Source organism: Balaenoptera physalus (assembly GCF_965194825.1).
Source record: "Balaenoptera physalus genome assembly, chromosome: 15".
Classification (NCBI taxonomy): domain Eukaryota; kingdom Metazoa; phylum Chordata; class Mammalia; order Artiodactyla; family Balaenopteridae; genus Balaenoptera; species Balaenoptera physalus.
This window is the reverse complement of record NC_138894.1, coordinates 38536308-39017513: the sequence shown is the minus strand read 5'-3', so window position 1 is coordinate 39017513 and position 481206 is coordinate 38536308. Positions and strand designations below refer to the sequence as shown.

General features: G+C 40.2%; 3 protein-coding genes, 3 long non-coding RNA genes and 3 pseudogenes across 41 annotated transcripts; 3 read left to right on the top strand and 6 right to left on the bottom strand.

Annotated features, from left to right (window-relative positions):
• Positions 1-67684: 67684 nt before the first annotated feature.
• GFPT1 (glutamine--fructose-6-phosphate transaminase 1) lies at positions 67685-149680 on the bottom strand. Of its 3 annotated transcripts, XM_082426011.1 has the most exons (20): positions 149290-149680; positions 136576-136683; positions 134020-134127; positions 127866-127991; positions 121847-121905; positions 120376-120510; positions 118914-118975; positions 117606-117685; positions 117353-117406; positions 114297-114402; positions 112375-112538; positions 111359-111454; positions 106766-106863; positions 104812-104932; positions 104015-104172; positions 90894-91008; positions 90504-90631; positions 89379-89546; positions 88534-88695; positions 81606-87893 (listed from the first exon to the last, which is right to left on the bottom strand). In XM_082426011.1, exons 1-20 carry the CDS (start codon positions 149663-149665, stop codon positions 87849-87851), a joined length of 2469 nt encoding a protein of 822 aa, XP_082282137.1. In that variant the 5' UTR covers positions 149666-149680; the 3' UTR covers positions 81606-87848. The 3 variants fall into 3 exon arrangements, with proteins under 3 accessions (XP_082282135.1, XP_082282137.1, XP_082282136.1); XM_082426009.1 differs by lacking the exons at positions 81606-87893; positions 117353-117406 and adding an exon at positions 67685-79869; XM_082426010.1 differs by lacking the exon at positions 117353-117406.
• Positions 147259-148882, bottom strand: LOC309643420. Its single transcript, XR_014253733.1, has 2 exons — positions 148158-148882; positions 147259-148112 (listed from the first exon to the last, which is right to left on the bottom strand). It is a non-coding gene; the product is annotated as an uncharacterized lncRNA (long non-coding RNA).
• Positions 149681-158949: 9269 nt separating the features above from the next.
• Positions 158950-187389, bottom strand: NFU1 (NFU1 iron-sulfur cluster scaffold). 11 transcript variants are annotated; one of them, XM_082426095.1, is made up of 9 exons: positions 187016-187102; positions 184896-184996; positions 182980-183163; positions 181530-181665; positions 175682-175748; positions 172161-172275; positions 168014-168074; positions 161481-161655; positions 158950-159112 (listed from the first exon to the last, which is right to left on the bottom strand). In XM_082426095.1, coding segments are annotated over exons 3-9 (600 nt in total). In that variant the 5' UTR covers positions 182981-183163; positions 184896-184996; positions 187016-187102; the 3' UTR covers positions 158950-159067. The 11 variants fall into 11 exon arrangements, with proteins under 11 accessions (XP_082282221.1, XP_082282226.1, XP_082282220.1 ...); XM_082426100.1 differs by lacking the exons at positions 182980-183163; positions 187016-187102 and adding an exon at positions 187274-187389; XM_082426094.1 differs by lacking the exon at positions 182980-183163 and having other exon boundaries at positions 187016-187157.
• On the bottom strand, positions 161662-168006 carry LOC309643341 (intraflagellar transport protein 81 homolog pseudogene; annotated as a pseudogene). The gene has a single exon. The product of its transcript is annotated as an intraflagellar transport protein 81 homolog pseudogene (transcript).
• LOC309643418 lies at positions 181672-182542 on the top strand. Its single transcript, XR_014253731.1, has 2 exons — positions 181672-182219; positions 182270-182542. It is a non-coding gene; the product is annotated as an uncharacterized lncRNA (long non-coding RNA).
• Positions 187390-195041: 7652 nt separating the features above from the next.
• Positions 195042-364106, bottom strand: AAK1 (AP2 associated kinase 1). Of its 19 annotated transcripts, none has more exons than XM_082425975.1 (22): positions 363939-364105; positions 363257-363643; positions 294279-294397; positions 278614-278722; positions 276983-277125; positions 266723-266844; positions 265293-265374; positions 264653-264785; positions 261627-261730; positions 259266-259345; positions 254884-255038; positions 253613-253908; positions 249828-250079; positions 245073-245302; positions 243691-243848; positions 242282-242386; positions 235290-235385; positions 217216-217317; positions 216050-216151; positions 214494-214604; positions 212788-212898; positions 195042-202068 (listed from the first exon to the last, which is right to left on the bottom strand). In XM_082425975.1, exons 2-22 carry the CDS (start codon positions 363417-363419, stop codon positions 200939-200941), a joined length of 3903 nt encoding a protein of 1300 aa, XP_082282101.1. In that variant the 5' UTR covers positions 363420-363643; positions 363939-364105; the 3' UTR covers positions 195042-200938. The 19 variants fall into 19 exon arrangements, with proteins under 19 accessions (XP_082282101.1, XP_082282112.1, XP_082282115.1 ...); XM_082425982.1 differs by lacking the exon at positions 195042-202068 and adding an exon at positions 204532-211522 and having other exon boundaries at positions 245073-245305; XM_082425983.1 differs by lacking the exon at positions 195042-202068 and adding an exon at positions 204532-211522.
• On the top strand, positions 235419-242272 carry LOC309643374 (large ribosomal subunit protein eL36 pseudogene; annotated as a pseudogene). The gene has a single exon. The product of its transcript is annotated as a large ribosomal subunit protein eL36 pseudogene (transcript).
• Positions 364107-364277: 171 nt separating the features above from the next.
• Positions 364278-415724, top strand: LOC309643394. 3 transcript variants are annotated; one of them, XR_014253705.1, is made up of 5 exons: positions 364278-364447; positions 365134-365285; positions 397887-401629; positions 409322-409535; positions 409870-415724. It is a non-coding gene; the product is annotated as an uncharacterized lncRNA (long non-coding RNA). The 3 variants fall into 3 exon arrangements; XR_014253706.1 differs by having other exon boundaries at positions 364278-364450; XR_014253707.1 differs by lacking the exon at positions 364278-364447 and adding an exon at positions 364460-364953.
• A 1135-nt stretch (positions 415725-416859) lies between these two features.
• Positions 416860-423977, bottom strand: LOC309643338 (elongation factor 1-alpha 1 pseudogene; annotated as a pseudogene). Its single transcript has one exon. The product of its transcript is annotated as an elongation factor 1-alpha 1 pseudogene (transcript).
• Between the last annotated feature and the right edge of the window lie 57229 nt (positions 423978-481206).

Here is a 481206-nt window from a genome sequence, read left to right as displayed (position 1 = left end):
CTGGGAAGATCCCACATGCTGTGGAGCAGCTGAGCCCACACGCCACAACTACTGAGCCTGCGCTCTAGAGCCCGCGAGCCACAACTACTGAACCCGTGTGCCACAACTACTGAAGCCCGCATGCCTAGAGCCCATGCTCCACAACAAGAGAAGCCACTGCAGTGAGAAGTCTGTGCACCACAATGAAGAGTAGCCCCCACTCACCGCAACTAGAGAAAGCCCGCACGCAGCAACGAAGACCCAACACAGCCCAAAATAAATAAATTAAATTAATTAATTTAAAAAAATTTTTTTTAACTTTTAATTAAAAAAAAAAGTAACCCATGCTAAATGAAACAATGAAGTAAAAGTAGAGATATAGAAGCACACAGGAAAAAAAATAAATGTAGTGTATCAGTCAGGATTGTGTTTGGCCGCCTGTAACAGAAATGTGGCTATGATTGATTTGACTCACAGAACAAGGGCTCTAGAGGTTTGCTATCTGTTTAAGAAACCAGACAGTGTCATAGACAGTGCTGCAATAAATACCTTTCTATCTATATATACTTCAAAATGTTTTTGTTATTTCTGCACCTTATTCTCCTTAGCGGTTTCCATTCAGCTCTTCCTCCTCATATTTTTTGTAGGTAAAAGAGTACTAGTTCCTGAATCTGTTTCTTTAAAGAGTACTAGTTCCTGAATCTGTTTCTTTACAACTCCTCATTAAGCCCTGAGTTCATCTTAATTGGAATAAAACCATCTGAAAACAGAAAATCACGCCACAATTTCTTTCCAAGATTTCATTAGTATTCTATTTAAATAGCATTTTGGGCACATGCAAGTTTTTAAATTACATTCTTCATTAAATCATTTTGAGAAAACTGGCTTGAAATTTGGAAGGAAAAAGAGAAGTTGGAACCCTACCTCACTCCTTCCACCAAAATAAATTCCAGCTGTATTTAATTTAAGTGTAACAAATAAAACCAAGAAAGTACTAGAAGTAGTACTTTCTGTATGGTATAAAGAATTTTTAAATCTTATATATTGTTTGACTTACCAAACAAATTTCTTATAAAATCATTTCAATGATTGAGCACTGAATGCTGAGTAGTGCTCCAATGCATTATGTTGAATAAACAAAGGAACCAACAGGAATAAGATCATTGATCAAGTGCTGACTGTGAACTGGAGCGGGAGATCCAAAATTATTCATCACTAAATCCAATTTTCTATCTTCAGATAAATATGTGTTTCCCTGAAGTCTCACTTAGGTATAGAACAATCAGTATAACACTTTGTCCATTTAATACATTGTAAACAATGTTACTTACAATTATCAAACATTTTGTATTAAGCCATAGAGTTGGCATATGCAAAACAGATGAAGTTATTCTGTTTACAGAATACAATTGTACAATTGTATTGTACCCCATGAGAAAGCCCATGCACAGCAACGAAGACCCAATGCAGCCAAAAATTAATTAATTAATTAATTAAAATTTTTAAAAAGTACACGAAACATTGTCACTAAGAGTACAGGAAACATTTCATTTTCTTCTGAAAGAGAAGTCATAAGACAGGAGACCTATCAGCCACCCATCACTGACACTTTCAAGCACTTTGGAGTTGCTGCCAAGATAGTGGAGTAGGAAGACCCTGAGTTCACCTTCTCCCATTGGGCACACCAAAATTACAACTATTTACTGAGCAACTATCAATGAGAATAACCTGAACACTAGCAGAAAAGATTTTCTGCAACTAAAGATATAAAGAAGGAACCACAGTGACATTGGTAGTGGGAGCAAAGATGCAGTATGGTCAAGACCCACACCCCTGGGTAAATGACCCACAAACGGGAGGATAATTACAATTGCAGAAGTTCTCCCAAAAGGAATGAGGATTCCAAGCCCCAGGGGTCCTGCACCAGGAAGACAAGCCCCCAGAATGTCTGGCTTTGAAGGCCAGTGGGACTTGCTTAAGGGAGAGCCAGAGACTCTGCTCTTAAAGGGCACATGCAAAATCACACATGCTCTGAGACCCAGTGCAGAGTCAGTAATTTGAAAGGACCCTGGGTCAGACCCACTTACTGATCTTGGAGAGGCTCCCAGAGAGGCAAGAGCCAAAAGGAACACCCCCTGAGGACATAGATGCTGGCAGCTGTCATTTCTGAGAGCTCATTTTACCACATGACCCTGGTGCTGCCAAGCACCATTTTGGAGTCTTCCTCTAGCCCATTGGTACCAAGGGCTTACCCACTCACCAGCTGGTCAGCAACAGTCCCAGGACCCCCCAGGCTGAGAGACCAGTAATATAGGAACTAAGCCCTGCCCAGAAGCAGGCCAGGCACAAGCCCCAGATACCCTTGTCCACGCAACCAGCCACACCAAGATTTAGCCCCACAAACCAGCAGGTTGGCAGCCCCTGCATGAGTCAGGTTCCAGCAACAAACGATGTCAGGGATCAGCTCCATCTACCAGCTGCCTGCAGTAGTGGGTCCCATCATAACAGAAGGGCCCAGCAGCCTACAAAGGGTCACCCCTAAAGCATATAGCTCTGGTGACCAGAGAGGAGTATGCTGCCAGGCCCCATAGGGCATCCGTTAAATAAGATCACTTTTCCAAGATCAGGAAGCATAACCAACATACTTAATACATAGAAATAGAGAATTAGGCAAAATGAAGGAACAGATGAATATATTCCAAATTAAGGAACAAGATAAAAACCCCAAAAGAAGAACATAGTGAACTGTAGATAAACAATCTACCTGAGAAAGAGTTCAATGTAACAATCATAAAGATGTTTAATGAACTTGGGAGAAAAATGGATGAACACAGTGAGAAGTTTAACAAAGAGTTACAAAATATAAAGAAGAACCAAACAGAGCTGAAGAATACAATAACTGAAGTAAAAATACACTAGAAGGAATCAACAGTAGACTAGCTGATACAGAGGAATACACTAGCAAACTGGAAGACAGACTAGTTGAAATCACCAAAGCTGAACAGAAAAAAGAATTTTAAAACATGAGTATAGTATAAAAGACCTCTGGGATAACATAAAGCATAGTAACAGTCACATTACAGGGGTACCAGAATGAAAAGAGAGAGAAAAAAGGGCAGATAACTTATTTGAATAAATGATAGCTGAGAACGTCCTTAATCTGGGAAAGGGAACATTCATATCCAGCAAGCACAGAATATCCCCAAAAAGATGAATTCAAAGAGATCCACACCAAGACACATTGTAATTAAAATGGCAAAAATTAAAGATAAAGAGAAAATCATAAAAGCAGCAAGGGAAAAGCAACAAGTTATGTACAGGGGAACTCCCATAAGGCTATCAGCTGACTTTTCAGCAGAAACCCTGTAGTCCAGAAGGGAGTGGCATGATATATTTAAAGAGATGAAAGGGAAAAGCCTACAACCAAGAATCCTCTACATGACAAGGCTGTCATTCAGATCTGAAGGAGAGATAAATAGTTTTACAGACAAGCAAAAGCTAACCAAATTTAGCACCACTAAACCAACTTTACAAATATGTTAAAGGGTGATTGCTTTGGTAGCACATATACTAAAATTTGAATGATACAGAGAAGATTAGCATGGCCCCTGAGAAAGGATGACATGCAAATTCATCAAGCGTTCCATATTTATATGAGATCAAAAACACAAAATATGGGGGAAAGGAGTAAAAAAATGTAGATCTTTTAGAATGTGTTTGATCTTAAATGACTACCATTTAAAACAAGTAGATATAGTTATAGGTCAACATATATGAACCCCATCATAGCCACAAATCAAAAACCTACAATAGATTCACAAAAACTAGAGAGAAAGGAACAGAAGCATACCACTAAAAGTCATCAACAATGTTGTAAATCAACTATACTCCAATAAAAATTTAAAAAAATAAAAATAAATAAAATAAAAAGGAAAGTCATCAAAACACAAGGGAAGAAACTAAAAGAAGAAGTACAAAACAATCAGAAAACAAGTAAGAAAATGGCAATATGTATGTACCTATCAATAAACACCTTAAATGTCAATAGACTAAATGCTCCAATCAAAAGATTTAGTGTGGCTGACTGGATTAAAAACAAGATCCGTATATATGCTGCTTACAGAGATTCATTTCAGAGCTAAAGACACACAGACTGAAAGCAAGAACGTGGGAAAAAAAGATATTTCATGCAAATGGAAATGACAAGAAAGTGGAGATAGCAGTACTCATATCAGACAAAATAAACTTTAAAACAAAGTCTATAACAAAAGGGAAAGAAGGTCATTACATAATGATAAAGGGATCAGTACAAGAAGAGAGTATTACACTAGTTAACATATATGTACCTAATACAAGAGCACATAAATATATAGAGCAAATATTAACAGACATAAAGGGAGAAATTGCCAACACTACAATAATAGTAGGGAACTTTAACACCCACTTATATCAATGGACAGATCACCCAGACAGAAAGTCAATAAGGAAACAATGGTCTCAAATAACACATTGGACCAGTTGGATTTAATAGATATATACAGGACATTCCATTCAAAAACAGTACAATACACATTCATCTCAAGTGCACATGGAATGATCTCCAGGATAGGTCACATGCTAGGCCACAAAACAAGTCTCAACAAATTAAAGAGGATAGAAATTATATCAAGTATTTTTTCCAACCAGAACAGTATGAAACTAGAAATCAATTACAGAAAGGAAAATGGGAAAAAAACAAACACAAGGAGACTAGACAACGTGCTACTAAAAAACCAAGAGATTGATGAAGAAACCAAAGGGAAATCATAAAACCTCTAAACAAATGAAAATGGAAACACAACACTCCAAAATCTATGGGATGTACCAAAAGCAGTACTAAAGGGGAAGTTTATAGAGATACAGTCTACATCAAGAAACAAGAGACATCTCAAATAAACAACCTACCTACCATCTAAACGAATTTTTTAAAAAAAGGAACAGACAAAGTCCAAAGTCAGCAGAAGGAAGGAAACAATAAAGATCAGACAGAAAATAAATAAAATTCAGATTAAAAAATAGTAAAAATCAATGAAACCAAGAGCTGTTTTTTAAAAAGATTAATAAAATTGATAAACCTTTAGCTAGGCTCACAAAGAAGAAAAGAGAAGCACCCAAATATACAAAATAAGAAATGAAAGAGGAGAAATAACTACAAAAAAATCATAAGAGAATACTACAAACAGTTCTACGCCAACAAATTGGACAACCTAGAAGAAATGGACAAATTTCTAGAAACATGCAACTTCACAAGACTGAATCAAAAAGAAACAAACAGGGACTTCCCTGGTGGCCCAGTGGTAAAGAATCTGCCTGACAATGCAGGGGATGCCGGTTCGATCCCTAGTCAGGGAACTAAGATCCCACATGCCAAAGGGACAACTAAGCCCATGCACCACAACTACTGAGCTCACACACCTCAACTAGAGCTCAAAACCACAGAGACCACAAGCTCTGGAACCCATGCACCACAACTACAGAGCCCACATGCCCTGGAGCCTGCATGCCACAACTAGAGAAGAGAAAACTTGCACACCACAACTAGACAGAAACCCGTGTACCACAACGAAGACCCCACGTGCTGCAATGAAAGATCCCGCAGGCCTTAGCTAAGATCCCACATGCTGCAACTAAGACCCAATGCAGCCAAAAATAAATAATAAATAAAACTTTTAAAAGAAGAAGAAGAAACAAACAATTGGAACAGATCAATCACTAGTAAAATTAAATTTGTGGAAAAAATAAAAATTTAAAAAAAAAAACCTCCCAACAAACAAATGTCCAGAACCGGATGGCTTCACAGGGAAATTTTACCAAACATAAAGAACAAGGAACATTTCCAAATTCATTCTACAAGGCTCCATTACTCAGGTACCAAAACCAGAAAAAGACACCACAAAAAAAGAAAATTACAGGCCAATGAAGAACATAGATGCAAAATTTTTCAACAAAATATTAGCAAATCAAATTCAACAATACATTAAAATGATCATACACCATGATCAAGTGGGCTTTATCCTAGGGATGCAAGGATGGTGCAATATCTACAAATCAACCAACATGATACACCTCATTAACAAACCGGAGAATAAAAATTATATGATTCCTTTTGAGCCCTGAACCAAGATGGCAGAGTAGAAGAACGTGCTCTCACTCCCTCTTGCAAGAACACAAGAATCACAGCTAGCTGCTGGACAATCATTGACAGGAAGACACTGGAACTCAACAAAAAAGATACCCCACATCCAAAGACAAAGGAGAAGCCACAATGAGACAGTAGGAGGGGCAAAATCACAGTAAAATCAAATCCCATAAGTGCTGGGTGGGTGACTCACAGACTGGAGAACGCTTATACCACAGAGGTCCACCCACTGGAGTGAAGGTACTGAGCCCCACATCAGGCTTCCCAACCTGGGGGTCCGGCAAAGGGAGGAGGAATTCCTAGAGAATCAGACTTTGAAGGCTAGTGGGATTTGATTGCAGGACTTCGACAGGACTGGGGGAAACAGAGACTCCACTCTTGGAAGGCACACACAAAGTAGTGTGCGCATCAAGACCCAGGGGAAGGAGCAGTGACCCCAGGGGAGACTGAACCAGACCTAACTGCTAGTGTTGGAGGGTCTCCTACAGAGGCAAGGGGTGGCTGTGGCTCACCATGGGGACAAGGACACTGGCAGCAGAAGTTCTGGGAAGTATTCCTTGGTGTGAGCCCTCCCAGAGTCCACCATTAGCCCCACCAAAGAGCCCAGGTAGGCTCCAGTGTTGGGTCGCCTCAGGCCAAACAACCAACAGGGAGGGAACCCAGCCCCACCCATCAGCAGTCAAGCGGATTAAAGTTTTACTGAGCTCTGCCCACCAGAGCAACATCCAGCTGTACCCACCACCAGTCCCTCCCATCAGGAAACTTACACAAGCCTCTTAGATAGCCTCATCCACCAGAGGGCAGACAGCAGAAGCAAGAAGAACTACAATCCTGCAACCTGTGGAACAAAAGCCACATTCACAGAAAGATAGACAAGATGAAAAGGCAGAGGGCTATGTACCAGATGAAGGAACAAGATAAAACCCCAGAAAAACAACTAAATGAAGTGGAGATAAGCAACCTTCCAAAAAAAGAATTCAGAATAATGATAGTGAAGATGATTGAGGACCTCAGAAAAAGAATGGAGGTAAAGATCGAGAAGATGCAAGAAACGTTTAACAAAGACCTAGAAGAATTAAAGAACAAACAAACAGAGATGAACAATACAATAACTGAAATGAAAACTACACTAGAAGGAATCAATAGCAGAATAACTGAGGCAGAAGAACGGATAAGTGACCTGGAAGACATTATGGTGGAATTCACTGCTGCAGAACAGACTAAAGAAAAAAGAATGAAAAGAAATGAAGACAGCCTAAGAGACCTCTTGGACAACATTAAACGCAACAACATTCGCATTATAGGGGTCCCAGAAGGAGAAGAGAGAGAGAAAGGACCAGAGAAAATATTTGAAGAGATTATAGTCGAAAACTTCCCTAACGAGGGGAAGGAAATAGCCACCAACTCAAGGAAGCACAGAGAGTCCCATACAGGATAAACCCAAGGAGAAACACGCAAAGACACATAGTAATCAAACTGGCAAAAATTAAAGACAAATAAAAATTATTGAAAGCAGCAGGGGAAAAATGACAAATAACGTACAAGGGAATTCCCATAAGGTTAACAGCTGATTTCTCAGCAGAAACTCTACAAGCCAGAAGGGAGTGGCATGATATACTTAAAGTGATGAAAAGGAAGTACCTACAACCAAGATTACTCTACCCGGCAAGGATCTCATTCAGATTCGGAGAAATCAAAAGCTTTACAGACAAGCAAAAGCTAAGAGAGTTCTGCACCACCAAACCAGCTCTACAACAAATGCTAAAGGAACTTCTCTAAGTGGGAAACACAAGAGAAGAAAAGGACCTACAAAAACAAACCCAAAACAATTAAGAAAATGGTCATAGGAACATACATATCAATAATTACCTAAAACGTGAATGGATTAAATGCTCCAACCAAAGACACAGGCTTGCCGAATGGATACAAAAACAAGACCCATATATATGCTGTCTACAGAAAACCCATTTCAGACCTAGGGACACATACAGACTGAAAGTGAGGGGATGGAAAAAGATACTCCACGCAAATGGAAATGAAAATAAAGCTGGAGTAACAATACTCATATCAGATAAAATAGACTTTAAAATAAAGAATGTTACAAGAGACAAGGAAGGACACTACATAATGATCATGAGATCAATCCAAGAAGAAGATATAACAATTATAAATATATATGCACCCAACATAGGAGCACCACAATACATAAGGCAACTACTAACAGCTATAAAAGAGGAAATCCACAGTAACACAGTAATAGTGGGGGACTTTAACACCTCACTTACACCAATGGACAGATCATCCAAAATGAAAATAAATAAGGAAACAGAAGCTTTAAATGACACAATAGACCAGATAGATTTAATTGATATTAATAGGACATTCCACCTCAAAACAGCAGATTACACTTTCTTCTCAAGCGCGCACGGAACATCCTCCAGGATAGATCACATCTTGGGTCACAAATCAAGCCTCAGTAAATTTAAGAAAACTGAAATCATATCAAGCATCTTTTTTGACCACAACGCTATGAGATTAGAAATGAATTACACAGAAAAAAACGTAAAAAACACAAACACATGGAGGCTAAACAATACATTACTAAATAACCAAGAGATCACTGAAGAAATCAAAGAAGAAATCAAAAAATACCTAGAGACAAATGACAATGAAAACACGACGATCCAAAATCTATGGGCTGCAGGGCTTCCCTGGTGGCTCAGTGGTTAAGAATCTGCCTGCCAATGCAGGGGACACGGGTTCAGGCCCTGGTCTGCGAGGATCCCACATGCTGCGGAGCAACTAAGCCCGTGAGCCACAACTACTGACCCTGTGCTTCTGGAGCCTGTGCTCCACAACGGGAGAGGCCGTGACAGTGAGGCCCGCGCACCACGATAAAGAGTGGCCCCTGCTTGCCACAGCTGGAGAAAGCCCTCACACAGAAACGAAGACCCAACACAGCCAAAAATAAATAAATTAATTAATTAAAAAAAAAAAAACTATGGGATGCAGCAAAAGCAGTTCTAAGAGGGAAGTTTATAGCTATACAAGCCTACCTCAAAAAACAAGAAAAATCTCAAATAAACAATCTAACCTTACACCTAAAGGAACTAGAGAAAGAAGAACTTAAAAAAACCCAAAGTTAGCAGAAGGAAAGAAATCATAAAGATCAGAGGAGAAATAAATGAAATAGAAACAAAGAAAACAGTAGCAAAGATCAATAAAACTAAAAGCTGGTTCTTTGAGAAGATAAACAAAATTGATAAACAATTAGCCAGACTCATCAAGAAAAAGAGGCAGAGGACTCAAAACAATAAAATTAGAAATGAAAAAGGAGAAGTTACAACAGATACTGCAGAAATACAAAACATCCTAAGAGACTACTACAAGCAACTCTATGCCAATAAAATGGACAACCTGGAAGAAATGGACAAATTCTTAGAAAAGCATAACCTTCCAAGACTGAACCAGAAAGAAACAGAAAATATGAACAGACCAATCACAAGTAATGAAATTGAAACTGTGATTAAAAATCTTCCAACAAACAAAAGTCCAGGAACAGATGGCTTCACAGGTGAATTCTATCAAACATTTAGAGAAGCGCTAACACCCATCCTTCTCAAACTCTTCCAAAAATTTGCAGAGAAAAGAACACTCCCAAACTCATTCTATGAAGCCACCATCACCCTGCTACCAAAGCCAGACAAAGATACTACAAAAAAAAGAAAATTACAGACCAATATCACTGATCAATATAGATGCAAAAATCCTCAGCAAAATTCTAGCAAACAGAATCCAACAACACATTAAAAGGATCATACACCATGATCAAGCGGGATTTATCCCAGGGATGCAAGGATTCTTCAATATACGCAAATCAATGAATGTGATACACCACATTAACAAATAAAAGAATAAAACCATATGATCATCTCAATAGATGCAGAAAAAGCTTTTGACAAAATTCAACACCCATTTATGATAAAAGCTCTCCAGAAAGTGGGCATAGAGGGAACCTACCTCAACATAATAAAGGCCATATACGACAAACCCACAGCAAACATCATTCTCAATGGTGGAAAACTGAAAGCATTTCCTCTAAGATCAGGAACAAGACAAGGATGTGCACTCTCACCACTATTATTCAACATAGTTTTGGAAGTCATAGCCACGGCAATCAGAGAAGAAAAAGAAGTAAAAGGAATACAAATTGGAAAAGAAGAAGTAAAACTGTCACTGTTTGCAGATGACATGATATTATACATAGAGAATCCTAAAGATGCCACCAGAAAACTATTAGAGCTAATCAATGAATTTCGTAAAGTTGCAGGATACAAAATTAATGCACAGAGATCTCTTGCATTCCTATACACTAATGATGAAAAATCTGAAGGAGAAATTATGGAAACACTCCCATTTACCATTGCAACAAAAAGAATAAAATACCTAGGAATAAACCTACCTAGGGAGACAAAAGACCTGTATGCAGAAAACTATAAGACACTGATGAAAGAAATTAAAGATAGTACCAACAGATGGACAGATATACCATGTTCTTGGATTGGATCAATATTGTGAAAATGACTATACTACACAAAGCAATCTACAGATTCAATGCAATCCCTATCAAATTACCAATGGCATTTTTTACGGAACTAGAACAAAAAATCTTAAAATTCGTATGGAAACACAAAAGACTCCAAATAGCCAAAGCAGTCTTGAGGGAAAGAAACAGAGCTGGAGGAATCAGACTGTCTGACTTCAGACTATACTACAAAGCTACAGTAATCAAGACAATATGGTACTGGCACAAAAACAGAAACATAGATCAATGGAACAAGATAGAGAGCCCAGACATTAACCCACGCACCTATGGTCAACTAATCTATGAGAAAGGAGGCAAGGATATACAATGGAGAAAAGACAATCTCTTCAATAAGTGGTGCTGGGAAAACTGGACAGCTACATGTAAAAGAATGAAATTCGAACACTCCCTAACACCATACACAAAAATAAACTCAAAATGGATTAGAGACCTAAATGTAAGACCAGACATGGTAAAACTCTTAGAGGAAAACATAGGAAGAACACTCTTTCACATAAATCACAGCAAGATCTTTTTTGATCCACCTCCTAGAGTAATGGAAATAAAAACAAAAATAAACAAATGGGACCTAATGAAACTTCAAAGCTTTTGCACAGCAAAGGAAACCATAAAGAAGACGAAAAGACAACCCTTAGAATGGGAGAAAATATTTGCAAACGAATCAATGGACAAAGGATTAATCTCCAAAATATAGAAACAGCTCATGCAGCTCAATATTAAAGAAACAAACAAGCCAATCCAAAAATGGGCAGAAGACCTAAATAGACATTTCTCCAAAGAAGACATATAGATGGCCAAGAAGCACATGAAAAGCTGCTCAACATCACTAATTATTAGAGAAATGCAAATCAAAACTAAAATGAGGTATCAACTCACACCAGTTAGAATGGGCATCATCAGAAAATCTACAAACAACAAATGCTGGAGAGGGTGTGGAGAAAAGGGAACCCTCTTGCACTGTTGGTGGGAATGTACACTGATACAGCCACTATGGAGAACAGTATGGAGGTTCCTTAAAAAACTAAACATAGAATTACCATGTGATCCAGCAATCCCACTACTGGGCATATACCCAGAGAAAACCATAATTCAAAAAGACACATGCACCCCAGTGTTCATTGCAGCACTATTTACAATAGCCAGGTCATGGAAGCAACCTAAGTGCCCATCGACAGATGAATGGATAAAGAAGATGTGGTACGTATATACAATGGAATATTACTCAGCCATAAAAAGGAATGGAATTGGGTCATTTGTTGAGACCTGGATGGATCTAGAGACTGTCATACAGAATGAAGTAAGTCAGAAAGAGAAAAACAGATATCGTATACTAACGCATGTATGTGGAACTTAGAAAAATGGTACAGATGAACCCGTTTGCAGGGCAGAAATTGAGACACAGACGTAGAGAACAAACGTATGGACACCAAAGGGGGAAAGCAGCGGGGGTTGGGGGTGGTGGTGTGATGAATTGGGAGATTGGGTTTGACATGTATACACTGATGTGTATAAAATTGATGACTAATAAGAACCTGTTGTATAAAAAAATAAATTAAATAAAATTCAAAAAGAAAAAAAGAAATTGTCTACAGCTAAGAACATAGGCCTGTTAAGGATGCTTGCATCTACTGAATATATTAATGAGTTATTGGCCTGTAGTTTTCATTTTTTGTAATCTTTTTATCTGTTTATGCCTTCGGTAAAATTCTGTTTTCATGAAAAAAAGAAATCATATGATCCCCTTCAATAGATGCAGAAAAAGGTTTTGACAAAATTCAACATTCATTTATGAGAAAAACTCTCAACAGTGTGAGTATAGAGGGGACATACCTCTACATAATAAATGCCATATATGACAAACCCACAGCCAACATCATATTAAATGTTGAAAAGCTGAAAGCATTTTCCTCTAAGACCAGGAACAAGACAAGGATGTCCACTCTCACCAGTTTTATTTGACCCAGTACTGGAAGTTCTAGCCACAGTGATCAGGAAAGGGAAACAAAACCAAAAATAAACAGATAAAAAGCTTTTGCACAGTGAAGGAAACTATCAACAAAATGAAAAGGCAGCCAACTGAATGGGAGAAGATATTTGCAAATGATATATCTGCTAAGGGATTAACAACAAAAATATGTAAAGAGCTCACAACTCAACATCAAAATAAGAAACAACTAGATTAAAATAAGGCATGGGACCTGAATAGACATTTTTCCAAAACATACAGATGGCCAAGGAATATATGAAAAGATACTCGGCATCACTAGTCATCAGGGAAATGCAAATCAAAACCACAATGAGATATCACCTCACATCTGTCAAAATGGTTATTATCAGAAAGACAGGGACTTCCCTGGTGGCACAGTGGTTAAGAATCCGCCTGCCAATGCAGGGGACACGGGTTCGAGCCTTGGTCCAGGAAGATCCCACATGCCACAACTACTGAAGCCTCCATGCCTAGAGCCCGTGCTCCACAACAAGAGAAGCCACTGCAATGAGAAGCCGGCGCACCACAACAAAGAGTAGCCCCCACTCACTGCAACTAGAGAAAGCCCGTGCACAGCAATGAAGACGCAAGGCAGCCAAAAAAAAAAAAAAAAAAAGACAATGGGGAATTCCCTGGTGGTCCAGTGGTTAGGACCTGGCGCTTTCACTGCTGGGGGCCCAGGTTTGATCCGTGGTTGGGGAACGAAGATCCCACAAGCTGTGTGGCACAGCCAAAAAAACAACAAATAACAAATGTTGGAGAGGGTGTGGAGTAAAGGGAACCCTCTTGCACTGTTGGTGGGAATGTAAATCAGTGCAGCCACTATGGAAAACAGTATGGAGATTCCTCAAAAAATTAAAAATAGAACTACTATACAATCCAGCAATTCCACTAATTAGAAAAGATGTATGCACCCCTATGTTCCTTGCAGCAATATTTACAATAGCTAATATGGAAGCAACCTAAGTGTCCATTGATAGATGAGTGCATAAATGTGATATGTATATACAGTGAAATATAACCCAGCAATAAAAAAGAATGGAATATTACCATTTGTGACAACGTGAATGGACCTAGAGGTATCATGCTTAGTAAAATCAGTCAGACGGAGAAAAACAAATATCACAATTTTACATATATGTGGAATCTGAAAAACAAAACAAATGAACTAACATAACAAAACAGAAACAGACTTATAGATACAGAAAACAAACAGGTGGCTGCCATAGGTGGGAGGTGTGGGGAGATGTGAGGGAGATTAAGAGGTGCAAACTTCCAGTTACAAAAACAATTAAGTCATGAGGATGAAATATACAGCATGGGGAATATAGTCAATAGTATTGTAATAACTTTGTATGGTGACAGATCATCACTCAACCTGTGATCATTTTGTAATGTTAAAAAATATCAAATCACTATTCTGTGCATCTGGAACTAACTGTATTGTAGGTCAATTATACTTTAATTTAAAATAATAATCATAATTATTAGTTGTGGAAAAATAAATAAATAGATAAATAAAATACAAGCACTTTGACATTCTCCTCCCTGTGAGCCCCACCCCAAACGTTACAGGACACAGAGCACATTTCTTTTTGCTTAGTTTTACTCTTAAAATTATTTACAGGACTCCTGTCATAAAAGACCTGCTTGAAATTGATGATAATATGCATTTACACCCAAGCTCTTTTGGAGATAAATATTCCATATGAATGCAAAGAGTAATTCGTAGATAAAGGTGATGCAGAAGCATTCGCATTTATCTGAAATTGAAGGACCAAGCTTCTCCCCAGCTGGGGTGGATTTCAAGTGAATGGGAAGCAGCCTCTGTCTCTGCAGAGGTGGCCTGGGGATTCAAAAGGCAGGCTCCGAAGGGTGAGAAAGAAGACAATGAGAGATCCTCAGACAGGAGCATGAGAGGAGCAATTCCAGACAAGAGGGGCAAAAAGGAAGAGGTGTCAAATCAGGCTACAAATTTTCTCATAATCCAACACCTGGAATTAAGTACGGTGCGAATAAACTAGGGCCTGGTGGGGTTGGCTCAGCTATGTGGTCCTGCTGGCTAAAGACATCAGGCATGATAATATAGTCATTAGGATGTAGCAAATGACCAAGGGACTATTTAACTTCTGGTGGCAATAACTGTACTGTTGGGCGTGCCTTCACTGAGAACAGTACTGACGATTGATGGGGTTGAGCTTAGGGAAAGTCCAGACAGACCCTGTTCAGTTCCTCTCATTCCAAATGGTGGTAAAGATGACGGACCTCAAGCCTTGGGTGAGTAAACCAGCCTTAAGAGGAGTAATGTGGCTCCCAGCCATCTCTCCAGGAAGAGAAGTTTTCTTTCCTGCTTCAAATAGGCATGTAAGTATTTGGTACAAATACTCCTTTCTAACCCCACATCTGGCTGCCTTCTCCACTCTGTGCAGAATTGGATGTAATGAGCACCTCCTGGTGCTAATATGGACACATTGTCAGTGTCTGGGCAACATGTGTTCAGTTTCCATGGTTTTGCATTGTGTGTTTCCATGAGGCTGAACAGACTTTCAGACTCATTCACATTTGTATCTGCTCTGACAATGTAATCCCTGCTATGAGGAATAGACCTGCAGTGAGCTTGAGAAGAATTCCACATCTTACCTTTGTCAGACATTTCCATTTGCCCCATCAAAGCTACCAAAACAAATGCTCACTCCCAACAAACCCTGGCCACTACACATGTTACTGGCTGAGACTACTGGTTCTCTTACCACTTTGATGTTTAGATCAGCATTTTTATAGGTTTTTCAATATTTGCTTTTAGGAGATTCTTAATATATTATTATCTTTATTTAATCTTGAACCATTAGTAAAAACAAAGAGATCCCATTCAGCACCATGTCCTGGACATAGTTTTGTTGCTTCTAATTAATAGTAACTGGTAACTGATTTAAAAAAATTTTTTTTTAATTTCCTTAGCAAGTTAGTAATAGAAAAGAAGAAAAACTTCCTTAATCTGTTAACAGGTATCCACCAAAAAAACTACACAGACATTATACTTAATGTTGAAGTATTAGAGGTATTTCCTTTAAAATAAAAAACAAGAAGGGGTTCTAACCATCACCATTATTGTCCTAGCCAGTGCAATAACACGAACAAAAATTTTAAAGTAATTATAAAAATCAGGAAAAAAATAATTGTCATTATTTGCAGACAATGTATTGGACTGCCTAAAAATTCCATAAGAATCAACTTTAAGATTTCTAGAACTAATAAAGGAGGCCAGTGAGCTAGCCAGGGACATGACCAACACAGTCAATGATCATGACCAGTTAGAAAGCTGTCCATTCACAATAGAAAAAATATAAATTACATATTTATATTTTTAAAGTATGTATAAATTATACATGAATATGTATATATATAATAACTAGAAATAAAGCTAACCAAAAAAATGTGCAGAACCTATAGGAAGACAACTATAAAACTTCATGAACTACATTTCTAAATGGGAAAACTTAATACTAAAATGATGTCAGATCTCCACTACATAGAAAAAGAGATTCCAGATGGATTTTTTTTTAAGAGAATGCAAGAGAATTGTTCTTGTTTCTAATTAATGGTAACTGTCCATTTGGTAGTATTGTCCATGAATGGAAGGTTCTTCTTATCTTGCCAATCAGACAGGTCTCAACCCTCAGAGAAAAGCAAGAAAAGAGAGAAGAATGGAAGGCAGGACAGAGTTATCTTCTCTATAGTCAAGGCAAGAATAAGCAGAGAAAAGTAAAAGTGTCCTCTCACCCCCTACACGCTGATACTAAAGTAGACTATATGATAGTGCAGCCCCTCCAGTAATAACTTATGCATATGGTGCCTGTCTCATAGTAGTCAATCAGTGTTAGCTGAGTGAATAAACGTACAAGTGAAGAATCTCAACATGTCCAATGTTTAAGCAAATCAACAATAGAAACGGAAGCTGTATCGGAGACAACGCTTCTTTTTAATTTATTTTATTTATTTTTTGTTTGGTTGATTTTGGCTGCGTTGAGTCTTCGTTGCTGCGCGTGGGCTTTTCTCTAGTTGAGGCAAGCAGGGGCTACTCTTCATTGTGGTGTGCGGGCTTCTCATTGCAGTGGCTTCTCTTGTTGCAGAGCACAGGCTCTAGGCACACGGGCTTCAGTAGTTGTGGTGCCTGGGCTCAGCAGTTGCGGTTCGCAGGCTCTAGAGCACAGTGTCAGTAGTTATGGCACTCAGGCTTAGTTGCTCCATGGCTTGTGGGATCTTCCCAGACCAGGGCTCGAACCCATGTCCCCTGCATTGGCAGGCAGATTCTTAACCACTGTGCCGCCAGGGAAGTCCCTGGCAGGCAGATTCTTAACCACTGTGCCACCAGGGAAGTCCCTCTGAGACAATGTTTACTTTCAAGAATCAGCAGTGATAGGGACTTCCCTGCTGGTGCAGTGGTTAAGAATCTGCCTGCCAATGCAGGGGACATGGGTTCGAGCCCTGGTCCAGGAAGATCCCACATGCCGCGGAGCAACTAAACCCGTGTGCCACAACTACTGAGCCTGCACTCTAGAGCCTGCGAGCCACAACTACCAAGCCTGCGTGCTGCAACTATTGAAGCCTGAGTGCCTAGAGCCCATGCTCCACAACAAGAGAAGCCACCGCAGTGAGTAGCCTGTGCACCACAACAAAGAGTAGCCCCCACTCGCCTCAACTAGAGAAAAGCCCGTCTGCAGCAACGAAGAACCAACGCAGCCAAAAATAAATAAATAAAATAAATAAATTTATAGAAAAAAAAAATCAGCAGTGATAAAGAAGTTCTTATTTCCCCGTTGCCTTTGAGCAAATATTCAAAGTGCGGACTCTCACTGAGTGGTATTGACTAAATTCCTATGAAAATTCATTAACTTCATCAACAGACTGAATTACTTTTCAATGCATACACAATCTTCCACATTCTATGTCAGCTGAGGTCAAGTCCTTTTTGCAGTTGGCCTGGGAGGAAAAATAAGAGTAGATGCCAGGAATTTAGGGTATGTGCCAAAAGGGAAAAAAGGCGCCAGCACTGGCAGTCACCAGAAGAATCAGCTCCAGTTTGCCTTGTTTGTTTATCAAATGTCCCGTCACAGGACCAGATTCCCTGCCATTCTATGAATGCACATAACAAGACTCAACAGTTGTGTCATGGTTCATTGAGGAAACAGCAAGAATTCCAGAATCAAGAGTCAAGCTGTTGTGATACCCATTAATGCATTAGTAAACAAAGAAGCTGTTTATCTGTAGATTTGTGTTCTGATATTTCACAACTGCCTGAGCAGGCTTTGTTCAGTCCATGATAAGTAGATCTCACCCTGGCTTGCTGAGCTTGCCATCTGTTAAATTCAGTCTCAACTACTGCTAAAGTTGTTGCCTCTAGTAGATTACAAAAACTAACATTCACTTTCTTCTTTTTCTTTCTTTTTCTTTTAATGAGCAAATAGTGCAGAGAGTTCCTATATATCCCCTCTTCCCTGAACAGTTTTCCCTGCATTAGTGTAGTACATTTGTGACAAATTGATAAATCAATAGTAAGGTCCACAGTTCATATTAGAGTTCATTCTTGGTATCATACAGTTCTATAGATTTTGACAAATGCACATGTATCCATCATGTATCATACAGTATCATGCAGAATAGTTCCACCTCCCTAAAAATCCCCTGAGCTTCACTTCTTCATCCCTCCTCCTCTCTCCCCTTGAACACTGGAAACCTCTGATATTTTTACTGTCTCCATAGTCTTGCCTTTTCCAAAATACCATGTAGCTGGAATCATACAGCGCGTAGCCCCTTCGGATTGTCTTCTTTCACCTAGTAATATGCATTTAAGATTCCATGTTTTTGCATTGCTTGATAGCTCATTTCTTTCTCTTTTTTTAATAAATTTATTTATTTTGTTATTCTGTTTTATTTTTTGGCTGCGTTGGGTCTTTGTTGCTGCACGCGGTCTTTTCTCTGGTTGCCACGAGCAGGGGCTAATCTTCGTTGCGGTGCGCTGGCTTCTCATTGCGGTGGCTTCTCTTGTTGCAGAGCATGGGCTCTAGGCGCACAGGCTTCAGTAGTTTTGGCTCGCGGGCTCTAGAGCGCAGGCTCACTAGTTGTGGCGCATGAGCTTAGTTGCTCCGTGGCATGTGGGATCTTCCAGGACCGGGGCTCAAACCCGTGTCCCCTGCATTGGCAGGCAGATTCTTAACCACTGCACCACCAGGCAAGCCCAGCTCATTTCTTTTTATTGCTGAATAATATTCTATTGTTTGGATGTACTACAGCATGTTTATCCATTCAAGTGACACTGATGTTCACTTCTGACTGATTTGAACAGCTCATAGAGAGGAATCGGTGGGATGGTTTTATGTTTTCCCTAAGATACTCTAAGGTTTTTTATGTGTGTTTATAAGATAGGGGCTGGGGAGAGGGGGAATGAAAGTCACCCATTATTCCAAGACAAAACCTCTCAAACAGTTTAGTTTATTTCCTTCCAGTCATTTTTTTATATATTCACATTTTAAAATGTTGAGGTCACATTATAAATACAATTTTTATCTTGTGTTTCTCACTCACCATTATGAAATTTTGTTGTGGATAGTATGGTTCTCTGACAAGATCCCCTTCCCAAGGCCGACAAATGACATATGACCCCCAGCTGCTGGGAATATCAGCTGCTCACAGCTATGTCCTTCAGTAGGACTTGTTCTTGGCCTTGGCCAAGGTTATGCTCCCTCCCTGGGTGAGCCCATGGCCAATGACTGGCTGATGCATAAATACAGAGACCCTCTTGTCTCAAATTGGGAAAACTCAGAAGAACCATGTCAGCTCCAGAGATCCCTGTAGAGTCAGGTGAGGCCTCAGTTACAACTACACTGCAGAGCAGCTTCTCCCTCTATCCACTCCTTCCTTCTTTACTTTTAATCTGAGAACACTCCCCATATAGCTCATCAGCTCTGTTTCAAGGGATCTAAGACAGTTGTCACCAGAAATGGTCTTAGGAAGCAGACTCTAACATTGGATTCTGTAGCTGGATATCTCACAGCAATCCCTTAGGCAATGAGCACCCCTTCACTGGTGGTAGACGGAGCATGGAGAGCCCTTGGTGTGCTGTGGTGATGCAATTATTAAAACTTTCACAAATGGTAAAACTGGGATGGGATACTGGTAGAGGAGGATCTTGATAGGGACAGAGTAAAGGGACAAAGTAGGTGATTAAATAGTTAATCCCACTAAGGGATCATAAGTAAAAAAAAAAAAAAAAAAGTATGGGAGACCCCTGTAAGTTAACGATCACTCAATAATGCAGGTCTGGGCTTCCGTGGTGGCGCAGTGGCTGAGAATCTGTCTGCCAATGCAGGGGACACGGGTTCGAGCCCTGGTCTGGGAAGATCCCACATGCTGCGGAGCAACTGGGCCCGTGAGCCACAGCTACTGAGCCTGCGCGTCTGGAGCCTGTGTTCCACAACAAGAGAGGCCGCGAGAGTGAGAGGTCCCCGCACCGCGATGAAGAGTGGCCCCCACTTGCCGCAACTAGAGAAAGCCCTCGCGCAGAAACGAAGACCCAACACAGCCATAAATAAATAAATAAATAAATTTTTAAAAACAAAAAAAAAGAAAGAAAGCAGGTTTGCTTAACCACAAAACCAAACAGGCTTGCCTAGCAACAAAATCATGCAACAGAAGCATGAGACATGCCCCAAAACAATAAAACAATGGTGGAATGAGACCCACATCCTGCCCAGTGAGCTCAGTAGGTTAATGATGCCTAGGACATGCTACTCTGCTCACACTACAAACAAAAATATAAGGAGACATTATACTGAAACCTGAGGTGATTTACCATATTTTAGTATATGTTACTGCCTTTTTGCTCATTTCCATTGCCCCATGACAGTCCCAGCTTGTCCACGTAGGGAAAAGAAAACTCCCCTGCCCAACGTGGAGGAGGAGCTGATGATGGAAGCTTCACGTCTACTCAAGAATGAGGAAGGAGGTGGTCTTCTCCCCCTCCCTATTCTTCCTTTGATTACAAAACTGTAGCCCACTAAGCTCTCAGGGCAGCACCATCTTGCCTGCCCACTTGTAAGCCTCACAAGCATTCTATTCTAATAAAACACTTCTTATCTATCACTCTGCCTCTCACTGAATTCTTTCTGCACAGAGACATAGAGAACCAGAGCTTCTCAGAGCCCCCAGAAATGCATTTCTGTGGGTTCATTCTCGTCATGTAAGGCCTTTGCTGAGAAATTCACTGATAGCCTTGTAGGGGGTTCCCTTGTAAGTTACAACCTTCTTTTCTCTTGCTGTTTTTAAGATTCCCTCTTTGCTTTGATTTTGACAGCTTTATTATAATGGGTCTTAGAGAATATATCTTAACATTGAGTTTGTTTGGGGACCTATTCACTTCATGAACTTGGATGTCCAAATCTCTCCCCAGATTTGGAAAGTCCTCAGCCATTTTGTCTTTAAATAAGCTTTCCACCCCCTTCTCCCTCTCTTCTCCTTCTGAGACTCCCATAATTTGCAGATCATTTCTTTTGATGGTGGCCCAAAAATCATGCAGGTTTTCTTCACTCTTTTTTAATTTTAAAAGATTTTTCCCCTCTGGATAATTCCATAGTTATTATCTTTTAATTCACAGATTTTTTTCTCTTTAATTCATTCTGCTGTTGATGCTCTCTATTGCATTTTTTATTTCATTCATTGTATTTTTGTTCTTTTTTTTTTTAATTTATTTAATTTATTTATTTATTTTTGGCTGTGTTGGATCTTCGTTGCTGCGCACGGACTTTCTCTAGTTGTGGCGAGTGGGGGCTACTCTTCATTGCGGTGCGCGGGCTTCTCATTGCAGTGGCTTCTCTCATTCTGGAGCATGGGCTCTAGGCGCGCGGGCTTCAGTAGTTGTGGCACGTGGGCTCAGTAGTTGTGGCTCACGGGCTCTAGAGCACAGGCTCAGTATTTGTGGCACACGAGCTTAGTTGCTCCACGGCATGTGGGATCTTCCCAGACCAGGGATTGAACCCGTGTCCCCTGCATTGGCAGGCAGATTCTTAACCACTGCGCCACCAGGGAAGCCATGTATTTTTGTTCTTTTTAATGATTTCTGTGTCTTTGTTAAACTTCTCATTTTGGTGGTGCATTGTTTTCCTGATTTTGTTAAATTGTCTTTCTGTGTTTTCTTGTAGCTCATTGAGCTTCTTTAAAACAGCTCTTTTGACATCTTTATTGGGTAGATCTCCAGGTCTTGGGTTCAGTCACTGGAAGAATTATTGTGATCTTTTGGTGACATCAAATTTCCTTGATATTCATGTTCCTTGAAGGCTTGCATTGCTCTCTTTGCGTTTGAAGTTGCTGTCACCTCCTCTGGTCTTCACTAACTGACTTCAGGAAAGAATTACCTTCCTTCAGCCCTGCTAGGGATGCTGAGGTTTCCTCAGACTGGTTATGGATATTCCTACTCTACCCTTATTGCTCCCTCTTGTGGCAGGATTCTTAAGCTTGTATGCCTACCCTCAATCTTGCAATACACCAGGCTGAGTGCTGACAGCCTCCCTTTTGTTCTCAGGGCAGTACTAAATCTCAATTTTGTGGTCTCTCCCTGGCCGGGCAGTATGGTCCAGCTTTCTGTGTGTTCTCACTAGCCATCTACCAAGGCTTGCTCATGCCACCATCACAAGTATGCACAGGGAGCTGACCACAGGATGGAGAAGTGAGTGGGTGAGGCACCCAGAGCACTGGGGGTGCAACGGGCCAGCTGGGGTATCAGTAGGTGAGGCATCCCCAGGGGCTCATTGGTGGGCTTCCTAATGGAGTCCCACAGTTAATAGGATGCAGTTAGCAGGATCCATGTCCCTTCAAGGCCCTCCAAGTCCTAGCTGCGTCCCTCCCAGCTGCTCCCCCACTACCCCCACCTCCAGTCATTCAACTCATGACTGAGTACTCTGGATGGGTCAAAAGAGAAATGGACCTCTTTGGCAGCATCCCACATAGCTGGGGAGGCTGGGTGGTCACTCACTCTCTCACTTCCCACATGGGAGAAATTACAGTCTGAGGAGGGTTCTCACCAAGGTCTGTACGCCTATTATCTGATTCATGGATGAACAAGACTCCCCTGGACCTCTTGACATATGATGCTGGATCCCACATTTCCCACAAAGGTACTTTTTCCACAGATAGGTGCTAAATTGTTGTTGAGGTGGGTAATACAAGTGAGGGACATCTTGTTTGGCCGTCTTGTTGACATCACTCGATAAATTTAATTTATCTAAACTTAGTCTACACACACTCCCATTTTAAACAATACAAAAACTTAGACTGTTTTAAATCTAATCATCCCTTCCAAACATATTTTATTTTTGTTCAATATTTTAATTCTACTTGTTTTGTGATTTTTATACATCATTAGACATTAACTATTGTTTAACTCAATCATTGTTTGTTTAGATATCCACATATTTAATGATTTATTTCATTCCTTCTTGCAGTGGACTGCCCATCAAATATTTTTGTGTACCCTAAGTGCATCTTTAGAATTTCCTTTAGTGTAAAATCTCTTCACTACAAAGGCTCTGATTTTTTCATTTGACCAAACAATATTTTTATTTTTCCCTCTTTCTCTCTTGATAGTTTCACTATGTATGCAATTCTAGGTTGACAGTTACTGTCTCTCAGAATACTGAAGATATTATTCCATTGTCTTCCAGATACCATTTTGGAGACATCCACTGTGAGTTCTGTAGTTCCTTTGTGTTAGTCTGCCTTTACATTTTGGCTATTTTTAAGACGTCTCCATAGTCTTTGGTATTCTTCAGTTCCACTACTATCTGTCTAAGGAAAATTTTGCTTATATTGCTGTAAATTCATTGAGCTCCTTAAGTCTGAAGTATGCACATATGTTTCATCAATTCTGAAAATTTTTCAGTCATTATCTCTTCAAAATTTGTCTCTCTTTCATTCTCTCTGTCCTTCCTCCTAGAAGTCCAATTAGACATAAGTTAGACCTCCTCACCCTGTCCTTCATGCCTTTTAATCTGTCTTTCATTTTTCTACTGCTTTGTCTCTCTGTTATGCATTCTGGATAATTTCTTCAGACCTATTTTCCTGTTCATGTTTTTATCACCTATATCTAATTTTCTCTTTAAATTTAAACCATCATTTGAGTTTTTTATTTCAATTATTATATTTGTTTTTCATAAAAATTCTATTTGATTGTTTTTCAAGTATGCCTGTTTATCATTCATAATAACTTGTATCTTATATTTTTAATCACCACTTTTCTTTCTCTAAGTATATTAAACATGCTTAAGTTACATTTTGTACTTGATAATTCCCATACCTAAAAACTATGTTGGCCTTATTCTGTGGTTTGTTGTTCCTGCTGGCTTTTCCTCAGAGTGCCTTGTCTCCTTAAATGCTTTTTGACGTTGTCTCTGAGCCCACATTCCTCCGAACTTTATTCATGGAAAACTTTGAGGTTTTTGTTTTGATTGCATTTCTCCAAAGAGGATTTAGTTTTGCTTCTTCCAAATTTCTGGAATCATTACCAATCCAGAACATTTTAAAATAAATTTTGACCTAAAAGTGTTTAGAACCATGCAGGTAGTGTAAATTTGAGTTACAAACTTGAATGAGTGCCGGTTTATGGTTAGGAAGTCTCAAGAGAAAATTTTCTCCCTTAACCCAACATTGACAAGCAAGCTTCCTTGCTATTTCTATCTGTAAGGCAACGTACGTTTCTAGTTCATTCATACACTCTGTTGTCTTTTAGTGTCACAACTCCTTCTTTTGGCTTTTGCCTCCTGTTCACACTACAGCATGTGATCATCAAAATGAAAGCTGGTCTTCATTAAAAAAATGACTGATTCCAAGGTTGGTACACACAAAAAATGAGACTGGAACATTTTGTTATATCAGAAAGTAATAAATTGCTCCAAAAAAGACGGGAAGATATATAAAAAAAATAAATTAAATTAAATAAAACAAAGGAACCAGAATGAAGGGATTCCCACAGCTCACATCTGGGAAAGTTTGGCCTCATAATAAATGGTGATAGTGATAGAATAAAATTCATGTAAAGAAATAAGAATCCATGAGTTTATACTGAGATAGATGGCTATATGATAAAGATAGAGAGATAGAGGATAGGTAGATCGATAGATAGATAGATAGATACAGACAAAAAATAAAAAATGTTGACAAATAAATGCCGACCAGAAACAATGATATAATTAGCTAATCATTTGGCAACCACAATAGTAACAATTATTTCAAATAAGAATGAAAAGTAGATACTGAAACTAATGGGCAGAAGTATGACAAGAAACAGGATATTTAGGTAGTCTCAAAATATTTCACCAGAGACACATTAATTACAAAAGGAAAAAGAGCAACTTTATAATGGAGAAACCTGGCAGATAGCACCTTCAGCAAGGAATCACAAATGAAAAATGGATATCATGTGCTTCTGTATGTGATGCATTGAGAAGGACACCATTTCTGTAACGTTCTTGCCAAATATGTATAAGCTAAATCCAATCATGAGGAAACATCAAACAAATACAAATTGAGGGAAATTTTACAAAATAACTGACCTACGCTCTTCAGAAATATCAAGACCATGGAAAGATAAACACTGTAGAACTGTTCCTGATTAAAGGAGGCTAACAAGACAAAAAAAACAAACACAGCCTGTGATCCTGGGTTGGATGTTGGATCAGAAGATTTTTGTTGTTATTGTTATAAAAGACATTATTGGGACAACTAGAAAAATTTGAATGAGATCTATAGAACAGTTAGTAATATTGTATTCATGTTAATTTTATGACTTTGATAATTGTACTGTTGTTATATAAGAGAATGTTCCTGTTTGTAAGAGAAATAGAGAGAGAGAGATAGAGAGAAAAAGAAGGAGAAGGAGAAGAAGAGGAAGAAGGAGAAAAGGAGGAAGAATAGACAGACTGATATAGATGTTGATGTAGACATAAAGAGGGGGAAGGAAGAATAAAGCAAAGGTAGTAAAATATTAACCACATGAACAAATGGGAATCTGGGTGAAGAATAAACTACAAGACTCTTTATGCCACTGTACTATTTGGAACATTTTTGTAGGTCTAAAATTATTTCAAAATAAAAAGTTTTAAAGAAATGAAAGCTGATTCAGACCAAGCTCAGATCCAGGACTGCAATCAGGGCCTGGGTAGGTGCAGATCCCCACTCTCGCCCATCTCTCAGAGGGCGGCTAAGAACAACCAGCGCTGAAAGGACTCAGAATCAACAGAGCTTGGAAATGATGTGGACTGAGTGAGCCCTGAGGCCAGAGACAATGACAGTGCAAGCAAACTCATCAACTCCAACAAGAATCACAAGAATATGCTGACTACAAACAACAGATTAGCGGAAGCTCTTGGAGAAACAATACTCTGTACAATCGTTTACAAGCTAACCAGTTTCTTATATTAACTTCAGATTTGGGGAAAGAAAGAGCAAATAAATCCATTGCAATTTAATGTGAACTCACTTGATTTATTAAGACTTGTTGAAACTCTCCCAATACATTTTTTTTTTTTTGGCCTCGCAGCATGTGGGATCTTAGTTCCCCAACCAGGGATAGAACCCATGCCCCCTGCAGTGGAAGCGTGGAGTCTTAACCACTGGACTGCCAGGGAAGTCCCTCTCTCACCATATATTGGTCTAAATTCTCTAGAACAGTGCTGTCTAGTGCAGTAGTCACCAGGTCTGTGAGGCTATTCTAATTTAAATTATTAAGAAAATAAATAAAATTTTAAAATTCAGTTCCTTAGTCACATCAGCCACAATTCAAGTACTCAATAGCCACACGTGGTTAGTGGCTCATAGCTACTATACTGCACAGGATAGATATTGAACACTTCCATCACTACAGAGAATTCTGGACATTCTGTAAATCTGCAGAAAACATTGTACATTACTATTCCAGAAGCAGAAGAGCTCATCATTGATGAAGACAGCTGTGATTTTTTATTTCATTGTCTTTGACTCATGGTAAATAGTCAAAACATGGGAAATACTTTCAATAAAGCCCAAACATTCCACTTCCTGTTGAATTCAATACCAGGAGAGTTCTTTTTGCCAAAGAGGAGAGACTCATCAAGAAGAAATAGGAGTAATAAAGAACCTTGAGACTGTTGCAAACATTGTCGAGAAGATTCTGATAGTTCTATGTCCTCTGACTTTTTGGTTGACCCACATTTCTCCCCATCCTCCACCCCACCTCTGCACTATGGAAAATATTGTACATGTTTCATTCACTATAGAGAATGGTTTGGCAAGAAAGCCTTGACCAAGACAAATTTCCAACAATAAAGTATTATCCAAGGAAGTAAGGAAATTGACCTAAACATCCAAATTAGGAGCTAAGGAGTTATAGCTCTGAGTTATTAAGACTGGAAGGGAATTGTGAGATACTAAACTTTCATAGCCTATGATCACTTCATGTCAGAGCTGACAAAGCCTGATTGCTCATTGCAAGCTGAAGTGAACACGTCTACAATCTCCACTGGATATCTTCAATACACTCAAGTGGAATCCAAAAATAAAAAAGAAATGCAGAGTTTAATACCACGTATGCAACACTTGAATGCATGCAAAATAATACCAGAGGTTGTTTTTAATACAATATATGCAATAAAACATAAACATTTGCATGGTAATAATAAATGTCAACTTCAAATAGTGGTTAGCTTTAAAGAGATAGGGAGGGGAAAACATCAGGAAGGGAGACAGAGAGTTTCAACTAGATATATTAGTATTTTCTTTAAAAAATCTGGTGCAAGAATGGCTCAGGGCTTCCCTGGTGGTGCAGTGGTTGGGAGTCCGCCTGCCAATGCAGGGGACACGGGTTCGTGCCCCGGTCCGGGAAGATCCCACGTGCCGCGGAGCGGCTAGGCCCATGGGCCACAACTACTGAGCCTGCGCGTCTGGAGCCTGTGCTCTGCAACGGGGGAGGCCGCGACGGTGAGAGGCCCGCGCACCGCGATGAAGAGTGGCCCCCGCTCGCCGCAACTGGAGAAAGCCCTTGCACAGAAACTAAGACCCAACACATCCAAAAATAAATAAATAAATAAATTTATTAAAAAAAAAAAAAAAAAAAAAAGAATGGCTTAACGTTAGGGTCCTATAGAACCATCAGTGGGTACAGAAGGTATCAGATATGCTATATTTGGAATGTTTCTGTTTGTTTGAAATGTTTCATAACAAAAGAAAAGTTCAATAAAATAAATTCTACTTCTCTCACTTCATATTTGTGTGATCTCCAGCTTCGCTTTTTTCTAATTGCAAACAAGATCGATATAATACCTACTGGATGGGCTGTTGTGAGAAACTCAGGAGACACTCAGAAACCAATCAAGACACCTGCAGGGAGTCTGGAAGGAGGCCCCAGGAGTAGCCGGGGACCAGGATGTGTGGTGGTCCAGACCAGCCCATCAAACATGTGGCATGCAGTCGTCACACTCTACTCAAAGAATAGAAATGGTCCATTTTCCTTTGGACCGGAGCAGATTGGAGGAATGAAGCTGGGTCCTGACGTTCCAGTGAAAACAGAAAGGTTTGGATTTGTAAGGCTCTCTGCTTACTTTGGCTGGCCAAGCTTGCTGTTTCCACATCTGTCCTCAGGTCAGGGGAAGTCAAATATGTGGATGTAAAAATACACAGTGGTTCCTGCACATCAGCACTTCAGGAACCCAGATCCAACCCAGCAGATCTACAGGGCTGACCACCACCTGCAGGCACCTGAGCAGACTAGAGACTGAAAGCAGCTGAGAGAAGAGAAGCGACTTTGTTTTTATTTTTATTTTTTCTTGAAGTATAGTTGATTTAAAAGGCTGTGTTTGGGACTTCCCTGGTGGCGCAGTGGTTAAGAATCCGCCTGCCAATGCAGGGGACACGGGTTCGAGCCCTGGTCCAGGAAAAGCCTGTGAGCCGCGGAGCAACTAAGCCCGTGCGCCATAGCTACTGAGCCCGCGTGCCACAACTACTGAAGCCCGCGTGCCTAGAGCCCGTGCTCCACAACAAGAGAAGACATGGCAATGAGAAGCCCGAGTACTGCAAGGAAGAGTAGCCCCCACTCACCACAACTAGAGAAAGCCTGCGCACAGCAACGAAGACCCAACACAGCCAAAAATAAATTAATTAATTAAAAATAAAATGTTGTGTTAGTTTCTGGTGTACAGAAAAGTGATTCAAATATATATTGATATATATATATTCTTTTACATATTCTTTTCCGTTATGCTTTATTACAGGATATCAAAGATAGTTCCCTGTGCGATACATCAGGACATTCTTGTTTATTTATCTTATATATAGTAATTCTCACGTGCTAATCCCAAACTCCTGATTTATCCCTCCTCCTCCCCTTCCCCCTTTGGTAACCATAAGTTTGTTTTCAATGTTTGTGAGTCTGTTTCTGTTTTGTAAATAAATTCATTTGTAGCATATTTGAGATCCCACATATGAGCAATATCATATGAGAGTTGTCTTTCTCTGTCTGACTTACTTCACTTAATATCATCATCTCTAGGTCCATCCATGTTGCTGCAAACAGCATTAGTTCATTCCTTTTGTCAGCTGAGTTGTATTCCATCGCATATATGCACCACATGACAAGCCACTTTGGAATGGCTTCTGCCCCTCCCTTGCCCACCCTCTATGGTGCCCTCGGCCACTCAACTCATGGTCAAGCATACTCTCTCCTCCCCAGTGCTTCTGAATGCTCTCCTCCCTGCCACCCCTTTCTTCTCTTCCTCCTGGAGTCCTCATTTCTGGGAAAACTCTTTTCTGCATCATGGCTTCACCCCTGGCCTCCTCATCCTGCCTTTCAGAGACCTGCTGTCCCCTGAGGCCACCTCCCTTCAGCCCTCAGCCCCACACACCACAGGGTCCAGTGGCAGTGCTGGAATATTCCTAACTTCTCCCACACCCCTCCACCTCTTCTCAAGGATGTCATCAGCCAACTTTCCAGGCATGGTCCTCATAAATTCTGATGCTTCCCAGGACTTTGACCCTGGTTCTCTTCATACCACATACTCTCTTCATATCCACCCCCATGATTTCATTTTCCTTATGAGCCAGTGACTCCCAGCTCTGTACCCCCCGCACAGATGTCTCCCCCACATTCCAGACTCATCTTTCCAAACACTGCTGGACTTGGCTACCTGGATATCGTACAGTCACCTCAATTGCACCATGTTCAACACAGACTCATTCTCTGCCTCTCTGCTCTCCCAAGCATGCTCGTCATGTACTCCTGGATACAACAAACAAACCACCAGCACGCAGCCACCCAATCTTGACCCCATCTTCTCCTAACTCCCATGTCTTGTCAGTGACCAAGTTCTGTCGATTCTGCCTCTGAAATAACTTTCATAATTGCCTCTTCCGTTGCAGCCCTATTTTCCTTCTAAACTCAGGAGCCCTCATCCATTGCCTGATACATGGTGCAATCAACCCCTAACTTGCTCTCTGAGCTCTCTGACTCTGGCCTAACAGGATTCCAAATGATAGCTCCAGAGTTATGTCTCTAAAACACAACACAGATTACATCACTCCCCTACCTTAAAGTGTGTCTGAAGGAACAAAACCAAACTCCTTAATAAAGTCCTTGATCATCTAACCCCTGAACAAAAAGAATAAGCTCTAGGGCCAGACCGGTAGGGATCAAATGCCAGCTCCCCAACTTATTAACTGGGGGACCTTAAGGTCATGTGAGTCTGTGCCTCAGTTTTCTCATCTGTAAATGTGCATAGTAATTGTACATATAAGATGTGTTAGCTGTCATTGTTAACTCTCTAGTCTCACTTATCATTCCTCCACAAGTACCTATGCTCCTCTCAGTTACATGGAATTATTACTGGAATTATTATTATTCAGGAATGTTTCCAGAAAACACCAAGCTCTGTCATGACTCCATGCTTAAATACGTGCTCATTTCTCTGTCTGGAATACCTTCCTCTCCCTTGCCAATCTGGAGAACTCTTGTAGAAGCTTAAATATCACTTCCTCTGTGAAACCTTCCATAATTTCACCTTCCTCTAGTCTTTTTTTAAAAATAAATTTATCTTATTTATTTATTTGTTTGTTTGTTTGTTTTTGGCTGCATTGGGTCTTCGTTGCTGCGTGTGGGCTTTCTCTAGTTGCAGCCAGCAGGGGCTACTCTTCTTTGCGGTCCGTGGGCTTCTCATTGTGGTGGCTTCTCTGTTGCGGAGCACGGGCTCTAAGCGTGCGGGTTTCAGTAGTTGTGGCTCACAGGCTCTAGAGGACAGGCTTAGTAGTTGTGGCCCATGGGCTTAGTTGCTCCGCGGCACGTGGGATCTTCCCGGACCAGGGCCCGATCCCATATCCCCTGCATTAGCAGGCAGATTCTTAACCACTGCGTCACCAGGGAAGTCCCCACCTTCCTCTATTCTGATACATCACCTGTTACATATCTCTATCATAGCACTCGCCATAAAATCTTATTCTTTTGTCTTTATTCAAGCCCCACCCCAAATACCTGACAGGAAGGGACTATGGCTACTTCATATTTGTTTCTCCAGCACTTAACACAAAACCATGTATCAGGTAGATGCTTATGAATTGCATGAATGACTTAAGAGTGAAGGACCTGGGCCTCAGACAGATGAATTGTTTAGCCGACTCTTCTCAGTGTTTCTCCAGTCTTCCACATAATAACAAACCACAGCCATTGATAGAAGGGATAAAGTGTCATAAAAATGCATTGAACTAGGTACCTGGAATCCAGATCTGTCAACGAACCCAAGATCTTTCTACTATACCTATCAAAACAAACAGTTTCTAATTCAAGATAATACACTGCTGTTACTCCCTTACAAGACCTCATTAAAATGACATTAAAAGTATTTTAAAGTCCATCACAATAAAGAGAGTGGGAGTACCCATCAATGGACCATGAATTTTGATAAATCTCTGAAAGACATAAAATAATACATAAGGAACTGGCAAGGGATGAAACGGTGGAGGACGCGACAGCCTACAGGACTCATAGAAGGGGCCACAGCTAAAGAACGAGACCTCTGCCTTGAACAGCTCCAGGGAGGCTCCCAACTCAGAAATGCCAAGTGTCAGAGAGTGGTAGTAAGATGGGGGGGACAAAAAGAAGGAGATTGATGGAACAAGAAAACAACTGTCCCCCAACTTACCCCCTGCCTCCACCTCGTGCAAAACTCCTAGTCATCTGATATTCTCCAATCACCCCCTCCATACTCCAAACAAATAAGAGGGTTCTTCTCTTTTAAGAATGGACAAACTGTGAAAAACTAGGGTGGCCAGTGTAGGGCATTAGGAGTCTCCTTGGTAAAGTCCAACTTCCTGCCTACTTTCCTCAAAGCAAAGCTACCAGTTAACAAGCTCTGCCCTCATGCACACACCTCCCAGTCACCTTTTTCTATTGCCTCATTCTTAAATACACCCAAACAACTAAAAATTTACTAGGCTTTTGAGGGAAGCTTACAATGTGACAGAGAAAGACCAACAAAAACAATAAGAAATGGGTAATTCAGAGACAGAGCAGATTGCTAATTACTATCCTCAGAGAGATTTGAGACAAAACCACATAAAATAATAGTGAGATACAGTAATATGAATAAAAGGAATAATCCAAAAGAAATTTTAAAATTATCAGAATGATTGGAAAATAAACTTAGGAGAATCTCCTAGCAAAGAGAATAAAAAGAAAGGAAAATATTAAATAAAAGAAAGAAGATGAGAGACATATAGGGAACTTCCCTGGTGGTCCAGTGGTTAAGACTCCATGCTCCCGGTGTAGGGAGCCCAGGTTTGATCCCTGGTCAGGGAACTAGATCCCGCATGCCTCAACTAAAAGATCCCGCATGCCACAACTAAAAAGATCCCACATGCCACAACAAAGATCCCTCATGCTAGCAATTAAGACCCAGTGCAGCCAAATAAATAAATAATTTTTTTTATAAAAAGAGAGACATATAGAATTAATCCACCTGACTTGTAGAAGTCCCAGAAAAAAAGAGAGAGAGAGAGAGAAAATGAGAGAAAGAAACACAGGTTCAAGACTGCCAAGGATAAAGAAAACTATCCTAGAAACTTCTAGAAAGGGAAAATAAAATGTCTACAGGGGAACCAGAACCAAACTGGCCTCAGACATTCCATCAGAAATATTGAATTCTAGAAAACACTGGAACAGACAGAGCCTTCAAATTTCTGAGAAAAGTTTTGTTTCAACAGAGAATTGTCCACCCTGTCAAACTATCAATCAAGTGTAAAATTAAGACAAAGATGATTTTCTTTTCAAGAAAAGTACTTGGGGATGTACTCCAGCAAAATAAGAGAGTAAAACAAGAAAGAGGAAGACACAGGACCCTGGAAACAACAAATTCAACCCAGGAGGTTAAGGTTCCAGGATAAAACCTGTTCAGCACAATGAGAGAGGAATCAGTCCAGACTAAAGCAAGACAACAGAGGCCACCAGAGAATAAAAATCAAGGAAAAGGATGTATTCTATATATATTCTATTCTTAGTTAGAAACTTAAGCTTGTAATTCAGGCAGACAATGGAAAAGAAAAGAAAGGCAGTTAAAAATTCCAGGAAAATATAAAATCTGAACAAAAAATGAAATGTAATCAAAATGCTCTAGTTGAATATACAATGAAAATATTTACATATTCATAATCTTTAAAATTGTTTTTATTAATTTGTAACTTTTGAATCAACATATAGGCAAAACATGACAATTAATTTTAGTTATAGTTATTAATGTATTGATCTTAAAAACACAAAGGAAAAATTACAGATGACAAGCTGAGAAGTATAAATGAGCAAGAGATATAAATGAAAAAGAAGAGAAGTAAATATATATACACATACGTGTATATGTATATATATAGTTTTAAAATGCTATGTATGGTTGGTAGAACAAGAACTAAAGAGGTGACCAAAGTGTTTAAAGTTATACAGATAGTTAATGGAGGAACTAAAAATAATGCTATAACTATAGTGGGAGAGTTATAACTAAGTTCAGTCTTCATCTATTATAGCAAGAAGCCATTAGATAATGTCTAAATTTAATAAATCAAGAAGGGCTAACAAGAAAAAACGCTCAACATTGCTAATTATTAGAGAAATGCAAATCAAAACTACAATGAGGTATCACCTCACACCAGTCAGAATGGCCATCATTAAAAAGTCTACAAATAATAAATGCTGGAGAGGGTGTGGAGAAAAGGGAACCCTCCTACACTGTTAATGGGAATGTAAATTGGTGCAGCCACTGAGGAGAACAGTATGGAGGTTCCTTAAAAAACTAAATATAGAGTTGCCATATGATTCAGCAATTCCGCTCCTGGATAGGCATATCTACAGAAAACTCTAATTCAAAAATATACATGCACCCCAATGTTCATAGCAGCACTATTTACAATAGCCAAGACATGGAAGCAGCCTAAATGTTCATCAACAAATGAATGGATAAAAAAGATGTGACACAGCATGTTATGAGTGGTTAATATGGGTTTTGAAACTCTGACAAAGGATTGGAGGCTAGATGGGTCAGACTTTGGCCTGCCTAGGCCTGCCTGGGACCAGGCAACTTCCTGGGGCCTGTACCACTTGGTCTGTGGGATAGAGTCAGGTTTGTGCCAGGACAGTGGGGGCCTCAGACCAGGTGGCTACTCTGGGGCTGGATACCCTGTAACTGGGGGCCCTGCCAGCACAAGTCCCTGGGAAATATAGCCATTGAGGTGAATTCCAAGCTTTGCAGTCAAACTCATAGTACAAGTTCCCCTGGTACATATCTAAAAAAAAAAAAAAAAAAAGATGTGACAAAGATATACAATGGAATATTATTCAGCCATAAAAAAGAATGAAATAATGCCATTCGCAGCAACATGGATGGTTCATACTAAGTGAAGTAAGCCAGACAGAGAAAGACAAGTACTGTTTCATATGATATCCCTTATATGTAAAATCTAAAAAAAAAAAAAGATACAAATGAACTTATGTACAAAACACAGAGAAAACAAATACACATAGAAAACAAACTTATGGTTACCAAAAGCGAAGGGGTGGGGAGGGATAAATTAGGAGTTTGGGATTAACATATACACACTCCTATATATAAAATAGATAACCAACAAGGACCTACTGTATAGCACAGGGAACTATACTCAATCTTTTATAATAACTTATAAGGGAGAAGAATCTGAAAAAGAACACACACACACACACACACATAAAACTGAATCACTAATGAGGTGGATGGAGTTAGAGTCTGTCATACAGAGTGAAGTAAGTCAGAAAGAGAAAAAACAAATACAGTATGCTAACACATATATACAGAATCTAAGGGAAAAAAAAAAAAAAAAAAAAAGGCCATGAAGAACCTAGTGGCAAGACGGGAATAAAGACACAGACCTACTAGAGAATGGACTTGAGGATATGGGGAGGGGGTGGGGTGAGATGTGACAGGGTAAGAGAGTGTCATGGACATATATACACTACCAAATGTAAAATAGATAACTAGTGGGAAGCAGCCGCATAGCACAGGGAGATCAGCTCGGTGCTTTGTGACCACCTAGAGGGATGGGATGGGGAGGGTGGGAGGGAGGGAGATGCAAGAGGGAAGAGAAATGGGAACATATTGTATATGTATAACTGATTCACTTTGTTATAAAGCAGAAGCTAACACACCAAAAAAAAAAAAAAAAGAATATATGATAATAAAACCTACAAAGTTTAAATACTCAGTGAAGAGTTAAAACATAAAGAAAATAAATGTTAAAATAAGTGTTGGAAGATAGAAAAAAATTATAAGATATTGTTATGTTTTTCTAACACATATTATTTGTTTAATTAGTCTTATTATTAATTAGTACTAATTGTCACTAGTAACTAAGTATAGCGTTGTTTTGTTTCATTAAGAGTATTTATGTAACAAAAATAAACATAATAATATATAATTGTAAAAAAAAAAAAAAAAAAAAACTGAATCACTGTGCTGTACACCTGAAACTAACACAACACTGTAAATCAACTGTCATTTCTCAAGGAGGTTGAGAAATTAAGAATCAGTTGAACCCTCGGATGCTCTCTTTCATGCCACACAACTGGGCAGCTGCCGATGGAAATTTTGTCATCATACTAATGAAAACACAGAACACTGAGCTAACGAGAATATTGACAACAGTATACCAGAAGGAGAGGGGATGGGAAGTGTGCATTTGGTATGGTGGGAGCTGGGGCAAGTGATATGAAAGAAAATTAAAGCTTTGTCTTTTTTTAAATGGGAGTCAATAGTGAATGCCTAAAACTGAATAGTCAAAAATAGTGCAAGCAAACTAGTTAGAGATATGGTGGGAAATCTCACCCTAATTGAAAGCGGTTGCCCCTGGGAAGTGAGGCAGGAGTGGTTTCAGCAAGTTTTTCTTGGAAATGTTTCTTATCCTCCCCCTTCTACAACGACTTTGTTGAGATATAATTTACGTTATATTCTTCCATGTAAATTGTGTGATTCAATGGGTTTAATATATTTACAGAGTTGTGCAACCATCGCCACAATCTAATTTTAGATCACTAAAATCATCATCCCCAACAGAAACTTGTTCTGCTGTTTTAATAACAAGCCTTGTAGAACTATTTCACTCGTTAAACCATGATTAATAAAATAAAATAAAAACTAAATTTAAAAAAGAAAGAAAGCAATGATTAAGCATGGTCGGGAGCAGGACAGGGAGTTGGGGGGCGATGGCCCGAGAGATGGGAATTTTGTCGGCTCTTCTGTAATGTTGTCTGCTTTTTTATCATAACCATATAAATGTATTGTTTTTATTTTATCGCTCTCTTTAAACGTGATAGCAATTCCTTAAGCAAGAACTTAATGGGAAGTGAGGGATTGAATTTGAGGCAGCGTTTGTAAAAGCCCTTCAGAAGCCCTTTACAGTGAATATTGCCCTTCTGGCATCACAGCCGTCTGGAGCAAGAAGGGAGACACCCAGTGAGTGACACCTGTGGGAGCGATGGCCAGGCACTGGGACGTGGGCCTGTCCCTGGGCACGGGGCCTGGGAGAGGCGGCCTTTGGGGAGCAGGAGGTCCTCGGAGGCCACACGCGCATCCACCATCAGAGACCCAGGCCAGGGCTTGCGACGCAGAAGGGTGAGTGCTGATGACCTGGGAGAAAAGAGAAACGTGACGTCTGTCTTTCCAGCCACAATCTTTTCTCCTTTTAAAGTTTCGCATTTTCCTTCGCTTTTCAAAAATAAATGACCCCAAGTTGGACTGACTTTTTTTAAATGCCAAGGAATAGCACTAGCCACATAAGCGTTGTTCTCACCTCTGCATTAAAGCTCTGTTTCTCATCTGGCTGCCAAGAGAAGTGGCCATTACTCTGCCAGCAAACTGTCCCTGGGAAGAAAGGAATGGAAAATGTGAGGAAATTTCCTTCCAACATCCCAGAGAATCCTCACCTCAGCGTAACCGGGGAGAATTAGCTGCACAATGAACCACACTGGGAAAAAAAGGAAAATGAAATCCTAATTCCTCAGTGCCTGCTGGATAAGGACACTGTCGTGGGACCTGGATGGAGAGATGGGACTAGCCACCCTGGAAACTATGGGAAATTTGAAGAATTGGTCTCACGGCCAGAGGTGGTAAACCTTCTCAACCTCCAAAGGTGACCAAGCCTGCCCCATCGTGACCATCTCTCACTTGTCCCTAAGGACAAACCTCACTGCCCCTTGTTCCCAGGCTGTCAGGGGGTAGCCTTTGTGAACCCACTGGGGCAATGACATTTATGCTCCAGCAAAGCTTATCTCATTGATTTTTTTACCCAGGACGCCTGGGTGAGAGACTTGTTATAATATGGGATGTAAGACAGATAAGTATTAATTGGGAGGAAAGGAAAACAGCCAATAGAATACCTTACTAGGAAGGCAGCCTTGGTAAGGAGATGTGGGACCCAGCTTTGGGCAATACTAAGTGGAACAAATAGCATGAAGGAAAATGGAGCAAAAGTGATACAATGCAATAAATAAGCGCTAGGAAAAATAAAACTAAACTGATGCAATGATGTAGAGCTTATTTCTCTTTTATTTCATTTTAATCATGGATGGCCATTTTATCTTAAAGATGTTACTTGAAAGTAAGAAAATGTATATGCAATGCAATATGCAACTGAAGTACTGAACACAATTTTCAGAACATTTTTGTACATAATTATATTCAGGTGAACCTCTTCTTCTAAATGGAGCCTTGAAAAAATAAATGTCTCTCTCTGTCCTCTAGGTGATGAAGACACGCAGTGCAGAAATTTTGGGATCAGCCATGTCTGTATTGAAAACCTGTTTCTGCCATACATTGGCTATGTGACCTTAGGAAAGTCACTCCTCCTCTCTGAGCATCAGTTTCCCCATCTGACTCATGGTAATAGTAACAAGAGCTAATACTTTTTTTTTTTTAACATCTTTATTGGAGTATAATTGCTTTACAATGGTGTGTTAGTTTCTGCTTTATAACAAATTGAATCAGTTATACATTTACATATGTCCCCATATCTCTTCCCTCTTGCATCTCCCTCCCTCCCACTCTCCCTATCCCACCCCTCTAGGTGGTCACAAAGCACCAAGCTGATTTTCCTGTGCTATGCGGCTGCTTCCCACCAGCTATCTATTTTAAGTTTGGTAGTGTATATATGTCCATGCCACTCTCTCACTCTGTCCCACCTTACCCTTCCCTCTCCCTGTATCCTCAAGTCCATTCTCTAGTAGGTCTGCATCTTTATTCCCATCTTGCCCCTAGGTTCTTCATGACCTTTTTTTTTTTTTTTTAGATTCCATATATATGTGTTAGCATACGGTATTTGTTTTTCTCTTTCTGACTTACTTCACTGCATGACAGACTCTAGGTCCATCCACCTCACTACAAATAACCCAGTTTCGTTTCTTCTTCGATCTCCCTGTGCTATGCTGCTGCTTCCCACTAGTTAACTATTTTACATTCAATAGTGTATATATGTCGATGCTACTCTCACTTTGCCCCAGCTTCTCCCTCCCCGCCGTGTCCTCAAGTCCATTCTCTATGTCTATGTCTTTGTTCCTTCCCTTCCAGTAGGTTCATCAGTAATATTCCATTGTATATATGTGCCACATCTTCTTTATCCATTCATCTGTTGATGGACACTTAGGTTGCTTCCATGTCCTGGCTATTGTAAATAGAGCTGCAATGAACATTGTGGTACATGACTCTTTTTGAATTATGGTTTTCTCAGGGTATATGCCCAGTAGTGGGATTGCTGGGTCATATGGTAGTTCTATTTTTAGTTTTTTAAGGAACCTCCATACTGTTCTCCATAGTGGCTGTATCAATTTACATTCCCACCAACAGTGCAGGAGGGTTCCCTTTTCTCCACTAACACTTTATTGATCATTTTCTATGTACCAGTGTTTACATTCTCTACATTTGTCAATGCTTTTTATCTTCATGACAAACTTTCATGTATATTGTTATGAGCTGAATTGTGTCCTCCCAAAATTCATATGTTGGAGTCTTACCTCCCTCCCCCCATACCTCAGAATGTGACCTTATTTGGAGGGGTCATTATAGATGTACTTAGTTAAAATGAGGTCATACTGGAATAGAATGGAGCCCTAATCCAATGTAACTGATGTCCTTATTTAAAAAAAAGGAAATTTGGACACCAACACATGCACACAGAAAGAATACTATACTGCCACAAGCCAAGGAAATAGCAGAAGCTAGGAGAGAGGCCTGGAACAGATCCTTCCCCAGTGCCTTCAGAGGGAGCATGGCCCTGCTAACACCTTAATCTCAGATTTCCAGCCTACAGAACTCTGAGACAAAAATTTCTAGTTAAGCCACTCCACTTGTGGCACTTTGTTACAGCAGCCCTAAAAAATCTAACAAATATACTATTATCATATTTCTACTTTACAGATGAAAAAAACAAAATGCAAGAGCTGAAAGTCACACAGTAAGTAGCTGAGCTGGGATTCGAACCCAATCAAAACCTTTACCTTGGGGCTTCCCTGGTGGCGCAGTGGTTGAGAATCTGCCTGCCAATGCAGGGGACACGGGTTCGAGCCCTGGTCTGGGAGGATCCCACATGCTGCGGAGCAACTGGGCCCGTGAGCCACAACTACTGAGCCTGCATGTCTGGAGCCTGTGCTCCGCAACAAGAGAGGCCGCGACAGTGAGAGGCCCACGCACTGCGGTGAAGAGTGGCCCCCGCTTGCCGCAACTAGAGAAAGGCCTCGCACAGAAACGAAGACCCAACACAGTCAAAAAATTAATTAATTAGTTAATTAATTAATTTTTTTAAAAAAACCTTTACCTTAACTCCTACATTATCACAGTAGTGGTATTTAACTTCAGAGAATTGTCATAAGGACCAAGTGACATAATTCATGTAAAACGTTTAGCTCTGTGACTAGCACATATTAAGTGCTTAATAAATTTAGCTATCATCGTTTATTACAATCGCTCTAAGTCCAGGATTATACATTTAATACTTGTCACATTCTCCACTTTAGACATCATTATCCCCATGTTATAGATAAAAAAACTAAGACTCAGAACGAGTGACTTGACTGGGATTTTAAAACCAGTCTATCTTGCTCCAAAACCCATACTAAACCGTCTGTATTGTCTAATTATCAATCTCTATCTAACTCTATTCCAGAGAAGAATTTCAACAAGGCTTTTTGCTGGAAAAATTCTAACCAAGCTCACTGACTAGATTATGGTAATTCTTTTGGAGAATTAAGATGAGACAGGTCAAGATGACACCACCCCTAAGATGAGATGGGTCTGGCAGACCTGGAAGCTGCTTGAGTCTCTGCAGTTATAAGTCATAGTTTACAGGGATGAGCAGAGAACCAGGGCACAGAGGACGCTACCAGAAGATATAAACTAAAACCTATTATGTCACTAAAAGTAAACTGCTACAATTAAGAGAGAAATCCTTCCATTACAAGGCTTGATGAAAAAATTCTTAACTAAGACCCAAAAGGCACAAACAATAAAGGAAAAGATTCATAAATTTGATTCCTTAGAATTTTAAAAATTATTTTAAGCAGAGTAAACATTAACAAAGAGAAAAACTTGGGCGATTGCATTTACAATGAATATAACCGGCAAATAAGTGGTCTCCAGAAAACATTTTTAAAACTTCTACAAATCAATAAAAACAAGATAAACTGTACATCAGGAAAAACTGGGACCAGACTTTGAGGTCCCTGCCAGAACTGTAAGATACAAGACGGTTTGCATTTCACGTTCTGTTACCCATGAAATATGGGGAGTATGCCTACCCTTCAACCCAGCCACAGAAGCTCCTAAGTGTGCTCCAGGAAACATGAACCAGAATGTTCTCTGCAGTATTATTTGGAATAGTAAAAAATGAAAGCAACCTAGATGGATAAATAAATGGTGGCATATTCATAAAAATGAACTAGAGCTAGTAGTATCTATCTGGATAGATCTCAGAACACATAATATTGAGTGAAAAAATAAGTTGTAGAAGGATACATGTGGCATTATCCCATCTCTATAAAGTTTATGAACATGCAAAGTAATGCAATGTATTATTTAAAGCTAAAAGTGTATGTAATAAATCTATGCAGGGGCATGATAAACACCAACCTCCGAACTAGAAAGAGAGGTGGGTAATGGGATGCAGAAGAAGGCACAGTTTCAAATGCACTTTTCTTATATCTTAAGCTAAATGATGCATACATGGGTATTGGTAAATTATTCTCTAAGCTTTTAGTAAGTCTGATATATTTCACTATTTAAAAATAATGGGAAAACTTTTCTAGTAAGAATCCTAAGGGAGTAATATCAGCAGGATGGCCAAAAAAGAAGTCCCTTGCTTGTATCCCACCCCACAACAACAATTTGGCATCCATCCAGATAAAAGTGTCTTTGTGGGAGATGTGGGATCCATCACCATATGCCAAGGGACCTGAGAGGAGTCTCATCCACCCATGTGTCAGGTAGTAGACATACAGACCTCAGTCCTGACTGTGGATCCTACAGTGGTGTGTAAACCAGCTCTAGCCCCTCTCAGCTGTGGTCCAAGAACCCCTGGAGAACACTGTCTTAGACAATCACCCACAGGGGAGAGAGACCCTGTGGGAGTCCAGGCATCCAGCAGAGAAATTCTAGCACAGTGTTGGAGCAAAATATATATATATATCTGGACACATTGGAGAGATCAGTCAGTAAAGAATGGAGGAGGTGACTGCTATTTCAAATGTGAAGATAGCAACACAAGACTTTTAAAAACACAAAAACTCAAGGAAACATGACACCTCCAGAGGATCACAATAATCTTTCAGTAACTGACACCAAAGGCATGGAGATCTGTGATCTACCCAGTAAAGATTTCAAAATAGCTGTTTTAAGCTATCAGAAGATTTCTCAGCAGAAACATTCCAGGCCAGGAGAATAGGATGATATATTCAAAGTGCTGAATGAAAAAAAAAAAAAACAAAAAACTTTCAACCAAGAAACATTCACCAGGATCAATTATATGATAGGTCACAAAACGAGCAAATTTAAGAAGATTGAAATCATTCCAAATATGGTATGCAGACAAGAAAACCCTGACCACACACTATGAAACTAGAAATCAATAACAGGAGAAAAACTGGAAAATACACACCCACAAAAAAATGTGGAAATTAAACAACACACTCCTGAGCAACCAATGGATCAAAGAAGAAATCAAAAGAAAAATCAAAAAAGATCTTGTATCAAATGGAAACACAACACAGCAAAACCTAGGAGATGTAGCAGAAGTAGCTCTAGGAGGGAGTTTATAGCAATTAACACCTACATCAAGAAAAAAGAAAGATCTCAAATAAACAATCTAACTTTACACTTCAAGGAACTAGGAAAAGAACAAACTAAGCCCAAAGTTAACAGAAAGAAGGAAATAAAGATCAGAGCAGAAATAAATGAAACAGAGACCAGAAAAATAATAGAAAAGATCATCAGAAATAAGAGTTGGTTTTTTGAGACGATAAACAAAATTGACCATCCTTTAGCTAGTCTAACTAAGAAGAAAAGAAAGAAGACTCAAGTAAATAAAATCAGAAATGAAAGAGGACAAATTACAGCTGATACCACAGAAATACAAAGGATCATAAGAAACTACCATAGGGACTTCTCTGGTGGCGCAGTGGTTAAGAATTCACCTGCCAGTGCAGGGGACATGGGTTCGAGCCCTGGTCCAATAAGATCACACATGCCGCAGAGCAACTAAGCCCATGCACCACGGCTACTGAGCCTGCGTGCCACAACTACTGAAGCCCACACGCCTAGAGCCTGTGCTCCACAGCAAGAGAAGCCCCCACAATGAGAAGCCCGCACACTGCAACAAAGAGTAGCCCCTGCTCGCTGCAACTAGAGAAAAGCCAACACCCAGCAACAAAGACCCAATGCAGCCATAAATTAATTAATTAATTAATTTTTTTTAAAAAAGAAACTACCATAAATAATTATATGCCAACAAATTGGATAACCTAGAAGATATGGATAAATTCCTAGAAACATACAATCTACCAAGACCGAATCATGAAGAAATAGGAAATCTGAACAGACCAACAATGACTAAGGAGATTGAATCAGTAATCAAAAAATCTCCCAACAAAGAAAAGCCCAGGACCAGATGGTTTCCTTGTGAATTCCACTAAACATTTAAAGAAAAATTAATGACAATTATTCTCCAACTCTTCCCAAAAACTGAAAAGGAGGGAACAGTTCCAAACTCATTTTGCAAAGTCAGCATTACCCTGAAACCAAAGTCAGACAAGGGCACTATAAGAAAACTACAGGCTATTAGCCCTGATGAATATAGATGCAAAAATTCTTAACAAAATACTAGGAAACTGAATCCAACAGCACATTAAAAGGATTAAACATCATGATTAAGTGGAATTTATCCCTGGGATGCAAGGATGGTTAGACATATGCATATCAATAAATGCGATACATCACATTAAAAGAATGAAGGATAAAAAGCATATGATCATCTCAATACATGCAGAAAAAACATTTGTCAAAATATAACATACTTTCACAATAAAAACTCTCAACAAACTGGGTATAAAAGGAACATATCTCAACATAATAAAGGCCATAAATGACAAGCCCACAGCCTACATCATAATCAACAGTGAAAAGTTGAAAGCTTTCCTCTAAGATCAAGAACAAGACAAGGGTGCCCCCTTTCACCACTTGTATTCAACACAGAACTGGAAATCCTAGGCAGGGAAGTTAATCAAGAAAAAAAGCCATCCAAATAAGAAAGGAAGAAGTAAAATTGTCTGTGCAGATGACATGATATTATATAGAGAAAATCATAAAGTTGCCACCAAAAAACTGTTAGAACTAATCAATGAATTCAGTAAAGTTGTAGGATACAAAATGAACATATAAAGTCAATTGCACTTCTATACACTAACAATGAAATTTCTGAAAAAGAAATAAAGAAAACAATCTTATTCACAATAGCATCAACAACAATAAAACACTGAGGAATAAATTTAACAAAGGAGGTGAAAGATCTGTAGAATGAAAACTATACGACTTTGATGAAAGAAATTTAAAAAGACACAAATACCTGGAAAGATATCCTATGTTCATGGATCAGAAGAATTAATATTGTTAAAATGTCCATACTACCCAAAGCCACTTATAGATTCAGTGCAATCTTTATCAAAATTCCAATGGCATTTTTCACAGAAATAGAAAAAAAAATCCTGAAACTCATAAGAAACCACAAAGGACTCTGAACAGCAAAAGCAATCTTGAGAAAGAAAAACAAAGCTGGAGCCATCACACGTCCTGATTTTAAACCATATTACAAAGCTATAGTAATCAAAACAGTATGGCACTGACATTAAAAATAGACACATAGACCAATAGAACAGAATGGAGACCCCAGAATTAAACCCTTGTCTACAAGGTCAACTAATATTTGGCAAGGGAGTCAACAAAACTCAACGGGGAAAGGATAGTTTCTTCAATGAATGGTGCTGGGAAAACTGAATAATCACATGCAGAAAAATGAAATTGGACCCCTATCTTATACAACTCACAGAAATTAACTCAAAATGAATTAAAGGCTTAAATATAAGACCTGAAACCATAGAAGTTCTAGAAGAAAACATGGGGAAAACTCCTTGACCTTGGTCTTAGAAACAATTTTTTGGATACGACATCAAAAGCACAAGCAACAAAGGCAAAAATAAACAAGTGGAACTATATCAAACTAAAAAGCTTCTGCACAGCAAATGAAACAATCAACAAAATGAAAAAACAACCTACAGAATGGAAGAAAATATTTGCAAATCATCTATCTGATAAGGAGTTCATATCCAAAATATATAAGGAACTCATACAACTCATAGCAAACAAACAACCTGGTTTTAAAATGGGCAAAGGAACTGAATAGACATTTTCCCAAAGAACACATACAGATAGTCAACAGGTACATACATGAAAATATGCTCAACATGGCTAATCACCAGGGAAATGCAAGTCAAAACCACAATAAGATATCACCTCCCTCCTGTTAGGATGGCTATTATCAAAAAGAGACCACATGTGTTGGTGAGGATGTGGAGTAAAGGGAAACTCTGTGCACTGTTGGTGGGAATGTAAACTGATACAGCCATTATGGAAATGAAGGAGTATGAAGGTTCCTCAAAAAATTAAAAATAGAACTACCATATGATCCAGCAATCCCACTTCTGGGCATATATCCAAAGGAAATGAAATCAGCATTCCAAAGAGATATCGGCACTCCCATGTTCATTACAGCATTATTCACAATAACAAGATATGGAAACAACCTGAGGGTCCATCTACAAACAAATAGATAAAGAAGATGTGGTACGTATATATATGGAATATTATTTAAGAAAGAAGGAAATCCTACCACTTGCAACAACATAGATGGACCTCGACAGATTATGCTAGGTAGAATGAGTCAGACAGAGAAAGACATATCCTGTATGATATCACTTTATGTGGAATCTTAAAAAAACTGAACGCATAGGAACAGAGAGTAGAATGGTAGTGCCGGGGTGGGAGGGTGGGGGAAATGGGGAAATGTCAGTGAAAGGGTACAAACCTCCAGTTATAAGATGAGTAAGTTCTGGGGATCTAATGTACAGCATGGTGACTATAGTTAACAATACTGCATTGTATACTTGAAAGTTTCTGAGAGTAGATCGTCATGTTCTGACCACAGAAAAAGAAATGATAATTATGTTAAGTAATGGAGATGTTAATTAACTCTATGGTGGTAATCACGCATCACATTTTACACCTTAAACTTACACAATGTGGTAGGCCAATTATATCTCAATAAACCTGGGGGAAAAAAGAATTCCAAGGCCAGAGACCCAATGGGATCCTGGGGAAAGAATGTTAAGTAAATAGCTAGCAGTAACTTCCTATAGCTGGGCTGCCCTGCCCAGTGCAGGTTGCTGAAGAGGGTGATGAAAATGGCCTGTGATCTAATGGAGAAGAATAAAATCGGTGACAATACCAGCCCAGAGTGAAGGGACAGCAGTGAGGCCACATCAACACATGGCAGTTGGCTGCCCAGACTACTGGCCCTGAGGCCCAGAACCTCCTGAGATTTTGGCCACAGAGACGTGAACACACCTTGTCCCTTTGCTGCAAGCCTCTTGCAGCCATATGAGTCCTTCTTCCCTCCCCACACACATGCCCATACCTTTTATTGTTGGTTAAATTTTAAGGTTTTTTTAAATTGTGAAACATTTCAAACATATGGAAAATTACAGATAATACTGTAATGGACACCCATGCTTATCCTAGACTTAACAGATATTAACACTGTTTGCATTTTTGTTTCAGATGTATTTTGTAAACTATCAACATAGATGGAGTGAAATCTTCACACTCTGACCTCATGTCTTCTTCCCTCCCACTCCAGAGGAAACCACTCTTCTAACACGGTATTTATCACTCCCACACATCCTATGGGATCTGTAAACATATAATATTGTTTTTGCTGTATGTAAAACAGAGGCTTTACACTTTTCTACCACATTCAGTGTAAAAAGTGCATTTTACATTTTGACCCCATAAATACGCACATGCACACATGTGTATGTATACATATATACCTGTGTGTGTGCATGTGAACATAAGCTGAATCAAAACTTTCATGAAAATACTTACTGTTTCATTACTATCAGTACATGCTGATATTTTCTTTCTATTATAATTTTATTTTGTCATGCTGGCAGTGATTCATTAATCTGATTTCACAACTTACAGATGGGTCATAACAAACAGTTTGAAAAACATTAGTGTTACCAGACTTTCTGTTTTTGTCAACCTGGTCGTGTGAAATGATTTCTTATTTTATTTTGCATTTCCCTCATTACTAACAAAGCAAGCTTCTCCTTACTTTATCGTCACCCACTCAATTGTCTATTCTATAAATTACCAATTTTATTGCCTGGATCCTTATCATTAACTTTCAAGACTTTTTGTATATATATTCTGCACACTAGTTCTTTATTAGCTATATATGTTGCAAACATCTTCTCATTTTCATGTAGTTAAATTTATCAAACTTTCCTCTTTAACTTTTTTTCCTATTTTGTCTTATTTTAAAACATTTTCCATACCCTAAAGTTATGAAAATATTGCTCTATATTTTCTTCTTAAAATCTTAAAGTTTTACATTCTACATTTATATTTTAATCCTGCTAGAAGTGTGTCTGTATGTGGTGAGGTAGGAATCCTATTTTATCTTTTTCCATTGTTTATTGTCCAAGACCAATTTATTAAATAGTCTGCTCTATCCCTGCTGCCTTGTAATGCTACGTTTGTCATAAGCCAAATTCCCAATGTACATAAGTCCATTTCTACACTCTCTATTCTGTTTCACTGGTAGATTTCTCTATCCTATGCCTATATCACACTGTTTAAGCTATATGCTATAGTTTTGTATAAATTTTTGAAATCTGGAAGGACAAATCTCTCATCATCATTACAATTATGATGATTATTTAAGATTTTTTGAATACTTTTGGCATTCCCTCTTTTGTTTGAATATTTAGACCTATTTTGTCAAGTTCTGTGAAAAAATTCTTGGGAATTTTTATTGGAATCAAACAGACTTTAATTTGGACAAAAATTGACATCTTTTATGATATCAAGTCTTTCTATCCATGGTATTTTGTCTCCAACTACTTAGGTCTTATTTTATATTTTCAATAAATTGTTTTGATTTTTTTTCCATGATGCTCTTGCACTCTTTTATTACATCTGTTTCTAAGAGTTCATAGTTTTTTATTACTGTTGTTATTGTAAATAGTATTTTTCATTAAATTTTCTAAATTTTTTTACTAATGATTTTGTACATTGATCATTTCCAGTAACCTTTCTAAACTCTCATTATTCGAATATTTTGCCTATAGATTCTCATAGATGGTCCATGTTGGCCATCATACAATCTCAAATCATGGCAGTTTTCTTTTTTCCTGTCCAACCTTTATCTTCTTTTTTCTACAGCCATGTCACTTGCAACCCAAATCCAGGTACTAACAAGAGAGTGGACTCGACTGTCTCTGTAGCAACACTGGGATAGAGCATGTGCAGGAAGAAGCAAAGCTAACACTGATTCATTAGATTGATGGTGGTTGACCACCAGGCATGTCCAGCGCCCAAGTTCTCTACCACGTATGCTTGAATTGTACAATTATACGATTTTTTTAAACTTCCTTTGCCCATCTCATGACTCCACTCAGATTCCCTATTCATTCTCTTCCACTGTGTGATCATATGGGGCTGCTCACAGGAACTTTACTGGCCCAGTATTTCCATTTCTTTCCATTATCATACTGTAATAGCAAGATTATTCTGGTGTCGTAGGCAACCAAGTTTAGTGTCTGCATTCTTCTCCTGATGATAAACCTAATGCTGACTGGTACAGTTTACAAGAGTGTATAAACCATGCTAAGCTTCAGTGGGTTGAAATACACAAGGACAAAATGAGGGCCTCCCATTTTCTCTTTCCAGGATACGGCTTTCGGAGGCTTTTTTTGTACTTTGGGTTTTGTGGGGGAAACGGAGGAGATGTTGTTGGTTTTTGTTATTTTGTTTGTTGGTTGGGTGGTTGGTTGGTTGGCTGGTGGCAATCCATTTTCCTCAGTTTAAGTCTACTTATTTTTAAATCTGAACATGAACACAAATATATTGTATTATCAGTATTACTCCCACTCTTTTTCATAATGGTTATTCTTTCATTGTGGCTTCTATTTTTTCTTTTTATCTCTTTAATCATGTAAACATCCCTATATTTATGGTCTCTTTCAGACTGCTTTTCTATGATCTCAAGGTGGGGATTGCTGACACTTCTGCTTGCTGCATCTGCAAATTCTTGTTCATGGTGGATCTTTCCATAAGGTATTTTGTAAATTTTTGCTGAAAGATCATCTTTAACTAGTTTTCAATGGAAAACTCCTATGACCAGAGTGACTTTTCAACTGCGTCTGCATGTGTCCTAACAGTAACATAACCAGGACCACTCTTTACATGCATTTTTTAATCTAGGTTGTCCCCCATTCATAGACAGTGTACACTGTCTCCAGAACCTCTCAAAGCGGAAGCTTGGGATTTCAATTTTTCACAAAAGCCTTTAATTTTTTTCACCCAGAATCCAGGCAGAAGCAAACTTTCTTGGCATCTTCCTTAATCAACGACTGGATTTTTTTTCCTAGTCCTCCTTTCTTGGAGAGTTCAGCCCTGCAAGCCCCCCACCTTTTTCTTCCTTGTTTAGGCCTCTGGCTGGCACTGGCCCAAGGCCTTCACTCTCATCTCTGCATGGGCCCTACCCCAGTCTAATAAGAGCACAGACAGATACACCCACACCCCTCGCTAGCTAGGGTGCCACTCACCACTTCCGGCTGTGTTTCTCCATTACCTCTTCAGTTCCAGCAACTGGACTAATTTGGTTTTCATTTTATCCCGCATTTATTTGTGCTTGTAATAGGAAAGGTTCCACATTAGTCCACTCCTCCCAGGTCTCCTTTTCCTTTACAGAGGCCCTCGAAAGCAACCAGGACTTAAAAAAAACAGGACTTCTGGCTCTTATAGGAGTCTGTGTGTTCAAGGTCAATCTTACCTGCAGAAAGTATCTCCAGCATTTGGCCAGAATCTTTTTGAGAAGAAGTGACTGGGCTTGTCTGATTACTGACTGGACAATTTCTGCTTAACAACCACCTTTCTGTTCTTGAGCTGGAATGAAATCAGAATGCTTATTCCCTGCCGATTTCAGAAGGTGAGATCATCCTGACAGAGTCTTGGGGAGACATGAAGTCAGGAATCTTTTACTAAAGAAAAACATGGGGCAGTGAGACTTGATGAAGGATCGTCTCCTTGAGAAACAGACCCAGTGGGGTCCCTTTGTTGTTATTGTTGTTGTTGCTTGGGGAAGGAGGCTTCCCGGGTTTTTGTTTTTATTTTTTAAAGAAAAATAGCGGGACTTCCCTGGTGGCGCAGTGGTTAAGAATCCGCCTGCCAGTGCAGGGGACACGGGTTGGAGCCCTGGTCCAGGAAGATCCCACATGCTGCGGAGCAACTAAGCCCCTGCGCCACAACTACTGAGCCCACGTGCCCACGTGCCTAGAGCCCGTGCTCCGCAGCAAGAGAAGCCACCGCAATGACAAGCCCACGCACTGCAACGAAGAGTAGCCCCCACTCGCCGCAACTAGAGAAAGCCCGCGTGCAGCAACGAAGACCCAACGCAGCCAAAAATAAAGTTAATAAATTAATAAATTATTTTTTTTAAAGAAAAAACAATAAGTCAGGGAACCTGGCCATTTATGGAGGGAACACATACCTTCATGGGTCAGCAGGCTGAAGGGTCACAGCTGAGCACTGACAGTGTTCAGAATTGTCTCTTTCAAACAAGATTGGTGTGGGCAGTCGAGGGGAAAGGTCGGCAAGTATCTCATGGAAAACAGAGACCGGATTTTCAAGCCCATGACAGAGACAAACGCTTTACAAACATTCCAAGTGATGGCGTTCTTCTACGTAGACGTACACGTTTAAAGCCCACTGAGCACCACGCCTATGCAGCCAGGCTTGAGAATAATCAACTCAATGCTAAGCAGGTAGAAATCTCCCTAACAGAATATCTGGCCTTTAGACTTACTGACATCTTCTTTCTGTGGTATTTCCTCTACTCCTGTTCTTCAAAGCTTAGTGCCCTTCTTAGAGTCAGAACTGGCTCCAAGGAAGAGTTTGAGTAATACGTCAGACACACCTTAGTGTGAATTTAACCCAATGTCTTATCCGTCCAGGGATGTTGTCTCTTGAAAATTGTAATCTCAGTGAGATACAGATTTGCCTGAAATGATATGGAGCCGTGTGAGGATTCCAACAAGATGCTCCAACTCCAAATCCCAAGCTCTTTCCAAACCTCACCACTGTGCCTTAGGAAGAGGCTGGAGCCTCTTCTCTGGGCTTTGAGGCTTTCTCTGCCTAAGGCACAGTAGCTCTGGGCAGGCATTGGTAATGAACATGCCCAGGTTTTATTTTTACCACCTCAGCCTCTGAATAGATGTCTCCACCAGTCAGATCTGCCTGCTGGGGTCATAAAAATAATCATAATGATGAGAAATCTCACTCTTTTTCTCCACCTCATGGTGAAGTATCTTTGGGGAGCAATTAGTTAATTCCCTGTTATCCCTTAGGGAGCTTTCATCGTCCCAGAAAAGTAACCAAAGGAATTTTCCTGAAACAATTTCATTCACATCAATCCAAAGCCCAATGCACAAAACTCTTTCGAGGGTGTTAATCTCATTAAGAGCTTCTTATATAAATTTGCTTGAACACCAACCACAATTTTTGTGAAGGGTGAGTCTATAGGCCCCTATTTGTACCATGTGGCCCCCTTGTCCTGGCCACAGCTACCTGAAACACCAGTGGAGACCCGACCCAGGAGAAACCAACCCATTAGTTGGGCTGAGCCAATCAGATTCTCCCTTTCTAAAGGGGGTAAGAGAGAGGTAGGCACTGGATCTGTAATTCCAGACCAGGTAGGATTTGTGCCATGGTGAGCTGAGCCAAATGCAAGATGTAGACGGACGCCCACAGAGCTGAGAAAGGGGTGGTGCACCCTCATCCTGAGATCAGCCAGAGCCAGCAAGCAAACCTGACGAGGACTCACGTGCTTCATGCTGCACCCAGACACCGTGCTGGAGCAGAGGAGGGAGGGGGAAGAGATCCTGAAAGACAAGTAATTACCCCACAACGGCAAGAGACCCCACAATTACAGTGCATTTAGTGTTGAATGCTGCAGCAGAAGCCATTGTGAGGGGAGAGAGAATGGACCAGTGCGCAAAGCGTGGCCCACGTGGTGAGAGAGATTAGGGACCACAGAATGTAGAGAAGGCCTCCTGGCTGCCACCCCTCCTTTCATTGTTCTCCAGATGTTTCTGGTTTCCCTCCTTACAGCAGCTTTTTCTAAACTTCTCTCCCCACCCATCCCCCCCCGCCCCTTCATTTTCAGGTAGAGATCAACCTCCTCTGTCAGGAAAAAGATCAAAGCCTCCAAGGGGAGGTGTGTCAATGCCCCCTCACTCCTCCACAAACTCCCCATTTCATCACCCACCCATCCCTTCTTCCTTACCCGTTACAAAGGACACATGTCACCTCCTTTATGAAGCTGAGTCTTCCGTGTCCTGTTGATCCTGAGGCCTCAGACCGCTGCGATCCCTCCACCCATCATTCATTCGCTCTTTTGTGTCTTCAATCTCCCCTTGTCTGACAGCACCTGCCTATCTGCCTATAAATGTGCTTCAGGTTCTCCAACCCTAAAATCACCTTCCTCAACCCCAGCCTTTCCTCCAACTACTGCCCTGCTTCCCTCACTCTCTTCAAAGCCAAGCTTCTCAAAGGAGTCCCCTACATACAAACAAGTTCGGTTCCGAGAGCCCTTTCGTTAAGTCCAATGAAGTTAGCCTAGGTACCCAACGAACACCGTAATAGGTTTATAATACTTTTCACACAAACAATACATAAAAAACAAACACACAAAAAAATAAAGAAAACGTTTTTAATCTTACAGTACAGTACCTTGAAAAGTACAGTAGTACAGTACAACAGCTGGCATACAGGGGCTGGCATCGAGTGAAGAGGCAAGAAGAGTTACTGGCTGGAGGAGGGAGAGTAGGTGGGAGATGGTAGAGCTGAGGGATCGTCAGCAATAGGAGATGGAGGGCAAGCTGCAATTTCACTCACGCCTGACGTTGATGGCACAGGTTCCGGTTCCTTGCTGGATTCAGTTCTATCTACCCCCTTGAATAAACGATCCAGTGATGTCTGGGTAGTAGCTCTTTTCTTCTTGTCATAGATGACACGGTAGCACTGAATTGCATTCTGAACGGCTGCTGCAACCTTCGTTTACCGTTCTACGTTCGGATCCTGTGCCTCAAAACTAACAGTGCCTAACAGTGCAATAATAGTGCTTCCTCAAATAAAGAAAATCCCCTTGCCATTTCCTGCGTCGTAAATCTCATTGGGTCTTCAGTTACTTCTTCTTCCCCCACTTTTGTTTCCATCATTATCGCTTGGCACTTCTTAGCAGTACCAGCTACATCACCGCTGCTTTTACGCTTGCTTCTGAACAGCCTGGGCTTGAAATAAAGACACTGTACTACTGTACTCTATACTGTACTGTACAGTAAAGTACCCAAAAGCACAACCACTTGTAGAGGATGCATTCATATGACAATGTACGCCAGACTTGTGAACTAACTCACGTGACTGGACATGAGAAAGCACGTTGGCATCTTTGAAAGTTCACAACTTGAAGGTTCGTAGGTAAGGGACTTACTGTAGTCTATACTTCATCCAGTTTCATTCCATCCTCAACTCACCCTCCCCAGCATCTTTGGGAAATGGCTCTGGGGAAACAAGGACATCTCTCAACTGTGAAATGTTATGTCCTGGTCCCAGTCTTCCACATAGAACATCTAGCCCTGTCGCCCATCCCCTCTCTATTGGTCGTGGTCCAAACGGAATGCAAATGGCACACACAAGCTTAGAGGCTTTTGCCAAACCACCCTACACCTCTGTAAATTCACAAGGAACGGTGCAGAATGCTGGGGCCAGTAACAGAAGAGCTACCAGAACCAGTGGGAGCTATGGGACCGCGGGCCTGCGGTGGAGGGTAAGGGCGAGGGGCACACACACTGCTGACCCGCCTCCTCCCTCACCCCCCCGCCAGTGCTCCCCATTGGTTGAACCCAACCAGAGTCCAGAAAGCAACAGAGCTGTTGCCGCAGGGTGACCGTCTCCTCCCAGGAGACGAATGGGAGTGGGGGCCTGGGGGGACAAAAGGACCCAGCTCTGCCCCTCCTCCTCGTGACTGCCTTCTCGCCAGGTTTCTGTCACCCAACCCTGCTGGTTGTTCTCCTAACATTTTGACCACACTTGTCAGTGGCATCACTGGTCTCCCTTTTTCTCTTCTTAAATGTCTTGTCCTAGACCCTATGCCCGATTACTTTCTCTCTTCCCAAACTCTGTCTCTCCCTCCTTTAGCAACTTTGTTTCCCCCAAGGTGTCCACGACAACCCCCAAGATGATGATGATCTGAGTCTTCAACTCTGACCTCTCACTGACCTCTTGCTGACTTTCATTGAACTCTGACCCCCACTAGTCATCACCACACAATTTCCCCCAGGAAGAATCTGTGCCTGAAACACAACACATCCAAAGCAAGACTGATTCTCTTCTCCCTCAGGCTCCTGGCCATGCTCCCCTCTTCATTAACCACAGGTACCCCTGACTCTGTTTCCTTTTCAGTCGTGCTCCTCAAAGGATGGTCCAAATCCTGCCGTGTGGCCATATGGACATCCCTGGGAGCACATGACAAACACAGAATGTCAGGCCCCACCCAGACCCACTGAATCAGAATCTGTGTTTTAACAAGATCCCCAGGTGACCCACATACACAGTAAAATTTGGAAGTGCTGGTTTACAGCATAGATCACAACCATTCTTCTTTCCAGTGAACATTGTATTAACATGTATCAGACTTAGAGGCTTGATATTAAAACAGAAGGAAGGAAACTCTGCAGCACACGGCAACCCTGTAGATCTCCCCCTACCTCCCATTCGCTGCTTTGGACTTTTTCTTAGAGGAAGTTGCCTTAAGGAGGGTGGTATGCATATATATTTCTTATTGTTTTAAGAAATCTTTACTGGTCCCCTCAGTCTTTCTTGCCTGTATCCTTGGAGGGCTCTGAAAAGCACTCATGTCATCCTTTATGTGAAAACAAAAGGGATGAGGAGAGAATTGGGGTATTCAAAATGAGAATCCCACCAGTCTGGAAAAGTCCCAGCTGATGTTTGCCACAGACTCCACGTAGAATCCATGACACGCAGGTCAATCTCATCAGGATTTTTCTCTCTCTGAGCCTGTTTCTTCATCTATTAAATGGGGAGATAACAGTAACTCCTTTATAATATTTCTTTAAGGATTACAAGTGGCAAAATATGTGAAATATGCCCTCCCAATGGAGGGTTCAATATTCATTGAATGAAGAAAGGACATCATTTAACGTATGGGAGTCTTAGTTTACTCAAATGGAAAATGAAGACTATAATACCAAGTTCATCAAACGTGGGCTCCCCAGCTCTCTCTATCATACCTCCCTCAGTCCCCACACACCTGCACAAACATGCATCTCTACATGCATGTACACACCCACATCCACATGCATGCACCTATGCAGGCACGTACACGCATGCACATGTGTACTCACACACACTCGCATACACATAACCACCAGCAGGAACTCTGGCCACTTTCCCCGATGTCTCCTCTGTGGTCGCCTGCTCTCCAGATTCCCTCATGGGGACGGGGACCACTACAGAGCCTCCGCCTGCCTACCCACTGCTATCCCGGCCCCTCCAGCCCTCCCTCCTCACCGGGCACAGCGATCATTATAAAATCCAAGGCTGATTGCTTCACTCCTGCTCGAAACCCTCATACTATAGGCAGGCCAAACTCACCACGCATCCCGCAACACACTGTGAAGTTCCGGCCCGCTGGCCCGTCTCACACATTATGCGTCCTCTACTGAAAATCGTCTTCCCCAAGTTAACTGGTTCCTGTTTGTCAAAACTCAGCTTAAGCATGGTCTCCTCTCACTTTCCCCGCTGCCTCCCGCCAGAGACAGCCCCTCCTCCAGGTCCTCAGCACCCAGGTGGATGCAAACCTCTGATGTCCCCTTTGCTTCCCCTTAGGCTGCAAGGGCTCCTCCAGGGCAAGGACCTGCCGTATCTGACCTTGCATTTTCACTGTCCACCACCCCAAAGCGTGGAGCACAGCGGGTGCCCAGTAGACGCTGGTTATAAGTGCTGGTTGAAGAAGAAGGTGAGGAATACCGTCCCCCAGCCCAGCCCAGCCCCCAGACTCATCTGCAGTCACAGGATCCCCCGTGCTCACAGGAGACACGAGGCTCCACCAGAAAGACCACACCGCCTCCTGTCTTGAGGGGCAAATCAAGGCACCAGGACACGTTTGGCCTTGTCCTCTGAGTTAGAGCTGCAGAGCTGCAGAGAGAATCCACAGCATGAGCCTTGCCGGAGGCCCATCCCTCTGTCGGTTCCAACCCCTGCCAGGATCCTGGTCAGCGCCTGAGCTGCGCTGGCGAAGGGAGACTGTTGAACAATGACCAAAGCTCCTCCCTGTGGTTCCCACGCACAGTTTCCTTGGGCTTCCTTCAAAGCAGAAAAACAACTGCTCTTTCCAAAAGACGGGAATGCTGGGGAGGAGAGGGTTTCTTGCCCAGAAGTAAAGATCCAGATACTCTTTCCCTAGCTGGAGAGATTTCTCAAGACTGGGCATCACCACGCAGGCAGCATACCCAGCCGCCCAAGGGGAGCAGGTCTGACCGAGATGCCCTGAGTGCAAAGGACAAGGTCATACGTGTGAAATGAGCAGAGCGGGGATTGCGTGACAGCAGGTTCCGCCCACACCGCCACTGCAGTCCTCTCCATCCCCTTCCAGGCTCCACCCTTGCAAATGCCATAGACACCAACATAAAATTTCCGTTTATTGAGGGAAGTCTTGCCATGCATGGACAGGCACTGTTCAAGAAGCATGGGGAGGCTCAAAATGTGAGATCTGACCAGGCTTCTGACCTCAAGTATCAACGAGCTCTACCCTGGGCTGGGTACCACGGTGGGTGTGAAAGAATTGGACAACAGTTCTTGCCCTGGAGAAGAAGCCAGGAGCCAGGGCATAAAGCCCACATGCAGGAAATAAAGAACCCCATGAGGCAGGATGTTACCAGAAGCTCAACTGGGTGGCACAGACATTAGCTGCTCTAAAACTTAAGTGAAGAAAGAGAAAGAGCTGTGTGGACAGAAATCCTGGGGAAGGTTCATGAAGGGGCACCTGGCAGGATGGATAGGCGAGGTAGGGAGGGCATCTCAGATGGGGAACAGCACATGCAAAGGCACAGAATGTGATTCGTCGTCCTGGTGCCTCTGTAGCAAAGACATGGATTTCTGCTCGTTATGTTGGTTATGGCTTATTTTGACTGCTGGTTCACTTTGAAATCAGCCCTGATTTCAGTCTGGATGGGTTAAGTCATCCTCCTTGCCCAGCCGTGTAAACAAACCACAGAGCAAAGCCAAACCACAGAGAGCTAGTCAGACAAGGAGAGGAGAAGCAGCCTTGAGAACCAGCGCTCTCTCCTTCTTAAAAGACCAGGGAGGAAGCCTGGTCCTTCCACCACCCTGTCTGCAATCTCGTCATCTGTGCTTAAAAACACTGAAATCAACCTGAGTGGAAAAGATAGTTGCAAAGGCGTGGAGAGCTGCTCAGAGATTTGTCAGCTTATTTATCCACCTCCTAGCCTTTGATTGATTCAACTGATGATCGAAGTTCCCTTCAAGATAACATATGCTCGGAGGAAAGAGAACTCTGTAATGGGCAGCTTCCAAAATGTCTCCCAATGACCCCCTGCTCCCCACCGCTCCTGTAGCCCCCTCCCCTTGAATGTGGGCTGGACCTAGTGACAGACTCCTAATTAGGAGAATAGGGTCAAAAGGGATGGGCTGTCACTTCCAAATTAGATCTGAGACTGTGACTTCCGTCTAGCTCACTCTTTCTGTCTCTCTGGCTTGTCTAGCTTGCTCACCCTGATGAATCAGCTACCATGTTGTGATCTGCACCCCCCAGAGAGGCCCATATGGCCAGGAACTGAGGGTGGCCTCTGGGCAACAGCCATCAGCCAGCTGAATCCTGCTAACAACACTGACTTGAGAGAGGATCCTGCCGTGGGGGTTGGAGGGGAAGCCTAGAATGACTGTGGCCCCGGCTGAAACCCTGATGGCTGCTTAGGAGCCGGAGGACCCAGCCAAGCCATTCCTAAGCCACAGAAACTGGGAGATAATAAATATTGTTTTGAGTCCTTAAGTTTGGGGTTACTTGTTACCCAGCAATAGATAACAAATACGCTCTCCAGTCAGGCTTCCAGGAGTAAAAACAAGATCATATCTGTACCTGAGCTGACACCCATGCCTGATACAGCCAGAAATGTCCCCCCATTGTCACCCTTAATTACCATTTCTCCCAAATGGTTTTCGGATCATTCAACTTGAGAATTACTTTAATGTGTGTGTGTAGAAATGCTGGGCGAAGCAGAAGTCCTTAACATTATGCCGGACTCTCTCATATGTCGACAGACACCGCAAGTCCCCTTGGAGAAAATCTTTCTTCTCACAGGAGTCAGTGGGCCTCCCGTTTGCAAAGTAGTCCCCGCAGCTTTAGGCTGGGGTCACAGTCAACATATTTAACAGCAGGTCTGGGCATAAGAGCCGACCAGGACAGAAGCTGGCTTAACCATCATGTCCCAGGTCAGCCCCAGTCCCATGGAAAGGGTGTGCCAGAACTCTGGGAGGTTTGACAAGGCGTTCGCCTCTCTGACAGCCCGTGATAGGCGGCATTCTGGAAAAAGGCAACTCTGTGTGTCAAAGGAGAGCCTAGACACTTGTCCCAAACCTGGCAGCATGGACTGGATGATCTTCTCTGAAGATCCTATCGGGAAAAGACACCAAGAGCTCCAAGGAGGAACTCGCCAGCAGGAAAAGAGGAAGGAGTTGCTTGTTTGTTGGAGGGGAGGTAACCTGGGTTGGCCCCAAGGAGCCAAGCGTGACCGAGGAGGTTGGTTCCCATGGGCCTGTGGCTGAGGCTGGAACCTCTCCAGACAGACCCTCCTGCCCTGGCGCCATGTGAAGCTTTGTGGACCAGTAGCTGAGCTAGCGAATGTGATTTCAAAGGGCTGAGAGCCCCAGGTGGGACTTCATGAGTTCAGGTCTGAGCATAAAATGTTGGAGGTGAGGTATCCAAATGAAAATGTCTAGCGCCTAAATAAACGGGACTTTTCAAAGGAGCTCAAAACTGAAGATAAGGATTTTATTGTGGTAAGATATACATAACATAAAATTTACCATTTTAACCATTTTTAAGTGGACGGTCAGTAGCATTAAGTATACATTCACCACATTATTGTCTAACCAACCCCATCAGCCATCTCCAGGATTCTTTTCATCTTGCAAGACTGAAATGCTGTACCTATTAAGCAATAACTCCCCCCTCTTCCCTCCCCCCCCCCAGGCCCTGGTAACCTCAATTCTCCTTTCTGTCTGTATGAATTTGCCTATTCTGAGATCCTCATGTAAATGGAATCATAACAATATTTGTCCTTTCGTGTCTGGCTTATTTCACTTAGCATAATATCTTCAAGGTTTATTCATGTTGTAGCATGATCAGAACTTCATTCCTTTTTAAGATATACTACCATGCCATTGCACATAGATACCACATTTTTTAATCCATTCATCTGTCATCTGTCAATGGACATTTGGGTTACTTCCACCTTTTTGGCTATTGTGAATAATGGTGCTATGGACGTGGGTGTACAAATATCTATCTGAGTGCCTGTTTTCAATGCCTTTGGGTGTACACCTAGATGGAATTGCTGGATCATATGGTAATACTATATTTAATTTTTTTAGGAACTGCCATACTGTTTTCCACAAGAGAGGCACCATTTTGCATTCCTACCAGCAATGCACAAGGCCTCCAATTTCTTCACATCCTCACCAACACTTGCTTTCCGTTGTTTGTTTGTTTTTCATGGTAACCATTCTAATGTGCGTGAGGTAGTATCTCGTTGTGGTTTAGATTTGCATTTCCCTGATCATTAGTGATGTTTAGCATTGTTCCATGTGCTTATTGGCCATTTGTACAGAAGATATAGTTTTCTGAATTGTCAGCAGATACGTGCTAAAGCCATGGGTGGCACCCGCTGCTCCTTTCCCATCCAGTATCCATCTTCTCTTTCATTCTTAATACTCCCAGCTTTGTTCACACCTGCATTGTGTACAGCTAGATCACTCACTTCCCATGACACTCGCCTAGCTACAAGAGGCCGTGGGATCCGGTTCTGGAATTGGAGTGCTACGGGGACTCCCGAGATAGCTTTCATGAAATGTGACAGACTTAGCATCCTCCTTTTGCCTTTTGCCCTATTCCCTCCTCCTTCCTCCTGCCTGGAATGTAGATGTGCTGCCAGAAGATGTGGCAGCCATCTTGCGCCATAGGGAAAAGAGCCACACACTAAGGCTGGCAAAGCAGATCTACAAAAGGAGCACAGACAGCCCTGGACTGACAGCCTGCCCCCAAACTCCCTGTTACATGAGAAAGATAAGCCTCTTGCTTATATTGGCCACCATTTGTTGGGTTTCTGTTACATGCAGCCAAGCGCAATCTTAACTGACTTATCATAGGAGTAGATCTGCTCAGGTGAGTGTATAGAGAAAAGAATAAAAGAGAGTAGTGTCCTGGGAAATGCTGAGAGGTAACAGAAGGCAGCAGGGGAATCATTCAGAGCAGGGACTAACTAAGAGTGACTAAATGAATGTAGAGAACATGAGGTTATGGTATCAAATGAATGAAGGAAAGAAAGCATTCAAGACAGAAGGTCAACATGTTAGAAGCTGAAGAAACATCCAGTAAGAAAAGCACTGGAAAGCATGGATTCAACAAAAACGAGTCTCAGAGACCTGTTGGGGAGAGTCATATTGCCTGGGTTGAGGAGTGATAGGAATCAGGAGGAGAAAGAGAGTGTGAGGAAGGGAGAGGAGATGGGGTGCTAACAAGGAGAGCACCGCATGTGCAGCCCAAGGAGGTATTTTTAAGATGAGAAGCACTGGAAAGGCTGACAGTTGGAACCAGAAGAGAGGCAAAGACTGACAATTTGGAAGGGAGGGCATAATGCTAACTGTCTCCTTTTGGCCAGTAGTAGAATCCTGCAGCTGTTAACTGGGTGCTGGGTCACCCAGCACTGTCTATATTTCCCTGCCTCCCATCCTCCCATAGGTTTGGTCGTCTGACTAATTTGAGCCAGTGCTATACCAGCAAAAGTTAGGTGTTAAATTTCTGGGTTATTTCCTTAAAGATGCTTGCTGTGGACACACTCTCTCCTTTCCTGATGGCTAGGAAATTGCAGCAGCTGCTTTGGACCCGGAGAAGGATGTCACTTACAGAGGTTGGCCGATCGGCTCACTGGCGTGGGTTCGCAGATGACCTTGGAGAGTGGAGCCCTCTACCTGCCCTAACTGCCCACCTACCTTTGGAACAGGATGTGAGGAGTGAAAACTCTTCCATCTTATTTAAACCACTGTATTCAGGACTCTTTCTTATAGCAGCCTAGCTTATCGAATACCGATGGGAGCCAGAACAGTGGTGTTGAAAAGCCATCAGTCTACAAGTTCATAAGGCCATGTAAAAATAAAGTTTGGTTTATACATTTAAATGCACTCAGTTTAATGGTTGCCTTTTATTTTGAGATTACATCCTTCCTAAGTTTTGTTATATTCAAATGTCCTTCCTCTTAAGCAGATCAAAGGTTGCATGGGGCCCATATTCAGAGGGGATTGACTGCAAAGGAGCATAGGAAACTTTTTAGGATGAGGAAGCCATTCCATATCTGGATTATGGAAGTGAGTTTACAATTGTTTAGAATTATCAAAATTCCTCAAATTTTGAATGGATGGACTTTATTGTATGTAAATAACACTGTAATAAAAATAAAAAATGATCCTTGTTTTTTTTTTTTAAGGGACAATGTAGCTTTTAATGAATTAACAATTTTGGTTGGGGTGACCTTGCAGAATAAAACCACCTTCCAGTAATTAAAATTTAGACCAACTAGTCAAATGCTTTATCACCTATTGTAAAATGATCCTTCTTTTATAAAAAACAATGGGAGTAAAAATTGGTTGTCATTTTTCAAGACTTACTTTGTAAACTAAGAAGGTGGCAACCTTACGTGGATCCCCAAATTTTTTCAAATTTTTCAGAGCTAAGAAATTGACGAGTCTGAGAGCCGCTGTAGTCCTTATCTATAGCTGCGTAATAAATTACCCCCAGATTTATTATTTCACAGTCCCTGCGAGTTGGGGATCTAGCCAGGTTTAGCTGGGTCCTCTGGCTTAGGGTCTCTCACGAGGTTGCAGTCAAGGTGTCGGCCAGGACTACGGTCTCACCCGAAGGCTGGACTGAGGGAGGCTTCACTTCCAGGCTCACTCAGTGGTTCTCGGCAGGATTCAGGTCCTCACAGGCTGCTGGACTGAGGACAGCAGTCCCTTGTTGGCTGTTGTCCCAAGGCCCCCCCTCAGTTCCTTGCTTCATGGGCCTTTTCACGGGCCAGCTCCCGACATGGCAGCCGGCTTCCAGAAGAGCGAGCAAGTGAAGGAGCAGGAGAGGGCAAGCGAGACGGAACCAGAGTTTTTAGAGGCTGCTTTCCACGGCCACCCATCTGAATACAGGTGAGCTGGTTCGGCGGCAGCCAGCCTTCTCCAGGGTGATGGGAGAAAAGGAGAATGGGAGCCACCACGCCTACCTGTGGAATGTTGATGGAAGCCAGGGGGTAGGGGACTGCTGGATCTATTTTCTCCCCAAATTAGGGCAGCTGCTAAGAAGGGGAGCAGGTGGTCGAGTTGGAGGTTTGAGGGGAATTGAGAACTTTGAAATAGCGGGTGTGGGCAACAGGGTCCAGACGGAGTGCAGAAACCCTGTGGTGCTCTAGCTAGGACCTGCTCTGGGAAAGCTGTGCTCCAAGGCTCCAGGAAGTTTCTGTCCATAACGAGGAGTCAGCGCTTAACCCACCCCCCCAGGCAGATTTGCCTCTTTCTGAGAAAACTACCTTGAGTCCAGCAAAGTCCACACACCATCCCCGAGGGGACTTGTGCAGCCACCAGGAAGCTGAGTGTAGATGTTCTGGCCAGACAGGAGCTTCACCTGGTGCTGAGGGGAGCCAGAGGGACTGGACTTCGACATCCTCCACGTGGGACCCTCACCGAGTGCGCTGCTCGGCGAGGCCCATCCTGCAGGGCAGGAAGGCAGGGCTACCCTGACAGGTGGGACCGGATGCACAGCCCTGCTGTCAAATGTCCTAGGAAAGGCAGATCCCAGCACAGGAAATGAAAGGATCTCAGCCTCGGGCTGAGGTGAAAAGGCATTTCCTCTTCTCTCTGGGCCTGGGGACAAAGTAAAGTCTGTCCCAAAGGTGAATTCCAGTCCCCACCCTCTCTCCCACTGGAAGGCCAGGCTGTAGGGAGGGTGTATACGGCCCTCTCTTTGGGGGAGAGATGACGACGATAGAACTCTGCTCCCCGAGGATGGGCTGGTGGCCCTAAGAACCACCGCGTCTGGAAGGTGGATACCAGGACACTCTGTATCTCACTGCCCTCTGCTTGTACAAGCCTCCAGTACAGTCTATTAAATATGTCAGCCTGATCACAGCCGCATTGCAGGGCATTGAGAAAAAAGTTTACCCACATCTTTGCATGGAATAGCGGAAAGAAGAGCAGTGTCCCTTGTCCCAGGCCCGGGCAGCCACGTGCTGACATGATGTGGGAGCAGAGCAGGACCACATACAAGTTCTTGTAAGACAGCACGCTGAGAGAGGCTTGGGAGAGGCGAGGGAGGAGGTTGATTGAAATGTGAGTTTCTACTAGCAGATAACTGCTGAGGGTCACGCATACTGGTCAAACCATGACAAGCCAGTCTGGCATTTGGGGGGTTCAAGGCTGAATCATGGCCCACCCATTTGTATCTGCACTTCAGTGTGGGTGGCACTCCCGGCCCCATGCCCTAGCCCAGGTCCTTTCAGATCTGCTCTCAGCCAGACCTCTGAGGACCCAGTGCCGCCACGCCAACCGTGAAGATTAGCTGGCGAGCTGGCCACCTGAGAGGCTGACGTCTGCCTTCCTCCCCACCAGGGCCATCCCTCATGGAGCAAGAAGCAGGCATTATTATTATTATTTTTTTAATCTGTTTCTGTTTTCTTTTTTTTTTTTAAACACCTTTATTGAAGTATAATTGCCTTACAATGGTGTGTTAGCTTCTGCTTTGTAACAAAGTGAATCAGTTATACATATACATATGTCCCCATATCTCTTCCCTCTTGCATCTCCCTCCCTCCCACCCTCCCCATCCCACCCCTCTAGGTGGTCACAAAGCACCGAGCTGATCTCCCTGTGCTATGCAGCTGCTTCCCACTGGCTATCTATTTTACATTTGGTAGTGTATATCTGTCCGTGACACTCTCTCACCCTGTCACATCTCACCCCACCCCCTCCCCATATCCTCAAGTCCATTCTCTAGTAGGTCTGTGTCTTTATTCCCGTCTGAAGCAGGCATTATTGAGACCCAGAGTCCCAAAGCCACCTCAACACCCAGGAATTCAGAGTTGTTTTGAATAACCAGATCCAACTTCCAAATCAAGGCAAAAATCCCGCTTATCTTGGACCCTCATTTTAGCTACTGCCAGAGACAAAGGTGCCTTGGTCACACCCAGCCTGAGACCCTGAGGCAGACAGCATGCTTACCTTGAGGACACTGACATTCTTTTCTGGTCCCCACTGTGCTGTGGACTGAGAAATATCCCAGCCTTGCCGCCCTCAGCTGTATTATACCCTGTGCCAAAGGGGTAGCAGCCAAAAAAGAAAAAAAGAGAACACATTTTAAGGAGTAGGATATTTAAAGATAGATTTACTTTCTTGATTTCTACACCTGAATTTTAAAATCGCGGAAGGTTGCAATTTGCCATCAAATGTCAGACAGGCAAATGTCTGGCTGGGGAGCTGGCTGTGTCAGCCTCCTGAATTCTCTGCTCAAAACCTGCCCCGTGGGGATTTTAAATGGTGGGCACGGGATGGATGGGCTTTAGCCATCAAACAGCAGGAGTGGTAGAGGCTTTGCATAACTGTAGGAGGGCTTTCTGTATGTAAATCCAGCATCTAATTAACACACCCACCTAGGGTGGTCATCCATCAGCCAGGAATCCCACTTCTCCGCAGCCCCTCCTTCCACAAGAAGCAAGGGCTCCAGGCCCAGCTCTCCCAGGCAACAGCCATTTCCTGGATCCAGTTAAGGAGGCAGAAAGAAACTACAGTACAGAAATCTAAAGGACAGAGGGAAACAGTTTTCAGCCTAGGGGCCCTGCCCTGCAGACACCAGCTCCTTTACTCATGCCTTGACCCTGGGTGGGACGCAGGATGGGCCCGCCTTGCAGGTGAATATTTATCTCTGTATTTAGAGGACTCTGGGGAATTTTTTGAGCAAGTAGGGGACAAGCGATTTGTTCCAAAGCAATGCCGCGCTTGCCCTGTCACTGTGACGTATTGTGGCCCCAAAGAAATACTGTTTGGTCCCTGCGATCACAGCTCCTTTAGGGTCTCCGAGCGCCACCTGGTGATCACTGGGCGCCCCCGCAGCTTCTGTCACCCGATCACCATTCCGTTATCCCAGCCACACCCGGGGTGCGGGAGACAAAAGGCTGAAGGCCCCCTGCCATCGGCCTTCCAAAGGCAGGCCTGGGTCGACTGCAGCATCTGCCGCTGGGCCCGGTGCGTCTGGGGCTCCGGGCACAGGTAGAGGTGGTGGCCAGGTGGGAGGAGCTGCGGGGAGACCTCTGCCCCTCCCCTCCGGAACGTAGATTCCAGAACGGCGGGTGCCTTCAGGGCCTAGAAAAGTGCCTGATGCACAGTGGCTGCTCACCGAGCATTTCTGGAAGGGGGAGGAGGGGAGGCCGTGGTGGGTGAGAGCAGGGAGCGGGGTGGCCCCGGAGTCTGCCGCAGCAGTGGCTGCCCAGGGTGGGCAAATGGCCTCTCCTGGTGACTACATTTCTCTTCTTCCTCCGACTCCCCGCGGGATTTTGCCCATTTAGATCGAGACAGACTGAGGAGGCACTGCCCCTTTGTGGCCTCTGCCGGTCACAGCAGCTCCGAGATTTTCACCTTCTGTAACAATTTCTCCGCTCTGTGCATTTGAGTAACCCTCTGCTTCCTCCCGGTCACGTCGACCTGGGGGTGGGTACAAGAGGGTTACAATAACGGCACAAAATGGCATTTTTCTGGTTCGGCACCGCTTTCGCCCCCCCCCCCAACTCCAAGTTCCAACCAATTAATTCAACAAATCCCTGGGAGCCTGGGCCACGTTGTTACATTCACTATTTTCTCCTGTTAAGGTGACCCTTTCTCCACCCATTGATCTCCCACTCTTCCCAACACTCTCAGCGCCAGTATAGGCCCTGCCAGAGGCCACCTTACTCAAAGTTGTCCTTTCCCTCTGACCATCAACAGCTGTCTTCAGAACAAGTTGGTGCTGTCTTCAGCTGCTCTCTTTCCTTAGGGACCTTGTGCAAATAGTCCCGTCACTATTATTCCACTGCCCTCCCCCAAGGTTCTCAAATTAGACTCTCAAAACTAAAACCCCTGGTGTATTTGCACAGTGCCTTTTTTTTTTTTTTTGTCATTTTAAACCAACAGTTCCCTCAGATTATCATTTTTCACAGAGAAAGTGTTAATTAGTTATAAAAGAAAAAAGCAGAGAATGAGGACATATGGATCCCAGCCCTGGTGGTCACCAACCAGCTCTGTGAACCTGGAGTTCTCTTTGTGCTTCATGGTTCCCCCGTTAAAATAACAAGTATTGAGTACAGAAGCCTGGAAGGGTAGGAGGTGTGGTGTTCATAGAGGAGAGGGGAACAGGGCATCCGGAGGAGAAGAAACTTGAGAAGGAGACAGTGGAGCCAAGGGTGAGAGAGTGAGCGTTATGGTGTCATCCAAGCCCCACCCACTCCAGGAACTGAGCCCTGTGGTGCCTCAAGGGTCTGCACCTTTGGGGTGACCAGGCGTGGCCCAAGGAGAGGGCACCACAGGTGTGGCAGACATCCAACCCAGACCTGGCAGAAGACCCTATGAGTGGACTTTCCCAAACACCTGAACAAAACTTCTGAGGACTTTCAGAAATGCCTGTGTTGCCGCTGTGGAGAACAGTATGGAGATTCCTTAAAAAACTAAAAATAGAGCTACCATATGACCCTGCAATCCCACTCCTGGGCATATCCAGAGAAAAACATGGTCCAAAGGGATACATGCACCCCATTGTTCATTGCAGCACTGTTTACAATAGCCAAGACATGGACGTGACCTAAATGTCCATCAACAGAGGAATGGATAAAGAAGATGTGGTACATGTATACAGTGGAATATTACTCAGCCATTAAAAAGAATGAAATAATGCCATTTGCAGCAACATGGATGGTCCTAGTGATTGTCATACTGAGTGAAGTATGTCAGACAGAGAAAGAGAAATATCGTATGATATCCCTCATATGCGGAATCTGAAAAGAAATGATACAAATGAACTTATTTACAAAATAGAAACAGACTCACAGACTTAGAGAATGAACTTATGGTTACCGGGGGAAAGCATGGGGTGAAAGGACAGTTGGGGAGTTTGGGATCAACATGTACACACCGCTGTATTTAAAATGGATAACCAACAAGGACCTACTGTATAGCACAGGGAACTCTGCTCAATGTTATGTGGCAGCCTGGATGGGCGGGGAGTTTGGGGAAGAATGGATACACGTATATGTATGACTGAGTCCCTTTGCTGTGCACCTGAAACCTGTTAATCAGCTATACTCCAATATAAAATAAAAAGTTAAAAAAAAAAAGAAATGCCTGTGTCATTTGGGGGTAGCAGGGGACACCAGGGTCCTGTAGTTGTGAGGGGCACTGAAGTTGGTGTAATGAAGCTAGTGCATGGACCCAAGGTTGGCTGGTCCTGGGGATACCCAGGGGACATAATCAGGGTTCATCTGGATCACTGGAATCCTGGTGCCATGCATACGTACATCACGCACTTTGGTACCCTTGGAATCGAACCAGTTTATTTACTAGGGTACCACTGGAAGGGGCATCAGCCCAGAAGTCTGGTGCTCACGGCTGGCTTTGGAGACCCCAGAGGGCCATGATGAGGCAACCACTGAAGAGACCCCCATAGGCTACTCTGGACAGGTCTGGAGATGTGTCCAGATGTTCAGGAGGGGGGGAAATGCAAACAGCTTTACCTGAGCTTTTGGACATTCCTGATCACTTCATGATCCTGGGGAAAGGATGCCGGAAAGCACTGTTTAAGTTCCTTATCTCATTCCTTAAGTTTTTAGAAGGACTGGGGAATTCCCTGGCGGTCCAGTGGTTAGGACTCCACGCTCTCACTGCCGAGGGCCCAGGTTCAATCCCTGGTTGGGGAATTAAAATCCCACAAGCCACGAGGCACAGCCAAAAAAAAAAAAAAAGTTTCTAGAAGAACTGAGTCCACCTAGAGCAAACAATGTCAGATGTGCCAGAAACTGGGACCCTCTGAAGATATGGGCATGTAAGCTGGATCCAGTGATTCCTGAGGCCAGACTACCCCTGCCTTTCCAGTTACATGAACCAATAAATCCCCTTTTGTGCTTCAGTTCAAGAGAGTAGGTTTTTTTCCTTACTAATAACCAAATGAGTCCTGTCACAATACAGGAGCTTGTTAAGACTTCACAAATAATTGTATGTGGGCTACCATCTGGGGCAATGGCAATATGAAGCGTGGTCAGTTGGGAGACCTGCAGTGCTCTTAAGAGAGACGGAGAAGTTAGGGAGGCGGAGTAAGTGTTTTGTCAGGCACGTGAACTGAATTAAAATGGAAGCAGAGGCTGGTCCAATAGACTTTAGATCTGTGAAAAGCCTGTATTACATTGTCATATTGCAGGTTAAACTCTCTTCCAATTATTAGACACCTATCACCCTTGCACTTCAAGATATCAGTACTTAACACTTAATTTTGAAGTGGTACAGGATGCCTGAAAACAGCCTCGCGAAATAATAAAATTCTACTCAAGTCCAGATGGCTTGAACTAGCTACACACAAAGAGAAGAGGCCCCTGTGGATTGAGGATTATTAAATACGAAGTATGTTTGTCAGGAAAATCCTTTGTTTATATAAACAGTAGAAGTACCACCATGGTAACCCTGCTTGGTTTGCAGCCCATAAAAGCCTCCCAGCCAAATTCCCGCCTCCTTTTTCACTGCTAGTCTACATTTTTTAAAAACATCTCCAGCCAAAATTCCATGATCTGCCTGCTTGGTTTCCAGGCTCAGAAAATATCATTTAAAAAGTGGAGGGGAACCAGTTGAAACCACGGCCAAAGCTTCTAAATGAAAGCTCATTTCTGTCTCTTTCTCTCTCTCTCTCTCTCTCTCTCTCTCTCTTTCTCTCTCTCTCTCTCACACACACACACAAAGACACATTTTGTTTGCCAACTACAGTATGCTTTTCCTTTTTTAATGTAACCCAAGTTTCCTTGGGCCCCACAAGCCTGCAGGGCCAATGAAATAATATTAACATATGGGCAGCTGTAACCCACCTTCGCTCTGGGTTTTTCTCCCACCTGTTCACAGAGCATCTTAGGGGGTGTAATTAGACGTGCCCTTGAACAAATCCACTGCGAGACAGACGTAGTGCAGCCTATCCCTCGGGGGTGTCCACAGGGTCCCCATCACCTCTGCACTCTCCCTGGAAGTCAGGGCACCCTCTGGTATGTGGTGAAGCTGCAGAGAAGCCCTCATGTCCCTTGGTTTCTGTTCAGTTAATAAGCATCAAACCAGGCTGCTGTACACACTGTCTAATTGTCTTATTGACATTTGTAGCAGAAGATGCCCCTGCCATCCAAAGAACCCAGCCACATATCCAAAGGCCAGTCCAAGTGGTGGCACCTGGCCCGTCTCAGTGTACCTTCCCCTCCAGCGGCTGAGGTCAAAGGGTTAGTCTAATCTGCAGGAGGCTGCTCAGGCCCTCAGCCAAATAGGCATCTGGGGGGCCCCACCCACCCGTTCAGACATGTCCAAATATGTCTGATCCACTTACACCCAAGCAGGGATCTCTGGTCCCTCCAACAAGAGAGACCTTTAGAGAATGCAGCCGTCACAGCCACCCTCTCTGTCTGCTCACCCGAGGCTGATGGTCCGGGCCCAACCACTGGGGGAAAGGATTGCTCTACTCCAGGAGAAAAGTAAATTGACATCAGATTATTTTCCAGTAGCATTTCCCACCTCTTACCATTTGCCACATTGGATTCCACATTCCAGTTTTCAAAAGGACAGGGGCATTGATAATAGAAAAGAAAAGTGAAATTAACTGGAATCAAGGACTTTATTATCTTCAAGTGTATAAAGCATGAGATTTATGATTGAGAATCGTTTGGCTTTTACCTGAAATATTCTCCTTGAGATACCAGGAAACCAGACCTGCAGAGATACAGTGAGGTTAGAATACATAGAGTTAAGGTTATTTATTAAGTTTGGTCAAATTTTGGATTCCCCTTTTTTTAAAAAATCCCGGCTTGCTATAGTTGTGCTTACTTTTTAAAGTTCTTAATTTAATAGAGAATAAGTAACACCGTCTCTCTCTATTACCTACTTCCCATTCACATTTCTGGTAAGTTTCCCCTTCCATATGCTACATATATTACATATGTTACATACATTACAGGATTAAAAGTCCCTTTATAGACATTTTCTCAGGTAATAAGTGTTTAAGGGCTTCATGACCCCAATTCACTATGTTTTTTCAATCTCAACTCAGGCTTCAATTCACACATTTCCAACTCAGCCCAGGGTATGTGGGAGCCCAAAACGACTTTTAGAGAAGGACAAATTGGCTTATCTTAGTGTGTTTCCGTCTAAGCATCACACCAAGAAAATAATGCCTCTGCTTAGCTCTGCACCAACTGGGGAGCAAGAAAAGAGAAGCAAAATAACTTTTTGCATAAATGAGGCCTTTTACATCATTACTTTCTTCAAAGTGTTGCAAATATTTGAACAACTATATTAATAATTTGATATCAATTCCAAGGGGGGGAATGGTTCCCCACACCACCAAGCAATTAATTCAATTCTGACACTATCTACCTGGAGATAGCATCAGATTCCACAGGATAAGGGCTCATTCGCACAAGACTGCCCTCCACTTTAGATGCCAATCACAAACCCAGGTTGTTACCTGTGCTTCTGGCTAGCTATAAATCAGAGCTTCCCATGACCACCCCCACCCCCGCCTTGGGTTCAATTCATTTGGTAGAGCGGCTCACAGAACTCAGGAAACCTGGTTACTCACCAGATTATTGGTTTATTACAAAGGATATTAAATAATATGAATGAACAGCCAGATAGAAGAGATGCATGAGGCAACATATGGGGAAGGGGCATGGAACTTCCATGCTCCCCCAGCACCTCCATGTGTTCACCAACCCGGAAGCTCTAAACACCGTCCTTCTGGAGTTTTCTGGAAGCTTCCTCATATAAGCACGGTTGATTAAATCATTGGCCATTGTTGACTGGTTCAACCTGCAGTCCTTCTCCGCTCCCTGGAAATCAGGGGATGGGACTAAAAGTTCTAACCCTCTAATCGCGTGGTTGGTTCCCCTGGCAACGAGCTCCCATCCTTAGGTGACCTAGGAGCTTTCCAAAAGTCACCTAATTAACACAATAAGAGCATCTTATGATGCTCATCACTCAGGAAATTCCAAGGGTTTTAGGAGCTCTGTGCCAGAAACTAGACAAAGACCAAATATACATTTATTATAAATCACAATACCACAATATACAAGGTACTTTTTCTCTTATTATTTCACTCAGAATCAGATCTGCAGGAGCACACAGTGCTCCCTCCCATACCATGGTCTAAAGAATAGACTTAAGTAGTTTGGCCCATGAATATAAAGAGGTAAATGGTTACTGAACATTTCAACGAATGTTTTCCTCCAGGGAGACAGAGAGCCATGGCTCACACACACACTCTTGCCTGAGGCTGTACAGAGGACGCAATGAAGCTATGAGATCTAAAGGTGATGTTTCTCGAAGTGTGGCTCTTGGCCACCTGTACCCAGATTATCTTTGGTGATTGTTAGAAATGCAGATTCCTGGGCTGCAACTCCACTCACTGAATCACAGTCTCTGCTGTTGACCTGAGAATCTGCACTTTTTAATAGGCTTCTCAGGCACACTAAAATTTGAGAGCTACTTCCCCAAGGCCTAAAAGGAGACATGTCTCTAAGGGAGACATGGTAGTCTCTCTTTGTAAAATTTTATGGGGAAACAATGATGACCAGATACCAATCGGGTCCTTTAGGAGTTAGTGCTGTGCACATTTAAGCCCCAAATTCACATCACTTGATGGCAAAAATCTCAAACCATGAATGTAGAAAGCATTTCTGGACGGGTAGAGTCTTAGGCACCTCACGGAAATAAATGCAAAACCTCTCTGAAGGAAGGCACCTTCAACCTAGGCTTCAAAGAATTCCCAAAAGTAATTCTCTGAGGAACTCACAGTCAAAATGAACAAAACACACAAAGAAATAAGTCACTAGGAGTGAATGTCAGCAGAAACAACAGACCACCCTGATACTGGAAATAGCAGGCATAGAATTAAAAATAACTCTGCATATCATGTTTAAAAAAGTAAAAGACAAGGTTGAAAAAAGCTTCAAGGAAGAGAAAATAGTCACCAAAGCTGAAAAATAACCAAAAAGCACACACACACACACACACACACACAAATATATATATGTATAGTTATGTTAAATATACAAATATATTTATATTAAATATTATATAAATATATTATAGGAAATATGTATTTCTATATTTATATAGATAGATAAAATCATTGAAATTTAAAAAGTCAGTGGATTGACTGTCATCAAGCACAAAGGAACTTTCTGGGGAGATAAAAATATTCTACAACTGGAATGTGATGATGGTTGCACAACTCTATAAATTTTCAAAAACTTTTCGAATTCTACAGTGAAAATGGATAAAGCTTATAGTATATAAAGTATTCCTTAATAAAGTTCTTAAAAAAAAAAAAACTCAAAGAATTGCTTTCAGAACAAATTAGACACAGCTAAGAGTAAACTAGTGAACCAGAAGACAGATTAGAAGAAATCATCTGTAATGATTCACAGAGAGATAAAAAGATGAAAAATACACCTGAGAGGTTAAGAGACATGGAGGATAGGGTGAGATTGTCTAACACATGTCTAATCAGGGTACCAGAGGGAAATGAGACGCTAAATGGAGAAGGGAAGATATTCAAAGAGTTACTAGATGAGACTTTTCCAATTCAAAATCCATGAAGTCAAGCTCAGTGAATCCCAAATAGGGTAAATAAAAAGAAATCCACACTTGGAAACAACAGAGCAAACCTGCAGACCACCAAAACCGAGGAGGAGATCCTAAAAAGCACCATAGAGAAATAACAGATTCCCTTTAAGAACAATAGACTATCTCCTCAGCCACAATGGAAGCAAAGAGATTATATGCTGAAAGAAATAACTACCTACCTGGAATTCTATGCCCAGAAAAATAAGACATATTCAGACAAGTAAAATCAAAGAGAATGTGCCTCTAGCAGTCCATCACCAAAGGAAACCCAAAGGAAGGAATCCCAGACACAGGCATGATAAGCAAGAATGTATAAAGATAAATGTGCATAAATCTAAATGAACAATGACCATATAAAAGAATAATAATTTCTTATGAGGTTAAATAGTATAATTTAAATATATGTTAATAATAACATATGAGTAAGGAGTGGGGAAACAAATTAAAATTTCCTAAGGTCCTTCCACAGTCTGGGAGGAGGATAACATAGATTAACTTCAGATTTTGATATGTTATATATGAATATTGTGATTTCTACTGTAACCCCTAAAAGGACAGAAACAGAGTATAATATCCAAACAAATAGAAGTGAAAAAAATGGGATGATAAAAAAATATTTAATCCAAAGAGGAGCCTAAAAAGGAGAGAAAAAGAAACACAGGACTGGCAGGTCAAAGAGAAGGAACAAAATAAAACTCTAGGTATAAACTTATATGAACATAAATTACATTTTAAATATAAATTGCTCTATTTAAAAGACAAATATTTTCAAATTGGATTTTTAAAAATCTAATTTTTTCCTGTTTACAATAGTTTATATCTAAAACATAAGGATCCAAAAAGGTTGAAAATAAAAAGATGAAAAATATATATCATGCAAATATTAACCAGAAGAAAATTGGTGTGACTGTATTACTGACAAACTGAATCATTTTTTTATATAAATTTATTTATTTTTTTATTTTTGGCTCTGTTGGGTCTTCGTTGTTGCACTCCGGCTTTCTCTAGTTGTGGCAAGCGGGGGCTACTCTTCGTTGCAGTGCACAGTCTTCTCATTACGGTGGCTTCTCTTGTTGCGGAGCATGGGCTCTAGGCACACGGGCTTCAGTAGTTGTGGCACGCGGGCTCAGTAGTTGTGGCTCGCGGGCTCTAGAGCGCAGGCTCAGTATTTGTGGCACACGGGCTTAGTTGCTCCGCGGCATGTGGGATCTTCCTGGACCAGGGCTCGAACCCGTGTCCCCTGCACTGGCAGGTGGATTCTTAACCACTGCACCACCAGGGAAGTCCCCAAACTGAATCTTAAAGTAAAAATTATGACTAGAGGATAAAGAGGGTTCTTTTATAAGAAAAAAAAATTTAATTCATCAATAACAATTTGAAGTACATATACACCTAAATACAGTATCAAACTATCTAAAGCAAATATATGAGAAGAAATATATAAAGCAGTAATATGAGAAGAAATGAGATAATGCCACTGTCATAGTGGATCTCTCTCAGTTATTGACAGAACAAGCAAACAAAACAATCAATGCGGATATATAAGATTTGAACAACACAAATGACATACAACCTAATGGATAGATATAGAACACTATACCCAGCAACAGCATGATAATCATATTAAAGACAAGTACACATAGAACACTTGAAAAAATTGACCATATTCCAGACTGAAAGCAAGCATCCAAAAGATTAAAATAATTCAGAGCATGTTCTCTGACCATGTTAGATATCAGTGACAAAAAGATAACTAGAATCATGTCTGAAAATTAAGAAACGCTTCTAAGTAAGACATGAATCAAAGAAGAACTCAAAATGGAAATTCAAAAATATCAATATTTTGAACGGATATGCCAAATATTACAAACTACAACATAAAGCAATTTGTAGAAGGAAATTTACAGCCTATAAATGACCAAATTGAGTTTATCTTGGGAAGGTAATGTAACCTGCTTCATTAGCAGATTAAAGGAAGAAAATAATATGATCATCTCAATAGAAGCAGAAAAAGCTTTTGTTATACCTAAGCAGCCGTATGGTATTATTTTAAAAATTCTTAGCAAACCAAAATTAGAGGAAAACAACTTCCTTAACCTGATAAAGGATGTCTACAAAAATCTACAGCAAATATAAAACAATGGTAAAATGTTGAAAGTCTTCAAAACATTGAAAATTGAGGTAAGGAACAGAACAAGGAAGTTCCTATTACCATTTGTATTCAAATTGTACTGGATGTCCTAGGCAACACAGTAAGGCAACTTTTTAAGATGTGTAAGGATTAGAAAGGAAGAAACAAACCTGTTATTATTCACAGGCAACATGATTGTGTACAAAGAAAAATCCATGAGAATTAACGTGAGTTTAGCAAAGCTGCAGCGAAAAAAAAAGTCAACATACTAAATCTCATCGTATTCTCTATACCAGCAACAAAGAGCTAGAAAATGAAATTTTTAAAAAGATACCATTTATAAGAAAAACAAAAACTATCAAATACCTAGGGATAAATATAACAAAAGATGTGCAGTTTCTCTGAATTCGTTTCCTTGTGGCTGCTTAACAAATTACTACAAACTTGGTGACTTAAAACAATAGAGATATATTCTCTCACAGTTCTGGAGGCCAAAAGTCTGAAATCAGTATCACTGAGCAGAAATCAAGGTGTTGGTAGGGCCACTCTCCCTCTGGAGAATTTGGGGAAAGTCCTTTTCTTGCCTCTTCCGGCTTGTGGTGGCTGCTGGCATTCCTTGGTTTGTGGCCACATCACTCCAATCTCTGTGTCTGTGGTCAAACTGCCTTCACATCTTCTTCTGTGCTAAATCTCCATCTGCCTCCTAATGATACATACACGTAGGCCCCACTTGAATAATCCAGGATAATCTCCCCATCTCAAACTCCTTAATTTAATCACATCTGCAAAGATCCTCTTACTATATAAGGCAACATATATAGGTTGCCTTATATGGTAAGGCCTATCAGGTCCTTATATGGACCTGATATCTGTGGGGGTCACCATTCAGCCTACTACAGCCTCTATGGATTAAAATTACAGAAATTGAGTCATTAATGAAGACTTAAGTAGAGACATGTGCTCAAACCACGTACATAGACTGGAAGACTCAATGCCATGAAACTGTCAATTTTCCCCATATTCATTTATGAAATTAATGCAATCCCAATAAAAATGTCAACAGTTGTGTTTGCACAACTTGACAAGTTGTTTCTAAAATTTCTATATAAGTACATGAAAAAGGAAAAGAATAACCAAGTCGTTCGAGAAGAAAAACAGTGAGAGGAGAGTTGCCCTATCAGATATCAAGACTTTTTATGAAGCTACATAATGGAAACAATGTTGAATTGGTACAGAGACAAATAGCCCATGGAAACAGATCCACACATGTGAACACTTGATATAAGCGGTGGCATTGCAGGGAAATTGGGAAAGGGTGAGTGTTTTGGTAAATAGTGCAGGGAATTATGGCATCCACATAAAAATAATTTAAAATGAATCCTATCCCACACCAAACTCAGAATTAATTCCAGGTGAACTAAAAACCTAAGGATTTTTTTTTTTTTTAAACAGAAAGCCTTATTTCTTTTTCTTTTTTTTTTATTTTTGGCTGTGTTGGGTCGTCGTTTCTGTGCCAGGGCTTTCTCTAGTTGCGGCAAGTGGGGGCCACTCTTCATGGCGGTGCGCGGGCCTCTCACTATCGCGGCCTCTCCCGTTGCAGAGCACAGGCTCCAGACGCGCAGGCTCAGTAGTTGTGGCTCACGGACCTAGCTGCTCCACGGCATGTGGGATCTTCCCAGACCAGGGCTCGAACCCGTGTCCCCTGCATTGGCAGGCAGATTCTCAACCACTGCACCACCAGGGAAGCCCAAATCTAAGGATTTTTAATCCAAGGATGAAAACAAAGCTTATAAGGGTTTTAGAAGACAATATAGGAGAATTTACTTATGACCTTATGAATCCAACAATTCACATAAAAACACAAACCATAAAGGGAAAAAAAATGATAAATTTGACTATGTTAAAGTCAAGAATTTCTATGATACCAAAAAGAAAATGAAAAGAGAAATCACAAATGAGAGAAGGCAATTGCAATACACATAACAAAGAACTAGAATCCAGGATATATAAAGAGCTCCTATAAATTAAAGAGTAAACAACAGATCATCCAGTTTTCAAAAACTGATTTTGAAAAGACTTGATCAGACACTTTACAAAAAGGAAAAAAAAGAAAGTGGTCAATAAGCATAAAAAAAGACACTCAACTCATTAGTAATCAAGGAAGCACAAGGTAAAACCAAAATGAGATACAAAGGTACATCCACCATTTAGCAAAAACTAAAAAGCCTTACAATACCGGTTGAATTAAAACTTTTATTATTACATGATAAACACTCTTTTTGTCTATGGATGCTTTTTTTCTAACTTTAATTTTATTGTAGGTGGATGGACCTAGAGTCTGTCATAGAGTGAAATAAGAAAGAGAAAAATACCGTTATGCTAACGCATATATATGGAATCTAAAAAAATAGTACTGATGAACTTAGTGGCAGGGCAGGAATAAAGACGCAGACGTAGAGAACAGACTTGAGGACATGGCAGGGAGGGGAAGCTGAGACGAAGTGAGAGAGTAGCACTGACATACATACACTACCAAATGTAAAATAGATAGCTAGTGGGAGGCAGCTGCATCACACGGGGAGATCAGCTCGATTCTTTGTGACGATCTAGAGGGTGGGATAGGGAGGGTGGGAGGGAGGCTCAAGAGGGAGGGGATATGGGGATATATGTATACGTATAGTTGATTCACTTTGTTATACAGCAGAAACTAACACAACATTGTAAAGCAATTATACTCCAATAAAGATGTAAAAAAAAAATTTATTGTGGTAAAATATATATAACAAAGTTCAGCATTTTAACCATTTTTAAGTGTATAATTCAGTGGTATTAATTACATTCAAAATGCTGTGAAATCACCATCACTGTCTATTTTCAAAATTTTTTATCACCCCAAATGGAAACTCTCTACCCATTAAGCAATAACTACCCATTCATCCTTCCCCCAGACCCTGTTAACCTCTAATCTAATACTTTGTCTCTATGAGTTTGCCTAGATATTTCATAAGCAGAATCATATAATATTTGTCCTTCTGTGTCTAACTATTTCACTTACCATGTTTTCAAGGTTCACCCATGTTTTGGAATGTATCAACACTTCAATCCTTTTTTATGGCCGAATAATATTCCACTGTATGTATTTGTCACATTCTGTTTATCCATTCACCTGTTAATGGACACCTAGGTTGTTTCTACCCTTTGGCTATTGTGAAAAATGCTGCTATAAACATTGGTATACAAGTCTTTGTTTGAGTCCCTGTTTTCAGTTCTATTGAGTATATATATAGCCAGGAATGGAATTGCTGAATCATATGGTAGTTCTATGTTTAACTTTTTGAGGAACTGCCATCTTGTTTTCCATAGCAGCTGCACAATTTTCAACTAACGTTTTTTATTTAAAATCTATCTTATATTATTATAGCTCCCTCAATTTTCCATGAATTAGGATTTGCCTAGTGAACATTTTCACATTCAGCTTTCCTGTGTCCGTTTTAAATGTCTCCTACATTGTTTATTACCAATGTATTTGGATATATTTCCCAAATTCTATTTTTTTCCTATCACTTTGGAAACTATATCTTATATCATAAAAATGTTAACATGCATATATTTAACTTAACGAAATCCAAAGTTATTATCTTTACCCTCCTCTCACATAATAAAAAGGGACTTACTATGTTTTAACTATGCTCCCCCACTCCCAAGTTATATTATTGTCTAGCATTTTAATTTATCATGGATTGTTCTATAGCTTCTCAAATTTAAAAAATTATTATTACTGTTTTGGTCAGTGCTTTAGATTTACCCTCATTTCAGTGTTTCTTCGCTCACCATTCATTTATGTTGCATCTCAAATCTTTCTGGGATCATTTTCCCCTCACCTTAGCGTTTATCTTTGAGAGATCCTTTAGTGAGAGCCCCAGTTTTTGTTGATTAGGCAATATATTTTTCCATCTTCCTTTTTTTTTAATTAATTAATTTATTTTTGGCTGTGCTGGGTCTTTGTTGCTGCGCATGGGCTTTTTCTCTAGTTGCAGCAAGCGGGGGCTACTCTTCATTGCAGTGCACAGGCTTCTCATTGCGGTGGCTTCTGCTGTTGCGGAGCACAGGCTCTAGGCACAGGGGCTTCAGTAGTTGTGACACGCAGGCTCAGTAGTTGTGGCTCATGGGCTCTAGAGCGCAGGCTCAGCAGTTGTGGCTCGCGGGCTCTAGGGAGCAGGCTCTGTAGTTGTACCACACGGGCTTAGTTGCTCCACGGCATGTGGGATGTTCCCGGACCAGGGCTCCAACCCGTGTCCCCTGCACAATTATATATATATATATATATATATATATATATATATATATATATATATATACACACACACACATTTATGTAATTAATCAACTTTTCCCTTTTCTCCTTCCAATTATTCTACTTAAGACTACATAAGACTTTCATAACAAGGGGGATTGTTTTTAAGGAAGAGGAATAAACATCACACAGAGATGGATAGAGAAATTCATGAAATGTATCTCCTTTTCTTGGGAAGGCGAGTGCATCTTTGTTTCAACAGGGATAGTTGCTGTGTATCAGGCAGAATCATGGTATTCTTTTTGTTCTTCTTTGGAAATTTAAACACGAATACAAGGGTAAGTATAGATGCTGTGTATTCCAAAGGGCGAACTGTGATGGACAACGTCTGTTCAATATTCTGTACTATCCTCACCCTTCTAAATTCTCCCTTCTACTGGATACTTGTACACAGAGATCCAATTAGATTTCACCAATGAGAGCCATTTGTGCACAATTTGGAAGGGAAAAGAGAAATAGAAATAATATTCTCTAGTGGCAACTGCAAACAGACTAATGGGCATCAGATAGCTAATGTGGGACTCACCAATATCTTCCCAGCATCTTCCTGAGAGTCATCCACCCAGATGTTTTGGACAGCTGAGATCACCGACAGTAGCTCGCTGCAATTCCTACACTGGCAGATTTCACAGTGCCCTCCCTGATCTGCATTTCCCAGAATTAACGGCTGTGTAAACCCAATTCTCCATATTAAATCCTTTCCTACTGGAAATGCCAGTAGTGATTTATGATTTCTTGACCAAACTCTAACTCAGCAAGTAAAGGCACTGAAAAGAAAAAATAAGGGGGAAAAAATGCTACTTAGACTGTAACTTAGGTCAGCAAGTATTTTATTAAGCAACTGCTATGGCAAAGTCATGTGCTCAGGCACACAGAGATATATGTTGTTTACACTGAGTTCATTTGTCCGTGGGTCCTTTTTCATATGATCTGTGTACCTGGTGTAGTACCCAGCACACTGGACAGCACAAGGTAAGACTGACAAGAAAAGCAAGACTTGGCTGTTAAATTTTTGTGAAGAGAATATGTATTTAAATAATGATTCAATTTTGAGGCATCCTATTTGAGCACAAGTGAAGCCATTATAGATTCTTTAATTTTAAAAATAATAACATTAAAAATCAGCCCTATCTTCTGATAGGGTGATTGTCAACATTCTCAGAGCTGCCCTTACTTCATTTCAGCATATTAAGCCCAAAGGAGTCGAGAACCATTAACTTAAGAACATCACACTTTGGGAAGGTCAAATTGAAGAGACCAATGTGTCTGTAAGGCAGCTAACTTTTCTCTATCTTGGGGAATCTCAGTCACTTCCCTTCATTCCTGTGTTCTGTCACAGGAACAACCAGGAATTTGCAAATAAATTGATATAAACCTGTCTCTGCTAAGAAAACAACTCAAAGTACTTAAGTTACTAATGTTGTGTCAGTAAAGTGAATTTTGCGCTCAGAGGCCAGTATATTCTTCCACTTCACTTAAAGCACAGAAAAAGACTACCTATATGAAGAAGTTTTAAAATTAATTTTTTGTTTCTTTCAAAGAAAGAAATGCTTTGAACTTCAGTAACACATGATTCCAAGTTAATAACCAAGAACATAAGACAGAAATCCTACGAAGATCTCCCACAGTTCCTAGGTTTCTCCATAGCAGCAGTAAAAGTGAATTAAGAATAAAATCAATATTGGGTTTATAATTTTATTCAAAGGACAAATACAAAACAGAAAGCAAGAGATAAAATTCAAAGCAAATGTGCTCAATATTTCAAAACAACTCTACGTACAAAGTAAATAGGAAAAAACAACAACCTAAAGCCCCCGTAAATCACTTTGGCTAGATACATTCAAGTCTAACAGAAAGAAACTTGAATTTAATGCAATTTCGATTACCTAGAAACTGAAAGTCTTTATCGTCTCAGACTATTTTCCATCCCAGTTAGGGGCATTATTTGAAGACAAAGCTTTCTAACGAGTCCATCTCACATTGAACTTGCCATAGTAAAACATCCTTGACTGATGCCACACTGGCTTTTCTTAATGCCAACAACAGTGTCATCTGAAAGGGGCTGTTGGCAGAAACAAACTGTAGTGATCCTGACACATCTAGACCTTTGCACCCTGGCTATTGCACGACAATCTAAAACTAACGGATATCAACCTTTGGGTCTCACAAATTAAGAATATATTAGTTAAGAACAAATGATCATTTGCCTTTTAGGTATAGTGCATCTAGAACTCTCAGTGAGTATTTACCTATATTACAGGCTTTGGGAATTCTGGCCATTTTCCTTCTAAGACCTCACCATATTTATCTCCATTTCAAAGCATACAGAGCTAAGTGATGGAGGCAAAAATTAACCTCTAAAGATCCCCTGGGTGTGCAATAGCTGTGAGTTCCACAATGTACCTTATTCGCATTGTTGGAAATAATGCAATCAGTCGCTAAACTGCAGAAATTAAGAGCATATGAAAACATGCCAATTGCTTTCATCCTAACAGGCATAAAGTCTTTTTAATTTTATATAAACATATACAAAGGCAGATTGATAAATAAATGGGAAGGAAATAACTATAATTCTATCCAGAGAGCACTTCTCCAATTGTTTACAAGCTCCATTTTTTATTCCATATTTTCAATTACACATCCATACTCCATATCAAAAATTTTTTGAAATATGAAAAAGGAAATATGGCTACATAACAGCATTCTCTATAAGAAAATACATGTGTGAACCTTGGCGTTTTGAGTCAGTGAATCATGTTAATATGAAGTTCACAAATATGTCTTTTCAACCTTGGAGATAATCTCTTGTGTACATGCTAACCAAAAAGAGAATAATAAATTTATCTTATTACATATATACTTCCTGGGAAGGGGGTCAGCTGGTTAAATGACCTATAACCTGGCAGCTTTTCTGTATATTATTACAAGATTACTTTTTATCTCCAGGATGCTTGTTAAACTAATAAAGCTTCTACATCATTTTTTAAAATTAGATAGAACAATTTAACCTCAGATTAATGGGAGAAACTTAAGGACTTCTTTCCTTCATCCAAAATATTAAAGAACTTATTGTTCCTCAAATCCACTTCGATGATAAGTGGCCTCTTAATTTTTAGGGAGATTATTTCTTGGCCTTTAATACGCACTCGGTAAATACTTACTGAGAGTGAACTGAAGGGAATTTAAAGAAAACCTTTCACTAGGAGTAAAGCTAAATTTTATGTAAAAAAATGTGGCCTGTGGAAAAAATGATCCATGCTGGTGCGGATCTGGGCTTTGCTGCAGAGCAACACAGAGTGAAAGAGAGATGAGAGATTGGGCTCAATTCTACGGGAAGGCAACACAGCACATCTATTCATTCAAACCACCCTGGCATAACTCTGTCTCCTGCAAAACACAGCAAGTGCTGTAAGCACTAGGGATAGAGATCTCAGCTTGCTGTTTATAAAAGGATCCTGTAAAAGGACTCTTTGTTCAATAATTAAGAGATTGCCAGATACTACAGAAACTTTAGATTTGGAGTATATGCTGTACTTGCTATTCACCCATCTTAAATGTCCTTCTTTTGCTACTATCAATTCACTTAAACAAAGTTGTTGAACACTGCATATACCCTGTAAATTTGCTAGAAACAACATAGTGTCACAAAAAGTTCTAAAAGACTTGAGAAAGTATAATATTTACAGAGTATAACATCAGAAAAAGTAGAGCCTTTGTTTTATCTAATAATCCTTTTTAAAATAATTGGGAAGTTGGAGTGAAGACGTGACTTTTAAATATATTTATGTAATATTTCTTCTTTTTAAAAGCAACAGTAATGAATAAACTTTTAGCATCAAAAATGTTTACCAACAACTAAAGTAAACATTGGCTACATTCTTAGTACAATACAATCTTTAACACAATGACAAACATGTATACACTTCAAATATTGGCAAATTGCTTCAAAATGCAATTCTCAGCAAGTTTTTGGTAACTTATTCACAGTTCAGAATTATAGTCACTGGACTCAGAAGACAAGAGGAAGAAATGACCGACTGGCTCAGTAAACTAAACATTCATCTTGAAGAACAGAAAACTGAAACAAAGGCAGGATGATTCTAAAATTTCTAGCTCACAAGAAATATAATTTAAACAAATACTGAAAGTTTTATTTAAGCAAAAAATAAAAATTAACTGCAGAACAGTTTTAAAAAGCTAACAGGATCACTTCTATATTCATTCTGAAAACTAGTATAGTAAGAAAGGTAATTTGAGAATTTCCTAAAAAGTTCTCATTAGCCATTATTTATGCCATATTCCATAACATTGATATCAAGCTATTACAGACTCACAAGTTAATATGGCATAACTTTACAGTCTTGCTAGTTAACTATGATTTTTATTTTAACCCTGGATACTACTGGTTCAAAGCTAATATTACCATTCCTACTGGTTATCATGTCACAGATCTAAAGATACAGTTAAATTCATCAAGCTAGGGAAATACTGATAGATTAACAATCTTTAAATATTGTGGGGAAAAAATGATTTAATTGTTAAAACTTTTAAACCTGAGGCTCTAACACTAAAAACAAAGAAAGTAATCTGAAATATGTTTTCGCAGGTAAAACACTACCTGGTATTCTGATATACAACATCTACTAAATATGTGGATATAAGACTTCTTTATCTTTCTTTACCATTCCCTTCAATTTCTTTGGCCTTCACAAATTCAATGTGAGCTCTAAATTCTTTTTAAACATTTTCAATGACATTGTGCTTTTTAGAAAAATCACTTAAATAGTAGCATACAATAGGTAATTAACATTAGTCGTTCCCTTTTATTGCTATAGTATATATCCTAATTAAAAAAAAGAGAGGAAACTGACCCCAAAGGACTTAAAATATGTTTGTTAAAGCAAACATTTCAGCTGGTTTTCCTTCTTTGAAGAGTTATAGAAATGTGTCAAAGGAATACTACCAAGGAGCTAAAAAGGGGTTCTTTTCCTCTCATCCTCATAATTAACTCAGGTCAAGAGACCTGTATTCAAAAGGATAAGACAATGTCACCTCGGAAACAATATCCTAAGAACCTAAGACAGAAAATCTTTATTAGCGCTCTAACAGCCCCATCTGCACATCACGCTGTGTCAGTTCCCTTTTAGTTGTGATGTTTGATTGTTTTCACCTTTGCATCTAATGACTGCTGTTCCTTAGAGTACCACAGACACATGGATCTATAGCGTGTGATAACAGCTTACTCTACAAAACACACTTCACCTCTTAGGAACATGATATGCACCAAAACTTGGACCATGATTTAAGTGAACAAATCCACTCACAACATTTAACAGCTCAACTTCATTTTTCCACTCTCTCACCCTGTGCCTTCCAATGATCCTAGTCTCCACGAGTGATGAGTCCATCTGGGGACAAGTGGACTTTGCCTTAAACAGGATGTATTTTTCAGTTTCTACCACAGTGACTTTCCCATAATAGGGTGTTGACAGAGTTATAACAAACTAAAAACAGTTAACATTAATTTTCCTCCTACCATCTATTCCTATGGCATAGGTGATTTAAAAAGACAGAAAAGCTGACTGATGCCAAAGTTACAATCAAGTACTTGGCCATGTGTTAGATGCTAACATGACCTCTGGCCTACAAAGGGCTCATGACCTGCGGTAAGGAACTCTAAGTTATACATGAGTGAATTTAAATTTTAAATGTACTACAAGAAAGAATTTTTTACAGAAAGGACTCCTTTTGTAGAATATCTTTCTTGAAAAATCGGATTTTCTTATCCTGTATTATACTGGTTTTAACTGAGCATCCACACTTATTAGCAGTTTGCCTCATTACATTATTTTTTGTGTTCATAATTCATAAAAGCATCTAAAAATCACTACATTAAACAGGGTAGGGAGCAAGAAGAAGGGGTAGGGAATGGAAGCCACGTTTGTTTGGAAAATACCACATTTTTTTCCTCACTATTGGTTTTTGAGATTTGGTTTAGAACTTACCCTAGCCTGAAGTGTATATGTGTGTGTTTGAGAGCTAGAGAAAGATAGACAGACACACCAAACACGCACACACAGAGAGGGAGAGGAAACAGAGACTGAAAATTAATGATTGATTTCACATATCAGTTTCACTTGGAAAGCTAACTCGAACTTTGGAAATGCTACAAATCCATATAAATCATGTGCATAAAATGCTAATATAACGTAAGAATGACACTACACACATACTAAAACTAGCAGGCCTACACAGAATAATATTAGAAACAATTAAAATAGATAAATATAGCTATAGTAGCTATATAAATGTGAACAGTAATCCTATTTCATTTTAAAAACAGGTTTCTAGTCTTAATCTACGAGTCCTTCTGAATTACCTCAAAATATGCCAATTCTTTCTCTAACCCTAACACAAGGCAGAATTCTATGCTTCTCTTCCAATAGCTACTAGAAAATCGTAACCTCATCAAGAAGTTCAAACACAGAAAAAGGAAAAGACTGAGCTTACTTAATTATACTAAATATCTTACCTTCACAATTTAAAAGTGAAAACTTTTGAAAGAGAAGGACTTAACAAAAACATAAACACACTGTCCTGTAACAGCCAAAGTGTGGCCAAAAAAGCTCCGTGAAGAAATTATTACAACTTTTTGGGTGTCAAGCTAATATTCTACTTTAAATTTTTTAATCTAAATTGTAAGTTTCCATTTCTGACACTAGCTAGCTGAAGGCACCTCAGTATCACTTTATTTATATCTTCTTCATTCCTAAATATTTTTCAGGGGTAGAACAGAATATACAGAGAGAAAAATACCTAGAAAGTAATACTAAATTTTATATAATCCTTCACTAATATCAGTGTAAAGCATATAGCTTTTTCTAATTCTAGCCCATCATATATATTTAGAGTCAAATGATCAGTCAAAAGACTTGTAAATCTTCCAAACAACTGCAAGGAGCTTCCAAATTGGCACAAAGGTACTACTAGTTTGATGCAACAAGGCAGTGAGAGAAGTTAAAATTAACTGCAGGTAATTCTTCTCTGGGACAAAGTTGAAGAGAATTCTGAATATATTGGTATTAATTTGAGACATTTGATAGCAACTCTGTGTGGTGATTTCAAAGAATAAGATAAAATGTCATTCAGCACTAATTAAAAAAAAAAAACAAACTACAGATATGAGGAAATTAAAAACCACTTTCAGGAGATGAAAAAACAAGGAGTAGGATATACAACATGTACATATCCCACTTCAAACTTAAAATCATATCGTCAGTTGTACAAAGCAGCTCAAATTTAAAGTTTGTGCTATGAAATTGTGCAAGTATTTTCTATCAAGGGCTGGAGAACACCAACGCACTACTATACTATTTATCTTCCTAAGTTACCTTGACATACAGATAACAGGCAGTAAGTTTGAGAGACTAAGGTTAACAACTTAGACAGAAATCCCACAAAGAAAAGTTTTCAGTTTTTTAAGTTTTACAGTTTGATTTAAAAACAAAATAACAAACAAATTTAAAAATAAATCACACCATCTTCTCTTTATAACTGAATTAAATGTCCAAGTACATTACTGCTGGCTTTAAATATTCCAATTAAATGCACTACTCTTTCATTGGCCGCCTCTCAGATTGAAGTGGAGGGCCCGGAAATCCAACACTCAGCATCCTTTAATGAAAATGAGAGCTAAATCTCTTTCTGACACCAATACCAATATAGATTCCATTATTCAAACTCCCTCACAAATTACTGGGAAAATATGAGGTAATTTCACAAAAATCACAAATTGAATGGAATAATTATAACTGTTATATAAATAAGGATTTACTAGAAAAGGCTTAGGGGGTGATATTTTAAACCAAGGTTTTAAATACAAAAGGTGTCTTGTGTTGCTTAATTGCCCAGTTTCAGATGTTCCTTATTCTACGGTTACAGATTTGGCTAGATTCCGTGGGAAATCAACCTGCAAAAAAAAAAACCCAGCAATTTTTGAGAGATTATACAGATATTGGGGGGGGGGGATGGCTATAAGCAAATTATTTTTGCTTATAAAAAACATAAAACAGAAAACATGTTCATTAACCATCTTTACTATAGACTACAAAGAATTAGATTAGAAAATATAGTAATATATCTTTAAAAGACTTGAAATCAGGAAAAAGAATTCCAAAGGAGCCAGTTCGGCACATGAAAAACTCCTGTGGTCCTTTATGAGGGGGCATCCCTCTCAGGGGACACTAGAAACGTGTAAGAGCAGATGTTTTGATTGTCACTTTGGTTGTCACAATGAATGAGGGACCAGGAATGCTGAGAGTCCTACAGTGTGTGAGAAAGTCCCAAATAAAGAATTTCCAATAGCTACCTCATTAAGAAACACAGAAAGAAAACAGGTAATCTCCAGTCATGGAGGTAACATCCAAGATTCCTTCAAGTTCCATGGGTATGAAAATGTTAGGATGTAACCTACAAATTGGGCCATGGAAATATAACAAGTGACAGAGATATGTATGAGGGAATTCTCAAATTCTATTGCTAAAAATTTAGAAGGAAACTATCAAAATGTACCAGGGTGAAAAGCCAGCCCAAAGCGGTCCATCACTTACATCATAGCCTCTCAGCACAGCCAGGTGGAAGGCCAGCAACTGTAAGGGGATCACGCTGAGAATGCCCTGCAGGCAGTCCACTGAGTGTGGCACTTTGATTGTTCTTTTTGTGTTCTTAATGGTCTCAGTGTCTTCCTTATCACAGATCACCACTGGCCGTCCCTGGGAAAGAAATCACACTCGCAATCACTGGTTAAGCAAAAGCAGGGCTGTAACACGTGAACATGCAAATTTTGCACTGCACGATTCACACGTGGCCTCACTGACATAGGCTTATTTAAACTCACTATCCCATGTAGTAAGTCTCACTCACAGTCAAGGAAACAGAAGCTTTGTAAGATTCAGTGCTTTCTTAAACTCACACAACTAAGAAATACCAGGCTCGGTACTTAAATCTAGGACTACCTGCCTTCAAAGCCCAAGTCTGTAACCACTACATTGTGACTAGAGATTAACATCTTTGGAAATTTACATACAAAGCCAAATGATCTGAAGAAAACTCAATTAAGCACAGCACCAGTAATATTAATATAAAATCTAGTTCCTCCTGAAATACACATTTAAGAATATTAAATTAAAAGAGAACAGCATACACTAATTGAAGAAGACAGGACTTGGAGACCAAGACCTCATTTTTGATCTTGGTTCTGGTATTATGAGAACTATGAGCTAGGTCCTGTCAAAACTCTTGAGTATCTCAGATTACTCACATGCAAACCTAAGCATGTTTTGTAAGCCACCTGATGGGTACTGGTCTATCACTTTAAATGTCATAAAATTCAAATAAGCTTTAGTGACCCAACTCTTAAACCCCCAAGGTGTCCTCACAGCAGCTCCTGACTTACCTGCCTAGCAACCACCTGCTGAAGAGCATTCTGACACTTGGCATAGGTGTGATCTCTCATGATGATCATGATGACAGGCATCAACTTATCCACCAAAGCTAGAGGGCCGTGTTTCAACTCACCAGCAAGGATACCTTCAGAGTGCATGTAAGTGATTTCTTTGATTTTCTAATAGGAAGAAACTAGATTAGTCTTCAGTCTGTTTTTCAAAAACCCATTCTTTAAATATTACACAAGACATCTGATGTCTGAAGTCCCTGTCTATTTATCCAAAAGTATTGAAGGATCACTGATGTGTAAATATAGCTAATAGGCTAACTGATCGTTATTTCTAAATATAATGTCAACAACTATTTGGAAGTTTTAGAACTCCACAAGGACTTTTTGAAGAGTTTAGACTATCATGAATGTACTCATATTTCTTTGTAACTGATCTCCCAATTGCTTCATATTTGACCTCAATTAAATCTCACACCTAGAGAACTTAATATTTATTTTATTCATATTTGGACAAAAAAATAACCCAAGTTACTTGCTAAACCCACAGTATCATGCTAAAATGTACTCTTCTTGATTTTCACTTTTGAATTAAGTATTCTGTTATACTTTCTGTTATACTCAAGGTAAACAAGTCAGAATGCATAAATACAAAGGCACTTCTGTAAAAGGTCCACCTATTTCATTCAGTCTAAAAGTATGACTGGGACTTCCCTGGTGGTGCAGTGGTTAAGAATCCGCCTGCCAATGCAGGGTACACGGGTTCGAGCCCTGGTCCGGGAAGATCCCACATGCCGCGGAGCAACTAAGCCCGTGTGCCACAACTACTGAGCCTGTGCTGTAGAGCCCGCAAGCCACAACTACTGAAGCAGTATGCCACAACTACTGAAGCCCGCGCACCCTAGAGCCCATGCTCCGCAACAAGAGAAGCCACCGCCATGAGAAACCCATGCACCACAAAGAAGAGTAGCCCCCGCTCGCCGCAACTAGAGAAAGCCTGCGTGCAGCAATGAGGACCCAATGCAGCCAAAAATAAATAAATAAATAAATTTTAATAAATAAATAAAAGTATGGCTATGTGCCAGGTCCATAAGTCAACATTCTGAAATTGTAAGTGAGAAGACTTACTAGGGCCCCTTCAAGACAAGTAGCATAATGATAGCCACGTCCCATTATCAAGACTGACTTCTGGTGATAAAGTTCTGTTGCCAGTTTCTGAATTTCATCATCCATGCTCAAAACTTCCTTAATTAAATCTGTTAAGAAGTAATATTAGCAAAATCTATGAAAAGAGGACAATAAACTAAACCAATATAATAATAATAATAATAATAACATATGGGTAGCAACCGATAAAAGACCAACGTTTCTAATTTTCTGTGCTATCACTGTGGGGTTTTTAAACGCACAGGTGTCAAGTAAAAAGATCTTGCTGACTAAATAGGTACAAGCCACAGCTTCACCCATTTATTTCCCACTCCCTTAGACAACAAGTAGAGTGTGTGAGTATCTTCATACCAGGCAGCCGCTTCAATCCAAGCATGATCTCTTTGCGTCTCTCTTGCATGGAGATCCTGTCATCACACATCATAAGAGCAAACATCACAAGGGATACAAACTGGCTTGTGTATGCCTGAAATACCCAAAAAAACAGAAGAATTAGTTACAGTTGCATTTTAAGAAGCTGGAATTTTTAATTTATAAAGATGAAAATAAACAAAAAAATTCCCACTGGTTTAAGTGCATATCTTTTTAAAAACAGCATTAGTAGCAGCAAAGTAAACCAGTATTTAGGAAATCTACCACTGTTCTCCTTTTCCGAATTTGAGCAAATAACTTAACCTTTATTTCCAAATATCAAATATAAGTTCCTTATAATGCAGTAGATGCTTATGAAATCCCTAATACAGTACCCTCAAGAAAGGAAGAGAAATGAACCAAAGGAAGGTAAGTAGAGAGTAAATCTGTATGTGCATAACCAAATTAAGCTGTGAATGTAAGTCAAAATCAAGGGTTTGAAAGCCTCTCCTTAATGTACTTGCACTGGTTTTGCTGGATTTTTTTAAATTTTCCTCTGTGATTTTTCACTTTTGTCTATTGCCTGTTCTTACTACTTTTTTTTTTTAATTTTGGCTAAAAATTTTTTTAAAGTTCAACTGTAGAAAAGTAAATAGAAATAAGAATAAACCTCAATCTTATTAATAGGAATAATTACATTAATAACATATTATTAACATTGTGAGTAATTACTTTCGATTTTTACTATTTTTTTCCTTTATATTGTTAAGAAAATTATTAGTAGGTGTAATTTTATAAGTTGTGCTATTCTTTTTTTATTCTATTTTATTTTTTAATTTTATTTTATTTTTGGCCACGCTGCATGGCTTGCAGGATCTTAGTTCCCCAACCAGGGATCAAACCCACGCCCCCTGCAATGAGAGCAAGGAGTCCTAACCACTGGACCACCAGGGGATTCCCCAAGTTGTGTTCATTCTTTTTTTTTTTCATTCATTAATTAATTAATTAACTTAATTTTGGCTGTGTTGCGTCTTCATTGCTGTGCACGGGCTTTCTTTAGTTGTGGCGAGCAGGGGCTATTCTTTGTTGCAGTGCACGGGCTTCTCACTGAGGTGGCTTCTCTTGTTGCGGAGCATAGGCTCTAGGTGCAGAGCCTTCAGTAGTTGCGGCACACAGGCTTCAGCAGTTGTGGCTTGCAGGCTCTAGAGCGCAGGCTCAGTAGTTGTGGCACATGGGCTTAGTTGCTCCGCAGCATGTGGGATCTTCCCGGACCAGGGATCGAACCCATGTCCCCTGCACTGGCAGGTGGATTCTTAACCACTGAGCCACAAGGGAAGCCCATGTGTTCATTCTTAATTAACATCACAAGCACTTTCCCAAGACAGAATACTTTCTATCTTGTTTACTAGTGTGTAATAACCTTGAGCAGTTTTTTCCCTTTTGGGCCTCAGATGGTCTACCTCTTAAAGATGCATAATACCTACAAGATTATCATGAGAATTAAATGAAACAAATGTAAAGCATTCAGCATAATGCCTGACATACAGATTCAAAACAAACTTTTCATTAATGAAAATTTGAACTAAGAGACATTTATTTTCCGAGGCTACAGAATGCAAATATTTTAAAACTTGCGGTCTCACTGCCAAGCCCATTTTGATTCCTGTTAGCTACATATGAATGTGAGATATGCTTATTTTACCACATTCTTTGCAATATTGAGAACTACCCTTTTAACAAATTTTTACCATTAGACTGCTGGACAATGTACTCTCACTACTACTTCACCATACATATCTTGAATCCAAAAACTTAAGATTATTTTTCATATTTGTTAGCCATTTATGTTTTCTCTTTTGAAAGTTAATTTCATTATTCTTCACTTGTTTTTTGACTTGGTTTTGTTTTCTTTTCAGTTGGTCTTAAAAGGTTTCTATTGTTACATTTCAAATACATTTTCCCAGTTTAGGTTAACCTTTTACAATGGTATTTATTCACACAGAAGTTTTAATTTTTTAACTTTATGTCATGCTTTGAAGCTTAAATAGTCCTTCCATCCTAACATCAGTTAAGCATTATTAAATTTTCTTTTTTTTTTTTAAAGGCCATTTGCATTTCTTTGTGTGTCTTTATTTTTAGAAGCTATATATTGGAATATTAACCATTGTAATACAACTTACATACTGTATTTTCCCAGTTTGTAATTTGTGTTTTTTTTTTTAATTTTATTTATTTATTTATTTATGGCTGTGTTGGGTCTTTGTTTCTGTGCGAGGGCTTTCTCTAGTTGCGGCAAGTGGGGGCCACTCTTCATCGCGGTGTGCGGGCCTCTCACTATCGCGGCCTCTCTTGTTGCGGAGCACAGGCTCCAGACACGCAGGCTCAGCAATTGTGGCTCACGGGCCTAGTCGCTCCGCGGCATATGGGATCTTCCCAGACGAGGGCTCGAACCCGTGTCCCCTGCATTGGCAGGCAGACTCTCAACCACTGTGTCACCAGGGAAGTCCCAAGCATTATTAAATTTTCTTAATTCTGTTGTTTCCATTGTCCCTTTTCTCTTTTTTCTTTATATTTTTATTCATCTGAAATTAATTTTAGTGCACGATGTTAACTTCTGTTTTTATTTTTATAAATACACAATTTTTCCTCCATTTCACCCCACCCTATCTCACAACTGTCAAGTTTGAGACATTTCCTATAGCCTAAGTTCTTTGATACACTAGAGCTATGTTGCAGGACTATAGATTCTGTCCCAGATTTGTCATTTATTTACAAAACAATATTCCCATCCAGAAACATCATATTTCTATAAATTTGTTAGGAATTTAAAAGTCTAAAGAGTCATATAGTTTTCATCTATTTGACAAACATTTATGGATATCTTACACATTTCCTGGTAGACTTATTTTTAAGTATTTTTTATAGCTATTGAAAAACAGAATTCCTCCCCTCCAAACACACCCCTGTACTTTTCTAAGTAGTCACTGTCAGTTTATAGAGAAAACTTTTTGTGTATTTAAAAAAATTTTTTATTTAAGTATAATTGATGTATAATATTATATAATTTACAGGTGTACAATAAAGTGATTCACAGTTTTAAAGGATATACTCAGTTTATAGTTATTATAAACTACTGGCTATATTCCCCGTGTTTTACCTTGTAGCATATTTTACACATAATAGTATGTACCTCTTCATCCTCTCCCCCTATACTACTGCCCCACCCCTCTTCCCTCTCCCCACTGGTAACCACTAGTTTGTTCTCTATATCTGTGACTCTGTTTCTTTTCTGTTAATAGTCACTAGTTTGTTGTATTTTTTAGATTCTACATGTAAGTGACATCATACAGTATTTGTCTCTCTCTGTCTGCCTTATTTCACTCAGCATAGTGCCCTCCAGGTCCATCCCTGTTGCTGCAAATGGCAAAACTTCATTTTTTTTTATGCCTGAGTAGTAGTCCATTGTGTGATATTATATATAAATACCACATCTTCTTTATCCAGTCATCTGTTGGCAGACACTTAGGTTGCTTCCATATCATGGCAATTGTAAATAATGCTGCTATGAACATTGGGGTGCATGTATCTTTTCAAATTAGTGTTTTTATTTTCTTCAGATATACACCGAGAACTGGAATTGCTGGATCATATGATAATTCTATTTTTAGTTTTTTGAAGATTCTCCATAATGTTTTCTACAGTGGCTGTATCAATTTACATTCCCACCAAAAGCGTATGAGAGTTCTTTTCTCCATATCCTCATCAACATTTGTTATTTGTGTTCTTTTTTGTAATAGCCATTCTGATAAGTGTGAGGTGGTATCTCACTATGGTTGTTTTTTTTTTTTTTAAACTTTGGGTTTATTTATTTACTTATTTATGGCTGTGTTAGGTCTTCGTTTCTGTGCGAGGGCTTTCTCTAGTTGCGGCAAGTGGGGGGCCACTCTTCATCGCGGTGCGCAGGCCTCTCATTATCGCAGCCTCTCTTGCTGCAGAGCACAGGCTCCAGACGCGCAGGCTCAGTAACTGTGGCTCACGGGCCTAGTTGCTCCGCGGCATGTGGGATCTTCCCAGACCAGGGCTCGAACCCATGTCCCATGCATTGGCAGGCAGATTCTCAACCACTGTGCCACCAGGGAAGCCCTCACTGTGGTTTTGATGTGCATTTTTCTGATGATTAGCGATGTTGAGCATCTTTTCATGTGCTTGCTGGCCATCTACATGTACTCTTTGGAGAAATGTCTATTCGGGTCTTCGCCCAATTTTGTATTCAGGTCTTCGGTTGTTTTTTTGATGTTGAGTTGTATGAGTTGTTTATATATTTTAAATATTAACCTTTTATTGGTCATATCATTTGCAAATATTTTTCCCATTCAGTAGGTTGTCTTTTTGTTTTGCTGATGGTTTCCTTTGCTGTGCAAAAGCTTTTAAGTTTAATTAGGTCCAATTTGTTTATTTTTGCTTTTGTTTCCATTACTCTAGGAGAAGGATCCAAAAAAATAGTGTGGCAATTTAGGTCAAAGAGTATTCTGCCTACGTTTGTTTCTAGAAGTTTTATGATTTCCAGTCCTACATTTAGGTCTTTAATCCATTTTGAGTATAGTTTTATACGTGGTGTTAGAGAACGTTCTAATTTCATTCTTTTACATGTAGCTGTCCAGTTTTCCCAGTACCACTTATTGAAGAGATTGACTTTTCTCCACTGTATATTCTTGCTTCGTCATAGATTAATTGAACATAAGTGCATGGGTTTATTTCTTGGCTCTCTATTCTGTTCCATTATTCTATGTGTATGTTTTTGTACCACCACCATACTGTTTTGACTACTATAGCTTTGTAGTACAGTCTGAAGTCAGGGAGCATGATTCCTCCAGCTCTGTTCTTCTTTCTCAAGATTGTTTTGGATATTGGGGTCCTTTTGTGTTTCCAAACAGATTTTAAAATTACTTGCTCTAGTTCTGTAAAAATGGCATTGGTATTTTGATAGGGATTACACTGAATCTGTAGATTGCCTTGGATAGTATGTTCATTTAACAATATTAATTCTTCCAATCCAAGAACACAGTATGTTTCTATCTGCATTGTCTTCAATTTCCTTCATCAGTGTCTTATAGTTTTCAAAGTACAGGTCTTGTAACTCCTTAGGTATATTTATCTCTAGGCACCTTATTCTTTTTGAAGCGATGGTAAATGGAATTATTTCCTTAATTTCTCTTTCTGATAGTTCATTGTTAGTGTATAGAAATGCAACAGGTTTCTGTATATTACTTTTGTATCCTGCAACTTTACCGAATTCACTGTAAAGCTCTGGTAGTTTTCTGGTGGCATCTTTAGAATTTTCTATGTATAGTATCATGTCATCTGCAAACAGTGACACTTTACTTCTTTCTTTCCAATTTATAGTCCTTTTACTTCTTTCTCTTGTCTGATTGCTGTGGTTAGGACTTCAATACTATGTTGAATAAAAGTGTTGACAGCAGGCATCCTTGTCTTGTTCTTGATCTTAGAGGAAATGCTCTCAGATTTTCACCACTGAGTATGATGTTAGCTGTGGGTTTGTCATATATGACCTTTATTATGTTGAGGTAGGTTCTCTCTATGCCCACTTTCTAGAGAGCTTTTATCATAAATGGATGTTGAATTTTGTCAAAAGCTTCTTCTGCATCTATTGAGATGATCATGTGGTTTTTATTCAATTTGTTAATGTGGTGTATCACAATGATTGACTTCTGGATACTGAAAAACTCTTGCATCCCTGGGATAAATCCCACTTGATCCTGGTGTATGATCCTTTTAACGTATCATTGAGTTTGGTTTGCTAATATTTTGTTGAAGATTTTTGCATCTATGTTTTTCAGTGATACTGGCCTGTAGTTTTCTTTTTGTGATATCTTTGTGTGGTTTTGGTATCAGGGTGATGTCAGCCTCACAGAATGAGTTTGAGAGTGTTCCTCCCTCTGCAATTTTTTGGAATATTTTGACAAGGATAGGTGTTAACTCTTTTCTAAATGTTTGGTAGAATTCACCTGTGAAGCCACTGGTCCTAGACTTTTGTTTACTTGGAATTTTAAAATTACTGGTTCAATTTCATTACTGATAATTGGTCTATCCAAATTTTCTATTTCTTCCTGGCTCAGTCTTGGGAGATTATACATCTTCAAAGAATCTGTCCATTTCTTCTAGGTTGTCCATTTTATTGGCATATAGTTGTCTGTAGTAGTCTCATGATCTTCTGTATTTCTGTAGTGTCGGTTGTAACTTCTCCTTTTTCATTTCTGATTTTACTGATTTGTGCCCTCTCCCTTTTTTTCTTGACGAGTCTGGCTAAAGTTTTATCAATTTTGTTTGTCTTTTCAAAGAACCAGTTTTTAGTTTCATTGATCTCTTCTATTATTTTTTTAGTCTCTATTTTATTTCTTCTCTGATCTTTATGATTTCTTTCCTTCTACTAACTTTGGGCTTTTTCTTTCTCCAGTTTGTTTAGGTGTAAGGTTAGGTTGTTTATATGAGATTTTTTCTTATTTCCTGAGGTATTCTTGTATCACCATAAACTTCCCACTTAGAACTGCTTTTGCTGCGTCCCAAAGGTTTTGGATCTCATGTTTTTGTTTTCATTTTTCTCTAGGTATTTTTTCATTTCCTCTTTGATTTCTTCAGTGATCCACTGGTTGTTTAGTAGCATGTTGTTTAGCCTCATTTGTGTTTTTTGCAGTTTTTTTCTTGTAGTTGACTTCTAGTCTCATAGCATAGTGGTCAGAAAAGATGCTTGATATGATTTAAATTTTTTTTTTAATTTATTTTTGGTTGCATTGGGTCTTTGCTGCTGCGTGTGGGCTTTCTCTAGTTGCGGGGGCTACTCTTCATTGTGGTAAGTGGGCTTCTCATTGTGGTGGCTTCGCTTGTTGTAGAGCACGGACTCTAGGCACGTGGGCTCAGTAGGTGTGGCTTGCACACTCTAGAGCACAGGTTCAGTAGTTGTGGCACACGGACTTAGTTGCTCTGCAGCATGTGGGATCTTCCCGGACCAGGGATCGAACCTGTGTCCCCTGCATTGGCAGGCAGATCCTTAACCACTGTGCCACCAGGGAGGTCCCTTGATATGATTTTAATTTTCCTAAATTTATCAAGTCTTGTTTTGTGGCCTAGCATGTGATCTATCCTGGAGAATGTACCATGTGCACTTAAAAAGAACGTGTACTCTGCTGCTTTTGGATTGAATGCTCTACACATATCAATTATGTTCCTCTGGTGTAATGTGTCATTTAAGGCCAGTGTTTCCTTATTTTCTGTCTGGATGACTGGTCCACTGATGAAAGTGGGGTGTTGAAGTCCCCTACTACCTACTATTGTGTTACTGTTGATTTCTCCCTTTATGTCCGTTAGTATTTGCTTTATGTATTTAGGTGCTCCAGTGCTGGGTACATATGTATTTACAATCGTTATATCTTCTTCTTGGACTAATCCCTTGATCATTATGTATCCTCCTTTGTCTCTTGTAACAGTCTTTAAAATCTATCTTGTCTGATATAAGTATTGTTACCCCAGCTTTCTTCTGATTTCCATTTGCATGGAATTCCTTTTCTCATTCCCTCATTTTCAGTCTGTGTGTGTCTTTAGATCTGAAGTGAGTCTCTTATAGGCAGCATATATATGGGTCTTGTTTTTGTATCCATTCAGCCACTCTCTCTTTTGATTAGAGCACTGAGTCCATTTACATTTAAGGTAATTAATGATATGTATGTTATTGCCATTTTGTTACTTGTTTGGGGGCTGTTTTGTAGGTCTTTTTTTTTTTTTTTCCTTTTTCCTTATTTTGTTCTCTTGTGATTTGACAACTATCTTCAGTGTTGTTTGGATTCCTTTTTCCTTTTTTGGTTTATATCTATTATAGATTTTTGGTTTGTGGTTACCATGAGGTTTTTATATAGTAATATGTATATATATGTGTGTGTGTGATCGTTTTAAGTTGCTGGTCTCTTAATTTCAAGTGCATGTTAACAACCCTGCACTTGTACTCTCCTCCCCTCACGATTACTGTTTTTGATATATTTCACATTTAATTGTATTGTGCATCCCTTAACTGCTTATTGTGGATATACATGATTTTACTACTTTTGTCTTTAACCTTTCTACTAGCTTTGTGGGTGGATGACTTCCTACCTTTACTGTATGTTTGCCTTTATTGATGAGCTTTTTCATTTCATAATTTTCATGTTTCTAGTTGCAGCCATTTCTTTTTCACTTAGAGGAATTTCCTGAACATTTCTTGTAGAGCTGGTTTGGTGGTGCTGAACTCTTTTAGCCTTTGCTTGTCTGTAAAGCTTTTGATCTCTCCATCAAATCTGAACAAGAGCCTTGTTGGTTAGAGCAGCGGTCCCCAACCTTTTTGGCACCAAGGGCCGGTTTCGTGGAAGACAATTTTTCCACAGTCGGGGGTGGGGGGTGGGGGGGGTGGGAGGGTTCAGGAGGTAATGCAAGTGATGGGGGGAGGGTTGGGGAATAATGTGAGTGATGGGGAGCAATGGGAACGGCAGATGAATCTTCGCTCACTTGCCTGCCACTCACCTCCTGCTGTGCGGCCCGGTTCCTAACAGGCCACAGACCGGCACCGTTCCACAGCCCAGCACCATTCCACAGCCCAGGCGTTGGGGACCCCTGGATTAGCGTATTCTTGGGTGTAGGTTTTTCCCTTTCATCACTTTAAATAAAACATGCCACTCCCTTCTGGCCTGCAGGGTTTCTGCTAAAGGTCAGCTGACAGCCTTATGGGAGTTCTCTTGTATGTTATCTCTTGCTTTTCCCTTGCTGCTTTTAACAGTCTCTCTTTCTCTTTAATTTTTGTCATTTTAATCACAATGTGTCTTGGTGTTTTCCTCTTTGGGTAAGTCCTGTATGGGACTCTCTGGGCCTCCTGGATTTGGATGCCTATTTCTTTTCCAGGTTAGGGAAGTTTTCAGCTATTATGTCTTCAGATATGTTCTCTGCCCCTTTCTCTCTCTCTTCTCCTTCTAAAACCCCTATACTGCGAATATTAGTACACTTGATGTTATCGCAGAGGTCTCTCAAACTGTCCTCAGTTCTGTTCATTCTTCTTTTCTTTTTTCTGTTCAGCATCAGTGATTTTCACTACTCTGTCTTCTATTTTATATATGTTTTCTATAAAGCACCTTACATGAATTTTTATCCATTCTAAGAAGTTTCTGACTTGACTTTCTTAAGTTCTACAGGTAGTCAATCATATCAATTGCATATAAGAATTTGTTTCCTCCTTTCCTGCTGTTTTAATTTTTCTTACTAAACTGGATAGAACTTCTAGAATAGGGATAGCAAATATGTTTCATATAGAGTCAATCCTTACCTACTGGTTGTCACAGTGAAACATTATGTTGAGAAGGATTCTAAGGGCACCTTTTTTGCTTTGCAGTAATACAGATAAAATCCTAGGAAGGTTCCAGAAGAACAGCTAAGGCCCACCAAGATAAAGGTCCTGAAGCTTTCTATTTTGCTGTTCACTCATCCATTTTTCTCTATTATTTGCCTCCTTCTGCTTCATTGGGTTTCCTTCTTCTACCTTTTTGAGTTCAATACTCAGTTCATTTTCTCTTTGAAGCATTTAATGCTATGAACCTACCTCTATCACTCTGGCCACACTATCTTAATTTTTACCCATATTGTTCATTATAGTTATTTTTTCTAATAAGTCTTTTTAAATGGCAATTCTGATATGGTTCTAACTCAAGTTATTTAAAGAAACGTTTTTATGTTCCAGGCATTTGAGGTTTTTATTTACATTTTTATTATTAATCACTAGGATTACTGTGATATTGTCAGCTACAGTGCTATGAATAATTTTAACTTTAATAATTCATCCTGGGTTTTTTTGTAGATTATATGCTGAATTTCTACTACTCTTCTCTGGATAAGGGATCACTTCATGAGTGAATATTTTCCTGTCATAATGTGGATAATGAGCCTCCTGTATAATAAAATCACAGTTTGCTAATGCTCCTTACCTTCCCAATAGTTAAATTAGATTCCCTGTTTCCTCTTGCTGCACCTCCCAGCTACCAGGTGCTCATACATTCCTCCACAGCTACCTGTCCCTGTGCTCCTATGTGTTCCACTGGCAGACTGGGATTTTTTTCCCCTTAGCACTAAAGTGGATTTGCAGTCCCTTGCCTCCAGTCTAACGATCATACCTGTATTCTAAGTTCCAGTCCTTCCCAGTCTACTTCTTTCTACTGAAGTTTACTTTTCAATAAACCAATTAATCACAAAATATACTATCAGGACAGAGGGAGAGACCCAATATCTTGGACTCCTGGGATACCTAAATTGTTTCCAATCCAAAATGATCGGATAATGAGTATTCTAGTTCCTCCAGCCCGTAACTAAAAATGTTATTCTACAGAGTATGCTTCTTTGTTTGGACTTAAAACATCTCAGCACTGGTTTTTAAAAGCAACTATTAAACAGAGTAACTTTAATGCACATATTTTTTCTATTGCATTCAGTTTAATTTCCAATTTCATGTTTTTCATCTCATCAATACATACCAGGCAACCAATTATGAAAAAAATAAGCTACACCTCATATTTAGAATTACTGAGGTTTGAAAGAATTTACCAGGACAATGCTGACTCTGAACTTTTCAACTTGGTTTTACTTTTTATTCAGCCAAAAATAAAAGTTATATTGGTTTATTTTTTTTTAAAAATCAACAAAAGTCAGTACTGTGGTGAAATTCTAAACACCTGCAATAACATACAAGAATTACTGAGTCTGCACAGTTATACCTATCGATTTCTACAGAAATATCCAATTGTCTATGTTCAAACATTCTGAGAAGTTTAATAATATCTCTCTAACCTTGACAGTTTTTCAGGCACAGTTGGGAATTAATCATCAAGATTATATAATTCTTATGCTAGCTCTATCACAGAGCCCAGGGATCAGGATCAATTAGAATTTCTTTCATCACCCATTAACATATAAACTTATATTTGCCATTCAGAAATGATCTATAACTAAACACCCCAAAACTTTTAAATAACTCCAAGCCCAGAATGTCTATGGCAGTTAAGGAAAACAAAATTACTTTAGAATCCAAGAAAAATTAAACTAAGACTAAGCTGCCATAATACTAAAATTTTTCAGGGAGTCATTTTTTTAAAGAATTACAGTATATACTATAAAAAGATGCTTATTGTCCTATACAAGATGTACCATTGGAAGAACCTGGGTAAAGAGTACATGTACTTCTCTACTATCTTTGCAACTTCCTATAAATCTATAGTTATTTCAAAACAAAAAGATTTTAGAAAAGGACTTGCAGAAAAAAAAAAAACTACTGATACAAATAACACATGAAAAAATCTCAAAACGTCATGTTAAACGGAAGAAGCTAGATACAAAAGACATGTATTATACAATTCCATTTATAAGAAATTTCTAGAAAATGAAATAATATAGCAAGAGAAAGCAATACTTGCCTGAGGCTGAGGCAGAGGGGTAGGAGTGGGAATTGACTGGAAAGGGGGACAAAGGAACTTTTTCAGGTGATTAAGTCTTCTAAAATTGGACTGTGGTGATAAACAGCCAAATTTACTAAAACCATATACACTTAAAATTGGTGAATACTATGGTATGAAAATTATACCTCAATAAAACTGTAGAAAAAAGGTTAACGGCAGAATCTAGGTGATGGGTATACAGGTATTCATGTAAAATTCTTTTAATTCTGCTGTATGTTTGAATATTATAATAAAACATTGAGGAAAATTTAAGTTTTCATGAATGATACAATTAGAAATCAAAAAAAACCTGCATTTCCCCTGGCAGCTCACAGATCAAGAAAGATTCAGTAAAAAGATAAGTCGATAGCCTCCATTCAGTGGTATGATCCCACATCCCACACATGCCACACTGAAGCCCTTGCTTCAAATGTGTTTGAATGAAGGGTCTGGGATTCTAATCCCTGATCAAAGCTGTCTGTCTGGACACTGTTCCAGGAATCCACAAGCTGCTGCTGAGGGCAGCTGTTTATTCATTCAGGCACAGAATGGAAACCCAAGCACAAATATCTTACATGTTTTAATCACCACATGGAGAAAATTCAGGCTTCAGTTTTCTGTAAATTATAGTGTTAGCAATATCAAAGTCACCAAGAAACAAAAACCTCACTCAGAATTTTTACTTAAGAATTATAACTTTTCCACAAAAAAATTCCCCATGAAGTTCTTTAAATGGAAAAAGAAACAAATGTGGTTTGTATATGTTAACATCATCTTCCCTTAATTAAACTCAAATCCACCAAAACCTAAGCATCTTATTCAACAATCAGTAAGAAATATTAGACTTAGGCAGAAAAAGACAAGAAACTGAAATTTTGAAACTATAAAGAGTAATATATTTGTGGAGAACATCTTTTGCATTTATACAACTTTCTAAGATTCCTATTTTTATTACTAGTACTAAATTTATGCATATCCCAATTTCAAAGAGGAAAGTAGTCTCACTAGGCCTTAAAAATGAAAATGAAGGTGCTTTTAAATCTCCACAGATGTATATCTAAAGAGAAACAGATATTGTCATATAATACTCAATTTATTTTTTTAAATAGCCAAATTTTATACCAAAAGTGTACTCCTCTTTACAAACTTTCAAAGGGAGTGTGTATATTTTGGCACATTTATTAGGATAGTATAAACCTGTAAATAAAAATGTCAAAAATTATTAGACTTAAGCTGGGTGTTTCTAATTTGTTATTTTTCTAATGCCCTACTATACTTAATTAAGAAGGGGCATTATACTTACCATATACCCCACCTCACACAGCAGGAGGAATATAAGTGTTGAATGTGGAGAGTCAGAAGAGACGTTTGCAAAATGAGCTTTACGTTACAAACGCTTGTCCCTTTTAAACTGTTAAGATGAGTGTGAGGAAGGGGGACAACAAGTGTTTTATCTATTACTGACCCTTAAGGCTTACGATAATTACGATTAGTAAACAATATGCATTCTACAAGTGCTAAGAAATGAAATATAAGATAAAGATTAGTCTGTTTCACCAACACTATGATTATGTAAATAATCACATGAGAACTAAGTCAAGAACTTACCTTTGTGCTGGCCACCCCAATCTCGGGCCCAGCATTGATGTGAACTCCACAGTCTGTCTCTCTTGATATGGAACTGCCAACCGTGTTTGTGATCCCGACAGTTAAAGCTCCTCTCTCCTTGCAGTACCGAAGACCCATCAGGGTATCTGCTGTCTCGCCTGGGTAAAAAGGAAAACAAAAGTAACACACAGAGCAGTCAACATATGCTGTTTTTTAGATGCAAAAACAGAAAACTGACTACTCTTTCAACAATATCATTTGTTTTGTTATTTTTTAACTGAAGTATAGTTGATTTACAGTGTTTCAGTTGTACATCAAAGTGATTCAGTTATACATATATATTTTTTTCAGATTCTTTTCCATTATACGTTATTATAAGATACTGAGTATAGTTCCCTGTGCTATACAGTAGGTCCTTGTTGTTTATTTTATATATAGTAGCGTGTATCTGTTAATCCCAAATTCCCAATTCATAGCTCCCTCCCTTTTCCCCTCATTTGTTTTAAATAAAATTTAAAACATGTACTTAAAACAATAAATTTGTAAAACTTTTAATAATAGGATCCTACTTCTTAGGATCATCTTTCCTTCTTTGTCTTTAAAAATTCAGCTCTTCTGAGTGTAAAATGTGTTGATTTTACTAACTCATTAAGAATTCCATAACATCAAAATAAACCTATATTTGTCAAGTTATCTGCAATAACCAGTTTATCTTTAAATATCAGTTTTGCCAACATATGCTACAGTTGTTAGAAAGAATGACTTTCCTTTTCTTTAAGTCTTTAAAATTAGCATACCTGACTGACTAATGAAAAAGCAAACATCATCTCGAAAAACCGGGGTGTTTCTATCTAGGAAATCACTGGCTAGCTCCACCATAACAGGCAACTCAGTCAGCTCTTCAAGAACTTGACGTGTCTGCAGAGAAAAGATGACTTGGTCATACAACTTTACATCAAATACTCTTTTTCACTGGACTTCTTCAGACTCAATGTATAGTTTTCACTTTTTCTGATTATAAAAATGATACATAACACAATGTTAGAAAATACAAACAACAGAGATTAAAGCATAAAAAAATAAAATAACCAAAGTCCCACCACCCAGGAGATAAGCACTGTTAATATTTTAGCACAAGTCTCTTTAGACAATTATCAATGTATGTATTCTTATAAGCAAATACACCCACACATATAAAATGTTTTGCGAAGTGGAAAAAGCACTGTTCTGAGTTAGCTTGTATATTAACTCTAACTTCCCAGTTCCTAATCTTTAAATGACAATTCATATAATACCAAATCACTGAGAATTTCAAATGATATAATAACAGATGTATCATAAACACTGAATGAAAAATTAAACACCTCAGAAATACTATGTATTCATAAAGAATGTTTTTTCTCAAAAAAAGTCAATACACTTTAAAAATCTTGTTTAAGAAAGCTCACTATTTTCAAACTCTGTAGTATGGAGGGTAGAGTAGGGGGTAGATAACCTAGCTAGAATTAATTCAAGGACACTATTTTGTATGCTAAACCACACAGGATTTCTAATATTTGTTTGTTAACTATAGTAGTCTCAGCATCCACCAGAAAACCCAAAACAAAACAAAACCCTTACATCTTCTCAAATTAGAGAATTCTAACACAGCATATATATAATTTATGCCCCACAATTCAGGCTTAGCATTGGATGAAACATTTAATCAAATTTTGTATTTCTGAATAGAGGGCTCATTCAATAATAGATCTAAGCCACCATTAAATTAGGCAATCCCTTAATTTACACTAATGTCTTTAACTCATTCTTTTTTTTCCAGTGCTCAAAACAATCACTTTTTAACAACTCTTCCCTTCAAAACTGCACAGATTTTCCTTTTTAGGACCATGTAATTTGGGGCAGGGGGTGGGGAGGGGAGGGAGAAGGGGGTGCTTTAGAGAAGAAGAAAGCCTATTGAGATGCAAGGGTTGAGTGACCAGCTAGTTTCACTCACTCGTCAAATGAATGGCTCCCACGAGTATAGATAATTAATATTTATGCCCCAGCAAATAAAAAAATTACTGTCATGAACTTTGGAAATCAATCTTAAAAGTAGAAACTGAGTGTGTAAGGGTTTTCTCTACTTACAGGAGTTGACATCAACAGCACATTACCTGTCTCTTTACAAGGGAAACTACACGTGGATCTGATTTATTGGACTAAAAGATTGTTAAATTCCTACGCTTCTATATTGGCAACCAACACACATCTTTGATACAGAATTTCAGCTTCCAAAATAACAATTTAAAGAACAAAGTCTATCAAAAAGAAGACTTCCCTTCTTAGCAGAAATGTGCCTACCAAGTAAAATCCTGTTGAGGTTCACACAGCCATCTGTCTGGGGCAAGTGAACAATGATACACAAAACCCAGTGATGGCTCTAACAGAAGTAGGCATGCGCTGTGGACTGCAAGGCCAGGATGGCATAAGAACTTTCTGCTCTTTGCCTTTCATGAAGTTAGTTGCAGGCGGTCTACCTGTATATGTAAGGACCTTTCTAAAGCAGATGATCCATTGATAAATAATTCCAAGTAGCTATTAAAATTTCTCCCCCCAACCTTCTTGATTTTTGCCGTCACAACATGAAAAGAAAACACGATGTTTTAACAAAAAATAGTTTTACGTGGTGTGTTACTGGAGATACTGTTTATCTGCAGATATCTTCTAATACCCAAAATGACAATTAAACTAAAATTTTAAGAAGCCACTTACTGCTACACCAGCATGATAACTTGTTCCACAAGCGATAAGAATCAAACGCCGACACCTCTGGATCTCCTTAATGTGATCCTTCAAACCGCCCAAATTCACTGAAATAAAAGTTTGTGGATATAATTATTTAGGAAAGAACCATATGAAACAGGTAATCGCTTTTCATAAGTGGCCAATGCCAATCTGGGAAACAACACTGCTCTTTTAAAGCATTCATATTCCTCTTAGGAAGCACAGTTCTCTCTCGTTTTGAAATGTAAACTAAGTAAGTCAGAACTTAACTGGCCACCCCCAACTTGTGACTAACCTTCCGCACCCCCTGACACGCCTACACAACTACAGTATCTACCACATCCTACCTTGTTCGGTCATGTTTACATTCCTCTCTTCAGATTAAAAGGTATCTTAAAGGCAGAGCTATAGGGACACGGACAATAGATCAGTAGATGCTGGCGGCTGGAGGTGGGGAAAGGGCTGACTACAAAGGGGCTTGGGGAAATTTTTCCAGTGAAGGATCTGTGCTAACTCTTGATTGTTGTACAGGTTGTTTAGGATTATGACCATGTTGTGGAAGTTGGACAAAATTCGCTGAATTATACATTAAGAACAGTCAATTTTATTATACCTAATTATATCTCAGTAAGCCTGCTTGGGAAAAAAATTGTCTTAGTTGTGTTCATTTCCATTACATGCCCAGAACAGTGCCCTCAACACGATACAAACCACTCTCCTCTCAGTCTTTCCCATCTCAGTCAATTGCCACCCCATCCACCTAACGGCAGGGTCATCCATCCTTGGTCGCTCAACAGCGACTGCAGAAGCAAGTCCTGTGAGCCCCACCTTCAAACTTTTGTACCTCTAACATCATCAGCCAAGTCCAACATCCCTCCCCGGGACAAGAGCCGTACTCTCCTAACTTCTATTCTCTACCTCCTAGAGCCTGTTCTCCACACACAGCCAGAATGATCTTTTAGAGGGATTCTTTAAAAACATAAATCTGATCACAAAACCCTCCAATGAGTCTGTCCTCTTTCTGTCTCTATAGCCACGTATGTGTTCTGCTAAGGGTGCGTTGTCTATGGGTCCTTCTACACATGGCTAGTTTTCTACCTGTGAGAAATGTTCATCCAACATTCATTCAATTATTCAACTAATATTCTGAGCACCTACCAAGTGAATACACTGCCCAAGGCTCTGTGTGGCTACCAGACAGTTCGGCGCCCGGCTGAGGAGAGCAGTGAGCACGCCCGTGGGCCACGTCCTTCTCCATCTGACCCACCGTCAGCCTGTCTACTCTGCCCCTGCTCTTTATCTCCTCCACTCTTTTCTTCTGCCTTAACTAGTTACAAAATGGAACCAAGGTATATGTCTTGCTTTTTATATTTTTGAATAATTTACGTTCTTCCTTTTAAATTTCAATACTGAGAGGGCCGATTATATTTCTCTATTTTAAGAAACTAGTTAAGTAGAAAATAAAACAACGAAAAGCTTCACTGGCTTCCCAAGTAATTTTGGAATGAAGTCCAAACTCCTTATATGGCCTTCAAGTGGCCACAAGCCCTGCCTCCTGCTTCACTCTGACCTACTCTCCTAGCACGTCTCCTCTCACCCAGGCCACCCCAGCCAGACTGGCATTCTTGCTGTTCCTTTTCACGTACCTCTGCCTCAGACCTCGGCATGTACTGAAAAGACTTGAGGGAAAAGGAAACAACATTAAGAGGCTGGGTAGGGAGTCATGCAAAGGCAAATCCGTTTGGAGATGACTAAGTATAAAGCAGACAGACTATCAGAGAGACTTGTATTTCAGATGATGACCAAGAAGGACAGGGAGGTTAGACAGTGAGATTAGCTGGTCACAAGCGTTTCCCTAAAATCAGTCCTAGCAAATGCCCTGATGGCCGAGGGGCGTTTGGGATAGTTCTGGAAGGAGTCGCCCATGGTCTGAACTGATGCTTTGGAGAGACTCCTACTTCTGGTAAGGGAGACCACTACTACAGCAGGAGTGTCTGGAGGAAAGGGGTGGGATGGAGCGGGAACACCACTGAACACTGGAGGCTAGTCCGGCTCCATAGCTGACTGGCGGTGTGACCTTTGGCCAGACTGCAAACTGACAGAGCCTCAATTTCCTTATCTTAACAACAAAAAAGATAACAGCTATCCTGTTGATATTATAGAACTTTTATGAGGAACACATACCATAGATAAAAGTGCTTTTTAAAATCATGACTTTTCAAAGTTTATCTCCTTCTTTTCCCTTATAAAACAAAACCTTTTCCTAACCTTATTTCCATTCCATACCATAACAGCACTTACTGCTACTCTCCCCGTTCTTCCAGTTCAACCAGCTTCCACAACCCCCTCTCCCACACAGGCAGATACAGGTCCTTCTTTGGAGTGCTCCTGTTTCTCTCCTGGCCCCCGCTGCCCTCCCATTCCCCACTGCTTTACCCCAGATGGGACAACATCCTTACTGGCGACTGCATCTCAGCCTCTCGCTCCTCCAATGCACACTGGAGACTGGTACCCAGGTCACTTCAGTAAAGCTCTGATCACCCCTGGCTCCTAAGTCTCCTAACAGCTCTGCAATTTCTACAAAGGGAGGTACCCTTCACACTCAACAGAATGCATTCACGGCCCTCCTGGGCAGTTCACACTCAATAGAATGCATTCACGGCCCTCCTGGGCAGTTCCTCTCACCTTCTTCCCTAGACTTACTGCTCTCTATTCCTCTTCAAGTACTAGATGTGGCAGACAAACTGGACTACATATTATTTCACAAACAAATTTCTGATGGTTTTCTACTCTCTCCTCTTAGCAAATGCACTCTACCCAACTGCAATGCTCCCATCTCATCTTTACCTATTCAAACCTTCCAAATCCTTTAAACCACCACCTGCCTACTTCATGGAGCCTTCCCTGGCCCCCTGTCCACAAACAGATTCATTCTCTACTTTCTCTAAATTCAACACTAAACTTTAAACATTTCAACATTAAACTGTGTTTCTAATGTCATTTATCATATTTTACCTTTCTTTAAATAGTTAATTATGTATTCATCCCACTTCTAAGAACCTCAAGGAGGAGACCGCAGCAGAGGTAACTTTCCTACAGTCCCTGATACGTTCAGCATGGTGCTCCACACACCATGTTCACCAGATGTTCAACTTATAATTCAGCCTTCAACAAATCTCTCCTGCTGAGAAAGAGTCTGATGCCTCCAGAAAAGAAAAGTATACAAAAACCACATTTATTCAGAGAATCATTCTCTATCAGTTAGCAGGACGTGACATAAAAGAGAAGGCACTTAATATTATACGTATAACACACAAATTCAGGAAAAGATTGTTGCATACTAGATATAATTTCTCAAAAACTGATTCCTAACACTGAGAAGCTTAGCCCAAAGCTTGTTTGTTAAACTGTTTATTAAACTGGTCATGAAGAATGTTCCATAAATCTGATTTAGCGATAAATAGTTTATGGATACCCTATGACCACAGAAAGTCAATCTCAAACTCATCTCAGCAAGGTGCAGAAACTCCTGTGACACAAGGTCTAGAGAGAACTTCCAGAAGTAAGACCAGAGCTGCACTGTCACCCCACCTTAAACAGGCAGGAAGGTACAGGTTATCCCATAAGGCATTAGGCAAACACCTGGAAAACCTCTGGGAAGTTCACACTTCACTCATTTATAAACTGAGAGAGAAAACCTAGGCTGAACAGATACAAGCAAACTTCCCAACAAGGGGACCAGGTCCCATTCTTCTGAGAATTCAGTGTTCAGAACAGTCCCTGGTACATAGTAGGTGCCCAATAAAGGATTTTTGTACTGAAAAGAAGTTAAATGTTCTTAATGGTACACTGAAGGACGTTTTTTTTTCTCCAGGAAAATCACCCTAATAGTCCCATAACTGACAACAATTTTCAAATGTGACTTTTTAGGCATTTTTTATATTTTTCATAACCATTTTAGAGGTATGCCACTTACCATAAAATTCACCCTTTGAAAGTGTATGATCGTGGTGTTTAGTATTTCAGAGTTGTGCAACCATTACCACTATCTAACTTTAGACTTTCATCACCTCCAAAACACCCGTATCCATTAGCAGTCACTCTCCACTCCCCTGTCCCTTCAGCTCCCGGCAACCATTATTATTATTCCCTTATTTTTTATTGTGGTAAAATATACATAACATAAAATTTACCATTTTAACTATTTGTAAGTGTACAATTCAGTGGTATTAAGCACATTCACATTGTTGCGCAATCATGACCATCACCCATCTCAGAACTTTGGTATCGCCCCAAACTGAAGCTCTATACCCGTTAAACACTAACTCCCCATTCCCGCCTCTCCCCAGCCCCTGGTGACCACTAATCTACCTTCTGTCTCTACAAATCTGACTAACCTAGATACACCTCATATCAGTGGAATCACACACTGAAGGACTTTTAAAAGAGGACCGGGCTCCACTGATGGCTGGCAGCCATAGTTACTCTACAAGGCTATAAAGAACAATGAACCCGATAAGGCTGTCAATGTCAACCCCCATGAGAGACTTTGAAATAATAACATAATTCACATGTAATTACCAGTATAGTCATCAAAGTTGACTCTTCCTCTCATTGTGTTCACAACTGACTCTGGCTGCTCAAAAATTTCCTTCTGCATAAATGAACTGAAGTTGCCTAAAGTAATATAAATTGTATCATTAAAACAAAAATTAACAAGCCAAAGGATAAGAAATTTGTATTCAACTAAAAGTCTATCTCCTTTAATATAATCTTAGTAAATGAAATGAAACGAAAGGTCATGCAGTAGAGAACAATATTCATATATGACATTTTACCCAATGGGAAGAAAAATGAACAAGGAAGAAAAATACTTTTATTAACTTCATACCTAAACTATGCAATTACAGAAAAACAGGGGAGTGGGACAAGCTTAAGTTTTAGAGTCAGATCTAGGTTCAAATCATGATTCTATCTTTTAATACCTAAGCAGCTCTGGGAAATTCCTTAATCTGTAAAATAATCTGTTCTAGCAGCTATTTCATAGCGTGGTAGTGTGGATTAATATAGTAAAGACTTGACATATAGCCATTATGCAATAAATGTTAGCTTGTTTTTCACCACAACCCCATCAGAAAGGAAAATAAAAACCACAATCACCATAATCATAATAGTTAGTAGTAGCAAACATTATGTAGAGCTCACTAAGCATGTCAGACACTGTTGTAAGGGCTTAATCCCCAAAACAACCTTAATGAGGTAAATCCTATTATCCCCATTTCACATATGAGAAAACTGAAGCACAGAGAGAATAAGAGAGGAACAAAGAAAAGAACACAAACTATGTTTATAAAGTATCTTAAAACATCAAGTACCACTTAAATAATTGATTTCTTTTTTCATGTCAGAAACAAGAAACCATGAATTCATCTGAAGAAGTATTGTCAAAACAGCAGATAATTTCTCCAAAGAATCATCCCCCTTTCTGGGGTTATCCCTTCACTAATCTGTATTATCAGATTCCTACACCAGGTCAGGAAGGAGAAAATATCCTTTCCAACGAGGACACCAAGGTGTAACAGGATAGAAAGGTTCACCCTTCATGATCTGCTGGAGTTCCATCTGGAGGGTCTGCACAGCTCGTCCAGGGTGATCTCCCGCAGTCCGTTTAATTCGATGGATAGAAAGACGGCCGTCCACCACTGCAGCGACATCATCATCCTCAAGAAAGATGACACGATTGGTATGTTCTATGACAGCACTAAAAATGTTCAAGGAGACAGTACAATCAATAATCTAGGATGATTACTATAAACACAACTATCATTAGGACAAAAGGACCAAGTTTAAATACAAAGTCTATCACCCTGCAATATCTCTGATAACTTTCTGGTTATCAATGCCATTCCCTACAGGGAAATGAAGGAGGGGGGTGGTCACTGCAGACAATGAAGAAAAGGAACTCTGTGTGGCAACCAATTTGATGAGATCAGATGAGAAAGCATGGTTATTTCCTCCTCATCCTACCTATCACCAGTCCTCCAATCATAACTCCTAAATATTTCCCAAAGCTTCTCTCTGTGTCCACCACCACAAACCAGTTCAAGCTACCATCAGCCCTTGGCTGAACTACTGCAGGAACCTCCCAACTTTCACCCACATTACCTCTAACCTCCCTCCATCCACTCTCCATTTCTGCCAAAATGGACATCAAAAGACAACCCTAATCAAGATTTCTCCCTCACCAACACACCGCTCAACAGCTTCCCTTTAGCTCTTAGGAAAACAGCAAAATGCCTTTACCATGACCCCTACCTCTTTCTCTGGCCTTGTCTCCCACCAAACTTCCTCTCCATTCCAGCCACACTCACACCCAGCCCAAGATCTCACAGGCTGATCCATCTGCAGAGAATGCCTGTTCTTCCCTCCACCTCCTTACCTAATTAACTCCTAGTATCTCCTTAACCCTCAGTTCAAGCACCATTCCCTTAAAGAAATGTACCCATAGGAGGGTTAAGTCACCGTGTTATAAGCATTCTGTAGTTTGTGTCACGGCTGGAATTCTATACTTGGTGACCATTGCCTAAAATTTGTCTCTCCCGTTAAGGAAGAGCTCCTTAAGGACAAGTAATATTTTTATTCTTACCCACCATTATCTCCTGAGCCAAGCACATGGCTTTGCTGGAGTGTTCAATATGAACGCATGAGTGAATGAAAAGAGGCCGAGACACTTCTGCAACTTCCAGATTATTTAAGCCAAAACTGTCAACTCTGTAACAAACCTACTGAATGACAGCAATGACACATCTCAGCACCAACTACATACCCTACATACCTGTAAAATTTAGAAAACAGTGAAGCTTGTTTTCTCACTGAGATAATACATCCCCTGCAGTCGTGAACTGCATGATCATTCATTTTTAGATCCCCTTACTTTCAGGCACAATGAATGATTCAAATACCTGTTGGCGATTTGAGTGATTCCATTTTATCCTCATTACTATTCGAATTTCATTTATAAATGCCTCTAAGCATCCCCACTGCATTTTCTCTCAAAATGTCCTAGTCTAATACTATTTCCTATAAGTGATTTTGCTGCCAATTACTTCTGAATTAAAAAGATATGTCCACGTTGGATTAAAACTACAATATAGGTTAGCAATTATACTATAATTGGTATGCTCCTAAGCCATTCTACTCTCCAATCTAAAATCTCTCCTTCCTATAAAACCTGAGTTAAGGCTCCTAAAAGAAGAGGAAAAAAAAAAACACGAGCTCAGAGTAAATACACTGGAACAAGTCTCAAGGACTTATCTCTTCTTTGTACACTGACCTACATACTTTGAATTGAGAGCAAAAACATTCTAGAACACCATCTCCAAAAAGGTCACCTTCACATCCTTAATTAACAAAGTTCTCCTCTACAGCATGACTAGATATATACAAAATGACTTCTTGGTTTCTTGTAGCATGAGAAGTTTTACTAAGAATTCTCTCTGAATCAACCAAGGAAGCTCACCTTGCATCAGAAGCAAAGTAATACTCCACTGCTTTTTCTTCAACGGGAAAAAGGCAAGTTGTGCTGTCCACACGAGAGAGATTACAGCTTCCTTTCTTATCTTTGCCTATATTATAGAGTTAACAGAATCAGCACACATGTAGAAAACCATGGCTGATACATAAATATACATAATTTTCTACAAAATCAACAAAAAACCATAGCAATGCAAAATAATTCCAGCAACTTCTCAATGCCAGGTAGATCACCCTACTTCCATGCAATAAGCCAACAAGAACAACGGGCATAGAGTGAAAGAGCAACTATTAAAGACAGCGTGACAGATACAGTGGTGTGTTACACATTCTTTAATGTGATATTTCTTTTCCAAGTAAAAGGTAAATAATTAATGTCACTAAGTCTTTTTTTAATGTATGTATAGCCTAATTTTAATTTAACTTCATACAAAACTTAATGAAATTAATACATATAAGTTTGTATACTTAAACTTATCATTAAAATTACATTAAAAATATCAAAATTGTGCAATGAAAAATAAAATGAAGCCTAGTGGCATATTTTTATTATCTCCTAACAAAACTTCTCTAGATTTTAACAGTAAGTCAGCATAACAAGTCAAAGTTCAGGCTACACTAATTCCGATTGAAAAACAAAACAAAGATACCTATAACTCTCTAACCGTGGTATATCATACATGGCAGCTACTGCTAAGGACTGGAACTATAAACCCAGAACCTCTCCTTTCTTAAAATTGGATTTTCTTACATTACTTTTATGTCAGGATAAAGTATAGTCCTTTTGCAATGATAATATCTTTTCATTCTAGCACTTTAGAATTCTGGCATTTCTACTTAATTTGTCAAGCTATTGATGAAGAATTTTTTTCCTCTCTGCTTATTCACAACTAAAGTCAAAACTAGAAGGCATAATGAAGTTTGACAAATTTGCCAAATACAGAAAATACTATTAATTGAAGGCTATATAAATGTCACAGAGACAAAAAAGCACCTTTCTCTAAGATCAGGACATAGTAGACCTTGTAACCAATGGATACAATGGCCAGAGGATACCATAAATATACTTGTAAAAACTCATATTGTGTCCATCCTCTAAAATGCATGTCTATAAAAACTTGATAGTAATTATTCTCAGTAACATACATTCAAAGTTCTCCACAACCCATGATTATTTGGTGTGTTTTAGGCATGGAAGCAAAATAGCTCTTTCCACCCAAATTCAATAGCAGGAAAGATACCACACTTTAAAAAACAAGTATAAGATGACATCCCAGAGAAGATAACACTATAAAAAGATAAAACAGATCAGTGTTTGCCAGGGGCTGGGTACGGGGACAAGAGTTGACTACAGAGGGTCAGCTGAGGGAACTTTTTAGGGGATAAATTATTCTTTATCTTGATTGTGGAGGTGATTATACAACTCTATGCGCTTGACAGAACTCATGAAATTGTACATCAAAAAGAGTGAACTTTACTGTATGTAAAAAGGTGAATTAAAAAATAGGCAAAGGGATAGGCCAGCGCCTACATTTTAAAATTTTTAAATACAACTAGCTTTGGTTATAAAATGTCCTACTGGGGTTGAGTTTCACCATATTCTTTCTACAAATATTGGTTATTTCCTTCTTCAAGTAACAGGGTATATTTAAATACAATATTCAGAAGAATTGAAGGTATCACTGCCTATTTAAATGAAAAGAATATTACCACTTGACATCTATATGACTGTTACAATCTGTAAAATGTCTTCCCATCTATTGTTTATCTCCTCTGATTTGACTTAAGTGAAAATGATTATTATCATCCTGCTTTATTTGGTCAGTAGTTATACCTGGAGAAAATAGCAAATGTTTGAAAGCCAGTCCAGTGTTTTCCCCTTTATACAGCCTCTTCAATAAGAGGCTGTACTTTTTAAACTAAACTCTGCTGAGCCATACGTTATCTACCTACTAGGAGCTAGAGAAATCAGGGTTACTAAAACACAACCCCTCATCTCAAAAAGATGTCTCACGATAAATTTTTCTTCCAACTTCTTAAGACCTTAGCCAATGTTTTTCCATTGCTTCTAAAAGCAGCCTAAGACACTGTACAAGGTAACACATCACATAAGTAATAAATACACAAGCAGAATTATTAACAGAAATCTGGAACTCTGGATCCAAAATTTATACTGGTAGGCTAGTATTTTTCTGAAAAGAGAGGGAGGGGAGGAGGAAAATAAGTTCTAACATCTCAGGACTGAAGGTTATTTAAGGAAATAACTTTCTGCTCTAGGTAAAACAGTAAAAGTAGCCACTATCTAAAGATGAATAGGTTTAGAGTACTTTGCTAAATCTTTTTCAAAAAACCAAGAATTATGCATTAATAATATGGGTTTCAATTTCCTGAATTTACCATTCCCTGTGTCTTTTACAGAGAGAGCTTTTAGTAAAAAAGTAAACAAAAATAACACACCATTTTTTGTCTAATTATATCAATAAAATGATCCAGTTTGTACAGCTAAAAAGATAAACTTCAAATGTAAATTTAAAAAAAACTCCAAATTCAAACAAAGCCAGTCAAGGTATCAAATGTAAAAATATAAACGTAAAATGTCATGCATAAAACAAAATCCATTTGAACATATTTCAGTTAAAAATTAGGCTAAATTATTCAAATAACTACCACAGAGGTCAATCTACAACAGCCTAGCACGCAAACACAATGTTCTTTTCCTAATCTCAGCATCTTATTTATAATAATGTATCCTACATGATTTTAATTTAAAACAAAGGAAAAAACTTTAAAATTTCAACTATTTCCTCAAATCTCAGAGATCTTAAAGAAACAAATTATTAAAAGCAGTTTTCTAAATGCCAAAAGCAGACAGACAAAATACACTCCACAAATTAGAAAAATAATGTCAAAATATGTTTCCCCATAAAATAAGCCTATTTTTAGAGGCCCAGCACATTCACTCACTCCAAGAACAAAGAATTAGTAAAGAATGACCAAAAGAGGATAAAATTCCTCCCTATCCATGCAGAGTGCATTTCCCACCTCTTTCTCCCTGCGATCCCCACCATGTGAATTTTGATCCAATCTGAGTCCTAGCTAAGGATATACAACAGAAAAAAATTCTACTCGTCAGAGAAATCACAAAAACAAATTCTTTTCATATCTAGACAGAACTATATATATAAGTGGATCTGACCAAAGGGGCATTTAATCAATTTAAGGAAAACAATTCTTTATAACTACTGCACTCAATTTATACATTTTTCCCATGGCATGATGTAGGAATAGTTTTTACCTGTTCTGTAGAGGATTGGAATATGATCAGTAGATAGTTTATGTTCACTTCGTACACCAATCAACAGAGGGCTACCTCTTCTGTTAGTACAAAATTAAACAGAATTAAACCATTTTTATAAGTAATGCACTAATGTTTAAACTCTCTCTCCAAGTTCAACTTCAGATATAACAAAAGAACGACATAAACAGAGTTTTTAAAAAATATTCAGAAGTCAGCCAACTATGACCCACAGGCCAGGTTTGTCTATTTTTACTGGAACACAGCCATGCCCTTTCCTCTACACATTTTCCACAACTGCTTTCACACTACGACAGCAAAACTAAGTGGTTGCCACAGAGGCAACATGGCCCAGAAAGCCTAAAATATTTACTATCTGGCCTGTTACAGAAAAAGTTTGCAGACCCCTGTTCTATAATGATGCATTAGAAAGCTTTCTCCTTTTTAATGTAAAATGGAACCTTTCTTTTGATGTGTGAACAATATATGAACATTAGTCCCCTTGACTTCATTTTAAAGACAGCTCTCTCTTACCAACTCTTAGGGTTCCACACTGTTCTAAAAAGGACTTCATGATTAGGCTTGAATATCCCAGCAAAAGTAGTAATGGTACAATTATCTAGGACTCTGTCTAGAATATATAGTTCTGAAAAATATGGATATTTTACAAAATATTCAACATCCAAATTCACAAAGTAACAATGGTGCCCCACTACAAACAAAAGGCCAATTATAAATGCCAAAATGTTTTTGCTTTGTTAAGGGATTCTGTTACACGGAATAGTGGTAAAACAACAGACAAGAAGGGCATATGAAAATAAATACAGTCAACCTCCCATATGCATGAGTTCCACATCTGCAGATTCAACCAACTGCAGACTGAAAATATTCGGGGAAAAAAAATTCCAGAATGTTCCAAAAAGCAAAACTTGAATTTGCCACACACTGGCAACTATTTACACACTAGCATTTGTGTTGTATTTACAACTATGTATGTAACATTTACATTACATTAGGGTATGTAAGTAATCTAGAGATGATTTAAAGTGTACAGGAGTATGTATCTAGGTTATACGCAAACACTACACCATTTTATATAGGGGACTTGCACATCCATGGATTTTGGTATTCACGGGAGTTCCTGGAACCAATCCCCCATGGATACCAAGGGATGACTCACACAGATATCTCTAAAAAAGGACAGAGCCGTTATGGTGAAGGGCCATTCATAGTGTACAGGGAATAAGCTTATAATTCTAAAGTTTCAAAATACATATAATTATTAGTCATTATTAAATTTATATATACCTTGTGCCTACTGCTTGGCCAGGAAAATGAACACTTTTAAATACAAGTGCAAAAGCACCTTCCTATAGAGGGAAAAAAAATGCATTAGCAATATATATTATAATCAATTATCAAATGTGAAATGCCTAAAATATACTGGCTTCAGCACAGATATGTTTTGTTCACACAGCTACTCTTTTGCACTAGTTTATAAATGAGTCTAAATTTTAGGTAGACACTTACTCCTGAGCTTTGATGTATCCACAATCCACTTTTTAACCAAGTCCACTCTTGAAATAGGCTCAGTAGATAATAGCTCCTAAACAGACCATTTTAAAAGACACCTTTGTACACGCTACCAATACTTCTCAATAGGTACATCATATCTCCCATACTATGCATTAGTAAGGGAAGGGCAGAATCAGAAAAGATCCCAAGCTCCATATCCAAAACCCATTCTCTGGCCCAGTAATTTTATACCACCGTTAACTTCCATTCTTTTTGTCCTTGATATTGGAGACATAAATATACACAATCACAATTATTAACATGCACACCATACCGCCCCCTCAACCCAAACTCCTCAGGGACAGGGCCTAAGGAAATCAAGAATGAATAAAGGAGGAACATAAGGTAGGAGAAGGAAGGAACAGAAAAAACTGGGTTATACGAGTAGAAACAAGAAAAGGCTGGGAAGGCACACTACTCTGCCTTGAGTAAAGAGAAGGAACAGTTCTCTATCTTCTCTACCTTCCTGACTCCTTTTGCAGCAGACATCATAAGATTTGGGTGGAGATGGGAGGTAAGGGTTGGACCTTCATAGAGAAGTATAGGGCTTTTAAATGGGAAAGCCAGTTATGAGTGGGATTGGGGCAGGGGTGGAAGTCACTATGTATTTGGACCTTTGTGTATCTTTGATATCTTTAATCTTTAATTAGGACAACTGGGATGAGATCAAAAACAATACCACTTTTCTCTCGGGTTGGGAAATAATTTTCTGTAGAGGTACAGGGCCAAGGAAAAGTCCCCATAAGGAAAAATGAGTTGACTACTGGCTTAGAGACATGCAGACATTATCCCAGAATAAAGAGTGTGTATTTCACCGAAGCTACCCTTCGCTAAGTTATTGACCAGAGGAACACTTGAATGAGCAGGAAGCATGAAAGTGATGAATCCCCAGCTGTGTGTACTGTGTACATGTTTGTGTGTGGTGTGTATGGGTTTGTGTGTGTGTATGCATAGTCTTTGGACAAACTGCTTTTGGATTATTTTTAGTTCCCATGACACTAAACTACAGTGAAAGAAGTAAAATCATTAAAACAACAGTCTCTCAAAATTATTCAAGTTGAATAGTTATATACATGGGAAATAAAAGCAAAAAATACTTAAGAAATTAGCATAATTCCTACTTATCGAAGTTATTTTTAAGCATTTATTGTGATTAGTGTTGGCAATAATTATCTTTAAAAGTGTGGTTTAATACCAATTGTTGGATGACTCTCTCCACCAAGGTAGTAAAACTTATATCTTGACTTTCCCGATTGTCATACATGTACTTAACAAGCTTGGCAATTGTCTCTGTGTCTGTTTCAGATTCAAAGTCATAGCCTTTGCTTTCCTGTAATTAGAAAGGAAAAAATTTTGACCCATTCAAGGAAATATTCATAATATCTAAATCTTTTCTACACAATTTTTCCTCAAAAATCTCATTATCCAACTTCTAGTCTTTTTTTGACCACCACACCCTGATTACCCACTCTTTAAAATTAAGGTCACCATCTAATTACGGTGAACCCAAAATAGTGAGGTATTCTCTGTGACCAAACATACTTATAATTATATAAATCTATATATGTCATATATGAATTAAATACATTTTAAAATAATTAAAATATAATGAAATATATAACATTCACAAACCACTAATTCCATTATGAATTATTCCTTTTTTTTTTTTTTTAATTTATTTATTTTTGGCTGTGTTGGGCCTTCGTTGTTGCTGCACGGGCTTTCTTTAGTTGGGTCGAGTGGGGGCTACCCTTTGTTGCGATATACGGGCTTCTCATTGTGGCGGCTTCTCTTGTTGCGGAGCACGGGCTTCTCCTTGCGGTGGCTTCTCTTGTTGTGGAGCGTGGGCTCCAGGCGCGTGGGCTTCAGTAGTTGTGGCACACGGGCTCAGTAGTTGTGGCTCACAGGCTCTAGAGCGCAGGCTCAGTAGTTGTGGCGCACAGGCTTAGCTGCTCTGCGGCATGTGGGATCTTCCCAGACCAGGGCTCGAACCCATGTCCCCTGCATTGGCAGGCGGATTCTTAACCACTTTGCCACCAGGGAAGCCCATGATTCCTTCTTTAATGATGATATTTCACTGTCCAGTACAATGGCCATTAGCTATATGTGGCTATTTAAATTTAAAGTGAAATAAAATTTCAAATTTAGTTCCTCACTCATCCTACCTCAACAGCCACATGTGGACAGTGGCTACCATATTGGGACAATACATGTATAGAAAGTTTCCATCACTGCAGAATGCTGAACTGGACAGCTCTGAGAAGTCACTCATGAAGTCATCATCATTACCATTACTACACAGTACACAGCTATTTAGGGCATGGAGCCTTCATTCAATCTGTCTTGAGTCTTCTAACACCCTAGAATCTTTTAAAAATGACACGGTCTCTCACAATGCAAAGACATCCCCCCAAATTCCAATTTTATTTAAGCTTTTGGGTCATTTATAATCAAGCCAAATAATTATTTTCTTTTCATATAAGAAACAAAAAAGTTCTACTGTCAACAAAGAAAAGTCCAATAAACCACCATATCCTTGTAACTGTCTTAGGAATTATTTGATCACATCAAGATAGGATTTACTGTATATCCCAACAAACAACCTCAATGCTCTCATTAGAAGTATTCTTCAAAGACTGGTAGTCTTTTTAGGCCACTTTACTTACCAAAAACTTTTTCAAGTCTTTGTAGTTGGTGATGATTCCATTGTGAATAACAATAAATTCTAAAAGAGATAAAAGTATTGATGACCAAAAAATTATAGGTCTAATAAACACTATAAATTGCCATTACTATTAAGAGATTTTTCTCAAGTCAAAAAATTTGTTACATGCTATACTTTCAGGTGTAATCAAGTATTATCCACTTTTCATCATCAGATTACCCTCAGGTAGATCAGCAGCACAGTTCACATGTAGAAGCACACAGTGCTAAGAGGTGGGTATAGTGGGTTAATATAATAAACTGGAGTCTAGAAACATCAACTTCAGTTGTGGCTAAACTACCAGTCCAGTGCCACCATGTAAAAGAAGCAGGTTCCCTGGGCCAGTTTCCTCATTTGCAAAATGAAAGGGTTGAACTAAATAACTATTATTCTCACTTCTTTGTTCATTCATTCTTATGCATAAAACATTCCTAAGTTTAAAGAGAAAGGCTTCATCCAATTTACACTAAATGAGTTTAAAACCTAAGTTAAAGAATTGAGAAAAAACGGACAGTTACTCAATTCTGTAGTTTAATTTACTTACCTGAGGTCCAGAAAATTCCCAGAATGTCAGATAAACTAAAGTTAAAGCAGCATTTCAAGATCAAATACAGATGACAGTGGGATAATTTTCATCTTTTTTTGATTAAATAACTTTCAAAAATGTAAGAATGTGCAATCAGGAGTTAATATTATTTGTAGCCACTGACAGTGTATGTAAAGTAAAGGCAACTAATGTGGATTTCTTATTTAAAGTTCACATAAATCAGGAGAGAAATTACCACTAAATTCAATTTTATATCAAATTATCAAAATGTTTTTTAATATACTTAAAGATCTGACATTAAATGAGCTTGAACTGAACACGTTCATTACAAACCAAATGTTAAATACTTCACGAGATTTCTAAGAAAGAAAAGATACCACAAAATGATACTACAAAAATAAATCTTAAAATTTTAATGCTAGAACACAGAGAATCATAAATAGCTGATATAAAGCCTTAAAGCCAAATTCTCAAAATATAACATATAGTTTTTCAGAAATCTTTTATAAAGACCTTGTCAGTATTAAAAGTTTGAGTAGTTAACATTCTAATCCAATAATTATGTGAAGCATGAAAAACCTAAAAAGGTAGCTACTGAATTAAACTACAAAATCTTACCTCAAAGGGATATATATACACACATACATACATATATACGCTTATGTATATATTCACTTATTTTTTAAAATTATGGAAGAATAGACTCAAAAATTTTGTTAAATGTTTATATACAGGAAGAGATGGAATAAGGAAGAGGAAATAAGACAGAAGCTAGACTTATTTTAGTATGCCTTTTTTATAGGTATGACCTCAACTATGCAAATATTTTAGATAGTTTTAAATAAAAATTATTTTTTAAAGAAAATCAATTCCTAAAACTCAAAATAAAATATATTAACATAATGCTATACCCAGCTAGTAGAACAATTACATACAGAAGGATTATTCCAAGTGACTCCAAAACATAGTAATTTGATTATACATCCCTAGAGAGATATACCCTAAGGACAAAAAAAAATAAACAAAAAACAGTCAACATACTGTTATGGTAGTGTTGACATTATGATTCCATTGTACATGTATCATCTGATAGATCAAATAAGTATGTTGCTGGTGTTAAGAACTAAGTTTTTAAGTGTGACTGAAAAGAAATACATAAATCAATGAGGTTAAGTAAAAACCTTACAGATCTGGATTTGAATTGAAGGTGTTAGTGTAAAATTATGTTGTGTTTTCTCTTTAAATTTATACATGCACATACACAGAGGTATATATATTTCCTAGCTCTGCCCACTGAAAAGGCCTAGGTGCAATGAGCACTTCTAAGACCTGGTTTATAGTCTTTTTTTTTTTTTGGCAGCACAATATAGAAGTACATGGTGTTACTAGCTTGAGCTAACAGAAGTTTTAAAAGATGACCATTTACTATCAAGTAGCCTCATAACAGAAATGTATCTGAAGCTGCCAAGGCTGTAGAAAATATGCAGAAGGGGATGGAGATTATTCTTGTGTTTAACAGGGTAAAAGAGTTAATTGCTAGCCCAGCACTATAACTGTACTTATTTGGGAAAAACTGTTTTGTTTCAGTAATGGTTTCATCTTCCACTTCTTTCAGCGGGGTGGGAAATAAAAGGAACGTGCTTTCTTGAGTTTTACATGTTCTTGTTTTTTTTTTTTTTTTAGAAGACTTCTTTTTTTTAATTAATTTATTTATTTTTATATTTAATTTTGGCTGCGTTGGGTCTTCGTTTCTGTGCGAGGGCTTTCTCTAGTTGCGGCAAGCGGGGGCCACTCTTCATCGCGATGCATGGGCCTCTCACTACCGCGGCCTCTCTTGTTGCGGAGCACAGGCTCCAGACGCGCAGGCTCAGTAGTTGTGGCTCGCGGGCTTAGTTGCTCCGCGGCATGTGGGATCTTCCCAGACCAGGGCTCGAACCCGTGTCCCCTGCATTGGCAGGCAGATTCTCAACCACTGCGCCATCAGGGAAGCCCCATGTTCTTGTTAATACACGTTTTGTTTCAGCAGGCTGCCATCCATTAAGCCTGCAGGAGTCCTCCTGGGTATTTCTGAATTGTGTTGTGTACATGTGTGCCTGAGAGCTTGTCTTCTTACAGCATTTAGTTGCTGTTTGCCTTTTTGTTGGATAAAATATTAGCAATGTATCCTTTCCATATTCCCTGCCATAAAACCTATTATGATCCAAAATCCTCATCAAACATCTGGTTTTAGAACTTGGGAGATGGTAGTAAAAAAAAAAAATTCTTGGACAAACCATCCCCTCCGTAAGCATGGGCCTATGCTGAAACTTTCCCTCACAACTCTACATTTCTACTTCAAGTAACTGACCTTTCAACTCTACCCATTTAGAGGAACCAACCATGGAAAGGAGGTACATATGTTTGCCCTCTTCCTATAGGCCTCATCTTCAAATTTTAGTTCTGTCACATAAGAAAATCTCATCCTGTCCCGTGTCCTTTTCTAATCTTGACAAAGAGGAAAGTTCCTTCTAGAGCTATCCATGCTCCTCAGACCTGCTGTGTGCGCTGTGCGGACTCCCAGTGAAGTGGAGGGTGAGAGCAGGCAGTAGACTCTAAGGCACTTTCCTCCACACAGAATGGCAAGTTGTCCCTCCCCGCACTCTCCCAAGAAGATGACCTGATGCATCCTTGCTCCGTGTTCACACAGCTTGCCACTGCGGCAGAAGACTCATCTATGCCTTCGTTATTCAAACTTGGGTGGCTCTCTAGCATGACTAAATAACACGGGAACAATCCATCTCTAAATAAATACTACTGTGCTGTTTCTTCTAGAGGTGGCTCTGCTGATGTATTTCTAAGCCACACCAGTCTTTCCAGTTTCAGTGGTGGAATGTGGCCCCCTACTTACTGTTGGGGGTTACTTTAAGCATAAAGTAAATCCTTCTCCAAGTTTCAAAATACTTGTGACTTCAGACATCAGTTCAGAGAGCTTACACTTTGTCAGCCTTCACCTGCTCCTTAATTCTCGACACTACGAGGTGGAGTTATCAATGAGATCACGTAAGCTACTGCTGGAAAAGTTTGTAAGACAAAAAGTCGTCACATGTTTCTTGACTCATAACTGAGCAATGTTTTCTAAGTCTGAGATATAGGCTTTGGAGGACTAATGGTAACAAGTTATCTGAGCATCCAAGAGTCTGAAAGACCTCTCTGGAAATATAAATATATAACAAAGAGAGAAGACAGTTATCAGGGAGGATGCTTACTTACACAGTGTAACTTGGATCTGATTTTTCTCCTGGCACAAAAGAGCAAGTACTTTCAACAGGACATCTACATACTAAGAGGTGGTATGGCAATTAATTTCAGGGCAAAACTGAATCAAGCATTCTATATTTTGGAAAAAAACTTCGGTTTTTTTCATGGAAACTAGATACTCTTCTCTAGTTTATTGAATTTTAAAAATTGAAGATTCTGCATTTTTAAAAGGCCTTTTTACATAAAGTAGAATTTCTAATTGACAGATCTAGAAATCAATCTGAATTGGACAAACTATGGATTCAACATGCAGATGAGATATCCTCCTACGGTTACCTTGATGCAGATTTGATACCCACCCTCCAAAGAATCCTATAAAAAAACAGCTTCAAAACCCCTTTTTAATCACAATAGTGCAGCAAAACCAGAAGGAAACAACTGCCTGTTAACCTGTTATTTCAAATATCGACTGAAAAGCCAACAGGCATTTTTTTGTGCAACTTTTTAAAACACTGTTAAGTTGAAATATCAAATCTGCACAGCACTGTCCCTTCACAGAAGGCAAGAAACTGCCAGCACATCATGTGGGAAGCCGTCCTTGGTGCTGTCGGCTATGAAAGTGGGCCTCCTTCAGGATCTGGCTGATGTGCAAGCAAGAGCCTTGGCACAAATGCAGACTGCCTGGCACGGGCGGGGGGTGCTGGCGCTGGACCCGGCGACGAGGTGCTTTAAGCCACTTCCTGGCCCACCGGCCCTGGCTATTAATGCTGCTGCCGCTGCTGCTGCTTCCACCCCTATCATTGCTTGAAGACTCTGTGTCCCAGCAATCGTGAAAGACAGGCTTTCTACTATTCCTTTTGGTCTGGGGGGGGGAAGATGGTGGTCTTCTTCATCGCCACTCCTTCTTTTCCTGGGGCGGAGGCACTGGCTCACGGCAGCTGATGGAGGGGAGCAACGAGGTGCCACAAGAGGAGGGAACAGAGGGTGTTGTGTTTCGGTGGCCGCCACGCCCACCCCCTCAGGCCTTGGCTCCGTGGTACCCACCGCTACTTCCAGCATCTGTTCCGGGCCCCCCATGTCGCAGCCACCATGGCAGCCAGGTTTATAGTCTTTAATTATCGTTTCTACTGAAAGGAACTAGGACTCCTTAGAGAAATGGCTGATTCCCGGTTTGGGGCAGGATTAGATAAACCTGTAACATCTTGAACTACCAGAAAATAACAAAGACTACTGAGCCTACTTGGGTCACATGAAAAGGAGTCAGGAGTCAACCTGAATAAACTCCCAATGACTAAAGATGGGAAGTTTTGTGCATCAATATAGATAATTACTTCAGTGTTTTGAAACAAATGAAATATTTTAAATCCATGAATTTATAACAATACAGTAATAATAAAAAGGAACTCTGTTCACCTTAGAACATTACAACCGCTTCATTTGAAAAATGGTAAATAAAGGGGAAAAAAATCAAACATTTATCCTGCCTTTCCTATACAATCTATACATCAGGGTAATCAAGTGGTTAATATGGAGAAGTTTCTCTTTATAGAAGTATTTTAGATAATAAATGACAAAGGAAAGATTGTATTAGACTATCACCATTTTATAACCCCTAAAGAAATAATTAATATTGGCAATGATTATCAATGACCTAACACAAAAAGAAAAACATCCAAACATTACAGGTACAAACAAATACCATACCAATTTATAACAAATAGAAGGGACAGAGAATCATGTTAAATGACACCACAGGATGCATGCCATTAGCAAGATCTAGACTGTAGGAAACTCTACAGGACAAACAATAGAGTAAACTGCAAGGAAGAAAGGAGAGAAAAGGAAAAGTCTCTTAGGAGACTTAGGAGATAAATCAATCTACTAAGTCCTTACCTTTTAGAGATACACACTTACATAATTACTAATTAAATGCTATGATATCTAGTTATCTGTGATATATCTATCTATATGATATCTATTGGCTTCCAAAATAATCTGGGTTGGGTACAGAAAAATATAACTGATTATGTATTGATAAATGTTAAAGCTGGGTGATGGATATATCAGGTTCTGTATACTCTCTACATCTGAATATGCTTGAAATTTTCCATATTAAAATAATGAAAACAGAGTTTTCATTCTTCTCCTATTATTGGCCCTCTACAAACACTCCAGAGCATGTACAGTCTGTCCATACCATTATTTTTATCAGAGCGCTGGGGATGGCTATTGACAGGATTGGGTTCGCCATGCGTTGCCCAACGGGTATGAGCTATTCCCAGGTGTACATCAAATTCTATATCCAAATCCATATCTTGTTGTTCTGAAGAAGATAAAATAAAAAATTTCAATATGAAATCATGCTGTAGAGATAATGCTATAAGCTAAAGTTAAATGTAATTATTACAGTTCTGCTCACCTGGAATATATAATTATTGAAACTGAAGATCAGGCATATTCAAAACAGTAATTAAAAGACTTAACAGGAGTTAATGCAGCTGAAATATTTAGGGCAAATGGTTCCAATAACAACCAAAATAATGTATACAAAGAGACAAAGCAAATGTGACAAAATGCTAACAATTGGTAAAACTAGATGAAGTCTATGGATGATTAATGTACTATTCTTTCAACTTTTCTGGAGGCTTGAAAATTTTCAAACTTATGGTCAAAAAGAGTTAAGGTGATTTTTAAAAATCTGTATTTAATCCTTCCCTTGAAAAAAATCAGTATCATTTTAATTAGACATGTAAAAAAAATTCATTTTCTCAATGCCACACAACATTATGACTGCAATTTCTTTGGTCCCCAGTGAATGTAACCGTATCTCACACCATAAACTGCAATTATGAAGAGCTTGCATAATCAAAAATAGTCCTTGAAAACAAAGCAGCACTATGAAAGTATGAGGTTATGGGCTGATGCTCCTCTGTCTTGCAAAGCAGCTATTCTAATTCCTTCTCCTTATGAACTCTCTCTTCTCGCTTCCTCCAGGGAAAAGAATAAAAAAAAAAGACAGTTCTAGTATAGCATCTACCAGTAATGTCTCCTTCTAATTTCCTAAATAGAAACTTCATTTGGCTAAGAAACCAGATAACAAACCTTATCAGAATTAGGTCTAAATTAAGAGCAAAATGCTCAGAAGTGTGAACAGGAAAGTCCACGCATTTTAGTACATAGTCTTTGTAGATTTTATCCTGGCTAAACAGAGGTCATCTAAAATACAAATCTGATTAAGAAACAATGCTTAAAATCCTTAAATAGACTTCCAGTTGCTTAAAATGTGGTTTGCATCCATAGCTACCCATATGAATCATCCTAAACCTGGTCACATGGATTTAAAAAAAGATTCTCAAATTCTAACATAAAACCAGAAAACCATTTTCTCACAAGATAAAGCCCGAAACACCTTTTCATGGTATACAAAGGCCCTTCACCATCTGGTCCCCACCTACCTTTCCATCCTTCTCTCCCAACCCACTCCAATCACTCCTTGAAGCTTTCAATGCACCTTTTACAAATAACAACAGCTAACATTTATGGAGAACTTACTCTGTGCAAGGTACTATAGACATCGCCCCACTCTATCCCTATCACTGTGGCCTAAGCCGCCATCATCTCTACATGGACTACTAAACAGAATCCTAACTGGTCGCCCTGTGTCCAGTCTTCTGTACAATCTAACCAAAGTGATCCTTTCAAAACAGAAGTTAGATCACGTCAGTCCCCTATGCAAAATGTTCCAGTGGCTTCCCACGACACACAGAGTAAAATCCATCATTCTGAAGACCCTCCATGACCTAGCCATCAGCCTCCTCTCTAGCCTCATCTCCTGCCACTCTCTCCCTCACTTACTGAGCTCTAGCCCCACTGACTTCCAGCTATAAGCAGGCCAAACCCACACTGAATCTATGCACTTGGTGTTCCCTCTGCCTAGAATTCCCTTCTTCAGACAATCACGTGATCTCTGCTCAAATGTCATCTCTACCATACTTTTTCTTCATGGCACTAATCACTACTTAACATTATTTATTGTTTGTCATCTGGCCCTCTCACTAGACAGTAAGCTCCATCTGGGCAGGGAGTTTGCTTATCTTTTCTTTGTCCTAAGGGCTTAGAACAATGGCTGGTATATAATAGGTACTCAATAAATATTCATTTTGTTATTGAATCCTCACAATACAATTAGGTACTGTTAGGTACAACTGTCCCCATTTTATAGATAAAGAAACTGAGGCTTCACGAGGTCACAGAACCTGCCCTAGGTCACAACTAATAGGAAACAGAGACAGGATTTGAACCCAAGAGTGCTTGACTCCAGAACCTAAGACTAAAACCACAGTGTATACTCTGCCATACTATTATAACATTTATGACATGTTGTCTACCTGGCTTCTGCCAGAATTTAAGATCTACAAAGGTAGCAGCTTGTCTTATTATCTTTGAATCGTAAGCACTAAGCTATATAGGACAGATACTCAAACTATTGTTGGGTAGTTCAATCAATGGATAAAATCATCAATGTATTCTTTTCTGGCTTAACTGTGTTCTGAAAAATTAAGGCGACCTGATAAATGACCTCCAGAAAAGTAAGGATTTCCATTTATTACTACTTAACAGGCAATGCAAGCAGTGAAAACATTTGACTAGTTGTTTGGGTTAACTATAATTAAAAGCAGTATGTTCCCCCACTTGCTGGCAAGAGAAAGTACATTGGAGAAACAACAAGAGTCTATAAAATGAACTCATTTCAAATTCACGGTAATTACCATACCTATTTCACTGCTGCCAAAGGAACATTATCTAATGACTAGTAAGAAAAAGATCATTGCTATGACAATACGCATATTCCCCGCAAGAAATATTGCATGTTTTATAAATTAATCAGGGCTCCAATCTGGACTCTTCCTATCCACTGTTACTCCATTCTAAAGCCCCTTGTTGAACCTTAAGTCTAGACAACGCTACACTCAGTTTTCTCTCCCCCGCCCGCCGCAAGCTGCCAAGCAACACTGAAAAAAGTCACAAAATTCTGTAAATTGAGTCCATTTCAAGTTCATGGGTAATTATCAAATCTATTTAACTGTTGCCATTTAAGGAACATGTATCCATGTTCCCTATTCACTAAACTGAGAACTCATTCAATTCCCCAACAGCTCATGACATTTTTTATACCCTTTTTAAGCCTCAATCCTACCTATATAGTCCCTCAATCTACCTTACTCAGGTTTCCCCTTCACCTCATAACTCTGTTTTAATTAGCTTTTCTTTTCCCTTTAACTCTTATAAAGGCTAACTCCCTACCTATGCCTTGACTTTCTGAGCTGTAACGCCTCAATAATTTCCTTTCTTGCATCTTCTGTCTTCCCCCCACCCTTATTACTCCCAAGGTTCCTTGCCCTCTGTGTACCTATTCTCAGATGTCATCTTTCTTTTTTTTTTTTTAATAGTTCAAACATATTTAATTTGCTGGTAATAATGAAACACTCAAATACCTACACCCAGATAACAAATGTTAACATATAACCATTTGTGCTTTACATCTTTAAGACATAAAATATTAAAAAATCTCTCCTTGTTGTCATGCCCTAGAACAGCAGTCCTCTTCTGCCTTTCCTCTGCCCCCAAACTTCACTGCTTTTACTGCTGACACCATCTAATGTCAGTACCTGCTCCTCTGAGCTTCAATTTTCTCATCTGCAAAATGAGGATGATAATTTCACCTACTTCATGGGTTATGATGAGGACTATACAGAAGGCACTTAGTAGAGTGCCTGGAACACAGAAAGCAATCAATAAATGTTAGCAAGTATTATCAAAGTCAGGAGCTACCAAAAAGCAATCTAAAGGTCTTCTCTGAGATGTCTTCCTTCCCTTTTGTCTTAAGAGGTTAAACACTAAAACTTGCTGGGAATAATAAAATAAACATCACAAACATCGAAATAACCACACTCCGACTTAACAAATGTTAATGTCTAACCATTTATGCTTTAGATCTTTTTTAAACCCTGAAATGTGGGCTTCCCTGGTGGCACAGTGGTTGAGAATCCACCTGCCAATGCAGGGGACACGGGTTCGAGCCCTGGTCCGGGAAGACCCCACAGCAGGCGGAGCAACTGAGCCTGTGCGCCACAACTACTGAGCCTGCGCTCTAGAGCCCACAAGCCACAACTGCTGAAGCCCGCGTGCTGCAACTACTGAAGCCCACGCACCTAGAGCCCGAGCTCCGCAACAGGAGAAGACGCTGCAGTGGGAGGCCCGCGCACCACGGCCAAGGGTAGCCCCCGCTCCTCGCAACTAGAGAAAGCCCGCGCGCAGCAACAAAGACCCAACGCAGCCAAAAATAAATAATAAATAAATAAACCCGAAAATGTAAAAAAATGCAGTTGGTGCCTCCTTTTTACCCTGCTCCATCCCTTTCCTCCCCAGGGGATTCACAAGAGCTTTCCCACCTATGCCTTCAAATTTCTATTATGCTACTATATCCATAAATTATAGTGTTCTTTTTTTTTAAATGGTACAATACTTTGCATATCCTTCTCTAGGTTGCTTTTTTCACTCAACATTAAGTTCTCAGAAATTATGCACGTCCCCACATGCAGAACCAGATCCAGTACATGTCTTTCAAAAGCTACACATGGTCATTCACTATCACATACAACTTATTCTAGGTTGCTTCTAAACTTTGCTGCAATGCATCTTATTGTCATGTCTCCTTGTCATAGTGTTTCTTTCGAGTACCTGCCCAAGAGTGGAAGTGCTTGGCCACAAGGTATAGGCATCTCCCATTTAGACATTGCCAGATTGCTCTTCCAAGTGATTCATCACGTGAGTTACAAACTGACCAGCACTGTCTGCAAGTGACCCATTCCAGGAAAGGGGTCACTTTCCTGCAGGAGGAGGCATGTTTCAATATGTTGACATTCAAAGATGGTGATTCTGGTCACAATCTGCCTTTCTAGCCTCCCACTCATCTACCAACAAAGTAGATTAAAAGGACTACCTACCATTCCATCAAACTTGCCTTCCCTATTCTTATCTTCTTCCAAGCTAATCTACTCAGAAGGTCCTCCCTTCTCACCTTCACTGCCCAAATATAATCAGCAGCCATTCCTTACGTATCCCAAGTCTTCCTAACTTGTGGGAACTAGCTCTCCCCTGAATCTTAAACCAATCTTGTTTGTTCTCTCCTGTAGAACCTACTATAATCAGCCTGGTAAACAGGATGCAGTACACACATTAGACCAAATATTTATAACCACAGTTTTTGAAGTGTAGTTTTTTGGGTGTCTGCTTTATCCCAAGCTAATCTTACCCACAATACATAAAAAATAAGTACTGATTTAATTTGTTAAGCAAGTACAATTGACCCTTGAACAACACGGGGGGTTAGGGGTGCTGACCACCAAGCAGTCGAAAATCCGAGCATAACTTACAGTCAGCCCTCTGTGTCCAAGGTTGCACCTCCATGGATTTAACCGACTGTGGATGGTGTAATAATGTAGTATTTACTATTGAAAAAAAATTCGCATATAAGTGGACCTGAGCAGTTCAAACACGTGTTGTTCAAGCATCAATTGTACCACAAAGCTAAATGTCTGGCTTATGTGAAAATTAAAAATGACTAAATCCATCGTTCTCCTCTTCCACCTGCACTTCTTTACAATGATAACGATGGCATCCATTTGAGCAGGTATATAAAAAACCTACTGTTTCCTGGCTTTTTAGAGGATTTTTTAAAATGTTTTTTCAATCAATCTACTTCAAAGTTTTTGTTTTCAAGTTTCCTGTGAAAAAATAAAATGTATAAACATAATGTAATGAACTAAATACTGTAAAGTATACCCTCTTTAATGGAACATGTACCTCTGGCAACTACTTTATGCCAGGGAAGTAAGAAAATCATGAGGGAAAAATATGATACCTGATTGTATCAGACCTACTAAAAGGTGCAACATCCAGACTGACTACACATCCAAACTCAGCGTTTAGTCCAAAGTGAAGACAACCACCAAGTGACGACACATGAATAAGGGCACCACTGAAAACACCTTTTGTCTTACGAAAGGCCCTTCCTCAGGAATGATGGCTACTTCATTTTAGGATATTAAGCTCGCTCTGAACACAATGTACATAATTAAGTTCCTTCCCTAGTTAATATCATTTTTTGAAACTAAGGGATATTAAAACCAGTACAGATAGTATCAAAACTACTTTTCTTCCCTCCCTTCAACTTTAAGAATCACTATTCTCAAAATGGGCCCCAAAATATGGGAGGAAAAGTAATCTGGTAGGGAAGGGAGAAGGAAGAAAAGAGGAGGGGGGTTCAAAATCCAAACTAAGTACATTACTGTGAACTTCTTCATCCAGCGCCTTAACTTTTCCTTTCTTCTTAATGAGCTGGATTTTGCAGGCATTGGCTTCCCAGTCTTTGTCATTGCCTCCATCAATCCCCACACCTAAATCACCGAGAGGTAGAAAAGCAAGATTTAGAAACTGACTACTACTTAGATTATCACTGTAAGGCAAAACTTCTAAGGAAAAAATATTTTTTTTCATCTAATTAGTTCACTTACTTATCAATTCAAAATTTACTGAAAACCTATTATATGTCAACAACCATGGTAGCTGCTAGAGATAAAAATGAAGAAAACTCAGTTCCTGTTCTTAAATTTCTCAATAGTCTATTGAGAAGACAGACAAGGAAAAAAATAATTACAATACAGTGTGGTTTTAATATAATAAAAGTTATGTGGTTATAATAAAAGTACTACAGGTTGCAACTGAAGTACAATGGAGAAACGAAGAAGATGGGCACCCACTGCAGGAGCAGGGTAAGGAGGGAATGTCAGGGAACACATCTCTCAAGATTCTACTGAAGTTCCTACGGAATTTGAAAAAGTTACTCTGAAGGTACTGGAAAAGCACTGAGTAGTTTCAAGCAGAGAAATTACATGGCGAAAGAGTTCAGAAAACTCCCTTTGGAAACAGTATAAAGATTGGAGGAGAGAAACAGGAAGAAGAAACCTGCTGTGAGAAGTTACACCCACAGCAAAGCAAAAATGAGGAAGGCCTGAGCTACACAATGGTCATGAAGAGATGGGTGATACTGAGAAGCAGAACTGACTGCAGGTAACGTGAGAAAGCAGGAGACGTCTGGGACACCTCCCAGGCTCAAAGGACTTGCTGAGTGACTAACTGTTGATACAAAAACACAGAAAGAACAGAGTGAAGAGTGGGGTGAGAAATGGAGTATATGCAGTTCAATTCTGCACATGCAAAGTCTGTAATATCGTGGTTTATCCAGGGAGAAATTTCTAGGAGGCAGCTGGAAATACAGGTGTGCAGCACGGGAAATACATCTGGATTTTAAGTCACAACCCTACAGGAGGTTGGGACTTCCCTGGTGGTCCAGTGGTTAAGAATCCGCCTTCCAATGTAGGGGACGTGGCTCCAACCCCTGGTCGAGGAACTAATATCCCACATGCCACGGGGCAACTAAACCCATGCACCGCAACTAGAGAGAAGCCCGCAACAAAGAGCCCACACTCCTCAACAAAGACCCAACGCAGCCAAAATAAAAATTAAAAAAAACAAAAACAAAAACATACAGGAGGCTGATGAAGTCAGAGCTCACCCACGAAAATACAAAATAAGAAAAGTGGGCCTATGAAAGTACCTTGAAGAACATTAATATAAGTAACAGGTGGGAGAAAAGAAGCTCCCAAAGCAGACAGAAAATAATCAGCGTGTTAGGAAGAGAATGAGAAGATGTGCTGTCAGACAAGCTGAGGAAAGAGAATTTTAAGAACAAAGGAGTTGAGGAATTGACTTTCCATTAACTGAGGAAGAGTCATGGAAGATAAATGTCCGTTACAACCAGGAATGTTGAGTGTACAGAAAAGAGTTAATATGGCAGGCCCAAGACTGCTGTCTTAGAAAGGCCTGCTTGCAAAGCTGGCCATTGGCTGGCATCTGTGAACTTGGATTTCAGGAGGGATCCCACCACAGTAACTGATTAAGTATGGTTTACTGCACCTACACTGTTGGTGCAAACAATGTGGCTTGTGCTGAATGTCTGCTTCCCTTCTAGGAGCCTGGAATTTTGGCACATGTTAAGCAGAGGGTATCTACATGACCAGCCCCCAGAGACAGTCTTGGGCACTGAGTTACTAATGAGATTCCCTGGTATACAACATTTCACACATTTTGTCCAACTCACTGGGGGAATTAAGCATATCCTGCATGACTGCACAGGGAGAGAATCCTGAAGCTTGTCTGTTCTCCTCCAGACTTCACCCCATGCACCTTTTCCCTTTGCTGATTTTGCTTTGTATTCTTTTGTTGTAATAAACCATAGCCATGAGTACAACTATATGCTGAGTCCTCCTAGGGAATCACTGAAACTGGGGATGGTCTTGGGGACCCCTGATACAGTTAAGGGAAGAAGCTGGAGTAGAACATAAAGTTGACAAAAGTTATTTTTATCTGCTTTTTTGATTATCTAAGATAGAAGAATCTTGGGCAAGTTCACATGCCAAAAGCATGGAATCCACGGAGAAAAAGAAATTAAAAGTTACAGGAAAGAAAAAAAAAATGTACAGAGTAAGGCCTTAAGAACTCTGTTTTATAATGAAAATGCCCCATGTGATTTGTTTTTATAACAACATTCTTAGCAAAAGAAGATACCCGTAAGAAGCAATATTCTACATAAATGCTAATGCTGCTGAAATTGCATGAACAAACCCTTTAAACATGATAAAAGACAAAAATTCTTCAGATTTTAGATTTACCAGAAACAACAAAATGAACATTATAAAGAATCTAGTAACCTAAAACAAACAAAAAACCCTTTCTATTTATTCAAGAACCATGCAACACCCATAATATTTTTTTAAAGGAAATACCAGCAGAATCATATCCTCTGTACTCCAGTCTCTGAAGGCCTTTGATTAGGGTCTCCAAAATTTCTCGTCTCGTGCGAGGAACATGGTAGTTTAAGTAAGCAAATATACCTGCAAATAAACAAATATTTAATAGAAAATTCTAACTAGAGAATCAACATTGGCATAACTATGACAAAAATCTTAATTTTCATAATAATGTCTAAGATGTGCAAAAATGTGAAGCTACAGTCCATCTTTAAAAAAGAAAGAATCTTCACTTCAAATTATTCAAAGGCAGTGAAACTTTTTCAAAGCGAAATTTCTTGCAGGTATAAAAGACTGAAGCAAATAAGTCAAAATAAATGTTTAGTTTTTTCAAAGAAGTTTATAAGACTGTTCACTTACCTTCCATCACTGACAATTTAACAACTAAAATTTAATGCTTCAAAACTAACCAACAAATTTGGGGTTTATGGCGTATATACTGAGCATTATTTTTAAAGGAAAACATTTTCTGAACTAAGTATTTTAAGCAATATATGGACCCTCCAAAACTATACAGATGAAATAATTTTTCATACTTTCAACGACCATGCTATCAACACATTTTAGGAATAAATAACTTATAAATAGCAATGATGTGACGAATACTCACAATCTAAATAATTTAATCACAGAGAAAAATGGGCGAAAAATATGTATAATCATCGTAGGACAAATGGTTTCTCACTTGTTCACCAGATTAATAAGGGACAAATAACCATAATACATGTTAACAACTCTTGAGAATTCATAGGAAAGGGGCAATCATTTGGAAAAGCAAAACTATAAATAAAGGGACTTGTACAACAAGAACTGATCCAGAAGAGCAAAGAGGCAGTAGAAGAACACAGGTAAAGGAAATCCACATTTCAGGAATAGCAGCATGGAAATTGTCTGAGGTCTCCCATGATTGTGCTTTGGCCAGGCTGGATATAGCTAAAATGTATAAAAAATGAAAATCAAAATATAAAGAAATATAAACTCAAGTTGCTTATTTATGAAAGAATTTTCTTTTTTCTTAACTATCTTACACTATAATGCCACTGATTCTTAAGGGGATTAATTCTGTGGGGCAGAACTCTGGAATGACCAGTTTTCATTTCATTTGAAAAGGTATCTTTATTTCTATAAAGAATTTGGTCTTATCAAAGTATTTCAGCATACAAAAATATCACATAGTTAATATTTGACAAAAAAGCCACCGTAATGTGTATGCTGATCACCATGATGAGTACGGTGCAATTTTCTCAGTCATACCTTTCAAAAAAAAAGGAAATCACATTTTAAAACTAAAATCCAAAACAACCTGAAACAACAGTTTGAACTTTCCCAAAAAAGGCAGTACAAGGCCAGACTTATAGAAATCCTATGTTCATTCATACTTTTAAAAATTATAATTGTAAAGATCTATTAAGTTATCATGCACTGTACAAGCATCTCACTTTCACTGCACCACAACACTGCATGAGGTCTGGGGGATTTGTTGTTATTGCTGGTCCTTAATAAAGTAACTGTAATATGAAAAAACTAAACCAATAACCCAATTGTAAATCAAACTTTTATGTGTTCTACCCTTTTCCCCCCATGGGTCACTGACCTTTGATAAAGATTAAATGCACACAGAAAACTATCAGCCCCAAATAAGTATTCTATTAGCTCATTAATGGACAATACACAGAATATAAATATTTTCCCAAAATAAAACTTTAATATAAATGCACTAAAAGAGGAACTTCCCTGGTGGTCCAGTGGTTAAGACTCTGCACTTCCACTGCAGGGGGCATGGGTTCAATCCCTGGTAAGGGAACTAAGATCCCGTATGCCGCGCGACGTGGCCAAAAAGAAAAAAGGAAAAAACAATGTGCTAAAAGAACACTGATTCTCAACTAGTCTACTCTCCATCACTGTGATTAGCATCAGCTAAATAATCTGCTAAAGGAGGATACAATCTAATTCATCTGAAAATCATTAACTAATACAACACATTACACTGTCAAAAATTCTTTGCAGGCTGAGGGCTCTGGAAAGCCTTGAAGACGAAGTCCACATCCCAATAATGCAGCACATCCAGAAAAATTCACTACTAAATCATTTCTCCCTTTTTTTTTAAGAAATGTAATTCCTTTTTATTGAGTTTTTTTTAATTGAAGTAATATTGGCTTGAACATTATATGTTTCATGTATATAACATTATATTTCTACTTCTATATACCCTGCATACTCTGTTCTCTGTTTCTACATTCTTGGTTTTTTTTGGTTTGGTTTGTTCATTTAAAGAAATGTAATTCTGGAATTCCCTGGTGATCCAGTGGTTAGGACTCTGTGCTTTCACTGCCGAGGGCGCAAGTTCAATCCCTGGTTGAGGAACTAAGATCCCACAAGCCTTGCGTCGCAGCCAAAAAAAAAAAAAAAAAAGTAATTCTGATGGTAAAAGTAATACATTCAGAGAATTAAAGATTAAATATAATAATCAAATACCAATTTTTTTAAAACAATTTAAATGCTAATGACAAAAAACAACTGTTTTTAAGACAAGTTATAGACTCAACACATTTTTACAAGAAAATTCAGAGTGATGCAATATTAAATTCACTATCTTCAATACATGTAATTCAACAACAGCCTTCAACTTTGATATTATTTCTAACTTCAATCTCCCTGATTTACATTGGCTTATTGTGTGAAACTTGAGATCCTGAGTACAATTTTATAGGGAAAGAGGTATTCTCTAAACCAGTATCACTCATCTCCAAACAAACTTAAATTTTAACTATTTGATAAACTAATAAAATTCACACTAAACATTTGTTAGCTCATAAAAGTTTCTCACGCTGAAGAAATCCTGCAAATTCTTTAACTCGTGTCCCCGAAGCTTTCCACTATACCACCCAGCCTCAGCTTTCCCTTCTGCAAAATGAATGGGCTTGACTGAGAGATGGTAAAATAAGTTTCACAATAAGTGCCAACAGGTTTTTAATTGGTATTGGCTCTAGAGAGCACCTCTGAAAAGGATTCAGTGACCCTGTCTCTCATACAGGAAGGAAAGCCATGACTGATTAGCAACTTCTATTACGTGGGGAGTCACAGCACAAGGGCCAAGTATTTCCTCCCTCTGACATCTGAGGACACCTGCAGTCCCCTCCAGCTTGATATTCTATGGTTTTTGAGGATTCTTCTTTGATTGCTATAGAGATTGCTATATGCTATGCATTTGGTACTTTTTAATACCTCTACAGACTGTACTCCTCTGGGCCTCAATTCTTTGTTCTGACAGTTACATGATTTGTTCTGTGTACATTGTATTAGCAAATTAAAGCTAGAAACCTGGTGAAGGGCCTTAGTATTTTCAGAGTATATCACTAAGAATTAATAAAAGCAAAGTAACATATAAAATGAAGACATTTTTCTACAAAACCATATTATTATCACACCTAAGATAATGCTCTAGTTCATCTAATACAATGTTCATATTCACATTTTCCCTATTAACAAAAATAAATGTCTTTTACAGCTGATTTGTTTATTCTAGAATATAATAAAGGATCACAGCCCACATTTGATTGTTATGTCTCATAAGTCTCTTTGAATCCAGAATGGTCTCCCCTAATGCCCTGTTTTCCTCCAAGACACTGACTTACTGATAAGCCAGGAGCAATTTTCTTGTTGAATTTCTCACCTCTGGCTATGCCTAATTGATTCCACATTGTGTGGTCTGACCAGTTCCTCTATTCCTTGTATTTCCCGCAAACTGGAAGAGAAATCTAAAGGCTTGACTGATTTAGGTTAAAACTGAGGGACAAGAATTATTCACAAGTATGTATGTTTTTTATATTGGCTGGTGACTCCCTATTAGTGATGCTAAGATTCATCACTGCTTTAAGGTAAAGACAAACAGATTACTTAGCCTGTGGTATTCTGAAAGCATCCTCACAATACTTTCTAGGACTTCAGATATTGACAGCATTGATTTTAAGACAGTCATATTTTCTTTCTTTGTGGTCCATATATAAATGGTACATTTCCCAATAAGTGGCATCTTAGATTCGATGAAATACCATATATCAATTCCAATTCAAAACCTGCCTTCTCCTTGACAGAGGAAGCACTACTGTTACCAATAATCATTACTGTCATTTATTTTGGTTCACTATGGGAACAAAGAAAAAGGGAAGGGGAGGAATTGAGGAAGAAGAAGTAGGAGCAATATTTCTCCTTGCATAACTAGGCAGGAACTAAAAGGAATAAAAGGATGACACATGTAGAGAAATTTTCTAAGATCAAAGTAACAGAGCTGGGAGAAGAAAGTTATCCCTGGTTAGGAAAATGAAAGATAAAGAGGTTGAATCTGTCAGTTTTACAGACCAGCCCCTTGAGAGCACAGCTGGCCCACTTGTACAGATTAGTGGGTTATCTGTAATCTTGGGGTAGCTGGGAAAATATAATAGCAAATAATTTGCCAATCAGGCATGCAGGGCATGTTTACCGGGTAGGTATTCATAACTCAAAATTGTGCTTATTAGGGTAGCAATCCCTATTTCAGGTCTTTGATTTGTCTCACCAAACCTCGCAATAAATAGTTCTGCTTAAAGTACCTACAAAAGACTAAAAATCAACTCTCCACCACTCTTCAGTAATTGCTCCAGTAACACAAACAGTGGTTGTATGGAGCACAGGAGATTTTCTAATCCCACATCAGCTTGTGCTTCCAAAGTGCAAATTTTCTTAATAATGTAATACACTTGGAATAAATATCTCCCTAACTGAAGCAAGGACTTGCACCTACAGGCATCACGCTCAGAAAACGGCAACTTAAATTCAATTACATAAAAGCACTTATGAACACCTTGCTTAACAAGATATTCAGACATGACGTAGATCACAGACTTGACACACCTGGTTAAAAGCAATCTAGCTGTAGGCAAAGACTATTAAACCTTATTGAAATGAAAACTGAATGCAATTTAGCTGACCAATCAAATTATTAAAGTTCCTATGTCTGGTTGAATTTATGTTCTTACGAATAAAAAATTTTACTTTTTTTGAGGTATAGTTGACTTGCAATATTATATTAGTTTCAAGAAGAAATTTTGCTTTTACATATTTTTTCACTTGACAACTTCAATATTCTGATGAAACCCTAGACATTGGAATTTTTAAGTGTTCAAATTCCTTCTCTAAATTTTATATCTTCTGAAACAGAATCCATCTACAACGCTACTTAAGTTTCATTTAAAAATTTTTTCTTATAACCCAAGTTACAAATTATCATCGTTAAAGATTCAAATTACACAAATCCTACAGAATGAACTGTGAAAAATCTCCTTTTTCTACCTCCACAAAGGAGATAACCACCATTAATCCCACATACACTGTCCCAATCCTTCGGCTATGAGTTTTTCTACCTATATGAACTCAGATGTACATGGTTTTAGAGGTTTTGGTTCTTTTAAAACATAAATATGATAACATATATATTGCTCTGTAGTTTTTTCTCTTAAGATGCTGGAGGTCTTTCTATGTCAGTACAACCCATCTACCCCAGTCTACTGAAGGCTGCATAATAAAAATAGTCCATAATAGATTTCTCATATTTTACCTACCCATTTACCTATTTATTGAGGTTTTTCTAACTCTTTGTAATTATAAACAATTCTGCAATTAAGTTATACACACCAACTATACACTTGCCATAAAACATAGTCAATACTATAATTATAGAGGCACATCCTATAGGTAAGATTCCTTTAAACGAAGAAATAGGGCTTCTTTGGTGGTGCAGTGGTTGAGAATCTGCCTGCCAATGCAGGGGACACGGGTTCAAGCCCTGGTCTGGGAAGACCCCACACGCCGCGGAGCAACTAGGCCCGTGAGCCACAACTACTGAGCCTGTGCTCCGCAACAAGAGAGGCCGCGATAGTGAGAGACCCGCGCGCCACGATGAACAGTGGCCCCCACTTGAAAGCCCACAGAAACTACAGAAAGCCCTCGCACAGAAACGAAGATCCAACACAGCCATAAATAAATAAATAAATAAATAATTAAAAAAAAAAAAAAAAGAATCTCAGTTCTGTAAGTAAATTAATCAGAACATGTGGTTAAAAATCTTTAAAAAAAAAGAAATATTTGAGATAACATTTCCTACACCCCTAAAAACACAAAGAAAAAGTTATATGGAGTGACACATGAGAAATTTCAATTATTTGTGTTTTTTTAAATTGTTCCAAATCTTTTTCCTATTTGCAAAATGCTGGTTCAAGTGTCTCCTACTTTGTTGTAAATACATGGGGCCACTGGAAGGAGCTCTGTAACACTTCTCTCTTGCACATTTAACATCCTGGAACTCAAAGCACTGTTTAAACACTGACATCTCTAATTATACACTCCCTCACAGTCTACCTATATCATCATCTTCCCCGAGAAAAGGCATGCACTTTCTGCTCACACACCTTTAAACATTCCATCTCTCCCACTTCTCTCTTATCAATCACATCAGACCACAATTTTTCTTCATGCTGCCAAGCCAGCCCCTCTGGGCCCATTATGCTCTCACCCCTGTGTCCCTGAGCGCCCCTATAGTGAAGTCCATCCATTTCAGGTCATCCGTTCATCTCAGGTCCACTTTCATGGGAGCCCTCCCAACTGCTGACCAATCCTGCTAATTCACTGCTTGTCTAAATTTTACACTTCCCCCAGATATTATTCTAAAGTCTAGAATCTAGACTACTCTCAAACCCCCATTTCTCTCTTCCCAGCCTCTTTCTCATTTTCGGTAGATTCTTCCTTCATAGAATTGAAGCCTTCCTCTTCATCTTAACAGTATAACACCCTATAAGCCTATCCTTCCTTATAGACTGAAAATAGAGAAACATATTCCACACATATTCCCTGAACCAGCCTCTCCTGCTTGTAACTCTTGGTAAGAGATTCCTCAATTTTGTAAATATAGAACTTTTTGTTAACAGCAAAATATTCTGAGGATCCTACACAACAGAGGGTTGAATTTTTATTATCCAATGATCTAGATCAACTTTTAGTCAATTTAGAGACAATGCCTAGAGTATGAATCAATCAATGAACACCTGGTGTTAATTTCACAGCTTACACATCAGGAACTCAACTTTTCAACTCTACCAGGGACCTAGTTTCACAATACTCTCTCTTTTGTTGGTATACATGCTCTCCTCAACACAAACTCAAATCCTTCTGCCTTCATATATGCAACTTCTCTAACGATTTCTTTATAGCTAAATGCAATTAACTTGTCTCTGCAATATTAAACATGAATGACCTTTTTCTACTCTTGCAGACTCTGTCCAACGCAATATACCACTTTGGAACTCTTCTGCCTCTAACCACTATTCTTTGGCCTCTTTTCCTGGCACTTTTATTTCTTCTTTCAAACCCACTAGCAATAGTTCTCATTTTATTTCTGACTCCATTCACTGTTGGGTAAAACGTGCCATCAGTGGTATCTCTCACAGTGCACTAGTTCTCTACCAGCTGGCAGCACTCCTCAGCTAAGAGTCTTATCCTATCATCTGGAACATTCTTGGCCTAACCAGTCTCAGAATGTCTATTCATTCCACTTGTAGTCTAGAATATGGCAATGAACAAGGACTGTGTATTATCACCCACACCTGTTATATGTGTAGTCACTGTTTCCTCCAATCAGACAGCAATTCCCTGAAGGCAATTCCTTTGTTTTAGTCATCTCTCCAAAAGGCAGAGTGCCAAGTACAAAGTGATCACTTCAAGTATCTTTGTTATTTTTTCTTTTATCAACATTTTTTTATTGAAGTATAGTTGACTTACAATGTTGTGTTAATTTCTGTTGTACAACAAAGTGATTGTTTCATGTATGTATATATATATATAATATCTATATATTATATATATAATATCTTCTAACACTTTCTAGGTACCTAAAATGTACAGTCAAAAATTCCCAAACCACAGAAAGAGAACACTATAATGCAGGATGCTAATTAGGGATGAGGTGAAAAATAGTCTCCATAATTAAAGGTTTAAGAAATACTGGGTTAAACAAAGTTAATGGATTTATTTGTAGAACTTCCTAAAACCTTTAAACTTGTTAATTGCGAATCTCCAAAACCAGAATTTCCGAAACTTATGCGTTACAAAACTCTTTCCCAAAAGGGAACCCTCCAGCACTGTTGGTGGGAATGTAAACTGATACAGCCACTATGGAAAACAGTATGGAGGTTCCTTAAAAAACTAAAAATACGGACTTCCCTGGTGGCGCAGTGGTTGAGAGTCTGCCTGCCAGTGCAGGGGACGCGGGTTCGGGCCCTGGTCTGGGAGGATCCCACATGCCATGGAGCAACTGGGCCCGTGAGCCACAACTACTGAGCCTGCGCGTCTGGAGCCTGTGCTCCTCAACAAGAGAGGCCGCGATAGTGAGAGGCCCGCGCACCGCGATGAGGAGTGGCCCCCGCTTGCCGCAACTAGAGAAAGCCCTCGCACAGAAACGAAGAGCCAACACAGACAAAAATAAATAAATAAATTTAAAAAAAAAAAAAACTAAAAATACAACTACCATATGACCCAGCAATCCCATTACTGGGCATATACCCTGAGAAAACCATAATTCAAAAAGAGACATGTACCACAATGTTCATCGCAGCACTATTTACACTAGCCAGGACATGGAACCAACCTAAATGTCCACTGACAGATGAATGGATAAAGAAGATGTGGCACATATATACAATGAATATTACTCAGCCATAAAAAGAAACGAAATTGAGTTATTTGTAGTGAGGTGGATGGACCTAGAGTCTGTCATACAGAGTGAAGTAAGTCAGAAAAAGAAAAACAAATACCATATGCTAACACAGATATATGGAATCTAAAAAAAAAAAAAAAAAAATGGTACTGATGAACCTAGCTGCAGGGCAGGAATAAAGATGTAGACATAGAGAATGGACTTGAGGACACAGGGTGGGGGGGGAAGCTGGGGCGAAGTGAGAGTAGCATCGACATATATACACTGCCGAATGTAAAATAGTTAGCTAGTGGGAAGCAGCAGCACAGCATAGGGAGATCGGCTGGGTGCTTTGCGATGACCTAGAGGGGTGGGACAGGGAGATGGGAGGGAGGCTCAAGAGGAAGTGGATATGAGGACATATGTATGCATATGGCTGATTCACTTTGGTGTACAACAGAAACTAACACAGTATTGTGAAGCAATTATACTCCAATAAAGATTAAAAAAAAAAAAAACAAAACAACTCTTTCCCACCTACTGCTCATTACCAGGACCTATTAACTTTCCCCTTTCCAGGGAACACAACTGAGGAAATGCTCATTAAGCAATAATTCTTTTCTTTCACAACTACTTTATACCCAGTATGATTTCTAAGAATATGTTAACACTAATAGTTTTATGATTTATCCTAGAAGCCAATCTTAGCAACCCTCAACTAGCCCCAAAGCTATTACACAGTATAATTACAAAAAAAAATTTAAGGATTCATTTCAGGATATTTTTTAATTGCAGCTCTCTTACTGTTTTTAAATATTATCTCATTTACAAAAATATCATTTATATACACCATTGGACCAGAAGGTTATAATCCCACATTTATAAAAAACAGCAAAATCTGTTAAGAGCTGTGCGTAACTCAAGTGAATTGACACTCTCTCACTGAAGCCAAAAGTAAAACAGATTAAAAAGGACAAAATGGGGCTTCCCTGGTTGCGCAGTGGTTGAGAATCTGCCTGCCAATGCAGGGGACACGGGTTCGAGCCCTGGTCTGGGAGGATCCCACATGCCGCGGAGCAACAAGGCCCGTGAGCCACAACTACTGAGCCTGAGCGTCTGGAGCCTGTGCTCCGCAACAAGAGAGGCCGCGACAGTGAGAGGCCCGCGCACCGCGATGAAGAGTGGCCCCCGCTTGCCGCAACTAGAGAAAGCCAACACAGCCAAAAATAAATAAATAAATAAATAAAAAATAAAAATAAAGGAATTCCTTTAAAAAAAAAAAAAGTAAAATAAATATCCTTCTTTTTTTAAAAAAAAAGGACAAAGTGTATTCCAAAGAACCAAGAATAAGAGGAAGACAAAATAAATTTAAAAAAATAGATACACTATTTTTCTCTGGAAGATTCATAATGCTTACTAGCACATTAAAAGTTCCAAAAAGTCCTGCAATTAAAAAAAAAAAGCCAGCTCAACACTGTTTAGTCTGTTGCTTCGCAAATTTATTTGACCATAAAATCTTTTTTTTTCCCCTCAGTAACATACTAACATCCCGATACAACCTGATAAATATAGTAACAGTTTTATCAGTATTTCTGATTGGAAAAAGCTATCAAAAAGAATTGCTAGCCCTCGTTCTTCTGCTTCAACATTCTGCCATGTTGAAACGAAATCTTTTAGAAAAACTTGAACCAGCAGCAGGTAATCAGAAAGTAAACCTCTAAATTTTCCCATCTAATCTCATTCCCACTCAATTTCTCTGCCTAGAAATTTTATGTCAATAATTAAGATGTGGGAGGAAAATAAGGACAAACCTTTGTCTTAACAGTTAACTTTCAGAATTTACATTAAAGAGGAGAGAAATTCTGGACCCTATTCCTGGAATCATGTAAAACTGGTCCAGGTTAAAAGCAGGAGCTTAGAAATGCCTCAAATACTAGTTCTTTTTTTTTTTTTTTTTAACGTCTTTATTAGCTTATAATTGCTTTACAACGGTGTGTTAGTTTCTGCTTTATAACAACGTGAATCAGTTATACATATACATATGTTCCCATAACTAGTTCTTTATTTCTTGTTTATCACCTGTTTCCTCAGCAGCATAACATGGGGATGCTGGCTCTGTGAAAACGCCTAACAACTAATCTCCACCCTAAAAGCCTCACCCTTTTCTGAACCTTTTCTAAACCAGATCCGATTTTTTCTTTTATAGTACTGTACTTTGACGTCTGTATTTCCTGGAACAAGATAAAGAAATGATCTGCAACCGGAAAGCCAGGTACTTGACTAGGTGCACACCTCATCACTCAGTAACAGTTAATTACTAAACAAGCACACTGGGGATTGCAAATTCATTACCTCACAGCTCCAAACTAAATTATGTCTTTTGCAAAACCACTCTACTACCTAGACACTGCAAAAGTGTAACTGATTCTAAAGTCAGCTCTACCACTAATAATTTCAGCAAGCTATTTATAATTGTTTCTGTTTTTGTGCGGTTTTTTTTAATCTACTCTAAATTTAAACTTGCTCTTCATTCCAGAAGCTGAAATTAACATGAAGTTAAATACAGGAAAAATAGACACTAATGAGTACAAGCTACTCCTGCTCAGTTCCTCTTGCAAAAGGCTACAAAGAATGTTTCCCAGGTAGCTTCAATTCTATTACAATCATACTTCCCTTTAAAAAAGTGTTATTGGGCCTTCCCTGGCGACGCAGTGGTTAAGAATCCACCTGCCAATGCAGGGCACACGGGTTCAAGCCCTGGTCTGGGAAGATCCCACATGCCGCAGAACAACTAAGCCCGTGTGCCACAACTACTGAGCCCGCGAGCTGCAACTACTGAAGCCCGCGTGCTGCAATTACTGAAGCCCGCGCGCCTAGAGCCTGTGCTCCGCAACAAGAGAAGCCACTGCCATGAAAAGCCTGCGCACCACAACTAAGAGTAGCCCCCGGTCGCCGCAAGTAGAGAAAGCCCGCGCGCAGCAACAAAGACCCAACGCAGCCAAAAATAAATAAATAAAATAAAATTTTTTTAAAAAGTGTTCTTTCTTCCAGGGGTAAGGTCAGTTGTAAATTTCAATAGGGAAGGTAAGAATTCAATTCTTTTTACTGACAATAGCCAAGTTAATACGAATTTTAGAGCATATCAGTCATTTCAGATATAATTCTGACAATTGTAACTTTAACTCACACTTTTAGCTAATTATTAAAACGACTAAGTCTCAAAACATGGACTAAAAGGGCCTAACTTTATGTTTTAACTGTTCTAAGTAAAACATTCATTAAATGTAGACCAATATTTCTCATAAGTAAGTGTTTCAAATGGGTGCACATTCAAGTAATAAATGATGTACGATCTCTCTCCACGGTCACTTCCGGGCCCATTCACCAAGGCATTGATTAGCAATGGCTTCTGTTGAGATGGGGGGAGGCAGGAAGTAAGATCATATGAAATGTCATTGTCGTAGCTCTAGCTACAGTTCTATTTTCTGCTGGGCGTGTCCGAAAGAAAGCAACTAAAATTAAATATTTCTTAAAAGGTAAATCCTGGAAGAATGCGAGATAAATTCAGGAGACCTCACCTGATGTTCCACAGGTTGCCTCCCTCACCTGCTGGACTCTTTTGAAGTCACTCCCCTCCACCCCTCAGTTCCCTCAGCCCTCGCTCCTTTTCCAACTCAGACAGTGCTCTTCGCTCCTGGTTCCCTTCTTGGCGCAAAGCCTCCTTCGGCACCCCCAGATCCCCTCTAGGGCCCGCCCTCCTCTCAGGTGCCCTCCTAGGTCCCCGCTCCAGCTCCCAGAGGCCGGCCCCCACCCCCAGCACCCGCAGGCACCGCGGGACACCCCCCGCCGAACACCCAGACTTCGCACCCTCCACACTCCCGCTCCCGCCGGCTCCACCGGCCTCAGCGACGCCCGCACCGCACCCCAGCACCGCCCCGCAACACGCCCCCCGCCCGCGGCCCCCTTACCGCACATGATGCAGGAGGCACGGCCTGCAGGGCAAGCGGCGAGCGGCTCGCGAGTACGGGAGAGCACACGAGCCTTTTGGGCGGTCAGCGGGCTTGGGGGCCAGGGGGGCGCCGACACGACTCCCTCACGGATGCAACGACTGAGGCAACGAAAGCAGTCTCGTCCTCCCGGGCTTGCCAGCAACTGCCGCTGGACCCCGCCCCCCGGCGCACACCGCGCCGCCGCCGCCACCGCCCGCAGGTCCCATTGGGCTGCGTCCGCGCCGCTCAAGCGCAGGTCCCGCCTCCCCGCACCGCCCCGCCCCGCACCGCCCCGAAGCCCACGCAGGCGCTGGCCTGCTGGCGGCTGAGACGTGGCACCGGCTCGTGGCCGCATCCGCTTGAGGTTCCTGGAGCCGCCCGACCCCCGGGCGCGCAGCGGGAGGCACTGCCCTGCGGGAGGGAAAGAACTCGGCGGCTGGCAGGGGACGATGGAGAGATTAACAAAGAGGATGGAATTGTTACCAAAGCAAATAGCGTTGGGGCACGCGCCTAATGCAGTCCAAGGCCCCAAGCTCCGGCGCCCCACCAAGCGGGGAGAGAGGAGGAAGAAAGCAGGATGCCTGATCCTGGGGGACAAACAAACAAGTCAGGGTGGAAGGAGGACATAAGGTTGTAGAAAAATTGGAAAGAATTGAGTGAGGTGAGGGAAGAGAGGTACCAATCAGGTCTGGCCAGTCTTTCTGGTGACAGGGATTCAGTTCCCAACTTAAGCTCTAAGTCAGATTCTTGGCCTCGAAAGCCCTCCGCTCCCCATTCCCACCCCCATCCATTGCCTCCATAACCCCCAGTTTTTTGCAGAGGGGGAGGGGGTCGAATGTAAGGCTCAACTATCCAGCACTAGCCGCCTGGGCTTAAGAAGCTCTGCTGGCCCATACTTCTGATGGCCCACGTCTCAGACAGTAGGAATTGCCTGGATTTGACAGCCTTACATGGGACTCATGAACTATTAATCCTATGAATTAACGCACAAGTCCTGCCAAGAGAGACTTAATCAGAGAGAGAGATGATGTTTCTGAAAATTTATTACCTGAGCATTTGCTTTAAGAAGATGTAAATGCTATTTTTAGTCAAATGTAGATGGTTATTATAACGCTATTAATGGCCCAAGACTAGAATCAAATAAAAACTTGCCTGACATACAGAGCATTGCATGGTCTTCTGATCCCAGATGTCTGGTCTTACCTCACACTACTGCTCTCTTCCTACTCCACCTTTCAGCCGTTTACACTCTACCCTGAACAGGTAGTTTCCCAACGGGTCCAACATTCTCAAATCTTTTGCACATATTGGTTACTCTTTGGGGAATCCCCACCCCATCTCGGCTTAAATGCTACTTCTTGGGGGAAACCCTTTTTGTCTTCCCCCAGAGAGGCTGGAGGAGTCATTAACCTCTCAGTCTTTGAGCTGCCTCCTTTAAAGCAATATGCTTCAATATTTTATGATTTTTTAATACGTTTCCCTACAAAGCTAAGTTTCTTGAGAGTAGAACAAGTCTTTGCATACCCAACACCTGGTATAAACCCTAGCACAAAGTAAGGGATCAAAAATGTTTTTGAAGGAGTGAAAAAAGTCATATGTTCTTAGCAGAATTGACTTTCTATGGCTGGTTATCTGATCAAATGAGCAAAGGGCTTTTCAGCTTTTCTTAGAGGGAAAAAGATGCCCTTTTAGCATGTGTTCGGAAAAGATGAAAACGCTAATTCAAAAAGATACACATACCCCAATGTTCAAAGCAGCACTATGTACAATAGCCAAAGCATGGAAGCAACCTAAATGTCCGTCGACAGATGCATGGATAAAGAAGATGTGGTATATACATATACAATGGAATACTACTCAGCCATAAAAAAAGAATGAAATAAGACCATGTGCAGCAACATGGATGGTCCTACAGATTATCAAACTAAGTGAAGTCAGACAAAGACAAATATCACATGATATCACTTATATGTGGAATCTAAAAAAATGATATAAATGAGCTTATTTACAAAACAGAAATAGACTCACAGACATAGAAAACAGCCTATGGTTACCTAAGGGGAAACGGGGGGAGGGATAAATTAGGATTTGGGGATTAACATATACACACTACTATATATAAAATAGATAACCAACAAGGACCTACTGTATGGCACAGGGAACTATATTCAATAACTTGTAATGACCTATAATAGAAAAGAATCTGAAAAAGAATATATATATAAAACTGAATATACATATAAAACTGAATCACTTTGCTGTACACCTGAAACTCACACAACATTGTAAGTCAACTATATGTCAATAAAAAGTTGTTTGTTTTCAAAAAAAAAAAAAAGAGAAAGAAAAAGATGCCCTTTTATAAGTGTCCTGAAAGAAAGAAAGGAAAATGTCACATTTAACTAATGAAAGTACTCACCTGAAAGCCCTTTAATATTTCAGGCCCTTAAACAGGTTCCTAAATTACCCAGAGCAAAGTTAAAAAACAGTGAACTGTTTGTTACTAGACAACACATTTTTTAATTCAAGAGGCAAAAAAAAAGTCTCTGTGTGTGTATATATTAGCCTCAGAACCCTCATCTAAGAGGTTCTGGTAGAACCTTAGTGATATTGCCAAGGAGTGAAGGGTATGATTCCGAAGTTTAAACAATACCTTTGTGCATCACCAGAAAACTTGTTGATGGAACAAAGAAAATGTTAGTGGTATCACCAAAGTGCTCATGCTCAAACTATAATAATCTATGAACCCTTACTTTCCTCTTCTGCTTTCTACTCCATCATGACTATCAATTTGTCTTGTCCACCTCCATTCTGCAGCTATTTTGGAAGGTGCTTTTGCACCAGTTTCAAGGAAGAAACTTTGAAGGTCAATATTTTCCCAGCCCAACCTTGAACAACCTCACCAACCCACTGCAACAAAGAGTCTTTGTAAACACGTGCCAATCAAGACACCGATACGGAAGAACTTTGTCTGACCCCCCATCTATACATAGCTTTGCTTTAGCTGGACCTTTGGGGGTAAGGACTGGAGGAGAAGAAAATAAATGTCCTATGAAGGAAAGGAGACATCTGGGTCTAATTCAAACATCCGAGGAAATGGAAAAGATTTTCTCTCCTGAACAAAAGTTCTGAACTAAAAAAAATAATAATAATGATGATGGTAACGGGGTGTAATTCATTGTCTTTTTATGTAAATCCATTTCCCTGTTCATGGGATTAGTCCTGTTGAATATGATGGTTCTCAGCCTTCTCCTTGCCATGCAGCCTGAAGGCCATCAGGGATTTCATTGCCATTGCTAAAGAAATGAAGAACCATAATTGAAATAGCTTTATAAGATTTTTAAATGCCCCCATATTTGTGAGTTTTGTTATCCCTTATCTGGATTACAATAATAAGTATTGATAGCAACAAAATTATTAAAATTAAAAAGGCCTCGGTACAAACTTCCAGTTATAAAATAAATAAGTCCTGGGGATGTAATGTACAGGATGGTGACTATAATTAATGATACTGTATTGTATATTTGAAAGTTGCTAAGAGAGTAGATCTTAAAAGTTCTCCTCACAAGGGAAAAAATTTTTAACTATGTGTGGCGATGGATGTTAACTAGACTTATTGTGGTGATCATTTTGCAATATATACATCAATCATATTGTACACCTGAAACTAATATAATGTTATATGTCAATTATATCTCAACATTTTAAAAGCCCTGTGCATTACAAAAATATGGGAAGCAGGGGCATATATATCCCACTTCTTATGGAGTTATATGGAGAAGTGTACTTCAGTGGACAGAGAAGATGGTAGCAAGTGTCAAAGGGAAAAGAAGTAGGTTGAGCCACGAAGGCCTTTGAGAAGGAAGCAATGAACAGAAGAGAAGGCACCAGTCAGGGCCTCAGAAAGACCCCTTAAGTAAATCCCTTTGATTCCACCACTACCCCAGTTCATCCTAGACACTTTCACACCAGAGTGATCTTTCAAAAACACAGATCAGATCCTGTTTCTCCCTGCTTCTAATTCAGTGGGTATCCTTCACCTGCAGGATTAAGTCCAGACTCCTATGCACACACCCTTGGTAGTTCAGATCTCACTCCTGTTGGTTTTATCAGCATCATCTCCCACCACTGTATTCAAGCATTTAACAGTCTAGCTATACTTTAACCTATTGGCAGTTCCCTAAAGAAGAATCCTATCTTAAACTTTGCATCTGTGTATTTGCCCTTTCTAAAAGGAAGCATTAAGAAGGGAATCAAATGTGAGTTAGGGCTTGACTATAGAGGACTAGAGAGTCACTCACAAAATAGGATTATAAGGGAACCAGAAAGTTCCCTTGTGCAAAATTACCTCCACTTCTTCCCTATCACATTGCCTAAACTCCACCTGTACAAACATATTTAAGGCAGAACACCTCTCCCTGCCCAAGGAGATCTACATTAAGTCATTATCATCTATTACATTTTAGAGTGTAACTATGAGATTATTTTTATTTGGATACCAGGTGTGAAAAAGTCACTTAGGAAATGCAAGCTTTGATGGGGATAAAATAAAGATAATTCTGAAATTAGAAGGAAGGCAGACCTGGACAGATTACGTTGGTTGATGACACTGGGCAAGAAAGGGACAATATAAGGGCATGTGGAACTAAGTATGGTAATGCCAGAGAAAGGAGGCCAAATTATGGAAGCAGGAATCAGAAATAAGTTGGTGATGAAGGCAAACTTTACCCACTGTGATGGTTGATTTTATAGGTCAATTTGTTTGCACTAGAGTGCCCAGATATTTGGTCAAATATTATATTCTGGATGTTTCTGTGAGGATGCTTTCAGATGAAGTTAACATTTAAATCAGTGGACTCTTGAGTAAAGCACAATGAGCTCCATTACGTGGATGGGCCTCATCTAGTCAACTGAAAGTCTGAATAGAACAAAAGACTGACCTCCCCAGAGCTAGAAGGAATTCCCCAGCCGAACTGGACTTGGACTGCAACGTCAGCTCTTCCCTGTCTCCACCCTGACGGCCCATCCTGCAGATTTTGGACTTGCTAGCCTCCATGATTGCATGAGCCAGTTCCTTAAAATGAATTTCTCTCTCCCTCTCTCCCCCCTACTAGTTGTTTCTCTAGAAAGCCCGACTAATACACCCATCGAAGGGTCATCTTATTGACTTCCTCAACGTGAATATATGTATTTATTTTAAATTTCTAGAGGATAGAGCTTTCAATGACAAATAATAGAAACTTACTCAAACTAGCTGAAGAGGGGGATTTATTGGCTAATGTAATTGGAAAGGACAGACATACAAACAGCTTCAGGTACATCTATATCCAGGCACACAAAAAATGTTGTCAGAACTCTCTTTGATTCTCTCTCTGACTTCATGGACAGGGAAAAGACCCTAAAACAGCTCTGGAATCACATCTTTACAGCTTGCAGTCCAAGGGGAGAGAGGCTATTCCTCCATCCTCACTTTTTATATTCTAGGCAAGGGTTCTGATGGGTCTAGTGAGTCATATGCCCCACTCTGGTGGCAAAGAAGGTAGGACACGGTGATTGGACAGTTCCACCAGAGCCACATAGAGTCAGGAATAGGTAGAAGTTCTTCAAAGGAAAGGGCTAAAAGAATGAAAGGACACCAGGAAAACACTAACAAAAGATGTTCACTCCTCAGGCTTGAGAACAAAGGGTGCTGACTCCAACTAGAATTAATACATTCCCCAATTCTCGCCTCCAGGATGGCTCCAAATTTCCCCAGTAGGCAGAACCTGGGGCAGAGTTTTCTACCTCTGCTAGAAAGAAACTCATTCTACTGCCAAGAAATTGTCAACAAATTGGAAACCATGAGATTACCTGGTCCTATCTATCTACTATTTCTATCTTCTAGGATGTGATCAGAGCCAAAATAGAGGTGGACCATTCAGGGAGCTGCCTAGAGCTGAAAGATGACTCCAAATGTAAGGAGACAGAAGAATACTGTTTTCTAGAGTTTCTTTCAAAAGTCGATTCTGCAGACTGCAAGCACCCTGTGGAATTATTATTGATAACTCTAATGTGGAGAAGCAGAGTATAAGACTGGGGTTTCCCAAAGGGATGATGTAAATTCCCACTGGACTGGAGAGCAGCCAGCTTCATATTCCTGCATGAAAAAAATGTACACATATGCACACAAATGTGTACAAATGTACACATTTGGCCCATGATGGTCTGGGGCAAGTAAAAGATGGTCCACTAGGAAGCAGCACCTATGAAGACAAGGAATGCTTTTCCCTTCCCTGAGGTAGGAATACTCAGGAAAGGTGCGAGGGTCCAATTCCCTAAAGGCAATGTGCATAGGCTCTGCAGCCAGAATGTCAGGGTCCATGTTCCTGGCTTTTCCACTTAATTTCTATGGCAATGGAATATGTACTTCTCCTCTCTGTGCCTCATGGGGACAATAATAGTTACCCATCTCATAGGATTAAATGACTTCATAAATATAAGGTACTGGGAACACTGTCACATAGTGAATGCTCAATGAAAGTCTATTTTTATATATTTTGCTCCTTATCATTCTGTATAGGGCTTGGTGGGGCTCACGGCAGGCACCTCAAAATATGCCTCAATGTCATATTATTTTGAATTAAAGTTACTTAAGAAATGGCTGATACAAGAGGGACTCTGACCCTCCTGTCTCCCTGAAAGTAGGAAATAAATCTTCCATGTGACAGGCGCCCTCCCTGTACTGGGAGGTAGGAAGACATCCTTATCACCAGATAGGGAATTCAGCCCAAAAGACTATCTAAACAAACCTTGTTATTTCCTTCCTAACTCACTACCCAAGTCCAAACTGTTTAAATTCCTTATTAATTAGCACCCAAACCTAAATTTCTTTGTTCTGTCAATTCCTCTCAAATTAATTTTGTCTAAAAATGTAAAAGCTAACTGCTTTGGCCACTTCTTAGGTCCCATTACTATGAGACCTCTGTGTGCAAGAATTAAAATTTGTTTCTTTTTCTCCTGTTAATCTATCTTGTGTCAATTTTATTGTTAGTCCAGTCACAAGAACTCAAAAGGGGTAGAGGGGGAAATTACCCACTCCTTGACAGGCTTCACCCTAATTTTGTTTAGTAAAAAACCCTCCAGGTGCTTTGGCCAATAATCTCAGTTTCAAATACATATTGAAATGTCCCATAGTTATAGTGTATTTTTGTTTTGTTTTTTTAATTTCTGTTAAGACAACCAGTTTTTTTGGTTTTTTCTTAGTTTGTTTATTTTGCCTGCGCTGGGTCTTCGTTGTGGCGCGTGGGTTTCTCTAGTTGTGGCACACGGGCTAGTTGTGTTATGTGGAATCTTATTTCCCCGACCAGGGGTCGAACCCAGGCCCCCTGCGTTGGGAGCGTGGAGTCTTAACTACTGGCCCACCAGGGAAGTCCCAACAAGTGTTTTCAAGAATATTTCATGTAAAAACATTTTGCACATTTTGGGGGTTAATTTTTATTTTTTTAGTGAAACACAACTAACAGTGAATGATTACATTCTTTCTTCAGGGTTATGTGGGAGGAAATTAAATATAACTTAAACATTCAAAATGTAAAACTATTACGTGATTAAACTACACCTAATTTAATCTTTGATTGAAAAAGTGGCTCAATTAATTTAAAAATGTGAATTTGTTATCATTTTAAGATTGACATTTGGCACTGCCACAAATAAAAAAGCAGTAAAATTATTTACCAAGTTCTCCATGATTTACCAGGCTCTTTGTTAGAAGGCAATCAGCTTCAAATGACAGAATACCTGATGTAACAAGAAAAACTTTTATCTCACATGATACTCTGAACACTGGTGGTTCCCAGGCTGGCTCAAAGGTCAATAGTGTCCTCAAAGATCCAGGCCCCCTTTTTTGTTTTCCTTCCTCTTTGCCATTCTTAGTGAGCTGGTTTTCATGATCACAAGCTGACTGTCAGAGCCTTGGACATCAAGTCTTCATATTACAGTATACCAAGCAGGAAGGAAAGGAATGGATAGGAAAAGAGCCTTCTTTACATAAACTTTCTTCTCTATCAAGGAAGAAAACCTTTCCAGAGCTCACCAACAGACTTTCTCTTACAGCTCATAGGCAGAGTTGGGTCATATGTCCATACCCAGACTAATGACTGGCAAAGAAAAAAGGAGTTAAAATGTCCCAGTTAAACTAGTTATAATTTATCCCCTGGGACTGAGTGAGACCTACCTTCCGTGGGCACACTGCAAGCAAATGATAATTGAGAGGGCCTCTCTCAGTAAGAAGCAGGGGTGTAAGCTGAGTAGGCAACCAAGAGTGTCTGCAGCATTCTCCTCACTACCCAATGCCTACCTCTGCACCATTTCCAGCTAAGCCCTTCCACCTTCCACTCAAGTCCTACTCAGCTTCTTGCAGTTCCCAAATACATTCCACAGCTTCCAGATTCTGATTACACCGTTCTGTATGCCTAGAATGTTCTTCTCCACCTTTCCTCCTTGTTCTTCATGGTTGCTCCCTTTTGTAGAAAATCTTTCCAATAACTTGGCCTCTCTGTTCCATGATTTCCTCTTCCAGTAACTAAATCCCCCACTCACCTCAGCCACTTATTTCGTGGCCAGACCCAAAACTTGTCATTAACTGCATCTCCTCCACAATCTCAATTTCTTGTAGCTTCAGCAGATTAATGTGCCTACCTTACATAGTAATTCCCATAGTCTAACCTGAATTCATCTATAATGGCTCAGGAAACAAATTCTCCAACCGCAATGCCTGGTTCTGTGAACCAAAAGAACAAAAATTAAAACTTCTCTTTCCAGCATTCACAATTGCCAGAGTTCTTTCTGTTTCCATCCCTATTTTAATCTCAGTACTTTGGGGGAACAGAATTCCAAAGATGCAAGGTACCTATCTTTCCTTTCCTGATACTGTCTGTGAACTGTTGAATCTGAATTCCTATAGAAAAACAAGAGAGAAAGATAATTTGCTACTTGGGCTATCTGAAAAAGCAGTACACATATGGTAGAAAGATAACCATCCAAATTTTTGGCATGGTACAGATTATAGATCTCTGAGTCAGGAGAAGCCAGTAGAAGGACCAAGCAGTTTCACATCTTTTTTTCAGACAGATTTTGTATCATAAGGTAAAGCCTGAGAATACTAAGGCAGTTTTTCTCAATTCAGCCTGCTCTGTCTTGTAATCAATGGAAATTTTGTCTACATTCTAGAACTTGGTTCTTCATCAGTTTTCAGCATTATGATTTTTCTTTTTTTTTTTTGGTCTTTCAGTGGGAAGTTATGTGATACTACATTGGGGGCTACTAGGCAGATACCATTTTAAAACTAAAATTGTTTAGTGTTTTTTTTTAACAAGGTAAAAATTCAGTAACCATAGTTTCAAACATCTCATAAAAAGCTTAGCCATTTTAGAATATCTTTAAAAAATTCTCCCTATTTACTTCTGTATTAAAAAAGTAAATAAATTAGATTGGGGGGGATGTATTTTAAACTGCTTCACACATTATGCAAAGAAGGAACCATGAGAAATGAAGAACAAAAATAAAAATATCCCTGGATAAAATCCATGTGTGCAGAAGATGATTCAGGATGTTATAAATAACTCATATGAGGTACAGCAAACATGCAATATTTATATATCATTCTCTGAAGAAAGGGTATATTTTATTAATCCTCAAGTTCCTTAGCAGATTAATAATAATAGCTTAGTATATATATCAACAAGTCCAACTGCTGGGCCCAAAGAAAACTCAAATTAATTTAAGGTGAGTTTGCTTCTTTTTCATCTGATTCATCATCCATAACCTAAAACAAAAAAACAAAGAGAACTTAAGAATTAAGGATTAGAAATTGCTATTTTCCTGATTTTAATATTACTTGCTTACCTGAAATACTCTAATCTATAACAATGCGTGCCAATCCAATAAGAATAAATCTACCAACAGCCCCCAAAGCACAAGGTTTGCATCATAACCTGATATTCTAACAACATAAAAGCAAACTGAATATTAGCAAGTTAAATAAAACATTGGTCTCTTTTCCTTGTCCCAAAGGAGGCTTCCAATAGCAGAGTCTCAGCTGGACAGAGAAGACTATAATGATAACTGGTATTTCCTAGCTGTATGACTAATATATATAACTGATATTTTTGCTTTTTTTTCCAAAAGCATCTCATTTCCTTAAATATATTCTAGGGAGCTATACCAAATTGTTATTGTAAAAATACATATTAGAAAAATGAATCCCTAAAAAAGGTAAAGAAACAAAATATACTAGCAACTAATTATTTTGGTCTTACTGACATAAAAGTTCATTTTAAACCTTAGAAGAATGTGAAGATTCTCATTTCAAGTAAGTTAAGAAAGATACTAATGAATACTTGAAGAAAAAAAAGAAAGGATTAGTATCTTTTCATGAGTTAATATTTTACTCAGATACTAAAAACCAACTCCTTTGGAAAGGAAAAGAGTTATATAAACCTAAGACTATTTTTTCTCTTCACCATACCTACTATAATTAAATGCCAATTCAGGTTTATAATCCAACTGCCAATTCATCACCCCACCCTGGACAAGTGAATAAAAACCTTCCTTTGTCAATCGACCAAAATGTTAACTACTGTAATTTTTTAAAAAGGCATGTAGAGGGGCTTCCCTCGTGGTGCAGTGGTTAAAAATCCGCCTGCCAATGCAGAGGACATGGGTTCAAGCCCTGGTCCGGGAAGATCCCACATTCCGTGAAGCAACTAAGCCCGTGCGCCACAACTACTGAGGCTGCACTCCAGAGCCCGTGCTCTGCAACAAAAGAAGCCACTGCAACGAGAAGCCCATGCACCACAACAAAGAGTTGCCCCGCTCACCGCAACTAGAGAAAGCCTGTGAGCAGCAACGAAGACCCAACGCAGCCAAAAAAAAAAATAAGTAAAATAAATAAATTTATATAAAAAAAGGCATATAGAGGAAAATGGAACAAAAATTAATTTTTAAAAAATCCAGATGAATCTGGTTCTGATCTGAAACAATCAATGGAAAAACAATTCCCTCATAGTTTCTTCTGGGCTGAGTAAAAAATGGATATTTACTTCCAAGGAATTGATGTTTTTATATCCAATCTCAGCAGCACCCAATCCAAAAAATTTTGTCAATCAACTTCTATTTTAGGCAAAAATGTTCCTAAATTTTTAATGTTTCTAAACATTTATTTAATACAAACTATGTAAACAACATTTACAACACACAAGGCTAAAATGTTGAAGAACACAAAGACCTAGATACGATTACAAACCTCTCAAGGAAATTACCCCTGAACAGAAAGCTGAAACAGACACACAGAAGCTTTGCACAGAAGTACAGCTTAATTCCAAGTGAAGGACTGATAAGAACTTCAAAGAGGAGACAGCATGTATTGTACCAAAAGGACAGGTTTAAATACTACCCAGAGATGAGTGAGTCTCACAGGAGCTGAGAGGAGATGATGCCCTCTCCTTAAAGGCACAGAGTTACCTGAAGAGTTTTTTCAAATTTCTAATTTCCATACGCTCTTTCCTTACTTGATAATCTCTCTCCATAAGGCCATGCCTCTTGTTTCAGAATTACTGCAGTGAAGGTCACTATCACTTCTGAGAAAGTACTGTACTATATTCCTTAGATATCTTGGGGCAGAAAAAATGTTGACATCAGGCTATAGATAAAGCTCTATTACTCTACTCAGTAGTCTGTTTTACTGTACAACAAAGTATGATTTCTTGATGAGCTTCTTGCCTGCACATTTAAGAACAAGAAGTGTTTAAATACGAAGTAGTGGAGCTGTTCCACTAAAGATTTCTAAACCTCATCTATAAAATTTCATCATGTTTTGAATCCCCTTTTCATAACTTTTCTAGAGCAGCAGTATGCCCTCTGAGTCTGTTTCCCATGTACAAAATGGAAATGACTTACTTAATATTATTACACTGCGTTGTTAGAAGATAAATGAGGTAATACTTGTAAAAACGCTGGGCACATAGTAGGTAATTCATAATACTAAAGTTAATTCTTAAATAAGGAGCCTGCAAGTCTGATAACAATGGTAACACAACGATATAGCCCTGGAAGAAAATGTCAGGTCATGAATTTTTCTTTCCAAAAAATTCATTTTAATATTAAATCTAAACTGTCATACAATATTGGCATACCTGTTCTACACCTTCTACTTCTGGAATATAAAACTGCAGCATGTTCTGAATTCCATTTTTCAGAGTAATGATTGAACTGGGGCAGCTGGTACAAGAACCTTGGAGTTTCAGCTGTACAATGCCATCTTCAAAGCCTTTATAGATTACATCTCCTCCATCTTCCTGCACAGTTGGCCTGTAGCCACAGAATATTTGTGATATATTTAAAATAACAGAAGTTTTTGTCAAAAAAATTTAATACAACTCAGAGCTTAGATTTTATATTAATAAATGCACAAAGTTAGAGCTACTTTTATAATCAAGAACAGTAACTGCAGCTAGTCTCATTTGTAATTTTTTTTAACTTTCAGATAAAATGCCAAAATTCATTCATACAAATACTTTATCTGCTTATTACATTTTAATCTTGCTTATTAATAATCTTTCTAAGCATTTAAGATTTCAAATTTCCTAAAAATTATACTGATTACCTAAGATATACTCATTCACTTCTTTTAAGTGAACAGAGTGAGACGGACATGTGCTGGCTTTTTTTTTTTCTAGTTAAACTTTTCATTGAAATATAAATACAGAAAAATGCATAAATCATGTATGATCAGTTCAGTGAATTTTCACAAAGTGAACATACATTTGTTCTAGACCAAGAAACAGAACACTACAACCCCAAAAGTTCCCCCGTTCTTCCTTCTAATCACTCCTCCCAACCAATGGTAACCATTATCCTCCCTGCTATCACCACTGATTAATTCTGCCTATTTTTTAACTTTATAATTTATAAATTCCATTTAGAAAACACAAAGTATTAACTCTTTTTTAATCTGGCTTCTTTTGCTCTTTGTGAGATTAATCTACATTGTGGCATATAGTAATAGTTCATTCAATCTCACTGCTGCACAGTATTTCATTAAGTGAATATACCAGAATTTATCCATTCTATTGTTGATGGACATTTGGGTTAACAGCAGTTTTTGGCTTTTACAAATAGTGCAGCTGTGGAGATTCTTGCAAATGTCCTTTGGTATACATATATATTACAGCTGGGAATGTACCTGAGAGTAGAACTGCTCATCAAGAATAGGCATATGTTCAGATTTAGTAGATACTGCCAAATAGTTTCCCAAAGTTATGTAAACTTATATTCCCACCAGCAGTACATGAGAATTCCTGTTGCTCCACACATCCTTACCACCAATTGATGCTGTCAATCTTAGTAATTTTAACCATTCCAGTGGATCTGCAGTGGTATTTCATTGTAGTTTTAATTTGAATATTCATAATGACTGATGAGGATGAGCACTTTTTCATGTTTAGTGGTCATTTGGTTATTGTCTTTTTTTGGGGGGGGTTGGTTTTTTTAAAATAAATTTATTTTATTTATTTATTTTTGGCTGCGTTGGGTCTTCGTTGCTGTATGCAGGCTTTCTCTACTTGTGGCGAGCGGGGGCTACTCTTCGTTGTGGTGCACGGACTTCTCATTGCGGTGGCTTCTCTTGTTGTGGAGCACGGGCTCTAGGCGTGTGGGCTTCAGTAGTTGTGGCACATGGGCTCAGTAGTTGTTGCTCACGGGCTCTAGAGCGCAGGCTCAGTAGTTGTGGCGCACGGGCTTAGGTGCTCCACGGCATGTGGGATCTTCCTGGACCAGGGCTCGAACCCGTGTCCCTTCATCTCCCTTCAAAACGTCGGTGCCATCAAATTCACAGGTCTGATTTGTCTTCACTGACACTTCTCTCTCTAGGTTAGCTAACTTCTCCTTTGCCTCCTGAAGTTCCTCAGCTTTGGCTTCTTTTTTACGAGAAATGATGGATGCCTGTTGCCTATATAGTGACAGTTTGCCTTCAATTGGCTCATTTCTCATCATTTTCTTTTCAATCAGCTGACTGATCTGTGTGTTCATTTCATTTATTTTAGATTCAAGTTCAAGAAGATCAGAATGACCCATAGCAGGCTCTGAAACCACTTTCTGTAAAAAATGCAATTCTTTTTTCTTGTTCTCTAATTCTTTAGGAAATTTTTCAGTTACCATATATGAATTAAACTTTATCTCCTCCTCTAGCCTCTTCATTAAACTTTCAGGCTCCGCATCTGCTGTTGCATGGCGCATACTTTTCAACTGGTTTTGTATTCTTTGCAGTCTCTGCACTGCATGAAATAGCTGATTCTTTTGTTCCTGTTTCTGTTGTGCAAGAAATTCTTCTCTCTCTTTCTCAACTCGAAGTTGCCTTGCTATTTTAAGCATCCGTTGATGATTCTGAACTGTCTCCACCCTTTTCTTCAAACGTTCAACTCTCTTAATGAGCTGATCCTTTTCTTCCTCCATTGCACTGACATCCCTTCTTATTTCTGCTGTAGAAAATCCAGATGTCTTGAGCTGCTCACATTCTTTATGCAAAGTTTTAAAGGCTTCCATCAAATCTTCATACTGTTTATTGGTATCAGCCACGGTTTCATCCTGAAGAAACTCACTTGGTACTTCAAGTTTTATTAAAAAACGAGCTAAATATGCTCTTTTCTTCAGTTCATTAGTTCTCTGAAGAAGCCAGTGGAGCACTGGGTAAATTACAGGTTTACTTCCAATCACCAGACCCTGACGAAAGTTACTTATGTCCATGGCATTTCCTGGAGGTTTGTATTTAAGGATACCAAGAAGGTTCAACATCCTTTTGGCTGTCTGCTCTGGCATCTCCTCTCCGATATCAACAACTTGCTTTGGGTCAATCTCAGCCAGAACATCACTGAGAACTTGTAATAGTTGCATTGGCTCCAGGGAATCAAATGTGATTAAGTTACAGTTCTTCCTAAAAGGCTCCTTATTGAGATTGTCCACGATGAATTTGATTTGATCACTCATAATTAGGTCTTATAATTTAAACTCAAATTCTCCTCACGAAACCACTTCCCCCCCCAGGAGGCATCTGGGCTCTAGTCGGTTATTGTCTTTTGTGAATTACTACTCCAGTGTTTTTGTGAAGAGACTGCTCCAGTCTCTATTTGTTTGTCTTTTTCTTAACAACTTGTAAGAGATTTTAAATATATTCTGCCATATATATAAATATCTTCTAATCTGTGCTTTGCTTCTTCACTGTAAATGATGCCTTTTGATGAAGAAGTCACAATTTTATTATAGTCCAATTTATACGTCTTTCCCTTAGTTTGTCTTGTCAAAAAAAAAATTTGCCTACCCAAAGGTCATGCAGATATTCTATTTTAAATTTCCTTTGTGATTTCTTTGTTGACCATGGATCTTTTTGAAGACCATTGTTTAGTTTCCAAATACATAGAGATTCTGTAGATACCTTTTTGGAAATTGAAATCTAGCTTATCTCACTGTAGAAAACAATATTCTCAATGATTTCAATCCTTAAAATTTGTTCAGCGTTGCTTTATGATTCAGAATACAGCCTATTTTAGTAAATCTTCCATGTACACTTGAAGAAAATAAATATTTTGTTCTTGTTGGGTGCAATGTCCTATGTGTGTCAATTTAGTCAACTTTGTTAATCATGTGTATAACTCTCATATCAACTCATCATTTTATATGTTTGCTATATTTGTTATTGAGAGAGATGTGTTGGTCTCCCATTGTAATTGTAGATTATCTAATTCTCCTTTTAGTTCTCTCAAATAGTCATTTATTTTGAAGCTGTTATTAGATGTATACGAGTTTAAAATTGGTATATATTCCTCATAGAAATTACCCTTTTATTATTATGAAAGATTTCTCTTTATTGCTAGTAATGTCTTTAGCTATAAAGTATATTTTGTCTGATATCTGTAATAACTACATCAGCTTTCTCTTATTCATTTTTTGCATGCTATATATTTCTTCATCTTTTTACTTTCAACTTTTCTGTGTCCTTGTATTTAAGGTGTATACCTCTTATAAGCAGCATATAGGTTTTTTTAATAGCCAATCTGACAATCTTATTTTGTTAATCAACCTACATACATTAAAATATAACTACTAATATGTTTGGGTTTATAGTACCATCTTATTATTTATCATTTTGCATTACTTTGGATTAAACAAGTATTGTTTTTTTATATTTATTTATTTATTTATTTATTTAGGTGCGCTGGGTCTTAGTTGTGGCAGGCAGGCTCCTTAGTTGCAGCTCGCGGGCTCCTTAGTTGTGGCTTGCTGGCTCCTTGGCTGCTGCTGGCAGCCTCCTTAGTTGTGGCACGTGAACTTTTAGTTGCGGCATGAGAACTCTTAGTTGCGGCACGCATGTGGGATCTAGTTCCCTGACCAGGGATCAAACCCAGGCCTCCTGCTTTGGAAGTGTGGAGTCTTAACCACTGTGTCAACAGGGAAGTCCCCGTATTGTTTTTTATTATTCCATTTTTCCCCTCTATTGGCTTGGTTATACACAGTCTTTTACTATTGATTTAGTGTTTATTACACAAGATGCCTGTTTGATTTCTTAGACTCTAATATAAATTAGTACTTTTATCAATTCCCAGATAATGCCAAGAATGAAGAACACTTACTCTTTTTTTTTATTATTTTTTTTAAAGATTTTTTGATGTGGACCATTTTTAAAGTCTTTATTGAATTTGTTACATTATTGCTTCTGTTTTATGTTTTGGTTTTTTGGCCCCGAGGCATGTGGGATTTTAGCTTACTGACCAGGGATCGAACCCACACCCCCTGCATTGGAAGGCGAAGTCTTAACCACTGGACCGCCAGGGAAGTTCCAAAGAACACTTACTCTTATACTTATCACCATCTTTTATACCTTTGTCATGCATTTTTTTTTTTAGTAGGTTAACCCTTCTTTTAAAAAATTTATTTCGGCTGAGCCAGGTCTTAGTTGCGGCACGCAGGATCTTCGTTGTGGCATGTGGACTCCTTAGTTGCGGCATGCATGCGGGACCTAGTTCCCTGACCAGGGATCGAACCTCAGGCCCCCTGCATTGGGAGCTTGGAGTCCTACCCACTGGACCACCAGGGAAGTCCCCTTTGCCATGCATTTTAATTCTAGATATATTAAAAATCCTACAGGACATTGTGAGACCTTTTTTGCCATATATTCTACGTCTCTCATACTTTTTTGCTGTATTTTCCATTCTCTTTTCTGTGCTTCAGCTGGATATTTTCTATTGACTTATATTCCAGTACACTCATCTTCTCTCCAACAGTATCCAATGTGATGTTCAACTAACCTAATGAGTTCTTAAGTTTAGCTATTATATATTTTAGTTCCAGAATTACTGTTTTTTTTATAGATTCCAGTTTTCTGATGAAATTCTTCATCTCACTTTCTATTTTCTCAAACATTTTATTCACAGTTATTTTAAAGATCATGTCTGATAACTCTCACATCTAGGTTATCTATGGATTTGTTTTATTTTCTCTTGGTCCAGTTTCCAAATTCCATGCCTAGTAATTTTTGGACAATGAATGATGAACAATGTATATGAAAAACTGAAGTGACTCAGGATTATATTACATCAGAAAGGATTCACCCTATCTTTTGGCAGTAGCTCAACCCGCTGTGGAATTAAGTTCACTCAATACTGGACTACAGTTTTGTAAGGCTTGGTCTACCTCTGGTTTGTCCACTTTCAAGGGTACAGTCCTCTAGAGAGCCCGACTGAGAGCCTGGGTGTTCCTTGAGGCCCCACACTCCTTGACAGATCCTAAACTCCAATTTTTGTCACCACCCCCAGCACCATAAAACTGCCAAAACTCTGCTCAGCTTTTCAACTGCTTTTTGTTTGACTTCTTAGTCTCTTCCCCTCCATAGCTAAGAACAAGTAAGGGCCATGTGGGGAGAACTTCTGAGTATTAAGGCTTATTTTTTTCTTTTCTCTGGGATCTTGCCCTTTAAAGTCAAAGCTTCATTGGTAACCCAGAATTTTAATTTTTGTCTTCCCATCTCTACAAATTTGCTGAAAGCAACATAGTTTCTCTGATTCTTAGTGACTGCCCTTTGACCAGCTTCTCATATTCAAACCTCAAAACAAGAATTAGCAAATGCCCCAAGGGAAATTTCAATGTGCTTCCCCTCTCTACAGGACCTTATTTGCTTTGGCAGCTATCTAATACTGTCCAACAAAAAAAAAAAATTTTTTTTTTGTATTTTATCTAGCTTTATTGGGAATTGTCAGCAGGACCACTGGTCTGCTACAAGCAAAAGTGGAAGCCTATGGTTCTCTACTCATTTAAATTTATTCTTTTGGGGCAGCAGCCTGAAAAGAGGTGCTCCTCTCCTCACAATTCTCCCAAACACTGTTAAGCCATTTTTTTCTTTCTAAGAAATTTGGTATTATAACAATATCAAACCCAAGTGGTGACCATGAAAGATAAATCATTATGTTTAGATGGAGTGTTATATATTTTGAGTGAATATAGAGAATGTACAGGCTTCAAATTCAATTGTCATGGTTACCTATTTTGGTTTACATTAACTTATACTTATTTTGTTAACTCTACTACAACCTCAGAGACAAACCAAAAGTATACTGCTACAATGAAAATTGGCTCTGTAGTACTGATATATCTGATCTCAGGTAGAAAGATGAGCACATACCGTATTCTAGTATCTAACAATTCCTTAATCATTGCCACAACTTCATCATCATCTTCAGATCCTAGAAACAATTATGAATAAAACATATCAACAGTAGAAATTTTATATCTATGCAAGTACAAACATTAAAACAGAGTGATTTTAACTTAGGGGAAATGTAAAGGTCATTCATTTGATTATCTAAAGAAAAATTAAGGAACACTGATCAACATTTGGTGATAAATGTGAATACTGAAATAATTTGATCTACTAATTATGTTAGGGTTTGAATTTTTTGGCCAATATATTTGTAAACTTTCATCCTTCTCAAGGATTGAAAAGTAGCAGAGAACAGATATTGTCTGAATTTTGATGAAAACTTTGAGACAAAACAGCACACCTGCTTTGTAAGTTAAGTTACATTTTCAATTTCTCAATTTAGTGGTTTTCAAAATGACAATCATACTAAATACAGATGTAAGCCTTATGGAAATTCTAAAATGTTTTACAAATCTGAGCAAAAACTTGTTTTTTTCATTTTGTTTCATTTTTGTTTTTCTTTTACTTTGTAAGGTCATATACTGATCTTCACATATGCCTATTTTTATGGGTTTTATATTTTTTTGAAAAATTTCTTTACCATTGGGAAAATTAAAATGCAGCTAATTCAAATTACACTGTGACACACACTAGAGTTCTGGCAACAATATAAATATCAACATATTAATATTAAATTATATCAACTTTGTATTTTTTAATAAAATAAATATAATAAAGTTAAAATTCTCTTACATCAGCAAACCTAAGTTCCATTCCACACCATCACTTCCACAGGCAACCACTATCATGACTTTAGTGTATATCCTTCTAGTACATGTTTATATTTACAAGTCTATATTTATACACACTATACACAGTATTCTATACCTTGTTTTTTTCTATTTAACATACCTAAAAGGTTTTTCCGTATCAGCATATAAAGATATGCCTCAATTTAAAAAGAAGGTGCATAGTAATTTTTGTATGGCTTTGTCTTCATTTGGCTAGTTTTTATATTATTTCAGTTGTTTCTAGTTTGCTATTTCTAACAATCCTGCAGCATACATGCTTACGTAAAGTATACATTGGTGTACTTTTGCATATGTATCTATGAGATAAATTCCTAGTTCTGGGCTTCCCTGGTGGCGCAGTGGTTGAGAATCTGCATGCCAGTGCAGGGGACACAGGTTCGAGCCCTGGTCTGGGAAGATCCCACATGCCGCAGAGCAACTAGGCCCGTGAGCCACAACTACTGAGCCTGCGCGTCTGGAGCTTGTGCTCCACAACAAGAGAGGCCGCCACAGTGAGAGGCCCGTGCACCATGATGAAGAGTGGCCCCCGCTTGCCGCAACTAGAGAAAGCCCTCACACAGAAACGAAGACCCAACACAGCCAAAAATAAATAAATAAATAAATGAAGAAAAAAATTAAGAAGAATGCAGCCTACTAAAAAAAAAAAAAAAAAAAAAAATTCCTAGTTCTGCTGGACTTCCCTGGTGGCACAAAGAATCTGCCTGCCGATGCAGGGGACATGGGTTCAAGCCCTGGTCTGGTAAGATCCCATATGCCATGGAGCAACTAAGCCTGTGGGCCACAACTACTAAGCCCACGTGCCACAACTACTGAAGCCCGCACACCTAGAGCCCATACTCCGTAACAAGAGAAGCCACCGCAGTGAGAAGCCCACACACCACCACGAAGTGTAGCCCCCGCTCACTGCAACAAAGACCCAACACAGCCAAAAATAAAATGTAAATAAATAAATAAATTTATAAAAAAAAAGAAAGAATTCTTTATAAAAAAAAAAATTCCTAGTGCTGGGTCAATAGGCTCGTGTATTTTTAAGTTTTGGTAGACGTCAAATGGCTCTCAAAACATTATATCAATTTTACATACATGTCCATCAAGAACACATATAATTTCAAATATGTATTATTTAAAATTTGCATAAATGGCATATATGTAAGAATATGTAAATAAACTCTTCAGTTTTCCTTTATCACTTAATATTTTTTATATCCTTCAACACTGGTATCTCCTAATCAAGTTCACTCCTTTTAACTGCTAACATATTTTTAAAATATGTCAATGAACATGCTTCCACATGTTGTCTTGTATACATTTATCAGACTCATTTAGAATATATATTATCTAGAAGTGAAATTGATTCATTTAAAGGTGATTATACAAATGTTTGTGTGTGTGTAGATATACGTATACATATACATACACACACAGACACACAAAACAGTATCTGTACGATATTGGAGAAAGGAAAAATTTCATCAACAACAAATATAATAATCACAGCTAGTATTTGAGATCCATGTGAAGTTACTCTTCCAAGTGCTTTACATAAAATAACTTATTAAAACAATGTATACAAAACAGAAACCACAAAGGATAAGATGAAAATATGCAACTCCATTAAAAAGAAAAACTTCTGTGCTTACTTCAGCAGCACAAATACTAAAACTGAAATGATACAGAGAAGATTAGCATGGTCCCTTCGCAAAGAGATACACAAATTTGTGAAACATTCCATATTTTAAAATAAGAAAAAATTTCTTTCTTTTTTTCTTACATGGGACTTTTGTTTGTTTGTTTGTTTTTACTTTTGGCTGTGTTGGGTCTTCGTTGCTGTGCACGGGCTTTCTCTAGTTGCGGCGAGTGGGGGCTACTCTTCGTTGCAGTGCGCGGGCTTCTCATTGTGGTGGCTTCTCTTGCTGTGGAGCACAGGCTCTAGGCACATGGGCTTCAGTAGTTGTTGCACGCGGGCTCTAGGGTGGAGGCTCAGTACTTGTGGCGCACAGGCTTAGTTGCTCCATGGCATGTGGGATCTTCCCAGGCCAGGGATCAAACCCGTGTCCCCTGCAGTGGCAGGCAGATTCTTAACCACTGCACCACCAGGGAAGCCCAAGAAAAAATTTCTGAATGACAAAAGACAACCTAAATATAGTGAAAATATAAGGCATGGTTAGGGAGAAGTTATTTGCTATGAATATACTTAATTTATATATAGTATATTCAGGATTTATACTCAGAATATTTTTTTAAAACTTGCTAAAGTCAGTACAAAAAAGACACATAATTCAATTTTTTAAAAAATCAGCAAAGATTATGAACAGGAAATTTACTGAAAAGGAAAATATTGGCCAGTCATATGAATATTGGCCATATGTTTATATGAAAACCTTCAGGCTCAATATTAATCAAGGAAATGCAATTAAAACAAGACACCATTTTACCCCTAACATATTGGTTAAAAGAAAAAAGTAAACACAAAGTGATGATGAAGATATAAGAAAGTTGAAATTCTTATACACTGCTAATTTACATGTAAATTAGAAGAATTTACGATACAGCAATTCTGCTTTTAGGAATATACTCTGAAAGTGCTCTAAAGCAGGTTTCCACAAATGCACAAAGAGACTTGTACAAGAACACCCAATGCAGCAATGTTTGTAACAGAAATTAGCACAAACAATTCACTTGAATATAAGTAAAGGAAAAAATTAATTAACTGTAATTTATTCATATAATGGAATACTATCCAGCACTTAAAATAAATAAACTGATGTATTTAAAAATATGTGAAAAAAGGAAAGTTGCATATAACACAAGTTATTTAAAGTTTAAGAACAAAAACCAATACTATGAATTCCCTGCAGAGACTTACATGTGTAGTAAAAGTTTACAAACAAACTAAATTTACATACATTTCTGGAATTAGAAAGGGAAAAGGGATGGGAGTTCTGGGTCTTCGGCTATGTCTTTAATATTTTATTTAGAAATGAGTCTAAAGCAATTAAGGCAGAGAGTTAACCTTTGTTAAATCTGAGAAGAGGGCAAACTGGTGAGCATTATAATATTATTTTCTATATGCTTGAAAATTTTTATAATTGAAAATTTTAGTTTTGTATAATATATTCAATTCATACACAAGTTTTATAAAATGATGGATGAAACTAGTACACATGAAATTTTGTCCCCTCTGGAATTGGTTCCAGAGCTAAATATAGTATAATGATAAAAACCTGTAGTCCCTTGACTTCTGAAATCAAGACAAATGTGAAGAAAATAGAACAGTTTAAAAAAAAAAGATAAATATTAATTACCCAACACATTACCTGCTTCTCCTGAAGGTGTTTCCTCAGTAACTAAAGGTAAGCCAGATGCAAAGAAATCCATAATTGTAGCATAGATATCTGGTTTCAGTAAATTCCAGTCTAACTCTTCATTTTCCTGTAAATATTTGAAGGAAAACGTTACATTTTCAACCAAGGGCAAAGACAAATACAAAACAATACCTTTAAGAATCTTTCCCTATATATATTCTATAGCACTCATTTCTAGAAAATATATGTCAGTTACTGTTCCTAAAGGAGCTGGCTTATAATGACTTTTAGAAGATACAATCTTAGAACATCCCCCAATTCATTCATTCATCAAATAAGTGTTCTGTATGTACATGCCCTGTAGAGGGGATACCAAAATAACTAAAAGATATTTTTTCATGAGGTGAAGAGAGTTAAAATACTGAATGGATTCTGTGTTTAAAGAGGGTAATAAAGGGACTTCCCATTCTTTTAATAAAATAGGATATAACTGCTTGATGAACTATACAGGATATCCCACGACTATTCACAAAAATTCAACTTACATATATTACTTAACAGTATTGAAGAAACCCAATGACATAACTGTTGAACCGTAAGTATAACGTGTCTTATCTACGGCTACTGTACTAGAGGACTTGTGGACCATCAACTAGACTCGTATCTGTAAGAAAGAATCCATAACTATTTCACTTCTATATCTGGCCAACTAGTTGATTCCATAAAAAAGAAAAAAGAGAGATAGTACCCAAATAGTACTAACATCTAAAATGAGAAAGGCAGCATGTTTTGTTTTAATTTTTTAAAGGAGAGCTCTTCAGGAGAAAAACTATTAGAGGCAGTCTATTTAGATTCTCAGGAGGCTGTTAGCTAGGGTCTATGCTTCAATACTATTAAAAACTGAGTCTTCATATACAAACGGGTCTATTTTTGTCATGGATTAAGAACTAATTCAGAGACAGTACACAGAAGGTAAAACAGGCACTACTACGAATACAAAAACAAAATTAGTGAGACGCCTTAGTGATTGGTAATGAGTACTACTTCCAGGTAACATTTTAATAAATTATTTGGAAGATGGATCAGAGGGCTACCTTAGGGCTTCAGTAAGTAGTGGGCTCTACTGAATAGGGAAATATTGGTATTAAAAGAAAAAAAATATTATGAAGTTATCTGAATGACAAAAAGGCAGCATATAAGCTGCAAATATACATTTAGGAAAAAAAAAACCATGCATAAAGAAGCCTGTGAATTATCAAACAAGTTAGAAAGGGAAACAGGCAATCACTGAAGGTATCAGGTAAATGGGATAGTCCATGATGAGGAAGGTAATTGGAAGAAAGCACATCAATCTACTAGTCTATCTATTAAATATCAGTGTGTGCCCTAACTTGGAATATTATTTATTGGTTATATCATTCCATTAAGAAAAAATAATGGAGCTAGAGAAATTTCAAAAAGGGTAACTAAATTACAAAGGGAAAGGGAAATAAAAGATGACTTACCAAAATCAAATCAAGAAGAAAAACAAACCTTTGTAAGCTATAATCACGTTTTCATCCCCCCCCAAAAAAATTTATATAGCATAGGCTATATGTAAAAGAAATAAAAACTTCTTAAAATACATAATTTCCTATTTGTAAAATGAAGACAAGAAAAACTAGTTATAAGAATTAAATTTTTAAAAAGTAAAAAAAAAAACACTGTATATAACTATACTTCAATTTAAAAATGGTTTAAAAAGAATTAAATTAGATAATGTATGTAAAGCACTAGTGCCACATCAAACATGTTGGCGATGCTGGTCCTTTTTTCTCCTTCAAAAAATATCAAAGAAAGAAAACTGGGGGGCTTCCCTGGTGGCGCAGTGGTTGAGAATCTGCCTGCCAATGCAGGGGACACGGGTTCGAGCCCTGGTCTGGGAAGATCCCACATGCCGCGGAGCAACTAGGCCCGTGAGCCACAACTACTGAGCCTGCGCGTCTGGAGCCTGTGCTCCGCAACAAGAGAGGCCGTGACAATGAGAGGCCCGTGCACCGCGATGAAGAGTGGCCCCCGCTCGCCGCAACTAGAGAAAGCCCTTGCACAGAAACGAAGACCCAACACAGCCAAAAATAAAAATAAAATAAAATAAAATAAAATAAGAAAGAAAATTGAAGAATAACAAAGATAGGTCAAATGTCTATAAACAAAGACTAGAGACTGGTGAGCACAGATTTGCTCACCACAATCCTATATTTGGGGGAAACCACTTGAAGCCTGAAAATTCAATTTAGGAAATTTTACATCATTGTTTCCTTCTACAAAAATTTCTTTGAATGCATACTATGTGCTAAGCATTGTTGTAGGTGAGCTTAACAAGATGGACTATCTTTATCTTCATGGAGTTTACATTCTAGTGCAGGAAAGAAAGGTAATAAAAATAAACAATATCATTAAGAGATAAGTGTAATGAAGAAAATAAGGTAATAAACGCCTGGGGGGAGTTACCACTTTCAGTAATATGGTCAAGAAAGGGCTTTCTGAGAATTTAGAACAAATAACACTTTAAACAACCGGGAAAAACATTTTATAATCCGGATATTTGTGTGAACAACCATAGCCACTGGGATCGCCAGCATGGAAGAAAATCCTAATTCTCCTCCTCATATAAACAGCTGCAAGGGAATACTAGACTAGATGTAACATGTTGATAACTCAGTATGTTCCCTTTCATGGTGCAGCAAGAACTCAAGAGTAATCCTTTCAAACTGCTTAAGAGTAGCTAATTGAATACTTTTGATTTTGATGCAAAATTGGGCAAGTAATTAAGTTCAGTGCATACATATCAATTACAGATTTAAAAGAATAAGTATAGTTCAAATTTATATGGTTCATTTCTCATTAATCTAGTAGACTTAAAAATGAAACAGTCTTTTCTAGCAAATATGACCTTAGATGTTGGATGGGTAGCATATTTAGCTTGATTTTTTGACATGAAGAGGTTATCCAAGTGTTGCAGAAGTACACAATCCACTGCTCTTGTCTGTGAAGCTCTGAAGTGCCATTGCAGGATGGTAGGCTGGCAGAATGTGCCAGATGCCATTTTATAAATGCTCATTTTGAAAGGAGACAGATAATCATTCTGTAGGTCAAATATATATATATTTGATCATTTATTTGCTTCTCTTTTTACTCTATCAATGTAAATTAAGAATTAGTAAAAATTATACTTGGAAGCCTAAATTTTAGTCCTGCCAAGGTTGAGTCTTGGTCCTGCTGGAGGCTACCTATACAATCTTGGACACTGCATTTAACTCTCTGAAGCTCAAGTTTTTCTCTTTTGAAAAATGAGGGATCTGGACTATAGTTAATTTCAACTTGAAAATTCTATTAAATAATTAACTTGAGAAATGTGAGAAGTAAAATTAATTTGAGATTTTTAATAACAGTATGTGTGGAACACATCAAGAATGGATATTCTGGAGAGGGGCACTGGTCTCAGAAAAAACTAAAAGTATATCACATCTTATCTTACATAATCCTATGCTTACCTTTGTGACAGTGATGAAATCTGGTCCAAAGAAGACACTTTTTACTCCTTCAATCCTAAATAACTGCCTGTGAAAAAATTTAAAAAGAGAGATAATAAAATGTTTTATTATGGAAAAGTCTACAACAGAAGTCCCCAACCTTTCTGGCACCAGGGACCAGTTTCGTGGAAGTCAATTTTTCCACGGACGCGGGGGTGGGGGTGGGAGATGGTTCCAGTGGTAACGCGAGCGATGGTGGGGAAGGTTCAGGTGGTAATGTGAATGATGGGGAGCGATGGGCAGCAGCAGATGAAGCTTCCCTTGGCTGCCCACAGCTCACCTCCTGCTGTGCGGCCTGGTTCCTAACAGGCCTCGGACCGGGGGTTGGGAACCCCTGGTCTACAATATACATGAAAGTAGAGAGAAATGTAAAAGAACCTCCACATAGTCATCACCAGTTTCAACAATTAGCAAATCATGGCCAATCTTGTTTCATCCTCTTACCCTACGATCCAGCAATCCCACTCCTAGTCATTTACCCAAGAGAAATGAAAACGTATGCTCCATAAAGACTTGCACGTGAATCTCTTTTTTTTAAAATTTATTTATTTATTTTTGCCGCTTCGGGTCTTCGTTGCTGCACGCAGGTCCTCTAGAGTTGCAGCGAGCAGGGGCCACTCTTCACCGCGGTGCTTGGGTTTCTCACTGCAGTGGCCTCTCCTGCCGTGAAGCACGGGCTCTAGGCACGCGGGCTTCAGCACTTGTGGCACACGGGCTCAGTAGCTGTGGCTCGCAAGCGGTAGAGTGCAGGCTCAGTAGTTGTGGCACACAGCTTAGTTGCTCCGCGGCATGTGGGATCTTTCCAGACCAGGGCCCGAACCCGTGTCCCCTGCACTGGCAGGCGGATTCCTAACCACTGCACCACCAGGGAAGCCTTGCACATGAATCTTTATAGCAGCTTTATTTACAATACCAAAAACAAAAAAATCTGGAAATGTCCATCTACTGAGGAATGACTAAACAAACTGGGAATACCCATACAATGTAGTATTACTTGGCAATAAAGAGAAATGAACTATAGATCCACACAAGGACAAGGATGACTCTCAAAATCATTATACTAAATGAAAGAAGCCAAACACAAAAGACTATCTGGTTCCATTTATATGAAACTCTAGAAAAGGCAAAACTGTAGTGGCGTAAAGAATATCAATAGCTGCCAGGGTGATAGATGTGTTAACTAACCTTTCTATGGTAATCATTTCACAATGTATATGTATATCAAATCATCATGTTGTATACCTTAAACTTAAACAATGCTTTATGTCAATTACATCTCACAGAAGCTGGAAAAAACATTTTTTAATAAAAATTTAAAAATTAAAAGTCATTGCCATAAAAAAAAAGTTAGCAGGGTGTGGACGTGAAGCAAGAGGAGACTGAAAGCAAAGGGAAATGAGGGATCTTTTACAGTGATAAAAATGTTTTACATTTTTATTTTCTTGGTGATTACACAATTTTATATACTTATCAAAACTCACTTAAAATTGGTGAATTTTATTGCACGTAAATTATACTTCAGTAAAGCTAATTTTTTAGAATCCTGTGAGAGGAGGAAGGGCAGATTATAATTTGAAAAAGCCCTTCAAGGAATTTTATATTACAGCTTCCTTCCCCAGTCACTGACATATGTACCACACCTAGCAGACTCTCTAAAGCAGTTTCTTTTTTCCCAACCTTAGGAACAAAAGCTGACATACTCCAAAGGTTAGTTTCCTTTTCTTTGTCTACCGTTGCAAGAATGCTATCAAAATTACTGCTTTGAAATTATTTAGGAATTTGTCTGAAACTATGTCGCCTAAGTCCTTTGCACAACCACTTCATGTTAAATTTGCAAGTGGTCACAAGATTTTTGGCTGCAGCTTATGATCCATAAACCAAAGCACAGACCTTTAAGTAGGACCCTTGATTAGCACTATCAGCAAAGCTTTTTTTTTTTCCAAATGAAAGGACTATGCAAAGGAATACACCTGATCTATGGTCCATATCATGGAGACTGCTTTAGGAAAGAGTTCACAGGTTCTGTCCCTAAAAGAAAGAAAAAGCGGAAACAGGAGTTTCAAACACTATTATACATGCTTTGTCATTTAGGTTACTTTCCTTGGGACAATTTCAACTTGTCAATGTCCAAAACAAAATATGATACCCAGAACTGAAAACACTATCCCAAATGTAGTCTAACTTGTTCAGAGTACAAAGACTATTACCTCTCTTAGGCTGGACACTAGGACTCTGTTAAAGTTTGACTGACTTTTTTGAGCATTGCATCATATCCAACATGACTAACTGAAAGGTCAGGTTCTTCTATCCCATAATTGTGCTATTCATTTAAAACATTTTAACACACAGCTTAATATTTTTTTGTTAGACTTTCATCTTACTTGCTTTAAGCCTAATAAAACTTTCAAAAATGTCTCTGAATTTTGCCATCCAACAGATAAGCAAATCCTCTCATCTGAAAAACTGATAATTATATCTTTATTAATGTTGCTGATTTTAAAAAAGTCCTGAATAAACATGCCAACTACAGGGATTCAGAGCCCTTTTACATGTCCCTGGAGACAGGTTTACACTCTGCTTACATTTTTTTGTCTTGTCTACAAGGACAGGAAGAAACAAGTCAAATGCCTCCCAGAAGTAAGATACATTTCTGTGTATTCATTCATTCAACTAATATTTGAGTACTTGCTGAGTAGCAGACACTGTACGAAGCACTAGGGATACAACAACAAGCAGAATAGACTGGTTTCCATCCTCATGAAGCTTACGTTCTACCTTACAGTAAAAACATTCTCTGCTAAACAACAAAAACAAGGCTGACTGAAGATAATAAATTCTGTAAACCGGAGAAATGGGGATTTTTGCCAACTGAACATGTGACAGAAATAATCTCCAACTAATCTGTAACTGAATCAATTGGGGCTTTTTTATTTTTACATTTTTTAAAATACAAAACATGTGAGCTTGTACTTGATGTAAACATTTCAAACTATACATAGAGAGTGAAAATACCTCTTGACCACCCCTCCCAAATCCACTGTTACCAGTTTCGTGTACATTCTTCCAGATCTCTTTATCAGTGCATTTTTGTTGTTTTGTGTTTTTTGTTTTCATACACATAATAATCATAACGTATTCATTGTTCTGCAACTTGCTTTCGGCAATAACAGTATGTCTTAGAGGTCATTCGGTAAACATGAGTCCTCCTCGTCCTTTTTATTGTTTTATTGTTTGTCCATGCAGACTATGGACGAACAAAGTTTATCTAACTCTTCCTACCGATGAATATTTAGGTTCTTTCTAACTTATTACCATTACCAACAAGGCTACAATGAACATACTTGCACACTCCTTACGTATATATGTGGCTGTTCTCTAAGGTAGTGTTTTTCAAAACCACCAGTGAGTCGTAAAATCAATTATATAGTGACCAGGATTTTATCTAATAAAATAAAACAGAACAGAACAGAATAATATAAAAAGCACAAGAAAGGAAATATAAGAATGCTTTAGGGACTTCCCTGGTGGTGCAGTAGTTAAGAATCCGCCTGCCAATGCAGGGGACACAGGTTCGATCCCTGGTCCGGGAAGATCCCACATGCTGCAGAGCAACTAAGCCAGTGTGCTACAACTACTGAGCCTACTGAGCCTACGTTCTAGAGCCCGCAAGCCACAACTACTGAGTCCACGTGCCACAACTACTGAAGCCTGCGTGCCTAGAGCCTGCGCTCCGCAACAAGAGAAGCCACCGCAATAAGAAGCCTGAGCATCAAAACAAAAAGTAGCCCCACTCGCCACAACTAGAGAAAGCCCGCGTGCAGCAACGAAGACCCAACGCAGACAAAAACAAATAAATAAAAAATAAATTTATAAAAAAAAAGAATGTTTTATACCTTATAAAGGCGAAAATCGCCCCATCAAACACTTGTTTCATACCTATATATACATACATATATGTATATATTTATGTATATCTGCGTATGTATACGTGTATGTGTATATGTATATAGTGAGTCATAATATAAGACGTTTAATAGCTGATTCACTTTGTTATAAAGCAGAAACTAACACACCATTGTAAAGCAATTATACTCCAATACAGATGTTAAAAAAAAAAAGTTTATTACTGTGGCTTGTATTAAAAAGTACAAAAAACAAATGCTCTAAGATATATTCCAAGAAGTGGTATGTTTAGGTCGAAGGAAATGTGCATATTTATTAATTAGAAACTTTAAAAACGATTCCTGAGATAAGCATATTCTTGGCTCCCCTAAATGAGACACATTAAATGGCTGTATGTATACAGAAATAGTTATCTAAGTTTTATTTTCCCAATATCCTTGGCAATCAGTATCAGTCTTAGGTTACCAAAAATTTCAGTTGATGTGATTGACCTAACATTTCTTATTATAAATAACTTCTCTAGCTATCAGTTAAAAAGGGGTTTTATAATTTTACTGTTTGTGCTTTAACATCAGACATACATTTAACATGTCTTAGTGAATTTAAAAACTGTCACCACTGAATGTAAATTGGTGCAGCCACTATGGAAAACAGTATGGAGGTTCCTTAAAAAACTAAAAATAGAGCTATCATATGATCCAACAATCCCACTCCTGGGTATATATCCAGAAAAAATGAAAACTCTAATTCCAAAAGATACACACACCCCAGTAGTCACAGCAGCACTATTTACAATAGTCAAGACATGGAAACAACCCAAGTGCCCATCAACAGACAACTGACTTAAGAAGATGTGGTACACATGTACAATGGAATATTACTCAGTCATTAAAAAGAATGAAATAATGCCATTTACAGCAACATGGATGGACCTAGAGAATATTATACTTAATGAAGTAAGTCAGACACAGAAAGACAAATACTGTATGATATCACTTATATGTGGAAACTAAAAAATAATGCAAATGAATCTATATACAAAACAGAAGCAGACTCAAAGACAGAAAACAAACTTACGGTTACCAAAGGGGAAAGAGAGGGAGGGACAAATTAGGAGCATGGGATTAACAGATAAGGACTACCTAAAATAGATTAGCAACAAGGATCTACTACATAGCACAGGGAATTATATTCCGTATCTTTTAATAACTATAATAGAATATAATCTGGAAAGAAAAATAACTAAATCACTTTGCTATCCACCTCAAGCTAACACAATATTGTAAATCAACTATACTTCAATAAATAAAAATAAAAACTGTCACCACTCACTAGTTTATTGAAAAATCATGCCACATCTGATAACTATTATCATTTATAGTTCTGAGAGGAATATTTTAGAAACTATTCCATTTTGAAACATCTAGAAATCCAGCTATCCTTGAGAATCAAATGATCATGTTTTTATTGTTTTCTAAAAACAGGGTCTTAAAGATTTAGAATGGATATCTGCCTCATTTTTTTTTTTTTTGCCACGTGGCACGTGGGATCTTAGTTCCCCAACCAGGGATCGAACCCACGCCTCCTGCATTGGAAGCGTGGTGTTTTAACCACTGGACCACCAGGTAAGTCCTGCCATATTATCATTTTGATAGATTTTTTAACAGGAAAAATATATATTCTTATTTAGTCATGCTGCAGATCTCTTAAGTACATCCTTTTTCAGGAGAAGAGTTTCCTAATATCAACTCTTATTTTTCTTTCTCTCTCACCTGAAAAGAAAATAATCTCTATACTGAAAAGATGCAATGCACATAAAAGTAAAATAGCTAAATAAGGCTACCTTAACCCCCGAAGTCAGTTATTTATGTTTCTTGGTAAAAGCAAATTAAAAATAGTACTATACCTAGCCAGAGGGGAGTGAAATGCTGTAGCTGGTGTGGGAAAATCCATGGTCCTTGTCTCAAGAACTGGTTTTCCTGGAATAAACTTTAAACTGTTGGGATTTGGGGTATCTTGTGTTTGAATAAACATGTATCTCACTAGAAGAGAAAAAAGAAAGAATGTTATTCTAGAAAAAAATTGTTAAGTTTATGGACTATGAAGTGCTCATTTTCAGAGAACCAAAAGAAATATGGAAAATTAGAAAAAAAGAATATAAAGCTTTATTGCCCAAGCTTACAGAATAAGAATTGTTAAAGACAAGCAACAAATTTATCAAAATATTTAGGATAACGTCACTGAATTTTATATTAATACTAATTATTTAGATAGTTTTGTTACTCAACAGATTCTAGCAATATCCTACACCTAAGTAGGAAGGCATATCATAATTCAGGAGTCTTAGATGGATTCTATTTGGTAACTCAATACCAAATTAGCTATAATAATAAATCATCATCACTTTCCAAAGTGCTAACATTTTTTAAAGATAAATAAATTTATAATAATAACAAATGATATTTATTTTATGCTTACTTATTACATATCAGAGACAGGGTTGAGTGCTTTATATATATTTAAGCCTTTAACAATCCCATGAAGAATGTATTATTGTTCCCATTTTACAAATGAAGAAACTGAGGCTTAGAGATAAGTAACTTGTTAAGTCACTAAGAGTTAAGTAACTTGTCCAAAGGTATAGAGTTAGTGACATTATAAATTATCATGTAGGTGGGAATCTATGTGAATTACTTTCTAGAATATTTTAAAATTATCTTTAGAGATTCTTTTCTTCTCTGTTCCTTCTAGGGCCATGATTGGATTGAGAATAAAAGAATCTTTAATTTCCTACCTTGCTATTATGATAACAGCTTGTAGGACAAAAAGATAGTACTGAGGTTTTAACAGTTTAAAACTATTAAACAGGTTCTGGTTACTTACTATGAAAATAAACCTTCTGACTTAAAAAAAAAAAAACACCACCACCCAGTTCTCTTCTTAGAGCAGTATATGGAGATAAGTTAATTTATTGAGTAATTATCATGCACTGGGCAGAGTGCTAAGCACTTTATGTGAATTATACCATTTAATCCTTACATCCTGCCAAGGAGGCATTGTTTTTATCCTAATTTATAAATGAGGAAACTAAAGCTCAAAGTCACTCGGCTAGTTAAGTGACAGAGCCAGGATTCAAGCCTGCCCAATTTTCCAGCACTGACTTGTTTAACCACTGTGCATTAGTGCCAAGCATAAAAGGAAAATATACTTAAGATCAGTCTTTCCATCCTGTCATAATCCTTATATCACATATCTTAAGAAAGAGTAAAGTATCAAAAAACAACAGTTTTATTTTAAATTAGAAAGAGATTAAATTTGGCAAAACATATGGTTGGTATAAAAATGCTTTTCTTAACTGTTAAAAGAGAAGATTCTAATTTGACAGCTGAGATTGTTTTTGCACCTCGCCACACAGTTCCAGCTAACTGATGTTGAGTCATTTCCTTGGTAAAGTAGAAATTGAAACTAAACTCCCATACATTTTGCTTAAGTCACTGTCCTGTAAAGATATTAGTTGGTGACTTGGTGACCACGCAAATCCTAAAAAAGAAAAAAATGAAAAATGATAACCTCAGTGTTGAAGTACTTGATTTAAAATATTTATACTTCCAACCAATAAATTCCTCTGACAATCTGCACTACAAGGGAACAATTTTTCAGATGGAACATTATATAAAGTGCTGCCACCACTTTCCGTAAATATACAGAAAACAAGGTTCTTTTAACCCTGGCTCTGACCAATCATCTCTGTGGTCTTTCTTAATAATTTATTGGTAACCAAAATCTCTGCAAATATTAGGCACTCCACCAATACTTGAAGAATTAAATCTGGCTTTATTCTACTCAGTCCATTTGTGTAAAACTATACATGCAGAAAGAAAAATTTTTAGAAACACCTGAAGAACTATAAATGTAAAAAATTATTTAAGAGAGTATAATCTATGTATGTCTGAAATAGAAAATATGATAATATATGATATCACTACATAAATTTTAACAATGAACAAAGGTATTTCAAAAAAAGTAATCTGACTAGGTATTAACAAAATCATTCCAGTTACAGCCTAAACTGGGTTAAATTAGGTATTTCAAAAATGACTCTCAGATCCATCATCCAGAAAGATCCTCTGAAAGTGTGATAACGGTTACAACAGGAGAGAAAGACTCTTGTAAAATAATCTTTCCTATTATGCTTGGTATAATAGGTAACAGATAAAAAGGTAGGCATAAGCTCCCCCTCAAATATAAATTAATGGTGCTTGAAGTCAATATCAAAGACTAAAATCAGCAGGTTTCCAATTTGAAAAGCCTAGATGACCACATAATTCAGTTCTACAAAATTTAAAAGTCTAATTAAAGTAGCTTAAGATGCTGAGTTACTCAATATTTATGCCTAAACTGCTCTGTGACTCAAGGAGACAGGAACGACACTCCTGTTCTTGCCCCAGGATACAGGGGAGGTAAGGTCTCCACCCTGATCCAACCCATGGCATTAGCCAGAGTTAGCCACCTTCCAGAGTAGCATGGCCACAAGGAGGAGTTCAAGGTAGTGATGGAAATGGAGATGGGCCAAGAGCTGAATCCAAATTCTTACAGCTCCATAAGCACATATAGGTAGGCATTCACAGACAGACAGACACACACACACACACACACACACACACACACACACACACACTCCCTCCCCGACAAGGTTCCCGAACCACATGACAGTGGTCGTATTGCAAAAATTTTCAAATCCTATCTTCATACTTATTTCCAATATTAAAGAAAATAAAAGCATGTAACATCAACACAACTGTCAACAAAACCATAGAGATTAATGTTGACAAAAAAAGAAAAACTACATTCAAAGTACTATGTCCTAAGGCCTGGGTGAAAGCTAGAAACTTACTGATTTTAGAGGTATTCTTATCAAAATAAGGAGGGCAATAGCTTAAAATACATATGATTCTTTGAAACACAAACCCATTTGTAACTTCTTTTTATATTTTTGTTCAGAAATCATTTATTGAGCAACTCATATTCCAGAAGATATGTTGCACAAGAAACTGAGATTTCATAGAAGTACTGGACACTGTATTCAGGATTCTTGAAATTTAAGGCCAAATGATATGTGTAAGCAAATAATTATAGTAAAGTGTAATTTATGGCAGAAAAAAATGTTATATTCTTTTTATAGGCATCTGAATAGAAAATTTACAAATTCTCATTGTTTATGACCCACAAAATTTCACTCAGGCAGTTTGCTCTAAAAGAGATGAAATTTTACCTGTGTTACATAAGGTTGCAGGGAGTGGGAAAAGTGGTCTCTGGACAAACTGATGCAGAGGCTGTTTCTTAATGGTATGTGGCTTCATCATATGACAGAATCTACATTTAAAAACAAATAAAAATGACATTTTAAGAGATAATCTCTTAAGCTCAAGTTTCTACTTCTCATATATAAAACAACCATAATGAAAATAATAACAAAGATGAATTTTCATTTTCCATCCACAACATTATTTCCACTCCCTTAGACAAGCAATATCTACAATTTAAAAACAAGAGCTCAAGGGAAGATTTATAGCCTTTATAACTGAGTGTATATAGAATATACAATATCTGGTGTAAGAAACAGAAATGCATCTACATTTGTGATTTATAACCTGGAGTTCCAGACCCTTAGGTATGCATGAAGGAGGCAAAGAGCTACAAACTGTTTTTCCCTTTTTAGATTTAAAAACAACTAGGTGACAGAGTCACATGGTTCAAAATTCAAAGGGAATAAAAGTAAATACAGTGAAAAGTCTCCCTCCTTTTCTGTCTCTACCACCATGTTTCCCTGGAAAGAGACAACCTATGCTATTTGTTTTGAAAGGCATTTCAATACCTCCAAAAGTCTAATAGAAAATATACTATTCTCCACCAAGCTGCTAAAGAAGTCAACAATCTATACGTGCTTTCTGACTGGAAACATATTGATGCTGCTTTGTAACTTTGGTTATTTTACTCTGAATATAATCAGAATGAAATAACCAAAGTTACAAAACTTCCAAAGTGTTGACTGGCTATTTTTTTTTTCATGGATTTGACTAATTAAAAACAAAGGGAGAAGGGAAAAACAAATACTACTAGAAAAGTAAACAAAAGGAGATGTTACTACTGAAAAATTTTAGAAATCTAATGCAAGTTACTCGAAAATCCAGTTTACTTTAAAATACTATTGCTATCCATTCCAATTTTCATTTCACAGGACTCACTGAGGAATTTTAAGCATATTTATGATCACTTTTTGCTTTTTATGTTTCTCTGATTATTTTCAACCTGCAAACTCATAAAGAGGAGGGACTGTCTTCATTGCTGTCCCTAGCCACTAGCATGATGACCTTCCTCATTTCTAAAATGAAGTTAATATTCACCGCTAACTCATAAAGACTGGGGCAAACATGGTTCCAGATAATGCACGTAAAGTGCTTAAAACAGGGCTAGGCCATGTAGCATGTGTTCAATAAATGTTAGCTACCACTATTATTAGTATGCGATAGGTGCCCCACAATTATTCATTAAATGGAATTCAGGTTTGGGGTGAGTTAAATTATTCCAGGAAGACATCTACTCAAAAATAAGAGAGGGAGACAGGAGGTGACTAACAAAAAATCCTTCTGCAAACCTAATTATTTTAGCAAATGCACTTCAACTTCAAGAGCATCATTAGCACTAAAACCCCTAACAAACACTCAGGAGGTCAACCCTTGTGAGGCCCTCTTCTCCTTTTGTTCCGTGAGAGAAACCAGGGTACAACAATCTACTTGCGTCCTCAGTGCCTTTCGCCTAACCGGTGTTGACAGATGTCCCTGGGAAGCCAAGCGCAAAGACAGGGCAAACGGAAAGAGGAAAGACAAGGGAACGGAGTGGGTTTGGTGGGTGGGGCGCGGAAATCTAGAGTTCCAGCACTTAGATGCTGTGTGACTTCAGATAGGTCATGTTCCCCTTCTAGGCCTCACTAACAAAATGAGTGACATTTCTGACGTTCTGATTTTGTGTTTAAAAGGCAGAGCGAACGCACGGGGTGGAGGGGCTGGAGGGGCCCCGATTTAAAAACAGCTCCTTTGTGGGGTCCCTACAGCCGGTCTCTGAGAGCCTCCCCACCACAGGGACTCAGGCACCGGGTCTCGGAGCCTGGGACAAGGCCGGCAGGGCCCGCCAGAACCGGGTCGCAGAGCTGCCTCACCGAGAGCTTCCCACCTCAGGGTTTAAACCCCCAACTTCGGCGACGGGGGTGGACCCAAAGACAAGGTCAGGGGCACTTCTCCCCACCCGGTGTAAGAGAGGGCGGGCGGGGAGGCGACCGCTCTGCTGGCTAAGCCCAGCGGCACCGCTATACGCAGCCCCGGGCTCACCACCTACCGCCTCCGCAGCCCCGCGGCAGCCGCCGCAGCTCCCCAGCCCAGGAGAGCCGCCGCCGCCATCTTGGTCCGAGTGCGCAGGTGTGGGACAGGCCGCTCCACCCCCAACAGCCTTCGCAACGGTGCTCAAGCCCCGCGCAGGCGCAGGCCGGCCGGGATTTGGCAAGGCACCGTGGATAGCGCACCCTACCGGCCGCGCGCGGCTCTGCTGCGGATGAGCGGGGCGGGCTTGCGTCGGCTGTTTGAAATCATTACCTACCTACTTCAGGAGGCAGGGCAACGGGGAAAAAAGAAATCCTTGCGACGCTTGCGCAGACGTCCTCAAGTAAGCACGAGGGACTCCGCACGCATGCGCGGAACCGTACATTGCTTTTCCCACTTGATAGGTGCTGCATTTGCACAGCCTGATCCTGCGGAACATTCTATACCCGCCCACTGCCTCTGGTAGGAACCTGCTTGCCATTCAGGCCCAGTTCAGTGACTGTCTCAAAAGACGCCCTGAAGCATCCCCTGGGAAGGTTCTCGCCTTTCTCCAGCGAGCTGCCTGCCCTTCTCCCATGGGGCCCGTGTGGACCTGGGATAGGCTGGGTTTGTGGGCTCGGTCATGTTGGACCAACACGCACAGAGAACTCACCTCGTGTGGAGCTGCCTTTTGCTGTATAAGCATGAGTAGTGACTGATTTCCAGAGCAAAGTACAGAAGTTCGTTAACTATTCTCCAGGATCTTACTGGGGTAAAAAACTTTCTCTAGGACAGCTGTTCTCAAAATGTGGACTGAGGGCAGCAACCGCATGGGAACACGTGGGAAATGCAAATTATCACACCACATGTTAGACCTACTGAATCGCAATCTCTGGAGCTGGGGTCCAGTAATCTGTTTTAACAAACCCTCCAGGTGATTCTGATGCAGGCTAACATTTGAGAAGCACTGTTCTAGAAGATATACACAGAGGACTGGTTTCTGTAAGGGAAACAACACACCTGTTGTCGGACAAGTTGAGGCCACATGGAAGGGGAGGCATCTAAGGGGGTGGGCGGGGCTTCAGACTGTGGCTGCTCTGGGACTGGACACGTGAGCCTCCTCTGAATGCATCTTACATTCGCAAGGCTGCATGTTGGCTTCTGTCTTTGCTGACCCATTCTAGACCTCAGTGTCATCCACGGCTTTCCCCTTTACTCTCTTCTAGACCTTGAATCAAGTGTGCATTGTGGCTCTTCCACCCAAGAACATACCCCAGTTAGGAACCATCTTGCTATCTTCAACTTCTCCCTCTCTTATCTGTTCCTTCCCATAAGAAAAATCCTGCCTTGCCCCAAACCACCTTAAAACCACCACTTTTTCTTCCCCCTGCAAAGTCGAATGGCATAAAAGAGTTGTCTACACTTTGTCTCTAGTTTTTCACCTCCCACTCTTCAAACCACCAAAAGCAGCCTTCTGTGTCCCACCAGTGCGGGGAGGGGAGCTGCTCTAGTCAAGACCCCCCACATCATCCATGTTGCTAAATCTGAAGGATCCTTCTAGGTTTTTACCTTTCTTGACCTCTGGAACGTGGAATGCTGAGGGTCTCTCCCTCCCTTTAATAATCTGATTCCTTGGCTTCTCTGGCACCACAACTGCCAATTTTTCCTATTATTTTTCTGGTTACTCCTTCTCCTTTCTCCTTTGCAGGATTTCATCTGTCCGCCTCTTAAGTGTTGGTGCTTTGGGGGACCTCATTCCAGGTAGTATTCTTACCATTTTTGTGTGTGTGTGATTAATTGACAAACTTCAATTAATTGACAAACTTCAGGGAGTTATGCCAATTAGCATTTCAGTCAGCCACCAAAATATGTTTCTCTCCCTTGCAAAAACTGGATTAAAAAAAATTGGGGGGGGTGGGGGTCTTCCCTGGTGGTGCAGTGGTTAAGAATCCGCCTGACAAGGCAGGGGACACAGGTTCGAGCCCTGGTCCGGGAAGATCCCACATGCTGCAGAGCAACTAAACCCGTGCGCCACAAGTACTGAAGCCTGTGCACCATAACTACTGAAGCCTGCACTCCTAGAGCCCGTGCTCCGCAACAAGAGAAGCCACCTCAGTGAGAAGCCTGCGCACCGCAACGAAGAGTAGCCCCCGCTCGCCGCAACTAGAAAAAGCCCACGCGCAGCAACTAAGACCCAATGCGGCCAAAATAAATAAATAAATTCTTTTTTGCCAATTATTGGTTATTTACATTAAGTGGAAAACAAAACTGGTTAGAAACAGCACATATAGTATGATCCTATTTACGTAAAATAGTTTGTGTCTCTGAGTATGTGCTTGTGTGAGCATACAGTGTCTGGAAGGCTGACTGCCAGCCTCCTTTCTCTTTCCCCTCCCCTGGCTGTTTTCAGTTCCTTAAATATGCTGAATTATTTCCCACCTAAGGGCCTTTGCATAAATTGTTCCCCCTTCAGGGAACAGTGCAGAAAGTCACAGGCAACCCCAGCCAAGGAAAAGGACCACTGCTCCATGATCCCAAGCCCCTTCCTACTGCCCCATGCTGCAGGAGGCAGGTGTAGAAAGAAGAGGAGACTGGTCTTTGAACCTAACCAAGGGAAAGGAAGAAAGCTCTAAGGCAGATACAAGATGGAAGTTTTAAAGACTTGGCTAGATTTTTTTAATACTTGACAGTAAGATAGAAAGTAAGATAGTTTTTAAAGATGAAAGTGACCAGAAAGCAATGGGATTTGCCGAATTTCAATCAAGGAGTGAGGCAGGAAGAACAAAAAGATGACATTTAAGCCCTTTTTCTGATTGTATCTTACTGAACTCATTCTGTTCAAAATACTGGTTATATATATATATTTTTAACCATTCCCTTTACTAGCTACTCCAAAGATACCCAGTCCCTCCTCATTCTTAGCAGATTTTACTTCACAGAGAAAAAGATAGAGGCCTTGGTGGTAGCAGTGGTGGCAACTGACTCTCTAAACTATTCAAGCCTTGCACAAACTCACCTACTTATCTCTTTCTGCTGAAGGCATCCAGAATATACCACTTCAGGAGCTTTGTTTGGAACTACCCTTATCTACCTAAAAGTAGAGCCTCCCAAAAGCTTTCAAGTGTTATAAATCCTCTCCCCAGGAGTCTAGCAACCAGGAAAGATTGACTCCTATCACTGAAGACGAGAATTCGGCTCAGGGATAAGAAATCACCTAAGCAGACATTCTCACAAAGCTATCATAACTCTATTCTCGTTAAGAAACCATTTATCTTTTCCTAAAAATCATTTGTTTTCCCATAGGTGTCCTTCTCCCCTTCTCCTTCCCTTTGATGGAAGAAATGTTCACATACTGAGGTATGGGGAAGTTATTCTGGCTTATACATGATTTGGCTTGAACTTTATGCTAACTAAAATAGTCTGTCTTATCACCTGTCAACCGTGTATTGTACACGTACTTTAACCATTGAAAGAATGTTGCCCACCATCCAGTTATATAAAGGGTTAAGTCACAGTCCACTGCTGTGGCTCACACTGGGAGCCCTGAAGGGAATTCACGGGGAAAAAACCAGCACGGGATAAGGCATTCTGCATTTTGAATAAACTGGCCCCTAGATAGTTACGATGCAGACCTCAGGAAGAATTTCAGTGACCCTAGATTCTTGCATCTTCCCATACATAGAAGGTCACTAAAATCATCAACTTGAGATAGCTGTTCTTTGCGATGAGCAGTCATCTTTTATCAGGATCTATGCTTGACCAGCCAAAAACATTACATATCTCCGGGCTGCTCCCCTGACTCTTCAAAACAGTCTTCTCAGAGCTACTGAGAGGCTGTTTCTCAAGCTATAGTCCTCAGTTTGGTTTGACTAAAACTCTCTTCTATTCTTACTTAGATTGTTTATTGATTATTTGCAGCAGCACCTTATTAAGATGACATTGGGTTGGACAAAAAGTTTGTTCGGGTTTTTCATAAAGCCCGGGTTACGGAAAAACCCGAACGAACTTTTTGTCCAACCCAATATATAAGCCCCAAATTCTAACTGCCTCCATGAGTTATATTTTTCTGTGAATGCCCATGTAAGTATGTGAATAAAAATCTCTTTCCTCTGTAATAAGCTAAATGGGAAAAGAATTTGAAAAAGAAGAGATACAGGTATATGTATAACCGAATCACTTTGCTGTACACCTGAAACTTACACAACATTGTTAATCAACTATGTTCCAATAAAAAAAAAAACCTCTTTTCTCTTGCTAATCTATCATTTGGCAGTTTAATTTGCCAGCTCTCAAGAGCTGAACCTAAGAGTGTAGAGAGAAAGTTTTCCTCTCCAACACTGCATTAATCCTACCTCCTTCTTCCCATAGCAGAACAGGCAACTTTCTTACCTAAAGCCAGTACCTCCACCTGTGTTCTCAATCCATCTGCTTCCTTACTCCCCCTCCCAGTCCTTAGGGACTTCACCCAATTTATTATTTTTTTAAGTAAAATTTTTGTTCAGAATATATTAGATTTACACAAAATTTGCAAAGATAGTACAGATTGTTTCTGTTTATCCCTTACCCAGTTTTCCCTGTTGATAGCATCTTACATTACCATTATACATTTGCCACAGCTAAGGAACCAGCATTAACCAAACTCCACAGTTTGGCGTTATTCTCTTGGTTAGACTGGGGTTATGGGTTAGGGGGACGAAGACCATAGAAGGAAGTGCCCTTCTCATCACATCATAGGGTTCGTGTTATCAACATGAACTATCACTGTTGCGATTAACCTTGATCATCTGGCTGAGGCAGTGTTTGTCAGGTTTTTCCACTGTGAAGTTACTCCCTCCTCCTTCCCCTTCCATACACTACTCTTTGAACGCACAACCCACACTTAAGTTTTGTGGAATTAAGCTCCACTTTGGGGAGATGGGGGAGCTAAATAAATTAACTGAAATTCTTCTGTATATGTCTTTTCTTGATTTATTCAGTCGTTTTTTATATCAGCATGGGCTCATGGGTATTTACTTTATACTTTGTTGTAACCTAATACTATGTTATTTATTTCATTGCTTAAGTCGTTTCAGCTTTGAGCATTGGAAGTTCATTCAGGTTGGGTCTGTGTCCCTGTGATTTTTATTTATTTATTTATTTATTTATTTATTTATTTATTATTTTTAGCACTCCTTTACTTTCTGGCACTACAGATGCTCCTGGTTCATCTTGTATATTTCCTGCTCCAGCCCTAGAATCTGCAGCTTCTCCATGGAGCCCTGCTTCCATGGAGAAATTCCACTAGAGAATGGTATTTAGAAACGAAGATCTGGGTGCTGGGTGTACTTGCTGTCCATTTACTTTTCGTTTTGTTATTCCTTCGTCTTCATCTGCTCCCTCTCTACAGATTGTTTCTCCTTAGCTGCTGGCATACAGACATATTCAAGTGTTTCCCTCATTAATCCTTCTTTATCCACGTTCCCCACTGGCAAGCTCCCTAGCTCTCTCTTCATTTCTGTTCGAGCTCTTAGCATGGTCACATTTTTTTTTTTTTAATTTATTTTTGGCTGTGTTGGGTCTTCGTTGCTGTGCGCAGGCTTTCTCTAGTTGTGGTGAGCGGGGGCTACTCTTTGTTGTGGTGCACGGGCTTCTCATTCCGGTGGCTTCTCTTGTTGCGGAGCACGGGCTCTAGGCGCGCGGGCTTCAGTAGTTGTGGCACGCATGCTCAGTAGTTGTGGCTCGCGGGCTGTAGAGCACAGGCTCAGTAGTTGTGGCTCACGGGCTTAGTTGATCCGCGGCATGTGGGATCTTCCCGGACCAGGGCTCAAACCCATGGCCCCTGCGTTGGCAGGCGGATTCTTAACCACTGCACCACCAGGGAAGCCCATGGTCACATTTTATATGAATTTGAAAGTGCTATATGAAAGATTAGTAAAGTCTCAACTCGTGTGCAAAATATAAAATAAATACAAATATTAAAAACTGTCAGGTAAAGCACAATTTCAGGTGGGCTGAGGGAATTGTGATATTACCACATGTTGGTGCCCCTAAAGCTGGTGAATCAAACAGAAATAGCTAACATTCATTGAGCACTTAAAGTGGGCCATTTTCTAAGCACACCTCATAACAATCTATATCATGGGCATTTAATGTTATCCCCATTTTACAGATGAAGAAACTGAGTCCCTTAGAAGTTCAGTAATGTTTCAAGATTACACAGCTAGGAAATGATGGACAAGGGATCAATTTCCTATGCAATGTATTTGCATTTTATTGTAATTATATTCATTGGAATCCAGCCTTTTCTATATACATTTTACAATGGAGATTTATTCGTCAATTTTTAGTTCATTTCAAATTTTACCAACGGTTTCTACTACTGAGTTCTCTTGTGCCCACTATACCTACTAAATTCAAATTTCCCAAATCAAAATTTTGATTTAAAATGTCAAAATTTCAGTCTTCCATCAATTTTTGATGTGCAGTTTTAGCTGTTTTGAATTTTACTTGAATATTTCTACCAGTAATATTCATTATAAACTGAAAAAAGCCTGACAGTTTATATTTAATTTTTGATTACTCTAAAAGAAAATTGTGATCCATTCCTCTCAGATAACATAAGGTTTCTCTAAAGAGTGAAAAATAAAATATGTCCTTGGGGTCAAAAAGTCCTGCTCAAAAACAGGATGAGGCATGGGAGATCTGGTAGAACTACTAATTTCACAATATCTGACTTTAAGAATTCCACATGTAGCAATGGTGTTGGTCACAAATCTCAGCACTGGAATACTGGGCTGCCTTCTGAAGGGAATACTTGGAGTCCTTTGGGCCTCTGGACTAAGCTTACATAAAAGCAGGTTGAAGAAGTACTTGGTCTCCTTCCTTGTAGGCTGACATACTTCAATATGAGGAAAGATAAACTCAAGGAAAAAAATACATGATGTAAGGGGAAAGATCTTTATCTTCAAATACAGAGAAACAGGTCTAAACCATTTGCTCTTGGCTTTTCCCTGGGTCTCGCTCTGGTTCCTTCCACTTGGTTCTCACCTAGGGGACAATATAAGGGCACCTCCTCCCTCGCTGGTCTCTTACCAACCAGTCTCAGGGCTGGCAAAAGTGAGTCATCAAAGGGTGTATGCAAAGAGAGACCACCCCAGGGGAGCTGGAGCTTCTAATTCTGGCTCTCCCTACAGTTAAGGCAGAGATAAGTCACCACAGGTAAGCTCTGTCCACCTCTGCAGAAGGCTCCTCCTGCATCTCAGTGGGAGTGATGCATCTGAAAGGGTTTCCCCCAGAACAGTCCGAGTCACCGATAAGGAAGACTACTTTTGGCTAATGATAACTTGAAATAGAAAAAACATAACTTCACATTGTAGAACTAGGTAGGGCACATATTTAAAGATAGATAGATGAATCAGATCTTAAATAAATCTTCAGAAAAAGTAGGCAACTCTGGTTTTATTCATGCATCTTATACTAGAGCTCTTTGGATCCCTGGATCTTCTTTGAACAGCATTTCTGTGTACTCAGCCCATTACCAATTCTCCCTGAATCACAGATGTCAAGCTCATTAAAGCTTCGTTATTTTCTCAGATTTGGTTGGAAAGGAAATAGGCAGGCAGGTTTTCCCCACAGTATGGATTTAAAAATTTTTAGGTATAATCCACTTCCACCCAAGATTTCTCTGTTTAGTTTCTTATGGTCTCTCTTTAGGGATGTTTTTTCTTTTTTGAAGACTGCATATTGATGCAGGTCACATTCAGATAACACATTTTAGAAGTTCACAGGAAACTTTACATTGCAGGGAGCTCTGTGATTTTCCCAGCTCAGTCCTTATGGCTCCATTATCTTGTATTACTTCATTTATACCTCCAGAAACATCTAGATGAAAAGCAGGTCTCAGGAAATAACAATGCCAGCATTGGAAACCAACCAACCAACCAACCAACCAACCAACCAACCAACCAACCAAGAGCTGCTCTTTGAAACGTAAAAATGTAGAGCTAGGCTTGGTACTAAGTGAAAGGTGCTTATGGAGTCCTTCAATCCTAGGAAGATCTGACTTAAGAAATAATACAAAGTGTAAATCTTTTATTTTAATTAGGTCCATTTTAATAAAGTGTACAGGAGTTTACAACTCAAACAAGTATTCATAAAAACTATCAGATACATAAGATAGCTCACACAAAGGGTGCAATAACATAAACCCAAGAGTCTGCAAAAAAGAGGTATTGCAAAAACTGTTAAGATTATGTTTTTTCCCTTTCTCATGTTCACAGACCTTGAGATTGTATGCACATATTGTTTCCTGAGGTCTGATGACCTCAACACTCCTTACAGCTGGGTCGACCTCCTCATTCAGTCAACTCAAAATATAGTCAGTGGAAGGAGTTCGTTCACCTCTTCTGCATGGAACAAGCATGGTCCTTGGCCTTTATTCCGTTCCTATCCCCTAACAAATGACGTTAAATATTCCCTCTTTCAAAGTAACATATTGCAGGCCTTGTAGTGTTCTGCTCACTACTGCCCTCCCAATACCACACATGAGAGCTTAGGTCAAACCCTACTGAGTTTTATCCTTGTGGATGAGAAGAGCATGCTTACTGTGGAAATGAGTCTAAGGCAATGGCTGCTTTCTCTCACCTTTGTCCAGTACAACTCCAGTTCTAACTCGGTAGGCTGACGGAACTGAATTTACTCATTTCAAATACCTACTGTCACCTCTTGGTATTCTTTGGATGCCTTCATTAGGAGGTCTTTAACACCATGGCAGAAAGCATGAGGATACACACACACACTCCAATCACACTCCTCAAACAGGAGTCTTTGGTTGATTCAGATACAACTGACTTGCCATTTCAGAGTGGGAAGGTGATATTGTCTTCTCTCACTCCCCAAATCTCACTTTAACTGACACTGGTAAAAAAAACCACTTCTGTAATTCCTTACCAAAAGGAATCACATAGATCCCTCTAACATGTATATGTGGTTCTATTAAATGCAATGTAGACGACATTGACTTAATTTCAAGAAAAAAACATTGTTATTATAAACTCAAAACACTGTGTCACTCATATTGAGATTGCAGAGAAGTAACTCAGACTAAATTTCTTATGGAATTACAAGTTATAGGAATACTGGACTAAGCCACCAGTGTGCTGGTTAACATCTAGCCTCTTTATTTTTGGCTTGTGGGATCTTAGTTCCCTGACCAGGGATCGAACCTGGGCCCACGGGAGTGAAAGCACAGAGTCTTAACCACTGGACCACCAGGGAATTTCCCCATTTAGCCATTTTTACAAGCTATTCTAGAGTCCCTTCAAACATAAACTTGCCCCTGCATTCTAGGGCACTCTGGGCCTGTGTTAGATCAAGGTAGAGAGCATGAGGTTTTGGGGCTGTGTCTTCAGAGTAAGGCTGGGCTTCTGCCGACCTTCCTTCATCCTTTCTTCTAGGCCATAAGAAAAGGGGAAGGTGAGCCATTTCACTCTTATTTGGAATTATTCCAGTGTGGTGAGATTATCACAGGCTAGGCTAAAATTTAAGAAAAAACTGTTTAAATAAAAATTAGCATGATCATTCATTCAGTCATACCTCTCACTCCCCACTTATTGGTACGATTATAATAGGGGAATGTCAAGTGAGGAAATGAACAAGGAAGGTGAGCCAGGAAGACTTGCAGGGGGAGAGAAAAAGCAGGAAAGACCTGTGTCTGGCAGTTTAAAGATGGGATCTGGGCATCACACTTGGGAGGCCTGTTTCCTAATAAAGGTCAAGGTGCAAATGAGGCTGGTAGGACCAGGAAGTCAGAGAGCAAGATGGCATCCTGGCAATCAAGACACTGCCAGTGTGGATTCCCACATCGAAGCTGAGCAGCTAGTTGTTTTCACAACCTAGCAAATTTATCTTGTAGCAAAAGAACACAAAAACAATTCCCAGCCAGATACTACTTTTTATTTTCAAGCATTTTGAGATCCTTCTTTAAGTGAACTTCACAAGTTTGCAAGTGTTCTGGTGGTTAAAACAAAAAAACCAACCAACAAACAAGTAGTCGACAGTCACTGGAAAAAGCAAGAATTTAAATTTACATGATTACATTTAAAATCTTCATGTTTACTCCAGGAGGCAGGATTGGAGGATTAGAACTCAGGGATGGCTGTGGGCATTTACAAGGAGCTCTTGCCTCCTTACAAGCTGTGGTCTTTTCAGAGGCTCTCCTATGTACCTTTCATCAGAATAATCTGGGTTCCAAATTTCTCATATAAAACTGTATCTGTGTGACCAGCAGCAATTCCGAACTTGACTGGCCTGTGTTCTCCAATTTCAATTCCAAATACACAGCAGAGAATAACATCTTTCTTTATTAAAGGGACCCAAGGGACTCCAATTTAGGTAGTATCCTTCCTGCTAAAGAGTGAGTTGGATCTCACCCTTCTCTAGTTTCCTATAATAAAATTTCCTATTTGATAGGATGCATACATACTATATAACCTATGTTTTGACAACTTCCTTAGGGAAGCAAATACAGCACGATTGAATTTCTATTGTCAGAATCACTCTGGTGATTACACCTATTTTAAAGAAAACTGAAATCCGCTACTTTTTGAGTCAGCGAAATGTCCACCAAATAGTTGAAAACATTGATGTACATGTATTCTAAAACTTACTAAATAATGGGTCAATAAGATACTGGTATTTTTCTTGACAGTTCAGAAAGGTTGCCAGGTTAAACTCAGACCTAACATGGGCGTGTGAATACATATACACCAGTCCACACATATGAAATTTTCAACTCAACAATGAGTGGACCCAAAATGAAATGGAGTTTGTGACCTAGATTTCTTTGGGTCCTGCCCTGCATCTGCTTCAAGCGTCAAATTTTGTTCATTCCATTTTCCAATCTAACAAGGATTTGGAGCTAAAGGGTTATCTGTATGTGAACCCAAGAAACAGACATGCTAAATATTTTTCACCACACATAAGATAACTTCATTAATTCAATAGTGCCTGTTAGTCCGTTAATGTGGATTCTTTAAGAGTTCATCAGTGCATGCTGTGGGTCAATGCTTTATGTCTAAATGTACTCTGGCTCACTGTGCTCCACTGAAATGAAAGGTCACAGGTTCCTGCATTCCGTATATGTGTAAAGCAAGTAACACATAAAACAAACTAAAACAAGTAGTGCAGTATTTTGTTGACTATATGTTTTCTTTTTCTCCTTACTGTTAACCTAATGCAGTAGTTGTTGGAAACATGCATTCGCTACTAATTCAAAGCACCCTGAGCACTCCTGATTCCCTTAAAATGAAAAGTTTTCCAGATTTCCAGATTCAGGATGGACTCTGGCAAGAACATTTTATCTTTATTATTTTTTTATTTTTTGGCCACGCCATGCAGCATGCGGGATCTTAGTTCCCTGACCAGGGATCGAACCCATGCCCCCTGCACTGGGAATGTGGAGTCCTAACCGCTGGACCGCCAGGGAAGTCCCAAGAACATTTTGTCTTTAAATGATGCATTTACCCTATATGATCCAAAGAAGATCAGCGCAGAGTTCACTAGTTATTAACTAATAATTCATGTAATCCGATAGTCCCAAAATTTTCATGCATCATTCACGAAGAACAACACAAAAGTAATTTGCATGTGTTTATATTCATTTCTTGTTCAAAAAAGGTATTTAGAGTCTCCACCCATCATAGGTCTTCAGTGAGAATAAAAAAGGATTACAAGCACAGCTTGACAAATGATTCAATTATGTAATAAAATTACCCCAAGATTTTATTGATTTTCACCTTGAGAACTAATACGATCAGGAGGGGAGTGATCAAATAACCAAAGGAAAGTCATTTTGCAGGGCTGTTACAGAGGTAATCCTGAATACCTCTGGATTAGAACGACCTTCTGCTTTAAGAGTTTCTGGGGTGAGAACTCTCCTTGAATATTCCCATCCTTTTCACTCCTGCACGTGAAGGCTTTAATTGATAATGGCAAGGGAAGAGTTTGGGGTGCTAAGTTCCACACCTGTTAGCCAAAACTATTCAACTGGAAAGATGATTCTACATCCACTGTTACACAGAAAATTCAGAAATGATCATTGGGAGAAAAGCCCAATGAACATTTAGCATCCGCAAAAGTGAAGGACCAGCACCACTGAAACCTCAGTTGGAAAATCATTGCTAGGAGCCCTGATCCAGTGCCTATGATTTAAATTTATCTTTTAACCTGGACAGCTGAAATAGGTGGAGACTAAACTAGAAAAAGTCTTGAAAAGTATCTGTTCATATTTTACTGCCAAGATCCCTGAACTTCAAATTTAAAAGTATGACACTTAACTGCAGTTGAGTTTGGCATTCAGGCTTGATTCTTGGACAAATTTCCCATAATTCTTAAATCATTAATCTGGGTTGGTAAGCAACTCTCCCAACATCTCCAGCTAATGGAGAAATCACTAACATTTAGTACAAGTCACAGGAAGCTTTCAAGGTGAAATAGGAAATTGAACATCTTCAGCAGAAATCTTCCCACTGAGACATAAGTTTCATTTTAAGGCACTAATAATAAAGGGTATGAAAACAGCCAAGAATAAGTCAGATCTTTCCAGAATTAGAAGACATTTCAAAAACACAAGTAAGGCACCTATCTGACCTACTTTAGCATCCAAAGGGACAGAGAATCGCAAGGTTTTCACGGCTGGCTGGTTCAGCTCTTTTCCTTCCTCCCAGACAAACTTATTTACATGTCTCAGATTTCTATTTCCTCAAGAAGCAGTACACAAAGGTGGCAAGGATGTGGAAAAACAAACAAGCAAATCTAGTTTGTAGCCTAGTCTCATGATTAATTAATTTCATATTGACAGCATGGAGTGCTCAGACCTAAGGTTTTAAGTACTTTTTAAAATTACTTAGACCACAAACCCAGTGGTTGGAACTGTAACAATGTGCTCTTTTCTATTGTTCTGAGGGGGAACTGTATAAGGATAATTAATTTTTCGAGGCTGTGTAAATGGAATTTGTTCATAGCAAATTCTAGAGGGAAAAAAAAAATCTACTTAGAAACTTCAGTTCCAACAGGATTTTCCTATACATTCCAATGAATTCAATTTTGCCATGAGAAAAGAACTCAATAAAAACAGGGTTCAAGTCAGTTAGGTCAGGAGACCAATGCCAGCAAATGAGTGACTGTGGAGGTACGTGAGGTGGGACAGGATTTAGCTAAAGGAAGAATGTTTCCTGTGCACACAGACATGCACACACATAGCTGTGCGCTCACACGAATTTTTAAAGTGTGCACATGGGGAAGGCTCAACACTATTAGACACGAGCATAGGTATCTGTTTGCATTTCTACAAAGGAAATGATCTGACACACGTCACACACCCACCTACACTCGTGCACGAGGACCAGTGTGGCTTGCACAGACTCAGATCCAGAGAATCCTTCTAGAGCTGCTGGTTTCACAGGAATGATTAGTATCTGCGGGGTTACACTTCCTTTTGATGTGCAGAATTTTTATCTTGTTTTCTTTCCTGAAATATACCCTTTTCAAGAGTATGAAACCAAGTCCGGGAGGAACTCATCTTGATTCCTCGATAGACATGACTCAGAACAGGAACTACAGGAGTCAAACTAGCAATAACATGGCCCCTTTGGGAAGTTATTTCTGGATTTACTGGGAAGTAGTTCTAGACTTAAACAGTTCCTAGGCGAACAACAAAAAGCAGAGCTCTGGGTGGAGGTGGAGATGGAAATGCCTGAAAGTCCAGAAATCAACACAAACAAACGAATTGAGCATAACTTAAAGGAGTTTCAACTAAGTTATCACCTCGACTGAGTTTGCTGACTGAAGAAGTCCTGCTGACTCGTGGAACTGAAAGATAATAATTGATATGTCAATATTTCTTCTTAGGAAGGCTCAGTTGGGAGTGATGTGGTGGGTATTAAGGGTGGGGTAGAGACACAGGCCTAAGGCTCAGGTCTGGCTCCTAAGGTTTCTGCTTGCCTGATTTCGAAGGAAAGGGTGCTAAAGCAAAAGGATCAGCAGCTGGCAGCTCCGTAGTCCTGGAGGAAAGGGATGTGATGGAAACAGAGCCAGCTATCGACTGCTTATTGGTTTGCGAAACGATTTTGTAGGCGGCGATGGGCTGGGCTTCTGGACTTGGCTCATCTTCCGGGCTATAGTGACGGGAATATTTGGATAAAGACTGGGGGCGGAATGGTTTGCCAGCCACGGGGCCTGAGACAGATTCTTTCTGGGGCTGAGGTCCTTTGTTTCTGTCATTAGGATGGGCCCCAGATTCCAGAGAGGTGCCCCTGGGAGAGACGCTGTCAAGATGGTCTGCTGCTTGTACAGAATGGGAGGGGTGGTTAGGCGGTTGGGCAAAACCAGCCATGGAATACTGAGCTCGGACAGAGGGATGCACGGCTCGGTCAAGACCCGGGAGCAGAGGGATGTCATTGGTCTGACGGAGGAGACCGGGCTGCACAGGAGACTCCGGGGAGGCGCTCTGGGCAACGGTTAACTCCTCCATGCTTTTCTTCTTAGTGAAAGGAGCTCTCAAGAACACGTCTGCCTCCTCTGGCTGGGAAGGGGCCACGCTGCCCTTGCAGACAAATGGGGCTTTGGTGAAAATGTCCACGTCATCAGCGGGAACCCTCGAGCTCCTGAAGGGGGCAGTGGCGAAAACATCTGGCTCACCGAGTCCATCAGCGGTTGGCTGCGTGAGGGCTCCGAACTGGTTCTTTCTTCCACCTTGCGCTGCCTTGGCTTGCTCAGGAGAGACTTCCGGCTGAGTGAAGGGAGTGGCTCCTCCCAGCTTCCCCTGCGGAGGCTTGCAGCTCTCATCCTCTTCTGACGACTCCAAGAGGAGAGGTCGAGACCCACTGCAGTCCAGCATGTCCCCCTCGAGGTCGGTCCCTTCCTCTTCACTGCTGTGGAACGAGCTGTTGCTGGAAGGGCCATCTCGGGCCAAGTAGTCATAGTCTAAACTGTTCTGAGTTTTCATGCCAGGTACTCTGGAGGGGTCTGGATACAGGGGAAGGCCTTTAAAACCCGTTGATTCTTTAAAGTGCTCTACAGTTATTACAGGATAGGGATTGGGCTCTCTCTGGATACCTAGAAAAGCACAAAATGCAGAATTAATGCACAGGTCCATTCAACTCTCCTTGGAACATTTAATGGTCAACCCGTGGCAGAAACATTGTGGAACCAAATAATAGATGTTGAAAATGGAAAAGGAAAAACAGAAAAAGAAAAGTCAGGCAAGGAAAGTGCACACAAATTGGAACACAACCAATCACGGTCTCACATTTCGGAACACGATAGGCACGATGTGCAGGAAAGGAGATGGAGATGTTAGGCACAAAGACATTCAGCATAACTATGCAATGCTCCTACACACGGGGCCAGGCACTGACACCTGCTCTACCTGGTGCTGGCTCAGGATGGAATGAAAACAAACCCAGTCACTCATCTCCACATCTACCATGACAGTTCTGGCTGATGCAGAAATACTGTCTGGGGACAAACTCAAATCAGATCTGACATGTGGTCATCTGCTCCACACTGCCTGTAACTGAGGATGGAACCTCTCCCCCCCGCCCCCCTGCCAAAGCAGGAGAACGTGGCTGCTTGATAAATGCAAAATTACTTGATGATTTACATCATATGCACTATTCAAAGAGCACAAGAGTGCCTCAAATATGAATACTGAAGGCACTTCCTAAGGGGAAGAGACATAATCAAAATCATATTAAATCAATCACCTTCAGCTAGAGTTGCCCTGGAATTTTGTTTTCAGTCTTCTAAGTTAGCAAAGATCTCCTCTGCTTAAATGAATCCATCATAAAGTTCTTTAAGCAGAAGGAGTAAAATGCACAGGTAATTACAGAAGTATTTGCAAACTCTAATAAACGAATCTATTTTTATCTAGGTAGAGGTGCCTCAGGGTGCTCTGGCTTTTAAAATCAAATAGACAATTATCAGAATGCAAGAGAGCTTACCTTCCAAGAAATATTAGCAGGTTAGAAGTATGTCATTGGGCACATGTTAGCAAGAGGGCAGGAAAAAGGCATATGTAACTAAGCAAGAAGAATCCAGAGAAAAGCGTGGTTGGGGGTAGAGATATCATGTCATCATGGGTTTCCCAACCCACCAGGGTAAGAAGATATAGGTACCATGATTTGGACTCTTATAGATGACTCAGAACCTCTGTACAGAGGAAATTCAATCATCCCCTCCCCACGTTACCCTCTCTCCCCTTCTAAGCAAACCATTAGGTAGTAGAAATTTCTGCTAACAATTTTCCCCTGCTAAAGTTTCTGCTTGAATTAAGCACACAGAACACAGCAGAAGCGGCATCAAAATCAATTTATTGGGAAACCAGTTACTTAGAGGCATTACATTGTAAAGAGATGTAGAGAGAGATCTGAACATTTTAGAAGATACTGTACAAAAATACTATGTTTCTCTGAATCCTGTAACTTTTTAGCAGTGCTTCTTTTTAAACAGTTCTGACCTTAAGTATTGTTTTCAGAAACAAAAAAGGTGGGTTTCCCCCCCCCCCGCCACCATTTTTATTTCTCTTTCTAGAACTCTGAATGTATTTGGTGAATTCCAAATTACAGAGTCTTTAAGTTAAATTCCATACTGGTGCCAAATGGCTTTCTGAATAGTATCTGAAGAGGATAAATGTTTCCTTGCATTATAACTTTAGTATGTGCACCCATATGGTGATAGGAAAGCGTTAGTCAGGGGACAGGAAATAAACGGAACACCTTCTCCTTTGCAATATATGTGGAAAGACATAATTCTAATCTCTCAGGCAAGTATATTGATGTGAGATCTGTCACAGTGATTCCCAGATGATGATGTCTGGGGGGAAATTCAAATGAAATGGGGCAGAGAAGTTTTCCAAAATAAGATTTGCTGAGCAAAGTGGTATGAATGGCCCCCAAAACTCCTTGAACCACTTTCTAACACAGTATCAGTTGGACAGTTTTTCGTTCCCAAAACTAAGTCATGACTTCTTATCTTCCAAAACCACCCTAAAAGCTGATGTGGTTCTGTGGGAGAGCAAAATATCTCTTAGGAAAAAACTGGCAAATTTAGTCATGACCAACTCTGGCCACCACAGGGACCAATAATGAAAATGAGCACTAGTTTGACTGAAGCTAGTGTTCTGGGAAATTTAAATGGAATGTACTCAAATGAAATTGTGTGCACAGACCTCCAAAAAGCAGCTACCTATAGAACGCAGGGCATCTTGGATGCCTGCAGTGTTAGATTACATTGTGAGAGCTGTAAAGTACCAAGTAGGGGTACCCATGTCCAGAGTCAGACAGGCTAGAAGGGCATTCCTAACCTATCTAAATTACTTATGTTAAAAAGTGAGTTCTTGGTCAAGTCAACTGTAAATCTGCCAACTCAAGAGCATATTCTATGACCTTCGTGATGAATAGGAAAAATCACACCTAAAATGGCGACAACTTTTAAAAATTTATATAGCCACAAAAATACTATAACATCAAGTTTGAAAGGCGAACTAGTCTCCAGTCCTTCAAAACAAGGCCAGACCTATTTCATCTCTCTCTTTGAACACGAATCTGCTCTATAGGATTGGAAAAGCACATTTAAAGGATTTTCCCTTGAAGGCCAGATTTCTTAACCTTTCCATTCTTTTTAGAGGAGGTGCAGTATGACCAAGGCTGAGAGCAACCACCCTTTGTAACCCTCCAAGCCTGGCTTTCTGGAGAACAAAGACACGCAGTGGGTATGGGGCACGCAGACATCCACATTCCCTCAGGGAATTTTGGTGGTGGCAGCACAAGAAACAAAGCAGTCAAGAGAAGGACAGATTCTAAATAACTGTAAACAGAAGATAGTCATTAAATCTTGTTGGCAGTTAGAGGTTTTTTTTTTTTTTTTTTGAATATGCGTGTGTTATTGTAGGGAGGGAAAGCATGTATTTTCAGGGTGAACAGTCCTTGTATATGAATATAGCCTTGTACTGTCAGAAAAACATGTTGGAAGCAGTCTGCCTACTAGCAATGAAAGATTTATACTAATTTAACCTCAGTGCCTTGGCCAAGTTCCTTTGGAAACCAATGGCATGCAGAGCAGATGTCCTGTGACCAGAAAACTCAATAAAGCTAGCCAGTTGTTCTTGGGGTAGGGGTGGGGAGTGATGGGGGGGGTAGGTTTGGGCTTAAACCTGGGACCTGGCCTCACAGGGTCAGGGTCTCCCTTATCAAGCATAAGGGTCTTCCTTATCAGGAAGCTTAAGGTAGGGCATTTTGTTCTAATTTCTTCAAATTAAGTCATGTCTCTTTTCATTTTGCTTTAGCACATTAAATTAAGCAAGAAGTCAAAACACACTTCTTTTTCTTGCTCTGATGTAGGACTGTGTGCCAGGTTAAGGTTAAGCACACTTTTTGACACTTCCACTAGGGATAACTCCATTTTAGTCTATTTTGAGGCTCCAAATTAATGTCGATTTCAGTAAGAGCATATATGCTTCAGAAAGAAGGAAAGGCATCCTCAAAAGTATTTGATGCTTTGGCAACTATCCTCACCAATTCCCTATTAATTTCCAAAGCAACCCAAAGTGCTGAATAATTTCGAATAGGTTTACCCTGGAAATTTTATCTGATGGACAGTGAGGGCCAGTGCTTCCTAAAAAAAAATGAAAATCTGAAGACTTAAATTTCAGGCTGGATATTCCTGAGTACAATATATCATGCGTGACCAGAATTTTACTTTCTCCCATACTATAAAGTGAAATAACAGTTATAGGGAGTGTCAAAGATATAATTCTCGCCAAAAACTGAAGGTGAAGTCTTGGAGTATTGGGAAACCTTCTTGTATAGATAGCAAATAGAAAGCAAAATACCCTTTACAAGAACTTCAGAAATGTAGCACCAAATGAAATCCACACTCTCAGAGCTGAATCAGGGAATCAGGAGATGTACATCAAACTAATAATTTCCATGACCTTTTGCTTAGATAATAAAATTAAGCATTGGGTTCTACCATATGCTGTGGAGTTGCATTAAAGCCCACGCCTGGAGAATAAGATATTTGATGGGGGACAACGCTGGCTAGAGATGCTGGGTCTCTCAAGTCAATGGAGCAATTAAACGAGAGAGATTTCCCCCTGGGCATAAAACTGCCGTTGCCAACAGAAAATGTTTAATTAAATTGGCCTGGGTACATTAAAGATTAAATTAGAGGAGGGTAGCTGCAAATCTGTGCTCCCATGGACCAGCTCCATGTCTGGGCATATCAAATGCAGGCTCACAGGGGTTTTACTCTCTATGACCGCAGATGAAGCCGGGTAGCCATGACTCATTAAAATGTCCTCTGCACGTCTCTCATACGTGTCTGCACTTTCCTTGTGCACAGGTGCTTATGGTCGCTCAACAATGTGTTTAAATCCTTTTTTGCAAAAGTGGGTTTTCAGATCAGGAAAAGAGCAGCTACTGTAAGTTATTTATAGCTCTGAACATCATGCTCCTGTTTGAACAGATAAAAGTCTTTATTTTCCTGTATGTTTACATAAGAAATTTGTTTACAGACTTGTTTTTTATACAATACTTGCGTAGCAAAGTTCAAATTTCACATTTTTCTGTATAAGATAGATTCATGTACCTCTATTTGCTTTGTCTTCTTGGGAGGACAGGATAAAGGTCTGTGGTGAATACACATCCATGTGATGAGGGTGTGTGTGACAGGGCAGAGAATACTCCTAGGGCAAGACTACATCAGAGTGGGAACCAAGAAGGTATCTTCCATTCGAGCAACTACCACGCTGCTGCATAGATCAGCGTTGTCCAAAGAACCTCTCTCCCCCATCATAGTGAAAGGAAACCCAAGAGAAACAAAATAGTATCTTGTTACAGATTATTTGAAATGGAGGCCATCTGGGATTCATTCTGACTCAAGAAATCCAAGCACATCCAACTCTACGAACATTACTAGTGGGGAAAAGGAAAAGGCTAACTTTGTGCTGGTAAAATTACAGTCTCTTGAGAGGAATAAAAAGTGGCTTTGTAATATCTGGAGTGTTTCGGTAAAGGTACCATTTTAAGTATCCATCTAATAGTTTCTCTGTTCTGCCTGGCAGCCTCTAATTTGCTTAATTCAGTACTTTGGGCAATCCTGTCATTTTTATCCCCAAACTCTAAGTTCATGGCTACAGAATCCTGAATCTTACAGACTGAGAAAGCTAAAGACTGCTGGAACTATAGACAAACATCGGCATGGGAGACTTTATTTTGGCCGAAGGTATCTAAACTGTGCATCTGTTCAGCTGAATTCATATGCCTCCATACCTCTGGGCTGAGGTCAACCCCAAAAGTCTCCTCCTTCCCCCAGCACTACTGAAGGCAGAACTGTTCCTGACCGGGGCGGTCGGGGGGAGAGGTTGTGTTGGTTTGAATCATTTATGTCAGGAGAGCCCGAAAAAAGGATTAGAAACAAAGCTAATATTTCATCTTGAGAAAAACAGGTTCTTTTCCTGGATTTGTTCCCCTATAATTATTAGCAATCCAAGTTCTATAATTCTAATTTGGGAAGAGCCAAGTCCAGTATCAAATGACACTGAACAAAGCGACAACCTCTTTCAGAGGTATTTTAAAACCCCTATCTTTCAATTTTCCAAACCATACTAAAGACAGGTGAAATCACACAAGTTCCCTTATTCAGAATATTAAGGAAATTAAGACTGATTGTTGTCACATGCCATTATAAGGTCCTCTCTGGGAATTTTCAGTGGATTATTCATTCTTCTTACTATCTTCAGTAGTAACCACTCTTCAGCTTAGGCAAGTGATTTTGCTTTTTGGAAACATCTAAATGTTATTTAGAACCACGAGTGGTGGGAAAAGATCGAGAAAGAGAGCATACTACTTTCAGATGCTGAAAGCGATACTAATTAGATAATACAACTGATTTTCTTATATTTTATTATCTTTCTTGATAGTACTGAATATTTCTAAGGAGAGAAGTTTCAAAAATAACATAAATGGTGGCAGCATCATTAGAATAAGTATTAGTTTCCCAAGTAAAACCAGATGCCTTTGAAGGGAACACTCAATTAGGTATCACAATTCTGATATGTCTGCTAAAGAAATCATTAATTATAATCATATTTAGAAGTGTCCATTTAAACCTTATCTCCCCTGAGGGCTGTGTTTTTAAAAACACTGGGGCTTGAATTTGGTGATCTAGTTATTTGAATGCTGTAAAGGGAAAAAAAATCCAATTTGTGATGTTTTCTGGTATAGGTACTACTTTTGCACAGTCGGAATAAAAGCAAATCAGAAACATATGCTTACAGTATTTGTCCATTTTTAAATGGCAGATCCTCGATTATACAGTTTAAAAAAATTGAAATCTTCTGATACTGTTTTGTTGGAATAGGTAGATACGTGTGTGTAATATTTAAAAAAAGGAAAATCTATGTCCAAAACTCTGTGATGATTTATGGGTCTCTTCAGATAACCAAGAGAGAGAGCAACCCGGGTTAGTGAAAGCCCATTGTAATTCTCTAAAACGTAAATACTGCTACAGTAATAGTCAGAGCTACAGAAGATAACTGAAGAACATCAGGATTATATAAATCCTTCATAGTCCTCCTAAAGCATCATAATAAATACTTAGAACCCTAGAATTCTATCACCTTAAAAACCGTCTAGTCCAAACCCTTCATTGTCAGTAAGGAACAGCAGCTCTAAGAAGTGAAGCCCCTGCTGAAGGCCACTAGGCCAGCGACTGGCAAAGGTCAGCACAAGCTCCCAGGTGGCCTGTCCTGCCCGGGTCTCTTCTCCCACCACGTGCTTTAGGTCCCACATCTGTGAAATGAAGTGGATGGACCAGAATAATCTCTAAGGTCCCTCTTGTAGCTCAGTCTACAGTTTCAAAGTTCTATCAATTATTAGCATACTATACTCATCTCAAATAAACCCTTTTAGCTCAAGGATGATGCTATAAACTAAAGGAGGTTCCTTTTATCAAGTCACTCACGTGTCTTCTTTAGCAGAAAAATAGTTCTCTCCTTTGAAGCCCTACTCCTGAAGAATAAACTCCAGATAATTTCATGCCATTATCCCCCTCAGGCTTCCTCCACCCAGTCTCTCTGGTTTCTAGTCTATTCATTTGCATTAACATTCTCCATTAAGCTTTATTGAGCCAAATGACTAGATAATATATCTCAATGTGATTACGGGTGATACATGAAAGGAACAATTTAGAGACACTTACCTAATTTCTAAACTGTACTCTTCGTGGTTTCAATTAAATTGAGAAACTAGATATTTCATTATATTTCTAACATGTATGTATGAAAAAAAAATCAAACTGGAAAACATAGGCATAAAACATTATTCTTATTTAAAAATAAACATCTCTTTCATTAGTTTATATATTCTTTCTATGTCTGGGAAAAAGAATACCATTTTGATCTTCAGTAATATTCCTGTCCATAAAGGGACAAACCAAGTCCCATTTTCACTGCTCTCCAATCATGGAGAGCTCTTCGAGGATATCTTTTTTAACCCTCAGCAGGAAGGTTGTGCCTCCCTCAATTTTGGAAATGACCCATTATCCTAATAGAGGCCTGTACTTAGTGTGTCTAGTTTCGGCTGGCACGGAAGTACTTAAAGTCAGAAGGAAGACTGAAAGGTTCCGACTTTTCCTCTGATACCTTTCAAAGGCTGTTCTCACATTGCTGGGGTCAGAGCTTGACCTCCAAGGTACAGGGTTTTGCAGGCGGTTGTTGCTGTTCAGCTTTCTTTTTTTCCCCTTAAGGAGCAAACGTGAAGAAGAAGAAACAAAAGTGCTAGACAGGGAAATGAGCAAATGGACCTGGAATTTTATTGGTACAAATCTGATCAACTAAGAGGTTCCCTTCTGACCATGAAAATGGCACTCAAGGAAGAGAACCAAATGGGGTTCTCTGGGCCTACCTCTTTCAAAAGGGTGGTTTTATAAAACTGCTTTGCATGTAAGGAAAAAAATATACTTCGGTGAGTAAGGACATATACAGAGGGTGACCATGAGTCATGTTGTCACATCAGTGCAGGGGCCTTTATTTATTTTATGAACAATATTCTAAGGTTAGTGAGAAACTATGGTTTGTTTTGTTTTTTTAAATCTAGGATGCCAAGGAAAACCAACTGAACATATTTCATTGGCTGCATCCTTCAATTCAAACATCAGAGAGAAAGAAAGGTAAGTAGCCAGAGTCAAATTGTGCCTAGTGTGTCAGCATACTTATTTCTGATTATCTGAAAATAAACAACATGCTTATTCTACAAAGACAGAGGACCTGCTGAAAGCTTATAGCAACACACAAGTCTACTCAAAATGATTCCATATGTTACACGGTAGGATTGCTGCGTAGTCAGTTATACAAGGGAAAGAGATCAAAACCCTGTACAGACACCTGATATCGGACTTGAAACGCCAAGTGGAAACAGAACTATTCAGCATCTTCATTTATACACAATTTACAATATTTGATTCAAAATAAAAATCACAAGAAAAATACATCTGTTTCTGCTACAATTCCTTCCCCTCCCCCATCCACCCCCAAGTGAAAAGTCTTCTAATAAAAGGTATCATATTACCACCACTGTCTGGTTTTGGTCTAATTCTGAGATCCCGGCTTGGGATAGTTAACACGAAAAGGAATGGCAATACTTGGAATTTATATAATGTACACATTTTATCCAAGGATCTCAAGTACTTGCAGTCATGTCTCCAGATCTGAGAAATCACGGTTCAATGGAAGCCAGAGTGCTGGACGAATGCTGGGCAGGTTGCATGGGGTGTGAAATCCCTTGGCTAAGTCTACGATCAAACAAGGTCAAAGTTGGTTGGCTAAAGCTGGGCTCAGTTTCTCTTTGCAAACATATACCATCAGTCAGTTTTACCCTCTCTTAAACCACACACCCATCTCCAGGTTACTACCTCGAGTTAAGACCAACTGAAGAAGCCATGTCCTCATGATAATGCAGCAGCATAAAAAGCAAAAACAGAGACACACATTCACCAGCAACTGGCCAAAGGAGATGGGGTTGGGAGGATTGATTTGGGAGGCCATTCCTAGCAAGAATGAGACAAAGGTGTCAATTCACTAGTTTCAGTTACAGTTAAGCTTTTGGTGGAGTCGATTCCAGCAGAGGTGAAGCTCATGGCATCTAGCGTTTGATTTAAGATAATGCTATTGAAGAAGGGTAATGAGAAAACACAGCAAACTAACAGGGAGGAGCTGGCCAAGGAGTATCTGGAGGGCCAAAGTGATTTTCTTTCCTTATCATCTCTATGGGAGAAGGCAAGGGGTAGTAGGAGATTCGGGCTAGAGGGCCCCTTATTTGCAGATTTAAAAAAAAAATCATTTTCTTTTAACTCTGTAATGAAAATGTATATTACGGTATGAAGGTTACAGAACTGCATCTGCTACTGGGTCACGGCTACAGGTCTATGAGCTGATCCACCAGCAGTAAAGACCTGGCTAGGTTGGGAAGACTGGACTCAGAGCTCCCACTGCTGTTTCTAGAGTGCCCACCTGGAAGTGGAGAGATAGGAATTCAGTATAAAACACAGAGGGTTAGGGTTTAGATGTGCAGAACAAGCAAAGGAGAAACAAAACAAAACAAAACACCCTAGAGAAACACAATTTACATTTTGCAAACTCTTACACGTTAATTTTTAAACATATAAATTAGCGATCCACCACCTCCCACCAAACGTTCAAGCACTGTGTGCATACCCTACTGTAGGCAGGAGACCTTGCAAAGAGGATGCTATTTTCAAATGAATATCTATTTTGCCTGAGAACTGCTGGCTGTACACTAACTTCCTGATAACATCAACTCATTTCCCTGTAAAGTAAAAATCAGTAATGTTTGATTTGGGGAGGAATTAGTTATTAAGACTACTGTAATAAAAACATGCTTTAAAAATATATAGATGGGGAGTGGGATAGGGAGGGTGGGAGGGAGATGCAAGAGGGAGGGGATATGGGAATATATGTATAAGTATAGCTGATTCACTTTGTTATACAGCAGTAACTAAAACAACATTGTAAAGCAATTATACTCGAATAAAGATGTTAAAAAAAAAACAAAACAGCTTTGGGTTTCTGAGTGTAGAAAATAAATAAATAAATAAATAAATGTAAATAACACCTATATATATATATGTGTGTATGTGTGTGTGTGTGTGTCTGTGTCTGTGTGTATATATATATATATATATATATATATATATATATATATATATATATATGGTCTTAGGGCAATTCAGTGTTTTATGGCATGGTCAAATGATTTTAATCCAACAAAGAAGACATAGGATGCTCCACAAATGTCCAAAAGATGCAAATGATATCAAAGTACCATTGTTAATCTCTTTGGGAAGAATATTTATTACAGATTGTTCTAATCATGATAAGAAATGTCCTGTGTGTTGTTTTTTTGTTTTTTGTTTTATATATATCTTCAGGTTTCCATTGACTGAAGATCACTTTATTTTTAGCTTGATACTTTGTAAAAACCAGCTTTTAGTCAAACTATTACTTTTAGTCAAATATTACTTTTCTTCTCTCTAAATAAACACCATGTTCATGCTTTAAGATACCTATATTAGTACCTCTACCTGTGTCTCCATCTATCTACACTGGTCCAGCCCACAATGATTGTTATTACCCCCAATTTCCTTCATTAAATGTTGATGCTTCCCCCCTGCCCCCCAGTTGTAGATTAGGTACATTACTATTTTGAAGAGAGCTGATGTCAAACTCTTCTCTTTTCCCCATCCTCTCTTTCTTACCTTGTGGGTTTTTGGTTATCAATACAGGAATAGGGTCAAACTCATCTTCTGCCACCTTGTCCGAGCCCTCAGGGACATCAAAACCTGAGATGAGATTACTATCTTCTGCAGCTTAATACAGAATGCAAGTACACAAGCAGAAACAACAGAGGTAGAGATTAGCAAATGAGAGAATACATAAGAGGCACACAGTTCCCAACTGTACAATCACTGTTGTTTTTAAAGATGAAAATGCTTATTTTCCTGAGTTGAAATAAAAGTAGTAAAGCTGGAAAACTTGGGGAAATAGAAAAAAATGCTTCAGAGCTGGCCGTGTTAAGACTTTCATAAATGAGAAGGGAGAAGGGTTACAGGAAGAATTCTCCCTACCTTTATAAGGCCATTAAATGTAGTTATTGTGAGATATCTCTTCACCGTCAGTAATTCACAAAGGCACGGGATTTAGTCATTTATCTTCTTTATTGAGCAAACAGAGGCCAGACTAACAATATTCAGAAACACTCAAAAACCAAGGGCAGCGTGGAGATACTCAGTCACACTTTAAGAAGTAACCAGTGTATACAAGGCAAACAGAATACTTCTGAAAGAACTCACTGCCCGGTGATTGGGAAAAAAGACATTCAAACACTGATGACCCAGTAATGTTGGGGCACAAGATCACATGCACTGAGAATTCAAGCTGAAGTTTACTAGAAGTTCTTCTCCATTCTACAAGCAAGTGTTAGCTGAGCACCTATTTTGCAAGTGATGTTTCTCTGTAATTACGCATTGCTGCTGACACACTCCTGTCAGACATAATTGGCTAAATAGGTAACTTCTCTCTACACGCTCTATAAAAACATAGTCATTTTAATGCTATTAACGGGTAAAAACAAAAACTCAGCTATTACCATTGCAAACCAAAGGCTAATTATTTTTTAGTCATCTCAGGGAGGCTTCCTTCCTAAATTTCCTTCAGAAAGGACTTACAAGCTGTTCCTTTAATATGTATTTGCTCCTTCCAGAAAACCACGTTCACTATCTAAGCCCAGAAAGTTTAGTGAATGCCTGCGTACAGTAAGCCAGGCATAGTGCCTGTCACTCTCACGAACTACTCACTGAATAGAACTCAATTCAAGCTACCTCTGTCCCTCAGAATTTCAAACCAGTATTAACCCAAGACTAAGAAATGGAAACAGTAGATTAGAAAGAGAAACCCAGTAATTAATCATGACTCAAAGGTTAACTAAAATTCAAAACTTTTACGAGTTCAATCTTTGAGGACTGACTTTTGAAGAATGATGCTTTTTTCTTTATTGTAGTAATCACTATCAAAAAACTTTAAATCTGATTTAATGAAACAGTTTTAAGTTCTAAGGCCAACAAGTATCTAATTATAGTCAGTTAGTGGAGAGTCAACTCAACCATCTCCCTGGGCTGACTACAAAGGTATGTAGCTCTGTCTTTAATAGAAAGCATGGAATATCTGCATTCCAGGTGACTGCCAGAAAGCAACATCTCCACAGTCTGTTGTCCCAGCCTTATTAAATATTCTTACTGAGAGGAACTTTAACACAGGGGCTAAGAGTACAAACTCAAGTTTTCCACTTAAGGAGGTGGTTAAAAAACTTCACTAGCAAAGACTTTTGTCAAGGGAAATTCTCAGGAGTTGCTCAGTTCTTCTCCTCTAGGGATACATGTGGGCCCAAGAAGAGGAAAGCATTTACCTTTATGGGCGGGAGCAGAGATCGCTATGGGGGCAAATTCTTCCAGAAGGTCAGTAGTAGGGTTAGAAAGCAGAGAGCAATCAATCAGGGAATCTTCCCCAGTGAGAGAATCTGAGTCCAGATTAACAGCATCCCAGGTCAGTGATGGCATTAAATGGCACACACAACAATATCACGAGGTTAGGTTTTAGCCTTTAAGTTACTGCATTTATTGGGTTGGCCAAAAAGTTCGTTCGGGTTTTCTGTAAGAGCATACAAAAACCCGAACGAACTTTTTGGCCAACCCAATACATTATACATACAAGCCAAGGCAGGATAAAGAAAACCAAAAGAAACCCGGTAAGCACTCTGGATTTTCATCTACAGAAACATGTATTTCTAAACGTCTCTTAACAGATATATGTAAATATGGAAGAATTTTTTTGCTCAGAGGTTGATGGTTAAGCAAGTAAATGGTTTGGATGCCAATAAAACTTCGGCAACTCAGTTCTCAGTAAATGCCATTTGGGAAAAAGGACTTTGTAACTAAAGAGTTTCACTTAAACTTTCCCTAAACATTCATTGAAAAAAGATGCTATAAGATGAGGTATCCAAGCTGACAAGAAGGGGGTTGCCCCTGGCTTATTATTAGCAGAATATGGCATGATTAGGCAGTACTTTTTTAGAACTCAACCCAATCCCCATTCAAAATAGAATGATCTTGTCTCTTATTAGTATTCTTTAAATTTGAATTGCTCCTTTGAACACATGATTTTGCTTTTAGTTAAGGAACAGAAGGAAGATTAAATTCAGAGTTCAAGTATTTCAACACATAAATTGTTTTCTGGGAGAGTTTTCTAGGAGAAAACAGCCAAGTAGGCACAAGGCAAAAGAACCATATTGTCTTCTGTGTCAATTTTTTTTTTAACCTGGATGAGTTTATTCTCATATTTCCTAGACTTCTAATTGTTTCTGTTCCAAGTGAGCAAAGTGGACACATTTATCAAGGTAATTATGGACTCAATAAAAATGAAGGTTATCAAATCTGTATTTAAGGAATTGTAGTTAAGGAATGGATCCAGGGAAGATTTCAACTTTGCCTACAATTTAATAGCAAATCACCTAGATGTGATTAAAGCTTTGTGCTGGGAATAGAACGTTAACATACATAACACGAGCCCCCATGGACATCACTGACATTGTTAGATCCGAAAGACTGCTCAGTACCCAGGAGGAGTTAAGGGCATCCTTACAACTCAGCAGAGTTCTTTAATTAAGGAAGTAGAGGGAACCCGCCACCAGTGACAAAAATCTTCAATAAAGACAGACTGAAACCAAAGAAAGCCCAGGGATCACTCTGCAAAGAACATGGCTCCAAAAAGGTACTCTACTCTCTAGTGAGGAAACACGTGGCTCAACATCTAGAGCTGGGGCTGTAATGGTGCAGAGCATCCATTCCAGGAGGAACTAACCAGCCTGTGAAATAAGCCCAGGACCATCTGCCGCAGGTGGAAAGCCTGACTCAGAGGGCTCCCCGAACTGACCAGTTCCTGCAGCCCCAGAGACTCCTGACTGACCTGTGCGGTTTGAGGTCACAGATTCCGTCTGAGATGGGAGGCGCTGGGCCGCCGGGGGCTCCAGTCCTGGTATCAGACTCTCAACAGCAACATCAGCTTTTTCTTTTGTAACAGAGCATTAAGAGAGGAGAGGAAAGGGTAAGGGAAAGGTAATCAGAAGGTTCCTTGGATGATTCTGTGAAGGCTTTCTTCTGCAGGTCTCTAAAATGCCCATCTCAGGTAAGATGGAAAGCACAGTAAGTTGCTTTCTTTCTGCTGCTTCGAGTGTCTGGGCTTCACTGACAGAGCAGGCACGTGCAAGGTTAACCATGGTGGCTAGTCTCGGTGATTCTCAGTTTTTACAGATAAATGCTGAATGCGAGCTATTCAAGCAGACCTCTTACGTGTCAGAAGACATAGGCTCAAAGGCGCCTTAATGTCTTCTGGTAATTGAGCTTTTCTTAAGGGATAAACTTGGGGGCAAACATGCTCTGTGCCTTGCAAAGGCCACTAGTCCACCTCAAATCCCATGCCATGCTGTAGCTGGAGGTATTCTTTACCGTGTGACACGCCCCAGCTGGAGGCCCATCTCTCTGAAGGGTCATGGAATTTCTGAGTCCTAGGACTTTGTGCTCCTGTAGTACAGGGGCCCTGGACGTTTTATAGGTCTTGCCTGCCTTGTGGCTGGAGCACAAGAAAATGTAAAAGCAAGCAGATCAAGCCCCTGCCCTGGATTCTACTCATGGGGCTTCAACATGGGTCAAATGTTTTCTCAGTTACTGACACTTGGCACATACGGAGGCCTTCTAAAGAAGAATCTGCTAAAGGTAAAGTCCACCTGGAAACCAACTTTTTTCATGAAGCTTTTGTAACGAAATGTGAATTTTTCCACATTCCTCCTCGTTCACAAGAAATTCACTCTAGAAATCTCAGTGTTTCAAGAATAAATAACGGTGCTGTGCTGCTGAAAGGCAGAGATAACACTTCGTTTGGGGCGATAACAAGGGAGATTAAACAGCCCTGGCTTCTGGGTTAGCACAAGGCATCACTCCAACACCAGGAGGCTTCGAGGCATTTCCGCTCCTCAGCAGGGCTACTCAGTAGGGATCTGTTAACCAGTTAGTTGCCATTTTTGAAACAGACACACATATCATGCATGACTGAAGAAACAGAGATGATGACTTTACCAATTACAGCATCAGAAGTGCTACCAAAAGGATCTGTCATAGGCAAGAGGTCAGGGAGCAGAAGAGAAGTGTCAGGAGATTTGAGTCCCTCGATTAGTTTTTCTAGGTTGGGCAGAGAAGTAAAGAGAAAGCAAAAATGCAATGAGATATTCAAGTAAGCCGATCATTTACCATTTTCTATACAAACACATTTTAGGGGTCAAAATTTTACATAGATTCAGCATAAAAACAAATAATGCTAGTATCTTGTTAAAAATAGGCTTTCGAAGTTTAAAAATGATTATTTCCCCAAATGAAGTAGTCACTTTGTAAGGCATTCAAGATGTTGCCCTAAGTTTGTTTTTAAATTTGTGGTATAATTTACACTGAATAAAAGCCACCAATTTTAAGTGTACAATTTGATGAATTTTGACAAATGTACACATAAGCACCACTGAAATAATGAGGTAGAACATTTCCATCACCCCAAAAAGGACCCTTGTGCCCCTCTCTAGTCAATGCCTTCCTCTTACCCCCAGACGCTGGCAGCAACTGATCTGCTTTCTGTCCTTAGCTTTGCTTTTTCTACCATTTCCTATATAGTATGTAGTCTTTTCTGATGTCCTTCATTTAGCATAACGTTCCTGAGATTCCTCCATGTTGTGGCATACATCAGTAGTTTGTTTTATTGCTGAGTAGTGTTTCACTGTATGAATGGACCACATTTTGTTGACTCATTCATCAGCTGACGGATATTTGGTTATTTCCAGCTTTTAGCTATTAAAAATAAAGCTGCCATAAACATATGCATATAAGTCTTTGAGTATTCATATCTCTTCCTGGGCTTAGTTTTGAATTTCTCTCTTTTTTCTTTTTTGTCTTGCATTTAGAAATGGTTTATAACTCACCAAGAGAAGCAATGAAACCACACCTAAGTTAACTTTAACAATCATTTATTGTCTGCCAACCGAGAGCTTGTGACACCCCTGGTATACTCTTATTATTAAACTGTCAAATCTCACAAAATTCACTTAAGCCTGCAGATGGATTCCTTTTGATGTCTTTCGGCTAAAAAAACAAAAGGACATGAGAAGCCACCAGATCTGTCACACCTGATAACTTAATGTGTGATAACATGGACACATTAAGGATCCTTCCAAGACAACTCTTTAGCCTAATCCATCAACAACTCTCTACCTGTAACCTATTAAAAGTAGAGCATTAAAATAAAGTTTCTCAAGCAATTAAAAAAAATAAAAGCAGAGCATTAACTTGACACAAAATAATGAATCATAGACTCTTACAGAAAGAAGGGAATTAAGAGCTCATACTTCCTTTTACTTACAAAGACACTGAGACCACATCAATTCTGTAATTTGCCCAGTTAAAGGCCTGTCAACAATGTTTTCTCTATCACAAAAATAAACTGCCTTTAAGGTAAAGCTAGAATTAAAATGTCTGAGAAAAAGAAATGGCAAAGTTCAAGTATGTGTGTATAACATTTTAATGAATCTGTATTCTTCTAGGCTATCAGGAATCAAGATAAGCAAAGATGAAATTGATATTCACTGAGAGATAGAAACCTAATTTTAGGTGATCTGTAATTTAGGTGATCTATAACTACACAGATGAAACAAAATAATGGATTTTAGCGTCTTGGCAAGATAATTTGCTTTGGTACAATTAACATACTGCAGAAAAAGCCATTTTTATATGTGAAACCAATTTACCATCTTTGAAATGTGTAACATGCGGCTATCTTTGAATTAAATACCAATATGCTACATATCTCATTTATACCTAATTTATATTGAAGGAAGGAAGGAAGGAAGAAAGCAGCCTCTCATCAGCAGGGAAAAAAAAACAGGGTTCTAACCAAGTATACAAGTGTAATAACATCAGCACTAATCTTGAACTGTACATTACATTATAAGAAAAGATGTTTAAAATATCTTGGACAATTTTCAGTATACTGGCAAAAGTAAGATGGTTTTCCCCAAAAGTCTAATTTTTCATTATTCTGAACACTAGCTTTTGTTTTATTCCCCCCCCCACCCCAAAAGGTTCTTTCACTTAAAAAAAAAAAAAAAAGTAATGATCTTCTATCACTTTTAGCACTCAGATATTTGCAATCTTGTGAAGCACTGGATAAAAAGTAAAGGCCCCAACATTACTTGTTTTTCATACAGCAGTTTGTCTTGGCCTCTCCAGTGACTGGGTGTGACCCTGGGGCAGTTCCTGAAACAGATCTCCTTATCTGTAAAATACAGACACCTCCCCCTAACCTTTTTGTATTAGTCACTCAAACATCATCTCTAAGCCTTTCTCCACCCTCCCTGCCACATTAGGAACTTTCTGGAACACTCTGCTTTCGCTTCTCCTGCAGCCCTGAAGGCAGGGAAGGTGTCTGCTTAATTTCTGTGTCCCCAGTTCCCGGTTCCTTCTCGTCCTCTGTCAAATCTCTGCCTTTTGGCTTCACTGGGGAGGTGGCGAGAACAGGGGATCAATGGCAAAAAAGCAGGTCCTTCAACAAGAATCTAATTTTTTAAATTAGCCATTAGCAAAAAGCATGAGGGTAAAAGAGTACGTGTGTGCATGCGTGCGTACCTGTGTTGTATCGTAAGATGGAATGGGGTGGGGATGGGGTAAACTGCCACATTCTTTTCTGACCAAACCTCGAAGTAACAGGCTGATCACACAGATAATCTGGATGGTCACTGCTGCTTAGGAATACTCAAATCTTAGAACTGTGGGAGGGAGGAGCAGGGGTCAGAGTAACATCGGGCAGAAAAACAGGAGTGAGAGTCCAGGGCCGCTGCATAAGTCACGTCGGCAGCCTGTGGAAAAATGGTTTCTTTCACTCCCGGCGTTCTTGCGGCTGTCGGTTACTCAGTACTGACCCCCAGGTGCTATTATAACAATGGTTGTCACTTGCATTTGTAGAGTTCAATGTCAAACATTTTCATTCATTATTCACAAAAAAACCTGGGTTTGGGAATACTGATACAGTTGAGAGTGCACATCAGAAAACGTGAGAATGCGTGACTTGCCCAAAGTCACAGATGGGACATGGTAGAGCCTGGACTTGACTTCAACGTTTCCTCCACATGCTGCCTACAGGGTCTGCTTAGCTCCATAACCAGAGGAGAAAGTGTTTTCACAAAGACATGGTCCCATGCACAATGGTCAAGTTATAAAAGATATGTTAACACTGGAAGGAACTTTAGATCTTATCCAATTAGCCTTCTCATTTGCAGATGAGGAAACAGCTCCAGAGAGGTGAAGTAACTTGCCTAAGATCTTACAGCAAGTAAGCCACAGAGCTAGCTAGGACTAGGACCCAGAGCTTTATGTATAGAGATTCAATCTCCTGGTTTAACTAAGGCTTTGATTGCTTTAAAGTGTACAGACTCTTAGAAGATAAAGTTTAAGCTATTACTGGTCATTTTTGGTCACTGTAAATGAAGAATGTGAGGACAGATTGTAATGGGAGGGAAATATTGTAATGGGAGGTACAGGAGGCTGACAGTCTCTAAATCACCGCCTGGAGGCCTCCCAGGTGCATCAAGGTCTGGCTTTGATATCCTTCCTTTTATGAATTCTGGCCTCTCTCACACATTTTTATAAAAACTCTCTGAGGCCATGTATCATGATGCCGGGGTGGGAAACAGCAGAGAAGAGGCGATGAATTTAGGAAACTATGCAAGAAGTGTTCTTTATGATCCAAAACCTTGATCAAGTTCTACACGTATGACGAGACTTGTTGCTATCTAATGAACAAAGACGTTTTCAATTTTACTTGAATCATGGGAAATGGCTTCTCTGGATGCAAAAACAAAACATATCTTCTAGGACAGTTCATACCTGAAATGTACAAAGACTCACACACTAATTCTCAATTATACAGAGTGACAGAAGAACAAAAACCAGAAATAATTCATAAATTGTATTTTGCAATGATTTAATCCTCCTGAGAAACATTTAATCTTTTATTGTGATGCTATACATTTTCATTTGGGGTCTGCAAAATCCTCCCAAATGAATAAGCAACATGAAAGAGTCAAAGGGCCTGAGTTTAAGTTAGTTACCTAACTTTTCTAAGCATCAGTTTCTCACCTGTAAACAGAGGATAGGAACTACTTTAAAGGGCTTTTAGGATTAAATGGGCATATTTATCAGAATTAATGTGTGTACATGTGCATATAAATTGAAGTACTTAGCCCATAAAAGAAGATTAACATCTCTCTCTAGTAAGAGGAGTAGATAGCTCAGTCAGCCACAGATGCTTGAGATTACAATAGTGAAGGCAGGTGAAGTTCTAGATTTTACTCAAATGCCTTGGTATGAGAACAGAATAAGCAGAATTCCTTGAATAAAGTGAAGTGGGAGGCGGAGGCAGCGTGGTCTAGTAGAGGAAGAAAAGGTACTGAGAGCCAGGGGACCTGGGTTCTGCACTAAGTCTATGTCGCACTTTGGGCAAATCACTGTTTATCTCTGGATCTAACTTTTCTTATTGATAAAATGAAGATAAATGTAAAGGTGCTGTCCACCTCTAAAAGTTCAATCATCCGGTGTGAGGGGAAAAACAAGAAGTACGAACTGGTGGCTTAGAAGATAGACTGCTTAGTGATGACACTGGAACTCTGAACCGGTACTAATGGCAGGAAAGAACACCTGGAGGGCTCCTCAGTGACACGGGCAGGAGCTAAAATGAGTGGCCTCAAGGTGACATGTTTTGGGAAATGCAGAGAGTTGTTCAACGTGCAAACTCAGCCCAGACATGAGTGGCCAGGAGAACAGGGTGACGAGGTCGGGGAATATCGAAGCTTGCTCCTCATCTGAGAAAAGAACAAACCGCAATTGTTTTCTACCTTAGTGTAAAAATAATACATGTTTATTGTATAAAATCTGGGAAATACAGATAAGCTAAAGGATAAAAGTAGGAGGAGCTTCAAGATGGCGGAAGAGTAAGACGCGGAGATCACCTTCCTCCCCACAAATACATCAGAAATACATCCGCATGTGGAACAACTCCTACGGAACACCTACTGAACCCTAGCAGAAGACCTCAGACCTCCCAAAAGGCAAGAAACTCTCCACGTACCTGGGTAGGGCAAAAGAAAAAAGAAAAAACAGAGACAAAAGAATAGGGACGGGACGTGCACCAGTGGGAGAGAGCTGTGAAGGAGGAAAGGTTTCCACACACTAGGAAACCCCTTCGCGGGCGGAGGCTGCAGGTGGCGGAGGGGGGCAGCTTCGGAGGAGAGCGCAGCCACAGGGGTGCGGAGGGCAAAGCGGAGAGATTCCTGCACAGAGGATCGGTGCCGAGCGGCACTCACCAGCCTGAGAGGCTTGTCTGCTCACCCGCCGGGGCGGGCGGGGGCTGGGAGCTGAGGCTCGGGCTTCGGTCGGATTGCAGGGAGAGGCCTGGGGTTGGCTGCGTGAACACAGCCTGAAGGGGCTAGTGCGCCACATCTGGCCGGGAGGGAGTCAGGGAAAAAGTCTGAAACTGCCTAAGAGGCAAGAGACTTTTTCTTGCCTCTCTGTTTCCTGGTGCGCAAGGAGAGGGGATTCAGAGCGCCGCCTAAAGGAGCTCCAGAGACCGGCACGAGCCGCGGCTATCAGCGCGGACCCCAGAGACGGGCATGAGATGCTAAGGCTGCTGCTGCCGCCACCGAGAAGCCTGTGTGCGAGCACAGGTCACCATCCACACCCCCCTCCCGGGAGCCGGTGCAGCTGCCACTGCCAGGGTCCCATGATCCAGGGGCAACTTCCCCGGGAGAACGCACGGCACGCCTCAGGCTGGTGCAACGTCACGCAGGCCTCTGCCACCGCAGGCTCGCCCCGCCTCCTCCATACCCCTCCCCCCCCCCCCCCCCCCCCCCCCGGCCTGAGTGAGCCAGAGCCCCGGAATCAGCTGCTCCTTTAACCCCATCCAATCTGAGCGAAGAACACACGCCCTCAGGTGACCTACACGCAGAGGCGGGGCCAAATCCAAAGCTGAACCCGGGAGCTGTTCGAACAAAGAAGAGAAAGGGAAATCTCTCCCAGCAGCCTCAGAAGTAGTGGATTAAATCTCCACAATCAACTTGATGTACCCTGTATCGGTGGAATACCTGAATAGACAACGAATCATCCCAAATTGAGGAGGTGGACTTTGGGAGCAAAGATATATATATATTTTTTCCCTTTTTCTCTTTTTGTGAGTGTGTATATGTATGCTTCTGTGTGTGATTTTGTCTGTATAGCTTTACTTTCACCATTTGTCCTAGGGTTCTGAATGTCTGGTTTTTTTTTTTTTTTACTTTAAAAAATTTTTTTCTTAATAATTATTTTTTATTTTAATAACTTTATTTTATTTTATTTTACTTTATTTTATTTTATCTCTTTCTTTCTTTCTTTCTTTCTATTTTTTTCTCCCTTTTATTCTGAGCCGTGTGGATGAAAGGCTCTTGGTGCTCCAGCCAGGTGTCAGGGCTGTGCTTCTGAGGTAGGAGAGCCAAGTTCAGGACACTGGTCCACAAGAGACCTCCCAGCTCCACGTAATATCAAACGGCAAAAATCTCCCACAGATCTCCATCTCAACGCCAAGACCCAGCTCCACTCAACGACCAGCAAGCTAGAGTGCTGGACACCCTATGCCAAACAACTAGCAAGACAGGAACACAACCCCATCCATTAGCAAAGAGGCTGCCTAAAATCATAATAAGGCCACAGACACCCCAAAACACACCACCAGACGTGGACCTGCCCACCAGAAAGACAAGATGCAGCCTCATCCACCAGAACAAAGGCACTAGTCCTCTCCACCACTAAGCCTACACAACCCACTGAACCAACCTTAGCCACTGGGGACAGATACCAAAAACAACGGGAACTATGAACCTGCAGCCTGCGAAAAGGAGACCCCAAACACAGTAAGTTAAGCAAAATGAGAAGACAGAAAAACACACAACAGGTGAAGGAGCAAGGCAAAAACCCACCAGACCTAACAAATGAAGAGGAAATAGGCAGTCTACCTGAAAAAGAATTCAGAATAATGAGAGTAAAGATGATCCAAAATCTTGGAAATAGAATAGAGAAAATACAAGAAAGGTTTAACAAGGACCTAGAAGAACTAAAGAGCAAACAAACAGTGATGAACAACACAATAAATGAAATTAAAAATTCTCTAGAAGGGATCAAGAGCAGAATAACTAAGGCAGAAGAACGGATAAGTGACCTGGAGATAAAATAGTGGAAATAACTACTGCAGAGCAGAATAAAGAAAAAAGAATGAAAACAATTGAGAACAGTCTCAGAGACCTCTGGGACAACATTAAACGCACCAACATTTGAATTATAGGGGTCCCAGAAGAAGAAGAGAAAAAGTAAGGGACTGAGAAAATATTTGAAGAGATTATAGTTGAAAACTTCCCTAATATGGGAAAAGAAATAGTTAATCAAGTCCAGGAATTACAGAGAGTCCCATGCAGGATAAATCCAAGGAGAAACATGCCAAGACACATATTAATCAAACTATCAAAAATTAAATACAAAGAAAAAATATTAAAAGCAGCAAGGGAAAAACAACAAATAACATACAAGGGAATCCCCACAAGGTTAACAGCTGATCTTTCAGCAGAAACTCTGCAAGCCAGAAGGGAGTGGCAGGACATATTTAAAGTGATGAAGGAGAAAAACCTACAATCAAGATTACTCTACCCAGCTAGGATCTCATTCAGATTTTATGGAGAAATTAAAACCTTTACAGACAAGCAAAAGCTAAGAGAATTCAGCACCACCAAACCAGCTTTACAACAAATGCTAAAGGAACTTCTCTAGGCAGGAAACACAAGAGAAGGAAAAGACCTACAATAACAAACCCAAAACAATTAAGAAAATGGTTATAGGAACAAACATATCAATAATTACCTTAAATGTAAATGGATTAAATGCTCCAACCAAAAGACATAGACTGGCTGGATGGATACAAAAACAAGACCCATATATATGCTGTCTACAAGAGACCCACTTCAGACCTAGGGACACATACAGACTGAAAGTGAGGGGATGGAAAAAGATATTCCATGCAAATGGAAATCAAAAGAAAGCTGGAGTAGCAATTCTCATATCAGACAAAATAGACTTTAAAATAAAGACTACTACAAGAGACAAAGAAGGACACTACATAATGATCAAGGGATTGATCCAAGAAGAAGATATAACAATTGTAAATATTTATGCACCCAACATAGGAGCACCTCGATACATAAGACAAATACTAACAGCCATAAAAGGGGAAATCGACAGTAACACAATCATAGTAGGGGACTTTAACACCCCACTTTCACCAATGGACAGATCATCCAAAATGAAAATAAATAAGGAAACACATGACACACTACTTAAACAATACACTACTTAATAACCAAGAGATCACTGAAGAAATCAAAGAGGAAATCAAATAATACCTAGAAACAAATGACAATGAAAACACGATGACCCAAAACCTAACGGGATGCAGCAAAAGCAGTTCTAAGAGGGAAGTTTATAGCAATACAATCCTACCTTAAGAAACAAGAAACATCTCAAATAAACAACCTAACCTTACACCTAAAGCAATTAGAGAAAGAAGAACAAAAACACCCCAAAGTTAGCAGAAGGAAAGAAATCATAAAGATCAGATCAGAAATAAATGAAAAAGAAATGAAGGAAATGATAGCAAAGATCAATAAAACTAAAAGCTGGTTCTTTGAGAAGATAAACAAAATTGATAAGCCATTAGCCAGACTCATCAAGAAAAAAAGGGAGAAGACTCAAATCAATAGAATTAGAAATGAAAAAGGAGAGGTAACAACTGACACTGCAGAAATACAAAGGATCATGAGAGATTACTACAAGCAACTCTATGCCAATAAAATGGACAACCTGGAAGAAATGGACAAGTTCTTAGAAATGCACAACCTTCTGAGACTGAACCAGGAAGAAATAGAAAATATGAACAGGCCAATCACAAGCACTGAAATTGAAACTGTGATTAAAAATCTTCCAACAAACAAAAGCCCAGGACCAGATGGCTTCACAGGCGAATTCTATCAAACACTTAGAGAAGAGCTAACACCTATCCTTCTCAAACTCTTCCAAAATATAGCAGAGGGAGGAACATTCCCAAACTCATTGTACGAGGCCACCATCACCCTGAAACCAAAAACAGACAAAGATGTCACAAAGAAAGAAAAGTACAGGCCAATATCACTGATGAACATAGATGCAAAAATCCTCAACAAAATACTAGCAAACAGAATCCAACAGCACATTAAAAGGATCATACACCATGATCAAGTGGGGTTTATCCCAGGAATGGAAGGATTCTTCAATATACGTAAATCAATCAATGTGATACACCGTATTAACAAATTGAAGAATAAAAACCATATGATCATCTCAATAGATGCAGAGAAAGCTTTCGACAAAATTCAACACCGATTTATGATAAAAACCCTCCAGAGAGTAGGCACAGAGGGAACCTTCCTCAACATAATAAAGGCCATATATGACAAACCCACAGCCAACATCATCCTCAATGGTGAAAAACTGAAACCATTTCCACTAAGATCAGGAACAAGACAAGGTTGCCCACTCTCACCACTATTATTCAACATAGTTTTGGAAGTTTTAGCCACAGCAATCAGAGAAGAAAAAGAAAAAAAAGGAATACAAATTGGAAAAGAAGAAGTAAAGCTGTCACTGTTTGCAGATGACATGATACTATACATAGAGAATACTAAAGATGCTACCAGAAAACTACTAGAGCTAATCAATGAATGTGGTAAAGTAGCAGGATACAAAATTAATGCACAGAAATCTCTAGCATTCCTATACACTAATGATGAAAAATCTGAAAGTGAAATTAAGAAAACACTCCCATTTACCACTGTAACAAAAAGAATAAAATATCTCCTACCTAAGGAGACAAAAGACCTGTATGCAGAAAATTATAAGACACTGATGAAAGAAATTAAAGATGATACAAATAGATGGAGAGATATACCATGTTTCTGGATTGGAAGAATCAAAATTTTGAAAATGACTCTAGTACCCAAAGTAATCTACAGATTCAGTGCAATCCCTATCAAACTACCACTGGCATTTTTTACAGAACTAGAACAAAAAATTTCACAATTTATATGGAAACACAAAAGACCCCGAATAGCCAAAGCAATCTTGAGAAAGAAAAACGGAGCTGTAGGAATCAGGCTCCATGACTTCAGAGTATACTACAAAGCTACAGTAATCAAGACAGTATGGTACTGGCACAAAAACAGAAATATAGATCAATGGAACAGGATAGAAAGCCCAGAGATAAACCCACGCACATATGGTCACCTTATCTTTGATAAAGGAGGCCAGAATATACAGTGGAGAAAAGACAGCCTCTTCAATAAGTGGTGCTGGGAATACTGGACAGGTACATGTAGAAGTATGAAATTAGAACACTCCCTAACACCATACACAAAAATAAACTCAAAATGGATTAAAGACCTAAATGTAAGGCCAGACACTATCAAACTCTTAGAGGAAAACATAGGCAGAACACTCTATGACATAAATCACAGCAAGATCCTTTTTGACCCACCTCCTAGAGCAATGGAAATAAAAACAAAAATAAACAAATGGGACCTAATGAAACTTAAAAGCTTTTGCACAGCAAAGGAAACCATAAACAAGATGAAAAGACAACCCTCAGAATGGGAGAAAATATTTGCAAATGAAGCCACTGACAAAGGATTAATCTCCAAAATTTACAAGCAGCTCATGCAGCTCAATATCATAAAAAACAAACAACCCAATCCAAAAATGGGCAGAAGACCTAAATAGACATTTCTCCAAAGAAGATATACAGATTGCCAACAAACACATGAAAGAATACTCAACATCATTAATCATTAGAGAAATGCAAATCAAAACTACAATGAGGGGCTTCCCTGGTGGCGCAGTGGTTGAGAATCTGCCTGCCAATGCAGGGGACATGGGTTCGAGCCCGGGTCTGGGAAGATCCCACATGCCATGGAGCGACTGGGCCCGTGAGCCACAATTACTGAGCCTGCGCGTCTGGAGCCTGTGCTCCGCAACAAGAGAGGCCACGATGGTGAGAGGCCCGCGCACCGCGATGAAGAGTGGTCCCCGCTTGCCGCAACTAGAGAAAGCCCTCACACAGAAACGAAGACTGAACACAGTCATAAATAAATAAAAATAAAAGAACGTGAATTTCTAAAAAAAAAAAAAAAAAAAAAAAAAACTACAATGAGATATCATCTCACACCAGTCAGAATGGCCATCATCAAAAAATCTACAAACAATAAATGCTGGAGAGGGTGTGGAGAAAAGGGAACACTCTTGCACTGTTGGTGGGAATGTAAATTGATACAGCCACTATGGAGAACAGTATGGAGGTTCCTTAAAAAACTAAAAATAGAACTACCATATGATGCAGCAATCCCACTACTGGGCATATACCCTGAGAAAACCATAATTCAAAAAGAGACGTGTACCAAAGTGTTCATTGCAGCTCTATTTACAATAGCCAGGACATGGAGGCAACCTAAGTGTCCATCAACAGATGAATGGATAAAGAAGATGTGGCACATATATACAATGGAATATTACTCAGTCATAAAAAGTAACGAAATTGAGTTATTTGTAGTGAGGTGGATGGACCTAGAGTCTGTCATACAGAGTGAAGTAAGTCAGAAAGAGAAAAACAAATACTGTATGCTAACACATATATATGGAATCTAAAAAAAAGAAAAAAAAATGGTCAGAAGAACCTAGGGGCAAGACGGGAATAAAGATGCAGACCTACTAGAGAATGGACTTGAGGTTACAGGGAGGGGGAATGGTAAGCTGTGACAAAGTGAGATAGTGGCATGGACATATATACACTACCAAACGTAAAATAGATAGCTAGTGGGAAGCAGCCGAGTAGCACAGGGAGATCAGCTTGGTGCTTTGTGACCACCTAGAGCGGTGGGATAGGGAGGGTGGGAGGGAGGGAGATGTAAGAGGGAAGAGATATGGGGACATATGTATATGTATAACTGATTCACTTTGTTATAACGCAGAAACTAACACACGATTGTAAGCAATTATACTCCAATAAAGATGTTAAGAAAAAAACCTATACTCCAATAAAAAGTATGTTAAAAAAAAAAAAGGATAAAAGTAAAACTACCCATAATTTCCCTTGTAGAGATAGCCACTATTGAGTTTTTAACGAACGCTCTTCCAACCTTTTCCTATAAACTCTGAACGTTCAATAAATATTTAAGCATACTCATGTGCTCTTCAGACAATGTATTAGAAAAGAATTGCTAAGTCAATAAGGAAGTAAAATCTTAAAGGCCACGCTGTCCTCCCTGAAAGCTGTACTAACTGCCACTCCCACTAGCAGGATCTGAGTGTGTCCATTTTCTGATACCTTCACCAAGCCTGAGGTGGTAGGCTTTTTTCATCTTTAGCAATCTGACAGGAGAAGCTGCAGGACCTCACTGCTTTATAATGGGTACTTCTTGGGTTCATCATGATGGTGAACTTTTAGAAAAATATTATTTACTGGTAATTCATCTTTTTTCTTTTATGAATTGTCTGCTCATATTTTTCTGTTGGTGGGATTATCTTATCACATTCCCAGTACGATAATCAGTTCTTTCTCAAGTCTCTAGGGTTCCCAAATAAAAATGAGTCAGGTTAAGAGCTTGGAAAAGCACTGAAATCATGGTTAAAAGCCTGAGAAGGTGGACCCCTGAAGAAAAATGGATGCAGAATTAGTTAGCCTGGACCGTGGAAACCGAGAGTGCTTTTAAAGGAGAGGATTGTTAATACTTTGAAATGAAGGGGGAAATGAAAGGGTCTTCTCTTCTGAGCACCTCCCCTCTCCTTAAACATAAGTCAAATGGCGTGAGGGATTAGGGGAAGAGAGGAGGGGGCAGCTGCTAGAGTTGCAGACAGAGATTAATCCATTTCAGATTCTCATACCGCTCCTCTCAAGACTTAGTAACTGAAAATATAAATCACAAAAAAGGGTACAAATCCTTCAGAAACCAGTCTTAGGTCAGACAGTCAGAACCACTCCCTGGCAGGAGACCAGGATATACTGCAAGTTGTGAGCTTTCTCTCTCTTAAAATATCAAAGATGAGGGTAGATATCTATTTATACAGGCTAGGGAGACTAAGGGCTTGCTCAAGGCCCATTCCAACCGTAATTAGGACTTCGACTATGAGAAGTAAAGCAGACTGAACTTACAGACATGGAAGAGCCAGATGCAAGCCCCATCCAAAAAGATGATTTGGCTGCTACAGCTTCGTGGTTTTGGAAATTTACGTCTTGTCTGACTTGGGGTGTAAGCCCTGATGTCTTGTAACGAGAGATGCTGTTTTTAGAATTTAGTCACTCTAGCTCCTATCACTGAGAAACCAGACACTAAACCATCTGTGACACCTGCAAGCTGGAATCACAAGTCAACCACCATGACCCTTTCCGAGTCCATTTTAGGGAACTGAATCTGTGGGAAGAAAAACTTTCCAGAGTGAAGACACATACTCTGATCAACCTCGGACTTTTTAAATTGGAAGTGAGGACGCTGCCAAGCAAATAGCTCTGAGAGGAATGCCTATCTTGACAACAAACCACTGAGAAAACGCAGCTTCTCTTGCTTACTTTTCAAGAGAAGACGGAGTGCCATAAGCCAAGAAGTACTTTTTTTTAAAAAAGTCGTTAATTCTAGGAAGTGGCACTTATGGGGCAACTAATGCATTCTTGCTCAGTCTTGTGGAACACTGATGTTGAAAGGTCAGTATGAAGGGGTTGCTATAAAAATCTTTTCCTCAAACTCTGAGCACTGCTGGCGGGAATGTAAAAGGGTGTAGTCCCTGTGGAAAACAGTATGGCAGCTCCTCAAAAAATTAAAAATAGAGTTACCATCAGTTCTAGTAATTCTATTTCTGAGTATGTACCTCAAAGAGTCTTGAGTTTTGAAGAGATATTTGCACACTCACATTCAAAGAAGCATTATTCACAATAGCCAAAAGATAGAAGCAACCCATGTGTCAACTGACAGATGGATAAACAAAACACAACAGAATATTATTCAGCTTTAAAAAGAAATTCTGACATATGCTACAACATGTATGAACCATGAGGACATTATGTTAAGTGAAAAGAGCCAGTCACAAAAGAACAAATATTGTGTAATTGCACTTACATGAGGCACCTAGAGTAGTCAAATTCATAGAGACAGAAAGTAGAATGGTGGTTGCCAGGGGTTGGGGGGAAAGAGGAACGGAGAGGTATTGTTTAATAGGCAGAGAGTTTCGATTTTGCAAGATGAAAAAAAGTTCTGTGGATGGATGGTGGTGATGGCTGTAAACAATATAAATGTACTTGATGCCACTGAACTGTCCACTTTAAAATGGGAAATTCTGCGTTACATATACTTTATCACAATTTTTAAAAATGATTAAATCTTTCCACCAATTTTCAGAGAAAATTCCTCAATCTCCTCTACCATTTTTTTAAACCTTTGATACCACCTATAGCTTATCTGTTCCCTAATACAAATAAAAGGCAAAATAAATGAACACACAGCATATGAACATCAGTGAAATACTTTGAGGCTCGCTAGAGCTAGGCTTCATGTGGCAGCTTTATGAGCACACAAATGCTCGGCTGTGATTTTTTTATGCCAGATTTTCTAAGAAAATTAGTTTTATAATGCTTTGCAAAATAAAAATACTCCTTAAAAAAAAAAGAAAAACACCTCCAATTATCCAGTGTCCCTTCACTTAAGAGTTTAGCAATTGCTAATATCAAGGAATTCTACTTTGATGGCTCTGAGTTGTGCAAAGGTCATAGGTCATAAGAGCAAGTTTCATTTCTGTAAGACAAAACTACCATTGCTAAGACTTTTTGATAACTAGGACTGCCCCCCCCTGGGAATAAGGGCCTGGAACCAAAGCTGTTATAGCACTTCCTATCTTTATACTAATTTAGAGTTCCCAAAGCAATTTCAAATACATGATTTCATCTGAGCCACACAAGCCAGTCCACAGGTAGGTTTTACTATGGCCAATGCTGAGGAGGAGGAGAACACAGAGTTTGAGCGATTTGACCAAAATCACTTAGCTACTAAGTGGCCAGAACCATGCTCTTACAAGTTCAAATCCATTCTTGTATTTCCCTAACCCTTAAATTTAGCTCTCTAGTCAAAGGCTTTATGGAGCTGGGATCTGTCCCCAAACGACCCCTCGCTGTGTGGGTGCTGTGAGCCACCAAGAGAAAGGAGCACAGTCACAGCAGCGCTAAGGCCTCACTTCCTTATTCACGAAGAGAGAGATTACTGGACATACCCACCAGTCAGTATTATTTCTGGCTCAAAGGAAATTATATGTGAACACATTTAAAAAGCATAAAATAAAATGTTAAGTCACAAAAGGCATAGTTGTCAGGAGACTAAGGTTCCATGATTCTCACCATCAGGAAGGCTGAGTGTGGGAGGGAAGCATGTATGCAAACCAAACCAACCAACCAACACACCTGACCGGTGTCCACCACCGGTGGAGGGAGTGACAAACTGCTTGCTTTGAGGGGCAGGAGACAAACCTGCAGTCTGCCAAGGTACCAGAGACCGTAAACTCTCAGCCCTTTCCTCACTCGGGCATTTCAAGATGCTGAGGAAGGATACAGGGATAAAGGAGCTGTATAACTGAATGTGCTACAGGCTGGGCATATAATAGTAAATAAAGTAATCAAAGACACAGTGGTCACATGCCATACTTAGCCCAAATTCTGGAGAGCATCATGAAAGGAGGAGCTGAACGATCTGCTGAGCTTAGCTACTACTTTCATCCCAGGGTTTGGCAGCTTCCTGACATGTGGGCTGTGCCTCTGTTTATGCCCCCTCAAGAGTGGGAAGGAGGCCTGGCTAGGGGTTGGCGGACTCACAGACGGAAGGCTATGGAGATAGTAGTCTGGTGTTTGGCAGCTGGGGACGGAAATGGAGGGTAATGGGGCTGCCAAAAGCCTTTCAGCCTCAGGTTTCATTTACTTTATTCATCTAATCTGCAAATACTCATTGAGTGCCAGCTACACCCGGCAGTGTTCTCAGCATTAACGGTACACTGGTAAATAAGACAGACAAGGTCCCTCCCTCAGGACACTGACATTCTGGGGGAGAAAGAGGAATGAACAAGTAGAAACAGACAATGTCATGATAAATGCTATGAAGAAAAAAGCCAGGGGGTGTGAGTGACAGTGCCCATGGGACCACATCAGGCCTCTCCGAGAAGACAGCAATTAAGCTGAGACCCAAATGTCGAATGACAAGAAGGAAAAGCTTTCCAGGCAGAGTATCAGAAAGTGCAAAGGCCCTGATGTGGGAATAAGCTTAGCTTAGCTTATTGGAGGAAAGACTGAAGGGAAGAATGTTATGAGCTCAGGTTAGAAGGGTAGCCAAGGGCCAGACTAGTCAGGGTCTTGTAGGTATGGTAATAAGCCTGGATTTTTTGCTCAGTGATTTGAGAATTCACTGGACTGCAAAGGAGTGACATGTCTGATTTATGCTTTCATCCTCTGGCTTGTGCCAAGAGGTCACCCTTCCAGTTCTGCAGCCCATGGGCTATCTGGGTAAGAGCAAGGCATGGACCCAAAGGGGTACCAAAGGGAGAATGCCTCAATAATCCCTTTTTCCTTGTCTGATTTTATGACTGCCACAAAAGGGAGGAAAAAGAAGCCAGTGGGCCCCAGCTCGAGTTTACAGCCCATCCTTTCTAGCCTTCTGCTAGAAACTGGCCTGTCTTGGCCCTGCTGGGCATACCTGATGAATGCAACAGAGAAAAGGACCTCTATTTGATTCTTTCTTCTCTTTTCTTTAACTACCCTATCCTGAATCATTCCCTAGTGACTTTAGATATTTTTGACCTACCTCCAGGTCCAGCAAGCTATAAAGTTACACAATACTACCTGATCAGGGCAAATTTCTTCTTTCTCTTAGAAGGGTCAACAAACTACTTAAAGAAATAAAAACCGTCTTGGTAACCTAGCTGTGGTCTGTCTTAGTAAGTAGAGGATATGCACATCACAATCACTTCCAATCTTGAGGCAATCAAATAAATCCCTTTGACATTTTGGGAGAGAAGAAAAACCAAGCAGATTCTTTTAGTTTAAGACTGTTAGTTTAAGAAATCGACAGGGGTAAGAATGGGAAAAAAGAAAAAACTATCAGCAGCAAAATGACTGTCAGCTGTTTCTAAGGAGCTCGATCTATTTGCTTTTTCAAAGAGACTGAAAAAGAAGAGAAAATGCGGCTTCTGTTCCTCACATCCTGCTCCCCTTCCCCCAAAAGGATGGGGAGGGGAGCGCGAAGAGAAATCTTTGGCATTCACGAACTCCAAATGGAAAGCATCCAATGATATTGTTTCAAAAGCTATTTCAATCAGACCACACTAACCGTTTCTTACTTTTTTAGACTGCTTACTTAAAAGTCGGTACAGAGCAGACAGTAGGGGAGATTAGAACTACTTATTTCGATGATGAAGAGTCAAGCCCAGATAGTGGAAGGTAGTGGAACCTAGGTCTCCTGACTCACACTCCCTATCAAATTTTATTATGTGTTTTTATCTTTTAAAAATAAAAGCACATTATAGCAAAATAGGAACAGGAAGTCACTCAAAATCCAATCATTATACTACACCATTAGCATTTTATTCCTTCTATCATAGGCTTATAGGTTTCCCCCCACATTGTTATAATCACACTGAACTAATGCTCTTTGCGATACAGGCCCTTTATATTACCATTAACACGGTCAAGGATATGAAACTTAAGACTGATATGATGTGGAATACAACTTGGTATAATCTGAGCTGAATTTATTATCTTTGCTAAGGACTAGTGACCCCACAAGAGAATTTTGTGCCTCTTATTGAGACAGTAAAAATATACAACAGCACCTATTATTAGGTCTTGGAATTCAGGTCCTTTTCATGGAGTGTTTAAAACAGAACTCTCAAGAAGCCCTGGGATGTAACTTAACTTCAGATCAGTTTTATTTACCTACCTGGTGCATCAGGTACTTGAAGAGGAATGAAAGGATCAGATACACTTAGAAGAGGAAGGCTAGAATCCACAGTCTGCCCACCCTTCCTTTTTTCAGCTGGAATTGGTTGGAGGGGAAGGAAGGGTCAAGAAGAGGGAGGAAAAAAAGAGAAAAGCAGAAAACATCAAGTAAATCCAGATGTATTTACCATCTATTAACCCAACTCAAACTATAGAGTAAGTCTAAATTTAGAGGCAGAATAAAGAGGAATGAGTGGATATAATTCAATGCAATAGCAAAGCATGTCTGAGATGTACAATCTGGTCCTTGCAACATAGTCTGAGATGCAATTAATGGTAAAAGTAGGATATTCGTACATCTGAAATTCCACGTCTTCCTTAGATACTGCAGTCTACAGTGATCTCTTTCAGAATTCCTATTGCAATTACTACTATCCTTATCACACATTTTGGTAGGTAAACAAACTTTGTCTATTTTGAAATTTACAATATGTGTACAGGTACTTCCTATGTGCCCATTTCCCTCTTGAGGTCCTTTAGGGACACAGTCCTATTCTATTCCCTCTTGAGGTCCTTCAGGGACTGAGTCCTATTCTATCACCAAATGTCTAATGTAGTGCTAGGTAGACAGAAAGAGACAGAAACAGATTTCTTGCCTATTGGAAGGTTAGATAAACCCTAACCTCTGGACTACATCTACCATACTATTGGCATTCATCCTATATTTGGCAAACTTATAGATTTACAGAAATCTATACACCCTATGGAATATGAGAGCCTGAAGGGATCTCAGCATTTTCTACCATAATTTTCTTATTTTCCAGAAAAGAAGATGAAGCCCAGAAGTTAAGAGACTAGACAGAGGTCAACCAGCAGACCCAGGATCAAAACACAGGTCTCCTGGCTCCTACTTTACCATTCTTTACCTTGCATTTTAATAATGAGTTAGTTCCTGAATTAAAATCTAATTTAGCCTTTTATAAAGTGGATGTAAAAAAAACTTTTAATTTTCAAGTAACTGTAGAATCATAGGAAGTTGCAGTACATAGAACCCTGTGAACCCTTCAACCCGCTTCCCCCAGTGGTGAGTTCTTACACAACTATAGTTCAATATCACTGACACCAGGGCAATTCTGTTAACTAAACTCTGTTCAGTTTTCACATGTACTCACATTTGTGTGTGTGCGTGTGTGTGTGTATAGTTGCTTGCCATTTGATAGTACGTATAAATTAGCCTAAGCATCACAACAATGATACACAACTATTCCCTCAAACAGAAGAACTTCCTTGTACTCCTTTATAGTCATACCCACTCCTTACTCCTGTCCCAGTCGCTATAATTTTGTCATTTTAAGAATATCATTCAAGTGGGCTTTTAACTAAGCTTCTTTAAAGGTCTGTGGAGGAAGAGAAGGGTTAAAATCACTGCTCTTAGTCTCTGAAATATTTTAAATTGAGATACAATGAAATATATTAAAAGAAAAAGAACAAATTATGAAATTGAATGTATAGTATAATTCATGTTTGAAAAAAGTATGTACACAGAAATAAAACTATGGACATAAATATTGTTAAATGTTAGCAATGCTTTCCTCTTGGAATGGGGTCATGAGTTTTTCAATCTTGCTTCCTTGGGGTTTTAGCAAATGAATGTATATAATTTATCAACAGAAAAATACAGTAAGTCCCCTACATACGACCTTCAAGTTGAGAACTTTCAAAGATGTGAACGTGCGTTCCTATGTCCAATCACGTAAGTTAGTTCACGTGTCTGGCATACGTTGTCACGTGCAGCTTGCCCTCTGTCTCCTATTGCTGACGATCCTTCAGCTCTACCATCTCCCACCTCCTCTCCCTCCTCCAGTCAGTAACTCTTCTTGCCTGTTCACTAGATGCCAGCCCCTGTATGCCAGCTGTTGTACTGTACTACTGTACTTTTCAGGGTACTGTACTGTAAGATTAAAAATGTTTTCTTTATTTTTTGTGTTTGTTTTTTATGTATCATTTGTGTGAAAAGTATTATAAACCTATTGCAGTACAGTACTATATAGCTGACTGTGTTAGTTGGGTACCTAGGCCAACTTTGTTGGACTTATGAACAAACTGGACTTAACGAATGTGCTCTTGGAACGGAACTCGTTCATATGTAGGGGACTTACTGTATTTTAAATAAAGAGGCACAATGTCAAGTTTTAATTGTCTGCCTGTTCCTCCTCTAATGTATGAACACAGTTTAGTAACATTTTTGCAGCTTTTACCATAAAAATGTTAAGGATAACCCTTGTGTCATCCTCCCCAACTCATTACCAAATTTCCTGCTTCTCTCCTCCCTTGGTTGGTTAGAAGGTTTCAAATCAGTGAACGGTCTGAGTTTGATTAGAAAACTTGGAGAAAATGGTGCCACCCTGAACTTCAACCAAGTGAGGACACATTAAATTCAGGGATTTAGATATAATTTTCTTTCATTTGTAAAGAATGAAGATTCTTCTTCATTCACACCACAAATGCAAACGAAGGGAAAATACCAAATGTTCATAGAAAAGTGCTGGATAAATTGAGGAAAATATGAAGATGTTTTGTAATGCCTGTAAAAGCTTAGTGTCACTGATTTATAAGATTTCTGAGATGTGGTTACAACTACAGCTTCTGCGCTGGGCTGCCCAGGTACAAATTTCTACACTGTCATTCTCCACCTACGACCTTGGGCAGGTCACTTAGCCTCTCATGGGCTGTTGTTGAGGGATCACTGGAGATAATGTACATAAAAGCACTTACCCAGTGGGCTTAGCACGCAGCATGTACTCAACATATGTTCGCTGGTATTATTGTCCTAACTTTACTCAAATATGTGTTTTCTAATGGCTGGGCCGTTAAAAAAAATATTGCCATTTACAACCTTCAAAGTAAGCATTAAGGGGAGAAGAGGCAAAAATAAAAGCAAAAAACAACTCTTTAAAAAACAGTTCATACAGACAGACAACAAAACATAAAATGTATGATAAGAAAGAATTAGGCATTAAAACTGGAAGTGGATGGAAAATGATTAGGGACGTCTATTATTAACATTGGTGAATCCAAGCTCCTATCCTTTGGCAAAAAGTGACTCCTTTCCTTCATTCAACAAATCTGTACTGAGCCAAGCACTGCACTAAATGCTGGGATTCAGCATCAAAGAAGACCCTCCTAGGGCTTATTCCACGACCCCCTTTCCAGGGAAACTATATCCTACCCAGCACCATAACTAGTCATCATTGTGACATTTTATCTCAAGGACAATGACCAATGCTTTATACATTTGGTATATTTAGTCAACTATTTGGCATATCCAACTTGAAGCACTTTCAACCAGACCAAAATACCAATAAATTTAAAAATTATACAGACCAGACAACAAAGCTAAAAATAAAAAATAGCACACAAAGAAATTTTCACTATTTAATATTAAAAAACACACCTTCCAAATAATTCCAATGCCTGTTCCAAAATATTAACAATGAGAACATCATATGAAGACTTATGGGATATGGTTAAAACTTGAGTTTTTTCTTACAAGGGAAACACACAGCTATTAGAAAGCACTCTCAATAACAGGGTAATCCTCAAAGGCTGGGGTGGGGTGGGCATCTGGAGCAAGAAAGAGGCAAGAGAATAGTAGATTATCTGCGAAAAAGTCTTCCTGGAAATTATAATTAGCCTCCCTCCCCACTCTCATGCCAGATGAAAATCACTGTTATATTGAGAGAAAAACTCTAAATACTTTTTTTTTAAAGAATTAAAAAAAATTTTACTATGTGTTCTTCTTGAAATCAGCAAAAGTGAACCTAAGAAAAATAGGGAACTGTAATCAAAAAGATAAAGGCAAAAGATAAAGAATTAGAAGACAGAAAAAGAGTAGTTCTATAGAGTTGTCTTTGAAAGGTAATAAAACAGCAAATCTCTAGCTAGAGTTACCAAGAAAAAGAGAAACACAAATACATACAATAAAATTGATGTATGCAAAGAAAGTACTATAAGAGATTTAAATGTATTCTTCTATTTTATTAAAAAAATTTTGAAACTATAGATGATTTTCTAGGACACTATTATTAAATTTGCCTTATTATGAGGCAGAAAACCTGAGAGAGGAAGTTCTAGAGCCACAGGGTCGGTGTCCCAGCTCTGCCACTTACTAGCTATGTGACCCTGGGAAAGAGACTAGCCTGTGCTCAGTTACCTCAGCCTTAACTGATGTGGGCATGATGTGGTAATCTCAGAGGGCTGTTGAGAGGGTCAGATGAGATAATACTTGCATAGGACAAATGACAAACTGGGGGAAAAGTTTACAATATGACACATGAAGAGCTCTTACATATTAAGAACAAAATAAACACAGCACATTAAAAACAAAAAAAGGACATGAACAACACAAATCCCAAAAGAAATAAAAATGGCCAGTAAACAATGTCCTTTGTCTACAGCCTCTGAGCTGGTCTGGCTGGGAAAAAGAGGTGAAAATTACTCATTCACTGTTGACTGAAATAAAATTTGTATAGAATTCTTGGAGGGCAATTTGGAAATAGGCACCAAAAGCCTTAATTACACATATCTTTTGATTTAGCAAATAATCCCCTAAAAGCTATCTTAAAGAAATTTTAAAGGATATGAATAAAAATTTGGCTTCAAGAATGTTTATGTGGTGAAAATTAGCAACAACCTAAGTATTCATCAAAGGGGATGTTAAATACAATGTTATTGTTCTTCCATTAAAAATCATGTTGTAGATTAGTATTTATTGAAATGGAAACTACTAATTCCCATAGAACGTTTACAAAATGAATAACGAACACCTCCATAATACCCAAGAGAAAAAACTGCAGAGGCCATATTATCACAATGCAATGAAAATATATCCTGAATAACTCTAGGGTAAAGAAATCAAAACCTAAAAATTAAAATTTAAAAACATCCAGAAAAGAATGAGAATAAGAGAGCATTACAGGGACTTCCCTGGTGGTCCAGTGGTTAAGAATCCGCCTCCCAATACAGGGGACACAGGTTGGATCCCTGGTCGGGGAACTAAGATCCCACATGCCGTGGGGCAACGAAGCCCATGAGCCGCAACTACTGAGCACGTGGGCCACAACTACAGAGCCCACATGCTGAAACTACAGAGCCCACGCACTCTGGAGCCCTGCGCCACAACTAGAGAGCCCACACGCCGCAACTACTGAGCCCACGTGCCACAACTAGAGAGAAGCCCACGCACCACAATGAGGAGCCCACGCACTGCAGCGGAGGATCCCACATGCCTCGAGGAAGATTCTGAGTACCACAACTAAGACCCGACGCAGCCAAAAATAAAATAAAATAAAATAAAAAATAAATAAATAAATAAATAAATAAATAAATAAATAAATAAATAAAGACAGTGTTACATGGCAAATGTTATGGAATAACAGCCAAAGTTCTAATCAGAAATAAATTTACGAGGTTAGAAAAATAATGATACACCCAAAGAAAGCATGAAGAAAGAATATGAAAAGTTAAAAGCAGAAATTAATCAATATAATTAAAAAGATCAATTTTGAAGGATATCAAATTCCATATCCTACAAAGAACATATTCAAAACCTCACATCCATTGCTGAGGAATTTATAACAGTAAAACATTGACATCAAATTAATGTTTAGAAAAGAGGTACCTGGTTAAATACATTAGGATGTATCCACATAAAGGAATTTAATGTAGATATTTTAAAAGTTATATTCGAGGAGCTTCTTTAATGATATGGGGGAAACATGCCAAATTTTGTAAGCAAAAAAAATTAGGCTTTAAAATATGACTATAAAAATGTACCTTAGAGTCATAAACTGAGGCTGAAAATTGTGCACAAAATTGTGGACACATGTATTTTTGTGAAAGAGAAGATCTGTAACTTCCCTTAGATTCACAAAGATATCTGTGACCCTAAAAAGGTTAAATGCCACTAACAGACATCAAAATGGTATCCCTATGCTAATTTCTCAGGGGTGAGATCATGGGGCTTTTAACTTTCTTCTCTGTGCTCTTCTATAAATTACTAAATATGTATGTTATTTATTAATAAAAAGGAAAATTAGGTTTTTATTATTACTTGTAGAATTTTTTTAAACGTCTCATTTAAAAAGATATCTCGCTTCTGCCACAGCAGCCATTGAAGAGCAGCAGCTATGGCTCTGCGCTACCCCACGGCTGTGGGCCTCAACAGGAGCCACAAGGTGACCAAGAATGTGAGCAAGCCGAGGCACAGCCGCCGCCACGGGCGCCTCACCAAGCACACCAAGTTTGTGCGGGACATGATCCAGGAGGTGTGCGGCTTCGCCTCTTATGAACGGCGGGCCATGGAGCTGCTCAAGGTCTCCAGGGACAAGCAGGCCTTCAAGTTCATCAAGAAAAGGCTGGGGGAACACATCTGTGCCAAGAGGAAGAGAGAGGAGCTGAGCAATGTCCTGGCCGCCATGAGGAAGGCGGCAGCCAAGAAGGACTGAGCCCTTCCCCTCTGTGCACAATAAAACATTTTCAGAAAAAAATTTAAAAAATAAAAATAAAAAGATATCTCCCTGTCCCCATAAGCACACACACACATGCACAAAAACACAGCATAGAAGAGACTCAGATATAGGATAGAGCATCTAATTCTTAGAATTCTTCAAGTCATTCCAAAGAACCTAAGCAATTACAAGAGATTAACAGAGTGATGTTCCTGAAATTTAGAAATATTTGCTTAAAAACATGTATGTGGACTTGAGAGAACAAATCCTGTATACTATGGCCAGATCACCCTGCCATTCTAATTCAAAGTGATTCTAGATCTGTTTTTATCCCGATCTTTTTATAGGAAATCTTCAGAATGAAGAAAATTATGTTACCACCAGGATCTGGGGCTCACTGGCATGTTAGGGTTATCTGTGGACTGGAAACCAGTGGGAAGGTGACAACAGTGAGTCTTGAGTTTCAGGTGTTCGCCATACTAACCAGTTCCAGCAGAAAATGAGGAAGCGGCAAAAGTATCACCTTGGGTTGGTTGAAAGCCTGGGATCAAACTCTCAGCTGAGCCTCCAAGCTTCTCAGGATGTTTGCCTGGAGGGACAAAATACCACTCGGTTCATCCCAGCAGAATCCCATGATGCACACACAGGCCAGGGGTGAAGGGCATCCTCCAAACCGACATCTAGACTTGACTCATTTTACTGCATTATGGCAACACCTTGGCTATTCAAAGGTCCTTGTCTAGTCACTGCAGTAACTGAGAAACAGCTGAGGAAAGAAAGGAAGTCTAAAGCTCTAAAGCTTGAGCACATTACTCAAAGCACAATGCCTCCAGCCTTCACTCTGAATCGATTTATCTCTACATCATTCTAATGAGTTTGATGATCTGTTTTCCATGTTGAAAGTAGTTATGAGAGCAAAAGAGAAGAGAGATGGCAGTAGTGAGATGCTATGAGGGACGGGCACAATGACAATGGCTTAATGTAAAAGCCAACAGTTGAACAACAAGAACAGTGACAGGAAATTACTAAAAATAGATACAGGAATTTTGAAACTTGGGAGTCACTTAATCAGGTGCAAAATACTAGTTTTCAATAGCACATGAAGGTATTTCTGTTTACAGTCCAGAACAATAACTGGCATACATAACAATGAAACAAATTGACAATAAATGTCAAAGAAAGTTAAATCCTACGCCCTATGAAGAAAAAAAAAAGGCAAGAAGTGTATGGATTTTAAAAAGATGTCTATAAAATTATAAAGCTAAAATGTTTGGTCAAAGTTCGTATCATTCACTCCGTTCTGATCATTCCTTTACCCTGTGCTTTTGTCTACACTGAGGTACTTTTTTTGAACTGTATCAGACTGTAGAATTTTCCCAGGGTGTGTGCTGTTGTTTTCCAAAGTGTATGTGTGTCTGTGAGTGGGTATCCTGCCTTCCAAATTAGACTGTGGATTTGAGGGTGGAAATGGTACCTTCTATTTATTTGATCTCTGCTCCAGGGTCAGTCAACAGTAATAGAGAATTCTGATCATGAAGATTCAGTGTCTACATGAGGGCACACTCTCATGGGTAAGCAGCTACGACTTTCTGGGATAATAAACTCACTTCGGACAAGGTACCATCACATTCCTCCAAGGAGTGAACGAGCTTGACACTATCATCCTGATCTATGCTACCCAATCTTTCCTAAAAGTTTCCCACTCTCCTTGCTGCCACCCACAACAGACCAGGATTTCCTGAGGATGAAGAGACTTCAGTGCCCTAGTAAAAATACAAGCCGATTTGTGCATATACTTCAAAGTCAAGTCTTTGAAGGAAAGAAAGACCTAAGCCTACATTTTCACATGCATACCCCTCTAGCGTTAATCACAAAAAGACACCAATTACTCACCTTCCCCAAGCTTGGCAAAGTCCTTGTTCAGCAGTTCTTCAGCTGTGAGTTTGGAGAAATTGTCGTCGTCAAAGGGATTCCATGTAGAACCTTCTGAAGGATTATAAACGTTTTGCTGGGAGGCCCGAGGGGAGCCTGAAGGAGTGGTGGTTGCAGACCTAGGTAGGTTCCCACCCCCACGAAATAAAAAGACATATAAAGGTTGAAAAGGGTCAACCTATTTTCTCTTTGTTTCAAGAGCAAATTATTTTATAAGTCAAACCATTATTTTCCACAGTATGTTTCTAAAAGGGCTTCCCGTAACAATGGAACAGTTTCCACAGATGCGCTTTCCACTGTGTGAAACAAACATCTCCCTTTCTTTTGTGATTCACTATCTCCCACTACATCTTTAACCTCTTGCTTAGATTTTTGGTCTCATCTGCAAGTTCTTTCAGTTCAGGATCCCAAAGCCACCTGTTCTTAGGCTCGTGCATCCTGTGGTGACCACTGTAACATTCACAACAGCTCCAGAGGGGCTGACGCCTATTCCGGCTGCCTCGCATCTGTCAGGATCCAGCATCAGTGGACACCATCACAGTTAAAGATCAATAAAGACATTTACCACCATCTTGAGCTCCTGGGTATTATCACCTAATTTTCTTCTAAAGTCTCTCTTGATGACCTTTGCATTTAGCTAATGACTTAATTTAAAGATTTTTAACTTTCGTATATGGTTCCAAGAAAGTTGAGAGCCTGACACTGCATTTACCCAACAAACACTCACTGCAATCTACTTGATGTCAGGCACAGAGCCTGTCACCGGATTTACAAAGGTTGATTAAGCCACGGTGCTTGCTGTGGATGAACTTGCAGGCTAGGTCAGCTAAACATACAAATAAATAATGATAACACAGTGTAATACATGCTCAAAAAAGGGTTCATACAAAATTATATATGATGCCAGAGGAAGGGTCAAAGAAAATATAACCTCCAACATGGATCTTGATGAATAAATAAGCATTTCCTAAGTGGACCAGGAGGAGAGTGGCAGTTCCGCCAATGTGATATAATAGTCCTTGGTCTGTTAACCAGTCAGTTCAGATATTATTCCACAGGCAATGGGGAGCCAATGAAATGTTATCAGCATGGAGAGATTTGATCAGATCAAGAATTTAGAAAACACATGATACAGTATGGGATGGAAGACAGATTGGAAACTGTGAGGCAAGTAGGAAATTATTTCTTAAGATCAGTCTGATCTATGCACTACAGGAAAATTCAGTTTCTCATTAAACACAGACACTCACCCCTACATATACATCTACACACAACTACATATATATGCAAAAATCACACAGCAATGTTCCCCTGCAGCCCTTTCCCACAAAAGCAGTACATACTTGGACTTATTGAGACTGGCCTCAGCTGCAGCTGCTTGGAGCAGCTGGGTTGATTTGCTGGCAGGGACCCCAAAGACTGCGCTGTGGGTCACGTCGCTGAGAATCCGCCTGTGCCCAGCACGCTGGGCCTTGGGGGATGATGGAGGAGTGAGAGATCCGAGTTTCTGCCCCTGGATGGTAGGAGGTGGGGTTGTCTGAACCTTTGGCTGTTGTCTTATGGGGGCTTGAATCTGCTAGGAAGAGAGACGAAAGCGTTAAAAAAAAAAAAAAAAAAAAGGGGGAAAGGAAAAACAAATAAGCAGACAAGTATAACAAAAAATGCCATGTGAGAGCTAACATATGGCTCAAATGGCTCAGTTTATCAAGAACACCCAGAAAGAAAAAAACTAGGCTTTGACAATCTGAGCTGCAGCCTTGAGACTGATACCAGCATGGTACTTACCTGGTACTTTTATAAATTTCAATCTTCATTGGCAATAATATACAGGGTAACCATATGTAACTCGACCCAGATCAAAGACTGCAGAAGCTATTTCTGGCTTTAAAGATCTAGAAAGTTTCCTAAAGGACCACTTTCTGCTTTAGGAACTCATTCAGAATGCCTCCAAAGGGCAGCCTTTAAGCATTCTACTGGCACAGTCACAAGCCAATGAAGGCACACCTCTAGCTAAAACACATTTGAGCTAAATGATTTCTGCTAAGAGATCCCTTTCTGACAGAGCTCAGACTACCAGTTAAATGAGACAGAATTTCACTGTGATTAATAAATGGCAGCACTTTTTTGCTTTTAACACTCTATTTCATTGATAGGATGGGTCTTAACAGGATTCTGTTTCTGTGGCAACCCCTGAGAAAATGTACAGTATTGGAGCAGTGGGATTATCCTGTTCCAATCTTCATTTTGGAAATGGCACCAAAGAACCATGTAGAGAATACAGTAAGAAAGAAGAAAAAAATGTAAAAGCCCTTGATGATGATTGATCTAATAATATGAGGCCTCTTGACATATAGGTCTTTTTCAGAAGGAAGGCAGGACACATTGTCACCACAGAAAGAGACACTGGTGGGAACATCCTTGTGGCCACATAGTGAGCCTTTAAGCATAAGTCTTGATCAACAAAGTTCTATGTCAAGAAAATGAACAAAAATTAATATTAAGAAGGCCACCTAACCCTTTTCTTAACTGTCAATCCAGAAATAAAGGAACTTAGAATATTAAATGCCTCAGGTATTGAACTATCCCTTCCCTCCAGTCCTTCATCTCAGATTGGAGCTGCCCCTCCATGCTGCAAATTGGTTCTCACATTCTGTGTCTTCAAAGGTAGGCCCTGGAGAGATTCAGGAAACTAGAGTGTCCAGCTACTTGGGTCAGGATGCTGACAGCCTGGGAGTTTCTGTACTTACATTGACTCAGACTTTAATTTTATTGAGGCAGGCTACATACATGTGAGAGTACACAACCACTCACCAGTTGAATGAATGACACAATATAAGGTTCTAATTCCGATCAAGTTAAAGTCAAAGGGTAAAGCAGCTGACTGCATCTCTGAGTGAGAAGCAAAGTGCTCTGTGAAGAAGACCAGAGTTCCAGCTCCACAACTTCCTCAGGGGTCCAGAAGTGCATCTGCAACAGCCAGCCTAAAGCCAGTACCCACAGGGGTGAGAAGGGCTTTAAGGACAGAACTAGATTTGCTTATTTCTTGGAGTTTAAGACATTCACTACACTGAAAAGCGTACTTAACTGTTGAGGCCCTTTATTTTGAAGAGTCCAGACTACCTGGAGAACATTTTCTCTTCCTTTTGCCTACTCTCTGTATGTAGCACACCGAAGAACAGACGCTTCCATCATGAGGACATCTTGTTTTATCACAGTTACCAATTCAAACTGGCTGCCACCCATTCAGCCACTCCCCACAACAACCCACAAAACTGTCAAGCAGTTTTATTTCCAATCAGAATCTCAGAATGAAGAGTCAAAAAAGACCTTAGAGAACACAGATTCCAACTCCCTCGTTTTAGAAGAGACCAGACCAAGGCCCCCTAAGGCTAAGTGCTTGCTCAAGGTCACAGGGTCAATTGAGGGCAGAATCCATGTCTCTTGACTATCGCCCAGGACTCTTTTCTGCACCATGATGCCTCCTCATCCAAAAATGGGATTGGGAAGGGGGAGGAGGGAGAAACAGACCACAGGGGGAGGAGAAGCAAGGTAGACTCAGATGTCTATCTTGCCAAAGATTTTTTAAAAAACAAAATATATAACTATAAAAGGTGTATAATAACATCAAGAAATGTAAGGATAGAGACTAGGGGAGAAAAACCACCCGGGCTTCCATTCCACTACTCTAATACAACTGTTCTTATCTTTCTGGTATCTTATATTTAAGTCTATTTCAAGTACATACTCGTCCCATAATCTCATCTCTCCTCTAACGCTACCTCATGAGAGTTTCCATACTACTGTACAGAATTTTATGACCATGATTTTTTAAAATTAATTAATTTATTTTTATTGAAATATAGTTGATTGTTTTTGTTTTCTTTTAATATTTATTTATTTATTTATTTTTGGCTGTGCCAGGTCTTAGTTGCGGCATGCAGGATTTTTCGTTGCGGTGCGTGGGCTCTTCGTTGCGGCGTGCAGGTTTCTCTCTAGTTGTAGTGTGCGGGCTTCTCTCTAGTTGTGGCGCGTGGGCTCCAGGGCACGTGGGCTCAGTAGTTGCGGCATGCAGGCTCTCTAGTTATGGCGTGTGGGCTCCAGAGCTCACGGGCTCTCTAGTTGTGGTGTGCGGGCTCAGTAGTTGCGGCACGCAGGGTTAGTTGCCCTGCGGCATGTGGGATCTTAGTTCCCCGACCAGGGATTGAACCCACGTCCCCTGCATTGGAAGGCGGATTGTTAGCCACTGGACCACCAGGGAAGTCCGTATAACCATGATTTTTAATGGCTGCACGGTTGAGTTGTTGGAACAAGTTAGGTTTCTTCCATGCTTATGGCTATTATTAAGACTGTAATAATCATCTGTGGGATATGGCCATCCTCCCTTTGCAGATTATCGCTGTGAGATGGCTGCAGGGTATACTTTATATTCATTTACTTGCTTCTCTAGGTAAGTCCTACAAAGGGTCATGGGAGAATGGGAAGGGTCAAAGCTGGGAGGTTCTCTGGCTCCTGGCTGAAGCACATTCTGTTCTCGTTCCTTCTCTGTGCCCTCAACCACCTACCCCTGAACAAAGTGCTCAAAGTATTTTTTCATTCAAGGAACATGGAGAAGGATCACAGTTCATTCCCAAGGAAGTGGATACTTCTGTCCAGGGTCAGCAGAGGGGGACCCCATAAGAAGTGTATAGTCAGTGGTAGATGGTCGCGCCCTCACCCTGAATGAGCATTGCTATTATCCTTGAACACAGACTAGGATTCTTCAGTTCATGCCCCAGCTCTGGTGCTATCAGTCTGTGTGTCTTGGGTGATCCCTTTCTAGCCTGGGCCTCAGTTTGTAATTCCATTAAATGAGGACTGGACAAAATAAGATTTCAACTAGCTACATGATACAATAATCTTTTAAAAACTCTTTTTCCATTAACAAGAGGAACTTTGTCGCTTGTTAAAAATACAGAGAGTAGCTGTCTACCACATGCCTGCAGGAAGACCAAGCTGTTCCAGAAACGAAGGTGTAAAGACACTGAACACACATTTAGCTGAGACTTAAAGAAGACAATCTATTTACGGCACTGCTTCCTTTTGAAGGGATGTAGGTTTTCTGGTTTAAGATGAGCGACAAAACTCTATTAGAAATCAATCCTCAGAAAGATAGTTTCTTACTTTTCCTTCGTTCTTCTAGTGGTTGGGCTTCCCTGGGAATAAGAGAGTAGCTGTGATACTCTGTCAGCTGGGTATGTAAAATGCCTTTTTCTATCATTATAAAATTTTCTATTACTGTCACTCTGTGAGTACTCATTAAAGGCACTCAAAGTATGATGTGCCTGAGGATGTACCTGTAGAGGTCAATCAGAAGAGCATGTAGAGGTCTTGATTCTATACTCAGCCAGTGTCTAGAAATGAACATGCCGAATTTCTAAACTGACAAGATGGCTCAAACAACAGTCAGATGCTCTGGTGCCCAGAGGGGGATCAGGCCACGGCAAATGGTCTCAGCAAGTGGGCCCTGGAAGGGTGCTGCATAGTAGACTTACTTAAGGTGGCCAGTAATATCATCCAAGACAAAGAATAAACACAAGACTGTCAGGACTCAGGGTACAGGCGGAGGCCTACACGAACCTCCCGAGACTGGGAAGGCCACAGTGGTCAAACTGCCCCCTGAAGAAGGGAAAGGGATTAGCTCTAACCCTACCTAGGGCTTTGACTGCTCGACACTGGCACTGACAGAGACAATGAACAGCTCTTTCTGCCAGCCTAATATTAGAGTGAGAAATAGGAAAGTTCATCGTCTATTAATCCCATACTCCTAATGTATGCCTCCCCCCTCCCTTCCCCTTCGGTAACCATAAGTTTGTTTTCTATGGCTGTGAGTCTATTCGTGTCTTGTAAACAAGTTCACTTGTCCATCAGCAACCTAGAATCATTTTTCTAAAGCCTTAAGCCTCTATAGTATACCTCATCCTTTTCCTGGATATATCGGGAAAAGGTCAAATATCTTAACCACCAGCGCGGGGAGCAGCCGTGCCATGCCAGCTGCTGCTGCCTCTCTCCCACCCTTTCCCTAGCCCTCACTGCGTGCTCCTCTTCTGGTTGATTCTCACCGCTGGCTCCTGGGCAGGGGCTGGCTGGGGGGCTGCGGCTGGCTGTGCCTGGGCCTGCTGTAGGGCTACCACTGCGGTCTTCTGCTGCAAGGCAGCCTGCTGAGTCAGCAGCTGTTGTTGTTGATGCAGGGTTGTGGCCAGCTGCTGCTGCTGGTAGAAGTTCTGTATCAGCTGCTGTTGAGAGCTTCCTTGGGCTACCACGGGGAACTGAGCGATCGCTGGTTGCTGGGTTGCAGGGTGCACTGCCTGAAACTGAGCAGGAGAAAGTGGCAAGGAATGAGGAGGTGAATAAAAGCCTGTCTCAGAACCATATTCCACAAAGGATGAATGTCTCAGTAAAAACTAAGACCGGTGCTGAAGCCTAAGGCAAGGGCAGGTAGGCGTCTTTTACCTTGGCCTGAAAACTCACGAGGGGAACCTCAGGGCATTACATAAATACAGCAGCACCTTACACTGCCAGGCTCTAGTCACCGCACTGTCTGCCTCCTGCAATGCAGACTGGCTTCCGAGGGGTTTCTGTGCCTGGCCTGAGGGAATCCATCTGACTGTACATCTTGTGACTCCACATGCTGGAGTGTAACAGAAGCTAATAAATGATCTGCTAATCACAGAAGTTATCCCTCTCATAAAGGGATTTGGAAGTAACCAGGATTAAGATTCTTCCCTACATGAACAGGATGAAGCAATGATGACACGAAAGAGAATAACCTAAATGTTAGCCCAGTTATTAAGTCCTCTCAAGCCTTTCTGAAAATCATTTCCCAATAGCTCTCTTTATTAAACTCCCATCTTTAAACATTCAAAATATTCAATATACTCTACCACTTAATGACATTTTATCTTATACTGGTAGCATGGTTTCACGTTATATTCTTTTATAAACTTCCTGAAGACAGGAATACTTCTCTACTCCTCACTGCTCAGGACTCTGTGTAAGGCACAAAAACACAGCTGAAGAAAGGGCCTACTGATGAACAAAGGTCAAGATCTTGTCTTTGAAATCCCAAATACTGTTACTTAGTTATGAAGCTAACTGGGAGGATATTGTTTGCCTACTGGGGCAAAGTTAAAGGGTTAGCAAAAAAAGCAGATGTCAATAAATAGCTGCCTACTTATAATAGCAAAATGCTAGAAACAACCAAATGTCTGTCAACAGGGGACTGATTGGAATAAACCATGCTATATATCCTTTAAAGGGAACACTCTCAAGTTGTAAATAGGAAGGAAGAATACCTCTACATTTGGGATGGAGGGAATAGAATTTTGCAGATTTAACTTTGAAATTATGTAAATGTTTTACATGTTCACAAAACAAAATTAAACCGAAATTTAAAAAGCAATAACTACACAGCAAAACAAAGCAAATAAACCTGCGTATCAAATTAATAGCCAAACTCCTAGAAAATAATGTGCTAAACATTCTAGGTGTAAGAATGGCAAAGAAATCTTAAACCGTTTTCGGTAATCATAGTGGTATTGTTATCTTGAAACTATAAATCAATTAAGAATTATGTTAATGTTGTTAGGAATCAAGATTTCCAGATGAGAAAGATACAAATATAAAATCCAAGAAGTTAAACAAAATACTATAATTACAAATCTGCTTTAGAAATATAAATTTGAATTCATGGTGTATATTCTATTAAAAAAAATATATATATATGTCCTAACTATTCACTGAAAAGGTCTAAAAATAATAACCAACCCATTAGCAAATGGGTATCCCTAGTAGCAAGACTGCTGTCTCTAAATACCATTTCCATTAAAGGGAAACAGCTCCTTAGAGAAATGGCTGATTCCAGGTCAAGGGCAGAATGATCCTGGAACAGCTTGTTACACCAAATAGCAAGGACACATTAAAGGCTACTGGAGTCACAGCCAAAGGACCCAGGAGCCAATCTGAAGAGACTGCCACTGGCCAAAACTGAGACAACTGGGACAAATTTTTTTAACAGCAATGTATGGAAACATATCAAATATATTAAGATGCATGAACTCATAATGATACTAAGAACAAAACAAAATCTTCATTGTTCACTTCTGGATGGTACTATGAACAAACTCATTATTCTGAAAACTGGTAGACACAGGGAAAGAGTCATGCATTATTTCTGCCTTTTCTGTACAAACAGTACCTCAGGGTAATCAAATACTTGCTGAAAAAGTTCTTTACAGGGGACTTTCCTGGTGGTCTAGTGGTTAAGACTCCGCGCTTCGAATGCAAGGGGCGCAAGTTCGACCCCAAGTTCTTTACAGAAAAATCCAGCCCCTAAATGAAGATGGAATGCTAGAATATCACCACTTTGCCACCCCTAATGAATTAATGGACTTAGGAAACAAACTGAAGGGGAATATTAAGTGACTGGATCAGATAGACAGCACCAAACCCACAGATTGATCTTAATATTAATAAAAGAGAGGACAACCAGACTTTATCCACAGTTTCGCTTTCTGCAGTTTCAGTTACCCGTGGTGAACAGTGATATGAAAATATTAAATGGAAAAGTCCAGAAATAAACAATTCGTAAGTTTTAAATCGCATGTTGTTCTGAGCAGCGTGATGAAGCCTTGCACTGTCCCATTTCATCCTGGCTGGGATCCCCAACCATCGACATCATCTGCTCCTGACATCCAACCATTGACACTGTCATGGCTCCATGATTCTGGATCCCAAGAAGCAGATGATCCTCCTTCCAACATATGGTTAGAAGGTCAGTAGTAGCCTAATGCTATGTCACAATGCTCACGTCATTCACCTTACTTCGTCTCATCAAGTACGCATTTTATCATCTCACATCATCACAAGAATATTTTGTGAGAGACACTACATTCACATAAGTTTTATTACAGTATATTGCTATAATTGATGTATTTTATTATTAGCTATTGTTGTTACTCTCTTACTGTGCCTAATTTATAAATTAAACTTTACCATAGGTATGTATGTATAGGAAAAAACATGGTATATATAGGGTCCGGTACTAGCTGTGGTTTCAGACATCCACTGGGGGTCTTGGAACGTATCCCCCGCAGACAAGGTGAGACTACTGTATGTCTTGAGATGTTGAGACTACTGTATGTCTCCTGATGTGATGCAACTGGAAGAACAAAGGACTATCAACCTGAATCAAATACTGAGAGGCCTCAAGAAACTACCCGTTTACACAGGGGGTGGTGGAACATATTAAGCACCACCACAGGGATGCAATCAACCAAATCCAGAATGTGGGAAATGCTACAGGACAAACGACCCAGTTTCTTAAAAAAAAAAAAAAAAAGTGGCAAAGGGGAAAGAAAGAGGAGGAAGGCACCTATGGATAAAAGGGGGACTTAAAAGATATACTGATCATTATAAAATGAATATATTCAGAGCAAAAAAATGTGCTTTGTATACAAAGCAATTTAAATTATGACACACCAGAAAGAGTTAAACACTACTGGATATTTGATGATAATAAGAAATAATTGTTTTTCTGCTTCAACTTGATGATGGTGTCATGTCAGAAAAAAAAAAAAATTCAAAAAAGAGTCCTTAAAAACCAGCTTCCTTGCTGAGGTTCCCTGGTGAGCTGCAGAAATCCCCATGGCCTGAGAAGAAGCGGGGGAGGGCTGCGAGTGGTGCAGTGAGGGCTCCACTGGGTCAGGTTTAGTGTCTGCCATCTGTGAGTACAACGCCGTGCCGGGTCATGGCTCTCTGTCTTCCCAAGGAAGACACCTGCACGTAGTGGACCTTCTCACAGGGATAACCCACATATGCCAAGCGAGGGTCAGATTCACCGCCTTACCTGCTGAGCCTGGGCCTGCTGCTGCTGCTGGTAGAATGTGCCCGCTGGCTGCTGTGCAGGAGGCGGTGCCGCCTGCTGCTGCTGCTGCTGCTGCTGCTGGAGGAAGAGCTGCTGCTGGTGCTGGGCTGTGGCCTGGGCCTGGGCGGGCAGACCCTGGGCCGGCGTGGAAGCCGGCTGCGGTGGGGTGGGCGGAGCCTGGGGCTGCTTGGGCTGAGGCTGCGGTAGGGGTTGGCTGGGTGGAGGCTGGGGTTTTGGTTGAGGAACGCTGGCTAAAAGGCCAGGCTGATTGCTGGATCCTGCAAGGAGAATAAACTCCATATAAGGGCTCAAAAATCTTCCAAACGAACACGGCTTTCTTTCTTGCCAAAGCAATAAAGAGGGGGTGATCAGTGGACAGATAATCCCAAGATCCATGGGCTTCTCACTGTCCTTGCACCTGGAAGGCCCTTCCTTCTTCTTGCCATACTACGTGCTTCATATTTTTCAAGACATGGCCCAATAACAGTGTTCAATGCTTGTCTCCTTCGAAAAGTCCTCCCTTGTTCACCATCCCATTTAGTCAATGACTCCTTTAGTCAGCACCCTGAGGATCTACATATTCAACTGGACTTTGATGCTACTGTACATAAACACAATCTTTGCATTTGTGGCACACTGCAGGACAAAAGCATTCTTTGATGGTTTACATGTATGTTACACAACCCCAGTCTGGATGCCTGATTGTAAGTAAATGACCACCAAATTCACCAAAAGCAGCTTCCTGGTAGGGGGAGTGAGGGCTGTGTTCAGTTACTTGATAATTTGGATCAATCCTCTTTACGAAAGGAAACTCAGTCCGCTCATTAGAAACGGAAAACCAAAACATGAAGAGGTGACAGATACTTCAAGAGACAGAGCATTAAAGAAATAATTCCTCTGGGTCCAAAAAGATTTTTTTTTTTTTTAATGCAAAGAGAAGTATATGAAATAGAGAGGGAGGCAGGGGACGAATGGACCACGCCATAAAATCAGGGCCAAGAGTAGAAAAAATAGAGACAACAGGCTTCAGTGGCCTTGGAGATCCACTGGAGAGTTCAATGAGAGGCCTTCCTTTTGGCCAGTCATTACCCGTACAACTTCAAAGGCAGCTCATCTCTAGTTCCTGGAGGAAAACCATTACTCTTTACGTGTCTCTAGATTCCATTCCAGGAAAAACCAGGCTTTCCAAGACTTCTCTACGGTCCAGGATGACAAAGAAGCGTACCAAGTTTCAAACCAATCTAGTTACTGACCTGTGGCCTGAGGTGGGGGCTGAACTGTGGCCCTCTTTCGAGGTGTCAGGGCTGGCTGGATGGGAAGGATTCCTGGGTTGGGCTGAGTCTGCCCAGCTTTAGGCCTCTGGCGGGGTGCAATTGAAGTCTCTGTGGTGGGAATGGGATCTGTCAGTCTAGAAAAAGAAAAGGGAAAAAAAAAGCTGCCTGTTAAAGGGTGAGAAAATGAAGAGGGGGTAGACAGAGTACATGATGGATAAGCTTTGACCTCCACATTCATCCAAACCTTCCAGATCCACTTAATCAACATTTCCCAAAGGGTATTCCACAGGATGTTACGTGTTACTAGATGTTATCAAAAAAAAAAGGTGGGCAAATAAGTTTTAACACACTGATCAAAATATCAAAATAGCAGATTCCTTTCTAGAAAAACTTTTCACGTGTGAACGTGCAAGGAAAACCTCAAAGAAAGCATTATATAGAATGCAATGTTTCTCAAACTTTTTTGATCTTGGGACCATTTTGCCTAATACTTCTTAGGATTTCCTAGAATATACTTTGATGATAATGCAAAGAGGCATTTAAAGCAGGTGGTTTTCAGATGTAGAGGGACTCAAACTTGATTAGAACTAGCTGTCAAAATGGTCTCTCTAGGGCTTCCCTGGTGGCGCAGTGGTTGAGAATCTGCCTGCCAATGCAGGGCACACGGGTTCGAGCCCTGGTATGGGAAGATCCCACATGCCGCGGAGCAACTGGGCCCGTGAGCCACGATTGCTGAGCCTGCGCGTCTGGAGTCTGTGCTCCACAACAAAAGAGGCCACGATGGTGAGAGGCCTGCGCACCGCAATGAAGAGTGGCCCCCGCTTGCCACAACTAGAGAAAGCCCTCGCACAGAAACGAAGACCCAACACAGCCAAAAATAAGTAAATAAATAAATTTAAAAAAAAAAAAAAAAAAAAAAAATGGTCTCTCTATAATAAGAAGCATCAAATGAGTTAATCCAATAACACAACTAGAAGGAATAAGTAACTAACTCAAGATAAAGGATTTGGGGAATGTGACAGGAACTCTATTTCCTCCAATACACATATTTGCTTTTTTTCATGGTAATAACAATTTTTAGCTGGACATAGGGTCACCCAGAGTAAAAATCACATTGCCCAGTCTCACTTGTAATCAGGTATGGCCATGTGTCTAAGTGCTGGCCTACGTGGGATATACACAGATTGTTATGTAGCAGTTTCTAGAAACCTTAAGAAACTCTGTGCATGCTCTTTGTCTCTCTTCTTCTTTGGCAATTCCTTGATCCTGCTGCTTGGAAGAGGGATGCTGCCATATCGGTCCATGAGGGCATGGCCACAACCATAGGGATGGTGGAGTGATGAGCTTAAAGCAGCCTGGGTACCTGAGGGCTTTGTGGAACAGAACTCCATATCAACCCTGGATTACTTGCCTCCAGATGTTGTTTACTTGAGACGAAAAAAAAAAAATCTATCTTATATAAGCCACTGTCATTTGCACTTTCTAGAACTCATAGTCACATCTAATCCAAATGAGTACAGAATGTAGTCTGCTTGCTCCTTGTGATGGTGCTACAGCCCAGGTGGTAGCGTCCCTTCATTTAGAGCAGTGCAGGCAGCTGGCTACCATCTAACTTAGATCAGAGTGGTTATCCTTTGAAAATACACTTTAGGGACTAATAGCTGAGGTGAAGGCCAAAATAAACAAGTTTCGTGAATATTTCCAAAATATATCTGGCACAGCCTCCATAAAATGCAAAATAGGAAGCAGAGCAGCTGGCCCCATGTCCTTCCTCATGACATGTCTCCAAAGCAAGCCATTCTGGACCCTGAGGCTTTTCACTGGCATCCTGCTCTCATGCTGGGTGGAAAACTGGTACTATAAAAGCTATCACATTGGAGAGGCTGTGTGACCTGGGGAAGGGAAGTGGGAAGGAAAACAGGACAGATGCTGGGAAAGAGGAGAAAGGGGTAAGAAAGATCAAGCCAAGGGTGAGGGAGGTAAACAGACTTCTGTAGGAAACCAAATGCCAAGAACTTCCACACTGGTCTCCTAAGGGTAACATTTTTAGAATCAATGGGATTTGGAGTCAAAGAAAACTTGAACTCTAGCTCCCCACTAACTAACTGTGATAATAGGCATGCCACTGAACCTCTTTTAGCCTGGGGTCCCTTATGTATAAAATGGAGACGATAATACCTACTTTATGAGGCAGATGTGAACATCAAATGTATCAATAACTGTAAAACCATTTTATAAACTGAAGTGTGCTCAAAATGTTAGTTTGTATGGACCTCAGTATGCTGTAAGAAAATACAGATCTTGAAGCCAGGAGATCTGGCTCTAAGTTGCCCTGTCTGTGTGATCCTGGGCAAACCAGTTAACGTGCAGAGTAGAAAGAGTGAGGATGCTGGAGTCTGGTTCCTCTGCTAATCACATACTGACTAACTACCCTGAGCAGCTGATTTATAATTCTGAGTCTCTGTTTCCTCATCTGTGAAGTGAGAACAGCAACAACCTCACAGATTTGTTTTTAAGGGGGGGAAAAAGGTCATCTTATTTATGTAAAGTACCGAGTATAGTATCTGGTATATGTGATGCCTCAATGAATAGTGGCTACTTTAAAAATAGAGTTTGAGGACAATTCCCTGGTGATCCAGTGGTTAGGACTCTGCACTTCCACAGAGGGCGAGGGTTCAATCCCTGGTCGGGGAACTAAGATCCCACAAGACGCGTGACAGGGCCAAAAAAAAAAAAAAGGGAGTTTGAAAGAAAAACCCACCTCTCAGGACTGGGGAGCAAATGTAATCACGCAAATGAAATCACTGCAAATTATATATAGGACAGCTTAGATCCAAATCTCTTGGCTGTAAGGTCTGTATATTCTTGCAGCATTATTGAGGTCCATAAAAACTAACAGTTTGGGCACCATAGAGTTTATATAAGTTTCACAGTCACAGGAGTGTTTGATGTTCACATCTGCCTCATGATGTAGGTATTATTTTCTCCATTTTACACAACACAGTACCACTCAAACGTCAGCAGGTATTATAATTTTTATAAATGTGTATGCTTTGTGGGAATGGATCTTTGCTTAGCCTCTATACATACCAAGTCTGGGCCTAGTACAAGATGGCCATAAGCCCAAGAGATTAAGCTAATTAAATCAGCTCCAAAAGCAATTCCTAGAGGTGAGCATGGCAGACTTACTAAGATATAAACAGACTGCAAAGTAACATCATGGACGTAGTTTGCTAAGTTTGTTAAAAACCAAAGTCTTATTACTTTAGAGCCACATCTGGAACAGACACACAACAGGCATTCTATAAATATTCAAGAATTTTCTAAAACAGAAGTTATTTTACTATTCTATTAAAATTCATATATTCCCATCTAGGGTGCTTTGTTGATACAGTTTGCACTAAGGCTTCCTTGCCATGGGAGTGTGGTAGAAAAGTAGGGTATAAACCACTCTGGGACTACCCTGAGAATTTGCCATTTGGAAGGCATGGCAGCCGTGAGGATGCGCCTTGCAGACCTTCGACTACCAGGGTGTAAAAGACCAAGTGGCCCAGCTACTGTGCTCCTGAAATCCACTGCCCTGTGTGCCCCGAGGCCACACTTCCCAGAGGCTGCTCTCAGCCATGATGTCCCAGCCACAAGGATATTAAGGCAGGCCCGTTCCTAAAAGACAGGACTCCTGGACAATGCTGCCTTCCTTACCTTGTGTGGCAGGCAGTCCAGGTCACTTGGAGCCAACATTCTCCTCCCTGCTCTGGGTGAGACTTCCGCGGTTTCTGATGGCTCTCCCAGCTTTCTCGGCACCCACTCTATTTTCTCGCACAGGGGCATTTCCCCAAATAAAACCCTAGCTTCTTGACCTGCTTCTTGACCTGCTACTTGGAAGAACCTCCGTTATCTAGAATGTGATTACCTAAGATCCATAGGCTCTTTTGCTGTTCATGGACTCAGTGCTTTGACCTGTACTTTCCTAATGTGGCTGGAGCCATAGAAAGTAAGATTTCCTGGAGATTAATGTGGTGGACTAGGCTATGCAAAGGCCAGGACACATGTTTAGCAATATTGTACTAGCAACACTTAAGGTCTGCTGTCACCGCACCTCTGAATGCCCTGCACCTATTCCCAAGCAAAGGGAGTAGCTGTGGGGTTCTCAATTCTCTTTCAGATGTAGATCACTGTATCTTACTATATTCCAACTTGCACTCCCAAAGAACAGTTTCTGCCTGGGGGAGACAGAGCTTCCTTTCCTGTTCTGTGCAGCCTCTGGCCATGGCAGCGTTAAGAATCAAGAACCATAGGGCGCCCTCCCCTGCTACTGCAGCAACTGGAGTAGGACACGTGCTCACTAAGGCATTTCTTACCTGGCCTTTGGCTGGGTCTTTTTTGCAGCTGCCTCACTGGCTTTCACTGGTTCAGGGAGCTTTGCAGGAATGGGAGAGTTCTACAGAATTGAAAGAAAATTTTAATAGGACCACAGATTTTTTAAATAATTGAGATGTAACTGACATACATTATATTAGTTTCAGGTGTACAATATAATTGATTTGATATTTGTAAATATTGCAAAATGATCACCACAATCAGTCTAGTTAACATCTATCACCATACGCAGTTACAGAATTTTTTTTCTTGTGATGAGAACTTTTAAGATCTACTCTCTCAGCAACCTTCAGATATGCAATACAGTATTACTAAGTAGAGTCACCATGCTGTACATTACATCCCCATGACTTATTTATTTTATACCTAGAGGTTTGTACCTTTTGACTCCCTTCTCCCATTTCGCCCACTTCCCAAAACTCACCCCACAGATTTCTTTGAAAAAGAATAACCAGCATGATTGGGCCAATGGAAATACACATTAGGGTCTTCCGGAGTGGCTTTCAGACCCTGATCTCTGGTCTGGGAAGGGAAGAAGTTAACCTAAGTATATCCCACTGGACTCAGCCCCAGTCAGGGAGGCAAAGGATCTGAGAAGGGGACAGAGCAGCCCGAGTACAGCACACTCCGCCCCTGTCATTCTCAACCTTCTGGGCCAGCCAAGAGCACTGGGGCTGGATCTCAGCTCCCTCCCCCTCCTACAGCACAGCTTAGAAGCGATGTTATGAAGGGAATGAAAAGAGGTCTGTAAGCTATACTTAAGCTCTCAGCTAGATCTTAGAGAAGTTGGTGCTGACTAGTGGGCCAAGCCAGGGTGCATCTAGCCTTCAGTGAGGACGCTGGGAGAAACCCACAGCCGCGGTGTGTGTGGTTGCTGAGCCAGCCCCTCTTCCCAGCACGTGAGGCACCGCTCAGCCCACAAGGCAGGCGGAGCTCCTCGGGCTTGGATCTGCACCATCCGTCCAACAGCGCCTCCTGTGGTTAGACAGCCACGAGACAACGGCTGACCACCACTGAGCAAGTGCCAAACGGCTTGAGACTGGTGAAGCTTACTTTTTAAAAAACGAGTTACCAACCTGAATGCTTCCGATCCTATTTCACGTTATTTAACTTCATGAATGGGAAAGTGGGACAGCAAAAGGGATCACGTTGTGTTAGGTTATTGCACAGAATCCTTCGTTTTAATCTGGGAAACCCGAACCACGGAACACTAATAATGAAAGTGGCTTTTAGGAGGCACCTCCATTTCCTTCATGTTTTCAGGTGTGGGGGGGTAGATTTCAGCTAGAAAATTTCTCCTAGCTTCTCTCCCACCCTCCAAGCATTCCTCTCCCAAGGGAAAGGGGGAACTTACTCGACTGATAAGACTGGGAGAGAAAAGTGAGCCGGTCTGGTTGCCCTCGCCCCCCCCTCTATGGACGAGCCTGTCCCTCAGGAACCAGTCATGTGCAGCTAATGTTAGGGAGCCTGACTGGTCAAGCCACATTCCCTGACTCAGTCTTATTAGTAATAAAGCCAATGTGCCGAGCTCCATCTGAACGATTCCCACATCTGATTCCAAATGTGCGAGTGAAAGAGAAGGGTTATTTATCAGCACCCTCGAGCTCCAGTAGTGACATCAGAAGTTCATTACTGGAGAAACTAGTAAGACAATGTGCGATTAGAAATTTTTTACTACAGCATCCATTAGTAAAATATTCAAGAAAGTTGAATCATACTATGACATGAAAAATATGCCAAGACTACAAGAAGGGTGTTTGCAAGCACCGTACTCTGAAAACTGTCTGTAGAGTTTAGGATGACTACGTGTAGAAAACATTCTGATGGCCTGACATATGTGGGGAGGGTAGAAGAAAAGGAGTGTGAGTTCCAGACTGGCCAGCAACAGAAGCAAAATCAAGAAAGGTCTGCTACAGCGAAGGAGGAAAGGGACAAGGGGCTTATGCTCCACTAGGCACAGGGGCAAGTCCAGGGCCGTGCCTTAGGGAAGCGGCCTGCCCAACCTCCTCTCAGTAAATACAACAGGCACGTTGGCTCTCAGGGAACTAGGACAGCTGACAAGGTAAAGTTGGTCAATCTTTACCCAAAGTGTTCAACTCAGTCCCCAGGGTGTTTGTGTGTGTGTGTGTGTGTGTGTAAAATTGCCTCAGTTTTATAATTAAATTCTATGGGAAAATTGGATTCCCTTTATAGCAACTCCTTCATAGTTAGCTTTGTTTGAATGCCCCCTACTAGATAAAGCAAGGGACACCTTATTCATTTAAACAGCTGATTAATACCCCAGGAACGCTAAATGACAATTCAATCATGTTTACTTCCCCTAAAAAGCACCTTTCACATACCTGTACATTTGGAATTGGGCATTCTTTCTTGAGTAGTTTAAATGAGAAGTAGGAGACCTGGTAAATATCTGGCCTTTTGTCAGGGTCTGGTTCCAACATATACCCTAAGATAAACATATATGAACTTATTTAATAATACCCAAAGAGTTATTACATTAGCTAAGAAGCATAATTTCTCTATTACCATAATTGTCTTTTAAAAATTTTTATTTCTCATAAAAGTCAGACAGTACAATTAGCCCTTTTCCTCCCCTCTCAGAAAGGGAAGCTCTAACTTTCCTAAAATTTTAAATATCTCCAAGAAAATAACAAAGTTTTTGAATTGTAACAAAGATACTTTAAGTTCACATTCTGTGCCCTGCACAACAGGGACTCAAGTTCTCAGTGTGGAACTTAACACATTCATCTTCTGGTACCTAGGAAGTTCTGGCCTCCTTCTTTCATACTATCAGCTAGACAAATGATTATTCTTGATAATTATAACCCAAACTCAAATTTCATGAATTTACTTATTATTCTTTTCTTGGAGGTACTAGCTGGTTTCCAATCTAAAAGAAACGAATGACAAGATAACAAATACATCTCTACTTTTACTGTGATCTATAGATCATGTGTCTGTTTCCAGGTCCTTTAAGCTTCTGCTCCTTCTGAAGCTGGAAAAATCCCCAGGGGAAAAAATCTTTGAGAAGACACACAAACACATACACATACACATATACATGTAAACAGCAATGTAAGGCAATTTATTGCTTAAGCAATCAAATGAATGGTTCGGACCCTAAGTTGAGAAAAGACTGATGAGGCTGAAGCCTTATGAAGGCCTTTACAGAAGAGGCAGGAGCTGAGCTGGTCCTTGAAGGCAGGAAAAAATTTAGTCAGTCAGGGCAAAAGCAGAGAAAAAGACATTCCACGTAAGAAAACAGTCTGAGCAAAGACGGACTTGGAGAAAGGCAACAGAATGCTTTGTTGCAAGGAATAGAGGAGCCAAGAGGACAGGGCAGAGGTCTCCTTGTCAGAGAATAAAGGGAAATAAGGTGGGGAGGATGAAACCAGAATATATGGGACCATTGGCAAGCCATGAGCTTTACTGAATAGGGACATGACAGGGTGGTATTTTATAAGATTACTCTCATAGTGAGGGTGTCCTGGACAGACTGAGGCCAGTCCACCAGTACAGGCATGAGCCGACAGGGTCGGTATATATTATGGTGACAGTGATGAGAACAGAGAGAATGTCAAGAAAACAGGAGAAACTTCAAAGAAAGCATTAATGCTGCTTAGGAAATGACTGACTCTATTCTGTCTTGCTAGCCAGATCCAAAGACAACTTTAAATTTCAGTCATCTGGGCTTGAATGGCGACACCACTGATAGAAACTGAAAAGAGGAGAGGGGAACCTTGAACTGGGAGTGAAAGGGGGATGTGTGTGTGTGTGTGTGCGGGGGGATAACAAGAAATGCATTTTCAGACCTGTGAGTTAGGGTGACAGTGGACTCTTCCAACAGTTTGTAAAGTGAAACAGATCAGAGTTTAGGAAAGATGCCACATTACACACATTCATAAACAGCTGTTTTTCGTAATATGAATTTGCTGCACAAAAGTAAAAAAAAAAAAAATTTTTTTTTTTAGCAAAAAATCCTACCATTCTAGCAATAAATTTGGCAATTTTCCCATATTTCCTTGCAATCTCATTTACATAGCTGCAATTTTAGTACAGATATCAATATAATGCTTTACCTTTGAAAACATCCAACAACCATTAAACACCATATTCCATTCCTTTAAATACTGCCCCCGCTTTTGTATTAATAAACGGAAGAGGCGGATTGATAAAACTGGTGTAAACTAGTATAATGGAATGGGTAGTCACTTAAAAGCTACTACTATGTTAACTTGGGTACGTTACCTATACTTTCTGAGGCTCCGTTTCCTCATTTGTATAATAGGGATAATTATATTTACTATATAGCAGTGGTCCCTAGCCTTTTTGGCACCAGGGACCGGTTTCATGGAAGACAACTTTTCCATGGACGGGGGGCGGGGTGCAGGGAATGGTTCAGGCTGTAATGCGAGCGACGGAGAGCGGCAGATGAAGCTTCGCTCGCTTGCCCGCCGCTCACCTGCTGTGTGGCCGGGTTCCTAAGAGGCCATGGACCGGTACCGGTCCGCGGCCCAGGGGGTTGGGGACCCCTGCTATATAGGGTTTTAAGAATTAAATGAGGTACAAGTAGGCCTTCAACAAATGTCAGATGCTCCGCGCCACATTTGCTTCTTCTATTTTCTCCAAGTGTATCCCCACCTAGGACCCAAAGTGCGTTACTCAGGATTTACAATCTGTGATTGTTAAAATGTGGATACTAAACATCTTGACCAAAGTAAAAAGATAATAAAAATCTCTGTTTCTTTAGCATTCCAATACAGGGGTTTGAGCAGAGATTACTTATTCTGCCATCTGGTTAATGAACATTAGTACATATGCCTACTATGATGATACAAAAGAGTGGGGACTCTTAAAAACATTTTAAAGCATTGAGTTTAAATGCTTTTTATCAAAATCCAGTGATTAATCTAAATGAGAGGAAAAAACCTAGTTCCATAGAGTTATACAGTCTTAATTACGTATTCACTTCAGCCAACGCATTGCAATCATTGTAATTTGAGTTGCTTCCAGTTTTGCAAAGATGAATTTCTTATCGCTTGATATGAGTCAGCTGGACTCCTTTGGTACCACAGCTTTCATACAGACCGCAAGAGAACAGAGCAGTACTGTAATGCTCAAAGCCCAGTTAAGATTTCTGCTCGGGTGGCCAGCCCAGGTGTGAAACCAAGTTTAGATTTCTGGCAAAAAGACGCACCGCTCTAACTAGACACCATAGGACCACGGTCTTTGAGTGACCAACAATTATCAACTGATTTCTTTATTTTTGCATCCCACTCATCACTCCTGGGATCTAATCCCTTTATCCTCCGATCCATTCCTAGAGATTAGAAATAAAAATGTGAAACTAGAAACTTGAAATACTTACTAATTAGGCAATGCATATCTTGGGAATATCGAGAGTTATCAGGAATTGTGAAGTTTCCATCACAAATTGCCACTTGACTCTCTCCAAATGGCAAAGTGAAGTAGCATAATTTATACAACAAACATCCAAGAGCCTAAAAAAATAAAAAAAGCAGATTGCTACTAGTGATTTATTTATCATAACTGCAAATGGGTCTGCTGAGAGATACTGGCACCATCCACATTTACAGCAGATCTAAACACTCTGTACAATTAACCCGTTAGAAACTTGAATTTAGAACCCAACATCACGATTTATCTGCTAAGTTATATTATTTCTATCCTCATTACCAAATTGTGCTGCAGTAAAGAACAAGTATTCAGCTGGTTTTGCTCTTAAGAACTAGTAACACATATGTGAAAACCACCTAAATAATGGGCAGGTCACCTGAATAACTTTCACAGAGGTCTAAAGTAATTTCCTTTGACATGCTTCAAGAAGCAGTGGCTCATCACCTTGAGTCAAGAATAACCCTGAGGGATAAGTAGACAATGATATGGTACAGTGGCCACTCTTGCTATGGCACTGTCTGCATTAAACTTGGGAGTTTACGGCCAAGACTGCTGACATCTGAGACGTGGATAGGTTAGTTGACACCTACCCAAATGTCTGCCTTCGTAGTGATGATTTTGCCACTGTACAGGTTGACCATTTCTGGTGCTCGATAGGACAGCGTTGTGTATCTACAATCAAGAGATTCATTTTTTGTTAAATATGTCAATGCTATAATTAAAAACCAGGGGTAGCAGAACTACTTTAAAAAAAAATATATATATATATACACATATATATTAGGAGAGTCTAGTTCCCTGGGAGCATCCTGGAGAAGACAGTATGGAATATTAGTGCAGGTGAAATGAAGAGCTGCCCTTGGCACACACCCACGGCCCTCTAGCTGCAGTCCTTCCAATCTAAGAGCAGGTGGGGACGCAGACACTAAGGCATTAAATAAACTCTAAAAGCAACTTTTCTTGCTCCTCACATAACAAAATCTTCTCCTGTAAATCCTTCTTGTCTGATAGTATATTTGGCTGATTTGTTTTTTTAAAATAGTAATCCCTTTAGACGTGGCTCGACACAGAGATGTAACACTGGCTGGAACACTCAGGAGGAGAAAGTGGGCCCTGGCTAGGCTGGGAGGTGGACGGATCTTTGCTGCCAGCATAAGGCTGAAACAACAGTTTTCCTCTTATCTCTGGCTCAAGAAAAGAGAAGGATAAGCTCATCTTCAAAGTGAGAGTCTTAGTGTTACCAAGCCTGTGACTGGCGCTGCTTGAGTCTCTAGAGCCCAGAGGGCTCTGCGGTTTAGGTCCCCATCAGGGCCTTGGACCGTAAGTCTTCATGCCCCAGGCTTGGTTGCCAGGGGTGAAGCAGGAAAGGAGAGAGAGGATCAGGATATGTGTGCACTCTAGACTGCTGATTTATGAGCAGTAATAGTGAGTGCTGGTGCTTGTGAAAAATCCAACACTCTGGACAACAGGGGAAAATGGGTCAGGTTCTTACTGGAATCACAAATCTAAAGACGCTTTTTTTCTTGTGGAAGTCAGTGATTCACTATCTGTAGAGACTTTAACAGCCCTACGCACCATTAATTCCACTAGACTGCAGGTGAGCTCCTTATGAGCAGGAAGGGATACACAGCCATTTAGGTTTCAGTAAAAAGCACAACCGACTGACTGGTAATGTCACAGCTGTTGTGCTCCCACTTAAAAACATCACAGTACTTCTAAGGTGTGTGCACCTTTTTAAGGGCTATGTGATGTAAATCAAAAGATCTATGTATAATGACCACAGGACCATTGATAAAGTGCTGTAAGATTCCTTCATTTTACTCCACTGCTCAATGGTCATGAACCCCCTCCCCATCCTCCACTTAAAATCCAACAACCCAACTGCCAACATGATGATCTGAGACGAGGGGCAACTGACAAGCACCATTGTCTTCTCACCCTGACCTTCTCAATCATAAGCTGAAGGTAAAACTGCTGATCTGATAGTGGATAAAATTCCAAGAAAGGAGGAAAAGCTTACTTCTTAATCTCATCTTCTACTGCATTGACTCCTTCAGTTTGTGGATTCTGGAATTTGTTGGTAGCACTTCCAAAGTCACACAGGACGTAGTGGCCTCGGTCATGCAAGAGAATATTCTCAACCTGAAAAACATCGCCCAGCCGCCCATTCCAAGATATCGTTTAGTAATGTGTTTGAAAATTTGGTTTGCATACACATAAATAAAATACTTTATTTCTGATAATCTCATTAATGTGCATAGGAAAGTTATTCTCCTCTAAGTATGTCAACAGGGGTCATTCAAAGTGGAACAAAAAAAGGTTCACAGCAATAGGGTAAAAAAAGGAAATTCCACATTGGAGAAGCAAGAGTCCCATTTTCCCAGATTTCTAGTCACATTTCTCAGCTCTGCAGACATAGTCCTTATACTTTTAAGCCTCTGTATCTTTATTCCTGCCTTTCTTTCAGTCTAAGATGCTTCTGATGATCACCAACTCCTTACCTAGCTATCAAAATCCCATTCATCTTTCAAACTCCAGTTCTAATGCCACCTCTTCTTTGAAGCTTTCCTCAGGCCCCCACTCAGACAAATATCACTCCTTCCCTACGTTCCTTCAGTACTCTGTTCTTCCTGATGTCAATGATTTCATTTGGGCCTTATAAACACATATATCAATTTCTTTACTACAATAGGTTAGGATTTTCCGAATTAATAAATATTTGCTATAGTTTGGTTACTTCTCAAAGTGATTAAAGGCCTGTGGGCAAATGCACAGTTCTCCTGTTAAAGTACCATCCTTATATTTTTATAGAGGAATTCTTTGGGCAGTGAGTTAGGAGTTCTGGGTAGGAGGGAGCTTCTGAAGACCAGAACCTAGTGAAATCCTTGGTATCAAAGGACACTGTCAAAGAAATAACAACTCCAAAACAGTGGGCACTACTGTACTGAAGATGTATTAATTTTTGGTATAGGTGAATTGAGCTGACTGGTATGCCGGAGGACAGACCTGGCTATGCGTGGGCAGTAAAATGGCAGCCAAAAAATCTTGTTAGGTCAGTAAGTCTGTAGTCTCCATTGTCTTTTGTCTTCAGCCTTCCAAAGACTGATCACCTTTGGAAAACAAAGGTAAGAGTAGACTATAAGCTCCTTAAGGACAAGCACAGATATTTGTAGTCTTCTCTACCAATGCCTAACATAGTGCTTAGAAGAGAAAACGTTGGTTAAATGGAATAAACTAAAAAAGAGAAATGCATACAACACCCTGTGTGTGTGTGTGTGTGTGTGTGTGCGTGCGTGTGTGTGTGTGTCAGTCTGTCAGAAATAAGATAGGAGCCACCAAATACCCAGGCCCCTACTATTACTACTAGTTCTTTAAAAAATATCTTGTCAATTATGATGTCTCTTGTTTCTACACTTTCTTTTAATTCTTCTAAAATTATATATTATAAAAATGTTTATTTTATAGTCTGTACCCACTAAATCCAATACCTAAAGTTTTTGCTGCAAACTGACTCTGTAGTTTATTGTTTCTTATTCCTACTGAGTGTCACCCATGGTATTGTTGTGAGGGGTTTTGTCGTTGTTGTTAACTCATGTTCCTTGGAATTCATCTGTGGGAAGCCTTGGAGGCCTGAGTTTAAAGTCTATTATTCTTCCAGAGATAATTCACTTACACACCTGGGGCACTAATAACCTATAATCACTTTAATTTACAATTTTGACCTTGGGATTTTTAGCCACACAGGCAGTGTGAACTATGACCATAAACTTGCGTGGATATGCTCTTGTGAATAAGAATTCTTAGGGAAGACTTGTTCCCCAAAGACAAGGCTGAGTCAGGCAAATATTTCCACCATCTACAGCTTTTTATAATGCTCATGAGTTTAATCTATGTACACCAAGTGAAACAGTCAAGCTATCCTGAATGTATACTCACTTTAGGAATCTAAAATAATTCCAACAAGGCAACACTAATATTTCCAATCGAATTTAGAGGTTATAAAAAGAACTGCTACCATTTACTGAGCTTTTACTAATACAAGTACTACTGTCTCAGCACTTTACATGGATTATCTCATTCAATCCTCATAGTAACAATATAATAATAATCCCTGTTATACAGACAGAGAAAGTGAGGCTCACGGTGATTAAGGAAGGAAGTGAACCTAGGCAATCCAGCTCTAGAGAAGGACAGGGAATTGTCTTTCTGCCAGGGCAGGAAGCAGGTTAGAAGCAGAACAATTACTTCAAGCCCCCCATCCCCATCCTCCTACCCTGGTAGGGATGACTACACTCACCCAATGTACTGGATACAAGCTTAAGGCCAGGGGTATCTTAGTTCTTTATGTTCAGAAATGTCCCTATAATAGGAACCTAGTCAATGAGGAACCAAATGTCTAAATACTAGTCAGGCTGATTTGCTCAATGTCTCCTAAGCATTCCCCATGTTGACTAGTTTGTCTTTTTATTCAATTGCTCCCTCCATTAGTCAACTCCTAGCCATTCTTCAAGGCCTTGCTCAAGCCATAACTCCTCAGTAAAACTTTCCATGGCCACCCTACAAAAATCTACAGAACTTATTACCACTGCTAGGAAGGGCTGACAAAGACCTTCTGTCCAAACCAAGCCATGCCCACTGGTTACTTACCCTCTAGTCTATGGCTGTTTTTAAGCTCCAACAGCAGAGTCAAGCAGTTGAAACAGAGCCTATATAGCTGACAAGCCTAAAATATTTATTCTTTGGCCCTTTGCAGAGAAGTCTGCCAGCCTCTGGTCTGTAATTATATTATGCCCATGTGTCCCCTACAATACCTGGCCAGTATTTCACACACATACGGGACCCCTAAATCCCTTATTCAGTATCTTTCAGCAACAATCTTCCTTGCTGGCCTCATACATCCTACAGGGCGCCTGTGAAACCGTGCTCCTCCTGTTGTATGTGTGCAGTCCCTTCCTGAATCAGATTCTCTCCTTCTAGTGTTGTAATGTACAATCTAGAAAACTGAAAAGCGAATTCATATCAAAACACAAACAAGGTAGTTCTAGGGACCAAAATCACTGTTGGGGAAGGGGGGAAAACTAAGTAGACAAAGGACAGAATAAAAGATGATGCACGTCGGGGTTTTTGGTTTTGTTCCCCCCCGCCCCCACCTTAAACACTAGGTTTGTATTTCTGGTTAGTTCCTGACTGACAGAACTCAGGAATTATACTATATCTAACCTGGTCCCCAGTTGGCCTCCCTCCCTCCCACAAAGATAACATTGTACAAAACTATATTTACAGGAAAACCAGTTAAAAATTAAGGGTGTGTACAAAAATAGACAAGAGAGCCAGAGATATCAATGTAGGGGAAGCCTGAGCAATATCAAAGAACTATCAATGCAGAGAAGAACCATAATCCCTGCTTTGGTTACCGTGCAAGTCTATTGGGAGGATCAGCTGAGATTACGAGGGTGAGATCCCTTGGCAGCAGCCACTTTAGCAGTAGCTGCAAGCTCCGCCCTCTCTCCATCCGTCCCTGTGTAACACCAGTGAAGACCTCCGAGCTCCAGCTGGCTGCCGCCTGCATCTTCGCCAGCACCATCATCAACAAAACACTTAACACAGAGCATGACATGTGGCAACCACACTGCACCTGGGGTTCAGAAGACCTCAGGGACTATTTTAGATGTCTGGCCTTGGACCAACGTCTTTGGGCTTGTTTCTCATCTGTAAAGTAAAGCTGATAAATAATTCTATCACTGTTCTTATGAAGCAAGTAAGAGAATGAACTGTAAATCTCCCTATACACATGTTAGATAGGTATTGTTATCATTCCTTTATTAAAGAAATACACTTGAACTCCTGCTACCTCCTATTACGTGCCAAGTACTTTTCTTGGTGCTGGGAATAAGGCTGTGAACAAATCAAAGTTCATCCTCTTGCGGAGCTTACAGGGGTTTTTTTTTTTTGGCCACATTGCATGGCATGCGGGATCAAACCTGTGCCCCTGCAGTGGAAGCATGGAATCTTAACCACTGGACCGCCAGGAGGTCCCTTATTTTATTTTATTTTTTAATTTTGGCCATGCTGCAGGGCTTGCGGGATCTTAGTTTGCTGACCAGGGATCGAACCCGTGTCCCCTGCAGTGGAAGCACAGAGTCTTAACCACTGGACCACCTGGGAAGTCCCTCTCATGGAGCTTAGAGTCCAGTTGATGATTTAAAAAAATAATAATAATAAGTATAACTGCCCAGTAGTGATAAATATTGTGAAAAAACCCCAGCAGATTAAATGTATGTAAAGTAAAGAAGGATGCTACTATAAACAGCACAGTCACCCTGATGAGGGGAGCAGCCATGGACCACGTGGGGGACAAGCATTCCCAGTAGAGAGCGGCCAGCATAAAGGCGCAGAGGTGGGAGCACACATGAGGTGTCTGAGGCACAGAGGCAGGCCTATGTGGCTGGGGCAGCACCATCCTGGGCACCGGAAAACTGAAAACATGGGACCGGACATATTATGGGTTAGCACTGTTATGAATGAGGAGACGAGATAATGCTGGGCCTTGGAGGAAGTGCAGGACTTAGATAAGTGGAACTAGGAAGAGGAAGGCACAGGGGCAGGATGATATAAACAACAATGGTATCAGCAACTAACAGAGCTTAATATAGGCTCAACCCTGCCCCACGTACACTTCTACCTACTGTATTTAACGAAATTTTTACACAGCCTCGCTGTCCCTCTTAACACATGAGAGAACGGAGTCCAGTTACCTAACATGCCTCAGGTCACAAGGCTGCGAGGGCGGGATTCGGGCTCAGGCTGCCACACCGCTGGGACTTCACCCTCCCCCGCTGCACTGATGTGAGAGAAAGGAAACAATGAGGGCAGGTACCATCGTCCACCTGTGAGATGACCAGGGCCGAGAGGGATTCAAAGAGCTTAGGAAGGTCGAGGACCAACTGGATCTTCATACACCAGCTTCTGGAAGCTTCAGAGAATCTGCACGGTGACTTCGTTTTTGGCCAAGTCCTTCAGGAAGTCAGCCTGATGCTGGTTACCATCACTTTCAACCGCCCACCTTTCAGCTCATTGAGAGTTTAACATTGCTGACCTTATTCCCAACCTGTCAGCCTAAGAGCGTTATTAAAGTTGTCACTCCCAAATTCTGCTCACAGCTTGAGCTAAGAGGTCTGGAAAGCCACCTCCTCCTGACCTCTTCATCTTGACAATATTCCAAGCAGATACGGCATCCAGGCATTTCAGCCACAGAGTTTAATTTTTTACCACTGGAAATTGTGGAGGATCAGATGCATGCAGGTTTTCCAACCTGTGACTCCAAAAATAGGACAAGAATCTTCATCCTATTGTACTTCATGAGATCTACACCTCTTTTCTGACAACTGAGGAGACATTCAGAACTTTTTCAATCTAGAATGTACTTATTAAGTCTTAACCCTTTCTTCCCCTTTCTTAAATGTTAGGACAAACATCATGGTAAAATACAGCAAAACCAAACAAACAGAAACCAAACTGAGAGTAAATAACCTTGGCCTTTGTTCTGGTTTGATCACTGAATTCGCTGTGCAGGTCACGGCCTTTCTGGGCAGAAGCTTCGCCGTTGGTAAAAAGAAAGGGCTGGCTTACGTGACTGTCCCAGGTCTGCGACCCCCCATGATCTGCAGTAATGACCTCTATCATTCTTCAGAGAGATGGCAATTAAACAGTGGGGGAAATAATGAAAATGTGAAAACTATGTACTGGAGGAGAGACTTTCAATAAAGACAAGAACTTCTGTCATGATTATTTTTAGAACATAAGCTGCTTAAGGACAGGGACCGCTTTCAGCTTATTTCCCCTCTGGAACTTGCAAGAAAGACCACACACGTGGTAGGCAGGGCAAGAGGGCCCTTTCTCAGTTCTGCGTGTGACCAAGCTGGCCCCCGCAGAGGGTGACACTGGCTCAACACGGGGCCCTACAGCCGGCCTGGCCTGTGCTCCCTCCTGTACCCCACAGACTACTCCCGAGGCGCCTGGTCGCCAAGGGAGACCTTGCTCACAGGGGAGCAAGCGGGAGACCAGCCCCCAGCACATTCTGTGGCCAAGAGGACAATGAAGAACTTCTTGGCTCTGGCTACTGCTAGGACTGTGCTGGCTGGTTCGAGCTGTGACAGGGAGCTCAGAGAGGCCAAGGCCCTGTGATGCAATGACAGAGCCAGGGCCAACAGGAAGCACAGGGGGACTTTTCACTCCTGCCTAGGAAGCTGGCGGTGCAGCAGGCAACGTGACTGCCCACCAAGCACCCAGTAGCAGAAGTCAACAGGTTCTAACAGGCTAACAAAAGCATCCAGATGGCAATGAGTGTAAGATTTGGGGAATTTGGGAAAGCTTCAGCAAAGCAACCGGGAGTCGACTAAAATCAACAGCAACAGGACTCCTCGAGAACAATCACAATCAAGGCCTCCTCCCAGGGGCCCCTATTTACACTCCTTATTTGCAAGGTCAAGGAGAAAGGGAAACAAAGTCTCCTGAACCACTACTGGCGAACCAGCAGCACACCCGATGGTCTTCAATACTGACTGAACACAATTACTGTGTGCCCAGCCCCGGGTGACGGAGGGGCAAAGGGCAGGGGCTGAGGAAGAGAGCGTGGCAGCCACTCGCTTGTGCCCCAGCCTTACCCTCAGATTCCAGTTTGCTCCGAGTTTCTCTGCTGAGACATCTCACAGGCTGTTCAGAGCAGTGAAAGAAGAGTCTAGGCTCTGGCTGCTTGAGACCAACCCCCGACCGTGTCCCCAGGCAAGACACTGCGCTCTGTGCCTCAGGTTCCCATCACGGGTGCGCTTCTCCACCACCTCACGGCAGCACTAATACGCTGGGAATGGGTAAACTGGGCCGGTGCTATTTACAGGTATGAAATGATTATCATTTAGGCCTCGTTTAATCCAACAAATGTTGAAAAAAGCTACAATAAAGGAAGATTTTGTTTAACATGGGAGTAGCACTCTCTACAAGGATGCTCTATGGCCCTCTTGGTCTCCTCCCTTGCTCTCACCTCCCTGGGTGCCCGCTCAGGACTTTCTACGCCAAGGATGCGCCTGCACGCTGACATGCATGTTCTCCTTTAGCCTCACCCTGACCCTAACAAGGCTGGCGCTGCTGTCTCCACCTCACAGACGAGGAAGCTGAGGCTCTGAGGGTAAGTGATAAGAGGGGCAACCAAGGAGCCTGAAGGGCCCGGGAGAACACGCTGCACAGGGGTCATGGGAAGAGACAGTCACAGAGGAGGCAAACGCCATAGGCAGGAGAACGAGACAGGGATAGGAATGTGCCCTGTGCACCTGGCAACATGAAGGACGCTCATCACTCACGGAGCTTACAGTTCAGTCGGTACAAGTTACTGTGCTATAGAATCTGAGTTCCAATAGGAAATCGAACCCCATCTGACCTGGGGGGAGAACGGGGCTCTGGAGAAACCTGAGCTCATACGGGTCACAGAAGCAGTGCGGGTGCAGCTGGGCCACCCTTCTCCCCCTTTTCTTTGCCCCTCATGAACTCTTCTCCAAGGCAGGTGGCAGGGAGAAAGGTCACGTCCTAAAATGTTGGTACCACTGCCTATTTTGAAATACATGCTAACATGCCCAAGAATTTCACTCATGGTTAAGGCAACCAGAAATAAACCGTCATCACCTGAAACTAATACAATATTGTAAATCAACTATATTTCAATAAAAAAAATAAAGTGTCATTACATTCTTAGAGCAGTGGCCTGCAGTCACTCTAGCCTGGTCTGTAACTGGCCAGGTACCAAGCCCTCACCTGTCTCCTCATCTTCAAATGCCTTCTTGTTCCCTTCTCTCGGCAGTTCTCGGGCCCTGCTCTCTGCCTGAAATGCCCTTCATCCTCTCTGTGACCACCCATATCCCACCAGTCCTTCAAAATCCTACTTTTCCAGAAGGCTCCAACCACCATTGCCAGATGCCACTATCTGACCACATGTTAAGCCACTTGAATCTCTTCCATTCATCACTTTGTTCTATAAAGTTTTGTATTTCACTTATTTAGGTTTCAATTCCAAATATTTCATTTACATTCTCTCACCAGTACTTTAACGTGATGAGCATAGGAACCATGTTGTATCTGCACTGTCCCCACAGAACTATGTACTTGTACGACGTGAGGCTCATAATATTCACTGAGATGTATCCTCGCTCCACTCAGAAAAGGGGCTGACTGTGAGCAGAGGTACACTGCAGAAGGCTGTCTAAGGCTTTTGGAGCCTTCACACTCACTAGGGCGGGAAAATAAAATAGGACAAAAACAAGTGTTAGGTTAGTGTGAAGAAACTGGAAACCTCATATGTTGCTGGTGGGATGTAAAATAGTGCAGCCACTTTGGAAAACGGTGTGGCAGTTCCTCAAAAAATTAGAGTTACCGTATGACCCAGCGATTCCACTCCTAAGTATGTACCCAAGCGAACTGAAAACATATGCCCACATGAAAACTAGTATATGAATGTTCATAGTAGCCTTATTCATAATAGCCAAAGTAGAAACAACTCAAACGCCCACCAACTGCTGAATAAACAAAATGTGATATATCCACAAAATGGAATGTTATAACAAAAAGGAATGAAGTACTGATATACGCTACAACATAGATGAACCTTGAGAACACTATGCTTGTGAAAGAGGTCACATACTATACAAGCCCATTTAGATGAAATGTCCAGAATAAGCAACAGAAAGCAGATTAGTGGTTGCCAGGGGCTGGGACAAGGGGAGAATGAGGAGTGACTCCTAATGAATACAGGGTTTTTTGGGCGGATGATGAAATTTTCTGGAATTAGACAGTGGTTACGGTTGCACAGCCTTGTAAATATACTAAAATCCACCAAATTGTACATTTTAAAAGAATGAATTTTATGGTATCTTAATTAAAGAAACAAACAAATAAACGAAAAAACACCCTCAGAAAAGAAATGCTAGTATGCGGCTATGATCCTCAAACTTTAGAATATACAAAAAGCACCTGGGGTGCCTAAGATAAAAACTCCTGGGCTTCCCTGGCACCATCACAAAAATTATAGCCCAAAAGATTCAGCGGGGAACCCAGTAGCCTGCATTTAACAAGCACACTAGGGGACAGTGATGCAAATATTAGCCACGAAGCATGCTTCTCGAAACGTAAGTATAATGAAAAGAAATTGTAACTTAGGATCAGAAGAGCTGGATTCAAATTCTGGTACTGCTCCTTCCTAGTTATATGACCTTAGTCAAATCACATAACCTCTCAGCTCCTGAGTTTCCCCAACCATAAAATGCAAAGAAGAATGTCTCCCTCCCAAGAGACAGTGCACATAAAGTGTCTAATAGAATACCTGGCACACTGTCAGTGCTCCAGCGATGCTAGTGAATCCTAACTGGGTGCCAATTCCATTCAACCAACATTGTCAAGTGACTACAGTACGAAAGGCCCGGTGCAAGGGGATGGTAATTAGTAGGACAAATTTTTAAAATCACCAATTAATGGATTTTACAAAGTATGAAATAGACTTTAAAGATCAAGCACCACTGTTTTATAAATTTCAAATTAGCATATTACTTTTTCTGACCCTGGAAAAGTGAATTTGGGAGTTTATCAGGAAAAACAAAAAAGATGTGTTCAGGCATTTGATGATTATAAAGAATTTCTTTTTTTTTTTTTAATTTGTTTTATTTATTTATTTATTTATTTATTTGGCTGCCGTTGGGTCTTTGTTGCTGCGCGCGGGCTTTCTCTAGTTGCAGCGAGCAGGGGCTACTCTTTGTTGCGGTGCTCAGGCTTCTCATTGTGGTGCCTTCTCTTGTTGTGGAGCACGGGCTCTAGACGCGTGGGCTTCATTAGTTGCAGCACGCAGGCTCAGTAGTTGTGGCTCACGGGCTCTAGAGCACAGGCTCAGTAGTTGTGGCGCACGGGCTTAGTTGCTCCGTGGCATGTGGGATCTTCCCGGACCAGGGCTTGAACCCGTGTCCCCTTCATTGACAGGTGGATTCTTAACCACTGTGCCACCAGGGAAGCCTATAAAGAACTTCTGAAAGCTACTTAATAAAATTGATAGCTGTATTGTACTGTGTACTGTTCTGCTATTTATTTTTTTCTTCGTACTTTCTCTCCCCAAGCAGAACGTAAGCTTAGAATCTGGTACCATGCCTTATGCTTTTCTCACGTCCCCGTAACATCTACCCCATTCCTGGGGCAGACAGAAAATACTCCATAAGAATGCACTTAATGAATGCACTTAATGGTGATCTGTTACCTTCAGGTCACGGTGGATAATAGGAGTTTTGCACTGATGCAGGCGGGCAACAGCTTCACAGGTGTCACAAAATATCTGGAGTACTTCATTCTCTGTAAAACCTGTTTGCAGGCGCTGGTTCATCAGGTTGACCACCTGGCCTCCTGAGAGGGGTGCAGAGCAGAGGAAAGGTTATAAACTTTCAGACCCATCACTTATCCACGAGAATGAAAGGCTGTCCACAGAGGAGCAACCTGGACTCGGCCCATCACTGGCTGAGCCAGGACTAAACCCCGGTATCTTGATTCCCAGGCTGGGACTTGTTTTCTACGGCGTCAAAACAGTTTCTTCATTATATAAAGCAGCCCAGATGTGAGCTGCCCTCATTCTGTCTTCAAGATTAGTAGCAGAACTGACAATATGGTCCTGGCTCTAGTTGCCTGGTTATACTGTCCCTGTTGTGCACTGGACGAGGCCACAGGTTCAATCTGCTGTATCTTTTAGTAAGAATCAGATTGCACAATAGACCCCAGGAGGAGGAAGAAGGCAGTTTGATAGTCTGTATTTTAGAAACAGCTTGGTCTCTCTGGCTTTACTGCTTGCTGCCTGGTCTGCAGAAATGCTACACCAGCATTTAATCTCCAGGACCGAAAGACTGATGACCTCGCTTAGAAAATTATCCAGCTCCCTGGACTCTCCTACTGCCTCGTCTCTAAACATTTTACTGTCCCAAAAGGAAGGAGCAGGAGGAGACAAACTGTCAAGTTCAAATGTGGTAGTATTTTACAAAATCAGGTTAACAGCTGTTACAGCGAAGGCTGAAATTATTGGTTAACATCACATTTTAAGCATTACTAACATATTTAATTTATGGACAATATCTGTAAAGGCAAGGAACGTGTTAGTGGAACTAAGGGTGATTACAAAACTGGGCACCAAACAGTGAGACAATGACCCAAGAATGTAAGTGACAGCTGCTTAGACCAAAAAAGCCAAACCTCCAAACAATAGCTGTATGAAATGCAGTCAACTCGGAATAAATTCATGCTACAGCCTGGGTTTCCCAAGATAAATACTGCTTGAAACTCCGAGCTTTCAACTACTTGACTCTACTGTTAATGGCAGCATCATTTGAATGTAGCCTTCCTGGCAATCACAGATCTCCAGCAAGAAGAGCAGGGTCATTTCCATTAGACGAAAAGGATTCTTTTACCCCCTAATGCAAGGATGGTGGTGTGGGTGGAGAAGAGAACACATGAGTGAGGGAGGCTGAATTGTTCCCTTAGTCTATCTGGAGTTGGGTCTTTATTATGTGCCTTCATCATTTGTTTTAAAGCATCACGAAGAACACATTCATTCTCATTCTCATACATTCGCATTCATATATAAGCACCAAACCTTCCCAAACCTAACAAAAGTAAAGTTTTGTATTATCTACCTCTCTGAATTATTTGTGCCACTGATACTCGCCATTGTAAGAATAACCAAGAAGTGACAGAAGGCTCTGTAGCTTTTAGCCTCTTTGTTTTCCAATCTTTAAAACTGGAACAACATACGTTAGGGTACAGTGCACCTTAACTGAAATGACCCCACACCCTTGACAATCAAAGTGTTAGAGAAATGAGAGCTTCAGGTATGGCGCATGTACTTACCCCTGCAGAAGTCCATCAGAATGAGCACTTCCCACACGTCACCGCTACTCACATTGTTGATACTGGAGTCAATGTAACCCACGATGTTCTTGTGCCCCGACAGGTCCCTCTGTAAAGAAGAGTTGAGAAATAAATTATCAGTTACAGACACCAGTAGAGACAGGACGAGCCAGGCTTTTCCATTAGCCCAGATAACTTAAATACACAGAAACAACACTAACAGTGATAAGAGACAAGCCTAAGGAGCAGGGTCAAGAGCAGGTTTCCGCGGGTCTCTGAGATTCACGGTCAGCTCTTCAGTAGCAATTCTGCAACCCTTCTAAACCACAACGCTCTCCTGAACTAAATTCTAGAACCAAATGCACACATGGTGCCTACTTGCTCACGGCATCAACATTCCATATAAACCAGAAGCAAAGACTCCCATCTCCGGAAACATTGCAGAGGGGCTAACAGGAGAGCGACAGCATGAACTATTTAAATATGTGAATTTTAAATTCAGAAAAATGAAACTGATTTTTTTCCTGGTTGTAGGAACACAAGTGAACTCAACTTGACTTTTAAACTATTCATACTGTTTTTCTCCCTCTAGGAAATATATGAAAAGAATAACCGCTTTTTAAAGTTTTGAAGGGACTACAATGGCATCCAGACCTAAGCATTTTGCCCACAATTAAGCCTCTCAAGCCAACCAACTGGGATATAAGATGGGTTATGTTTCCAGCTCTCCGGTTGGAACTGCATCTCTCAGAGCTGCTTGTGGAATTAATTTTCCAACAAATACATACTGAGCACCTCCCATGTGTCAGGACCCATTTAGACACTGAAGTTGCCTCATCCCTCGGTCTGGTTATTTCAACATCCATAGAGGCAAATCTTTGTAACGATGATGTTCAAAATCTAAGGTCATTAGTGAGCAAAAACTGAGCAAGCTGGGTAATGGGATTTACGCACAAAGTAAGGTTTTATTTTATCTTTTTAATAAAGATATTTATTTATTTATTTTTGGCTGCGTTTGGCTTTGTTGCTGCGCGCGGGCTTTCTCTAGTTGCTGCAAGCAGGGGCAACTCTTTGCTGCGGTGCACGGGCTTCTCATTGTGGTGGCTTCTCTTGTTGCGGAGCATGGGCTCTAGGTGCGCGGGCTTCGGTAGTTGTAGCACGCGGGCTCAGTAGTTGCAGCACATGGGCCCTAGAGCGCATGGGCTCAGCAGTTGTGGCACGCGGGTTCAGTTGTTTTGGCTCACGGGCTCTAGAGCACAGGCTCAGTAGTTGTGGCACGCGGGCTCAGTAGTTGTGGCTCGTGGGCTTAGTTGCTCCGCGGCATGTGGGATCTTCCCGGACCAGGGCTTGAACCCGTGTCCCCTGCATTGGCAGGCAGATTCTCAACCACTGCGTCACCAGGGAAGTCCCAAGGTTTTATTTTTTAACTAGTTTTAATAAATTGTTTTACTTTGTTTAATGAAAGAAATGGGAGGAAGGAGGTGGGAAACCTGGTTCTGTAAGAGTCAGCATACAAATGTGGCAACTTGAACCACCGCCACAATAACTGGAGCTTCAGCTGTTCAAAGTGATACGGTCTCTTTTAATCTGAAAGTACATACCCAAACAAGAGGAGGCCTCACAGTATCAAACCAACACACCTGAACTCTGAGCATCCAAGTTAAAATTCCTTAGAACTTTCCTCTGAGTGAAGGATTAAGAATGACTATTGCCTCAGAAAGGTAGACCAAAGGTAAAGACGTGATTGCTTCTACTGGCGACTGGGAAGTCGCTGGAGATCTAGGCAAGAACAGTTTGGTAAAAGGAATAAAGTGAAGTAAGAACGGAGCTGGACTTGCGAAGAATGGGAGTAGAATACGTAGAGCCAGTGGCTACAGGTGATTCTTTCAGGACATTTTGAGCTTAAAAAGAGGAGCAGCACTGAACTGAGGGAAAGAATTTTTAGGATGGGAGAGGACTGAGCACTGGAGAGTGAAAGGAGCCAGGACAAAAAGGTGCTTTAAGATACAGGAGAGGATGAGGATAACCGAGCGAACAAAGTCCTGCAGGTAGAAAAGGGAAGGGATTAGGAGCACTGTTAAAGGGACTGATCTTTCAGAGACATTTCTTTCCTGGCAAGCAGTAAGGAAATAAAAATGGGCATACATATTGGTTTAAGGCTGGGGAAAAAAAAAGGGAATTTGAGGAAGTTCAGATCTACTGTTCTGTTTTTGGTAGAGTACAAGATCATCTTCAGACTGTTAGGGAATGAGAAAGAAGCTTGATGAGAGAAATAAAAGGCTTAGAGCAACTGTTTTGGATAATAGACAAGGGAGATGATGAGGCAGAAAAGCAGCCTCTAGAATTCAAGTTTCTCTAAACAGAAAGTGATTTCAGGGCTCATGTTTTAGAGGACTATCCTTCTGCTTTTCAGTCTTATCAGCTCTTCTAGAATTTGTTTCCATTTACACAGTCCTAGAAGTAGGAAGAAGTGGAGAGAATTTCTTTGAAACAAAATGCAGCAGCAGATCATGTCCTCCAAATGTCCACAAGAAGGAATGAAAGACTAATGTTTCTACATTTAGCTGTTTGAAAAAGAAATCAGCAATGTTGCCTCTGAGTTTGTCTCATCCCAAGAGGAATAATAAGAATCTGGAAGGAAAATCAGAAGCAACTGATAGAGCCAAGAGGAGGTCAAGAGCTATTAGAGGACCCAAACTGGATAATTAACATCTGCAGATGGCATCCTAGAACACTCTGCCAAGATGCTGGCTGATCAGTCCACGCCCAAATTCCTGTTCATTGTGTCTTCTGCAGAGATCCTGAGATATGTCCAAGCAGAAAAGACCGCCTCTTTGGAGGGAGATGATGGCATTTTACTTTTAACAACTTGATGACACAGCGACGTCTCTGATTTTAGGATGTCACTGGTTTAGAACTGATAGAGAAGATCTGTTTGAATGGCTGTGAAATGTAGAAAAGGTCACGAGAAAATCTTACTACAAGCTGAGATAGACTCACATTCATGGGCAGTGTGACAGCACTTCTCAGCAGCAACATGCCAAAGGATGTCCAAGCTTTCCCTGGCTTTAGTTAAAAGACCAGCCCCAGGCTTACAGAACAGAATGGACGTAGAGGTCTGGGATGGAACCTGCATGGAGGCACCTCAGTTACTACCGGTTTACTCAGGAAAAGGCAGGATACAAGGAAGATGCTCTGATGCCCTCGGCTACAAGTATTATTTGGAGAATTGAGATAAAAGTCTACATGATGAGTATAAGTCAAACTCTGATTTTCAGGGGAGTGGGGAATGTTCAGTTAAACTATGGATTAGATCAGTTTATATTACATTAAATCATGGAAGCAGTGATAAGTCTAAAGACTTGTATTGTCATTTTAAACTTTATTTTAAAATTAACATTAAACCACACGGATAAACATGTTATTAGAAGACCTGCTTTACTGAAGAGATATTTAAAGTGTTTGTAGTTAGCTTATTAACTTTCAGAGTTAAATGCTTGAAGTGATGAAAAACTTTTTTCACAAACACATACAAATAGTACCATTTGAAAATGAGGCCTTCTACCCAGATCCTATAGATGACCACACATTTCAAGTTTATCTGTGGTCCTAATTAATGGTGCTTGTAGCGCAGAACAGTATTCTATCCCGAGCTTCAAAATCCCTGCAGCAGGAAATTCCTACCTAAGAATCTTAAAGCCTTTTAAGAAAGCAGAGGACTCAATTCCTAAGTACATCTATAAAAGCCTTTATATTTATGTTCAAGAAAACAAAGAAGATAGCGTTCTAAGTAGCACATCAGTAATGTCACTCACCTTGAAACAGTAAAATGAGTATAGTATGTAACTGATTTCCTTATGTATCTTTTGCTCAGGTCACCCTTCCTTGGAACGTCCGCGTGACAAATCCCTGCAAATTCCTCATGCCGACAGTGCCTGCATTTGCATACAGTAAGCTTCCAAAGAGGTCTATTTACCTGTTTTGACCCTCCGAATAGTCGATGGTTTCTGAGTTTATGACTCGGCACTATTGCTGCCAACTTCTAGAATCACACTATGATTCCACAGACACTTTTAACCCAAGTTCAGCTTCTTATTAACTTAAGGATGAAGGAAAGCAGTTCTAAGGCCTGGAATTAGTTTCTCTCTCCCAAAGTTGCTTTGTAAAAGTCTTCGGCCTTACTATGCCCCACCCACCTTCTCTAAAATTTCCTAAATTTTAGGAAAATTTCCGTTGTAACTCTAAATTTCCTTTGTAACTCTCCTTTATAAGTCTACATTTCCTTTGTAACTCTTTATAATTCACAAGCAAACAAAAACGATATCAAGTCCAGTGCAGTAGTGAAGAGAAACGCTTTGAGATCTGGACTGGCCCTGGATTTCTACCGAAGGCAACGTATCTGGGGCCCTTATGGGTTTCTGTTACGTAAGTCCCAGATATAATCCTGCCTACAATCACATTTATTCTCCCTTTTCCAAGTCTTACTCATTAATTAATCCTCTACTTACTGAATAGATCTTTAAAGTCATTTAGAGTCTGATTCTAGAGGCATGTTGCTCAAACTTTAATAAGCATTGAATCACCTGGGGATTCTGTTTAAAAACAGATTCTAATCTAGTAGCTCTGGGATAGAGCCTGGGGTGCTCCTGGGCAGTGGCACTTAAAGTACCAAAGATCTAGAGGAGTGCTACTCAAAATGTGTTCCACAAACATTTTCTAGGTAGAAGCCAGTCCACAAGGAGATAAGGAGCTTACTCCAGGATATAAATCAATCAGTTCACTAAGATGACTTTCTCCTTTTCCTAGTGAGACTTTACCTATGAGGGAAGTAGTTCATTGACTTACGTTCTGGCACAAGATCTTTAGTGTAGCACCTATACATTTATAGCCAATTGATTTTTGACAAGGGTGCCAAGACAATTCAATGAGGAAGAGAAGAGTCTTTTCAAAAAATGGTGTTGGGACAACTGGATATCTATATGCAAAAGAATGAAGTTGGATTCCTACCTCACAACACATACCGAAATTAACTCAAAATGGAACCGAGCAGAACCCTGTAGGGCCCACCAAGTACAAAACTGAGCAGTTAATGATTAGGACAACAGAGTCACGGAGTCAGTGTCTGATGCACATTCCTGAGTTGTTTATATACTACAACTGCCACCAGAGGAACAAAGCTAACTGCATGATAACCAGACTGTAGCCATGACATAAGCTGTGCCATCCTGAGCAGTACTGAATCTGTGGCTAGCACACCTCCGAGAACTGGGCTCAAAGAGAATGGGATTAACATTACTGCTCATAATAATCTATATCTCTGTGGGCATCAAAATAACTGTAGCTTGTTCTGCCTGTAATATGTAAGCGGCCAACTAAAATTGTCAGCAAAGAGATGCTACAGACCCATGTTGACATCTTCCACTCTGAGAATACGGCACCCTATGTCAGCATGAAGAAGTTACAGAAGATAGACCTTCACCCCCAATCCCATAGAAATGGAATGATGTTAGACAGTGGGGATTTGAAAGCAGCTCTTTTGCCCCTTTCCTGTTTGCCCATTTCTGTTCCCCTCCAACCTTGAAAGAACCTAATTAACCTGTTGATTCTTTTCCTAGATTAAAAAGAAGTAAGAATGAAGAATTAAGTAAAGAATGACCAGCTCTTTACCCCCAACAGTTGCCTTAGCAATCCTGCGGGCAGATCATACGGGCAAGATAACATCTGAAGAGAGAGTCAGCCAGCCTGCATGCAATGGAGAATGATGCAGAACCCAACCTCCTGCCTTGATGATTCACTGAGATTCTTCCCCTCACCATTTTCTCTTTAAAAACCCTCATGGGGACTTCCCTGGTGGCGCAGTGGTTAAGAATCCGCCTGCCAATGCAGGGGACACGGGTTCGAGCCCTGGTCCGGGAAGATCCCACATGCTGCGGAGCAACTAAGCCTGCGTGCCACAACTTCTGAGCCTGTGCTCTAGAGCCCGCGAGCCACAACTACTGAGCCTGCATGCTGCAACTACTGAAGCCCACGTGCCTAGAGCCCATGCTCCGCAACAAGAGAAGCCACCGCAATGAGAAGCCCACGCACCGCAATGAAGAGTAGCCTCTGCTCACTGCAACAAGAGAAAGTCCGCGCTTAGCAACGAAGACCCAACGCAGCCAAAAAAAAAAAAAACTGTCATGGCTGAGCAGAATCTTCGGAGTTGGTCTCGGGACATGAGTCCACGTTCTCCCCAGATTGCTGGCTTTTTCTGATTAAAGCACCTTCCCTTTCTATTGGCACTTGCCTCTTGATTATTGGCTTTTGAGCAGTGAGCAGTTGAACTTGAGTTCAGTAACAAAAATGGACCACAAATCTAAAAACTCCTCAAAGAAAATACATATGCAAATCTTCATGATGTTGGATTAGGCAATGGTTCTTAGATATGACACCTAAAGCACAAGCAGTCAAAGAAAAAATAGATAAACTTCGCTTCATCAAAATTAAAAACTTTTGTGCTTCAAAGGACACTATCAAGAAAGTGAAAAGAAAATGCAAAGAATGATCTGCAAATCATACATCTGATAAGAATCCAGTATCCATGGGAATTCCCTGGAGGTCCAGTGGTTAGGATTCCGTGCTTCCACTGCAGGGGGCACGGGTTCGATCCCTGGTCGGGGAACCAAAATCCCACAAGCCACGTGGCATGGCCAAAAAAACAGAATCCAGTGTCCAGTCTATGTAAAGAACTCTTAAAACTCAACAATAAAAAGACAACCCAATATAAAAATTGGCAAAGGATCAGAATAGACATTTTTCCAAAGAGCATATGATAAGCACATGGAAAGATGCTCAACACCATTAATCACCAGGAAAATGCAAATCAAAACCATAATGAGATTATCACTTCATAACCACTGGAATGGCTATAATCAAAAAAAGAAACAATAAAAAACATCAGCAAGTATACAGAGATTGGAACCTTCATACACTGCTGGTAGGAATGTAAATAGTGCAGCTTCTACAGAAAATACTTTGGCATTTTCTCAAAAAGTAGAGTTACCATCTTACCTTGCAATTTCACCCCTAAGTATATACCCAAGAGAAATGAAACATTATGTTCACAAAAGCTTGTACACAGACGTCCATAACAGCATTATTCATAATAGCCAAAGAGTGAAAAAAAAAAAAAAAACCCAAATGTCCATCAGGATAAACAAAATGCGGTATATCCAGACAATGGAACATTATGCAGCCATGAAAAGGAATAAGTACTCATACATGCTACAACATGGATAAACCTTGAAAATATTATGCTAAGTGAAAGATGTCAGACACAAGAGCTTACTGTATGAGCCCATTTATAAGAAATGTCCAGAATAGGCAACAGAAAGCAGATTAATGGTTGCCAGGGACTGGGGCAAGGGAGAAGGGGGAGTGATTGCTAATGGGTGTGAGGTTTCATTTTGGGGTGATGAAAGAAATATTCTGGAATTTGATAAACGATGATGGGTGAATGACCTTGTGAATAAAAAAATCACTGAATTATGTTTAAATTATATTTATATTTAAAAGGATGAATCATCTCAATTTATGAAGAAAAGTAGTATGACAAGCTGGGGGGAAAATAACATAAACAAACACACAAGGGGGAAAAAGGAAAAGAAAACAAGATCCTTTGAGCAGCACTGATCTAGAGCAGCCAGGCAGCCCATGCATGAGTCCCTGCTATGGCCTTTTGACAAGAAGTTTGCTTAGATTAATGTCATTTCCTTGGGCCCTCAGCCCATCTGCAGACAGCCCTTTCTGTTGATCTCCTTTACATCCAGCTAAAAACTTCCACCTCCTGATTCTAGACTGCCCTCTTCAGAAAAAAATAAGCCTAGTCTATTTTTTCACTTTCCAAACAATTGAAATATTATTATTTAGACTCTACGTTTTTTCTTCTCTGGGTTAAACAGACCCACTTTCTTTGACATGGTTTTTAGTCACACCACCATTTTGGCTGCTCCCACGTTTAAACGCTTTCCTTTGTCGATGTCCTTTTTGTAAGAATGGCCCCAGGAAATGAATGAAATACTCCAGGCCTGGTCTGACTCCTGCAGAGTAGACCAGCAATATCACCTACTATTAATTCAGGTAAAAATTACATTCTTTTATGGATAAAGAAGATGTGGCACATATATACAATGGAATATTACTCAGCCATAAAAAGAAATGAAATGGAGGTATTTTTAATGAGGTGGATGGAGTTAGAATCTGTCATACAGAGTGAAGTAAGTCAGAAAGAGAAAAACAAATACAGTATGCTAACACATATATACGGAATCTAAGGAAAAAAAAAAAAAGGCCATGAAGAACCTAGTGGCAAGACGGGAATAAAGACACAGACCTACTAGAGAATGGACTTGAGGATATGGGGAGGGGGTGGGGTGAGATGTGACAGGGTAAGAGAGTGTCATGGACATATATACACTACCAAATGTAAAATAGATAACTAGTGGGAAGCAGCCGCATAGCACAGGGAGATCAGCTCGGTGCTTTGTGACCACCTAGAGGGGTGGGATGGGGAGGGTGGGAGGGAGGGAGATGCAAGAGGGAAGAGAAATGGGAACATATTGTATATGTATAACTGATTCACTTTGTTATAAAGCAGAAGCTAACACACCATTGTAAGGCAATTATACTTCAATAAAGATGTTTAAAAAAAAAAAATTACATTCTTTTTTCTTTTGGCAGCCACATCATACTACACACTCATATCAAGTTAACTGACCACTAAAATGCTTAAGTCTTTTTCTGTTTGTGCTGCTTTTAATCTCTACCTTCCCAGAACTGTGCTTGTGAAGTTGATTAGAAGAAAATAAAAATCCAAGCATATGACCTTACCTTGCTATTTCATCTCATTAGAATCAGTCCATTGCTCTAATTTTAAGGATCATTTTGGATCCTGATTCTATCATCCAATGCAGTTGTTATATCTTCCAACTTTATATTAGGCACATAAGAGATAAATGTGTCTTCTATTTCTTTAACCAAGTTGTTTATTAAATGTAAAATAAAAGAAAGTTAACAGTAAGCGGCAGTGTTTTTTTCTTAGGAAGTTCCCTCCAAATTAATAGCAAATCATTGATCAGAAACCATTATAAACAGTAGCAATTACACCTAGCATCCAGCCTAGACGCTCTATCTTGCTCACAGATCTCTGGTGAGTGACCTTACCCAAATGATACAGTCCACAGTCACTGGATCTACAGTCCACAGTCACTGGATCTATGGCACTCCCCTGAGCTCCCTATCCAAAAACCTGCCCAAGAGAGGACATGATGTTGATAGGACATGGCTTGTTCTTACTCAACCAGAAGTCTCTTTGGATCCCTGCTCACTCATCTAAGTGACTATAAAACAGCTTAAAATTTAATTAAAAAAATAAGTAACATATTAACATCCAAAAAGCAAAACATAGTAGACAAGTATTTTCAACTCCAGTCCTCATCCCCTATAGGGAACCCTGCCTCTTTCTTCCCCTTCTTCCCTTCTGCCTTTCCTCTTTCTCTCTCTCATCCTGCCAATGTTTTTTCAAGCAAATTCAAATAATATGTATTATATACACATAACTCTTACAAACTCTGAGAGGTAGAGCTGGGGTTATGGCCTCTATTTGACAGAAGTCTGAGCCTAGCACGGGTTAAAAACATTGCACAGGGACTTTTGATTAAAAATAGTAGCAAATCGTTTTTAAAAAGTAAGTTGAATACATGCATCTATCTCTGCTTCCTTCAAAAGCCTTACTAAATGATGTAAAGTGTTTATTTTTTAAAAGGCATAAACAGAAAGCTTCTGCTTCTGGGAAGATGAAGTAGATGTACTTTTCCCTATTCCTCCTGCTAAGTACACCTGAATACTTTGTACGTTATATATAAAACAGACATAATAATGAGTATCGGAAAGGTGAGGAGAAGAAGGCAGACTGGCTAGGAACTTTGGGATCCAAGGAACAACATGGTGGTGGGCTGTCTGGGTTTTCTTTTTGCCTCATGTTTCCCAGACTGAAAACTGAAGAAGCCAGCAAACTGAAAACACCAATGGGTGCAGACAAAAACACAAAAGAGCCCAATGAAAGCCTGCTCTCTCCAGTCAGACCCAGAAAAGGGGCAAGCCAGTAAGACAGAACCCACAGAAACTAACTGCTCTATTCCAGCCAAAAACCACAGAAAAAACCTGCAGCTCTGCCCCAGTCATGGCAGCAAAGGCCAAGTGGAGAGCCTAGACTTCCATTCTCATGAGTCTGCAACAAATCACTCCAACCTACCCTTCAGGGTGGGGAATGTCAGAGAGGGCTGAGTAGGGAGTCAAGACCTTCATCTCTGAGGTGCCGTGAGAGGAGGTCAAGGGGAGAGTCAAGACTTCCACAACCACCAAGTGGTATCAAGGCCAACTCCCACCACCATGGTGTCAACTGAAGCCACGTGGGGAGCAGTAGCAAGGCACTCCTACTTCCCAGCCAGGGAAGGATCAGTGGAAGCCTAACGGGAAACTGGAATTTTCACCCCAATCCAGTAATAATGAGAAGGTGAACTTTTACCTTCTGGGGTAAAAACAGAGGCCCCATGGAAACCTGAACTTCTATCCCCACCTAGTAGTAACAAGAGGGCACTCCCCAAACCCGTCAATCCCCTGCCAGAGCAGAAACCAGTTAAAACAGAAGGTTTACATAAGATCCAGAATCTATAACACGATATGAAAGTGTTTATATAGTCCGTCAGACCAAGAACTAGGAAGAACTCAAACTACATGGAAAAAAAACCCAGCAATCGATAGATGCCAAAATGAAGATGACCGAAAAGACAGAATCATCCAGCTATGATTTTAAAGCAGTTGTGACAAAAAATGCTGAAACCAGCAATTATGGCGATGCTTGAAATAAATTAACAAATAGAAAGCCTCAGCAAAGAAACAGGAAGTGTCATCAAAAACCCAGAAAACCTAAAGAAGAACCAAATGGAAATTTTTGAACTGAAAATACAATAACGGAAGTAAAAAGTACAATGGATGGGCTCATCAGCAGAATGGAAGGGACAAAGGAAAGAACCAGTGAACTGAAAGATGAAACAACAGGAATTACCCAGTATGAACCAAAGATAGCAAATAGGCTAAAGGGGAAAAAAAAAAAGGACAAAATTAATATGCATAAGTCCATACTGATATAAATAAATGACTGAATAAATAAATAAGTGAGGGAGAAGTGCAATCACGTTAGAGAAGGAAGTTAAAGGGAAACAGATCAGAAAGGAAAAAATAAAACTGCTTCTATTTGCAGATGACATGGTGGTCTATATAGAACATCCTAAAGAATTGAGAAAAAAATTCCCAGAACTAGTAAACAAGGTCAGCAAGGTTATAAGATACAAAATAAACACAGAAAAATCAATTGATTTTCTACATCCCAGCAATTAAAATATGGGCACCAAAATTAATTACCCAATACCATTTATAGTCACTCAAAACAAAAACAAAAACTTAGGTATAAATCTAAGAACATGTACAAGGCCCATATGCTGAAAACTACACAGTGCTGACGAAAGAAATCAAAGATGTAAATAAATGGAGAGAGGTGCCATGTTCATTTACTGGAAGACTAAACAGAGAAAAGAGGCCATTTCTCCCCAAACTGATATAACAGTTTAATGAAATTCCTACCAAAATTATAGCAAGACATTCTGTATAGATAAGATTATTCTAAAATTTATATGAAAAGACAAAAGAACTAGAATAGTTAAAAAAATAATTTTGGGAAAAAAAGAAGTAGGAGGAATCAGTCTGATTTCAAGACATTATAAAGCTACAGTAATCAAGGCTGTGTGGTGTTGGTAGAGGGACAGACACATAGATTGATGGAACAGAACAGAGAATAGAGAAAGGTCTGGAGATCAACCGTCACAAATAGGCCCAACTGATTTTTGACAAAAATATTCAATGGAGGAAAGATAGCCTTTTCAACAAATGGACACCCACAAGAAACAAAATGTTCTTCAACCTAAGTCTCATGCCTTATATAAAGTTAACTCAAAATGGGTCACAGACTTAAATGCAAAATGTAAAACTTATAGAAAAAAAAAAAATAAGAGAAAATCTTTGGAATGGAGAGCTAGGCAAAGAGTTCTTAGAAACGACACCAAAAACACAATTCACAAAAGGAAAAACAAATAAACTGGATTTCCTCAAAATCCAAAACAAAACAAAACAAAACAAAACCAACAAGAAGGTCTTAGAAATTAACCTGATATATAAAAATTCAACAGGATGGTTGAATATAAAGCTGAGAAAATCTGCTGGAATGTAGAGGGAAAAGACAAAGACATGAAAAAAAAAAGGAAGAAAACAAAAAATTAGAATATAAGTTCAGGATAACTAACATCCAAATACTGATAGTGAAGGAAGACAGAAAAGGAAATCATCAAATGAGACAAACTAAAATTCCCCCCACATAAGGATATGAGTTTCTAGATTAAATGAGACCATGAAACAACTAAAATAAATAAAAAATGCACATACCAAGGTATATCATCAACAAATTTCATAACACTGTAAACAAAGAAGAATTTATAAATTTCTGGGGAGAAAAAATGGGTCGCAGCCAAAGGACCAGGTATTAGAATGATTTCAGACTTCCCAAAGCTCAGCAATGAAAGCTAAAATACAGTACAGCAATGCTTTCACGTATCTAATGAAATGATTTCCAATCCAGAATTTTATATGCAAACTATCACGTGTGTGAGTGTAAAATGAAGACATTTCCAGACCTGCAAGTTCTCAAAAATTTACCTACCGCACATCAGGAAGCTCCTGGAGGATAAGTTCCACAAAAAAGAGAAAGAAGAGCAAAAAGAGGAGTCAACAAATCTAACGAGAAAGAGAAGCAAAGAGAATAGCTAGAAAATCCCACGATAAGACGTAAATGAGCCCTCGAGAGCAACCAACCTATATTCCATCAAGTCTGAAGACTGAGAGAGATTTCTTCAAGAAGATAAAACAGACAGAATACTAACTCTGTTCAAAAGTATTTTTTAAATGATTTAAACAACTTGGGGAGAGTTTGAAATTAAGTTGCACAAAAGTACACAGAAAACTAAGATTTAAAACACCTAGAAAACAAGACGATTATTAATTCCAGTGAAAAGAGAATTATGTAAGAAAGGAATAGTAATCAGAGTCCACTTAGAAGATTTAGCAAAAATAACGTTTTCTTACATAATAATGTAAAAACTAATACTAATATAACTAACATATTGCCAAACTTACTGCTATTGTGGCAGAATGGGAGATGAGAATAATGCAAGTATTTAGAGTGAAGGGCATGCAGGGGATGAAAGAGACTTAACTTTTTACTTTCCATAGTATGTAACGCCTAAAATGGAGGGGGAAAAAAGAATTCGTAATATCAGTCTGCTATTTAGAAATATATCAAATGAATCCACTAAAAGTGGTGGCCTCTGGGACCTTGCAATGGCATAGGAGGCCCCCTCAGGGAATTGCTTGATGTTTTTGGTAATAAGCTTAGTTCAACTATTTGGGTATTTAAGTTTTGAAAAAACAAACTAAAAAACAAAACTCTCGCAGCTAATACATGGCTGGGCCAGAACTTGAATCATGTAATTTAATTCCTAATCAGGTCCATTAATTTGTGAGCTCCAAAGGGGCCCACGTCTTCTTAGTTCCTTTACTCCAGCACCTGCCCAGCACAAAGAAAGCCCTCCAAACACGTTTCTGAATGAGTGGGAGAAAGTTAAAGAGTGGGATTACTCTTCTAACACCAGAAAATGAATGAGAAAGGCATTCCAGGCAGAGGAAAGAGCGGAAGCAAAGACAGCAAATGGAGTGTGAGAGCTGAGCAAGGAAGAGGCAAGGTGGGAGGAGGAGGAGGAATAGCATCCCGAAAACACTGGGTGGAGGAAGGGAAATACAGTGAGCACAGCTGTTTGGAGCGGAGTGGCAGGGGAGAGGGAGGACGCTGGTGCCTTGCAGACAGTTCCACGTGGCCCTGACTGTATGCATATAAGCCTTGGGGGTTTTTTGTCTGTTTTGCAATGATGACAGCAACACTTATTTCTACCAACTTATTCCTTCCCAAATAGTTGCAGCCTTCTGGAATCTACACAGTACCAGGCTCTCTAAAATCCTGAGTTGTACAACTTGTTACTCTAAGTAGCCACTGAAAGGGCAACCCCACCAGGGCAAGCAAAGCCTGGTGGAATCCCTACAATGCCACCCTCACCATTTTTTTGGCCTCTCCCTGCTCTTAGCAAGAGCACTGGGAAAGCGGGGGCGGGGAGGGGGATGAATTGGGAGATTGGGATTGACATATATATATGCTAATATGTATAAAATAGATAACTAATAAGAACCTACTGTATAAATAAATAAAATAAAATTTAAAAAAAACAAGAGTATTAAAATGTAGGGCACAAAGGAGTCATCACCTCTAGGTGAACATCTGCATCTGCTATGACCATTATTCATACATTCATTTCATCCAAAGTTTAAGTATTTACTCTATGTCAGGCAGTGTACTGGAATACAAAGTTTCTGATTTTAAATAACTCACTTTCTAAAGGCAGCATTACTTATAAAATAACAAGGTAAGCAATATAATTGGCATAAATAAAAGTACTGGGGAAACAAAAAGACTATCGAAATTTCTTAAATGTATAATGTCTAACAGAAGTGAAAGAGACAACTCCAACCAACTCCCATATACCCATCACCCTGCTTGTACAGTAATCAACTCATCACCAACCTTGTTTCTCTTCTAAATCCACTCGTTTAATTTCAAGAAATTATATTATTTCATCCACAAATATTTCATCATATATCTAACAGATAGGGTCTCTTTCTTTAAACACAATAGGAACCTAGATCTTGAAAACTTATTAAGTTTTTAAGATGTGAGATATAATTAATATATAATAAAATGCACAGATCTTAAGGTGTCCAACTGAGTTCAGACAATGGTGTAGCCATAACCACTACCCAAAACAAGATACAGAACAATTTCCATGGCCTAGGAAGTTCCCACATACCCCTTTCTAGTGAATTTTCCACACCCAGACGCCCACTTTCTGATCTCTATTACCACAGATCACTTTTGCTTGTTCTTAGACTTTTATAAATGGGATCATAGAGTATGTATGAGTAAGCAGTTTCTAGGCAAAAAAAAAAAAAAAAAAAGGGAAAAGCATTCCGGGGAAACGAACTACGTGTATGAAATACAAAGGTGTGGAAGGATATGTTCACGGAATGCTGAAGGGCTTGAGAGGGTTGAAAACTAGGACTGGTAGCTGATAGATGGTAAGATGGAAAGAGGAGGTTCGTTGGGAAGCCAGGATCTCCATAGTTAATTCTGGGAACCAAGTTGTTAAGTAAATTTTCCCCAATGCCTCAAACTGTTTCTCTGACCTGAAAATTGGTCGGTTCTCTCACTATGCTCCTTTCTCTTCAACTCTCTAACTAAGAGTGACCAAGGCAGGAGCAGCGCCCTACACCCCATGGCTGTTCCCTCACATTTTGTGCAAGGCCTCTCTGCCATCTCAGGGAAGGGAAGAAGCCCCCATTGGCTTTCTTATGAGAGGGCAGAGTCCCTCTCCCCCTTTTAAACAAGCAGTCCCAAGTCTGAGGGGCAACCTTACCATTATCTGTATTTCTCTCTTGCACACCTGGAGATCATGCTCATTGTTGACAAACATGCGTTTCAAGGCACATTTCATCCCATTGCTTGTCCTCACCAGAAACACGATAGCAAATCCACCTGTGAGAGAAACACACATACAAGCTCTTTTGAGTCATGTTTAAAAAGTCAATCAAATGACCATGGTGGCTATAGTTTGATGTCACTGTTAGTGGTACTGATGTCATCATCAGCTAGGCCTAGGGCTGACCTGGCATAGAAAGCATTCTTAAGATTCTGGGGACTCAAAGGTATCACATGTGGGATTGGGTAGCAAGTCAGAAAAATTGTTCCTCCAGTTTGCAAGGCAGAAATAGAGGCACAGGTAGAGAACAAATGTATGGACAGCAGGGGGGAAATGGGCGGGGGAGGTGGTGATGGGATGAATTGGGAGATTGGGATTGACACGTATACACTAATACATATAAAGTAGATAACTAATAAGAACCTGCTGTATAAAAAATAAATAAATAAAATTCAAAAAAAAAAAGGATATGAGGTCATTTAAGTAAAAAGAAAAAAGAAAGAAAAATTGTTCCTAAACATCTATCTAAAAAAAAAAAGAAAAAAAAGGAAGAACAGTAATTATCTTCCAAAGAAACTACAGATAAACAGATGAATGAACGGATGAAAAAAAAGAACCAACTACATTCCAACTGCTATCCTAGGCACTCTGAGCTCTTGTTTAATTCATACCACAATCCTGTGAGGCTGGGTGATATTTTTTCCCTTTAAGACAACAATTACTAGCTGAAGAAAACAGAGGCTCAAAGAGATTAGATTCAACCAAAGACTTCTTTAAAAAAACATAAGTCCAACACTTAAACAGAGAGGCTCGGAAATTATTTCAATAATTGCTCTATGAATAGTTGGCAATTAATTTCAAGAATCTCCTTCTCTTCCTTTTTTCTCATCCTTCCTCACCCCATCCCCCAACTCAAATCAACAATGCACTCTGAGGATTCCTCCTGCCCTCCCTACCTCAGTAGTTGTGGTGCACAGGCCCAGCCGCTCCGCGGCATGTGGGATCTTCCCAGACCAGGGCTCGAACCCGTGTCCCCTGCATTGGCAGGCAGATTCTCAACCACTGCGCCACCAGGGAAGCCCCTTGGGCAGAGTTTTTAATGTCTGTACTAACCCTTCTCTAAAAGACAGTTCATAATTCATTAAAAGAAGTTACTATAACCCCAACAGAAATTCTTCAGTGCTCTAAATTGGTTACGCCTTAGCGTTCCACAAATTCTTAGAGCTCCTAACCTCGACCTCACTCCCCAAACACTGTATGAGGCATTCAGTGCCACTGTTAAGAGGGGTTTGGGTAGATAAGGTGCAGTAAAGCTATCAAAGTTGAAGGCTTTGGGATAAGCAGCAGTTATATCAGACACAGTCCATCTGCCTGCTCACACACCTGCATAATTTAGCTTGAACTATCCTGCGCACTGACCCTGCGTAGTGGAAAAAAATTGCTAGGCTATTCTTTGCACGGAGGTTATGTCTAATTGGATGGAGCTGAACACAGAGAGAAGTCAGCAGTACAGGAACTTGAGCTGAGGTCATGGCATAGTACTGGGGCAAGCAGCCACGCGCAAAATTGATACAAGGTAATTAGCAGTGATTATAGAGACCTCAGACCTGAGATATAAGACTTGGGTCCCAACCATTCCACTCTAAATCCTCTGAGACCCAGCAGCCCTCCAGTACCTGTCTGTTGATGTTCAAGGTATTTCCTGTTGTATCTTTAAAATAACTGTTCTTTTTCAAATGAAACTTGAGTCAGATTCTCTACCATGCAACCAAAGAGAGCTTTAATCATAAACCACTGTTGCACGTTTTCATAAAATACACACATAATTCTGTGTTAAAAAAAAATTGTTTAATGGGCTCAAATGTTCCAAAAGTGCATGTTGATAATGATTTATCAGAGACTGCATGTTTGTATACTTCCTGTCATTGTGCTCTTCAGTACTCAGATAAACACTAAAGTTTCCCATACAATCTTTCATTTCAGCTGTCATGTCTCTAAGCTTTGTACCTCAATAACATTTTCCATTTTCTTATGATACTTTAAAGTCCACTCATACTGCTCAACTGTCAATTTAATTCTACAATTTTGAGTATTGACTATTGAAGATTTTTAAAATCCTAGCATGCATTGACAAGTAGAGGTCTAATTACACACGCAAAAAAAATCTCCGCGATTCTAAGATGCATATTTTTTACATTTTAATTTTTAGGATATCAGAATTTTCTTGTACTAAATATGTATATTTAATGCAGTAGTATTTGTCTTCCTTTTTCCCCCCCAAAAGCCATTAAATTCATGATGTGTCTTAGCAATTAAAATTGGGGAAAATGGGGTTTCCCTGGTGGCACAGTGGTTGAGAGTCTGCCTGCTAATGCAGGGGACACGGGTTCGAGCCCTGGTCTGGGAGGATCCCACATGCCGCGGAGCAGCTGGGCCTGTGAGCCACAGCTGCTGGGCCTGCGCGTCTGGAGCCTGTGCTCCGCAACAAGAGAGGCCGCGATGGTGAAGAGGCCCGTGCACCGCGATGAAGAAGAGTGGTCCCCACTTGCCGCAACTAGAGGAAGCCCTCGCACAGAAACGAAGACCCAACACAGCCAAAAATAAATATTAAATAAATAAATAAAATATTTAAAAAAAAAAAAAAAAAAAAAAAAATTGGGGAAAATGAAAAAAAAATAAAATAAAAGTGGGGAAAATGACAATATAAAATTTCTATGTATAGTCATAATTGTTTTGTGACTAATACAAGTGGGTTTTCATTTTACAGATATTTTGAATTAAAAAAAAAAGCACAGAACTACAGACGTTGCACCAGTAGTGTTTCTAGAGAGCCTTAGTCCAAGCGTTTTGCTTTATGGGGGGAGGAAACAAGTGAGGCTTAGGATCCCATGGCTAGTTACGGGCAGAACCTGGACCAGTTTCACTGTCCTGATTATCTAAAAAACGTTCTTTCCACTTCACTTATCTTAGTGAAAACTATGCAACACTCATTTAGATAATAAGGACACACCTGACAGTCTTGCAGAACAAAAGTTGGGAATGACTAGTTCCTGCAGTTCTGTGATGCATGGCACCACTAAAGAATGAGGCAAGTCTTTAGAAGCAGGTTGGTGATGTGGCAACTTGAGATAACTGCCACCAGATGGGAGCAGTCAGCTTTCTTTGCCAGGTAGCAAGATGACCTTTCCAGACAGGACTGAAGAAACGGGTCAGAGGCCTACCACATGATCCAGTCAAGCACAACTGGTTGAGAAGAGCCAGCCCAGATCCTCAAAGCCTATGACCAACGTAAATCTAAAGGCAATGCAATGAACCACTATGCCTCACATAGACAGAACCACGTTTTAGGCATCTATGCCTATAAAAGGGCTTATTTGCAGGTGAGAAGCACTTAAATCAGGGCTTCTTGATCATGAGATCAAAAATCGAAGCCTGAAAGGATTTGTCCCTTTAAAGATGTTAACCACTTTCACCGTGTAGTTGAACAAACGGAGTGTGAATTTAAGGTAGAGGGCAGAGAGCACGACTCGAGACACTTCACCACAGGCCCACATCCACCACACAGATCAGGGTAATAAGATTCTCAGCCGCAGCTAAAGAGGGTGCAGGGATTACAGAAGGCAGCTATAAGACTTCAAGAGAGGTGCTTACCTTAGGTTGAGTTGCATCCCTAGATCTTGATTAAATGTAAAAATCTAAAGCTGAGCTGGGGAGAGGTTGGACAGAGGTTAATAAAAGCTAACATTCAGCAGAGCCTGTGCCAGTCTGCCCACAGGAGCCTGTGCCAATCTCGCTGCCTACTGGCATTGTTTGAAACTAAGATAATCTCCATGATTCCACTGAAATCCATTTGTGGGAAAATTCATGAATTTATTGAATCATAAAGGGAAAAAGGATCTGATCCATTATGTGAGGTAAGTGAAAGAGGCAGGATAATTTTGACACAGACACACTTTGACCTATTAACTTTAAATATAGAAATATTTTTTGGGCTTTCCTGGTGGTGCAGTGGTTAAGAATCCACCTGCCAATGCAGGGCACACGGGTTCGAGCCCTGCTTCAGGAAGATCTCACATGCCGTGGAGCAACTAAGCCCATGCGCCACAACTACTGAGCCCGCGCACCACAACTACTGAAGCCCACACGCCTAGAGCCCGTGCTCCGCAACAAGAGAAGACACCGCAATGAGAAGCCCGTGCACCACCCCACTCACCGCAGCTAGAGAAAGCCCGCGCACAGCAATGAAGACCCAACGCAGCCAAAAATAAATAAATTTTTAAAAAAAAGAAATATTTTTTACTTCCACAAAGAAACATGCTTTCTCCCACTTTCCCTAAAATACATAGCACTCTTGGTCTAACTTTCTCCCTCTAATTTTTGATGATGTGGATGGGGACTTACCACTCACTGTGAATTTAGAGATTTTGTCTGCTTGGTTCCCCTCTGTATCTTCACTCCCTAGAGTAGTGCCTGACACATAATGAGGCCTCAAAAATGAATTAACTCTCCTCTTAATGTTACTACAGGAATAGAAAAGGCTGCAGAGACTGGTGGAGACTGTGGCAAACCCAAGCACATGGCCCATGGAAAGGAACAGCTACCGTACAACTCAAGGTAATTACTGCCGCGTAGGGATACAGACCCCGTTTTATCATCAACACTTGGTATTATTGGTCTTCTTATTTTAGCCATTCTAGTGAGTGTGTAGTGATATTTAATTGTGGTTTTAATTTGCATTTCCCAATAGATCCTTTATCATTTAAACTCTTAGGATTACCTGCTTCCCACTTTCCTGATAAAAGGCTTTAGTAAGCATAGGATCATGGAGTCACCAATGAAATTACTGAGATAACTTGGACTTCTACCTCTCAAGCAAAGATGACAGAAACGCCTAGTTCTATCCTGGGAGAAAAAGGCAGGTGAGAATTTGTAATACACAGAGGTGGGGGGTTATATAATTTCTAAAATCTCAACTCTGACATCAGCAAGAGATCATGGTCATCAACATCATTATCTTGACTGAAATCTTTTAATCACAACCTCTTCAAGGAGCCTGGCCATGAATATTCAACACTGGCAATGGGGCTTTTGAAGTAAGTGTAGTACCTCTCCTGGCTTAATCTCAAATACGGAATCATGCGAGCTGGTACCAGGCCCTGGGGGCTGTTCTGAATGAATCAAGACACCAGTGACTCCACTTAGCAAGGACGAGTGAGGGATGGGGAGGGAAGGTGATTGGGAAGAGAAGGAAAACACCAAACTGATGATCTGAGCAGTGACATGCATGGAGATGGGAAACAGCTGGGCAGACAATGAGAATGATGAGACCATGAGACAAAGCCCATCCTGGTGCTGAAACAGGGTTTCTGGATTTGCTGCCAAGGGGTTTTTGGTGGATATTTAAAAATCGGGCCTAGAGTCGGGGCACTAAAACCTGCCGCTTGCTTATTTCCTGCAGGTAAAAGGAACTTCATTTCCTATCATAAGCCCCATCTACACCTTTAGGAATGGCTTCCACTTGTGTGAGATGAAAGCAGACAAACCAGAGCCAGAGGAAAGTAAAGTGAGGAAAACTTCACACTCTGCTCGTGTCCTCCACTTCTCCACCCTACAAATTCTGTGTTTCTCTTTCAAAATAAGGTTTAACCTGATGAATGCTGTTTACTTAATGCAGTTTCTCTTGGAATTACTTGAGGAAGAGAAAACTAGAATAAAACAGCCTCCTGAAGCTTAACTAAAGAATCAGAGAGAGAACCCAGTTAAAGTGGGATGTATCCAGGAGATGTAAAAGAAAGGGCAACATTGGACGCATTGCTGGATCTCTTTGGTCTCCATTCCCTCAACTGCAGAAATTAAGGCAAAATGAGTGGTATTTAAATGAACGGTTTCCTCAGAGACCTACAGGATTACAGGAGGTGCTGCAGTGGTCCCATGAGGGAAAGTGGCTCCACTTAAGAGTAGGGCTCTGCACACAGCTTCCTTTTATCTGCTTATTATTCATTCTGAAAAAGATGCTAGAAAAAGGGGGGGAAACTCTGCTTTAAAGGAGAAAAAAACCCAAAGAATATTCTGTAGCCCTATGTCAAAGTATTTTATAAAGAAGAAAGGACTACAGCACTGGAAGTCACGCAGACGGCCCTTACTTACCAGCCTACCACAGACACAAATGTGCACAGGCAGCCTGGGGGACGGGGGGAGGCGGGGCCACCATGTCCACTTTACACTGAGACCATGGAGTATTCCTTTAGAGTCCAACAGGTGAGGTTCAAACCCCAGCTCAGGAAAGCCATGATCTCCCTGAGGCCCTGTCCTCTCACCTGTCAAGGGCAGCTGAGAACTACCTCTTAGCTTTGGGGAGGATTAAACGACAGGCAAAGCACCGAGCACATAGGTGGTATGTGATGAATATAGCTTCCCTCCTTACCTCCTCCCCACCAAAGTTCTTTGTATTTGTGTGATAGATATCTGACTTACCATAAAGTTCTGAATCTGGCGTATCTTCTTGAGATAAAGGGCATAAACTCAAATACCTACAGGGGCCAGACAGATCATCTAAGGGAGGGAAACAGTCCGGGTATAACAAAGTGTACAGAGGGAGTCTAATGGTGGGAGATCACGGGGAGTGGTGAGACCGTGCAAACCAGAAAGTGCACGCCCAGCTCACGGGGCAGCCGCTCCCCAGCGAAGGCCAGTCGCTGCCATGGAGGAACGTGGGCTGAGGGTTGCCAAGTTTTTTGATTTCCAAGAGAAGCTAGATTTTTAGGAGAAATCTCCCAATTTTTAAATCCCAGCTACAACTTTAGAAAAGCTCTTCACCCCTGTGCAAGTTAAGGAAACCTATTTCCAGGCTTGGACTGAATGAGACAGCCCTGCCTCAACCTTTATGAGAGCCTTGTGAAGTAGCAGGACGTGTACGACAATCTCTACTTGACTAGCTGGGAAACTGAGAGCACGGAGAAAAGCCCAAGTGGCCTCCCTAGTACCGCCACCTAGAGGCAGGGCCAGGACTGAAAAACAGGCATACCAGTTCCTGGTCCTGACTTTGGTCCACTCTCCCATGCTGCCGTCCCTCCCTCCCTCCCTGCAGCGGACCCTACAAGACACCTCCATTAGCAGGGAAGGTTAGGGAAAAGACATGGTGAAAGCCAAGGGGCCTGTCCAAAGCTTGGCCTCCCTCACTGGCCCGGTGAGAGGGAGAACTTGAGTGCCCTGTCTGCAGTGTTTCTCAGCCCCCACGGGGAGTGACGACGAAGAGGTTGACACACACCCATCCACGATTTATTCAAGACAACTTGGCCAGAAGTTTCAGAAGGAACAAAAATGTTCTAAACTCTAGAACAGATGGCAAGGAGCACAGCAAAGATTCTGCAGGAGAAAAGGTCAATTTGAAGCATTTGTCAACACTGATTTCAGTGGGGACTTGGGGTTTGTTTTTTCACGTCAGTCTCTCCTGACTTGCCTCAAATTAAAAATCACCATGTGCCAGCTCCTTCTGGGGAACATGTCAAAGCAGTCCCATCCCCAGGCAGGAAGAACACCCAGATGGGAGATGACTTGAGGTACTCAACTTCCTCTCTCTCCATCGGGAGCTGTGGGCACAGAGTCAGACGCTGGCAAACTCTGGCAGTGACACAGAAACATCAACGGAACCCAATCAAGGCCACAGCCCCGGTTGAACACGGGACAGCTGGCAGTTGGCTCTTCCTTTCTAGGACTGCAGCAACTGGGGAACATCTCCAGTTCATCTCCATTCTCTTTTGGCATGAGTCTTTAAAAAAATAATAATCATAATAGACATTTCCAGAGAAGGCACCTGCCTACCTGGAACAAAGGTTAGAGTTTAAGAAATCAAGTTGGCTCCCACGCGCCAGAGGCTTGTGAATTACTGCACATAGAACCAGAGCACATTGGACCTGGCCTGTCGTCAGCTGAGACTGACCAGAAGAGGCCCTTTCCCAGAGCCACCGGGCCCACCTTGTCTGAACTGTTTCCATGGGGTTGGCTGTCTAGCAAATGTAGAGAGAAATGGTGAGAGACATCAGCAGGGCCATATCCTTTGTTCACTGACATCCCCAGATCACGCTGAGCCATTTTCTCTTCTCTATTATCACAAGCCAGGGTGATCTTATGAAAACAGAAATTGAATATCATTCTCCTGTTTGAAACTCCTCAGTGGCTTCTGGCTCCTCTTAGAAGGAAACTCGAAATGCTGACACGGCCTGCGAGGCACATGACAGGATGCGATCTCTCTCTCTCTCCAACCTCATTCTCACCACAGCCTCTCACCGCTCACTCTGTTCCAGCCACAATCGCCTTCTTTCTTCCTCGAGGTTGCTTGTGCTCCACACTACCTAAAGATTGCTGTGCAAGCCTCTCCCTTTGCCCTAGTCACCTCATTCTTGGCCTGACCGGCTCCTAGGAGTCAGCCCTCAAGTTTCAGGCTCCGTGTTACCTCCTTGGACGAGCCTCCCCTGACTGCCCCTGGCCCCCACCCCCTCTTCCGATCAGGTTCCATCCTTGTTACGCACAGCGCCCTCCTCTTTTCCTTCGGAATGGAGCAGGAGTATAATTAAATACTTAGGTAGGTGACTCCTGGTTTGATGCCTTCTTTCCCTGAGCCCTGTAAACTGCACAAGGGCAAGGACGATGACTCACTCACTGTGGCCTGTGTCATGCAGCACAGAGGCCACTGCATAGAAGATCCTCAAGTGCTTGCCTAGCACCCAAAGGAAACCAAAAAAAATCCCACACCACACCGCACCAAACCAAACCACACCACACTATATACGGTGCCAGCTTTTCAGAAGGTTAGAATCTAGTATGGGGTAGAAGGGACACTATTTGAAGAGGCAGCCCACCCCACAGAGAAAAACCCTGAGCGTGTGGCTCAGTACAGCAGAGGGTCGTCTGAGACTAAGCCAACCGGACAGCATCCTGGGGCAACACGCACGAGCTGCATCTTCACAGAAATCTCTGTGCTCTCGCAGAGTGGTACTTGTTCCACCTGTGATCCCGTCTTTTAAAAAGAACACTTGAGCTGGAAATGAAACCCTCTTCAGTTGAGAAGGAAAAGAAAGCAAACTCCCCCACGCTCCACGCTGCCTCATCCCTCATGTGAAGAAGCAGAGAGCCTCTCGGGCGTGAACTGTCTCAACCCCACCCCCAGCCCAAGCCACGGGTGCCAGCAATCTTCTAGTAAGTGGTGTGCAAACCAAGAGAGCAGCTGGGGTCAGCCAGAGGGCACGGCATCCGTGCCCGGGTTCGTCACCCTCCGCCACAGACACGCAAGCTCCGGCTCGAATCATTTCCACCAACATTTGATGTGTGTTACTGGTCCACAGTCTCCAAAGGAGAACTGGGATTTCGGCAAAGCCAAAGCTTGGCTGACAGTCTCTCAGGTTCCAAGTGCTAATTCCAGAACATTCCACTTTAACTTCATGCTTCAAAGCGTACTTCATGTTCTGCACTTTGTGCTTTTGTAGTAAGATCAGGTTAACTAGCTCTGTTCCAGAAACAGCATCCTGTTCTGGAAAAAGCATCCTGTTCCAGAAAGAGCGTTTTCTACTGTGGTGATTTGAGCTCAGCAGCCAGGGTAAGCTGTGTCTTCTGTTCTCCTGGGACATGCACTGACATCAAAGGTACATGATATAAAAGTTTTCAGTTCTTTATGTTTCATTAGAACTGATCTCCAGAGACATCTGCTTTATCCAGGTCATCCTAATCTGCCTCGACCCTCCTAGTTATGAGGGAGACGAGCCCTCATCCTGGGAAGCAGGGTGACGTTTTCTCAGCTCCCAACAGTTAATCACAGAGCATTCCAACCTAACTTCACAATAAAGCCTTTCCTCTGAGGTTCAGGATATCTGACTGTACTACCCATCACCGTCACGCACCCACCCCTAGCTCGTGTCTCCTTACCCAGTACTTGCGCACCAGTCCACAATCTGCTCTCCACCCCAACTCTCACCATCACCCAAGTTGATTTCCCCAAGTCTTAACAATTCTATCCCCTAAACCTCTCTGGAATCCACACTTCTCTTCCACCCCTGATGCTCCTTCATATACTTCTCTTTTCTTACTGGAACTAAAATAGAATCCTAAGTTTCCATGCCTTGGATCTCTTTCCATTCTAAAATTCATATCTAAAAACTCCTCTTAAAAGCATTCATTAACTCCCCAAAGCCAGAATAAAGACCAAATTCCTTAACACAGCAGTACGTTAAGAACCTTTCTATTTTCTCCCATTTTATTGTGAGAAATTTCAAACACACAGCAAAATTGAAAAGACCATACTGCAAACATCCATATACTCACCACCTGGAGTTTACAATTATTAACATTTTGCTACACTTGTTTTATCACATATTGATCATCCATCTATGCAAACATCAACTCATTTTATTTTTGATGCACTTCCAAGTAAGGTGCAGACCTCGGTGCACTTCGCCCTAAACACTTCAGCATGCATCTCTTTAACTAGTATTCAGAACTCATGGTTCTTTTGTGGAGGTCGAGTAGAAATAAAATCTAGTTACAGTGAAATGTATAAATCTTAAGTGTATTATTGGATGAGTTTTGATAAATGCATACACCCGTGTAACCCAAACCCCTATCAAGATATAAAACCCTTCCATAACCCAGAAAGTTCCCTCATACCCCTTTCCAGACAATCCCACTCTCATATCCCCCCTAGAGGCAACCTCTGTTTTGATTTTTTAAATCTATTTCTAGTTTTGCCAACTTTAAAACTTCATATAAATGGAGCCATACAGTATGTGCTTTTTTGTGTAAGGATCTTTTCCTCATCATAGTAGTTTATACTGTGGAGTGTGTCAGTAGTTCGTCACTTTTACTGCTGACCTGTTTATCCTCTCTCTTACAGATAAGGCATTTGGGTTATTTCAAATTTGGAACTACTATGAACAAAGCTCTCTAGGCGTTCTTGTACAAGTCTTTTTGTGTCGCATGTTTTTATTTCTCTTGGGTAAATACCTAATACCCAAGAGTGTAAGTGCTAGGCCACTGTATAGGTGTATATTTAATTTTACAAGAAACTGCCAGACCTTTTCCCAAAGTGGCTGTATCATTTTACACTCCCACCAACAACATATGCTCTAGACCTTTATCATCTGAATACTTCCCTGTCCTCGCCCAGCTCTATCTCCCCATGCTCCCTCCTCTACCACCAAGCTTTCAGAACTTTAACCTTTTTGCTGCATTTCATTTCCTCTGCCTCGAAGACCCTGACCCAATCCTCTGCTAGATAAAAGGAGTTGAAGATTGTTAAAATAACACCTCTTTCATGAAGTCTTTCTTCCTTTTCCCTGATAATCGCCCCCAGGCTTTCACATTATCACACATTTGGCCTGCACCTCTATTGTTGCACTCATCACAGAGCGCTGTGACTCCCCCCCCCCCCATATGTTCATCTCCCCCGCTACACAGGCTAAAGAAAAGAGGGAACCACTTTTTTCTGCCTTGGTAGAAATACTTGTTATGTTACCATAATACTTTATTATATACTATATGATACTTTATATTTTTTTCATAAAGTATACTATGTATACTTTGATGTTATCATTAAACACCAGTTTAAGGACTTTGAATACTATGACACCGTAAGGACAACATTCTACATTGCTCTCTGAGTCACCAAAGAAAATTAAAACGGCAAGAAGAGCTTCTTATTTCTCTTGGAGTCCTCAGGGCTAGCACGGTGTTTGGTACGTAGTAGATGATTAATAGATGTTTCCTAAATTAAGAGCAATCCAGTAATGTTGCTTCCCTGCTCAGAATACTCCTCTTGCCTCGACCACCTACAAGATAAAATCCCACCCCTAATGTGGCACGCAAGTCCCAACAGAATCTGGAGCCCACACTGGCCTGGCCAGCGTCCTACGGTGCCTCGGTGCTTTTTGCTTGTATTCTCTATCTGGAATGGCTGCCTTCTCTTTAAATAGTAAATGAGTAACTGTAAGTCCAAGTGTAGCTCAAACCAGGCTTCCTATGTGAACTCTGACCTAACAGAATGCCCGTCTCTACTTTATTTTCTAACCCTGATTATTATCCCACTTGTCTGCATAGCAGTCTTTCCTGAGGACTATATTCTCTCAGAGGGCAAAGATTTTACTTTATTTTTATTCTTTGTAGGAAACACATTGGTCTAGCTTACCATACCCTTCACCCCATGCTGAAATAATGATTAGATGCATTACATCAAGTGGCTCCCTTCTCCTGGCCATTGCTACCGGGACCAGGAGTGGGTAGCTGGCACACATTCTCTCTTGAGAATCCTAGTAACAACTCAGGAACCGGAGTCGGACAGTGTTGGACAACCACGCAGACCAGGCCGGTAGCTACTGTCAGTCACATCCATGCTCACAAAAAAGCAGAGAAGAGTGTTTTGCAAAAAAAGGCAAGATATCAGAGCAGACACTTGGAAGAAGCTGCAATTTGACACTATGAGGCTCCAAGGGGAGAGAGATGGACAGAAGAGACACCTGATAACTTTGCAAGACTCACAAAATCCAGCTTCACCTCCTGCTGTTGGGTTCTGAAAGGTTCCCCTATATTTATTCAATGCATTCCTTTTGACTTACTCTAATTTGAATTAAATTTCTGTTCCTTGAAACCCGATGACCCTAAGACACCTTGCACCAGTATGTTTATAAAATACATGAGCTCTGATACAACCTAAATTTTAATAGTTTTAACCATAAGCCTCCTTTAACAGAAAGCATCCAGAACAGTGTTAAAACAGCATATTAAAAATTGCACTTGAAGAGTTGGAATTTTTAAGTTAAAAACTAGATTTACATTAAAATAGAACCTGCATTGATACACAAAGATCTAAGGAAGATCTAAGGACTGAGTTACCTGAGGATGATGGGATTGCAGTTGATTACTTTCTTCCTTATCCTTTTCTTTATTTTCCAAATTTTCTATAATGACCATATATTATCTTTCTTAAATTATAAAAAACAAACAAACAATACCCTCCTTTTTTTGTTTATTTTTAAAGAAAAACCTGTCCCCCAAATCTTGGGAGGCGTATTAAAGAAGGTAAGTCTCCAAAAAGGACCAGGAAGGAGCACAGCAAGGCGGACCAATGCACAGAATTCCATGCAGAGAAAATTTCCCCTGCCTTTGGTGTAAAACAAGGGCTGGGACTCGGGTGAGGGGCGTAAGGCACATGTCTGGAGCACAAAATTTATGGGAGTGCCCCAAAACTCAGTAATCAAGGTAGATAATATTTTAATGTCTTTTTAAATGAAAATTAATACAAAAAATCCATGATGAACAAATTTCATTTTTAAAATAAAGACAGGGCTTCCCTGGTGGCACAGTTTAGAATCTGCCTGCCAATGCAGGGGACATGCGTTCGAGCCCTGGTCCAGGAAGATCCCACATGCCACAGAGCAACTAAGCCCGTGTGCCACAACTACTGAGCCTGTGCTCTAGAGCCTGTGTGCTGCAACTACTGAGCCCACGTGCCACAACTACTGAAGCCCGCGCGCCTAGAGCCTGTGCTCCGCAACAAGAGAAGCCACCGCAGTGAGAAGCCCGCACACCGCAATGAAGAGTAGCCCCCGCTCACTGCAACTAGAGAAAGCCCACGTGCAGCAACGAAGACCCAATGCAGCCAAAAATAAATAAAATTTAAAAATAAATAAATAAAATAAAGACAGGATCAGTACTGATTTTTCGTTTTGCCTCAGGCTCCAATATGGCTGATCTTGTCTTTATTTAAAATTCTGATATTTTGTTCATCGTGGGTTTTTGCATTAATTTGTTTCTATGCTTACTGTAATCCTGACTGGCTAATTTCCTGGGAAATTTTCCCGACCCTCCAGCGTGGTCAGGGCAGTGAGGCAGAGCAGTGCCTGTGCGGTCTGATGGCAGCACTAAGCAGGTGCAAAAGGAGAAAGATGATGGCCTTGAGAGGTAAGTCGTCCTGAGAGGGGGCTAGAAAGCCCCACGTACACTCCCAGGTTTCCCCAGACCACGACTCTAGCCCAACCTCTCTTTTCAGTGACTTTCCATGATTAAAATATATGATATACAATGACTGACACCCACCAACCATAAAAGGAACATTAGTCCTTAATAGAATACTATTTTTAAATATTTATATGTTAACAACTATGCTTGAGTTTCATGGCGGTATAAACACGATACACACACAAACACTCAAAAAAGCAAGTGGATACCAGTTGAATTATAATAATCAGCTCAATTAACCATGCTTATGAGACGTTCTTCAAGGCCTGAGTTCACCTGGTGACTGACATAGGCACATATGCCTAGAAAACAATGGCCTCTGAGCTTAAGAGGTCAAGTCAATGATCACAGAAGCATCACCACCCTGGACAGCAGGCTGAAAAATTGCTCTGTTGTTAACACTAACGTAATCAGAATACAAAGAGAAAGAAACATACACTATGACGCTCCACGATATTAGGGCCACATGGCCTGTGCTCTATGTACCTTCACTTCTTCCAGCTACCTGATAGCACATCTGTTTAGGATACATCCAAAAATAGCACTATCAAGATTCAGCTCTGCGCTGAGCATTTTCACATGCATCCTCTAACTGCATCCTCGTGACAATCCTGTGAGGTAAGTATTAATATACCCGTCATCCGACGGGGAACCACAGGTTCACTCCGTAAGCAGCAGAACCCCAATCACCTGGGCACATGTCCAGTGCCCTGGATCTGTGTCTAACAGGCTCATTTCCTAAAGCCCACCTACACAATATGCTTCTAAGGCTCCTCTAGCACATTCTACTGTGATTTTCTCATCGAATTACCCATCATCCATTCAGAGACTCAAGTCCCATTTTACCAATAAGAAAAGTGAGACAGAGCAAAGCAAAGAATTCACTGAACTTTCCATTACTGACCTCTGGCACCACGTGTTTAGGAGTGGGCTGCTGCGCTGTCCTGAGGAACAGGACGGGGCTACTCTGTCCTGAGGGCTACTCTGTAAAATGTACTCCCCCACCATGAGGGGGCAAAATGGTGCCCCAACACTCTTCCTACCGGGTTCCATGCTAGGGAACCCCCCCTCACCACCCCGTGACAGGGAGAGCTGAGTGACAATATGGGAGAGCGCCAAGTAACTACTGGGGCATCAGTTTTCAGCACATCTTCTACCTTCCAGCAAAGTGGAGGAGATCATTTCCCAGACCTGCCTACAGGACCAGACTGTGGGAGGGATTTCAGCTACAAAGCTTGAGTTACCGTCCCGCCTTGCTGGCCCCAACCCGTATTCTCTTGCCCTCTGCAGTCACCCGAACAGTAGGAGGCAGGCTGCAATCTACACTGCGGCAGAAAGGAGGGCAGGTACTGATCCCCACCACATCTGTCCCCACAGGAGGTGTAAAGGACCCAGGCCAAGTAGCAGCACATTTCGATGGGGCTTACATTTTAGGTCAGGGAGGCAGTGGGGATGGAGGAGACGGTATTCTTATTCTTAAATTCAAATTCTTGTCACCATCCTTGGTTATCTCTTTCACCTTCATCTTCACTAAGGCACCCTGGGGAATTCCGGGAACCTGGGAAATGGGTCTCAGCCGGAGGGGAAAGCCTGTGTGGAGGAGGAGGAAGGAGAACTCACTGCACTTGCATCCCACTCCCAGGGCTGTAAAAAGGGAACGCAGAACCTTACCTCTTGGCTTTCAAGCAGTAATTAATTACGGCAAGTCAAGGGTTTTGGATGAAGTGAAAAATAGTGAGCATTAGACAAAATCAGACCATACAGGCTATGTTAGCAAGAGTATGTGATGGAAGTGTGGGAACTTCTCAGTTTTCAGTGAAATTTTGAACACAGAGATGCCTTTAGGCTTTTCTCTGGATGTTGAATATTAAGAGATGCTGTCTGGCGTGAGCCTGCTTCATTGCAATTAGTGATTCAATCCTAAAGAAACCTGAGAGTCCAATGCTAAGCACATCAACAACCTGGCTCAGACAAGAGTACAAATGCACTGAGATCCTGTTCCCGGGTGTAACACCTTCCCCCCAAATGCCCACGGATCTATATAGCACAACTACCCACTTTTGTTTCTAAAATTATTCTCAGGGTCAAAAGCATCATTTAAGGAAAATCTCAACACCAAAAGCCGTCAACTCCTCCCTTCCACCACCCCAACCTACCAACAGTTCTCAAGTCCTGAAAAGTCCTGAATCCACCCTGTGTTCCTCAACTTTCACACCCCTCTCTCTTCTAAGTTCTCTATATCAGCCCCATCTTTGCCTCCATCCCCCTTCCTGTCTCTGGAGAGAGCCACTTCCCCTTTAAGGACTTTATTCCAGAAATTATCCCTCCTCTCTTGTATTTTCAGTTGTTTCTCTCTACTGCCTCACTCCCTCCAGTATTTAAACATGCTCCAAGTCTCTCTGATCTTAGAAAGAAAAAAGAGGAAAAACAACTCTTCACCCTTTTCTCGATCCAACTGGCTACCACCCCTTTCCTCTTCTCCACAACCAGACATTGTTAATTGCCTATACTCTTCTCTCCCTCCACATTCTACCTCCCAGTCATTCAGAAACCTCCTGTAATCTGGTTTCTGCCCTCTCCAACGCCTGCTCTGCACCTCAGTCCAGTACACTATTTTTCAGATGTTATCCCACCTGACTGCCATGCATACTTTTCACTGGTGACAGTCTTGAATCAAAAGCTTTCCCTTTGGGCTTCCAAAGAAAAGGACACTGCATGCTCATTTCTTCTCCTACTCTCTGTCTATTTCCTGATCTCCTTTAGAGTTCTTCATCCTCTTCCTGCTCCTTAAATGCTAGTGTTTCTTCGGGGTTCAGTCCTGAGGCACCCCCCACCTTATCTTTTGAACATTTTCCTTTTGCATCTGTTCACTCTATAAATGCTCCCTAAACAAGTTCACCCATTAAGCATTTCAGCATCCTTTAATTACATTCACAAGATTGTCAACTCTCCCCAGAGGTCCAGACCCATATATTCGACTTTCTCAATTAACTTGATAGACATTTCCACTTGTAATTTTCACATGTACTCCAAACTCAACATGTTTAAACTGAAATCAAGCCCCGTATGTCCCCCCCACCTGTCTCAAGCCACCTTTCCCATGTTGCCTATTATCGTGAATGTGACCACCACCTACCCCACTCCCTATCTTCAACAACTCCTTCTCCCCAATACCCAACTAATTACCAGAGCTCATTGATTTTTCTCCATCTCTCTCAAATCTGCTTACTTCTTCCCATACTCACTGCCATTGCCTTTTTTCAAGTCCTCCTCATTTTCCTCCTGGAATACAACACTTTCTTAGTGTACTTTCAGAATACAGCTTCAGGGTGTCTGCTCACCTCAGGGATTCACCTCTCTCTGGACACTCCCTTTCCCCTATCAGTCATGTTTGGTTAACTAATACCCTCACCCTCATCCTTGCTGGAATTGATGGGATCAGTAAGGATAACTGGCTCAAGCTTGGGCCAATCAGTTTCTCTCTCTCGGAAAAGTGGAATTTGGTGTAAGTCCGTGTAGGCAACTTAAGCTGTAACAAGTGCAAGTGGGAGTGGGACGGTAGCCATGTTGAGCAACATGGATGAACAGAGAAAGTCCACATGCAGAGAGGAAGAGAAAACCAAAGCAGGAGCAGAAAAAAGCAGAGATACAAGAGAGACAGAGACAGAGGACCCCCAGCCCACCCCCCAGAGCCTTGCTGTTCCTCATCTCAGACCCTGCCCAAGGTCAGCAGCACTCCTGCTCCCAGGTTCCTTGAGAGACGCCCCACCTTATCTTTTGAACATTTTCCTTTTGCATTTCAGCTACTTTAAGTAGGTAACTATTATGTGCCTATAGAAAGTCTTGATCAACACATTTGGAGCAACTCACTTCTCCTCACTGGGTCTCAGCTTCCCCATCTGTAAAACTGGAAGACTGAATGAGACGAACTCTGTGAAGGCAGTAAGTATTAATACGCAACAGCTTTCAAGCAGAGTACGTGTTATTGCTGTATTGAGTCTACATGCATAACGACCGTCACCACCTGCCCGAGGATAAGGACAGCCAAATGTATATTTTAGGATTGTGTTTTTTAATAATTAACTTTTTAAAAGGTGCTGAGTTTCAAAACAAATTAAAAAAATAACCTATTTTTAACTCAAAGTGTTTTATTCATGTCAGTTCTCAACCCATTTACCATGAGTGTACATTTTTTAATTACTTCCTTTGTTAAAGCCCTGATTAAAACATTTCGCTGCAGTTTAGTAGACCTCATTTGGCACTGCGCAGGTGGGCCAGTCCATTTTCAAACAAACCGCTTCTGAACAGGTTTAGAGAATGACTTTCAATATTCATTCTTATATTATTGCAGAAAAAAACAGATTCATTTTACAATGCTGCACTGAATGTAGTGCACTAAGTGTTTTAAAAAAACGAAACCTTTTGTCCTCTCAGCAGGCTCTGGATAAATTCATATGCCACTTATTAAGTATCCAATATACCAAGTACACATTACATCACTGATAAAGTAGTTGGTAAATATAAGCTAAATGCTGATAAAGAGTCTGATTCAGTAGTCATGTGTGGGGTCCTGGGATCTTTTTTTTTTTTTTTTTTTTTTTAAGTTTCCCAGGCAATACAGATCATCTGCCAGTTTGGGGACCACTGCCCCAGGATCAGGGACATTTCAAATCTTTTTGAAGTAAAAAGTAAAAATAGCAGTATACTGAGAACACTTATAACAGAATCAGAGTATCTCTTTACATGAAAACCTGTGTGTGTGACTAAATTAAGTAAACCCTACCAGTGGCTTAGGGGTAAGAGAGGTGGTCAGGAAGTTTGACCATGCTGGCTGTCTTTGTCTAGGGGAGGAAGCTAATGACTTTGCAAATTCCTATTCTCTGAAAAGATCTGCCACTGGGGAAAACAAAATATACCATAATCCAAATTTTAAATGGCTATTCAAGATCTTACATAGAAAAAACCTCTTTGCCAGATGTCGGCTGAATCTCAAGTGTGAATGCTAGGAAGGTCAGGAAAGAGACAAAGGCTATCCCAAGGTTGTTTCAGAAACAGGGTCCAACAAGAAGTGGTGGCCAAAGGGAAGAGAAGACGCAGGCTCAGCGTGGAAACAAAACTTCCTGTTCCGAAGTCTTTGCAAACTCATGGAAAAAGAATGCTGATGTCTAGATCCTTAAAACTCTTCCTTGCTGCTCCGAGGACTCTGCTGGGAGTTAAGACACCAGTGAGAGCACCACACAATGCCCAAAGGCTTATGTCCATGACTTGTGCAGTTACACACCCACCTAATCATGTGTCACCGCCCCTGCCACGGAACTCCTGACAACATTTCAAATAAATCTCCACGTGAGAGATACCAAGGGGCAACAGAAAGAACAAGCAGCCAGGAGTCAGGAGATCTAGTTTGGTCCAAGTTCCACAAAGGACAAGCTATGACCTTGAGTAAGTTGCTACACTTCTCTGGGCCTCCATTTCCTTATCTGTAAAGTAAGTGTGGCACTGGATTAAAGGATCAGAAAAACTTCTGACCTTTGGGGCTGGGTGTCTGCCGTATTTTGGTGGTGCTTTAGGGACAAGAAACACACCAAACAACTTCCTAAATTCTGTGCAGGGATTTGAATGATCGATTCTTTAAAAGACAACACTGCTTTCATACTGGAGGGTAGGGGATGAGCAGCAGAAGGAAATAAATTAAAAGAGCTGACAGGTGGGAGGAGTAAGAATTGGCAAAACATTATTTCTTCTGGGATGTTCACTCCAATCACTTGCTCATTTTCCTGATACAGACACATTTTCAAAACCTGAAGACAAAGAGATTTTCTGTTAACGATTCTGCTGAAAACTGCTTAGAAAGGCTGATATTTTCCTTGAGAGTCACTCCTTGTACGTTTAGTGCACAGCGTGTCAGCATCCTCCTGGGTCTCAGCCTCATGGCTCACAGTGCGAAGACCCCTTTCCAGCTGAGCACAATACCCACAACAGTTCCAAAGACACACTCCCTTCACCTGCCACTTGCCTGACAGCTGCAGGATTTTTTCATCTGATTCCCAGCCCTGAGTCCCTTCAGAGACAACTAAGCATCCGGTCCCTAAGCATAGTGGCTTACGTTTCAGTTCGACATTAACCTAGCCCCATTTTTTCATGGTTCCTCGATTTAATATTTTCATCCGTAGTACAAACTGGACACTAAAAAAACAAAATGGATTTTTCACTCTTTGTCCTAATGGAAAAAAATGTCTCACTTGCATCTCCAGGTAGACTTGGAGTTTCTGGCCATGTTCTGACAGCCACCTTTACCTGACCACTCCTCCCCGAACACTCGGAGCCTCTTCTACAGAATAATTCACCTTCTACCACTGCTCTCTATGCCGGTGGGTAGCATCTGCTTAGGAACCCTCAAAAGCTGCTTCATCTCCCTCCTCCCACAACGTACCAACCTCCTTCAAGAAAGGCACTTGTGTTTCTAATGTCATTTACCTACCACACACACACACACACACACACATGCACACGCAGCTCCCTTAATGATCTAGCATGCTCCTTGAAAAACACAATCGGGAAATCCTAACCAAGCAGGCGTGACTCCTAAGCAGATGGCAGGCCTCATAATTGGGTCATTACGTAATACCTCTTCTCTAACCAGCTTCCCCACACTTCCCTCAAAGACCCTGCGCTGACGAGCTTTACACTGTGGTAACTTCCATTGTAACTCGCTCTTGAAAACACACTAATACCATGTTTTGATAGAAGCAAAGAAAGACGGTGGGAGAGAGAGGGAGAAGTAAGAGTCAGGAGGTTGCTGTTAGCTTCAGTTTTGAGTAGCCTGGATTTGAACAAGCAACCTTCTCTCTTGGTGCCTCGGATTCCCACCCTGTCACGGAGATGCGTGCCAATCCCTGGTTCCATCGGTTCCATTACAGGCCTCACATATAAATGTTATATCATGTGAAGACTATTTTTTTTTTTTTTTTTTTTTTTTTTACTATACCGCACAACATGCGGGATCTTAGCCCCCTGACCAGGGATCATTCCGTGCCCCCTGCAGTGGAAGCGCAGAGTCTTAACCACGGGACCACCAGGGAAGTCCCTCATGTGATTCAATTTCTATAGGATACTCCATCGCATTTAGCTGTCATGTCAGGCTCTCGGCAACTCCTCGCTGAGCTAAAGATTGCACAAGGTGGTGTCCACATGCACGCGGGCAGCTGCTGCTCTCAGTAAGATCCCAGGTCGGCAAGAAATCAGGTCTGGCCTTGCATCTCCCTCGACCTCCACCTCCAGGCACCCAGAGGTCTCATTTACAGCCCCTCCACCCCACTCCCAATGCAGCTTCCCACTCTGGTTTTGCTTCTCCTGGAGTTACCTATGCTCCAGAAATCACTGCTGCCTTCGCCCAACAACAAAACTGCCATTCTTACTAATCTGTTAGTTTGGGGGGAAGCTGGGGTCTCATGCCTGGTATTTGTATGGATAGTCTACAGTTGGCAAAAGTAATTCACATATGTGTTCTCATTTCCTCATTACAATAAACCTGAATTATCATTCTGTGCATTCAAAAACTGAAGCCCAGATAAGTATTACCAAAAAAGGAAAGTACATAAAAATTCAAGCTATTTCTTAATTTTAAAAGAAAAGACTATTCTATTAAAAGAAGAGACTAGTGATCTCCAGTTGACATGATGTACAATGGGAGATATTTCTGAGCTGGAGGTCCATCCCTCCCTCCCTCCCTCCCTCCCACTTCTGGTTCCCCAAGGACCTTAGCTTAGCATTTATGCTTTGGTCACCCTGAGTTTCCCAAGTTCTGACACTGGCCTGGGACACCGGCTGTGTTGGCCCCTGGTCCCAACGGGCTGGCCTAGGGGCTCAGTGCGCACCCTCACCGCACATCTCAGACTGTGACACCTTACGCTCCCTCTCTAGAGCCATGTCCCAAGTCCTATATCTCTCCTGGATTGTTAAATCAAAGCCTTGATTTCCAAAACCTAATGAGAAGATCAGAAATCAAATTTAAGAGTCACTAATTCAAAAAGTAGGTTTGGATTAGATCAAAAGCTTTACATATGATGTGGCATGTGGTACAAAGAAAAGGGCATGGCCTTCAGGTCAGAAGGTTTTGTGACTGAATTTCTAGCAACAAAATGTACGTGATTATGTAACCTCGAGAAAGTTATTATTCATATTTTGCAGACCTGGACTCTTTCTCCCCCAAGGCTATTAGGAAGCATTAAAGAAAAAAATAGTTGAAAAAGGGCCTAGTACAGAGCTGGGCACACACACGGTCCTCCTCCTTCCCTTCTCGGTGATTGGCGGGACGTGCTCCCTGCCCTCTGCTGCATTCACTGCCCTGAGGGGTCTGGGAAAAACTCCAGAAAATATGCAGCCCACAAAAACACTGTAGGATGAATCAGAGGACTGTGAACTAATTAGGAAGCACAGCAAAGAGATGAGGGTGACCACCAGAAGGGCAGGTTTTGTCCAAGCACTGCGTTTCCAAAATAATCATTCTGCAGCTTTTCAGGCCTTTTCCAGGTGAGACACTTGAAAATGAACTGAGAACAAAGCAGTCAACTGAAAAGCTGTGGGCCTATGAACCTAAGGCAAAATGGGTGGCTGAATACCACGCTGGTAATGAGGCAGAAAGGCAGGCAGGAGACTTCTGGAAGCCAGGGGCTTTGAAAGCCACTCACCGCAGTGTTAACAGGAACCGTTTACACAGCTTGGAGGATCTGAAAGAGGGCCTGGAAATGATAATATTCACAAGGCTTTATAGCACCAAAGAAGTCGAGAAACCTGGGTTCCAACCATGGTTTTGCATTAACCAACTATGTAGCCTTTACCTAAAATCTCTTCAAAGGCAGGGAAAGTATTTTTTCTTTGCATTTTCTGACTCACCTAGGATAACAAATAGTCAGTGCAGGGTAAGTGCTGGACTGAATGAAGGACCATCTGGCTTTGAGCTCGCTGGGCCTCAGTTTCCTCTCCAAGAGGGTCGGAAATATTATCTCCAGGGCCACTCGGGGCTCGCATCCATTCCATCGTTCTCATACATAGACAGTTTCTCAATTCTAGTAGCATATTACAATCATCCTGGAAGTCCCAGACCCCACAGCTGGAACCCACTAAGATTCAAAATCCTCGGGATGGTAGGTTTGTATTTGCTTTTTTTTTTTTAATCTCCACAGGTTGACAGCTGGCGGTGAGACCCAATGCACCATACTTTCAAATGCAGCAATCTTTATGAGACGAGGGAATTGAGGCCGAGTCCTTCCATATCTCCTGCCTTTCTGCCAAAATCAGCAGTTTCCATTTTCTAAAGCAAGCCTACCTCATTCTGAAGATTTGCAAGGCTTTGGAGTTAGATCTGAGTTCAAAGCCCAGGTCAAACAATCCATAGTCATGAAACCTCAGCTCATTTATGAAATGAGGAACCATGGGCTACTGCACAGAGTGTCCTGAATATCACATAAGATAGCATCCTGTAGCACGTGGCACACGTCTAACCTCAGAGACAGTCAACAAACGTTCACCCCCATCTCCCCTCACCCCTTCCTTCCTAACTAATGTCCATTAGGTGGGTGTCTGATACCACCTGCAGCCCTCAGCAACACTGGCTACAGGAACTTTTGCTGATGTAAAATTTACTCCATTTTCAGTATTTGTCATGAGCAAGAGCTTCTCCATCCCTTAAATTAAGAGGGGAGACTAAACCCACCCTCTTCTTAGCTAATGACTCTCTCTATATTATAAGGGTTTGTTGTCAGCAAGATGGCTTCAGATGATGCAGGTGTCCAGAAATCCTACCTTCTGGATGGTCAAAGCGAGACCTAGTCCTGGGTGCCTGTGGCATCTGAGCAAATATGAAACCATCCTTGGTGCTCAACTGTGTCATTTTGTGACTCCCCAGTTCTGCCATTTGTTTTATACTTGCTGCCACAGCTATATGCTTTTTTTTTCCACCTAGGTTTTTATGATGTTTCCATTAAACAGGCCGGTTTTATTGAGTTCTTCTACATTATTTTTATCAAATGGCACATCTGATCTCTGGATCAAGGTTTACTATTGTTAGGAATACCCTAGTACATTATGTGGGAGAATATTTTATAAAGAGCTCGATCTGGATCCTCCAACAGAATCAATGAAAGAACTGCTACCAAAAAGGCAGCCTCTGATTTTCAAAATCACTTTCATTGCTTTTTAGATGTCTTTTAGAAAAGGTGGAATCAATCTTGAGAGCCATATAAACAATATGCTCATATGGCACACGTGAAGGCAGTCTTCTTTAGTAGCCTCATCACAAAACCATCACTAGCGTCATCTGGGGTTAAGGGTCAGAGTACAGATGAGAAAGCAGGGTTTTCACTGAGAAACCTCGGTCAGAGCCGGGGAGGGGGTGGGGGAGCACAGATGTATCAGATTGGACAGGACTTGACTAGTCCTTAGACCAGGCACAAGTTAACACTAGGCAAAGGTGCATCAGAGTCAGGAAATAAACCAGATAGAGCCCAGACAAACAGCGGATTGTACACTGGACAGAGTGGAGAATACAATTATTGGACTGTGAAACTGGCTAGTCGTCAAGCACTGAGGTACAAAGTCAAGGCTTAGAAAGAAGGTCAGCAGAAAAAAGAGACCTAGGGGATATGAACAGGAGAGATGCAATAAATATTCCAACTAAAAGAATGCAAAGGCGTGTTGGGTCTGAGAAGCTGAGATAAGCGTCCTTGAAGCAGAGAGCAATCCCTAGGCATGACCTGCCCCAAGCACTCAGGTACAGGTAACAGAGCTCTGGACTGGGTTGTTCGAGCACAGGAAGTTATAGCAGCTCCTGGTCTGTTTCAAGGCAGCTTCCATTTCACCCCACGGAAGAAAGCCAAGCAACATGATTAAAAGAAAACACGCTCCAGATGGTTCTAATAAAATAATCTACAGAAGCTAGCTCTGCCAGGCCAGGGGAGTGAGTCAAAAAGCTCTCTACGACTCTGCTCAATGCGTGGGACAACCAACAACGGAGGTCAGACATGCAGATGAGCTGGGAGCTTCATTCCCCATTCTCTGAACTGAGCCAAAAACAAGGTTCTGTCCTCTTATACCAGAGAGTCATTCTCTGCAGTTTCCGTGCTGGACAAGGTATACTAACTTCCTGGTCACTTCAGGGCATACTGGAGCCTCTCTCTCAAACACTCAGTTTTAGATGGTCTTATCACAAAGCTCTATCAGTTGCAGCAGAAATGCTAAGGATGAAAGCAGAGGACATTAGAGTCTTAGAACAGGAAAGAGCACACATTCCAAGAAGACTATATAGAGAAACTGCTGTATGCTCAGAGTCTGTATACCCACCCCCAGGTTGCTATTCCGCAGTGCCTGTCCTTCCTGAAGGACAGAAGCAGGGCAGGAGTGATTCAGCATAAGCCATCCCCGCTAACCTTGCACACAGCCTACTTAACACAGCACGCTTAGAGGTCTCAATACTTCAACTGGCAACACTAAGATTCTGCACATTGCAAATACAATGGCAAATCAAAACCAGTTTTTAGGTTTGCATGATTTGTCTATTTAGAAATCCCAATACCTAATGGGTCCTAAGCTTAACCACCCATTAACCGGATAACACTGACAAGTTTCGACTTCTCTAAAGCTCCATTTTCACGGTTGTAAAATGGGAATAATTATATCTATCCTAACAACCTTAAAGTTAGTGGGAAGATCAAATGAGATAAAGCATAAGGGATTTAACGTAGTATAAAAAATGTGACGTCCTTTGCAATCCCTACACCTACCTCCTTGAAAAAAACAGAATTTTGTTGGAGAGATAAGACATGAAACAATAAGGAAAAAATGTAAGTCTATGGAAAAACAAATGTTAGCTGAAATTGCTAGGAAAAGTTTCTCGAGACAAATGGAACTTTGGATGGATTCCAAAGGACTGGTGATTTGGAAAGACAAATCCATTTTGCAGGTCTAGATTTTATAGAGCATTTACTTAAGCTGTAGTTAGCATATTTATGGTTAGGAAGTTAACATTATTAATATCACTGCAATTTTATTACTCTCAATGACTTTGAGAAATAGGTAGATTTAAAGCATAAAGTGGATAAAGAACTCAATTCAAAAGGTCACAGCAGCAAAGCAAAAAATGAAATCCAATGTAGCACCCTATGTTACCTGGCTCAATTAGGGCATGAAATAATTGAAAATCAGTCAAAACTAGTAAGGTCTACTGATCATCCACAACACACTTTGATCCCACCTAAGAGATTTTGTCACGTGCCACCAAGGTACAGAAGTATCATTCCTACAATTCACAGTGAATCAAGACAGGAGAAATAAGACCATGTTTAATAAAGAAGTCTCTGTAAATGACTTATAAATCCTTTTTTCCTGGAACCAAGAGCATTAGAGTCAGTTCTGTATTTCAAACCACAACGGCCAGTCTCATGGAGCTTAAATAGGAAAGTTGGGGCAAGATGTCATCAAGGGATCTGCTGACAATTTTCCTAACATTTTATTTATAACTCCCAGTTACCTGCCCCTGGTTCTCCTATTCCATAGAGGGGTCAAAAAGAGAAGATGAGGAAGTAAGGCAGAGGAACTGATTCCTGGAATACACACACACACACACACACACACACACACAAACACGAGAACTTTCTTCAAATTCCCAGTTTCTCCAATCTCTAGACTAGGATCCAATTCTCAAGAAACAATACACCAGGGTATTCCACCAATGAACCGGTCTTGTGTCCTGCCACTGGTTCCTACTGGGTAGTACCTAAGCCCACTTCAAGATCTGCCACACCACTGCTTCTTAAGAGAGGGCGATGTTGCCCCCCAGAGATGTGGAGACATTTTTGGTTGTCACAACTTAATGCCTCCTGGCATCAGCTGGGTACAGGCCAGGGATATTGCTAATATCCTACAATGCACAGGACAGCATCTCCACAACAAAAATTACCCAGCCCTATATGTCAATAGTGTCAAGGTTGAAAAACCCTGCTCTAGGCAATAATCTATCACATAGCCCAGGATCACACACAGCCATACCTGCTAACTCACAAATGTTGACAATGACTGTGACAGGCATGTGGTACCTATTTGTAAGAACTGGACACAGCAAAGGAAACCATAAACAAAATGAAAAAGCCCACAGAATGAGAGAAAATATTTGCAAATAAAGCAACTGACAGGGGATTAATCTCCAAAATATGTAAACAGCTCATGCAGCTCTATGTCAAAAATACAAGCAACCCAGTCAAAAAATTACCAGAAGATCTAAATAGACATTTCTCCAAAGAAGACATACAGATGGCCAACAAACACATGAAAAGATGTTCAACATCACTAATTATCAGAGAAATGCAAATCAAACCTACAATGAGGTATCACCTCACACCAGTCAGAATGGCCATCATCAAAAAAATCTACAAACAATAAATGCTGGAGAGGGTGTGGAGAAAAGGGAACCCTCTTGCACTGCTGGTGGGAATCTAAATTGATACAGCCACTATGAAGAACAGTATGGAGATTCCTTAAAAAACTAAAAATAGAACTACCATATGATCCAGCAATACCACTCCTGGGCATATATCCAGAGAAAACCCTAATTAGGAAAGATACATGCACCCCAACGTTCATTGCAGCACTATTTACAATAGCCAAGACAGGGAAGCAACCTAAATGTCCACCGACAGAGGAATGGATGAAGAAGATGCAGTACATATATACAGTGGGATATTAGCCATAAAAGAGAATGAAATAATGCTATTTGCAGCAATATGGATGGACCTAGAGATTATCATATTAACTGAAGTTAAGTCAGAGAAAGACAAATATATCACTCATATGTGGAATCTGATTTTTAAAAATGATACAAATGAACTTATTTACAAAACAGAAACAGACCTACAGATATCGAAAACAAACTTATGGTTACCAAAGGGTAAACGTGGCATGGCAGGCAGGGATAAATCAGGAGCTTGGGATGAACATACACACACTACTGTATATAAGATAGATAACCAACAAGGACCTACTATAGCACAGGGAACTCTACTCAATATTCTGTGATAACCTATATGAGAAAAGAATCTGAAAAAGAATGAATATATGTATATGTATAACTGAATCACTTTGCTGTACACCTAAAACACAATATTGTAAATCAACTATAATCTAATAAAATTTTTTAAAAAGAACTGAACATATACCTTTTTAAAAAATCCACCATAGAATTTCTACAACATGTAACATAAGTAGGTGTATTAAAGTGCTTTTAAGGATTATATGCACTTCTGAACGTGTCATGGGGACACATTTGACAGAATTTATCCTTCAAAAGTTTATATTTAATTATGGATAGCCTATGTATTGCTCTCTCAAGAGGTGGAGCACTGGGGACTTCCCTGCTGGTCCAGTGGTTAAGAATCCGCCTTCCAATGCATGGGATGCAGGTTCAATCCCTGGCCGGGGAACTAAGATCCCACATAATGTGGGGCAAGTAAGTCCACACGCCACAACTACTGAGCCTGAGTGCCACAACTAGAGAGCCCACGTACTGCAACTAGAGAGAAGCCTGCGTGCTGCAATGAAGATCCCACAACTAAGACCCAATGCAGCCAAAAATAAAAAAAATTAAATTAAAAAAAAAGAGTTGGAACACTGTATTCATAAAGTGGTGTGTATGAAAACAAACTGTGAACTGTTTATAACGAAAAACATTAATAAACTGTGATACCGTCTGATTAATAATGAGCATACAGGTACTTAACTTAGTAACAGCTCATTCATACTACATCACTAAGAATGAGTTGTTTTGAGTTTTTCACTTGGCCCTTTCAAAGAATGCCAACATATTTTAATTACTTTGACGAAATTATTTTTCAAATGTATTCTATTTTGGAAGTTTAAGCCAATGAAGTTCAGCCAGAAAACAAAATAAAGAGAGAAATACTGAAAATGTTCAGACCAAATTTTCATTACTTACAGATGATGTAATTGTCTACTTGGAAAACTCAAGATAATTAGCTAAAAAATAACTAATAAAAGTTCAGTAGGAAAGCTAGTTATAAAGTCAACACACAAAAATTGAAAGCTTTCCAAAATTAAAAGGCTGACAATCCAAGAGCTTGACAGGAATGTAGAGCAACAAAAACTTTCATACATTGATGGCAGGAATGTAAAATTGCTCAACAAATTTATAAGAAACTAATTTTCCAAAGTTAAACATACACTTACCATATGAACCAGCAATTCTACTGCTAGAGAAGTGAAGCAAATATCTACATGCAGACTTGCACGAGAATGTTAACAGCCAAAACCAGAAAAATTCAACTGTCCTTCAAAAGATGAATGCATAAACAAATTATGGGCTATCTATAAAATGGAATACTATGCAGAAATAAGAAGGTATGAATGAACTACCTTCATACTGATACAATCAACATGGATGAATCTCAAAAATATAATGTTGTGTAAAAGCAGCCAGGGAGAGAGGAAAAAAAAAAAAACGTACATACTAAACACCCAATTAAAATGCAGAGATTGTCAGACAGGACAAAAAATACAGATCCAACTATATGTTGCCTATAAGAAAGCCACTTTAAATGTAAAGATACAAATACCTTAAAGTTAAAAGATGGAAAAAAGATATATCATGCTAACACTAATCAAAAGAAAGTCGAAGTGACTATATTAATATAAGACAAAGTAGACTTCAGAGCAAAGAATATTACAGGGTCATTTCAATAAAGGGGTCAATTCATCAAGACGACATAACACTCTTAAATGTCTACATACTTAACAACAGAGCTTCGAAATACATGAGGCAAAAACTGATAGAGCTGCAAGGAGAAATGGACAAACCCATAGTAATTATTGATGATTTTAATACCCCTTTCTCAATAATTGATAGAACAAGTAAACAGAAAAATCAATAAAGAAATAGAAGACTTGAACACCACCAACCAACTTGACCTAATCGACATTTATAGAACACTCCAGTTAACAACAGCAGAATACATTCTTTTCAAGTGCCCACAGAAGACCAAGATATGTCATGTTCTAAGCCATAAAACAATTCTTAATAAAATTAAAAGGATTTAAATCAAAGTATGTTCTCTGACTATAATCTTAAATGGAACTACATTAGAAATCAGTAACAGAAAGCTCTCTGGGGAAATCTGCAAATATTTGGAAACTAAATGAAACACTTCTAAATAACCCACGGGTCATATGCAAAATCAAAAGGTAAATTAGAAAGTATTTTGAACTCAATGAGAATGAAAACATAACATGCTGCTAAAATTTCAACAGGTTGCTTTTGGTTTTAGATGAAATTATTCCCAATTTCATCAAGGAAAAAAAAGATGCACTGGCGTACTGGAACAGTCAAGATGAGGGTGGCTGCGGTTTGAAGGGGTGATGGAGAAGCCAGTTCTACCAGACATCAAAATTTAAAAACATATAATTTAGACATAACATTATAAAATGTTTTGTTATAAAAACAAAGAGAAAAATGCAAAGACCTCAAGAACATGTAAGAATTCAATATACATGGTCATACTTTGCTTTATTGTACTTAACAAATATTGCCTTTTTATAAAAATTGAAGGTTTGTGGCAACCCTGAGTCAAGCAAATCTATCGGCGCCATTTTTACAACAGCATTTGCTCACTTCATGTGTCTAAGTCACGTTTTGGTAAATCTCGCAGTGCTTCAAGCTTTTTCATTATTATATTTGTTATGGTGATCTGTGATCAGTGATCTTTGATGTGACTACTATGACTTACTGAAGGCTCAGATGATGGTTAGCATTTTTTTTTAGTAATGAAGTGTTTTTTAATTAAGGTATATACATTTTTAAAGACATAATGCTATTGCACACTCAATAGACTACAGTATAGTTATAAACATGACTTTTACATGCATTGGGAGACCAAAAAATTTGTGTGACTCACTTTGTTGCAATATTTGCTTTATTGTGGTGCTCTGGAACTGAACCTGCGTTATCTGTGAGGTATGCCTGTATTGGAATTATCCAATAAAAATTGTTGGTACTGCTAACTAAGTCATTTGGGGAAAAAAACTCACATCAATTCCCTCTATCATCCAAATACCAAAATAAACTCTAGGTTGGCTAATTAGGGGTCACAAACTCAAATGCCCATAAGGATCATGTAGGTAAAATTAAATGTTCACATCTAAATATGTGAAGCAGAGACAATTGGGAGTTGTGAGGAATGAGACAAATTAGAGGATACATGCCTTTCCTAAAAGGCATTTAAGTTCCAATTGTTAAAAATACCATACTGGGGAAAAAACAACCAAAAAACCCACCTCCTCTAGCAGGTGGAATGCAGCCTATGAGATAAAAATGTTTGCAATTTCTGAGTTAAATGCAGAAACTAAAACTATAAAACTACTAAAAGAAAATTAAGGTAAGGAAGGTTTTCTACAAAAATGAAAGGAGTAACCAATATTTTTACTGATTTTCCTTCATTAAAAGTTGAATTGTTAATAAACTGTGTGCCAATATAAAATAAAAATTTAAAAAATTTGAAACTTCTGTGTGGTGAACAAAACCCACAAAAAAGTTAAAGACGAGCTTCCCTGGTGGTGCAGTGGTTGAGAATCCGCCTGCTAATGCAGGGGACACGGGTTCGAGCCCTGGTCTGGGAAGATCCCACATGCCGCGGAGCAACTGGGCCCGTGAGCCACAACTACTGAGCCTGCGCATCTGGAGCCTGTGCTCCGCAACAAGAGAGGCCATGATAGTGAGAGGCCCGCGCACCGCGATGAAGAGTGGCCCCCGCCTGCCACAGCTAGAGGAAGCCCTCGCACAGAAATGAAGACCCAACACAGCCAAAAAAATTTAAAAAAAAATAAATAAATAATAATTAAAGGTGCTAATAATTTAAAAAAAAAAAAGTTAAAGACGACTGAAAAAAGTTTTACTACAAAAAAAGTTACACAAAAATCAGTACAGTCCTATCCTGAGATTCACCCATTTGGGTTATGAGAATCAGACTCATGTAACACCTCTTCTTCAAATTATGAGGACTGAATGTCTTAAGACAAGAGTTACCATGCTTGTGCACTGAATAGTTAATGTGCTAAAGTTCTTCTCATAAAGAACCAATAGTTTGCTAGTTTTAAACCATAATAATCTCATGCATTACATTCCCTAAAATACATTTTTTTCTCATTGACTTCTTTAGCTTTAACTGCTGTTTACTTTTTTTTTTTTTGCATTAAAGATTGAATTACATAAATGTTGATTTAAAAGAATTATAACATCAAATACTGGCCAGAATACAGTGAAAGGGGCACTTAAATATGGTGACAGAAGTGATAGAATTTGACAATATACACTGGAAGCCTTTAGAAAGTACACGCTCATTAATCTAACAATTCTCCCGGAAGTGTATCCTCATGAAATGTGGAGGTATGTATAGTTAAAGAGGCTTTATGCAGTGTTAATAACAACCAAAACTGGAAACCTATATATCCAACAATAGGGAACTGATTAACTAGAATATGGTATATCCATGCACCCTCAAAAATGAATAGCTATACTCATATATGGGAAAATATTCACACTATATTGCTGAATAAAAAAAGCAGCCTTCACAGTGAATATAGTTAAGACTACTGAACTGTACACTTCAAACAGTTAAGAGGGTGAATTTTATGTTTTTTACTAGAATTTTTTAAATTGAAAAAAAGGGGGAAAAAGCAGGCTTCATGTTCTCACACAGAAATCTGGCATAAATACATATCATATAATATATATTTCTTAATTATAGAAATATATATTTCTAGTTATACATAGGAAAAGGCTAGAGCACTAAATACTAACATACCAAGAGTAGTTAAATCTATGGGTCCTAAGATATGGGCTGTTTTCTGTATTTTTTCTTTTGTTTCTGAATATTTACAATTAATGTGGATTAGATGTAGTAAAAGTTTTCAAGATAAGCTATTATTCACATCTTGCTGTTCCCAAATTGTACACTAGATAAAACTTTACCTTTTATCCTTAACTAGAGAAATCATTACAAATACTAACCACTTGCTCCTTACTCAACACTGGGATGCCCTCGGAAGCTACGGGGCGTGTGTACTGCTACTTCCCTCACTCACTAAGCAGCTCCAGGCTGAAATGCTTTTACTCTCTGTCAGCTTTCATGCTTTTGTCTTTTACTCAGTGGCTCCTGTCATCTCTCACTACTGTCGGAATGGTGTCTTTCTCCATTTTAATTTATTGGTTTTAGTAGTGAGCCAAAAGTATAAGGAACTCATTAATTTAAAAAAGAGAAAAAATAAAACGATTGAGGGAGGTCATAGAGTCTGTCCTAAGGTACAAATGAGAGTGGGCTTTTCTGTGAGAGATTTCTGCCACCCAAAAACTTTCCTTTGGGGAAGGGAGGTGGGGCAGTGGTATATTTCTAAATTCCAATCTAAGCCATTCAACTGCTCTCCACCATGACACACATGCCCAATGACATTCACAGAACAGACACACGCCCCTGGACATTCAGGGGGCTCACACAAGAGCTAGTTCAAGCAGGAGCATCCTGTTGGCTGCGTAACTCCTGAGAGGTAAGAGCTGTACCTCCACACCACCCCTTGGCAACCAAGAAAAGTCCAAATCTGAGGGAGAGTCAGGTTATTGTGGAGATAAATTTGAATTTATTCATGTGTTTACATATGAATGTATATCAAAATAATTGATTTAAAATTCACTGTTTTTCATAACCCAAAACGTACTACAATGTTCGTTGCAGCTCTATAATAGCCAGGACATGGAACCAACCTAAGTGTCCATCGACCAATGAATGGATAAAGAAGATGTGGCACATATATACAATGGAATATCACTCAGCCATAAAAAGAAACGAAATTGAGTTATTTGTAGTGAGGTGGATGGACCTAGAGTCTGTCATACAGAGTGAAGTAAGTCAGAAAGAGAAAAACAAATACCATATGCTAACACATATATATGAAATCTAAAAAAAACCACAATGGTTCTGAAGAACCTAGGGGCAGGACAGGAATAAAGACGCAGATGTAGAGAATGGACTTGAGGACACAGGGAGGGGGAAGGGTAAGCTGGGACGAAGTGAGAGAGTGGCATGGACATATATACACTACCAAATGTAAAATGGATAGCTGATGGGAAGCAGCCGCATAGCACAGGGAGATCAGCTCAGTGCTTTGTGACCACCTAGAGGGGTGGGATAGGGACGGTGGGAGGGAGACACAAGAGGGAGGAGATGTGGGGATATATGTATACATATAGCTGATTCACTTTGTTATAAAGCAGAAACTAACACACCATTGTAAAGCAATTATACTACAATAAAGATGTTAAAAAATAATAATAATAAAATAAAATAAAATTCAGTGTTTTTTATTTAACAGCATGACACCACAGCAAAGAGCTGTGCTTTCAGGGTTATGGCTATCAGGAATGTGCTGAGTAAGAGGGACATTACCATGTCCAATTACTATCATATCTGACCTCCTAATGTCTCATAAACAGAAGTCACCAGCTTTCCCCAGAAGGATGCTGGTGAGGTCAAAAACTTAGAAATGTTGAGAAACTGTGCTCTAAAAAAGGATAAGGTAACTTGCTGAATAAGAGGGAGGGGAGAGCAGCTTCCCTGTACCCATACTGACCCAAAGAGACCAACTTTCTTTGTTCCAACTTGCCATCTAACCTCTAGTTCAACTAAAAAACTGGATAGCACTGTAATCAGAGACCAGAAGCAGACACATGGCTTTTAAGAATGCCTGCAGACTAGCACAGAGACAGCTAGCATGTAGCTTATCTAATGCTCCTGGTGTTAGATAAGAAGTCATCCAAAGGGAAGTCCTACCATTCTGCCTCACCTTCCTACTCTCTGCACATTCTTACCTGTGTGCCTTTTCTCACGGCATCCCTACCAACCTATCAATCAAGGCTCAGTTGCCCCAAAAAGTCTTCCTTGATTTTTTTTTTCTTCACTCATTTCTCCTTTCTTTAACTTCTATAGCATCTAATTGTAAGAACTGGCAATTGATTATATACCACCTGGTATTTTAAAAATTTCTTCAATTATGCATAATTCTGACTCTAACATATAAAAACTGGCTTCTGTGACTCATACAACTGCAGCCTTAGCACAGCACAGGATACGTAACTGGGGCTCAGGGGACAGCTGTCTCATTAGATGGGCCTGGTAGCCAGAAGCAATGCTTGTTCACAAGTGATTCAACACAGAGGCAGTTTACTCTGGCTTCCAACTGACAGCACCTTAATCAGAAGCAAAGATAAGGGGTCAAAGAAAAAAAGGAGCCATAGGCCAAAGACCCAAAAGGGCTCTTGTGACCAGAATAAACTGGCTGGATGGATCTTTGGCCCTGGGTGACCAAACCAGGATCCCAAAGGTTACAGGTTACAGCCAATCACTATTCTCAAGTGTGACTAAAGTTAAATTAACATACTTAAAAACAAACTCAAAGACCATAGGCAGTGTAAAAAAAAAATGTGGCTGATCTGCCTAATAGACTGTCTCACTCTCTCTTGCCTTCACTTTAGCCCCAAGGGGAGCAAAAATCTGTATTCACTTTGAGCATCCTTGCTTGTTGCCTCAAAAGATATGATGCGTGCTAAAATTAGTGAGTGAAAGTTTGATGAGGAACAGGATATTTATAGAGTCTCAAAGTGTTTTCCTACAAAATACTTATTAATTACAAAGTAAAAAATAGTAACTTCACAGTGGAGAAGCCTGGCAGATACCATTTAACTAGGTGGTTAAAGTTAATCACCAGTGACAGGACAAAAAGATGTCACATGCCTCTCGATACATCCACTGAGAAGAACACACCATCACTGTGGCAGTCCAGCCAAAACACATGACCTGTACCTAATCATAGGAAAATCAGAGTCACTAAATTAAGGGACATCTTACAAAAAGGAACTGGTCTGTACTCTTTAACATGTCAAGGTCATCAAAGGCAGAGCAAGATTAAGAAGCTGTTCCAGATTAAAGGAGATTTAAGAGACATGACAACTAAATACAATGTTTGACACTGGATTAGATCCTGGGCTGGGAAAAAATGTTTTTCTTTTGCTATAAAGGACACTGGTGGGACAGTTGGTAAAATGTGAATAAATACATCACAGCATTACATCAAAGTTAATCCCCTGATTTTGAAAACTGTACAGTGGTTTTGGGTTTTTTTTTTTTTTTTAAGGAAATACACATTGAAGTACTGAGAGGAAAAGGGACGTTATAGCTGTAACTGTCAAATGGCTCAGGAAAAAAAATATGTATAGATAGAAAGAATGAAAAGCAAATGTAGAAAAATGTTAGCCTTTGGTGAATCTGGGAAAGGGTTTACAGGAATTTTTGTACTGTTTTTGAACTGTTTCTGTAACTCTGAATTATTTCAAAATTTAAAATGTTAAAAAAAAAAGACAAGGTGAGTTAAAGCCCAGGCCTGCTGACTATGGAGACCCAGGGTTCTAAGATTGGCCTTTCTCCTTTGACGTGGCCTGCAATGATAAGCGTGGACTCAGGAGCCATGCAGATCTGGGTTCTAATCACTGACCCTTGATCAAACTAAGCTCACAATAAATGATATTTATTAGTCCAAAATTTTAAGAAACCAAAAGTATGGAAGGCTTTCATATTTATTTTATGAGAGCAAGTAAGCAATTTTATAGAGCAAGAAAGTACAGCCCTAACACCATTCAATACAGGAAAAAAAGAAAACTACAGATTTCTCCATTTAGGAATAAAGACGCAGAGATACTCAATAAAATACTAGCAAATTGAATCTGGCAGTATGTTAAAGGAATAACAGACCACTGCAAACTCAAGTTAGTTCAGAAAGGTAAGGATGGATGAATGGATGAATATCAAGAAATCGATTAAAATAATTCATCAGTTATGGAAGTCAAAAAAGAAAAAAATTATAAATTCAATAAAGAGAGATTTTTCAATAGCTGAACATCTTTTCCTGATTTTTAGGTGTTTATTTTTCCAGTGGGATATTTATAACTTTTCTATTATAAAAGTAATTATGATTACTGAGAAATTTTTCAAATAATGCAAAATTGGGTAGAGTGAAAGTTTCCTGAATAGCCCATGATAATGTGGAATAAGTCTTTCCAGTTTGTGAAAGTATATTTTAGGTAGAAAGATAGCCAGCCAGTGAGCAGAAAAGAGAGAAAACCCCATTCTGAGAACAAAAGGAGGGTTCCACCCCACCAATTACTCTATTAGAACTGAGGGCTCTCAAAACATACACCACTGATAAAATGGATCCACATAGGAGTTTCTCTTTCTATTATCCTCCCCCTTTTCTGCCTAACCAGTCACCATTCATCCAGAAGGTAGCACATCTACCTGTGAGTCACTTCAAAGAAGTTCTCATTACGTATAAAGAAGCTCTCCTTGCCACTCAGATACTATCTATCCTCAGTTATCAGTGGTTTCTGTGTACAAAAATAGGAGGATAAAAAGAAAAAGAAGACACTGTAAAAGAGAAAGCATTTAAGAATAAAATTTTAAAGATGGGGAAATTAAAAGAATTAAGGAGATCACATGAAGAAGAACCCAGGTTAAAATCATCATCATCACCATCTGCTTTGAGGACTAAAAAGCATATTATTTACTGTACACTTGTATTTAAAATCTCTGGTGTTTTAGGGGGTTGGCAATAGTTTTTCAGAACTCAGATGACAGACAGTATCACTCAAGAAATGGACAGAAGAGAAAGCCAGCAGGGAAGTGGGAGCCTCACTCACTGATGCCACTCTCTATCTGTGGCAGGAAACTAGGCATTTTCCAATAATAAAGGGCACAGAATCCAACAGGAAGCACACCCTCTCCTGATTCCAAAGAACTTGCCCTGCAAAAGGTAAAGAGCCTTCTGAAACCAGGGAAGTTACAGAGTCTGATGTCATCCCTTCATAACAACCAGAGCTCAAGGTTACAGTAACCCGACTCCCCAGTATTATTTTGACCAACTTCATAAAAACAAAAGCTGCCTTTGATGCACTTCAATGCCCAGCCACTTCACCAGAGAATTGTATATTAAAAATTAATCAGGGGACTTCTCTGGTGGCACAGTGGTTAAGAATCCGCCTGCCAATGGAAGGGACACGGGTTCGATCCCTGGCCCAGGAAGATCCCACATGCTGTGGAGCAACTAAGCGGTTTGCACCACAACTAATGAGCCAGCACTCTAGAGCCCGAGAGCCACAACTACTGAGCCCACGTGCCACAACTACTGTAGCCTGTGCGCCTAGAGCCCGTGCTCTGCAACAAGACAAGCCACTGCAATGAGAAGCCTGCACACTGCAACAAAGAGTAGCCCCTGCTCGCCACAACTAGAGAAAGCCCGCATGCAGCAGCGAAGACCCAACGCAGCAAAAAATAAATAAATAAATTTATTGAAAAAAAATTAATCAGGCTGGCAAGGACCATTCAATGTCGGGCAGCTCTATGTATGAGATGGAGCTCTGGGTGGACTTAAACTGAATGCTCATCTTCTGTAGCCATGAACTTCTACAATCTACATCATGGACTATTTCTTCTCCTAGTATGTCTAATTCTGGTTGGTCAGCTCTGCTATGGCTGAGCGACCAACTTCCATTTGGCCTCACTACTTTCTTGGTTCTTCTACTCTTCACCTTCTTCCCCAGGGCCTGCCACCTCCGAACACAGGTTGCTAACCCACCTTCTTCGCTTCCTGCCTTACTCCAGTACCCATGGACAAAATTCACATACTAGCAAAGCCCCAGCCATCACCTCTATTCTGAAATAGACACTGACGGGAGTGGGATTTCACTAGACAGGGGAGGAAGAGAGGGACATTCCAGACTAAGGTACAGACTCAAAAAGCAGGCTGAAGATGGATGACTGAGGAAGGGGCAAGTGGTCCAGTGTGGGTGCAGCTTTCCAACACGTCTCTGTATCTACGTTCTGCCTCTGCCGAGCTCCGCACACCGACCGCACACTAGGCTCCCCACAGGGCATTCTTCGGATACCTGAAACCTAACATTATAGACAAAACCTTTCTCCTCCTACACCCTAAATTTTGGCTAACAGAGTCACCATGCAGTCAGTCAAGCTTAAAACCTCTGTCATCTCACACTCTTCCCTCTCTGTCTAAACTCGTTGTCCAAACACACCAACAATTTGCATCAATACTATTCCAAAATGGTCCTGAATCCATTCCCCACTCTCCATTCCTACCACCACTAATTTTAGCTGTACCTTTCACCTGGACTGTTGCAGAACCCTGCTGTACGCGACCCAAACTCCCACTCTTCCCTCAGAGTCAGCTTAATCACTGTATCATTATGAAGCCTTCCCCACCCCCTGAAGTTTGTCCCCCCTCTTCCTTGCTCTCATAGTGCTGTGTACCTATCTTTACCAGTAAAAAACCCGCACACAGTACGATCATTATTTAAAACATGTCTGTCTCCTCCACTCAAAAACAAAAACAAAATTCTCAAGGATATGAACCATATTTGATAACTTTCCAAGCATCTTATACAGTATCTGAACATAACATTTCACAATAAAATGTTGGTGTTTTTTTGTGGGTTTTTTTGGCTGTGTTGGGTCTTCACTGCTGGGCTCGGGCTTTCTCCAGTTGCCGCGTGCGCGGGCTACTCTTCATTGCGGTGCACAGGCTTCTCACTGCAGTGGCTTCCGCGGGCTTCTCACTGCGGTGGCTTCTCTTGTTGCGGAGCACGGGCTCTAGGTGCGCAGGCTTCAGTAGCTGTGGCACATGGGTTCAGTAGTTGTGGGTTCATGGGCTCTAGAGCACAGGCTCAGTAGCTGTGGTGCACGGACTTAGTTGCTCCACGGCATGTGGGATCTTCCTGGACCAGGGATTGAACCCATGTCCCCTGCATTGGCAGGCGGATTCTTAACCACTGCGCCACAAGGGAAGTCCCTAAAATATTGTTAAATAAATGAAAATCCTAATAAGTGGCCTGCTCCAGCTTCTCCTTCACCAAGTTTTCCTTCTTATACTTTTTTTCTAACTTTTTATTTTGAAATAATTATAGATTCATAGGAAGTTCGAAAAATAGTACAGAGAGGACCCATGTACCCTTCACCCAGTTTCCCCCAATGGTAACGTCTTACATAACTCTAGTACAATATCAAAACCAGGAAATTGACATTGGCACAATCTTCAGACCTTACTCACATTTTACCTATTTTATATGCACTTGTATGTATGTGTAGGCAGGTATAGTTCTATGCAAACTTATCACATGTACAGACTTGTGTAACCACCACCACAATCAAAATATAGAACTGTTCCATCACCACAAACATCCCTTGTACTGCCTCTTTACAGTTAACTCATCCTCCTCCCTACCTTTTCCCTACCTCCCCACCATCCTTAACTCTTGGAAACCACTAATGTGTTTTCTGCCTCTATAACAGACACGTTTAACAGTGTCCCACTGCCGCCAACAGAATAAAGTTCACAGATCTCAGCATGGCATTCAAGGCCTTTGTGATGTGGTCTGGATCTACAGCCCCAGCTCATTCCTCACCTCCACGCCCATCAACTCACTATTCCAGAAATACAAGACAAGTCAGTGCTCTAGGAACATACTTTGCACTTTCCTGCCTTTGCATCTTTACTTGCATTGTTCCTATGACTATTATATTCCCTCCCTGGTTTTTTCACTCAGAAAAACCATCTTCAAAAGGCTCAGCTCAAATATCATATTTATAAAACGCTCTTCCTGACCTCTAACATCCCCAAGCAATTGGTTTTTCCCTCCTCTGTGATCCCTTTCTTACACCACTCAGATCACAGAACTGTTATGTACCCAGGTCTTCTCCATTTTACCATGATCCAACTGAACACAGGGATACGTATTATTCACTTCTGTCTTCATAAGACCCAGTGGTTTGGTTCAATAGCCTTTCACAAATCCTTCCTCTGTGTTACCTCTCATTAGCTGCACTTAGTGCTGGAAATGCAAAAATAAATATGCTCATAAGGGGCTTATGAGCTGGTACCTCAGTGCCTGTCTCACTGAAGATACACAACAGAAACTTCTTGAATGAAGGAAGGAAGGAAGGAATCCTGAAAATCTGTGGATTCTCTGAAAAGATTTTTAAGACTCAATGATCTAGGGTAGACATACATCATCCATGATCCTGATGTTGCAGAGTGACATCAATCTTTGATCATTCAACAAATGCTCACTGAGTGACTACTAAATGTCAGGTAATTTTCTAGGTACTCGGACACAGCAGTGAACAACACTGACAAAAACCCCTGCCGTCATGGAGCTTTTGTTCAAGTGCAGGGAGATAAGAAATAAAATATATACATAAATTTAAAAGTAAGTTAGATTGAGATAAGTGCTGTGGAGTTAAAAAAAGAAAGCAAGAAGGGTGATAAGGAGTTATATATGTTAGGGAGAAGGTGGACAATTTTAAATCAATGGTCCCTGAGAAGGTGACATTTGAACAAAATCATGAAGGAGGTGAAGGATCATGCCATGGGGTTAGTTGGAGGAAGACTGACTGAGGCAGAGGGAAAAGCAGGCAGGAGCACATGAGGCATATTCAAGGACTAGCAAGAAGCCTGGTGAGTGTTAAGAAATGAGCTCAGAGGACTTCCCTGGTGGCGCAGTGGTTAAGAATCCGCCTGCCAATGCAGGGGACAGGGGTTCGATCCGTGGTCTGGGAAGATCCCACATGCCGCAGAGCAACTAAGCCCGTGCGCCACAACTTCTGAGTCTGTGCTCTAGAGCCCCCGAGCCACAACTACTGAAGCCCACGTGCCTAGTGCCTGTGCTCCGCGACAAGAGAAGCCACCGCAATGAGAAGCCCTCACACTGCAATGAAGAGTAGCCCCACCGCTCGTCGCAACTAGAGAAAGCCTGTGTGCAGCAATGAAGACCCAACGCAGCCAAAAATAAATTAATTAATTAATTATTTTAAATTAAAAAAAAAAAAAGAAATGAGCTCAGAAAGGTGGAGGGTTGGGGTGGGGGGTAGGGTTGGGGGGGTGGATCATATAGGGCCTTGAGGGACACAAGAAGGACTTTGCCTTGATTACTGTTGACACTTTAACTCTTTATCCTTTTCCACCTATCTGCCTTTCCCATGTTATTTGGCTACTCTTTCCCATTCCCACAGCACCCAAAATAGCATTCAGGAGTGAAATAATTTATCAAGTACAGATAACAACTACTGCCAGCTAGTATACAAAACCTACTGGGCATGGCCGTCAAGAAGTGGGAATGGGTCATCAAAGCCTCCTACATTAGACTCACACTAAATCAACCCATTTCTAAACTAAGTAATTCTTTTTAAAAAAAAATTGAGCAACAATGACCCACCACAGCCAAAAATAAATAAATTTTTAAAAATCACTTACACTTTAAAGAAAAAAAAATTGATTTTTCCCTGAATGATAAGAGTAATATAGGAGAAGCTCTCTTTTCTTCAACCCAATCAATCAGGCCAGTGGTTGGAATCATCAAGGGTGTGGGTACAGCAGAGCCTAGCCATGACCACTCAGCCTGAGTGTTTTACAGAAGGAGCCTGTGAATCTCATCACGTGGACTTGGTTAAGAGAATGTCTATCTTATAGGACATCTGGGTAAGATGGTAACAGGAGGACAGGTGTCTCCTGCCCCCAGTTTCCTTTAAAATAAACTAAAGGAACATACAAATAGAGAAAAACCTGCATCTGAGCTGAAAACTAAGAAGGATGCCATCCCATCTGCCCAGAACTTTGAGGAATTTCTGCTAGATATTCTTTCTCTAAAGAAGCAATGTGTTCTTGCAATAAATGTAGCACCAGCAGAATACACAAGAGGGAGAGGGCACACACAGAACTGCTACACCATAGGTCAAGGCCCACGCCGAAGGGCCTCCCTCAGAGCCTTGGACAGGCATTATCCCACCCAACCCCTCGCCCAGGCCACCATGCCTGGCAGAGGGAGTGGCACCAAAGGGCTGGGTCCTGGCACAGGCAGCCCCAATGTAAATTCAGTCAACCTAAAATTTCCCCTTGTTCCTTTACTTGGATATGGAAAAGTTAAGACAGATACTCACAATTACCTCTGTAAGAATCCATCTCTCATGAGATTATAGTGAAGGCTGCAAAACTCTGTCCAGAATAAGATTTAAGAAATCAATGTAACTATGATACTCATGTTATTTAAAAAGGGATTTCTAAACCAGGAAAGACTGAATGGAAATTAAAACTCTGAATGCCGACTGAAATAGTAATGGAGAAAAGGAATACTAAATTGAGGGTTATAGAAATCAGATTAGTAAAGTAAAACTTAAAACCCTCAAGAACTCAGAGGAGAAGTTAAAAAAGATACAAATGAAGTAGGGATTAATTTTTAAAGTACAGGATAGAGGAAAAAGTACACCATGTTTATAGCTTGGGCTTACCAAAAAACTGCCAGAACCAATAAATTCAGCAAAGTTGCAGGACACAAAATCAACATGCAAAAATCAGTCACATATCTATACACTAATAATAAACAATCCAAAAAGTATATTAAAACAATCCCATTTATGATAGCATCAAAAAGAATAAAATAATTAGGCATAAACTAAACCAAGGGGGTGAAAGACTTGGATGGCGAAAACTAGAGTACAAAACAATTCTGAAAGAAATCAGAGAAGACACAAATAAATGGAAAGACATCCATGTATGTGGATTGGAAGGCTTAAAAATTGGACATCTTCTTAAGATGTCAATACTACCCAAAGCAACCTACAGACTTAATGCAATCTCTATCAAAATCCCAATAAAATAGAAATATCCATCCTACAATTTATATGAAATCTCAAGAGATCCTGAATAGATAAAACAGTCTTCAAAAAGAACAAAGTTGGAGGTCTCACTTTCTGATTTCAAATTTACTACAAAACTATGGTAATCAAAACAATGTGGTACTGGCATAAAGACAGACATATAGACCAGTGGATAGAACAGACAGCCCAGAAATAAACCCTCACATATATAGTCAAATAATTTTTCAACAAGGGTGTCAAGACAATTCAAGGGGGAAGGGCAGTCTTTTCAACAAATGGTGTTGGGAAAAGTGGTATCCACATGACAAAAAATGAGGACCCTCACCTTACAACATATACAAAAATTAACTTAAAATGGAACAAAGATCTAAACATAAGAGCTAAAACCAAAGGCTAAAACCAAAAGGCAACCCAAAGGATGGGAGAAAATATTTGTAAATCATATAACTGATAAGACGTTAAAATCCAGAATATATAAAGTACTCCTACAATTCAACAACAGCAAAAAAAACAACCCTATTTAAAAATGGACACAAGGCTTGAATAGCTCTCTCTCCAAAGAAGATACACAAATGGCTTACAAGCACATGGAAAGATCCTCAACATCACTAGTCTTTTGAGAAATGCAAATCAAAACCACAATGACATACCACTTCACACTCAGTAGGATGGCCATTATAAAACACACACACACACAGAGAATGTATTGGCAAGGATGTGGAGAAACTGGAACCCTTGTGCATTGCTGGTAGGAATGCAAAATGATGCAGCTGCTATGGAAAATGGTATGGTGATTTCTCATAAAATTAAACATAGAATTATCATTTGATTCAGCAATCCCACTTTTGAGTATTTACCCAAAAGAAGTGAAAGCAGGAAGCTGTATAGGTATTTGTGCACTCAGTTTCGTAACAGCTATTACTTTGGCTATTCATAATAGCCAAAAGGCAGAAGCAAGCTAAGTGTCCATCAACAGGTTAATGGATAAACAAAATGTGGTATATACACATACAATTAAATATTACTCAGCTTTATAGAGGAAATTCTGACACCTGCTACAACTTGGATGAATCTTGGCTAAGTAAAATAAGCCAATCACAAACGGACAAAAAGGCCAATTTCATAGAGATAGAAAGTGGTTGCCAGGAGCTGGGGAGGGAAACAGGAAGTTAGTAGTTAATGGGTAGAGAGTTTCAGTTGAGGAAAATGAAAAGTTGTGGAGCTGGATGCTAGTCATGATTATATAACAATGTGAATGTACCTAATGCCACAGAAGTGTATGTACACTTAAAAATGGTTTAAATGGTTAATTTTACAGTAAGTATTTTTCACCACAATAGGAAAAAAAAGGCTTGGGTTTAGGGTCAGCAGTCCCTCTACCTACTATTAGATAACTCTGTGGCCTCTGGCAAGTTGCTTAACCTCTCTCAGCTGTAAAATGAGGTAATGACGGTACATACCTACTTCACTGCTGAGGGCTGTTGAGATAAACGGGATGATTCCAGTAAAGCACTCACCACATAAGCACTAAAAGTTAGCTCTTAATATTATGATGAAGATGACTATGAGAATGGCACAGCTGACTACCAGGCATTGGATCAGGAAAGGACCATAACTGTATTTTTGAATCACTATCATTTTTGTTTGGTATTTTATTGATAAAGTCCTTTCTATTCTCTTAATGGCCCTTGCCGGTTCACCACTCAACACTTCTAGGACTGAACTCCATGCTGTATAATTTTTACCCAGCAAGTCTCAATGATGTCCAAGGAGACAGGACATTCCTTGGAAAAATTAAGAACTACTATATTCATACCAAGGTAGAAGATATGACCCAGTTTATAAAAAGCATCTCAAGGATGATCTCCAAGCTCAGCAAAGCTTCCAGAGCCTTTCTGTCCTCCACCCTACCTATGATGTCAACTGTATAGATGTGCCAAGGCGTCTGTCAATCTCAAAGTGTTATTTGAGAAGTGCTGACTAGGCTTCTGGTCCTTCAGAAGTATTCTTATCCTTAGGGGAGATTTGCATTTTAACAAAGTAATTTAACCATTTATGATGGCTCAAGCTCTAAATCTGGGGGGAAACCAGGAAAATCCAATGAAAGTGGGTGATTCAAGGTCTCAGGAGGCCTATCTTCTCCCCAAGTCCAATGGCCCCCTGCAAGACAGGTGCTCTTGTTAAGGAAAAGGAGATGCGAGCATTTGAAGGCACATGCTTTGTGCAGTCCCAACAGCTCCTAGAATCACATCCCAAACCATGTGGCCAAAGATCAAGAGCCTAGGAAGGGGGAAGGTCACTGCAGGGCTCCAGCACTACCATCTGCTGAGTCAGCTCGGAAGACAAGCAAAAAAGAGTTACGTGATAAACATTAAGATTACTAAAATACACACTTCTGCTTCATTTACTGTCTGTGATGGGGACAGAACAGTACCAAAGGAAAACAAGGCACTGGAGAGAAAACATCTGGCAAGGAAGGAGAGAGGGAAGAGGAGGGACTCATGGAAGGAAAACATATGTGGCGTCACACAGGGACGCATTTGACAGGTCTGAGATGAGGTCTAGTCAACTACCTCTGGTGAAGCCGGGCCTGGTCAGGCCACCTCAGTCCTTTCCCTGTGGAGCTAGCATTTCAAGCTAAGAGCTACCAGGGAGGGTGACAGCAATATTGCAGGTGCCCAGGTAAGGGTTTTAGCCAGGCTTTTCTCCACAGCACCTCGTTTCCTTTCCCTGTCAGGAAAAAAAAGGTTTTCCTGTAACCCCAGCACCTTGTCTCCTTCACCCCTGTAATGACCTGAATGGGTAGTCCATGTCCTAACCTCAGAAACCTGTAAACGTGACCTTATTGGGAAAAAGGGTCTTTGCAGATGTAATTAAGTTAAGGATCTCAAAATGAGGTCATCCTGCATTAATTATACTGGTAGGCCCCAAATCCAATGACAAGTGTCCCTAGACCAAGACACTCACAGGAGAGACACAAAAAGAATAGGAGAAGGTCACGTGAAGACAAGGGCAGAGATCGGAGTGATGTAGGCACGAGCCAAGGAACCCTTGGAGCCACCAGAGGCTGCAAGAGGCAAGGAAGGATTCTCCCCAAGAGCCATTGAAGGGAGTGTGGCCCTGTTGACACCCTAGTTTCAGACTCCTGGCCTCCAAAACAGTGAGCAGATAAATCTCTGTCATTGTAAGCCACCCAGTTTATGGTCATTTGTCAGAGCAGACCTAAGAAAATAATACGACCCCCACCATGGCAGGAAAAAAAAAACAAACACTTTGCTGTACTCCTTCATGGGCACTTTCAAAGACCTTCCTTCTGGGGAATCATCACTTACATAGTATACCAAGGAAACTTCACATCCACTGGTGTTGTGCTTTTCATGTGGACTTGGACCTCGGCTTAGCCCACGTTTCAGGGTCTTCACAGAGAAAGGGGCTCTGCAGGCCAGAACAGTTCAGCCCTGCCGGGCACCCAGCCCACCTACCCCACCTCATCTCACGCTCTGATCCTTACAGAAGACACAGTGAGCAGCTAGGTACGTCATTTTGCTTTTTAACCAATTCGAAAGGAAATACGACTGTCCCACCTATATGGCTCAAAAGATAAGGACAGATCACAATAGAAGATATTTTAAGAACCAGCTAGGGAGCTGCTTGGGGAGTTTCTTTTTTTTTTTTTATAAATTTATTTATTTTTTGGCTGCATTGGGTCTTCGTTGCTGCACGCGGGCTTTTTCTAGTTGCAGCGAGCAAGGGCTATTCTTTGTTGCAGTGCGCAGGCTTCTCATTGTGGTGGCTTCTCTTTGTTGCAGAACAAGGGCTCTAGGCGCGTGGGCTTCAGTAGTTGTGGCATATGGGCTCAGTAGTTGTGGCTCACGGGCTCTAGAGCGCAGGCTCAGCAGCTGTGGCGCACGGGCTTAGTCACTCCGCAGCATGTGGGATCTTCCTGGACCAGGGCTCAAACCCGTGTCCCCCACTTTGGCAGGCAGATTCTTAACCACTGTGCCACCAGGGAAGTCCCAGGAGTTTCTAAAGGAACCTGAAACACAGGATTTCCTCAGTGGACTACGGGGCAGGGACAGATGCCACAGCACCAGTCCTCTCCTCTTCACTGTTTCGTCTTATGTTTCTCTTCATTTATTTTTACCCTGTGTCTTTTAAACTATGAATTAGCCCTTACATGAAAGGAACTACACACACACACACACACACACACACACACACACACACACACACAGAAATCAAAAAATTGTGACAGTCAACTCTGCTGCAACAGCTACACCCCCTATACTTTCTGCTAAATCACTTCTAGGACTTGACAACTGAGTGGCGGGTGTTCACCTCCTCAGTGCCTATACCTGTTCTGCTCATCACAGTCTACACAGTGCTTTCAACAGTGTCCTCATGAGTAGGGTCTCAAAATATATTTGCTGAATGACCAGTCTGTATATAAAAAGATAAAATACTACCATGGTAAATTTTATGTTATACACATTTTTTTACCACAATGAAAAAAAAGTTTTTGTTTTGTTAAAAACCACAATGAGATACTACTTTGTACCTACTAGGAAGGCTATTATCAAAAATAAAAATAAGGGGGCTTCCCTGGTGGCGCAGTGGTTAAGAATCCGCCTGCCAATGCAGGGGACACGGGTTCGAGCCCTGGTCCGGGAAGATCCCACATGCCGCGGAGCAACTAAGCCCGTGCGCCACAGCTACTGAGCCTGCGCTCTAGAGCCCACGAGCCACAACTACTGAAGCCCGTGTGCCATAACTACTGAAGCCCGCGCACCTAGAGTCTGTGCTCTGCAACAAGAGAAGCCACCACAATGAGAAGCCTGCGCCCCGCAACAAAGAGTAGCTCCTGCTCACTGCGACTAGAGAAAGCCTGCGTGCAGCAGCGAAGACCCAATGCAGCCAAAAATTAAATAAATGAATAAATAAATAAATTTTTATAAATAAATAAATAAATAAAAATAAGTGTTGCCAAGGATGTGGAGAAACTGGAACCTTCATACCTTGATGGTGGGAATGTAAAAATAGTACAGCCACTGTGGAAAACAGTTTGGCAGTTCCTCAAAAAGCTAAACACAGAATTACCATATAACCCAGCAATTACACTCCTGGGAATATACTCAAAAAAACTCAAAAAGAATTTTTTTTTCAAACCAAAACTTGTACACAAATGTTCATAACTACATTATTCACAATAGCCAAAGGTAGAAAACAACCCAAATATCCATCAATGGATGAATGGATAAACAAACTGTGGTATATCTATACAATGGAATATTATTCAGCCATAAAAAGGGATGGAGTACTGACATATGCCACAACATGAATAAACCTCAAAAATATTAAGCTAAGTGAAACAAACCAGCCACAAAAGGCAATCATATACTATATGATTCCATTTATATGAAATATCCAGAATAGGTAAATCCATAGAGACAGAAAGCAAATTGGTAGTTCCAGGGGCTGGGGAAGGAGGAAATGGGGAGTAACTGCTTAACAGGTACAGGTTTCCTCTTGGGAATGATGAAAATGTTTTAGAACAAGATAGAGGTGATGGCTGCACATTATGAATGTACTAAATGCAACTGGACTGTTCACTTTAAAACAATTATGTGAATTTCACCTCAATTGAAAAAGGTAAAATAAATCCAACTTTGCCATTAGAATTCAAAGAATACATATAAAACATTTTTAATGACTTAACGAATCATCAGGGTCTAAATCAGGGTTTCTCAACCTGAGCACTATTGACTTCGAGCTGGATAATTAATTCTCTGTAGTGAGGGGCTGTCCTGTGCACTGTAGGGGGTTCAGCAGCATCCCTGGCCAATACCCATTTGATGCCAGTAACACACACACACACACACACACACACACACTCCTGAGTTGTGACAACTAACACTATCTCCAGACACTGCCAAACATCCCTTGGTGGGCGAAATCGCCCCCAGTTAAGAGCCACTGGTCTAAATGAAAAAAGGGCTCTCCCAGCAATTACTAAGAATTTGTTCTTGTTCAATCCCTTGTCAACCTGGCAGTGTGACTCACTGTGTCCTGCCAACCCTACCAGCCACAAATGACCTATCTATGACTTCTGGCACCTGATTATAATGTCCTTTCTTCTACTCTCAATTCCCCCAAACCACTCACAAGTGCCCTGGATAGGCTGCTTTCTGCCTGCCAGGCCAGAGATTATTCAGTACCATTCACCTTGTCCCCAGCGCATGGCTCCATGTCTCCATTAGCACCCAAGAGACGAAAGGACATCCTCAAGGTACAGGTCAAGGAAAAACCCAACCTACCAGTTTTACAAGTAGGGCAGAGCCTTCGTGTACCTAGGCCCTCGTTCCCGGATCTCAGTAGTTAATTAAAGAACAAAAGAAGCTCCCCCCCTCCATCAGTTCACCCCCAAGCAGGGTGACAGCTGAAATGAGAGGTGCAAGGTCCCTATTCCTAGAAGATATGACTAAACTTTCAAGAACTTCAGTGATCTCTAACTTTGGGGAACACAGTCAATTCAGGCTTCGTTGTTTTGACATTAATCTTTCAAAAAGTCCTCAAACCTTGAGAAGACAAATGGATTCTATTCCCATCTGAACCCATGTAGCCTTGGACAGGTCATTGAATCCTCTGGGCAGACTTTTCTCCTTCACAAGATGTGTGGTTTAGGCTGTTTGAATTCTAAATTTAATGCATTCATTCAATACCTACTTCCTAAGTATCTACTTATTAGGATCATAGAGAAAGATAAGCAGAAACCTAACCATGCCCTCAAGGAGTACAAGTTGGGTCAGAGGTAGGTGAAGAATAGCTTAGAAGACAGACAGAGAGAGAGAGAGAGAGACAATAAGATGGAACAAAAACTAAAGAGGTATGTGCCAAGTGCTTTTGACTGTGTGTGAGAGAACAAACATCAGGAACAACCAATCGCATGTAAAGCAAGTCAACAGATACTGCCCACAGCACCCTATATCTGTGCAGCAGGGGAAGCGAGGAGTTTGAAGTATTAGCGGTGTTGGAGGAGGCCGCGTTTAATGGAGACTTCCCAACTAACTATGTGCGTTCTTGAATAACTGGAAATATGCAAGATACCATTTCTAACTCACAGATTGAGCAATTTTGCTGACACAGTCAGACCTTTTCCTTTATCTAAAGGCTGAGTAAAAACCCAGGGAAGTGGTCCTTCATCTCTCAGCAACCCCTGAGGTAAAGGGCTTCCATAAGAGTTAATCACTAGTTCAGTGTGACAAAAGACAGCCAAGAGGCAACCAACCTGACCAGGAGGGCCTAAAAGTTAAAGGTGAGCAGAAACCCCCAGCAACAAAATGCAAAAGGCAAATTCAAAACCACGTACTGAGAATGTCTGTACAGTGACCATGCAAGGTCTCTTGCCTCTTTCTTCTCAAAGCCAAGCCCCAAGGGAGAATTTAAAATATATATTTAGGGCTTCCCTGGTGGCGCAGTGGTTAAGAATCCGCCTGCCAATGCAGGGGACATGGATTTGATCCCTGGTCCCGGAAGATCCCACATGCCACGGAGCAACTAAGCCTGAGCACCACAACAACTGAGCCTGCACTCTAGAGCCCGCGAGCCACAACTACAGAGCCCGTGCGCCACAACTACTGAAGCTCGTGTGCCTAGAGCCTGTGCTCCACAACAAGAGAAGCCACCGCAATGAGAAGCCCACGCACCGCAACCAAGAGTAGCCCTCGCTTGCCGCAACTAAAGAAAGCCCACGCACAGCAACGAAGACCCAATGCAGCCAAAAATAAATAAATAAAATAAATAAATTTTAAAAATAAATAAATAAATAATATATTTATATTTATGTATTTAAACATAAATAAACATGATATGTAAATATATAGGTAAATATAAGTAAAAGGAAAGTTTCTTCCTTCTAATAAGAGGAAACACAAAGCTGTCAAATACCGTAAATTATATAAATGTAACAATAACAACAATTTAGCTCCAAACTCTGGCCAAAGATGTGTCATCCAAGTTGCCCTGGCCTGCTCTTGAGCCAGCCAACATCACTTGCATCACCAGCCTGCTGATGCCAGATCTTCCTACACCTCAAGAACTTCAGGGCAGGAGGTCAGATTTTTCCTTGTTCTCCTAAGCTGATTCCAGAGCATTACTCCTTCCACCTTCAACCCTCATGTAAAGGTTCCTGTCCCTCCGAGCTTGAGCCACCTGGCTCGGGTGGCTTCCACCCTGCCTTGCCTTTGTCCCTCCACCCTCTGACTCATTTCCCAACATTCACTGAAGGCTTTGGCACCTGGCTTCCTCTCCACAACTCCTGCCATCATCCTGGGAGGTTTCAAGATCCATGAGGATGATTTATTCCTATACTTCAGCCTCCAAATGCCTTCATTACAATGACCTTTGGTCTTCTCAACCACCTACACACACAGCCACACCTTGGACCTTGTCAACACAAACCCTGAATGACAATTGTTCACTTTCTGACACACTCTCCAAGCCTCCAGCCTCTCAGGTCTTCACTCTGGGCTGAACTGTTCTTCAAACTCATCCATCACCTAGCTCTGGCTCTTTTCCATTTTCTCCCAATCAAACAACCCTCTCGTTAAACAGTCCTCTCTCCCCCATTCTGGCCCCACGGTTGACAACCTGGACCACTCCTTTGATTCCTCTGTACCCCTGGCCTCCCAAAACATCTAAGCCCTGGATCAATGCTAAATCCACCTATTCTGCTCCTAGTCTCAGGTTCCTGAGTTCTACCAGAGAAAAATCACACAGGCTTGCAAAACTGCATCACTGTCAATTCATGGTCTTCATCCTGCCTGAGTCCTGTACTTGTCCTTGGACAGCCCCCTCTCCCATTCCTCTCAGTGATTAACCTAAACCCTCAGGAGTCTCCTCAGCCCCATACTCACCACTACCCTCAGCAGACAACCTTGTTTCCTCATTCCAGAAAAACGAGGGCATCTTCCATGTCTACCTTCAAATTCCTATGTCCCCAACACGTCCAGCCCTCCCAATACAAGCTTAATTCTATCCATACTGATTCATTTTTCTCCTCCTATCTCAGAGGGTGAAATTTCCTTCTTCTTCTCCAAGGATCAGCCTTGATCCCATTCATTCATTCATTTACCCATTTAATCAACAAATATTTACTAAGTGGTCTAGGCCTGTGAACAAAACAGACAAGTTCAGGAAGCTTACATTCTAAAGAAGGGAGACAATACATAAATAAATAGGTTAATTATAGAGCATATCAGAAGCAGGGAGGAGAAAAAGGGAGACTGTGGGAAGGAGAGCTTGCAATGTTTATCAGAATGGTCAGAGAAGGACTCTCTGAGAAGGTGACATTTAAGCAAAACAGGCAAGGGAGAGCAAGCTTTGGGGCTACCTAGAGAAGAGTACTGCAGACAGAGGGGAAAGCCCAAAAACCCCAAGGGGGAGGTGTGAACCTCCCTTGCTTTAAGGAACCCCAAGGGAGCCAGTGTGGAGAGAGTGCAATAACCAAAGAGGAACCTAGTAACACAGGACAGAAGAGAAGTCATTGCGAGCCAGAGCATAGTACTTTCTAGGCCCACACCAGAGTTTGCAGTTTAACTTTCAGGGAGATGGGGAGTCACTGGATGGTTCCCAACACAGAAGTAACAGGAAATGAGCTGCATTTAAAAGGATCCCTCTGGCCACCGCGTTGAGGGCAGACTGAGGAAGCCTGGACAGAAGTAGAGAGACCGGTGAAGAAATTGCCAGTGTAATCCAGGCCAACGACAGCTGGGCCCAGGGAGACAGCAGAGGAGGAAGTTAGAAGTGGCTGGATTTTGGATCTATTGTGAATGTAGAGCAAGGAGGATTTTCCCAATTGGATGACTGGAGGAAAGGTTTTTGGCCTGAGTAACTGAAAGAATGAAGCTGCAATTCAAAAAGACGAAGGGTCCATCTTCTCCAGTCTCCTCAGGAGCCTTACAACTGCCCTCATTCTTGTTTTAGATCTCTCTCTTTCTCTGTGTGTCTTCCTATCAGCTACCATACGATCTCTCCTTTTCTTTTCTAGTCACATTCCTTAAAGAAATAGTCGAGTCTTGCTTCTCCCATTCACCAGCTCACCACTCTTCTAAAACTGCTCTTCCAGAGGCTAGGGCCATTCCATTGTCCAAACCAGAGGCCTTTTTCCAGTCTTTATCCAACTTGACCAGTCAGAAGGCACCTGATCCTCTCTACTCCGACTTATTAACTCTGCAGAGCACCACGCGTGTGAGACACTGCAGTCTACTGATCCTCCTCATACCTCCGGATAGTCTTCCCCTGTCTCCTTTAAGGGCTTTCCTTACTAAACTAGCCCTTAAATGTTGCTAAAACTCAACTCCGTCCTCAGCCCATTGCTCTTCTTACTCTTGACTTCTCAAACGCCAGTACAAGCATCTCTGCATGGACAGCCCCAAACAAATCAATTTCACATCATTCAACTTCCCTAGGTACTCTTTCCTAAAAATGACTTGCCCGAGTTCCCCCAAGCCGTTATCTCACTTTCCCATAAATAAATAAGTAAATTTTGTAAAAGGCACACCCTTCACCCAATTCTCACTACATCCCCCAGGGTGTAAAAAAACACCAAAGCTCTGTGTATAAACCCATAGGGTTTCCTATATTTCTCTGACATATATATTTCTGCTAAGAATAAAGCACGGTGTTAGAAATGTGATATATTGGTGCATGTTGGGGTGTTCTGAATTCAGGTATATAATAGAGTGTAAGGAGAAAAGACAATTTTAACAGACCCTAAATGAGATGAGCTGAAGCCCCAGCAAGAAGTCTAGCTTAGCCCCCAGTCAACCTACAGAATCATGAGAAATAATAAACTGTTGCTGTTTTAAGCCACTGGGTTGCAGGGTAGTTTGTTACACAGCAATAGGTAACCCAAACACACTACAAACTGATCAGGTCAAACTCATTATCTTCCCAAATTAAACCTGGGTCTTCCCTCTTTCAATCTTTCCTCTCTTCCTGAATAATACAGCTCAGTTAGTGTCACTTCTTTTTTTTTTTTTTAATTTCTTGGCTGCACCATGTGGCATGTGGGATCTTAGTTCTCTGACCAGGGATCAAACCTGCGCCCCCTGCAGTGGAAGCGTGGGATCTTAACCACTGGACCACCAGGGAAGTCCCAGTTAGTGTCACTTCTATCTCACGTACCTGGGCTCTCAAACTGGAAACCTAGAATCATTCTTGATTCCATCTCTCTCCTTCAACCTCTAAATCCAGTCAAGCACCAAGTCTTGATGATATGACCTCTTAATATTCACCTGTACTCTTCTTTGTTTCTATCACCACTCTGCCACTTGAGCCCTCACTGCCTTTCACCTGGATCACGGCAACAGCCTCCTAAATGCTCTAGACTCCACTACCTCATGTCATCCTCCACAAATCTAACTACACTGCAAATCTGATCATGCTATCCCCCTCTTAAAAGTCTGAATGGCTTCCTTATTGCTCAAAGATAAAGTTCAAACTCACAAGATCTCTGTGATCTAGGCCCTATCTTTCTTCTCAGGCCTTTCCAAGTATGACTGCAGACAAAATCATAAAGAAAAAGATTTACATATTTGGTTGCACAAAAATTTTAAATATCTGCAAAGGCCCCATCTTAACAGAAGGTAAATGACAAAATAGAAAAAACAAAAAACTGATATGTGTACACACACACCCACAAAGTATTAATATGTTAAATAGGTAAAGCACTTCTATAAATCATTAAGATGAATGCCCTAACAGAAATGAGTAAAGAAACAAAAAATTCACCACAGAAGAAATATAAAGGAAAGAAAGAAAGAAAGAAAGAAAGAAAGAAAGAAAGAAAGAAAGAAAGAAAGAAAGAAAGAAAGAAAGAAAGGGAGGGAGAAAGAAAGAAAGAAAGAAAGAAAGAAAGAAAGAAAGAAAGAAAGAAAGAAAGAAAGAAAGAAAGAAAGAAAGAAAGAAAGGAAGGAGGAAAAAAGAAAAGAAAGAAAGGAAGAAAGGAAAGAAAGCAAGAAAAGAAAGAAAGAAAGAGAAGGAAAAAAGAAAAGAAAGTTAGAAAGGAAAGAAAGGAAGAGGAAGAAAGAAAGAAGAAAAAGTTAGAAAGGAAGGAAAGAAAGGAAGAAAAGAAAGAAAAGAAAGAAGGAAAAAAGAAAAGAAAGTTAGAAAGGAGGAAAGGAAAGAAAGAAAGAAAGAGAAGAAAGAAAGAAAGAGAAAGAAAGAGGGAAAGGAAGGAAGAAAGAGAGAGAAACAGAGGAAGGAAGAAAGAAAAAGAAAGAAAACATGTCCAACCTCATAAAAAGATAACACTTCTGGTGGAAGTATATATTGGTTTTATCTTTCTGGAGGCTATTTTATAATATGTACTGAAAGCTAAAATATGCATATCTTTTGATCCAGCCATTTCACATTCAGAAATTTATTCTAAGGAAGTAATAGAACAAGTACCCAAAGGCTTTAAAAAATACTCGTTGCGGTTGTTTTGTAATAGCTATAAATAACCTTAATGACTAATAGGAGATTGGTTAAACAAATCACAAAATATTCACACAATGGACTAAAACTGTTGATGCAGACGCTTAACACAAAAAGATAGTTAGGATATACTGCTATGTGAGAAAGCAAACTACAGACAAAGCATATTCTCATTCTTAAAAAATGCACAAGTCTGGAAGGTACACACCAAAATGTTAACAAAGGTAATTTATGGGATTATGGATAATATTTTCTCTTTTTGTCTGGCTTTATCTTCTAATTATTCTACTATACTATGGATTAATTTTTGTCATAAAATTTTTTTAAGACTTCTGGATTGCTTTCTTCCATATCTCCCAAAGATTATATATGGAACTAGCATTCATTTCATTCTTTCCCGTCTTCCAGGTCCAACCCCAAATACCATCTGAGGGTCTCCAGCAGGGCGCTTATCGAGATATAAACAGATACAGCATTGAACAGTGGATTATAATCCTGGAAACTTCTCTGTGGTTTCAAAGAAATCAAAACTGAATGACTAAAATAATATTATAATGGTGCATAGAACACTGCCTTACACTGAAAGTGTGGAGAAGGGACTGAGGAGACAGCAGGAGAAGGGATAGTAAGTGAAAAGGAAAATGGAAATGGGTTAAGGCCCTACGGCACTGACACTCAACTTTTCAGACAAAAGGCTTTAAACACATTTAATTAATAATAAATACCAAATGGTAACTCGTTATGTCTTCAGAACTCAACGTTTCTAGCAGAAGAGACATAAAAAACTGGTTCCTGTGCCAACAAGAGACGTGAAGCCCACGCTCAGCAGTTCATGCACTTTAATCACAGACAAGACCCTCAAATGCTCACTAAGAGCCTCTTTACTGTTACACACGGGTCTAACAAGCTTAGTCATCTAGTTTCCAAGTCCACGGCAGATTAAAGGCGGCAAATTAGAGAGGCGCTAATTCAGGAAGACACTCGGGTAGCGGTAAGAAGCGACGGCTGACAATCTCATAAGAAGGGAACCATAATGCACAACATGAAATTCAAAAAGCATAGCAACCCAGGGCCATTTTATTCAGGAGCAAACTCTCTCACCCATAGCAAGCAAAGACCCTAACAGATCTATAACAAAACAGTAACATTCTAATAACAATGCATTTGAGAAATAAGAGAACGGTAAGATGTTAGAGTTGAAAAGCAACTTCACTGTCATCTCGTCCTCATTTTACAGACAAGAACCTGATGATGGACAGAGCTGGGAAGGCTTTTGTCCAGAGTACAGGGCCTGGTGGTCACCAGACAGTTTCAGATCAGGAGTACTTTCCACGTATATTATGCTGCCTCTGTGGCATATAATTTAGAAGACAGGAAATAATGTATTTCAGAAAATGCCCAATCCAAAATAGTACATTTTTCAAAACTGATAGACCCCCAAGGGTCAGAAAGCATGTGTTCCTATGATGAGTCACCTCGAATGGGCTCTCCATATGACCAGGCCATTCTTCTACTTATTCTTTGTCATTCCTTCTCTCCATAAACCTAGGGAACTCCTCCACCTCCTTCCTTACTCTCTTGAACCCCCCAACTCAACTCCCACCCCACAGCATCCAATAGAAAACAGAAGACATGAGGCAAGAACTCCCTCAACTTGCCAAACCTTACCAATTTCTTCTCCTCTGTTCCCATTCTTACTCCTCTTCCTTCCAGGTCAGTGAATAAAGTGCCCTTTCTCCTGTCCAAGGTCATCTCCTCCACCTGAGTTGATGATTCCACCCATGACCTGCCATCACCTCCTCAGCCCCATTCCATCAGTAATGCCCCCTGTACTTCATTTCCAACTTCCTCCCGATTGGCCACTTCTTTTCTGCTTAATGTACTCAAGACTCTTCCACCATTTAAAAATAATAATACATTCCTCCCTGACTCAGCACCCACCTCACTTCCCATTCACTCATTTCACTGCCACCTGGACTCCACTCCACTGCTCCACTTCCAATGCTCTTAACAAAGCTCATGAACGAACTCCACATTTCCAAATCCAAGAAACACTCTTCCACCCTCACCGTGACCTTTCTGACTTCTTACACCTTGACATAGCCACACCCTGCTTCTTTTAAATCTACTTAGTATTCATTTTCCCCACTCACTCTCTCCTGATTCTCCATCCATATCTTCAGCCATTCCTTCTGCCTCCTTCATGTGCTCACTCATTCATTCAACTGGCTTTTACTGAGCTCCGCAGATGTGCCGGGCACTACACGGGCACTGGGGATAGAGCAACGAACAAGTCAGCCAAGGCTCCGCTTTCATGGAGGTGAAATTCTAGTTGGGGAAGATAAACAATGAGCAAGAAAAATCAGTTGACATATGCTACGTGGCAAAATAAAACATGGTGGGTTCCTTATATTGGATAGTCAAAAAAGGCCTCTCTGAGGTGAGATTTCAGTGAGATCTGAATGGCAAGAAACAGCCAGCCATGGAAAGATGAGGAAAAACATCCCAAGCAAAGGGACCACCCATGCCTAAGACAATAAAGAGGAGACAGTGTTAAATGCTCAAAAAAGGTAAAGAGGAATCACTGCTGTGACTAAAAAGCATGCTGGCTGAGGTGAAGGGAGGTGCAAGTTCTTGCAGTGGTTTGCAGGTCAGAGTGAGGAGGCATCCAGAGGACAGGAGCAAGGACTGGTCACTTTGACAGCTGTGGTGAGTACTGAGGCTAGGTAGGAAAAGGTTAGGTGGGATTAAGGTAGGTGGGTGGGGAGGGGGAAGGGATCCCAGGTGCGGTGAACACTATCAGTAGAGCACCGGAAAGAGCTAAATCCACGGTTCACAGGAGATGAGGGGGGCACAGGCCTGAATGAAACAGGAGATCTGTGTTAGAGCACAAGGATTTGAAGATGGATACACGGCTAGGGGCAGGAGTTCCTCAGGCGGAGAGGGCCATCATACTAACAGCGACTTGACAGGCTGGGGGAATTATCCTAACACAGGTGGCTTTCAAGCAGAGAAAAATAAAATAAAATAAAATCTGAGATTCTCTCCTCCTTACTCATCCTGGGGTTTGTAACAGATACTGTGAAAGATACAGAGATAGATATCTCTCTATCTATAAATATTATCTATTCATCTATCTGCAAGACTCTAGCTCCACCAGGTTTTACATACAGCAAACCAAATACTGCCTGATAAAAACAAAATTCATGCACCTAAATACTAAGAGTTACTGTTTGCAGACTACTAACTACACGCTTGGCACTATGTTAAGTGCTTTGCATAACTTCATCTAGTCTCACAACCACCCAGAGTATTCTCTGTATTTTACCAATGATAAGCCAGGATCTTAGTAAGTTGCCCAACATCACAGGGACCTGGTCAGGATTCAAGCCAAGGGCTGCCCACCTCCAAGTCCCATGCTTTTAAACCACCACGTGTGATGCTAACCCTGAAAATCCTCTCCTAAGGAGAACATCATCGTGTTCCCTTTGACCTAGGGAGTCAGGGAGGAAAGACAGTACTGAACATCAGGTTTTCCCCAATCACTACTGAGTTACACCTTCCGGTCAAACCGAGATTTTCCCATAGCCAAAAAGCCAGACGGAATTATTTCTTCCAACACTGCCCACTCCCCCGCCACCAAGATTCCCAGGCTTCTAAAAATAGTAGAGGACAAAGGTCTGAGGAACAGGGCTAGGCTATCCCCAGGGGAAATTAAACGAGTCTAACAAACCTGTAAGATAATCAGCACTTCCGGAACCAACAAAATCCACTGACCAGGGAAAATGATGAGTCGAGGGTACTAGCGGGAGACATGGCACCTCTGCAAAGCCGGAAGGGCCCAACTGATGAGGCCTGAGTCCTCTTCTTTCTTCCTGTCCCCGGGTAATAAAGTCTCCATTTTGTTCTCAAAGTCGTGCTCAGTACCAGAGGGACAATAATCTTTCTCTTACTCTAAAGGTCCCGGTACAATAGCTATAAGTCCTTAAAAACAGGCGCCAAACAAATTACATTGGCATTATACTGCTTTCTCCAGGATTCAAGTCCTAGATGAAAGGCATCATTATTTAAGATCATTATAATTACAAATGATAATCCAACATCAATGCTTCACTTGGCCTTCTATTATAATAATATAGGGATGCCATAAACTCTTTCATCCAACAATCTCTTGGCTCTTCAGAAATCATAAATAACAAAGCTTCAATTGGCATTGCCTTCCACTGTCTGCCAAGGTTCACTCAGAGCCCGAGGAGAAAACTGACCAGCTCAAGCTGATTCACTCACAGCACATCTCAAATGAAACTCCGAAGTTTTACTCTTTTAACTTTGTTCCAACTTGGGGAACTCACCCTCTGCCAAGGTAGAAGTCTCACTCATAAGAAGGACTCCTCCTTCCTAACAACTGTCCATAACTCAATAGAAGAACTGAGATTGTTTATACATAATAGACTAAATGATAATAAAAATAACAGACATAATAATAAAGATAATAATGGAGGAAGAAAGTAAGCACAAAATCTTGTAGCCAGTATTGCCTTAACATGCTGATACTCATTATTCCTGATTCAGAATCACATAGAATGAAAAAGCTTTTTTGCTTTGGGTATAAACACAGAACACATGATTTATTTATGTAGGCAACTCTGTTCCTCGAAAGAGACTAAAAATGTTGCAATACTTCAACTTTACTAAGAATATAACATGTGCAAAGGTGCTGAACTAGATATGTTCCCTAAAACAAGGTTCCTCGAAGAAGGGGTTCCAGAGAAAAGACTCACAGTTGAGAACAATCCCACTCCAGGAAATCTTGCCTAACCATCTCAGTCCTTATTGCCCTCCTTCCCCTCAACCCCTCCAGAATTTAGAGAGTACACCACACACGCCAGCATTTCAATAGCTATTGTCTTGTGGGGTGCACTTGTTTCCTGCGTGTTGGTCACGTCACGTCAACTGGGAGGGCAGGAGCCAAGCTTTCCATTACTTCTCTCTGCCATAGCACCTCAAACAGAGCTGGTAAAGAATATGCTAGATGCTCAGTAAACCTTGCTCCTCCTGGCTGGAGAGGCAAGCTGTCTCTTATGCTCTCTGCATTATACCTCCAGCCTCTCACTTCATGATCACAGCATCCCTACAGAGGTAGGAAGGACGTTTACTACAGTGAGGAAGCAAAGGCTCACAAGAGTTAAATGACTTCCCCAAAGCTGACAAGTAGCAGATGTGAACGAACTTGAACCCAAGAGCCTTAGCTGCAAGTGCTAGACTCTTCCTTACACAAAGAATTACCAACATCTTCTCTCATAACATTCTGACCTTTAATATCCCTTCCCAACTGAACCTCGCTCTGAGTAATTCAAGTCAGAAAATGCTTCCACCACATTTTGGGGTTGCTCAGATATGGGATTATGGGGAGAACTTTTTAAAGCTCATAATTCACATGCAGTCAGTGGAGAGTACTGTTATAACTTCTCTCAGCCAGGACCCACACAGACTTGCCGTTCGATCTCCGTTGGTTTACCGGTTTACTCTGGAAGTAGCTGTTTTACACAGAAAATGACGTAAAGATTTTTAAGCATAATAGGTTAAGAAAGATTGCTGGCTTGCTGATTCTGAGAAAATGAATTTAAAAATTAAGTGATTTGCCTGAAGTCACACATCAAATTAGACCCTTCTGAGCCACCCCTGACTCCTCTCTGTCCTCATACTGGCTGACACATCATGCTGTACCACCTTGGCACTGCTGACATTTGGGTCTGGATGATTCTCTGTTGGGGGTGGGGAAATCGTATACACTGTAGGACGTTTAGCAGGAGCCCTGGCCTAAACTCACTAGCTGCCAGTTTTACCCCATCCTGTGACAATCAAAAATGTCTCCAGATGTTGCTAAATGTCACCTGGGTATAATCGCCCCTGGTTAAGAACCATTGCTCTAGACCAGTGGTCTCCAAACAGAGGTACACAAAGCAATCCACTGGGTTTAGAAAGAAAATATGAGACTATTTATATTAACTGTCATCTTAAAAAATAAGATTTTTATCTTTACTAATATTTAATATATGGTCCATCTCTAATGTTTCCATCAAGTCCGAATGTCAGTCACGCATCTCAGACAAATCTGATGGAATCCTGGGGGAGAGCGGAAGCTCCGTAGCAAAGGCTGAGATGTACTGAGAGGTACTGCAGTCCATGTGCTTGGTTAAGTGCGTTTACTGATTACATTTGTTTTAAATGGATTAGCCCTCATAAAACAAACAAGGGGATTAAAAAGATTCCTGCAAAGAAAGCTTGGATAAAGATAACACAAGCATAGGTGAGCAACAAGAGAAGGGCAGGGCCTGATTTCTATCCCGGTGTCTTCTTCATCAGTCACACTACAACGTAGAAACAATCACAGTCTAATAAGATATGACAAGAAGTTCACCGAAACCTTGCTGAGATTATTTAAAGTCTGGATTTGCAACCACTATCATAAATGATGAACTTCACTGTAAGTACATACTACGCCTTCAGATTGTTAGCTAATGACAGCAGGCCATGAATATAATGTAAATAAACAAGGGAGAGCATGTCTGTAAACTGAGTGTTATTCTACCCAAAAAGTTTAGAAGACTATTGTTCTAAACCAACACTGCCCAAAGCACTTTCTCTGATGATGAAATTTTCTCCGTCTGTGTTGTCCAAAATTGTAGGCCTTAGCCACACATGGCTATTTATCAACTGAAATGTGGCTACTGTGTCTGACAAATTAAATTTTTATCTAACATCAGATAATTTAAATTTAAATACCCATATGTGGCTAGTGGCTACTTTATTGGCCTGCACAGCCCTGGACACTAGTAGATCACTACTGTCTCAAAACATACAGCTCTCAGCAAGCAGTGCACTTTCCTGCTTTTGTGTCTTTGGTTATTCTCTCTGTCTAGAATGTTCTCTTGACCCTGTCCATCTAGTACTAAGTTATTTTCGAAGACACATTTCAAGTATCACTTTCTTTAGCTTTCCCTGACTACTCCTCACCCCACAAGATTAATGGCTCCCTCATGTCTGTCCCCTAGCCCTTGTACATCCCTCATCACAGCATGTAGAGCTATTTGCTCGTGTGTCTGGAGTTCTATGATAGTGAGCTCCACAAGGCAGAGCCGTGTCTTATTTAATCACTGCATGACGTCCAGCACAGGCACGGTTACTGAACACGGCAAAGAATGAACCAGCACACCTGGGTCTTCCAATCACACTGCAGTGCTCCCGCCACCACACCAAACACACCAAAAGATGGCTCCAGAAAAGTAGGCTGAAGGCTATGCTCTGCTACTTCAAGTGCTGGATGCTACTTCAATAGACAATTTCAGTTCTATGATTATCATTGTTTGGCTCTTAAAGATGCAGATGGCACAGGGATTTCTTAAGCAGCTCAGAAAGCATCTATCCTTTGAAGAGGACAAGATGAAGGTGGACGGTGGGGTGAGTCCCCTTTCTGTCTGAAGTGTCAACTTTCAAATACTGCAAGGTAAAATGACTGCTCTGATGCCGTAGTATGTTTTCATGTATTCTTTGTTATTTACCAAGCTTTTCCTGTGTACTCTACATGCAGTTTTAGCTACTGAGGTACAAGTGCATGCCTCCCCCCATATCCTCCCTCTCGAAACCCATATGAAACTCTTTCTCTCTCTTCATGACCTCTCATTAAATGAGCGTGACTTTGTTAGAAAGACCAAAGGAAAGGCTTTGACCACGCAATGACTTATTCTAGATTTCATTTCTGAATTCGAGATTTGGCTATATTTAGCACAGCTATAACCGTCATCATGCCCGAAGCCAGGAAGAAGACACCATTCACAAGCCACCCCCTGAAAATCTGCAGTTGCCGCTAAAAAATCAGACTTCCCAGCAGGCAAAGACATCTGAAGTGGGAGGGGTCAAATTGGGTGTTTGCATCAAGACCTCACATGCTTATAGCCAACCTCCCTGCCTGGCACTGAAGCTCTCCGTGGCCTTATTTCCTTTTCTTTTCTCTCCAACATACCTTCTGCTTGGGTCAAACACCCTCATTATCTCCCCTGTCCACTCCTTCCTGTAACACTGGTCTTCTCACTCCCCCGCCTGCTTCTGGTTCAAGCTTCTTGCCTCTCTTCGAACCTTCGGGACCGCTCCTTCCCCAGACACCAGCCACCTCCTCGCCCCCACTACTGGCAAAGGGCTGAGGCACAGAGGGAAGCGGTGCACACTGGACAGCTAGCCAATGGTTACTCAGAAGGCCCAGGGCCACTGGGGAAAGCAAGCAGCCAGCACAGCCAGGGAGCAAATGTCAAAGAATTTCCTTCTACCATGCCATGCCCTACTTTCCTCGACTCTGGAAGGGAAACTTCTACTAACCAAAATGATAACACCAGACTAGCCAGTTTTCCCAGAACTCACCATACTGTCTCCCCTCTCTGCACTTTTGCATGTGCTATTCTCTCTGCTTACAGAGGCTTGAGTAACTCTCATCTGGAACATATGCTGGGTAATTTCCATTCCTGTTCAAACGACACTTCATCTGGAAACCCTCAGCCCCAGGCCCATTATCATCTCATAACATCTTTTTACCACCTACTCCACACCCAGGACCATGCTAAGTGCTGCATACTTATCTTAGCATTATTTGCTGGTCTATGAGCTCCTTAAGAGCCGGGCCCAAGTCCCATTCATCCCAGTAGCTCTGGAGCCTAATACAGCACCTGCCGCAGAGAAGGCACCAACAAACGTTCACTAAACGAATACATGCATGCGTCATATTGATACCACCAATACCTATTTATGCCATACACACACACACACACACACACACACACACACACACATTTGTTTGGTTTAGGTGATTTCACACATATTTTTTAAGCCTCACTACTTTGCACTGTAGGTAGGAGAAACTGTCAAAGTTTACTGATATGGAGACTTACTGAGTAGTTCTCATTAGCCCTAGACCTGAATTCCTTTACTGTAGGTCAGAAAACTTTCCTGAAGGGCCCCCTGCTCCACCTTATATAGAATGTTGAGGAATGCTGTCTTGGACACAGCAGGTAGCCAACATTTACGTATTGTCTGGAGCTTAGACGTAAGGCCTCATATAGCTGAGGGGATATGACAAAAGCATAGCCTCTCAGTCCTCCTTTGAGCATTGCTCCACTTTTCCCATTGAGCTCATTCTGGAAGCTTAAACCAGATCTTCCCTTGACATCACACACCCGTTACCTCACACATGATTTAGCATCTCATCATGGCATCTTCGCTGAGGAAGCTAGAGAGAAAATATCCTCCCCTGCACCAGCCTACACAAAGCCAGACCCCTCTGAACTCGTGACTTAGAACCTTCACTTCCCGCAGACAGACAAACCCCCACTGGACTAGTTAGGGAAACCAGGCGACTGGGGCTGATGCCGCTGATGGAAAGATGGCAGCCCAGGCGCTCTCCTGCCTTGCACTCCAGCACCTCCTCCTTGGGGCTCCTGCGATTCCTCACTGTAAAGTACAGACCAAACCCACATGAGGGAAAAAGGGACGGTCAGTGAGATGAGGTGGGAACAGGGTCTGAGCTTGAAGCCCAGCACATCATCCCTCCCTGAACTGCCTGGCCACTGCCCTGGGCACTTTGATGCATGACTCTCATCATCCTAAGACAACACTGGCTAGGACTGGTGGCTAGGTCAGCACCTGGGGACTCAAAGAGAAGAGGGTTCAGGAAGGAGCATGGCTACCCAAAACATCTGTTGACCCTTTAAGGAGCTGCTGACGCCTCTGCAAAGAACATTGGGCTGTGTCTACCCACACTGGGGGAAAGGAAAGCTGCAGATTGCTGCAGTCAAACTAGCCTTCACATTGCCCCCCATTCCTCCTGGCTGAGAAATAATGGCTACCAATTATTGAACATCTGAAAAATGTTAAATAGTTTACATACGTTGCCTCAGTTAATATTCAAGACTGCTCCGTAGGACAGTGGTTCTGAAACTTTAGCTTGCAGCAGAATCTCTCCAGGAACATGTTAAAGCCCCACAGCCAAGTTTATGGGGCGAGGCCTGAATGTGCATTTCTAACAAGCTCCCACGTGATGCTGATGCCCTGGACCCAGGCTCCACACTTTGAGAGCGCCATAGGGAAACAGAGATTCAAGAGAGGCTTGAAATGTCTTACCCAACGTTTCACAGCTGGTAAAGAACAGATCCAGAATTTGAACGTAGATCTGCCTGATTCCACAGACAGCCCCGGTAACCATGCTGCTGTAGGGGTGAATGTTTGCCTTGTTTTCATAAATTCACTGACAGCTCCTTAAACGCAGGCATCACACTTTAAACCTCCCTATATCCTTCCCAGAAACTAGCAGTGCCTTTGTACTTGGTGGGTTCTTCACAGGTACTTTGTATACTGGCTCCTACACAACTACATGCTTCTAAGAACCACATATTCAAATTCAGTTATAGTCAAAGAACATAAAGAGGGCAACACTGCCAGACCTAGCTGAGTCTCTGCCTATGCCGTCACCGTACCTGGATAACGCCTGCTCGTGCTTCAGTCAGTCACTTCCTGCAGCAAGCAGTTCTTGGCTCTCTAAAACTGGAGGCCACTGTACCCTAAGCTTATCTCCATGACAGCACATATTGCTCTGTTTTAAGTGGCTGTTTTCCATCTCTCAAAGTAGTTTGTAAATTCCAGCATCTAGTTTTAAATCATATTCCCCAGAGCCTAGCACAGTGCCTGGCACATCACAGACACTCCATAACTGTTTGTTGAATGAATAAATGAATGAATACAGAGCTGCAAGCCCTCAGTTCCATTTAAAAATACCATAATGCATGATGTGCAGTTCTCAGGGATGAATTCTGGGGAAGAGAAGGGCAGCCTAGATAAAAAAGACCAATTTTGCCTTTTCTCCTCCCCATTGACTCAGACTCCGAGAAAAGGCACTGCTTAGGGTAGCATCATCTCTAATGAGACAATATCCTAGCTGAACAAAATGTTTCTGGGCTCTAAGTTGAGCAGAGGCCGTTGAGAGGGAAGGAAAGAGCTCTGTGCCCCCTCGTTCCTCTTGATTTCTCTCTCACACACCCCTTCTCCATTTCTCCATCCCACTGCAGTCAAGGGCTTTGGCACAGGGATGAAACAGACAGACCAGACTCAAGGGTGTGGATCTGGCAGCGGGCACAGAAGCGTCTCCCATCCTGCACCAAAGCCCACAAGGAAGGATCCGGAGGGACAGTGACTCAGGCCCCGGATTAAGTCCAGCTAGAGCAGCACTGAAAAGGGAAAAGAGCAACAACTTCATAAGGACATCAACTGCCAGATCTTTTTTAAACCAGTGTTTTTAAAGAGGCTTCAACCGTAACCCCAGAACACTGGGCCCAGCTGAATCCCATGCTGACACACGCTGAGAGCCAAACAGCTCCTTCTCCAAACCCACCACGAGCAACACTCACCGTGTCAGGCATGTCCCAGGCCCAGGTTGGGGCCCTTGCTCCAGCCTTAGCTTGCAAGAAGGCTTCTTCTCCTGCTAATAAACTGTTCTCCCACCATGCTGCAGTAATAGAGGCCTCCCCTTCCCCCATCCCCTCTCGGCTGATAAAACAACCTACGGCAGGTTGGCCCCATCCAATTAGTTTGAATAGCTTCATGCCAAGGAAATTGCTGGTTTTATTAAAAGTAAAAGCACACTAGGCAGGCAATGGGCTGTGAAAATTATGAGTCTGGCATAATTATGAAGGTCGACGTTAAGGTTACCAAAAGAGACATGCAAAGGTTTCAGGACAGCCTGGGGGATAAAGATATATATCTACATGTCTATAGATACACAGATGAACACACGTGTAGGGAATTTATACAGCAGATCTAAATAACATCCTCTCCAAAAGAGAAAAAGCAAAAATCGGAGGCCACTCTCAAATAATTCTTTGGGCAAAACACAAACACAAACACACACACACACACCCAAATACCAAAAAACAAGAACAGGAGAAAGAGGGGCCTACTGGACTGATTTCAAAATAACCACATTCATTTCATGTAATTTGTTATCTTAGCTGCATCCTGGGGACCTGATTACAGTTGGGTCAGGAAACAAACCTAGTCAAATCCACCAAGAGCCTTGGTTCTTAGAAAAACACACTCTGATTCTCTGAAAATCCTCTCTTCCTTCCAGTGCCTGCTCAAGGGAGTGGGAAAGTTGGGTAGGAGAAGAAACCCCTCTTAAAGGTCCTCCAGCCCCACCGCTCAGCCCTCACATCAGTATTTCAAGTTTTAGGAGGATGACAAGCCCCACACCCTACATTTGATGTGAAGCTTTACACTTTCACACATACGTTTTCTCGTCTGATCCTCATAATTCGGTGAGGCAGGCAAGAATTGGCTTGTCAATTTTTTTTTTTTTAAATAAAAGGTCATCGAGGTAAACAATTTCTGGCAAATTCCCCCCACCCCATAAAGCTCTGTCACTTTGAAATCTCAGTTTCAAATTTCTCAAGGACAATGATTCACAGGGCAAGGGGAGGGGGAAGGGAGGGTCAACTGGTCAAAACCCATTCATACATTCAACGTCTTGCTGCATCAGCACAAGATTTTAATTTACGGCGCACTGAAAGAGTCCCACCATACCTTCCGCCAACACCTCGTCCACAGTGACCTGCTGTCGCCCAATGCCAAAGACCCTTCCGATGTAGCCACTGCCCAGGCCCGAGGTGCTGCCCCCTCCTCCGCTGGAGCCGGAGCCCAGGCCAGAGCCGCCCTGCTCTCGCCGGGAGTCGAAAAACTTCTTCATCTTGCGAAAAGGAAGCAGTAAAGCAAAATACCGACGGTTTCTAGATTTTTTTTTTTTTTTTAAACAAACGATCCAAGGATTTCTTCTCGGATTTCAGCTAGGAGAGGAGCCACCCGAATCCGGCCGAGGGGGTGGGGGCTGAGGGAGGATGCCTATAGGAATATGCGTGTCAATCGCGCGGCGGTCCCCTCCTCCTCAAGAGAGCGATTCGTGTAAGTTTAAACCTGTGATGACAGAGGAAGAGAGAGAGGATGAATCAGTAACACACTTAAAAATTCAACTGCTGAGTCCTAGGGGGAGCAAAAGCCACCATCCTGGGGAAACGCTTCATGCATTTTCTTAGAAAAACCCTGGGGCTGAAAACGCGTCCCCGGCCCCAGAACCCGGGACCCCGTGCCCCGGGGTCTGAAAAAGGAGGGATTCGGGCCGCCTCGGGCAGCGCTGACCCAACCCGGCACTGCTTCCCCTCCTCCCCGGTCTCCCCGCCGCCCCGCGAGGCAGCATCCCAGCGGCACCCACTTGAGATGGCTTGGCGGCCGGCGCCCAGCTACCAGCGCCGCAACATTGTCACGGCCGCCGGGCCGGCCTGCGACAAGGAGAGGAGGCGGCGCTGCAGCGAGAGCCGGGGCCGCGTTCGGCGCCCGCCCGCCCGCCAGCTGATCCCCGGAGCGCCCGGCGGAGACTAACCCGCCGCCCCTCCCCCGCGCGCGCTCCCGCTCGGCTCCATCCACCCAACCAGGAAGTGAACCGCCGCCGGAAGTGCCTCTCGGGGCGACCCGGCCAGGGGCCCAGGCCACCGGCGGCCGCTGCTCTGTCGCCACAGACGGGAAGGAGTTGTCGGAGAGAAGGGGACCGGGGAAAGGGGATCTCAGTGCGGAGAGAGTTTTGGAAAAGAATGTTGAAATTGCCCGACCCGTAGGGCACTATGGGAAAGGTTGTTCGGCGCAGCCCAGCGGCTGGACTGCAACTCCCAGGATGCCCCTGGACGACCGAGAGAGGCGGCTGCGGTGTCCTCCTCGGCCACGAAGGTGGTTAGTGGAGTGGTGCATTTGTGGGGATTCAGTTATTTAAACATATCCGGTAAAGAAACTACCAGGGACCAGGGTTTCCACCCTGCTGCATGTCCCACCCTTCTGGAGCCATCTTATTTGCGACTTGACCTCCCTGCACAAGGGACTCTGGGGATTGTGGTTTCCGAACGGATCGAGACTGACACCTGAAGGACGCGGCTTAGCCGCTTAGCCCCTAGCTGGTCCTGCGGGGCTTACCGACGTCACCTGGGCAGAGGTGGAAGACGGGAGGTGATCGGGAAATTTTTGCCGGCAGTTGGTGCCAGGCCACACCCGAAAGCCAACCTTAACATAAATAAACCCAGAGCCCTTCCTCCTCCAACTTCAAAAGCCACTTTTGCTCCCAGATGTTATTGAGAACCGGCTCACGGGTCAGCTCTGAGCTAGGCGCTGTGAGAACGCTTAATAAGACCGTGTCTTTTCAGGAAGTCTACAGGCGAGACTCAAACTGAGAAACTTAAAGGGTGTGTGTGCGGGGCAAATCGTAGGGTACCAGGAGACCCAAACCCCAAACTTTGGGGCTCGTCTGTCGGTGACCCTTAATTCTTCCACCTTTTCTGATGCTGTGGCTGTGCTGACCTTTGTTAAGCCCCTCCCACACAAGAACTCCAGGCTGACCTTCTGCTATTTGTTTTCACTTCAAGGTACCCCTTTTGATGCTTATTTTATCCTGATACCGCCCGAGTGCCGAGAGTGAAGGTGGACGATGTGATTTGCATCTGCAAAATGCAGAAGATTTGGGACCCGTCTTGGAGCCTTCTTCCATCCCTAGATTTCCTGATAGATGATGCTGAAGGTAGTGACAAATCCCTGCCCATCCCTCCTCCCCAAATCCATGATTTTTCAAGTCCCTCAATATAGGTTATTTCTCACCTCCACCTGCTCTCCCTAATTCTGCGACAGCCTTCTTGGCTTGTAAATTAGTCCCAGAATTTTTTCAGCAGGCATTTGAGGAGCGTAGAGAAAGGTGCTCCAGGGCGGAGGGGGGTCAGGGGGATGGTTCTTGCTTTTTCTAAAATGACTATTGAACTGAGTTGTGACTGGCTTGACAGCGGTTTCTGCTGCTTCGTCCTCTTCTTCCTCCTCCTCTTTTTTCTCCTCCCTCTTTTCCTTCTCCCTTTTCGCCTCCTCCTCTTCCTCTTTCTTCCTCATGTTTCAAGTAGTATCATTGTAGTTAAACTATCAGTTAAAGTTCCTATGTAGAGACAGCATCTTTTCTTCAGGGGGGAGTCAATGTTGTCACCTCAATTCACAAATCCATGCAGCCACCTCCAGGGCGGAATGCAGCACCTGCTGAAACATTCCCTCAAAGCAAGCCCACGGGAGGCATGTTCTCTGCACTTTCCTTAAAAGTCTAGATTTTCTCCAAGGAAGTTTGGAATAGATCTTAAGATAGATGGGAAAGCATATTTGAAATTAGATTCATTGACCTCCATCTTTCTCTGCATCTATTGATCTTACCTGGCTTTTTTATTTTCCTTTTTTTAATTTCTTTTATTTTTTTGGCTGCGTTGGGTCTTCGTTGCTGCGCATGGGCTTTCTCTAGTTGTGGAGAGCGGGGGCTACTCTTCGCTGCGGTGTGCGGGCTTCTCATTGCGGTGGCTTCTCTTGTTGCAGAGCACGGGCTCTAGGCGCGGGGGCTTCAGTAGTTGCAGCACGGAGGCTCAGTAGTTGCAGCGCACAGGCTCTAGAGTACAGACTAAGTAGTTGGGGCAGATGGGTTTAGTTGCGTCTTGGCATGTGGGATCTTCCCGGACCAGGGATTGAACCCGTGTCTCCTGCACTGGCAGGTGGATTCTTAACCACTGCGCCACCAGGGAAGTCCCTTGCCTGGCTTTTTTAAAGAAACCCTGTTGGATCCTAGAATCTGTTGCTATCTCAATTTTTACTTTTCTAGACTTCCCTGTTACTAAACTAGGCCTGACTTATGCAAATCCCAAGTCTTACTTCTGAGATACAAAAATGTGTTTTTATCCTATAAGATTAAGGTAGCTAACATGTATTTATTGAGCACTCATTTGGATGCTTTGATCAGAATCTGAGGGAGGAAGTTTTAAAAAGAAGAAGAAAAAGAAGGAAAAAACAGAAGACTGGACTTCTTGTCTTCCATTCTCTTAGAGACTAATGGCAGTTATAATGTCAAAACTACAGTTTTTAATGCTTTACATATATTAAGTTAGTGAATCCTCACAACAACCCTATGAAGTAAGGTACTATTATTGTTTTCACTTTATAGATGGAGGAACTGAAGCATAGAGATAAGTGACTTGCCCAAAGTCACACAGATAGTAACTGGAAAAACCAGGACTCAAATCCAAGCATTTTAGCTTCAGAACCCAGTGCTTAACTAGCTACACCAAACTGCCTACTTAAAGTAAGAAACATCTATAAGCAGCACAAGACCAGGAGACAGGAAACCCCTGCCACTCCATAGCTGTGCCCCTAGACCACTTAGCTCTCTGGACCTATTTTCTCAGCCATAAAGCCATAGCTCTCTTACAACTCGGTAATTCTCTAGATCTTAGTGTAAAATAATCAGATCAACCACTGTAATCTCAAAACTCCTACCACACTTATTTCTGTATGATTTGTCCTACCTGGCCTTGCAGCTTTTCAAGTATATTGTCACCTCAACCAACTACTCGGAATCAGGTCACAGTCTTCTACTTATCTCCTTGAACATCCAGTACAATAGTTTATATAGTCTGTCCTTACCAGTATTTAAATAAACCAAATAATTGACTTCAAATTAAATGTGACACAGAAAACAGATTAGGGTGGAAAAGTTGTTTTGAGTCATTCTAGACCATTTTGAACTTGGTCAAGGAGATACTATGGAGAAATATCCAATTAAAGGGAAAGGGAAAGGAAAGTTACTATACATCTTCCACATGCCAATTACTGATTTAGGCACTTAACATAGTATCTTGTTTAACCCTCATGGATGCACCTGTGAAAAATAGACACTATTATACTATTATCCCCAATTTTATAAATGAACAATGAAGATTTTGTTAGTAGCAGAGGGATGTGCATGGTTTGTTAGGTTTGGAGGAAATGATTTGACCTGTGATGTGACTAAACCATGTCACAGTAAACCCAGTTATGGCAAATGTGTGGTTCATCCTTAGAGGAAATCAAAGGGAAGGGGACCAACATTATTTAAGGACCTTAACTAAGGCCTGCACTGCATTGGATATTTAATCATATCATTCAACCTTCACAATACACTTATGAGGTGTGTGTTACTTTTATTTTATCAATGTGGAAACAGGCTGAGTATGGTTAAAGTATGTCAACTGTTGCTACACACAGCCTGCAAAGGGCAGAACCAGAATCACAACCTGACCTCAAGAAGAGTTACTGACTGGAGGAGGGAGAGGAGGTGGGAGATGGTAGAGCTGAAGGCTCGTCAGCAATAGGAGATAGAGGGCAAGCTGCAGTTTCACTCACACCTGATGTTGATGGACTGCATGTTTGCATCTTTGAAAGTTCACAACTTGAAGGTTTGTGAACCCTGAAGATTTGCAGGGAACTTACTGTATATGATTAGAATGAATATCCTTATTTGTGCTTCTTTGACTTTTTTCCTAAGGCTATGATTTTTTTTTAAATGGAATAACTGGGTCAAAAGATATGAATGTTTTTACAGCTATAGAGCCAAAGTACCCTCTAGGAAAGTTAATACTGATTTGCTCCCCACTCAGTGATTCAGTTAACAAATGTTAAAGCGCCCACCATGGGCTACGCCTTTGAAAGTTTATTACAACGAACAAAATAGATATACTCCTTGCAACTCAAGAAGTTTTTGGTCTTAAAAGAAGACGTTAAATCCTAAGTATTTCCGTACCCTTGTGAACACTGAGTTCGTACAGTTTAAAGAGAAATCTAGGACTTCCCTGGTGGTCCAATGGTTAAGACTCTGCACTCCCAATGCAGGGAGCATGGGTTCAATCCCTGGTCAGGGAGCTAAGATCCCTCATGCCACACAGCATGGCCAAAATAAATAAATAAATAAAATACAATAAAATAGCCCCCAGTCACTCTCTACCGGTGACCTTGTCTTTAAAAAAAAAAGAAGAAAAAAAAAAGAGAGAGAGACATCTATTACATTTTTTAAAATTAATTAATTTATTTATTTTGGGCTGCATTGGGTCTTTGTTGCTGCGCGTGGGCTTTTCTCTAGTTGTGGCGAGCAGGGGGCTACTCTTCCTTGTGGTGTGTGGGCTTCTCATTGCGGTGGCTTCTCCTGTTGTGGAGCACAGGCTTCTAGGCGCATGGGCTTCAGTACTTGTGGCTCGTGGGCTCTAGAGCGCAGACTCAGTAGTTGTGGCGCACAGGGCTTAGTTGCTCTGCAGCATGTGGGATCTTCCCGGACCAGGGCTCAAACTCGTGTCCCCTGCATTGGCAGGTGGATTCTTAACCACTGTGCCACCAGGGAAGTCCCGTCTATTACATTTTGATAAGTAGAGATGGTGCTCGTAGCTTTATTTGTCATTGTTTAAGTTAGTGAACATTTTTCAAAGACTTTCATTGAGAAAGACTCCTCTTGACCAAACCTGAATCAGCTCCTCTGAGTCCTCTTTTTGACTAGACTTTGACCTTGGGCTCGGTCCTTGGCCCAGTTAATTCAGTTTTAGCAAGAATTCTGCTGGGCCAGTTTAGTGAAAATCCCTCACCCTTGATAGATGATCTCTCTGGAAATCTGGTCAAATTCCTTATCCTTCACTCTCAGTATCTTATCACCTTGGGCTGCCTTAAGGCAAGAATCCTGTTGAGTCTGACCAGCAAGAATCCCCCTAGCCTTGATGTTTCCTCTTAGTAAATTTCCATCCACCCTGCTCTTTGGCTGTAGATCTCTACTCATCCTGATTGGATTTGGATTTGAGCTTGGTCTGTCTTCCCTACCACCAAATCCTCCTTGCAATCGTCCCTCCTGAATAAAGTCTTTACTGTCTTTGACAAGTGTCATGAAATTTTTTTCTTTAACATTATGTTCATTCATTTATTCATTGATTGTTTTATTAAGTATCTATTTCATGTCAAAACTGTGCTAGGGGGCTTCCCTGGTGGCACAGTGGTTGAGAATCTGCCTGCTAATGCAGGGGACACGTGTTCGAGCCCTGGTCTGGGAAGATCCCACATGCCGCGGAGCAACTAGGCCCGTGAGCGACAACTATTGAGCCTGCGTGTCTGGATCCTGTGCTCCGCAACAAGAGAGGCCGCGATAGTGAGAGGCCCGTGCACCACGATGAAGAGTGGCCCCCACTCGCCGCAACTAGAGAAAGCCCTCACACAGAAACAAAGACCCAACACAGCCAAAAATAAAAATTAATTAATTAATTAATTAAAAAAAAAAAAACTGTGCTAGGAACTGGAAATATAATGATAAATAGGTAGACATATTCCTTTCCTTACACAGTTTATAGTCTAAAAAACTTATTGGATATGTATATTTCTTCATTTTAAAATCACATTGCTATACAACTTTTCTGTTGGAGCATTCATTTTTAAGAATTGATTGAAAGTACTCTTTTATTTATTCAGTCGGTATATACTGAGCTCCTCCCAAGTACTAGGCACTGTTCTAGGAATAGGCAATTTGATGTGGAACAAGATAAACAAGGTTTCTCCTTGTAAGAGAGCCTACATTAGGGTCAGGGTAAGGAAAACACAATAAATGAGCAAACAAGTCAAGAAAAATGTTGGATAATGGTAAATACCATAATATAATTAGACTAGAGTGGTATGATAGAAATTGTCTGAGTGACTACTTTAGATTAGATGTGCAGGTCTTTATATATTAATGACATTAATTAAAACCCCTTGTCACATAAATGGAAAACACTTTTCCCCAGTTTGATCTTAGGCCTTTAAAAAAAATTTTTTAAACATCTTTATTGGTGTATAATTGCTTTACAATGGTGTGTTAGTTTCTGCTTTATAACAAAGGACTTTAAAATTTTTTGATGAAAGGTTATTTTAAAAACTTTTTTCTAGTTATGATGTGCATAATCATTTTGTAAAATTTGGAAATACAGAAAAGCAGGAAGAAGAAAAGCAGAAGGAAGAAGAATAAAAATAATTGATCTCATTACTCATAAGTAAACCCTATGACAGTTAGATGGATATCCTCCCTGTCATTTTCAGTATGCATGTATATTACCTATGTATGTGTGTGTGAATAGTTTTCGTTGATAGAGAAAATATTTCATTAAAACCGACTTTTTCCACTATGTGCAAGGAGCTCTGAGGTCTGCCAGGCACTGAGGATTTTAAAAAATGGTAAAATGATAAGCAAAAGTAGGCATGAGACTTGCATATTTTCTACTTTTGTTGTATTTTGTTTTTCCTTTGGCTTCACTTTGGTTTATTTTATTTTATTTTATTTTATTTTATTTTCTGCACCATGTGGCTTGTGGGATCTTAGTTCCCCAACCAGGGATCGAACCCAGGCCCATGGCAGTAAAAGCACTGAGTCTTAACCACTGGACTGCCAGGCAGGGAATTCCCTACCTTGGTTTATTATGTTTCTAATTATTTAGACAAATATTTGGTGTATTTGCTTTTTTCTTTCTTGTTTAAGAATAAAACCATTTAAAGCTAAGAGCTTCACTCTCAATAAATATAGCTTTTGTGTGTCACAGGATTTTTAATTTTTCTCTAATCATTATTTAAGATCTAAATACTCCAATTACATTTTACAATTTTTGGTCCATCTTTGTCGCAAGGGTTATTTAAAGTCAGGTTTACTTTTTTGTCTTATTTTTGTTTTGTTTTTAAGAGCTTAGAATAATATGAATAGCAATTAAGAGTATGAGCTCTGGAGTCTGGCTACTGGATCTGAATCCCAGCCCTGTCATTTACTAACTGTGTAAGTCAAGGTGCAATTAGAAAAACAGAAACACACTAAGTATTGCAAACAGATGATATTAAATACAGGGAATTGGTTACACAGGTGTTGGAAGGCTGAAAGGAAAAAACAAGAAGCTAAGGTAACCAGAAATTAGTAACTGCAGGAAGAAGCTTCAACCTTTAGGACTGTGAGAACAAAAGGAAGAAATCAAGTTTCTAGAACCTAGGAGCTCAGAGGAGAGGCCCTGTAGGTTTGGTGCTCAGATCTTTAAGGGGACGCTCTCTGCAGCTGGTGCTTGGATTTCAGAGGAGGAGAGGGTTCCCTGAACCTCCCCTGCTGAAGATTCCTCTGAGGGGCAAAGCAAAATTCATGCTAGAAGTGTGCAAAGAAGTTGGGAGCTAGAGCCAACTGTCTGCTGCTGATGGTGGAACAATACTGACAGTACTAGAAAACAGAAAGCACAAGCCTTCTTTCCTACTCTCTCCCTACAGTTTTCTTCCAGTGCCTCTTATTAGCAGACACAGGGAGCCAGTTCGCAAGGAAGTCTAGGAAATATGATTAGCAGAGTTCCAATCTCAGGGTCACAGCATAGAGACAATAGTTAAATAGCAAGTACACTAGTTGTGTGACTTTAGGCAAATTACTAAACTCCCCTGTGCTTCAGTTTCTTCATCTGTAAAATAGACATAATTATGGTATCTACCATCATTGGGCTGTTCTGAGGGTTAAATGAGGTAATTCGTGTAAAGCATTTAGACCAGAGACTAACACTTTATGTTAGTTGCTACTATTATGAAATTATTGTTTCGTCTTTCAATAATTTTTCACAGTTGAATTGTTTTGAAACCACAGTTATAAAAATACATTGATGAAATTCTTTGTTCACCTTATTTTAATACCACCAGAGAGTTCTTTTATAACATCTTTGAGGTTTTTTTTGAGTCATCTGTCAGATAGAGATATGAGACTGAAATGCTTTTAAAGATTATCTGTGAATGTCTTCTGTTGCTTTTAAAAATGATAGAGAAGATACCCTGGTTTCCTATGGAATTCCTGGACACAATTTTTTTTTAATATCTTTATTGGAGTATAATTGCTTTACAATGTTGTGTTAGTTTCTGCTGTATAACAAAGTGAATCAGCTATACGTATACATATATCTCCATATCCTCTCCCTCTTGCATCTCCCTCCCACCCTCCCTATCCCACCCTTCTAGGTGGAAACAAAGCACCGAGCTGATCTCCCTGTGCTATGCAGCTGCTTCCCACTAGCTACCTATTTTACATTTGGTAATGTATATATGTCAATGCTACTCTCTCACTTCATCCCAGCTTACCCTTCCCCCTCCCCGTGTCCTCAAGTCCATTCTCTATGTCTGTATCTTTATTCCTGTCCTGCTCCTAGGTTCATCAGAACCTTTTTTTTTTTTAAGGTTCCATATATATGTGTTAGCATACAGTATTTGTTTTTGTCTTTCTGACTTACTTCACTCTGTATGACAATCTCTAGGTCCATCCACCTCACTACAAATAACTCAATTTTGTTTCTTTTTATGGCTGAGTAATATTCCATTGTATATATGTGCCACATCTTCTTTATCCATTCATCTGTCGATGGACACTTAGGTTGCTTCCATGTCCTGGCTATTGTAAATAGAGCTGCAGTGAACATTGTGGTACATGACTCTTTTTGAATTATGGTTTTCTCAGGGTGTATGCCCAGTAGTGGGATTGCTGGGTCGTATGGTAGTTCTATTTTTAGTTTTTTAAGGAACCTCCATACTGTTCTCCGTAGTGGCTGTATCAATTTACATTCCCACCAACAGTGCAAGAGGGTTCCCTTTTCTCCATACCCTCTCCAGCATTTATTGTTTGTAGATTTTTTGATGATGGCCATTCTGACCAGTGTGAGGTGATACCTCATTGTAGTTTTGTTTTTTTTTTTAATTTATTTATTTATATTTATTTTTGGCTGTGTTGGGTCTTCGTTTCTGTGCGAGGGCTTTCTCTAGTTGCGGCAAGTGGGGGCCACTCCTCATCGTGGTGCATGGGCCTCACACCGTCGCGGTCTCTCTTGTTGCGGAGCACAGGCTCCAGACGCGCAGGCTCAGTAGTTGTGGCCCACGGGCCCAGTCACTCCGCGGCACGTGGGATCCCCACAGACCAGGGCCCGAACCCGTATCCCCTGCATTGGCAGGCAGATTCTCAACCACTGCGCCACCAGGGAAGCCCCCTCATTGTAGTTTTGATTTGCATTTCTCTAATGATTAGTGACGTTGAGCACCCTTTCTTGTGTTTGTTGGCAATCTGTATATCTTCTTTGGAGAAATGTCTATTTAGGTCTTCTGCCCATTTTTGGATTGGGTTGTTCGTTTTCTTGATATTGAGCTACATGAGCTGCTTGTATATTTTGGAGATTAATCCTTTGTCAGTTGCTTCGTTTACAAATATTTTCTCCCATTCTGAGGGTTGTCTTTTCGTCTTGTTTATGTCTTCCTTTGCTCTGCAAAATCTTTTAAGTTTCATTAGGTCCCATTTGTTTATTTTTGTTTTTATTTCCATTTCTCTAGGAGGTGGGTGAAAAAGGATCTTGCTGTGATTTATGTCATAGAGTGTTCTGCCTAAGTTTTCCTCTAAGAATTTTGTAGTGTCTGGCCTTATTTAGGTCTTTAATCCATTTTGAGTTTATTTTTGTGTATGGTGTTAGGAAGTGTTCTAATTTCATTCTTTTACATGTAGCTGCTGGACACAATTGTTTCCCCTCAAGTCTTTGGAAATTTCTCCATTGTCCTCTAATTTGTATTGTTGAGGAAAAATCTAATACCATCCCTGTTTTTGTTCCTTTGCAGTAAATTTTAGTGTAGGATTCTTTATCCTTAAAATTCAAAACTCACATACCTCTAGTAGCTTCTCTAGAACACTGCACAGAGGTAATAGTTTATTTTAATTATGCCTGCAGATTTGGGTATTTCTTTACCTCATATAATAGAAGACAATGGAAGTTGTCTTCTATTATATGTTAACATTTAATTTTTGATTATTTGCTTTAATTTTCTTTTTAAGTTTTCATTTATATCAAAGTTGTATATGACAGAGTTTAAAGAGTCAACAAGTTCCCTCTAGTTTGTTGTGAAAAACAGCAGTCTCCTACCCCCTACTCTATTTCTCCCTTCCAGGAATTAATTATTTTCACCTCTCTTGGCTGATTATTTTGTTTATTAACTCTTTGTATGTAAACAATATGTCTTTATTGCTACTTCTAGATTTTTTTTTTAACTTTTGGGTTTATTTATTTATTTATTTATTTATTTATTTATTTATTTATGGCTGTGTTGGGTCTTTGTTTCTGTGCCAGGGCTTTCTCTAGTTGCGGCAAGTGGGGGCCACTCTTCATCGCGGTGCGTGGGCCTCTCATCATCGCGGCCTCTCTTGTTGCGGAGCACAGGCTCCAGACGCGCAGGCTCAGTAATTGTGGCTCACGGGCCTAGTTGCTCTGTGGCATGTGGGATCTTCCCAGACCAGGGCTCAAACTCGTGTCCCCTGCATTGGCAGGCAGATTCTCAACCACTGTGCCACCAGGGAAGCCCCTACTTCTAGATTTTTTTGCTTTTTGTCCTAATCTATTGATTTTCCACTATGGTACGGAAAGAACTTTGCTTTCTTTTTTCTCCAACATTCTCCAAGTTTAATTATGCTTCCCATGTCCATCTTCCAGTATAACTATATCATAATTTTGGTTAGATTAATAGTCAGTGTTTACATTATTATTAATAAGTAAACACTATTCACAGATGAGCTATGTGGTATGATTATTTCTTTTCTCACATAACTTTTTTTTTTCCTGGAGTTAATAATTGTCCTCTTTTTTCATTTCCTTAGCTTTTCCTTTTTACTAATTCAACTATAAACTCTTAACCAGCTGTCAAGATGTTTATTCACATTAGGTATTCTATCAATTTCATCTTCCTTTCTAGGAGCCTTCTGACCTGCTTCAATTTGGCCTAGTTTCCTTCTGGGCCTGATGTGCAGTTAACATCCTACGATCTCCCTTCACCATCATCTTAGGAATTCCCTTTTCCTTCCTCCAATATTTGAGCCTTTCTTTTCTGTATCCCATGTCTTCTTCCTGGTTTATCCTCTCATTTTTATGGAGCATACCTCCAGTACCTTGTCTAGAACACTGCACAGAGGTAAATTTTTTGAAAGTTACCATGTCTGACTTGCTTTTATTCTACTCTGATAGTTGACTGATTATTTGACTAGTATGAAATTCTAAGACAGAAATAATTTTTTCCATAATTTTTAAGGTATTGCTCTTCCTCTAGCTTTCAGGTTTGTAGTTGGGCAGTATAAACCCATTCTGGTAACTGATTCTTTGTATGTGAATCAGTCTCTCTCTCACTCTCTCTATCTCTCTCCTTACCAGATATTCTATTTGTCCTTAGTATTATTCTAGAAATACATATCGTTCAGTTCTGGAAAATTTTCTTAAATTACTTCATTGGTAACATTAACCCTCTGTTTTCTCCTCCTAAATTTTCTCTTCTATTTTCCATCTCTTTGTGTTAATTTTTTTTTCTTTTTTCTTTTCTTTTTTTGGATTTTTGGTTTGAGTTTACTTTCTGGAGTATTTTCTCACCTCTATCTTCCAACTCTGCCACTAAATATTTGAGATATTTATTTATCATATTTTTAATTTTAAGAGCTTTTTTTTGTTCTTTATATTTTTATATGATCTTGTTCTTATTTCATGAACATAATATCTCCTCGTGGATTAATGACTTTTTTAAAGTTTTCTTTTCCTTACATAGTCTGCTTCCTTCAAATTGTCTTTTTTTTTTTTAAATTAATAGCTACTCTATTTATTTATTTATTTATTTATTTATTTATTTATTTATAGCTGTGTTGGGTCTTCGTTTCGTGTGAGGGCTTTCTCTAGTTGCGGCAAGCGGGGGCCACTCTTCATCGTGATGCGGGGGCCACTCTTCATCGCGATGCGCGGGCCTCTCACTATCACGGCCCCTCCCGTTGCAGGGCACAGGCTCCAGACGCGCAGGCTCAGCAGTTGTGGCTCACGGGCCCAGTTGCTCCACGGCATGTGGGATCTTCCCAGACCAGGGCTCAAACCCGTGTCCCCTGCTTTAGCAGGCAGACTCTCAACCACTGCGCCACGAGGGAAGCCCCAAATTGTCTTTTATGGGACTTCCGTGGCGGTCCAACGGTTAAGACTTTGCCTTCCAGTGCAGGGAGTGCAGGTTCGATCCCTGGTCGGGGAGCTAGGATCCCACCTGTCTCGTAACCAAGAAACCAAAACATGAAACAGAAGCAATCTTGTAACAAATTCAATAAACACTTTAAAAAAAATGGTCCACATCAAAAAAAATTTGCCTTTTACTCTTTATTTGGTTGACTTGGTCTCTTTATTTAATATTCAAGGCATTCCTTAACATTTGATAATCCTTGGTTGTGTATTCACATTTAAGACTGAGAATTTGAAAAGCTGATTGGAAACTGAGTGCTTAGATAGGATTTGTTGACTATAAGCCAAAGGGCAGGTGAATTTCTAAAGTCCATTTCTTCAGAACTAGGCTGGTCAGATTTTCCCAGAGAAGATACTGATATCCTGCCTGGAGGGCAAAGACCTGGTCACCAGTGTTGGAGGACCCAGTTAGGGAAGAGACCTAGGGGAGACAGCATGCAGTGTGCAACCATCCCCTAATCTTCTCAGCTTCGGTGCTATACTCTGGCTCTCAGCCTTGCTCTGTGTTTACGCTTTTCAGAGACAAACCTCCAGTCTTTTGCCAGGGCTGGAGGGGATAGTCACCTGGCCACTCAGTGTGGGTGAGGGAATCAAACTGCTTCTGAAAGGTTCAACCAATTCTTTCATAAGTACCTTTTGCAACAAATTCCTGAGCCTTTTGACGACTCAGTGGTATATGTTGGGTTTGTTTTCAGCTTTCTCCACTGTGGCTTTGGATGCACCCTTCTCTGGTCTGCTAAATATTTACCACTCTTATTTGTTCTCCCTTTTCCAAAAGTTTAGTGCTATTGTCCCCCTGTACTTTTTCTCTTGCCTTTGTGAGTTTATGTCCCTAAAGTCTCATATTTTCTTTGACACAACTGTGTAGCTGTCAGATCTCCATTCTCTGCCCTTTGAGTCTATGATCTCATCTCTCTTCATTCTCATATCTTTTGTTCATTTCCTCCGTTTTCTAAGAAAGCTTCTAAAGTTTGCCCTCCATACCATTCAGCTGTTTCCTGCTTCTAATGTAGTTTTTAATTCTGCGTTTTAGTTTCCTTACAGATGCCCTTTACCTTATCCACCTGTTGTTAACAGTCTTAATCTTTTCCTAAGTCATTTAAGGAATTTTAATGGGTTGTTGGGAGAAGCTAATGGACACCTAGCCAGATGCCTTCTTAAACTGGGACTCAGCCTTTTCATTTTGGAAATCTGTTGTATTCACTGAAATTGACACATTAAAGTATTGAACTAAGATGTACTTGCTATAATTGACATAAAATATAAATTGGGGTTCCGGAAATGTCCCTGTCCCAGCCTTAGTGAATCATGTATTCTTTTTTTTTTTTATTTTTTGGGGGGCTGCGTTGGGTTTTTGTTGCGGTGTGCGGGCTTCTCACTGCCGTGGCTTCTCTTGTTGCAGAGCCCGGGCTCTAAGCCCATGGGCTTCAGTAGTTGTGGCCCGCGGGGTCTAGAGCGCAGGCTCAGTAGTTGTGGTACACGGGCTTAGTTGCTCCACGGTATGTGAGATCTTCCCAGACCAGGGATCAAACCCGTGTCCCCTGCATTGTCAGGCGGATTCTTAACCACTGCGCCACCAGGGAAGCCCAGGGTCATGACTATTAAATAAACTACTGAAGGCAGCAGTGACCTCAATTCATTAGAAACTTCAGAGTTTAAGTGCTTCTTGGCAAATATTTTCCAAATAGTCCTGGTGGATTTCGTTTAACAAGAGGGCAGAGATTAGACCACAGTAGAAATCAACAACAGTCTTTCAGCTGGGAGCATCTGTGAAATATCATGCATTACTTGGGAATTTTACAGTGGTCTTCAAATGTTTTCACTGATATAATCACTAAGTTCATTTTTAAAAACACCATATTCCCTCATATGTTTTAAAGTTGACATGTAAAAATTTTCATCATAAGTCTAAATAATTGCAAAGGATATAATTTATGGCATCTCATAAATACTGTCATTTAAAAATAAAAGTGTTCCATCACTCTTTTCAATGTATGGAATGTAGACTAAATACCATATATTTGATGGAATATAAATATCATCATCCATTTAAAAAAACTTAAATTCTTCTCCAACAGCTAGGAATTTCACACTGTTCTTTTTTCTTCTAGAACACATATTTCTAATTTCTTCACAGAAGTTTATCCTAAAGTAATATAATGATATGCTTGGATTTTCTTTCATTGATTGGATCATTTTATTTCTACACTACAAAATTGATTTTTAGTTTTTAATTTCCTATAAGTCTCTAAGTGTTTAAAAAATTTCTTCCGGGTGACAATTATTAGCTTTATACAATTAATTAAAAACAACATAAATAATAACACAATTTTGATAAATTGACAAAAAGTAAAAATATATTGGGAATGGATTTTTAAAACTTGAAGTATAGTTGATTTACAATGTGTTAGTTTCAGGTGTACAGCAAAGTGATTCATATATATATATGATGAATCAATTTGCTGTATATATATATATATATATATGTATATATATATATATACTTTTTAAAAATTTATTTATTTATTTTTGGCTGTGTAGGGTCTTCGTTGCTGTGCACGAGCTTTCTTTAGTTGTGGTGAGTGAGGGCTACCCTTCGTTGCGGTGTGCAGGCATCTCATTGTCGTGGCTTCTCTTGTTGCGGAGCATGGGCTCTAGGCACACAGGCTTCAGTAGTTGTGGCATGTGGGCTCAGTAGTTGTGGCTTGCGGGCTCTAGAGCTCAGGCTCAGTAGTTGTGGTGCACGGGCTTAGTTGCTCCGCAGCATGTGGGATCTTCCGAGGCCAGTGCTCGAACCCGTGTCCCTTGCATTGGCAGGCAGATTCTTAACCACTGCGCCACCAGGGAAGCCCTATATATATTCTTTTTCAGATTCTATTACATAAGTTATCACAAGATATTGAATATAGTTCCCTGTGTTATACAATAGGTCCTTGTTGTTTATCTATTTTATATATAGTTGTTTTTATCTGTTAACCCCAAACTCCTAATTTATCCCTCCCCGCAAACCTTTCCCCTTTAGTAACCTAAGTTTGTTTTCTATGTCTGAGTCTGTTTCCGTTTTGTAAATAAGTTCATTTGTATCATTTTTTTTTAATTCCCGATATGTGATATCATATGATATTTGTCTTTCTCCATCTGACTTATTTCACTTAGTATGATAATCTCTAGGTCCATCCACATTGCTGCAGATGGCATTATTTCATTTTTCTTTATGGCTGAGTAATATTCCATTGTACATATATACCACATCTTCTTTATCCATTAATCTGTGGATGGACACTTAGGTTGCTTCCAAGTCTTGGCTATTATAAATAGTGCTGCTACGAACATCAGGGTGCATGTATCTTTTCAAATTAGTGTTTTCATCTTTTCTAGATATATGCCTAGGACTGGGATTGCTAGATCATATGGTACCTCTACTTTTAGTGTTTTAAGGGACCTCCATACTGTATCCCATAGTGGCTGCACCAATTTACAGGAAATGCATTTCTTTACAAGATGAATGGGGCTTTTAACAATTTAGTTCATTAATTCCATCAATTCTATGTCTATGTTTCATTTTTATAGATGTAAGCACTGGGAAAACTTGTTCAATACATACATGGAAGGGACTTGAAGAAGTCTTCTTCTGGCAACATCACTTATTTCTTTGCATGCCTGAAATATAAGCCAAACAAACAAACAAACACACATAAAAACAAAGGGATCTAGTCTCAAAAATTACTTTTAACAATGTATCAACTTTAACTTCAATGATCCTTTTAAAATTCTATCAAAGGCAAAAAAAAAAATGAAAACTACCACTTGTAGAAATTTATTACCCAGTCATTAGAGCCATTCACTTCCTCAGTTTCTGGGAAATATATAAAAAAGGTCTTACCAAAGATTGCTATTCTTTTCCTTAATGGCACCTTTTTCAACCCAATATTTTCAAAAAGGGTTGAGGTAGAGAGATTGGTTCAAGATGGCAGAGTAGAAAGATGTGCTCTCACCCCCTCTTGCAAGAACACCAGAATCACAACTAGCAGCTGGACAATCATTGACAGGAAGACACTGGAACTCACCAGAAAAGATACCCCACATCCAAAGACAAAGGAGAAGCCACAATGAGACGGTAGGAGGGGCGCAATCACAATAAAATCAAATCCCATAACAGCTGGGTGGGTGACTCACAGACTGGAGAACACTTATACCACAGAAGTCCACCCACTGGAGTGAAGGTTCTGAGCCCCACGTCAGGCTTCCCAACCTGGGGGTCCGGCAATGGGAGGAGGAATTCCTAGAGAATCAGACTTTGAAGCCTAGCGGGATTTGATTGCAGGACTTTGACAGGACTGTGGGAAACAGAGACTCCACTCCTGGAGGACACACCCAAAGTAGTGTGCACATCGGGACTCAGGGGAAAGAGGAGTGACCCCATAGGAGACTGAACCAGACCTACCTGCTAGTGTCGGAGGATCTCCTGCAGAGGCGGGGGGTGGCTCTGTCTCACCGTGAGGACAAGGACACTGGCAGCAGAAGTTCTGGGAAGTACTCCTTGGCGTGAGCCCTCCCAGAGTCTGCCATTAGCCCCACCAAAGAGCCCAGGTAGGCTCCAGTGTTGGGTTGCCTCAGGCCAAACAACCAACAGGGAGGGAACCCAGCCCCACCCATCAGAAGTCAAGCGGATTAAAGTTTTACTGAGCTCTGCCCACCAGAGCAACAGTCAGCTCTACCCACCACCAGTCCCTCCTATCAGGAAACTTGCACAAGCCTCTTAGATAGCCTCATCCACCAGAGGGCAGACAGCAGAAGCAAGAAGAACTACAATCCTGCAGCCTGTGGAACAAAAACCACATTCACAGAAAGACAGACAAGATGAAAAGGCAGAGGGCTATGTACCAGATGAAGGAACAAGATAAAACCCCAGAAAAACAACTAAATGAAGTGGAGATAGGCAACCTCCCAGAAAAAGAATTCAGAAAATGATAGTGAAGGTGATCCAGAACCTCGGAACAACAATGGAGGTAAAGATTGAGAAGATGCAAGAAACGTTAAACAAATATCTAGAAAAATTAAAGAACAAACAAAGATGAACAATACAATAACTGAAATGAAAACTACACTAGAAGGAATCAATAGCAGAATAACTGAGGCAGAAGAACGGATAAGTGACCTGGAAGACATTATGGTGGAATTCACTGCTGCAGAACAGAATAAAGAAAAAAGGATGAAAAGAAATGAAGACAGCCTAAGAGACCTCTGGGACAGCATTAAATGCAACAGCATTCACATTATAGGGGTCCCAGAAGGAGAAGAGAGAGAGAAAGGACCCGAAAAAATATTTGAAGAGATTATAGTCGAAAACTTCCCTAACATGGGAAAGGAAATAGCCACCGAAGTCCAGGAAGCACAGAGAGTCCCATACAGGATAAACCCAAGGAGAAACACACCGAGACACATAGTAATCAAATTGGCAAAAATTAAAGACAAAGAAAAATTGTTGAAAGCAGCAAGGGAAAAATGACAAATAACATACAAGGGAACTCCCATAAGGTTACCAGCTGATTTCTCAGCAGAAACTCTACAAGCCAGAAGGGAGTGGCATGATATACTTAAAGTGATGGGAAGAACCTACAACCAATATTACTCTACCCAGCAAGGATCTCATTCAGATTCGATGGAGAAATCAAAAGCTTTACAGACAAGCAAAAGCTAAGAGAATTCAGCACCACCAAACCAGCTCTACAACAAATGCTAAAGGAACTTCTCTAAGTGGGAAACACAAGAGACGAAAAGGACCTACAAAACCAAATGCAAAACAAGAAAATGGTCATAAGAACATACATATCGATAATTACCTTAAACCTGGAAGGATTCAATGCTCCAACCAAAAGACACAGGCTTGCTGAATAGATACAAAAACAAGACCCATATATATGCTGTCTACAAGAGACCCACTTCAGACCTAGGGACACATACAGACTGAAGGTGAGGGGATGGAAAAGATAGTCCATGCAAATGGAAATGAAAAGAAAGCTGGAGAAGCAATACTCATATCAGATAAAATAGACTTTAAAATAAAGAATGTTACAAGAGACAAGGAAGGACACTGCATAATGATCAAGGGATCAATCCAAGAAGAAGATATAACAATTATAAATATATATGCACCCAACATAGGAGCACCTCAATACATAAGGCAACTGCTAACAGCTATAAAAGAGGAAATCGAGAGTAACACAATAATAGTGGGGGACTTTAACAGCTCACTTACACCAATGGACATATCATCCAAAATGAAAATAAATAAGGAAACAGAAGCTTTAAATGACACAATAGACCAGATAGATTTAATTGATATTTATAGGACATTCCATCCAAAAACAGCAGATTACACGTTCTTCTCAAGTGCACACGGAACATTCTCCAGGATAGCTCATGTCTTGGGGCACAAATCAAGCCTCAGTAAATTTAAGAAAATTGAAATCATATCAAGCATCTTTTCTGACCACAATGCTATGAGATTAGAAATCAATTACAGGGAAAAAAACGTAAAAAACACAAACACATGAAGGCTAAACAATACGTTACTAAATAACCAAGAGATCACTGAAGAAATCAAAGAAGCAATTAAAAAATACCTAGAGACAAATGACCATGATAACACGACGACTGAAAACCTATGGGATGCAGCAAAAGCAGTTCTAACAGGGAAGTTTATAGCTATACAAGCCTACCTCAAGAAATAAGAAAAATCTCAAATAAACAATCTAACTTTACACCTAAAGGAACTAGAGAAAGAAGAACAAACAAAACCCAAAGTTAGCAGAAGGAAAGAAGCCATAAAGATCAGAGCAGAAAAAAATGAAAAACAAACAAAGAAAACAATAGCAAAGATCAATAAAACTAAACCTGGTTCTTAGAGAAGATAAACAAAATTGATAAACCATTAGCCAGATTCATCAAGAAAAAGAGGGAGAGGACTCAAATCAATAAAGTTAGAAATGAAAAAGGAGAAGTTACAACAGACAACACAGAAATACAAAGCATCCTAAGAGACTACTACAAGCAACTCTGTGCCAATAAAATGGACAACCTGGAAGAAATGGACAAATTCTTAGAAAGGTATAACCTTCCAAGACTGAACCAGGAAGAAATCGAAAATATGAACAGACCAATCACAAATAATGAAATTGAAACTGTGATTTAAAATCTTCCAACAAACAAAAGTCCAGGACCAGATGGCTTCACAGGTGAATTCTATCAAACATTTAGAGAAGAGCTAACACCCATCCTTCTCAAACTCTTCCAAAAAATTGCAGAGGAAGGAACACTCCCCAATTCATTCTATGAAACCACTATCACCCTGATACCAAAACCAGACAGAGATACTAAAAAAAAGAAAATTACAGACCAATATCACTGATGAAAATACATGCAAAAATCCTCAACAAAATACTAGCAAACAGAATCCAACAACACATTAAAAGGATCATACACCATGATCAAGTGGGATTTATCCCAGGGATGCAAAGATTCTTCAATATACGCAAATCAATCAATGTGATACACCACATTAACAAATTGAAGAATAAAAACCATATGATCATCTCAATAGATGCAGAAAATGCTTTTGACAAAATTCAACACAAATTTATGATAAAAACTCTCCAGAAAGTGGGCATAGAGGGAACCTACCTCAACATAATAAAGGCCTTATATGACAAATCCACAGCAAACATCATTCTCAATGGTGAAAAACTGAAAGCATTTCCTCTAAGATCAGGAACAACACAAGGATGTCCACTCTCACCACTATTATTCAACGTAATTTTGGAAGTCCTAGCCACAGCAATCAGAGAAGAAAAATAAAAGGAATCCAAATTGGAAAAGAAGAAGTAAAACTGTCACTGTTTGCGGACGGCATGATACTATACATAGAGAATCCTAAAGATGCTACCAGAAAACTACTAGAGCTAATCAATGAATTTAGTAAAGTAGCAGGATACAAAATTAATGCACAGAAATCTCTTGCATTCCTATACACAAATGATGAAAAATCTGAAAGAGAAATTAAGGAAACACTCCCATTTACCATTGCAACAAAAAGAATAAAATACCTAGAAATAAACCTACCTAGGGAGACAAAAGACCTTTATGCAGAAAACTATAAGACACTGATGAAAGAAATTAAAGATGAAACAAACAGATGGAGAGATATACGAAGAATCAATATTGTGAAAATGACCCTACTACCCAAAGCAATGTACAGATTCAGTGCGATCCCTATCAAATTACCAATGGCATGTTTTACAGAACTAGAACAAAAAACCTTAAAATTTATACAGAGACAGAAAAGACCCCGAATAGCCAAAGCAGTCTTGAGGCAAAAAAAACGGAGCTGGAGGAATCAGACTCCCTGACTTCAGACTATACTACAAAGCTACAGTAATCAAGATAATGTGCTACTGGCAGAAAAAGAGAAATACAGATCAATGGAACAAGATAGAAAGCCCAGAGATAAACCCACACAACTATGGTCAACTAATCTATGACAAAGGAGGCAAGGATATACAATGGAGAAAAGACAGTCTCTTCAATAAGTGGTGCTGGGAAAACTGGACAGCTACATGTAAAAGAATAAAATTAGAACACTCCCTAACACCATACACAAAAATAAACTCAAAATGGATTAGAGACCTAAATGTAGGACCAGACACTATGAAACTCTTAGAGGAAAACATAGGAAGAACACTCTTTGACATAAATCACAGCAAGATCTCTTTTGACCCACCTCCTAGAGTAATGGAAATAAAAACAAAAATAAACAAATGGGACCTAATGAAACTTAAAAGCTTTTGCACAGCAAAGGAAACCATAAACAAACAAAAAGACAACCCTCAGAACGGGAGAAAATATTTGCAAATGAATCAATGGACAAAGGATTAATCTCCAAAATATATAAACAGCTCATGCAACTCAATATTAAAAAAACAAACAACCCAATCCAAAAATGGGCAGAAGACCTAAATAGACTTTTCTCCAAAGAAGACATACACATGGCCAAGAAGCACATGAAAAGCTGCTCAACATCACTAATTATTAGAGAAATGCAAATCAAAACTACAATGAGGTATCACCTCACACCAGTTAGAATGGGCATCATCAGAAAATCTACAAACAACAAATGCTGGAGAGAGTATGGAGAAAAGGGAACCCTCTTGCACTGTTGGTGGGAATGTTAATTGATACAGCCACTATGGAGAAGAGTATGGAGGTTCCTTAAAAAACTAAAAATAGAATTACCATATGACCCAGCAGTCCCACTACTGGGCATATACCCAGAGAAAACCATAATTCAAAAAGACACATGCACCCCAATGTTCATTGCTACACTATTTACAATAGCCAGGTCATGGAAGCAACCTAAGTGCCCATCAACAGACGAATGGTTAAAGAAGTTGTGGTATGTATATACAATAGAATATTACTCAGCCATAAAAAGGAAGGAAATTGGGTCATTTGTAGAGACGTGGATGGATCTAGAGACTGTCATATTGAGTGAAGTAAGTCAGAAAGAGAAAAACAAAAATACTGTATATTAACGCATATATGTGGAACCTAGAAAAATGGTACAGGTGAACCGGTTTGCCAGGCAGAAATAGAGACACAGGTGCAGAGAACAAACGTATGGACACCAAGGGGGGAAAGTGGTGGTGGTGGTGGTGGTGGTGGTGTGATGAATTGGGAGATTGGGATTGACATGTATACACTTATATGTATAAAATGGATAACTAATAAGAACCTGCTGTATAAAAAAATAAAAGAAAAAAAAGGGTTGAGGTAATGGAAATAATGTAAATTTCAAAGCGCCCTTTTCAGTATAATATTTATTAATAAAATGCTATTTTTATAATGTGATTTAAATATATTTTTGCCAAAATTGTGGAGATAGATTTTGCTCATTTAATTTATGAATACATTTAATTTATGAGTACATCGTGTAATCTAATTGGTAAAATTAGTCCTCTTGGTCAAAGCAACAATGTAAATCAGGCTTAGTTTGTGAGAAAAGTCTGGCTTCTTTCCTCCCCCAACTTTATTTAATACATATACAGTATATATTTATATGTTTCAAGAAAGATTATAAAGCATTGTGAAGTAAATTATAGATAGTATCTGGCAACATTACTGAAAGCCTTTGAGATTAAAATAATGTATATCTAATATAATTGGCCTTTTTCCTTTTTATGTTATAAAACCAGATGAAAAGAATATGCTATTTCTTTATTACTTATTTTGAAATAATGAACTAGCATGTGTAGCTGCAGTTACAGGTAAGTTACTTATTAAGCAAGGAATGTGATAAAAGGCACTGCATGCTTTTTGTTAAATATGTGTGGCATGTATCAAATACAAGTGTTTGGCTTTTCAGAATAAGAATCATGTATAAAAATCAGAAATAGCCCTGTTAACTCCTTAGATATTATGTTCAAACTTTCCTTGTGTATCTAATAAAAAAGAAAGATACTACTAAAACTAATTGGCCTCGCAGCTGGCATCTACTTTTATTTTTTGTTTTTATTAGGATTTAGAAAATACTAAATATTTAATTAGTTGAAATAAGATGAAGATTGACTATAGCTGGAATAAATTTTTCATTATATGCTTTAAAAAATAGATTTTAGCTTATTGATTCACACTGAATTTTAAACAAATTAAGTAAAATTTTCATCTAAAATCATATATAGTAGTCCCAGAAAACGCTCAAATTATGTTGAAGAGTCAGTGCCACAGGCTTGTTCTGCTTATTCAGTTTGAACATGCTTTTCTTTCCAGCTAATGATACGGCCTAAGGATGAGTGTTAAGAATAGCCTAAAAGAATTGCTTGTATTTAAAAAGCTGCTTACACACTTCAATACTTTTCACCAATGCTGTCTTTGCTTTCCCCTCATGGAACTTCTCCTAAAAAATGATGCATCCTTTGACAATAGTTAAGGAATAGAAGAGGCAAAGTCATTAAATAAAAGTCCTAGACTCACACTGAGTTAGATACACCTCAACAAGAACAAAATATTCCATTTCTAACCCCTAGCTTCTCCTTTAACAGAAATAAGTATAAGCCTTAGCGTGTGCGTTTAGTGACTTGATTTGTGATTAAGATGCTTCCCAGAGACCAATTATTTTGCATAGTCTTTTTGTTTGCCTGTCTGGAGGGTTTTGCACAGTGAGGTAAATGGTGACAGGTATGCCTTCCTTTTGTAAAGTGGGAGAAAGACTATTGTGAAAGGAAAGGTGGAAAAGAGTCAGCACGTACCTTTACCACAGGCAGGTCAATTTTAGGACACAATTCATTTGAAAATGGAAAAAGTCTTGAGTTAATTTTCCTAAAATTATATGCCCACATTCCCCTCGGCTTATAATTTATGCCTCCCCCTGTTGGAAGAATGCTGAATTACTACACAGTGAAGATTCTAATTCACAGAACATCCCACATTTTTTCCCCATCCCTCTGGTCCCCAACTTTCCTGCACAGTTACTTACGCTCCTAAGACATTTTTCAAAAAGTTTAAAATAGGTTAAAAAGCAATTGTATTTGTAATGGGACAACTCCCATTACAAATACTTAGAAATGCTGGATAGAGTCAGCTCTACCCACCACCAGAGCCTCCCATCAAGCCTCTTAGATAGCCTCAACCACCAGAGGGCAGACAACAGAAGCAAGAAAAAGTACAATCCTGCAGCCTATGGACCAAAAACCACAGTTACAGAAAGATAGAGAAGATGAAAAGGCAGAGGGCTATGTACCAGATGAAGGAACAAGAAAAAACCCCAGAAAAACAACTAAATGAAGTGGAGATAGGCAACCTTCCAGAGAAAGAATTCAGAATAATGATAGTGAAGATGATCCAGGACCTCGGAATAAGAATGGAGGCAAAGATCGAGAAGATGCAAGAAATGATTAACAAAGACTTAGAAGAATTAAAGAACAAACAAACAGAGATGACCAATACAATAACTGAAATGAAAACTACACTAGAAGGAATCAATAGCAGAATAACTGAGGCAGAAGAACGGATAAGTGACCTGGAAGACAGAATGGTGGAATTCACTGCTGCGGAACAGACTAAAGAAAAAAGAATGAAAAGAAATGAAGACAGCCTAAGAGACCTCTGGGACAACATTAAACGCAACAACATTTGCATTATAGGGGTCCCAGAAGGAGAAGAGAGAGAGAAAGGACCAGAGAAAATATTTGAAGAGATTATAGTCGAAAACTTCCCTAACATGGGAAAGGAAATAGCCACCCAAGTCCAGGAAGCGCAGAGAGTCCCATACAGAATAAACCCAAGGAGAAACACGCCGAGACACATAGTAATCAAAGTGGCAAAAATTAAAGACAAAGAAAAATTATTGAAAGCAGCAAGGGAAAAACGACAAATAACATACAAGGGAACTCCCATAAGGTTAACAGCTGATTTCTCAGCAGAAACTCTGCAAGCCAGAAGGGAGTGGCATGATATACTTAAAGTGATGAAAGGGAAGAACCTACAACCAAGATTACTCTACCCGGCAAGGATCTCATTTAGATTTGATGGAGAAATCAAAAGCTTTACAGACAAGCAAAAGCTTAGAGAATTCAGCAACACCAAACCAGCTCTACAACAAATGCTAAAGGAACTTCTCTAAGTGGGAAACACAAGAGAAGAAAAGGACCTACAAAAACAAACCCAAAACAATTAAGAAAATGGTCATAGGAACATACATATCGATAATTACCTTAAACGTGAATGGATTAAACGCCCTAACCAAAAGACATAGACTGGCTGAATGGATACAAAAACAAGACCCATATATATGCTGTCTACAAGAGACCCACTTTAGACCTAGGGACACATACAGACTGAAAGTTAGGGGGTGGAAAAAGATATTCCATGCAAATGGAAATCAAAAGAAAGCTGGAGTAGCTATACTCATATCAGATAAAATAGACTTTAAAATAAAGAATGTTACAAGAGACAAGGAAGGACACTACATAATGATCCAGGGATCAATCCAAGAAGAAGATATAACAATTATAAATATATATGCACCCAACATAGGAGCACCTCAATACATAAGGCAACTGCTAACAGCTATAAAAGAGGAAATCGACAGTAACACAATAATAGTGGGGGACTTTAACACTTCACTTACACCAATGGACAGATCATCCAAAATGAAAATAAATAAGGAAACAGAAGCTTTAAATGACACAATAGACCAGATAGATTTAATTGATATATATAGGACATTCCATCCAAAAACAGCAGATTACACGTTCTTCTCAAGTGCGCACGGAACATTCTCCAGGATAGATCACATCTTGGGTCACAAATCAAGCCTCAGTAAATTTAAGAAAATTGAAATCATACCAAGCATCTTTTCTGACCACAACGCTATGAGATTAGAAATGAATTACACGGAAAAAAACGTAAAAAAGACAAACACATGGAGGCTAAACAATACGTTACTAAATAACCAAGAGATCACTGAAGAAATCAAAGAGGAAATAAGAAAATACCTAGAGACAAATGACAATGAAAACACGACGACCCAAAACCTATGGGATGCAGCAAAAGCGGTTCTAAGAGGGAAGTTTATAGCTATACAAGCCTACCTAAAGAAACAAGAAAAATCTCAAGTAAACAATCTAACCTTACACCTAAAGAAACTAGAGAAAGAAGAACAAACAAAACCCAAAGTTAGCAGAAGGAAAGAAATCATAAAGATCAGAGCAGAAATAAATGAAATAGAAACAAAGAAAACATTAGCAAAGATCAATAAAACTAAAAGTTGGTTCTTTGAGAAGATAAACAAAATTGATAAACCATTAGCCAGACTCATCAAGAAAAAGAGGGAGAGGACTCAAATCAATAAAATCAGAAATGAAAAAGGAGAAGTTACAACAGACACTGCAGAAATACAAAACATCCTAAGAGACTACTATAAGCAACTTTATGCCAATAAAATGGACAACCTGGAAGAAATGGACAAATTCTTAGAAAGGTATAACCTTCCAAGACTGAATCAGGAAGAAACAGAAAATATGAACAGACCAATCACAAGTAATGAAATTGAAACTGTGATTAAAAATCTTCCAACAAACAAAAGTCCAGGACCAGATGGCTTCACAGGTGAATTCTATCAAACATTTAGAGAAGAGCTAACACCCATCCTTCTCAAACTCTTCCAAAAAATTGCAGAGGAAGGAACACTCCCAAACTCATTCTATGAGGCCACCATCACCCTGATACCAAAACCAGACAAAGACACTACAAAAAAAGAAAATTACAGACCAATATCACTGATGAATATAGATGCAAAAATCCTCAACAAAATAGTAGCAAACAGAATCCAACAACACATTAAAAGGATCATACACCACGATCAAGTGGGATTTATCCCAGGGATGCAAGGATTCTTCAATATACGCAAATCAATCAATGTGATACACCATATTAACAAATTGAAGAATAAAAACCATATGATCATCTCAATAGAAAAAAAAGAAATGCTGGATAAAATATAAGAAAAAGTCTTTAACTATATAGCTGAGCTTGTGAGAAAGAGAGAGGAATCTGCAGGTAACAGAAAGGAAGGAGGTGCTGAAATCTGAGGGAAAGGACTCCAGTGACTATTGCAAATGCCAGAGGTATTGGGGGAGGTGGGAGGAGTTACCATAAGTTAGGGACTTGGATTTTAAGGCCTGTGCATGTATAAACGACATGGTCCTGGACCTGCTCCAGTCAGGAAGTTGGAACAGAAATCTATGAGAAGCTGGAACTACCAAAGGGTGGCACCCTCAGTGAAAGGACAGTAGAAAAAAATCTGCTCACCAGCACATGGAAGTGACAAGAAAATACATATTTCTTTACCCATATGCTGGGTAACGAAAAATATTTTCACTGAAACATTGAAAACCCAGGCCTGCTTCTCACATTGGTTTTGGCTTTGGCTTAATACTGCCCTGGTAGTCCAGGAATCCCTAAATTAAGAAATGAACATAAAAATTGATCCTGGGCCACTGGAGAACCCTGAGGCACTTACAGGAGCAAATGTGAAACCATTCTGGAGGGATGCTTCTCCACCTAAGGGCACATGAGGTTCTCATGGAATAAAACCAATCCAGGCAAAAAAGAGTTTTTATAATAAAAGAGGATAAAACACACAAAGAAAAAATCAAACATGAGCTCAGTCAGGAGACACAAAACAAGAGGATTAGAGCCCTAAAATCCTGAAATATTAGACTGATAATCCAGAAGAGAATATAAAATGAGTATGCATAAAATAATTAAACATGAAAGAAGAGATCCAAACCCTAAGATTAAAAGAAAGACCTTATGAAGAAAACAACAGGTGAATATGGGAAACCACCAAAGAGAAATTTTAGGAATGGAAGACATAATCATTGAAATTTAAAATAAATAGTTAAACAGTGGATTAGACACAACTGAAGAGAAAGAACTAATTAGCTAGAAGCTAAATCTGAGGATATTATCCAGAAGGCAGCAAAAAAAAGGTAGAAAATATGAATGAGAAGTTGAGATATAGAGAAAAGGGACACACATAATAGAAGAGAGTGTGGAAGAGGCAAGATTTAAAATGATAATGGCTGAGAATTTTCAAGACTGATAAAAGATGTAACTCCTCAGATTCCAGAATCATAATGCATCTTGAAAAGTTTAAATAAACATTAATCCACACATAGCTACATTTAGTAACAGACATAAAGAAGGATTTAAAAACTCAAAGAGATGAAATATAGATTAACCACAAAGAAACAACAATTAGATAGAAGACTACTCACAACAATAATATTGTCCAGAAAACAATGGAATGATATCTTCAAAGTGGGAAAGGAAATATAAAAATTAATCTAGAATTCTGTACCCAGCTAAAGCATCCTTCAAGCATAAACATGAAATGAAGGTAGCTTCAGACCAAAAAAAAAAAGTCTGAGAAAATTTATACTAAAAGACCTTCCCTTAAAGAGCTACTAAAAGTTGTATTTTAGAAGAAGATAATTAAACTCAGAGAAAGAAATGGGATACAAGAAGCTGATAAAAGTAAAAGAGGATTAGGCAAAGCCTTTGTAGAAAGGCACTAGCACCAAAGGGGAAATGAAAGATTAACTGGACTAAATCAAAATTAAAAACATCTTTGAAAGACACTCCCTTTCTCCTCTCCACAGAGCACATTATTTCTTTGTTGTTGCATCAGTTCTCTATTGACACAATAAGGCTGATAACAAACCACCTGAAGACTTATTGTTCTCATTCATAAGTCTGTGGTAGCTGAGCCATTATCTGATCTTGACTGGGCTCACTCAAGCATCTACAATCAGCTGCTGATCTTAGCTGGGCTCTCACACGGTGAGGGTTGGCTAGCTATTGTCTGGACTAGGATGATCTCTCTTTTCTCCACATGTCTTTATATCTCTCCAGTGGACTAGCTGGGGCAAGTTCTCACACTGAGGCAGAGATGCAAAAGCGAGCAAGCTCAATGCACGAGAGAGGAAGCAGAAGCACACAGGTGCTTTTCAAACCCCTGCTTGTTGCTGTCTGTTAGCATTGCATTGGCCTAGGTAAGTTATATGGCCAAACCCGTAGTCAGAGGGGGAGGGGACTACAGAGTTACATGGCAAAGGGTATGGAGACAAGGAGTCCTTACTGGGGGCCATTAACAGAATACACAACTGTGTTTATTATTAGTTTAGGTTTATCTGTTTAATAAACTCCATATAGTTCATTTCATATTCAATTGTCATTCCCCTTCTCAAAGTAAAATTTCTATTGTTATTTGTTATTACAGACGTATAAGAGACAAATCAGAAGGGTAAGCTGGGGCGACGTGAGAGAGTGGCATGGACATATACACACTACCAAATGTAAAATAGATAGCTAGTGGGAAGCAGCCGCATAGCACAGGGAGATCAGCTCGGTGCTTTGTGACCACCTAGAGGGGTGGGATAGGGAGGGTGGGAGGGAGGGAAACGCAAGAGGGAAGAGATATGGGGATATATGTATATGTATAGCTGATTCACTTTGTTATATAGCAGAAACTAACACACCATTGTAAAGCAATTATACTCCAATAAAGATGTTAAAAAAAAAAAGAAATCAGAATAGACAAGCAAAATGAACATAAAGAAATATGTTAATGACCCCCACTTACAGAGACAATCACTCTTCTTTTTTTTTTTGAGACAATCACTCTTGATGGATCTTCTTCTCAATCTTTCTCTCTCTACCTCTCTGTATATATGTATATATGTATGTATAATTATATCTAGATTAGTTGTATAATTAATTTTAAAATTATATATAAAATTATGTATAATATAAAAATTAATTTAGAGCGGTTATTAGGTCTCAGTGAAAAGTCATGTTTCACAGAGTGATATGTAAAACTCACCTGCACATGGAAAATCATTGTCTTCAGGCACAGGCTTCTTATACTATATGTAACTTTTACCTTTTGAATGAGATGCTTCTGCTTCTGCTTCTGCAGCAGTTGTATCTCTGACATTCATGTGGTCACTGGTATTATTACATGCCCTGTGGGATGCTAAACGTTGACATTTTATGAAGTTATATAGTCATCATACAGTTTCTTGAGAAATTAAAGTATTGAATTTTTATTAAACACGCACTTTCTTTTTTTTCCTTTGTGCTCATTTTTGTCAAAGGTCTTACTGCACAATATAAAAGTGTTACCAAATAATAGCATAAATAAACAATTATATGTTATCACCATGCAATTAAGGACAAAACCACAGTGACAAGCGTGTCCAGTCTACTTTCAATGTACTCTATTGCAGCACTGTTCAGTCCCTATTTCCTACACATAATTCATATACGCTAACCTAGAATTTCCCAGGTTTCCCACTGACGGGTGGTTTAGCAGGGCTGGTACTGCTGTGTGGTATGCCAAATAGTCATCAGGGGCTGCCACATCTAACACTTCTCCCACCACCATCCAAGTTCACAAAGAGTTCGCTGTCCTTGCCTTATTTTATCAATAAGTACCCAGCATGTTGTTCTTGAAAGAGAATTCATAGCTACCTTGCCTCTAGAAAGGGTTGGAAAAAGAGATACAGAATATTGCTGGTTATATTTCAATTTTAACCATGAGTTACAGTGAGAATTCTGTTTGCTGCAGATGCATCACACACACTAGAGTTGGCAGAAGCTGAAGTACAAAGTGAAGGTTTACCAAACTCAGTCCAGCATATATATTTTTTTAAACCAAGATAAAGGTCCCCATTTATCATCACCAAGCAACACGTATATTTCTTTTTATTTATTTATGTATTTATTTATTTTTGGCTGCATTGGGTCTTCATTGCTGCGCATGGGCTCTCTCTAGTTGCGGCGAGCGGGGGCTACTCTTCGTTGTGGTGCACGGGTTTCTCATTGTGGTGGCTTCTCCTGTTGTGGAGCACGGGCTCTAGGCACTCGGGCTTCAGTAGTTGTGGCACACGGGCTCAGTAGTTGTGGTGCACGGGTTTAGTTGCACCGTGGCATGTGGGATCCTCCCGGACCAGGGATCGAACCCATGTCCCCTGCATTGGCAAGCGGATTCTTAACCACTGTGCCACCAGGGAAGTCCCCAGTCTAGCATATTGTAATACAATTATTAATAATAGTATGTGGTTTTAAAAAAATGACAAATCTGAGAAAAATGCCAAAATGGATGGCAGTTGGACCACAGTAAACCTGAAGTATTGTTGCCCTAATTATAAACCTGTAGTAATTAAGACGATGCATTGTGGGCACAGGGATAGACAAACAGACCATTGGCAGAATAGAGTGACCAGAATTGACCAACAAATAAATGGAAACCTGATACATGACAGACCTGTGAGGAAAGAGTAATTCATACTGGGAAATTTTGTTATCTATGTGGAAAAAAATAAAAGTACATTTATACCTTTTAAATAAAAGTACATTTACCTTACACCAATCATAAAAATTCAATTCAGAATTGACTTAAGTGTGAAGGGCCAGTGTTTAAAATATTTAGAAAAAAATGAGTAGGAGAGCTTTATGGCTTTGGGGTGGGAAGGATTCCTTAAATGAGACGCACAAAACAAAATTCTATTTAGGGAACAAAATTGATAACTTTTGTTCATAAATAGGCACCATAAAGGGAGTAAAAATACAAGCTACAAACTCAATTAAAATATCTACAACTCAATTAACAGAAATTTAGGATCCAGAATATGTAAAAAAACCTCCAATGAATCAACTAGAAAAAAAACAGCACAATAGAAAAATGCACAAAAAGACATGACAAGACATTTAACAGGACAAACAATATGAATTATCAATCAGTACACGAAAAGGTGATTGACCTCATTCATAATCAGGGACAAGCAACGTAAAACCATAGTAAGATATCTTTATCACAGCTATCAGATTGGCACAGAGTTAAAATGTCAGAAACTGTCAAGTGTTGATGAAGATGTGGAGCAGGTAGGACTCTCATTCACTGTTTTTGAGACTGTACATTGTACACGTTTGGAAAACAGTTTGATATTTTCTGTTAAAGATGCACAACAATTACCACTCAGTGATTCAATTCTTATGAGTATACATCCTAGAGAAACTTTTGCTCATGTGTACCAAAGACAAGTGGAAAATGATATTCAAGCATTGTTTTTAATAGCAAACAAAAGCATTGGGAAGCTTACAGACTGGAGATAAATTGTGGAATAGTCATAAACTGCAGTTACATGGATCAAGATGGTTGAATGTAAAACATATTGTACTACAGAGTGAAAAAAAAATGTCTCCAAGAAAAAATAACAGATTTAATTTCATTTATATAAATATACACATTTCAAAAATAGCAAAATCAAACAATATTTTTGTGGATATCTACACGTATAGAAATAGTATTAAAGCATGCCTGGGAATGATAACACCACTTTCAGAATAATAGTTACCCTTGAGGACAGAGGGAAGGAAATGGATTTGGGAAGAAATTCATGTTCCAACCATGCTATTACTTTATTTCTTTTTTAAAAATCTGAAACATTTATGGGAACATGGGATGAAGTTGGTGGTGGATATATGGTACTCAGTATATTTTCTTTTTCCTATACGATCAATTGGTATACATAACTCTTTTCAAAGACAAAAGAAAAATGCAAAGGAGAAAAGCACTGACATGCTGCGTCCCTCAGCAGGAGCTGACTAATGTATATTTCTCCCCTTTGCTCAGCTGGCCCCCAGGCCTAGCCGCAAACATGACCGTGGGCTAGGAGGCTTCCTCTGGGGTTGTACCTCCCTGCAGACTAAGGCACCCCCAGGAAAAGGAGGCTGGACTGAATCTGGCCCACCTTGATGTTCCTTGCTCTGTGTCATCCCTAAGGGTAGCCGGCAGGGCTTTGGGGCCAGAGGAGTCGACAGTGGGTCCCTTCACACACTTCCCCAGCTGGCTTTCTACCACGTTTCTCACACTATACCTGGCACAAAGAAGGTGTCCAAGATGTGTTTGTTGTATCGCCCCGAGCCATTGTTGGCACTTCAATGAGCTGCTGCTAGGACATGAAAACAGCTACGTGGTGAAATGGTGTTTGCCAGCATCTGTCATATTCCCTAGCTCGGCCAGCACTCTAGCTAACATTCTCTGGGAAGTCTGGCCCATTTGCAGGAAGCTGACAGCAGGTATTCAGAATTTTTAGGATTTGGGCTTAATTTCAGCTAAACAGGATAATACGGACTCTATGACAATGAGAAACAGACTCTGCTGTCTTTTCCTGCTTTCTCAACATTTCAAGTTCGTATACTATCCACCCATATACAACTTTCTTCTTTAGAAAGTCATCTGAGAAACTGGCAAAAGCACCATCTCAGAGCTTTCTATTTTTATCCCTATGTGTAATCAATGGGAACCAACTGTGATAGAAATGGAGGATTATGAATTGATAAGAGCAAACTATTGACATTTGCTTTTGTTCCTGGGCAAGCTAATGAAGGAAAATGTACCTAATATGTGGAAGTATAATGGACATTTTGTGGGTCAGCCTTTCTATAGGTGTACTCAATGATTTCTGTGTCTATTTTCAGAGAGGGAAAAAAAAATGCTTTCCACATTCAAATTGGTTGGACCTGGGAAAAGTTTTCATGGAAATGATTTTCTAGAAACGTTGAAATATAAGACAACATCAGCCCTTTCTCTTCTCATTTATTAATCTGTGAATTTAATATCTATTTTCTGCTCTCCTCTTATAATAAAAAACTAGGGGCTTCCCTGGTGACGCAGTGGTTAAGAATCTGCCTGCCAATGCAGGAGACACGGGGCGAGCCCTGGTCCGGGAAGATCCCACATGCCGCGGAGCAACTAAGCCCCTGTGCCACAACTACTGAAGCCCGCGCGCCTAGAGCCCGTGCTCCGCAACAACAGAAGCCACCGCAATGAAAAGCCCGCACATGGCAACAAAGAGTAACCCCCAATTGCTGCAACAAGAGAAAGCCGGCGCACAGCAAAGAAGATCCAATGCAGCCAAAAATAAATAAATAAATTAATTAATTAATTAATTAATTTAAAAAAAAAACTGTTCTCCAACTTGATAACACTATTGATAATTTTTTTAAAAATCACATTGCAAAAACTGCACCACTCTAAAAATAAGCCATTTTTATTTTCCCATGTTCTTACCTTCCAGTCTTATTCTATACAGAGATATTCTTTTTTACATGGTGGAATCACAGCATATAGATTTGTATTCAACTTCGTTTAGGGGTATGATGTGACTTCAAAATAAAATGGCACGTGAGTCTCATGACTTTATAATCATGCTGATAATACATTATCACATATACATTCACATATAGATAAAATTTTGTATGTTTTAAAGTATCTGTAAGCATTTTATGGTATGTAAATGTCACCTCCATGTAAAAAAAATTTGGATTTTTTTAAGTTGACTCTTTCAAACTAGCAGAGTTCTCAACCAAGATAGAGATGAGGTTTATTTAAGGCTTAAATCCGAACAAAGTTGAGTTACCTATAATAGTCAAATCACAAAGACAGAAAGTAGAATGGTGGTTACCAGGAGCTGGGAGTAAGGGGGATTGGGGAGTCATTGTTTAATGGGAATTTCAGTTGGGGAAGATGAAAAAGTTCCGGAGATGTATGGTGGTGATGGTTGTATAAAAATGTGAATGTACTTAATGCCACTGAACTTAAAAATCATTAAAATGGTAAACTTTATGTTATGTGTACTTTACCACAATAAAAAATGCTTTAAAAAACGAAACTGTTAATTACTAAGTAATAACATTTACTGCCTCAAATTTGTTTTGAAATGTGACAATATGTAAATAATAAATACATTAATGTTAAAATTCATTGGGTTTCAGAATTGTAGGTTCAGAAACAAATGAATAAAGGAATTTTGCCTCAAAAGGAAATTAAAATTAAAATTAACAGATGTGGTTTGTAGATTCATGGGAAATGAAGAAGACTTTGGAATTGTGGGAGACCCAGAATTGGTAACTAGTTACCTTGTTCAAAGTCCATCTTAGTCCATTTGGGCTACTATAACAAAATATCAGAGACTGGATGGCTTACAAACAACAGACATTTATTTCTCACAGTCCTGGAGGCTGGAAGTCAGAGATCAGGGTGCCAGGGTGGTCGCGTGAGGACCCTCTTCCTGGTCGCAGATCTCTTGTATCTTCAAATGGCAGGAGTGGGTAGGGAGCTCTGTGCAGTCTCTTTTATTCAACGTGTTGTTAAATATGTTGAGTTTTACTTTGTGATTCATTCTTGCTTTTTAAAACCCTTAATTGTATTAACGGCTCAGTAATAAATAAGATACATCTTAATGGTCTATAACACTCACTGTTCATTTACTATATTTCAAGCTTTTGCAGGAGGAATAACCAAACCAGATTCTTGTGCAAATATGTTACTTAACATAACTTTACATTCTTTACATAACTGTTCTTCTGAAGCTTAAAAAAGCTCTTTCTCAACAACCTATATTTTCATCCACATGGAATCGACTATATGGAACAAACAAAATAAAATGAAAAACTATGGAGTCCTCAAAAGTCACACCATATACCTATATTTGGTTACACATAAAGATGTTAGTGACATTATTGAGGAGGAAGGAAGAATACAACGCAGCAAATAAAAAACATGCCACTCCTGTAAAATTAAACGTACATATGCACAGAAAAATGTCTGGAGAGACTACCAAAATTCTGTCAATGTTTATTTCTGACTAATGAAACTTCAGCAGATTTTTATCTTCTTTGTGCTTTTCTGATTTGTTTCAATATTTTGCAATGAACACATATCATTTTTACTAAAACAACCGAGTTATTTTTAAAAGCATGAACAAAACTTTTCCACATACAGAGGAACAATAATATTTGTCTTTTTTTTTCTACTACTTAATTAAATGTTTACACACATGAATAACATTTCTTTAGCATTTGAGCAATTTCCAGTAAGGTATATACATTTCAACATATGGGTTAAATATACACACTTATCAATAAATATATTTTCCAGGAAACTTGGGACTTCTAAAACTGGATAAAAATTCCTAGTGAAAAGAACTCTTAGGTGAGCTAGTTTTCTAATCTGCAGACCTTCCCACTGCATAACTTTCTGAATGATGTCATACAAACCTCTTCCTGCATCTGGGACTGTTTCCAGTGGCTACATGTGGGAGCTTCCCGTTTTTGTTCTAAGTGAGTGATGTTTACTGGAAATGGAGGTCCACTAACAAGATCTCAGTTCAGATAGCTTTGTGGGGACAGGAAAGAATGATTGTGAGATGGATTTGGCCAAAAACTTTTACTTTCTCCCTTGTCATTATCTTGTTTTGATAGGTTGACTTAGTTTTGTTTTGAAATTACCTCTTGTGAAAAACCTCAGAGGAATGATGTGGGCTATTTTCCTCCTCCTCTTCCTCCTTTCCCTACCAAGACTCCCAACTCAAACCTTTCTTCCCTGTCCCCCCATACATACCCGCATACTCACATCAACTACAGAGAGTGAGTGGAGACAGCCAAGAGCCCGTAGACAGGATAGCTGGGCATTTTACTGCTCTCTGCTCTTAGATCTGGAAGGGACTTACAACAATATTTAGATGTGAACAAAAAAAGCAAAAGGATTTTTCGAGATTGCACAACTGATTAATAGCAGAACAAAATGGAAAACCTAGGTTTCATATCTCTTAGTTCAGGGCCTCCAAGTTAAAACCCATAAACATTGTTAACATTTTTTGGAACTGTGTATAAGGGCAACTTACAGACTTCCAGGTAAAAAATGCTGCATAACAAGAGTTGGTTATATTAAGAGGTTTTTTTGTATAAAAGATCAGCTAAGTAAAATTAAAGAAAAAAACTCCCAAATATACTGAGTTCTTCCGTATTTGCAGTTCTCCTTGATTGTAATTTTGTAATTATCAGAACTATCTACAGTGTTTTATTAAAACACTTCAAGGTGAAAAATTCTCAAGACCAAATTAATTGAAAATTTTAAAATTAATATATACCATGCTCTACGGTAGGGAGCGTGTTGCAAATTCGAACAAGGATGTGATGTCACAACTTCGGAAAGGTCAGGAATCTCATCATATATCTATCCTACCATCAAATTGTCATTCTTTGTGCTGGAATATTCGTGGACACAGTCATAAGTATCAGAAAAGCTAAAGCTCCCAATACACTCAAGTTACTCTAAAACTACAAGGTTCTGTTATTGCTGTCATTTTAGTAAAGTTTGACGACTAACATCAAGTAAAGGATAGGATCTTCAGCTTGGGACCACTGCCAGTGGGCGATACGAAGAAAATAGAGCTTTTCCATTTTCTTTTGTTTCTGACTTTCATGGCAGAGACATTTCTTCTCCACATGGAAGGAGTAAGATGAAGAGGAATAGAGAAAAGTATGAACCTTAGTAAGGGAAGATGGAAGCCCAAGATGGAGTGATAGAACGTGAAAAAGCCCAGAGCTGCTCCAGGTGAGTTCAAATCCCCAGCTTTGAGAAATAACATCTTAGGGCCCCGAGAAAAACTTAGTATGGGATCACCAATTGTCAGTGATTTGGGGGACATCACTGAGAGTAGGAGAGATATCAGAAGACTGGAGACAGTGGGATATCCTAATTTTCAGAAAGAGAGAGAAGGCAGAACCAGAAAATTGGTAGAACATTGTCTGTAACTGCAATCTCAGGCAAAACTCCAGAATGTGTTACTAGACGAACAGTTTCAGATTCTAGGTGAAGTAATGGTTGACTCAGAATGAGCTCACTGAGAATCAGCCAAGGCTGATTATCTCCTTCCCTCTTTGACAAGGTTACCTGCCCAGCAGCTCTGGGAAAGCCCTTATAGAGAGAGTATTTCATCATTGGTTGGACATTTAATGAGGTTTTTCATGATTTTCTTTTGGACCAGATGGGGAAATAACGAACTAGACTCTGGCATTCTTGATGAATTAGTAGCCAGCTGATTATATGCACAAGGTGCTGACTAACAAGTTGATATCAAACTGTAAGAAAGTACAATATATAATGATGAGTCCAAGGGCTGTGTCCCCCTTCCCCTCGTGAATGCTTTCAGAATAAATATACAGAAGGTGTGCTCATTAAATTTATTGGTAACCTGAAGTTGGAGGTATAATGAATACTTGGATGACAAAATCAGAATTAGTGAGTTGAATCTAAAAGGAAGCAATTTGAAAATTATTAATATGAGGTCTGACGAACTAATTTGTATCAGTAAGAATGGGTTATACTTGCTTTAGCAGAAGCTAAGAGCCTTAGCCTAATTTGAGTCAGTGGTTGCCAAAAAAAAACCTAAGACTTCAGGCTGTGTCTAGGGGTGTGGTGGTAAAATGTTTAACAACTAGCTCTCTGCAGGAAGAAAACACCTTGATTCATGGCACCTGCCAATTTCTGTAGTGTAAATACTCCCACCATGGCCAGTTTCAAGTTACCAACATGATGTCACTGAACCCAGTTTGGAAGAGATATGCAGTAGCATACCAATACATTACAGTATTTCCACTACACAAATGCAGTCAAAGTAAAGAACCTCAAGGGAAGAGATAATAGTAATATGTAGTAAACTAATAAGGAAGTGATACATTTTAAGTATTTTTTACCTTTTAATATAACACGTAATTGTAAGTTTATGTAATTTAAACTTTAATCATGACTGCCTTTAACAATTGGCCTACAGAATTCTTGAAAATTTAACACCCAGCTCTTAGAAATTTGTGCATCCAGGCTCCAGCCCGGGGTAACAACAACAACAAAAGATGTGGTAACTGGAACAAGGGAGGCGATAGCCCTGTTGTTCTCTGTAATTGTCAGGCTACACCCAGATCACTTCATTCCAGAGCACATGACTTACAAGTCAAACTGTTCTGAGATCAGAGCAGAGCAGCCAGGATGGCAGAAAACCAAAGTATTGGGCCTGTGGGGACAGAATTAGGGCTGAAGCTCAAAAGACCTGCACGTGCAGTTAGGGCGAGAGGGACAGGTGAATGCTGGTTTTCAAATATTTGAGGGACTATTGTGTGAGGAAGGGCTAGGCCTATAATCTATGGGTGGCAGAAAGATACAGGGAGAATGATTTCTGCCAGGATGAGGAAGAACTTTCAAAGCTGTCACAAGTGGAACAGGATGAAGGTCCTGCAGAATATGGGCAACAACATTTACGAACAATGTAGAGGTGGTTCAAGCCACAGAGGAGGGAATAGGATCTCCTTCAAGTCTATGAGTTCCTGAATTTTGATGCACTGCTCTTTCTAGGTACATGCCAGGAGGCATCCCCTACTCCTGGCTTTGTTTGGTTCTTATTAATTAGAAGCGTAGTACAGTGCATGTGAAAAAACTTTTTTTTATTAGGGAAAATTTTCAAAATTAAAAAGTAGAAAGAATAATACAATGAATACATCATCAAGTTTCTATAATTATCAATTTGTATCTAATCTTGTATCATCTATACCCCTACCCTAGATCATTGTGAAACAAATTCATGACTTCATATCACTGCATCTATAAAGACTTCCGCATGTATCTCTAAAATACAAGTATTCTTTGAAAATATACCCACAATACTTTCATCACACTTAAGAAATTAATATTGATTCCCTAATATCATCTAATATCCAGTCAATGTTTAAACTTTCCCATCTGTCTCATACATTTTTTAATTTGAATTTGCTCAAATCAGGATCAATCTAAGGTCCACCCATTGCAATTGGTTGATGTGTTTCTTAAGTTTCTTTTAATCTATAGGTTTACCTTTTCATTGTTTTTTCTCCCTGGCAATTTATTTGCTGAAGGTGCTGAGTCATCTGTCTTGTAGAATTTCTCAGACTGGATTTTTCCGACTATATTATTAGGATGTTTTTAACATGTTCCTCTGTCCCCTATATTTCCTGTGATCAGATCTATGTTTGATTTTGGGGGGCAGAATACTTCATGGGAGGTATTGTATATTTCTCATTAGGAAGCAAAGAATGTCTGGCTCTCTTTCTGCTGTGTCAGCAGCCACTGATAAGTGTCTAGGTCCGTTAATTAATTAGAAGTTGCAAATGGTGATATACTATCATTCTTTCCTCATTTATTAGCTGGAGTACTTCTCTAAAGAAGTACCTCTCATCAATTATTTGTACCCTGAAGTACAGATTATACAGGAAATGTAAGGTAAATGCCTGACTATTCACGAATTTTCAAAATAATGAATTGGTTCCCTAGCATCTGCCAAAGCTGGCCAGTGAGTGTTTCATTTTGTTTTGTTTTAAGTATCATTATGAACTCATGGTTTTTTATGTATTTCAATCTATTGCCATTATTATTATTATTAATATTCATTTGTGCCATATTTGGCCAGTGGGAGTTTATTCAGGTTGGCTTCTGAGTCTTTTAAACATGATCCTAGTAATTTTCTTGATTTCTAGTATAACAGGATTCATTATATACCGGTCTCAGCTCATGAATTTTTGGCCTCAGATCTGGAATCATCCGGTCTCAGCTCATGAATTTTTGGCCTCAGATCTGGAATCAGCCATTACTCCAGTGGCCCTGATTCCTTTTAATGGGCAATGAGATTTAGAGACAATACTCTGGGCTCTAGGGTTGTCAGGCTACAGGGTTGATCATGGTTTCTGGGCCATTTCAGTAGAAAGTTAGGAAATACTCTTCTTCTTTAAGAGAAGATCTGTCATGAGTTTATATGACATTTTCAAACAAGACGGAGTCTTAACCACTAGACCACCGGGGAAGTCCCAGGATGTTTCCTAACTTCACCAATGTTACGTTTGTATTTTCTCTCTCTCTTTTCAAAAATCCCAATCCTCAAAGACATCAACACAATTATTTATTTGTTTTATTTTACAATAAACGTGCAGCTGTCTTAGAAAAACTGTTCTAACACTTCCACCCATAATATGATTACTGAAATCCATTTAAGATTGCTGTGTAGTTATTTTTAAGGTATATAATAACAATGAAAATCAAATTAGTCACTTGAAATAGTTCCTTTGTGTTGCTACTTCTCCAAGTACATTTTAGTTCATTTGTTTCATTTTGATTTTTTTATTTTAGTTTTTAAAAAATTTATGAAAAATATTTTTAAATGAAATTATGTAAAATGTTTACCAGCTTCTGAAGTCAAGTCCTCAAACCAGACATATTCATATGATGGTGGCTTCTTCTCCAGTCCCCTCCACCTGACCCCTCCCCCGCAAGAGAGATAATCTTTTTTTTTTTTTTTTGGCTGCATCAGGACTTAGTTGTGGCACACAGTCTCTCTAGTTGTGGCTCACGGGCTCAGTAGTTGCAGTGCACGGGCTTAGTTGCCCCGCAGCATGTGGGATCCTAGTTCCCCGACCAAGGATCGAACCCGTGTCCCCTGCATTGGAAGGCAGATTCTTAACCACTGGACCACCAGGGAAGCCCTGAGATAATCTTTTTTAAAAAACAAAGTTTTATGGTTTATTCTTCCATTTAAAAAAGAAAAGCAAATATTTTTGTGTATTTAATCTCCCTTCTTAGATAAAACAGTAGTGTTGCATAGACACTTTTCCTACCTTACTTTGTTTTCTCTAACCCTATATTTGCAGGATTGTTCCATATAGTACTCATTGGTTTTTACAGCTGTGTAGTACTCTGTTGTGTGGATTGAACATACTGTTACTTGGATGTTAGACACATCTAATCACAATAAAAATTTAAAGCATTATAACATTTAGCATGGTCAACCAAGATAAAATTTAGGCACCTCTCAAAATTTTCCCTCAATTCGTCTCTCTCTCCTATTTAGTGGCTCTGCTCTGTTTGTCCAGTTCCTATATCCTTACCCCTGGGGCGCCCTTTCTAGCCTGAGCAAATGGCCTATATTTTTCAAGCTATTTTCTCAGGCATCTAAATTAGCCCCTTTTTTTGTCCATCCTCTAAAAACCCTTCTTTTTTTTTAGGTGACAATGCATGCTGAGGAGTTCATTTAAAAATAACTCCTGCTGCGGGCTTCCCTGGTGGTGCAGTGGTTGAGAGTCTGCCTGCCAATGCAGGGGACACGGGTTCGAGCCCTGGTCTGGGGGGATCCCACATGCCGCGGAGCGGCTGGGCCCGTGAGCCACGATTGCTGAGCCTGCGCGTCTGGAGCCTGTGCTCCGCAACAGGAGAGGCCGCGACAGTGAGAGGCCCGCGCACCGCGATGAAGAGTGGCCCCCGCTTGCCACAACTAGAGAAGGCCCTCGCACAGAAATGAAGACCCAACACAGCCATAAATAAATAAATAAATAAATTTATAAATAAATAAATAAATAAATAACTCCTGCAAAAACCCACCTAATGAGTCACCTCTCCTAAGTAACATGAGGCCTTGACTTCAAATGCACGTATATCAGGGCATCACTGGTTGCTTTATTAAGCACCATATTTTAGTTGATAGTGGTTTAGTATTGTTTATAAAGCAAACAAAGAAACATAATCAAAATGTATCCTGGGACCTTGCTGGGAAGAAACACCCTGAAATAACTGATAAATAAGAATAATGATAAGTCATAGGTACACATGAATGCTAGGAACGGAGGCTGTGGTAGCAGTTTTTCTAATAGATTTTTCTGACAGCATTATCATGATGTGCTTTATATTTTAATCTTCCTTTTAATATTTTTTTAAGTTTATTTTATTTATATTTGGCTGCATTGGGTCTTCGTTGCTGAGCATGGGCTTTCTCTAGTTGCGGCGAGCGGGGGCTACTCTTTGTTGCGGTGCGCAGGCTTCTCATTGCAGTGGCTTCTCTTGTTGCGGAGCACGGGCTCTAAGCGCGCGGGCTTCAGTAGTTGTGGCACGTGGGCTCAGTAGTTGTGGCTTGCAGGCTCTGGAGCGCAGGCTCAGTAGTTGTGGCACACGGGCTTATTTGCTCTGCGGCATGTGGGATCTTCCCAGACCAGGCTCGAACCCGTGTCCCCTGCATTGGCAGGTGGATTCTTAACCACTGTGCCACCAGGGAAGCCCCCTTTTAATATTTCTTATGCAGTTAACAGAAATACGAATTTTACAAATACTCTACCCAGGAGAACCACGATCTGCACCATCATCTTCCTGGTGCAGTCTTTGCACTGAAAAACAGATGCCCCACTACAGGATGAAGGTGGGAGTTTCCTCTGGAGACAGAAGAGAAAAAGGAACCAGATTCAAAATTATAGGCTCAAAGGTCAAATATGAGAAGCCTCAGTAATTTTACACACACACGTGCACGGGCACGCACACACACCCACACACTATTTCGTTGGAACGAGCCACAGAACCCTAGAAGCTGCTGTTGAAACCCAGAGAGCTGTGGAGCACAAGTGGAAAAAGCCTGGGACATGAGGCTCTGGACTGACCCTCGTGAGCCGTCCAGATGTCACTCGGGAAGGACAAAAGTCTGCAGAATGGGAACCGCTAGCAGGACCAGAGCTATTTGGCCACTGTTGCTGGGCTTCCTGGCATATGCAGACTTTGAAGGGGTGTGGGATTAGTTACTATCCAGTAATATATCTTTCTTAAGAAAACCTCAGAATATTACCTGAATTCTGGAAAGCTCAGAATATTCCACTGTAAGGAGACTTAACATATCAAATTCTGATTTTGGGCATGATGATTTGCATTATGGAATTTATGAAAATTTATTAAAACTTTCTAAAGTCAAGGAGTTTAGACCTAGAGTGTCTCTAAAAGTTTTAGTGCTTTAGGCCTCCATGCATTTACATGTGCTGTACACTTAGCTTGGAAGTCCCTTTCCCCGTATGTTCTCATCCTAACAAACCCCTGCTCACACTTTAAGACCCAACTCAGTGTCCCATAGCACTAAGTATATATCTCTTGTAACAATATCATGTTGTAGTATCGTTATTTGTTTCTTGCTTGTTTTCTACTGAACTGTGAGTTCTCTTGGAGGAGGAGCCTTTTCTGCACATCTCAGTGCCTGGCATACAAGACTCAACATTTATTAAGTGATCTTAGAGACCAACTACCCAACCCCTACAAGAAACTGAGGCCCAAAGAGTTTCTTTAAATTCAGTAATGCAGCAAGTCTGTGCTATCTATGTACCTAGCTCTATATAAGGCTAAATGTCCTTTTAGTGTGTTTTAAGTGTGATTCAGAGTGTCTTTAATTTCCATTTGTCCAGAGATCAAATGATAAATACCAGTACCTTATGAGTCCTCAAAGAAAGATTAAATTATGCTAAGAATGAATTTACATAAATTAATTTTATTATACTCTTAGTGAGCATCCCCCAAGTATACTGTCTGCAGAATGCTAACTTAATTGTGTGTGTGTGTGTGTTTGCAGTAAGCGTTGAATGCCCAATTCAATTTGGTAAACACTGTGTTAAGTTAAATAGTTTCTTCCCTGAACTTTCAACTTACTTAACAGTGATGAGTTAAATGTCCGAGAAAAACATCTAATATGCAGTGTTTCCCAATTCATATGATAAGTGAACCTCCCTCTGTTTTGTTGCATTTATTAACATATGCCAGAAAAGGTGTTCTGAAAAACACACAGAGAGTTGGTAAATGCAGTGGTTCTTTGAAAAGTGCTCATCCATGTTTAGTGACGGCTTCCAAGGAAAACAGGAACCAAAGGGTGGATGGGGAAGCTCTAGGGGGGAGGAAGGTGGCTGGAAGGGGAAAAGGGAAGGTTTGGAGGAGAGGCATTGACCGAGGTTGCTGTCTAGGGGCTGAGACAAGGGAGGGGGCCGCAAGCAGACCTTGGAGGGGCATTTTCTCATTAAGCTGTGTGAGGCATTTGGGGCGCAAGCAGATGGGCTTTGGGGCGAGAGGTAAAATATATTTACCAAGAGAGTGGAGAACACTTCTGCCGGAACACGCAGCCCTCTAGGGAGTCCAGAGGACACGGAACCCTGCCTGTAGCTCCCCGAGGCCTGCCACAAATCCTGGCCACAGTGCCTGTGAGTGCAGGAGATGAAGGAAATGAAGTGGGCACAAAGTAGGTGACCAGATGGCTTCATCAACCTCTGTGAAACCCACCCCCAGGGGGCTCCTGGACATCACTGGGGTTGGATTTAACCAGAGGCTGTAGCAATGGAGAACAAAAGTAGATGGACCAAGAGTGAGGGAACAAGGTTGGCTACATAATTTTCAGGGCCCAGGGCAAAATTAAAATGTAGACCCTTTGTTTTAAAATTTCAGGATTTCATGATGGCGACAGCAACACGTTACAAGCACAGGACCTTCCGGAGGGTGGAGCCCGGGCAGCTACATAGGTTGCCCACCCGTGAAGCTGGTCCTGCCAGAGAGTTATCACTGGTCCTATGGCCCCATTTGAATGCCCTGGGTGGTGTGGCCTGCAGAAACCAAGTTACACATGTGTCATATAAAGGGTAGGTCTTCTCTTAAGATACTTGTTATCATGGAAACCGTGTTGTTGTTTTTTTGTTTTTTTTTATTTTTTTTAAAGATTTATTTATTGATTGATTGATTGATTGTTATGTTGGGTCTTCGTTTCTGTGCTAGGGCTTTCTCTAGTTGTAGCAAGTGGGGGCCACTCTTCATCACGGTGCGCGGGCCTCTCACTATAGTGGCCTCTCTTGTTGCGGAGCACAGGCTCCAGACGCGCAGGCTCAGTAGTTGTGGCTCACGGGCCTAGTTGCTCCGCGGCATGTGGGATCTTCCCAGACCAGGGCTCGAACCCGTGTCCCCTGCATTGGCAGGCAGATTCTCAACCACTGCGCCACCAGGGAAGCCCGGAAACCGTGTTTACCAGTCATTTTGGGTAAGCTTGACTTTGCTCTAAGATAAATCTACGTACACATTAAGTTTCAGGAACATATTTTGTGCAGAAATCCAGGCACGTCCAAGCTATTCCCATATGTAGTTCTTCCATCACCAGCAACATTCTTTCTTCTTATGCCAAGAATAAAGACAGATTTGCAGCTGCAGAGCAGAAATGGATAACCTCTGACTCTGTCCTAGAGTTAAATACCAGTATTTAGTTGGTGCTGAGGCAACACTCAGCACCCATGCTGAGCTCTCTCAAAATGAAAAACAGACTCAGGTGGAAAATCCGGGTCAGCAATGTCATTTGCTATTTTCGGAGATGGGGGAGAAAAAGAAAGTTGTGGGAAGCGTTGTAGCAAACAACACAGAACAGCGCACCATGAGTGTGAAAGAAAACAACACCTGCAAGGTCTCGGTGATTAGATGGAAGCAACCGAGTGAAGGAGAAACCATTGCAGGCAGAGCTGGTATCTGCTTTCAGGAGGCTGTTGGCCTCCCAAACAATGGAATGAAAGCATGAGTCATCTCACCCTGTTAAGATTCATCTCCAAACAAAAAGCAGTCCTACCTCTGAGATAATTCTAAATGTCCATTTGGGGGAACAGTGACTACACAAGGAGTCTGTTCACACTGAATTTTTTTGGAGCTGGAGAACTGCCCTTCAGCCCTCTCCACCCATCTGTCTCCTCTGTGGCCTCCTTCCACCTGCCTCTTCCCACTCTTTCTACACAGGGGGCTCCGGTTCCCTGAGGAGGATGGGCTGAGTGAGGCAAGCCATGAGGGCAGTGAGTGGGGAACGACGGCAGCAGAGAAGGACTCCTGGAAGGCCTGGGCACCGGGGGTGTCACCTATAGAGATGACGGATCCTGAGGACAGACTGAGTTGGCAGCTCTGACCAGGTGGGGCAGGGGGACTGGGAGGTGGGCAAGAGTGAACTATGATTGCCTCTGTAATACAGATGAAGAAACTGAGGGTCAGGCAGGTTAAGAGAAGAAGTAGTGGTGCTAGGAGTTGATTCTGGTCCTTGTTCCTCTAAGACTCACATGCTTTCTGCCCTATCAAGCTTTATCCCTTGCTTCTCAAGGCTGTGATATAAACTACAAATGCTCTACAAGGGGGTGGTTTTGAGTTGTGATTTCATTTAAGAGGGAGAAGAAGAGGTGTCTACCTAGACGCAATCAAACTAGATTGATATTTATGATTTGAATTATTGAGTGAAGGAGTCATTATCCTTCAGAAGAAAATAAGAGGATAAGGAGAGAAAACGGGAAAAAGCTAAACAAAGCCTGGAAAATATACTACGCTAATATCTTTTTTTCTTTTTTAATTTATTCATTCATTCATTCATTTATTTATTTTGGCTGTGTTGGGTCTTCGTTTCTGTGCAAGGGCTTTCTCTAGTTGTGGTGAGTGGGGGCCACTCTTCATCGCGGTGCGTGGGCCTCTCACTATCGCGGCCTCTCTTGTTGCGGAGCACAAGCTCCAGATGCACAGGCTCAGTAGTTGTGGCTCACGGGCCTAGTTGCTCCGCGGCATGTGGGATCTTCCCAGACCAGGGCTCGAACCCATGTCCCCTGCATTGACAGGCAGATTCTCAACCACTGCACCACCAGGGAAGCCCTACGCTAATATCTTAAAAAGCTAGTAAATTTAAGGAAAGATTCTGGGCAGGGGATAACTAAGATATACATGGTGAGGGAAGAGGAGGGCGTGATGCTCTTTGCAGAGCCCTAGCACCAGAAGTGAGAACGCGGGGATCGGGGGTGGGAGGGTTTCTAGAGTTCATCTGCATTTTGTAGACGAGGACATTGGGTCTAGAGTTGGTGGCCAAGCTGGGTCTAAACTTCGTTCTATTGGCTCAAGGGTCCAGGGCTCTTCTCTCTACTTGGCCCACCCTGAGAAGGAAGTGAAAGGATCCTTTATAAAGACATGGAAAACCACCTGTGAAAAGTTAGAGGATGCCCACATAGTGAGAGGTTTGGGCTTGGCACTTGCAGTGGACGTGATATCCCTAAAAAGTGAGGGGTCCTGAGTGAAAAGAAGTGCATGATTGACGTGCTGGAAATGAAGGATTCAGCACTACAGCTTTGCGACTTTCAAAGCAAGAGTATCAATCGTGCCCAAGAAAATTTTTGTTTTCAAATAGGTATTGAGTTTTCAGTTCATGCTGTGAGTGTACCAGGTGCAAGGAGAGCTGTGAAAAAGTATGAGGCAGCACTTCCAAAGACATCCCAACACCTGTGTAACAGCCACATGCTCAGTGGTTTTGGGCTTAGACAGGGAAGGGAACACCTAGGGGGAATGGAAGGAGAGAAGGAGGAATGGAAGAAAGGTGTAGAAAGGCAAAAAGAAGGTTTAATGTTTGAAATTTTACCTATTAAAAAGGATGGTTAGCAGATTAGGAACCAAGATGGCAGAGTAGGACATGCTCTCACTCCCTCTTGCAAGAACACCGGAATCACAATTAGCTGCTGGACAATCATCGACAGGAAGACACTGGAACTCACCAAAAAAGATACCCCACATCCAAAGACAAAGGAGAAGCCACAATGAGACGCTACGAGGGGCACAATCACAATAAAATCAAATCCCATAACTGCTGGATGGGTGACTCACAGACTGGAGAACACTTATACCACAGAAGTCCACCCACTGGAGTGAAGGTTCTGAGCCTCACGTCAGGCTTCCCAACCTGGGGGTCCGGCAACGGGAGGAGGAATTCCTAGAGAATCAGACTTTGAAGTCTAGTGGGATTTGATTGCAGGACTTCGACAGGACTGGGGGAAACAGAGACTCCACTCTTGGAGGGCACACACAAAGTAGTGTGCACATCGGGACTCAGGGGAAGGAGCAGTGACCCCATAAGAGACTGAACCAGACCTACCTGCTAGTGTTGGAGGGTCTCCTGCAGGGGCGAGGGGTGGTTCTGTCTCACCGTGGGGACAAGGACACTGGCAGCAGAAGTTCTGGGAAGTACTCCTTGGCATGAGCCCTCCCAGAGTCTGCCATTAGCCCCACCAAAGAGCCCAGGTAGGCTCCAGTGTTGGGTTGCCTCAGGCCAAACAACCAACAGGGAGGGAACCCAGCCCCACCCATCAGAAGTCAAGCGGATTAAAGTTTTACTGAGCTCTGCCCACCAGAGTAACATCCAACTCTACCCACCACCAGTCCCTCCCATCAGGAAACTTGCACAAGCCTCTTAGATAGCCTCATCCACCAGAGGGCAGACAGCAGAAGCAAGAAGAACTACAATCCTGCAACCTGTGGAACAAAAACCACATTCACAGAAAGATAGACAAGATGAAAAGGCAGAGGGCTATGTACCAGATGAAGGAACAAGATAAAACCCCAGAAAAACAACTAAATGAAGTGGAGATAGGCAGCCTTCCAGAAAAAGAATTCAGAATAACGATAGTGAAGATGATCCAGGACCTCAGAAAAAGGATGGAGGCAAAGATCAAGAAGATGCAAGACATGTTTAACAAAGACCTAGAAGAATTAAAGAACAAACAAACAGAGATGAACAATAAAATAACTGAAATGAAATGAAATGATTCCTTCTACACTAGAAGGAATCAATAGCAGAATAACTGAGGCAGAAGAACGGATAAGTGACCTGGAAGACAGAATGATGGAATTCACTGCTGCAGAAAAGAATAAAGAAAAAAGAATGAAAAGAAATGAAGACAGCCTAAGAGACCTCTGGGACAACATTAAACGCAATAACATTTGCATTATAGGGGTCCCAGAAGGAGAAGAGAGAGAGAAAGGACCCAAGAAAATATTTGAAGAGATTATAGTCGAAAACTTTCCTAACATGGGAAAGGAAATAGCCACCCAAGTCCAGGAAGTGCAGAGAGTCCCATACAGGATAAACCCAAGGAGAAACACGCCGAGACACATAGTGATCAAACTGGCAAAAATTAAAGACAAAGAAAAATTATTGAAAGCAGCAAGGGAAAAATGACAAAAAAAGAATGGTTAGCTCCTACATACAAATGCAACTATATCTTGTAAACCATATGACAGGGTTCACAGCCTTTGAGTGCAAAAGCTTCCATTTCCTTTAAACTTAGAAAAAATTAAAATGAATACATGCAAATGGGGGGAGGGGAATCCAAGCACTACAAAAAGGTTTAAAATTAAATCTCACTTTCACCACCAACATCACTACTCCTTTCCCCACTATTAACAATTTATTTATAACCCTAGAAAAATGTGTTATGGTCATATAAAAATTATAATAAACATCACACGTGCATGCAACACACACATTTCTTAAAATGTATACATATGGGGCATACAATACACACTCTGTGAAACTCTACTGCCTTGATTTCGTAATAATGTATCTTAGAGATCAACCTGAAAATGAGCAGGATCATGCAAGGCTTTCTCGGGGACAGACCCCTGTGTCCCCTGCCTCTTATTTGTAGAAAAGTTTTAACCTCCTAGGCCCTCCCCTCATTCCAAAGAACAAATTTAATCAGAGAAGTGAGAAAATGCAGAAACAAAGGAAAGTAGTCAAGCAAGACAAAATAATAATAGTTTAGCCATAAAACAAAGTCAAGAACCTTTAGTTCTTCCTCAAGGGCTATAGATAATATCCTGAGCCATATCCTTGAGTTGTTTTGCAGATACTAAAACCCCCACCAGGTGGAGGAAGTTAACCGCATGCTGACCATTAGCACGTAGACCCCAGACCAGTTGGACACAGAAGGTTGATAATTGAGATTCCCGAAACAGCACCCTGTTATCTCACTGTCAACAAATCAGAGAAATATGCACGGGCTTATCACGCAAACCTGTGACCCTCTCCCTCACACTGTCTTTAAAAACCCTTCCCCGAAAGCCACGTGGGAGTTTGGGTCTTTTGAGCACAAGCTACCTGTTCTTCTTGCTTGGGAATAAATGCCATACTTTTTTTTTTTTTAATTTATTTATATTTTATTTTTGGGCACGTTGGGTCTGTGCTGCTGCACGCAGGCTTTCTCTAGTTGTGGCGAGTAGGGGCTACTCTTCTTTGTGGTGCACAGGCTTCTCATTGGGGTGGCTTCTCTCGTTGTGGAGCACGGGCTCTAGGGCGTAGGCTCAGTAGTTGTGGTGCACGGGCTTAGCTGCTCAGCGGCATGTGGGATCTTCTCGGGCCAGGGCTCAAACCCATGTCCCCTGCATTGGGATCATGGAGTCTTAACCACTGCACTGCCAGGGAAGTCCCAAGCCCTTTTAATGTTTTATGCTGCAAATATTTGTTCCCAGTTTATCTTTTTACGTTGTACATACATTTTTCTTGCTATTTATTGTTTAATTTTTTGTCATGAAAAAATCAAACTTAAAAAAATTAGAGAGAAGAGTATCCCATGGACTCATTACCAAATTTCACTCCCATCCCAAGTTATTTTGAAGCAAATCCCAGACATCATATCATTTCATCCACACGTGTTTCAGTACATGTTTCTAAAGACAAAAAAATCTTTTAAAAACATAACTATAGGGGCTTCCCGGGTGGCGCAGTGGTTGAGAATCTGCCTGCCAATGCAGGGGACACGGGTTCGAGCCCTGGTCTGGGAAGATCCCACATGCCGCAGAGCGGCTGGGCCCGTGAGCCACAATTACTGAGCCTGCGCGTCTGGAGCCTGTGCTCCGCAACGGGAGAGGCCGCGACAGTGAGAGGCCCGCGCACCGCGATGAAGAGTGGCCCCCACTTGCCGCAACTAGAGGAAGCCCTCGCACAGAAACGAAGACCCAACACAGCCAAAAAATAAACAAATAAATAAATAATAATTAAAAAAAAAAAGACTTTAGCCCGTCTCAATTTCATTCAAAAATCTCTCACTAAATTAAAAAAAAAAAAAAAAAAACATAACTATAATACTGTTATTACCTGTATGTGGTATTTTAATATAAAAACTGCTGATTTCTATGCAAATGGATCAATCATTTTCCATTTGACTTCTGGGTTTGGTGTCATGCTTAGAAATGTATTCATTACAAGATTATAAATGAATTCACTCATGTTTTCTTCTAGTAATTTTTTTTTTTTTTACTGAAAACCATTTATTAAGTTTAAAATAATTGTCCAGGGCATGCAGAGTCCATAAGTCCTGGGAAGAGGCTGAGTGATGGAGTAATCAGAGCCAAGAGAGGTAATTTCTTTTGCTCCCTTTCTTGGTATAAAACATCTACTTCCGAAAAATACCCTTCCAGACCCAGCTCCACTGTACCTGACCTCATTACTTGGGTCAGAGCCTCCCCTGGACTCTCCAGTCTCTGGGCTTTTTCATTTTCTTCTTCCTCTTTTTTTCTTAAGGAAAAGTTTTACTGAAATATAATTCATATACCATAAAATTGACCCTTTTAAAGTATACAATTCGGTGATTTTTAGTATTTTCACAGTTGTGCAACCATTGCCACTATTTAATTTTACAAATTTTTCATCACCCCGAAAGAAACCTCATATCCATTAAGCAGTCACTCCCCATTTCCCTGTCCACCCCCCGCGCCCGGCAACAACTAATCTACTATCTTTCTCTATGGATTCCCAGGACATTTCACATAAATGTAACCATACAAAATGTGACCTTTTGTATCTGGCTTCTTTACTACTAGTAACTTTATAGTTTCATTTTAACATTTTACATTACATTCCTTCTGGAATTTACTTTGATAAAAGAAGTGGGGTTATACAGCTTGAATTTATTCCCCCAACTAGTCCCAACACTTTAAAAAATAATCTGTCTTTCCTCTCATGAATTGGAAATGTCACCATTACCATTTACTAAAATCATGTGTATTTTAGTCTGTTCTGGATTCTCTATTTTATTCTATTGGTCTCTCTACATTTTTTCTGGAACCAAACTGTTTTTAAGTCTTGTAACTTCAAAATGCAATAAAATATCTAATCTGACTGCCCCCCCCAAATATCTTTCCATTCAGATAGTTTTCGTTTCGTTTATTTCTACTAATGAACCCATTAACATTTTCTAATGTTTAAATTTTTTTTGACTTTTGATTGAGATCACATTGAGTTTACAGATTAATTTAGCAAGAATTAATATTCCCTAATAGAGATTTTACATTTTCTTTATATAGGTCCTGTCTATTTCTTGTTACGTTTATTTTCAGGTATATTGGTGGTAATGTTGCTGTTGTAAATGGGATCTTTCCTCCATTATATTTTCTAACCATTTGTCAATTTTGTACATTAATTGTAAACAAGTAGCTGACCACTTTAATAAATTCACTTATAATTTCTGTATCAGTCAGCTTTTGCTGCATAATAAAACACCCCAAAACATAGTGGCTTAAAACAACAAGCATGTGTTATTCCTCAAGACTCTGCAGATCAACTGGTGTCCTTCTGGTCTAAGCCAGTTCAGTTTATCTCTGCAGTCAATTGGCACCTCAACTGGCCTAGGTAGTCTGGGATGGCCTCATGGGTCTGGGAGTTTGTTCTGTGTCAGTCTGGGTAATATCAATGACTTGACACGTGTGTCTCACCATCCAGCAAGCTAACCTAGGCTTAATTCACAGAGTAGTGGTCTCAGATTTCCTTAAAAAGTTAAAGAGGACAAGTTCCAATGCACAAGCACTTTTCAAACTTGCTAATTTCCAAATGTTCTAAAGAAAGTCATATAGTTCAACTCAAATTCAAAGTGTGAAGAAATATACTCCACTCCTGAGAAGAGCTTCAAAATTTTGTAGCCATTTTTGCATTTCCCACAACTTCCTAACAGTTCTTTTTACTCTTCAGGTTTCTGGTTATCCTTTGATACAATTACAAATAATAAACCTTTCTTACCTTTAGAGGGTCTTACTTAAGGTATGAAAGGTATCTCTTACCTTAAGAGATACCTCTTAAATTCTTTTCTTATTTAACTGTACTGGTTAGGATTTCCAGAACATTATTAAGGTATAATATCTTCTTCCTTACTTTAATGGTAATTAAAGTATGATACTGGATCTTTATAATGGCAAAAAAAAATCTATCTATTTATGAGATAGTAAGCCTTTCTGGTTTTTGTTTTGATTTTGTTTTGTTTAGTCAGAAATCAATTTTGCTAAATGGTATTTAAGTATCTACTGAGATGATTATATAGTTTTTCTCCTTTGATTTATTAATATAGTGGAATATTAATACAAATCCAAATAATGAACCATACTTGCATTTTTAAAAATATCTTTATTGGAGTATAATTGCTTTACAATGTTGTGTTAGTTTCTGCTGTATAACAACGTGAATCAGCTATATGTATACATATATCCCCATATCCCCTCCCTCTTAAGCCTCCCTCCCACCCTTCCTATCCCACTCCTCTAGATCGTCACAAAGTATCAAGCTGATCTCCCTGTGCTATGCGGCTGCTTCCCACTAGTCATCCATTTTACATTTGGTAGTGTATATCTGTCAGTGCTACTCTCTCACTTCATCCCAGCTTCCCCTCCCCCACCGTGTCCTCAAGTCCTTTCTCTACCTCTTTGTCTTTATTCCTGCCCTGCCACTAGGTTCATCAGTTCCATTTTTTTAGATTCCATGTATATGCGTTAGCATATGGTATTTGTTTTTCTCTTTCCGACTTACTTCACTCTGTATGACAGACTCTCGGTCCATCCACCTCATCCCTAATAACTCAATTTCGTTCCTTTTTATGGCTAAGTAATACTCCATTGTATATATGTGCCACATCTTCTTTATCCATTCATATGCTGATTTAGGTTGCTTCCATGTCCTGGCTATTGTAAACAGTGCAGCAATGAACACTGTGGTACATGTATCTTTTTGAATTATGGTTTTCTCAGGGTATATGCCCAGTACCTACTTGCATTTCTGGCATGAGTCTGATTTGACCAGGGTGTGTTTTTTGTTACAGCTGGTAGAAAAATTATGTCTCTATGGATCTGCCTAATCTGGACATTTCATACAAATGGAATTGTACGATACAGGCATACCTCATTTTATTGTGCTTCACTTTATTGTGCTTCACAGATACTGTGTTTTTTATAAATTGAAGGTCTCTGCCAACCCTGCATCAAGCAAGTCTATTGATGCCATTTTTCCAATAGCAGTATTTCTTAATTAAGGCTGTTTTTTCAATGTTTAATTGTTTGTTTAGACATAATGCTATTGCACACTTATTAGACTACAGTACTGTGTAAACATAATTTTTATGTGCACTGGGAAACCAAAAAATTCCTGTGACTCACTTTATTGCGGTAGTCCGCAACTGAACCTGCAGTATCTCCAGGGTATGCCTGTATGTGGACTTTTGTGCATGGCTTCTTTCACTAAGCATGTTTTCAAGATTCCTCCACGTTGTACCATGTATCAGTACATCATTCCTTTTTTATGGCTGAATAATATCCCATTGTATGGCTATACCACACATAAATGATTTTGTGACACCTACTAAGTTCATGCCCACATCATCCTTCTAGTTAGTAGAATTCTTGATATTCTGGTGTTGAAATATCCTTTCAACCCTGGGTCATGATAATTATTCTTTTAATGAATTGCAAGATTCAATTTGCTAGTATTTTATTTAGAATCTTGGTATCTTTTTATAAATGAGCTTATTATTTTAAATTTCTTCTGCTTTTAAATTTAGTTCTGATATAAGGGTTATGCTAGCAAAGGAAGAGTTAGATAAGGTAGGAAATATTTGTTCCTTAAAAGTTTCATAGAATCTAATCATAGCGTTATAGGATCTGGTTTCTTTTAGGAAGTAGATCTTTGGCTACCATTTCAGTTTCTCCTATGGATATTGGTTTATTCAATTTTTCTATTTCTTCTTGGGCCAGTCTAACAGACAAACAGTGAAGTTTACGACACAGCTTGATGACATTTCACAAAGCAACACTCCGGTCAAGAAATACAAAATTGCCAATATTCCAGAAATCCCAAAAGTGATTCCCCCTAATCACTACTCCTTTTCTTTTGAAAAATAATTATTACCTTAACTTCTGTGATAATTATTTCCTTGTTTCTCATTGTAGTTTTTCTCCTAAGCATGGAACCCTAAGCAGTATAGTTTGGTTTGACCTGTATTTAAACTTTATATAAATGGAATTATATAATATATATTCTTTTTTTTTCTCATTAAACTTTTTTAATGGGTCTCAAATTCTGTGACAGATTTTTGGTGAAGTTGTTTCCATTAAAAAGTACTGATTTTAAAAGCTAATAACTTAAATCTGCCACAAACAAAACAAATGGTCCACAAAACATTCTCCTTTCCTTCTGAAGGTTTTACAATGCATTGTTATCATTAACCAGTCTTTGCTATTAAACTTAAATGGCCAATTGAGACAAACAGTTCTGAGACCGTTCTTCCACCACTGATTAAGACTGAGGTGGCAGGTATTGAGGATAATATTCATTTAGCCTTCTGAGCTTTCTGGGGAGACTTGGTGACCTTGCCGGCTCCAGCTGCCTTCTTGTCCACTACTTTGATGACACCCACAGCAACCGTCTGTCTCATGTCACGAACAGCACAACGGCCCAGAGGAGGATAGTCAGAGAAGCTCTCAACACACATGGGTTTGCCAGGAACCATATCAATGATGCCAGCATCACCAGATTTCAAGAATTTGGGGCCATCTTCCAGCTTTTTCCCAGAATGGCGATCAATCTTCTCCTTCAGCTCAGTGAACTTGCAAGCAATGTGAGCTGTGTGAAAATCCAGCACACGTGCATATCCAGCACTGCTTTGGCCTGGATGGTTCAAGATAATCACCTGAACTGTGAAGCCAGCTGCTTCCATTGGTGGGTCATTTTTGCTGTCACCAGCCACATTGTCGTGACGAACATCTTTGACAGACACATTCTTGACATTGAAGCCCACATTGTCCCCAGGAAGGGCTCCACTCAAAGCTTCATGGTGCATTTTGACAGACTTCACGTCAGTTGTCACTTTGATTGGAGCAAAGGTGACCACCATGCCATGTTTGAGAACACCAGTCTCCACTTGACCCACAGAGACAGTGCCAATACCACCAATTTTGTAGACGTCCTGGAGGGGCAAACACAAGGGCTTGTCAGTTGGGCAAGTTGGTGGCAGGATGCAATCCAGAGCTTCAAGCGGTGTGGTTCTACTGGCATTGCCATCTTTACGCGTGACTTTCCATCCCTTGAACCAAGGCATGTTAGCACTTGGCTCCAGCATGTTGGAATGGTTGAATGTTGACACCATTCCAGCCAGAAATTAGCACAAATGCTACTGTGTCGGGTTTGTAGCCAATTTTCTTAATGTAGGTGCTGACTTCCTTAACAATTTCCTCCTATCTCTTCTGGCTGTAGGGTGGCTCAGTGGAATCCATTTTGTTAACTCCAACAACTAGTTGTTTCACACCCAGAGTGTGGCCAGAGTGTAGGCCAGAAGGGCATGCTCACAGGTCTGCCCATTCTTGGAAATACCTGCTTCAAATTCACCAACACCAGCAGCAACAATCAGGACAGCACAGTCAGCCTGGCATGTGCCTGTAATCATGTTTTTGATGAAGTCTCTGTGTCGTGGGGCATCAGTGATGGTCACATAGTACTTGCTGGTCTCGAATTTCCATAGGGAGATATCAATGGTGATACCACGCTCGCGTTCAGCTTTCAGTTTGTCCAAGACCCAGGCATACTTGAAGGAACCCTTTCCCCTCTCGGCAGCCTCCTTCTCAAACTTTTCAATGGTTCTCTTGTCTATCCCACCACATGTGTAGATCAGATGGCCAGTAGTGGTAGACTTCCCCGAATCTACATGTCCAATGACAACGATGTTGATGTGGGTCTTCTCCTTTCCCATTTTTGCTTAGGTTTTGCTTAGGTTTTCACGACACCCGTGTCCTGGCAGCAAACCCGTTGGGAAAAAAGTTAATATATATTCTTGTGGATCTGGCCTCTTCTACTCAACAATATGTTTTTAAGATTCACCCAGGTTGTTATGTGTAGCTACTGTTATTGTTTTACTCTGCTTAATAGTATTTTATTGTATGAATATACCACTATTTGTTTATTCATTCTTCTGTCGATGGGCTTTGAGGGAGTTCCCAGTTGGAGATGATTACAAATAGAGCTGCTATGAACATAAAAGACATGTTCTTGTATATGTCTTTTAAAAAACGTGTGCACATATTTTTATTGGGTATATTCTTATAAATGGCATTGCTGGGTAAAAATTTATATGTACCTTCAACTTTATTAAATACGATAAAAAATTTTCCAAAGTGTTGTACCAATCGGCACTCTTCCAGCACCATATAAGAGCATCTGTTGTCCACATCCTCATCAACACCCGGTAGTGCTGGTCTTTTAATTTTGGCCATTCTGGTGGGTATATAAAGATGTCTGGTTATAGTTTTTATTTGCATTTCTCTAATTATTAGGGATGTTAAGTATCTTTTCGTATGTTTATTGTCCATTGGATATCCTTTTTTTCCCCCAGAAGCATCTGTTCAAATCTTTTGCCCATTTTTCTTCTGGGTTGACTGTCATTTTCTTATTGGTTTATAGGATTTCTTTATGTATTTCATACATGAGCTCTTTGTAGGTTATAGGTGTTGCAAATATTTTCTGCATATTCTGTATCCTTTAATAAATGGAAAGTATGAATACCAATGTTAAATTAATCTCAAATTTATCAGTCTTTTTCTTTATGATCAATTCTTTTTGTCTTCTATTTTAAGTCTTTCCTTACCTTTAATGAGGTTTTAAATTTTAATGTACTCAAATGATCTTTTTCTTTATGATTAGTACTTATTAAAAATCTTTTCTTATCTTGAAGTCATGAAGCTCATTTTCCTTTAGAAGCTTTATTTAGCCTTTTACATTTAAGTCTATGATACATCTAGAATGAATTTTTTAATGTACGGAGTTTTCCATTTTTAATATTTGGTTAAACAAAATACATCTTTTGTAAACAAACTCAGCACAAGGCCAACAAAAAGAAAAGCATGAAAAACAAAAAGCCCAGGGTTGCCCCTTACTGGGCATCAGGGTCAGGCTTGCCCCCTTCCTTAAAGGAAGTGGGGCTTTTTGCCCTTGGGCATCAGCATGGGTCCCTGTTCCTAAGCACCAGAATTGGATATGAACAGAGAAACCAGCCCTGAAATGTTTAAGCATCTTTGCATATCCCTTTGGCTCATGGACTCCAAGTGCATGGGGATGGAATGAATTTTCATGTATAGTATGAGGTAGGTGTCAAGTTTCTCCACATAATTTATTCAATTCTCCCAGCACCATTTATTGAAAAGATTATCTTTTCTTTAATGCTTTGCAGTGTCTCTTTTGTCATAAATAAAATATCCACATATGCATGGATCTTCTTATGGATTTATACTCTTATTTCATTGGTCGGTATGTCCATCCTTGTGACACAATTATTTATAATACATGTAATGTACAGTAGAGTAAGTCCTCCCACTTTGTATTTCTTCAAGATTGTGTGGGTTATTCTAGGCCCTTTGCATTTCCATATTATCAAGTTTCAAAAAAGAATTTTGGCTAGATTTTGTTGGCTACCAAATTTTTTAAAAACCCTCTATTTGATCTTCTAAATAATCATTTGAATATTATTTCTTGGTTTCATGAGTTACACATCAGCAAACATATATAGTGTGCCTGCCTTAGGTAAAGTAACTGACCAGGTTCAAAAATATCTCTGATATGAGCTGAATCACTCATCTTCACAAAATATGTTGCCTTAGGAAACTGCCTTCTTATGAGAGTCATTCCTATAGGAGCGCCTTAAATTCCTTCCTCTCAGTAAACCCAGGAGTAATTGTCCTCTTTCCAGTCTCCAGAGGATAACATAAATATCTGTAGAACTAGAAAGGAAAATGAGTAAAAGGATACAAATCATTTACAGAATAAGACTTTACAGGTGCAAAATGTAGCTACAAAATTCTTATTCAAAGTATGACAGTTCTCAGTCCAGAGACTTATTTGCTTGGGTTCTCAATTCTTTCGTCCATTTCCTCTTTTCACCCTGTCTTTCTTTTCTTGCCTCCAATATTTTCTTCAACCCAAGGCTTTTCTCCTTAACTGCCCCTATTGCTTGGCCTCCAGCTCTTTGTATCTGTGTATCGGCAGAAGCACAGAGACTCTCTCTTCTAAATATTAAAGGTAGGGCTTCCCTGGTGGCGCAGTGGTTGAGAATCTGCCTGCCAATGCAGGGGACACGGGTTCGAGCCCTGGTCTGGGAAGATCCCACATGCCACGGAGCAACTGAGCCCGTGAACCACAATTACTGAGCCTGCGCGTCTGGAGCCTGTGCTCCGCAACAAGAGAGGCCGCGATGGTGAGAGGCCCGCGCACCGCGATGAAGAGTGGTTCCCACTTGCCGCAACTAGAGAAAGCCCTCGCACAGAAACGAAGACCCAACACAGCCAAAAATTTAAAAAATAAATAAATAAATAAATAAATAAATAAATATTAAAGGTATGCCTGACTTCTCAAGATTATCTTCCCAAGTCACTGAACAAATCTCAAGAGCTGTTGCGTATTTGAGAGTACATACCTGGGAAGCAGTTCCCCAGAAAGCTGCATGGCAGTCTTGCTAAGTACTTCACAGTTCTGAGTCCCATTTTAAACAAGAGTGAAAAACTGCCTGAAGTTCAAGGGCAGAGCTGGAATTACAGTTCAAAGCTTTTGGCTGGTCTGCTATGCTATTAACTAACCCACCTGGTTATTAATGGTATCACAAATCATGCCTCAGTCTAGGTGAGCTTGTAAAGGAAGCACCAACCACTGTGTTAACGATTTACCTCTTTATGAGATTTTTTTTCTTTTTTAACTAAGGCTTTCCGTATCAATCTGGAAAAGTATGGAAAAGTATCGAGAATCTAAACACCAGCCATAATCTTACCACTTAGACCGTATTACCCTTATTACTTTGGCATATACTTCCAGGCTTTCTTAATGCATAGCTGATATTATACATAATTTTATTTTCTGCCTAAAATTACATCAAAAGCAGGTTTCTATGTCTTTACATTTTTAATATTAATAAATGGCTGTAAAATATTCCTTTGAATCGTAAAGAAGTGAACAGTTTCCCTTTTATTAGATTGTAACTTATTTCCAATTTCATCACAGTTGTAAATAACATTGATGTGAAAAACCGCATGAATGACTCTTTGTCTGTATTTTGGGTTATTTCCATAGGCAAAATATGTATCTGATAAAGAACTTGTATCCAGAATTTTTTATTTTTGGTCGTGCCATGCAGCTTGAGGGATCTTAGTTCCCCGACCAGGGATTGAACCCAGGCCCTGGCAGTGAAAGCGCCGAGTCCTAACCACTGGACCTCCAGGGAGTTCCCTAACCAGAATATTTTTTAAAACTCTTACAAATCAATAATAAAAACCAAACAACCCATTTTTTAAAAATTGAAGTATGGTTGATGTACAATATTATATAAGTTACTGGTGTACAATATTCACACTTTTTAAAGGTTATATCCCATTTATAGTATTATAAAATATTGGCTATATTCCCCATGTTGCACAATATATACACTTATAGCTTATTTTATACCTAGTAGTTTGTACCTCTTAATCCCCTACCCCTATATTGCCCCTTCCCCGTTCCCTCTCCCTACTGGTAGCCACTAATTCATTCTCTATATCCGTGAGTCTGCTTCTTTGTTGTTATATTCACTAGTTTGTTGTATTTTTTTTTATAAACTTTTTTTATTTATTTATTTTTATTTTGGGGGGCTGCATTGGATCTTCGTTGCTGCACGCGGGCTTTCTCTAGTTGTGGCGAGCAGGGGCTACTCTTCGTTGTGGTGCGCAGGCTTCTCATTTGTGGTGGCTTCTCTTATTGCAGAGCACGGGCTCTAGGTGCGTGGGCTTCAGTAACTATGGCTCCTGGGCTCTAGAGGGCAGGCTCAGTAGTTGTGGGGCATAGGCTTAGCTGCTCCGCAGCATGTGGGATCTTCCTGGACCAGGGATCGAACCCATGTCCCCTGCATTGACAGGCAGATTCTCAACCACTGCACCACCAGGGAAGTCCCTGTGGTAGTTTTTAGATTCAACATATAAATGACATCATACAGTATTTGTCTTTCTCTGTCTGACTTATTTGACTTAGCATAATACCCTCCAAGTCCATCCATGTTGCTACAAATGGCAAAATTTCATTCTTTTTATGACTGAGTAGTATTCCATTGTGTATGTATACCACATCTTTTTTATCCATTTAACTGTCGATGGATACTTAGGTTGCTTCCATATCTTGGCAATTGTAAATAATGCTGCTATGAACTTTGGGGTGCATGTATCTTTTCGAATTAGTGTTTTTGTATTTTCAGATGTATACCCTTGGAATGGGATTGCTGGGTCATATGGTAGTTCTGTTTTTAGTTTCTTGAGAAACCTCCATACTGTTTTCCACACTGGCTGCACCAGTTTACATTCCTACCAACGGTGTACAAGGGCTCCCTTTTCTCCACATACTTGCCAACATTTGTTACTTGTGTTCTTTTTTTTTTCATTGAAATATAGTTGATATACAATGTCGTGTTAGTTTCAGGTTTACAGCACAGTGATTCAGATATATATATACTTTTTCAGATTCTTTTCCCTTATAGGTTATTACAAATATAGAGTATAGTTCCCTGTGCTATACAGTAGGTCCTTGTTGGTTATGTATTTTATATATAGTAGTGTGTATATGTTAATCCCAAACTCCTAATTTATCCCTCCCCCACCCTTGCCCCTTTGGTAACCATAAGTTTGTTTGCTATGTCTGTGAGTATCTTTCTATTTTGTAAATAAGTTCACTTATAGCATATTTTAGATTCCACATGTAAGTAATATCATATGATATCTGTCTTTCTCTGTCTGGCTTATTTCACTTAGTATGATAATCTCTAAGTCTATCCATGTTGCTGCAGATGGCATTATTTCATTCTTTTTTTGGCTGAGTAATATCCCATTGTATATATATACCACATCTTCTTTATCCATTCCTCTGTCAATGGACATTTAGGATGCTTCTGTGTCTTGGCTATTGTAAATAGTGCTGCAATGAACACTGGGTGCAGGTATCTTTTTGAATTATGGTTTTCTCTGGATATATGCCCAGGAGTGAGATTGCAGGATCGTATGGCAACTCTATTTTTAGTTTTTTAAGGAACCTCTATACTATTCTCCATAGTGTCTACACCAAATTACTTTCCCACTAACAGTGTAGGAGGGCTCCTTTTTCTCCACACCCACTCCAGCATTTATTATTCATAGACTTTTTGGTGATGGTCATTCTGACTGGAGTGAGGTGATACCTCACTGTAGTTTTGATTTGCATTTCTCTAATTAGCAATGCTGAGCATTTTTGTGTGTGTGCCTGTTGGCCATCTGTATGTCTTCTTTGGAAAAACGTCTGTTTAGATCTTGTGCCCATTTTTTGACTGGGTTGTTTGTTTTTTTGATATTGAGTTGTATGAGCTCTTTCTATATTTTGGAATTTAATCCCTTGTCAATTATATCATTTGCAAGTATTTTCTCCCATTCTATAGGTTGTCTTTTCTTTTTGTTTGTGGTTTCCTTTGCTGTGTTTATTTGCATTCTTTTTGATGATAGCCATTCTGACAGGCAAACAACTCAATTTTTAATGGGAAAAGAAAGTGGACAATTTACCAAAGAAGATATACTCAAGACAAATAAGCACATGAAAATATACTTAACAACGTTAGTCATCTGGGAAACACAAATTAAGAGGACAATGAAGTAATACTACACATCTACTTGAATGGCTAAAATTTTTTAACTGACAATGCAAAGTGTTGACAATGATAAGGAGCAACTGGAATTCTCATATTTTGCTGATGGGAATGAAAATGATGCAGTCCCTTTGGAAAATAGTTTATCAGTGTTTTATAAAGTTAAATTACACTTACCATACAACTCAGCAATTGTCTTCCTAGAAATGAAATAAAATTCTACTCCCCCAAAAAAGGAAAATATATGTCCACACAAAGACCTGTATGTGAATATTCATAGCACTTAATTCATAATAACCCAAAACAAAACAATGCAAATGTTCATCAACTGGTAAATGGGTAAACAAACAATTGTGATATATCTATACAATGCAATATTTCTCAGCAATAAAAATGAGTGAGTTATTGATACCTGCAACAATATAGATAAATCTCAAATGCAATATGCTAAGAAGCCAGACACAAAAGACTACTATATGATTTCATTTATATGACATTCTAGAAAAGGCAAAACTATAGTGACAGAAAGGAACTTTTTGAGGTAGTGGAAATGTCTTGATTGTTGTGATGGTTACATGACTGTACATTTGTTAAAACACATTAAATTTGTGTGCTTAAAATGAGTAAATTTTTCTTGTATGTAAATTACATCTCAATAAGCAGATTTTTAAAATAAGGAATGATTCTGAGTTGTTTTTTTTTTCCACTTGGGCAGCTGACCTGAAGTAGAACCCAAGAACACATGGGGAAATTCAGAAAGAGAAGTAGGACTTGAAGGATGCAGAGGATGGTGTCAGGATAATGACTTCTGGTTTTGGACGTGTTAATAAGGTTGAGTTAATGAGGGCACAGAGAGAGAAAAGAGACATATGGAAATGAGAAGGAAAAAAACCTCATATGCGGTAAGAAAGAAAGCATAAAATTGAGAAAAGGAAAGATGATTATTGTACATAGGCTTTTTTGTGTTGCCTGTTTTTGTCTCAATTTAATTTCTTTTTTTCCCTCTTTATTCTTTTGGTGTTTCCTTTTCCCAGGGGTTCTTACACACCATGTGTGACCATTCTGTGCTTCCAAAGTCTCCCTCTAAACAGACCACACACATACACCAACAATAACACAACCAAATGAGAACAATAGGTGGAAAAAGTAAAGCAAAAAACCCCAAGAAGCTAAAGATGTTTAGCCCCTGCCCTAACGTGCATTGGTAGGGAGGGTTCACTATTGGTCCTTCACATTCTACAGGGAGAAGCCACAGAAAAGTACCAGGTTATTTGCCTTAAGTTTAAACAGTGGAATAGGAAAAGAGCTATAATAACTCCATTAGGACCTGGGCCAAGGACTTTTCCTATGGGTTTGTTGTGAATAATTAAAGGTTAATGATGGCATTTTTCTTTCAGCCTGGGGGAGGCAACCACACCAGTCATGATCCTAATTGAATCCAACTGGGAAACTCCAGAAATTTTCAATAACAAATTTGCCACGGTTCTGGGCCTTTCATTCTGTATCCACGAAAGGCAATGAAGCTGTATTTTTATTTCCATCCTATGGTTGAGGAAATTAAAATTTAGAAAAGCAATGGAATCTACCCACTCCCTCATAAAAAGGACCAAAGGACAGATGTTCGGGGCAGTTTGGCATTTTGTTTTTAGGAAAGGCAGACAAGAGCTTCTCGGGCTGTCGAGGCCTGGGTTCTCCACGAGTTGTCAGGAGAGCGCCTAGATCCTATCCACCTTCTCTGGACCAGGTTTGTGGACTGCTGTCACATTAGTAGCCGTGGCTCAGAGAAGGACAGGGTAGGACTATTTGGGGTCATCGAGATCTTCTGAGAGAGCCGATGAACAGAGCGGCTTGGCTTCTGCCCCAAACACATATCAAGATGCTTTTCACTCCAACTTTACTCCACTTTATACAATATCACGTGGCTAGAGAGTGTACGAGCCGGGGGGTGAGCCCAAATTCTAACTGCAAAGCCTTGCTCTCAGCCATCATACTCTGCTGCCTCCTATCCTTCTCGAAAATTTCCAGTATAGGTATTATTATAGGTAAAAAAGAAAAAGGAAGAAAAGAAGAAGGGAGAGAGGGAAGGGAGGGAGGGAGGGAGGGAGGGGGATGCCCTCTATTTCCGTTTCCATATGTTTCCATGAAGAACCTTCCAGTCTGCTTTTTAGAGGAGAGCACTATCTCCCACCCCTGTCACTCATTCTCCCCAAGGAAGGAGCCATTTGCCAGAATGATGAGATTAGGAGAAAGGCCACTCTTACATGCAGCAGCAAATGTTTAGTAATTGGCTTTGGGATGGGGGAAGAGCCCTGACTTGCAGCACAGGCCAGTTCCCATGGTGTAAACACCTCCACCTCCACCATGGCTGATTTCAAGCTACTGAAGTAAGGTCAACCAGTTTGCAAAATTCCTGAAAACTGAACACTCAGCTCCCATGAGCTGTTATGTGGGGCACCAGCATGTCGACACCCACGTAACATGGTTATGTGGGCCTCAGCTCCCTGCTGTTAACAGACCCCAGATCTCCTCCTCTGTCGCTCCATTGCTTCCACTTCTTCCCGAAAAGCATCACCTGTTTCCCTGGGGCACCTAACTCTTTAAGGAGTTTGGGACTTGGAGAAGTTCAGCCTTTCTCTCTCTCCTTCTCGCTCTCTCTCTCTCTCTCTCACACCCACACACATACATACACACAATTAAAGAAAAGAAAAGAAAGAAATGTTTTTTGTAGCATCTTCTGCTTTCTACCCTACAACACAGACTTCACCTGATGAAGGAACACAAAGGCCAGGCTACCTGCCTTGAACAGGAGAAGGAAAAATCTGATATAGCATGAACAAAACCCAGTTCATAGAAACTTCACTCTCCGCTGCTCTGTCCTCTACAAGGAAGGGACAAGGACAGTCTTCAGTCTGCGTCCGTGTCCTAAATGAGTTCCCAGTGCTGGGTGACATCTTTGTAAGACTCCAGCCTGGACTCTGAGCCCATTTCTTTTTTTTTTTTAATTTTTATTTATTTATTTACTTACTTATGGCTGTGTTGGGTCTTCGTTTCTGTGCGAGGGCTTTCTCTAGTTGCGGCAAGCGGGGGCCACTCTTCATCGCGGTGCGCGGGCCTCTCTCACTATCGCGGCCTCTCTTGTTGCGGAGCACAGGCTTCAGACGCGCAAGCTCAGTAATTGTGGCTCATGGGCCCAGCTGCTCCGCGGCATGTGGGATCTTCCCAGACCAGGGCTCGAACCCATGTCCCCTGCATTGGCAGGCAGATTCTCAACCACTGCGCCACCAGGGAAGCCCTGAGCCTATTTCTGACCTCCCCCTTTTGGAGGCTCTTCTCCTGCCGGGTCTGCCATCCCACAAGCCCTGGCTCTTACTTGTCTGTTGAGGTGGGGCCCTGGGCTGGGGGCCAGGGTGGATACGTGAAATCATCATGATTGACAGTCCCATCCAGATCCCATGGAATGGGGGTTGACTTTCTCCGAAGGAGGGGAGTATACAGTTTCCAGAAGGAAAGAAGGATGACGTGAGGACCAAAGGCATCCACCACAGGACTTCAGATATAAATGAGTTGATAGAATACAAGCATCTACTCCCAATAATCAAAGCCGGGGAAGCACAAGAAAATCAGACAGTGGGGCTTCAGTGAGGGCATGTGACTGAGACCTCTCAAAGCACTATAGCCTTCTTCAGAGCCTGCATCCAGGTACAAACCCAGTTCAGCCAGCCTACTGTCCACAGTGTGTCCACCGCTGGGCCCACTGCTACCCCTGCAGATACAGGCTTTCCCAAACATCAGCACTTTATTTCCTGGGACCCAGGCAAGGTTGAAAGGCTGGCTGGGCTCCCATAGAACTTATGTTGTCCACTCAGTTCCTGAGCATGGGAGAGTGCTTATGTTGGGCCAGATCCCTGGGCTGAGACCTAATTTGTGCTGAGATGCCCTGGAAGGCAAATGTGGTTCAATCTGAGCCCAACCAATAGCCAGGCACCGACATCCAGAGGTGCTTGAGTCAGTTGGTAGGACGCTGGGCCTGCTCCAGGTCTGAGTTCAAAACCACAGCAGTTTTCTCCTTGGATTTTCTGGGGCTTATTCACAATGCCCCCTGCTGACCATTTCTGGTTAACCTTGTGTCTTCTGGATCTCTGGTCAATTCAGTTCATGAAACTAATCCAGGGCCCTCTAGAGTGACACGGTGAAGTCAAATAATAGATGTGAAGATGCTTTGGAGAACTGAAAAAGGAAGTCTATATAAATGCAATGGATCATTATTGTAAAGCCAAGATTGAGGTGGACAGAAGTAAATGCTTCCCTTGTCTTCAAAACTTGCCTTCTCCTGTGTACCTTTTCAGTAGCATATTATTTCAGTGGAAAGAAATTAATTGTAATGGACTGAATTGTTTTCCCCCCAAATTTGTATGCTGAAGTCCTAACCCCCATTTCCTCATAATGTGACTGTATTTGGAGACAGGACCTTTAAAGTGGTAGTGAAGTTAAAATGGGGTCATTAGGGTGGGCTCTGATTCAGTATGACTGGTATCCTTACAAGAAGAAGAAATTAAGATGTAGACACAAACAGAGGGAAGACCACGAGAAGACACAGAGAGAAGGCAGCCATCTACATGCTGAAGAGAAAGGCCTCAGGTGAAACCAATCTTGCTAATGTCTGGATCTCAGACTTTGAGCCTCCAGAACTGTAAGAAAAATTTCTATTGTTCAAGCCAGCTAGTCTGTGGGTGTTGGGCTGCACCCCACAGGCCTGTAAGCCCTGTACTCACCCAGCCTCAAAACTGAAGAAGAGGCTGGAGTTAACGGCTGAGACATCAGTGGTTTAATGGATGGGGGAGCTTACACATCTGAAGCAAGGTCCTGGAGCGACACCCCTGTGTCTGTGGCAGATGGCGGGCAGGACGTGGCGGCAGTCTTCGCTCCCAGGGGAAGAGGGAGATTACCAATTATAGGAGGAATTGACATCTGGTTCACTCACTGGTTGCCAGGGAAACCAGCAGAGTGGTGCACCCCTCACAACCCCTTTGACAAATTATCATAGTGGAGATAGTTCTGATTTAAAGATTAGAATAATCACTAGCTGGGGCCAGAGGCAAGTACATAGGCACTTACTGATTAGGCTCTATGATTAAGGGGGAAGGTCAGTCATGTAAGTAGGGTGTAGGTGAAGCAGGGACTGGTCAAGCAGGGGATGTACAGAGAGCAAGAGAACAGCCATCTTGGGTGGCCCAACCTTACAGTGGTAATTGTTAAGGCAGCTCTAGCAAACTGATACATCAGTCTATGATATATTTGAGCCCTGCTATTATACCTAAATTTTACTGTACCTAAAACAAGGCCCTGACTCAGGAATTCATGACCTAGAAGGAAGAGATAGGCAAATACAATTAATTATTATGGGTGTTATTAATAATGCTACCTACTGTATGCCAGATACTTTGCCTATGTTGTCTTTAATCCTCACAAGAATCCTAAAATATTGTACAGATGAGAAAGTAAAGGCACAGAGAGGCTTAGAACTTTCTCAAGGTCATAGAGTTATTATCAAGACAATAACTGAATCTATGTTCATCTGATTCAAAAATCTGTTTTATCCCCCACTAGGCCCACTGTCTCTGCACAGAAGGCAGTGGGAACATGAACGGAGCAGGAGGGAGGGTGAGAAGATGATCGTGGTAGACATTGGTGGTCTACTTTCTTTTCCTGGTAACAGCGCCTTCTCTTTTATTGGAGAATGGCTCCTCAACAAAGGGAGTACCCATCCTCCCTCCCCAGGTCCAGAGGGATGGTCCAAGGCCTGGCCAATCATAACTTTATCCCTCCATCCACAGGTCAATGACTGTGCATATGTCTGCAGCCATGCTAACCTTAGTTTTTCCCATAATTTTTATAAGCTAAAACTAGGAGAAAGAAATTTTTGCTCTCCCCTGAGATGTCTAAACTGTATATAAGCCTGGAGCACCCTGTGACCACATTTTCCCCAAGCAAGAGAAAATGAGATAAACTCATAACAAGAAACCAAAGTGTGTGTGTGTGTGTGTGTGTGTGTGTGTGTGTGTGTGTGGAGACAGAGACAGAGACAGTGCTAACAGCACCATTCAAGTGTTTGGATCCAGCCATTCCTGAGGCTGACTCCAACCAGTTGTCACTTATATGAGTTAATACATCCCCCCTTTTAACTGAAGCTAGTTTGTGGTGGGTTTCTGTCACTTAAAATCAAGTTTTGAGAAATATAATATTGGTAAAAAAAAAAACTTCATAGATGAGGTAACCCAAGAAAGAAGGGACAAGAAAGACAAGAAGAGAAGAGAGACAGAGGCCGAGATGCATAATAGCAGCTACATTTGGGGAACTGCAGACAGCTCAGTGTGGCTAGAGCTGAGACATGTGGAGGGGTGGAGAGATGGACAAGGCCTTAGTGCCCTGCTGAGATAATTTGGTTTTTATATGAGGTCAACGTGGAGCCACCCTGGAGTTGTTTTTTTGGTTTTGTTTTTTTGAATTTTTGAACTTTATTTATTTATTTTTTATACAACAGGTTCTTATTAGTTATCTATTTTATACATATTAGTGTATATATGTCAATCCCAATCTCCCAATTCATCCCACCACATTGCCCCCTTGGTGTCCATATGTTTGTTCTCTACATCTGTGTCTCTATTTCTGCCTTGCAAACTGGTTCATCTGTACAATTTTTTTAGATTCCACATATATGTGTTAATATACAATATTTGTTTTTCTCTTTCTGACTTACTTCACTCTGTATGACAGTCTCTAGATCCATCTACGTCTCTACAAATGACCCAATTTCACTCCTTTTTATGGCTGGGTAATATTCCATTGTATATATGTACCACATCTTCTTTATCCAAGACCTGTACTCAGAAAACTATAAGACACTGATGAAAGAAATCAAAGATGACAAACAGTTGGAGAGATATACCATATTCTTGGATTGGAAGAATCAATATTGTGCAAATGACTATACTACCCAAAGCAATCTACAGATTCAATGCAATCCCTATCAAATTACCAGTGGCATTTTTTACAGAACTAGAACCAAAAAATCTTAAAATTTGTATGGAGACACAAAAGACCCCAAATAGCCAAAGCAATCTTGAGAAAGAAAAATGTTTGCTATATTCCTTGTGATGTGCAATATATCCTTGTATCTTATTTTATACATAGTAGTATGTACCACTTAGTTCCCTACCCCATCTTGCCCCTCCTCCCATCACAGTCTGTTTTTATTATATTCATTTGTTTGTTTAATTTTTAGATTCTACATGTAAGTGATAACATAGAGTATTGGTCTTTCTCTGATGTTGAGCATCTTTTCATGTGACTGTTGGCCATCTGTATGTCCTCTTTGGAAAAATGTCTCTTAGGTCTTCTGCCCATTTTTTAATTGGGTTGTTTGCTTTTTGGATATTGAGTTGTATGAGCTATTTATATATTTTGGATATATGACATATCATTTGCAAATACTTTCTCCCATTCAATAGATTGTCTTTTTATTTTGTTGATGGTTTCCTTTGCTGTGCAAAAGCTTTTAAGTTTAATCAGGTCCCATTTCTTCTTTTTCTTTTTCATTTATTTCTTTTTGCTTTTGTTTCCTTTACCTTAGGAGACAGATCCAAAAAAACTATTGCCATGACTTATGTCAGAGAGTGTTCTGCCTATGTTTGCTTCTATGAGTTTTATGGTTTCAGTTCTTACATTTAGGTCTTTAGCCCATTTTGAGTTTACTTTGGTATATGGTGTGAGAATGTGTTCTAATTTCATTCTTTTACATGTAGCCGTCTTGTTTCTCCAGCACCACTTATTGAAGATATTATCTTTTCCCCATTGTATATTTTTGCCTCCTTTGTTATAGATTAATTGACCATTTCTGTGTGGATTTACTTCTGGGCTCTTTATTCTGTTCCACCAACCAATGTGTCTGTTTTTGTGCCAGTACCATACTGTTTTGATTACTGTAGCTTTGAAGTATATTCTGAAGTCAGGGCATGTGATACCTCCAGTTTTGCTCTTTTATCTCAGATTGCTTTGGCTATTCAGGGTCTTTTGTGGTTCCATATAAATTTTAGGATTATTTGCTCTAGTTCTGTGAAAAATGTTATGGCTATTTTGATAGAGATTGCATTAAATCTGTAGGTTGCTTTGGGTAGTATGGACATTTTAACAAGATCAATTCTGCCAATCCATGAACATGGAACTTCCTTCCATTTCCTTGTATCATCTTAAGTTTCTCTCATCAATGTTTTGTAGTTTTCCGAGGATAAGTGATTCACCTCTTTGGTTAAGTTTATTCCTAGGTATTTTATTCTCTTTGATGTGATTTTAAATGGGATTGTTTTCTTGCTTTCTCTTTCTGATAGTACATTATTAGTGTATAAAAACAACAACAAATTTCTGTATATTAATTTTGTATCCTGAAATTTTCCTGAATTCATTTATTGGTTCTAATAATTTTTTGGTGGAGACTTTAGGGTTTTCTATATATAATATTATGTCATCTGCAAACAGTGACAGTTTTACTTCTTCCCTTCCAATTTGGATGCAACACTTAACCATTTTAAAGTGTACAATTCAGTTGTATTTAACACATCTAGCCAAAACAATTTTGAAAAGAATATGTTGGAAGACTTACATTACCTGATTTTAAGGCAGCTATTCTAAATCTACAATAATCATGACAATGCATAAGGATAAACATGTAGATCAATGGAACAGAATAAAGAGTGCAGAAATAAACCCTCCTTTATGGTCAGTTGATCTTTGATAAATGTACCAAGGCAATTCAATGCAGAAAGGATATTCTTTTCAACAAGTAATGCTGATTGGATATCTACACACACACATACGCATGAAGGAGAAGAAGAAGAAGGAGGAGAAGGAGAAGGAGAAGGGGAGGAAGAAGAAGAAGAGGGAGAAGGAGAAAAAGAAGAAAAAGAAAGAAAAGGAGGAGTAGAAAGGGGAGGAGAATTAGAGTAAGAATTTAGACCCTTACCTCATACCATACACAAAAACCAACTTAAAATGGATCATAGACCTACAGGTAAGAACTAAAACTATAAAAAACATCTGGAAGAAAACATAAGAGAAAATATTTATGACCTTGGGTTAGGCACAGATTTCTTCAGACAGAAAAAGTATGATCTATAAAAGAGATAATTGATAAGTTGGACTTCAACAAAATTAATCACTTTTGCACTTCAAGAGACACCATCAAGAAAGTGAAAAGACAACTACAGGAGAGAAAATATTTGCAATCATACAACTGATAAGAGTCTAGTATCCAGAATATATAAAGAACTCTTACAACTCAACAATAAAAAGACAAATAACCTAATTTTTAAATGGGCAAAGGATTTGAAAAAACATTTTTCCAAAGAAGATAAACAAATGGCCAATAAACTCAACATCATTACTTATTAGGGAAATGCAAATCAAAACCACATGAGAGGGCTTCTCTGGTGGCGCAGTGGTTGAGAATCTGCCTGCCAATGCAGGGGACACGGGTTCGAGCCCTGGTCTGGGAGGATACCACATGCCGCGGAGCAACTGGGCCCGTGAGCCACAATTACAGAGCCTGCGTGTCTGGAGCCTGTGCTCCACAACAAGAGAGGCTGCGATAATTAGAGGCCTGTGCACCGCGATGAAGAGTGCCCCCACTTGCCACAACTAGAGAAAGCCCTCGCACAGAAACGAAGACCCAACACAGCCATAAATAAATTAATTAATTAAAAAAAAAAACACACATGAGAGGGTCTTCCCTGGTGGCGCAGTGGTTGAGAGTCTGCCTGCCAATGCAGGGGACATGGGTTCGAGCCCTGGTCTGGGAAGATCCCACATGCCGTGGAGCAACTAGGCCCGTGAGCCACAGCTACTGAGCCTGCATGTCTGGAGCTTGTGCTCCGGCACAAGAGAGGCCACGACAGTGAGAGGCCCGCACACCGTGATGAAGAGTGGCCCCTGCTCGCCACAACTAGAGGAAACCCTCGCATAGAAAACGAAAACCCAACACAGCCAAAAATAAAAATAAATAAATTTTTTAAAAAAATAATCAAAATGTTTAAAAAAACAAACAAAAAGCAAACAAACAAACAAAAAAACCACATGAGATACAACCACGCACCCTTTAGAATGGCTAGAATCAAAAAATGGAAAATGACAAATGTTGGCTAGGATGTGGAGAAATTGGAACCCCTGTACATTGCTGTTATTACTATAAAATGTTGCATCTGCTGTGGAAAAAAATTTGGCACTTCTCAAAAAAGTTAGAGTTACAACATGGCTTTGTAATTCCAGGTATAGATCCAAGAGAATTGAAAACATATGTCCATGCAAAAACTTGCCCATAAGTGTTCACAGAAGCATTCACAATAGCCAAAAAGTGGAAACAACCCAAATACTTATACTTTGAGGAATGGATAAATAAAATGTGGCATACCCATACAATGGAGTATTATTCAGCCATAAAAAGGAATGAAGTAATGATACATGCTACAACCTTGAAAACATTACGCTAAATGAAAGAAGCCAGAAACAGAAGGCCACATATTATCCCACTCCATTTATATGAAATGTCTAGAATGAGCAAATCCATGGATACAGAATATAAATTAGTGGTTCAGGGTGTGGGAAGAGGTAGGAATGGGGGTGACTGCTAATGAGAACAGGGTTTCTTCAGAGGGATGACAGAAATGTTCTGGAATTGGATAGTGGGAGTGGTTGCACAACCTTTGACTATACTAAAAACCACTTCATTTTACACTTAAAGAGGGTAAATTTTATGGTCTGTGAATTGTATATCAATAAAAATTCAAGTTTTTCACTTCAAAAGACATCATTAAGAAAATGATTAAGGTATAGAGTAGGACAAAATATTTGTAAATCATATATCTGATAAAGGACTTGTATCCAGAGCACAGAAAGAACGCTTACAACTTAATCAGACAAAAAAATCTAATAAAAAATAGGCAAAAGACTTGAGTAAACATTTCATCAAAGAAAATATTCAAGTGGCTAATAATCACACTCAGAGATGCTCAACATCGTTAATCATTAGGGAAATGCAAGTTAATACTACAGAGAATCCACAAGAGACTCACTAGAATGCCTATAAGCAAAAAGACAGAATATAACAAGTGTTGTTGAGGTTATGGGGAAATTGGAACCCTCATACATTGCTGGTGAAAGTGTACAATGATAGTTACTTTGGAAAAGCTTAGCAGTTTCTTAAGTTAAATATACTTTACAACCTAGCAATTCCACTCCTACCTATGTATCCATGAGAAATGAAAATATATGTCTACACAAATACTTGCTCACAAGTATTCCAAATGGCATTATTCTTTTTTTTTTTAAATGTATTTATTTATTGGCTGTGTTGGGTCTTCGTTGCTGCACGTGGGCTTTCCCTAGTTGTGGCGAGCGGGGGCTACTCTTCGTTGCTGTGCGCAGGCTTCTCATTGCGGTGGCTTCTGTTGTTGTGGAGCACGGGCTCTAGGCGCGTGGGCTTTAGTAGTTGCGGCACGTGGGCTGAGTAGTTGTGGTGCACGGGCTTGGTTGCTCTGCGGCATGTGGGATCTTCCCAGACCAGGGATCGAACCTGTGTCCCCTGCGTTGGGAGGTGGATTCTTAACCACTGCGCTACCAGAGAAGTCCTGGCATTATCCTTAGGAGCCCCAAATTGGAAACAATCCAAATGTCCACCAACTAGTGAAGAGATAAATGGTTGTGGTATATCTATACAATGTAGTATTTATTAGCAATAAAAGGAACAAATTATTGGTGCATGCAAAAAATAAAAGGATGAACTTCAAAAATATTATGCTAAGGAAAGGAGACTGTGTATTATATGATTCCATTTATATGAAATTTCTAGAAATGGCAGAACCATAGAGAGAGAGCAGATCAGTGGTTGCCTGGGTTGAAGGCAAGAGTAGACAATGACTGCGGACGGGCAGGAGGGAACTTCCAATAGGAGTGTTCTAAAACTGGATTGTGGTGAAGGTTGCACAACAGTATACATGTACTTAAAGTCAATGAACTGTTGACAAGAAACAAAAACAAATTAAAACAAACAAACAAACAAAGAGGGACTTCCCTGGCCATCCAGTGGTTAGGACTCTGTGCTTCCACTGCAGGGGGCACAGGTTGGATCCCTGGTTGGGGAACTAAGATCCTGCATGCCACGTAGCGTGGCCAAAAAAGAAAAAGAAATGTACACAAGGAAGCTTTGGGATAAAGGTAATATTCTTTTTCTTGGCCTGGGTGGTAGGTGGTTATTTGGATGGGTTCATTTAATGATAATTTGTGCCCTTATATCTATTTCTCAAACTTACAATTTATTCCCTTTACTGTATGCATGTCACACTTTAATTTTTAAAGGTTTAAAACAAAAATTTAACAATTTAGACAATCTAAACAATTCATTGATGAAAAAAAAAAATCAGGGTGAAATTTAGTGTTCTGCTGATGTCTGTTGGGCCTAATCTTTGCTGTTAATATTTTTTTCTATAGGGTCCTAAGAGAAGAATAGAGGAGGGACAAAGATAATGGATTTGATAATGACTCTGAGTGTTGGCCAGTCCTAGAGAAAATTGGGACGTAGGCTAGGTGCCTTTAAGGAACTCCCCTGCCCATGCTCTTTTATTCTTTGGAATATCTTATCCCCTGTGGCCCCTCCCTGCCAAAGACTTGCCTCAACATCTGGTAGCCTGGGCCCTCATGATGCCCTGGAATGGTACCTCATCTGATTCACTCATCTCAGGTGATGCCTAAACTCTGAATTTGCCTGGACTTCTACAGTGCATGCCCTTGGGGCTTGGATTTCTACCAGGTGACAGGAAAGCTGAGAAACTTACACAATTTATCTGATCCCTTCCGCCTCGGATGTTATCAAAGGAGTCTTCTAGGGAGAAAGCTGGAATTAAAAACAGCTGTTTTAATGGTGGAAAGTCTGGCTGGGAGATGTTCTCATGGGAACACAGGGCTGTGTGTCTAGCTGGGTCTGGCACAGCTCAACAGTTTCTGCATTTCATTGCAGATGTTTGGTTTGGAATGTCCCTTGGCTATTTGGCTTCTGGAGTCCTCTCTCACCATGGAACTCCTCTGCGGGAGGACAGAACTCATCAATCACATTCCCCAAATGTCAAGCTCCTGCTGTGTGACCCCAGGAGAACCTTGCTTTTCATCTACATAACAGAAGCAAGGACTCCACATTTGCTGAATAAAAGCTTGAACTGTTGGGCAAAGGGCCTCCCTGATGGTTAGAATTCCCAAAGAAGGCTATAAATTGCAATATAAAGGTCACCCCCATCCTCTGGATGTTTGTCATTTCACCCTTCCTTCTTCTCTTTCCTACAGTCTCTTAAGAGATTCTTAGGGGATGTAATTCACTAACCATAAACAAAATTATATTTAACTTTCTCAGTTAGATGCTGTTTCAGCTATGTGAAGCCAGAACCCGAGATCCCTGGAAGAGGTCACAGAATCATTCAGGTTCAGACTTGTAGAATTACTTGTACTTTCCAGAACCTGCCACAGTTTCCTTTAATTCTAATACTTTAGACCTGCTGCTCCCTTCCAAAATAACTAAACAAACTAGGGAATATTTCCAGAGAATGTAATTCTAATTAGAATTTGCTTCATATCCTCAAGGCTTGGCCCTGAGGGATAGGAGAAAGGGAAACTGGCAGTACTAACTGTAATCTCTGCCTTTAAGGAGTTTTCCATCTTTTTGAGGATGGTACTAGTGTTGGTCACCTCCCTGCACCGCATCAGACCCTCTCAAGCCCCAACTCCCTCTCCAGCAGTGCCCTGGTGACCACTTTCATTCAAGCCCCTCCAGTTGCACGTGTTCAAAGGCTCATGGGTGAAAGAGTATAGCGCATGCGTGGAAATCCACGGAAAATCCAGAATCAAGAAATCCAGGGTAGCTGAAACAAAGTGCATTCATGTGGAAAGGAGCAGAGGCAGTGATGGGAAGGGATGAGGCTGGAAGGCTCTTGACAGGAGCCAGCTCTTGAAGGACTTCCCAATTATGCAAAAGAATGTATCCTGATGGCAAGGAGCAACCAAAGGAGGGTTTGAACAGGGGAGCGACTTGATCAGATTTGTTTTTAGAAGCTTCCTCTTGTAATAGTGTGGAAAATTGCCCAGAGGAGGGCAAAGCTGGAGGCAGGAAGTTCAGTTGGCAATTACATGTTCTCAATCCTGGCTGCACATGAGAATCACCTGGGGACCCATAAAGAAACATGTAGAGGTGGAAACCACACATCATTTTTTTTTCTTCCAATTCATCAGTAATTCTCATGTGCAACCAGGGTTGACAGCCATGCCATTAGAGGTACTGGAAGATGTTCAGTACAGCTGGAGTATAGAGGGACATAGGGTAAGGCAGGAGAAACACGCAGGGAGTCCCTGTTCCCTAGGGTAGTGATCAACCTGTTCTGTTTTCTCTGATTCACACTAATTTTGGCCCAACTGGTTTTTAAATTTGAATTCGTTGTTCAGAGGGTGTTAGGCCAGTGAAACCATTCTGTATGATACTATAATGGTGGATACATGTCATTATACATTTGTCCAAACCCATAGAATGTAAAACACCAAGAGTGGACTCCTATGTAAACTATGCGCTTTGGGTGATTACGACCTGTCAATGTAGGTTCATGGATTGTAACAAATACACCACTCCGGTGACTGATGTTGACAGTGGGGCAAGGCTATGCATGAGTGGGGACAGTAGGTATATGAGAAATCTCTGTACTTTCCTCTCAATTTTGTTGTGAACCTAAAACCGCTCTAAAAAATAGCCTATTAAAAGTGTGAATTAATTGCCAATATTAAAAAATAAATAAAATTCACACAAAATATCCAAATTTCTGCTTCTCTAAGAAAGTTGTAAGATCTGGCCACACTGGGTCTGCATGACTGCATGGCAACAAACCAAATACTGACTGTCCACTGTCAACACTCCCCGGGCAATTGCAGTCACCACCACTTTCTATCAATTTCCACCACTGCAGCTAAGGCCAGTTGCTATTTCATCTTACACCCAGCCAGCTCACTCATTTAAGTTAATTGCCTGGTCCTTATCAGGATTAGAGTTTGGAAGTCAAGAGCTAAACTCTACAGGGTGGGAGCCTTGTTAAGGATTTTGTTTTTGACCTTGGAAGCAGTGTGAAGCCATTGAAAGGTTTCATACAGAGCAATAATATAATCAAATCTGTGATGTAAAATGATCAGCCTGGATTGTTTATATTCCAAGTACAGGAACTACTGTATGAGATAATGAAGACAAATCAAGACCCCTCAGCCTCCTACAGCTCTTTTACATTCCTGTAATCAATTACATTCTTGTAATCAATTTTTTAAGAATGGATACTTTTCACCAATAATTTTTCAGAAATAATAGCAAAATAACAAGATAGGATGACAATAGAATTGAATTAGAAGGCAAAATATCTGGAAATTTTAAGAGACTTTGACTCTGATCCCCTTACATTTGCTGCCCTCCTTTGTAAAGTGGAAATAATATCAGATTCTCCTACATGCCTCACAGGGTCATTGTGAAGATCAAATAAAATAAATGAAAGGAGGAGCTTCAAGATGGCGGAAGAGTAAGACGTGGAGATCACCTTCCTCTCCACAAATACATCAGAAATACATCTACATGTGGAACAGCTCCTATAGAACACCTACTGAACGCTGGCAGAAGACCTCAGACTTCCCAAAAGGCAAGAAAATCCCCATGTACCTGGGTAAGGCAAAAGAAAAAACAGAGACAAAGGAATAGGGACCGGGCCTGCACCAGTGGGAGGGAGCTGTGAAGGAGGAAATGTTTCCACACACTAGGGAGCCCCTTCATGGGCGGAAACATTGGGTGGTGGAGGGGGGGAAGCTTCGGAGCCACGGAGGAGAGCACAGCCACAGGGGTGCAGAGGGCAAAGCGGAGAGATTCCCGCACAGAGGATCGGCGCCGAGCAGCACTCACCAGCCCGAGAGGCTTGTCTGCTCACCCGCCGGGGCGGGCAGGGGCTGGGAGCTGAGGCTCGGGCTTCAGTCGGATCCCAGGGAGAGGACTGGGGTTGGCTGCGTAACACAGCCTGAAGGGGCTAGTGCGCCACAGCTAGCCGGGAGGGAGTACGGGAAAAAGTCTGGACCTGCCGAAGAGACAAGAGACTTTTTCTTGCCTCTTTGTTTCCTGGTGCGCGAGGAGAGGGGATTCAGAGCGCTGCCTAAACGAGCTCCAGAGACGGGCACGAGCCGTGGTTATCAGCGCGGACCCCAGAGACGGGCATGAGACGCTAAGGCTGCTGCTGCCGCCACCAAGAAACCTGTGTGCCAGCACAGGTCACTATCCACACCTTCCCTCCTAGGAGCCTGTGCAGCCTGCCACTGTCAGGGTCCCGTGATCCAGGAACAACTTCCCCAGGAGAATGCACGGCGCGCCTCAGGCTGCTGCAAATTCCCGCCAGCCTCTGCCGCCACAGGCTCGCCCCGCATCCGTATCCCTCCCTCCCCGCGGCCTGAGTGAGCCAGAGCCCCCGAAGCAGCTGCTCCTTTAACCCCGTCCTGTGTGAGCGAAGAACAGACGCCCTCAGGCGACCTACACGCAGAGGCGGGGCCAAATCCAAAGCTGAACTCCGGGAGCTGTGCGAACAAAGAAGAGAAAGGGAAATTTCTCCCAGCAGCCTCAGAAGCAGCGGATTAAATCTCCACAATCAACTTGATGTACCTGCATCTGTGGAATACCTGAATAGACAACGAACCATACCAAATTGAGGAGGTGGACTTTGGGAGCAAAGATATATTTTTTTCCCCTTTTTCTCTTTTTGTGAGTGTGTATGTGTATGCTTCTGTGTGTGATTTTGTCTGTATAGCTTTACTTTCACCATTTGTCCTAGGGATCTGTCCATCTGGGGTTTTTTTTGTTGTTTTTTTTTTTACTTTTTAAAATTTTTTTCTTAATAATATTTTTAATTTTTTATTTTAATAACTTTATTTTCTTTTATTTTACTTTATTTTATTTTATCTTCTTCTTTCTTTCTTTCTTTCTTTCTTTTCTCCCTTTTATTCTGAGCCGTGTGGATGACAGGCTCTTGGTGCGCCAGCCAGGCACTCCATTTTATTCTGAGCCGTGTGGATGACAGGCTCTTGGTGCTCCAGCCAGGCATTAGGGCTGTGCCTCTGAGGTGGGAGAGCCAAGTTCAGGACACTGGTCCACAAGAGACCTCCAAGCTCCATGTAATATCAAACGGCAAAAATCTCCCAGAGATCTCCATCTCAACGCCAAGACCCAGCTTCACTCAACGACCAGCAAGCTATAGTGCTGGACACCCTATGCCAAACAACTAGCAAGACAGGAACACAACCCCATCCATTAGCAGAGAGGCTGCCTAAAATCATAATAAGGCCACAGACACCCTAAAACACACCACCAGATGTGGACCTGCCCACCAGAAAGACAAGATGCAGCCTCATCCACCAGAACAAAGGCACTAGTCCTCTCCACCACTAAGCCTACACAACCCACTGAACCAACCTTAGCCACTGGGGACAGACACCAAAAACAACGGGAACTACGAACCTGCAGCCTGTGAAAAGGAGACCCCAAACACAGTAAGTTAAGCAAAATGAGAAGACAGAAAAACACACAGCAGATGAAGGAGCAAGGTAAAAACCCACCAGACCTAACAAATGAAGAGGAAATAGTCAGTCCACCTGAAAAAGAATTCACAATAATGAGAGTAAAGATGATCCAAAATCTTGGAAATAGAATAGAGAAAATACAACAAAGGTTTAACAAGGACCTAGAAGAACTAAAGAGCAAACAAACAATGATGAACAACACAATAAATGAAATTTAAAATTCTCTAGAAGGGATCAAGAGCAGAATAACTAAGGCAGAAGAACGGATAAGTGACCTGGAAGATAAAATCGTGGAAATAACTACCACAGAGCAGAATAAAGAAAAAAGAATGAAAATAATTGAGAACAGTCTCAGAGACCTCTGGGACAAGATTAAATGCACCAACATTCGAATTATAGGGGTCCCAGAAGAAGAAGAGAAAAAGAAAGGGACTGAGAAAATATTTGAAGAGATTATAGTTGAAAACTTCCCTAATATGGGAAAGGAAATAGTTAATCAAGTCCAGGAAGCACAGAGAATCCCATACAGGATAAATCCAAGGAGAAACACACCAAGACACATATTAATCAAACTATCAAAAATTAAATACAAAGAAAACATATTAAAAGCAGCAAGGGAAAAACAACAAATAACATACAAGGGAATCCCCATAAGGTTAACAGCTGATCTTTCAGCAGAAACTCTGCAAGCCAGAAGGGAGTGGCAGGACATATTTAAAGTGATGAAGGAGAAAAACCTACAACCAAGATTACTCTACCCAGCAAGGATCTCATTCAGATTTGATGGAGAAATTAAAACCTTTACAGACAGGCAAAAGCTAAGAGAATTCAGCACCACCAAACCAGCTTTACAACAAATGCTAAAGGAACTTTTCTAGGCAGGAAACACAAGAGAAGGAAAAGACCTACAATAACAAATCCAAAACAATTAAGAAAATGGGAATATGAACATACATATCAATAATTACCTTAAATGTAAATAGATTAAATGCTCCCACCAAAAGACATAGACTGGCTGAATGGATACAAAAACAAGACCCATATATACACTGTCTACAAGAGACCCACTTCAGACCTAGGGACACATACAGACTGAAAGTGAGGGGATGGAAAAGGATATCCCATGCAAATGGAAATCAAAAGAAAGCTGGAGTAGCAATTCTCATATCAGACAAAATAGACTTTAAAACAAAGACTATTACAAGAGACAAAGAAGGACACTACATAATGATCAAGGGATTGATCCAAGAAGAAGATATAACAATTGTAAATATTTATGCACCCAACATAGGAGCACCTCGATACATAAGACAAATACTAACAGCCATAAAAGGGGAAATCGACAGTAACACAATCATAGTAGGGGACTTTAACACCCCACTTTCACCAATGGACAGATCATCCAAAATGAAAATAAATAAGGAAACACAAGCTTTAAATGATACATTAAACAAGATGGACTTAATTGATATTTATAGGACATTCCATCCAAAAACAACAGAATACACATTCTTCTCAAGTGCTCATGGAACATTCTCCAGGATAGATCATATCTTGGGTCACAAATCAAGCCTTGGTAAATTTAAGAAAATTGAAATCGTATCAAATATCTTTTCCGACCACAATGCTATGAGACTAGATATCAATTACAGGAAAAAATCTGTAAAAAATACAAGCACATGGAGGCTAAACAATACACTACTTAATAACCAAGAGATCACTAAAGAAATCAAAGAGGAAATCAAAAAATACCTATAAACAAATGACAATGAAAACACGAAGACCCAAAACCTATGGGATGTAGCAAAAGCGGTTCTAAGAGGGAAGTTTATAGCAATACAATCCTACCTTAAGAAACAAGAAACATCTCACATAAAAACCTAACCTTACACCTAAAGGAATTAGAGAAAGAAGAACAAAAAACCCCAAAGTTAGCAGAAGGAAAGAAATCATAAAAATCAGATCAGAAATAAATGAAAAAGAAATGAAGGAAACGATAACAAAGATCTATAAAACTAAAAGCTGGTTCTTTGAGAAGATAAACAAAATTGATAAACCATTAGCCAGACTCATCAAGAAAAAAAGGGAGAAGACTCAAATCAATAGAATTAGAAATGAAAAAGGAGAAGTAACAACTGACACTGCAGAAATACAAAGGATCATGAGAGATTACTACAAGCAACTCTATGCCAATAAAACCTGGAAGAGATGGACAAATTCTTAGAAAAGCACAACCTTCCGAGACTGAACCAGGAAAAAAATAGAAAATATGAACAGGCCAATCACGAGCAATGAAATTGAAACTGATTAAAAATCTTCCAACAAACAAAAGCCAAGGACCAGATGGCCTCACAGGCGAATTCTATCAAACATTTGGAGAAGAGCTAACACCTATCCTTCTCAAACTCTTCCAAAATATAGCAGAGGGAGAAACACTCCCAAACTCATTCTACGAGGCCACCATCACCCTGATACCAAAACCAGACAAAGATGTCACAAAGAAAGAAAACTACAGGCCAATATCACTGATGAACATAGATGCAAAAATCCTCAACAAAATACTAGCAAACAGAATCCAACAGCACATTAAAAGGATCATACACCATGATCAGGTGGGGTTTATCCCAGGAATGCAAGGATTCTTCAATATACGCAAATCAATCAATGTGATACACCATATTAACAAATTGAAGGACAAAAACCATATGATTATCTCAATAGATGCAGAGAAAGCTTTCCACAAAATTCAACACCCATTTATGATAAAAACCCTGTAGAAAGTAGGCATAGAGGGAACTTTCCTCAACATAATAATGGCCATATATGACAAACACACAGCCAACATCGTCCTCAATGGTGAAAAACTGAGACCTATTCCACTAAGATCAGGAACGAGACAAGGTTGCCCACTCTCACCACTATTATTCAACATAGTTTTGGAGGTTTTAGCCACAGCAATCAGAGAAGAAAAAGAAATAAAAGGAATCCAAATCGGAAAAAAAGCAGTAAAGCTGTCACTGTTTGCAGATGACATGATACTATACATAGAGAATCCTAAAGATGCTACCAGAAAACTACTAGAGCTAATCAATGAATTTGATAAAGTAGCAGGATACAAAATTAATGCACAGAAATCTCTAGCATTCTTATACACTAATGATGAAAAATCTGAAAGTGAAATTAAGAAGACACTCCCATTTACCACTGCAACAAAAAGAATAAAATATCTAGGAATAAATCTACCTAAGGAGACAAAAGACCTGTATGCAGAAAATTATAAGACACTGATGAAAGAAATTAAAGATGATACAAATAGATGGAGAGATATACCATGTTCTTGGATTGGAAGAATCAACATTGTGAAAATGACTCTACTACCCAAAGCAATCTACAGATTCAATGCAATCCCTATCAAACTACCACTGACATTTTTCACAGAACTAGAACAAAAAATTTCACAGTTTGTATGGAAATGCAAAAGACCCCGAATAGCCAATGCAATCTTGAGAAAGAAAAACGGAGCTGGAGGAAACAGGCTCCCTGACTTCAGACTATACTACAAAGCTACAGTAATCAAGACAGTATGGTACTGGCACAAAAACAGAAATATAGATCAATGGAACAGGATAGAAAGCCCAGAGATAAACCCATGCACATATGGTCACCTGATCTTTGATAAAGGAGGCCAGAATATACAGTGGAGAAAAGACAGCCTCTTCAATAAGTGGTGCTGGGAAAACTGGACAGGTACATGTAAAAGTATGAAACCAGAACACTCCCTAACACCATACACAAAAATAAACTCAAAATGGATTAAAGACCTAAATGTAAGGCCAGACACGATAAAACTCTTAGAGGAAAACATAGGCAGAACACTCTATGACATAAATCACAGCAAGATCCTTTTTGACCCACCTCCTAGAGAAATGGAAATAAAAACAAAAATAAACAAATGGGACCTAATGAAATTTAAAAGTTTTTGCACAGCAAAGGAAACCATAAACAAGACCAAAAGACAACCCTCAGAATGGGAGAAAATATTTGCAAATGAAGCAACTGACAGAGGATTAATCTCCAAAATTTACAAGCAGCTCATGCAGCTCAATATCAAAAAAACAAACAACCCAATCCAAAAATGGGCAGAAGACTTAAATAGACATTTCTCCAAAGAAGATATACATATTGCCAACAAACACATAAAAGAATGCTCAACATCATTAATCATTAGAGAAATGCAAATCAAAACTACAATGAGATGTCATCTCACACTGGTCAGAATGACCATCATAAAAAAATCTGCAAACAATAAATGCTGGAGAGAGTGTGGAGAAAAGGGAACCCTCCTACACTGTTGGTGGGAATGTAAATTGATACAGCCACTATGGAGAACAGTATGGAGGTTCCCTAAAAAACTAAAAATAGAACTACCATACGACCCAGCAATCCCACTACTGGGCATATGCCCTGAGAAAACCATAATTCAAAAAGAGTCATGTACCACAATGTTCACTGCAGCTCTATTTACAATAGCCAGGACATGGAAGCAACCTAAGTGCCCAGCGACAGATGAAAGGATAAAGAAGATGTGGCACATACTTACAATGGAATATTACTCAGCCATAAAAAGAAGCGAAATCGAGTTATTTGTAGTGAGGTGGATGGACCTAGAGTCTGTCATACAGAGTGAAGTAAGTCAGAAAGAGAAAAACAAATACTGTATGCTAACACAGATATATGGAATCTAAGAATAAAAAATGGTTCTGAAGAACCTAGGGGCAGGATGGGAATCAAGATGCAGACCTACTAGAGAATGGACTCGAGGACACGGGGAGGGGGAGGGGGAAGGGTAAGCTGGGACAAAGTGAGAGAGTGGCATGGACATATATACACTACCAAACGTAAAATAGATGGCTAGTGGGAAGCAGCTGCATAGCACAGGGAGATCAGCTCAGTGCTTTGTGACCGCCTAGAGGGGTGGGATAGGGAGGGAGAAGCAAGAGGGAAGAGATATGGGAACATATGTATATGTATAACAGATTCACTTTGTTATAAAGCAGAAACTAACACACCATTGTAAAGCAACTATACTCCAATAAAGATGTTAAATATATATATATATGATAAATGCTTTATAAACTTCAAAGTGATTCATAGATGTAAAGAACTATCATTATTCAGTTATTTCCCCCCACTCATACCCATTCCTACTGTGTTTGGCTTGGGGATGTAAAATGAATAAGACAAGCCCTAGGGGTCTATAGTCTATTCCAAGTACCAGTGATATAAAGAGATAAATATAAGGTATATACCCAAAATACTGTAATTATAAACAGAGACTTGAACACATACTTATATGCCAATGTTCATAGAGGCATTATTCACAGCAGCCAAGAGGTGGAAAAAACTCAAGTGTCCATCAACAGATGAATGGATGATCAAAATGTGGTATGTACATAAAATGGAACATTATTCTGCCAAGAAGAGGAATGAAGTTCTGATACATGGATAAACTTTGAACACATTATGCTAAGTGAAATCAGCCAGACACAAAAAAACAAAAACTGTATGATTCTGCTTACATGAAACTTCTAAAATAGGCAAATTCACAGAGACATCAAGTAGGTTGGAGGGTACCAGAGGCTGGAGATGAGGTTAAGATCGAGGAGTTGTTGCTTAATGGGTACAGAATTTCTGTTTGGGATGGTGAAAAATTTTGGAAATAGTGGTGATGGTTGCACAACACTGTGTACTTAATTAATGCCACTGAATTGTACACTTAAAAATGGTTAAGATGGCAAGTTTTGTGTTATATATTTGACCATAATAAAAACGAATAAATAAATAAATGGGCGGCTCCCCTGGAGGCGCAGTGGTTAAGAATCCGCCTGCCAATGCAGGGGACTCAGGTTCGATCCCTGGTCCAGGAAGATTCCACATGCCGCGGAGCAACTAAGCCCACAAGCCACAACTACTGAGCCTGTGTGCCACAACTACTGAAGCCCATGCACCTAGAGCCTGTGCTCCACAACAAGAGAAGCCACCAAAGGACTTCCCTGGCAGTCCAGTGGTTAAGATTTCGCCTTTCAATGCAGGGGGTGCGGGTTCGATCTCCGATCAGGGAGCTAAGATTCCACATGCCTATTGGCCATAAAACAGAAGCAATATTGTAACAAATTCAATAAAGACTTTAAAAAATGGACCACATTAAAAAAAATAGAAAATAAATAAGAGAAGCCACCGCAATGAGAAGCCTGTGCACCGCAACAAAGAGTAGCCCCCACTCAACGCAACTAGAGAAAGCCCGCACGCAGCAACGAGGACCCAACACAACCAAAAATAAATAAATAAAAATAGAATAAAATAAAATTAAAAATAAATAAACAAATTGGTTCGAGTTCAACGAAAGACAGCAGAAGACGAACAACAGAGCAAACCTAAAGAAAGTATAATAAAAATAGTAAGAATAAAAGCAGAAATTAATGAAATAGAAAACAAAGAAACAATAGAGAATATCAAATCAGCCAAAAGCCGATACGGTGGAAGAGGAAAGCTAATAAAACAATAAATATAAACAACCAAATAAAAGGAAGTAATTATAACAAAATCTGATAAGTGCTAAAAGTGATGCACTCATAAAAATGCTATGAAGAAACTCCTAAATGCAAAGGGAAGTAGAGGTCTTCACAAAGACATGCTTTTTGAACTGTGAACTTGGGAGAGAAGTTTTCTAAGGCACAGAGTGTGTGTGTGTGTTTCTGTGTGTGTCTGTGTGTCTGTGTGTGTCTGCCAGGCAGAGAGACTCTTGTTCTAAACATCATTGTAACCCCTTCCTAGCCCAGCACCTCAAATCAGGGTGCTTAAGGAATGTTTGCTAAATGAATAAACATCTTCTCTGTCTTATTCTCTAATGTGTCTTTTGTCTGCCCAGGGAATTTAAAATGTAAAATTTCCTTAGCCCCTTACCTATAACTTTCAAATTTGTCCATACTACAGTCTTTCATGGCAAAGCAGTGTGATGCTATTTTCCTAAAGACCCTATGTTAGAGGCTCACAACAGTTTTTCTGTTTCACCTGGAAACACCTTGGCCTGAATAGAAATGGCAGTGCCTGTTGGAAAGAAAACTGAAATTCACGTGTAACAGTGGCTGCCCAACTACCTTAAGCATACATATGAGGGTGGGATGTGCCCATCTTCTGCCCCAGCTTTTGGGCATTGGTGTTTGCTGTGGGCATTTTAGGTGCCAAGAGAAGGTTCTATGGCTGCCTCGGGGCTGCAGTCATGGTTGTGCAGGTTGTCCACTGCACAAGAGCTCCTGGCAGAGGTGGTGAGGAGGGCTGAGATACAGCCTGTGTTCCACTTACCAAGCTGTGCACCCTGGGGCTTTGTCCACCCAGGTGAAAGAACCCTTTTTTAATCTGGCACAAATGCATCAGTGAGTAGGGGCTACTTGCAGCCCTGTGTCCTTGGCTGTCATCACTGTGCTGTTCCAGCTGGGAGAAGAGTCACGCCTGAGAGTCTCCCTGTCCCTGAGAGTCTTCTTTTCAAAAGAGCTCCCTCAATTCTCTTCAGCTTCAAAGTAGCTTTTCAGAGGATCTTCTCAAGCCCTTTGGTGGATGACTAACGCATCACTGGCAATCCACAGATGGAGAATTATCCTCTGCCAGGAGACCTTCTGAGTTCTTTAAAAAGGCAAAGATAAGCTCATTTCCCCCATGCTTCTTGTAGCCCTGCAGTTGCTTCTCCTGCCACCAGATGGCAACCTCCCCCAGGTACTATAAAGAGACTTCACCGAGGACTGAAGTGGGGAGACAGAGGAAGTGGGGATGCAGGGTCTGCCTGTGTAGAAAGGACTTTAGTTTGATACCAGCTTTTTTTTTTTATTATGTGATTTGGAAAATACCTTATCATCCTGTCATGTAATTTTATTAAATGGAATAACAGTTTCACAGCACTCACCAAGCTCATATACAGCCTCTTCTCTTTTTCTTGTTCATTTGGATATGTTTCAATCCACAGATGTTTAAATCCAGGAGACACAGGTCAAGCCACAGGGAACCCAGTTCCCTGAAAACTAGTATTTCTGGGAACTACTACAAGGCCTTACTGATAACATCATGGGGTGTTGGTTTCATAAATTCTGATTCCAGGCAACCAATAGCTATTAATCATTTTAGCATTCTTTTTTAATTGGTGCATAATTTACATTATATTTAAAAGTACAATTTTTTTAAGGAGAAGATTTTTTTAGTCAAATTTTGATTATGATTTTTCATTGAACTATAGTTAATTTACAATATTGTGTTAGTTTCAAGTGTACAGCAAAGTGATTCAGTTATACATATATATATTTCAGATTCTTTTCCATTATAAGTTATTATATGACATTGAATATAGTTCCCTGTGCTTGTTTACCTATTTTATATAAAGTAGTGTGTATATGTTAATCCTAAACTCTTAATTTATCCCCCCCATCCCTGCTTAAAGGCAAAATTTTTAAGTGTAATGTTCACTGTGTTTTAATAAATATATATGCCAGTGTAACCACCACCCCAATTAGGATATAGAACGTATCCATCATGATGGTAAGGTCTCTTGTCTGCCTTCAAAGTCAACCCCCAAGACCTGAAGAAGACTTAAGGCCCAGGGGAGTGCAAACAGTGGGTTGAGCAGGGAGTATGTGGCCTTGAGGATAACGTGCATTATAAGAAATTAAATAGAATTCTTTTTTTTTTAAACATCTTTATTGGAGTATAATTGTTTTACAATGTTGTGTTAGTTTCTGCTATATAGCAAAGTGATTCAGCTATAAGTATACATATATCCCCATATCCCCTCCCTCTTGCACCTCCCTCCTACCCTCCCTATCCCATCCCTCTAGGTGGTCACAAAACACCGAGCTGATATCCCTGTGCTATGCGGCTGCTTCCCACTAGCTAGCTATTTTACATTTGGTAGTGTATATATCTCCATGCTACTCTCTCACTTCATCCCAGCTTACCCTTCCCGTGTTCTCAGGTCCATTCTCTACATCTGCGTCTTCATTCCTGTCCTGCCTCTAAGTTCTTCAGAAGCTTTTTTTTGGGGGGGGAATTCCATATATATGTGTTAGCATACGGTATTTGTTTTTCTCTTTCTAACTTACTTCACTCTGTATGACAGACTCTAGGTCCATCCACCACATTACAAATAACTCAATTTCATTTCTTTTTATGGCTGAGTAATATTCCATTGTATATATGGGCCACATCTTTATCCATTCATCTGTCAATGGACACTTAGGTTGCTTCCATGTCCTGGATATTGTAAATGGAGCTGCAATGAACATTGTGGTACACGACTCTTTTTGAATTATGATTTTCTCAGGGTATATGCCCAGTAGTGGGATTGCTGGGTCATATGGTAGTTCTATTTTTAGTTTTTTAGGGAACCTCCATACTGTTCTCCATAGTGGCTGTATCAATTTACATTCCCACCAACAGTGTAGGAGGGTTCCCTTTTCTCCATACCCTCTCCAGCATTTATCGTTTGTAGATTTTTTGATGATGGCCATTCTGACTGGTGTGAGGTGATACCTCATTGTAGTTTTCATTTGCATTTCTCTAATAATTAGTGGTGTTGAGCAGCTTTTCATGTGCTTCCTGGCAATCTGTATATCTTCTTTGGAGAAATGCCTGTTTAGATCTTCTGCCCATTTTTGGATTGAGTTGTTTGTTTTTTTGATATTGAGCTGCATGACCTGCTTGTATATTTTGAAGATTAATCCTTTGTCAGTTGCTTCGTTTGCAAATATTTTCTCCCATTCTGAGGGTTGTCTTTTTGTCTTGTTTATGGTTTCCTTTGCTGTGCAAAAGCTTTTAAATTTCATTTGGTCCCATTTGTTAATTTCTGTTTTTATTTCCACTCTCTAGGAGGTGGGTCAAAAAGGATCTTGCTGTGATTTATGTCATAGAGTGTTCAGCCTATGTTTCCCTCTAAGAGTTTTATCGTGTCTGGCCTTACATTTAGGTCTTTAATCCATTTTGAGGTTATTTTTGTGTATGGTGTTAGAGAGTGTTCTAATTTCATTCTTTTACATGTAGCTGTCCAGTTTTCCCAGCACCACTTATTGAAGAGACTGTCTTTTCTCCATTGTATATTCTTGCCTCCTTTGTCATAGATTAGTTGACCATAGGTGCATGGGTTTATCTCTGGGCTTTCTATCTTGTTCCATGGATCTAAGTTTCTGTTTTTGTGCCAGTACCATATTGTCTTGATTACTGTAGCTTTGTAGTATAGTCTGAAGTCAGGGAGCCTGTTTCCTCCAGCGCCATTTTTCTTTCTCAAGATTGCTTTGGCTATTCAGGGTCTTTTGCATTTCCATAGAAACTGTGAAATTTTTTGTTCTAGTTCTGTGAAAAATGTCAGTGGTAGTTTGATAGGGATTGCATTGAATCTGTAGATTGCTTTGGGTAGTATAGTCATTTTCACAATATGGATTCTTCCAATCCAGGAACATGGTATATCTCTCCATTTGTTTGTATCATCTTTAATTTTTTTCATCAGTGTCTTATAGTTTTCTGCATACAGGTCTTTTGTCTCCTTGAGTAGGTTTATTCCTGGGTATTTTATTCTTTTTGTTGCAGTGGTAAATGGGAGTGTTTCCTTAATTTCTCTTTCAGACTTTTCATCATTAGTGTATAAGAATGCTAGAGATTTCTGTGCATTAATTTTGTATCCTGCTACTTTACCAAATTCATTGATTAGCTCTAGTAGTTTTCTGGTGGCATCTTTAGGATTCTCTATGTATAGTATCATGTCATCTGCAAACAGTGACAGTTTTACTTCTTATTTTCTGATTTGGATTCCTTTTATTTCTTTTTCTTCTCTGATTGCCGTGACTAAAACTTCCAAACCTATGTTGAATAATAGTGGTGAGAGTGGGCAACCTTGTCTCGTTCCTGATCTTAGTAGAAATGGTTTCAGTTTTTCACCATTGAGAACAATGTTGGCTGTGTGTTTGTCATATATGGCCTTTATCATGTTGAGGAAAGTTCCCTCTATGCCTACTTTCTACAGGGTTTTTATCGTAAATGGGTGTTGAATTTTGTAGAAAGCTTTTCCTGCAGCTATTGAGATGATCATATGGTTTTTATTCTTCAATTTGTTAATATGGTGTATCACATTGATTGATTTGCGTATATTGAAGAATCCTTGCATTCCTGGGATAAACCCCACCTGATCATGGTGTATGATCCTTTTAATGTGCTGTTGGATTCTGTTTGCTAGTATTTTGTTCAGGATTTTTGCATCTGTGTTCGTCAGTGATATTGGCCTGTAGTTTTGTTTCTTTGTGACATCTTTGTTTGGTTTTGGTATCAGGGTGATGGTGGCCTCATAGAATGAGTTTGGGAGTGTTGCTCCCTCTGCTTATTTTGGAAGAGTTTGAGAAGAATAAGTGTTAGCTCTTCTCTAAATGTTTGATAGAATTCGCCTGTGAAGCCATCTGGTCCTGGGCTTTTGTTTGTTGGAAGATTTTTAATCACAGTTTCAATTTCAGTGCTCGTGATTGGTCTGTTTATATTTTCTATTTCTTCCTGGTTCAGTCTTGGAAGGTTGTGCTTTTCTAAGAATTTGTCCATTTCTTCCAGGTTGTCCATTTTGTTGGCATATAGTTGCTTGTAGTAATCTCTCATGATCCTTTGTATTTCTGCAGTGTCAGTTGTTACTTCTCCTTTTTCATTTCTAATTCTATTGATTTGAGTCTTCTCCCTTTTTTTCTTGATGAGTCTGGCTAATGGTTTATCAATTTTGTTTATCTTCTCAAAGAACCAGCTTTTAGTTTTATTGATCTTTGCTATGGAAGAAACTAAATAGAATTCTTAATTACTCACAACCTTATGTTTTTTGGTTTTCAAACAACCGTTTATTGTTAAGAAAGAAATGGCATTTAAGAACCATTTCATTTTACCCAGCGTTTTAGTAACATAATTTTCTTCCAGATATGACATGGAATATGAAATTCTCTAAAATGTGTTTAGTCCTTGCTTTGTAAAGTCATTGGTTCTCATAAAGTTCTTTTAGTATGCAATTGTTGGGCTGCAGCTGAGAAAATTATCACAACTGTTTAATGAGACCACTGATTTGTTTTGAAATTAATTTTTCCTGAAGAACCAATCAAAGCATTCATCAGCCCAAGAGTTTTAATTCACTTGTCAGTCTGCACTGGCTGTGCCTTTATTACTCTGCTAGAGAAATGCAAAGCATACATATGGGAAAGTGCACAGCTCAATGAATTTACACAAAGTAAACACACCATGTAATCAGCACCCAGATCAATTAACAGTTACCAGAACCCCACAAGCCCTTCTAGTCTCTACAAAGGTAACCATTACCCTGACTTTTAAGAACATAGATGGATTTTACCTGCTTTTGGACTTTCCACCAAAATAGAATCGTATATTAGGTGCTGCTTTGTGCCTGGCTTCTATTACCCAATGTTTTATTTTTAATTTTATATATATATATATATATACACATTGTTTTTCTTATTCTTTTCCATTATAGTTTATCATAGGATATTGCATATAGTTCTCTGTGCTGTATGGTAGGACTCTGTTGTTTATCCATTCTATATATAATAGTTTGCAGCTGCTAACCCCAAGCTCCCAATCCATCCCTCCCCCAACCCCCACCCCTTTGACAACCACAGTCTGTTCTCTATGTCTGTATCACTCAATTTTTTTCTCTTTATATTTGGCTGCATTGGGTCTTCATTGCTGCGTGCGGGCTTTCTTTAGTTGCAGCAAGCAGGGGCTACTCTTTGTTGTGGTGCACGGGCTCCTTGTTGTGGTGGCTTCAATAGTTGCAGCGTGTGGGCTCTAGGGTACTCAGACTTCAGTAGTTGTGGTGCGCAGGCTCAGTAGTTGTGGCACACGGGCTTAGGTGCTCCACGGCATGTGGGCTCTTCCTGGACCAGGCATTGAACCAGTGTCCCCTGCATTGGCAGGCGAATTCTCAACCACTGCACCGCCAGGGAAGTCCTCACTCAATTTTTTTTTTTTAACATCTTTATTGGAGTGTAATTGCTTTACAATGGTGTGTTAGTTTCTGCTGTATAACAAAGTGAATCAGCTATACATATACATATATCCCCATATCTCCTCCCTCTTGCGTCTCTCTCCCACCCTCCCTATCCCACCTCTCTAGGTGGACACAAAGCACTGAGCTGATCTCCCTGTGCCATGTGGCTGCTTCCCACTAGCTATCTATTTTACATTTGGTCTCACTCAATGTTTTATTTGAGAAGACATTCATGCTGTTGTGCTGTAATTTGTTCTTGCTCTTGCTGTAGAGTATTGTGTTGTGTCACCATACCACAATTTATTTATCTATTCCACCACTGATGGACATACATATTGTTTCCAGTTACTGTCTATTACAAATAATGCTGCTATAAAAATTTTTGAAAATATCTATTGATGCACATTACCTACACATTGCTGGGTCATAGGATCTGCATTTGTTCAGCTTAAATTGATGCTGTCAAACTGTTTCTCAGTATGGGTGTACTAATTACACTCCCATCAGCAGTGTAGGAGAGTAGTAGTGCTCTGATCTGGCAACATTTGATAGAATTAGTCTTTTTCATTTTAGACATTCTGGTGTGTGCAGTGGTATCTCACCAGGGCTTTAACTTGCATTGCTCTTATGACTAATAAAGATGAGCACTTCTTATCATGTTACATTGGCTATTTGAATATCCCTTTTTGTAAAGTGCCAATTTTCTGCAAAATACTTGAACAGGTAATTTACCAAAGTTGTTATTTTTTTCTTTATTTTTAACTTTTCATTTTGAAATAATTTCAAAATAGTACCCCCAAATCCCATTTTCCCTTCACCCAGCTTCATATCTTGATATCTTGCATAACTATGGTCTGGTTATCAAAACCAATAAATTAACATTGGTACTCAACTACAGACCTTATTACAATTTCATCAGTTGTGTCACTAATGATTTTTTCTGGACCAGGATTCAATCCAGGATTACCCATAGCCTTTAGTTGACATGTCTCCTTAGTCCCCATTAATCTGGGATCATTCTTTAGTCTTACTTTGTCTTTTATGACCTTAACACTTTCGAAGAGTACTGGTCAGTTATTCTGTAAAATGCCCTCCATTTGTATTTGTCTAATGTTTCCTCAAGATTAAATTCAGGTCATGCATCTTTGAAGGAGTGATGTTGTATCCTTCTCAGTGCATAAGAGCAGGAGGAACATGATGTCAATATGTCTTCTCCGGGGTGAGGTCAACTTTGATCACTTGGTTTAAGGTGGTATCTGTCAGGTGTCTCTACCATAAAGTTACCATTTTTCCCTTTGTAGTTAGTAAATATCTAGTAAGGTAGTACATAAATATTCTGTTTCTGGCCATTCTTTTACTCTAAAATGCTTTAAATTTATAGCATTATTTATATATACTTGTTCTTAGTCCTTTTTTTGATATGTGTATTGTAAATATCTTACTCTACTCTAAGACTTGCCTTTTCTTGCTCTTCATGTCTTTTGATGAACAGAAGTTCTTAAGATTAATATAATTAAATTGATCATTTTCCCTGTATGATTAGAATTATTTGTATCCTACTTAAGAAATCTTTACCTATTCTAAAACATTGACTTGTCTTCTTCTGAAAACTTTATTGTTTTTTTTCTTTCATGTTTGGATCTACACTCCATCTGCAATTGACTCTCTTTTAGGTAACTAGCAAGATTCATTATTTTTTCATATGCTATAAATTGACCCATCACCATTCATGGAAAAGTCTATCCTTTCCCCACTGCACTGCTACCTTGGTTATAAATTAGGTGACTGTGTGGGTGAAGGTCTGTTTTTGCCCTCTCTCTTCTGTTCCATGTATCTATTTGTCTATCTTTGTGTGAGTGCCACACTGACCTAAGGACCATATTATTATTTTTTTAATTTTTAAATTTATTTATTTATTTATTTATTTATTTTTGGCTGCGTTGGATCTTTGTTGCTGCGCGCAGGCTTTCTCTAGTTGCGGTGAGCAGGGGTGCATGGGCCTCTCATTGCAGTGGCTTCTCCTGTTGCAGAGCACAGGCTCTAGGCACACGGGCTCAGTAGTTGTGGCTCACGGGCTTAGTTGTTCCACAGCATGTGTGGTCTACCCAGACCAGGGATCGAACCCGTGTCCCCTGCATTGGCAGGTGAATTCTTAACCACTGCGCCACCAGGGAAGTCACAGGACCTTATTATTAAGTCTTGATATCTTTATATTTCTAGATTTCATCTTCTTCAGCATAGACTTTAGTTTTGGCCCTTTGCGTTTCAGTCTAAATTTTAGAATCCTTTTGTCAATTTCCACCTGCACACCATAAACCCCTAATGGGATAGTTTGAATTGTGTTGAACCTGTAGATGAATTTGGGAGCATTACATATTTACAATATTGAATCTTCGAATTATGAACATAGTACTTCCATCCATTTATTTAGATCTTTATTTCTCTCAGTAATGTTTTATAGTTTTCAGGTAGTGGTCTTGCACAGCTTTCATTGATTTATTCTAAGTATTTGATGCTTGACAATTTATTTTTTAAATATGACTACATGAATACCATAGAGCGGTGGTTCCCAATGAGAAGTGACTTTGCTCCCAGGACAACCTTGGCGGTGTCTGGAGACATCTTTGGTTATCACACCGGGGATAGTCCTACTGGTATCTAGTGGGTAAAGGCCAGGGATGCTGCTAAACATCTTACAATGCACAGGAAAGTTTCCGACAACGAAGAATTATCCAGTCCAAAATGTCAATAATGCCACTCTCAAGAAACTTCAGTACAGAGTTAAGAATTTCCAGAAATATGTCACTTAATACTCACTTTTTTATTCATGGATTATGAATTTTTGTGTTTCATGGGACATCGTGATTTACAGTGACATTTTCATCATATTAAAGTTACTTTTCCTTATTAGGTTGTGAATAAAACTTGGCATTTTCAGAAGTTTATAAAAAAAAAGATGTTATAATTATTAGGAGATGACTCTCCATTGGTTTTGGATTTCTGCATGTCTTCTGAACAAATGACGTTGATAATTTTGTTCAAGGATGTTTGCATAACAGACAGCCTTGGAAAGATAAAGCAGAGACTCCCTGTAGAGAGACTTGGAGACATCCCCCCAGCCCCAGGATATTCCAGGGTAATAAACCTAGAGACCTTTCTCTTACTTCCCTGGAGAAGATTTGCTTATATTCTAGGGTAATAAAAGATCGTATCCCTCTCTGGGGAGACAGGAAGGTTTGTTAGCAGTCCCCTTATTATAATATTAGGAGTTTCCTGGGTTCACTGTTTCCGCAGTGACACAGATCCACAGTATGCCCAGTATGCACCTGGGCTGCCCCTGCATCATCCCCATGGGATTTGGAAGCAAGAGGGAACCCATGCTACCTGCTGCACTGTGAACAATAGAGTGTCTAAATCTATTTGGGCTTGTTGTCTTCTTAGTGACTGAATCTCTAGAAGTCTGTTAAGCTAACTTAGCAGCTGTGATGATCGCTGCTGCCTAGAGATTGCTTGACAATGACTCATTAGCAAGCTCTGCCACCAGTGTTGGAAGGAGAGGAGGCACCACTAATGTCACAGGTTTGTTTCTCTACCCTGTAGTGATGATGGGGAAGGCACAATTGTGTCTCCATCAGGGTTCCCAATACCTGCCTTTTAGGTAGGTGGGTTTGAGGTGCTGGCCCTGAGATGTTCAGAGGAGCCAACAGCCACCATGACACTGTCTATATTCAAATTCAGGACTTAGTTGTAATCATCAAAGGCTCTACCTGTGTCTTGGGCATGCCCCAAGGTAACAACACAAGGCTGGGCTCACGCCCACTCAATATTTGAGACTTATTTCCTGGAGTCAGGGTCCCAGTTCTGTTCCTGGGGTCCTGGGTCCCTTGCAATGACCAAGTCGTTGTTACTTCACTAGGTCCAGCAGACCTGGCTCTTTTTCCCCTCTTGCATGAGGTTCCTCAGACGTCTGGTGAACCTTTCCCACCAACTTGCTGGACTTACCCAAGCTTGCCTGAACCTAGCAGTGGCCACAACCTCAATTCAAGCTAAAAGCCCCTCTACAAATATGTATACAGTTGGCCCTCTGTGTCCGCAGGTACTGCCCCCAAGGTATTCCATTTGCAGTCGGTTGAATCACCCCTGCAGATATGGAGGGCCGACTGAATTATGCCCTTATTTTGTTTTTTTGTTTTCGAAGTATAATTGACCTACAACACTATGTTAGTTCCTGTTACTCAGCATAATGATTTTTCCATACATTTTAAAATCATCACCACAATAGTCTAGTTATGATGTCACCATACAAAGATATTACTTAGTTATTGACTCTATCTCCCACACTGTACATTTCATACCCATGATTCATTTATTTTGCAACTGGAAGTTTGTACCTCTTAATCTCCTTCACCTATTTCTTTCCGCCCCCCACCTCTCTCCCTTCTGGCAAAAACCTGTTTGTTTTCTGTCTCTGTAACTCTGTTTCCATTTTGTTATGTTTGTTCATTTGTTTTGTTTTTTAGATTCCACATATAAGTGAAATCATACAGTATTTGTCTTTCTCTGTCTGATCTATTTCACTTAATATTATACCCTCTAGATCCATCCATACTGTCACAAGATTTCATTCTTTCTTATGGCAGAGTAATATTCCATTTATGTGTGTGTGTGTGTGTGTGTATACACATATCATTTCTTTATCCATTCATCTATTAATGGGCTCTTGGGTTGCTTTCATATCTTGCCTATTGTAACTAATGCTGCAATAAACATAAGAATGCATATATCTTTTCTAATTAGTGTTTTTGTTTTCTTTGGATAAATACCCAGGAGTGGAATTACTGGGTCATATGGTAGTTCTAGTTTTAATTTTTTGAGGACTCTCCATACTATTTTCCGTAGTGGCTGCACCAATTGACATTCCCACCAACAGTACATGAGGGATCTTTTTTCTCCACATCCTCGGCAACACTTGTTACTTGTTATTTGTTGTCCTTTTGATAATAACCATTCTGACAGGTGTGAGGTGATTTCTCACTGTGGTTTTGATATGCATTTCCCAGGTGATTAGCCATGTTGAGCATCTTTTCATGTGCTCGTTGGCCATCTGTATTTCTTCTTTGGAAAAGTGTCTGTTCAGATCCTCTGCCTATTTTTTAATTGGATTGTTGTTGTTTTTTTGATACTGAGTTGTATGAGTTCTTTGTATATTTTGCGTATTAACCCCTTATCAGATATATTGCTTGCAAATATCTTCTCCTATTCAGTATGTGGCCTTTTCATTTTGTTGATAGTTTCCTTCGCTGTGCAAAAGATTTCAGTTTGATATAGTCCCATTTGTTTATTTTTGCTTTTGTTTCCCTTGCATGAGGAGGCATATCCAAAAAAATATTACTAAGACTGATGTCAAAGAGTGCACTGCCTATGTTTCCTTGTAGATGTTTTCTGGTTTCAGGTTTTACATTAAGTCCTTAATTCATTTTTTAAAAAATTTATTTATTTATTTACTTTTGGCTGCATTGGGTCTTCGTTGGGTTGCACAGGCTTCTCATTGCAGTGACTTCTCTTGTTGCGGAGCACGGGCTCTAGGCTCGAGGGCTTTAGTAGTTGTGGCTCTCAGGCTCTAGAGTACAGGCTCAGTTGTAGCACACGGGCATAGTTGCTCCCCAGCATGTGGGATCTTCCGGACCAGGGCTCGAACCCGTGTCCCCCTCATTGGCAGGCAGATTCTTAAGCACTGCGCCACCCGGGAAGCCCCCTTAATTCATTCTGAATTTATTTTTGTGCATGGTGTGAGAGAGTAGTCCAGTTTGATTCTTTTGCATATAGCTGTCCAGTTTTCCCATCACCACTTATTGAAGAAGCTGTCTTTTCCCCATTGTATATTCTTGCCTCTTTGTCATAGATTAATTGCCCATATAAGTGTGGGTCAGTTTCTGGGCTTTCTATTCAGTTCCATGGATCTATGTGTATGTTTTTGTGCCGTTTTGATGACAGTATCTTTGTAATACAGTATAGTCTGAAATCAGGGAACATGACACCTCCAGCTTTGTTCTCCTTTCTCAAGATTGTTTTGACTATTTGTGGTCTTTTGTGTTTTCATGCGAAGTTTAGAATTATTTTGTTCCAGATCTGTCAAAAATGTCATTGGTATTTTAACAGGGATTGCACTGCATCTGTATATTGCCTTGGGTAGTATGGACATTTTAAGAATATTAATTCTTCCAATCCAAGAACACGATATATCTTTCCATCTATTTGTGTCATCCTCAGTTTCTTTCATCAATGTCTTATAGTTTTCTGAGTACAGGTCTTTTACCTCCTTAGTTAGATTTATTCCTAGGTATTTTATTTATTTGATATGATTGTAAATGGGATTGCTTCCTTAATTTCTCTTTCAATATTTCATTGTTAATGTATAGAAACACAACAGATTTCTGTATATTAATTTTGTATCCTGTGGCTTTACCAAATTCATTGATGAGCTCTACTAGTTTTCTGGTAGTGTATCGAGGACTTTCTATATATAGTATCATGTCATCTGCAAACAGTGACAGTTTTATTTCTTCCTTTCCAATTTTGATTCCTTTTATTTATTTTTTCTTGTCTGATTGCTGTGGCTAGAACTTCCAATACTATGTTGAATAAAAGTGGTGAGAGTGGGCATCTTTGTCTTGTTCCTGATCTTAAAGGAAATGCTTTCAGCTTTTCACCATTGAGTGTGGTGTTAGCTGTGTCTGATTTACTGCCTTTACTGTATATTTGCCTTTACCAATGAGCTTTTTCCTTTTGTGTGACCTGTCTTTTCTTTTTCTCGTAGAGAAGTCCCTTTAACATTTCTTGTAAAGCTGGTTTGGTGGTGCTGAAATCTTTTAGCTTTTGCCCTTATGTAAAACTTTTGATTTCTAAATCAAATCTAATGAAAGACTTGCCAGGTATTCTTGGTGGTAGGCTTTTCTCCTTCATCACTTGAAATATATCATCCCACTCCTTTCTGGCCTGCAAAGTTTCTGCTGAAAAGTCAGATCATAGCCTTATGGGCATTCTCTTGTGTATAACTTATTGCTTTTCCCTTGTTACTTTTAATATTCTCTATTTATCTTTAACTTTTGTCATTTTAATTACAATGTATCTTGGTGTGGTCCTCTTTGTGTTGATCCTGTTTGGGACTCTGTTCTTCCTGGACCTGGTTGTCTGTTTCCTTTCCCAAGTTAGGGAAGTTTTCAGCTATTATGTCCTCAAATATATTCTTTGCCTCTTGCTCTGTCTCTTCTCCTTCTGAGACCTCTACAGTGAGAATGTTAGTAGGCCTAATATTGTCTCAGAGATCTCTTAAATCTCAGTGATCTCCTCATTTATTTTTATTCTTTTTTCTTTTTCCTGTTCAGCTTCAGTGATTTCCACCACTCTGTCTTCCAGCTCACTGATCCATTCCCCTGTATCATTGAATCTACTATTGATTCTTTCACGTGTTTTTTCCATTTCAGTTATTGTATTCTTCATCTCTGTTTGGTTGTTCTTTTTTTTTTAAATGTATTTTATTTATTTATTTATTTATATTTATTTATTTATTGGCTGCGGTGGGTCTTTGTGGCTGTGTGCGGGCTTTCTCTAGTTGCAGCGAGTGGGGGCTACTCTTTGTTGCGGTGCGCGGGCTTCTCATTGTGGTGGCTTCTCTTGTTGCGGAGCATGGGCTCTAGGCGTGCAGGCTTCAGTAGTTGTGGCATGTGGGCTCAGTAGTTGCAGCACACTGGCTTAGTTGCTCCGTGGCATGTGGGATCTTCCCAGACCAGGGCTTGAACCCGTGTCCCCTGCATTGGCAGGCAGATTCTTAACCACTGCGCCACCGGGGAAGCCCTGTTTGGTTGTTCTTTATATTTTCTAACTCTTGGTTAAAAGCTTATAACTTCTCATTCTGATCACCCAATCTTTTCCTGAGTTCTTTGGACATCTTTATGATCATAACCTTGAACCCTTTATCAGGTAGATTGCCTATCTCCACCTCACTTCGTTCTTCTTCAGGGACTTAATTTTGTTCCTTTGGAAAATATTTCTCTGTCACCTCATTTTGGCTAATTTGCTGTTTTTATTTCTATGTATTTGGTGGGTTGGTTATTTTTCCTGACCTTGGAGAAGTGCCCTTTTGTAGAAGACATCCTACGCATCCCAGGAGGGCACTCCCTTCTGGTCACCAGAGCTGTTACTCTAAGAGTGTCCTCTATTTGGGCTGTGTGTGTCCTTCTCTTGTGACAAGCTGACTACTGTGGGCAGCCTGGTAGGTGTGACTTGCCGCTGGTCTAGTTGGCTTTCAGGCCCGGCTTTGTGTGGAGGCTGCCGACCATTGATGGGTGGGGGCTGGGTTACAAGCCTGCTGGCTGTGGGCCCTAGGGGTGTAGTGCTGGCCCACGGTTGGGCATAGCCAGGTTCGTGAGTGGGTGGTTGCAAGGCCAGGAGTCCCAGACCTAGTGTCAGCCTGCTGGTGGTTGGGATCGCTTCCTGATGTGGCTGGCTGTGGGGTCCAAGGTGTCTTGGAGCTGGTGTCTGCCTGCTGGTGGGCAGGGCTGGGTCCTGGGGCTAGTGTCAGCTCACTGGTGGGCAGAGCCTGTCCCAGGGTCCCTGGCTACAGGTCCCTACGTGTCCAGGGGGTAGTGCTGGTGCACTGGTGTTCACGGCCAGGGCCAGCTGGTACTGTGGGCTCATGGAGTCTTAAGGCAGCAGGCTTGCTGGTGGATGGGGCTGTATCTCCACACTGCTAGTTGCTTGGCCCTAAGTGTCCCAGTACTTGTGCCAGCAGGCTAGTGGGTGAGGCCTGGTCCTGATGCTAATTAACAGTGAGGATTCTAAAATGGTGCTTACTAACACCAGTGTCCACCTGGTAGAAGGAGTTCTCAAAAATGGCTGTCACCACAGATGTAGAGAACGGACATATGGACACCAAGGGGGGAAAACTGCGGTGGGGTGGGGATGGTGGTGTGCTGAATTGGGCGATTGGGATTGACATGTATACACTGATGTGTATAAAATTGATGCCTAATAAGAACCTGCAGTATAGTAAAGCAAACAAAACAACTAATACTAAACTTTCATTGGGTTATTTGTATGGAAATATGTTAATATAAATGTTTCAGACATTACATGAAATTTCTAAAAATCTTATATTTGTATTTGTATGGAAATATGTATGGAAATATGTTAATATAAATGTTTCAGACATTACATGAAATTTCTAAAAATCTTATATTTGTATTTGTATGGAAATATGTTAATATTAATGTTTCAGACATTACATGAAATTTCTCAAAATCTTATATGTTCTGGTATAATGTTATAAGTAATAATCCTAGTTATTACTTTAAAATGTATATCTCAGAAATAACTAATTTTCTTGTCAACTGCATTATTATGAACTTTCATCAAATCTTTTACCGTGGTCATTTTTAAGTCTTTTGTCATTTACAGACAGTTCTGGGTGTACTCTGATGATTTTGCAAATATGTTCCTATAAAAGGGTTTCATCTTCAAGAAATTCATGGAAAAGACTCTGACATGTACAGGTTTCTGGTAACTGACTGTACTGCTGAACTGAATGAATAAGCATTTTCAGAACTCTGATGAAAAACTGATGAACTCATAAAAGTGCTAACAAAAGATCAAGATGAAAAAAACCAATTAATTACATGGGACTGAGTGAACTGATGAGGATGAGTATAATTTTTGTGACTTCCTGTCTGAATTAAAAAAGAAAAAAAATCCCACAAGGACTCAGAGGCAAAGAATATACAAATCAATTTTCACGGCAAAGTAAAGGAGCTGTTACAGTGGAGGATTACTGGACTGAATGTCAATATTATGACATAGTATGAGTGTGTTTCATGTTTGGTAATGGCAATCATTGTTGCTTTTGTTGTGGTCATCCATGTACAATGCTTGGTGTCAGTCTATTTATCTCTTGTAAAAATAAAATACAGTGTGTGTGTGTGAAAAAAAAAAAAAAAAAAAAAATGGCTGTCACCAATGTCTATGACCCCAGGGTGAGCCCCAGTTGCCTCCTGCCTCTCTGGGAGGCTCTCCAAGATCAGTATGTAAGTCTGACCCAGGCTCGTTTTGAATTACTGCTTCTGCCCTGGGTCTCAGAGCATGTGAGATTTTGTGTGCATCCTTTAAGAGTGGAGTCTCTATTTCCCACAGCCCTCTGGCTCTCCTGAAAGTGAGCCCCTTTGCCTTCAAAGCCAAATGTTCTGGGGGCTCATCTTGCTGGTGCAGGACCCCCGGGCTGGGGAGCCCTATGTGGAGCTCAGACCACTCACTTCTTGGAGAGAACCTCTGCAGTTGTAATTATCTTCCCATTTGTGGCTTGTCCACCTGGGGGTGTGGGGCTTGACTATACCATGTTTCCGCCCCTCCTACTCATCTTATTGTGGTTCCTTCTTTGTATCTTTAGTTTTAGAAGATCTTTTCTGGTAGATTCCAGTCTTTCTCATCAACAGGTGCTCTGTAAATAGTAATTTTGGTGTGCTCGTTGGAGGAAGTGAGCTCAGGGTCTTCCTACTCTGCCATCTTGGCCACTCTGAGTCTTGTAGGTTGTACTATGCCATTTTATGTAAGGAACTTAAGCACCCAGGGATTTTGGTGTCACGGGGGGTGGGGGGGGTCTTGGTACCAATTCCCCATGGATACCAAGGGACAACTGTATAGAAAAATGGATTATCATGCTAACTCTCACCCTACACTATTTGCAGTTGCTGTGTTTTTGTGATAGCTGACTTACCTGTAGTCACTTCAGGGCTGTCCACGTTCACCTGGGGTATTTGCAAAAACAAATGAGACCATGATGACTCCTATGACCAGAGCTAATTTTCATAATGATGGTTTGATTTTGTGAGGCACATATGTGAGCTGCAGGACAGCAGCAGGAAAAGTACAACCTAGAAGAGCAGACGCTTAAAAAAAAAAAAAAAAAAGGTCAACAATCTTGAAAGAAAATTACCTTCCTCATCAGCTGCCAGGCTTCTGAGTGGGGTGAAAGGTGGAAATGGGCACTTCCCTGGAGCCAGTGATCTACAAATGCATTGTTATTTGATTGTCAAACTTTGCTAAAGTTTGTACTGTTGTAATGCAAATGATTAACCTCTCTGTGGTCAAATCAGCTTTCTGTTTTGGTTGAGCTGCAGCATCTTACAGTAGCCAAAATAGGTTTTGGAGAAGAAGAAAAAAAAGACATTCCTCTTTTGGGTCATGGAAAACGGAAAACAGCAAGTGCTGCAGGTTTTTCTTTGATACATTTCTGGTAGAATTAGACCGTCTCCTGTTGGGGAATGGGGTTCATAGAGGATTCATCACCACTGCTTACGATGTCTGTCTGTTAGGCAGACATAAATTTCTGAGATCCTAATATCTAAAAGTGAGATAAATTGGGCAATTCCTCTTTCCAAACACCAATTCACTGAATAAATATTATTACAGTACCAAAAGAGGACCTAATCCAAAGTTTGTACTAATGTAGGCATGTTGCTCATCTGCTGCCATGTTGTGCCTTAAATTTCTTGAAGGAGCCCAGACTGGAAGTGAAGCAAGTTGTGGTGTCACCTTCTCCATGGAGGCAGTGATCTCCTGGCTCAGGTTTGAGGAGGTGGGGAAAAGGGAAGTCCAATGCTAATCACTGAAGGTAGAACTGTCACTACCATTGGGCAGGAGTGTCCCCAAGCAGACTTGTTTTCCTGTCTGTCTCCTTATCACTGTTCTTTCCCTTACTCTCAATTTAGCAGGTTGGAAACAGAGACCTTCTTAATTTTTAAAATTTTATTTTGTTTTTAAAGTGAGGTATAATTGACATATGACATTATATTATCAATACTTTCAGGCATACAGCATAATAATTCAGTATTTATATACATTGTGACATAATCACCACAATAAGTCTAGTTAACATCCATCACCACACAGTTACAGAAATTTTCTTTTCTTTTTTTTTTTCCTTGTGATGAGGACTTTTAAGATCTACTCTCAGGCTTCCCTGGTGGTGCAGTGGTTGAGAATCTGCCTGCCAATGCAGGGGACACGGGTTCGAGCCCTGGTCTGGGAAGATCCCACATGCCGTGGAGCAACTGGGCCCGTGAGCCACAATTACTGAGCCTGCGCGTCTGGAGCCTGTGCTCCGCAACAAGAGAGGCCGCGATAGTGAGAGGCCCGCACACCGCGATAAAGAGTGCCCCCCACTTGCCGCAACTAGAGAAAGCCCTCGCACAGAAACGAAGACCCAACACGTCATAAATAAATATATAAATTAAAAAAATTTAAAAAAAAATCTACTCTCTTAGCAGCTTTCCAATATGTACTATAGTATTATTAACTACAATCACCATGCTGTACATTACATGCCCATGATTTTATTTTATAGCCGGATATTTGTAGCTTTTGACACCCTTCGCCCATTTTGACCCGCCCGACACACACACTTCCCTCTGGCAACCACCAATCTGTTCTCTGTATCTATGAGCTTGGTTTTTGTTGCTGTTGTTTGTTTTGTTTTTCAGATTCCACCTATAAGTGAGATCATATGGTATTTATCTTTGATTTATTTCACTTAGCATAATGCCTTCGAGGTCCATCTATGTTGTAGCAAATGGCAAGATTTCATTCTTTTTTATGGAGGAGTAATATTCCATTGTGTGTATATACATCTTCTTTATCTCTTCATCCACTAATGAACACTTAGGTTGTTTCCATATCTTGGCAATTGTAAATAATGCTACATGGAAGGTGGTGGTGAATGTATCTTTTCAAATTGGGAAACACAGGTTTTCTTCATGAGAATCCCTCTTGCAAACCTTTCACAGACTTTATTTTAGCAAGCCTTATACACTGCTGTGACTTGTGATTGGGATAGCCTATTATATAATCTCAGGAATCAAAGGATTCTATGGCCCCAGATGGGTTTGTGCCTAAAGCAGCACTAGTTGCCTGGCGGAAAGATGGAGGAGAGAGAGAGGAGATGGAAAACTGCTGTTCTTTTTGTAACAAATCTTGTAGAACTATTTGTCTTTTAAAACTATGTGCATTTGCAACTATGATAAAAATCAAAGCTGTATATTAAAAAAAATTGGTAGATGGGCTGAATAAAATGGACACAACTAAAAATAGAATTAACGAACTTAATTAAGATTAATACTAAGAATTCTCTCAAACTCAGAGCTAAAGGACTAAAACAAAGCCAAAATAAAACAAAAACAACCAATGAAAGAAAGGTTAAGTAACATGGAGGATAAAGTCAAAAGTTCCCACAGCATCAAATAGAAATTCCAGAACAAAAGAATGGAAATAATGGAAGAGAGTATAATATAGGTGAACTTTTCTGAGTTTGGAAAGTATTTCAGTCTTCTTAGTGAACAACCTAAGAGTGCCAACCAGGACAAGCAAAACAGGTCCACTCCTAAACACATTCTTCAAGGGAAAGAGGAAATCTTAAGTTTTTCTTGTGAGAAAAACTAGATTATCAACTAAGGAACAAGAACCAGTTGGGTATCAAATTTTTCTTTGATACCAGTGGATTCTAGGAGACAATGGAGAGATATCTTGAAGGACGGTGTCAAATTTAGTTTCCTTATGAGCCTCCAAACATGGTATTTAATATAATTAGGTGGTAGCAAATACTATTGATTTTAAAAGGGAGAGACTGGTTAAAAGTTTTGTTATTGAATTTTAATTTTATTAACTGTGATCAGAAAAATAGCTAACACTATTATAGAGTTACAACAAACTATTCAAAAAATATGTCATTTAATTATTATAACATAGCACCTATAATGTAGGTACTATCATTATCCCCATTCTACAAATGAGAAAACTAAGGCACAGAAAAGATAAGTGACTCTCTTAAGGTCATCAACTAAGAAATGGTATAGCTGGGATTCAAACCCTATTTTTATTTTGGAATTTTATGAGATTTTCTTTGCAATAAAAATTTTGTCAGTTTTTGTGAATATTCAGTAGATGATTGAAAAGAAGCTGCTTTCTCTGTAGAACATGGAGTCCAGTCCAGTTCATAGCTATTCATTCTAACTCATAAATAATATTATTCCAATCACTTGTATGTTTTTTGGTCTTTTTGGTATATCAAAGTCATAGCAGAGACAGTTTAAAACTTACTTCTGTTTCATATTGTAAAACTTGGAAAGCTAGTTTCTTCTTCTGCCTCTTAGATGCTGTTTTCTTTTCTTTGTTCCAGAATTTTTTCATGGTTTTTTAACCTTTTTTACGCTTACTCATCCTTGAATTTAACCATGCTTTGCATTTGTTCCCAAACAGGATGAGCTAATGCTTCTTGGCTCCCTGCCTGTCTATTTGGATGCTGTTAGAATCTTCTTCATATCTTAGGCTGAAGGATTGATTACCTTCCAGCAGCCTGTAAGGATTGTGAAGAGAGCCATCTGGCAAGGAATGTCACCCCTGTAAGGTTTCTTCTCAATGTTTTGCAAAGCCACTGTCCCAAAGGGCTGAAGGTTATCTGGCCTTTGTCCTCACCTCCTTCTCAGCCAGCAGCCAGAATGAATATCAGAGAGGAGCTTGCCACTCAGGGTAAAAATTACCCCCCTACATGCTGTGGGCCATTTCAGTGAGTACTGGGAAGGGAGATTCAGAAGTCTGGGCTAGACACCCCCATTCCTATTTAGAAGTGTTCTGGTAATCTGTTGTGCCATAAAATAACACCCCAAAGTTCATGGTATGAAACAATGATAATCATTTACTATTGTCATCTCTCAGGAGTCTGGGGATTGGCTGAGCTCAGCTAAGTGGTTCTCACTCAGGGTCTCTCATCTGGCTACTGTGAGACAGGAATGATGCTGGGGTCATCTGGCTTCTTCATTAGCTTGTCTGCCACTGGGTCTGGGAAAGTTCAAACTGCTGGGGCTGAAACAGCTGGGACTCCTCTGACTCTCTTTGTCTTCATGTGGTCTGTCCATGTAGTCTCCACAGCATGGTGGCTTCAGGGCAGCTGTACTTCAGGGCTCCACAGGCATATGCTCTGAGTGAGAGAACTAGATAGAAGCTGTATCATCTTTTAAGACCCAGCTTCAAAAGCATTACTATTGTTATGCAATCACGGAAGCTCACCCAAGAAGTCCACTCAGGTCCAAAGAGTAGGGACAGAGATGCCATCTCTTGACTGGGGTGGGGAGGGTGGTGTTGGAACAGCATGAGAGACTGAATATATTATTACGACCAACTTTGAAAAATACAATCTGCCACAGGAAGTTTAATACAATTTTGTTCAATTAGTAAATGACTGTATACCATCAATAGTAATACTTACTGACACATACTCCATGTAAGTATCTAACTCATAGAACTGTTGTGAGGATTAACTGATTAAAATGGTATATCTAAATTACTTAGAATAGTGACTGGCACATGGTAAGTGCTTATATAAATGTTAGCTATACTCTACAGTTAAGGAAATTAGTCTCAATAACTATAGTGTTAACTAACCACCCTTCCCTGCCATTCAATTTTCAGTTGTCCATTCCACTATTCACTTTTTTTTTTAAACATTCTTGGTTTACTTCCTTGTTTTGGTGGAACATACCATCTGAAAGCTTCTTAAGAAAAGATTCTTGGAAGATTAAAATTTTTTTTTAATCTTGCATGTCTGAAAATATCTTTATTTACCCCCACATTTGACTGATACTTTGGCTGGGTATAAGAACCTGTATTGGAAATAATTTTCTCCCAGAATTGTAAAGACATTATTCCATTGTCTTCCAGCTTCATGTGTTGCTATGGAGAAATGTGATGCCACTCTGATCCTTCTTGATCCTTTGTGTGGAACCTCATTTTTCCCTCTGAGTGCTTACGATCTACTCTATGTCCCCAGTGTTCTGAAATTTTATCATGATGTGCCTTGGTGTGGTTCTGTTTTTGTCCATTTTGTTGGGCTCAGTGAGCCCTTTCAATGTGGAAACTCATGTCCTTTAGTTCTAAAAATATATGATTGAATTATTTAATTGATTTCTTCCACTCTGTTTCCCAGATATCCTGGGCTGACTTGAATTTTCTTCTCCTTTCTTACATCCTTCTCTTTTTTTTTGGTCTCTTGTCTACACATTCTAGGATATTTCCTCAACTTTATCTTCCTACCATTCTACTGAGTTTTTCATTTTTGCTATCATAGTTTTAATTTAAAAGAGCTCTGTTTGGTTCTCTGAGTGTTCATTTTTTAGAGAATCTATTGTATTTCTATTCTATTTTATTCTATTTTTATTTCTCAAAGGAGATCAATGAAAGATTTTTCAGAGTTTTCATCTCTCCATATAGTCTGTTTCTTCCAAGTTTCTTTTCTTCTGCTCTGTTTCATATCAGATCCTTCCCTTAAATTCCAATGACCTTTGGCTGTTTGTTCTTACTTAGTAGTGTCAAACTTAGCAAAACAAACAAAACAGGACACTTAACTTTTCATTTTAGATAAACAATAAATAATTTTTAGTATAAATATACTTATGCAATATTTAGGACATACTGTATATAAGAATTTTATAATTTAGTAAAAAATTATTTGTTGTTTATTTGAAATTCCACTTTAAGTGTCTTGTATTTTATCTAGCAACCTTAAGACTGAGATCTAAAATGCTGCCTGGAATAAAAAAGAGTGGGATGAATTGGGAGATTGGGATTAACTTATATACACTAATATGTATAAAATAGATAACTAATAAGAACTTGCTGTGTTAAAAAAAATAAAATTAAAAAGAAAAGAATGAAATCTTGCCATTTGGGACAACATGGATGGACCTAGAAGGTATTATGCTAAGTGAAATAAGTCAGACAGAGAAAGACAAATACTGTATGATTTCACTTACATGTGGAATCTAAAAAACAAAACAAATGAACAAACATAACAAAATGGAAACAGAGTTATAGATATAGAGAACAAACAGGTGGTTACCAGAAGGAAGGGGTCTGGAGAGAAGAAAGAAATAGATGAGGGAGATTAAAAGGTACAGACTTCCAGTTGCAAAATAAATGAGTCATGGGTATGAAGGCTTGGGGAATATAGTCAATAACTAAGTAATATCTTTGTATAGCAACAGGTCGTAACTAGACTTATCATGGTGATCATTTTGAAACGTATGGAAAAAAATCACAATGTTGAGTAACAGGAACTAACATAGTGTTGTGGGTCAATTATACTTCAAAAACAAACAAACAAACATACAAACAAATTCATAGGAAAAAAGATCAGATTTGTGGTTACCAGAGGTTGGGCGGTGGGCCGGGAGGGGTAATTGGATGAAGGCAGTCAAAAGGTACTACAGGGGCTTCCCTGGTGGCACAGTGGTTGAGAATCTGCCTGCCAATGCAGGGGACACGGGTTCGAGCCCTGGTCTGGGAAGATCCCATATGCCACAGAGCAGCTGGGCCCGTGAGCCACAACTACTGAGCCAGCGCGTCTGGAGCCTGTGCTCCGCAACAAGAGAGGCCACGATAGTGAGAGGCCCGCGCACTGCGATGAAGAGTGGCCCCCGCTTGCCACAACTAGAGAAAGCCCTCGCACAGAAACGAAGACCCAACACAGCCAAAAATAAAAATAAATAAATAATAAAAATAAAGGAATTCCTTTAAAAAAAAAAAAAAAAAAAGGTACTACAAACTTCCAGTTATAAGATTAAATAAGTAGTAAGGATGTAATGTACACCATGATAAATATAATTGATACTGCTGTATGTTATACAGGAAAGTCGTTAAGAGAGTAAATCCTAAGCGGTCTCATCACACACAAAATTTTTTTCTATTTCTTTAATTTTGTATCGATATGAGATGAAGGATGCTCACTAAACTTATTGTGGTCATCATTTCATGATGTATGTGCGTCAAATCACTATGCTGTACACCTTAAACTTATACAGTGTTGTATGTCAATTATATCTTAATAAAACTGGAAGAAAAAATAAAATAAAATACAAAAATTTAAAAATTAAAATAAAATGCTGCCTGGAAGCTCTGTATGCCTGGGTAAGGGGTGGGGCTTGACTATGGTGAAGTCACTAAAGGATTGCTCCGGTTTCATTGAGTAACCGATGACAGTCTCTTTAGGTCTTTTCTCTTCCCCAGAGGAGAGTATTCCAAACTCCTCATCTTGGTTGCCAGGGTTGTAGGAGTCAAGTGAAGGAGGAATACTGAGCAGCTCAACATTCATTATATTAAGTTTCATATAGATCTTCAATTTCAGAGCCACTCCCCCAGCCTTGTGTGGTACATTAAATGTGGCTGCAAATTTTTTGCTAGTCTCCCAATTGAGGGATGGAGCCTAATGCCACTTCCTTGAGTCTGGGCTGGCCTTAATGACTTCCATGACCTATAGAATGCAACAGAAATAACGTCCAGGGGCTGCCAAGCCTAGATAATAAGAAGCCTAGTAACTTTTGCTTGGATCTCTTGGAGTATCCTTTTTGGGTGCCCTGAGCCTCCACAGGAAATCCGACTACCCTGAAACTGCCATGTGGAGAGGGCATGTGTAGGTGCTCTGGTGGACAGTGCCTGCTGAGATCAGCCTTCCAGCTCACCTTACCATGGTGGCAGACATGTGAGTGAATCCTCCAGACTGGCCCATCTGCCAGCTGAATACCACCAAGTGACTTTTTTTTTAAAGTCTTGACTGGTGTATATTTTTAACATACATACATATATATATATATACACATGTATATATACATATATATATATATATATATATATATATATTTTTTTTTTAGTTCCTGGTATACAACATAGTGATTTGATATTTCTATACATTTCAAAATAATCACCATAAGTCTAGTTGTCCTCTGTCACCATACATATTACACATTATTACATATTATTACATATTACATATTATTGACTATATTCTGCACACTGCACATTTCATACCTGTGACTTATTTATTTTGTAACTGGAAGTTTCTACCTTTTAATCTCCCTCACCTATTTCTCTCCTTCCCTCACCTCCCTCCCCTCAGGCAACCACCTGTTTGTTCTCTTTATCTATGGCTCTGTTTCTGTTTGGTTATGTTTTTTCATTTGTTTTGTCTTTTAGATTCTACAAGTGAGTGAAATCATACAGTACTTGTCTTTCTCTGTCTGACTTATTTTACTTAGCAGAATATACTCTAGGTCCATCCATGTTGTCCCAAATGGCAAAATTTCATTCTTTACTATGGCTGAGTGATATATATATATCTCTTATTTGTCCATTCATCTATTGATGGGCACTTGGGTTGCTTCCAAATCTTGGCTATTGTAAATAACACTTCAATGAACATAGGGGTGCACATATCTTTTCTAATTAGTGCTTTTGTTTTCTTTGGATAAATAGCCAGAAGTGGAATTGCTGGATGGTATGGTAGTTCTATTTTTAATTTTTTGAGGAATCTCCATACTGCTTTCCATAGCGGCTGCACCGATTTACATTCCCTCCCACGGTGCACGAGGGGTCCCTTTTCTCCACACCTTCACCAACAACTTGTTATCTGTTGTCTTTCTGATAATAGCCATGCTGACCTGTGTGAGACCAAGTGACTTTTGTTGATGTCACGTGGAACAGGAGAAATGCCCAGCCAAGCCCTGTCCAAATTCAGACCTAAAAAATCAGGAGATATAATAAAATGGTCATTGTTTTTAGTCACCAAGTTCTGGGCTAGTTTGTTAGTCAGCCTTAGATAACCAGAACATCTTGACTACGCTTGGTATGCCCCATTCCAGAGATCCTCTGCTTTATCCCCTTCAGAGACTATGTTTCTGATTTGCTGCCCAAGTGGGAGAGGGCAGTGGCAGCTGTGTACTATTGGGAAGGAGATGGAGGAGATTGGCTGCTTCCAGTACAGAACTACAAAAAATCCTCCTGTTTTTAGTTTTAATTTTATACCCACTCTTAGAAGCACTTGGTGCAGCAAGCAATACCTGCGTTACCCTGGAAAATTCTACAATATCATGTTGCTTCTTGGCTTTCCCTACTCCTGGCTTAGGAGTCAGTTTTCTCATGTCTGCTATGTCAATTATCACCCATCTGCTTTCAGGTTTCCAAAATTTTGTTATTTTTCCTCTCTTGTTCTTGTGAGGTTTTTTTGGGGGGGAGGGGGTTAGTTTCTTGTTGTTGTTGTTCGTTTGTTTTTTGGCTGTGTCAGGTCTTAGTTGCGGCATGCGGGATTATCGTTGAGGCGTACGGGATCTGCAGCATGTAGGATCTTCAGTTGCGGCATGCAGGATCTTTTAGTTGTGGTATGCAGGCTCTTAGCTGAGGCATGTGGGATCTAGTTCCCTGACCAGGGATTGAACCCTGGCCCCCTGCATTGGGAGCGTGGGGTCTTAACCGCTGGACCACCCGAGAAGTCCCTCTTGAGAGTTTTTGTTAATCTGCTATTTAAAAAAAATTTTTACTGAAGTATAGTTGATTTACAGTGTTATGTTAATTTCTGGTGTAAAGCAAAGTGATTCAGTTACACATATGTATGTTCTTTTTCATATTCTTTTCCATTATGGTTTATCACAGGATATTGAATATAGTTCCTTGTGCTAGACAGTAGGACTTTGTTGTTTATCCATCGTATTTATAAATAATAGTTTGCATCTGCTAATCCCAAACTCCCAATCCTTCCCTCTCCCACCCCCCTCCCCCTTGGCAACCACAAGTCCACAAGTCTGTTCTCTGTCTGTGAGTGTTTCTGTTTTGTAGATATATTCATTTGCGTCATATTTTAGATTCCGCATATAAGTGATATTATATGGTATTTGATCTTTCACTTTCTGACTTACTTCTCTTTGTATGATAATCTCTAGGTCCATCATGTTGCTACAAATTTGCCCTATTTCATTCTTTTAAAAAATCTACTACTGCTTTAGTCAGATTTCAAGAGGGAGCAAGGCAAATGCATGTGTTCATTCTGCTATCTTTAATTTAAAGTCTCCTTTGAGTCTTTAATTTCAACTGTTATATTAATTTTTTATTTATTTATTTTTTTTAACTGCTCAGAGGCTGTTGATTTGTTTACTTTCTTTTTTTTTTTTTTGGATGGGGTCCATTTTTTTCAAGTCTTTATTGAATTTGTTACAATATTGCTTCTGTTTTATATTTTGGTTTTTTGGCTGAGAGTCATGTGGGATCTTAGTTCCCTGACCAGGGATGGAACCCTCACCCCCTGCACTGGAAGGCAAAGTCTTAACCACTGGACAGCCAGGGAAGTCCCTATATTAATTTTTTAAATACTCGTAAAAAAACTTAAAACATTAAATGAAATAAAATACTCACAGATCAGGTTGCCTAGAAGCAAAGCCTGAGTTAGGGATTCTTGTGTAAGTGTCTTAGTGAGGGGGTGTTCTCAGGAGAACCTGTGAGTCAAGCAGGACAACGCAGAGGAAGAAGCAAAGCACAGAGGTGGTTTCTGCTGAAATTTAGCCTCAGCCTAAGCCCATGGGAGCTCTGGAATAGGAAGGATATCATAGATTAATTCTTGGCCTTTTGTACCCTGTAAGGTTAGCATTGACTGTGACTTCCCAACCTAGCGTGAGGGAAGTTATGGGAAGAAAAGGAGCGCTGTGAGCTGGGCACACCCGCCTAGTAAAGGTGATCTTGGCAGGGTGCATCTGCTCCATTTCTAACCTTTTCTTTTTTATTTTATTAATTTTTTAAGGATTAAATAGTGTGTCTAATCCCTCTGAGGAAATGAATTATCCTTATTTCATTTTTTTTCCCCACTGTTTGTCTTCTTTAGTTTACTCCACGTTAGTTCATAAACTGAAGCTCAGAAACTTAAAGGTATCAAGCAGAGAAAAGGGGCTGACCAGGTGTAGAATCCAAATCAGTCTGATCCCAAAACCCACGCTCTTAACCATATTAAACCACCTCCTTTAGTTGCATCTTAATGAAATAATTTAATGTTACTTCTCCAGCTTTTTAAAAAAAATATAAATTTATTTATTCATTTATTTCTGGCTGCGTTGGGTCTTTGTTGCTGTGAGCGGGGGCTACTCTTCATTGCTGTGCGCATGCTTCTCACTGCAGTGGCTTCTCTTGTTGCGGAGCACAGGCTCTAGGCCTGTGGGCTTCAGTAGTTGTGGCTCACGGCTCTACAGCACAGGCTCAGTAACTGTGGCACACCAGCTTAGTTGCTCCGCGGCATGTGGGATCTTCCCGGACCAGGGCTCAAACCTGTGTCCCCTGTATTGGCAGGCGGATTCTTAACCACTGAGCCACCAGGGAGGCTCACCTCTCCAGCTTTAAAGGTGCTAACAGTCACTCGCATGTTGATCTGTTGGATATAAAACACACTCCCCAGGGACTTCCCTGGTGGCGCAGTGGTTAAGAATCCGCCTGCCAAATCAGGGGATCGATCCCCGCTCCGGGTAGATCCCACAGGCTGCAGAGCAACTAAGCCCCTGTGCCACAACTACTGAGCCTGCACTCTGGAGCCCGCGAGCCACAACTCCTGAAGCCCACGCTCCTAGAGCCGGTGCTCCTCAACAAGAGAAGCCACCGCACTGCGAAGCCTGCGCACCGCAATGCAGAGTAGCCCCCGCTTGCTGCAACGAAGACCCAACGCAACCAAAAATTAAAAATAAATAAATAAAATCGATTCTTAAAACACACACACACACACACACCTCCACTCCCCAAAGCTACCTACCCTCTGTTAAATGAAATCCGAATTTGCCGATATACCCAATGGGTTCTTTATGCGAGCATTCACCGAGTACCTGCCATGTGCCAGAACGGTACTGGGTGTGAGTGCAAAGACCACTTAGACCCAGTCAGTGCCTTGTTTGAGTCCAATCGGGGAGGCAGATACGAACAAACACTGTATAATAAGGGGAGAGCGCTGCATCAAGGCCGAACCCGGG

Bases quoted from the DNA above. Each gene is read 5' to 3' on its own strand.
- GFPT1 (XM_082426009.1), bottom strand. From the start codon at position 149,665: ATGCGGCCACGAGCCGGTGCCACGTCTCAGCCGCCAGCAGGCCAGCGC. The intron at 120,511-121,846 runs GTAAGTAAAGTG...TTCTAATTACAG, and splicing joins AAGACTTGAAAAAGTTTTTG to GAAAGCAAAGGCTATGACTT. The intron at 114,403-117,605 runs GTAAAAACTATT...TCTATAATATAG, and splicing joins TCCAATCCTCTACAGAACAG to GCAAAGATAAGAAAGGAAGC.
- AAK1 (XM_082425975.1), bottom strand. From the start codon at position 363,419: ATGAAGAAGTTTTTCGACTCCCGGCGAGAGCAGGGCGGCTCTGGCCTG. The intron at 245,303-249,827 runs GTGAGAATCAAC...TCTTCCTAGCAG, and splicing joins CCCCTGCCCAGGAGCCAGCG to ATTCAAGCCCCCATAAGACA. The intron at 217,318-235,289 runs GTAGGTAAATAA...TGCCCAACCTAG, and splicing joins TCAAGTACCTGATGCACCAG to AAAAACTAATCGAGGGACTC.
- NFU1 (XM_082426094.1), bottom strand. From the start codon at position 187,077: ATGGCGGCGGCGGCTCTCCTGGGCTGGGGAGCTGCGGCGGCTGCCGCG. The intron at 184,997-187,015 runs GTAGGTGGTGAG...TTTTAAATGTAG, and splicing joins GCCGCGGGGCTGCGGAGGCG to ATTCTGTCATATGATGAAGC. The intron at 172,276-175,681 runs GTAAGCATAGGA...AAATATTTACAG, and splicing joins ATTTCATCACTGTCACAAAG to GAAAATGAAGAGTTAGACTG.